At 39.5% G+C, this 571,802-nt stretch overlaps 2 protein-coding genes across 2 annotated transcripts in view; both read right to left on the bottom strand.

Annotated features, from left to right (window-relative positions):
- Positions 1–205,906: 205,906 nt before the first annotated feature.
- Positions 205,907–486,712, bottom strand: LOC130087267 (ephrin type-B receptor 1-B). Its single transcript, XM_056253524.1, has 16 exons — positions 486,459–486,712; positions 395,767–395,831; positions 355,369–356,050; positions 292,358–292,513; positions 279,968–280,303; positions 264,794–264,918; positions 241,561–241,723; positions 236,897–237,005; positions 234,729–234,793; positions 226,483–226,668; positions 224,516–224,763; positions 223,075–223,290; positions 214,085–214,234; positions 211,771–211,964; positions 210,852–211,007; positions 205,907–207,523 (listed from the first exon to the last, which is right to left on the bottom strand). The coding sequence occupies exons 1-16, from the start codon at positions 486,526–486,528 to the stop codon at positions 207,409–207,411; spliced, it is 3,036 nt and encodes a 1,011-aa protein (XP_056109499.1). The 5' UTR covers positions 486,529–486,712; the 3' UTR covers positions 205,907–207,408.
- Positions 486,713–542,373: 55,661 nt separating this feature from the next.
- The window catches only part of gpc1b (glypican 1b), a 34,852-nt gene continuing 5,423 nt past the window's right edge, over positions 542,374–571,802 (bottom strand). Inside the window, exons 2-8 of the mRNA XM_056253525.1 lie at positions 566,288–566,679; positions 549,580–549,745; positions 548,112–548,242; positions 547,876–547,992; positions 546,763–546,893; positions 546,384–546,559; positions 542,374–545,404 (exon numbers count right to left, since the gene is read on the bottom strand). Of these exons, the coding sequence (XP_056109500.1) occupies positions 545,196–545,404; positions 546,384–546,559; positions 546,763–546,893; positions 547,876–547,992; positions 548,112–548,242; positions 549,580–549,745; positions 566,288–566,679 (1,322 nt within the window). The 3' untranslated portion in view covers positions 542,374–545,195. The remainder of the gene's footprint in view (positions 545,405–546,383; positions 546,560–546,762; positions 546,894–547,875; positions 547,993–548,111; positions 548,243–549,579; positions 549,746–566,287; positions 566,680–571,802) is intronic.

Genomic DNA, 571,802 nt, shown 5'->3' on the forward strand with positions numbered 1-571,802 from the left:
AGGTCACCTTTAAAGCAAATATTAACTGTTATAGGGTCCTAAAACGTGTGCCAAACTCAGGGAGATTGGCATTATACAGCATCAATGGTGCTTTAAAGGGGCATTATGCAGGAATCCCATTTTTGTCAAACAGCGACCCCTAGAGTTGCTGTGGAGTACTTGAATTTAACGTTACTGTCGTAAATACCACTCACTCAGAGCGTGACATGGCCTATTACATAGTATACAATAGTACATTGTGTTTAATTTGTCGTTTAATGAGATCTAATATATGTTGTTAGTGGTGAGAATTTTCACGTGATTAAATACATAGATCCGACAATTATCCTCATGAACTTTAATGGTCCAGAGGCAGAACTTTTGCCAAGTGTGTCAGAGGTTCTGGGTTCTAATAGTATAGTTTATTTTCCTCATCAAAACCAAATGTTTATTAGTGGTTGTATTTCAAGCAGGGACATGTTTTTTGTGCATTAGGTTTTGTGATTTCACCATAACAAATATAGAGAGTCTCTCAGTCCCCGCAACGGATTCAGGCGCGCGTCCATGTGCAGTCTATGGTGAAGACAGTGCGCGCGTCACAACAGAACACTAGTAACTTATCTTCACCACTGATCGCAGAGGCAACGAGCTTTGGTCACTTGATTTAAAAAATAACACATTTCAGATCGCCTCTTATTTAACAAACGAACGAAATGAATGCTCTACTGGAGTTACCTGGAGATGTTTTATTTGTTTGTATTGGTACATCCGTGCCACGAGAGGTTTCAATGGGGACATAACACACCTGCAAATTATGCCTATGCTCGTGTCTGACTCCTCGGTCAGTCAGTCTGCCGTTTCCTCTTTCTCTGTTCCTCCGACAATGCTTTCCTAGCTTTCTGCATCTTATATGCTGGCTCAGCCATGACGATAGTGTGACAAACTCCATCCCTCTATACCTTGTTCCTAGATGGGGGTGTGTATGTGTGCAGTTGCCGTAAAGGAATATGTTACATCGCGAGAGCTGATATCACGCGATACTTCCTGACACTGAGCACGGCGGCCCGCCGCACCGAAGTTGCAAGTGAGATTTTTACGCTCATAGGCAACAGGGGGGGTCGAGGCGCCCACCATTCAACCTGAAATAAGTTATATAACCATTTCAATAACTCTGAAGCTGTTCAGTTAAGCTAAAAAAGCTGCATAGTGTCCCTTTAATTGGCTATAATATAAATTAACATTTTTAAATATTTCGAAAATATATTGTATGCATGCTGTATTATTTTTATAATAACATTTGTTCATTTTTTAAATAAAAAGTATCTCAAGATTTAGAGGAACAAAATGTAATCTTTTACACATATATTTCATCTTAAAAAAAATCCAAGCTCTCCTTTAGATCTTAAAAGCAAACAACAACATGAAGCTAATATACACTCAGGCTTTGCTGTACTGAAAAATAATGATCCTAACCTTTGTGTCCATAGCACAATCTCAGTTGCCCAGATAGTGATTCATTTTTATGAATCGTTAAAATATTTTTGTCGGGACCCCTGGAAGACATACATCATCGTGCACATCATGAATTTTTTAAAAGCTTAGCTTAAAGGTGTTCTATAAATGAATTGTGCTTATCAGTGGCGTAGGCAGAAATTGTATTTTGGGTGGGCCACTGAAAATGTGACTGGGCCTATAGTTTTTCCTAGAAAAAATGACTTCAATAATAATAATTATTGAAAAATGACTTCAATAATAATTAACATTAATAGACAAACTGAAAAAACAGACCTTTATATTCGGCAAATCATCATGTTCAACCAACAGAGCTCAATAAAGGCTGGACAAACCAGTATAGACAATAACCTGTCTGTTTTTATTCTATTCAGCAGTGCAAAAACAGTTCACCCGAAAATAAAGTAAGCTAAAATAATCATATCACAGTTAGATCGGCGGATAAACCCGCGTCAGGCTGACGGGGAGAGAGGGAGCAAGAAGCGGCCGGCGCCAGCACCTGACTAGCCTTCTCCTGGGGTAATGAGTCGGAAGAACTGGGCTGGGTGGACTCGGAAGATGAAGGCAGTGGCATGTCTTCTTCCTCAACTCTTGCTTTTTTTCAAATAGCACATTAAAGAAAGTTGTTTAGCTATTATTGTGGCGCCGACGCCGCTGACAGTTTTCCTGTCGGAACCCCCCGCAACCATAGCAACCAATAACGTTCCGGAGAGAGGCTTTCTACAACTTGCTTCACCAGTTAAATTTTATTCGGAAAACAAATTAAACACACACAGCAGTCAACAATTAATCATGTATATATGAATATATTTTCATAAATACATTTGAATAATAAAAATAAACTAAAAATGTATTTTTATCAAACACTGGGCGGGCCAGTGAGTAATGTGGGCGGGCCAGTGCCGCCCTGGCCCAATACTGGCTACGCCCCTGGTGCTTATAAAGAGCTGTTGAGATTGCATTCTCACTTTAAATGAAGTAGAGACAAACAGAAACAATAACAAGCAGATACGTCAAGATGTAGAAGAAGATTATACACAACATTAATGGAGCTTCAATTGGCTGTAATATAAATTGACATTTAGAAATAATCAGAAAATGTATTTTATACATAATATATTTTATATATGTGGTGTGAAGCAGAGCGGGATCGAGAGCTGTGGGAGCGGACCGGTTGGTGTGAACCGGAAGTTGTGACTGACTTTACCATGGTATTGTGACATAGGCTGCGTCTGAAAATGTAGGCAGCTGACTTGTTGCCTTGCTGGCTTATCAGGCAATAACTTTGTAGGCAATATTTGCGCATGAAGGTATCTCACGAAACTGATTTCGGACAGACTTCTGAGGCAGCGTAACGGTTTAATGATCTACATCAAAATAGAGAGAGTTTTGGTGATAACTAAGCAAATATTTAATAAATACAATAGTACTTTCTCGCTAGAAATGACATTAAAAGTGGAAAACGTTGGTCAAAAACATACTTTTGCACACAAACTTACCACCAACCGCAACTTTCAGTTTTAGCTGTCACAGAATGGAAAGCACAGGATTGTGGGATATCAAAGCCAGTGAATGTTCCATGCTGAAGAACATCCATGCTGCCTTCAACAATCGATCAGATGAAGGTATCTCAGGAGACAGGAAGTGAAGCTAACATTGGATTCGGACATATACCTTGATGCCTTCCTACTTTGGAATGTGTTCTCCGAAGGCAGCATTTTTAAGCTTTTAGACACAGCCATGTTTTCTGAATGAAACAGATTATTGAATATGAAAAATAGAGGGCGTGGCTTGTTTCTTTTCCTTCTGGGAATTGATTGGATCTAGAAAAGTAGGCGTTCCAATTAGCTCATTGACACTTGGAAGGGATGTTCTACCCAAGCCGTCAAACAGATGTCATCAGAGAAGGAAGGTCATTCCAGAGGGGAAGTACTTTTTTAAGATTTTGAATAAAGATTATGAAGATTTTTTTATTTTTATTAACTTGCACGGATAAATTGTTTACCTCAAGACTAGTAATGTGCACTAACAAAGTAAATAGGCTCAGTTTTATTTATCAGACACCTGCACAACACACTGGTCTCGAATCCCACAGATGAACTCCGGATGGATAAAAAGAGGAGTGACGACAGTGGAAGACAAAGAGGACCAGGCCTGGGATTTTATGTTTTGTTCATTATGTTTACTGGTGCAATGCCCGTGCAAAATCAGTTTTTGTGTGTTTTTAGTAATTGTTGGTTTGGTATGTTTGAGTTGCTGAATAGCCTAGGATACTATTACACAGGAGCCTAAACTCTGAGAAAACGATAACGTTAAGCGTTTCAAAAAGAATCGCTACTTTTTTCAAAAAGAATAATGTAACAAAATAATAATTTAACAAATGTATAACAATGACAATGTAACAAATGTATAATGACACTGTAATGTATAATTACACTGTAATAAATGTATAATAACACTGTAATAAATGTATAATTACATTGTAATAAACGTATAATACAATGTAATGTATAATTACATTGTAATAAACGTATAATTACATTTTAATAAACGTATAATGTAATAAACGTATAATAACACTGTAAGAAATGTATAATTACATTGTAATAAACATATCATTACATTGTAATAAATGTATAATAACTATGTATAATTACATTGTAATAAACGTATAATTATATTGTAATAAATGTATAATAACAACCTTGAAAAGAATCGCTACATTTCTCGAAAAGAATCGCTACTTTTTTACTTCAGAAGTAAACAGTGTAGCTGACTTAATGTTTAGCTGACAGTATGTTTATTTTTAAACCACAATTTTTAAACCACAACCCTCTCTAATGTCAGAATGTTTATTTTTAAACCAGAACTTCAATGTGTGCTTCTTTTACAGATATATTTAACGATATCTTTTGCATTTCTACTCCAAACAACGTCAAACTCGGCACTGCACTTACTCCTGCCCGTAGCAACACACCTGTCAAGTTTAAAATCAATCGAGAGATATTCGATTAACAGACAGACAGACGTTCCTGTAATTTATTGATAGATAGATAGATAGATATGCGGCAGTCATCCGTAGGAGACTTTCAGTTCCCTCCACCTCAGTCCTTTCGCCTTGAACTGTGTTAAAATATAATATATCTTATTCATTTTTACTCTTACAGTGGTTATTTGGTCGGTCAGATGAAACAAAACCATTTTTGTGTGAATGCGAGTGTGTTTGTCAGAAAAATGTAATGAATTAAAGGGCCCCTATTATGCTCATTTACAAGATAAATAATTTTGTATGGGGTCTACTAGAATACATTTACATAATTTAATTGTCAAAACAAATTCAGTTTTTTAACTGTTGCAGCACCTATTTTTATTCTCTGTATGAATGCTCTGTTTTAGTTTTGGTCTCTTTAAAACCCGACTTCTGGAAAGTGCAGTCTGCTCTGATTGATCAGCTGGCCCCAGTCTGTTGTGATTTGCCTATGGCTTAGAGCGTGTGTCGGAAATGTACCTCCCCTTGCCATAACTGGTGAGTATCAGATCTGGAGGCTTCCTGATCAAACACTACTGTCCGAAAATGACAGTCAAGAAGAACAAGCTGATCAACCCAAGCTAAATAACTCCCTTTGGAGTGGACTTCATGCTTTGTAACTTTGCAGACCTTTTTTCATGCTCAAACGGCAACATTACACAATAAAGAGAGTTAAAAATGTAAAAAAGCGTGCAGTAATATGCCGTCTTTAAGTTTTCATTATGGCCGCACATATAGATTTTAACCTACAAACTTGCTTCAAAAGTCAACAGAACACATACAGTACATGTCACATACACACTGCCATTATGTGTAATTGCAGCAGACACAATAAACAGACTCAAAAGTGGTTGAGAGAACAAGAGTGTGTCCACACCAGCCTGCTGAACCCACTGAATGGTAATGTCTGAATGATATCAGTCAGATATAACACTTCAGGTGTACATTTAACTCAGCGAGAGTGGCGGGAACACAGTGTGAATGATTGTAGTGCATGAAAGCAGCCTTCTGTACAGGACAACTAACTCTGGCGATGCTTATTTCTGAATATCTGTTCTCTGACCGCAGGTGCAGGACAACTGTAAAGAGCCGTGTGGGCACTTTCTCTTTCTTTCTTTCTCTCAGCCTGAATGTACCTTTTAGCACTGCAGGATATCAGTTCTCTTTCTGTCTTTCACTGGACATTACAGGTCACCCGTCAGAGACGCTGTGTGTGTTGGAGAGCTGTCGGATTACAGTATTTAAGGTGTATTCAAAGGAAATGCAGTGAAACATTTTAAGAGGTGCAGATGGAGTGGACAGTAAACACTGTTATTATGGGGTTCATGTGTGTATGGCAGCCCCAAAAAGAACAAAAATCCCCCTCTGAACAAATGCATCACATCACCATGAAGACTAACCTTGCTTGCCCATCAAATCTGGTGCATAGAGACTTTCAGGTGATGCTTTTTGTGCATGTGTCAGTGTATATGTGTAAAGATACTGAATGTATCGTGGGACCCAATTTTTGTATCATTTAGCAACAAAAAACTGCCAAGTTTACAAAATTTACTTACCAGATAGTTCAGGATTCAGACCTTACATTCATATTTGTTTGTACAGTTACAACCTGTATATAGTATGGATAATATACGGTATTTAATATGGATTTGGATTTAATGTCAGAACATGCATTAAGAGTTATGGCTAGACTTATATTTAGTTGTTTTTAAATGATTAATAATCCCCCATCGGTTCACATTGCGGGGGCCCGCCGAAAGCAGCGCCATGACAGGTGCGAAAGTGAGGCTGTGAGGGATAGACTTACTGTGTTTTTAATGGCATCCGCTGTAAAAAGCTGTATAAAGCTCCTAGATCACTTACAATTTCCCACAGCTCATATTATCGGGAGTTTTTTGTCGACTGAAATTGTATGGAAAGATATTTTTGCTGTGTTTCGTCAGCAGAACAATCCAAAAACACATTAAATAGCAGTTCAACCCACTGAAGAGATGTATGTCTCCCTCAGCCTCACTTTCATTCCCATTAAAAAATCAAAGATGGCGCTGCTGTGAATAAGGTCTATTGCACTACTACTTAAATGCTGCATCGAGTCAATCGACCAAAAAGGATCATAACTAATTCATTCATATGTAATATAATTATGGTTTAACATAATGCAAGGTATAACAAAAAGACTGCACTATTTTTTTTGAATGCCTACTTAGGTAAATCTGGCAAAGTTGGGCTATTTTAGTACCCTGCTTCATCATATATTTGGCGGCTGATTTTAAAGAGAAGCACAAAGGTTTTAAAGGATGAAAGTACAAGCTGTGTCTTCGAATATTGCTTGAGTCATCTTTTATTTACTTTCTCTAAACACTGCAACACTTACTTTAACACAGCAATAAAACAATCATTTTCCCATATAAGCCCAACCTTAGACAGACCATTCCAGATTCATCTCTCTCTCTCGCTGTATTTGTGAGCAATTTCAGTCGTAAGCGGTTATTTCTGAATCCCTCACGTAGACTGAAGGTGACCTCGGCAGAAGTCTTGAGCCTGTGAGATAGGTTGCATGTATACACTTTTGAGGAAAAGGAGTGATTTCAATTCACACAGCTCACCTTTTCTGGGTACTTATTTTGAATAATAATTACTTTGCAACTGATAAAAAGGTAGATTTTATGTAGTATGAATGTGCGTAGTATGAATATAATCTGGTCGTACTACATTCGCCATGTTGTCATTATCATGTGACCTGCCAGAGTCAGTTGCGTTGCTTCTCTGTCATTCACAAATCCTCTCCCATGTCTTCATGGGATAGTGAAGTATATGCACGCTTCAGAAGCTCGCTGGAAGTAGTAGTAGTCTCGCCTACACTTTTATAAGTACTGTGAATTCAGACATATGTTACATACATGTTTTTCACCTACTAGGGAAGTATGCGATATCGGATGCAGCCTCAAAGTCTAGCGCACTCTATTCAAACTGAATTATGGGTAAATGAATCAATGCCAATGGGTGAGCCATGATCAATCCAGGTGAGATTAGGCCAGTGAACCTTTTGAAACCAAATCAGGTCTATGCTAATAAATTCTGTTAACTGCCGGGACATTTTTTTCAACTGCTACTTTATAACCATTGACTAAATTAGTTAGGTTTTGTCAAGGTCACAGAATTAAACTTACTGTGTCCTCATCCCTAAACCATTTAAGCATTGCAACAATATGTTTTGCAGCAGGAAGATTGCAGCTGCAACCTTATAGAACAGCAATATGATATTTGGTAAGAGGTTAAATCTTCCTCATATCGACACACCCAGATGTGTGAGGCGTCAGAAGAGGGCACTGTTTCTCCTCTTTGTCCGGTCGTTTCACACTGGTGCCTGTGTTTTCATATACCAACCAGCCTGTCACAGCTTCCTCTTTCTCTAATTTCTGCTTTTATTTTTAACCTAAACCCCCCTCTATCTCTCTCTCTCTCTCTCCATCTCTCTCTTTCTCCGACCTCTTCTGTCTCTTTTAAACTTTCTCTCGTCTGCAATTTTGCATTGTATTTCCCACACCCCCTGCGATCTGAAATGACACCTTCATTCCCACTTCAACCACAAGCTGCTTTTCAAGAAACCTGTGGTTCATTTTGGAAATACATAGTGTAGAGAGCAACATTGTCTGTGAAGTACCCAGTGCCAGCTACAAAGCCTTTATGTATTTTTGTCTGCTTTATTTTTTTATTTATTTTTTGCAATAATGACCATGCGACTCTGCATTATCCTGCTTATTAGACATATACCGAACAAGTAAATTAAGGATGCACCAATACAGAATTTATTTGCTGATAATTAGCAGCTTTTTGTAGCCTAATGAATGAGAGTAATGGAGAAAATAGCTAAAAAAAAAAAAAATCATCAACTGACACAACATAGGTGTCATTTAAAAGTATCATTTAAAATATACATTCGTATAGTCATTATTCTTATAGTATTCTTATTATTTATGGAATATTTCAGTATTTATTTTAAATTATATTTCCGTGCACATCTGTATTTTTATGTGCCCTTATAATCTTTAATCAAAATAACTTCCCTCGCTCTTGCAGTGACATCTCTTCTCTGATGATGTTTACTGAGGGCGGGACAGCCTGTCACTCACTTGAAATCGACCAATAACAAACCACAATGATTAAATCAATTCCCAGTTCCCACCTAGTCTCGCGTAGCCAGACCTTCAGACTGACGGCTGAAGGTCTGGAATTCATAGCAGCTTTCTTTGGCCAAGGCCCGCCCATAAGGCCGTTTGACCGACATGTAAAACAACCAATTACAGTTCGTTTCGTTCAGCGTCACGTTTCGGTGCGTGGAAATGTCCCCACAACAACAGACCGGCGTGCAACAAGTCAGTCAGCATAGAAAATCAAAGAAGGAGAAGAAAACTTCAAGAGTCTATGCCGTGAACCTCGCATACTTTTGAGAATCCTACGTTCAGCTGATCTTGATAAATGCTCATTGTCACTCATGTAAACACAACAGTTTTTCTTCCGCAATCACACGTCTGCGCTTTGTTTCCCGGCGGACCGAAAATAAACGCGACACTCGCGCCCCCCGGAAATCCGATAAAATAAGGAACATGAATAAGGAACATGCCCCCTGAAATTCATACATTGTATATCATATTATAATGCAACTTATTAGGCCTATATATTTATAGAATAGCAAAGTAGGCTTACAAGACTTAACCACACAGATATATAAAGGCTATCATGATCATTTTGCCAAAAATGAACCATGTATTTGTTTAGATTATAATACGTTTTATTTTTTACTTAAACAAATACAACATATAACATTCGAAACTCATCGGCTTAGACTGCATTTTAAGAAAAATAAACACAACAGTTTTCTGTAGCCTTGTGCGAACTTATTCAATAGAATTAGACTTCTAGAAGGTTCTTTCCGGTGCAAAAAAATTTGTAAATTTTTTTTTAGTAGTTTTTCTTAAATGTCTTCGGAAACACATTTTACTCGATTTACTGAAGCCTGTAAAATGCATTTGCAGCTGCACAGCTTGCACATTGAGTGTCTGGCTCGCTCAGGCTGTGCTGCGGCAACTGCACATCCAATGGCGCGGGCGCCTCTGACGTGCGACCAATGAGCCAACTCTACGTCATTACACGTCAGAGCCCGTCAAGGTGGGGCCAAGTCCCCGAATTTGCCATTATAGCAGCGGGTCTTCGTTCATTCATCATAGTCTGTCTGACATATATATTAGAAGCTATGCGTCTGTCATGGATTTGCACTGAATTGATTCTCAAAAATACGGAACAAAGTGCGTTCCGTATCAGTTCAATACGGAACAAGCCTTTTATGTGTCAAATACGGAACGATTCCGTATTATACGGAACCAACGCATTCTCATCCCAAAGCGTAATATATTGACTCTTTTGCCAAAGCGTCTATATCCAACGCATATGGCACCCTTTAGCGTCAATATAACACGCTTTGGTTTTGGGTAGGTTTAGGTCTGGGGTAGTGTTAGGGTTAGACCACTAGGAGGCGCCATATATCTGCGTCTCAAATGACGCTAAAGGGTGCCATGTGCGTTGGATATAGACGCTTTGGCAAAAGAGTCAGTATATTACGCCTTGGGATGAGAACGGGCTCACGGAACGGTTGGCAACCCTAGTTCACGGTATATATACCAGTCCGTGAACACCTGAGAGCAAGTTCACTGTGCGTCTGTTTTATAAGCAAGAATGCATCTATATCCTCAATAGATGATTTTTGTAGGATTTGTTTTTATGCAAAGCTATAATTCTGCATATGCAAAGCTCTTATAAATATCATTGATCATCAGAGAACCCTACAGGGAAATTCTCTTTTAATGAATATATAATTATAACCAGAGGCTGTGCAATGTTGTGTCCTCTTGGAAAACTCAATGATTTTTACTGTGAGTGACGAGAGCATCTGAAATGTTGACCCTTCCAAGATGGCGGACACGTCGATGTGACTGAAGCGGACGTTCAAAATAAGGCATCTACGTATATCTACTGTATGACAAAAATATGTTCAAAAACATTTTGATAACATTCCCATTAATTGAGGCAACATTATTTCTGAATGTTCAAACATTCAAAACGTCAATTTGTCAATTTACAAACATTAAGGGAATTTAAAAGTTTCAATCTTGAATGATTTGAAACAAGAGATAAGTAGCCTAGTAACGTTTAAAAAAAACCTTAAAACAAAAAAAAAACTTGCTAACGTTTCGAAAACATTATTAAAGACCAGATAACATTGATATATAACTTTGAGAAAACCTTTCAAGAACATTGGCCAACATTCTGAGAACTTAATGCGAACACAGCATGTACAAGCTGAGTGATTCAAACCATGAAAAGTCCAAATGCTGTTTGACAAATCAGATTTGAGGAACGAAACTCATATGTGTCCGAAATCTCCCCCTGTGGCACTATTTGAGGGGACAGCCATTTGTGTGGTATCCGAAATTATAGTGGACGTTATCGAGGGCACTCATTCAATCCCACAATGCACCGCAATAACGAGTTTACAACCGATGTATGCTCAAAGGCTAGAGAATACCCATAATTCAACGAGAGCCACGAGACGAATGAAATCCCGCGTCTGACCAGAATATGGCGCCCGCAGCTGAATCATCCGTCCATTCACTTTCCAAACCACTGGTCCAATGTGGGTACAGCCTAATATCATACAGGTATAAATCCATTTTTACTTGATCATTAAATTGTTTAATTAAGGTTTATACATGCTAGTTTCCATGGCAGAGTTCAAGATAAATTTTTCATTACTACTGGAGCTGCCAGTTCGCTAAGTTTCAGATAATTATTAAACATCAAGCGCAAACTATGCAAAATCATTGTCATCTACTACAAGATGAAAACTGCTCCAGATCTTGCTTCGCTTCACACATCAAACATTTTGAAGTATGTCCTACACATAATTGCATATGTCGCACATGTTCACGATTGCAACGTTGCATCCGTCCGCTCCCGGAGGGCCGGTATGCAGAGATGTTATTGTAGCACGGGGAATATTTATGAGGACAGGGTTCGCTATACTATCTGCCTTTGCCTCTCAAGTCCTGCCAAGATCAATAAGTCTTCTCGTTGACGGGCACATGACATACGGTTAACACAGCCTGATGGCGCACAGCTATAGCCGGGCGTGCTTTTGTGTCCACAGTTATCAGTGAACGTTGTCTTTCATTGGGTTAATTCGCCATCCGATTTCTTTGAGCACTCTATGCGCTTTCTGCCGACTCTATAAGCTCTAGATGAATAGAGTATATTATGTCCATCACTGAGCTGTGATTATGCGACCTGTCCTTGACCAGGAATTAAAAACTAGTTAGTTTTGTGTGAATCCGGGGCTTTGTCAGGAATCGTGTGCGCCGCATAATTCCCTGTCAAGGAGTCTCCGCAGCATTCCAATGTCAGAGCATTCCTTTCATAGCTGATTATAATGTACGTTGGGCTCCCTGCCATCATCACAATAAAACTGTCAAAGCACATTTAGCAGAGTTGTAAATAAAGACATTAAAATGTCATTATTCATGTTGAGCTATTGACAAGGTTTTGTACAGTAAATATATATTGGATCTGACAACAATCTGTTATTGTAAATTAGAGGACATCCAGAGAAACTCAATCACAATGGTTTGTGTACAAGATTCCTTTCATATGAGAATGTTTCAAGAATGAAAATAGTGCAAAACAAGTATTTGTAATGTTTGTAATTTCATCTTTCTTTCATGTTTACTTTACCCCCACTCTATTTTCTTTATATTTCTCTTTCTGACTTTCTTGTACACTTACTATTTTTTTTATTTTGTCTTACACATTCCGTCTTTATTACTTTCTCTATATCACACTTTCTTTTTGCTTTCACACTCACTTTTTACACTTTCTACAGTTTTTTGCTATATATTTCTTTTTTGCCTTTTCTTTCTTTCATACTTTAACACTTTTTAATAGTTTCTTTTGCACTCCTTTCCCTTAACAATCTCTTTCACGCTTTCTTTTGCACTTTTGGGTTTACATTTCTTTTTTTGTTTCACTTTCTTTTTCTTTGGCATTGTTTTGTTGTTCACCTTCTGGAAATTGCTTAGGATAAAAGTATGTGCTAAATTATAATTGATATGAAAATTATTATTTTTTACTAGTTCACTTTTTCCTTTTCCATTTACTCTTTCCCCGCTGGTGTTTTCTAAAAACTTGCCAGTCAGCGCCAGCATTTTTGATCGTTTTCAAAAAATGTCTTGGCCCCCAGAATATTTTGTTGTATGAATTAACACAGTCTCATCCCAAGACGTCATATGACTGACACTTTTGACCATACGTCAACATCCGACGTTTTAGGGTACCCTTTAACGTCAGTTAGATGACGATCCTAGGGCGTCATCTAACTGACGCCTTACCTTTAGCGTCAGTTAGATGACGCGGGTAGGTTTAGGTCTGGGGTAGGGTTAGGATTAGATAGCGTCATCTAACTGACGTTAAAGGGTACCCTAAAACGTTTGGTCAAAAGCGTCAGTCATATGACGTATTGGGATGAGATATAAAAAGAAAAGAACAGAGCCTGTGCTTTAAAAAACAAACAAAAAAGCTAGCTTCATCTATTCTTTTTTTTTAAGCAACGTGGGTAAGTTTCATACAAAAGTAACATTTTGAACAAAAAGCTGAGAAAATTGCATTTTTGTCAAAGACTTTGTCAGGATCAGATTCTGAACGATGATCAAAACATAGATGGAGTAGATGGAGTTCATCAACACCCCAAAGCTTCACAGTCCTATACCTCTTTCTGGGTTCGACATTTAACTCTCTAACTTTAGGCAATTTTGATTTATATGCTGTTGAATATTTGATGATCACGTTAGCTTGTAAGCAATCTTCTATCCTCTCCTCCTGGGCTGCATCTGAAATTGCATACTTCCTATAGTAGGCGACAAACTGAATGTGGCAAAAGTAGCATGTCCGAATTCACAGTACTCATAAAAGAGTAGGCAAAAATTACCCAGATCACCTACTACTTCTGGCGAGATTCTGAAGTGTGCATATGATGGACACTTTACTATCCCATGAGGACACAGGAGGGGATTTGTGAATTGTAGTTAAGCTACGCGACTGACACTGGTAGGTCATATCTGATAATGACAACATGGCAGATGTAGTACGTCTGGATTTCATTCATACTACACACATTCATACTGAATAAGAACATACTTTTTTAGCACTCGCAATGTCAAGAGAGTATGCGAGTTCGGATCCAGCCCACATTTATGCAGATCTTCTTCTTCACTTGTTTTTGGATGCTGTACGGTTTCAGAAGATGCATAACAGCGCCCCCTATAGTATAACAGTGAAAACAGGGATGGCCGGGAAAACTCGCCAATGGCGGGGGAAGAGCTAATAAGCTTTTTCCTAGGTTATTTTCTCACATTCTCTTTCATACTTGTTCCTATTTTCAGTGCAGCAAATTAAGCTAATTCGAGATGTTAGATGTTGTGTTTGATCAGTATCGTCAGCACCGCTTACACGGCTCACTCCTCTTTTTTCTAAATTCGCTCTCCTAGATCTAATTATTTGCCTGTTCGTGATAGCTGGAAATAGCCTCCTGAGCATGCATTAAACATTTACTCTTACACACACACACACACACACACACACACACACACACACACGACGGCTCATTATTTTTCTCCTCCGTATAAGGTATCTTTCTCACCTACAAAGACTTCATTAAAAAATTAAGAAATGTGTGAATGTTGTGGTCAGTGAACTGGGTTTGGATCCAAACACTGAATCCGAGTATTTTTAGGTTTCTGGTAGAATATTTTTACTCCAAACCTGAGCAGATATTCCTAGTTGAGTCAGATGTATTAGTTCAGTTCTCATCCAGGACTGAAACCAGTAAAACTGGCAGCAGCACCGAAACTACATTTCACGATGTGGAATCATAAAGGAAATGCAAGCAATGTTTCTATGACGACCTCATAAGTTTGAGCGCTGTTCGCCCGAGGCAATCGGGCTCCTACTGCCCAACGAGACCTACCTTCAAATAAACGGATGACTTATGTTCTCTCTCAGTCTTTGAACACTTTTGAATCGCATATGATTTTGCTCCAAGCACTTGACTTCTGAATGTCTTGTTCAGTCTTAATGCCTAGCGAATACCCCAACACAATTGATGCTGCGGAACTTTTATTCTCAGTCTCTTTGTTGAGATCAAGCCGATGGTCCTGTGGATCTCAATTCGAATTGCATGCAAACGCACTCGTCGCATTCAAGCATTGTTTACCTAACGATTTTTGTCCTTATCGCCACATTCCAAGGTCTGTGTGGCGGTAACTCAATAATAGATCTTTGCTGCAGGTTCGCTCGTCAAATACTCTGTCCTTGGCGACAGTCCTCTGAATGTCACTGAACATCTGTCACTATGCCAGAATCTGTATTATTTCCTTGGTAACCTCGTACGGTGACTTGTTCACATGGTTGCACAACAATTACTGCCTGCTGTTGATCTAGGATGCAGAATTGAATGAAATGCCACAGATTTAACCTGTTGACATAAGCTGATGTAGCAGACATGTTGCTAATGCTGGTTACAGACACACTTTTCTTTCGAAATGCCAGCTGCGACATATATCCGGTATATAATTTTCTGTCGGGACACATTGCTTTTGGCATGTGCTATGTTTTTTATTCTACACATACATGCATCGGATGGACATCTTTGTCCATTGCAGTGCATTTTTTTTTTTAACTCCTTTTGATAGGAACATTCAAAAGGGATTTGGTTGCTCAAATTATTCTTTTTTTTAAATTTGTTTTTTACTTGTACTTTTTTAACTCTTTGTAACACCAACATTTCACAAAGCAAATGCCGTTTTGAATGCAAAATTGAATTTATGACTTAAAATATTCAATAATAAAATAAAATAATTATAAACAATTATTTTTTTAAATAACAAAAGCACTGAAAAAGGAAAAGAAATGTAAAAAGAAAATGTGAAAAGAGGAATATGTGTATCATTTATTTATATACTGTAATGGTATTTTTAATGTTTAGATTTTTTAAAATATATTTCAATTTTAGTTTAGTTTAAGTTTTAGGCAAGGCAAGGCAAGGCAAGTCAAGTTTATTTATATAGCACATTTCATACACAATGGTAATTCAAAGTGCTTTACATAGGAGAAAATAAAATAATCAAAACAAATAAGAATAATTAAAACAGTTTAGAATAAAAAATAAAATAAAGTACAGTAAAAACAGTCGGACGACCAGTGGCACAGTGCTCATTCAGTAAATGCATAGCTAAACAGATGTGTTTTGAGTCTTTTAGTACATTTTTTTTTTTTTTTTTTTTTTTTTTTTTTTTTGTGAACATAAACAGTCTTTGTAAAGTGCATAAACAGTTTGGAAATGAATTGCTCATGTAACAGTATCCACTTCATTTTTCAACATGTAAGTAAGGTGTTTTCTGTGAATGTGCGTGACTTACGATTTATTAGCCGCTATAGGGAAATACCGAGAAGAATATATAAAAGTGCAGGAAACTGTAAAACTGTTTGTGCTATAAACCAGCGTGTTTAATTTAGACACTATTAAAATGTAAGAAATACCATGCAATATCAAGCAGTATAACGAGCTGTTTACTAAAAATAACTGGAAGCGAATGACACCGGAAGCCAGACGCATTCAAATTACAGTTAGGACAATAAGGTGGATATTGGATATGTGCATTAGGTCTTAAAGTGACAGCAGCCTAATAAACCTGCTGACATCTGTTTCAATGCTAATCAAAAGGCAAACTCATTGCTCTTTAGAAGATTATTTAGTAGGATTCATTTATATTTAATGTATACAGTGACGGCTATGCAGTGCTTTTACATTTGACTGTTCTGTTTATTATTGTTATTATTACTTATTTAACAGGAATGCTATATTTCTTAAGCGGTTGCGTCTCAGAGAGGGAATGGAATATGTTGCACATGTTGCTTGCCAATAAATAAAGAGTTGTCAAGTCATGATTCTTTTTCATCGCATCATTATTTTATAGCGCGCTTAAAATACATTCTTGGCCATTTTAATAATATTAATGATAATGCATAAAGATATCCAGTATAATATAAGTTTAAAGGAACATTTTTGGGGTTTGATGTCAATGAAAGGTACTTCAGCCTAACCGATGTGGAGGTCCATGAGAAATAAGGCTGAGAAACATGGAAGTGGTTGCAGGGAACAACCTTTAGCCTCCTCTATCAGCTCTCTGTAGAAGATTGTTTTGGGGTGAAATCTTGAGGAAAATTGCTGCAGCTGCTGGTGAAAAGGTGCAGAGAGTGTGGTGGGACTGATCCTGTGGGTAATCCTCACACACAGACGATTAGCCGATGTGCTCTGACGTCTGATCGGGCTGCAATTCCTCCAGCATATAGTTTGTGCTATGTTTTTATTATTTCGCTCACGGTTGTTGTAAAGACAACCATTGTTTCTGGAAAATACTGAGACACACACCTTTAGTGAGGTTTTAAATCCATCATAGTTCTGCATGACTCTGTGTCTCAGTAAAATGCAGTGTTTTCAAGGGCGTAGGTTTGGTCTCAGCTTTGGTGGGGACATCCCACCTCCACACCACCCCCTCGGTTTTTCAGCCAATCAAATGATGGCGTTTCTTGTACTGTCGTCCTGGCCGTCGGAATCGATCCAAGGAGTTCGTTAAAATATTGGTGGGGACAATGTTGTCGTCTTAAAATATTGATTAGCACTAGTACCTAACGTCCCCCCCTAAACCTACGCCCATGACTGTTTTATTGGATATCATGGGCTGCCGAGGATCAGAGACTCACCGGGTCTCAGCTGATTAAAAATAATAATATGTTGGATACAGTACTATTTCTACACTGTGTAAAGTAGTTCCTACAATCCACAAGTTGAATTAACCAAAGAAATTAAAGTGACAGTAAAGACTATTTCAAAGTTTCTTTTGAACTTTCTATTCATTAAGGAATCCAGATTTTTTTTTTTATCATGGTTTCCACAAAAATATTGTTTTCTATAACTGTTTTCAACAATGATAATAAGGAGCAGGAAATCAGCATATTAGAATGATTTCTGAAGGGTCAGACTGGAGTAATGATGCTGAAAATTCAGCTTTGCATCACAGGAATAAATTACATTTTAAAATGTTTTAGTTTATTTTACTGTATTTTTTTCAAATAAATGCAGCCTTGTCGAGCATAATAGACTATAGAAGCTTGTTTCCGAGATACAAATTTGCATATATGAAGTCACAGAAGTTTTTTTCCTGCCATGGAATAAAACAATTTAAAAGGTAATTGCCAAATTTTACATCTCACAATTCTGACTTTTTTCTCGCAATTGTGAGGAAAAAAAGTCGCAATTACCTTTTAAATTGTTTTATTCCATGGCAGGAAAAAAACTTCTATAGTGACTTCTTTCAAAAACATTTAAAAATATTTCCAACCCCAAACTTTTAAATGGTAGTGTTTGTAGAAAATTGAGTTATATTCTGCATGCTAACATGTGCTATGGCTATTAATGATGCTATTGCAAAGCATGCCTGGAACTTGAACTCCTTCATTTAGTTAATTCATGTGATGATTCATTTACATTTAAGCATTTAGCAGACGCTTTTATCCAAAGTGACTTAGATGTAATTAGAATGAAACATTTAACAGCACCATGCTATATAATGTAGAATTACTAACATGTGGCGAAAAAAGAGAGAACAACTGAGAGAGTGAGCTGTCGAAAGGCCAATACGAGTCCGTTGAGAAGATAAATGGAGGAACTCTGCATGGTGGCCACACTAAATCTGCTCTGTTCAGGAGATACAGACGGCTGCCAGATGCTTGGATTGTTGGATTCAGAAGTTAGGCAGTGAGATTCTTCTCTGTGTGACAGTAGGAAGAGGAAGGACTGCACTAATGATGGAGGAGCCTCTGGGTGACTGCTGACACCCTGCTGTGTCTCAGTCTCAAACTCTCTCTTTCTCACACACACACACACGCTTACACCCTCAGGATGGGAGTCTCAGCTTGCCTTCACACTGCCGAGTGTGAGTTAAACGCCAGCTCTGCTCTGAGAAAGGTGTGCGGACGTGTGTTCAAATAGGTGGTCCTTCAGGCTGACACACAGTCCACAGTTAGACTGAGGCCATTCATGTTTTGTCGGTAGACACTGTGTGAGGGGCTGAAGATCAGTGGCTCTCAGGAGTTAATGTGAGTAGCATTACGCCAACACTGGTGAGTTGCCAATTGATGACTGTGTTCCTTCATCCAGTGAGCAATGGTTGTGCTAACACCAGTATTGAGATTAGTCTGTTTTGATATGCTGACTAAACACACTCACCGGCCACTTTATTAGGTGTTCAACTGCTTGTTCAATATCTTATCAGCAAATCACATGGCAGCAACTTAATGCATTTAGGCATGTAGACAAGATGATCTGCTGAATTTCAAACTGAGCATCAGAATAAGGAAGAAAGGCGATTTAAGGGGTTTGACCATGCCATGGTTGTTGGTGCCAGACAGGCTGGTCTGAGTATTTCAGAAACTGATGATCTGCTTGGATTTTTATCCACATCTCTTGGGTTTACAGAGAAGGGTATGAAAAAGAGAAAATATCCAGTGAGTGGCAGTTTCATGGGTGAAAATGCTTTGTTGATGCCAGAGGTCAGAGGACAATGGCCAGACTGGTTTAAGCTGATAGAAAGGCAACAGTAACTCAAATAACCACTCATTACAACCGAGGTCTGCAGAAGAGCATCTCCTAACGCACAACCATGTTGAACCTTGACGTAGATGTGCTACAGCAGCAGAAGACCCATCGGTTCCACTCCTGTCAGCTAAGAACAAGAAACTGGGGCTACAATTTACACAGGCTCACCCGCATTGGACAATAGAAGATTGGAAAAACGTTGCCTGGTCTGATGAGTCTTGATCTCTGCTTCAACATTCAGATGATAGGGTCAGAATTTGGAACAACATGAAAGCATGGATCCATCCTGCCTTGTATCAACGGTTCAGGCTGTTGCTGGTGTATTGGTGTAGGCATATTTTCTTGGCACACTTTGGCCCCCTTAGTACCAATTTGAGCATTGTTTAAATGCCACAGCTAACCTGAGTATTTGTTGCTGACCATGTCCATCCCTTTACGACCACAGTGTACTCATCCTGCTGGAAGCAGCCATTAGATGATAACACACCATGTCACAAATCTCAAACTGGTTTCTTGAACATGACAATGAGATCACTAAACTCAAATGGCCTCCACAATCACCAGATTATAAATAAATGTTATTGTATATATATATAAAAATAAAAATATAAACATAAGCAATGTTCAATAAAATGATTTATCAGTTACAATCTGAATAATCAATTCTTCCAACACATATAGCAATGCTGCATTCACAGCTCTGAACGCAGCTCATCCAATCAGATTTTAGAGTGAAAACTTTTCTGCATTCTTCTTTGTTGAAAATGCATTTTTGTTCAGATTAAACTGAAACTAAACTAAACTGAGAGAGAAAGGTTAGAGGTCAGATAAAGAGAAGAGCCAGAAGAAACTCTTTCCTATTGAATATGGATGAAGGGTAGAGCATCTTTCCGCTCTGAGAGCAAGCCGGTGTTTTGGTGCATGTAAAGGGAATAGATATTCTGAGCAGAGGGGTTTGTAAAGCAGCTGTGACGATGGTCTTGAGTTCAGAGAGCTCACTTTACTGATAATAAGCTGTCAAGAGTCAGTACTCACATGCCTTGAGACCCTCAGGAGTTTGATCGCTGTGGCCGACTAAACTCACCTGTGCCACCAGTTATCATCTTAACAGATTTCCACTCTCCAAAAGATGATTTATTGGGATCTGCTGAGCAAAGAACTGTAAAATGAGGAAAAGAGCTGTAAGGTACCATCATAATTTCGCTTCTACTCACAGCGCTAAAACCTGCAATTATTCTCACTTACTTTACTTTGAGTAGTTATACTAAATTTCCCCTATCTTTGCCTTTGCCTCAGAGAATGCAAACATATTTGTGTTGCAGAAAGTTTTGTAGTTTATCTGAAACGTGATTCTTGAGGCTTGGGACAAAACACGAACATTCATGTAGAAAGGAATTATTTTGATACATATGAGATATTCACATTTGACTGAAACCTGCTTATATTTTCTCGCGAAATGTGTTTTACCCTGCATATCACTCAATACTGTATGTGCGACACCATCAAATACAAAAATGTTTAATATTCATCATAAATATTGACAAGTATACGTAACATCCACTTAAAGTGTATTTGGTGTCTTTATGCATGTCTGTAAAACACTTTGCAAAAGGCTATATAAATAGTTTCACCTGAAAATGAATGAACGAATAACCACACTGGCAGCCCTAGATGGATTCGATTTTGAAAATTCCTTAAAGAGGCCATATTATGCCCTTTTACAAAGTCTTGATTATGTTTTTGAGGCCTACTAGAATAGGTTTTCATGCTTAAATTTTCAGAAACACAAATTTTTTTCACATATTTTAATTGTTGCTGCACCTATCTTCCCAGTCTGTAAGTAACGCTCTGGACTGTGTTTCCCAAAAGCATCGTAAGCCTAAATTGATCATAAAGACCATTGGTGGCAATTGTTTTATGATCAACTTTTGGGAAACACAGCCCTATTTAGTTCCAGTCTAAAGCCCCTCCTTCCAAAAAGCGCAATGTTCTCTGATTGGTCCTGGTATGGTGGTCCTGTGTTGTGATTGGTCAACCACTTCAAGTGTGTTATGGAAATGTCACGCCCCTTACCATAACTGCAAGTTTCAATACACTAATAAAGCAACTCAACCAGGCCTCGCCCCTTTTTTTGCATATGCTCTGGTCGGAAATTATTTAAATGAGGAATAAAATTCGTACGAGGTGGCTAATTTGTACGACCTCACTCATACGAATTTTTGCTAAATCGGACATATTTTACGACTTGCCCAATTCGTATGACCTACCCCTGACCCCACCCCTAAACCTACCCATCACGTGGGTTTAGACAAATCGTACGAATTTGTATGAGTGAGGTCGTACGAATTCGTACGAATTAGCCCCCGTTTACTCACTCATACGATTTCGTACCAATTGGTTGTGAGATAGCGTTGGGTGTTTCAGGGAGTTCAGAAACAGTGCTTACTGATATAGAGGATAACTCCCATTGGAGTGACTTTGTGCTTTGTAAATTTGCCTTTGTTAAACTTGTACTGTAGGAAATATCTAGCCATTGCATCCTGCACACAGCTTTTGTTAAGTGTGTGACATATCTACCTACACTTTACAGCAATACTCTCTGACTAGCTTGAATGCTGCTTTTTGTCTGTTAACCAAACATGTTCAGCCACAGTGCTGAACTGAATAAACTATACATCTTTATCCCCGCAGGGTGGTCTGTCCTTTAAGTTTTCTCTTTGGGCAGCATCTAATGTGTTCAGTTTAAATGTGAAGCAGTGATTCATGATTAGAAATGCAGTTAAGTGAAAATTAAAGTGTTTAGAAAGTCTCAAACATTTAATTAAAGCACAGATAGCCCAGAAATGTCAGACTCTCTCTCTTTCTGTTGGTGCATTATGATTCTCTTTCCTCTCCCTCTTTAAGCCGCTGATTAGTGCGTGTGTGTATTTATACTGAGTGAGCATTTTCTCATCAGGCCAGACCTTAGTACACTGTGTGAGAGTCAGAAGATGAGAGAGAGCAACATAACTTTTACTGACCAATTAAACGCTTCCTATGCAATGTGCTGACTCAACAGATTTCACCAGCTGAAGGTTACAGCCTAATTAGGATAACCTTACACCCCATGTTACACACATACACTATTAAATATTAAATCTCTAAAACAGCAGCATATGGAGCCATGATTTAATGATGAAAACAGCAGGTTCTCAGCATTTCAGATGCTTCTCAGTGATGAGGGTGATTTTGTTTTTATAGGATGTGTCCGAAACAGAAAGCTACTACAGTGTCACTGTCTAGGCTGTGTTCGAACCCTCATTCACCATTATCTACATTACTCCACTATATAGTCCACTTGAAGGAGTGAATAAAAATGAGAGTGAATTCGGACACTGAGTGCGCCAGAAGGGCTGCCGCTTTTACATAGTTTGTGCTTACTGTTTAATAATCATTTGAAACTTAGCAAACTGGCAGCTCCAGTAGTAATGAAAATATTTATTTTGAGCTATGTCATGGAAACTACATTTACTTTAATAGACATTCCATTTTTATTCATTAAATATTATTTCACGCAGAAATCCATTACATTATGAACTCTTAATGGCATTTATCATTAAATTTACCAATTCAAAATCTTAGTATTTTGTTAAAAACAAGAATTTTCAGTGAATGTACCTTTAATATGAGTGTATTTTGTTACACTGCATACGTTTTTTTATTTTTTCTTTCTTGATATTTTTTCCAGGAAAACAAGTCAAACAAATGTGCAGCATACTAAATGCAAATTTATCATATTTATTTATTTATTTTTGTTGCTGAAAACCAAGTAAAAAAAATATATATATGTTTTTGCAAATGAGCTGCAACTGTTTGTGTTCAATGTTGACAATGCTTTTTACTTATTTTCTTTCGATCTTCCATTGAAATGCACACCCATAATTTCAGTTGACAAGATGTTAAGGAAACATTGGCTTCAGATGTGCCCCGGTGCTTTCAATCCTCATGGATAGCACTTGATAAGGCAGTATTTTTGAGTTTTCGGTCCCACTCATACTGTGTCTGTGTTGATAGTGTTTGTGAATGAAAGCAGGAAATCAAGCCTAAATTCTTGCTATCAGCTTCTGCACTGATGCAGCTTAAGCTGCTGTATTTCTCCACGGTCTGGTTAAGATGTAGGTGGGTTCATATCTCAAACTTCCTACAACGGCCCCTCAGTGAATACTCCATCAAATGAGCATGTCTACCTGCATTTTGTTTTCTTAAATTCAAAGAGGCATCTGAGAATCCTTAAACTATACGTCGTCGTGTTGGGTGATGAATTCTTTGGTCCAATGGTCTTCATATTAAGGGACCGCAGTGACTACAGAGGGCCCGTTTTCCATCAGACTGGAATCATACTAAAGCCTTTGGGTCATTCCTGGATATCCAGGCCAGAAATAGTTCTCATCTATTTTGTCTCTCACTTTTATCCTTTTCTCTCATGGTGGAATCGTTAGGGTCGACCTCACAGCTTAGAATTTAATGAGGGAGGAGAGGCCGGCAAAAGAAAGAATGAGAGCGAGGAAGGTCATTGCTCTAGTGGTTGTATCTCATGAGAAATGATGGGAGAAGCTATTGATTATAGCAAGCCGGTTGAGTCAGATAGCTAGACGGACAGAAATGGGCCCATGAGACGCAGATGAGTTAGACTGCTCCACCTGAGAGATGAGTCTGTAATGAGGGGTCAGCTCTAAAGGATAGAGAGAGAACAAAACAAAATAACAACAGCGCAGAAAGAGTGTCTGTGCAGTTTAAAGCACATCTTACATTCTTAATATAAGCTGTCAGATAGATTCGGATTTCCTAGCATGCTTTGCATGAGACTTGCTGTGGAGAGTAAAACTACTGAAAATAGGATGACTTTTGCTGCTCAAGGAGCATTTAACAGGCAACCTTATAAAATCACGTTGAGGCTAGACAGAAAAGATAGATAGATAGATAGATAGATAGATAGATAGATAGATAGATAGATAGATAGATAGATAGATAGATAGATAGATAGATAGATAGATAGATAGATAGATAGATAGATAGATAGATAGATAGATAGATAGATAGATAGATAGATAGATAGTGTTCACTCTGTAAACACTCTGTAAAGGATAAAGAGAAAAGAGAAATGAAAGCTTTCAGATAGCTGGAATAGATCCATAACTACAGTCAGCATGAGTGCTCCTATAAATGATGAATGTGGAGTAGCTCAGTGTTGAAAAGTCTGTATTGGGAGAGAAATCTTTCTTCCATTAACATGAGCGTGCTTCAAAATCTCTCTCTCTCTCGTTCCACGGCACCGATTAACTGACTAGTCCTCCTTAGCAGCTTCACAATGTCTCACAAACTCAAATCCTTTCACAATAAAGCTAAATCAGTCTTTGCTATTACACACACACATGCAAAAAACAATTTCCATTCACCACTCAAAGCTTGAATTGGACAGCCAGTGTGGCCAGACACCAAGTTGGACGAGAAATAACGGGATACACAGTTTCTCATTAATAACTCTGAACCTTCTGGTGCCTTTACTAAAAGAAGGACTAATCTCGAAGTACTGCATTCACCTTGATATATTCGTACTTTCGTCCTTCGAATGATGCTAATACTGAAGTCAAGCTTAGTTACGCCTCATAAAATGTGAAATGTTAACTCAAAAAGTTTTCGGCAAACAAATGAGTCATGAGTCACAAGCGTTAATCTGTTAGCTAATTGTTCATTAATTATGCCATAAATCACAGTGACTCTGACAGTTCGTCCCAATTTATAACACCACGCATGAGAGAATCTCATCTGGTTTTGTGCACCTTTTCCGTGGTTAGTGCGCTTTGAGCTCATCTTCTCCCGCAAACAAAGCTTGAGGTGACGCGAACAGCGGAACGTTCATTACCCATTACACAAATATGCCCTCAACACACCTCACCTGAGTGGAAAAACCAACGAAGATACTGTGTATTGTGACAAATCTCAGTAGAATGCTAAGCAGAATCACCTGTATCAAGACCGGAAGGCTCATATTGTTTGGACTAGGACTGTCAATCGCTTCAAAATGTAATCAGATTAATTTACATGCTGGGGTGAGTAATTAATCAAATTAATCACAGTAAATCACATATAAGGTGATGTGTAAATTGGTTAAGGAAATTAAATGCTTCACTAAAACATTTGTTTTACGATGGTTAGGTCTTTTGTGCCATGTTGGAAATATCAATTTTAAATTTCGAAAATTCCTTGTGCAAATATTGTAACAATCCAGCGAGATTTTCTAATGAACAAGGAGACCTACAACAGATGCCACAGGCCCACACAGAGATCTGCATTGAATAAATCCAGGGTTAAGGAATTAGTTTTGAGTTGACAAAACCAAACCAATCCAATCAGGCTTTGTTGGAACCATGATGATGATCATTAACTTTCTCCATTGTAAAAAAAATCTGTAGAAATTACAGTATTACTGGCAGCTGCTTGCCAGTAACTTACTGTAGTTTTAAATTGATGTTATTTACTGGCAACAGTTTGTTCAAAGTTAAATGAACATTAAACATTAACAAGTCTTTATCTTTACAGAAAAAAAACTAAAATAACAGCCTCATGCAAAGCATTAATGGGAACCAAAATCTGAAGGAAAAAAAACAGAAAAAGGTTGATGAAGATTTCTGGTTCCCAGAATGCTTTGCATTAGATTGTTATTTTATAGTTTTATTCTGTAAAGACAAAGACTTGTTAATGTTTAATGTTCATTTAACTTTGAACAAACTGTTGCCAGTAAATATACATCAATTTAAATCTACAGTAAGTTACTGGCAAACAGCTGCATAACTACAGCAATTGTTTTACAGTGAGGGTTTGATCCTAAGTTCATGGAGTGTGTTCACATTGAAGTGTGACATTAGCGAACAGCCAATCACATGCCTTTGTAACAGAGGCAAGCTAAGAGCTATGCAGGTTAATCTCACTCCCCTGATCTCAAGCGGCACCCTAGTGACTTTCGCTAGAGGCTGCCGTTTTTAGTGTCCTTGTTAGCGCACCCACCTCCCATGGCGGAGACGCCGGTTCGAGTCCACTCAAAACTGCGATTCACTTCTCACGAGAGTCAGCACGATTCAATTCTCTGTTAAGAGAAACTGGGGGACTTCAACTTCAGTTTGGGATCTCTTACCCAGAACCTAACCTGCCATTGAGCGGAAGTTATATGGCAATAAACCCAGGGCTGGCACAAACTAAACTGAAACATACCTATCCATCAACCTTAACAGGCTTCCTATAGTCAGTCAAGTCAGTCTAGGATAACATTAACAGAAGCAAGTGAGACCAAATAAATCCATGGAAGAGCTGTGGCAACTTCTCCAAGTTGCAGGGACTGAATTTACCAAGATGAGTTGTCTGCACAATTGCAAAAGCATGAAAATATGTCAAATCATAATTGATTCGAAGGGCATAGGTTTGATGCACATTGAGTAATACTTTTTGGCTAGGAAAGTTTTGACAACCGTAATGTATTTTCACAGTATCATATCACAGGGTCAGAGTAGAATTTCATCAAGGAGCACTATGATTTATGTTTCAATACTTTAATTTTCATTTTTATTTATCATTTCTGTTTATTATTTGTTAATGGCCATAGTTCAATGGTTCCTCCACAGCTTAACATGGTTATTTATGATATTCTGGAGTCGAGAACATTAAAGCATTACCCCATTGCTCTCTTGGTTGTATATAAATGTCGTCCAGAATAGATGGCTATAATAAGATTTTTAATTTCAGGTATGGGTTTTATAACCGTGATTCATTACACACTGTGTCACAGCAGAAATGCATGTAGGACAGTGCATTAATGACACGCGGCCTGTTCCCTGCAGGCATGCATGCTGTGCTGAACGCGGCCGTGCAGGAGTCTGATTTCACAGACTTTAGCATCTTGACACCAAATTGGAAAGTGGAGCATATGTTAACAAATGTGTGATTGGAACTGGTTTAAAACATTTTTACAGATATACCGTACAAAACTCCAGGGCATTGCTATGCAGTTGCTATGGGTGTTCTGAGTCAAAAGTGTCAAAACTGAGACAAATATTTAGTGGAATTGCTGTTTGCATAGGATGCTGGTGTGGCCAATGTGGTCAAATCAGATGCATTTTTTGGGACTTCAAAATCAGTACCGCCATTCACTGCCATTATAAAGCTTGGAAGATCAATGATATTTTTCAATATAACCTCGATTGTATTCGTCTGAAAGAAGAAAGTCATATACACATGGATTGAGGGTAAATCATGCGGTAATTTTCATTTTTGAATGAACTACCCATTTAAGTAAGCTTTAAGCCCAAAGTATACTTTGTTTTTTCGTTTACAGTCGAATGCATAGCCTTTACTCCATTTGATAGCGTGTGTGAACGCAACACTCTAATGAGAGTTAGTAGAGAGGTGCAACGTTAATTATAGTCAACATAATGTGTTAAAGACCATCAAAATAAAGTGAAAACAATGTATTTAGTCAGAATTTGTGGCTACTTTTTAATGGCCATCAGTGGAAAAAGATGTTTTTCCCCCCCTCCCACAGCATCAAGCAACAGAGACTATCTTTGCAATGCTAACCAGAAAAACCCTGACCCTTCATCGTCAAAGAGTCTGTGTGTCTCATTATCCACCGCGGGTGTGGTCCAGCCTTCTATTAATGCATCGACAGTCCACTGACCTGGATAGAAACTGATGAAAAAGATCAATCTTCATATCCTGCAAAGATGATGGAAATAGGTCAGGCATGAAGTTTTGCATTGCGACTGTAGAAACCACTTTTAAAAGGCTTTTTATTGTGGTTTATACTGTGAGAGAACAGAGTGCATTAAACCTGCAGGCTTGAAGAAAACAAATCAATTAATTATGGTAATGGATAGTCCTGCCATCCTATTCACCTCAGTCCCAAACGATCAGTTTTATAGTCAAGTAGCCGAACTGCCACCGGGCAAGCACTGAATCGCTAAATAATTTTGACACCTCTGTGTTAAGCATGGCTCATTTTAAAAGCAAAGTTAAACTTCCTTATTATGAATATAAACAAGAGTAATTACTCAGTCAAGGCCACCAATACCTCCTGCAGAACTCATTGCATTAAATAAGGTTTCTCTGCTTTGAAACTGTGAAATTGATACAGCTAAATACCCAAGGCCGGGCATATTTTGTAGCAAATTGGCCATATTCAAAGGGGTCATGAATTGAGAAATCAAATTTTCTATGATCTTTTGACATGTAAGAGGTCATTGTACTATAAAAACATCCCAACCAGATCTCACGACCAATTCGTCCGAATTTGACGAGTGATTAAAAGATGGCTAATTCGTAACAATTCGTACGACCTCACTCGTACGAATTAGTGCGATTTTTGCTAAATCGTACATATTTGACAAGTTGCCCACACTGTAAACCCTAACGCTCAAAATACTTAATTGGTTTGAGTAGGAAAAACTTAAATTAAACTAATTAGTTCAGTCAAATTAACTTTTATGAGTATTTAGCACTTTCTTTTTCTTTCAAGTTCACAGAATGGATATATTTTAAGTAAACTGAACTGTTTCATTGTTTTGAGTTTTATGACATTATTTCTTTTAATTTAGACGAACTTAAGTTTAACTGAAACGGCTGGGATGTATATTTCCCAGCATGCTTTGCCGATGGCACTCGAAAGGGAGAGTAAATGCTAAAATTAAGTGTAATACAATGTTTTTTTGTGCAAGATTAATGTTAAGCGGGTGATTTAGTAATGATTATTGTTTTGTTATGCTAATTTAGAAGAATTACTGTTAATGTTGGTTTTAGGATAGACACTTGTCACCATCATGGTGACAAGTGGTGCATGAGCTTGATTTGAGAGCAAATAAAACCTTTATTTTGCTGCAATAGGCTTTATGCCCAGCTGCACTACTTCCTGAACTTCAGCCAGCTCCTTGTTTCCTGTCTGACATTATTGGACAAACTGATTAATCCAGGTGTGCCTGACCAGTTCAAATACCAGACACACCTGGGTTAATCAGTTTGTCCAATAATGTCAGACAGGAAACAAGGAGCTGGCTGAAGTTCAGGAAGTAGTGCAGCTGGGCATAAAGCCTATTGTTACTGTATAGCATACTATTGTTAAGATGTTAACAAAATAGTATGTTAGCAAACTAGCTTGTTAAAGCTAGCTAAGTTTATACTAATAAAAGTGTTCACATTGAGATTACATGAAATTTTAAGTTAAATGTATGAATTAGTGTACTCAAACATTTCAAGTTAAGAACAATTCAAATGTACAAATACAAAATAAAAATATGTCAGTTCTGCTTACTTAAACTTTGAATTTCTTAACATTTTTTGAGTTGTGCCAACTTATTCGGGTTTACAGTGCAATTCGTATGAATTCGTACGAATGACCTAGCCCTGACCCCGCCCCTAAACCTACCCATCACGTGGGTTTAGACAAATCGTACAAATTCGTACGAGTGAGGTCATACGAATTCGTACGAATTAGCCATCTTTTAATCACTCGTCAAATTCGGACGAATTGGTCATGAGATAGCGTTGAACATCCTAAGTTTCAGAACTCAAAACTTCCTCACTAGTCCAGAAACAGCTTTTATTGAATCCAAGCTTACATAACAACCGGTTTTGTATTTTGTCACATTATGACGTAGTGCTACAAAAGAATGCCTCTGCAGAATCAGATCAATACCTACTTCTATACATCATTTCATCTTTGGCCCTGCCCACTGCCGCGCTAGTCAGACGAGAAGGAGAGATCCAGGATCACTGGACTAAAAATAACAGTTAATCTTGACAGCTCTAGTAGTAAGGCTTCCACATGTAGGCTACTTATTTCATATGCAAAGATGTTAGCCAATCATAGCAGTGGGCGTTTACATTGAAATCTCACAGCAGACACACCCCTTCCAACAAATCAGAGGGCTACAATCTAAATTATGACATTTAACATTTAATGTAAAAATCATACTAATATTATAAGTGCACCTCAGGATAAATTATAAAACAATACAAAAATATAGTTCATGACCCCTTTAGGCATTACCATGAGCAACATTATTTTTTAGTTTTTAACAACGAAGAATCTTATAGCTCTTAGCTGATAAATTTAAGGCAAAAGAGGGAAACTCATTTGTAGGTCCAGGGGACACACAGATACCAACATGTATTTCTATGTAGTTTCAGTTATCTGTATGTTACTTTCAGTTATGTAAATTCAGTTATCTGGGATGTTATGTACAGTATAAGAACAAAGATTGCACGTTTGAAATACCCAAAACTCATTATATCTCACATTCAACCACCATCTACATAAGAGCCAGCGACAACTTCCCGAAGGATTGGCTGAGATAAAGCTGTTCTCCGCTGGTACATGAGCTCTGAACGGCCGGTGATTTATATATACAGTATGAATCACATATTTGAGGTCTAAACAACTACATTCTCACCTAAAATTCTCTTAAAACTACATTCCGGGACACAATAACAATAGTACTACAAAAAGATTACAAAATGTATTTTGCACACGAGGACTATTATTCTGTAACACAACACAGAAAAGTCATTGCCTCACAAAAGCCTGAACAATGGTACTAAACTCCTGCCAGAGTGAGAAAACAAATTTTAAAAACACGTACCCATAATGCACTGCAACAAGAGCAGTCAAAAAGAACTATTTACAATGTTAAGGTTTTGACACATCTCATTTATAGTCAGACAGAGATAGAGATCTATAAACATATAAATGAGATTGTACAGACTACTGAAACGTGTACTGCATTTTTATGTGACAAAGTGATCTGCTTGTATGTGTTAAAACAGACTGCTGTGCATGTTCTTTCTGTATGTATGTCTTTATATGCTCCATTATGAGGTTCTCAGACAAGGTCTGTTACACATAATCGATAAATAATCTGGGTCTCCTTAGCCTCCGTCTCATCCATCATCCAGCTATTCACATCCTCTATAGCGCTCGGCAGCATAAACAGGTCTCCCGCCTCAGGAAGGGCCCTCGGACAGCTGTGGCCAGTTTATTAGTCCATGCGACAACTGGGAACTTTTGAGACACGATGTGTCGGCACAAACCAGGTTTGTTTTTTTGTTTTGTTTTTTTTGCACGAGGAAAAGAGAGAGCGGACAAATTCTGATGTCAAACCTTGAGCCTAGAGGCTTTATATTTAAAATGATATACCGAAACCCTGAAGGGCTGAACAAAAGATGATTATTTTTTTTTAAATGTATCTGCGGTTATTTTATAATATGTACAAATAATGACATCTCATTATTTTTAAAAACAATGTTTAAATGTCATTTGCATGAACATCCTGTGACAAATCAAACTTGAAAATAAACATAGCTCACAAAAGCACCTAAATAAAGGTGTTACACTTATGCCAGAGGAAGAGAAATACAATTATCCATAATGCACAACACAAGCAGCCGATCAGTATCAGAGCTGTTTTAACATCATCTCTCCAGTCTTCAGTCACATGATCCTTCAGAAATCATTGTAATATGCTGATTTGCTGTTCAAGAAACATTTATTATTATTTGTTGAAAATTTGTGTGGACATTTTTTTTGTGATACTAAAAGTTATTGGGTGGAATATTAATTGTGCCTGCTGCTCTTTGGATAAGAAATCTTTAAATAACAAACTCAACGGCACAGTCAGATAAAAAAAAAAAAAAAAGACCTAAATGTTTCATCTTTGATAGAGTCAAGGAATCCTCAGAAATCAGTTGAGCATGACACAATGACGTTTTTGTGGTGTCATCTCTAGTTCCTATTAGACTCATCCATCTTTCCCTTTACCTGTCTATCCGTGTGTGTGTGTGTGTCTCATGCCTGTGGTGCCAGAGTATCTAAATAAGGCAATCAGGCTGCCGTTGTCTTCCATCCCTAGTGTCTGAGCTCAACTAATCCCACTCTGCTCTTGCTAACAAGACACTGATCTGAGGTCTGCCGGGGACTTAATGAAAACTGGATTGCTTGTTAGTCTGATGAGGCACACACTCCTTACCTCTTTTTCTCTCGATCCCTCATTTGAACAACAGTATTAGCTCGACCTCTCTCTGGCTAATCCTTCTATTAGAGCGAGATCCAGGCAATCCCCGCACACGCCGCAACACCCGACATTATCTACCCGGCACATTCCCTCTCCGTGCCCTGTGTGCCCCCTCACGCACATCTTCTCCTCCTCTCTCCTCCCAGATGCCAACGAGCTCCCTGCCCGTACAACCCTGGACCACATGGCTGAGTTCATAGGGCTTTTAACAAGAAGGAGCATTAATTAGCCTCATATAGGAGCTGAATCTCAGAGGAAGAGCATCGTGTTTTCTATCCAGACTGTCTCTCTTTCTCTCTCTGTGCTTCCGTTCTCCTCTCGTCTCGGTAGAGTTGGAGCACCCGGATGACTTTATTTCCATGCAGAGATGCCTCTCGGTGTTAAATTAGCTCATTTCGGAGGTGAATGCCTCTTGGACAATTCCGGTCTATTTTCTCAGACCAAAGTTGACATTTAATTCCTTCGCTGCAGTGGGGCTCTTTCAGCTTGTTTCCAGGTTCATTATGGTAAATGGCCTTTACAAAGTGAGTGTTTCAGCGTGAACTTCTCTTTCACAGTGAGCTTGTTTTATAGCAGGGCAGAGAGAATGTAATGGCTCGACTGTGTTCACATCAACATCGCTTACTGTGGGCTGATTGCCAGCTCGAAGCCAGTAGAATTACAGCGTGTGTCTGCTGATAACAATGCAGCTGCAATGAGCTGCATTTGGTAACACTTTATTTTGATAGTCCACTTTAGACATTCTTCTAACTATAAGTAACTTTGCAACTACATGTCAACTTAGTCTACGTCTGCATGAATCCGTATTAGTGCTGGCAAACGATTAAAATATTTAATCGCGATTAATCGCATTAATGTCATAGTTCACTCGCGATTAATCGCAATTAATCGCACATTTTTATCTATTCTAAATGTGTCTTGATTTCTTTTTGTCCCATTCTTTTTTCTCATTTTAACGCTCTTATCAACATGGAAAAGTGGATCGGCTTTTATACATTTTTTTTTATTGAAAACAACATTGGCATTTACTGTGTTCAATTTCACACTAACATTTTCACTTGGAGCAAATTATCTCTCAAACAATGTAACACTGTCCATCAATAAAAGGGTGAAAGAAATACTGACGAGGTCCTCATATTGACGAGGGGGCGGAGAATTCGCATCAGCTGTGTGTGTGTGTGCTTGGCCATCATCAAGTGGTATTTCAGACTGGACGTGCTGCGATAATGATAGCTCAGTTCACAATGACAAAACACACAGATCACTTTGGTCTTGTCAATGGAACCATTTGGCAACTTTTTAAAAGTAAACTTTCCATTCAGAATCTTATTGGCATCCATTTCGGCGTCTCATCTACTCAAAACGAAACGTTAACCAACTATTTGGCCAGCTCGCAAGCCCAAACAAGTGTGTGCAGCGTCGTGCCTGTTGTTTTGTTTCCGGTCTAGCTAGATCCGCTTGCGCTTTCAAAACGTCCTACTGCAAAAGCATGTGAAAAAAACTACAAAGTTTGCTAGGCCAAAAAGACCGTTAATCGTGCGATAAAAAAATGAACGCCGTTAAAATGGGTTTGCGTTAACGACGTTAATAACGCGTTTAACTGACAGCCCTAATCCGTATACATTTGAAAACGGCCTTTTCGTTTCAAAACGCTCCCTGTCCTCCCTGTAGCGTTGTGATACTAACTGAAATAAAAATGTATACAACAATATATAGGCCTAAACATTAAAACAAAACAAAAAATCACTCAAATTAAAATGAAACCAGAAAATATTAAATTTAAAACGAATTCAAAATGTTATACCAACTACAATAGTATCTCAAAGATACTAAAATAAACTGTCTCCATTTTTCTACAGAGAACAAATGGACCCATTTCACAGACACATTTCTGCCTTAATTAAAATCATAAATCAAGCTAACTTTTTAATTTTTTTCTCAAAGAGCTCCTGAGAGCAAATAGCATTCGAATACTTGTACAAACTGGGTTATTTTGTCACACTCTTCTTCTATATAATACATCAAAGATAGACAGTACAGCAGTGTGTTACTGCACATATTTACAGAGCGCCAATCAGATTATAGCATTCCTCTGTAGACAGCTATACACTGCCTAACTACATCAACATCAACATACTGACTAATGTTACAGCTAATCAAATAGCGTTAGATGCTATTTACACTAAATTAAAATTGCAGTATCTTCTTTGCATAAATTGAATTAAGATGCTATATGCACTAAAATAGTGTTAAATGATATTTCGTGCAAATAGTGGCAGATACTATATGGACCTCAGTCTATTGTGGTACATCATAAAACAATATGCAATAATAACAACATATTGTATATGATTATATTTTATTATATTTATTAAAATAATAAATGGATGCTGCCTTATTGGGACCTTGACACTATCCCTAAATCCCATCCCAAACACCTACCCCTAATCTTAACCATAGTGAACCTGCTTATCAGTCTTCGAAGGACCAGGAAGGAAACCAAAGTTTTGAGCAACAATATATGAACTGCACCCATTGCGGTCAATGTTTCAGCCCATCCGATCAGCACGAAGACACCGCATCTATTTTCAATTATAGGCCTATTAAATGGCCGTTAAATACTTTATTGTTACTATTAAATACTGTTAGGAAGTTTATGTTTTTTTTTTTTTGGTTAGGGCTAGATACAAAATAGTTTTTCCCTCCGATTCTTTGGCTCAAGACAATTCGTTTACACCCAATGACGTATTTTTCCGTCATGAAAATTCTACAAAAAACCTTTTTTGAACTCGTCCGAGGCGGCCTGTTCGATTTTCACCCAAATTGGCTCAGATTTTACTTTTGTCTAGGAAAACCAGACAAAGGTGGGTGGAGTTAATGTAAATAGCATTTGTAAATATACTCCAATAATGGCACAGCATACATTTACTGACAACCACTAAACATGTTTGGGTAACACTTTATAATAACTGCATTCTATTAATCATTTGTTAAGCATGAGTAAACAGTTAATTCATCATTTATAAAGCATTAATAGACATTAATAAGCAGTTTATAAATACAGCTATAAACGCTTTTTTTCTTGATTTATAAGCATATCTATAATGCGTTTAATAATTGTATTTTCATACTTTGTGAATGATCAATTAATAATTTCTAAATGAAGTATAGCATTATTTACAAACAAGAGTTGTCAGTCATTCATAAGATCACTTAGAAAGTGTAAGTAAATGTAGTAAATACAGGTAGTTATAAAGCATTTAGTAGTGGTCAGTTAACTATTTTGTGAGCTAATCTAAAGTGAAGACTATTCATGCCTTGTAAAGCATTTATAAAGGAGATTTGAAGGCGCATCAATCTTCTAAACAGTAAAATGTAACAAACACAACACAGTAATACAGAACATAGAAATATTTAACAGCCTTTAAATCTCCTTTATAAATCCTTTACAAGGCATGAATAGTCCTCACTTTAGATGAGCTCACAAACATAGTTAACTGACCACTACTAAATAATAATAATAATAATACATTTTATTTGGCCGACGCCTTTCTAAATACCCAAGGACATCTTACATGTTTCGGAGGACATAAAAGAAGGAAATACATTAAAATACATTAAATTCATAGTAGGCTAATACATGTTACAAATGAGACAAATCAGAAAAGTGTTAAGAACGCCAGAAGAAAGCACTATAAAAGAGTGTCTGGAGGGTTAATATGGTAGTGTAGAACTAAAATGTTTTAAAGATTAAAAGCTTTCCTAAAGAGAAAGGTCTTTAACATTTTTTTAAATAAATTGACTGTGTCTGCCTGTCGAATGTGGGAGGGGAGGGCATTCCAAAGTCTTGGAGCAGCGCAACTGAAGGCCCTGGCCCCCATGGTGGAGAGGCGGAATTTGGTGGTGACAAGTAGGCCAGTTGAAGAAGAGCGGAGGGAGCGTGTAGGAACATATCCTGATAGGAGGTCAGAAATGTAGCTGGGTGCAAGATTATGGAGTCCTTTGTAAGTGATGACGAGGGTCTTAAAGTCAATACGGTAGTGCACAGGGAGCCAGTGTAGAGTGATGAGGATAGGTGTGATATGATCAGATGGTCTGGTACCAGTGAGGATTCGAGCGGCAGAGTTCTGAATAAGTTGAAGTCTATTTATCAGCTTAGAAGGGAGACCGATGAGAAGGGAGTTGCAGTAATCCAGACGAGACATGACAAGGGCATGAATTAAGGTTTCAGTACTGGCTTGTGTCAATGAAGGTCTAAGCCTGGAGATATTTCGGAGATGAAAGAACGAAGTCCGGGTAAGTGATTTAATCTGAGATTTGAATGAAAGGGAACTGTCCAGAATGACACCAAGGCTTTTGACTTGAGTTGATAGAGAGGCCGTGGTCTCATCTATGCTTAAATTTAGGTTTTGCTGTTTTGAGAGAGTAGATTTGGAACCGATGAGCAGGACTTCTGTCTTATTGGCATTAAGTTTTAAAAAGTTTGTGTTCATCCAGATTTGAATGTCTTGAAGACAGTTGCTGAGTGAGGTGGGTGGAAGAGGAGATGAAGGTTTAGTTGAAATATAAAGCTGGGTGTCGTCAGCATAGCAGTGGAAATTAATTTTATGGTGTCTCATGATCTTGCCCAGAGGAAGCAGATATATAATGAAAAGGAGTGGACCCAACACTGACCCCTGGGGGACACCCTGAGGCTATAAATGCTTTATAACTACCCGAATTAACCCTGAATTACAGCATAAATACATGTTAATAAAGCATTTATTAACACTAAGTAACCATCACTATAGACCAATTTTCAGCCGACGTCACAGTTACGTCACGGCGCTAGCTGGTGGCAGAACAAAGGGAAAACTGGAGGCGGCAAATACAAACCAGCACAGATTCGGCTACAAAATAAGGATCTTAAATTCTTCTTATTATTATTAAATGTCATCTTGTTGTGTTGTTGGGTGCAAGAATCAATGAAAAATTAATATGCTTTATCTGCAATTTTTTATTTCTAGAAATATTCACCTCATTAAAATTGCACCGTAATGTCCCTCTTTACATTGTCGTCTTCTCGGCGCTGGCTAGGCAGAACTGCAGATCGTACCACACAAGTCTTGTACATGACCATTCAGCACATAGTTATAGGCATCTAAAGATTTACATGCCCTCCGTTTCTCTATCAGGTAGGTGTAGATGTCAGGCCACTCAACCGGAGGTAACGTTAACGTTAATCCTGTCAGATCCTCAATGAGTGTACGGGTCGGCCAATCTGGTTCCGTCCGATTAAAATTAACTTTTGCAAATAACAATCGTGGTCCTGGACAGTGAGTGACCTTGCACATTAAGATAAAATCGGATTTTCTCCAGTCATTGTTAAAAACAAGCTAACAAAACTTGCAGACTTTACGTTAGTGAAGCGGCCAGAGGGATCGTTCTGCCACCACTTAAGCTCCGCCCACATAAAAACGTCACCATGTTTACCAACTGAAAATTGGTCTATATGTCTGAATAATAAGATGTATGAATGTACATTTAAATAGTTTATTAATCATTTACTTACACATTCTAAGTAATCTTATGAACCACTGAAAACTCTTAAATAACTGGTTTATAAAAAATGCAATTATTCATTTAGAAATAATAAATTGATCATTAATAAAGGATGGAAATACAATTATTAAATAAATTATAGATATGCTTGTAAATCAAGAAGAAAGCATTTATAGCTGTATTTATAAACTGCTTATTAATGTCTATTAATGCTTTATGAATGATGAATTAACTGTTTACTCATGCTTAACTAATGATTATTAGCGTGTAGTTATTATAAAGTGTTACCCATGTTTGTACTTTCTCCATCCTCTCTTTCTTGTTTTTCCAATTTCTTTTTGTGAGTTTTTATTTAAGTACTGTTCATTTTGCTGTACATTAGTCCTGTGATTCATCTTATTTTGTCCAATACAGGCTATATATATATATATATATATATATGAATATAGCTGCGAGCAGCGATTACGGGCCCAAGCCGGTGGCACCGCAACCCCGGTGCCTTTAGGTAGGCTCTCATGAATTTTATTTACATTTTATTTCTCTCAGTTGAGAATGGAAAATTATTATTAACTGCGTCTCTACATAAATAAGTTTACATTTTGCCTTTTTCAAACCCCAAATCTTGATTTTCATCTAATTTCTGGTCGGCTCATGATTAAGATGCAAGCAAGGCAAAATTACCACCAGCAGCCGTCCAACCAGCAAATGAGGATCCTCTTTGAAAAGTGCTTGGGCGTTTTATTTATTCATGTTTGCAGATTGCATCTCGGTAAACAGAAAGATTACAGAAGATGACGTAATTCTCACTTCTGAAAAGCAAGATGTTCATGCATCCTCACAATCTCATGGTCTCTGTAAATCTGTAGAGTCCAATTGAGCGGTAAGATGTCGTCAATAGTCCCTGAGGGGAGGCCAACTGCAAAAACACACACACGCACACAAAAAAAACATTATAAGGACAGAGAAATGAATACATATGGAGAGGCAGCCTCACATCGGACCATGTCCAATCACATGGACTGATTCTGCAGTGTAGGTGAGTGTTTCAGCCTGAGCTCAGTCCACAAACGCAATGACATGCCTGCCAGCATGAATCAGTGTCTCTGATATATCCTGACAGGAATGCTATCAGTCAGAGACGGCACACTGGCTGCCTCTCGCGCACACATACACACACACACAAAATATTTGGATTGTTTGCAGTGCATGAGAGGAAAGGCAGGAATGTGGAGTAATAAAGAGAAAAGTGATGAAAAGAGGCAGAACGTGTGTGGGTGGTATGAAGGCGTGTGCCTCTGAAAATCTTCATGTTTGGAGGTCACAGAAAAGCTGATATTTAAACAGTTTTGTTTTTGTATTTCGATATTTTTATGTTTAGGCCCTGTCCACACGGAGACGTTTAGCTGTATACGTACAAAATTTGTATCGTATTGGCGTTTCGTCCAGACGGATCCGGCGATTTGGGACACTGAAACGGCTTTTTTTTTTAAACCGGGTCCCAGAGTGGATAAATCTGAAAACGACACCCTTGCGTTTTCGTGTGTACGGCCAATCCGTACATTTTGTGAAACGATGATGTCATATGGACAGTGGTGGACAGTAACGAAGTAAATGTAATTCGTTACTGTACTTATGTAGCTTTTTTGCGTATCTGTACTTTACTCAAGTATTTAAATTTTGGGAGACTTTTACTTTAACTCCACTACATTTCAAAGTCAAATATCTTACTTTTTACTCTACTACATTTTCAAAATCAGTCGTTCCTTTTTATTTATGAGTGGATAAAAACGAACCACCAATCACAGTACAGCGTGCTTTGTTTTGAACTTGCCTCGGCGGTATCTACTAAGTGCAAACCAGAGCCGTTAAATATGAGAGTTGCGAACATAGATGGTTGTGACAGTGATCTCGCCGCCGCGCGGTCACGTTATTCGTGTAGCTCTCAATAGTTCCAAACAAATCGCGTTGACAATTATTTTAAGCGGGACAGAGAGCAGCAGCTTTTATTGCAGCAATTATCGGTAAGTATTGACGCATAATGTAGCTACATTGCTTACGTTGCCACTAAAATGACTTGCAAATAATAGCTTTTTTTTCTGGGGAGTAGCCTAGCAGAAACACTGCATTAATACGTTTTTGTGTTTAATTTTGGAGGGAAATTGGCTGCTCCCATAACATAGAATATAGAATATATATATATATATGTATGTGTGTGTGTGTGTGTGCGCGCGCGCGTGTGAATATGTGTGTGTGTGTGTGTGCGCGCGCGCGTGTGAATATGTGTGTGTGTGTGTGTGTGTGTATATATATATATATATATTTAATGGCGTTGTTCAGGTTTATGTGAATGTATCATAACATTAAGATGTTAATAATTATGACCATAGGCGCTGGAGAAAAATATATACAGAAAATACTTTAAATGTTTTATACCTTATGGGAACAGTCCCCTTCCCTCCAAAATTAAACACACAAAAAAATAATTCAATTCAATTAAAAAAAAAAAATATATATATATATATTATATAATGATATATTTATATACAGTATATATATACAGTATATATATATATATATCAGACTAATTAATGTCATTTCATTAATAGATTGGTGTGCCAAGAGTGACATTAGTCTTCACTTAGACTGAGTTAAGCAAGAGTCTTGTGACAAATTATAATAGGACATTATAGCCAAATAAAAAATCTAAGTACTTGGATACTTAAGTACATTTGAAGGCAAATACTTTTGTACTTTTACTCAAGTGAATGTTTAAAGGCAGCACTTCTACTTTCACTTGAGTAATATTTTAGCTAGAGTATCTTTACTTTTACTCAAGTACACGGTATGTGTACTTCGTCCACCACTGCATATGGACTATATGCTTGTGTTCGTGCTGCAGAAGCTACTGAGCCCATTAGCTTTACTAAAGCAAAATCTTCTGCTCCTATGCTACTAAGGTGAGCAATCTTCGTCTTCACCTTGCTGTCGTGTTGGGTTCATATAGAGCGCGCAATGTTATGAGCATGCTCCAAGTCGTCTTCTCCTTGTTTAGTGCATCTCCGTGGCAGAATTACAGCGCCACATACTGGTCTGGCATGTATACCACATCGTTTTCAGTCGTTTCAGTGGTTTTGTGTGTACGCATATATTTCTTGAGACGACGCCGTGTTTACAAAAAAAAATTTAGAACGAGAAAAAAAAAAAGATCAGCTAGGGAAAGCTCTGCCTTCGTCTGGATGTGGCCTTAGTGGAGTCAAATGTTAACTCTTTCCCCGCCATTGACAGATTTTTCCGGCAATTCTTTTCACTGTTAGGCCTATTTGGTAGGGCGCTTTTACGAATCTTCTGAAAGAGTACAGAATCTCCAGATCAAAACACAGGTGAAGAAGAAGCAGAAACAAGTGATCGAAGCATTGCTTGTGCACCTGTAAAATAACGTTATCATCAGACATTATTAAACACACAGCATATAAATCAAAACAACCCAACGTTACCGAATGAAATGTGGACAGGACATGCTATAGGACTGTGAAGCGTTGGGGGTGTTGATGGACTCGATCTACTCCATCTATGTTTTGATCATTGTTCTGAATCTTATCCAGATTTTTTCTCAGCTTTTTGTTCAAAATGTTGCTTTTTTTATGAAACTTGCCCATATTCAAATGTTAAAAAAAGAATGCACAAAGCTAAAATGAAGCTAGTTTTTTTGTATAAAAGCAGAGGCTCTGCTCTTTCTTTTAATATATATGCTCAGATATAAAAAAAATAAAAAAAACAGAATATTCCATGAAAGTTTTGTGAAAATGATCAAAACTGACTGTCAACTTAAAAAAAAAAACTAGTTGAAAAGTTATATAGTGTGTACAATTCCTAATTATTAATACTATTTCATTTTATTTCTCAATGGACTTTTTAGCACAGCATGAGGGAGGGTAAAGAAAATAACAAGTTTGAGCATAATAACACTGAAAGACATTGGAGCACATGCACTACAAAAATGATTAACATTTTATATTTAAATAATACTGCCATCACATTTTAATATAGTGTGTGCAATTCATTTTTATTTTATTAAATATTTCTTAATGGGCTTTTTTCTTTGAATAATGAGCACAGAGTACAAGGTAGGAAATAAAAAAAATCACAAACTCAAGCATAAAAACACTGGAGCACTACAAAAATGACATTCACATTTGATTCAAATTTCATTTTGATGTAATTTACAAGAGAATTCACAAATCTATTGAGATTTAAAGGTCTGAATAAGAAATGATTCAAATGAAGAATTATACAAGAAACCTTCCCTTGATGCTCAGTGAGGGAATTAGGCAGTCTAAAAAATGCTATAACCACCGTTTAAAGCTCAGTGCTTATTTTGGATCTTCTCCAGGAACTGCGTTCTTATTGCTACCTGCAAAGGTAATTGGCAACAACAATGCACTTTATGCTTTTTCTCGCAAGTCAACGTGACATATGTTTGCCAAGTAAATGTTAAAGTAAATGCACACGGAAGCTGTCGGGTGTTAATTCCCCCCCGCAACTGCTTGTTCCCGTTGCAGATGGACCCGAGGTCATCAATGGTGTTAAAAAAAATAACACAGCTTGATTGTTATTCCAAAGAAACTATCATGTGCACTCTCTCTCCCTCTTTCGCTCTCTCCCTGTCTTTCTGCCACAATAGACCACATTTCATTAGAGGCATCAGCAAGGTAATTCAGGATAAAATATGGAAGCCAAATTGCTTGGCGTGAGATGCCTTTCAAAGTAACAGCGTTGGAGGCCTTGTTAATAAAAGAATGGAAAACACTCCAGATGAACACATGCACTATGGGCCTCCTTTTCATATGGCATGTATTGATTGGGTTTCACTTCATCAGCGAGAGGATTTTTGCGTCCTTCACACACGGTTTAGAGTAGTGTGTGTTTGTTTCCGCGATATAGGCAGGGATCTTGTGACCTTGTAGGCAGCATTACAATGTGTGTCGAGCAGATAAGGGGTGTGGATTTAAAGCCTCCGAGACAATAAAGTGGATAAAGTAAACCAACAAACACTGAAAATTAAGCGTTTGCAGAATATAACGTCACCGAATACATAAACACATTGAAGAACGAAGGTATTTCCTATTCAAGACACTGTCTCTCCGTCTTAAAGGTCACGGTTTTATTTGTGTTCTGTGGGGAAATTAGTCTTCCAAAATAAAACATTTAATCTACAAAAACGTGGTTGAGACAGTTGTAACCGTGGAATGAAGTAAAATCACTGTGACATCTTCATGTAATCGGGTCGGCATGACTCAACTGCAACGAGCCGGCGTTTAACATTCAGACTGGAGCTAAAGGACAAGATCCTGATATTCAGAACAAATTGCATCTTTTCCACATATACACAGTCATCCAAGCTTACCATCCTTTCTTCGTAACATTTTCCCATCCCCTTTAAGACTTGAAAGGAAAATGCCGCTGTGATCCGTTCAAGTAAATTTTTCCTTTTTGTGCTGCTGAACTGCATCTTGGGGATTCGAGAGTACTCGTTCATGACAGATTCATGCCCATGTAACCAAAACACACCAACGATGAGCTGACCAATGATTGCTTGTCTGGATTCGGATTATTGTATCATTTGGATTAAAAACATTACACTGTAAGAAAACAAATCCATTAAAAAACAGATAATGTCCTTGGCAGATAATTACCAGTACCTGTTCCATTAACTTTACATTTCCTTCAAACCTAAGGTGCTGTTTACACAACACCATTTTCAACTAAAAGAGTAAAACTTTTTATGCATTGTGGCCGTTCATTTTCATGACAAAAGCGTTTTGGGTGCCTGAAAACGCAAATTTTTGAAAAAGAGTTCCAAAGTGCAAGTTTTGAAAACGGTCGAATATGGATCGTTTTGACAATGGTGTCGTCCATAGTGTACGGGGAAAACTCAAAGGAAAAACGCCCCCGTTTTAAGCATATCGCTGTCGTGTAAACGTACACTAAAACACAACATAGTGCAGAACGTAATTCAAAATACAGGTAAAACACCTGTGACAAATCAATACAGAAAATGCTTTTATATTAACAGTTGATTGTGCCTTATTTTTACAGACTTTTCTTGGAGAGTAGATAAATATTCCTCGCGCATCAGAATGTTCACAGGCATCTTATTCATTGCAACGTTTCGGTTAATTTGCATGATGCATGACTGAAACGTTGCAATAAATATTGATTGTATTTTTCAATCTATTAACTTGTGTGTTTATAGGCTATGAATTGATCTCAAACTCCTAGATAGCATAGCTTTTATAATAGTTATGCAGTTAAAACATAGCAGTTTACTTTGATTTTACTTTAAAACAGTAGCATTGTGTATTCACTTAAATGCAGCTGCTGTTGTATTTTGTTGTGACTTTCTGTTATTTTTCATGTGCTGACCTTTTTTTATTTTTGTGGTTTGTGTGTTAAATACTTTTAAACAGCTTATGAAATGCAGAAACATTTTGTTAGCAATGCAACAAAGCTCAGTTGGACCTTTTTGTTAAATGTAGTTGAACCCCAGTTCTGACACTTGATTTCACCTGAAGAGTCCACACATCACCTCCTGATCATCGCCATTTGGTCAACATATTTTGTTGATTCAAGAACAACATTCCTGTCCGAAAATTTTGTCCAAACCTTATCCCTACTCCTAAACTTAACCCATAACTTATCCCTAAAATCAGAGAGGAATGATAGTGAATAACACTGATCTAGAAGCACCTGGCTGTAAGACTAAACATGACAAACTGTAAACTTACCCCTCAAATCTGAGTGGGTGATTGGAATATTGTTCCAGGATCAACAAAGATAGGAACATGTTTGTTTTTTAATGAATATTTTGTTAGTTCTCTCTTGTTTTTGCATGTGTTCATAATTTCTTTGTATGACAGCCTGGCCAAAAATTATGTCCACAAATTTTTTCATGTTTCATGGCATTATCACAAATAAAACAATTGACTCTAAGCACAACTACGCAATATGCTTACAAAATCGGTAACACTTAAGTTTAGGGTCCAATTCTCACTATTAACTATTTGCTTATTAGCACACATATTACTAGGATATTGGCTGTTTATTAGTACTTATAAAGCACATATTAATGCCTTATTCTGCATGACCATATTCTACATCCCTTACACCTGAACTTAACAACTACCTTACTAACTATTAATAAGCTTTAATTAGGAGTTAATTGAGGAAAAAGTTGTACTTAATAGTTAGTTAATAGTGAGCATTAGACCCTAATCTAAAGTGTGACCACAAAATCTTCAACAAATTTGTAATAATATTTGAATAAAAGGTGAAGATGTCAATTTTCCTAGGCCGGACATCAGTTTTGGCCACTAAATACAGAATATATAATAAAGAGGGAAGTCAAACACAGATAAAACTAGCAAGGTCATAATGTCATGTAGCAACCCATCTTCGACCATTTAGCTACACAGACCTGCCAAACTTTGATTTATCACAAATAAAAAATCTCTTCCCCCCTAACAGTAATTTATGCACAGCCGCTGTCAGCAGAAACAAGCTCTTACACTGTAAATGTCTCTGAGTTGTTTTATCGCTCTTCTCATGCGTAGTTGGTGGTGATTGTGAATGAGACCCTGGTCATTGTCTACCAGAAGCACTCTGAACGGCCTCCCCTCACTGGCCCGAATGATGTACAGCGTGAGGCCATGGTTAGTGGCGTAAAAGAGATTGAATACACAGGGAAGTCAAACATTAGAATGCACTGGATTATGAGTGCCAGAGAGCAGCAGATGTCTGGTTCTTACTCTCTCCTCGTATCAGCCCGGCTAAGACAGCTGCGGAAGAGAGCGTGGGATGTGGAATTGGAGAGATGGAGAGAATGGCCCATTATCATAACAGCAATACGGCAAACAATCAGGGAGAGAATGATGGCGAGACGGCAGAGAGTGGGATGCAGAGGAGGATAAGTACATATGAAGACAAGTGGTGAGAGAGAGAGAGAGAGAGAGAGAGAGAGAGAGAGAGAGAGAGAGAGAGAGAGAGAGAGAGAGAGAGAGAGAGAGAGAGAGAGAGAGAGAGAGAAGAGAGAGAGAGAGAGAGAGAGAGAGAGAGAGAGAGAGAGAGAGAGAGAGAGAGAGTTAGAGAAGAGCAAAAATGAGAAATGTCCATGACGGAATAAAAAAGAGAAATGCAGGAGCTGAGAAAAAGGGAAATGGAATAACAGCAGAGGAGGCGACGGACAATTCTAAAATCAATTTCTCTTAAAATCCACCATTAGCTGCTATAGGTCAAAGAGAACACGTTGTACCTTTTATCATTTTTCCATCTTAAGGTTTGAATTGTACATATCAGAGAATCACTCAAAAATTTTACTTGCTAAACTAATTCAATTAATGAGTAAAATGACACAAAGGATTGTGTACATTTTCTTATATATACAATTGGATGGATTGTGTTGTCAAATGGGTGAGTGATACAAATATTAAGTGCTACTTCATTAATTTAACCACATCATGCCAAATTCTTTCACAATAAATTAGGATAATCTGGGACATTGAGTAACCTATTGCTTTGTACATTTAGCTGGGTTCCCTTTCGAAAGGGAACTCGCACTGCATCGATGACGCTATGGGGAACATGAATTGGTGTCTGAAAAACTATCCAATCACAGCAATCGATATTGACCGGCGACAGCCTATGGCGTTACTATTAGTGCGACCTGGAAGTATAAAAGGGGCGCCTAGAGAACATGTTATCTTCTTTTCGTCTTCAGGGACTTTTTTTTCCCTTGAGAAAACTTTGCTCTCGTCTGGCCCTTTACTCGAGGGAAGAGGGAAGACATCTGTGCCAGGTGATTCAGGTCCCGCTCGCGCTGAGGCAGAGCAGAGTCTAGAATGGTGGGGTTTCAGAGGGAGCTCGCCGAGGAGTTTGAGAGAGTTGTTTATCTCTTACGCCCCTCGAAGGCTCGTGAGTTTGAGCTGCTGGAGGAGGATGTGTTGTCAGTTACATCCTCTGATCTGACAGCGAGTGGTCTGCTGGCAGCCCAAGAAAGCAGGAGATGGCTGATGTGGGTGAAGAGGATTTACAACCCGAACCCTCACAGCCACCCTGCCCTAGGAGCGCGTGAGGGCGTGAGCCTTCCATTCCTGCCCAATCTATACCATGAGATCAAAAGGGCATGGACGAACCCATGTTCAGCGTGCATCCATCACCATCAGCGAGCAAACTACGCTGATGTTGAGGGGATACGCAAAACAATCCTGGCATGTGGGGTTAACTTTATGTTCCCCTCAGAAAGTGACTGGACGGGACTCCTTTTGGACCCCGTGGCCATATTCCCTTAAAGGAACCCCTTCCATGAAAGCTATTGGTTCCAAGCCTTTGAGTGGCCTTGGTAGGACTTCCGTTGTTCAGAGGCCACTTTGAGGTTTATAGCATGGGCAGTGACCGTAGGGAATAATGCCACTGACAGCCTGTATGTGACCTGAAGGGGGAGTGTTTCTTGGCATTTTCTGTGAAAATAAACTGCCATTTCTGACGTTTCTGTCATAAGCCATAATTGGCAGGCACTCCCCTCAGCATGTTGGGATTGTATATCGTTCCTCATAGCGTCATCGATGCAGTGCAAGTTCCCTTTCGAAAGGGAATGTCTAGGTTATGACTGTAACCTCTGTTCACTGAGAACAGTAAACGAGACACTACGTTGTTCGAGGATGCCTGCTAAACAGTCCCTTCAGACGATAAGTGGATGACATGTTCTCTAGGTCAGGGGTTCCCAAACTTTTCCATGCCAAGGCCCCCCAAATACCAATAGCTTCTGGCCAAGGCCCCCCTTCTGCAGGATGTGTTATTAAACCCATCGACACTACTACAGCAAATGTAGAAATAAATAAAACCTCTAGGTGAACATCAGATTATGTGATGGTGTTTGATACCAGCCTATCAGAAAGATTATAGAGATGCACCTATTACAATTTTCTAGGCTGATTACAATTTTTCATTGAGTTTGACCTGCCGATACAGATTTTAGCCGATCTGATTTCCTTTTTTCTAACCACTTTACAACACACACAAATATTTTTTCTCTCTCTCTCTCTCTCTCTCTCTCTCTCTCTCTCTCTCTCTCTCTCTCTCTCTCTCTCTCTCTCTCTCTCTCTCTCTCTCTCTCTCTCTCTCTCTCTCTCTCTCTCTCTCTATATATATATATATAACATCATATAGTTTTACCTAAACTGAATAATTAAGACAAGTTCAAGTTTAAATGGGTAAATTTTCTATAAATATTTTTGAGTCTTCATTTTCTTTTCTGACATAGCCTACTCCAGTTCTTGTTAAAACACACATAGACATGCAAATTATGAGCATTTTAGGCACTTTTTGTGTGAAATCATATTTATTTTGTCCATCAAAAGTGTGCTTTCACTTTAATTGAGTGTGAGCTGCGCAGCAAAAATAGATTGTGCCGAAACCCGCTTCACTGCTGCTGCTCCTGCTTTGCGCTCCTGCTCGCGCTGTGAATGAAGCTCGCGCATTGAAAACATGTACGCCGAAAAAATACGCGCCTCTCGCGCTTGAGATCTGAAACGGCCGTAATTCACAAGGTTTCCTACATGTGCGTTCCGTGTGCATGTGGGATGCTGATGTTGCGCGATGTTAATCATGCGGCGCCCGAGTGAATTAGACCGGCATAAAATCAGCATGTCAGACTGATCGGCCGGTCGACAATCACATGAAAATCGTCCAATTCCGGTCACCAGCCAATCAATCGGTGCATCTCTAAAAGATTAGCATTACAAGTATAATGTTCAGATAGGCTATGCACAAATTATTATAATGCTATTTCATTACAATACTCATAATAATATAAATATAATTTTTTTTTTTTTTTACTTTTTTTTTTTACTTTTCTTCCAACTTGCTGCGGCCCCCCTGGCGCCCCCTGGCGGCCCCCCACGGGGCCGCGGCCCCCAGTTTGAAAACCCCTGCTCTAGGTGACCCTTTAATACTTCCGGGTCGCACTAGTAGTAACCTCATAGGCTGTCGCCGATCAATATCGATTGCCATGATTGGATAGCTTTTCAGACACCAGTTCACGTGGAGAGCGTTATCCCATAGCGTCATCGACGCAGTGTCTCGTTCCCTGTTCTCAGGGAACAGAGGTTACACTCGGAACCTAGACGTTTTTGTGCCTGGTTCAATTGCTAGTGACTATTTAAGAACAAATTGAAAAACAAAAAACAGAACCTCTAAAAATATACAACAAAGCTATTTACACTGAAATACCTGATGTGAGGCCATTGCATAAAACCTTGAGCAGAAAAATGAAAAATTAAGTTACTTAAAATGTTAAAATAAACACAATCAATTTCAGGATGATCCTGAAATAATTTTTAAAGGATCATCCTGAAGATTCAGCTTTCCCATCACAATAAAAATAACATTTTAAAATATATTAAAATAGAAATCATTGTAATAACATTTCACAACTTACTGTTTACTGTATTTTTGAGCAAATAAATGCAGTCTTGGTGAACATAAGAGACTTTCAAAAACATTAAAAACTTAACAACCCTAAACTTCTGATTAGTATATGCTTGCTTGTGGGCAAATAAAATAAAGTAGACAGTTATGTCATCGCTTTGAGTAAGTTGACCTATGACTAATAAAGTAAGCAGTTGTTTAAAGTTCTATAGAGAGACACAAATGTTTGGTAGATCCATAGGTTGTGTGAGATGGAGACAGAGAGAGAGGAATTCATATACCCATGGGAAAGGAATCTTGAAAAATTTTCTCAGGGAAAGGCCACAGGCTTTGCAGGAGGCTATGTGCACGCACAGTAATGAAGAGTATTCAGCATAATTAGAGAAAAGATGGATCTGCCCAGTATATACAGCCCTGAAACTCATTATCCACTGCCGGCTGGCCTCTTTGTCCGGTCGGAAATCTGCACAGACAGATCTGGGGCCAAACGGGTCTACATTTATCAGCCAGGAATTAGCAGTGGCTTAGGTTTAACAAGCAACTGATTAGCCAAAGTTTTTATCCGGACAAGAAACCATATTTGAAAACTCTTCCCAAACATTTCTCAAGACATCTACTGTTTTTGGCATCTTTTTGCATCAAAACGTCAGCATATTATTCTAAATTCTTACATGAATGAATTTCACCTAATCATTTGTAAGTATTTGCATGTCTGCCTGCATTTTATAATCCCATATACAAGCAGCAAGTTATGCATCAAGCATATCAAACACCACCCAAATAAGTAATGCTACATTAGCGCCACAGCTGGGGGAAGGCATCAGTATTTGGGCCATTGCTCTAGGGTCAAACAGTTATCCGTTACTGACAGACTCCACAGGAGTATGAAACACTTGCACAGCTGCATCTCAGTCTATAAACTCACCATGCACAGGCAGCAGAGTCTAGAGGGACTCATCAATTCTGGATTCAATCTTCTGGTGTTGAATGTACCACTTCACACAGAGATTAAGCTTTAACAGCACCTCTGATCTGCTTCCTCCACAATCTATCTGGAAAAAGAATTATGATATCAAGAGAAACTACATGAGTGGAGATGACAAACAACTTCATACTATACAGTAAAACACATGCCATTATTTCCTCAAGTAGTGTTCAGGATCAATATCTTATACAGATCAAAATGGCAACATTTAATTCATTCATTTATTTTTTTTAAAAGCTGTAAAACTCAAAATTGATATATTTCACTACACACTGTCAAAAATAAACAAGTAGTAACTACACAGTTTACATTTTATTCAGTGTGAACGGTCTCATAAGAGTCATTTGTTTGGGAATCGCTCTACATGGGTTGTGCTGTATTCTTTTATTTATTTTCATTAATTCTGGAATCAGTTTGACTACACTGGTTGTGCCATATGGATTAATTCACTAAAAAGAACGACTCATAAGAGTCATTCATTGAGGAATCAGTTGGATACACTGGTTGAGCTATATGGTTTTAATTCACTAAAAAGTGTCAACTTATAAGAGTCATTCCTTCCAGAATCAGACTACACTGTGAAATTATTGAGCTCCAGTAGCCATTTCACTCCCTCAGAGTGCCATAAAATGAGCATGTCTTAAAATATAGATTATATTCTTTGTTAGCAAGTGTAAAATAAATGTTAACGTAAAACAGCCCCTGGCAACTTCTGCTTGTCTAAATGCACATATGAATGTTGAAAGAAGTTTATGAAAGCTTTATGAGCCATTAAAAGCAGTCTACAGTCCGCTTCTGTATTTTTCTCACTCTCTGCTCAGGCTCTCTCACACAGCACCAAACTAATGTAAGAGTTCAGCTCTCTTCATTGTGTTTTGTGAGATGGCCTCCTCCTCAGGTTCCTGAACCCCACAGTAATTAGTTGTTCCAGGCATCTCCAGACGAGTGAGGTGTGCAGAGAGTCAGTGCTAGAGCTCCACAAATAATATGATCACTTAGCTCTCAAGGTAAAATCAATGTGACTGTACATTATCTGTGTCAAAGGTCAAGGGCCTGGTAACACTAGTCAAGCTTTCAATTGAGGTCTTGCACAAATCAAAACATTCCTTCACCTACAAAAACAAGAACATATACAGGAATGTACAGTATGTACTTTGAAATCCAGTGTTGGGGGTAACGAGTTACAAAGTAACGGATTACAGTAACGATATTACTTTTTTGGGTAACGAAGTAAAGTAACGCATTACACTAAAAATATCGGTAACTACACTACTTTACTATACTATAGGAACGCGCTTTCCTGCGTTACCCAAGCCGTGTTTGCTTGTGTGTAAAGTTCTGTCTAGTGGTGCGTGCGCACCGTTGCCATAGAGATCGATTTGAGTGACATAGCTGCCGGTGCGAAGGAGAGAGGGAAATGGAGACGGAGACGGAGACAGGGGGTCTCTGCAGCGCGAGTCTCCGCTGACTGCACGCGCACCTCCCCAAACGGACGAGGCGTTTATACTCGACGCGCTCGCCATTGTACTATTCTGTGAAACGACGGGGCGACTCGAGTAATTGTCCTCTTAACCATCAGGAATCAACGGTGAGAAGAAGAAAGGTCCACACGTGACGATGTTTATTTTAGTAGGCTACATCACCACCAATAACACTACAAAAAGAATCGTGTACGTAAAATCCAGTAAACCCTGAGATTATTACTTGTGACATTAGAACAAAATGTGGATATAAAAACATGTATGTAGACTATAGAACTAAATCAACGATCTCTTAAATGGTTTCTAATTTCACTAAACATTTCATTAAGTTTCGTGGACATTTGATAAAACATGGATCTTTCTATTAAAAATGCTTATTATGCTATTGTAGGCTCATTTTGTAAACATAAGCAACTGATTTAGACACGCAAACTGTGTGCCGATGCGGTCACGGTGAGACGTAGGCTACATGCTCGGGCAGATTCGGCTTCTTGAAGTCGTTCATCCTCGGATTCGGCGCCGCGCACGCTGTTACAAAAACTCTTCTCAAGTCTTGGAGCACAGCAGGTAACACAAAACAAAATGAACAGGCTTGTTGCAGGGTTCATTGTAGAGGAATGCTTCCCCTGCCGACTATTGAATCGCCAAGAAAAATGCATTTTAAATTAAGATCAAAAATGTAAAAGTGACCTTTATTTTATTATTTTTCATTGACCACTTCATTTTTTATTTTTATTGCCATGAGTCGAATAAAAAGCTTGTTTTGTTCTCAGGAGAAGAGTTTATTCTCATGTTTCCCAAAGCCTGTGTTTTAAAACTTGTGTGTTGACCCCATTTTAAAATGACCGCACCATAGCCTCCTTTATCCTGTTGTTTGTGGATTTTACAGTGAGATATATTTCCTTGTGCAAACAGGGATATTGTTCTTTCATATGGTTTTACATGCCATTTTGTATATATTTATACAATAAACACTATGTAGACAGGCAAAGTGATGATAGGGCTATGATATTTGTCCATAAATTAAGAAACGGGAAAGTAAAGTAATAAGTAGTGAAGTTACTTTTCAAACGCAGTAACTAGTAAAGTAATCTCATTACAATTTACAGAAGTAACTAGTAACTAGTAACTAATTACCTTTTTTGAGTAACTACCCCAACACTGTTGAAATCATATAACACAAGCCTGTGCTACATTCTAAAAGAATGGTTATAGAGGTTCTTTACACAAAACAATAGTTCTATTTAGAACTATCCTCCTGAAGAATACATTTATGCTGATATGGTTCTGATATGGTTCTTTGTGTCAGGATTTTTAATCTTTATCTGTCAAAAAATTCAAAATTTTAAATTACCTTGTGTCTGGTTTTCTTGAGTTTAACCATCTACACAGGGTGTCATGTACACTTGATGTATGTTTGTAAATTTTCATTTTAAATTGTGACTGGTTTCCAACTGTCCTTTTTTTTTTTAAAGGGATACTCCAACCAAAAATGAAAATTCTGTCATCATTTTCTCACCCTCAAGTTGTTGCAAACCTGTATGAGTTTCTTTCTTCTGTTGAACACAAAGGAAGATATTTTGAAGAACGATTGGAACTTTGGCACCATTGACTTCCATAGTATTTTTTTTTTTCTACTATGGAAGTCAATGGTGCCAAACAACTGTTTGGTTCCAATCGTTCTTCAAAATATCTTCCTTTGTGTTCAGCAGAAGAAAGAAACTCATACAGGTTTGCAACAACTTGAGGGTGAGTAAATTATGACAGAATTTTCATTTTTGGTTGGAGTATCCCTTTAAGAGTCATGTAGGCTATCAGAAAGACAAGGTAGCCTACTACATGTAAATCTTAAGTTAAAAATTTTCACTGGTTTCAAATCATACTGTCCTATTTCTGTCTTTCTAATTTATTTAAAAAACAACCACAACATCAACAACAACATGTAGGCTATGTCAAGTATTGTAATCATAGGGGTAAAAAAAACACTTAAAGATGATTAAAATTAACTATGTCATGACAACTCAAAGTGTTTGGAATGGTAATGGGTATGAAAATGTTGATATGTTTGGTCTTGGTGGAATAGATCTGCTACGCTGCTGCTGCTATTATGGCTGCTGCTGTATGTTATTGCTGCTGCTGCAGAGCAAGTACAGGACTTGCCACTGCCAATACATACACGACACACTGCTGTGAGGAAGTAAGACATGCTGCTGCTGTACAATATAGCGTACATGAATTACACGTAGCAGATCTATACAGGTGGACCTGGGGAAGGTGGAGGGTTTCTGAAAGCACGCTGCACTGCTAAGGCAAATGCTAACTAAGTATTTGAAGGTGGAGCACACAAGCTCATTGGCTATTAATATAGCAGGAACTAATCAGCTGTGCCCTATAGAAAACACAGCCTGTTCTCATCCTTTGGCGTCATACATGTGACGCTTTGAACATTTCGTTGAAATCTTACGCACATGGCATCCTTTAGCATCAATATGAGACGCAGAACCCAAGGCGTCATACAGGTGACGCGCGTCTAAATCCAACGCACATGGCATCGTTTAGCATGAATATGAGACGTAGATCCCAAGGCGTCATAACCGTACCCTACCCCAGACCTAAACCTACCCATAACAGTGCGTGTTCTATTGACGCTAAAGGATGCCATGTGCGTAAGATTTCGACGAAATGTCATATGGCGTCACCTATATGACGCCAAAGAATGAGAATGCATTGGAAAACAATGTGATTGAAAGCAGGTTGAGAGATGCAAGACTGTAAACACCCTTCGTATAACAAATAAAGGCATTGTTTGATGTTTCGTGGATTAAAAGAAAAGGTTTATGTTTGACTTGAATGCCGAGCCCAGTTCCGCAATCCAGACATTTCCCAGAATTTAGTGAGGCTCCATCTTATGCAGATGCTACTGTATAAGCAACAGCTGCACCATAAGAATAGTGATATTTGGAATAGAACTTCAAAATATTTTAACAACAAATATTTTCTATTATATCTATTAGCTCATGAAATGGCGTATGTATGACACCCCAATTCGTATTTTCATTTTTGGCGTGCCATCAACACGCATAATCGCTTTTCAGCGTGTTTATCAACGCCTTTAACTTAACGTTATATTAATGTATTATGTATATATAAATATATGACCTACCCCAACCCCGTCCCTAAACCTACCCGTCACTGGGGTTAATACCATTTATGAGTCTTCTCCTACCATCCTAGGAAAAGAAATATCGCTCCACAGATGTAGATATAGATTTTGCTTCGTTTCGCTCGGACATTTAACGGCGTACACATACACGCGGAATCACTCGGACATTTAATGGCGTAGACATGCACGCAAAAGATTTCGGCGTGGACATACACGCGGATAGCTCAAAATGCGTATAGATAACACGCCACTTGAATTGAAAGTGGCGTGTATGTTTACGCAAAGTCATGATGTCATGTTGCTATTAGTCTGAGTTTGCATTGCTAATGCATTACTACTTTGCATATCATATATCTGTCCCATGTAATGGTTAAGCGAACAATGCAAATTTGAGAGTAAATCCCACATTAAATGTTATTTTATAAAACAAAAATTCAAAATGATGTATGGTTTGTTGGAATCAGACAAATGAATGAGCTATACCGTTTTGAAGTCGATAGAGTCAACAAAGTCCATTTTGAGAAAGTTCCAAGGTTCCAAAACAAAATCCTTACCTTACCAACCATACTTTAAAATCCCTGGTAATAACACTATACATTTGGCACACATTAAATCAAAACCCATATCTAAAGGAAAAATATATATTAAACTTTTTTGTCCATGATACCACAGTTGTTTGATTAACATTAATAAAACAAACAGCCTATTAAGACCTACTATACCACACATATCTAATATAATGTTATACATAAGATGTTTTCCCCCAACAGTTAACCAAACGTTCACTTAAGACATAACAGATAAAGTTTGCGTGAACACTCACCAAGAGAGATATTTTGAAATACTGTAGTATGTGTGTATATTGGGTAGGGGTGGGACGATACAGGTACCTCACGATTCAATTCTGTGGCGATATGTGGTCCACAATATGATAATATCACGATTCGCGATATCTACGATATTCAATATATTGGAAGAAATTTCATCAACGATTTATCACGATATATGTGACTGAAAAGAAAGATTAACAATGCATGTGTACATATTGAGAATTAATATACCGTAAAACTTCCCGGGTTTTTATTTTCCCAAATCGTCGAACTGCACCGGTGTTTGTAATGTGAGACAGGCGTCTATATGAGACAGGCCTTTATAATTTAGTGTTGAGATGTTGTTCATTGAGTTTAGGCGAGTCTCTAATCTCTAAAAATCTCCAAATGCTCCACGTGAAACTGCGGTCTTCCGACCTTTTACTATCGTGTCAATTGATTTTGATTAATATGTGCGAGGGAGAGAGCAAGACAGCGCTCGTGTTGTTTGAAGACGTGAGAGTGCGCGCGCGCGGCCGAAGTGTCTCCACACTTTAGAGTGGAAACTAGCGGGTGGGTCTTTGATTCGTTTTATATTGTTTTCCGCCATTCTTCTCGCTTCTCTCTGTTGTTGTTAGTTAACTTGTGTTCTTCACCGGCCGCTGTTTGCGCCACTTTACCCCTATTTACTCGAACAGCGCCCCCCGCAAACAGAATGGTAGATATTGGGTAGTGACAGTGACACTGACAACGGGTAAATTAATCATTTTGTGTTGTAATAAAATATCGATATTGGGCGTTAGTGTATCGATTATTTATTGCGACAGAGAGCACAACAATATATTGCAATATCGATTTTTTTTCCCACCCCTAATATTGGGATCGCGCGCTGTCTGAGGAGTCTTTATGTGCACGGTTCCGATCTGTCAGTCAGCGCTCTATAGATTGTTTTGTTTACATCAGCATAAGTTTGAAAATCACATTTCATTGGTTCAGACTCATTTCATAATAATAAGAATGTATCATCTTTGATTCAGTAGGCATTCACTTCAGTTGGTAGTCGCTATATTGCTACCCTTTCTTGGGGATTGATGCCATTCAAAATCAGCCAAGTCAAACCCACACAGTGTCCGACTAGAACTTTCAATCTCTCTCTGTCTTGTTTTCCTCATGCATCACACTCAGTCTCTCACTCTCTTTATCTTGCAGCCTGTCTTGTTTTTTTTCTCTGCCTCTTCTTGTCTGATGGCTGTCATTACACTCGTTATGCTCTTCTCGAACTCCTCACTCAGCTCTCTCTACTGTGTCTGACAGAACGTTTCAGACCGCTGCTATGACTGATATCACCCAGCCTCTTGTTTCTCCGCTAGCTGATCTCATCCCTCTTTCCCTCTCTTTTCCGTTTACTCTTAACACGCGGACCGCGCTGAATCGTCTGAGCTTAGCCTCATCTACAGACTATCACAATCACCATATTTCTCTCCCTGTTCTGGAACTGATTGGCTTGACAGCTCCATGTTAAACAGAAGGATGTGATTGCGCTGTACAGTGTGCTATGAACACGTGTGGCACTTCTCCTGTGGACGCTTCGCTTCCTCCTCACGACTGTCAGCTGTGACACAAAGCTTTGGTGGGAAACAGAGGTCGCTGAACCAGTCTGCAGGCCGGATGGAGTGCGATGAGCCGGAGAGAGTGAGAGAAAGCTCTTTGCGGTAGTAATGCTTGGACACTTTCCACATCTTGAGCACCCTGTAGAGGAAAAATATTTGTAATTCTAGCCTCAAACATCGCTAAACATTAAAAATCACAATATATCACTTAATTGAGTCAGATGTAGTTAAAGGATAAGTGTATCCACAAATGAAAATCATTTACTCACCCTCCACCCATACAACTTTCTTCCTTTCTGAAGCCGGTCCAAAACAGCATGAGACACGTGCACGCACGCACACACACACACACACACACACACACACACACACACACATGAAAAATATGAATAATAAATGAGAATTGAAGCTTCAAAAAGGACTATAAAAGTATGATAAAAGCAGTCCATATGGCACATACGCACTATATTTCAAATCTTCTTAAGCTTAGAATAGCTTTGTGTGAGGAACAGGCTGAAATTTAAGTTGTCAGCGAAAAATTGTTCTTGATAAGACAGTTCTTTGCTGAACCTAAATATAAAGAAGCTTTTGAAGCTATTTAAAACACTAAAATATGCCTTGCAACAAAATTCGGTGAGATATTAGAGCTCTGATTTTATTCAAGTCACTCAGTTTCCAAGTATACACTCTTAAAAATAAAGGTTCTTACATAGGAGGATGGAAATAAAAATCGACAAATACAATATTGGCAGTGTGGTGGTAGTGGGGAGTGGGGGTGGTGATGGTAATGACGATGGTAATAAATAATAAATGGTTACTTTGTTTACGCATACACACACATACACATACCCACACACACCCACCCACACACACTCATAGATCAACACTTTTATGTCAATTGTGGAATTATGGAATTACAAGATTGTTCACTCTACTGCACTATGTTGGTTTGTATGTCTGACTGTTAAATAAAAAAAAATAAAAAAAAATAAAGGTTCCAACAGAAGGTTTTGCAGTGATGTCATAGAACCTTTTTAGGTCCCCCAAAGAACTTTTCAGTGAACAGTCCTTAAAATAACTGTTTAGTTTTTCTTTTGTGAATGTGTGAATAACATTTTAATAATCTAAAGAACAATTTCCACTATAAAGAACATTTTGAGCAATAAAAAGATTGCATGGATGTTAAAGTAACAACAGGTAGTTTTTTGCTCTCGGGCTCCCCCTACAGTTGGGAAACAGTATTGTCCTCTACTACTGTCGTAAACTGTCATCCTACATGCACGTGCATTTGTTGACAACCATGATAGCCCTGAACACTGTAGGAGGAGGTCACATGCAGGTGTTCCCGCGTGTGTGAAATGTCTTCATTCCAGGTACAGTGGCATATATTTCAGCATGTCATATGAATATAATTTCATGTGTTTTATTTTTTTTATAACGACAAATGATCGCGTTTACAAGCCAGCGTCATTATAGTAGCCTAGTCTATTGGTTACCGTTTTACTGAATCTATATGATACTTCAATGCAATGTTTGAGTGGTTGATAATAACCATATATCGTCAATATTATAATATCAAGCTACCATAAATGAATCTGCAAATTTTACAAATCGATTTGCATTATAGCTTGAGGCAAGACAAATAAACAAATATCACAGACATGTTAGGTATCCTAAAATATGATTTTATTAATAATCTTCCTCCTTTCTTTGTACATGTTGAGTAGACTACACTTTTTAGGTCAAACATTTGCTATTTGCATTTCATCGATTGCAAAGTTCAAATCAGAACGAGAATACTAGCGATAGCTAACCATCAACAACTAGAATAAAGTTTACTAGCTACCAGATTGATAATTCGCTACTACTCTAGCGAATTAGAGAGGTTAGAGAGAGGCATTCTTTTTTCGATGGAGGGTTCGATGCTCCCTGCACACGCAAGGTCTCTCGCTCGCTTTCTCTCTCTGCCGTCCGCGCGCGTTGGAGCACAGTCTCTGTCTCGCGTGCGCGCTCGCTCTAGATTCCGGGAGATTTGAACTAATTTGCGGTATAACTTGTCGATCACGAGTGGCTCAACAGGTAGAGATCTATAGATAAACTCATCTTTCAGGCATTTGACCGACCGGGTTGACAATTTAGCGTGAGAAACCGGGGGTGTGGCGTGTGAGCGTGTGAAACCAATTAAATGCGGGTGTCTCACGGCCAATGCGTGAGAGTTGGCAGTTCTGCAATGTTGATCCTCGTTCTGCCTTTAACGCGATCACTTTCTCTTTTTCTCTTTTTGCTTTGCTCCGATAAAACCTTTGCTTTCTTGTTTTTCTGTGCTGCTTCGGCCATGACTATAACATTTGGCTCGCAAGTCCGATTTTAAGGAAGTGGGGGTGGTGGTGGAAGTGACGTATATGCCGTAAAGCAGTCGAATTTTGTAGTTCTCTTTGTTCGCCGGTTACTACCCGAAACCCGAAGTTTAAAAGTACGATTAAAAACGCTACAGACCCCGTCAGGCTATGGCAGACGTGTCATTCAACCTATTGTAAGTTGATGTACCATCACAAGAGACTTGGAAATATATTATGAAGGCTGAAAAGTTACCTGTTGTTACTTTAAAGGTTCTTCATGGAAGCATTAATGCCAATAAAGAACCTTTATTTTTAAGAGTGTATGATGTCCTTATGATGAACTAACAGCAGCTTTGACCGTAAGACCATATTACATCCACAAATAGCGTGTGTATGAGCAGCATTCAGAATTTTGATTAAAGGTGAGTCGCCCTTTTTTAATTTGTTTTTAATTAATCCTCCTGCAATGCACATCCATCAGTGAAAGTCAAAGTGCAGCGCAAACACATTTCCTCTTCCCGACCCACTGATCTAAAACAAATAACAAAATCAACAGCTGAGTCCTCACAACAAATTACCATCAAATATTCACATAATAAAAGACACAAGCACAGCTACACTAAATCTGCTCTGTAAAACACATCCAGTACAATCAATGGGTAAAAGAGTACAATAAAATCAAGTAAAGATGTTGTTAGTCATGAGTCAGGTTTCCGTAACTCAACCCTTTAATTACAAATGAAATGGCTGGAATTGTAACCTTTAATTGGTGGTTCATTAGTAATAAAGCAGGTTATGTTGCTACTTTTCAGACTAAAGTAACCTCAAAGAAATAAAGTGCACTTCATATTAAAATAATTTACTCACCCTCATGTCATTCAAAACCTGCATGATTTTCTTTCTTCGGTACAACACAAAAGGAGATTGTAGGCAGGAGGTTGTTGTAGCGCTTTTCTATACAATGGAAGTACAGAGTAATCATGAGCTGTCAAGCTCCCAAAAGGACCAAAAAAAGCAGCAAGGTATATAAAAGGAGATGTTAAGCAAGATTCCAAGTCTATTTCAAGTTTTGTGTGGGGAAAAAAAGAGTGAAATTTAAGTTCACTGAACACCATTCCTGGACCGTAGCTCTCAGATCTTGACAACCCAACATGGTGGTTACTTAAAAAGAAAGTCATACAGTTTTGGAATGAATTGAGGGTGAATCAATTATGACAGAATTTCCAATGTTGGTCATCTTGCCATTAGCATGTCCATTTGTGAAAGCGCCCATCACCTGGAAAGGGTTAAAACATCATATACACACTTATCATAAACATCTTACAAAAAGACTAATCGTGCATTTTAAAATCACAAATGTCATAAATGTTGCAAAAACATCTGCTGAATGTTGTTCTAACATCCAACAGGGGACATTTTGGCAATGTATCGAATGTCTAGGTCTTCAGGGTAAGAGATATCAACGGCGGCATGTAATTACTCAATGAAAATTTAAAACCTCTATTAATATACTTAATCAAATAATGATCATAATATGTAAAGAGCGAGATTATAATGGCTGGTGTCAGCTGTCTTGTAGAATTATGTTCAGTAATACGGGCTCCAGCAGAACCTCGCCGAAATGACTTATTCAGTCTGTTTGCAGTTTGAAATCTATGTGCAAACATCTCAAAAAAAAAAAAAAAAACACTTTAGCGCTGCCTGGCTAATCTCTTATTCAAAACCACAGTTCTGCAAGATAAATGACCTCAAGGTCAAGGTCAAGGTCAAGGTAAACTTTATTATCCACAAGTAGGAAATTCATGTGGTCACCATTACACGCTCCACTTTTAAAAAACCTGCTGCATACAAATAAAAACATAGATACAAAAGCATTAAATACAAAAGCATTAAAACATTTAAACATGAAAACATAAGAAAAACACAGACAAGACGGACAAAACAACAAGACGTGACCTCACAAATATATTTCTAAAACATATCATTATACAGTGTGAATATGCAAAATAAAGCATAAATAAAAATATAAAATAAAAGTACAGCAAGGGAACTAAATGACAAGATGAAATGAAATAAATTCAACAGATCTACAACAAGCTGTAGAGGTTACAAAATATAAAAAAAAAAATGAAAAAGAAAAAGTAGATTTAAAAATCTACATTAAAAAAAATCAGCATATTTCTTCTTCAATTAGCAACACACTATGAAAGTCACTATGAAGGTTAAACTCAACAGGCAGATACTTTGTAATGCGAGTACACACACAGACAGAAACATAACAAAAAAGCATCAGTTTTCTCCCATTACATGCTTTATTTGACAAGAACCGAGGCCTCTAACCAGGGCTGTCCTTCGATACCAAACAAGGTCACTAACACACAACCAGACACACATACACAGTCTCTTTGAAGAGAACCGAGAAGCAGACAGGCCTCTTACGCACTCTTTGCGTGGGTCTCCGTATCCAAGGCTACTTATTAGAATAAATCCATTTTCATTCTCTCCTCTGCCAGGCAATTAGCCACCTCTCCCTCTCATCAGTCAAAGAGTCAAGCACTGGCACCTGGAAGGTGTGTCTCTTTTTTATCTCTCTTGCTTTCTTTCTTTTCCTGTCCCTCTTTTCTTCTTTTCCCTCCTCTTTTCTGCTTGGCTCTCTCACTCTTTCTCTGTGTGTTTTGAAGCTAGGCCCATTTATCTTCCTCAGACAGAGAGAGTGACGCTTAGCCTGGCAGCTCTGGCCTTGGTGGAGAACTCAAGTGCCTCACCTTCTCTCACCCTGTCTGAGGATGAGACACACACACACACACGCACAAACACACACACGTGTTTTATATGGACTCTCCATAGGCGTAATGGTTTTATACTGTACAAATATATTACAGTTAGTATGTTTTTTAAGGCATTGAAGTGTCCTCATAAACCATGTGTACATTGTAATAACCATGTCATTATACATTATATTTGTGTCCTCATAAACCACATCTCTCTCTCTCTCTCTCTCTCTCTCTCTCTCTCTCTCTCTCTCTCTCTCTCTCTCTCTCTCTCTCTCTCTCTCTCTCTCTCTCTCTCTCTCTCTCTCTCTCTCTCTCTCTCTCTCTCTCTCACACACACACACACACACACACAGAAGCGTGCTTTTAAAATGATAGATTGTCTCGGCAACTGGCCTTTCCATGTTTGAACTTATCAGCGGAAAGCCTGTATGGCTAAAATCTATTGAAATGAACAAACCCATTTGAGTTTGGGTTTCCATTTCCTTCTCTTCCGCCAATCATTTCCAGTCCTCTATCCTACAACCCCTGTGAGGAAAAAGACACCAAAATTAATAAAATATATTTTTGCTTTTTACCTGCCAAGAAGAAAGTGCTGCCTGTGATTTCTTTTTCATAAAATATGTTTCCAGCCCAAGTGTAGCTGTGAGCATTAGGAATTTCGGAGCTCCTCTTTGCCACAGCCTACGGCCACATAAAATTGTGTTCAACGATTTGTTAAATATCCATTTTCAGTGGATGCAATAAAACCTGTGGCCCGCTCTGAAAAAAAAAAAAAATTGTCCTTGAGTTTTAGCTGTTAGGGCTCATCGAAGCTGTTTGAGCCCAACAGAGGGAAGACGACAGAGATGCTAATGAAACGTCCCAAGAGGTCATTATATTAAAATCAATAATGCCTCATTTCCATGGTAAAGTTGCTGCCTTACTGGCAAGAATCAGTTGTGTTGTCTGTGCCGATGGGGGAAAAGATAAAAGCCTCCGTTGAGAGGCTTGTGCATTCAAGAGCTCTTTCCCAACACAATGGAAAACAATTCCCACCACCTTTCAGAGGAACACTGTGTTCGCGGTCACGCAGACATCTGTGTGCACGTATAACAAAAGACACATTCACCACTAATGTCAGCTGGGTTTTTATATAAGAGCCGTAAGCCGCATGGATTGTGACTGCATCAATGCAAAGTTCTGTTGACTTAATCGCATTCAACGTGCCCTTTAGCGCTGCTTCACAAGATCCTGCAAAAGTGTTTCTCACCGCAGAAGTAAACACAACAGATGCCTGAGTCTCCCACTACCAAATCAGAAAACCTTGGATGAAAGAAGGAAACCGGTGTAGTCTATCCGGGCAGAACAGCCGAGGGTTTACGTGCGACATGACTTTATCACTCCTGCACGGATAGACGTTTACTGCCAATATTTACCCAGATCTAATCCCGTCTACTGCCTCCAGGACTAATTGGGGATGATTTTAGGAGTGCTTACTTTCCTTGGGTGGCCAGATATTTAATGCGGCAGTTTAAAAAAAATCAACCTGATTAACATTTTGCAGTCTCTTTGATTTATTAAATGCATGTGCCTCTAATCTCGTCTAATTACATGCAAACACATGCGGCTGGAAGAAATAGAAAGAGGGAATGAATGAAACGAGAGAAAGGGGCAGAGATAAAACCGCATGCATTGCAGATTTCACCGATTGCCATGTTCTCCACCTATCACATCTTATGTCAACATAACAACCAACTGCCTTTAGGGAATAAATGAAATGAGTGCGTTTTACAGTTTGAAAAGGGGATTTTTATATAGTCTATTAGACAAATAATGTGTTTAATATAAATATATAATATATAAATGTTATAAAAAATAAAAATAAAATACAATTTATGAATAAATATCATATGTCATATTGTTACGTCCGTAAGAACGTTTGTGTGTGTGGGGGGGGGGATTGTTTTTCCGCTCTATCTGTTTCTCTCACTTTCACTTTCTTAGGCTGTTGCTGATTGGCTATCGTGCTTGTCAGTTAAGACAATGAGTGGCCGCGCCTTGGAAGGCGGGATCGGCATTAGCGTCGAGTGACACCTGGTGAAGTGGATACTCAAAGACCATGCTGCTGCAGGCTGGGAGAGAACCTTGTCTTGTCTTGTGAGAACTTTGCCTGGTCTTGTTTTGAGAGAACCTTGTACGTTGTTCACATGTATGCTCATTGATCTTTGTTTTGGCTGCGTCCAAAACCTTCTTCTTTGTGAGCGTGGCGGTCTACAGAGAAGAAGGGGTTAAGTAAGTTTGTCACGTGACATACATGATGCACACGTGGTGAAATCTGTCTGTATTAAAAACGTACTCGGTTACTAACGTAACCTCGGTTCTCTCTAGAGAGGGAACGAGTACTGCGTAATATCTTACGCTATGGGGAAAACCTCTTTTCCACGAGATATTGAAGCCAAAAATTATCCTTAATTTTGAATTAATGTAAAACGCTGTGCAGCAGCATGCAGACATAGGCAGGACGGCTCGCGCGCCTATTGGCTGCCCTGCTGCAACAGCAGCAGCCTATCGAGAGAGGCGCTGCGTGACACCATATCCAATGGGGGCATTTCGCGCCCATTTCGTCACGTCCCGCAAGAAAGGGGGTGGTCTCGCCCTATAAATATAGCTCGATAAGGCTGGTGCACTGGTTTTCATTGCCGAAGCGAACCAGAGCTGTGTATGCACGGCAAGATGCGCAGTACTCATTCCCTCTCTAGAGAGAACCAAGGTTACGTTAGTAACCGAGTTAGTTCTCTTACGAGAGTATCTCTCGAACTGCGTAATATCTTACGCTATGGGGAACACAATGAAAGACGCCGTGCGTACTGGGATCCGACACCGAAGTCCCAAGGGCAGTAGCCTGGGGCTCATGTAGTGCATAATCACAATAGACTCACAGAGAGTCGGAGAAGAGAGGCTGCAAGCATCATTCCCCATGAAATAGCATGCTACAGGAGCTAGTTATGTTAACAGTGTTTCACACAGACAGGGTGAACGTGTTCAGCCTGAACTGGGTAACAGTACGGGTTATTCAACACCCATGGAGCTGTTTTATCGCTCAGTGAGCAATGCACAAGCAAAACTCAGCATCTGGGCCGGTACAGCGGGGCAGATAGCACTGAATTCTATACCGACAGAAGCTTGGCTTGTAAGGCGGGAACCTCTAGGTTATAAAACCTTATAAATGTAGACGGCGAGGCCCAGCCCGCGGCCGTACAGATATCTTGCAAGGTAACCCCACTATACCACGCCCACGACGAGGCCACGCCTCTCGTGGAGTGCGCTCTGACACCCAAAGGACACTGCAGGCCCTTAGAAGTGTAAGCCAGTGCTATGGCGTCGACTATCCATCTGGATAGGCTCTGTTTTGATGCGGCCAGTCCCTTGGAGCGTCCGCAAAACAAAACGAAGAGCTGCTCGGTCTGTCTGAAGACAGACGAGCGGGACACATAAGCTCTCAGTGCCCTGACAGGGCAAAGGAGACTCGCATCCTCCTCCTCATCATGAACCGAGAGAGCGCACAGGGAAATAACCTGGGCCCTGAACGGTGTGTTGAGGGATTTGGGCACGTACCCGTGCCTTGGTTTGAGTATGACTTTTGAGTCATTAGGCCCAAACTCCATACATGACGCGCTTACTGAAATCGCTTGTAAGTCCCCTATGCGCTTCACTGAAGCGAGAGCCAAAAGAAACACCGTTTTGAAAGACAGATGATTTATGTCTGACAAATGGATTGGCTCGAACGGGGCACCTTTCATGGCTTCCAAAACCGTAGAAAGGTCCCACACCGGGACTGAAGGAGGTCTGGGAGGGTTCAGCCTCCGAGCTCCCTTAACCCTCTGGGGACCAGAAACGCGCCGGCGCGTTTTGCTCGTTTTTTTTTCACATAGCAGAAAAATAGACTTAAAGTACTACGATCATTTCTGTTCATATAGAGTTAAGAAATATGAAAAAATAATCTGGTAAATGTCTACTTTTTTATGTGCCCACATACAATCGAAATAAAATATTGTGCTTTTGTAAAATAAAGAAAATAAACAGGGTGTGCGTTCTGCCTCTCAGTCACCGTGAACTTTTTTTCTGGAGCACGTCTCTAATCTTCAACACAACTCAGCTAATACTATTCACCCAGCCATAAGCAATATATCTTTTAAATCATTTGAGTTTGTACTTTTAAATGATCCGATTCAAAACTAAAATTAATATTCTCCGTTTATGTCATCTATATAAAAAGAGAGACGTGTCAGCCCGTCTCATTATCGTTCTCTAAGCTGATTATCTCTGGTAATGTGACACGCCCACGGAGAGCACGCGCTATTCAAACGCAAATATGTGAAGCAACACATTGAGACGCGTTAACGCCCATAAACTCAGAAAACACACATTATTTTTTAGTCAGATTAATCTACTGTCGTCTTGCGCGGCTATATGAGGAACAATCCTGGGACATTTACCACTGGGTTTATTTTCACTTCGAGGATGAACAGATTCAGCTGAGAAGTAAGTGTTTTTTGCAAGTGCTTTGTTCTAATCGCGATATAGAATAACGTAGTGTCTGTAAACGGAAAAATAGCATACTGTTTAAAAATGTGAATGTTTGTGTGTGTGTGTGAATGAATGAATGAACGCACAGATACGCACTGTTACAGACTAAATACAGACTATGGGTGGTGATGGCGCAGTGGATAAGACACATGCCTTTGGTGTGAGAGACCCGGGTTCGAATCCACTGCGAGACACCAATGTGTCCCTGAGCAAGACACTTAACCCCTAGTTGCTCCAGAGGTGTGCGACCTCTGACATACATAGCAATTGTAAGTCGCTTTGGATAAAAGCGTCAGCTAAATGAATAAATGTAATAAATGTAAATGTAAATGTAAATAACAGACAACATTTCGTTGACTCGTTTTGGACAAAGTTTTTACTCTAAAATAGACATCAAATAAGCTTTTTTTAGGAGTTTCTGCTCATATGTTAAATATATAGTATGTTTTGTCAATAAACTAATCAACTAAGATGTTATGGTGTTTGTTCAAGCTATATCAAAATAATGAATCCTCAACTTTGAAATATGTATGATCAAACTAAGACATTTATAGAGAAAGACAATTTTCTTTTCAAGATGTTTCCAACTCTAACTTTGAACTGAAATAAAACCATGACTATATAGTGAAGGGTGTGTGATAGAAGTGTCCAGACGTATGCACCCTGTATTTTCCTTATATAAATCCAAACAATCTAAAAGCCATTCTTTTTTAAATCTCCTCATTCTTTGTGCAAGGCTCCTGTAATGATAGGGCCTGATAGCACCTAATAGGGCCATTATGGGGAGGGTCTTTGTCTTTCTCAGGTGTGGAATGCCACACATATTAATGAGAGATCACGCCTCCTGCATAAAGCTTTCTCAAACAAAACACGTCATTAAAAATGTAAAAGACTTTATTGACTTATCTGAATGAGTAGTCAGGATGATTCTCACATAGTTTTGGAGCAAATATTCTAGGCTATGTGATACAATTTTCAAAAGTCTTGTGAAGAAATAATCAATATGTGTTTTGTGGTCTTATTTCAGCAACTTTCATTTTTATTTTTTTCAATAACCACGCATAAACATTATTCTATTAAAAATACAAACATGTACATACATGTTGCACAGATATCATGGTAGCCAAGTTTGTGCTATATAGAGTGAATTTACACCTTTGCCATTAACATGTTTATAAATAACTGAAAAAAGCACAAATGTCAGTGCATGTCAAAACATCCCAAGGGCCCCAAAAACACTCTGGTCCCCAGAGGGTTAAGGAATCGCACGACTAGGTCGTTTTTCCCCAGTGACTGGCCAGACACGGTTTATATATAACGAGGTTTTGTAAACATTGCTATGGCCGCCACGTACACTTTGAGCGTGGATGGGGTCCTGCCCTTATCCAGCAGCTCTTGAAGGAAGGAGAGTACTTCCGTGACCCCGCAGTCTACGGGTGAAAAGCCCTGAGCTTGACACCAGGCAGAGAGCACAGACCACTTCGAGGAGTAGAGCCGTCTAGTAGACGGGGCTCTCGCCTGCGTGATCTTGTTTAACATTCCCTCCAGGAGGTTAGCGGGTACCCGTTGATGGCCCATGCATGTAGGGACCATAGTTGCGGGTGAGGATGCCAAATCGAGCCCTTGGCCTGAGAGAGGAGGTCTTTCCTCAATGGTATTGGCCACGGGGCAGTGCTGGTCAGCCGCATCAGGACTGGGAACCAAGTCTGGTTTGTCCAGAGCGGAGCCACAAGCAGCACTGGGCATCCGTTTTCCCTGATTCGTTCCAGCACTTGAGGCAGGAGCGAGACGGGGGGAAAAGCATAGAGGGGACAGCGGGGCCAGACGTGGGCCAGCGCGTCCTTGCCCTTGGAGAAATATTTCGGACTGAGCGTTTTCGTGGGACGCGAACAGGTCCACCTGCGCTCTGCCGAACGTTTTCCACAGCAGTTGGATCGTCTTGCGGTTGCAGCGACCATTCCCCTGCTGGGACATTGTTTCTGGACAGTCTGTCTGGTCCCACATTCAGGTGACCAGGCACATGCGCTGCTCTCAGCGAGAGCAGGTTGTGCTGAGCCTAGACCAGAAGGCGTTCCGTCAACCTGTAAAGGTTTCGGGACCTGACGCCGCCCTGGCGATTTATGTGTGCCACCACTGACATGTTGTCCGACCGGACCAGGAAGTGGTGACCTTTTATCTGGGGACAGAAGCACCGTAGCGCTTTGTCAACTGCTATCATTTCCAAGCAGTCTATGTGAAGGAGCCTTTCCCGTTCTGACCACAGGCCAGCGAACGGTCTGCTCTTGAGCAGCGCTCCCCATCCCGAGGTGGAGGCGTCCGTAGACACCACCTGCACACTCGAGGCGGTCCCCAGACTCACACCTGACTGACACCAGTCCTTTACTTTCCAAGGTTTCAGAGCTGAAAACGCACTTTAGATCGACCCTGAGGCGAAACAGACTTTCGCGCTTTCAGCCACATCTGCAGTGGGTGCATGTGAAGCAGGCCCAGCTGGAGCACAGAGGCTGCTGAGGCCATCAGGCCCAGCATTTTCTGAAACCTTTTGAGCGGGACTATAGAGCCGTGGCGGAAGGATTTCGCGACGCGCTGAATGTCTAGTCCGCGCTCTGATGACAAGCGTGCTGTCATGGATCGCGAGTCCAGCACTGTACCCAGAAAGTAATTTTCTGACTGGGGGACAGTAAGCTCTTCGCCCGATTGACTGTGAGGCCCAGATTCTCGAGGTGCTCGAGTAATGTGGCCCTGTGTTCTATGAGCTCTGAGTGAGATCGAGCTAGAATCAGCCAATCGTCCAAGTAGTTCAAAACTCGCATGCCCTGGAGTCTCAGGGGTGCGAGAACCGCGTCCATGCACTTCGTGAATGTACGGGGTGCTAGGGACAGGCCGAACGGCAGGACTGTGTATTGATATGCCTGGCCCTCAAAGGCGAATCTCAAGAATCACCTGTGATGGGATGCTATTTGTATCTGGAAATAGGCGTCTTTCAGATCTATTGACATAAACCAGTCCTCTTGGCAAACTTGCGCTAGGATTTTCCTGGTTGTAAGCATTCTGAACTGGTGCTTCACAAGCGCTCTGTTCAGCTGTCGCAGATCTAAAATGGGTCTGAGACCTCCATCTTTTTTCGGTACCAGAAAATATCTGCTGTGTAGACGTCGAGCGGACTGTAGCGAATAGCCTCTTTTTATAGTGTTCAGCACCCATTCTGATACCCCAGGAAGCTGTGCCCACACTTTCGCGTGAATAGCTAGGGGTAGAATGAGATCTGGGCTCTGGCCGTGACATAGTGACGGCAAGGGAGCTCCGGCGTGCTGTAACGCAGACACTGTGTTTACAGTGTGTGAGGCGGGGGGCGTGCCGATTGTGGCGGGCAGCCTGGCCACGCTCAAAACCCTTATAGCAGTTTGCTGAGGGAGAGAGAGCGGGGCGAGCCCCGTGGGGCTTAACATGTCTGTGAGTGAATGTGGGCGCAGGACAGCGGGCACATTTACTGCACTGAAAAACACCGTCTGCCTGAGCTGACTGAATGCGTGTTGGTTTCGTTTTTACAGAACCCGTGGGACATGTGGTGTGTAGTGTTTGTGGGCACTGAGACGTAGGCACATTCACTACATTTAGTGCACAATCGACATGAGGCGATTTTGTTTGTGCGAGCCCTGCTTTTTTGCGGGCTGTGTTTGTGTGTAGAAATGAGCACTGGGTTGTGGGCATTTTTATTACACTCATAACACCATCGGCTGTGGCCGGAATACCAGAAAATACACTGTTTATGTGATTTATCTGGGTCGCCGTGGGAACAGCATTTGTGTGCAGGCAAGCGGGCGTGGCACTGGCTTGCTTACTGCAAAATACACTGGAACAGTCACATTTTCTGGAACTGAACGAGCGAAAATTTCAGTGGAAGTCTGGCCGTGGCGAGACTGAAACACCGTCGATTTCCTAGGAGGCTAGGAAGACTTGTGTTGGTTTCGTTTTACAGAAACCGTGGTAGTGTTTGTGGGCACTGGGTTGTGGGCACATTCACTACATTTAATGCACAATTGACATGCGTCGATTACATTTGTGTGAGCCCTGTACCGTGGCGGGCTGTGTTTGTGTGTAGAAATGAACACTGGGCTGTGAGCATTTTATTACACTTATAACACCATCGGCTGTGGCCGGAAAACCAGAAATACAATGATTACATGATTTTTCTGGGTCGCCGTGGAAACGGCCTTTATGTGCAGGCAAGGGGGCCGTGGTACCGGTTTGTTTACTGCAAAATACACTGGAACAGTCGCATTTTTTGGAACTGAACGAGCGAAAAGTTTCGGTGGAAGTCTGGCCGCGGCGAGACTGAAACACCGGCATTTTCCTAGGAGGCTAGGAAGACTTGTGTTGGTTTCGTTTTACAGAAACCAGAAAATACAATGATTACATGATTTTTCTGGGTCGTTGTGGAAACAGCCTTTATGTGCAGGCAAGCGGGCCATGGTACCAGCTTGTTTACTGCAAAATACACTGGAACAGTCGCATTTTATGGAACTGAACGAGCGAAAAGTTTTGGTGGAAGTCTGGCCGCGGCGAGAGTAAATTTTTATCTGCTGCGAGAGCCGGGATTGAACACGGGTCTCTCGCGCGAAGGCTTCGGGTTCCGCCACTGAGCCACAGGGAGCACAGAGAACTACATTAGCGCAAGCAGATAGTCATCACAGTTTTGTGTGTGTCGGCGTTTGTATGCAGGTGTGCGTGTTATACAACAGGCTCATTGCTGCAATAATGACATTTTCAGCCACTCAAACTAGGAGCTGAGAAATGTTTGAGAAATGGAGATTAGTCTGGCCTCGGCGGGACTAAAACACACTCTTTTCTCATTTTGCCGGTGACGCACGCCCATGGGGGGCGGGGTAGATTTCTTATAACATAAAGAAAGCTAGCCCGCGGTTTTAGGGCTCGCGGTCTTGATGCTGGCCCGTTTCCCTGACGACTCGCGGACAGAAGGGGGAGGTCCACAGAGCTCGCCCAGTCCTCACTGTCCGACGCCAGGATAGAGCAGCAGGTCTCCTCTACAGATGCAGCTATCTCGTCGTCATTAATGGCGGAAGCGGCGGCGCGCGGCGGCCGTTATCCGTCAGTGAGCGACTCGAGTGAAGCTGGTGAAGCTGGCAGGCGAACCGGCGAGCTTTCACGGGCTGGAGAAGGCTCGGGGACCTGCTGAGTACGACGCTTTTTTACGGCGCGGCACTGCAGCGGGTGGAAGTGCAGTCTCGCTGAAGGATGCCAGGCGAGTCCTCAGAGTCACCGTAGGCAATCGCTCACAGCGAGGGCAGCCGCCGTCGGCGAGCGCGATAGCTGCATGATCCTCTCACAGGCAGGAAACGCATCACATGGGGGTCCCCGTCGTTGAGTGTGGCTCGCACGAGCCACAGGAGGATGGCACCTTTAAAAAGACTCTTTTAGATGATAGACGTGTGAGTCGCGGGGCGAGCACACACACACACATACACACAAAGCAGAGTAAAGGATATATAGTACGCCGGAAAGCGCAGCAGGTACGGCAGTTGAAGGCAGCGAGGCCAGCGACTCCAGAAGCTCGTCCCGCTGAAAGGCTTGCGTCGACGGCGCGGCTTCTCACTCCGGATCCAGCGATGCGGGAGGCTTCGCTGAAGAGATGAAAATCAGTGTACCAGCCTTATCGAGCTATATTTATAGGCCGAGACCACGCCCTTTCTGGCGGGACGTGACGAAATGGGCGTGAAATGCCCCCATTGGATATGGTGTCACGCAGCGCCTCTCTCGATAGGCTGCTGCTGTTGCAGCAGGGCAGCCAATAGGCGCGCGAGCCGTCCTGCCTATGTCTGCATGCTGCTGCACAGCGTTTTACATTAATTCAAAATTAAGGATAATTTTTGGCTTCAATATCTCGTGGAAAAGAGGTTTTCCCCATAGCGTAAGATATTACGCAGTACGAGAGATACTCTCGTAAGAGAACACTAGTTAGGGAATTGTGCCACCCGCTGTATTTATGTTTTTTAGTTTGTGTTGTTTTAGTTATGACGTCTTGGACGTTGAAGAATTTTCTTTTTGGGTTTTCTTTGTATCCTAGTATTAGTTGTTTATGTGTTAGATAACCTTTATGTTTATGTTACTTTCATTACTTTGGCACAATTCATTTTCCCCTTTTTCCTTTGTGGTTGGTTCTGTTATATCTTTATTCATTATCATATTTATTAAAACTTCACTTTATTCAGTGGTCTCTCGTATTTTCTCACCTCATTCAGTGTTATGGTGTGACGTGTCTGAGATGGTTATATGTGTTCCCCTTCTAAAAGCCCTAGACGGGTATGAGTCATAGGAGGGTCGTAACACACACACATATATATATATATATATAGGCTAATATTCAGTCATAATATTATAATATATGAGAGACACATTTTGTAGAATGAGCCTTTTATTATTTTTATTTATTATGCTTTTCAATACCATATCTTTCCTCGTAACCATTCTTTCTCTTGCGCTCTCTTGTATCGCGGCAGGGCTCCAGCACGTTTTGCTCATGCGATTTACTTTTGATTAAGGGATTAAAAATCAATTATGCAGGAAGTCATGCGTGGGTGTGATTACGCCGCCGCAGAACCGAGCAGTTCATCACAAAGAGCTTCATCTCTCTTGCCTTCCGCATGAGCCCAGAAGTCATCACAGAAATTTACTGACAAGCATACTGACAACCTTCGCTGTTTACCACACACCAGACCCCTGCATGTAAAGACAAGAAATACAATATCGTTTTGTAATAAGTTACTGTACTTAAGTATCTTTTTGGCTACTTTTGCACAAGTATATATGAACTGTTTTCTCCAATAGATTTGTGGTGAGTAATGCAATTTAGAGGGCATTAAGGTATTATATATTGTGGGTTTTGACGTTAAAGGGTTAGTTCACCCAAAAATAACACTCACCCTCATGTCGATCCACACCCGTAAGACCTACGTTCATCTGCGGAACACAAATGAAAATATTTTTGATGAAATCCGAGAGCTTTCAGTCCCTCCAATGGGACCAATGCAATTTACACATTCATGGTCCAGAACGATAGGAAAGACATGATTAAAGTAATCTATGTGACTTCAGTGTTTTCACCTCAATTTTATGAAGAGAAGCAATTTTACGAAAATATTGACCTGCATGTGTGTTGTGTTGACTCAAGACAGGAAGTTGTTCCGTGAATGCGCTTTGGATAGTATTGTTTTGTAAATGCAGAGGTAAATTATCACAGAAAGCCCGCTTTACGATTGGGTATCGTTTTATTCCACATGACAATCTACAGATTGCGTGTGTGTTTGTCCTCTGGGTTCCCTCCACACAACAGGATTTCTGATCGTACATATTCATCATGTTGGAAATTTACAATTTGAGATCAGTGCGGCCCGACGTTCTTCCTATCAGATTCAATCACTCTTAACACACATCACACAACATGAAAATCTGATAAGATAATCCGTCGAACCATCAAGATAATCGGGACTTTACCTAGGATTGTCGGAAGGGAAGAATTGGGCCCAATATCAGCCCGATTATCTTATAGTGTGTGTCCAGCTGTACTCACCCAAACTTGTCAACAAGGCAACTTTACGTTTTTCCAAATTTCCCTTGCTTTTATTTTGTGATTATTTTAATTATTTTCTGTGTAAAGCACTTTGAATTACCATAGTGTATGAAATGTGCTATATAAATAATCTTGCCTTGCCTACACGAATGTGAATGCATTAGCAGGTAGTTTCTGAATCGCAGGTGTTTGAATATATGAGATGAGGTCATGGCTTAGACTATTTCATTTTACTTAACGATATTTTATTTATCTGCTATATTGAAGAGACCTTTCTGAAGGACATTGGTTTACTAATGCCCTTTTGGAGCACTTGAGCTTAACTGAGACTTGAGTGTTTGTAGACGTTTAAGGCTGTTGTGTCAACCTTGATTTATTGCAATATTAAGGTGTTCAGTTTTATTGACTTTAGAAAATAGACATGTGATTGCTCTCCTCACAAATCAACTGTTTATTGTTTTTCACTGACATATCTCTTAGGTGTTGAGGACTAGTGCATCTTTGAGCCCAGATTCAGGACGAGTACAATATTTGAGTACTGTTAAAATCAGATACTCTACGAGTTTTAATCAAATGGTATTTGAATTGATGACTTGTAATGGAGACATTTTTGTTGTAGAGTATCTCCAGTTTTATTTAAGTATGGTTTTCAGGTACTCTTTACACCTCTGGCAATTTTTATAAATTATCTTATTAAATTGATCTGTGTTGTATTTTATGTCAATTTAATCAACCAGGGGCGCGTTTCCCGTACAACGACGTAACTCGCTGCTTAACTACCACAGTACGATGCATCGTTGAAGAAATCAACTAGCTAGTCACGACTGTTTCCCGAAACCATATGTCGCAAAATGGTGTTGGTTTATGACGTCACGCATGTGGTGGAGTAATAACTTATTTTAATTAAACTGTTTGAGATCCAATTAATGCTAGATGTTTTGATATAAATTGGCATCTGAGGAATATTTCTAATTTTTCTCAGTTATTTCACTTTATTTCCAGATTTAATCATAGGCTCGTTCTTACATAGAGCATGTTCGCACATGCGCAGTCTTCAAAAACGGTGCTTTACATATTTTGACAAACTCAAAGATGTCAAACACATTTGTATGTATTCTAAATAAAAGACACTGAATGTCAGCTTGCTTATTTTGCTCAAGATATGGATTTATTAAGTCCACATGTCATGCAATTTAGAAACTATGCTTCTAACCACAGCTCGAGTGGTTTCGGGAAACACCGACTTGTTGAACTATGCTGATAACGACGGAACTTGCGACCATAGTTGATTTTGATTTTGAAAACTGATTCTACAAATACAGTTTTATTAACATCACAAAGGCATCTTTCATACCTGTCAAGTTTTGGATTTGAAAATAAGGGAAATTTTCCCGCGCCCACCGCGAGCAGTCCCACCACCCCAACCAAGCTCTAGTATCCCTTACATTTTAAGACAGGTGTTATAGCCTAAATGAAAACACACACACACACACACACACACACACACACACACACACACACACACACACACACACACACACATATATTATATATATATATATATATATAGGCCTATGTATGGTAACGTTATAGGGTATTAAGAGCATTTATTTAAAGGCTTATTTGCATATTTTCTGTTCATTTAACATTGCTTGTCTTTACATTTACATTTTATTTTCATTCCACACATTATTTTCATTTCATTTTGCTCTTCTTTTACAGTTTTTCTTTTCATTTGCAATTTTTCTTTTCATTTCACATAACTTTTCTTTACTCTTTTAGTGAGTTATTGAACAAATTTGCTGCAGACTTTGTATTAACTGTTTTGGAAGGAGTGTATTTGTGGGCTGGGCCAGAGTGGTTAATTTTACATGAGAGTAGAGCAAACAGTTCTGTTGTCTAACGTCATCTCTGTAACAATCTTTCGTACCATGCTAAACACCCTTTCTCGTGCTGACATACATCATTCCTTCCCCGTGTGAGATGCTAAAGTCACAGTTACAAAACTTACAAAACGTGTGACTGTCCTCCACTGCTCCTCTTCAGAAAAGTAAATTCGCTATCCCATTGATTGCGGTATTTAGTACATGAGGGTTTTGGTTTTTTGGCAGGAGTGCCTTGCTCTGTCATAGCGTCCATCATCCGTCTCTGTTTTTGTTTGTTTTTTGTTTCCCCCGCGTTGTCACTCATCATCTGACCTCACACACTAACCTCGCGACAACTGCCACCTACAGTACCTGTAACGTTAGTTATCGCGAGGCTAGTGACAGAGCTCAGATTGGGAATGTTTTCTGTTTGTTTTTTACTCCGCCCGGGGTATTATTAGTTTTCAATAACGCATGTTAAAATACAGGAGATTTACGGGAAAATCCTAATACAGGAGGACGGCGGGAAAGAAGGGTTAAATACGGGACTTTCCCGGCCAAAACGGGATACTTGACAGGTATGGCATCTTTACACTGAAAACGTGGAACAGAAGCTACATCTGACGTAGCATGTATGCATTGTATCTGCACTTTGTCGTTTATGATGAGAGAATTTGTGAGAATGCAGAAGTATAGAAAAGTTTTCAACAGATTTCTTCTTCACCGGTGACTAATCTAATTTCTTTTGATGGGCCATTCATGTGCTCAACAGATATGTCTGTGATTGGTTATAATGCTGAACACTGCAAAAAATTTTTTTAAATAAAGATGAATCAGTATTTTAGTGCAACGTGAGACAATTTAAATGTACTGCCGCAATCAACACTTATTTAACCTTTAATTGTGCAGGGGCATTTTTGCTGCTGTATGTATGGGGGACATTTGGTGGCATTGGTGGCATTATCCCAAGCCCCTATTAATTCTCGACCCTGCATACTATATACAACTTTTATGCAAGGCACAGCATCTAGCTAAATCATTTACATTCATTTTTTATTATTATTTTAGGCATTTTGCTAAATTTGTGCTTCTGTAGCTCAAAGCCGTGAGTTTGATTCACATGGAACACATGGACTGACAAAACAGAAGGCGGTGCAAGTTACTATGGAAAAAAATGTCTGCCAAATGAATAAATATAAACTTCCGCTATTGTGCTAACATTAGCCAAACTTCTTCTCCACAATACCATCCGACGTCTGCAAATTTGATGTCAGCAAAAAGTGCAAAATGACTGGCAGGCAGAGAGTGTTTCTGATTGGCTAAAAGGTTGGGCCGCCCCATGCCTCGTTTTTGCTGTTTACAGGGCCTAAAAGGGGTGTAATAACTTAGCACACCTATTTCAGTGATATCTTTTTGGTTAAAAAAAAGTGCTTACATTAAACTTTTCGGTTAACACATTTATAAAACTGCTGTGGCACTAAAAAAAGTTGATAAAGAACATCACATAATCCTCATCTACCGATGTGCAGGGGATTGTGGGTAATATTAGCCAAAATACTTCAAAACTCTACCAGAAATAGTAGACCATCTGGGCACCTTTGGCATAGTAATTTTCAACAAAGTATGAATTGGGACACACTAATCTCACAAACTATTTGTACAGACTGTATATGAATTGTGCCGGAGCCAGTGCTGATGGCAGGTGGAATCGTAGGTCATGTGACTGTCATAGTCGTTTCCTGCTCTGTGCCGCAGTCTGTCAGTTTGGATCCGTATCGAGGGTTTGTTTTATTTTAACGAGCTGTCATTTGTTTCTGAGCGTGCTGTGGTAAACGTCAGCTCCTGAGTGAGGTCGTAAAGTAAAAAGAGATTTGGCTCTTATCCGGAAGTGTTCAGAGGTCATAATCCCGTTTGCCTGGGGACGGCCGCAGTGCGGACAGCTCTGAGATGTATTTCAGAGCCGGACAAATTCTACCTGTCAGGATTATTGATCTGCCAATACATGTGAATGGGCTCAGTGAAGCCCTGGCAATAAAAACGGCTTTAACTGTACACTGCGGAGTGAAGAAGGTTGTTCCACTGTCTCCGCTTGGGTCTGTGTTTTTACGGCATCTTGTTAGTAGACCATTTGTATGTGAATATTTTTATGTCATGACCGCCAGCTGCCCAGACACGAGATGAGAAGCATTTGTCATCTGAGAGAAAAGTGCTGAAACACACACATTCGCTTTAATATATTCTTCTTGTAGACCTTCATTAATGCCTAATACTCATCGTACAAGAAATATATGCCTATCCGACAGTGTGTATATAAATAGAATACAGGACAGTCATAATCGAGACACGGAAACCTCGCATCCAGGAAATTTAGATGTTTGCTGAAACCTGCCAAGCCCCAAATCTCATTAAATAAAAGGACCATCTGTTTCTCATGGCCAGTTGCTTTCTGAGAGCTTTGAATGATGCCGAAAACATAAATCACACTTTAAGCGTGGATGGAACCAGAAGGTGAATATATGTTTTTTGTAATAACTTTTCCCAAAGCAATAAACAGGACAAGTATCAGCAACATGGTAAGAAAGAGAGAGAGAGGTTTAAACAACATTACCTGATGTCAGACGCCCCAAAGCTCATCATTCTGTCACGACTGTGCTTGTCTTCAAATGACTTTATGATCTGAAAATCGAAGAGTACAGCCAAGAGACTCTTGGCACAAGATCAAGTTCACTTTGCACTTAATCTGACCAAAAACTTGCCACTTAGAAAGGAAGAAATCATCTGACCGACTTGTAAAACAATCAGCTTTAGTTTGAGGACATTATGTGGAAAATGTATGTTGGCTTTGTGGTTATAATTCCTATCCATCCAAATGCAATAAACACTATGTGCCTTAAACATATCTTATGTTTCAAGGATCTTTAAAACATTGTCAAATCCAATCTTTGTACTAACTACTAATTGAATATTAAATATACAGCAATATATAGAGCACAGAAAATGCATTAAAGCCAGCCAAAATTAATGTATATATTTAGATATCTATGCATGCTCTGGTGCTCCTCAGTCACTTTTCAAAAAAAAAGAAGTCTTTTTTTAAATTTTGTTTTAATGTTTTTCTTTATTCATAGGAATGGTATGACACTTTTTTGTCACTTGCTATGAATACACACACACACACACACACACACACACACACACACACACACACACACACAAATCATAGACATGATTCGAAAAGGTACAAACTTGTCCTAAAAGTAGTCCTACGTACTCCTGGCTATCAAAAGTGTCCGCCGTATAGAATGGTTTGGTATGGATGGTATGGATTAATTGTATGTATTGTATAGTAAAAATTGTAGAAACAAATGGATCATAACCATTTCCTAAATATGATTTAGTACCATAAAATTCCCCCAAAATACAAAATATTAAATAAACAATATTATTGAACAAAAATATATTACATTCTTTTTACTGCCAAAAAGTTATATTTGAAGTGTTCGGCCACTTTTGACTTGAAGGAGTATGAGTTTGACCCCTTAATGAGGAGCACCTCAAATTTACATTTTTTATCTTACAAATTACTTGTAATTGTGAGCATCTATATGTGTATTATACAGGTCATTTATTGAAATCATTTTATAAACTTTAGAACGCAAATATGCATGGTGTGTGGTCTAATACATATTTAAATAGGCTATATATATATATAAATAAACATAATATGTGAATGTGAATACTGAAAACAAAACCACTGACTCATTTGCTCATTTAACATTATAGACGGTGACTGTAAAGTAAGATATGCTCCTGGATCAACATATTTTGTTGATCTTGGAACAACGTTCCTGTCTGAAATTTGAAGCATAACCCTATCCCTACCCCTAAACCTAACCCTACCCAAAAGTTATCCCTAAAATCAGAGTGAAACGCTCGGTGAATAACACTGATGTAGAAGCACCTAACCCTGGTTGTAACACTAAACTTGACATGAACTGTAAACTTGTCCCTCAAATCTGATTGGTTGATTGGAATGTTATTCCACGACCAACAACGATTTTAATCCAGGAACATGCTGTATTTGGTGAAATGACGTTCACCATATTTAGACACAACAAGTGACAGATGACAAAAAAAAAAAAAAAAAATCTGATTTGAATCAGATTTCAAACCTGAATGGGGTTTGGATGAATGCTGTAGCATGTTTTTTGCTGTTGAGACAACAAAAAACTTTTGCTGCCTGTCTGAACTAAGCCATCGTGTCCTTCAGCTACACACTGCATGCTTTAGCATACTGAATGTCACTCCGTATTTGATGTCAGTGATGACTATAGTGTTATGTAGGCTGTGCAGTTCAGTGTGTGATTGAAAACTCACTGGGTAGGAGAGAGAAACAGTGTTTGTATTTACATAAACAGAACTATTCATGTGCAAAGTGTACACTAAACACCCACATACACAGATGCATCCCAACAGCATCACACACGGAACATCGAGGGATGGGTGAGTAGTTATTTGTTATAATTCAGCTGTAATTTATGAATTTTCAAACTTTCGGAAGAGATTTATAAGTCCGAAGGGAGAGCGCATCAATCTTCCTCTGGCATTAGCCGTGTGCTGTCACAAGATAGATGCTCTCAGCAGCCCCCCCACCACCCGACACCACAGAGCGGTCATATCGGCCTCCGTCAAGCCTGGATGACCACTGCTTCCCCAATACAACCTCTAGCACTTAAAACCCACATCCTCGGCTCCCATCCACACGCCCACCCTGAAGCAGGAGGGTTTTTGGTGCATGCATTTTTTTGCACTTGCACACAGGTCTGTGCAGGAGTCCGTATTTAAGCCTGTCACGCTGATAAATGACTGTTTCAGATTAATTTCTCCTTTAATGTTCACATTTTTGCTTTTCCAAATGAACCCAATGACGTATTCGTTAGACACATGCCATGTGCTCTGCAATTATACAGAACCACACGGGAACCAGCGGAATTGAATGCTAAAATGTTAGATTCTAGGTTTGCTGAGTCACAATATGTGACGTTCGATCATGAAATTGACATTATTCGAATTTTTCTGGTAAACAGGGCTGTACACCATTTAGAATAGAATTTAAAATGCTATATGAATTCCCATACTACATAAATTTCAATGGCAATCCAAATTTGTATGTAAGGAAATAGAATTGGAATTCAAAGAATTTCTTGCCTTTTTTACTAGAATTGCACAGTGTCGAGACAAACTTTGAATGTTGGCCTCAAAAGTTAAAAATGTTTAAAAAAAATAGTTTGAAGGTTTATCGGCCTTTCAAAAAGACAGACAGACTGGTTGGTTGGTTGGGAACCAATTCTTTAGTTTTGAAATTTCAGAATTTCACAAAATAATCATCGGCATGCATAATATTATACTACTTGGAATGAAATTATGTCAACTTTGCATTGATTCTGATCTGCAGGAAGATGGCGGTGTGTTTTGACTGCTCATGCGGTGCTGAATTAGCCTAGTTAAAACCAGACCATTCTCAGTAGTAACTGAGTTATGGGGTGCTTCTCATTTCTTATTTGTGCATCCTCGTTTCCTTTCCTCGCTTCCTTTCCTCGCGTCTCAGCTCCACCCCCTGTAGGACGCGAGGGAAGGCTGCAAGGAAAAAAAATGAGGACGAAGGAATTGAATGAAAGCTTTTTTATACATTGGAATACTTGATCACTCGAGCGTCACTTCACTGCGTCATCAGCAGTGCTCAAAGGCTCTGCCCTTATGTTGTTAAAGTTTGTTTATTTAAGAAATTCATAATAAATAATAATAAAGCAAGATACCTTGTTGAAATATGTGAGTTGTGTGGTTTATGTAAACTACAGTATAAGTAAAGTATAAATTCAAATGATTGTGACAGATGTGAAGGGGGAGGAGAATTGATACGTGCGTCATGTTTAGTCGATAAAACTCTTCCGCAAAGGATACACCTGTGCATCCTCGCTCATAGCTCCTCTGGAAGCTCCTAACTCCTCGATCCTCGACTCCTCGCGGTGCAATTAGAGAATTGGGATGTCCTTCAAGATGGCTGAGCTCGATCGGTTTCCGGGTCATAGGATGGAGGACGGAGGAGCGAGGAGACGAGGAGGGATATTGAGAAGCACCCATGGTCTGGCAAAGCTTCATAGACAAATCATTTCCAAAGGGGCGTCACCAACGGACGTCGCTCAAATGCCTCTGGGCGCAATTGGATAGACCTAAAACCAATCAGAGCGATGAAGGAGATGACGTATGCAGAGCGACGGAGAAACTCCGAGTGTTGTTCTTTGCTCGGGTTTTAACAAAAAGAAAACGTTCAATCGCTTAAAACAGACGCGATTGCTGATTCGAACGAGTTATGTTCCACGGCGGCATCCATCTTTGTAATGTAGGCTACAAAATCTGCTTCACCGTCGCTGCGCTGTCGACATCGTGTAAAGCCCGCCCCAACGTTTCTGATTGGTGCCTCGATTTCGACGGATTGGGAAATGGGCTTGAATGAGCTCTTTGCCAGACTAACTTGCAGGGCAAATCTAAATTTGCTGGAAGTTGTCTGGGTTTTGCTAGTGCTGAATGCAAAGCCAGCATAAGCTTTGCATTATTTGAATTCATGCACTCTGAGTCACAGCGATCACAGGCATTTGAAAAGATGCCTATTTGGGTCCTATGGAGCAGTCAGCCACCGTTGGTAAGCTCCACTCCTTAACTTTGTGTGTGTGTGTGTGTGTGTGTGTGTGTGTGTGTGTGTGTGTGTGTGTGTGTGTGTTTTCAAGCTCACAAAATGGCGCTTCAGTCTAACGTTGTGTTCCCACAGAAGCCATTTAGTTCCCGACTGGTCACACAAATGCAAAAACCCACGGTCCCAGGTTTTCAATGAATGTATGAGCAATTGAGCAAAAGAGAGAAAAGGATTTTGGGTGACAAAACACAAATTGGATGTTATTGTTCTGTCCTTCCAGTGCTGTTTTTTTTTCATATGCCAGAGTACTGTTTGGAGGATAAGAGCTCTTCAAATGCTCCAAATCAATATATGATATGTTTTAGATCAACACACACACACACACACTCCATGCAGCAGGTTAATAGACTGCGTGAAAGAGGACAAATCTCATCAACATGTCATGCTGATGGCTCAAGCTTACATTTGTGCTAATGACCAGTAGACATCGTCAGTAAATCAGTTGGTGGCTCTTTATTATCTCAGTTTAATCTGATCCCAATTGCTTAAGTCATCTGCTTCTCAGATTTTACTCAAATGTGTGTAGAGTTTCAGAAAACAAAATTGAAAAATGTTTCAATCTCTGCTCAGTTATGCCAAGATGCATATAATTCTGGAAAGCCAGAGAGTTTAGTATAATAGTAATTATAATAACAATAATTAGTTTGTTTGTGAATTTAGTTAGTAATGCTTTACAATAAGGTCCCATTAGGTAATGCAATAATTAAAATGAACTAATAATGATCAATTCATTTGTTACTGTATTTTGGAAAGAGACGCATGAGGAATAAGCCTTGAATTTATGTCAGAAGAAGAAGAATGCGATGTGCAGCTTGATCCAGCGGATTATATCATTTCTGACGAGTAAGTCATTTATTCTTACTTACATTCATTGATGTGTTACATAACTTTTTATTGTTACATAAATACATTTTACTAGTTGGACTTTCCCAAACTACCGGTATATTGCTAAAATGTGTGAAATTGAGTGAAACATGAAATGTGAAATATGAAATATATAGGCAGGTAGGCAACCTTCCATTGCTAAATGTCTAAATAAATAGAAATGTCGTATGACACAAGGATGTTTTTATGCTTTTGAATGATATAAAACAGAGCGATATACATAATAGTGTTTACACAGAAACATGATGAATGTTAGTTTAGACAAGTGTTTACTGTGAAATACTGTATTCGCGATTAATAAATGTTTTAGAATTAGCTTCCTTGACACTTCTACTATCTTGCTTTCTCCCTCTGTTTTTCCATCTCTCTGTCCATCACTTCAAGCTGATTTTTATTTTTTATTTTTTGTTAAAAAAAGCAGCATTTCATTACCAATAGTGGCTTTAATTTTAAATCAGTGTCTTGATGATGGCTGTACAGCAGTTATGGCCTCAGGTATAAATGTTTCTCAATCCATCTGTAATGGAGTTTAATTATCCGTTCACTCCTCCTGTGACGTTTAATAACATTTAATAGACACTAGACAGCATGCCGGCAGCAGTTTTCACCAGTTTTGACTGTGCCAAGAGTGACAGAACTGACAGAGCTTGGTGACAGTTTTACTGCTGCCCACACTCACAGACCCCTGTTTACACCACCGAAGGAGCTCCGTTCACACACACACACACACACACACACACACACACACACACACACACACACACACACACACACACACGGGACGAATGCTAACCACTAGCTGACCTTGCATTTCTTTTATTCTGAGATAATTTATACAAATGTAAGCATTCTCTCTCTTGGTCTGCGTTTGGACTGGCTCAGGCATTTCTTGAAGGTGGAGGGGTCTTGCTTCAAGATATTCACCGTAAGAGCCGGAGAAATCAGACTGCTTTTGTCCTTGGGGAGTCAAGCACGCTGGCAAAGGGCAGGGAAGTGTCTCTGTGTGTCTGTGTGTGTGTGTGTGTGTGTGTGTGAGAGAGAGGGAGTTTAACATGGCAGTCAGGGCATTATCCAAACTGAAATTAAAGATTTGCCTTGGTTCGCTGCCTTTGTACATTTCACAGGGGAGGTGGAGAGCGATTTTAATGAAAATGTACGTTTGCCTGTGCAAGGCTTCACACCGCACCAGTAATGAAGCTCTCCCGATGAGCCCAAAGGGGGTAAAGATAGAAATATGTTTTTCTGCGAGAGTAAACAATTTTGCTAAACACTGAGATCGGCGAGCATGACACTATCTGCCGCTCCAGTAACAGTTAATGGCACGATGCTTAGAAATCACAGTTCTTCCTGCAGTAATTGATTCGCGTACATGATAAAAAAACGTGTTCGCGAGAAGATGAAAAGGTTCGTTTCAGGACAATTTACTTTCTGTGCGGTTTCAGAGTGGCATTCAAAAGAATAAATGGATGAAACGAAGTACGGGAGAGGGAGAGAGAGCGACAAGAGTGGTGTCTCATGAAAGCTAAATGCTAATGGCATTTCTTTTCACAGAGTATTACCAAAAACCTTCATTCTTGGTCGCTGAAATATTCATGCTGCGCTGTTCTCACGGGTCGGTAAGTAGCGTATTTTCACAGGCGCTCGCCGGAATGTGGGTTAGATTCACTGTAGTGCTGACATGAGTGGAGGTAATGACGTGGCCGGGGGGTTGATGGGTGAACGTTCATCGTAAACTGATACTCTAGAGCTCTTTCTATCCTTCCATCTGTTTCTCTTTGTGTACTGCTGGTGAGTGCTGTGCATCTGCTGCTTCATACAATATTTCCACATTTAAACAAAGATTTTACAAAGATAAATAAGCCAGAAGTTGAAATTAAAACATGAAAATAATTGGAAAAAATAGGAGTGTGTTTGTGATTGACAAGGCAATTTCTACCCCACTAGGTTTGCTTAGCTTTTTGACTATCAGTAGCTATAAAGTTTGTTCCCCACTGTGGCTTATTAATGTCAAGAGAAGACCATATTATGCATTCTATTCAATTTGGAAAGCAAGAATTTACAACTTAAAGTTTGGAAAAGTGCAATGGAAGTCAGATTTTCAACTCGGAAACTCAATTAAAAGGATAGTTCACTCTAAATCTAAAACTCATTATTTACTCACCCTGGTGTTGTACTAATGCAATATGTCCTTCTTATTCACCAAGAAGCCCATTCGCAGTGTTCTATTCAATTCAGAATGTTCACAACTTAAAATCTGGAAAAGTGCAATGAAAGCAATATGCAATAAGGTTGTAGCACTTAATCTACTGCAAAACTAACGGTAGCCTTTAGTGTCCTTATTCATCATCTTCGGATCATCTGGCAATGGAATCCATTTATTTGCATTTTGGAGATTGGAGAAATTCCACATCTGACTTTGAAATAAAAAAAAAACAGCAAAAGCAGACAGTTAAGTATAGTTAAACCCATTGTCTTGGGAAGTTGTAATATTCATACAGTTTGTTCAAGATGGTGAAATAGTACAAGTTCGTACAAGGTCGTACAAAAACATACAACCTAAAACATAAATCCATTACCATGATTGCCATGAAGTCATTTGTGTACAAGTCGTACAGCGCCTTACGACTTAGCCAGCTTGTATAAATTATTACGAGTTGTGATGAGAGTGTGTTGGTTAGTTGTTCTTCAAAAGGCTGTAAACTCAACTAAATATGAGTTTTTTGTCCCAGCGGACAAAAAAACTGCTTTCAGACTCTTGGAAATTACTAAAGCTCAAATTGGACGGACATCCACAAGAGTTTTCCTGTTTCACCTCTCGTCCTCTCATGTCTATTTCTAAACAGAAAGAGGAAGGGGGGGAAAAACGCATGAGAATCTCTCTGCTGTCTTTTTTTTTCATTCCCAACAGCTGTTGGAGGCCCTCATTGATTAAAGAAAATAGGAAAACACACTCTCAACGCTTCAGTACTTCCACTTTATGCACACACACACACACTCGCAGGCGCGCCGAGGCTCTCAGGATGAGGCCTAAATAATTAGTATGTAGAGAAGGCCATCGAGGGTGAAAAATCCTGCTATTCATTAATTTAGTTTTGTGTTAATGCAGGGCAAAACCTGTACACCTCCCAGCCTTCCCCACTGTTCATGTGTGTGTATGTGTGTGTGTGTGTGTATATAAACCACCGCGGCTTCCAACCATCACCAAAGCTGTAGGAGAGACAATTAAACTGTGAGAGAGAGAGACAGGAAACTAACAGACATACAGCATGAGAACCCATCAGGAGAATACAATCACTACGCCACAGGTTTGTCTGCGTGAAACCATGGCTTAATCTACAGTCTTCCTCTCATATATGTACACAAAATAATTACTGTCATGTGGTGAAATATAGTTTATTTGGCGGTCTATTACATACACTAGAGGGCGCTCTATGAAAAACACACCCAATTATAGCTTTTTGATGTCTAGTCAAGTCACCTTCATTTATATAGTGCTTTTAACAATATAGATTGTTTCAAAGCAGCTTTACAGTGATAATAGGAAATTAAAGTAACAGAGATTGTTTTGGCTTTACAGCAGCTCTAGAAAAAAGTTATTGTCCAACTAAAGTTAGTTTTGATTGATTCACTTCTGTTGCAAAGATCATTAGTTATTAACTTTATATATTATTAGTTAACATATTAATAACATTAGTTATTAACTCTTCTGTTTGAGCTACAGGAAGGAAAAAATATTTATCGCTTACGCATAGCCATGTGAACTGGAATTATTTTGACAACATTTTATCGAGGAAGGTAAGGAGGCCTTCACAGGGGAGAGACTAGTTGACACTTCAGGACTGCGTTGTCGTCGTGTCTAGGCGCAGGTCCTTCATCAGATCTGGATATGGCTTGGATCCGGCGGACTGCGGTAAACCTCGGGATAAACAGAGAGACTAATATTAGCGCAGATGCCATTCTTCTTATGATGTAACGAGTCATGTAACACGGACAATGTTAGGAAGACTGTTCCAAAGTTTTGGTGCTATAGGAAAAGGATCTACCGCCAGCAGTCGATTTTGATATTCTAGGTATTACCAACTGGCCGGAATTTTGAGATCGCAGTAGATGTGAAGGACTATAATGCGTTAAGAGCTTGCTCAAGTACTGGGGAGCTAAACCATTTAGTGCTTTGTAAGTAATCAGAAATATTTTAAAATGTATACGTTAATAGGGAGCCAATGCAGTGTTGACAGAACCGGGCTACTATGGTCATACTTTCTAGTTTTACAGATACTAGAAATGTGACTTTCAAATGAAAGATTGGTATCAAAGAGCACACCCAGGTTCCTAACCGACGACGAAGACTTGACAGAGCAGCCATCAAGTGATAGACAGTATTCTAGGTTATTACGTGAGGAAGTTTTTTTGTCCAATTATTAGAATCTCTGGGGTTTTTTTCAGAATTTAGTAGTGGGAAATTATTAGTCATCCAGTTTTTTGTATCAGCTATGTATTTCGTTAATTTTGTGAATTGGTAAGTTTCGTCAGGGCGTGAAGAAATATAGAACAGAGTATCAACAGCATAACAGTTAAAACTAATGCCATGCTTCCTAATGATATCTCCCAAGGGTAGCATGTACAGAGTGAACAGCAACGGTCCTAGTACTGAGCCTTGCGGTACTCCATACTGAACTACTGATCGATAAGACATCTCTTCATTTACTGCTACAAACTGATAACGGTCAGATAAGTATGATTTAAACCATGCTAATGCAATTCCACTAATGACAACATAATTTTCGAGTCTATTTAAAAGAATGTTGTGGTCAATAGTATCAAATGCAGCACTAAGATCGAGTAACACTAATAGAGAGATACAACCACAATCGGATGATAAGAGCAAATTATTTGTGACTCTAATGAGAGCTTTCTCAGTACTATGGTACGGTCTAAATCCTTACTGAAAATCATTGCAGATACCATTTCTTTCTAAAAAGGACCATAGTTGTGCAGCCCAGTCTCATCCCAAGACGTGTGTTAAGTTGTGAGGATACTGCCTTTTCTAGTATCTTTGACAGAAAAGGTAGATTCGAGATCGGCCTGTAATTAACTAATTCTGTAGGATCAAGTTGAGTTTTTTTAACAAGCGGTTTAATCATAGCCAGCTTAAAGGTTTTTGGTGCATATCCTAATGACAAAGATGAATTCATGAAATTAAGAAGAGGATCTATGACCTCTGGAAGCATCTCTTTCAATAGCTTAGTCGGTGTAGGGTCTAACATACATGTTGTCAATTTAGATGATTTAACGAGTTTAGAAAATTCTTCATCTCATAGCAGTGAATTAATCGAATTTCTCATCAAAGAAACTACAATGCACTGCCTGATACGATACTGTATTAGACGGTTGCATAGTTATAATTTTCTCCCTGATATTATCATTCTTGAGAGTAAAGTAGTTCATCAAGTCATTACTGCTGTGCTGCTTGGAAACATCTGGTGTTGAAGCTTTATTTTTTGTTAATTTAGCCACTGTTTCAAATAAATACCTAGGGTTTTGTTTATTTTCTTCTAATAGGGTTGAAAAATAAGCAGATCTTGCATCTTTTAAGGCCTCTCTGTACGCAACCGTGCTCTCTTTCTATGAAATGCGGAAAAAAAACTTGTTTTGCTTTCTTCCAGTTGCGCTCCATTTTTCTGGCTGCTCTCTTAAGGGCCTGAGTGTGTTCGTTGTACCACAGTGTTGGACTATTTTCTTTAATCTTCTTTAAGAGCAAAGGAGCAACGGTGTCTAAAGTGCTGGAAAAGTCAAAAGTTTCTGTCGCAATATCGAGTTCTTCTAAGCTATCTGGGATGCTGAAGAGATGAAACTGATCAGGAATATTATTAATAAAGCAATCTTTAGTGATAGAAGTGATAGATTCATAACATATGTGTAACACGGAGTCGGCTTTGCAACCTTGGATAAATTAAGTATATACGAGACCAGATAATGATCTGAGATGTCATCACTCTGCTGCAGAATTTCAACGGCATCAACATTGATTCCATTAGATAATATTAGATCGTATGATTACGACAATGATAGGTCCTGACACGTGTTGATTTAACTCCAATAGAGTTCAGAATGTCTTTAAATGCCAATCCCAATGCATCTTTTTTTGTTATCTACATGTATATTAAAGTCATCAACAATTAGGACTTTATCTGCAGCCAGTTCTAAATCTGATAGAAAATCAGCAAATTATTTGATAAAGTCTGTATGGTGCCCTGGTGGCCTGTATACAGTAGCTAGCACAAAACTCAAACGTGATTTATCATTTACATAGTGATACATTAAGCACAAACAATTCAAAAGAATTATATTTGAAACAAGACAATTCAGCATAAATTACAGCAACACCTCCCCCTTTGCCTTTCAGAAGAGGCTCATGTTTATAATAGTAATCTTGGGGGGTGGACTCATTTAAAGTAATGTAATCGTCTGGTTTTAGCCAGGCTTCTGTCAAACACACATCTAGGTTATAATCTGTAATCATACCATTAACAATAAGTGCTTTTGAAGTAAGGGATCGAATATTTAGCAGCCGAGCAATACAGATTTGTTCATCTGTATTATATCTGGTTTTTATTTGTTGAACATCAATTAAATTTTTACCCTTAAATAGGTTTGGGAGTTTTTTGTATTTCCTAATTCGGGGAACAGACACATTCTCTATATGATGACATCTAGATGAAAGAGTCTCTATGTGATGGAATTTATCTGACCTCAGTGACGTGAGACAGCTAGCAGACTGTCGGTTTATCCAGTCTGTCTGCTTCCTGACCTGAGCCCCAATTCGTCATGTTTGAGCTCTAAGACTATGTGCCATATTACTAGAGAGAAAAGCTGCACCATCCCAGGAGGGATGAATACCATCTCTTTTCAACAGGTCACTACTCCAAAAACTTTTTCAATTGTCTATGAATTCTATATTATTTTGCGGACACCACTTAGACAGCAAGCCATTGAGTGAGGACAGTCTACTAAGTATCTTATCACTCCGGCGAACAGGAAGGGGGCCAGAGCAAATTACAGTGTCTGACATCGTACTTGCGAGTTCACACACCTCTTTAACGTTAATTTTAGTGATCTTCGACTGGCGAAGTCGAACATCATTAGTGCCGACGTGAATAATAATCGATTAGCATTAGCCAGCACTTTTAAATTTGCTTTGATGTCAGGCGCTCTGGCTCCCGGCAAACATGTGAATATGGTGGCTGGTGTCTCTATTTTCACATTCCGTGAAATAGAATCGCCAATAACTAGGGCACATTCAACAGGATTCTCAGTGGGTGCGCCACTGAGTGGGGAGAATCTTTTTGTTATGGTAATCGGAACGGAAGAGCGGTGTTTTGTCCCGTGACTACAGCATCTCACGGTCACCTAATTGCCCTGCGGCATGGGCTCTACAGCCGGAGCCGAACAATGTACAGAGTTCACTAAGCTAGTCGCATCCAAAGCAGTATCTAAAGCCCTTGCACTCTTACTATCCTCGATTAAAGTTTGGATGCATGTCTCTAGTTTAGGGCTGGGCGATAAAACGATAACGATAATTATCACGATATAATTTTTCTCGATAAAACGATATCAAGAGTTCGATAAATGTTCGATAATGTTTATGCGCCAAAAGCGGAACAAAACTCATTTGAACCGCGCGCGCCTCACGGACTGTTTATCCGCTCGGCTCAAAGTCCAAACGGCAGCGCGAGCTCACTAGAGAGCAGACGCGTTTACTCTGATCGGCCTCGCTCACGAGATCCAGTGAGAAGCGCTTGAATTCAGCGAAGAACACAAATGACTCTGTGATTTAAACCAGTTTAAAGGCAGATGAAACAGAGCTGACGAACAGGAGAAACACTGTGCGCAACGATACAGTCAATCTGAATTGATACTGAATCCATATACCATGGATTTACTGTAACGTTAGCCTAGTAATATTAACTGCACCATGAAATGTGGGACATACATATTGAATTGTATTATATTATTAATGTAGACAATGTATTAAATGACTAATGGAATATAATTACAGTATTTAATAATGTATATAGGCTACTGTTTTTCATACAAATACCATAGAAACCATAAAGTTACATTTTGCCATGATAGTGAGGTGCTATATAGGCTATGCCTGGTTTTATCTGTGGTTATCATGATCTAAATGCTTGATACCGGATAACCAATGGTTAATTTTAATAAAACTCAAACAGTCAGAATATTACTTTTTACCAAAAAGAATTGTGGTTGTCAATTTTTTTTTTAACAGATGTTACTGTTTTTGTTAAAGGTGCATTGCGCAACATTTCATGTTAAAAATACCCTTTTTCTAACCCATACATGCTTAAACAATTGCCTGATGGGCTTAATGAGCCCTTCTCTGATCACTGCGATTGCCTCTATAATCCTGTACAGTCAAATAAATAAGAGGGATTCGGGCCGGAACGTGAGACTGGGCGTAACGTCATGCGTTCACGCTCACCTGGCTATGTCTGGCAGGTTTGTGTATTCGCCGCCATTCTCCGTATTAGCGAAGACAACTCGAGCGACAAAACTTCAGTCAACTTTCGACAAAAGTACAAGATGGATTCAAAGAGACCGGCTTGTAGTTCATAAACCCCAACGCAAACTCCACGCAAGACAAAGACAGTTTCGCTTGTCGCCAGAGGGGGGCATAGTTCTGCAAAAACTCAGAGAGGTGCGCAATGCACCTTTAATGAACATAAATTTAACATAGTAGTATTAGCTTGAGTTAGGATGCAGATTTACTGTCAACTCACTGTCAAATATGTGTTTCGAGATAAAAAATGTAATATTAATATTGCAGCCTGCAATGCAAACTATGCTGAAGATACGTGCCAACAAAGTCAGGCAACACAAACCTGTTTCAAGACTATCCCCCATTAGCACATGCAGAAACTAAGAAATATATGTTTGGCAAGTGTTTGTCATGATATGTTCTGACAATAAAGAGTAGTTTAAAACCACAATTAACGCACTGGTTTCTACAACTTTCACTTAGGAGCAAAAATCTGCCATTAAACTTAAAAGAAATAAAGATTTGACATTTATCGTGATAATTGTCGATATCGACTGATATAAAAAAAATTATCGTGATAATTTTTTTGGGCCATATCGCCCAGCCCTACTCTTTAGTTCTGAAATCTTCTCCGTCAGCCTGACTATCTCCCTGCATTTATCACTTGTAAAGCCCTCAGTGCTGACAGAGAATGCTATACTATACATGTGACACGAAGTGCAAGTGACAATAACAGGAGAAGACATTACTCACCGTGTTTGTTGATTGATCCTACTTACCACAGTTGTTTGATAGACTCGTAAATGGCGCGAGAGAAAAAAAAGACGGCAAGCAAGGATGGCAGGTTAACAGGCTAGCGAGATACCAGCGTGTTGTGCTAGCGATAACGCTTTGGTTAAGAGCTAGCGATATCAGATTAATGTGATGACAATATTAGACAATATCAAGCGTCAATATCAAGCGTAGCTTCAGTTTTGGCAGGTCACGTTAGTCAAGCTCGCATCAGCTGACACTCAGCTGATCCACGTCTACCTATAGGAATACGACGCCTATCACTGTATATATAAGCTCCTTCAGTATTATCAGCAGCTATCGCGTTTCTCAGGAGCGAATTACCCTCCTCCATCCCCAGCTCCTCCTCTCGCCCAGTCAGGATTTGGCATTCTGAATCCCCTTGAATCAGATATCTGCCAATACATTCATGTTGGTTCTGTTCTGTTTACCCTAAGGGGGGGTTATTGCTGCTCTCCCTGCTCTTATCCATGCTAGGCTGCATGAATGCGCAGGGAGTTCTTGCCCCGAACGGAACCATACCGCCAATCCAAACTGTATGCTAATTGTCAATCGTATTTGATGATAGTGGTCCTGACAGAAATCTAATATATGTTTATATAAAGAACAAGGAATGATAGTAAATAGAGATTCAAAACAGAAAGCTATACAGAGCTTACCGACGCAAACCAGCAGCAAGGCAGACAGGACCAAGTCTAGTCAATTTTGCAGTTTATTCAGGTCATGACCCGTCCACTTTGACTGGAATGGGCCTGACAGAAATGTAAAGAAACCAACAACAGTTCATTTCTTCAACAATGCATTTCTCGTATGCAATACTGAAATTTGGCCACTGGTGGTGCTCTATTTCCATATGGTTGTTTTTTTAACAATAAAATGTCTTTAATTTTTTTTTTTAAGAATTGACACTTCCCTAAGCCATGCCTTAAAAACATCACTGACCAATTCTTCCTCACCAATTGTTGCCATCTAGTAGACTTAAAAGGATAGTTCACCCAAAAATTACTCACCCTTGTGTCGTTCCAGACCCATAAGACTTTCATCCATCTACGGACAAATTAAGATATTTTTAATAAAATCTGAGATATTTCTCTCCCTCTATTGATAGTCTATTCATCCAAAACTCTTGACAGCTGATTGTAAAATAAATCCATATGAATCGAGTAGTTTAATCCAAGTCTTCTGAAGAGACACGATTGCTTTATATGATGAACAGATTTCATATAGGCTTTAAGTCACATATAAACATTGATCATCAGTGAAAATAAACAGAAGCTCAACCATATATCTTTGAGTTGCGAGAACAAACCTCATTGGTTCTTGCGGAAGCTCATAAATGCTTGCGTAACTGTCACGACACACACGAGAGAGACAGTAGATCCAAGTGCAGTGAGATATTTATTGGGTAATCCGTGAAACGTAATCCAGTCCAGGCCAGTGTTAATTTTGTCAGCAAATTTTGATTTAGTTTTAGTCTTAGTCTTTTGACTAAAATGCCATTTAGTTTTAGTCATATTTTAGTCATCTGAATTGTTTTAGTTTTAGTCTAGTTTTAGTCGACGAAATACAATAACATTTTAGTCGACTAAATCTACAGTAGATTTAGTCGACTAAAATATAATGGGTTTAGTTCAATTGTAATGCGTTAATTTAGAATTTCTCTAAAATTTCCAAACCCATATACTCCCGGAGAAAACATCTATTAACCTATTAATATGAATGATTTTTAAGTTTGAACATGCAATACAGATACAGATTTAACTGCTGTTACTTAAAAAATATCTTAAAATGAAATAAAACCACTTTTCCTAAAGTACAACACAGTCTTCTTTACAATGAATGATATATTCATTCCTTATAACTACTTACACATCATTCTTTATTCTTTCAAGCAGACATATTTATTTGTATGAATTAAATATAATTAATCCTTATTAAAGCTATTAACAAACAGTGAATGCTTTTCTCTTTTTCTTTTGTTGCTTGATCAAAATTAAGGACACGGACCGCATTAGGTTTATTGCCACTGTCACTTTAAGACGTCGGATCATGTCCAATGACATGCGGATACAATTGCACTGATGCACATCCGACACACTCACAGTTTAAGACATAACCAGCATAGTTACATGAATACTCTCCAAAAAGGACATTTAGACATACTGTTGTGTATTTCTCCATTCAGACACGAAAGAGAGCTCAATTCAGTAGCCTACTCGCGCGCTGTAGGTGTATTGTGCATGACTGCACGCTTCGGGTTAGGTGTGTGCGCACAGAAAACCGCACCGAATAGAGCTCTTTTTTGCATCGTCACTCTTATTCAGAGATCTATATGTCTGCTCTACTCATTCTCCCAGACGTTCACATTTTTTAACGTTTTATGACCGCGGGGTAGATCACGTTACAGTAGCCTACAAATGTGCGCATCTACCACACACGCAGGACATCAGTTCTGACGGATCGCTTCCCAAATCGTCACTATCTAACATTTTCGTCTAGTTTTTATTCGTTGACGAAAATGTCAATAGATTTTCGTCATAGTCTTTGTCATTCAAAACTAGGTTTTATTTAGTTATCGTCTCGTTTTCGTCTGTGAAAAAATGTCGTTGACGAATAATTTTCGTCGTTATTTTCGTCAACGAAATTAACACTGGTCCAGGCAAGGGTCAAATACCATACAAGCAATCCAAACAAGAACAACGAACACAAAGAACAGGCAGGAACAAACCAAGAAGTGTGAGACATTAACAACGACTCCGTACACATACTAACACAGACAGGGAATATATACACATATCTAACAAGACTAACACAGAACAGCTGGGAACAATGATTACGGGGAACAGCTGAGTGCAATGAACTGATGAGTGACAGTGACAGACAGAATGCTGGGAATTGAAGTCAAATGTGAAGGACACCGTGAAAATGAGGCCCTCTAGTGATAAACAAGGGAACACAACCAGACACTGTGACATAACCCCCCCTCTACGGAGCGGCTACCAGACGCTCCACGACAACACTAAAACATGATACAAGTGTTCAGGAGGGAGGTGGAACGGTGGAGGATCAGGGGGAGGGATGGTGGGCCAGGTCCGTGAAGGGAGACAGGAACAAGGGGTGAGGGCTTAACCGGGGACCAGGGCAAAACAGAGAATCCTTCGGGCAGCCAGGGCGGTGAAGACCCCTCTGGCGGCCAGGGCGGTGAAGACCCCTCGGGCGGCCAGGGCGGTGAAGAACCTTTGGGCGGCCAGGGCGGTGAAGACCCCTCGGGCGGCCAGGGCGGTGAAGAACCTTTGGGCGGCCGGGGCGGTGAAGACCCCTCGGGCGGCCAGGACGGTGAAGAGCCTTCGGGCGGCCAGGGTGGTGAAGAGCCTTCGGGCGGCCAGGGCGGTGAAGACCCCTCGGGCGGCCAGGGCGGTGAAGTCCCTTCAGGCGGCCAGGGCGGTGAAGTCCCCTCGGGCGGCCAGGGTGATGAAGACCACTCGGGCGGCCAGGGCGGTGAAGAACCTTTGGGCGGCCAGGGCGGTGAAGACCCCTCGGGCGGCCAGGGCGGTGAAGAACCTTCGGGCGGCCAGGACGGTGAAGAGCCTTCTGGCGGCCAGGGTGGTGAAGACCCCTCGGGCGGCCAGGGCGGTGAAGTCCCCTCAGGCGGCCAGGGTGATGAAGACCACTCGGACGACCATGGCAGAGGCTCTGGAACAGACACTGGCACTAGCTCCGGCTCAGGAATAGCAGACACCGGCTCTGGAACAACAGACATCAGCTCTGGAACAGACGGCACCGGCTCCGGCTCTAGAACAGCCACTGGCTGCAGCTCTGGAACACACACTGGCACTGGCTCCGGCTCAGGAACAGCAGACACCGACTCTGGAACAGCAGGCACTGGCTCCGGCTCTGGAACAGGCATTAGCTCAGGAACAGACACCGGCTCAGGAACAGACACCAGCTCAGGAACAGACACCAAAACTGTAACAGCCACAAGAACAGACACAAACACAGAAACAAACACTGGTTCAGGAACAGGCGCTGGCTCCGGCTCAGGTACAGCAGACACAGGCTCCGGCTCTGGAACAGGCACTGGCTCTGGCTGCGGAATAGCAGACACTGGCTCCGGCTCTGGAACAGCAGACACTGGCTCCGGCTCTGGAACAGCAGACACTTGACTCGGGACCACTGGACTCGGGACCACCGGCACTGGGACCACCTGACTCGGGACCACTGGAACAGGGACCAGCGGAACAGGGACCACCGGAACAGGGACCACCGGAACAACAGCGGTCTGCACTGGGATGCCCTCCAAAATGACTGCATGCTGTACAGGGACGGCCTCTGAAATAACCGCATGCTGCACAGGGACGGCCTCCAAAACGACCGCACGCTGCACAGGGACGGCCTCTGAAATGACCGCATGCTGCACAGGGACGGCCTCCAAAACGACCGCACGCTGCACAGGGACAGCCTCTGAAATGACCGCATGCTGCACAGGGACGACCACCGGGGTGTTGGGGAGATAAGAGGCCCTTCTCCTCCTCCGTCCTTGATGGCGAGGTGCAGCCTCAGTACTAGACGGGACCAGCGGCGAGGACTTTGGACTGGACAGGACCAGTGGTGAGGACCTTGGGCTGGACGAAACCAGTGGCGAGGGCTTTATGATGGATGGGACCAGCGGCGAAGATCTTGTGCTGGGCGGAACCAGCGGCGAGGATCTTGTGTTGGACGGCACCAGTGGTGAGGACCTTGTGCTAGATGAGCCCCGCGATTATGACTTTGTGCGGGGTGGAACCAGCGGCGAGGATCTTGTACTGGACCAGTCCGGCGGCTCTGGATCAGAAGAATGGCAAAGCGGAGGACGGTGTCGTGGAATTTGTCGACCACCTCCTCCCCTGCAACCTCCCCGAGTTCCGGAGAACTTCGCCAGACGAGTCCCCAGAAACGACTCACCATCTCTGATGGACGAGTTCGCTGAAGCCTTAGCCGCCGCTGCTTCCTCAGTCTGCTGGGCCCATAAGCCAAAACATTGAAAAATGTTTAGTCGAGGCGCTTCCTCCCCGACCTGCGAACCTCGTCTCTGTGGTCCCCTTCCTTCCCCATACACAGGAGAAGGGTTATGGAATCTCGAACTGCTGGATCTATTCATCGGGACGGAGTCGTTCTGTCACGACACACACGAGAGAGACAGTAGATCCAAGTGCAGTGAGATATTTATTGGGTAATCCGTGAAACGTAATCCAGTCCAGGCAAGGGTCAAATACCATACAAGCAATCCAAACAAGAACAACGAACACAAAGAACAGGCAGGAACAAACCAAGAAGTGTGAGACATTAACAACGACTCCGTACACATACTAACACAGACAGGGAATATATACACATATCTAACAAGACTAACACAGAACAGCTGGGAACAATGATTACGGGTAACAGCTGAGTGCAATGAACTGATGAGTGACAGTGACAGACAGAATGCTGGGAATTGAAGTCAAATGTGAAGGACACCGTGAAAACGAGGCCCTCTAGTGATAAACAAGGGAACACAACCAGACACTGTGACAGTAACACGTGAGAATGAACCTCATTGGTCACTTCCGTGACCAAATTTGAATGCTGTAAAGATTTTTCGCCGCTCAATGTTTTTATGTGAATAAAAATCTAAATTAAATCTGTTCATTATATAAAGCGATCATGTCTTTTCAGAAGACTTAACCACTCGATTAAAATGGCTTTATGTTATGATCTCGTTTCATAACATACTTTATGATGAAAAGTAACGTTTCAAAGCGTCAGAGATTTGGTTGAATAGACCTTCAATTGAGGAACAGAAATGATGACAGAATTCTTTAAACTTCAAACTCTTTAAAGATATTGATTCAGGTCATAGTGGTGTTGATAGCAAAGTTCACAGTATATAGTGAAAATATAAACACAAGAAACAGTTCTGCTCACTTACACTAATGTGATCAGCTGTAATCATATTCAAATGAGGCTCCTCTATTTTCATTTGACTGAAAGAAGCATTTGCTTCAATTCTGATTCAGTCTCCAGTTTTTAATCACATTTATGCATGGTTAAACAATTTATTTAAAGTAAGGCAGCAGAGTTTAGCAATGGCTCTGTTTCACAAACCTGGCAAACCGAATTCAGCAACTAGTTCTTCCAGCAACCTGGTGCCTTAGAAATGCCTTTGTTTTCCCAGCACAATGATTCAAAACCAGTGCACTCTCACTCCTGGAAATTGCACCAAGTAAGCCAATCAGATTTGAACTGCGATTGCCACCAGCGATTGCCATTTTTTGTTGTTCAATATGCATCATACACACTGTGAACTGTCTGGCATGTCTAAGACCAAAGACCACCATAATTCACCACAGGGTATATTTGCCCCTTGACCTCTTTCCCTTTTTTTGTAAGTGACTGTAAAGCAGGTGCTTCAGACTGATAACATATCAGTTAATATTCCTTTGAATTTACAATTATTTATCTTCATATTTCAGAGTTGCTTTTCCACATTTAATGCATTATTGTGAATATACTTAACAGAAAACCGATTTATACGACGCACCTCATGTGTGACCATATGTCTTTTCCTGTTCTTGCAAGCATGCTATCATAGCATGAAGTGTTTCGTAAAGGAGGCTCTTTTGCAGAGCATGAATTATGAGACTCTTTAGAGGACAGGTTTGCAAACACGACTCCTGATAGATATACTCGACGCTCTCGTTTTATAGACTTGTAACCTGTAAACGGACTGTTCATTTAGTTAATGAACAGATACACGTAACAATGGGTGTATTATGGGCTGTGCAATGAGATCCTTCATTAATGCAGACTCATGCACAGTTACCGTGGTAATGGACGGTGTGCTGGTGAGATTGGCACACGTGTTAGAAAGAATAATTGCTTCTCTTTATGCCAAATCACTGGAGCATGGTGGATGAAATGATGCTTTATTAGTGGCCCAAATTTCAATCCATTCTAATGTAATTGTGCAGCATGTCATTAATGCAATTTTCATCTAGTCACTCACTGATACAGTGCAGATATAAATGTATAATACTACAATACAAAAACAAACAAACACATGGAAATTCATTTTGGCTAGTCATCCAGAAACGTAGTCGACTAGTTGGCGGTTAAGAGTTTACCTTATGTAAATGACTCGACAGACGGTGTGACTGCGGATCAGCAGTCGTCGCTTTTTCTGGCAACTCCAACGCAGTGTTCACGAAGAGTGTGTGTGAGAGCTGGTGAGAAAGCAAAGTATGCATCTCTCTAAACTGCAAAAACAATCATGTTCCACTCACTTATAGTGTCTGTCGGCCTGTGGGCGACACTTAAATTGTTTCAAAGTAGTTAGCAAGAATTTAGGCTTTACGCTAGATGTCTGCAGCATTGTTCGCTCATACTTTGTGAACGCAAGTGATTGGGGTTTGCTTTATTTTCCCTTTTGCATAATTCTTAAAAGCTATTTGTGTACATATATTGGCCCCTTATAGGTTGTATATTTTCAATTAATTGTTTAAACTAGTTTACAAAACTAGTCAGAGTGATTAGATCACGAATTGGACTCAGTGAATCCAAGTGGTTTTTAAAAGAAGACCATGCCGATTCATTGAATCAAGATCATGTCAGACATGTCTGATTCCTAATGAGTCAAGAAACAATGAGTAATATTTGGAGGTAACCAAACAACTCTTTGATGTGATGGGAAATAAGTTGATAGTTAAATAGCAAAAATAAAAAGCAATGGATATATACAATTGACTGTATAATTACCAACACATATCGTGAGTTTAAAAAAAAAAAATTATTACAACAGTAGGTAGCACTTTCGTTTTAGTACATATTAATGGCTTATTCTGCATGACCATATTCTACATCCATAATCCTACCCAATACCTAAACTTAACAACTACCTTACTAACTATTAATAAGCAGTAATTAGGAGTTTGAGGCAAAAGTCATAGTTAATGGAGAATGTGTTCCCCAAACTTAAGCGTGACCAAACCTTCAAAACATCTCTGCTATGTGATTAAATTAAAAATGAATTTCAGCATCGTTTCAGGTAAGTGCAAATTATATTTAGGTTCACTATGTTTTTATGAGCTGAATCATGATTGCAGTCAACTGAATTGGGACTCATGAAATTACATAAGCACTAATTAAACTTAATAGAAAATAAAATAAATACTAATATGTGCTTCCAAATGGCTTCATTGCAACATTTTAGAGCTTACGCCATGATGTCAGAGACCATGTGATGGCATAAAATAAATGCTGAATCGCTTTTTCGAATCACTGAAACGAACAATTCGAAAGAATCGGTTCACAGGAAATGAGTCAGGCTTCCCATCATCTATCAACTGGTTGACTACTCGGTTCCACACACACATGCATAAACTTGCACTGAACAATAAAAACAATATTGAGCTTGCATTTTTTTTTTTTTTGCTGTTAAATGTCACGCTTTGCTTGCTTATCTTTGTTTACACTCTGCCGGATAAAAGACAACATCCAGACGATGATAATTGAATCGAACAGATCCCATGTTTCATGCTAATACAAACATCCCAGATATACTGCAGAGGGTGTTATCACAGCAACCAGAATCAGAGAGAGATGCGAGAGAAGGTTAAAAGGTAACACACGCAGATGCAACTCGGTTTATTCATCTGCAACCCTTCCTTTGAGCGAGATAACACACTCAACCTCAGCAGAGCATCTGAAAAGTGTGTGTGTGTATGAGAGATAGTGGTGATAACACTCACAGAGGAATATTACCAACCAAATTGAGGTTATGTGCGAATACGCCTGGTGCACAGCGATATGACTGTGTGTTTTAAAGATTTCATAGCAGTTTAATATCTCTGTAGATGCATGCACATATCTGACATATGTGCAGTGACACACATTATCGTTGCATACACACATGCTGTTGTCCCTTGCCAGGCAAAATGCTCATGAAAATAATAAACACCATCATAGGACATTTGCACCAACAGGACCTCTGATAGCTATGAGTCTTTTCTTCGTATTAATACTGATAAAATCGCATATAAAGACCTTCACGCCAACACTGAACACATATCATGTCATTATTTATCTCTACAGCTGCTTTTAGACTCTAACATCTAATTCACACGATCCAATACTTTGAGACATTCATTTTTAAAATGTAAGACCCTCCATTTTACAGTGGCATCAATTAATACTGGCACCATTGATAAAGATGGGCTGTTAAAATAATTATTTGCTCTTTATCTTAGTTTGCACGGCACCATTTTCAACTACATATGGAAAATGTTTTATGCGTTTTACATTTACATTTAATCATTTAGCAGATGTTTTATCCAAACCAAACTTAAAAATGAGGAGAGCAATATAAGCAGGTAAACTAACAATAGGACAACAATATGTAAGTGCTGGCCAATATGTAAGTTTTAAGCAAATATGTATGCGAAAAACACAAAGGAAAAACTTTTCCATTTTTAGTACATCATGGTCATGTAAATGTACCCTTATACTCTCAATAAGAATATTCAGAAAAAAAACATTTTCAATTTAAAAAATGTAAGTAAAATTATAGACGAAAAAATTAATATTTTTGACAAAACTACACTACCGTTCAGAAGATTTTTTTTTCTGTTTTTGAAAAAAGTCTCTTATGCTCACTGAGGCGTTTATTTATTTATTTATATAAATACAATAATATTGTGAAATATTATTACAATTTAAAATAAGTTTTTCTATTTTAATATACACTGACCTAAAGGATTATTAGGAACACCATACTAATACTGTGTTTGACCCCCTTTCGCCTTCAGAACTGCCTTAATTCTACGTGGCATTGATTCAACAAGGTGCTGAAAGCATTCTTTAGAAATGTTGGCCCATATTGATAGAATAGCATCTTGCAGTTGATGGAGATTTGTGGGATGCACATCTAGGGCACGAAGCTCCCGTTCCACCACATTCCAAAGATGCTCTGTTGGGTTGAGATCTGGTGACTGTGGGGGCCATTTTAGTACAGTGAACTCATTGTCATGTTCAAGAAACCAATTTGAAATGATTCAAGCTTTGTGACATGGTGCATTATCCTGCTGGAAGTAACCATCAGAGGATGGGTACATGGTGGCCATAAAGGGATGGACATGGTCAGAAACAATGCTCAGGTAGGCCGTGGCATTTAAACGATGCCCAATTGGCACTAAGGGGCCTAAAGTGTGCCAAGAAAACATCCCCCACACCATTACACCACCACCACCAGCCTGCACAGTGGTAACAAGGCATGATGGATCCATGTTCTTATTCTGTTTACGCCAAATTCTGAATGATGACAGAATTTTCTTTTTTATCTGAACTAACACTTTCACCTGCATGTTTAGAGACATCTAACTTCCTGTTTCACTGGTATACCAATATGAGGTGACACATATTCATCACTATGAGAAAGACTTGAGAATACAGTAAAAATGTGCCACAAAAGGGTTTTTCACAAATGGCTTTAAGAAATCAGCTCAACAGTTAAAATTATTATTTTCGCTATTAGAGCAATACTTAATAGGTGTGAATCTACTAAAGATGTAAACAATACACCACCCCAGTACTCTGACCTAAACACAGTAAAACACTTGTGGGATGAGCTGAAAAAGTGTAGATATTACATTTTTCAAATGATACAGCAATGCAACAATACTCTCATTCCAAAATAATTACTGTAACAGTCATTCTTCAGCTCCCTATTCTTCAAAAATTCTCTTTTTTGTTCCACAGAAAGAGAAAAAAACATGGGTTCTTTAAGAGGACAATCAGTTGCGCTTACTGGTGTTTAGATGTACATAAGATATGTAAAATATAAGAAACATATCAAAAAGAACAAAAAAATCTGTATGCTTTACCATCCACACACAACAAGATCAGATCTGTGGCAGATGTCATTGAAAGACTGAGAGAGTCAATGCAGCCATACGGGACAATTTTATTTCCTTTCTGTGATGGCAGACGCCTTCGTTAATGTTTGATAAAACACTCCTTTTTACTTCCTGTCATCCTCTTTTATGCCGCGGCAGAGGAGATAATAAAACCGACTCTGAACATCAAAGCAAAGCACACAATTACTAAAGACAGCCTATCACTCTTCGTGCAAATCACCATGTTTACCCAGACTTGTGTTGGTGGAGTATAATTTTAATCAGGTTTGATCTCTCTCTCTCTCTCTCTCTCTCTCTCTCTCTCTCTCTCTCTCTCTCTCTCTCTCTCTCTCTCTCTCTCTCTCTCTCTCTCTCTCTCTCTCTCTCTCTCACTGTAGTTTGCTTCAATGTTTGGAAGAGGTGTGACTGAATTAGCCTGTGCGCTGGGTGACATTTAAGAGATGAAGAGCGCGTCACTGCTCGTTCAGAGCGAGGATGGCTGTTTTCCGCGAGACGCTAGAAAATGAGTCAGCAGGGTTCAGGGTTCAGAACTCGCTTTGATCTGTTCATTAGAATGTGTGTGGGAGCGTTAAACAATCACTCTGTCCAGATTGCAGGTGTGCGCACGAGTCTCAGGTGTTGTATGAAAATGAGAATCGCCTCCACAGGTGTTAAAGAGATCAGAGTTAATCTACAGCCTTCTGCATCCATCAGGCCTGCAACACATACACACCAAAACAACATCTACTATCCATCACTAAGACAAAGAGTCCTTTTTTTGTGCATCTACAAAAGAAAACAAGACTGCATGAAACTGTGTTTGAATCAAGTTCAGATCTTTAGGAGAAGCACCTATATTACTATAAATGTAAATATGTTTTCTAATATCTAAAGTTTAGTGCACACCAAATATAGCAAAAGTGGTATAGTGTTAGATTTTTTAAGTATGCATAAATGCTACACAAAAGGATGATTTTCTTTAGCATTTTTCAGTTGTAAAAGACAGAGAGACAGATTTACTAAACAGGGCAAATTAGCGTGAGAGCACAATCCCAAAAAAGTGCCGATGGGAGTGAAAAGTTCTGCGCGTGATCCACTGACGACGCGAAAATTAAAGAACACAGTCGCAGCCGGATCATTTCCACAGTGACCAACACAATTAGCGTCTGGTTTAAGACATGTTTTTTTTGGGCGGTAAATAATGGCGCAAATACCATTAAATTGACCAGCGCAAACTTTAGTAAATCACCTTGCGTGATTCATTTAAATATTCCTCCCATCATTTTGCATCTGAAAGGGAAACTCCTATATGCTATGCAATAAGTTAACCGCAAAAATAACCCTGTCCATTCCTTTTCAGTGCTCATTTTTCACCTCGTGTCTTTCCTGGCGCAAACTGCACACTGCACAGAATGTGAAGAGTTTTTAAAAGGAAATGGTAACATTTAAATGCAAGCACCAGTGGTAGGCTACCCAATCTTTTACACTACTGGTCAAAAGTTTAAGGTAACACTTTATTTTGATGGTCCAACATTCTGTTGACTAAGTAACTTTGCAACCACGTCAAAAAACTCTCATTAGAGTATTAGTAGATGGTCAGCTCAATATTTGCTAACTCTTACTGTGATGCTCCCCCAACAGACATTCTACTGACTATAACTTTGCAACTACATGTCAACTTATTCTAACCCAAACCCTACCAGTCTACTAATACTCTACTAACACTCTAATGAGAGTTAGTAGACATTAGGGGAGGGGTGTAACAATACATCGATATGGATCGATGCATCGATCAAACGTCTATGCCACACATAAAATATCAATATACGGTACCTTTATTTTGACACTCTCCACATCCTCAAGTAACTTCTCTCAGCTGAAATAGACGCCTGGCAAGATTGACTGAACCCTAAACACGTTTTGTCACAAACGCCGGTATTGTCCACTGTAAAGGTCATGCGAGTTCATGTTTTACAGCAGAAACCGACAAGCACCCTTGTTGTTTGTGAACACAACCCGAAGAGCGAATCAGCACGCAGTATTCAGGTCAGGTGACAAGGCTGTTAGGCCATGTCCACACGGACACGGGTATTTTTATAACCGGAGTTTTTCCTACAGCGTTTTTAAAAAAAATCCCGTCCACACATGCTCGGTCTCCGTCTACATGAAAACGTAAAAACACACAATCAAGCGCGGTCAAGAGCATGCCACGCCAGCAGGCGGCGATATAAACCTTAACCCTAAAGCCACGTTGGCCAATCAGAAGCGCAAATCTGATGTCAAACACAGCGGATAACGGCGCACACTCTGACGTCGCAAGGCAAAAACCCCGGTTTCACTGTCTACACGACAACACTGTAACCGGCGTTTCTGAAAATCCTCACCCTGGCAGGGGTTTTCAAAAATGTTCGGTTTCAGTGCGTTTTCGTGTGGACGAACGGCCGAACCGCGTAAAAAAAGTCACGGTTATAAAAATACCCGTGTCCGTGTGGACAGGGCCTTAGTCACTTCGAAAAGACGCGCTAGCTGAGAGCAGAGCCATAGAGAGAAAGAGTTGCGACACGCTTTCATGTCGCCGCGACGGCTGTCACGTGGTTCATGTAAGCCCCAATAGTTCCACAACATACGCGGGCTGTCATGTTCTTCTATGGACAGACAGCAGCGATTGCATTATTAAACGGTAAATATAAAATAAAACACACACCCAAGTACTTTTCCAGCTGTTATTGCATTTAGTTAATGTCAGTTTTGCATTTGGAGAGGCAGGGTGACAACTTAGATAAGTTTATAGGCTATATTTTTGGAGGGAAACGCTAGTGTTCATGTTCGCATGGGTAGTACCACTGGCTTTAGCGGCTCTAACTTAACTTTTCCATGTCATTCATCTGATGATGGACGTCTCATGATATTTATTTTAGCACAACTGGGCTGTATTAGGCTATTTATTCCCGTGATCTTGCTTATAAATTCCGCTTCGTGATCACGCAAAGAGGTCTGCGGTCCGTTCAGAATTCCAACCAACATAAAATATAAATAATTACGCTGTGCATGTACAAATGAATAATTTAGGAGGGAAATAGACTGCTCCCATAACGTAGAAAGCAACGACTACAGCAATGTTCGGTAAATATTCAACCAAAAAATATTCTTCATAAAATTAAACCGGAGAGATAGTTAATGAGTGAATTAACTATGTTCCTAAATACATATAAGCACATATGCATAACCCTAACCCATTTAAATAAATGAATTGTGTGTGTGTGTGTGTGTATGTATATATAATGTTATATATAGGCTATATATATATACATACATATAAAATGTTATTACAAATATTATATATTATATACATCAGTTACCGTAAGTTAGCTAACGTTAGTGAAGTGTTGGTCACGTAAGCTGCAATTAACCTATTATCTTCCAATAAACATTTACTAAAACTGGCTACATAAAATATAACTACAGACTAGATTCACGAGAGGTCGGCTAATGTGGGTAAAAGTAAAAAAATACAGTAATTTCATTAATTTACCAGCGAGCGTACTTCGGAAGCACTGAAATGAATGGGGTTCAATGGAGAAACTATCAGTGTTTGGAACTATTGGCCGCTCCACGACACGCGTTACTTCCGCATTCCAAAGTTCCTATGGCGGTCTATGTCGCAACTCTCTCTCTCTATGGCTCTGGCTGAGAGGAGTTTTGTCAAAGCTGACTAACGTTAAAAGTAATCGAGGATGGATAATTTCAACGAACTTGATGAACCCGTGATATCTTCTCCGGGGCGTAAAAGGAAAATAAAAGCTGACACTTTTTCACAGAAACTTGCTAAAGCAGCACGTTAGTGGTGAGGTAAAAGCTTTCTGCATTGCGTCTAACGTTAATCACAACAACAAAGTTTGTCAGAAGTCTATGTCAGTTGAGGAGATTTACATTACAAAGATTAGTTTTACAAAGTGTTTTATTATGTATCATACCAATTACTTGGTTTTGTTTAACTCTGAAACATGAAATGTGGTTATCTGCTTTTGCCAAAAAAAAAAGAAAAGAAAAGAAAAACGATTGTTGGAGTTATCTGCTTTTGCTAAAAAAACGAACTTTTAATACATAAAAAAACATACTTTCAATTAACTTTAATTTTGTAAGTTACCTGTGTTTTTTGAGTTATTATAACTTCATCAAAACAACCCAGTTGCAGTTTGATTGATATTACTTGGAATGCATAATAAAAAAAACATGATTTTTGAAAATGAACAAAAACGGAGTTATCTGTTTTTGCAAATGAACTCTTTTGTTGTAAATGTCCCAATTGGCAGAGGGTGTGCAATTTTTTAAAGAGTTTAATTAATCGTTCATGTTGTATATTTTGGTTGCATTTGTGAGTTAATATTTGTAACTGGTTGTGTAAACTTGGCACATAATATCTAAATATTTGATAAATAAATCAATATAGCCCTGAATCAAATCGTAATCATATCACAGAATTTTTTGAGGTATCTGCAAATATCGTATCGCTAGCTGAGAGAATTATCATATGGTATGGTGATGAACTGTCCGAGTTACACCCCTAGTAGACATGTAGGTGCAACGTTATAGTCAACAGAATGTGTTAAAGGGACCATCATAATACAATGAAACCAAATTTTGGAATAATCATGACTTTTTTTATGTTTTTGAAAGAAAGCTCTTATGCTCACCAAGGCTTGATGAAAAATACAGCTGTATAGTGTGATGAGAGGTGAACGTTCCGAAAACTTTTTACAGTGGATGGAAAACCGTCTTGTATTGTTTCTGAATCACATTATAAAAACTGCATTTATGACAAAGAATTGCACAGATGACGATATCATAACAATCTATCAATAAATGCACACACATTGTCCTCATTGTCCTCGCTGTGCAAGCTTTAAAGGGGACTGAGAGGCAATCGCGAATCACTAGTGGCACCCCTGAGTAATATTGTGAAATATTATTACAATTTAAAAAACTGTTTTCTATTTTAAAATATTTTACAATGTAATTTATTCCTGTAATGACAAAGCTCTATTAAAGAGAATCAGTCAACGTGTTTACGGCTAGTGCAGACATTTGAGCTAACTCTATTGCACCCTTGAGTAGCCAACTGAGTTTTGTTACTATCACATGAATGCAAGAATGCACAGAGTACAATGGGATAGCATGCTAACAATGTTTCTGGACCTACTGTCTCACTACATAAAGTGCACTTTCCCATCACCAGCAAAGTATTAGTGCAAAGTAAATATATACCAACTGCGATCTCACTCGACCAATTGGAATATGCATACGTTGTCGGAGAGAAAGCACTGACCCAAAATGCGTCTATTGTTTATAGTTATTATGGAGATAGATGTTTAAAGTAGTGCTTAGTAGTAAACAATGGGCTGAGTCTCTGGTGATATTGATCTGTAAGTGTAGGAAAGTGGAACGGACCTGCATCAGAGCCACAGTAGACAGTGAGTGGGATGGCAGGGGGTTGAACAGTTTATTGGGTAGAGAGTAATGAACTGGCAACATATCAGCGGTTACGGTATATCGGGAGCACATTCGCTTACTGGAAACTTGGAATCTGACCTCTGTAACGTAATGAAAACTAAGTATTTCTTTTTAATGAATAATGTCATCCTGTCATAAATAAGGAGTGGGCCGATCATCTTGTTGTTTATATACACTACCGTTCAAAAGTTTGGGCTCAGTAAGATTTTCTTTTGCAAAGAAATGAATACTTTAGAGCAAGAACTAATTACATTAATCAAAAATGACAGTAAAGACATTTCTGATGTTACACAATACTACTATTTCAAATAAATGCTGTTCTTTTGAACTTTCTATTCATCAAAGAATCCTGAAAAACATTTAGCACGGTTTCCTCCAAAAATATTAATCAGCACAACTGTTTTCAACATTTGTAATAATAAGAAATGTTTATTGAGGACAAAATCAGCATATTACAATGATACTGCAGTAATGATAGATAGATAGATAGATAGATAGATAGATAGATAGATAGATAGATAGATAGATAGATAGATAGATAGATAGATAGATAGATAGATAGATAGATAGATAGATAGATAGATAGATAGATAGATAGATAGATAGATAGATAGATAGATAGGTATGTGGCACATATCTCTCAAGAGCAAAATGGACCTTATCCTGTTCTTTTCTCTCCTGTCCTCTTCAACTCTCTTCTGTGTGTGTGTTTATGTGTGTGTGTGTGGGCTGAAGGGTTGCTTTGCATTTCAGAGCCTTTTTTCTGAAACCCTCTTTATGTCAGAGCACAAGGACATGAGGTAGCGTGGGTCCTTGCAGCTAATTGGTCTGTCCTTCTCTTACAACTTTCTCTAACACTCTCAGAAAATAAATAACTAATGCACCCCTTGGTAGTCTCATTAGCTCCCTGCAAATCTCCCTTCAGAACCTCCCTCTCTCTCACGCACACAGTCCATCCCTTCTCTTTATCTTATTCTGTAAGTGCACCCATGAATAAATCTGGTGTCCGTTGAGTCAGTGGACCACAATAGTCTCTCTTTGAAGGCGGCATATAGGACTGGCAGCGCATTGTCTTTCCCAAACAATGGCCACTTTAGCGTGCTACCTCTGAGGGCTGCGTTAGCCATATGGCTGCCTCCGTTGTGCCAAAAAGCACGTTGGTCTTGTTGTGAGAGAAGCTGATTTGAAGTGTGCTTTTACTGAGAATAGCCCTGTACACTTATCTCTCTCCCTCCTTCTCTCTTTTCCTTCGGAAAGAACAAAAACCTCCCCCTGTGCACATTAAGAGAGTTCTTGAAGTGTTTCCAAGCAGCCATTTAGATTTTAAATGGTCTCTTCTTAGACAATACACAATGGACCATCTATGGCAGAATTGGCAGGCCCGGCACTGAGCCATTGAATGACATTTGACCCATAGGACACGATCTGGAACGTTCTACCTAACTTGGGATGTCACCGTTTTCAGGACAGCTGAATTGTGAAAAATGAATGCAACCAAAACCAATGCCAAACTCAAAAGAAAAGGAATAGTGAAAATCCGGTGGAACAAAAGTACAGAAAGACCAAACCTACCATCAAAAATCTTGAACAATCCAGAAAACTAACTCTAAATAAAATGCAGGTAGCCTATAGGACAAAACTCAACTAGGGTTACACTTTATTTTGATGGTCCCCATTAGGCATTCTGTTGACTACATGTCAACTAACTCTTACCCCCGGTTTCACAGACAAGATTTAAGCCTAGTCCCAGACTAAAATGCAAGTTTGAGCTCTTTTAGCTCAAAGCAACTTGCACTGACATATGTGTCTTTTTTGTGTCTCAATATGCACACCAGTAATTTTTTTTTTCCAAGGCATGTTTATAAAAGCTACTTAAATGATCTAATTGAACTAAGGCCAAATCCTGGCTTAGTCTAGGCCCTGTCTGTGAAACTGGGCCTTAGAGTATTAGTTGAGTATTAGACTGTTAGAGGTAGGGTTAATTAAGGTTAGTAGAATAAGTGGTTAGGATTAAGTTGAAATGTACTTGCAAAGTTACTTATAGTCAGTATAATGTATTTTGGGGGAGCATCACAATAAAGTGTTAGTAGATATTAAGCAGACTTCCTTCTAATACACTACTACTAATACTCTAATAAAAGTTAGTTGGCATGTAGGTTCAATGCTACTTATAGTCCATTGAATGCAGTGGCGTAGGTTTGATTTTGAAATTGGTGGGGACGGGGACATCAATATTTAATATATTTAAAGTTTTGATCGAAAATTTTGCTAGGGATATATCAGTGTCACTGGATATTGGTAGGGACACGTCCCTAGTGTCCCTACTAAATTCTACGCCCCTGATTGAATGTCTGAAGGGGACTATCAAAATAAAACGTTACCCGACAAGGAAATGGGGACTGGTCACATTTACAATTTTTGGAAAATAAAATGCTGAATAAATTCTAAGCCATTTCTAGGGACAAAGATAACTTTGAGACTCATTTGACATTGTCTTGATCATTATCTCACTAATGGTGCCTGCTGACCACAGATTTGGATATATCACCTCTCTCTGGTCCAACTAAATCAATAGACCACAAAAACCTTTTGACTTCTTGCTAGGTGGCAATGCCCTACCGTTAAATAGCTCACGATAGTGTTTGTGATGATAATCTAAATAATAGGGCTAAGGGGAAGGGGAAGACACCCCTTAAAACCAAGAATTTTCGCGAGCTTACTTGAAACCAAGGGGTACCCAGAATGCACTGCGCAACCGGCAACAATGGCAGGCATATCATCCAGAGAGTCCCATAAATGTAAGTATTTTTGGCTTAAATGATTGATTAAAAAATTATGACAGTCTTGTTTTGTGCTCTACACAGTTATGTACATATATATTTGCAACTATGTTGTTTATTGAAATGTTTTTAACGTTTTTAAAAATCGCTAGTTTGCTACGCTAGGCTATCCTAACGTTACATTGCTGATTTGCACAATCAGTCCCACATTTCGAGATCACCCAAAATGTCCGGGATTCAGCTTTTACTTTCTACAGTCGCCATTCAATATGTGTACATTATTTGACACTGACACGTAACGTTACGTGCCAGCTTTTCAGGTGATGCATTCAGCTTCAAACGGATCCCGAACGAGACGAAAACACAGGAATATTAGCAATGCTAAAATGCACATCAACATATCACTTGTTTAGCGTTCATGTACGTCAGGAAAAAAAAAACATCTTGTCGATTTATTTTGATTAATATGTGCGAGCCTGCGAGGGAGAGAGAGCAATACAGCGCTTAGTTTTGAGACCTTTTGAGCCTTTCGCTTGCTTGGCTCCGAAGAGAGAGAGAGAGAGGGCTCTCGACCGGGGCTCGCTCTCTCGCTCTCTCTCTGCTCGTTCAGGTAAACATGCGCCCTGTCACAAGCGCAGCAGTTCATCTACATTTCTCTTCTCCCTTGATTTCTGCGATTTGTTGCAGACAATAAACACACTTGCAGACGGCATCTTGGAAGTTTGTGATCCGCGGGACTGTGTTTATTCCTCTTGCTTTGTGACGGACACCTGTCCTTTTAATATTGTAACCCAACCACGACGATATCGAGACACGTTTACCACCGCGATAGCGCGATATCGTCAATATCGTTACATCCCTAGTCCCAAATAGACGCCTGTCTCTTTTACACGCCTGGTGTGGCGACAGGTTTGGGTAAATAAAGGCCGGTCTCAAATAGAGGCCGGGTCTGTTTTTTAGTTTCGGGTTGTATTTAATCCTCTATAACCGTCAGATCGTCCGCTTTTTGGCGGCCGCCAAAGCAAATTGTTGTCCCTCCAAAGCCTTTTTTGATCGATGAGTGATGTAGAATAACTGGTGCGCCTGACAGGGCGCGTTACGAGCAGAGAGAGAGAGCGCCCCGGCCGCGCGCGCGCACTCTCACGTCTTCAAACAACACGAGCGCTGTCTTGCTCTCTCTCCCTCGCGCATATTAATCAAAATCAATTGACGCGATAGTAAAAGGTCGGCGGACCGCAGTTTCACGTGGAGCATTTGGAGATTTTTAGAGATTAGAGACAGGCCTACTCAATGAAAACATCTCAACACTAAATTATAAAGGCCTGTCTCATATAGACGCCTGTCTCAAATACAAGCCGGTGCAGTTCGACGATTTGGGAAAATAAAAGCCCGGGCTACTATTTGAAGTTTTACGGTAATATTAAAAGAAGTCAAAAGGATAAACACTTAAGGAAAGTTTGTGTGCATGGTCTATCGATTCAGTTAGACAAGAGAAAGGCCATAGATTCAATTGTGGTCAGTAGACTTCCATTAGTGAAATAATTTTCATGACAAAGTCAAACAAGTCCACTCTTAATACTCCATATTCTTGTCCTTAAATACAGCCAATGATGTAAGTCTATAAGGGTGTGTTGTTCACAGTTGTAGTTTGGTTCTTCTGGTCCAGGCCAAAAAAAGAAAATTATACATTTAGTCCTGTTTCACTTAGCGTTCACACTGCCATTTTTAACACCGAACCTAAAGATACAAAACAAATCAAAAACTGCTTTTATACCGTATATTTTGCAAGATGTTGTACTTGGTGAAATCACATTCACTACACCGTCAAGCTGCATGATTTGTCACAAACAATAGGCTACAGCCATTCAGAGTTTAACATGCTTACAGCTGCTGAATATCCTCTGTCTCGGGAGAATTGATTGTGTGACTGTTCAAGATTAATCACAGATGTGGCATGAAAAAATATCACGTTAATCATGGCATGCAGATCAGCTACTAACACGCTAATGCGTTGAAATGTGAGATGCTCACGTGCTGAACCTTTAAGGAGGACCCACCCCCCAGCCAGTCCATTATATTGAAACTCAAATGCCACGGAATATATTTTTGATAAAGATGACCTCTAAATGCAAATATATTTTCATCAGTCATGGTTTATGCATGCTGTGATTTCCATATGATTATTTAAGTTACTGATTGATTATTTTCTTGCTTTTTGTAGAATGACCAGACATTATCCGCATTTACTCACTCTTATGTAACTTTCCTTCTATCTAAAAAGGTCTGTCAAACTGCAAAGAAAGAGACAAAGCATAAAATCATGATTGAACTGAAAAAACAAATCAGTTTAATTTAAGGAAATAATCATTCAGACCAGTTTTGAGAACATGATAAACCGATTAACAGAACATATTTGTTCATGAATCAGACATTGCTACTTCTTTCATCAACTCACCAAGGAGAGGACTTAGTGCAGAAAGTTTATTATTATTTTATAATGAGTACAGAAATGTTAAAGTGCTGAGATGGACTGCTCATCTGTCCATCAGTCTGAGACTCTGGGATAGGCTCCAGCATTTCCCACGACCCTACATTGGACAAGGAGTTTGGGAAATGGATGGACGGGTGGACTATAAAAGTTGTCCTTTATTATTATTATTAATAATAATAATTCTAAACTTTTTTGTCATTATGCCTCACAGCACAGTTTTTTTTTTGAAGAGTGTGGGCTAGTGTTTTGTGTTACACAGAAGAGTAAATAATGACAATTCTCATTTTATTAATAATAGTACTATTAATAAGTTACTAGATGCATGCATGACTGTATAATACTGTCACTGAAAGCACTATGAAATACATTTATGAAATTGTGATGAATCTGAATAACTTGGCATGAAAGCCATTTCTACCTCAATCTGAACCCTTATTTAGGCAAGGCGAGGCAAATATATTCATATAGCACATTTCATACACTATGCATTCAATAGATTGAGATTGAGAAAAAATACATTCATAAACAGAGACAGCAAGATATACGGAGGAAGGTTGGGGCAACTAATTTCTCTAGAAAGATCTCTCATTCTGCACAGCCTGTCATGCATTAAAGGTTAGTGGCTCCCCAGTTAATTTTGCCAAGTCTCCTGCACAGAGACGCAGGAACTTCTGACACAGAAATAATTGGGAGTGCTGTAAGTCCGCTGAGAGGTTTGGCCAAGGTCCGCCGCCTTCCAGGATGCCTTTCTTATAAACAACATTTTTTTTCCAGAACACGGAGGCTTCGCTCGCTTCCCGTTTGCTGTTGGAGAGTGAGTCAGATCAATGATGACACGAGCGACCGTCTGCCAAGCAGAACTCAACCGCATCTGTCAGCCTCAGATTTTTACCCCGGGCGTACAGACCAGGAGCATCTATTTGGTACTTTAATGAGCCCGGCCTGCCATAATGGGACATAGAGAGGTTCAGGCTGATCTCTAAAATTAATTTAAATTTCTCTGCTAACAGAGCTCAAACTTAATCAGGTTTCCAGGAGTGTATGCTTTTATAGATTTCCAATGAGAGGCAAATGGTGTTCTGGGAAAGATGAAGATGCATATCTCACTGTCCTGCTCTCTAGGGGTCATTTAAAAGGATGGCCGGTAAGGTATTCTGTCCCTTCAGAATTTTTTTTTAATGGCATCCATGCTCTTCTTAGAGATATGAAGAAGATGAAAGAGATAGACATTTACTTACCCATATGTCATTCCAAACTTTCGTTCTTCCATGGAACACAAAATAAGACTTCAGAACAACATTAAAGTCCATTGATATTCACAAAAAAATGCTGAAGCATTTTTCAAATATCTTTTGTTTTTCACAGAAAAAAGTCATACAGGTTTGGCAAGACGTGTAGAATTTTCATTTTTGAGTGAACCATCCATTAAAACAGTGACTGGTTTAGAGAACCAGCGCAGTTGAGGTCCATCAGGATGCAATGCTCCTTAAAGCTGCAGTCCGCAGTTTTTCCTCTTTGGCGCCATCTCTGTTCGAAATCTGAAATTGGAGTTATTCGCAGAATTATCAACTTTGCGTGAGTTGTACTTCGACACGACACAGCGCGGATGAACACAGTGTTTGAGGAGAGTGTGCAGCTGTCAGTCACCGCGCCGGTGTCGATACTGGCATTCAGAATCACATATTCTTTTTGGAAGTATGACCAACATAATAATTTTTACCGGAAAATGTCATCTGAACAAGTAAGTAATATCCACCTTTGTTCTGGTTCTGACATTGCAGTAAATCGCGCTGATTATCACGCAAAACCGTGCAAATGATACTTTGTTCTCAAATTGTTAATGTTAACAACGTCAGCATTGCTTGACTACATGTAATTTCCTTCCAATATGAATCCTAGTTTCGCATTACAGTCTCTTTTTTTCTGTAAGTTAGCCACTCCAAAGTCCGAACGAAGTCTTTTGCACTTTACACCGGGTGAATCTCACTTGTCACTGGTGATTGTCGTTTGAACCTTTCTGGATCCGCCATCAAATTGACAAGTTTAATTATATCAAGTGCTGTGAGAAAAGGATATAAATCTCCACCTCAAGCATCCTCACACACAATATAGCCTTCTAGCCGAGACTCCTTCTTTATGTGTACAGATGTGACGTAATGACGCAAAGACATGCACGAATCTCCCGCGGAAATCCACCAGTACCACTGGAATTAAAAACATTATTACAAGCTTACCGCTTTGAATCGAGCTAAGGCAAGCAGAGAGTTTTGAACACTGGCTGGTTATGTATTTTCTCAAATATGTATTAACCCAAAAAAAGCTTGGGTAAGCATAAATATGAATGTAAATGAACATATTAACAAAGTTATTAGACCAAAATAACTGTTGTTTATCTACTAATGTGCATAACACATAACAAGCAATGCACAAAAAAATATTATTTTCATAGAGTAGCATAGGCTATTTTTAATCACTGCATGAATGCTGAAAGAGGTTGACAGTAGAAATGCATGCATTTTTAAATGTCAGAATGCATTAAGGAATTTGCTTTGGGCAGAAATGCAGCAAAAAAAAAAAATTCCAGGAAGGATAATGTTTGCCTCCATTTGCCATACTCCGTGTGTGTGTATATGTATATATATAATTGTTATTATGAGTTATTTTTAAAGCACTTTTTATGCACTATTTATTTCCTGAATTTCTCCAGCCCTTCTTTCTTTCTCTCTCTTGCTCACTACATCTTGTTGTAGACACCATCCATGTTTCTCTGCCCTTTGTCACTCTCTATTACCACTAAACACACATCTCAACCTCCCACACCGGATAGAAGACACTCTCTGCATGCTAACATGACTACTTCACTTAGAGTTAACTGTGATTTTTTCCCCCCTCATTTTTGTCTCATCCTTATTTACTGAAGCCTTTAAAACACATTCTTATTGATTAAACGCATAGTAATGATTCATTTAAAACCAATTAGCTATCTTTCATTAATGGGAACTCAAACTAAGCTATGTGGGGTCAATGTTTGGATAAAGTCAATGACAATCTGACGTATGTGATTACCCATGAAAAATTAGCAACCCTCCTGCCCCTGTTTTACATACGATAAAAGCTAACATTTGACAGGAAACGTCGCTTTAAAAGGGTGAACGTATGGGGAAGTGAATTTACTGTCTTCCCTATATTCAGACATTTTAAAATATTCAATTCCCTCTGCATGTTTTAATCTCAAGGTATTCGTATAAAATTACGGGGTGTGTGTTCGGCTCGGCACTTATTGGAATGCGTGAACCCCTGGCAGTGACAGCAGGTAGTTCTGCCTGAGTGATCAGATGAACAGAACCCATCTGTACCACCTCATCATACATACTGTCCTCACGGAGAACCTCCCGAACACAAGGTCAAACTCGCAAACACACAGAGTTGGTGGTTCAAAGTTTCAAGTTCAAAGCCTGTGATGGCTACTGACGAATATTCATTTTTGTTTTATGTACTTTCTAGAGTCATTTCCTCAAATAATTTATTTATTGTTTATTTGTTTATTTATTTGGATTATTGGCAAAAGTGTGAGCATAAATGATGCAAAGCACACATCATTATAGTTATATCTGACTTTTTAAACATCGGATATTTTACAGTTTTTTACAATCACTTTGCTACTATTTTCAGAACCTTGATGTCATTTTTCAAAACTCTAGACACAAAACTCAAAACGATAATCACTTGTAACACAGGCTGTCTAATGTTCAAAACATTGCATTGTGCATTCACATCTTTAAAGAAATCTTGCACTTGCACAATCATTGGTTCAAAAAACAAATTAACTGTGAAATACCATTGAAACATAACTGTAGATCACCCACACACAAGCAACCGATAGTTTCACTGTGTCATAGAGCAAAATAGGTGATACAGGTTTCATTATGGTACTACATGTACAGTAAATACATCTCTGTAAAAGTACTGCAGTAGTAGAGAGAATATTACAGACACAGTGGAATCATTGTGAACAAAGTTTGTAATATATTGATGCAAAACACTACAGTACAATCACAACATGGTTTTTTGAATCAAAGCAAAAATAATTAGCTATGAAATAGAAAAGAAAAGACAGTACTGTAAAACATCAAATGCAGTGTTCCTCAACTTGCTGTAAGAAACTAAACAGGAGTGATTACTGTACTTCTACACTGTCATCAACTCTGTGTTGTGGATTTGGCCACAGGTTCTCATCTACATCACAATGGATGTTGGAAAATGACATCTTGGAAAAAACCTTTGGCATGGCGAGTCCAGGCCTGACACTGCTCTGCTGTGATTGGCAGAATTGGACACGCAGTTACAAGGGCCTGCATCTATACAGTACTGTCCTGTCAATACTGTACATAGTCTGAAAAGGTGGTACAGTATTTGGCACCATAGACACAGTGTCTGATGAAGCATTACAGTATGATAAAATATTAGGCTACATCCATGGATATTGTAGTCTAATTGGTTCATGCCATGCTAATTGGTGACAATGAATCTCATTATCTTGAAACTTTCATGATTTACTGTAAACATGGAAGATTGTGTGTCTGTTTCCATACAACTATGCATTAAGAGTAATGCAACAGTTACTTATCATTTTGAGCAGTTGTATCAATTGATAGTTATCATTGTAAGGAAATGAATAGACACTCATTTGAAATGTAATGTGTGAATTGCCTTTTGAAATAGTAGTACTTTGATGTTAAGTTGTGTCATATTGAACAGGTGATCTTTGTTGAATGAACAAATGATCTAAGTTTTATGTGTATTGCAGGGGTCTCCAACACGTCGCTCGCGAGCTACCAGTAGCTCGTGGCCTGATTGGAGGTAGCTCGCCAAGGGGCCGTTCACATATCGCGTCTTTTGCGCGCTCAAGTTCGTTATTTCAAATGTAGGCGCTTGGGCAAGCGCGCTCATAATTGAAGCGACACGCTCATTTTTTCCAGGCGCAGCGAGATGAAAACACCTCAACTTTTCAGAATGCCGTGAGTGCACCGCAGTTCATGTGACAAGAACCAACCAATCAGCATCACTCTTTCCGAAACAACATTGAAAGCTCAGTCAACATGAAGGATGGGGGTGCACCCAAACACTGCGGGTGTTTTTCTCTTCTCCGTAAATAAATCTTGTAGCAGAGCTACAGCAAGCGTTTTTCGGTGGTGGAAATCCATTAGCTACTAAACTTCTTTGTCGTTGTGGAGAGCATATGGTTGCATAGCAACGACAGATGCCACGGGAAAATCGGACCGAATTTTACTATTAATAATAAAAGATAAGCTAATGTGCATTGTAAATGTCAGTAATTTATCTTTTTCGACTCATTCTTCTTATAAAAATGATTTAAAGGCTGAAATATGTGAGGTTTATCTTTTTATAAAACCTTTTTTGTCAAAACTTTATTTCAACTTGTACGTTAGTAGATAACATGTTGCAAGACACTCCTTTAAAATCTGGCCATCATTTTTAATGTTATTATTTTAATGTTTATTTAAACTATTTTTTTGTTATTTGCTGGTTTTCGACATATAACTTGGTGAATTGATTTTATTTAGTAGTATTTTTTTAACAGGATTCTGTGATAACCGTGATCATTTTGGTCACTATAATCATGAAAGGAAATTTTCATGCCATTTCCTCTCTAGTTATGATGCACTATAAAAATCAACTATAATTATGTGTTTACAGTATAATATGCAAAGTACAATTTTCTATTCTCTGATTCTGTTCTTTTCTCTGACATTTAAGGGTGACATATATAGGCCTACAAAAACTCTTTTAGGTCTAAAACAGTTTGGATCGCTGTTAATATGAGTTATGAGACATCATTTAAGAGATTTAAGTATTGTATTACATGAGTAGCTCTCGCCACTTTCATTTTTAAAAAGTAGCTCTCAAATGAAAAAAGGTTGGAGACCCCTGGTGTATTGTATCCAAGCAATTGAGAAAAGGGTTAGAGTTTTGAAAAATGTGCTTTTTGTTCATTGGTTGTGAGTTTTGTGTCTAGAGTTGTGAAAAATGACATCAAGGTTCTGAAAATAGTAACAAAGTGATTGTAAAAAACTGTTAGTAATTTCTCCGGTAAACAGGACCTAAAATATATTTGAAAAAATTAAACAAACGATTGTCCATTCATTGTCACAATTCAAGATTCTGCAAGGTAATACTACATTTTCGTCTGCTTATCTCTTATTCTAAACATATTGAGTTATTTCATGCAACATAACACAACGCACTCAAACGCATTACTGAGAGCCAGAGAAAGAGAAAAGGAGGGCGAGAGAGAGAGGAAAAAAGAGATTGTTGGTTGTAGGTGGAAAGCCCTTAAAAGACAAAAAAATAAAATCCCATCAGCAGAGAGACAGATGATTCCACATCGCTCTCTGAGGGCCGAGAGATCTTTTTTAATGTGGAGCCCAGCTGCTCCCAGTAATGGAGTTTAATGACTCACTCCTGTCCTTTTTATTATATTTTCTTTGCTAAAGCTAAACTCCACCTGTCCGACTGCACGCTCACACACGCACACACACACACACACGTTGTGTTTTCATGTTTTATGGGGACTTTTCTATAGACATAATGATTGTTATACTGTACAAACTGCATATTCTGTCCCCTACCCCTAAACCTACCCATCACAGAAAACTTTCTGCAATTTTACATTTGTATGATTTTTAAGCTGTTTTCCTGATGGGGTCCAAAAAATGTCCCCACAAGAACAAGACATTTTGTCTCCATAATGTAGGGTTTACCAGGCCACACATCCAAGGTTTTCATTAACCATTTGAAACTCTAGGAAAACCACCAGTAAAAAAAAAATATTTTAATTATTATAAAAATCAAAGGGCAAGTTTAAAATATAAGCTAAACTACAACTACAAAGTACACTATTAAAAAAAGAATAATACATAAATAAATTACAGAGAGAAATACCAGTTCTAACCAATCAGTTTGCTTTTTCCTTTTTTTACAATAAACAAAAACTATTGATATTTTAAAATGAAAAAAAAATGAAAAATAAAGCGAAATTGATCATATCCGACTGATCATAAGAGTAAGAGTACATGGATATTTCAGGGAAAGGGGACTTATACGATCATTCAAAGTAAGTCTGTGAGAAGGTAAAAAAATTTGTTTAAAGTACTACACTAAAAATAAAGCCCACTGATTAATATCTCACAGTAATGTGTAATGAGAATAAAACATCAGAAACACTTTACAATAAGCTTTCATAGTCAACATCAGTTAACATTAGCTAAGATAAACAATACTTCTAGAATTTATTCATCTTAGTTATATGCTAACTAACTATCTAACTGACGCTTTACCTTTAGCGTCAGTTAGATGACGCGGGTAGGTTTAGGTCTGGGGTAGGGTTAGGATTAGATAGCGTCATCAACTGACGTTAAAAGGTACCCTAAAACGTCGGATGTTGACGTATGGTCAAAAGCGTCAGACAGATGACGTCTTGGGATGAGACTGGGCTGGCTAACTAACGCCAACATTTACTAATGCATTTTTTAAGAAGTTGAATCTGTTAACATAACATTAGTAAATTCTAAATTAACAATAAAAAATAGTAAAATAGTAAAATTAGTAGTTTGTGAACTCACATAAACTTGATTTTTTTTTTAAAATAACATTAAAGCTGCAGTCGGCAAGTCTGGCAGATTGAGTGGATTTAGGAAAATTTTGAATGTTTACAACTCTCATGCCCCTCCCCCACTATCAACGGATACCCTCCCACCCAGTTCATGCTCGTCAGTGCATGTGCACCAGATTTTCAGTGAACGCCAGGGCTCTCAAGTGTCACGCATTGAGCGTGACAGTCACTCATTTCGGTCTTTGTCACGCTCTCCCGCCACACATTGTATTTCTCACGCTGAAAAACTATTTGTAATATATTTAATATGCCGCAGCGCCCAAAACTCTGGCCGCTCTCACTGTGGAACCGGCATGAATCAAGCGCGTTTCCTCTGGTGTTGTTCGTCGAGCTACACAATAGCCAATCAGAAAATAGCACTATTGTATCTGGGTAAGATTTAACGCAACAACCAATGACAAAAATGTATCCAACCCCCCGTCGGCTGGGTGTCACTCTTACCTGTCTTCAAAACTTGAGAGCCCTGGAACGCGCCCGTCTCATCAGCATCCATCAACACCATGGAGTATTTGGAGGTATGCTGTCCTGGCTAATCTACCGATAGATTGCAATTGCTAACATCATTTATACTCTAAATGAGCTTACTTGATTTTCCGCCATCACTCTTCGTTACTGCGCGAACTTCCGCGAACTTCAGGCGTGTGCATGTGATTGTAACGTGCGCGAGGGGTGGCGTGTGCCCGATCTGTGATTGACAGTAAGATCTCACACCCCCCTGCGCTGATTGGACATGATGAACCGGGAGCTGTGGATTTTTGCAAAACAAATAACACGCTCCAGGTGGAGTTAGAAGCTCGGGTTTTTTTCTAAAACCACTTTATTTATGTTGTTCTGTCAGATTATAGTGTCGATTTCACTGAATATGATCAAAAAAAATGTTGCCGACGGCAGCTTTAACAAAGGTTAATAAATTAATCTCACAGTTGACTATACCAGCCTGCGATAGCACACATTAGCATGCGAAGAAAAAAAATTATGACTGGTATTGGCCAGAAGTGCAAGATAAAGGTAACAAGTCATTGCACCCGCATTTATACAATAATGTAGGGTTGCCAGGTCTGTGCAACAAAAGTAGTCCAATTGCCAGTCAAAAGTAGACAATTGCAATTTTCTCCATTGGGTGGTTGAATTCTTCACTGAATTTATACGTCTGGGGGGTGTTTTCAGGGTGCAAATCGACCGACGGGGGGGAAAAAACGGCAAAAACGTAAAAGTACACCGGTAGGCCAATTCTGCACGGAAACTGTGGACTTGGTAACACTGCAATAATTGCTCTTTTTAAAAAGCCACATATTATATTTACATATCCATCCTCAACCTAAGCACAAGATGCACTCTTCAGCACAATGGTAACTCCCAAAAAAACAACATAACAGAAACTCTTCTAAATCCCATCATAACAGAACATTAATCACCCACAAGTTTCCCCCATCTTGCTCAAAAACACATTAAATAACACTTAATTTCAACATTTACTCTCCCCATCCAGACACATGCAAAGTATGCAGGGAACTAGAAATCCTCCCAGTTTCAGATAATGGCAACAAAAAATATTATTAAATTTCCATTTTGGATAATTTGTTTTGACAAAATGTTTAAGAATGCTTCTGCTTTAGCTCAAATCTCTATCACAACATTGTAATTCCACTTTTCGAAATGACCCCATATAAATCCCAGTATGAGAAAAGTCCAAAAGTGTCTGTGGTCTAATTGAATTATAGAAGCTAGAAGTTGTGGATCCAAACCTGTGCTATGAATAGTGAGAAGAAGCTGTGTGCACTCCATCTGCCTTTTAACCCTTTGACCACTTCTGCTCAGGGTTAAAAGTTTACAGATGCTTTTATCATATTGTAAATTTCTCCCAGAAATCAATAAGAGCTGAAACATTCAGAGAGCCAATGAAATGAGAGAGAGCAGAAGAAGAGATGTTTTGATGGCTGATGCATGAGTGGTTTAACAGGGTTGTGTATGTGCACATGATAACGCCCGTTATATCACACATACTGTGTGTGTGTGTGTGTGTGTGTGTGTGTGTGTGAATATATGAATGTGTATATATTTTTGCTTGAATATGATAAAAAATACATTATTATTTGTATAATATTTTTAGTAATACTGCAAAAAAAACAATTCATATTGTCGGGATTCCTGTCTTGTTTTCGCCGGACTAATATGTTTCTGTTCCTGTTGTTTGTGTGTTCTTTTCGTGTGTTCAGTTCTTGTATGCTCTTTCCCTTGAAAATTAAATAAATGATCTACATTAAAAAACAGTAACAGTTCCACAAATATCTGATTATTACTGTATAGATTTATACTTTGTGGATTAACAAGCACTCATTAAAAATCAATAGGCTACTAATGCCTTTAATGTTTCAGTTGAACACAAAACACCAAAACTAGTTTTCACTCAGATACTGTCCACATACAAACCCAAAGTTGAATTTACTAAAATAAATCAGACTGAACATGAATATGACATGCATACATCTCCATAATCTCACCATTCTTAAAGAATCCAAGACAACTTATGAAACATACATGTTTATACCCACAATATTGTTACCTTCTAAAGGGCTGCAATGAAGTATAGTGTCCAATCCAATGTGCAAATGAAATCTACACCACATCTTAGAGTCAGAATCCATCCATGAGCTGTGAGAAATAAAGTGTTTGGAAATAAAGAGGACAGATCAGGTCACTGAGTCTTGTTCACCTGTGTTTGAGCTTCAACGTAATGCCTGTGTAGACGTCTAGGGTTTTATATGAAAGTATATCTGTGTGTGTTTGTGCACGTGCCGCGTGTCAACACCCCTTGACCTTGGCTTGCACACACAGTGTAAAAATCCAGATAAAAATCAACCTCAGTCACATACACACTGACAGCTAATCTCATTCCCAGCTGTCATGCTTCATAATTATTATCTCTATGAACTGACTGAGTAGCGGGTGAGCCAAAATGGGGCTCTGTGGGTGGGGAGATGCGATCGATCGGCAGCAATCGGACAGTCAATAATGAAACTGTGCTGTGTATGAGGCCATGTTGCATCTCTGTAGGTGTCTTAAAACTGCTGCGGAGGGCTGTGTCTGATCTTCACGGCAAAGAGAAAGGGAGAACAAACTGTCTTTAATGAGGGCAGATGCATGACCTTACACACATATACACTTTTATGATTATACAGGAACAAATACAAGTCTGAGGAGTGATTGAAAACACAGTGGAGTCAGTTTCAGCTAAAGGGTGGAATATGTGCTCCCCTGGAAAACAGAAGCCCATCAGAGAGAACAAGGCTTTGTTCAGGACGGAAAACTAGCACACTGCACAGTATACTGTACTGCCTAATAGGGGTGGGATGGTACACAGAAGTCACGGTTCGGTTCATACCTCGGTTCAGACATCGCGGTTCGGTGCGATTTCGGTACAATGGAGGGAAAAGCAAAACAAAAATGCAGAAGGCATTCTATTTTTTAAATAAGTTTTATTAATAAAGGCATAGAACCAGTTTATTTGTAGTGCACTGACAATAGTTTTATATAATTAGTTTATTAATTCAATTAATAAAAAGACAAAAACCTTGCAATGTTTTTGGTAATTGTACCTGAATTAATGTAAAATTATTTTGCTAGCCTATATTTCAGATCAATATATTTGTTTTCCTTAATTTTAATTAACATTATTAATTGACAATGTAACATTATTCTCATCTGAATTATAAATAATTGATTTCTGTATAAAATAATACTACCATTAAAAACAAATTCGATTTCTTTTTTTAATCAATGTAGAATGTGTAAGATTAGCGCTCCGAGGACAAGAAATGAAAACCAATGCAATATGATGAATGTCCAAAAGATGGAACACACAGACTGTTTTGAAATGAAGTTGGATAAATATGTTTTGCTTTTAAAACAGTGTGTGTGTGTGTGTGTGTGTATGTGTGATTTTGGTTGGGTGAAAGTTGTAGGTTACAGTTTGACAAGAGTTTACAGTGTGACAAAAGCACAATGTTGTGTTTTATTGCGAGTGTACACAAATATAAGTAAACACTTTGCAGGTTTAATGATCTGTATGAACAAAATGACGAAGTATGTTTTTTATGTTTTTTTCGATCGCGCCCGCGCCTCTCTCTCTCTCACACACACACACACACACAGTTCAATCGCGCCCACGCCTCTCTCTCTCTCTCTCTCTCTCTCTCTCTCTCTCTCTCTCTCTCTCTCTCTCTCTCTCTCTCTCTCTCTCTCTCTCTCTCTCTCTCTCTCTCTCGCACACACTCCAGCATTGCAATCTTGACATCGCAGCCTGTTCATTGTGCGGTAACACCAAACGCGAATAGAGCGTCAAATTCGCGTCTAGTTAGACGCTAGTCCAAAGCGAATAGGACGCGCGTATAGCTAAAGCCAACGTTTGAAGTGAAAGCGCGTTCAGACCTAAGCCGATGGTACAGATTAGGTGTCCCTAAAGAACCCGCGTATCTAACAGTAGTTCCGCATTACATTAATTAATTTGCACGCGAGTTTTATTTATTTTTATACCATGTATTCTCCGTGTAAATTCGTGCACCGAACCGTGACGCCCATACCGTTTCGGTTCAATACGAATACATGTACCGTTCCACCCCTACTGCCTAATGTAGTGTTGTAACTTAAGACCACCTAAACTGAGACCAAGACCAGTGTGTGTTGAGACCAATGCAGGAGCGAGACCAGACCAGCACTCCTTGAATTATTCTAAAAGATCCACATTTACTGCCTGAGAAATGTCTTATATTTAATAAATTAGAATAATAAGACACCATATAGAGCTGTTAACAGTCAAATGTAATCACTAACAACAAAGTTCATCTTTGCATGACAGATGAGGCAGAGAAGTTGCATCTGAATTGATTCAATTACAATGGGATAAATAATGTTGAGATTAACGCTTTGAAATGATGTCTATTGAACGTTTGTATAAAATCAATATCACGTTTGCAATCGTGCTCATATTTGTGAAAACAGCTCTCTTGCTTATGGATATTGCTTAAAGATCTCATACAAGTACTTTTTTGCAATCATATCTTGAATTTTGTGGGCATTTGTATTAATTTGTGACTTTTTTGACACCATCCCTAATTTTTCAAAGAAATATGTTGTATGCATTTGAAGCAGGAAGTTTCAAATCCAATCACATTAATGATGTTAACAAAAAAAAATAGAAAATGCACCAGTAATTTAGTGTTATCCCCGCAGTTGTGATCAGTCTTGAGTTCTACAACACTAGCCTAATTTTTAAAAATAGTGTGTTAATGCAACGACAAACTGTATTGTGTTATGTGGTAGTCACATGTGTTAAATTGACGTCATTTTGTGATTCCCCCTGACCACCCTCCCCCTCCCCCCTCCCCCTCCCTCCCTCTGATTGTGACATTGGTTTGGGAAATGAATGAATGAATGAATGAATGAATGAATGAATGAATGAATGAATGAATGAATGAATGAATGAATGAATGAATGAATGAATGAATGAATGAATGAATGAATGAATGAATTTCTCAAACAAACATTCTGCACCCTCTGTTAAAGAAAAAAGTGTGACACCAAGGTGAACAAATATTAAAAGTATTTTTATTATGGGTGAACAATTCCTTTAAAACACAATTGAAATTGGTTCTAGTTCAAATGTCATGCTGACAATATAAGCTGGGATACAATACAGTGTGCTATGGTTGTATAATGCATATGTGTTAAAAGTAGATGGTCATCAGAGTTTTCCCGTGCATGCAGGGAATTTGCAAAAATATTGAGTAGTATAATAGTATAGGTTTCTCTACAAGCCCAGAGAGAGAAAATGGCCTGTCGAGGTCATTTGAAGAACACACTCATCTTCCCTATCAAACATTACAGCACTTTCTATTAAATTACACTGAGTGGATCAGAGATTTCTGCTGGGCCATTCACAGCCATAACTTTTAATTTTCCTTTGAAATTCAATCAATTAAGACATCCACAGTCCTGATGGAGAAATATCTCTTATCCTGTCTCATTAAAGTTGTCAAAAGAGGAATGAGAAAGTCTGTTTTGAGTTTCTCATCTCTCTCTCTCTCTCTCTCTCTCTCTCTCTCTCTCTCTCTCTCTCTCTCTCTCTCTCTCTCTCTCTCTCTCTCTCTCTCTCTCTCTCTCTCTCTCTCTCTCTCTCTCTCTCTCTCTCTCTCTCTCTCTCTCTCTCTCTCTCACACACACACACACACACACACACACACACACACACACACACCTAGCAAATCATGTCACAGTGACCAGCACATTTTCTACCTGAGCCCATCATCCGAGAACAACCTTTCTAGATGATTTAATTTACGAGGGAAATGAAAACAATGCCACAACCTCCCAGGCCCTTGTTTGGTCTGGTCCTGAATGATGTCACTACCCCCCACCCCCATCCCTCATCCCCCATCCCCATCCTTTCGTTTCCGCCCTTCACATAAGGAGGGTCAATAAATAAGGTAGGATGGATGAGGGCCCCTGTAAACAGGGTGGCCCCAGGCAGCCAGGCAGAAACAAGTGATGACACTCATCTATTCGGGTGAAAAAAGAAGGGATGACACTCATCCATTTCCTGGCAGACGGAGGTGTTTGGTCCCGTAATGAAGTCATAATAGCAGATGACACAACTGTGCAATAAAGACTTGCCCCCAGAAAGCGACACCGCAGGGGGCATTTCATCATAAACTGTGTGTTTGTGTGTGTATATCTGCCTGTGGCATTTGTGTTCATGTGTTTTTATAGCAGTATGGTACCCGTCTGTGTGTGCTCTTGAAATTTCCTTCTGAAATCACTTTGTAAAAGTGACATCTATTTAAGCTGCAGATGACAACAGCAGGTTTCCACTCAAATAAGGTCTATGGAGATCAACATTATCATTACTGCACACACACCACACAAACACAGAAAATTCTTCTCATTATATTGGAAACCATGGATTTGTTCAGAATAGAATAGCATACTGCTTACGGTGCAGTATATACTGCATGCCTACTATTTAAAAATCACATGAAACAATACAGTTTGTAATAAGTTTCAAGCAGAAGTAAACTACTACCTGATTCTACAATATAGTCACATGACCTGACTAAATTGCTTGTTTAATTCAGAACATGGTGTCCAAGTGCTTGTAAATGGAAGCTTTAGCGTTAAGTTCTGCCAGGAAGACTCAATTGCTACGTCACTTATTACCTTCTCATCTATACAATCGTGTCTAATACTTGCGGTATAAAAGACCGGTACTTACACATGTTTGAGTTCGCAGATGCTGACGCTTTCATTCACCTCCATCCTCCCCACCACCACCAGGATGGTCCCTTCCCCTCCATCCTCCCCACCACCACCAGGATGGTCCCTTCCTATACCTCACAGGGGGTCGGCTGCGCCCCGGCCTTCGTCTTTAGGAAGGAAATGCAAAGTCCGGACCCTCGGATTGCGAGCTATGGACGGGGCCTACGCCAAATAACTTTTATTGCTTGCTGGGCTATCAATAAATGTATTTGTTACAGTATTTATTCTCCCGAGTCTTTCTGGTAGAAATTAATATCTGGTGCTGTGGCGTTGGGGCCAAAGCTTTTGGCTTGCAACAAGAAGGTTGCAGGTTCAATCCCACATAGATCGCTTAAAGTGTAACTTTTACAGAACTTTTACTTGTATTTTTACAATGTAGTATATCTAAATGAACAATGTTTACTCATTCTCCTTGCTACCTGGAGCAAGAAATTTACATTATTTGTCAGCAAAACGCATCAGATTTTATGAAAACTACAGATTATACTTCCACATCTTTGTATCCCTGCCCACGGACAGTCAGATCGACAGAGTGTTATTAACAGAATGTTATTAACAGAAGTGTCATTATAAGGGTAAGTTTATCACTAAAAATTGTATCGTAGTATGTCGATCTATTCTTAACAGCATTAAAGCTGCAGTAGGGAGTTTTGAGAAAACGTTGACTTAGCCTGAAAATTTGAACAAGCACAACTTACAGGTCCCACCCCCTTGCTCTCTGCTGCGCTACAGCCCTCCCTCCACAGCTCGTCCTCCACAGCGGAGCCTGCCGTGAACGCGCAGGCTAGTAAGCAGGGCCACCGATGACGGCGGATTATGGCACATTCACTAGTAGGGACGAAACATCAACAGTATGCTTTACATTGACTAAGGCCTGCCCATACTTTGACTACAAACTTGGTCCTCAAATCATTGCGTATTTTGCAATACATGTAATGCAACTTTATAACGTTGCACCCTTTCTTTAAGTTATAAATAGCTAGTAAGATAATAAAACGGTAACTAACGTAACAGTATGTAAGTAATTATTCTAGCGATATGTAGGCCTAATGCTAGATAAGGTTTGCTAGTACATTTGTAACGGGGTTCAGTTGTTATGGGAAGAAGGAGGCGGGAACCGGGGAACGTTCAACAAGTTTAATAATAAATAAACAAATACAAAATGAAAGTATAAGCCAGCAGCCCCTCACGGACGACTGCTGGCACACAAAACAGAACATAAAATCACAACGTAAAATCAGGCCTGTTCCTCTCTCCACTGTCGTCGCTCCTCCTTTATGCTTCCGCTCCTCCGTGAGAGATGCGAGACCGGTGCGTCTTACAGGTGTTACGCATGTTACATGTTACGCGGCTAGAGTTTTGACAGCGAGTCAATGGGTTCTGTCTAATTCTTTCTTTTTCGCTTGTTTATCGTCATCGGTCTTTTTCCTTTTACCCGTCTTTGTTTTATGAGCAGGTGCCACTTGAGAAATTGTCAGTTTAGGTTGTTTCTCCGCCATTAGCACAGCTGCGGCACACCGGCAATCTTGAGTTTGAACGACGGTACTGCGCGCGCTGTGCAAGAGAGGGGTGTGATCAGCGCGTACACTAGCGTGATTGACACTGCTAAGACATTCCTCCTGGCTCTGATTGGTTGTTTCTGACCGGGAGCGGTGTATTTCTGCAAATGGCAATAGGACCACTGGGAGGAGCCAGAGGAGCTTGATTTTTTTCACAGATTATCTGTCTCATATTCTACTGTCAGGACATAATGACAGTTTTAACAAATATGTAAAAAAAATTTTTTTTTACAAAAGTTACCTACAGCAGCTTTAAGTATGAAACACTATGGCAACAGCTTTTTTACCTGTAAGCACGGACGACTGCTGGCACACAAAACAGAACATAAAATCACAACGTAAAATCAGGCCTGTTCCTCTCTCCACTGTCGTCGCTCCACCTCTATGCTTCCGCTGCTCCGTGAGAGATGCGAGACCGGTGCGTCTTACAGGTGTTACGCATGTTACATGTTACGCGGCTAGAGTTTTGACAGCGAGTCAATGGGTTCTGTCTAATTCTTTCTTTTTCGCTTGTTTATCATCATCGGTCTTTTTCCTTTTACCCGTCTTTGTTTTATGAGCAGGTGCCACTTGAGAAATTGTCAGTTTAGGTTGTTTCTCCGCCATTAGCACAGCTGCCGCACACCGGCAATCTTGATTTTGAACGACGGTACGGCGCGCGCTGTGCAAGAGAGGGGTGTGATCAGAGCGTACACGAGCGTGATTGACACTGCTAAGACATTCCTCCTGGCTCTGATTGGTTGTTTCTGACCGGGAGCGGTGTATTTCTGCAAATGGCAATAGGACCACTGGGAGGAGCCAGAGGAGCTTGATTTTTTCCACAGATTATCTGTCTCATATTCTACTGTCAGGACATAATGACAGTTTTAACAAATATGTAAAAAAAAATTTTTTTTACAAAAGTTACCTACAGCAGCTTTAAGTATGAAACACTATGGCAACAGCTTTTTTTACCTGTAAGCACAGGTAAAAAAGCTGTTGGGGTTCCTTCAGGGGTTGGGTGGAACTGATAGGATGGCAGTTGCTTTCAATTTTTCCCCCCTGTTTGGTCTAAAACACTGTGTTCATAGTCATCCAGTTTGAAATGTTGGGACCACAAACCCAAGAGGTTTTTCAGATTTTCCAGTGCGGCGTTCTCTGTGTATTTATGATTCTTCGCAGCCTTTAGCTATGCTTACAACTGGATCCTTCACTGTAAACCAAAAGTAACTCACTTCCGCAAAACGTTCACTCATTCGCCACCATTATAACTAAAAGTTTGCTAAGAGGTATTTCCTACTAAAGCAAGGCGGTATTTGACTCTGGTAAGTGTATTCATAGCAGACTGGTGGGAGTGGCCTTGGAAGACAACAGGCATTTTTTTCATTTTTTTTTTCAGCACCGATTTCAAAAATTGGTTTGTCTTTCTACTTGGCAGCCAAGTTTTATTGAAAACCCATTTTGCCAGCAGCCATCCTTTAAGTCACCACAGCTTAACCTCAGGTGACTCTAGAGAGATTGTTTTCTGTATACTGCACAGCATAATATAATATTAATGTATTACATACCACAGTGTAAACTGCATATTATTATTTTTAAATAATATGTAAAAAAAAAAAAAAAAAAAAAGTATGCAATATGCAACAGAAGATTTTTTTTGTGACATTATCCCTTATTAGATTGCACAACCGTTCAAGAGTTTAGGGTTCAGTAAGATTCTGGGGTTTTCTTCTTCTTCTTCTACTTTTTTTATTTACTTGAATACTATAGTTTTTTTTAACTTAATACAAGTAGTTTTATTCAGAAAGGATGTATTAATTTGATCAAAAGTGACAGTAAATACTTTCAATAATAATTTTCAACTTTTTATTACATACAGTATATATAAATCTCTCTCTCTCTCTCTCTCTCTCTCTATATATATATATATATATATATATATATATATATATATATATATATATATATACACTCACCAGCCACTTTATTAGGTACACCTGTCCAACTGCTCGTTAACACTTAATTTCTAAGCAGCCAATCACATGGCGGCAACTCAGTGCATTTAGGCATGTAGACATGGTCAAGACAATCTCCTGCAGTTCAAACCGAGCATCAGTATGGGGAAGAAAGTTGATTTGAGTGACTTTGAACGTGGCATGATTGTTGGTGCCAGAAGGGCTGGTCTGAGTATTTCAGAAACTGCTAATCTACTGGGATTTTCACGCACAACCATCTCTAGGGTTTACAGAGAATGGTCCGAAAAAGAAAAAACATCCAGTGAGCGGCAGTTCTGTGGGCGGAAATGCCTTGTTGATGCCAGAGGTCAGAGGAGAATGGCCAGACTGGTTCGAGCTGATAGAAGGGCAACAGTGACTGAAATAACCACTCGTTACAACCGAGGTATGCAGCAAAGCATTTGTGAAGCCACAACACGCACAACCTTGAGGCGGATGGGCTACAACAGCAGAAGACTCCACCGGGTACCACTCATCTCCACTACAAATAGGAAAAAGAGGCTACAATTTGCAAGAGCTCACCAAAATTGAACAGTTGAAGACTGGAAAAATGTTGCCTAATCTGATGAGTCTCGATTTCTGTTGAGACATTCAGATGTTAGAGTCAGAATTTGGCGTAAACAGAATGAGAACATGGAACCATCATGCCTTGTTACCACTGTGCAGGCTGGTGGTGGTGGTGTAATGGTGTGGGGGTTGTTTTCCTGGCACACTTTAGGCCCCTTAGTGCCAATTGGGCATCGTTTAAATGCCACGGCCTACCTGAGCATTGTTTCTGACCATGTCCATCCCTTTATGGCCACCATGTACCCATCCTCTGATGGCTACTTCCACCATGTCACAAAGCTCTAATCATTTCAAATTGGTTTCTTGAACATGACAATGAGTTCACTGTACTAAAATGGCCTCCACAGTCACCAGATCTCAACCCAATAGAGCATCTTTGGGATGTGGTGGAACGGGAGATTCGCATCATGGATGTGCAGCCGACAAATCTGCGGCAACTGTGTGATGCCATCATGTCAATATGGACCAAACTCCCTGAGGAATGCTTCCAGCACCTTGTTAAATCTATGCCACGAAGAATTGAGGCAGTTCTGAAGGCAAAAGGGGGTCCAACCCGTTACTAGCATGGGGTACCTAATAAAGTGGCCGGTGAGTGTATATATATATATTATCCTGGGGGAAAAAACAGCACATCTTTCTTCAACATTTATAATAACAATAAATGTTTCTTGAGCACCAAATCATCATATTAAAATGATTTCAGAAGGATTATGTGACTGGAGTAATGGTGTAATGGATGCTGAAAATTCAGCTTTGACATTACTTTTTCGTCCAGTTCAGTCATTACACTGGAAATGGAAGGTCAAGTTTAGTGCATTGAATTGTAGGATATGCAATTGTTTAATTACTGCACAATAGCAGATGTAGTTATCTTGGTATTTCATGCAAACAGAAAATTAGCATACAGTGCAGAGTGCACAAATCTATTCTATTCTATCTATTCTGTTACTGTAATTTCCTATTATCACTGTAAAGCTGCTTTGAAACAATCTATATTGTTAAAAGCGCTATATAAATGAAGGTGACTTGACTGACTTTATTATTTTTGAAAGACAGTATGTCAATTCTGACATACCCATACATGCATTCATAACAATTCCCAATTCACAGAGAATGGCAGAGAAGGTGGAAGACGAAAAGAGAACCAACATAAAGTTTGACACCCCATATACACTACAAGTGACAAACTAGCATGTTACCTTAGGAATCTGTCTGGACTGCAAACTCCAAACACAAATAGAGAAATATTCTGCAGTTTCCAATGCAGGCTGTCCGCTGTGATGAACATGAGAATGATATGAAGTGAAATAGCAGATTTTAGGATAACTGTATCCTCTGCTATATATATTTGAGTATAACAGCTGCTCTTAACCTTGACCTGTGTGTATAATCACTTAAATGTAAATTAGACTCCAATATTTGAAATTAAATGGCAGTTTTCCAGAAGAAATAACTAATTACCTTCCATTTCCCTGGCCAAGCGCTGCCATCAGTACGTCTGGATTCTTGCCATCCTTGAGCAGACCTCGCAAGGAAGAAAAAATGCGTTTTCACATACATGAATAAAAGAAAAAAAAAGTATTGCTGTCCACTCCCATCTGGCTGACCGATGACTCACACAGAGATGAAGGCAAGGTCAAACCTCAGCGCGAGGAATATGATCTAAAAGAACAAGTGAGCTTTTTTTTTATTTTAAAAGCATTTCATTAAATAAAGGCACTTGTACAAATGTAATATGAGTAAGATGCTAACATGATAAACGTCAGGCTCTTTGTGCAGATGCATTATAATGCCTGAGCCGCACAGCTGTTCAGAACTTATCAACTCTTACCTAAAAAGCACTCTTTCAATAGAGAAGTACATTTGACATTTTCTGAACAGCATTTCAGCGGTGCTGCCCATGTAAACTGTGGCATTAACATTGGAATGCTGAGTGGATTTTTAGCATGTTGCTATGCAGTTGCTAGGTGGTTACTAAGGTGTTTTAAATTGTTGTTTACTAGTTCAAGTCAAAAGAGACTGTAGACATGCTGTAGATATTTTATGATTTATTTATTAGTTTATTTAACAGGGACGGTGCAGAAACATTGCTACAATTTCAATCAGCCGGTGCTCCACATACAGGCTTCTAGCCAAAGGCTAATTTGCAGCCCCAGTCCCTGGTTAGGCTTTTTAACAACAATAAAACGATAATCACACAAAAAAACTAAGCAAAAAGTAAAAAAAATATAACAATAATAAAAGAAAGCTGAGACTGTGTACGGCCATCAGTGTTCACAAACCTGCTTTTGTTTGAACCACCTTTTTAGATTTCTTTGAAAAATATTCCAAAGAAAATGTGGATTGTGCAAATTTAGATTTTCTCTTCGGTACTGCAATTCTGATTAGTTTCAACTTTTAGTAGTGATCCCTTTACTACTCTGTTTTGATATTAATTGGCAAATGATATCTGGAGCAAGATTATTTACACATTTAAAAACCATTTTAATGAGAGACAAATTTATAAATTTTTCAAAACTAAGCAAACTACTTTTTTTTTTTTTTTTATATATATTACAATGATGCGATCTCATTGGTTTTCGTGTCCAATTTTTTGTGTGTTTGTTTATATAGAGATCTAACAGGTTTCATAGTCAGTTGACTCCAGACAGTCACAATGAGATAAATGTGAGGATGGATGGATTATTTTGTTGTGACAATTTTCTTGCATATTTCAGGCAAGCAACAGCTAATGTCAGATAATATTTTTAGAGTAACAAAAAGGTTAAAATATCATTTTTTGTATTCTTTTGACATCTTCCCTTTTCTATTACTTCATCCTCCCAAGTCTCATGTTAAATAACAAATATGTAAAATCGCTCCTTACCCTCGGGGATGACAATTCACACTGGTTTTATTTTCTCTTTGTAGTTCTAATGCTTTATTGGTCTCCTGGGGGAGAGACTACGGCAAAACTAAAGTACATAATTTTACATGAATTCATTATAATAAATCAATTCCTGAATTTAGAGTTAATACACCAGGGAATGTGTCTGCATGTTTAAGTGTCATTTACTGTAGGATTAGGATTTGAGAAACTAAAACTTTTTAGAGAGAACGGCTGTAGTCGAAGCTGGAGAAGGTAAATGAAAAACTGAGGGCGATACCTGGCTTCTCAGTCTTCCTTGGGTCAGCTGTCGGGACCGTATGATGAAAATCCAGAAGAAGCCCAACAAGATGTCTACCACAGAACGGGCAAGACAAGCAGATGCATTCAAAACACACCAGGAACACAAGTTGTTGGAAGAGCAAGTTTGACCTGTGGATTCCTAGGGAAAATAAAATCAGAAAAATATAACATATTTCAATCATTTCTCCTAGACAACAAGTTAAAAGAAAAAAAGGAGACCTGCTTCTCTGATTTTATTCTGAGAAAAAATAACTCAGGACTACCTTGTCTCAGGAAAAAAATATCTCATCAGTGTCTTTAACCTATGATTAAAGACACTGATTCTCAGTCGGAAAAGGGTGGCTTGCCCACTTCATGTTGGTGGAGAGTTCCTGCCTCAAGAGGAGGACTTCAAGTACAGGCGGCCGAAATGAGCTTTCTCCGTAGGTTGGCTGGGCACTCCCTTAGAGATAGGGTGAGGAGCTCGGTCACTTCGGAGGAGCTCAGAGTAGAGCCGCTTCTCCTTCACATCGAGAGGAGCCAGCTGTGGTGACTCGGGCATCTGTTCCGGATGCCTACTGGACGCCTCCCCGGGGAAGACATAGGACACGCTGGAGGGATTATGTCTCCTGGCTGGCCTGGGAACTCCTCAGTATCCCCCTGGAAGAGCTGGAGGAAGTGTCTAGGGAGAGGGAAGTCTGGGCTGGATGGATGGATCATAAGTGTCTTTAACCTGATTGCCATGATACCAAATATCTCAATGTGACATTTTTCAAAGATCAAATTATATGATATTTGCTTACCACATAACTTGAGTTCTTCTACTGCATGACAACAGTTGTCCTAATTTGCTTCTGTTTTGTTATCCTAAAGAGTTTTCTTACAAGTTACCAAACAGCAACCTCTGTGCAATAAAATATTCCTCTATGTGGGCTGTCGAGCTAAAAAATCAGCATCATATTATTTTTTGAAGTTTTACTGTGATGTAGTTCACGATTCATCATTCCTCGGTGGATCTGATCAGTTTGTTTCAGACAGATACCCAGGGCTATAAACTCTCAGCGGGTAGCAGCAGGTAAAACTCGAGACTTCAAAATCTCTCAGAGCTGCAAACTTGCAAAACTTTGAATAATCCGTTTCTTTCTCAAGGGAAGTTTTTTTTCCAGATGGCAAACCAACCACAACAACTTTCTGCTATTGCTGCGGCAATGTCTGCCAAAGTCTTACCTGCAGAATGTTCTGGAAGCCTTTATTGTGAAAGGGAACGGGTGTTCCCAAGACTCAATGCTAGGGAATTATCACCAAGAAAGTAAACAACACATAAACATGTAAAACATACAAATGGCAACTACCCAGAAGGATCGAAATACCTCCAGAATTGTTTTCCCGTCTGCTTTATAGTTGGTCAATGACGTCAAATTTACTACATAGCAAAAACATGTTATCCCAAAAGGCTATAAATTACAGAAACTTTTATGCCCAGTTCACACTGCACGATTTTCAAAGTGGTCAGATCACAGTTCTTTTCACACTGCATGACTATCTGGGGTAACCTTCAGTCGCTGCTGTGTGCACACTGCACGATAGATCGGCGACAGGGGGCTTCACATTGCATGACTTTTCAAGAGGAAGAATTGGCAACAACTCTGTGTGGTCCGCAAACTAGGTACATTTCACAACCAAACAGAGAAGAGAAGTGATAAGAAAATAACATAAGATCATGCTTGCGTGAGTTCTTGCACATTAAAAATGATTGTCCTAAGGTTGACCAACTTTTTTACCAACTATTTTTAACAATGTTCCTGAAAATTATAACTTCAACATTTGTCTGTTCGCTGCACATTTTTACGGAGAACAGCTTCCACAAGAGAGTACAATGCAGGCCATACGCACAAAAGATTCTCTCTTGAAAGATGTATCTTTTGTTTGTGGATCACAACTTGTAAGTGTTTCTTATTATTTGTAGTTGTGTTTTCTATTAACAGTTCCAATTATAAGTTTTATCCAACGCATTCTCATCCTTTGGCGTCATATAGGTGACGCCATATGACATTTCGTCGAAATCTTACGCACATGGCATCCTTTAGCGTCAATATAACACGCACTGTTATGGGTAGGTTTAGGTCTGGGGTAGGGTACGGTTATGACGCCTTGGGATCTGCGTCTCATATTCACGCTAAACGATGCCATGTGCGTTGGATTTAGACGAGCGTCACCTGTATGACGACGCCTTGGGTTCTGCGTATTGATGCTAAAGGATGCCATGTGCGTAAGATTTCAACGAAATGTCCAAAGCGTCACATGTATGACGCCAAAGGATGAGAACGGGCAGGTTTTATCATGTAGTTGCTATGATAGCTATGATGATGTAAATGCAGGGCAAAGCTTTGCCTCCGCTACCCAGCTAACTAACATTACAGTATTGATGTAGTGTTTACTTTAGCTTTTGTAAGCTCTTGCTTTTGTAAGACTGTTCACCGCACCTTAGGAAAATGCTCCATGATTTTGTGATTGATTACTGTTTGTATTACCATAGTTTTCCGACAAATATGATTAAATGGTGGATATCATTGTATCTAAAAGGGAAAAAAAGAAAGACAAAAAACATACCACTCTGAAACGCCCTGTGAAATCCGTGCTTGCAAAGTCATTGCTTGAAATCTATTCACCACAATTCCTCTTGTTCGTTAAAATTGTCAGGGTCTGAATCGGGCTCAAAATTCTCCACTTGATCTCTGTGACCCCCAACGTCACAGAACGACCTGCTTGAAAGAACGAGATGAGGCACTTCTAGACAGCCACACAGTGCTCACTTTGATTCCAGCCTTACCTAGAGCTGCAGATGTCCTCTGAGGCCCGTTTAATCACAACAGATATCCATCCAGCCATATTTCCTCTCTGAGCTGCCACATCCTACTGTCAACAGAGTCGAGAAGAGAGAAACCACAGAAGACGATCTCAGAGCCGTTGTGTGGTTTATCACTGCTAACACCATGCTGGCGTCTACTGAAATTTGAGAAATATACTGTATAGTGAAAGCGTGCCAATTTCCACAGTCTCCTGTTAATAGCGTCCTAATAACGCCTTCTCATGTTTTTCATTTTTAATGCGTGCTTTATGAAAACATCTCTCCGGGGAACGTGCGCTCTCGCTCGTACATTTGAATGAACACAGCTCCAATAAATCTTAAGTTTATGCAACAAATAAATGAATAACAGCAAAGGAAATATGAATCCATCTTAACAGCCCCTCTTCAGTGTCAAAAGAAAATATTGCTCAATTTAAATTTAATGACTGGTTCCATCCTTGCTGGCGGAGTGGCTGGGCACAGCGCTGCTGCCGTAATAACAATAATAGACTGTTTTATGGGCTGCCCTTCACACGGGAGAGTCTGGCGTAGACAACACACAACATAACCGCAGGAGCTTAACCAGAGACCGAGCCTCGAAGACAGGAACGTGACTGAGTGGAGGCTCACTCCGGAGATTTCATTGCCTGAAAAGGTAAAAATGAAATTGGGCTGATGAATACAGCTAGACAATAGAGTCAATAATGAATATTTCCTTTTTCATTTTACAATCTGCAAAGCTAAACTTTAGTTATAAAGAAAAAGTAAAATGAACCAATTTAAAGAAGAAAACCTTGTCAAAATTGCATAATCTTGAACTTCCGCTCTAAACCAGAACTTCAGCTTTAAACAATAACATTAGCCACTTTGCATTAAGCATTATGTAAGCATCATTACTCATTTCACATATAAAAAGGTTAGCCAATAACAGAGGTCACATATAGGAGTCTTAAAGGTACAGTAGTGAAAACAGGCTGTTAGAGGTGCTCTATATAATTTTGTGGACTGTGCTAAAACATAAAAATACCATACTATGTTTGCAGATATTTTGGAAACATGCTCACATACTTGTTTCTCTGGAAAAAAAAAATGCTACACTGAGTTACCGGTATTTGAAATGTGCGTTCAGTTTCAGAATGTTTGTTTTTATTTTGGTCTGTGTGATCACGCCCACTGCCAATTTACCCAATAGTATTTCGACATCTCAGGTTGCCAGTTGGCAGAACACACAGTGTATTGCAGTCATGGAAGCTAGCAAACAAACGGGGTTTGAGATCTCAGATTCTACCTCACCTAACAAGCCTTGGCATGAATCTAAAACGCTGTATGACCAGAGGCATATTAAAATGCAGATAAATTAACTTTTAGCCTTCCATTGTCATTTGTGCTCATTCCTGTTGCATGTCCTCAATCTGGCAACCCTCGAGAGCATAGAGTCTGATGAGGAGGGGACGGGGGAAACAACTCTTTCCAATATTGTGAATTCGGACTACAGTACCAATTTCAACTGCTAGCTGTCAATATTACATACTGCACCAACCAGGTGCGATGTGATAAGACTCCTTGTTTGTCTACACTGAAAGTGAAAATGCGGCATGACCTGTATATCTTAGCAAGTCGTAAGATATTTGATCTTTAATGTACTTTGTTGACTGTACTGTTATGCGGAGTAGGGTTGTTGATATGACAATTAGATTTCAAAGTGGGATGGGCTACCCAATGTGATCGACACAGTTGTGTCATGTAAATGGGCAAACCTAAATCATGACCGTTATGATGCAGGAAACCTATGGATAAAATGCTACAAAACTTGAGTGTTTAAATTAATTACAGTTTGCAGCTTTACGTTTAGTGAAAGATAGTTTCAGTGAAAGTGGGAAGTGATTAAAACTTTTCCTGTTGTAACCTCTACCTCTGTGCTGCTGGTGTGAAGCTCCAGGTTTCAATCTGACAGCGTTTCATTTCCTGTCTAAGCAGTTTGAATATGATTGACAGAAAGCTCTGGAATCTTCCCGGTGCTGTTCGCATAGGACTGGACCAACAGAACAGCTAACCTTTATATCATTCCACTGTATAGACATTATATGTAGAGAGAGAGAGAGAGAGAGAGAGAGAGAGAGAGAGAGAGAGAGAGAGAGAGAGAGAGAGAGAGAGAGAGAGAGAGAGAGAGAGAGAGAGAGAGAGAGAGAGAGAGAGAGGAGAGTCAGAGAATGATTTTCACATGAAAGCATAATGCTCTTTTTCTCATCCATTTACCCATCCATCCATCCATCCATAATATTAGTTAAAAATCAATGAGAGATGCTGTTATGTTAAATAACAGACATAAGTTTAACTGGAAATAAATTAAAAACTAAAACTGAAATGAAAATGTATTAAATCTCAATAGTAATAATAAAATGATGAATAATTTTTTTTATATAATACTTAAGTAAACATGATCCATGATTGTTGTTACATTGCTTGGTGGAAGGATTATTATTTGTTATCAATAGATTATTACATTTTTGTTGCTGTGAGTCTATTTTATAAAACCTTGCCAGCCATATGTATTAACCATTTTATAAAAGCAATAAACCCAGTGAAGCCGTGGATTACAGAGACTGTAAACCATCGCTATTTGAGGCTTATTGCTTTATTTAAACCATATTATGTATGTAGCTGTAACACTGCAATATGACAATATGCAATGCCATAGTCATATAATGAACAAATCAAATCATAAATACAAATAGCAAAAGAGCAGTGAGTGATAAAGAGAGATAAACCAGATACTGAAGAAGAGAAAAGGGAAAAGACAAAAGCAAACGAGAAAAAGATGCCATCACCTCCAGCAAGATCTGCTGCACTGCTTCAATTAGGGTTTATTTTCCTTACCAGCAGTCTGGTGATTTGACTCCATCTCAGCACTTCATTTTAAAACAAAGACACAGTCAGTCACTTTTACAGCCAATTACATTTGTTATATTGGATATTTACTGCCAATTCAGGATTATATACATCACATTTACAGCGTTTGCTAATGTTTTGACTTTTAGCTGAGCGCAGTTGACCATTAGCAAACTGTTTTCAGAGCCCACGTCAGTCTGTCAAAGCTGAAAGGTTATTACCATCCGTCAAATCTAGACAACTTAAGGATAATAATTCAAATGAAAAAAACAACGGACCACAAACATTATTTAATATGTGTAACACACAAGAGGTGAAAAGAAAGGCAACAGTGTGTGTGTGTGTGTATGAGAAAGCATCTCTCTTTGCATTTTAATAATTCAATGTGAAGGTGCACAAGTGGAACACTAGTTTTGCTGTTATGGAATGGACTAAATTTCAGCCTAAATGGCGTCCTCCTCTCAGCCGAACAACAACAGACTAAAATGTGCACTCAGCGAATTGAAGATCAGCCCACATATGACAGACTTCAGCTCTTAGAGAGGAAAGCTGGTGGTCTCATTTAAGCAAAGTTCTTTTTAAAGCAAGTCCGTTCACTTGGCGGCCATCTTGGGAACAACCTCAGCCCACTATTTACAGTCAGGCAAGTACGATACAACTTATGTCTACTTCAAAGATAAAATACCAAAATACCTTTAACTGCCAAATTACCAATAATATCTGACAAAAATCATGAATTGTGCTGCTTTGCTTTAGATCACATCCAATCTGCAGCTTTTTTAATCACCTGTAAATTCTCCCATTAATTGTTCAGCCCATCTTCTCACTATTTGTGTTTTCCTAATGAGAAGCAAATAAAAAGTAATAAATGCCCAAATGAGCTCAGAACATCTCTGGTTCTTCTTTAATAATAATAACCTATTATATTAAAACCCATGATCCTTTCAAGTCACTTTCAGTAATATAAAGAGAGCAATGCTTTTATTGATCCCAGAAGGGAACTTAAACTGTAATATTAAACATCAAGTGCACAAAATACACACACAGTGCAATCGAGAAAGAACAATGAATTTAACAGCATTACAGACGTAACACAAAACACAAATGCATTATCTGGCAACGCTATCTGCATGTGAATGGGAGGAATGCTTGAGCACACTTTATGAAAAGCTCATGTAGATAATGAGCTGTTAAACAAGTAATAATAAATGTTCTGGAGGAGTAAGTTCATCTAATCCTGTCAATCATAATTCAAGGGAATGTAATGGCTGCTTGCTCGTGGGACAAGCCTTCCAGCATTCCTCAACAGCTCATCTTTATTTCTATTGATTTCTTAAGGGTCAAATGTTGGTTTTCTGCATGCTGTTCTCCCTCTTGCTTCCTCTAGAATCGCATGGCAAAAAGTTGTGAAATTTGGCACACTGATTGAGGGGCATATGTTTATAATGGTAACTCAAGATAAACCAACAGTTTTTTTTTGTATGTTATAGATATATGTAGCAAATGATAATCATTTAAATAACCCAATATATTTTTAGACAAATGCTTTGTTAAATATTTTAAATTAGTTTTGTTTGTATATAGACAATTTCTCATTTAGGGTCAAGACCATGCCTGCAAAGTTTTAACACTCTGAGGGTGTTATGGAATGAGTGAACAACATCTATGATTATTTTGATGTTTGTGGGTCAATTTGACCCCCAATTTCATTGTTAACCGCAGCTGCACAGCCTGAAAAAAAAATGTTGTACTTGACCTTGAGAGCACCTTGAGAGCCACGTTCACCCTTAACTTTCAATGTACGGAAAAGGGCAACTTGGAAATTCTCTTGAATCAATATGCAAACCTGACAGTCTCTGAGTAAAACCTGGAAACACCAGGAATATTTCAAATAGAAGAAAGTTGTTGAAGTACTGTGCATCTGAGTGGTCTGTTCCCGGCTCGCTGTCTCTGCAAAGAATGAGAAAGCAAAAGAAAGGAGGATGCGTGGGCATTAAATGTGCTTGATTGAGCTGGTTGTGTGATTTCTCCGAGAGTCAGGGATCTTCTATAAACGTGTGTGACACCCACTCCAGAGAACCAATCTCACCCAGAGGACCCTTGAGGAGGTAAACAGATGTGGATTTCCAAAGGCCTAATTTTCCCTCTTTCCTATGAATCCATCTATCGCTATATGACACATATGAGATAACAAACGCAGATAGCATGTTCACCAACCTCAGATGTGCGTTTCTGCACAGGAGTGACTGCCACTGAGATGAACGTGAATGCCAACAGATAGCTTTCTCCAGGTATTAAAGACCTCGTGAGTAATAGATTCTCCCAAAAAAATAGGCAGTATAATACACATACTGTGCAGTTTTCAATTCCGCTCAACCTATGAGTGCTTGGGATTTTTTAATGAATGTATCAGTGTTTGACATCCCAGCTAACAGAAACTGTTCCCAAAATTTGGCTAACCTTCTGGCACGGTTTCCCAACGTTATGAAGAAACGTTATTTTAGTAACATTATAGAATAATAGAATGTTTAGTCAAAGTTATCTGGTCTTTAATAATGTTTTTAAAACGCTAACACAAAAACGTTATTTATACATTGTTCATGGACCTTTTTATCTGAAAGGTTTTAGTTTGTCTAATGTTTTTAAAGTCTTTCCCCACCAGGATTTTTGAAAAACGTTGCCAGCCACCGGCAGTAGCCTATTTCTGATCATTTTCACAAAAGTTTCATGGCCCCCAGAATACTTTGTTGGATGAATATCTGAATATGCAATATATCAAAAGAAAGAACTGTGCTTTTTATTCTAGCTTCATGCATTCCTTTTTTATCAACAATTGAATGTGGGTAAGTTTCATAAAAAAAGCAACATTTTGAGCAGAGATTAAATCTGAGAAAATCATGTTTTTGTCAAAGACCATGTCTGGATCGGATTCAGAACTTTGATCAAAACATAGATGGAGTGGATTGAGTCCATCAACACCCCCCAAGTTTCACAGTCCTATACCTTGTCCTGGGTTGACATTTCTTTTGGTAACATGGGGTAGTTTTGATTTAATATTGATGATCACATTTTTTATTGAGGATCGCAAGCGTTGTGTCACAAATGACGGAAATGTCAGTCAATGGTGGGGAAAGAGTTAAATGTTACTACTTGTTTTAGATCATAGGTTCTCAAAGTGCGGCCCGCCGAAACATTTCTGGCGGCCCGCGATAACATCTGTAAAACTGTTAAAACTATTGCTTTGAAAAAATGAATATCTCTGTTTAGTGGTGTTTAGCGGCATCCATAGGCATAAGCGGTAATTACATGATCCGACCGACCGATCGCACTTGACCTCACTCCCAAGGCAACCAGGAACAGTGGTTGTCTACACAGGAATAGGAATCGTGGCCAACCGAAACCAGCACCACAAATCCCATTGCAATTTAAAAGGGTATGTTGACCAAGTAATCAATATTCAATGTGACTTAATAATAATCTTAACAATGTCAAGCTTATTAATAGCCGCGTTTCCATTACCTTTCAAAATGTTCGCGGGCGCGAACACTTGCATTTTCCTATCAACAGTGGAAACAACTTAAACTAGTCTATCATTTCTGGTCATACAGAAAATAATAATGCATTATTCGCAACTACTTTTATTTGTGTAAACTCATAACAAGAAAACGTGCTTTTGTAAAATAAAATAAAACAATCAGTAGCCTAGGCTACTACGCGCTTTCATGATCTCCGTGAACTGGAGCGCGAGAACTGAAACAAAATATAGCCTATGTAGGCTAAAGCTTAAAATGTGCACTTTTAAACAAACAAACTCGAATCGAAAGCAAATACCTGATTATGTAATCCGTATGAAAGGTGGATTTCTCTCTAAAAGCGCATCTGCTTAACAGCGGAGATGGAGATATGTTTTTAGCCGACACTTAGAAAACAATAGTTTATTAATAAACAATTAAAATGCCTCGCTGTTTTTTCAGACGCATTTATTATCATTAGCCTATAACTCACCTATAAATCAGGCTAGATCAGACACGTACAGGCTATATGGCTCTTCTCATTCATCACTGCGGGAAAAATATAAATTCCAGGTTCTAATTTGGCCTTAGAAAACCAGCAAAATCGACATGTTTTCCATATTAATTTGTGAATATTTAAAATGTTTAATAAAGGGGCAGAAAGTAATTTAAACAAAAATCTGAAAAAGTCTGTCGATATTACTTTTTTTGCGCAGCAGTTGGTGAAGCCAGTTCAAATTAAAATTTTGTTCAACTTTGCGTTTTAAAAAGACAACAACCGTTCATTTTTCGTTTTTCAGTTACGGGTTAAAAAAGATAGATAATAATATGCAAATCTGCAATAATGGAAATGCGACTGACAAGCAATGATAGAAATGAATGATGATGATGACTTGTTTGGTAAGCTTCTATTTTAAAAGTTTCTTTCTCTCCCCCCCAAAATTTTCACAAGTTTTGCCAGGTTTAGCCTCAGTTATGAATTAAAATGTGTTTATTGCAACTAATGTAAACTGTAGAGATGCAACCTGGTCATTAAAATAATTTCAAATGGGATTTTTTTTTTCATTTTTTTTTTCTTCGTTTTCTCCCCCGCCACTTTGGCGGCCCTCAGTTCAATGTTGGGTTCCTAAATTGGCCCTCACCTATCAAAACTTTGAGAACCCCTGTTTTAGATTGTTCAGAAAACATTCAGAAGTATTGTTCCCATAATGTTTACTAAATGATAAAATGGAATGTTCACATAACAATCATACAACAAACAAAAAAGTTGGTCACTTTGAAAAATTAAGCGTAGCGTCAGTTCTGGCAGGTCACGTTCATCAAGCTCGCATCAGCTGACACTCAGCTGATCCACGTCTACCTATAGGAATACGACACCTATCACTGTATACATATATAAGCTCCTTCAGTATTATCAGCAGCTATCGCGTTCCTCAGGAGTGAATTACCCTTCTCCATCCCCAGCTCCTCCTCTCGTCCAGTCAGGATTTGGCCTTCTGAGTGCCCTTTGAATCAGAATAAATTCTCGAATTATGTTGTACTTTAAAATCTTGAATTAATAATATCTGCAATACATTCATGTTGGTTCTGTCCTGTTTACCCTAAGGGAGGTTATTGCTGCTCTCCCTGCTCTTATCCATGCTAGGCTGCATGGATGCGCAGAGAGTTCTTGCCCAGAACGGAACCATACCGCCAATCCAAACTGTATGCTAACTGTCAATCATATTCGACAATAGTGGTCCTGACAGAACAACGTTTTCATTACTCGGAACATTGGCAAAACGATCTTAGGACATATTTTTGTTAGCTGGAATGATCTATCCCCAACACAATCTCATGGAAATTCATAACTATTTTACATTTTGGTGAATTGGTGAGTAATTTTTATGAATTCGTATGATCTCATTCGGAACATTTTCTTACATTTTGTTTACGCCCCAATAACGGGTATGTTTAAGGGGTGGACCTTCATACACTTAAGTATTTGTACGATTAACATTGTACGAATTCTTATGAAGTCGTCAACTTGTAACATTGTAACGTTTCCCATGAGAACAGGTTGTCCATCCGTGCTGGTATCTCAGAGAGCGCTGAAAATGATTTTGACCTACTTGTCTGCCGTGGCTGCTCTCTGACCCCTGTGTGTCTGGCCTGGCTTCAATGAATGTACACCCATCCACTGACTCACTCTTTCTCTCTCCTGAGCTTCTCCATATCCGTCCTCTCACCCTATCCGCTTTGTTTGTCTTGAGAGGTGACCTAAAATGGAGGCAGGCCGTCCTTCAGTCATCCGGTGGGGCCTGAAGGTGTAATCATAACATTAATCTGAGTCTGCGTTGCATGCCCACATCCCAGCCTGCCAACAAAAACATCCCCACACGTCCGACCGCCACATTGGCTAATCCAGGACCTGCTTTTAACTTCCTGTCGTAGCGATCGAGGGATGGGAAAGCAGAAGCGGCGGACCTATGAGAGTGAATGGCATGTTAAAGGAGCAGCAGGGGTTCTGGTAATCCGCGCAGGGCTGTAGGGAGGTGCTGTTCTCTCTCACACATGAAAAAAAGAAAAACGGCCAGCTAATCCAGCGTAGCAAGACTCCAGAGGAATTGGAAGCTGACGGTATTAGCGCAGCCACAAGCACCTTTGATCCTGAGCAGAGTATTCCACGCTAAATCCATGCTTTTCTTTTTCCAAGACATATTTGTTCAGGCAAGAATTTTTTTCTCTGATCTTTTTTATCTTACCTTTAATAATCGGCACTAAATGGTTTCTGGTTTTGTGAACAACAAAGCAAAACAAAATGTCCTTTTCATGGATTGTTATTTAGGCTATTAAGATGCTGTGCTGCATGGTTTTCGGTACAGTAATACAGTGGTGTTCTTTAACATTATACCATGCTATATCAATACGATAATCATACAGTAGTACAGTAAATATAAAAAAAACAATGGTTTTACCATTATTGGATAATAGCACTATCCATCCATCCATCCATACTTTTTAAAAGAAAATCACACTTTTATTCAGCAAGGGTGCATTAAAAATATTACATTTATAATTAGAAGAAATGTTTCTTGACCAGCAAATCAGCATATTAGAAAGATTTCTGAAGGATCACGTGACACTGCAGACTGGAGTAATGATGCTGAAAATTCTGCTTTGATCACAGGAATAAATCACATTTAATATATTTAAACAGACCAGTTATTTAAAATTGTGATAATATTTTAAAATATTGCTGTTTTTACTGTATTTTTGATCAAATAAATGCAGCCTTGAGGAGAATAAAATACTTTTTTCAAAAACCTTAAAAAATCTTACCAACCCCAGACTTTTTAATGGTAGTCTTGCTACAAACTCAAAAGTATGTAGTACGAGTATATATATAACCAGTGTGGGAATTTTTTTTTAAGTAGAAGTGTGTCAATTGGGATCCAACCTAAGGCTACAAAAAGTGTCAAAATGATCCCAAAAAAGGTTTAAACCGAATGTTGTTCAATGCTTTAATCTCACTGTAACACATTAAAGTTCTGAGCGTGTTACTCTGCATGACACAGCAGCTTAGCTACAGAAACTCTGCTACTGAGTTCAAAGCTCAAACAACTGGAGATATCTTCTGTAAGGATACCTGCTATTGCCCAACGAATACTTTAGTTATGTCTGTGTGTTTTTGCATGGATATCACGTTACTTATGAAGACATATTACTTTCCCTATCCATAATTGCACACAACGCTGATATTTACCTGAGCATATGTACACACATTCCTCAATGCTCACAGTGGGAAATGTCACTCGCTCACCCTGATCAAAGTCCCTGCCACGGCTTGGTGTTTGAAACTTCTAAACCCTTATAAATATCAGAACTGTCAGCTAAAATGTTTGCAGGAGTGCACAAGAATTAGTGAGAGACACATTTGTGACTTTACCTTAAAGCGACAGTTCACCCAAAATTCTGTCATTAATTACTCACCCTCACGTGGTTGCAACCCTGTAACACAAAATAAGGTATTTTCTCAGTGTTTTTGTCCATTCAATGAAAGTCATTGGGTTCCAATGTTGTTTTTAACTAATTGCCAAAATGAGAGACTTTACAAACAAATCAAGTCAATTTGAAAGTTGAAAATCTATGTATGTGAATGATTCAAATGATTTGTTAATTAACTATTAGCATAATTTGGATGTAATAATAATACAATTTATTCAAATGAATGGGAGCAGATGCAAAAGAAAAGTTTGATGTTAAATGCATTATGAAAGGCTGTACTTCAAACATTAGAACATTTGGTATGTCTAGATGAAACTCCTAATATAGTGAAAAGGTACTTTGTGATTTGAGAGAATTTCAAGTCAGGGGAAATTAGAACAAAGAGTTTTGGAAATTCCCCAGTTGTCAAAAAAGTACCAAAGTGAATAAAAAGAAACTAAAAGCAAAATCTTTTTGGAAACTGAAGTTGAATGGAGGCATATCGGCAGTGAGGAAAGCATCAACCCTTTCATTAGACTGATAAGCAAATTGAAAGACGTTCAATATGTGCTCTGTGGTTGAAATGATATACCATTTAATGAGCCTTTCCAAGCATTTACTCAACAGAAGTTAATGCAATTAGACATACTGCATTACCACCAGGTGAGGTATGCTGATCAATACATGACTAAACTAAAGATAGCAATGCCACCTGGACTTTTGACTATATTGCAGTTTTTAATAGTTTCATAACATTTGACTAGTTAAGACATTGTGTAATAAAAAAAAACAAAAAGATCAAAATATGATTAATAAATATAATTTGCATCTTTTTTGTTTTGTTTCAGTTGTCAGAAGGAACATTTATTTTTTCCTCCCCCATTTCGTTTAATGTTCCAATCCTGCAGAAATCTGCCAAGTTTTCGGCAAATTTCTGCAACCACACAATATGTGTATGAATTATTCGATTTTTTTAAATCAAGAATAAAATAGTAAACAGTTTTCAGTGTCCTCACAGGAGGGGAAATCATGCTCATTTTCAAACCGTTATGGTTAGCAAAATAATACATGTGATTTATTTCGCCATGCTCGAAATCAAGGACTTGTGGCATTTATTTTTGGGTTATGGACTGCTCTAAAGCAGGAATAAACTGCCTTGGGCCTGCCATTGTCAAGAACATCCACATTTACATATAAATTGGGAAACGGAGTGAGCAAGAGTAGAGAAAATCAGAGAGATAGAAACCGAGAGAGAGGGGGGGGGCAAAAAAATATAATGATATGTTGACAGTGTGTGGTCTTTAGTGAGCGTAAGATAGCTGGTTATGACTGTAAAGAACGACGCTTTAATATCTCATGATTTCTGGCTTGCAGCTAAAGGCCTCTCCTGTCATCTGCCTGTATATGTGAGCGTAAATTCTTTATGATAGCTGTAACCCTGATCAGACGTGCGTATTTTACAGTACATGTACTTACAGTGTACTTACCTAAGAAAATACTGGGTAATATATAAGACAACTACAGGGGTAGTTATTGTGATTACTGTAAAAAGTACATGTTTATGGGGAACAGGACTGTAAAATAAAGTGCTACCGAACCATTGCCAACAATGTTCTCTACGATCAACTTAACTCAGGATGCTTTTAACGCAGCCCTGGACTAGCAATGAATTTAAGCGTGTCTAAAAACCTGTTTATGCTATGAGTTCAAGGGTCAGCTAGCTAGCACTGATAGTTAGCCTGTGCTGGCCAATGCTGTAACTACAGTACGCCATTATGCAGGCAAAAATAATCTTTCCCCTTTGACTGCCATTTAAGAGTTATGTACTCTGAAAAAGAATTGTAAGCAACACACAAAATAGCCAAAATTACATTGTATTATACTGTAGATGTTTTCCAGTGCCAGACAAATGCTAATGCAAATGGATAACTTTCTCCAGGTTTGACACCTAGAATGGGGGACAAAATCAACAAAATCTGCTCATGCATATAAAAAGGATATAAAAAGCACTCTAGTCATGCTTTGATGCAAGATGCAATACAAACCCAACATTTTTTTTTTTACTTCTTCTCTTTGAACTCTTCTGGTTTGTTTGGGTTGGGTCCATTTGTTCTTGTGTGCAAAACTCTTTCAAAGTTCTCCAGCAGAGTTCATTGGTCCCTTCAAAGTCCTTGAAGAGCATAAAAAAGCGACCTTAATCAGTCATTGTTTTGAGCCGAGGTGAAAAACAACACAGTGGCTGTGAATTGTGTCCCCTGGTGGCGAGGCTTTGATGGGCTGGAGCAGATTAAAGTCAGTGCAGTAATATGGACACATTAAGGGTAAATTGATTTTGCTTGGAATAAAAGGTCAGGATAAGTGGTTTTGTGAGAGACTGGCCTCTCTCTTCATTAGCTTTCAGTCCCTCATTTAACAAGTTTAGGCATCACACACTCTTTGGTCACCCAACCAACAGGAAACAGGCCATCAGGGAAGCAGCTTTTTTCAAATGTCACTCTTATAATGTCAAATCATGGATTATGTGTCAAAAGCACAAAGCCTCTTGTGTCAATTGACATGGACAATGAATTAGGTGTCTGCAATAAACTACAAGTCTCACATGGGAGTTCTGAATTGTTTTAAAATACCAAATCATGAGAAAAAAAGCCACAACTATGTGAATATATCAGACATATGCGATATAAAGTCATAAATATATGAGATATACGTACGTGTGAGATTTGACTAAAATTACGAGAAGTAACTAAAATGATGAGAAATAAAGCTGAAATAAAAAAATAAAGCTGTTAAAAATAAAGTAGAGTTGTAAGATATAAAGCTGCAATTATAATAAGAAATATAACTTTTTTGCGGTTAAAACAGGCTTTCACATTAAATGCATTCACAGTGATCTACACATACTGTAAATCCAGATCATTTCTCATTTATGAATCATTTTTTATTAATATGATAAATGGATTACACTGGCATTATGACATGCGTGTTGATTGGAGATTTTGCACTAGACTGCTGTGACAGAACATGTGGGTATATTAATATTTTAATATAACTCTCCATCTCCTTGTCGCATGTAACACCAAATTGTTTTGACATGCCAAGTTAAGAGATGCTTGAGAAATGGCTGAAGGTCCTGTGTGTGATGAGCTGACTGATACAGAACATCAAGGAACATGGTGAAACATTATGACAATGTGCACAATAGAAACATAAAAAAGTCAAATTATTCATATTCTAACATGAAAAAAAAAACTGTTCTTGAATTGTTCATGATAACTGTCATAACCGCATCACATCTTGTACTAGGTTTATATATGAAACATCACAAAATTATAGACCTGTCTGTGTGTGAGAGCATCCATGTATATGCATGTCTCCTATTAATGTCAACCTGATTAATATTCTATCTTTAAGGGCCTTCTCCTGGAAATTAACTTTTCTGCCGTGCCTCTGAGAGGAGATTGGATGTTTAATAAACTGTCTCAGCGTTTCACAATCACTGAACACATCAGATCGGATGTGCACTAAAGCACTTTAAAAAAAGGAAAACCCTCAACATCAGGTCCCGCTGCATCCCATATGTGAAGTGGATGCAGTTGCCATGACGACAGCACATAACGCTATGATGATTCAGTGATCTTTTGCCTAAATGACCCTGATTAGGGTCCTCCAGTCTTCTAGAGTAGTTCAGCATCAGTCAGAGGACACACAACCGTGTAGGAGTGAAAGCTCAGTTGGATAATGACGCCCACCACAGCACAGAGGTTCAGAAAGACATACAGACATATTAACCCTTAAATCGGTTTCATGTCCTGGGGGATACAGACATTTGAGAAGCAAAGGGGAAGGGCAGTGAGAGAATTTCAGTAGCAAATATTGAAAATGGGCTCCCAGATACTTGAGTACATTGGTATAATATCTGTGGCAGCATCTCTCAGTCTTTATTTAAATGCAACACTGCAGCATGCAGTGAGAAAAGCACAGTTGATATCTATTGCATGCCAAGGGAAATTTAGTTTCTAAAGATGATGCTATTATGTCATAATTTGTCGTTTGTCATAATCTCACTCAATTTCCATATCTTGGAGAAGACCGAGTCTGAATAGGGTAAAAACCATTTGAAAAAAGACATTGATGTTTTGTGGCCAATGTTTTACAATAACTAAATGAATACAAAACAGCAACAAATATAATAATAATAATAATACAAAACCACTTTTATATGAAATTTGAATTAAGTCCAGACCGGAATATTTTGCCGGAAAACGTGATATTAGTCGTCATTCTTGCAGGCCTTAACAAAACAAACTAAAATTAAAGTCATATGAACTGAGCTGGACAATGACATCACTGTTTTTTTTTTTGGTTTTTTTTGCAGTACTGCTTTAGATGAAATGAACTCATTTAATAATTGATGATCTTTACAACAGAACTGAATCAACAATGAACTGACTTCAGTTGAACAATAACACTATTTTCTTTTAGAGCTGCTGTACAGCCGAAATCAACTGCATCATTGAATCATTTTCCTGTTTTCACTGTTAAGCTGCTTCAAAACAATCTGTATATAAAGCGCTATATAAATAAAGGTGACTTGACTTTAAAAAAAAAAATTGCTGTATATTGCCATCTCTGTATCACAATTGAAACTAGTTTTTCTCAATATATATATATATATATATATATATTTATATATATATCTTCTTGCATTAATTAACCGGGCGAATCATTACCATGGATATTCAATATTTTTCCTACAGGTATAAAACAAATTATTCTGACCTTTCTTACTGTTGTCACGAGAAACAGCTGACTGTGCACTCTTCTTGCCATTTCAATTTGTCCGGAAAGAAGAAACACAAATCACAATTATGTTATTAATGCACATGCATTTATATTATGATAAACACTTAATAAATAAATAAATAATACATGTCATAATATAATTGATGCCACTATCTGCAAAATTCGTATTGACAAAACACATTAGTGCAATTTCACTGTAATACAAAGTTTCCATATTATGGCAATAAAGTCGTTTTTCTATTGTGTTACAATGTTGTCACATGGAGAAGTCCATATGTTCTCAATTATGTTAGATAATGTTGATAAACAACATCTAATAACTGATCAATGATACAGCAAAAAAAAAAAAAAAAAAGAAAGAAAGACGCTCCTGCTTTTATGCTTCCGAAGCTCCTCCGTTCTCTCACGGCTCTCGGCCCCGTCCTGCTTGCCACACCCTAGTTTATACTGTGAAAAACAATGGACCTATGGAGAAACTGGGACTTTTTGCAGAATCAAATGCACAAAGTCTGTCGAAAGAGCAAAAGCAAAGGGTGTTGTTAGCGGCTTCACGGGTGACTCATTTCCAACTGCACTTCAGCATGTTTAAGAGCACTTTTCAGCTGCTCGAGAAATATTTGACAGATGAAATTGATTCCACCTTGGCTCAATCATCGTGAGTGGCAGAAACAGGATATTGTATCTTTAACGGATCATTAATTCCTCAAAGGCAAGCATTTGGCTCAGTGCTGTATATTTACAATGGCAATAGTCCAAAATACAATGTCATAAATAAATTGCATCATGTCAGTCAGCGACACGCTGAATAGAAATGCATCAATAGTGGTTTTTAGAAACATTCTCAGTGGCAGCCACCAAGTTTCAGCAGGAGAATGACATTTTTATTAAGCTTTATTCATCATGTGACCCAAGCGCAAGAATGTGAATTCATCAGCGTATTATACATACATATGGAAATTATTCCACTTGATATGCTAAACCTCTTTTTCCACCACAGTAATGTCAAATCTGTGATTGGTATGGCGAAAGAGGACTGGTGCATATAGTTATGCTATTCATTCACTATTTAACATGAACTCGCTGAATTTAAAGAAGAAAAGAGTGAAGTTTCCAGAATGATTGATCGAAGGGGACATGAAAAGGTGCGTCTGCGGACATCTGGTCACCCGGCGAGTCTGGTACCAGGGAGACTCACCTGGCAAATTCTGTTTACAACCATATGAGCTTTAAACTGCTCTAAAGAAAAACCAAGGTTATGCAGCACACACTCAATTCCCAATGCATCTCGAAGCACAACACAAGTACCTATTACTGAATTCAGGCCCTGACAACAACCCCAAGTCAATCTACAGACTTCGATCCTCTTTAGTTGTCTGAAAACGACAGGAAATCTTTGTATGACCCACGGCCACTCAAAGACTCAGTTTACTCCTGGTATTAGGATCCGTCAATCAACTGTCAATCATCCACTGTAGTAAAACAGTTTTATACTCAGCCAGTGTGTGGCTTTAAAAGAAAACTGTGGTTCAATATTAATAATAATAATAGAAATTAATGAATTAAAGAAATTAATACTTTTATTCAACAAGGATGCAATTCAATTGATCAAAAGTGACAGTAAAACCTTTTATTTTGTTACATTAAATGTCTGTCAAATAAATGGTCTTGGTAACTTTCTGTTAAGCGAAGAATCCTACAATTTTTTTTTTTTTTTAGAAATGTTTCTTAAGCACTAAATCGGCATATTAGAATGATTTCTGGTGGATTTTGTGACACTGAAGACTGGAGTAATGGTGCTGAAATCTTTGTCATCACTGGAATAAATTACATTTAAAATATATTGAAATAGACTACAGGTATTTTAAATTGTAATTTATTTGTTTTTACAGTTTTTTTACAGTGAGAAAAAATATTTTTAAAAAATATTACAGTCTATAAACTGTGTGCGTGTGTGTGTTATATTCAACAAAATGTGTAAATGCAAATAGTAACTGTCTATTTGAAAATAAAAGATAAAAAGCACATATATAAATATGCGCCTGATTATTTTTTATAAAAAATAGCCTGATTATTTGTATAAATGTGCATAAAAAGTGACTTCACAGATGAACATAAGTATGACTGATAACAACAAATAGCGACTTTGATCATGTGAAGCAACTCTCTTGAAAAATGGAAAAACTAGACTCAAGAAGGGCCCATCTGTCTCTGCTCAGTACACTTAATGGAAGTATCATTAAACCAAGTCCAGGAACAGTAATAAGGAATTTAATGACAGGAATTGGGTAAACAATACACACGTGTTCAATAGTTTGTGTTAGTAGTTGGGACAACCCCATCTGTGATCTCACCGTAGATTTAATTCACCACCTGCAGGGTTGAGGCCTCCGCCACGGCGATGAAGAATAGAAGGGTAAGTTTAAATCTGTTCTTTCATTGTGAGGAATCCCATAATCCCACTGGCATGAATCAGCAGCAGGAGATGTCTGGATTCAACTGAGCGTTCCCAGAATCAGATCGGAGCTTTCGCCAGACCTGCTGATAAACAGAGGACGTCTTTTACAGCTACATCTCCTTGTTGGAATGAAATATCTGCAGTGTGAACATCCAGATCAACCCAGTTCCATATGTATAGCTAAGAAAATAAAAAATGAGATTGCTCTATTTAGCCTGATTGTTTCACAGGGAAGATACTCTGTCTTCTCTCCTGAGAAAAACGCCTTTGAAACTTCAGCACATCTGTGCCAATTGGCCTTTAGATGTCACAAATGGAGTTCAGATTTGCCCAGATGCCAAAATCTGCACAAGAAGTTAGAGATTTTAATATAAACACAAACATTTGTCAACAAATTCTTCCAAACTCTCATTGAGCTATGTTGTCTACTGTAATATTATAGCTCTATACTCTAAGGCCTGGTTTACATCTGGTATAAAGATCCGTCTCAGTTATTCTGATCAGTCAGCCAAAACTACTTGTTTACACCTGGCAGGAACATGCATCTCAAATGCGTCTCCTGTGACCACTTCTGATTCGATTTCTAGGGCAGGATCTCTTGATTTTGTGACTACATACATCACTTACGACAAAATAAAAGTAATCATGCTTTACACTAAAATAAAAGTTCCAAAAGCAGGTTTTCAACATGATGCCATAAAAGAACCATTTTTGGTTCCCCAAAGAACCTTTCAGTGAACAGATCTTAAAAGAACCATTTTTTTTCCCCTAGTGTGAAGAACATTTTAACTTTGTGCAATGGAAAGGTTCCATGGATGTTAAAGGTTCTTCATGGAACCATCAGTGCCAATAAAGAACCTGTGTATTGCTTCCAAAATTGAAATATTACCACAAATGTGAATTCTCATGGATATTTTGGTCAAGTACAATGTTTAGAAGGTGTGTGCATAACCAGCCCGTTCTCATCCTTTGGCGTCATACATGTGACGCAGAACCCAAGGCGTCGTCATACAGGTGACGCGCGTCTAAATCCAACGCACATGGCATCGTTTAGCGTGAATATGAGACGCAGATCCCAAGGCGTCATAACCGTACCCTACCCCAGACCTAAACCTACCCATAACAGTGCGTGTTATATTGACGCTAAAGGATGCCATGTGCGTAAGATTTCGACGAAATGTCATATGGCGTCACCTATATGACGCCAAAGCATGAGAATGCGTTGGCATAACATGATCTCAGGTAAAACGGAGAGGTGATATGAAATGTTTGTTTCAACTGTCGAAGCTTAAAACCCTTGTTTTGGAGAAACGGTTGATTGACATGTTGCTGCTGTCCAAGATATCAGGATTCATTAACGTTCACCAATGAATTGACATGCATTTTAAAGCAATATATTTTATACTTGTGACTAGATCACCCGAATGGATGTAAAAAAAAATCAATTAAAAAAGGCAAGAATAAATGTGTAACGTGGTGCGGTTGAGGCAGAGATGAAGCAGGATCCAAATGCAGCACACACTTAACAAACTAAACTTGGATACAGGACTCGGGAACAGGATACAAGAACAACCAACATACACGTAAACATTAAACAAGAACTCACAAAGACAAGGCTGAAACACAGGGCTTAAATAATCAGGGACACACGAGCTAGATAGGATAACAAGGGGGCGTGGTAAATGGGAAACACCTGGGAAAACTAATGACAAGACAGGGAACCACTAAACATGACAGGACACAAAACCACATCGTGACAAAATGGGGTCTTGCTGTAATTGTTTTATTTGTTTTTGTTTATTTCGTTGTAGAAACATTTGAGAAAACTTCTGTGTGAATCCAACCTGCTCTCACGGCAATTTATACGAATTTTATGAGGTGGCTAATTCGTACGAATTCATACGAAGTCACTCGTACAAATTCATACGATTTTTCCTAATTCGTACATATTTTACGAGTTACCAAATTCGTATGAATTCATACGAATGACCTACCCCTGACCCCGCCCCTAAACCTACCCGTCACGTGGGTTTAGACAAATCATACGAATTCGTACGAGTGAGGTCGTATGAATTAGTACGAATTAGCCACCTTTTAATCACTCGTACGAATTCGTACGAATTGGTCGTGAGATAGCGTTGGTGAATCACAGGCAGAATGATTTTCTGTGTTAATCGACAATTCATCATTTGTTAAAAAATCTGCCATTGAATTGAATGCAATAATTTATTCAAGAATTGTTTTACAAATTATTTAGACAAATTGTTCTTGATCTAATGAAACTTCTATTAAATATAAATGAGTTCTCCATTATGTCTCCTGAGCTTTTAAACTTTCTTCAGGGTCATTGAACCTTGCTCTTGTTGTCTACAAGCAATTCACTCCTATTTTTAATTGTGTAAAACATTTTGAGATATCACCACAGAAACTCATGAAATTGATGTTAAGACAATCAAAACAGTAATCTGAAGTTTGAAAAGTTATTAATATAAAAGAGGTTTGTATAACTTTGTCAGGTAATATCATTTAACCGATATACTCTCCAATGAGTTGGATGCTTATTGTAGTTGGAGCCATAATAGAAGCAGGATGTGTTTTGAGTGAAAGAGTCTCTTCTCCAGCTTGAATTACGGGCTGAGCGTTTGACAGCTTTGGGTGCAAGAGGCTCATTAGCTTCCCGCCTGACTAATAAACCCAACGCTGAACAAATGCAATATTAATACTGCCAGTCTATTCTCTCCCTATCATTTACATACACTTCTGGAAGTTTTCAGAGCACCTCCGCAAATTATTAATGCACTGATTCTGCAGCTCTCTGTGGACACAGGACTTTAATGACTTGCTCTGTGCTTTTGTGGATTTGAACCGGGACAAATTGTGTCTCAGAAGATGATCTTCATGGAACTCATTGCGTTTAGTTGGAGGGATTATAAAGGGAAGCTGTCTGTCTCTGCTGGAGAAATAAGAGGAGTTTATGAACAGGTATGTGAGAACAGGAAGATCCCGAGGCACAGAGAGCCATGGCAACTATTCTTTTTGGCTGAGGTATTATGGGATGTATTATTTCCACTAGTGTGTTTACTGCTGATGATTAATGAGACCCAAAATGTACTATTCCAGTCTTGGTGAAATTCCTCTTTTTTTCTGCCTGAAAATGTTTTTCTATTGAACTATTGTATTATTATTTAAATGCTGGCCTATACACATGCATGACTGTTTAAGCACTGCTTTTAAGGCACATCACACCATGATTGTGTCACGTTTATGTCCAATTCGTTTTATTTTCATGGACTTTGAGTTGCACTTTACAGTCACATTTCCTTGCTCTTTTGGATTATCCGATTTGCTTTGATTAATAAACTGAACTGTTATTTTTTAACTACTTCGTCATCTTTGGACTATATCCGTGTTACAGTTATCCGAGTTAAGATTCTGTGTCAACTTTATAATTGCTCAACATTTGTTAGCGCATCAATGCTATTAAAATGCAAAAAACAAATAATATATAAGTCACATATATATATATATATATATATATATATATATATATATATATATATATATATATGTGTGTGTGTGTGTATATATAAGCTTAGGTGTTTTCTCTAAATTGCATAAAAATATATTTGACTTGACTTAAATAATAAGAGCTATATAAATATATTTGACTTGACTTGACTTAAAATCAAAATCTCAATTAAACTGACACCAAATACATTTCTAGATTTCTGTTTATTTTAATAAAAAAAATTCTGGGTTCAATTTCCTACAAAAATAACTATCATGATATAGGCTACACACCGATACCATTAAATAAAATTACTATACTGTGATACAAGATTTGCACCATACCAAATACAATACACAGTCTACTTGCTTCAGTAATATATATATATATATAATAATATATATATATATATATATATATATATATATATATATATATATATATATATATTGTAAAATATTTAGTTTTTTTTATATATTTTTAATATAATTATATATATATTTTGTATATAATTTTTTATATTTATAATTTATATACATTTATATTTATATTTTTATATTTATATATTTTTTTATAATTTTTTATATATATTTTTTATATAAAAACAGGAGTTCGGCTCAGTTTGGCTGAGGCTGTTTTTTTGGCCCCTAAGTAGTCCTGCTCTCGCTGTTTTTGAAAACCTCCTAAATCATTACAGCAGCCATCTAATAATCAGTCAGCAAGATCCCAGGATTCTGATATAATAATATTAATAAAAAAGTACAATCTTCTCTGTATTCCAAGCATCTTTTTTTGTCTTTTGCCCAAGGATTCAAATAATTACCAAGGGGCTAACAGTGGGCAGCCATCTCGCATATCAGCTCTGATTGTAAATATTTCATTACAGGAAGATGTGTAGAGTGCTTTAGGCTAACTTATGAAGTGACAGGCCCAGTGAGCCCACACCATCAATAAAAGCTGAAATTTTTATTATGAACGCACAGTGATGCGGTGCAAGGGAACGTGGGCTTGACATACTCTGGCGGTCCAACTAATACTGTAAAACATGATTAACACGGTATCTGCAAAGAATTCATGGGAAGCAGAAATATTTTGGCACAGCCGAGTTAGAAATGCAATATTTATATATGTCTTCAGCAACACTTACAGTATCTGTGTATGCATATTTATTTATTTATTTGCCTATGAATTTTTATTATTTATTATTATTATTATTTAGGAATTTATTTACACTGTCCTTTTTCAGAATGTGGTTAAAAAACATGATTCAATCTCATTTCTGAGATCAAAATCAAATCAAATGCTGAACAGCATACAATCCTAGAATTAAACTTCCCATGGTTATTAAAGGCACAGATTAGTGGTTTCTACGGCCGTTTAAAAAGTTACATTGTTCCTTTTAAATGCTTCCTACTTCCCAATGTTTGAGACATGTAAGTAATCGTATCTGAAACATCAATAACCCATTACTAGTGGCCAGTCGAACATCCTTTGAAAAATACCATTGAACCAAATAAGAGGAAATTTTGTATTCTACTGCTGTATCCCAACTGTATGTATAATTAAAAGCTGCAAGGTCTTGGTGTTTTTCGTTAATCAATTAAAAGAAAATTACTCTCTGCACTTAATGAATCCCTGCCATGGAAATGTGGTAGGTGTTGAAAAATGTAATAAATAAGAATGGGAAAGAAACAGAAGAAGAGTGAGAGAGAGAGAGAGAGAGAGAGAGAGAGAGAGAGAGAGAGAGAGAGAGAGAGAGAGAGAGAGAGAGAGAGAGAGAGAGAGAGAGAGAGAGAGAGAGAGAGAGAGAGAGAGAGAGAGAGAGAGAGAGACAGAAAGGGCACAAAGAAGGGCTCTCAATTTAAAAAAAAAAATCCTAAATTTTCTTGAAGTGTATTATTATTTCCAAGCATCAGCATTGTCCCCTAATAGTGATTAGACAGACCAAACCGTAAATCATATAGACTTGGGATGGTAGTGTCCACCCCGTCTACAACGTCACCAAGGTTAAGTTAATATTCAACAATATTATTGATTGACTGACTGTACTGACGCTGTTGTATGAGAACTGAACTAATTTAATAATTGATTATCTTTACAACAGAACTGAATCAACACTGAACTGATTTCAGTTGACCAACAGTCGAAAAACATAATTTTCCTTTTATCACTGTAAAGCTGCATTGAAACAATCTGTATTGTAAAAAGTGCTGTATAAAGGTGACTTGACAAGTCTCGCTTCAGCCGTCCTGATGGTGGCACAGCAGCGATCAAAAGTACTTAATCCCTCATCCTAAACCGCCCGGCGAAATTTTCAGGTATTTTTGGGTAAAAAAAAAAAAAAGAAACCCTACTTTCGCGAACTAGTCCTAAGGTTTTTCGCCCGATCGGAACCAAACCGGTGCAGGAAGATTCTCTGGAGTCTGATTGTCAATAATTAAAGGGAAAAAAAAATCTAAATTTCGATTCACGTCCACGACGGGACGCCAAACCATTGGAAGTGGGCGTGGCCACTCATGCAAAAACAGCTTTTGAAAGGAACGAGATAATTTCACCAAACTCGGTACACCTATGTATGGGCTCAGTCAGTGGTCCCGTTAAAATTATGAAAAAATATATTTAAATTTTTTATTTTATTTTTTAACACGAAAACCGCTATAGCTCTGCAACATTCAGTCCGATTGACTTGAAATCTTGCATGCGGTGTCTTTGTCGAATGTGCCATGATTGTCTATGAGGATATTGGCGTATCTTTAAAAACACTGCCGCCATCGGCCAATGAAATTCGAGCTGCTGTCAGGCGAGGTTAATGGAGGCCGATCATAACGAAACTTGTTGGGCCTGTTTGACTCACTGCGAGTCCTGCTAAATAAAACACAATACCTTTTTACATATGTGCTTCAAGGCCTTAAAGTGCTTGAACCCCATTAGTTCCTGCTTGCAGCTATATATTGTCATTTTTATTTTTATTTTATTTTCTCATTTTTTCTACACTGATTATTTCTGTACTTCAAGTACTTAGTATGCATTGACAGTATTATAAATTATTTATTATTATTAAGGAATTTATTTACACAGTCCTTTTTTCAGAATGTGGTTAAAAAACATGATTCACAATCATGCCAATAAACCTTTGTAGACTCTAAGATAAAGTGACAAATAGGCAGAAACAAAAACAATGAGAGAGAAATAGGTCTTGCATCGAGACCACAACATTTCCCATTTCTTTAGATTCAAAGTAAAAATAAAAATAAAAAAGTATGTTTTTATTCGGCACCATCTGTTCTGTCCACAGATCCTTGTCTTACCCTCCCCCGTCTCTCTCCCTCTCTACGTGTGCTGTGATATCAGTGATATTGAAGGCCAGATGAGACCATGAAGCTGTCTGAGACACAGCCATTGGTGTTTGGTGTATCACAGGAAATTAGCTGTGCAGGAGTTTTGTCCCATAACAGATCAGAGAGACGGCAAAGAACATGCATGATTGACAGTTTTCAAACCTCACAAACACAACGGATGGCAATTTCAGGTAAAGGTCACAATAAAATCAACCTGCTGTATCTCCACATATCAGTGTCTTCCAGGATATATGACCCTCACTCTGCTTCCTGCAAACCATGTGAGGCTCATTCAGACATGATGACAGGGGCTCTGTTCCAAACCCTATAGTGAGCTGCTTAGCAAGTGTCGTGGAAATTCTTAATACGAATACAACCTACTTAATCTGACTTCTTCACCATGGACAATTTAAACAACATCCAGTTGTTAAAAATAATAACTACAGTATCTCAAGGTGATTCCCTAAATCCCTAAATACTTACAATACAATACTTCCCTGAAGTAAGGTGATGGCGTCCCGTCAAGAAGCTACTATCACTACCTCAATCACACTTGAGCTGTTTCTTTTGTTGTCTTTTGAGCGTAGAATCTTTAGTACTTCTATTACTACCTCAATTACACATAGATGTTCTGTTGTTGTCTTTTGAGCGTAGAATCTTTAGTACTTCTATTACTACCTCAATTACACATAGATGTTCTGTTGTTGTCTTTTGAACGTAGAATCTGTTTCTCAGCTGTGCAGCATATACCTGACACGACTCCCAAGTTGCTCTTTGTAGAAATAAAGTTTTATTCATGGCCGGGAGATCAATGACCACAACAACCAAGTGAGTCTCCTGAATAGAAAGATACATGTACATTTTAATCATACAGTTGAGTAAAACTCAATGTCATCTTCACTCTTTGAGCCGCCTCATTTGGCCATATACAGTAACATAATATACTTATGATATACGTCATATAGAACTTACAAAAATCTATAATTTCTTGGCACAAATACTTATCTTACCTTAAAAAATAATAATGATTTATTTTTTGCAATATATATTTTGCACAAAAAAAAAAAGTGTGTATATATAGATAAACTGACAAAATAACTTTTTAGAAATTACATTAAATGTAATAGTAGTTCATACCATGGGTCCATGCTAACCAGGCAAACCTTAACGTCCTGGTAGTTCCCCGTGCACCGTGTTTCTCCTCAGTCACTTCTGATTCTCTTTTGGTAAGGTAGCTGCCTATAGACAAAAGATAACGAGGCAGCTCCCTTGGTTCTGGAACAGAAACATGGTTTCAGGAGCTGTGGTGTGTGTGTGGCTTATATTCTTCAATCTCTGAGTGACAGCTGTGCAGAAAGAGAAGCCAGAGCTGATGCTGTTGGGAAACAGCGGTGGTCTGCTGCAGAGAAAGGAGAAATATTTGCTCAGTTAGCAGAAAGTACATATATATATAAAATATAAATGAGTGAGATTTTGTCTTGGGCAACTAACTTAGCACCTTATGTCATGTCATATATAATTCAATGTCTAGTTTTCAATTTACAGTATATCATGCTTGCAAAAATGTATTTTGGCTACTTCTGAATCGCCGTCAATGGAGATAGATGGTTTGTGGAAGCACAGCACACCATTGGACAAATTAGAAACAATGTCTAGACTGCTTTACTCCCTCATTTCATGGTTAATTGCAATTAGACCACTTATCCTATTTCAATGAGCTCTTCAAAGTGCATTGCCGACCCTTTTGAGACCGTATGACATCTTTAAGGGTTGAATCAAAAATGCAGCTTAGACTGGAATGAAAGAACGGCTTTCATTGAAATTGCCTTCTTCTCCTTGTCTCTCTGTCCATTTGTCTCTCAATGAAACACGCTAGCTTTTAAAAATCGAGTCTTTCGTGCACAGTTAGTTGCAAAAAAATAAGCAATCAGTTTTGTATCTTTGATTTGGTGGAAGCCGCGGCATAAATCATTCATTTGCACTCATCTTCGAAGTGGCAATAGAGGAAATTGGTGAACAGATTGATGTCAACAGGGGACAAGTTTAAAAACAAAACAAAAAAAAACCATCAAACCCCATGAAGACGTTCCAAATCAATTCGGAAAAATTGCTTCATTCCTTTTTCTCGCTTGCCAGGGTCTCACACCTTGCTTTTATGACTGATTTACATGACTCTTGCATCATTGACGCGCGGCAGGCGCGTACCGAATGCGATGCTGATAATAATCGAGCCAATGGCCTGTGAATGACAATAGCAAAAGATGGACTGTGATCAGAGAGATTTTCCCTGTTTGTTATGGAATCCGTGTGCCGTAGGCTGATTTTAAAACGGCATACTGCAGGCTCCATCTGCCAGAGAGACAAAAGGACTGGCACCATTTTCATTCTCTGGTAGGGCTGTTAACTTGTCACGGGCAAAGCTGTCTCAAAGAAACAAGAGGACGAAGGGTGGGGGGGGGGGGGGAGCAGCATCCAGCAGTGTTAAAAGCAATTACAGGTGGAAGAGATCTCAAAAAAGAGCGCCTGAGATTATAACAGTGCAGTTTATGCTATGTTTGACGTGCGTGTGTGGGAATGCGTGTTAATTTAAAGCTTTCAGATGGCTTGTTCTTCCAGCAGGGTTCACAGTGTTTAGATGATGTTCCCACGCTAAGTGCCTGCATATTAATGTTAGGTATAAAAGTGCAGGAGAAGCAAGGAAGATGTCAGAGCCACATTGAAGGCCCTGCCAAGTGGAAAATATGAAAAAATGCAAAATCCTTCAGGTGGGTGAGAAATTAGCTGATCTTGAATGTGTTCGGAGATGTGTGCTCTTTTCAGTACCATTGTGTGGGAGAATATAAATGTTTATATAAATATAAATGTGCTTTCAAAAGATGGCCTGAAACTACTCAAATCCGCAAATGCTAACGTTTTTAGCTACCCTAGCAGAATTTCAAGTGTCACCGTGTTCCAAAATGTGTCAGAACAGGTCAAGTGCTTCAAGTACATGTAGCATTCTCAGCATTAGCGCTATTGAGTAAACTGTCCTCTTGTTCTTCATGACATAGCAACAGTTTCCGTAATTATTATTATTATTGGCACAGGCATTTGAAGGTAACTCTATTGACACCTTGAGGTTAGTCACCACCCCATTACATTACAGGAACATTTAATAGAGTGCCGCAGGGATGACATTTTTTTTGTGTAGGCCAAAATCTGTAGATTAGCATTTTAACACTTCTGGTTCCATCGTCAATGGGATTTTTGAATGGGTTTTTGGTTAAACGCCTGAAATAAGGTCTGTGGTTAACACATGCTCGATATATTTTCATTCTATGACATAAAATCCATCGATAATACCTCCTTTTTAAAGCTTTTACTTGTCTTGAAAAAGGCGGTTGCTAACAAGTGGCTCAAGGGGACAACAGAGGTTGTTGAGGACATTAAATAAGTAAACTCATCTACACACTAGTCTGCTTTCACTGCCTTGTTGTGTTTATACTCGTGTTCTTGCAAAATGTTCTGTCTCAAACATTCAGGGAAAATGTTTTTTTTATTTTTATAATATGAGTTATTGGAAGCTTAGCGATGGTGACATTAAAGTTACTTTAGGCTTCATAACAGTTGTGTTCATTTCTGAAGATGGATTATTATGATGGATGAGACATGTAAGAATCAGAAACTTTTGTTAGACACTAAGCTTATTTTAATTTCTGCAATAATTCAAAAGCTAATGGAAAAATCTTGATGCTAACTTCTGGGTTTGCCTACAAAAATACATCACTTCAGCTGTCTATGCCATAAAGTGCCTTAAAAACTGGTTTGAGTATCCCGACATTGTAACATTGGCTCAACCAATGGCGTGAGTTTGAGGCAGGATCTGTTTTTCTGACCAATGGGAGACAGGGGCTTCGTTCAGGCAACCTGTTTAAAAACAATTACTGGCTAAATTTCAGAATAGCATACTTGGTACTCTTACTATTTCTGAAATATAAAGATATGTTACAAATAGTATGAGTAGTATGCTGTTTTAAATTCAGCCAGTGTTTTTGCAATTCTGTTTATGGTAGCCACAAAGAAATCACACCTCTTAAAGGGATACTCCACCCAAAAATGAAAATTCTGTCATCATTTACTCACCCTCAAGTTGTTGCAAACCTGTATGAGTTTCTTTCTTCTGCTGAACACAAAGGAAGATATTTTGAAGAACGATTGGAACCAAACAGTTGTTTGGCACCATTGACTTCCATAGTAGAAAAAAAAAATACTATGGAAGTCAATGGTGCCAAAGTTCCAATCGTTCCTTTGTGTTCAGCAGAAGAAAGAAACTCATACAGGTTCGCAACAACTTGAGGGTGAGTAAATGATGACAGAATTTTCATTTTTGGGTGGAGTATCCCTTTAACTTTATACAATACTGTTCAAAAGTTTGGGGACCGTACTTTTTTATGAATGAATGGATGGATGGATGGATGGATGGATGGATGGATGGATGGATGAAAATAAGAATTTTATTCGGCAAAACATATTAAGTTATAATATTCTATTCTCTTTTTAACGTTCTATTCATCAAAGAATCCTGGGGAAAAATGTATCATGGTTTCCACAAAACTAATATTAAATATAATAATAAGAAATGTTTCTTGAGCAGAAAATCAACATATTAGAATTGTTTCTGAAGGATCATGTGACACTGAAGACTGGAATAAATTCAGCTTTGCATCAAAGGAATAAATTACATTTTAATATGTACTAAAATAGAAAACATTTGAATTGTTATTGTGTTTTACTATTTCACTTTTTACTGTATTTTTGATCAAATAAATGCAGCCTTGGTAAACATAAGAGACTTCTTTCAAAAGCATTAAAAAATCTCACCGATCCTAAACTTTTGAACAGTAGTGTATGTTTTAGGATTAATAAAGCATTCTGTGTTTGCATACTTGATTCTGGCCTAAAGGAGAGAAAAACAGAGAACAAGTGAGGAACAGAGAAATAAAGTCAGAGAGAGAGAGAGAGAGAGAGAGAGAGAGAGAGAGAGAGAGAGAGAGAGAGAGAGAGAGAGAGAGAGAGAGAGAGAGAGAGAGAGAGAGAGAGAGAGAGAGAGAGAGAGAGAGAGAGAGAGAGAGAGAGAGAGAGAGAGAGAGAGAGAGAGAGAGAGGTGTGAGAGATTTGGCTGTTGATCAGGAAATATTTGAGTTTAGGAGTGTTGACTCATTTACATCAGAACAAAACAGGCAGCAGCTTGACAGCAAGAAAGGGACATCTGCCCTCATATGTAGACTGATATTTCCCTCTGCGAGAACAGACTTCAGTCAAACAGAAATGAGTTTCTGTTTTCATGTGCCTCGGAGGGGGTGGAGGAGTTTTCATCCAACAGAAGTGTGATTATGTCACTGAAACTTCTGATATTACTTTTGCTTATTGAGTTCTGCTTCATATGAGCGCTTAAACAAGCTGCTATACTTGATCAAAGTTCTCCGCTGACTCACCACAAAATCAACATCTTCCGAAGTTTTATGAAACATCAGAAGTACAGAAGCATACATGCAACTCCTCCCCCTCCTTTTAATTAAACAAATAAACCACAAAACACCATCAACCATAAAATAAAGAATATAAACATATAGAGCATGTAAACAAATATCTCTCCATCCATCCATCAACCCTTTGTGGTATTTTAAAAGCACTCAGTTACTATGGAACTGTGTTAGCTAAACAAGATGAGAATTACCATACCGACTCCTCTCATCCATCATGGCTGTCTCATCCAATCAGAGAGCAGGATCTTAGATTGATCTGCCTCATAAACATTTAGGAGTTTCACTCTTTCTCTTGGTTTCACGTTTACTCAGTAAAAATAGAGCCCTATTAGTACGCTAAATTTCACCCCGGTTTTGCATTGAGGTCATCCAGAGGTCAAAGGCAATAGGAATGAATAGAGGAAAGTGAATTGCAAATGAAGCTATGCAGAATACAAAACAAAGCTGATGGTAGCTTATTTTACATGGTTGATTCCTGGTCATTAGCTGGTCCAAATTTGTATAAAAGGACGGTCAGCTGACAGATCTAATTTCAACCTGGTAAATATTGATTAGACATTTAGAGATGGTGGACCACCTTAGAACAGCAAAAAATTAAATATCTATTTTAAAAAAAGTATTTAAGACTTTAAAAAAAAATATTCTGTATAACTGGCTTTTACAACTTCTTTGTCGATAAAGACAGAATTATCTGGATTTTAAAGAGAATCTAAAGGTAAATGCTAAACAAAACTATTTGCATATTTGTTAATATACATTATTTTCAAAATAAAATAATCACGATTAATCTCATAATTTCAACCATTCTGTAGAAATCAGACTGAAACACTATGTAAAGGTACTAATTAAAAAATACAATGAAAATGTCCTAAAAATTATTTTTCTGAAATTTGATGTGTATCTGCAACCTTCCAGCCCCCTGTTCGTAAAGCACTGCATTATAAAATGTATTTTATGTATTCCCTTCTCAGTTTTGGGAGTTTCTACATTAAAACTGGGCATGTACAGTACGTGTTTAATTCTTTGCTTATGTCACTACACCTACATGCTGCAGATTATGATTGATAAATATCAGCCATGTTTTGCTCACCGGCTCATTTGATTCGCATTGCCTTTGGCGACCTATGCAAGAGATCGATTGTATGTATGTGACTTCAAAAGTATAAACACCCCCTCATAAAACTGACACCTTAGTTTGATGTGTGACACATCTGTCGTCCCTGCTGACTGATGTCTTTCATCACACACGCCGGTGCTCTGATATCCACATCCTGTTTTCATATTGAGCCTGTCTTAACAGATCCCTTTGATGGATGACGGCAAATATAATGGATAGAGTTCACTATTGGCTCGCTTTGAGAGTTATATCCATCCCTACTCCGTTTCCTCTAATTAAGCCAAAGGAAATATTAAACACGCCTCTTTTGACTTGACGGAGAGTAAACAGCTTGTGTTTGTTAAAAGCGGCTTGTTAAAATTCTGCATGGGTGGATTATCGCAACTTCAACAAAGCGCTGCTGGACGGCAAGTTGTTACCACTCCACACACCACATGCAGCTTCAATGGCCCATCATTTTTATTTATTTTACTAATATGTCGTCAATATGCAGAGCCACGCGGCATCTGAGCCATCTGTAAAGCCGTCAGATAATCCCCCGAATAATCTGTACCAAATACCATCACCTACCGCAGCTGCATGTGCATCATGGGCAACATGCTAAGGCAGGAGATGCTCATCTGAGAGCTCATCTTTTGTTTTTTCGTTCTCTCTTCGATACTGATCTCACTATACAGTGTGTAGTCATCCATTCATTTTCTAGGCATGGTAAATCTTTTTGTATGTTTAATTATAACTGTGAAGCACTTTGGGCAACAACGTTGTTGTTAAATGTACTACATAAATAAAAAAAAGTTAAAGTATTTTTAGCCAAAGCATGGATGGATTTTCATGAACTGATTTGGCTTTTGTTTTCATACACATACTACAGTGAACGCGATTTAACCAAGTACAATATGTTCCTGGATCAACAACTTTGTTGATCCTGGAACAACATTCCAATCAACCAATCAGATTTGAGGGACAAGTTTACAGTTTATATCAAGTATAGACTTACAACCAGGTTTAGGTGCTTCTACATCAGTGTTATTCACCTTGATTTCCTAAGTTATAAGTTATGGATGGGGTTAGGTTTAGGCGTAGGGATAGGGTTAGAACTACATTTTCAGACAGGAATGTTGTTCGAGGATCAACAAAATACATTTATCCAGGAACATGTCTTACTTGGCAAAATCATGGTGGTATTTAGTTGATCCAGGAACAACATTACTGTCTGAAAATGTAGTCCTAACCCTATACCCCTATACCCTATAACTTATCTATAAAATCAGAGGGAAAATGTATAGGTGAATAACGCTGATGTAGAAGCACCTGACCCTGTTTGTAAGACTAAACTTGTAGTAAACTTGTCCCTCAAATCTGTTTGGTTGATTTGAATATTGTTCCAGGATCAACAAAGACGTTGATCCAGGATCATGTTGTACATCCTGTACACTCTGTGCGAAAAGGCCTGATGTGACTGTTTTAGTAATTGCTACTTAGAAGAAAGTTTAAAGTCCAAATCATTGTCCACAAGACTTTGATTACAAACCTTTTGCTTAGGGTATAAATGTCCAAATCAATCAATAGTTGACCTGACGGACAGTTGCTCTAACCAAGAGGTTTAAGAAATGCACACACGCTTAAATTCATTGAAAGCTCTTTAAAGTTTAATGTGCAGTTTTGCCAAAGCTAATGACTTGGCATTTTGTTTTTAAAGGCAGAGCAGAGAAACTGACTCAGTGTAATGGCTCGATCTGCTTGAAAGCAGCTGTAATGTTCTGTTTACATTTTAAACTGACCTGTAGCTGTCTTTACAGAGTGATGAGGTAATAGGTTGCTTTACACCGAACTAAGCTAACACGAATCTAAAACTTGATCTTAATTAAGCTGTTTGGGTAATGAGACGGTAAACATGTTTAGGGAAACAAAAATGTATTAAAATAATAAAATAATTACAATATTTATTCAGTTGAACTGTGTCATGATGACCGCCCCAACTGTACACAAAAATTAAACTAATACTTTTGTTCAGCAAGGATATAATTAAATTGATCAAAAGTGATAGTAAACATATTTAAAATAAATAATATTTATACAATATATAATATTTATAATTTATCAATATTATAATATTTACAATATATATTCAGGGTTTCATTCTATTCAGAGTCCCATTCCATATTCAGAGTTTTATTCCATATATTCAGAGTTCCATTTCTCATATTCAAACTTCATATTATAAATACAATAAAATCCTGAACGGCATGCCATATACATAATATAATATTATAAATGTGTTTACTGTATATATATATAAATCTACAGTATTTATTTCTATATTTCACCTTTACCTGTGACCACCACAAACTCATTGTCTAAGTTTGCTGGAACTTACTGGTTTGACTCTTGACAGTCATGTTGACTGTCTATGACACAGGTGTGGGTTTGTGCCCTCAGGTCATGACCTGGCTGAGAAGAGGCTTAGATTGTCATCCATGTCATCTGTGCAGCGCTGGGCCGAGGCAGGGTCAAACGTGATGGTCCAGTGATGGGAGAAAGAAGGATCAGAGTAAATCTCAGAATCATGATTACCTAAAACTCAGGGATGAAGAGATATACTCATATCTGTTGACTTTCATCTGCTGTGAAAAGCTCACTGCTTGTGTCCTGTCTCTCTCCGTCTGTGTGTTGATCGACAGGTGCGTGCTTGGCAGGGTCAAGAGTTTGAGACAGCCCAGGTGTGGATTCAGCGATGCATGTGCTCCTATGAGAGTTCAGGCTCAGTCTTTCAGAGGCTACCAAAGCTAACACACTGCTCTAGCCTTTGCTTTGTTGTTTGTTGACGGTTTACAATATATATATATATTCTTTTTTTTCCTCCAACATCAAACTCTCCACCACATTCCACTTGATATTTCCTTTCCTCATAATCCTCTTATCTGTGAAAAAGCATATTAAAATGGAAGACACCAGAAAACCACAGACGATTACAGAATCAGTTAAATAAGAGATGCATTTTTAATAAGCAGTAGGTATGCTCCATACACTAATTTTCATCAATGGAATGAATTCAAACGTTACAATCCGATTCACATAGTCACTTACATGCGCATTAAATGTATTCCAAACAAAATTTTTGTGCATGCGTACTTGCACAGTGACTAATTTAATCACGTTCACATGACATAAATCATATGTTAACAGCCGCATCATGGCACTGTGCACAAGGTATTTTTTAACCTGATTGAAAAAAAATTGTCAGATTGAAGCATTTACATGCCTATTTTTTTCGTGTTCCTTTTTAGATTTAGATTTTTAGGTCTACACCACCCCTTTCAATTCGGTTGATTGAGGTATTTACATGAAGGCTTTTCAGTCTGAGCCCTCAATCTGATGTTATGGGTGCATGTAAATATAGCTAGTGTTGGGGGAAAGTGTGTTATGCAATCAGATTACCTTTTCCCAAGTAATGCAAGTAAAGCAATCTATCCAAATTACTTTGTCAAATAAGTACAGTATACTTTATTTCTTTAGTCCCCCAGTAGTCAATAAGTTTATCCCTTAAAACTCATCTTTGATCACCAAATATTTAAACGTTTCTTCCTTGAAAAAGAAGTCTTCATGCATTAAAATAGCTTGAATGTAACTCTACACCCTTTCCTCATTTAGTATACGTGGTTCGATGAATATGCAAAGTAGCCCCGTCCGATGTGGCTAATTGGACGATCACGTTGACGTGATTGGTTACAAGGTAGTTTGTGACGTCAGAAACACCAGCAATTTCAATCCGCGATTTTGCGACTGTCTTTGGTTCTTAAAACTGCAGTTTTAAGGAGAAATTACTCAGCAATGGTGTTTGCACATGGTTTGTCTTAAAGCATATTAAAAACACCACATAGACATATAAACAACTTTAAAAATGTTCACCACAGGGGGACTTTAATGTCAAATGCAACTGAAAACCTTGTATTTAGAAACAATATATTTATATTTTATTTAGGTGTGCAAACACTGTAGGAGTTGTAGTATGCATGATGGTAATGTAGTAGTAGAAAGCAGTAGCAGCTCCTGGCCATATACATTTAGATGGGACAGATTCTGGGTCATAGCATAAACAGTATAAGAAGTGGACAGAGCCATCTCATTGGAACTCAGTTCAGTTGAGACAGTTGAAGCCCATTTTTAGCGATTTTTGAGCACTTCCGTTCCTGACGCGCAGACTCAAACTGACTCAAACTAAGCTTGATGACGTGAGCAACCTGTCTGACAGACGTGAATCTTCTAGTAGCTGTGCGTGAAAATTGCCAACGTTAATCTTGCAGAGACGGGGAACTTGAGCAAAGAGTTCTTTGACGTGAGTGAGCAGGAGTAAGTATTCTGATTAATTTGTATAGTATTTATTTTAAAATGTGCTTCTCCCTTGACGGCACGTCCCCCCGATTGCCTGCGAGCTTCTCCTCCTGTTTCTACGGTAATTTCTGTACAGCGCGACAGAGAGTCGAGTGGTTATGACGCAATCGTTAGCCTATTTTTACAAAAACTGTTTCTACGGGGCCATAATGTAACATAGAAGGTAATGGAGCCCTTTATACATTGTCGTGTTTCTTTAGAAATAAATAATGGACAAATGGAGTCTTTAAACGCCTCAGATGTAAAGCTATTCGCTGTCAAAGTGACGCCAAAATGAATGGGAGTCAATGGAAATGCTAACGCAAGTGAAGTTCTGCTACAAGATGGCGGCACCCGGCCGGCTTCAACTTCCGGTCGATGGATTACCCCCTTGGGTCATAGCACTACCTTTAAGGCATGGTAGGCAATTATGGAGTGCATGGCTAGCAATAGTGAGTTAGCTTTGAATGCATAAGATCCCACCCTTCCTTTAGCACTGTCCAAAGCCACGCCTCCTCTAAAACACATGGACACAACAGCCAAAGCAGAGTCTACAAAGAGACAGCATTAAACTACCTAACGTCTCAAAGCACATAACATTACAATAATAATGAACGTAAACAACTTAGAGAGCGCTGACCTGTACCACCTGACTGCTGCAGATTAATTTCGCCATTGATAGTGTTGACATTGATAAGCATTCTGATGACGTGAACAGCTCAGAGTAGAACGTCACGGGTTGCCATCTCTTGATTTACAGTAGTTATGGTGTGAATACAGCACAAGCTGGTTGTTTTGGTTCAGGAGGAACTGTGAAAGGTACTGCTGTTTCGGTGACTGACGTCTGTTTAACTCTGCATAGCATGAAACGCGCTAATGACCTGTGATGTCTGCGCGAGCAGGGTACACGGAGATTATGTTGACAGGCAGGTAGGACTTCGTATTATTGCATTCGGACCGAAGCAAAGTGCTTCTGCTCTGGAGGAGAGAGTCTGTGAGAGTAAAAACGAGAAAAAGTAAAGTAGAAACTTACTTACTATGAAAAATACAACATAATTAGTTACTTTTTATAATGAGTAACGCAGTATTTCATTGCACATCAACACTTAAAACTCGCATACCCATCAGCACCGTGACAGACTCGGTGAGGCACCTTAAAGCGAGACCCTGCCAGAGTTGATCATTTTCTTTAGGGCATTATATGACTGACATTTTCCTCGAAGCTCCTTGTCACAGCATTTTTATTTCAGGTGTGAGACTGTCTTTATTCAGTTGGAGGGGTATTAAAATCCTTGACACAACCCGAAGAGGAGTAAAGGGACAGAGAGGAGAGAAGAGCCCCTCATTTGTGAAACGTCACAGACCCGAGACTCAGAGAGATCAGAAAGGGCCCTTTGGGCAGATTAAAAATTCATGATCTCTTCTGAAGCACAGAAACAGAAGAGAAACTGAATGCGGTTGTGGAGAACGCTGACTCTTCGGCTGAAATGGAGCATGTCTTTCATCAGTTCTAATGAAGGCCCAGAGGGAGAAATAGAGAGAGTTGGAAAGAGGCAGATTTTTAAGGGTTTGGGACATTCCTATATATCAACATAGAGCTGTTGAGCTGAAGTAATCATCAAGAATTGGAGTCCAGTGCTGTGCTGGCTTCCTGTCTGTCTCCATCGCTTCCTGAGCTCACATTCTAAGGCTCTGCTCCAAGCCTGGTGAGCTGCGTCGCTGTCTACTGTCTACATAGGCAGCTTTCTTCTAAGGCAGTTTTGAAATGCGCTTCAAGGGGAAATAATTCATACGCCACACAAATTGGGCTCCTCATGGGTAGTGCATGAGAGGTTTGCAGAATGCTCACAGCTGATTCCAATGCAGTATCGCTAAGATAAAAGAATAACTCACACCAAAAATAAAAATTCTGACATCATTTACTCATCCTCTTCCAAACCTGTATGACTTTCATTCTTCTGTGGAACACAATCAAAGATATTTTGGCGAATATTTGAGCTGTTTTAGCCAACGCTATCTCAAGACCAACTCGTACGAATTCATACGGTTAGTCTAAACCCACGTGATGGGTAGGTTTAGGGGCGGGGTCAGGTGTAGGTCATTCGTACGAATTGGGCAACTCGTAAAATATGTACAATTTAGCAAAAATTGCACAAAATCGTATGAGTGAGGTCAGATGAATTTCTATGAATTAGCCACCTCGTAAAATTCGCACAAATTGCCGTGAGATCGGGTTGGTTTTAGCCCATGCAACGAGAGTCAGTGGGGTCCAAAATTACTCTAGACCCCATTGACATTTCATTGAATGGAAGAAAAAAAAATGCAGAGATATCCCTACAATGACTCTAATGAGCACAAAACCCCCAAAATGCTGTGTGAAATCTTTTTTTTTATTATTCCATGATAGATGGAACTATTTTATAATGAATAGCATACTGAATAGATATAAAAATTGACATTTTTCACTGAGCTTATCACAGTGCATTCTGGGAGTGCATTATACATGGAGGACAATACATGTATGTGATGCTGCCTTACAATTACATAGTACAATGGAGCATTTAGCTAATTAATTCCTAAAAGTTTGGGGTCGGAATAAGATTTTTAGGGTTTTTGAAAGTCTCTCACTAAGGCTGCATTCATTTGATCAAAAATACAGAACAAACAGTAATATTGTGAAATAATATTACAATTTAAAATAAGCTGAATTTTCAACATCATCACTCCAGTCTTCAGTGTCACGTGATCCTCCTTTTATGAAATCCTTCTTATATGCTAATTTGCTGCTCAAGAAACATTTCTTATATTTATCATTGTTGAAAACAGTCGTGTTGCTTAATGTTTTTGTGGAAACTAACAGTGAAACATTTTTTCAGGATTCTTTAATGTATAGAATGGTTTAAAATAACTTTTGATTCTTTTTGAACCTTTAATGTCATTTTTGATCAATTAAATGTTGCTGAATACATTTATTGTATTAACTGTATTCAATTCTTTAAAAAAAAACATGCATAAAACATGTTCATCAAAGTGAAATGAGATCATAAACATCTACTTGCATCACTTCCTCTGATGGTTTTCGTTTCATTCTTCCAGCATAAAGATTGATTTACTCATCATGATAAAGTCTTTCAGCTGCAAACATGTCCGCTCTCTTTCACATCCATCTTATTCCTCCATGTTAAGTGGTGACTTGGCTTCTAAAACTGCAGAAAACGTAATAAAAAAAGTGTCAAAGAATGATTCAAGATGAATTGAACTTCTTTTGTTGTCTCCGGAACATTTCCAAAATTATTATGAATTCAAAAGGGGGGTAATTTAGGTTTTGTATTTTTTGAACATGGTAAATGTCTTGAATTATGGCATAACGTGTATTATATTACTCTAAATGACATCTAATTATTTTACAAACATATAACTCAGCAACTCCCTCAAACTAATGCTTGCTGACTGATGGCAGTTGCTACAGTATTTAATAAAATGAAATGATGATAACGAACATTATCTAAATAATTGTTGTATGGATGTAATGCAGTCAACTAAACTGAAATCGAAACTGGTAAGTAATGACTATGGATCCTTTTTTATAATATAATATAATATATATAATATAATATATCCACACGCATTTACATAGCAGGTGACAGACAACATTGGGCGTTAGGAATTATTTCTCTTTGCAGATGATATAAATGCACATAAAAAAATAAAAATAAAACAACAGACAGATGCAGCCACCAAAAATGTGGACTTTCCAGGTAACTCTTCTCTACTAACTATGGACTATAACAACTCCACACTGTGTTTTGGAAGGTACAGATAGTTCAAGAGGAATAACTGAACACAGATCTCCTGTGTCATTTGTTTAATTGTCTATCTTCATAACGCTCTGCAGCTGGTCACATTTTTCCAGGGGAAAAACAACCAGGCTGCGAGAGCGGAGACGGCAGTCCCTTCTGTGACAACCTCTTCCTTCCCTCCACTGAGACACAGACATGTGTGGGAGAAGAAGAAGAGCAGAATAATAAACAATGGACACCCGCCTGTCAAAAGCCATCACACAAACAGGAGCTCGTGCCTCTGTTTTGGATCAGCAGGCGAGTCAGAGAGCTTGTGTCCCCCGGGAGACACTCAAACCCCCCACCCCCTGTCCCTAAAACTCTCTCACAGTACCCACTCTGTCTGAAAGAGCCAGTCAGAGAGGAGACGGAAGAGCACCAATCATAAAATAATAACACTGTAAACGGGTTATTACATTTTGTCAGGCACTTTTAATGTTTGACCTTTGGCAGTTAGTGTGTTCCTTGAAATCTAATTACACAAGAAGGAAACGACTTCACACAGCCTAGCAGATCCAGCAGCCGCCACAAATACAGAGTTTGTGAATTAGTCGATTATCTCTCTGTCCCATCCAAGAGAAGAAAAATTATTATAACCGCCCCCTATTTAAAAAAATCACTGCATTCAGCCCACATTTTGAGAAATAATTTACTTCAAAATATTTTGTTTGGCTGTGAAGGAAACATTTAAAAAAATTACTTTAAAAAGATCATTTAACCCAAAATGAAAATTCTGTTATCATTTACTCACCCTATATATATATATACACTCACCGGCCACTTTATTAGGTACACCTGTCCAACTGCTCGTTAACACTTAATTTCTAAGCAGCCAATCACATGGCGGCAACTCAGTGCATTTAGGCATGTAGACATGGTCAAGACAATCTCCTGCAGTTCAAACCGAGCATCAGTATGGGGAAGAAAGGTGATTTGAGTGACTTTGAACGTGGCATGATTGTTGGTGCCAGAAGGGCTGGTCTGAGTATTTCAGAAACTGCTAATCTACTGGGATTTTCACGCACAACCATCTCTAGGGTTTACAGAGAATGGTCCGAAAAAGAAAAAACATCCAGTTAGCGGCAGTTCTGTGGGCGGAAATGCCTTGTTGATGCCAGAGGTCAGAGGAGAATGGCCAGACTGGTTCGAGCTGATAGAAGGGCAACAGTGACTGAAATAACCACTCGTTACAACCGAGGTATGCAGCAAAGCATTTGTGAAGCCACAACACGCACAACCTTGAGGCGGATGGGCTATAACAGCAGAAGACTCCACCGGGTACCACTCATCTCCACTACAAATAGGAAAAAGAGGCTACAATTTGCAAGAGCTCACCAAAATTGAACAGTTGAAGACTGGAAAAATGTTGCCTGGTCTGATGAGTCTCGATTTCTGTTGAGACATTCAGATGTTAGAGTCAGAATTTGGCGTAAACAGAATGAGAACATGGAACCATCATGCCTTGTTACCACTGTGCAGGCTGGTGGTGGTGGTGTAATGGTGTGGGGGATGTTTTCCTGGCACACTTTAGGCCCCTTAGTGCCAATTGGGCATCGTTTAAATGCCACGGCCTACCTGAGCATTGTTTCTGACCATGTCCATCCCTTTATGGCCACCATGTACCCATCCTCTGATGGCTACTTCCACCATGTCACAAAGCTCTAATCATTTCAAATTGGTTTCTTGAACATGACAATGAGTTCACTGTACTAAAATGGCCTCCACAGTCACCAGATCTCAACCCAATAGAGCATCTTTGGGATGTGGTGGAACGGGAGATTCGCATCATGGATGTGCAGCCGACAAATCTGCGGCAACTGTGTGATGCCATCATGTCAATATGGACCAAACTCCCTGAGGAATGCTTCCAGCACCTTGTTGAATCTATGCCACGAAGAATTGAGGCAGTTCTGAAGGCAAAAGGGGGTCCAACCCGTTACTAGCATGGGGTACCTAATAAAGTGGCCGGTGAGTGTATATATATATATATGTATATATATACTGTATATATATTTATACACACAACAGTTCTCATTGATTCCAGCCGTGTGATATCCACCCAGTGTCAGCACTCGAACCATTTCACCGTTTGTATCACTCCGCTTGCGGCGACTGTCATGGCGGTCGAGCAAATCCACCATTTTTTTATAAATACTACTGTTGTTGTGTTACAAAATGTAGTTTTGTAAGAGTTTTTTAGGCGAGAATGTAGTTATTTAGACAAATATGTGACTAATATATAATCATAGCATCTGTTTAGACGCTTTCGCCGATGCGAGGTCCAGGCCGTCAGCGGCCGCTCAGCACTCATGTACCGATCGAGAACAGCGTCATCTCGGCCGGTCCTTCAGGAATTATCAAACGGGCAATCTTTGGTCTTATTAATCTATTACTTGTTCCAGAGCAAATCTATTTTGGTTAAGGTGAAAATTAAGTTTCAAAGGGTCCGTTAGTGATTGTAATAGTCGACTTCAGTGACAGTTACATTAATACAATGTACAGAATGAATGCTATATCAGATGCAGGTAAAACAGTCGTTTAGTCTATCTCTCTCTCATGCTCTACGCTACAAAATACAATAATCTTCAATGAAGCGACTCAACGTTCCTCCGTTATTAGTTCTAAAGTGACATTTTAGAATTAGTAATGGAGGCTTGGGCTCAACTGTCAAACTGTCACTTGAGATTTGTATCTGTGGCGGAAGGAAGTAGTTCTGCATAAAAGAGAGTTTTTAAAGACTCTGTTGTTGGTTATTATTTTTTTACTCACTTGTGCCTTTGTATAAACCCAATATCACACTCGTAGCCGTGCGATATGGCTGTATATGTGATTACCTGCGGTCTCGTGCCTACGGCCAAATCACAGCCGTGCTGATATACAGCTATAGCGCACAGCTACTCGTGTGATATTGCTCATATATATTATTTGCAAGCACCATTTATTAATTAGCAAATATTTCATTGTATTAAAGTAGACTGAAATGAGTGGCAATGCTAACAGATTTCTCTGTGGGTATCTGCTTACTGAAGGGGAAAGACCAGGTCATACCTGGTTAGGACGTGGTGTCAGGTTGAAGATGTTGCTGCACTCTCAGGCTCGGGTGCGTCTAACAGCGGCTGGTATAACAGCACAGTCAGGAAGTGAATCAGTGAAATGGTGAGATCTGTAGCACTTGATTGGCAGGTCTGGATTAAGTTCTCCGAGGCAGCCATCTGAGGGAATGAGCCGGAGACTGCCTGCCCGCCTGAGAGAAGAAGAACGGTGAGCGGTTGATGCAAGCTGATGAATGCTGTACTTTAACCCTATTTAGCTTACAGTGGACAGAGGGCTGACAAATCCCATTACAGTTAAGACTGCTGCTCTGACTCCTCTTTCTCTCTGCAATTAACCCTTTCAATTACAGATTAAAATGTAGCCTCTTTATATATCTACATACATAAACTAACCAACTAAAAAATAGAAATTGGTCATACCATAATTACCATATATTATACCAGTTATACAGTTCATATCTTGTCATTTTAACAGTTAAGGGGTTTTATCGTGCCCTGACATGCTAGGCATTTGTCAGCTGCATCTTGCTTCTCCGTGTTCACAACAAGTTTCAGCATTTCCAATATAAAAGTCTTCTCTACTGACTGACTCACTCATAAAGACGCCATCTAACGGCGAAATAATGAAACTTCTGTTGCTGTTCACGGTCAGGGACTATTTATTTTCCAGCGGAAGGAAGGCCTTTGGTGATTTTACTTCATTGAAAGTTGCATTGATACATATTTTTTTGGCTTTAATATTTGTATTGTGTAACCATTTTATAAAAGCAATAAGGTACTCGAGGCTAGAGCTGTATCGTGAATAAGTCACGGCTGAAGGGGTTGAAGGCACTCCGCTTTGCATCGTGCCTAACAACGCCCTTCGATACAGCACAGCCTCTCGTCCCTTATTGCCTACATTATACATATCAAATCCTGATGGATAAAATGAAGTCTTCAAATAAAGTCTTATAGTGTACATGCATATAGCGTAACATGTAAATCTCAAGATGACTCGGTGGATTGTGGGCGGGGCGGGGCGGAGCTCTTATTGACACAAGTGATGTGTGCTGATTTCAAATGATTCTTAACAGTGAGTGCAGTTCTAAAGCAGACCCGCAGATCTACTTCTTTTCTTCAACGTCGTTCAGAGATGTTCTGATGGCTTTGTCCCCAAGCAGATCTAAAGAGTCAATGAAATCCACCGCCTGAAGGAAACACGGGAGCCCTGTTGCAAAGTCCAGCATGAATTTCCATACTGTTTCAGACTGGTTTTTACCAGCATAACACAGCTGGCGAAGATGGTTGACCAAGGAAGCCCTGCTGGTTAACCTTGTCAGGAAGCACACAACATATGCATGGATCTGGAAGGACAAAGTGCAATTGTTTGGAGCGGCCAGAGGTCAGGTTATCCTCGGGTCTGTGTGTGTGTGTGTGTGTGTGGAACAAGACCAGTCTAACCTCACGGGTCCATCTATGAGCTTTGCAATGATGTCAGCGAGTTGAGAAGGGAGAGCATCACTGCAGAGGTCTCAATGCGGGGTGACAGCCGAGATGTGTGCGCCTGACCTTGGCTCTTCTCCGGCTTTCCTTGTAAAGGGGAAAAGACAAAGGAGTCTTTTGTTGAGGTCTAATTAGCTAAGCTGAGGAGGGCCCTCGTCTGCGCAGCACACATTTTCCACCTCATTTTCTGTGGGAAAATATTTTATTGATTTTTGGAAGAAACAGAAAGGAAGCAGTGGTGGGAGCGCGCTCGGTGTGGGATTAGAAGCAGTCGGGGGTCTGCGTGCGCAATGGCCCCCCTCCTCGACGCACAGGGAGATCTGCCAATTAGAAACCTTGATCCCTTGCCCATCATAGTCGACTTCTCTCCCACCCTGGTTTGGTTTGACGTTCAGCCATGCCAAATCTGTTTTTCCGCTCAGCAGAGGGTGAAGGCACAAGGCTTTCTATTAAAAAGTAATCAATACGAAAACTCCCTGATTGTTTGCGCTGGCAGACTGGCAAACAAATAAACAGATGATAATGCTTCGACAGTCAAAAGAGAGCTCATTTGTTCATTATTAAAATAGCTAAAATCCATATGCTGGAAGCCAAATATTTGGCCACTTTTCACGCGGTTTACAAACTGAGATAATCCCTCACGCTCTTGTTTACTGCTAAACGATCGCTTGGCGTACGTTGCACAAAAGCCGCCTCGTTCTTTGCGTCACCTGATGTAAAGTGCAAGCTGATTTTTAATCAGGACTATTTCATGTGTGTCGGCACCGGAATCAGAAAGCTGTCGCGTTGGCTTTGTCTCTCGGTAATCACTTATTCTCTCAATGACAAACGACAGGCCACGCTGTGCCAACTGCCACCATATTCCCCAGGAGACAACAGTAAAAAAAAATGGCCACACGGCCTCTCTTTCTCTCTCTTTCTCTCTCTCTCTCTCGGCAGTATTCGGCAGTAAATTACATTGTCGACCTGCAAGTGCCAACTTCTCCCCTGAAATGATTATTTCTACCTCACAGAAGATTGCTTTAGTAATTATACGTATCATAATTAAATTTCATCAAGTCCTGTGAGAGCTCAAATCTCATTCGACCCAGGTTTTGAGTTTAAGGACTTGCGTTGAAAGGACGAGACTCTTTATATTCCATTGTATATGCATTTGCTAGGTTAGTACTGTGATTCTTCCCTTTTCCTATAAAGCATTAGAAAGGACTAAAGTTTTATTTTAAGATATTATATTATTACATACCTGCCAACTTTTGAGTTTTGCTCTGCGTGAGATTTGTTGACGGGGGGGGGGGGGGGGGGGGGGGGGGTGGGGGGGTAGAGACGAGTGAGATTTGTTGACGGGGGGGACGGGGGGGGTAGAGACGAGTGAGATTTGTTGACGGGGGGGGGGGGGTGTCTCGCTCGCGCAAGGTCTCTCGCTCGCTCTACGCGGTTTGGAGCACAATCTCTGTCTCGCATGCACGCTCGCTCTAGATAACGGGAGATTTTTAACGAATTTGCGGTATAACTAGTCGATCACGAGTGGCTCAACAGGTAGATATATAGATAAACTCATCTTCCAGGCATTTGACCGCCCGGGTTGACACTTCAGCGTGAGAAATCGGGAGTGTGGCGTGTGAGCGTGTGAAACCAATCAAATGCGGGTGTCTCACGGCCAATGCGTGAGGGTTGGCAGCTATGATTATTATGATAAAAACGTGACCGTATTTTTTATTTATTTTTAGGAAATCTTCTCTACTCTAGAGAAAAACTTATGGATTTGCATACGTTTACTTCGAGGAAAGTATTCTTTTCCTACTTTAACCAAAATAGGGTTGTTTTGAGCATCAGTGAGTACACAAATTTAATGTAACGTTTAATTCATACTGGTAGCCGGAGGGCGCGCTCACGCAGAAAGTCCACTAGTGAGACTCAGAGAATTCATAAAACTTAATGGCGTGGTTTCACAGACAGGGCTTAGATTGAGCCAGGATTAGGCCTTAGTTAAATTAGGAAATTTACATAACTTTTATAAAAGTGCCTTAGAAAAAACATTACTAGTGTGCATCTTGAGACAAAACAATGGAACTGACATATAGGCCTATTTTAAGCTTTCAGTTAAAACAGCTCAAACATGCAGTTTAGTCTGGGATTAGGTTTAAGCCTCGTCTGTGAAACCGGGGGTAATGTACAGTATTACCCCCAACACTGTGTGCATATAAAGTATCACCTAGCTCTAGCATTTACTGTATATTTCATAGAAGCGTGACTAACATCAGTTGTCTCAGATGTTAAAACCGGCATTGTTGATAGTAATCGGCCCGATCATCACAGTAAACTTCGGATCTTCAATTCTATGTGAAAAGCTACATCATCTGAATCCATGCTAATCCACCGACTAAACCAGATTAAACAGGATTTGGCTGGATAAATCAGGGCTATTCTCTTATTTCCAGAGGTGTAGTAATCACTTAAGCCACAGTAAATAAGCAGCGAGTAAAACAAACAAAACAAAAAAACAGGAAGTGAAGGTCAAAGTGGCGGCCCTGTTTCTCCTAGAGGCGCTGGGTACCGAAGCAGACTACACTAGCAGTCATGTGCATGCTGGGATGGATAATTACGGAGTCGCAGACTGATGATTAAAATCATGATGAGGTTTCAGGCAGGAGGCTGAGAGCAGAGCAACAAACTCAGGAGTTTGCCTAGGAGTGGCCTACGGTGAACACACACTCACAATTACAGAACATACTCAATTGCATGATCTTGATAATACCTCATTTTAGTTTTGCTAGTACTGTATGTAAAATTGTACTTCCATATATATATATAAGGGGTGTAAATCGGACAGTTAATCACGATACGATACGATATCGATTCTCTCAGCCAGCGATACGATATTTGCCGATACCTCAAAAAATTCTACGATTCGATTACGATTCGATTCGATTCAGGGCTATATCGATCGATTAATCGATATTTAGATATTATGTGCTAAGTGTACACAACCGGTTACGTTTATTAACTCACAATACATCCAAATATATATAACATGAATGTTTAAATAAACTCTTTGAAAATTGCACACCCTCTCCCAATTGGGACATTTACAAGTTAAAAAAAAAACATGATAGCCTATATGAAAATGAACAAGAACGCAGTTATCTGTTTTTGCAAATGAACTCTTCTGTTATATTAAATTTCATTGAAAGGATGTATATATATATATATATATTCTGTGGCAAAAGCAGATAACTCCACATTTCATTTTTCAGAGTTAAACAAAGCCAAGTATTTGCTATGATACATAATAAAACACTTGGTTAATCTTTGTAACGCTAATCTCCTCAGCTGATATAGACGCCTGTTAAACTTTGTTGTTGTGATTAACGTACACGCGATACAGAGAGCTTTTCACTCACCACTAAACGTGCTGTTTTAGCAAGATTCCGTGACAAAGTTTCAGCTTTTATTTTCGATACATCGATATTTTATGTGTGGTATCGATGCATCGTATCGTTAGACGTTTGATCGATACATCGATCCATATCGATGTATTGTTACACCCCTAATATATATATATATATATACACTGTAGAATCAAGGACGAACAGAGATTTTGAAGGACTAGTTTATTTTTCATCAATGTTAACTTTTCAATTCCATTCATTTCACCATTTCTAAATTGCTTGATATACTCAAATATCTCGTCCCTTTTCGGAGTTGTAAACACATAGGAATTGAACTTATCAAAGGCAAACATATTTTAAAAGACTGGTTTTGTTTCTCATCAGAATAAAAGACCACCAAACCACAGATCCTTTATATAATACAACACAGGCAGCACTGACTTAATGAAAGCAATATTAGACACATATGTGTCGCCACATGGAGATCTGGAGACAGAAAACTTGAGGCATTTTAGATAAACCTCTCATTGTAAAAGTTTCGGAAGGCGCAGAAGTTACAGCAGATGTTTCAAAAGTTAATAGTTTTCACAGACAAGCTTAAGTTCAAGCCTAGTTCCAGACTAAAATGCATGTTTGAGCTGTTTTAACTGAAAGCAGCTTGCACTGACAGATCTTAACATATCTCAGTTCCGGATGGATGGATGGACGGATGTACGGACGGATAGAGAACGTTCCCTGTTAGCTGGGTAGATCATACTGTAAGATAGATAATATGGTAGATAGGTAGGTAGGTAGAAATTCACATTCATGAATTGAAATTGAGACCAGTAATGACCCCTAAACCAGCTAGTAACTATCAGAAGCTGGTTTTAGTTCGATTTTCTGGTAGGCCTATAATAAACACACACATACACTTTCAGGTTGGACACTTTCCAGTAAACAGTGAAGCTCTCAAATATCTGAAAACAAAAACACACATCCGATACACCTACAGGCCTGCACCTACTCGAACATATCTCTCTCTCTCACACACACACACACACTCTCTCACTCGAAGAGTTCGCTCAAACGCATTAGTGCTGGAGTCCAGCCAGATCCGGCAGCTGTACGTGAGCTTGCGGGGAGAAGCTCGCTGGGATAGTAGAAGCATTTTAAAGCCACATTAAACCCAGCACTCCAAAACACATCCATATTCAAAGAGCCTCTCTGCCAAAAACTCTGCATATTGCTATTAATAATACCCTTAAAGGCTGTTAAAAACACTCTCGATATTACAGGGGCCATGGTAAACATGTCACCACACCACCGTTTCCCAGACTGCCTCTGAGCTACAGGGGCTCAAGGAGGACAAAAGAGGTGCGATGTGGATTCTGATGAGAGGCTCCTACCTGCTTATTACACGTCACCCGCTGTGGCCAATCAGAGCGCAGGAGCCAGAATACGCCGAGATGAACAATGGGCCCCGGACAGAAACACAGCTCGGTTTTGTTAGGCATCCATCAGAATATCTATTAGGTATGACTCTATTAGATGTGGCCTTTCCTGCGTATCATCACTTTTTGTTGTTATTGTTGTTTGTTCTTTCTTTTTACCTCAATTTGTGTCGTCTGTGGCTTTTTCCCTTTCTTTGTCTCACTCACTTTCTCATTCCATCAATCTCTCGCTCTTTCATGATGGCGTGCTGAGAGGCAATCCTCTTCAGCGGGTGATTGCCCTGTGAATATTTATAGACAGACAGAGAGAGAGAGAGAGAGAGAGAGAGAGAGAGAGAGAGAGAGAGAGAGAGAGAGAGAGAGAGAGGCCTCTGCATTGAGCGGTTGTCTAGTTTTCACTAGTTCCTCTGATAAATACAAAGCAAATGTCCTTTGCTCAAATGCATCTTTATACAGTAAATGTCTTTTCCACTTTTTTTTAAATAGCAGTTTCCACAATAATATTAAACAGCATAACTGTTTCCAATATTGATAATAATAAGAAATATCTCTTGAGCACTAAATCATCATATTAGAATGATTTCTGAAGGATCATGTGACACTGAAGACTGGAGTAATGATGCTGAAAATTCAGCTTTGCGTCACAGGAATAAATTACATTTTAAAATATATTCAAATAGAAAATGGCTATTTTAAATTGTAATAATATTACACAATATTTGATTGAATAAATGCAGCTTTGGTGAGCTTGGAAGAGACATTTCAAAAACATAAAAAATGGGTAACACTTTACAATTAGGTTCATTATTAACATTACATTGAGCAATACATTTGTTACAGTATTTATAAATCTTTGTTAATGTTAGTTAATACAAATATAGCTGTTCGTTGTTTGTTCATGTTAGTTCACAGTGCATTAACTAATGTTAACAAATACAGCCGTTGATTTTAATAACGTATTAGTAAATGTTGAAATGAATTTGTTTTTTATGTTGAAAACATAAAAAAAACTGGCTAAATATTCATCATTAACCCAGGCCTCTGTTGCTGCATATGAAGACATACACTGAACAAAATTATAAACGCAACACTTTTTGTACTGCCAAATTCTTTGAAACGCCTTTGGAGACGGCTTATGGTAGAGAAATGAACATTCAATTCACGGGCAACAGCTCTGGTGGACATTCCTGCAGTCAGCATGCCAATTGCACGCTCCCTCAAAACTTGCGACATCTGTGGCATTGTGCTGTGTGATAAAACTGCACATTTTAGAGTGGCCTTGTATTGTAGCCAGCCTAAGGCACACCTGTGCAATAATCATCCTGTCTAATCAGCATCTTGATATGCCACACCTGTGAGGTGGATGGATTATCTCGGCAAAGGAGAAGGGCTCACTAACACAGATTTAGACAGATTTGTGAACAATGTTTGAGAGAAATAGGCCTTTTGTGTACATAGAAAAAGACTTAGATCTTTGAGTTCAGCTCATTCAAAATAGGGGCAAAAACAAAAGTGTTGAGTTTATAATTTTGTTCAGTGTAGTTTGATAAAATAGTGTAATTCTATTTATGACAAGTGTTAAAATGGTACATCTGCAAGGTGTCATAATTTACCGTATTGTTCGAAGTCTAGACTTTTACATGTCAATAATACACCCACAACAATAGCACCACATACGTGTAAAATGAGTGTTTCCCCCAGGACTGATAAATGCAGCGGACTCAAACAACTCTCATTAAGCAGAAATACGGTGTGTCAGAGTGTAATGTTAGAAGATGGCGAGCCCAAAAAGATAGGGGTATTTTGAAGGGACATCCAAAAATGAAAATTCTGTCATTCCAAATTCCAGACAAACACCTCACCCACAGACATCCACAGATCCAAAGTTGCTTGTTTTTAACAGTATGTATTTCAAAATGGTTATGTAACCTTTTGCCCCTTTTTGATTTTCTGTAGTCATTGTGCATTGTAAATAGCTGATAGTTCATCTCATTATTTCTTTAAAAATGTTGTTTATGTTAGCAGGCCATTAAGATGAGTTTTTATAAGTAATTCATATAGCACTGGATTTTTTTGCTACAGTTTGCAAGGTTCATTGTCTCTTAAGAAAAGCACTGTGCAAAACCACAAATATCCAGGCTTCTTTCAAAAAAAAAAAAAAAAAGGTAAATTCCCAGTACACGTCGGAATATTCTGCTTTGTTTATGTCAGAAATTTTCCAAAATACGCAAATAAATATAACGAACCCTAGTCAAGTTTCCTCCTTTATTAATTATTATTATTTATTTATTTATTTTTGGTGTTGAGCCGAACGGAATGTAGCAATAAATGAGCTTTTATTTTGTGGCTGAATAAACAACAGACGTTATGCAAAATAGTAAAAGAAAAGAAGTACCACAGCTCTGCATGATTATTTATGACAAACATCACCAGGCATGAAAATAATAAAACTATTTAGGGCTTTATTAAAAAGCATTCAGCTTCTTTTTGAACTATTTATGTATACTACCGTTCATATGATTGAGGTCAGTTAGATTGGTTTATTTATTAAAATAAATTACTTTTATAAGGACACATTCAACTCAAAAGTGTGAATAAAGGCATACTTTTACACAAGATTTCTATTACAAAGAAATACTGTTCTTTTGAACGTTCTATTCATCAAAGAATAAAAAAAAAAAAAAGAAGTTTTACCCCTTGCAGAATCTGTGAAAATGTGAGTATTTTTTAACAAATAAGAAGGATCATACGAAATGCATGTTATTTTTATGGTTGTTCTAGAGTCCCTTGTTTGTTCTGAGCAGTTAAACTGCCCAATGTTCTTCAGAAAAATCCTCCAGGTCCCGAAAATTCTTCAGTTTTCCACAGCATCTTTTGCATATTCCCCTTTCCATCAGTTGACTGTATGATTTTGAGATCCATCTTTTCAGACTGAGGACAGTTGAGGGACTCAAACGCAACTATTAAAAAAGTTTCAAACATTCACTGATGCTCGAAGGGAACATGATGCATTAAGAGCCAGGGGGTGAAAACTTTTGAACAGGATGAAGATGTCCAAATTTTTCTTATTTTGTTTAAATATCTTTTTCTTTTTTCATTTAGTACTGCCCTTCGGAAGCATGTTTTCCGGAAGACAAATTAAGTACAATTTACCACGATCTTCAAATTCAAAAAGTCACAGAAATCAAAAGGTCCCAGATGATGTGTTCCGTTCAGTTTGACCAATCCTGGATGCAGATTTGCGGAAACACCAGACTAAACTTAATAACAGAATAAATCAAATATAACATTTAATTTGTCAGGTAAAAATGTATCAGGCCAATTACACAATTAAAGAATTAGAAGCAGTGTGAGTGTTCTAAGTGCAGGACTCAAACTAGCTCAAAATGGAAATGAATTATAATTTGTTTTAGGTTAAGGCGAGGTTACATTGACTAGTGGTTCTATCATGAAGGCATGTATGCAAACGGTATACAATACAAAGACAGTAATAATACACACAATGTCCTGGAGATATGCATTTTCATTAATAGAAGGTTTGCCAATGGATTCATGAAACATTTTTGTGGCCATTGTGTGTGTTTCAATAGGGAGTGAGAGTGAACTCTTTCAACTCATTTGGCTTTTCTTTTATTTGGGTTTACAGAACTCGAACATAGTTTGTTGGGAGAGTATTTGCTGGATTATTCCATCGCTATTTAATAGAATGAATAATTGTGTGTCTGATTGGTCCAGATGCTACAAATATTTTTTGAAATTTTGTTGGGCCTATATTACCCCTTTTCCACCAAAGCATTTTGATAGCCGGTTCGGAGCCGGTGCCTGCGCGCGAACCAGTTCTTTGTGTTTCGACAGCCAAAGAACCGGTTCTCGGACAGGAAAACTGGTTCCAAAGCGGCACCAACTCTTTGCTGGACTAGAACCGTTCTTTTACCACGTCATGCTTACGTCGGGGGCTGGGGGCGGGTTTAGATGTTCTAAACATCTATTCTGACCATAGGATCGCAAAGCCAGGAGAAACATTTGCAGAAACACGATGTAGTCCGCCTTTGTAATTGTTATGCTTAAAGTTGGCGCAAGCATTTCTATTTTTTTTTTTTTTTTAAAACATTATAAGCAAAGAAGAAAACAGTCACAATATAGAACAAATAAATGGAAAGGGAAAAAAAAAGACACAAGACAGGGGTACATAACTAATCAGAAAAGATTACATATCAAAGGAAAAGATTAAAAGACTTACATATTTCAATTGTTTTTAAAGCCTTCTTGGTTCATGAGTTAGAGATAATCCCAAAGTAATGTTGTACTTGCAAGCGTTTCTAGCTAAGACGTATGGCGACGTACACAGTGACGTAACAACGCCGTTCGCTGGGCGCTCTAGTCAGTGGAAAAACAAACAGGTTCTGAAAAGGTTCGCAAGTTGAACCAACTCAGAACCAACTTTGAACCAGCACCAGTTCCGAACCAGTTCTATTTTGGTGGAAAAGGGGTATATGTGGCCCAAAGGGTTGCACCTGGTTTCGAGGGAGAGGAGCAATGATTATCATATCACCCACATCAGAAGTTGTCAATCTTTCTCAATACAAGTGACTGCAGTGAAATGGAGACCATTTAACCAATCGTTCAGAGACATTTAAAATTACACCGGAATTGGAATGAAGAGGGAATAGGTAGAGGGGGATGCATAAGGGGCTTTTGCACCGGAGGAACCTTTTCATAGTTCCCAGAACTATTGGTGGCAGTTCCCGGATTTTGGCGTGTTCGCACCGCAGAAACAAGGAACGATTTTAGTTCTAGGAACTCCTTTTGGAGGAACTAATTTAGCTCCTACTTTAGAGTAGGGTCTAAACCTGCACTATAGGAACTATCCGTGGCATTAGTATACGCTGGTTGGCCGAACGTAAGCGTAACACCAGCACCTGCCAATTTTAAAAAGGCTGTGTAAACACAACGATCATAGCCTATATATTTACTCCAGAAACTAACTCTACGAACATGGAAAACAGATGGGCCTCTTAACCTTTACGCTAAGAAGAAATTCCAACGCAACTCTGACATACACTTATGTATTTCTGCTCAGCTAGCAACACTGGACATCAACCACACGGCATACGCTAATAACTTTTCATTACTGTCTACTTTCTATGTATAACAGTTCTACCAAATAACGTGTTAGACAGATTGTAATAAACTAATGAGGACGGAGGATGCGAGCAATGTGTGGCTTTGGTTGGCGTTCTCAGCGCCATCAAAATAAAGGTCCGCCGCGCCGTCAAAATAAAAGTCAAAACAACTGTCACTTCAGAGTTCCTACTGGCGGTGCAAATGCAACCAGGAAAACGTGGGGGAACCATTAGTTCTCGGGGAACCACCCTAGTGGCTAGTTCCTAGAACTAAGTTTCTAGAACTACCTGGTGCGAAAGCCCCTATAGTTCAGTGGGGGGTGAAGTTTGGGCAAGGCGGTGTCCTCTTTCTTTAGCCCCTTTCACACAGCGCTTTGAACCCGGCAAATTGCCAGAGTGCCTTCTGTGTGAACGCAAACACGACCCGGGATTGATGCCGGGATTGATGCCGGGATCGATGCCAGGTTGGGGACCTAGTAACATTGCCGTGTTCAGACCCGGAACGCGCGCTGTGTGAACAAAAGCCAGAACCAATGCCTTATAAGGGGTGTGTCGTAGTGATGATTCACGAGCCTTTGCAATAACGTAGTTATCGTGCGACTCAGTTACTCTAGAAGAAAGTTTGTCTTCGTCATCGATACAAGAAAGAACGAAAAAACGTCTGCAAACTGGACTGAAGTAGAGACCCGTCACATCCAACGTCACGCGTCTTTCCGGAACATGCACGGTTTGTGTGTGAACGCGCTCTCTGATTCCGCCAAATCACTGGCAGTGTGAATGAAGCAAAATCAAACGAACCCGGGTCAAATCCCGGGTCACTTTATCCGTGTCTTTTCCGGAATCTCTGTGTGAAAGGGGCTTTTGAGATCTTCTCTCCAGATTAGCGAGTTTTATTTTGGCGTTTGATCTCGTGTTCTGTCTTAGCAGGGAAACCAGTTTTACATTCATTTAAATTGTAAAAATATTTCACAATATTAATTTTTGTACTGTATTTTTGCTCAAATGCATCCATGGTGAGCATGAGAGAGTTCTTTAAAACATTAAAAAATCTTGCCAATTTCAAACTTTTGAATGGTTCTGGAGAAAGAAAATATGTAAAATGGCCAAGTTTGGTGTTTATCTGAAATGTAAGATACTCAATATTACTTGTTTATTTAAATAAATATCTGAGGCCTAATGGCTAAGGCCAAATCACACCATTGTTAGGATGTATTGCTTAATTAAGTATATCTTTTTTGAATATGAATAACTTGTAGACTGCATGCAATGTGTTCAAGAGCTTTTTGTGTATAAATACTACATTTGTATTAAAAATATCAGGAGTCATTTTTGTTTATTTGAAAAAAAAAAAAAGCAAAGTGGGATACCTGTTCCATCACCTTTCATATCTGCACATGTTATGAATGCATCAGAGGCACAGCATTCAGATGACCTTTACACAACCGTATGACTTTATGAATTCTTTACAAAATCCTGATAGAAGTTTCTCTAAAACCCAATTGGGATGCAGAGGCATGCTGTTTATTTCCATTGAAAATCTAAGGCAGAGGAGAACTCAGGCAGGAGTTAAGCTGTCTACAGGACCTGCACAAGATGCACACAGCTTACCGCTGGCTGGATGTTTCAAATGCACCCTGAGAAATGAGTCGGAAAGCCAGCGCTACGAAGCTAAAACGTTGTAATCATTTCTCTACACACATCACATCGACTACTTACCAATAATGCCGTTTCAAGCTCACTTTCTGGTAAAATGCATTACACATCTCATTTGCCTGTTTAATTATATTCTGTGTATTTCCTGCATGTTTTTGCACCTATTCTGCACTTTCCTTAAATTGCATCTATTATACTATTTTAAAGGTTCGTAATTTTGTTCTGGAGGTCTCCTACAATAGGTTTACATGCAGCCAACCTTTCATTTTCTCATAATATACATTGCAGCATCATCTCTTTTCTCACAGCGACTGAAATGGTTCGATAAAGGATTCAGGGCCCTATTTCAAGGATCTAAGCATGGTCTAAAATGCACGGCGTAAGTCCACTTAGGTCGTGTCTGAATCCACTTTTGCTAGTTTAACGACGGGAAAAATGGTCGGTGCGCCCGCCGCATGGTCTAAAAGTGTTGTCCCTATTCTCTTAATGAGTAATGGGTGTGTTTTGGGCGTAACGTGCAATAAACCAATCAGAGTCTCATCTCCCATTCCCTTTAAAAGCCAGTTGCGCTCGCGCCATGACGGATTCGCTATTTACATGGGGGAATTTGATAGTGGAAAGGCTGAACGCTTCTCCAGGGAGGAAACGGATCTGCTCGTGTTCGAGGTTAAAGCGCGCAAACAGACCATCTACGGACAAGCCGGATTCCACCATATATTTATGTACACAATAATAATCTTTCACGAGTTCACACGTACATACAATTAGAGTGGATAAGGTTTAATGGTTATTTGGCGTGCTGTCTGGGGGGAGGGCTCCGAGCTCGGAGTTTGGCCCGAAGCCAGAGTACTCCCCACTATGTAAGTGTTTAGGACTGGAAGTGTGGAGAAGGGGCGGTGGAGGGATGCTGCTAAACTATCAATGGAGTGAGGTGAGATTGCTGAATCTATATATACCTCTTATCATTGATTGCTGAGTGCGCTCCACTCGTGTTAATTAACTGAACGTGCTCCTCCCGAACTTTGTTAATAAAACATCATTTAACATTGTAATCCTCTTAATTGTAATATTTGGCAAGTTAGTGTGCTGCTGCGCGTCCCTGTGTGTGTAATAAGCAAAGTGTACGCGCGTTGTGGACCCGCCTATAGGAGCATATAACTAATGCGCTCTTTAAAAAACAAAAAAAATACTGCGCCGTTGACCAACTGAAACCTTGTCTAAAGACAATGGCGCAGTATTTTTTTGTTTTTTAAAGAGTGCAGTCTATTTCAGTTGTCTCAAAATAGCAACCCACCAACAATGCGCCCAAACACTCCTCGTTTTCAGACCAGCAGAACATGGGCGCACAGATGGGTGCAAATGCATTTGCTATTTAAACAACGTGGCGCAGGACATGAAAATGATAACTGCGTCGGGCTGAAACTAACAAAAAACCCTTGCGTCGCTCCTGGCGCTGCATTGCGCATGGTGTAAGATAGGGCCCTCAGTCTCTCTAAACCCCTTCTTTCCGAGAGCATACTCTGCTCTGATTGGTCAGATGGCTCAGTCTGTTGTGATTGGTCTACTGCTTACAGCGCATGTCAGAAACGAAATGCCCGTTATCATATCTGAATTTGAGCTCCAGATCTTCCTCAGCACTTGCACAGTGAAACGAACAGTAACGATGGCGTCGGTTTTACTGTATCAATTATAGAACCAGAGTCCTCATCCTTTGGAAGTGCATGAAAGTGTTTTCACAGCAGAAAACAGCGTCTTCTCGACATGTTGACAACACGAATCAAACTCTTCCAGCCCTCAGCTACAACTACAGTGTTGAGAGCAAGTCAAAGTAGACGTTGTTCACAGGCAGCCAATAAAGACCATTGGTATTATGCAAATTTGCTACAAATATGTAGGTTTAAGCAGGAACGAAGTAAGGCTGGCAAACTGACAACTCATTTAAGGCAGATCAGAATCGGCTATTTCTTTTGGGAGACTCCATTTATCGTGTACTTTGATCTTTGCAGGCCTTTTAAATTCACAAACAGCTATATTATACATGAAAGGTGATATTTGAAAAAGCATAATAGAGGCATTTTAATTCTGCCCTGTGCATGTCAGTAGGATACTGCACTGCAATTTCTGTTAAGGAATTAATGATATTATAATTATATTAGCAAATTTATATCGTTTGTTGAAAACCTGGAGAGCCATGTGTAGCTATTTGCAGGTTACAAAATACTTGACAGTACAAAAATGGCATATAAAAATGGTTCAAAAATTGTGCAATTATCAACCGTTTTATCACCCTTGAATGGTCATCCTTTGGTTGTATACTGTGCATAATATAATGTTGTATATACTATGTCGTATAAACATACTACTATATCTATGATTTGGTCCAGACCAAACTACATCAAATCAACTGAATAACCATCTCCAAAAGTCTCATGAAAATGTTTAGTGTGTTCATCGGTTATTGTGCTCTGCGGACACGTTTAAGAATCTGCTGTTTGTTTCGCAAATATAGAGGTTTTATCTGCTCCACTGAATCGATAAAGGAGACATTACAAGTCAAGTCTCTCCAAAACACACACTCCAATGGCATTAATTATCCGTCAGTGAGTATCTTATGCATTCTCTCCCAGCCCTCACAAACACAATTCCCTCCACCTTAATTATATCAATAAAGATAACATATCAATTTAAACAAATGTTTTGGAGAGTAAGCCATGTGGAGAATTATCCATATAAATAGCCATTAAAAATGCATAACTGTCAATTATTGCTCTCGTAGAGTCGCAATTATGCAGTCTCAGTGACCTTGCATTGGTCTTTTCCATTAGGAGGAGCTCTCTGAGAAATGAAGTGTCATGTTCCATACGGGGCTCAATCCCACCGGATAATGAAATAAAAGGAAGAGAGGAATAAACACGTCTCTAATGAACGCCCCGAGAACTTGGCTGGGAGACTGAATGAGAAGTTGTGCATGCTGGGAAAGAGGTCAGCATACCTGGACACGGGCTCATTTCATGTGCAATTCATGTTTGAAATGATCATTTTACAGCTCAAGAGAGCATTCTTGAAATTTAAAAGTAAATAGAGAAACTAGCGCTGTCAGCTAAGTAAAGAGAAAATTTCATTATTGTGACAGGTTTTACATTTACAAAACGTGGCTTTAGAAGTCAATGTATTGTGCTTTATTTCCCTATAACTGGACATCAGTCTATCACTGGCCAACAGCAATCCATTTACAATCAAATTTGTTTGTTCACTGTGAACTTAGAGCAGAATTTTTAGCCGTGTGTGTGAACGCAGTTTACAACTGATCCAGTCTTCAGAACATGAAGATGACTTGCTAAAACCAGGGGTTAAAGTAAAAAAAAATGTATGAATGAAAGCCAGTATCACTCATATTATATCTACTGATGTCTCGATGAAAATGATTTCCCCCCAAATTTTAAACATTAGGCTTCAAAAAATATAACAACCTTTAATTTAAGTGAACTTAAAACAATCCTCACTAAAACCCATAATAAATGACATTTACCTGTACCATACAGAAATTGAATAAGGTTATAAAACAGTCCGCACATACATTTTAAATGAAATATAGATTAATCCTTATCAAAGCTACAAGCGTTCTTTAATCGAGGGCAGTTAGTAATTTTCTCTGTTCTCTCTGTTCTTTAGGTTAACTTTACTGACAGACAGAATTAATGGCTCCTGTCACTTTAAGATCAGCCGCTGCTGACAGTATCTCACGCATCTCATTCTCTCACTACTATTTACTTCCATTTAAGATTGTATTTAACTCATTTAAGACTGTTCTTGTGAGGATACTCGACAAAACTGACATTTTGGCATAAATGTGTGTGTTATTGTTCGTTCAAGCGCGAAAGAGAACTCGATACTGGCGCGCGTCTTTCTGTGCGTCTCGTGTGCGTGCGCGCGCGTCAGGAGGACATTCACTGAAAGCGCGTTCTCTTTTGTCTTGTCGCGCATGAGTGGTTTAAAGCATTTGCGTGAATAAGAGCGTGATCATAACCCTAGCTAAAGGATGACAGAAAGAATCGATGCTACATTAATTGCTTAAATATTTTAACACGTTAGCTGGACAAAAATGAATCGCATGCGAAAATAATCATTTTTTCCTCAATTTTTACACCGGAGATCCGGTGTTGTGCCGAATTTCGACCCCCGCCAAATTATTACCCCCCTAGCATTGGTAGGTTTAGGATTAGTTGTGGGGGAGGGGGTAGGATTAGGGGCGGGGTTGGGATTAGGCAATCAGGTACTGATTTAAACGAGGGGGGTAATAATTTGGCAGGGGGTCGAAATTAGGCACAACACCGGCATGGTCCCGGAATACTTTAAGCCCTGATGATGGTTATAATAAAATACATTGGCAGAAAAAAGTCTTACAAAAAAAAGCTTTCCTTCGATTGAAGTGTAAAAAGAAGTTATGATATTTAAAAAGTTTAAAAAGTCATAGTAACTGTTGCACAAAGCATAAATATCAGAAAATAGCATCTTGCTCCCACAAATTGTAAACAAAGTAATATGCTAAATAGAACAATAATAGAATTGCTGGACAACTATATAAATGTAATGCCTCGTTAGTCAAATTATCACTCTAAAAAAAAGTGTTTCTCAGCATCTCTTTCAGCTGCTGAGGTTGATTGTAAGCACATCGCTGCTGTCTTCAAGGCTCGAGGGTCTCGAGAGCGTCTGTAAACTCCAAACAGCTCTCGTAAACACACATGCTCCCTTTACAACAGCAGCGGAGCGGCTGCACGTTTGACCTGCGGCTGTGCCGAATTATCAAGAGCTCTCTCCGGATGAAGATATCACTCGCTCCACTTCAGCTTTTCCAAGGTCTTTATTGAGTGCATTTCAGTACAATAGTTCTCAGAAAGTTACAGTTTCAAACTCTGACATACTCATCACAAGAAACGAGTGTTAACTATACAGTCTCGGTGAGGTGGGAGGGCTTTCCTTCATTCCGTATCTACAAAACAGTGTGAGCTAGTATCCATGCCATGCTAGTAATATCAACAGTCTCTCGAACCCTTTGACACTTTTATTCTCGGTTGCCAAAAGTAATGCTCCATCACTTTAACATGAAAGTGTCGCTTGAAGCATGAAAAAAACAACAACACAAGGCCCGTTCCTACAGGCAGTGTCAGACGCCGCTTTTGTTTGTTCCAAACGTGCTTTTTGTTTGCACTTGTGAAGTCTGAGCCGTGCTGAGTGAACACTCAGACTTCAGCTGGCACAGTAAGAGCATCAACGCTGATCCGCTGCCAAACGCACACCAGACTCCACAAAGTGTCGACACTCCAGGCAAAGAGCGATAAAATTAGACTCGATTCATTTCCGTTCATCCTCTCACTCCCTGCATGTTCCCTCAACCCTCCGAAAGGAGGTGGAAGAGGATGATACCCTTGCAAGAGATGAAGACCACCCTCAATTTTGAGTTGTGCAAAATGAGAGTTCAAAATGCGAAAAAAGAGACACATGAAAAAAGGACACATTCACATTACAAACAATAGCGTACATATTCAAATAGAAATCATATATTACATCTGTATTGGTTCTACATGAGCGATAGGTGAACATGATTTCACCAAGTACAACACGGTCCTGGATCAACACACCTTCCAACCAACCAACCTATCAGATTTGAGGGACCAGTTTACAGTTATGTCAAGTTTAGTTTTACAACCAGGGTTAGGTGCTTCTACATCAGTGTTAATCACTGAGCTGTCACCTTTAAATATGCTGATTTAAATATCACTTACATTTCTAATTATTATCAATGTTGGAAACAGTTGTGCTGCTTAATATTTCGGTGGAAACTGATCATTATTTTTCAGGATCTTTGATGAATGGAAAGTTAAAAAACAACAGCATTTATTTGAAATATATATATTTTTAAACAAGTCCTTACTTTCACTTTTCATCAATTTAAAATTATTACTTTCTTTATATACATATCTTAGTGACCCCAAACTTTTGAACGGTAGCAAATATGGAGGGGGCGGCACAGTGGCTCAGTTGGTTGCACTGTCGCCTTACAGCTAGAAGGTTTGAGTCTCGGCTGTAGGGCCGGCCCGTGGCATAGGCAGTATAGGCAAATGCTAAGGGCGCAAGCGCCTTAAACCCTAGGGGGGGGCGCCAGAGCCGCGTAAGGAACTTTCCGCTTTTATTGTACTTCATTAACACTGCAACGAGTGGAGCAATTACATAAGCCTGCCAGTGGCGCAAAATGTGGGTATACCGGTATGTGTAGCGGAGTAGGCGCCCTCATAAGATTTCATCATAGAATTTTGACAGGGGACCCCCCTCCAATAATATCGCGAGCGGGCGCGGGCGCCGTGAGCGCTGAGCGAACAGGCACGAGTAGTGAGTTGTCGTCGAAAAAGATAGATAAAGCAAAAAAGCGGCCGGGGGCTAAAATAGAAATAGCCCATTCGTTTTGTTTTGCTTAATCGGCGGCGCTGGGTTAGTGCTGGTGTAATGCATTGGTAAAAAAAAAAGCTTTTTTTCTGACACCGCATGAAACGCGTAGATCAGCGGCCCATTGGTTGTTTTCTTGATTGACACTGGGCTGGCCCAATCACATCTTTAATGTGAAGTACAGAAAAATACTCTTTCTATTAGTATAGAAATTAGTACAAAACTTATGAAAGCTTCCTTTATTTTTCAGTGCATTGTTTTACAATGAGTATTACCATGGGATTAATATTATAACTATTATTATGTAATGTAGACAGACACTAACTAAAAGAGGTTTGAATTTTTCTTTGTTTAATTTGAACACTGAATATGGGTTGGAGCTTTTAATTTTGAACTCTCAAAGAGCACCAGATTGATGAATTTAACATTAAAATGCACAAAATTTTCTTACGGGGGATCATGCCCCGTACCCCCCTAGCCTTGTAGCAGCCCAATGGATTAGTAATAATAGTAGTGGTGGTAGTAATTGTAATTTATCTACTACAAGTTACATGGTCAGATAATATGTATTTAAACAATGCAACTATGTAGGATGATTGAAATATCCTTGAACGTTCTTTTTTAGCATTTGTAAACAATTTATTACAGTTCAAGTCATAATTTGCTTGTTGAAGTTTTGGAGTGACTGTAAGAGCATTTTTGTTTAGTTAAATAAATACTCATTATTTTTAAAGGAGGGGGGGGGGGGGGGGGGGGGGCGCAAAAAAATCAATCTCGCCTAGGGCAACCAAAGGGCTAGAGCCGGCCCTGCTCGGCTGAGCCAGGAGTCCTATCTGTGTGGAGTTACCCAAACAATCCAAAAACATGCAGTATAGGTGAAATGAAGAGACTAAATTGTCTGTAAGTGTGTGTGTCCCAAGCCATGAATTGGGAAGAGTTAGGGAAAGCCCTGGCAACCCACCCTGGAAAAAAAAAGTCAAGAAAATTCATTAGCAGTCTCTCATGTATGGCGAGAGATGGCCATAGAATCACCAAGAGTCAGATATGACTGAAATGGTTATAGACTGATAGATAGATGGAGGAGATGCCAATATATAGTGTTTTTTCAAAGCTTATTGAAGGGTAATATATTATTGATTGGGGGGAAAAATCTAGATATTGGCATATCCCATAAAAAAAAAAAAAAAATTAATGACATTTGTCAACCACTGTAATTCTATAAGCCTTCCCTCAAAAAGACACAACATGAAATGCCATTTGCAACCCAATAAGCAGTATTTATAAGTGAAACAGGATTTTCAAAAATGATGATGACCAGCACAATTGGACTGTGAAAAGAACTGAGAATAAATCAGGTGGTTGGAGGAGAGAAGTTGAAAGGAACATGTAGTTAAAAAGAAAATAGGGTCAGTTTTAATTTCATGCTTACTTAAAACTCTAATCTCTAAGGTCTGTCACTTCCTTTGTCATCTTTCTTAGTTTTTATTCCCCATTTCATCTAATTTTTTTCCCCCATCCTGGACTCTCTACCGTCTTTCTCTCTCATTTTGTCTTTTATTCTCCGACTCACTCCGGCTCATTCATCACTCTCCTCAGCCTGTGTGTATCCCAGCATGCTCCAGTCCACCCTCCCCAACGAGCGCAAGTCAGCCATTTTTCAGCTGGGCCATACAGCGGGACGCCGGACAGCTTGGTTACGCCCCGCCGCGAACGAGCTGGACGCGGGCCATGGTGAGGATACTTTGTGATCATTAATTGAGCTGCCTCCGGTCCTTTACAGAGGGGAAGACGTCTTCATCGTGTGCTAACGTTTTTATAAGAACCATCGCTACTACCGTCGTATTAAGGAACAGATTCGCTTTCTTCAATGTAATACAACGAAAGAGAGTATGTGTGTGTGTGTGTTTGCACAAAAGAATAAGCCTCTTGGCAGAAGCTGTAAAAGTGTGTCATCCTTAACAAAGAGGCAATACGCTCTTTGGTTGCCATGGTGAAATTCATTGTAGCCAATTAGGTGCAACACCTTGGGTATATCTGCGTGATGGATTGTGTGTGTGTGTTGCTCATACCATAAACCATGTGTCTGGTTAACTTAAAGGCAATGTAGCGGCTTATTCATTACACACACACACACAAATGCTTCATAACAGGCGAATGAATGGTAGAGGCGCTAACCTTTACAAACCTCACTGTTTCAAATCACACTTTAGGGCCTTTAATGCTAAACCTCATGAGAGCATGTGGAGGTGCTTTTAGTCATTATGACCCTAAAATCTGGAACCTTTTACAAATTGCATTTATATGTATTCATTTATAAGACACTTTCATCCAATGAGGATAAAAGCCAACAATATTTGCAGCACACAATGATTAGACAAGCTCCCAATTTGTCAAAAGGTTAAAACCCTGGTGAAGATATTTATTTTTATGTTGGCTTTTTGAGTGTTTTAGGTCTGCATTTAACATTTAAATGACAAATTTTTCACTTTTTTCTTTCTCATTTCTTTTTTCATGTATTGCTTTTTTATTTTCTTAAAGGAATAGTTCACCAAAAATGTTTTATTTATCCCATAATTTACTCACCCCCAAGCCATCCAAGGTGTATATGGCTTTCTTCTTTAAGTCGAACACAACAGTTATATTAAATAAGGCAGAGTTTTTAAGCTCATCCATCATCCATCCATTCAGAAGCAAAAATGCCTTCTGAAGTGAAGCGGTGGATTTTTGTAAGAAAAATGTCCGTACGCGCATTACCAAGAGAGTCCAGTTCCGGCTGAAGGGTGACCTCTGACCCGACACATGACATAGGCGTAGCGTCAGCTTAGCTGAGAATTGATGAATGTGGAAGCACAGAGGGTAGAGCTAGACAAGCAAAACGAATTAGAAGTCTAAAACAAAAAGTTTTAAAGAAAAATGTCAGAGGATTTCGATATACGAGAAGAGGAGCTACGTCCTACATCAGGTCAGAGGTCACCCTTCCGCTGGAACGAGCGTACGGCCGTTGCCAGTGATTATAGTTTTAATATGGAGATTTTTCTTGCAAAAACCCATCCCTTCGCTTCAGAAGGCATTTATTAAACCACTGGAATCAAATGGATTACTTTTATGGTAGATGGATGTGCTTTTTGGGGCTTCAAAAACAAGTGGACACTATTCAATGCCATTACAAAGTTGGGAAGACCCAGGATAATATTTAATAAAACTCTGATTGTGTTCGAAAGAAGGAAGTCATATACACCTAGGATGGCTTGAGGGTAAATTATGGGATAATTTTCATTTTGAGTGAACTATTCCTTTAAAATGTTATTTCATTCTGAATTATGAAGCACGTTTTATGCATGAAAAGGTGTTTTACAAATCAAATATTAATAATATTATTTGTAACATTTAAAAAAAGGTTGAATTCATTAACATTAGTTCATACAATAAGTATCATGAACAATGATCAGCATTCTTCCTCTAGGTTAATTAATAAATCACTGGATCATTGATAATCCATGTTTATTCAATGTTCATATTCGTTTATACAACTTGAAATGGTAAAATGTTTTAGCATTTTTAGAAATGAACATTAACCTAGATTAATAAATGCTTTAAAAAAAAGTCCTGTTGGTTGTTCATACATACCTAATGCATTAACTAATGTTAACTTGGTATAGTATTACCTATAATAATAATAATTATTCAATTATTATTATTATAAATCAATCGGCTGATGCTATTTCTCAATGGCAACCAAAAAAAGAACAGCCCAAAGCTGACAACAGTGTGTGTGTGTGTGTGTGTGTGTGTGTGTGTGTGTGTGTGTGTGTTACCCAGTGCTTCATTGACTGCTTAAGTAGAATGTGCTCAATGGGGTGGCGTTGGGCATCTGTTCATAAAGGGTCACACAGATGTTCAATCCAGACACACACACAAATAAATGGAGAGCTGGTGACACGAAAGAGCATGTACCGCATTTAGCAATGTCATCTGGAAACATCTGGAGCCGAGAGAGAGATTCGGCATGATGAAAGTGGTGAAGGGCAGCGGTTTTGCGAGTCTCTTTGTTTCCTGCCTGCAACCTTTTCATCTGCTTATCATGTAAACACTTGCTTGGAAACAGATTTGCGGTTTTAAAGACCCTGTAAGACCAACATTAGTACAGCTTATTAACAGTGAAACTACATTTAAGTGTACTAGCTAGTTTAGGAGGTGACGACACACCTTCCCAACGCTAGTCGACGCATTCAAACACTCTGACACGAAACTAACAAGAACGACTAGAAGAAGTAGAAGAAGAAGAAGAGGTGGAAGAAAGAAAAGCTGTACACGTAAGTGCTCATCAGCGTGGAAACACCTACAATAAACACTGTTTAGTGGCCTGAATGCGTAGCTTTTTTCACCTAAAGTATCTCTTTTTAACGCTAGTTTATACACAACTAACTGATATTTACACAACATCGACAGAGTCAAGAGTTCATCCCAGATTGTTCTCGTGAGCGAGTTCGTGTCCTGCAGAATCCGTGGTTCTGTTCCAATGCGCAACATTGCCAAAAAAGCAAGCGGAAGAAGAGTGTATTTACAAAGAGCTCCGTTACACTTCACCTTCAATATGAAGGTTTACTCTGAAGATATACTCGTGTTTATTTAAAGATATACATCATTTACGCTCGTACGGCCAGGGGATGGGACGCAGGCATACGGGATGTCCTTTGGCAACGTCAGCCATACCGAAATCGACAGGTAATGTAAGTGGGAAGCAGTGGCGAAAGAAGGTTTATAGTGGAAAAAAAGAAGAACGACACAACCTTGTAGAAAATGATGCGAGACGTCTCAGAATTGGAATAGCATCGTGAAGATAACTAAAGCGGGATTACAATGACGAAAAGAGGACAAAAAGAGTCTGCTTCTCCAGTTTTCCCTGTAAATGCAGCCCAAAGACACAAACCGTCGACAGGTTAACAGACGTCCTGGGAGTTCCCATGGGTCTGGTCCTGTTCTGATCTTGTCTGTTGGATATGGGATAATGGTTCCTCTCCTGAAACACGTTCTCAGATCAGGATGATAGTCTCTATTCTGGCGCGCTCCGATGGGATTGGGCTCGCCCGCTGGTAATTCTTCCGCAAGCTGCCCGGCCCGTCGTCCGGCGCCCCCTGTAGTCATGCCAGCGCAGTGCCCGTCTGGCACTGAGACATCTGCAGGTGCATGGACTGAATGCTGTTGAGGATTTTCTTCTGATGGCCGGCTAGAGTCACACCTATCCTCAAAAGGTCCCTGTGAACACAAGAATGCATACCTACAGTTAATTTTGGACACACATACCAACGTACGTAGCTCTATAGTATACATTTCATATTTGGTCTTGGAATATATATCTTGGAATAGCTATTGCTGCTATTATGGCTGCTGCTGTATGTTATTGCTGCTGCTGCAGAGCAAGTACAGGACTTGCCACTGCCAATACATACACGACACACTGCTGTGAGGAAGTAAGACATGCTGCTGCTGTACAATATAGCGTACATGAATTACACGTAGCAGATCTATACAGGTGGACCTGGGGAAGGTGGAGGGTTTCTGAAAGCACGCTGCACTGCTAAGGCAAATGCTGACTAAGAATTTGAAGGTTGAGCACACAAGCTCATTGGCTATTGATACAGCAGGAACCAATCAGCTGTGCCCTATAGATAATGATGTGATTGCAAGCAGGTTGAGTTAAGGACTTATTAGCCTCCGCCATCTTGAGTTTCATGACAGAACTTTGGATTTGATGTGCACTTTTGTAAAGAATCACACAAAAGTAATTTATTTACTGTTTATTTGTATCTGCCGTCAGACTGTCTAAGACATCGTTATCACAACGCTTTGCTATGTAAAGTATCTTATTATAATGATATAGAAAATATATTATTTCATATAATACTAGAAATAGTACTATGAACTAATAATGAGCAACTCGCAAAATATATCAAAATTTACATTTTGCCACAGAATATTTGAATATTTAAATGAACAAATAGCCATTACATTTTAAATAATTATATTATATAATTTTAAATATAAGTAAAACACCTGGAATTTTATTATTTATTATGGAGTTTTTATTTGTCTCTCACTTCTTTATATTCAGCTTTAAGGCGTTTACATTGATGATTTGACAATGGCATTGCCCACAAGCTCTTAAAATACTCAGTTTGAATGTAGATGTCTCTGCATATATTAATGATAAAAAGGTTGATCACCTTGCTATCACACCAATGCCTGTTGTCACTGTTCTTCATTATCATCCACGCTAATGAACATGGTTAATTACGATTACTCTGGCAGTGGTACTGAAATACTCTAAAAGCAGTTTGCCAGATGGTACAAGAAAAAATTCACTCCCTAAGCTACTCTTGACAAGCACCTCTTCATGTTAGTAGAAAAACTGTCAGCACACCAAAAGGCCAAGTAAGATCACAACGGGTCTGCTGCAGCATGTGATTTTAGGTGACCGTTTCATCGCCACCTCTAAATTACAAAGACAAAAGAGCAACTCTGAATAAACGCTCAATTTTCAGAGAGAAGCTTTTATTCTGAATGAGAACACCCTGTACTATCAATATACGAACCATTCAAACAGCACAGAGCGAGAGGGGAACAGCACAGAGCCCCCACAGGTTTATAGATATGAGAGCAAACAGCATTAGCACATGAAAGCCACTTGCATTTAACTTTCTGTTTATGCGTGGGCTCATACTTATGTTGCTAATTAAGCACAGACCCTCTCTGTGAGCGCCGGCTGCATTAATCAGAGCTTCAGAGACGCTACAGCTCACAGTCTGCTTCCCGCCACGAACAAACCACCAGGAGATGTGTTTTAAACATCATCAACAGCATATCCACCTGTTCGCTCGATAGCGAATCAAACAAGTCAAGACACATGCGCACATACCTCAGCGATACGCACTAATCCTACTGTACGGTTCAGAAATCGATATTAAACAAGTTTGCGGAGATATCTGACCACCCCACATTCTGTGATCAATGCGCTGTCTGGAAATCTGAAACCAGCTTTAATCAGCCTTCACGCAGACAGAACTCACAGAGTATTAGACATCATCTAAAACAAACCAATAATATGACAGAACGGCTGAATGAGATGTATAACTGTGGTACACATAATGATTTTTGAGAGATGTTGTTGTTAACAGTGTGATCTATGAAAGCCTGTTTCCAACTCAGAGTAAAACATTTATCAGGAAAAGTTTCAAATAAGAAATAAAATAGCAAATGTGAGATTAAAAGTTGTAATTACGAGAAAAAAAGTTGCAGTTAGCTGGTTGACTATTTGTATGACCTGTTGGTGGGGTCAATTTGACCAACTTGGAGCTGGTAGGCCATCTTGGCTAAGAAAGTGAAGAACTGACTAAACACATCTCAAAAACGCTTCTGAATGGTTGACCAGTTACCTTAAGCTGATACGACCTGGTTTTAACCAGCAGCATAGAGCTTTAGTAACAATGATGAAAGCCTAATACATCTAATAAATATACAAACTTTAGAAACTAGACTGATTATTCACTGGTCCAAGCTGGTTTAGATGGTTGACTAGTTGCATGACCAGCTGATGGGGGCAATTTGACCATGTCAGTCAACCTGCTTAGAGCTGGTAGGCCATGTTGGCTAAGCTGGTGTTGAGCTAGCTAACAACATTTCAACACACTTCAGAATGGTTGATCCGTTACCTTAAGTTGGTAGACCTGGTTTTTACAGCTTATTTAGAAACTGTGCTTTAGTATTAAGATGCGTTTTGGTCGATTAGATCACAAGTAGACGAGGGAGACACATTCCCACCTGGTGTTTTAAATCCGTCTCTTTTGTCCACTTTCAACCACTTCTGTCCTGATTTCGAGGGGAGGGTCTATCGGTGGGTAAATGTATGTTTTTATTTCTTCCAGATCTTTTTACAGTTATTAACTTTTACAGTTAACAATTAACGTATGAACGTGTCTGGATACGACAAAAAACATAAACATTTGTTTCTGCTCTGAAAGTCGCAAGACCACACTGGATGCTGTGAGTGCGTGTTAGAAATCAGGAATGGTGAGAGTTCAACCAAACTAGGGTCTTCAGCCGTCAAAGTTTAAATCCTGTCTGGCTAGTGCGTTTCCCGTAATGTTTTACGTATTAGACCAGTAGGCGGTGGGCAGGCAATATTTTGTAGGCTGTTCGAACACATTCGACCACATGAGCGTTTACACTACGAAAGCAATGTGTTTTCGACTACCTCTTGGAAGAAGTGGTTGAAAGTGGACAAGCTCAAAACGTTTTAGACCCCGCTTACACCTGTATTTAGCGTCATCCACTTGTGATCCGATCGACCAAAACGCATATTAATACCAGTTGTAAACAGGGCCTTAGACAAGAAGTCCAAGCTGGTTTGACCTGATAGATTATGTTGATAAGCCTGGATGGAGCCTGGATAGAACCATGTTCCAAAACAGCTTGGACTGGCTGACCAGATTGACTATCTAATGCCAATATGACCTGTTGTTTCCAGGGTAGAAGTTTAGTGACAATAATGAAATGATTTAGAAGACACATCAAACTTTAAACTCACTCTGAAGTCATCTGGGCTACCAGCTGTAGGGATGTAAAGCCAGAGTTGAGGAAGTTGTCTCTGTACTGAGACATCTTAACAGCGACCAGCCAGTCCTCTACAGAACTAAAGGTGGTGAAGTCTGGGATGGACCTGTCCAACAACGGCTGGGACGGACTGGTGGAGGAGAAAGAGAGAGTGAGATGCAGGAGAGTAGAGGAATCAAATGACCCAACCTTGGGTGTCAGAGTTGCAGTCTTTGTAGGGACCAACACTGTGGGGACCTATCCTGTTTTTCCCAGAATGAAAACAGCTGCATATGGGGAATAATTATGTCTTAATATCTTTATTATGTAAAAATGCCAACATGTTTAGGGTGTGTTTTTCTGGCTAGTCTACAGGATTTACACTATCATTCAAAAGTTTGAGATTGGTAAGACTTTTTAACGTTTTCGAAAGTCTCTTGTATGCCCACCAAGACTGCATTTATTTGTTTAAAAACAGTAAAAACAGCAATAATGTGAAATATTACTTCAATTTAAAATAACTGTTTTCTATTTTCATATATTGTAAAATATAACTGATTCATTTGATGGCAAAATTCCATTTTCAGCATCATTACTCCAGTCTTCAGTGTCACATGATCCACATAAACCTGATTTGGTGATGTTGAAAACAGTTGTGCTGCTTCATATTTTTTTGTGGAAACTGTTATAGTTTAAAAAGTTCAAAAGAACATTTTTAGAAATAGAAATCTTTTGTAACAATGTAAAAGTTTTACTGTCACTTTTGAGGAAATTAATGCATGCTTGCTAAATAAAAATGTTAATTTCTTTCAAAAAAACAAAAAAAAATGTGTTTGAACAGTTGTGTTACATTTAACATAATTTAAGGTTAAAAATGGTATAAAAATAAAATATGATGAGTTTGTTGGACTCACATAGTGGGTATACTGGCGACAGCTTTAAGGCTGGTGGGGTTGCGGATGAGTTTGTCGAGCGTATTGACGATATCTGTGAAGCGTGGCCGAGCGTTTCGATCTTTCTGCCAGCAGTCGAGCATCAGCTGGTGGAGAGCAGTGGGACAGTCCATGGGGGGCGGCAGCCTGTAATCCTGCTCTATGGCGTTGATCACCTACACACACACAGATAATATTGTCATTAATTGCTTTGTTTTCATTTGTGGGGGAAGCATATATTAGTTTCATAGTGGATTTATAAACATGCAAATTCAAAATTTGAATAAATGATTCTTAAGTAATAAATGATTACTAAGTAAATAATGTCATGACTAACTCATGACAAAGTGTCACTGAATGAATAATTGAACAAATATTTTGAGTCAAATCTTTTGTATGAACAACAAACCCGATTTTTAAAAAGTTTTCAAGCATCCAAATCGCCATTGTTATGTTTTCAGTTGAAAACAGTGTCAAGTAAACAGCCCCTAAATGAAACTCTTTGTAAAAAAACACAAAACATTCTTCAAAATATATTATTTTGTGTTCAGCAGAAGAAAGAAATTAAAACAGGTTTGGAACAACTTGAGGGTGAGTAAATGATGAACTATCCCTTTAAATAATAAGAACTAAATAATACCATATCATAAATAAATAAATAAATAAAATAAAAACAGATCCAAAGGCACACTCTATTGTTTTATCCCACACAAATACCCTCATATATCAGTTTTGTTGCATAGAGGCCGCAACATGACACACAAACAACCAGTGAACATCATTAATCTTTAACTGTGATCTGTCGTTCTACCCTCCTCAAACACTGGACTCTCTTCCCATATTCCTCCCTTACTGATTCTATCTGACACAAGCAAACATCAAATGAACAAACAAACATGGTCTATCCTCTGCATACCAATTCGGAGCTCTGGTTTGCATAAACATGAATCTAAATATTTGAGGATCACTCAACTCTCTGCTCCCTCCACAGCGGCCGCTTTTCACCTAAACGGATTCCACAGGACGGCAGTGAGATGTGGGCTCTGAGCGCTGCAGATGTCCTGCTGTTTCATTATGCTGATATGATAGTTTTATGTTAATTTACGATTGGATTATTGTTAAAAACTCTAGAAGATCGGATAATGAAGTGTGTGATGGGCAGAAAAAACATTATCCACCTCATTCACAACTTCACCCTTGGCGGTTCTTCTGCGTCTGAGAGTATAACATGGGAGCTCTTTTGGTTTGTTTTTGGTGCATGTCATGTGATGTTAAACACTTTGTACAACAGAATTAGACAGCTTAATAGTCCTTCATAAGATGTTTTTCGTGAATATTTAACAATATAATTTTCAATGGATACAATCTTTGGGAAAAGAAAGTACATGCAAAGTATGTACAGAAAGTACATAGAGAGTATTATTGTCTTCAATTTATTTTCTTTGATCTGAATGTTCTGAATCTTTGAATGCTCAATTATTATTTTTTTTACAGTTGTGAGTACGGGAGTTGCAGTCACAAGTTCCTCAGGGTTCGTTTTGCATCTCTGATGTGTTAACTGGATGCTAAAAGGTTTGGGGAATTTATGTTTGCATTGGCAGGCTTTTCTGAAAATGCCAAGAGAGCCTGTGCTGTATTCACAATACAAACAGAAAAAAAAAACTTCTGTCTGCACTGAAACGCACATGCTGGAAGATTTGAATGCAGAAAGGCTTTGAGGTAGAAGGACTCAAAGCAGTGAACATCAGAGCCAATGAGATTGAAAGCCAATGAGACTTAGGGAAGTCTCAGTGTTTGTTTCAGGGGTCTGAGAGCGATTTGCAATACACTTTCTATACATCAAGAATGCATCATGAGGACCTACAGCTTCATTGTTCACATACATATTGCAAAACTCATTGGCCATCACAGGTTGCCATAAAAGGTTATGATGACACACAACAAGTTTAGTTGTAGTATTATTATAATATATTATATTATTAAATTATATTTAAAATTCCGTAATAATACTTACAACAACAACACTACTACTAATACTACTACTAATAATAATTACCATTATCGTTATTATTATTATTATTAAATACATATGAAAATATAACATAATAATGTAATATAAAGTGGACTAAGAATCACACAAAATGTTGTTTTATTATTATATATTATTTAGTAATATAATATAATATAGTATAATATAATATAATATAATATAATATAATATAATATAATATAATATAATATAATATAATATAATATAGGGTTGCAATTCTCTGTTCTGTATAAAATGTAAACTTACATCTTGATTGCTCATGTCCCAGTAGGGCCTCTCGCCAAAAGACATCACCTCCCACATGACGATCCCGTAACTCCAGACGTCACTAGCAGAAGTGAACTTCCTGTATGCGATCGCTTCCGGCGAGGTCCATCTCACAGGGATCTTTCCACCCTGAGGAAAAAAACAAAACATTTAAATGGGGAGCTGTCATGTGGATTGATTTTGTAGGATTTTGCAGGAATCCATGTGACTCTACATAACATTTATGTACACATAACCGTCCAATAGAAAAATAAATCACATTCACATGGACAACTGGGAAGTATGTTGTTTGAACAAAACAAGTAAGCAACGGGAACGTATCGACTCACTGAGTTTTACATCCATTGCACCTATAAATATTTGCAAACAATGGGCTGCATTTACATTTTTTAAAATTCAACACGACTGAATTCAATTATTTTTGCTTTACAAAACACCATAAAAAAATAGTACACACACACAATAGTGTATGTGTGTGTTTGCGAGGAGGGCCTAGTCTTGTCCATGGAGGGTGTCTGTCTGTAATTGGTCTACCTGAGGCAAGATTTGTGTGTCACACTGATTCAAATTGACAGTGGTTTGTTTCACCTTTGTTTCTGTTTCACCCGAAAGATTTACCTCACACACCCACCCATGCAAACAATGACTAAACACACACACACAGGTTTGAGAAACCACATGCTTTATGTTCCAGTGTACTGATGTCAATTAGTTCAGTCCTGCATCAGACATCAACCAAACAGTGAATGAAGAAAATTACTGAGCAGCATTCATGGAAGTGTGGTTTAGAATTTGTAGGTTTAGGCTTAAAAAGTGACAATAATAAAACTAATATTTTTGTGTGTATACCAGCTTAAAACGTGCTGCCAAGACACAATGTGGGTCGTTGCTAGGGCGTTGCTATGCAGTTCATTTGTCCTAAATGGTTTTTAGCAAGTGTGGTTGCTTCATGATTGCTTATTGTCTCCATGCATTCCGGTCTTTAGAAACGACTGGGGTCTCTACTTTAATATAAGTTAATATAAGGGAATTTTCCAGCACCTTAGCCCACCAGATTTACACTTTCTAAATGACAATTTAATGAAGTTTCAAAAAATAGACAGGAAATATTTCAGTGAGTTGCAGAAGAGGAAAAATGAATTCAAATGATTGTGCATGATGTCTGCTTGTGGGTGGGGATTTCTCATTTCTAAATGCAACTCTCGCTCAGTGTCCTTATGATGGAAAACTAAACACATAAGTATATGAAAGTACAACAACCCAACACAAGATTACATAATCTTGACATGTGGATGATCAAATGAAAAAAAATATATGCATGATTGGAGGGATTGGATGACCCTTTGTGCTTGAACTTTCTCCTGACCTTTGTGTTTAGTGACCTGAAAGACTCAATTTCATCTTCATCGATTCCAATAAAAGATTGAATGAACCTACAAACAACAGTCTTAAGGTCACCTTCACTGACCGCTTTCTGGCACGAGAGGTCTGTCACCATTACAGATGAAGCACATAAACACTGAATTCAGGTTAGTGACAATTACTTTTACATTGAATCCATGTAGTGTGAACAAAACAGAACTGATCCATTAATTGTAAATCCAAAAGCAGCACTGTTTTTCACCAATGACAGTGTTTGGAAACAAATGGGTGAATCACTGAAAGATGTAAAGTAAGCAAATACAATAAAATGGTATATCATTTATAGTTATAGTTTCGGATATGAGCTCTTCGTGTATAGTTCTGTTTCGGATATGAGCTGCAGTCTGACAGAACAATGAAGATCTGTACATGCACATGCATCTTTACATGCACACAGCAAACAACACTTGAACAACTGCAGAAGAAAGACGCACCACTTGTGTTTAATGTCCCAAACACAAACAATCTGCATTGGAAATGTGCCTGCATGAGGCAAGATGCAGCATAAATTTACAGTAGATCTGTGAAATATCTAAAAAGACAGAAGAGAAAAGAGACTGTCTGTCTATCTACTTTACAATACTTAAGAGAGATTGATGACAAAACATGAAGTAATGCAAAAATATAGAGTGGTGTAACACAAACCAAACACAAAACATATACAATGATATAAAATGACTCATACTTTGATAAAAGGTCCACCGTCCACCCCCATCTCACACTGATGTCAACAAACCAATGCTGCAAAATTGATGAATACTAGATCACCTTGTCTAACTGCTTTTAAATGATAACCCGTGGCCATTCGCTTTCTCTGTGGGCCTCACAGATCTAATTTGCTTATATCTTCTTCACTTACATTCATTTCAAATTCCAGTCCAAATTGTGCTGCAATAACATCAGCAGGCAAATCAGACGTCAGGGGAGCTGGTTCAGATAGCAGTAGGCTATCCGTGCGTATCTAACCTTTCGCCCCCTGTTCCCGGTCCCGTACTGCCCCGCCACCGCCCAGACACCCAACGGGGACAGTGCAAATTAAACCACGCTCACCTAATCCTTTATCATCCGTTCCTTTCAATTTCCCATCCAGGATTTTTAATATTAGATTATGACCTTGTCTTTCATAACCAGGTTAAGTATTCGTTTTTTCCTCTCGCTCTTTCTTTTTCTTTTAAGAGTTCTTTGTGCTTAAATGAAACAGCACTTGTACGCCACTGTGAACTGTTTTCACTGGGATCAAGTCTGTCACATGGCACTGTGCCCATGCTGCAGGTCAAAGGGCTGATTTCATGTTTAAATAATGACAGCCGAGGACAGCTGTGTGGTAAAATGGTGTTGATATCCTCCGTAACTTGCTAACCAATCTGCTCACAGTCAACATTTTACAAGAGAGGCAAGAGTCAAGGCTGCATAAACCCATGCAGGAAATTGAGACTGAATTGATAGTTCATATTGACTAAAATAAATCACAAAAAAATGCTGCAGTACAAATTATACACTAAAAGGGCAAACAACAGTTTTATAGCTGCTTGCACTTACGTTTTTTTGGGGTTAACGTGTAACTTGACCCCACTGTGGACATAGGTAGTACCTGAAATTGAATGTCTTGTTGAGGAGAGGTGTACAATTACTGTTATTAGCGATAAAATTAATGAAAATCCCCAAAACATGCATTGAAGAAAACACACAAGGCATATTTAGGGACCAGAATATCATAGGGCTCCAAGAATCCACTCAGAACATCTTCACAACCACCCAACAACATCCTGGCAACCATCTAACAACCAGCTAGCAACATTGTAGCAACCACCCACAACATCCAAGAAACCACTCACAACACCAGATCCAAGCAACCACCCATAAAACCCTAACAACCACCCAGTGACATCCTGGCAACCAACCAGAAACCACAACCACCCAGCAACCTCCTGGCAACGAACCAGAACCACTCTTGCAACCACAACCCCCAGCATCATATAGCAACTGGGTGGTTGCCAGGATGTTGCTGGGTGGATCTTATGGTTTTATGGGTGGTTGCTTGGATGTTGCTAGCTGGTGTTGTGAGTGGTTGCTGGGATGTTGTGGGTGGTTGCTACAATGTTGCTAGTTGGTTGTTAGAACAGCATACTAACAACTATAGCCCGACCGATATGAATTTTTTGGGGGCCGAGGCCGATACCGATATTAGGGAGTAAAAAAATCCCAATATCAATATATCGGCCGGTATTATTTATGTGTATATTTAAATATTAGCAATATTATTTGTGTATATTATAGTACAGTACCAGTCAAAAGTTTGGACACACTTTCCCATTTGTGTCACACTTTCCCACTGTGTCTACACCGTCAGCCCATTTTTTAGTTCTCTAGGGTTAACAGTGGTCCAGTCCCAAGCCAAGGCCATGCCCCAAATAACTTATATCAATAAATATATCAAAAGTGTCACTGGCAAAACCTTGTTATCTTCTATTATTAGTCTTAACTCCTCTAGTCTCTACCAGTGGAGGAAGTACTCTTTTTACTAAACGTCAGTACGTCATAAATATAATGAGGCATCAGTTTACTGTCGGAGATTTGTCGCTCGCGTCCCGCCGCATCCAGTGTAGACAGCATCACTGATTATAATGGGTTCAACTGTCTTTTGTTGAATGGGGAATTTAACGCTACTTTGTCACATGGTGAGACGCAATGCTATAAAGTAAATAAACATTGTCCTAGCATCCACTTAGAAAAATAAAATGTATAACAACTAGGGCTGTAACGATACGCGATATAAAATCGAAATCGCGATACTCAGGTCCACGATCCTGTATCGCGATGTGAGAAGGCAGAATCGCGATCACACCCCTTCCAACTTCCTGTCCAGAACCAGGGCTCGAATTTCGGCGCGGGATTGCGGGTATTGCGCATAATTCTAATCATTCCCGCAGGTCTCCCATTTATAATGCGGGAAATTCCCGCAATTGTAATCCACACAGATAATAAAATCAAATCATTCTTTTAACAACTATCTTCCAGACGCAATTTCACAAACAGCGTGAGTGTTCAGCGGTGCCGCGCGCGTCTTCTATCTCTTCTCATAATGTGTTGTGCAAGGCAGGCATCAAGAGCTGCGGCGATAATACACACTCGTGTTCAGGAGTCGGGACCATAGACTGTAAGGTCGGGACATGACGGAATATTCACTTGCACAATCGGGCCAGCAATGCATCGTGACTGAAGTCTATTTAAGTCTTACCAGTTTAAACATTCAAGCGATTTTAAACTAATCAGTGCTCGCGCACTCTCTGAGATTATTTTCTATGCGCTCATTTATAGAAAATCCGCCTCAAAAACAGCTGGCTAGTAACTATTTTTCGCGGATTATATTGCTTTAACACGCAAAATTGTCAATTTCGGTCTTTGTGAGTAGGCTATACTCTAAATATAGTTGGTTTTGTCTTTAATAAGCATAAAACGATGCCAGTATAATGAACACAGGATCCGTGCACTAGCTCTTAAAGTGACGGCAGCCATATGTGTCTGTCATTAATTTTGTTGTCAAACAACAAAAGATAGCTTTAAGTTAAAGGAATCAGGATTAATAGCCTATGTATTTAATTTATTCAGGACTAAAATACTACCCAGTGTTATTTTCCATTTGATTACTTTATTCAGTTTCTGTATATGAATACTAGTGTTAGACCTATTCAAAACTTTTCTCTTTAATTGTCTTTATTTGTATCTTTATTCTATTGTATTTATTTGTGCTACTTTTTTTCAATTTAATTAAACAATTTAAATCAAGCTTCCTTGTGATGTGTAAATTCTTAACAACAATATTACCCCATTGTAAAAATGCAATGAGCGCAAACATTTAGGCAAGATAAATGTAATAATTTTGTTTGGAAAAAATGCCCCCCCTTTCTCCCCCTCAAACAAAAAAAATCCCCCCCATGAGAATCATCTAAAGGGGAGATCGTTTTTGGCAAGTGGGGATCCCCCCATTTTCCAAAACGAAATTCAGGCCCTGAGAACTACCACATCTTTAAATTACTATTAGTATTATTTGAAGTTAACATTATAAAATACGTAGACCTACACCACAAAACTAGTTGAGGATAAATTATTTAAAATTTGGCAATTTCAGCATTATGGACTTGAAATTTGCAGCCAAAACTTGAAATATAAATTCTCAGAAAGTGCATTAAATGAATCCTCAATTGACCGGCAACACGTCCAACATGCAGATGCATATCCTACGGCACCATCCCGAAATCAATTTAGTTGGAGTACAGAACACAGCCCAAAAGCAGCAGCCTAAACTGCCTAGTATAGTTTAATAATTTGGATACTTATTATTGTTCTTTGGTGTTTAGATTATACAGGTTTTTCCTGATGTTATTTAATAAAAATACCGGTATTTTTTTTCTTCTCTCAAAATCTCTTTTTTTCACCACAAGCCCCGCCCCCGTGATAGAATCGCGATACGAATCGAATCGTGGGTCAAAAATCGTGATACGAATCGAATCGTGGGTTTGGTGTATCGTTACAGCCCTAATAACAACACAAAATCTAGTGTTACTTTAAGATTCTAAAAAAAACGTATTCCTTGGCATAAATGAAAGCATAAAATCAGCGTTCATTCAGAATGAACCTGGCTCTGTGATAGTGACCTTGAGACTTCCCATCTAAATGCTGTTTTACACTTTTAGAATTGTTCAAAGCAAGCTGTTGTGAGATCAGGAAAGATTAAGAAGCATAAAACGAGCACACATGTTGTTCTCAGCTGCACTGCACTGGGGACTGACACACACATACAGACAGGGAATGTAATAACTGATGGGCTTATATTGGCTTAGGTACCTGTGACACTTCAGACTACATCAAACACACACAAATGCATTTCTTGTTCTTAGAAAGATGTTTTTTTAGCAGATGAACAGACTGTACATGTACTAACTCTGATGGTGGTGAGGTCATTCATTCTCTTTTCAACACAAATACTAGCTCTACTGCTTGAGCTACAGGAGCAACAGTACAGGAGCAACAGTTGCCAACACTGATGCAACAAAACCAGACAACTAGTTTGTGATGGTCAGATGGCTTTTTTTTGTGTCATAGGCCAATTTCCACTGCCAGCAAACCACGTTGGGCAGTGTGAACTAGTTTAAGTGACAGTTCTTGGCCAGAATAAGTCGTAATCTGAACCATTCTTGACACTAACAGGCAAAAGTCTGGCTAAACAAGACTATACAATTGCATGAGATGCTAAAGGACATCAGACTTTAACACCTGGAACTGAGAAGACAAGTGTGGGAACATAACTGAAGACACTGAAGGAATTGAAATAGTGAATAAACAGGAAAGAGAGAATGAGCATGTCACATTCCACAATCTGGCATGCCTCGGAATGGAGAGGAAGAGGAAGAGGGAAACAGAAAGTGACAGAGAGGAGGGTGGCAGGGCGAGGGGGTGTCACACATTCAGATCCCACCTCAGTGTAAATAGTTTTATTTTCCATTTCCAGCACACAGCCACTGCACTTGTCATGCTGACAGCGAGAGGGAAGTCTGTGTTCATGCTGAGAAAGTGAGGGACAATTCTTTATTTCTTCACTTTCAATTTCACTCCCTTTTCTATTTCATCTCCTCCAAGACCAAGAATCCTCCAGTTTTGGGTGAGGAACTCATTGGCTAGTTTGTGTGTGTTTTAGAACAAGATTGTGTTATCTTCAAGTTAGACACAGTACATAAATAAGCCGAAAACAAATTTAAAAAGCAAAATGTCCATGTGACAGGAAGACAGATGGGCAGAAATACTTACACATTTCTCATCCTAAGAGTCCAGTACAGTACAGTACTGAACTGTGTGTCCAGACTGAATGACTGAATGTGACTGAGCTGTTCAGGTCTTACATTTTTCTATCCAAGTATGGACGGGAGGACGGATGGATGGACAAACAGAAAGACAGACATACAGAAAGAATGACAGACAGACATATACAGTAGATAGATATATAGATAGATAGATATGCCTACTCACAGTCAATATGTACCTAATCAGTGTTCCGTCACCAAAAAGGAGTGCTTGATGTCCTTTCATAAAACAGTGATATTGGACGCAGAGAGTGATTAATTGGTGAAAGAGTTGACAGAGTGACAGATGAAGCAACATAGTCAAACGACCTGAAATATCAGCAATGCATGGATGGATGGATGTGTGTGTATTTGTGTGCTAATCACATCACAGCGACTTAAACCTTCATATCTTCTGCGAATCCTTGTATAAATTCTACAGCATCATCAATGGAACAAAACACTGAAGGCCCTTTCACATGACTAGTGTCAACGTTCCCCTATGCAATGAACTCAGTAAAGAGAAAGGTCAAGCTACAACTTCTATGTCCGACACACAGGCAGACAGACAGACAGACAGACAGATAGATCAGAAAAATGGATGAATGGATAGATTATGTTGTATAATTTTATCAACCTAAACCAGGTTAGCAAACAAAAATGCCCCCCAAAAAACCCTGGGGGGTAATTAAATTCTCCCTCTATCAGTAAGGAAGACAGAGATGTTACATCAGCATCGCACCCCAGTTCACACCTTTGCCGCATATTCCTGTCAATCAACAGTCACCACAGGACATCCTGTTTGTGAATAGCGGCTGCCTTTGGGGCTTAATGAGCTTTCACACGTTTCAAGAGAGACAAAACGTTAGCTAAATATTCCTGTCTTTTGTCTCGTCTCCTTATCATCCGCCTCACATCTCTGATCACCAGCGCCGAGGAACCACCCGAGTGTAAACGATGAAATTGTTTGCTTACAATGCATGGGACATTTCGATGAGAGGTCTGAAGTGAATTTAAAACACGTTCAATAAAGGATGTGACCTAGAGCTGTTTTTCTCCAGTGCAGAGGAATTATGCATTGAAACGGTTGACCCTGCTAAAAGTGTGACTGTCAATGTACCAGCACCTCCGAAACCAGCCTGAATACAGAAATCATAACAGGGTCTGATAAGACGGAACAAGACAATGAATTATCAGTAAACCCAGATAATTACTAACGTGGCGAATCCACAGTACCAGAAATATCACAGTGCTCTGAATAGAGAGTCTTTAAGGAGGCAGGAGAAAATAGTATTTCATATTAATATTAAAGATCTGCAGCACAGGAGGGCTAATGATGCCTTGGATGCCTATTAATGAAACATAATAGAGAATTCTGGAAGTCTGAGCGCTCCATTTGGGGAGGCAGGCTATTGGAAGTCCAGTCACTTGGCTTTGTTCAATCACACACAGAATTTAAATGCATTTTTTTTTCTTCCCAGGAAATGGTCGTGTCCTGTCAGGGAGACAATTCACTGTTTCATTCTGGAGACATTTTAGGAAATAAAAGACAATAAAGCATATCCGAAAGAGAATATAAAACCAAAGCATGGAAATGAAGGACAGTATACCTGTCTTTTCAATTATCTCAAGCAAAAGTGCCAATCATGGCACCTATTATCTTCTGTTAAAATCAAGTGGTGAGTCTGATGTCCCTGGACAAAGTCTTACCAGTGAGCTGGTGTAGGTGGGGTCAGAGGTGTCTTCCTGCAGATAACGGGATAGGCCGAAGTCCGACACCTTGCACACGAGGTTGCTGTTGACCAGGATGTTGCGGGCAGCCAGGTCTCGGTGGACGTAATTCATTTCCGACAGATACTTCATCCCTGCAGCAATTCCCCTCAACATCCCCACCAGCTGGATCACCGTGAACTGCCCGTCGTTTTGCTACCACACAACACAGATATCACATGACATTCACCAATATGTCAAAGCTTAATCAAATGAGCTCTCTGTGTTTAGCTGTACACATCTGGTGGTTACTCTGGTGAGTCCCTTTCAAATTTCAGTTCAGTTCCTTAACTGAATTGAATTTGAATAGGGGTAGCAAACAGGACGTAGAACTCCAATTAAATTTTAAATGTAACAAACTTAATGTTATTTATAATTAGAATATTTGACTATATTAAAGAAGATTTAAAATGTGAAGATTTGAGACAGACAGGCAGACAGGTAGGTAGGTAGACAGGTAGGTAGATAGATAGATAGATAGATAGATAGATAGATAGATAGATAGATAGATAGATAGATAGATAGATAGATAGATAGATAGATAGATAGATAGATAGATAGATAGATAGATAGATAGATAGATAGATAGATAGATAGATAGATAGATAGATCTCCACTGTACCCTTGAATAAGGGGTGTTGCAATCAGCGTGGAATCAAACAGCTGAAAGTCGTTCTGAGACATGGATGCACTTTTAGAAACATGTTAATTAAATAAAAGGACAATTTTATTAAAAGGCAAACCCTTCAATAATTTGAGATTAACAGCAGCATGGACAAAATAAATATAAATAAAACAAATATAATAAAGTATTTGCACAACCGTAAAAGAAACATATTGATTTTACTTATTTGAACACCATTTGTGTTTAACAATCTTCATCAGTAGCTGTCTAAAACATGTTCTTTTTTTATTTTATTTTCTTTAACAGCACACAGTGGGGGACATTTCAGTTCCTTCGAAACTTCTGTTGCCACACAGTTGCCATGTTGCGCAAGTGAAAGCTTTGAACTGAACGCACGATAACAAACAGGGGTGGGGTGTGTGGATCGATGGTGACGCTACTCGGATGTGGTGGATTTTTAAGCCGACTTCAAAGAGAACCTTTATTGTGGCTCCAGATCAAAGCTAGGGAGAACCAATCCATGAGATTGAAAAAAACAGGCTGAACATCGATTAAGCAATGTACTTTTCCATGTCAGAGGGAAAGAATGAAACAGAGAGAGAGAGAGAAAGAGAGAGAGAGAGAGAGAGAGAGAGAGAGAGAGAGAGAGAGAGAGAGAGAGAGAGAGAGAGAGAGAGAGAGAGAGAGAGAGAGAGAGAGAGAGAGAGAGAGAGAGAGAGAGAGAGAGTGTGTGCTTGTTTTGGATGTTGCATTTACCCTAAGGAAAGAGTCGAGTGCCCCGTTCTCCATGAACTCTGTGACGATCATGACCGGCCGGCTTTTGGTGACCACCCCTTCAAGGCGAATGATGTTGGGGTGATCAAACTGCCCCATGATTGATGCCTCAGACAGGAAGTCGCGTCTCTGCTTCTCAGAATAACCCGCCTTCAGTGTTTTGATGGCAACGTAGATCTCTCGTTTTCCAGGCAGTTTCAGTCGACCTTTATATACTTCCCCGAACTCACCTGGGGCACAGAGAGAGGAAGAATGAGTGGGAGAGTATTTAGACCATAAAAACAATAAAGTGGTTAAAGATCCAAGCTCATAACTAAAAGACAGTAGATTCAAACTTCATAATTCAATGGATAGGAATGTGTATGTTTGGAGCAGTAGAAAGAGCTTTGAATCAATAAAATACACAGCAAATTGGATTCCCAAAAGCAAAACCTGTCGGAAATATGTCAATGATTGAAAGTCAGAATTTGAGAAGTTATATAGTTTGACTGCATGATGGAAAATCACTTATGTACTTACTTGAATTTATCCTTAACATCCTTAAAACGAACCACCCCAATTGAAAATTAACTTCAGTGATTCAGCAAAAAAGTTTCTGTATTGGTCAATCCAAGTGCATTCACATGTTACATAACTTCTAAAGCAAATAGCAAATAGCAAATAAAGAAGCCTTAAAAGTCCCAAAGTTTAAGTAATTTCAGGATTTAATCAAGCTGATTTCTGTAACTTTTCCATGATAAGTAAACCATTTGTAGGCTAAGTAAACCAATGTGGCAAACTGTCAACTTTTAAACATGGCTCAACCAATAGAGTTAGGCCCTGTCCTGAATGGCACCCTAAACACTCGAAGTCTTCCTCTGAGTCCGCACCTTCCTGACGTAACGCCGCTTTGACTGTCGGAAAGGAGTCAAACGTGCGCATCGAGGGCGCATATCGACCACAAAGGGGCGCTCATGAGCACCCTTCTGAAACCTAAAATGAACCTAAAATGGGACATCCTACGGTCTTAACAGACATGTGGCAGGCAGCCATTGTAAGTCCACAAGACCGAAAGTGCATATGAAGTGTGCAATTTGGGGCAGGGCCTTGGCTTGGGACTGGACTACTGTTAACCCTAGAGAACTAAAAATATAGTTACCAAATGAACCTCATATGAACCTCAAACAGTTCATATGTGGTAGCTTAAATGTTAAGCATTTGGGCTGTTAACACAAAAACTGCAGCTCGCAACCATGTGGATGTGACTCACTGGGTTCATTCTGACATTCAGCATGTCACTAAACCCCAGGTTGCATACAATAACTTCAGTAGAAGCAACTTTGGAACAAAACCAAGTTCGATTATTTATATGGCGCCAGAAGTGTTATAAAATCAATATAACTCAAGAAAAAAACGGGCAAAAATAGTAAGGGATAGGTTAAAGAGAAACTCTATCAACTTTGATTTGAGTTTTAGTGGTAAAAGGTTGAGAGTATTTGTTATGATCTGTGTGAAATCCATATGAGGTGCATCAGTGGATTAACTTTCGCTTTCTGCATCAGAGCAGACTGAGTCATAACTCGTCTTCACCATGACTCGGCAAGGAGACGAGGAGAAGAGCAGAGACCCTCAGGATGCTGTGTTGGGTGTCTTTCTTGTGATTGCGAGTAAATGCAAAAAAAAACCCCAAAAAACATGGCCATTGTAGCCTAAAAGTTTATGTGTAATAAATTATATGTTGAATTAAATCACATATTTCTTTCTAAAGCTACTTTTTGTAATGTATATTTGATGCTTTTCTCATTTAACACAATAATGACTTATATTAAATATCCATGTTTTTTTATATCTGAAAACTGTTATATCAATAATATTCAAAATGTCTATGCCATTTTAAAGCTTTATGCTCAAAAAAGTCAAAGTGATTCATGCATTTACACATGCACACATAGCAGAAACACACCACACACCTGCCCCAATAACTTCTTCAATCTTGACGGTGGAGACATCTATTTCCTTGGCGAATTCTCTGACGGCTTCATTTGGATCTTCGTAGGTGAAGGGGTCGATGTAGATCTTCATCCCCGGAGAGCCTGGCAGGGTCGGGCAGCCCATGGGAGTGTGGCAGTTAGAAAGATCTGGCCTCAAAGTGAGTTCTAGAACACAACAGAATCACACAGCTCCATGAAATGCTCTGAAGTTTCTTTCGCATAGTCTTCATTTCAGTGCAGTTGTAAAAACATTATGGCAAATCTATTTTATGATACCAATGAAAGGAGGTCAAGTCTGAGCACATTATTATAAACCATTTCTGTTTTAATGCATTTATCGAATCAGTAAATAAACAAATTCAATGTGAGTGGTTAAACAAGAGGCAATCTAAAACTTGAGTGGATTTATCTGAAATATGAAAATAATTACTGCACCCATCGCCTGGTGCTGATGACAACAATAGTTTCTCATAAAAAGACTGAAATAAATAGGGTTATGAATTGATTTAAATAAAAATACTGGCACCAAATGATTTTCATGACATTCAGTTCCGGTAACCATTCAGGTCTTGAACATCTGCATTCTTGAATATCAGCGATGAAGCATTAAAAGTAGTTCACACAAATCATTTGGACTATTTTTTATGAATACACTTATGGTGCTTTAGCATCCCCTTTGAAGCTTAAAAGTTTCATTGTAACTGTAAGGAAAACATCATTCAAAGGTGTCTCATTGTTTTTAAAGGAAGAAAGACATGCAGGTTAGGTGAAGTGGAGAGTCAAAAATGTGTGTGTGTGTGTGTGTGAGCCCTGGACTGACCATCTGTCCAGGGTGCTTTCCCCTGCCTCTGGCCTAAAAGAAACTGGGATAGGCTCCAGCACTATGACCCTAGAAGGTCGTATATGAAATAGATATATAGTTGTGTTTATTTCTTCCATTTTTTCCCTTTAAAAACATCATGGGATCATAGCTGCTGACTATGACATCATTAAACAGCGGTGGAACACAAGACAATTGCAGTGAATCACTCTCTCTCTCTGCTTCTCCAATAGAGCCGAATCAAATTCTCTTCTGCCTTTATCCCCCACAGGACCTCATAAACAGATAACGCAGACATGCTATCAAACCGCTCTCCATGGCAGAAGATGAAACTTCATGTGTAAACATCGAGGATGCAGAAAGTAATCTCAGAGAATCAGAGAGAACCAGCAACCCACACAAATAAAACAAACATTAAACGAGCTCTAAAAGGAGGTGTTCATATCCGCTGTCCAATACGAAAAAGACCCAAAAGCAGGTGTGCAAGCTGATGCAATCACACTGAAAGACACAGACTAACGTCTGCTTCAGAAGAGATGGACGCTGGAGGGCGGAGAGACCAGGGAATGTCACCCAGCGTGACAGGAAGGCCAAGAGACATTCAAGTCTTCCAGCACGATAATAACCCATCCTGCACACACTCGACTGACAACCATTTCAACACTGTGAAATGTATCAAAATTCACCCTATTTACTTAATAAATAATGAAGAATTTTATTGTGCATGATTCAACAGTGCATGTTATTATAAAGACGAAATGTGGGTGGGTCTTCATGATCTTGAAAATCATGAAAATATAATTACTTTGACTGCTGAAATCAGCTGTTCTTTCTTTTTCAATGCCATGTGAGCAGGGCAAAATAATATTAATAAATAATATAACAAACATATTGACAGTCAATCAAATATCAATAGATGTTGAAAAATCAAGCCCTGTCCTACATTATTTCTTACTTAGTATTCACTCAAAAATATGTCTCATTATTATTGTCTCATATCCAGAGAAAATGAATGGCATTTGACCTTTTGAAATAAAAGAGCTTTACATGACAACATAGTTCAAGTTAAAACTTCCTTTCCAGTAGGGCTGTGAAAGGATTAATCGTGATTAATCGCATCCAAAATAAAAAATGTGTTTACATAATATTTGTGTGTGTACTCTGTATAATTATTTTGTATATATAAATACACAAACATGCATGTATATATTTAAGAAATATTTCCATGTATATATATATATATATATATATAATTTATATTATACAGTTTTTCACAAAAGTGAGTACACCCCTCACATTTCAGCAAACATTTTAGTATATTCTCTCAAGTGAGAATACTATAGAAATGAAACTTGGATATATTTTAGAGGGGTCATTGTGCTGCTTGTATAGCAGTATATATTTACTGTCCTCTGAAAATGACTATATTCTTCTAATTCAACATACAGCCAATACTGTCAAAATAGCTGGAAACAAAAGTGAGTACACCCTAAGTGAACATGTCAAAACTGTGTCCAAAGTGTCAATATTTTGTGTGAACACCATTGTTATCTAGCACTGCCTTAATCCTCCTAGGCATGGAGTTCACCAGAGCTGCACAGGTTGTTGCTGGGATCCTCTTCCACTCCTCCATAATGACATCACAGAGCTGCTGGATGTTAGACACATGACGCTTCTCCTTCCACTTGAAGACGCCCCACAGGCGCTCAATAGGGTTTAGGTCTGGAGAAATACTTGGTCACTCCATCACCTTCACCTTCAGCTTCCTCAGCAAGGCAGTTGTCATCTTGGCGGTGTGTTTGGGGTTGTTATCATGCCGTTCGGCACAGTTTCTGAAGGGAGGGTATCATGTTCTGCTTCAGAATGTCGCAGTACATGTTGGAATCCATGTTTTCCCCAATGAAGCGCAGCTCCCCAGTACCAGCAGCACTCATGCAGCCCCAGACCATGATGCTACAACCACCATGCTCGACTGTAAGCAAGACACAATGTTCTTGGTACTCCTCACCAGGGCATCTCCAAACATGCTGGACACCATCTGAGCCAAACAAGTTTATCTTAGTCTCATCAGACCACAGGACATGGTTCCAGTAATGCATGCTCTTGGACAGGTTGCTTTCAGCAAACTGTTTGCAGGCTTTCTTGTGAGCCAGCTTAAGAAGAGGCTTCCTTCTGGGACGACGGCCATGCAAACCGACTTGTTGCAGTGTGTGGCATGTGGTCTGAGCACTGACAAGCTGACCTTCCGCTTCTGCAACTTCTAAAGCAATGCTGGCAGCACTTGTGCGTCTGTTTTTTGAAGCCAGCTTCTGCACCTGACACAGAGCACGAGGTCTCAACTTCTTTGATTGACCCTTGCAAGGCCTGTTACGAGTAGAACCCGCCTTGAAAACCTCTGTATGACCCTGGCCTGTACTGTAACTCAGTTTCAGGGTGTTACCAATCTTCTTATAGCCTAGGCCATCTTTGTGGAGAGCAACAATTCTAATTCTCAAATCCTTAGAGAGATCTTTGCCATGTTGAACATCCAGTGGTTAGTATGAGAGAATTGTACTCAAAGCACAAATTTTAACTGCTCTAATACAAGATACAACAATTTGAATGGTCCTGTCAAGCAGACAAAAACATGAACATGATGAATAGGACATGTGGCTTTGCATGGTTAAACGACATACAGCTATTATCACTTAGGGTGTACTCACTTTTATGTTGAGTTATTTTCACAGGACAGTAAATATATACTGATATACACATTGAATACTCTAAAATATATCCAAGTTTTGTCCCTTGAGAAGATATACTCTAAAATGTTTTCTGAAATGTGAAGGGTGTACTCACTTTTGTGAGATACTGTAAATATAAATATTTTATTTATAAATATCTTAAATATATACATGCATGTGTGTGTACTTATATATACAAAATAATTATACACAGTACACACACATATATTATTTAAACACATTTTTATTTTGGATGTGATTAATAGCCATACTTTCCAGAAAAAAAAAAAAACGAATAATTTATGCTGAGAAATAGAAACATTTATGCTGCAATTAGAAAAAATGTATGCTGTAAATAAAGGCTCATTCTGAGATCTTTTGACATCAGACGTTAGGTAACACTTTAGTTTAGGGTCCAATTCTCACTATTAACTAGTTGCTTATTAGGATGCATATCACTAGGATATTGGCTGTTTATTAGTACTTATAGAGCACATATTAATGCCTTATTCTGCATGACTTATGCATCCCTTAATCCTATCCAATACCTAAACTTAACATCTACCTTACTAACTATTAATAAGCAGTAATTAGGAGTTCATTGAAGAAAAAGTCATACGTAATAGTTAGTTAATAGTGAGAATTGGACCCTAATCTAAAGTGTGACCAAAATTAATACATCCAAATCAAATTTTGAACGTCAACCATGGCTATTCAGTGATCAGAAACCAGAGGAGGAAGCAGAATACATGCTCTTATTCCATAACACCACAAAACTAACATGTGTCTTTCACATGTTGTGCTGTTCTTCAGTGTGTGCAGCACCTGCCGCTCTGCAGATCCTTCTGAAGGATCCTGCAGTTAGAAGCAAAAAGTCGAAGTTTATTTTAACAAGGTCCCTAGTCATTTCTAAAGCTTTACTAACATTTTAAGTGGACATCAGGGGGAAAAAACTGATGAAAGGAATGTATGATATGAACCCTTTAAGCTGAAAAATGTCATGAAGGTCTGTTGAATTATTCATTTCAAACACACAACGTGCACAAACCTACAGAGTGCTTTAATTTTAGAAATGCGGCTTTCGTTCATCAATAACTCAAATAGCAAACAGTTTATCTCCCCTCGTCCTCTGGAGTAATGCATCGTAACAGCTCCACTCGTTTCTTATGGCTGAGAAAGGGAAATAAAAATATATATGTTAATATTTCATAGCCACTTGATCCATGCGTGCCTGGAACGCCAACTGCTCTGCCACTTCACTGAACCCCAGTCCCACAGGAGAGAGAGAATTAAGAGAGAGAGAGACCAGAATGCATCACTTCTACCTGGACACTAAAAACCCTGTGAGATAGAACAGAAACTTCTGGCCAAGCCCCCGAGGACAGACACTTGCACAGCATCCAAAATCGAATACTTCCCTACTGTATAGTATGCGAAAAACAGTACGCCAAAACAATAGCATGTCCAAATACAAAACATTCAAAAAAGTAGCTGAAAAGTATCCGGATGACCTACTACTACTGTCAAGTTTCTGAAGTGTGCATTTGATGGACACTTTACTGTCCCATGAGGCCACGGGAGAGGATTTTTTGAATGGAAGTGAAGCAACGCAACTGACGCTGGTAGATCACGTGACAGTAACAACATGGCGGATGTAGAACATCCGAATTCTGATCATGAGTTACTGTAGTCTTTCCCATCTAGCGTTGTTAATCTTGGTTTGTGAATAGGATCGTCTTAATACACTTCCTGCACACTGCAAACGCCTGACCCCTGGACTGTGTAATCGCATTGTTTCTGAGCTTTGAAAGAACAGCCGTCTCTGATGCGTCCTGATACATAAAAGGATCTGTCTCAGGTTAAGAAGCTTTGAGAATATCAGCCCATTTGTGCTCTTATGCGGAGCGTCTGACACAGTGTAAGCATTATTTAGATCAGATTAGTTGCATCTCGCTGATCTCTCAGGTGAAAGATGATTTTTCTCTATCTCTCTGGTATTAAAAAGCCATGCGTTATGAAGCGTACTCCATTATGACTCTGCCACATTATGGGTGCCTCACTATTGCAAGGTTCTATTAAGTTTTAAATCAATATTTTACACACAACCATATTTCCATTTTGTGTCCAGCATTCATTTTTCTTCATTCACAGCAATTTTCTTCATTCAGATCCTTAGGGTGCTCATTATATATATATATATATATATATATATATATATATATATATATATATAGAGAGAGAGAGAGAGAGAGAGAGAGAGAGAGAGAGAGAGAGAGAGAGAGATATTGGTGGAGAGAGGTGGGCGTTTCATTTGTTATCTGGTTCCAGCTTGACAACAGCACTGGTTGTGACTCAGCAAAATAAAGGTACAGAAATAGCTGTGACACAACATAGAGCATACAATTTCACACGGACTCCTACAGTTGCCTGTGCACAGTCCTGCAGCAAATACATGGAAGAAAGGATTATAACAAAAAAAATGTTTTGTGCTACAGTAACACTGTATTGTTAATTAGGCTGTTTTTATCTATCCGATATATGCGCATGGATGGATGAAACAATACAAAAAGACTGGAAGACAATAGAAAGAACAAAAGAGTGATGGAAATCAAGTGTAGCGTCAGTTCTGGCAGGTCACGTTTGCCAAGCTCGCATCAGCTGATCCACGTCTACCTACAGCACTACGACGCCTAGTATCACAGCATCCATATATAAGCTCCTTCAGTATTATCAGCAGCTATTGTGTTCCTCAGGAGCTAATTACCCTCCTCCATCCCCAGCTCCTCCTCTCGTCCAGTCAGGATTTGGTATTCTGATTCCTCTTTGGATCAGACTAAATTCTCGAATTATGTTGTACATTAAAATCTATCTGCAATACATTCATGTTGGTTCTGTTCTGTTCACCCTAAGGGGGGGTTATTGCTGCTCTCTCTGCTCTTATCCATGCTAGGCTGCACGGATGCGCAGAGAGTTCTTGCCCAGAACAGAACCATACCGCCAATCCAAACTGTATGCTAACTGTCAATCGTATTTGACGATAGTGGTCCTGACAGAACAATAGAATTGAATGATAGAACAATAGACAGATAGATAGAACAATGGATAGATAGACTGATAGAACATCAGATAGAATCTTAGAATGACTAAATGAAAGACAAAATGATAGATAGACAGACAGACAGACAGACAGATGGACAGATGGACAGACAGACAGACAGACGGACAGACAGACGGACGGACGGACAGACAGACAGATGGACAGACAGACAGACAGACGGACAGACGGACGGACGGACGGACAGACAGACGGACGGATGTATTTTTAGATGTGGCTGTTCTTGAAATACAATATATACACCTCTGCTGAAACGACCTAAAAAAATTTAAAACATCAAAACAGCAGGCGTTGCTAATATCCTTCATTAGAAACAATAAATGGTTATTAGTCCAAATAGCTCAGAGTAATTAATGGATATGAGGTCGCTGTCCTTAATTTCCAGTCCAAATTCAACTTCAGTATTTGGGGAAATGTGATATGCTTGCAATTTGAATAAAAGTGTCCTAAATAATAAAATGTAAAAGTGGTTACTAAAACAGTTCGTTAATGAAGTATTAAATGAATATGGGGTCACTGTCCCTAATTTAATAGACATATTAATAGACATTATTAATAATTGTATATCATCAAATATAAAAAAAAAACTTAAATCAAAAAATTGCAGTATGATAACCATTTTTTTACCCAAACACCATAGTCATTAATACTACAAAACGACTACCATTGTCAATAAATGAATAAATAAATAACACTCCTTCTTTAAATATTATATATATTATGATTTTACAGTAATAACAATAACTGTAGCAATTATTTACTTTTTTTTTGTGTAGAAACTGTGGTTCCATTTTTGCAAAAGTCAGCCTGTCCTTGGTGCTGGAGTAATTCATAAATGTCCTGCTGGATTAAGTTTGAAAGTACTGATGAAGTTCACTTCTGTATTCCAGCACCTTAAATAAGTTTTAATAATGCTAATGTTAGAAAACCCAAGGATGTCTGTGACATTTTGGCCAATTATATTCATAGTCAAAAGTCTTTCTCTTAGTTTTTAGCTCATATGCATTGACATTCAAGACTGAATAAATTTTGATACAGTAATTATCTGAATATTTCTCCTCACAACGAGATCATGTTCTCACAGTCTTAGTCCTCTGTTCTTTATTCCTCTTTCTAAATTGTCTGTTTGATGTGCAAGTCTGGCTGTCACATCATTTGTTTACTTTTTTGTCTGCACTTATGTTAATTAAATTTGGTTTCGCAGATCGCCCACCGAATCCTCGGAGAGGTTGCTTACAAGGAGGCCGAGAGAAAGGGAGAGAGAGTTCTCAGTTCCTAATGAGCCTGAAGCTTCTTGCAGGGCTATGGGATGTATACAGGTAGGAAAAGCTTTTTAATGTCAGCTTCTAAAAAGTGCACATGCCTGGAGCGATCCCTCGTTCCTTTCCTCCGTTTCACCGCATCCCCCGGCATTTCCTGTAACCTCACATCTCTATCCTTCTGTTTTCCTCTCTGTTTACTTTCGCTCATATTCAAAACCCCTTTCAGGTCAGGTTTGCCCCAGAGGAAGGGGCGGAGCTGAGCATAAAACAAAGATGTCCGTCAGTATTAACAGTGATTTGCTCACCTCTGCCAGTGCTGTAGTGCTGGAGTTTGTCACTGTACACAGCCTCCTTATTGTAAGCTCGTTTCCTAAGAGAAAAAGGGGAAGAGAAAATACAATTAAAACATATAGTTCATAAATGAATCTGGATTTGCTCGGCTGGCTGAAACAAGTGTCTGAGTCTTATAGGGTTAGAGTTAGCCTTATAGGGGCTTTCGCAACGGAGGAAACTTTTCATAGTTCCTGGAGCTATCGGCGAAAGTACCCGGATTTTGGCGTGTTCGCACTGCAGGAACTAGTAACAATATTAGTTTTACTTCAGAGTAGGGTCTAAACCAGCACTATAGGAACTTTCCGTGGTGTTAGTATACGCTGATTGGCCGAACGCAAGCGTAACACCAGCACCCGCCATTTTTTTTAAAGTTGTGTAAACACAGATTATAGCCTATATATTTACTCCAGAAACTAACTCTACAAACATGGATAACAGTGATAGATGGGCCTCTTAACTTTTACGCTAAGGAGAAAAACCAACCCAAGTTTGAGGGGACCAAGCGAAACATGATTATATATTTCTGCTCAGCTAGCAACACTGGACATCAACCACACGGCATACGCTAATAACATTTCATATACTGTCTACTTTCTATGTATAACAGTTCTATCTAATAACGTATTAGACAGGACTGTTAGACAGATCGTAAACTAATGAACACGGAGGATGCCAGCACTGTGTGGTCTGGCGTTCTCAGCACTGTCAAAATAAAGGTCAGCCGCGCCGTCAAAATAAAAGTCACAACAACGAGCGCGGCTTACGTCACTTCAGAGTTCCTACTGGCGGTGCAAATGCAACCAGGAAAATGTTCCTAAGGGAACCATTAGTTTTCAGGGAACCACCCTGGTGGCTAGTTCCTAGAAATAAGTTCCTAGAACAACCCGGTGCGAAAGCCCCTATTGTGTCACATTATAAGCGTCTAACATTTATTCGCTGTTTTAAGTGGGGCAGAGGTATTTTTTAGGTCAGACGTTCTTTGAGAATAGTTGTTTTGGTGGTCTGGTGTTATCAACGATACAAAAAGGAAGTACATTCGGGCCAAATGGCAGTTTATTCTGGCAAAGAGCCACCTACCGTACTCAAGTCAGGAAAAGACCGCTTGATAGACATGTCACGCCAAGTGACCAATCGCAGTTGGCTTTGCCTTTGTGTGTCATTTAGGGTTCCATATTCAATATTAGTACCACAATAATAGGTAGGCACATAGGCCTTTCAAAAGCTTTATGATCTAAATTTCTGTTTGACCAAAAGTAAAGCCTGAAGTCAAAACATTTTGTCAGTTTCTTTTGGATATCGTTGTGTCTGGTGGTTTGCAGAGGGAGGCTTTTTTTGATACAATTCCTTTTATGTATGGATTAAAAGCATGAATTGCTTACTATTTACAGGAATTGCATCACCTCACTCATCATTAACGTTCCCCTACAGCAAAGAACCAACTTATATAAAGATCAATTTATCAGCATGAGGTGCGCTTGTGCTCTGAGGAGAGCTAGTGCCAGTCCTGAGACTGACTCTAACCAATGGGATTTGAAACATGGAATGACACTAACAGATCACTGGTCCGGAGCCCAGAGTAAATATATATATATCGTGGCCATGAGTGAACAATTCGTTCCCACAAATTAGGAATTCATTCCCTCGTTTTAGTAAATTGTGGCCATGATTAACTAATTCGTTCACTTGTTTTAGTTAAATTGTGGCTACGAATTAAGAATTAGTTCCCACGATTCATTTGTTCCCTCGTTTTAGTAAATCGTGGCCACCAATTCGTTCCTTAGATCTGATTTAACATAAAGAAGGGAGAAAATTATGACAACCTGGCCACAATTTAGTAAATCAATGGAACAAATTAGTAAAATGTGGCCACAATATAAATTGTTTCCCCACATCGTCACGTGCAATCAATACTATGGTGTTAATAACATTTTATTAATTATATTACAAGCAAATGATACAGTATATATATATACTGTTTATGACTCTTTTTTGTATCATTTTTGTATATGTATTTTTACATACATTTTAAGTAAAAGGATGAAACGGGAACACATTTAGCTAGTCTGAACTCGCTCGTGTCTTTCTCTCCTTGCGTGCACATGCAGCAGCCACATGTCTGGCTCCATAATGGCGAACTCACCTGCTACAGACTATAGATATGGCCACCAGAGACACGATGAAGACCACTCCAGCCGCGGCTGAGCCCGCAATCAGCGGCAACTGCTCCCTCAGCTCTGATTTATAGTCGTCTAGACAGAGAGAGACAGGATGCATTAGGCTACAGAAATAACTGAAATGGCCACTGCCTATAGAGATGAAACAGGGGATGAAAGAACGTAAACAAAACATTTCAAGAGAACCTATTCAGGGAAGCGTTTCATGGACTGCATGAATAGGAGAATGAAAGAGAGGGGGAGGCGGCACAAAGTCGTATGGAAAAAAGGAAGAATAGGAGAATGAAGAATTGTGAGGAGGTGTGAGCTTTGAAAGAAATAGAGGAGAAGGGAGAGAGGGATAATAGAGTGATACAATGATACAAAAGGAAGTGCTGAAACACAGCGGTCAGGTAATACTAATGCCGATTGCTGACAGATGTCAACTGAGAATGAGTGATGGAAAAGGATAGATGGAATGAATAAAGGGAAGGAAAAACACTTAAGGTACACAGCTGAATGACAGTGACCAGTGAAGTGTGTGTGAGTGAAGTGTGCGGCCACAGCACCGCAAATCCCACCGTCACAGTCTAAAAACGACAAAGAAGAGGATGGGATGTCCTTTCTCGATGTTCAAATACAGCCAAACGCTCGACCAGCTCGCACATGAAACATCTGTGTGGTTTGGAGAAGCTTCTTTGACGCCGTAGCTTGCTAAGCTACAAGCTTCTCATGATTTTACGTATTGCAGTCATGCTAACTTATAGTTAGCTACACTACAAACAAACAAAATGTGGCTAGCTACATGAAGCTATGTAAACATAAAAAGGTACAGAGAGAAAGATAATATCAGATAGAATAATAAAGGAAAGCTGGGGGGACTGATATACATCATGATTTGTCAGTATGTGTGCGACAGACAGATCTAATCTCGTGAAAAAGCTGCTAGCTACATGAAAAACTTAAAAAAAACAGTGGTTACTTATGAATTTCATTGCATTGTACGTAAACTTGCTATGTACGAGTTGCATTTTGCACATTACCGTTCAAAAGTTTGGGGATACATTTCAAACAACTGATCTTTAAACCGTTAATAATAAGAAATGTTTCTTGAGCAGCAAATCAGCATATTATAATGATTTCTGATGGATCATGTGAAGACTGGAGTAATGATGCTGGAAATTCAGCTTTGCCATCAGAGGAATAAATAAAACATCTATTAAAACAGAAAATGCTTATTTTAAAATGGAACTATATCCCTGTTTACACCTGGTATTAAGATGCGTTTTTGACGATCCAATCACAAGTGGATGACGATAAATACAGGTTTTTATGTAAACCTGGTCTAAGCTAAGTAAACGGGGTCTAAAATATTTTGAGCTTGTCTACTTTTGACCACTTCCAGAGGTACTCGGAAACGCATTTGACCAGATTGCTTTCGTAGGGTAAACACTCATGTGTTCAAATGCGTTTGAACAGCAACAAAAGACCGTCTACTCTCCGCCTACTGACCTAATGTGTAAACATTACAGGGAACGCAAGCATATTTTGTCCATTAGATTGAAAGATTTGAAAAAAACCTTTACCTGCCCATAGACCCTCCCCTCAAGGAAATCAGGACAGAAGTGTTTGAAACAGGACAAAAGAGACTAAAATACCAGGTGTAAACTGGAATGTGTCTCCCTCCTCTACTTGTGAACCCAAAACGCATCTTAATACCAGGTGTAAACAGGGACTATATTTCACAATATTACTGTTTTTACTGTATATCTGATCAAATAAATGAAGCCTTGGTGAACAGAGACTTCTTTCAAAAACATTAAAACAATCTTACCGACCTTCTCTTTTGAACGGCATGTGACCTTCCAAAATATTTTTTCTTTGAACGAGGGTGTATTGAAACATTGCATATGTGTGACGGTGTAACTATGTGTGTCATAGCATACTATATTTTAACAATCGCACTGATGGTCGTTCTTAGCGTGCTGGCTAAATCCATAATGGCCAACAGGAAGTAGAGCAGTCTCTGTGAGCACTGGGCTTAAACACACCTCATTTAACAGAATCATTTCTTCATCATTACACCTGGCTGTCAAAACGAGAGAGCGAGAGGCTCCGGGGAGAGCATGTGTTGTGATTCTGGAGAAGGTGTGTGTGCGTGAGGTGGACTTCTCTCCCCTGTGATTGGTGCTAATTGTCGTAACGAATGTCGTGCCATGGCAGAATGCCAGTGGATGTACCCGTTAGCTGGCGAGGAGCGAACGCGGGCACTAATTACTTTAGTGAGTATGACGGCACGGAGACGCCTCCACACACGCACAGGAAGTTTTGTCTTCATCAGTGTGACATCACCGTTGTCTATCAGTATATTGTCTTAATTTGTTTAAGTGTGTAAATACTATTTGTCTGCACTGTGTGATGAACAGTATGTATATGTGTGAGTCTGTCTGTTTTTAGAGTAGATGTCTGTTTATGTATACTGACATAGGTAATTTAGTTGCCAACTTATGCATGTGTATTGCATGCTGGTGTGATTGGCATATTTTGTGTTCCAGTTTCAGGTGTTTGAAACTGAGGATACAGTTTACAGATACAGATATAAGTTGCAAATACACAAAACCAACACATGCATGCAGCAAATGACACATAAACACACAAACTATTCAACCATTCAAATCAGAATACACACACGCATGCAACAAACATGCAAAGCATGCATGCAACAAACACAATTAAGCCATGCACATACACAAACACGTGCAACAAACACAACAAAACTTGCAGTACATGCACAGATTGCACACAACAACTGAAACACAAATCAAAGACAAATCACACATGCAATATGCAAAACATAAACATACAAATCAACAATTAAAACCACATATACAAATCATGCACACACACACAAGCACGCAACAAACATGCAAATAAGCCATGCATGTTTTGAGTGTGTATTTTAAATGCTGATTTGCAAGTTTGTTGTCTTGACTGAATGAATGATTTGTGTGCTTATGTTCATTGTGTGTTTGTTGCATGTGTGTTGTGTGTATCCTGCATATCCTGTAGCTCAAACAGTAAAATATGATGCTGCTGAAGCAATGCCAAGGTCACAGGTTTAATACATTGAATGCAATGTAAGTGAGTTTGGATAAAAGTGTCTTTAAAATGCATGATTGCAGGTGTAAAGCCCAAGTGCATAAATTATAGTCAAGTAAGAGTATCACATTGTCTAACAACAGGGCCATGTTCACACATTAGACCTGTGTCTCTTTGTGTGTGTGTCCCAGATTGCCAGTGCAGTTCAGTTATATTTACACCAATGTGACAGCAAAGACAAGGAGGGTGTAAAAGATGAAGCCTAAAAAATGGATGTGCAAGTGAGCTGGACAGGTAAACTGTGTGTGTGTGTGTGTGGCTCCAGGAACTAGCCAGCTGCCTGGCGGATGTCTTTCTGTCCTGTAGAGTCCAGTCCCCCTTGGCATCCACAGTGTGTGTGTGTGTGTCTGTTTGTCCCTGGCACAGTCATCAGGCAGGATATGCTAGACTACAGATACAACGCCATTAATCAAACCCAAGAGAGAGACAGAGGTTAAGAGAGAGAGAGAGAGAGAGAGAGAGAGAGAGAGAGAGAGAGAGAGAGAGAGAGAGAGAGAGAGAGAGAGAGAGAGAGAGAGAGAGAGAGAGAGAGAGAGAGAGAGAGAGAGAGAGAGAGAGAGAGAGAGAGACTTTATGTTTCTTGTTGTTCATTTTAAAGTTTGAAATGGCCTAAATTTCCAAAGAACATCAACAAAACAGAAAAAGACTGGACTTGGAAAAAAAATGCACCCCAAATGAAACAAACTGAATTTTTCCTTTGTGTGTGTGTGTGTGTTTTCAGAACTAATAAATGAAATGAGCCCTAAGACACAATAAACACATCCACTCACTTCCACTGAGAGAGCGAGAGAGTGAAAAAACAGAGAGAAAGAGAGTGAAGAGAAGACTGTTAGAAAGAATGAGAAAGTTTGCTGGGATGAACCAATAAGACACAAAGCATGATAGATACAGACAGACAGACAGACAGACAGACAGACAGACAGACAGACAGATAGATAGATAGATAGATAGATAGATAGATAGATAGATAGATAGATAGATAGATAGATAGATAGATAGATAGATAGATAGATAGATAGATAGATAGATAGATAGATAGATAGATAGATAGATAGACAGACAGACAGACAGACAGACAGACGGATAGACGGACGGACGATGCACTAGTTTATGATCGAATCAGGAAATAAAATGTACAAGCATGGTTTTGCAGATCATAAGCAAACTTAAAACATTACACGTCACATCCTGATGTCACGTGTCTTTACGGGATCTTTACGGGATGTGTGTGAACACACGCACAGATTCCAGAAAATCACTGGCAGCGTGAATGAACCTAAATCAAATGAACCCGGGACAAATCCCAAGACACATTATCAGTGTGAAAGGGGCTAGTGAAGATCATACAAAAATATACTGAGCATAAAAAAATAGAATAGTGGAGCGTTTCTTTCGACACAACTCTAAAATAAAAATCTGCTCAAGGAATGAAATCACCCAGATCCAAAGAGCGCCTCCACACACACACACACACAGGCGTGGGGGTTCGTACCATCTGTGAGGCTTTGGAAGCACATTTTGCTGCTGTATTTTCCGAAACCAGCAACAGTCCTGGCTCGAACCTGCATCACATACATGGTGCCCGGCCGTAGTCCATCCACACGAGCCGTATTCGTCTGACTCCTCACCTGTGTGGAGTTCACCTCAGACAGCTCCTGAGAGTAGACAGAGAGAGATGTACACGTTTTTCAAACAGATTTCACACATTTGTTTCTCCCAGATAGCAATGAGACCAAATGGAGACCTTTGCTTAAGTCCATCACTTATCAGATGTTTCCCTTTAGAAAAAATACCCTAAAAATTGCATATTTGTCTCTTTTAGAGTTTTAGAAGAGATCTAAACAATGTCACAAACTGTACTCAGACGGTCTGCAATGATAGTCAGAGATCTCAATATAAGCTCAAATTATTATCATCAAAGTCCAAATTACCTTTTATCTACATTATTTAAACTGTATAGCTCTGTACACGTACTCAGTTCTCCAAAATTATTATAGGAGAAACATCTGAAATGACATTGATACCTAAAAGAAACGAAAACTGAGCTCTCTATTTAGGCTTGTGAGCTATAAAAATGGAACCTCTGGCTCTAAGCAATAACACTTTCCTTTTTTGAACGGGAGTTTAATAAAATGAGGCTCTTTGAACAGCCGCAGTCGAGCACTGATTCCATCAAAAAAAGGACATTTAGGAGCAGACGAGACAGTAATGTGTGTGAGTGAAAAGTGATGAGATTTCACTTTCTAAACTCCATCAACACCTCACCAAGAGAAAGTGTGTGTACTGTAAGTGTGTAGAGAGAGAAAGAGGTAGACTATAATTGGCCAAATAATTCATCCTGTTATCATAACTGTCTTTATCACATTCGAGCAGTGGACCAGGAGTCCCCTATTTTAACATTCAAAAGGAATTGTATCAAACTACTAACCGTTTCATCCCTACTTGTAACCCTCAGACTAGAGTGAGCTTGGCGACCCCTGGTAAACCTTTAGCGACCCCTAGTGGGGGTCAGGACTAATATATATATACTGTATATATATATATATATATATATATATATATATATATATATATATATATATATATATATATATACATACACACACACACATAGATGCCTCATTAGTGGCTGTTTCTATGGTCCGCAATACGCAAGCCATCCACCATATTGGAACAGTCGAAGCAAAAAATTCGAGACTAAATTGTCTGCAACCAAATTTAGACGCATGTATGATTATCTATATCTGCAATAGACTTCAGCAGATGATTTTGCTAATCTAACACAATACAACACGGCGAAGGCATTAGCTAACACGTCATTAAAAAAGTTGCCATAGTATAAAAACCTGTAAAATTGAGTTCATACATATTAAAACACAAGCCAACAAATTCTCACCTGTGAAAGGTTATCGCATTCCTTCAGGAATTTCAATCTCGGCGGTTTCACAACCAGAAGTGTCTGGTTGTCCTTTGAAGTATATGTCTATCATATACATATCTATGGTCCCAACCCCCAGCATTATGCCTGCTACAAACTCTGCAATTTGGGCAAACTCATAAGATCAATTCAAATCACACTGTACGACGTGGATCTAATAAACTTGGGTACGCCGTCGCCATGTATGTAGACTGTACCTTGATGACACCTATTGAATCGTAGGCTACAATGCAAGTTAAATATATAGTGCGGTTAGCAATGTATACATTTTTCCACAGCAGCTTTCAAGTCAACATGACCTCGAAATTGACCATTTAAGATCCAATCAATTTCTGATTGAAACAAATCTAATCCTTTCCTACATTGTTTCACGTTGAATACCTCAATTCATTTGAGAATACAATCACGTTATGGAAGTGAAATGTGTTGTAAACAGTGTTTCATGTTAACCTTAAAAACCAGCCTCCTTTATACTTCAAAAAAATAAGAAACCAGAAAGCTTCCTGTTAATTTGGAAGAGATGAAAGGCAAAGAGTAATTTGAGAAATATGGAAAAAGCTCAATAAAAGAAAGAAAACTTGCAGCACTACTTTTCACAGGACATAGAAGCTCATTCACCTGTCAGTTAATGTCTACTGATGCGGTTTCATTGGATTTTCGTTTGCACTCATCAGTCAGCTCAAATCAAAATGTGCCATGATATAAGACACTGAACCGATAAGAGTAAACCAGGATGAAATCTTGTGTGTGAAAATTAAATTAGACTGGTTCATTTCAACTATAGACGGTTATAAAATGCAACAAATAAGATTTATACTCTGATATTGATGATGTAATGCGTCACCTCAGTGTGTGCATCTGTTCAAAGTCTAAAATATACAGTATAATCCACTGGCAAGCAACGGCACTGGTTTAAACACAGTTATCACCCATAATCATCCCAAATTATTATTGAAAATGACTTAATTTTGTTATAAAAATCATAAAAAAACATTGTAAAAATCATAACTTTTTTTTAATCAACAGTTCAATCAATCATTGTAATTTTTACAACAGAGATGAATCAACACTGAACTTACTTAAACTTCAGTGACACTGTTTTCTTACCAAGGCTGCATTTATGTGATAAAAAAATAAATTAAGTAAAAATATTGTATTATATTATTATACAATTTTCTATTTTAATATATTTTCAAATGTAATTTATTTCTGTGATGCAAAGCTGAATTTTCAGCAACATTCAGCAAGTCTTCAGTGTCACATGATTCTTCAGAAATCATTCTAATATGCTGGTTTGCTGCTGAAGAAGCATTTCTTATTATTATCAATGTTGTAAACAGTTGTGCTGCTTAAAGGTGCAGTATGTAAGATTGACAGATAGCGGTTGAAATTTTCAAAGAAACGTGTATGTGAACTTAGCCTTTTTCCTAAATATCTGCAAACATATTATGGGATTTGTATGCTTTAGAACAGTCAAAAATTACAAACAGCACCTTTAACAAGTTTGAGTCTTTCTTAGATGAATAGAAAGTTCAAAAGAACAGCATTTATTTGAAATAAAAATATGTTGTAACTTAATAAACATCTTTACTGTTGCTTTTGATCAATTTAAAGCATCCTTACGGAATAAATAAATAAACCTTTTGAATGGTAGTCCCTCCATTAGCTTCCCGAATACTGTTATGATCTATATGTCACATTTTTTTTCTGTGTCTGTTTTGTCAGTTTCTTTTTACTTTGTTCTGTGTTTGTGCTGTGGGCGAAAGCAAAAAAAGTGCCAAAATGAAACAGAATTTCGGGAGTGAGAAAAAGGAGACCGATTTAGTAAAGACTCTCAGATGCAGAAAAGCAAGACTTGCTGCAACATTCAATTTAGTTTTCAAGGTCTCATCAAAATTCACAGCAGCACGACGCTGAAAGCCCACGCTACACACGAAAAGCCCCACTGTGATGGCCGAAGGCGAAATCTGTTTCTTAACAACTGCAACATAATAACAATAATCAAGGGGAAAAATAACAGTGATATTAATAATTGAGGTTCATATCGTGTATGAGTGACATGTGAAGGGGCAGGAGGTTTTGGTGTGTTGTCAGTAATTTACCAAACAAGACGGTATGTCTAAATATGTGTCATCCTCACGGTGGTGAATGAGCAGAAATGAAAAGAGTCCGCACCTGACATCATCCTAGCCATAAAACACACATGAAGTGCACTAGAGCGTTGACATACTGTATAAATAATGAAGGACACTCACAAACACCATCATGACCTCACCACTGGGCCATCAATAAATAAGAACAGCTAGTGTCATTTAGGCCATCCAAAGAACAATTGTGTGTGTGTGTGTGTGTGTGACGCATCCTTTTTTAAAGGAATGTTGTCATCATTTACTCAACCTCAAGTCATTCCAAACCTGTATGACTTACTTTCTTTTTGTTGACTGATTATTTATTCTAAACTGTTCCATACAATGAAAGTAAAAAGGGATGGATGCTGTCAACTCATAAAACATCACTATAAAAGAAGTGACTAGTGCACAATACAAGTATTATATTATAATACTATATATTATATTAAGCTTGTGAGTATTCTGAAGTCAAATGACAAATTTGTGTTAGGAACAGACTGAAATTTCAATCAATATTTGCTGAATTACAAGATTTTGTGGGTGAACTAGCCCCTATTATGCTTTTTCGAAGATTACCTTTCATGTAGTGTGTTAAAGTTCTGCAAAGTATTGAATATCAAAGTGCACGATAAATGGAGGTATTGTCTTCAAAAAAATAAAGAACTGATTCTGATCTGCCTGTAAGCGGTAGACCAAATCACAACAGACTGGGTCATCTGACCAATCAGAGCAGAGTAGGCTCTCGGAAAGAAGGGGTTTAGAGAGACCAAATCCTTGATCGAATAGTTTCAGAAACTGAGATGAAGAAGAAGAGATGAACCTGCAATGTATATTGTGAGAAAGATTAAATGTTTTTAGACCTTGGATGCATGTAAACCGACTGTAGGAGACCTTCAGATCTAAAATGGGAGCCTTTAAAACAACATAATAAGGGCACTTTAAAAGCAGAAACCGTTAATAGTGAAAAAATAGTGTTTCCACCTTAATTTGCATACCCCATTACCTCTGGCGGTTTATTAACCCTTTAAATGCTTTGCGACAGATCACAATCTGCCTTAAAACCTGTCAGAAACACTGCTGTTCTGGAGATTAACAAACCGCAGTGCTGAGTGACACAAATTACCACAATTTAAAAATAAATAAATAACCAACAGCTCTTCATAATGAGCAGAACAAACGATCTCCGATTCTGTTTTGTGATTTCTTAAAGACTCTCACGTCTTATCAAGGATGCCTTTGATTGTGGCCAAACAAATTCATCTGAAAGAAACGGCAAAATTTACCATGTGAATATGTTCAGAATCAAATACTAGCATACTACTTATTGCACACTGCTCTTAGAACACGGTATGCTTCCCCTGGACATTCAAAAATACTATGGGAAACAGTATGCAAGCGATTATATTGTACTATAGCATGCCAAATTGTTGTATGATTTGATCAAGTTACATGCTTTAAGCAAAATGTTCATTAATAACAATATGATTTAAAAACGATTCATAATATTTTATTCTTAAAATATGAAAATCAGTTTAACCCTCTGGGGACCAGAGTGTTTTTGGGGCCCTTGGGATGTTTTGACATGCACTGACATTTGTGCTTTTTTCAGTTATTTATAAACATGTTAATGGGAAAGGTGTAAATTCACTCTATATAGCACAAACTTGGCTACCATGATATCTGAGCAACATGTATGTACATGTTTGTATTTTTAATAGAATAATGTTTATGCGTGGTTATTGAAAAAAAATAAAAATGAAAGTTGCTGAAATAAGACCACAAAACACATATTGATTATTTCTTCACAAGACTTTTGAAAATTGTATCACATAGCCTAGAATATTTGCTCCAAAACTATGTGAGAATCATCCTGACTACTCATTCAGATAAGTCAATAAAGTCTTTTACATTTTTAATGACGTGTTTTGTTTGAGAAAGCTTTATGCAGGAGGCGTGATCTCTCATTAATATGTGTGGCATTCCACACCTGAGAAAGACAAAGACCCTCCCCATAATGGCCCTATTAGGTGCTATCAGGCCCTATCATTACAGGAGCCTTGCACAAAGAATGAGGAGATTTAAAAAAGAATGGCTTTTAGATTGTTTGGATTTATATAAGGAAAATACAGGGTGCATACGTCTGGACACTTCTATCACACACCCTTCACCATATACACTCACCAGCCACTTTATTAGGTACACCTGTCCAACTGCTCGTTAACACTTAATTTCTAAGCAGCCAATCACATGGCGGCAACTCAGTGCATTTAGGCATGTAGACATGGTCAAGACAATCTCCTGCAGTTCAAACCGAGCATCAGTATGGGGAAGAAAGTTGATTTGAGTGACTTTGAACGTGGCATGATTGTTGGTGCCAGAAGGGCTGGTCTGAGTATTTCAGAAACTGCTAATCTACTGGGATTTTCACGCACAACCATCTCTAGGGTTTACAGAGAATGGTCCGAAAAAGAAAAAACATCCAGTGAGCGGCAGTTCTGTGGGCGGAAATGCCTTGTTGATGCCAGAGGTCAGAGGAGAATGGCCAGACTGGTTCGAGCTGATAGAAGGGCAACAGTGACTGAAATAACCACTCGTTACAACCGAGGTATGCAGCAAAGCATTTGTGAAGCCACAACACGCACAACCTTGAGGCGGATGGGCTACAACAGCAGAAGACTCCACCGGGTACCACTCATCTCCACTACAAATAGGAAAAAGAGGCTACAATTTGCAAGAGCTCACCAAAATTGAACAGTTGAAGACTGGAAAAATGTTGCCTGGTCTGAAGAGTCTCGATTTCTGTTGAGACATTCAGATGTTAGAGTCAGAATTTGGCGTAAACAGAATGAGAACATGGAACCATCATGCCTTGTTACCACTGTGCAGGCTGGTGGTGGTGGTGTAATGGTGTGGGGGATGTTTTCCTGGCACACTTTAGGCCCCTTAGTGCCAATTGGGCATCGTTTAAATGCCACGGCCTACCTGAGCATTGTTTCTGACCATGTCCATCCCTTTATGGCCACCATGTACCCATCCTCTGATGGCTACTTCCACCATGTCACAAAGCTCTAATCATTTCAAATTGGTTTCTTGAACATGACAATGAGTTCACTGTACTAAAATGGCCTCCACAGTCACCAGATCTCAACCCAATAGAGCATCTTTGGGATGTGGTGGAACGGGAGATTCGCATCATGGATGTGCAGCCGACAAATCTGCGGCAACTGTGTGATGCCATCATGTCAATATGGACCAAACTCCCTGAGGAATGCTTCCAGCACCTTGTTGAATCTATGCCACGAAGAATTGAGGCAGTTCTGAAGGCAAAAGGGGGTCCAACCCGTTACTAGCATGGGGTACCTAATAAAGTGGCCGGTGAGTGTAGACATGGTTTTATTTCAGTTCAAAGTTCAAAGTTAGAGTTGGAAACATCTTGAAAAGAAAATTGTCTTTCTCCATAAATGTCTTAGTTTGATCATACATATTTCAAAGTTGAGGATTCATTATTTTGATATAGCTTGAACAAACACTATAACATCTTAGTTGATTAGTTTATTGACAAAACATACTATATATTTAACATATGAGCAGAAACTCCTAAAAAAAGCTTATTTGATGTCTATTTTAGAGTAAAAACTTTATCCAAAACGAGTCAACGAAATGTTGTCTGTTATTTAGTCTGTAACAGTGCGTATCTGTGCGTTCATTCATTCATTCATTCACACACACACACACACAAACATGATTCACATTTAACAGTATGCTATTTTTCCGTTTACAGACACTACGTTATTCTATATCGCGATTAGAACAAAAAACACTTACTTCTCAGCTGAATCTGTTCATCCTCGAAGTGAAAATAAACCCAGTGGTAAATGTCCCAGGATTGTTCCTCATATAGCCGCGCAAGACGACAGTAGATTAATCTGACTAAAAAATTATGTGTGTTTTCAGAGTTTATGGGCGTTAACGCGTCTCAATGTGTTGCTTCACATATTTGCGTTTGAATAGCGCGTGCTCTCCGTGGGCGTGTCACATTACCAGAGATAATCAGCTGAGAGAACGATAATGAGACGGGCTGACACGTCTCTCTTTTTATATAGATGACATAAACGGAGAATAATAATTTTAGTTTTGAATCGGATCATTTAAAAGTACAAACTCAAATGATTTAAAAGATATATTGCTTATGGCTGGGTGAATAGTATTAGCTGAGTTGTGTTGAAGATTAGAGACGTGCTCCAGAAAAAAAGTTCACGGTGACCGAGAGGCAGAACGCACACCCTGTTTATTTTCTTTATTTTACAAAAGCACAATATTTTATTTCGATTGTATGTGGGCACATAAAAAAGTAGACATTTAACAGATTATTTTCTCATATTTCTTAACTCTATATGAACAGAAATGATGGTAGTACTTTAAGTCTATTTTTCTGCTATGTGAAAAAAAACGAGCAAAACGCGCCGGCGCGTTTCTGGTCCCCAGAGGGTTAATTCTACTTTCTACTCTATTTACATTTTATAATTATTTTGCATTATTTTTTTTTGAAAGTGTTTAATCACATGAAACTATTCTGTTATTTTATTTTGCACCTAATTTTGAGTATACAAATCAATTCTTAACTGTTGGCATTCTGACCAATAATGAAAATGAGATCATTGTTAAAAATCAGTTGCTCTTGATTTGCTCATACTTCAAAATTAGTAAGCATAATATGGTAGTGCTATTCTGAAGAGCTTTACATGTTGATCTGGCTACTCTTCGCCCCGGCAGTGAAACCCCCTCAGGGGGCGGCCCACTCCCGCTGTCAGTCAAATGGGGATTATGGGAAGTCCCTCCCCACTTCTAGCACCTCAAGATGGTGTGGAAAGTGGGAGGGGCTTGTGGCAGGCAGCCAATAGGAGCGGCTGCCAAGGCAGACAGACACGGCTCTCAGCAGGTCCTCAGTGAGCAGTGGGACTGTTTTGGCAGTAGGCAGGTGTCACCGCCATAGACCAGCAAAGCAATCTGTCCTGCTGAAGGGAGTTGCCTGTCTTACACACACACACACGATCACACAAACAGGGGGACGGGGCTGGTGTCAAATCAGTCCTTCTGTTAATGGACCGTGGACCGCATACACACACGCCATCTCAAACATCCTCCAGTGAACATGGCACGGCTGGCAGTGGCAAAGTGCCACTTCCCCCAACTGGGTGGCACATGCCATCTCTGCTCGCAGGATGGCAATACCACCTGGTAAGACCTTTGAAACACAAAGGCAGTACTGGGGAACATTACTTTTAAAATAATATATTTGCATAAGCTGCTAAAGCTGTGTAGAGAATCACAAATTCAATTATAAATTCAATTCTGATTCATAGGGGTATATTTCAATATGTACTCTTCCTGCTATCATTTTTTTGCTATAATCAAATTGCTATAAATTTTACAGATAATTAAAAAACATAACATTTTGATGTAGAGACACTAAAATAGTGTTTTTTAATTGTAAAACATACTCCAATATTCTTTGTTTTTTTTACAAAATGTTTAACTGTACATTTCTTTTAGTATGCAGCCTGCTAGAGATGTTTTTGCTGTTATTTTTATGATGTTATCTTTTTATTGCATACAAGTCAATGCACACATCCACATCGGTTTCACTTTCTCGATGGCGATCCGGCACCTTCCAAAGTGGTACAGTAAGACAAAACTTATTTTGGATTTATTTTGTATTCAAATAAAACATACAATTTACATTCTAAATACATTTCATATAGAGCTGCACGATTCTGAATAAATTGAGGATCAAGATTTATTTATTTTTTGTTTCAAACAGATCACGATTCTCCCACGATTATGTTTAGTTGAACAGACAACAGGACATAATAACATGTAATTCACATGTTTCTGGCAAAATTCATGGTTCAGTTAATTGCAGCTGTCTATTTAAAAATGTTTAATTATTTTGAAAGAATAATTTAAAAAACATTGGTTTGAATAAATGATATAATTACTCACTCGTAAATACTTCACTTGTTTCATTTATGGATGAATAAGCGTTTTTGAACGAATCTCGATAAACGATTAAATGACAAATACATTTTTTAACAGTCACTTGTCGCCACCTAGCGGTGTAGAAAATTTAATCGATACAATCATTATTTGAAGAAGCAAGTTAGGCTACTTTCAAAAGGTGATTTGCTCTAGTTTGATCGCTACCGTAGACATCAGTGTTTATATCTGAACTATCTATACAGCGGCAGCGCAAACACAGATTTGATTGTTCCAATGTGATTCTGTCAAAGGTTTAACAGACACCGGCGAATCGTTGTCGATCGCGTGGGTGTTTGAATCGAGATTAATCGTGCAGTTCTAATTTCATTTAAAAAATAATAATATCTAATTTCAAATTATTATTATTTTATTCAAAATAAACAAAAGAGCCCAAACTACACAGTTAATAAGCATACTTCCAGGGAGTCCTGTGCCAGCCGAGAAAATGCCATAATGATGAATGAGAATGCTTACAGATAGGTATTATAGACCTCATTGGTTACCTGGATCACTGATTTTGAGATTCTTTCTATGGATCAGACTGGCACTGTATGTGTTGAGCTATGGGTTCAACTCTGTATTCAGCACAGCACAGAGATCGCTGAGATTGAATTCATTCAGCTGAAACAAAACCTTGTATTGGCCTTGTGTATGGTTTCATATCTTTTTAATAACAGCATCGCTTTCCAACTGACTGCTGGGTTACACTTCCTGCTACACGTGCTGCATAATGCTGACAGATTCAAAGTAATATTTAGCTACAATCAAATTCAATTTCAAAATATGAACTTAAGTTATCATATGATGTGGCGAATCTACTGATTATAATTATTAATTTGCTGATGTGACAAAATAAGATTAAAAAAAAAAACTTTAGTCATGGATTAAAAAAAACATAACCATCATTTTGTTGAGAAGCACTCTAGTTCCCTTTCAAGCGAGAACGTCAGACATAGTCACAACTACGGGACGTGGGACGTATTGTTGCATCAAATAATAATTTGAAAACTATAACGTGAGCAGTCTAGTTTTGTCGCGACTAGCTCACTTCCATTATAAATCAACAAATCTGTTTACAAAGTGTTTGTAGGATTGTGAGGGATGCAGCTGTGCGTGTCGCTCGCTCTCGGTATAGACGGAGTGTCTACAGATAAGACAGAGAGAGAAGTGGCAGCAAGCACAGGAGAATCACAAAGTGCTGTAGGCAGAGATCAAACAGCGTACGTGGGCTTTTATGCATTATGATTTTGCCGTGCGTGGGCTTGTTATTATGGAGCGTTCTATTAGAGAAATGTAATATTGTAGTATTGTTTATGAAGACTAATGTTGGCATGTTAACTGAGAGACATTCTGAATGAAGCATAATGTATTTTTAAAGATGCCAATATGAGATGACTCATAATTCTCTACCTCTGGGCTAAAACCAGCAAGCCTGAAACCAAACACACACACACACACACACATACACACACACGCATTAATTCCATTTTTATTGCAGTTAATGGAGGCCCTGACCTTTTAAAAGCAAGTTATCTTCTGTGTCATGAAACTCTGAGAGACAGAGATCAGACAGAGAGAGAAAGAGAGAGAGAGAGAAAGGCAGAGAAAGAGATCCCAATTAAAATTTAGCTGAAAATATTAGTATCAAATATTAGATTGAGCAAATTGCCCTCTATGGCAGTGGGGTGTGGAGACAACTGACAAATCCAAATCAAGAATTCATAAAATGAGGGAAAACTTCCAACTGAGACCCTGCATGCAGAACTATGTAAAGAAACATCCTACAAGGATACGGCTCACAGCGACTAATGCATGCCGGGAAGAATTAGGCACAATATCCAGTAATTACAAAAGGGCAATGAAATTCTGGAATCATCTCAAATTCAGTGACCCTCACTAATACCATTATAAGTGCAATACCAAGAGCTGAGCAAAGAAAACAATCCCTTCTCTCAACTGGTCTAGAGCATCTACTTGCCCTCATCACACTGATGCTCTGAACCAGAACAATACTGACAAACTTATTCAATTAAACCAAATTACAGCACAAATGAAACACAATCACATCACTCATTGGGAAACCCAAACACAACAACAAAGTAAAATGCAATCCTGTTTGGGCCTATAGAGAGAATAAGCCATGGCAGACCATCTGACTGAGAGCCACCTTGACCAGGCACAGACTCAGTGGACACAAGCTCTGAACAGAGACAGGGGAACATGGCTGCCGCAGGGACAGAGGTCGAGTCCAAAATCAAGACAAGAGCTGCACTTTATAACAGAACGCACACAATACAAAGATATCCGGACAATGTTCTATCGAAAAATGAAGTGCATACACCACACTTTGAAACACTATCAAACAATGAAAAACGGTCCTTCCTATTAGGAGAACTCAAGGACTGGTGTGTGTTAGCAGCACAATAGTGTCTGCCGCAATATAAGAGAGTGAATGATCTTGATGTTTCCCTCATCTGTAGCTAAACTGTATATCTTGTATTACTTCTTTATTCTGTTATTTAATCGCATTTCCTCATTTGATTCTATTTCACTTTATTTAATTGTGCACTAACATGTTTTTGTACTTTACATTGCAGACATGTAGCACGCAGCCTAGCTGCCATTGCTTTGGCAATGCAAACGTACAGATTCTGTCATGCCAATTAAGCAGACTTAAATTAAAACTGAGAGCGAGACAGAGCGTGGTGAAGAAGGGATTGTAATTAGACTTCAATTAAAGGTTACCTGTCACATCTGAGACATGAAAATGATGTCTTTCTTTCATTCTTCATTACTTTTCCAACGCTATTTTTTTTTCACTCATTCATAAAACACACTAAATTGTAACAATTTAAGTAACAACTAGAGCTGTCAATCAATGAAAAATTTTCAGCAAATCACTTAAATGCTATGGCAATTATCTAACCAATCAAATCAGACGCAATTAATCACGTCAAAACATTTCTGAAAATTAATATAATGCATTAATAAAAAAGACATTACGTTATAGTGACAAATGAGCAAATCATTTAATAGATATAACAAAAAGTGACTTTATACAGTACACCAATACACTGTATTAGGGTACATGATTAAGTGTTTTTATTTATTTACATATATGCACTAAATTAACACACTAAATTAATAGAAAATAGATTTATGAACAATGCATGAGTAAATTCCCTCTGCTGGTGCTCCTTGAATGCAATTTAAGGCTTACATACATTTCTAAGGCCTCTAAATTATAAACTGATCAAAACTTTGCAGAAAAACCTGTTGTACACAATCTTGAATCAAGATAAACAATGACTGGACTGAAGCATCCATACATTTTTAGAAAAAAACATGTTATAAGTATCAAATGACAGCACAAACAGGCTTTTGAGGAATGTTTATTTGCACATCTCTCAATTATTGTATTGTATTGCATATGTTAAACCCTAACTACAGAGCTCTGATCATATAACTAAGTATTTTAATATCATCTTACTTACTGGAAGATACAGTGACAAATGATATTTATATGCATTTTTATGATCTATCAGAATTGCATCATCTGATCTATCAAATATACTCAACAAAAATGCATATGCAACTTTTTTCTTTTTTTTTGTCAAAAGGTTCAATAAACTTCCAAATAAACAGTCCAATAAAATGTTAAAAAATATTTTTTTTCCTATGTGAGGCTTTACATAGTTTCTGTGAAACTTTATGTGAAAAAATGTCTTTTGAAGTAACGAGTCAAACAATTGCAGCCAATGTACATCTCTGCTTCAACTGTTCACCTGCCGGCAGGTCTTCTGAGTTTGACACACAACCCTCCGTCGGATCAGATTTACACTCCAGCAACAGTTTTTGCTCACCGCGTGAGGGCTAAAGCTGAGGTTTGCACAGGGGTTGGCTGTGACCCGTAGCTTTCAGATTCCCAGTAGAGATGCCCTGGGTGAGATGTAAGTGCATGCAGGTGCCTGATCTCAAAGCGTTCAGGGTTACAGAGCTGGAAGTTTTACTGCAGTAAATAAACCACATGATGGCGTTAGTGGAAATGTCTCTTCCAAGAGGCTTTTAGAGAGTGTTTTATGCAAGCGATGATTTTAATAGCCTAGTCACATTCGCCTAATGGCAGAACTCGGATACAGGCATTTTTATGACATTGCAACTTACCATCCCATATCTGTTTGTAAATGCCGGACAGGGTCGCGGAGTTCAGCATAGCTGATTTTAGATCTCTCGGGCTTCATATTACCGGAGCACATCACAGCATTTAGGGGAGCACAGGAAATGTGGCGGCACTGGGCCAGACTTCAGCAGTTCTCCATTAGCCTTGATGATTGAGGTTAGAAACTCACGAACCCTTGCGCCAGAAAACCAGCACTACATCTATAAGGGTCCAGGTAGTTATCTCACCCAGTATGGGAGATGCAGCGTAGCCTTCTGCGTTACTGGAAGTGACAGCTTCTGCTGGTAATTGACAGCTAAGTTGTGGCAGCCTGCAGCTCTTTTGAAGGGAGTTGGGAAGTTCTGTGGAGAGTCTCGGCAAAGGTGAGAAACTGAAGCCCCTCCAGCAGTGAGCAAGTACAGCCACAAAAAGTTCGAGTGGAGAGGTTTGTTTAGACTGGTGCTTCTCAGAAGGTTTCGCTTCACATTTACATTTGACATTGGACATCAAGATGGCATTTTTAAAGTTTAATGTAGTCTGGTTTCTATTTTGTTTAATCGTGCATCATTTTGATTATGGTTTCTGTTGCTGTTTTTCTATTATGATTAGGATTAGGATTAATAATAATAGTACAATTTAATAATTATTATTAATACTAATTATTAATAATAATAATAATTTCATTTAAAATATTGATATAATTAAAACAATATAATACTACAATAATAATATTACAATACTGTTGATAAATCTATTTAAAAATATGTAAAGCATTCTCCTGTAGTATATACAGTATATATATATATATATATATATATATATATATATGGGCCATTCTACAGAACTGGTGCAAACTTCTGTCCCACAACCAAAAAACACATTTAAAAATCTTAGATGTTTACTAAGATCCTTCTATTATCTATCGATACCAACAATGATATGTACAATATCAGTAAGCTTAATTAATATAAAATCATCATTTATTCGGTACTTTCAGTTGGGAGGTGGCTGTCCCGAACCCTAACCCCTAAATTTCAACGTATGGAAATTATTTTGAATTAATTTTTGCGATTTTTTATCAATTGTTGTTTTTAACAATATCTTTTTGAAAGATATTTATATTTTCTTTGTAAATCATGAAATTTCATGTAAAAAAATGTGTCCCACGTTTTCATGTCACTACCGGAACAGTGTATGTTTTAGTCCATTGGCTGAGACTGATTTTGAATACACCCCTACATTTTTGATCAGGAAATATTCCCGTGTCCCTCTCTTTCATAGCTACATAAGATAGGGGCCATCATTTTGAGGTAAATGTGTTCAAAAGTCTGAAAATCTGTGTGTAACTTTAAGGAACGTCAGTATTAAACACCTTTTTCTGCAATTAAGCAAACTTTTTTGGGTGTTATTCCATAAAATGTAGTTTTTATGTGTGTACAACTGTTCAGAAATGTGCTAGGTAACCATGTGCTGATTAGCATTTTTAAGCTAGGCTCAGAACTATCTCAAATTGTCACTATCGAAACAGTCATGTTTCTATCATTAGCATTTTAGTAGTGTTTTAGTATGAGAGTTAAAATTATGTAATTTGATACGGGATGTTTTGTCAAAAGTATTTGGAATGATCAACTAAGATGTTATGAAGGTGTTTGGTTCAATGTATATTCAAATGAATGAATCCTTAAGAAATCAGTATGATTAACTTTATGCCTTTTACAAAGAAAGATTAGATTAAAAATACAACAAATCTCATAAATTACACTTGAAATATTGTTAAAATTGTAATTGTTATTGATTTACCTGTGAACACTTTTTAATAAAATAGCAAATAAAATATATTTAAAAGGTAGATGTAAACAAAATCTTAATAGGTCAATATAACTCTTCGTATTAAATTATATAATCATTGTGCTTTGGTAGTGACAAATTTGGGGTGGAAAACTATTCCAAAAGTTTCGAGAGAAGTAACTGCACAGAAAATTGTACCTTGGATATTATACAATTTGCATACATTAAAAAAGTGGAAAAATACGTTATTTTCAAGACGTTTCAAGCTTTGAACCAATTCTTTTGAATGGCCCATATATTTATATACTGTATATATATATATATATATATATATATATATATATATATATATATATATATATATATATATATATATATATATATATATATATGCCTCAATAAACTCCTAATTACTGCTTATTAATAGTTAGTAAGGTAGTTGTTAAGTTTAGGTGTTGGGTAGGATTAAGGGATGTGGAATATCGTCATGCAGACAAACAATTAATATATGCTTTATAAGTACTAATAAACAGCCGATATCCTATATGCATGCATGCTAATAAGCAACTTTAGTTAATAATGAGAATTGGACCCTAAACAAAAGTGTTACCTTATTATTATTATTAATTTGATTAAAATATAATTGAAGAATCTATAATAGTATATATATATATATACACTCACCGGCCACTTTATTAGGTACACCTGTCCAACTGCTCGTTAACACTTAATTTCTAAGCAGCCAATCACATGGCGGCAACTCAGTGCATTTAGGCATGTAGACATGGTCAAGACAATCTCCTGCAGTTCAAACCAAGCATCAGTATGGGGAAGAAAGTTGATTTGAGTGACTTTGAACGTGGCATGATTGTTGGTGCCAGAAGGGCTGGTCTGAGTATTTCAGAAACTGCTAATCTACTGGGATTTTCACGCACAACCATCTCTAGGGTTTACAGAGAATGGTCCGAAAAAGAAAAAACATCCAGTGAGCGGCAGTTCTGTGGGCGGAAATGCCTTGTTGATGCCAGAGGTCAGAGGAGAATGGCCAGACTGGTTCGAGCTGATAGAAGGGCAACAGTGACTGAAATAACCACTCGTTACAACCGAGGTATGCAGCAAAGCATTTGTGAAGCCACAACACGCACAACCTTGAGGCGGATGGGCTACAACAGCAGAAGACTCCACCGGGTACCACTCATCTCCACTACAAATAGGAAAAAGAGGCTACAATTTGCAAGAGCTCACCAAAATTGAACAGTTGAAGACTGGAAAAATGTTGCCTGGTCTGATGAGTCTCGATTTCTGTTGAGACATTCAGATGTTAGAGTCAGAATTTGGCGTAAACAGAATGAGAACATGGAACCATCATGCCTTGTTACCACTGTGCAGGCTGGTGGTGGTGGTGTAATGGTGTGGGGGATGTTTTCCTGGCACACTTTAGGCCCCTTAGTGCCAATTGGGCATCGTTTAAATGCCACGGCCTACCTGAGCATTGTTTCTGACCATGTCCATCTCTTTATGGCCACCATGTACCCATCCTCTGATGGCTACTTCCACCATGTCACAAAGCTCTAATCATTTCAAATTGGTTTCTTGAACATGACAATGAGTTCACTGTACTAAAATGGCCTCCACAGTCACCAGATCTCAACCCAATAGAGCATCTTTGGGATGTGGTGGAACGGGAGATTCGCATCATGGATGTGCAGCCGACAAATCTGCGGCAACTGTGTGATGCCATCATGTCAATATGGACCAAACTCCCTGAGGAATGCTTCCAGCACCTTGTTGAATCTATGCCACGAAGAATTGAGGCAGTTCTGAAGGCAAAAGGGGGTCCAACCCGTTACTAGCATGGGGTACCTAATAAAGTGGCCGGTGAGTGTATATATATATATAAGCATTCTCTTTTCTTCAAAATATTAATATTGACATGCAACAGAAAAAAAAAAAGCCAGACTAACATTAAACATTCAAATATGATTTTGTGTTGGGTCGCCACTTGATGTCAGTGTATTATATTGTATATTGTAAACATTTATTTTGATAACATTAATTACATGAATTACTTATTTAATATTTTACATTTAATTATTTTACATACAAATATTTTAACGCTAAATATTTGTTGGTTTCTCCAGTCCGTGACCCCATCAGAAAAGATCTGTGTTCAATGTTTGGGTTGTGACCCACCAGTTGGGAAACACTGGTTTAGATTAGACATATTTACAGTATGAAAACTGATAACCGGCTGAGTTACTAGAAGATAATGAGAATTGTCGCAACCAGTAAGCTTGTTGGACCTTTAGGCAAGAGAAGCAAGTACAGAACATGTTTGCAGAATTGATACAACCAAATTTCAAATTCCGAGTCCCTGTGCATGTACAGTATAACGTTACATGGATTTTATTTGCGAAGTCTAAACCAAGTCACGCACGTTGATGTGGGCTTTGCGGCTGCTTAGAACACGATACAAGATAATCACATACAGCTGTGAAACTAGATCACGTGTGATGCAAACTGAGTAACAGGACGGCTTCTATTAGAGCTGAAACTTTAAATCTTACCCACAGTTCTCTCCTGCAGCATGTGCCGTCACATTTTTATATTTCTGCTGATTTAGCCACCGAATTTGATCTCATGCCTGAAAAAATGGACTCAGGTTGTCACGGTGGCTTGGAGAATAAGCATCTGCCAGTCCTGCTGTCAAGCCAACCGTAAAAAGACCCTCGAGCGGAATTGCGCTGATCTCATCTTGACGGATGCAGTGCAAGGAGATCGACTGGAGCTAGAATAATCTATTCACACATATGACTCCTTCACCAGGTGCTCTATTTCATTATTTATAATCCGACAGATGACTGCATTCCTCGTCCTTTTAAAAAAAACAAAAACTGGCTTTGTAGATTTAAAGTTGAAGTGTGTCATTTCTAAACCATTAACTTAATTTGCAAATATAGTGATTCTTGGTTGGTGAACTGGTTACTTCATCTTCTATTCGTAACTATAAAATAATATTTTATATTAGATGTTTAACATCAGCATATTATAATGATTTTTAAAGGATCATGTGACACTGAAGACTGGAGGAATGATGCTGAATATGCAGCTTTGTCATCACAGGAGTTAAAACTATATTAAATTAGAAAACAGTTTCTTTAAATTGTAATATTTCACAATATTAGTGTTTTACTGTATTTTTTATCAATTAAAGTTTTGTATAGGTAGTGAATATACTTCTATTGGGGAAAGTTACTATAAAAGTAATGTGTTATAATAGGCGCTATTCCCTTAAAGTAACTAGTTGTGTTACTTAGTTACTTTTTAAGGAAAGATAACTTCAAAGTATGTTACGTTTGCATTACTCTTTCTCACCTGGGCTGGGCTTGAGGTCTACTTTTGACAAATGTAAAAGCCCTTTCACACAAAAAGTTAAATGAATAAGCCTCAGGCTGAAGGTTTTTAACTGAAAAAGTAACTCAGGTATTTTGTTGTAACTTTACTTGAAACTTGAAAAGGTAATCACGATTCACGAATCACGATAAATACTTGTAATGTATCCAACGATACCCGACACTGATAGTTACCAATGGAAAATGGATATATGAAAAAGTACACACATCAGCGTTAATCTTTCTCTAAACATTACACTTGCCCTTCCCTCTGTCTCTGATTGGTTCACTGAGTGGCAGAATGGGCGTGGCCTGCTCATAAACATAGCAGACCTCGTGACAGCCGTCTGCGCCATCAGTCTGCTTCTTTACACCCTCTCCTAATCACAACCATGTAAACAACCTTTTAAAAAACCTGTTATCAAAACAATATTGCCAATATATTTCTAAAACATGAACAAGTCTGTAATTATAAGGTCTCAAAGAGCAGATGAGGTTGAAGCACCGAAACACGCTTTCCACATCGCTCATGTTTTCATGCCTAAAAGAAAGACGCATTAATGATATTTTCTGTGCGGTGTCTGATTCTGAAGTACCTTCCTCCTTCTCGCCTGTTTTATAAATCAGCATATGATTACACGACATGCATATTTATAAGGAAATAAGTGCTGCACTTGTGCTATTTGCATTTGAGTAAACTATTGTCGAGAGGAAAGAATAATCCCGGATATAGACATTATTATCCCCAAGCTTTTGATTAAACCAATTTTCATAACGTAGCTCATTTATCTTGCCAAACATCACTGCAGAAATGACAATAGTTAAAGATTTGTCCTCCAGAGAAATGTGCAGTTCAGTGTTTGTAGACTTCCGTCACTACATGAAAAAGAGAAAGTCTGTGCATGTGTTTTCTACTAATCAGGGCTGGGTGTAACAACTTACAAAATATAATTTCAATTAACAATGGTAAATTTAAACAGGAAATGAACGTCAGATAATGGTTTGTTAAAGGGTGTGTTCACACTCGTAGTTCGGTTCGCTTGGTTTGTTTGGTCAGGAGGACACACACAAAAAAAAAGAAACATTTAGTCCTGGTCCGCTTAGTGTTCACACTGGCATTATACCACCGAACCTAAAGGCATAGGAGTACGTTCACAACCTGATTGGTCGGCTTTTATTACGTATATTTCACGACGGAACTTACCAAACATCCAAAACAATGCTGTGTGCAGGGATAAATGTGCTCGTTGTGTGTGCGTAGCCTACATATGATGTTTTTTTTTACCAGCTGAGAACTCGTGAAGAGATTATAAAATGTGTCAAGGAGTCAAAACAGCGGGAGGAATTCGCAGATCTGCTGTGAGGAGACGTGGTTCTGATGCCGGTACCGAACTGTGATGGGCAACATCATGACTATGACGAGAAAAAAAACAGTATGTGTGACTGAGCATACAAGTCACATCTTGTGACATCATGTCCTGTTTTTGGTTCATGTAGCGTTTATATTTCATTCGAACCGCACCAGAGTTCGTTTGGAAGTGGACCAAAACCCATCTCCAGGGTTCTGATGTCAGCGTTACGATGTCACACTTATTCAAATGAACCGCACTAACAGAGCAATCACACTAGGGTTCATTTTAATTAAACCAAACCTGCCAAGTGTGAGAACACCCACAAATTATTGTGCTTTTTTATTTGGTTGACATATTGAGGTTGAGGCTGGGCAATATTGTGTATTGATAATTGTATTCATGATTCATGATACTACACCTGTGTTGATGCAACTAATTAACTAAAAAAAGTTAAGTAAAGTCAAAAAGCACCCATATGAAAAACACGTCAAACTCACTACACGGATCAAACAATCTGTCTATGCATTTGACAGCTAGATTAAACTATGGCCAGAGATTCATGTACAACAGCAAAGGTAATTTATGTTTTATGTTCTGAACATAAGTAATGAGTACTGTTATGGCTGTTCAATATGATTAATTTGTCAAACTATCCCATTACAATCTAAAAATACCTCAACATATTAATAATTAGAAACATTTTACATTTACATTTTTTCTTACAGACACACAGACCACAGAAAAGCTGAAATTTTAGAAACAGCTGGTGTATTTAAAAAACAAAATGCTGTCATCAAAAAGTTTTTGTATGAAAGTGGCGTGTAGAATATTTCGGTAACACTTTAGTTTAGGGTCCAATTCTCACTATTAACTAGTTGCTTATTAGCACACATATTACTAGGATATTGGCTGTTTATTAGTACTTATAAAGCACATATTAATGCCTTATTCTACATGCCCATATTCTACATCCCTTAATCCTATCCAAAACCTAAACTTAGCAATTACCTACTAACTATTAATAAGCAGTAATTAGGAGTTTATTAACATTTCAAAAAAACATCAGACAAGGAACAAGGCATAACTGCTGGCGAGAGGGTGTATATGTGTGTGATTGTGCATGTCCATCATGCTCTGCCATGATGTCTCTAAAAGGGGTGACGGCTGTAGAGCGTGTGTGTGTGTGTGTGTGTGTCAGCACAGGAGGCTCTGGAATCATTAGGTGTAATTGGTGTGAGAGGGTCTGTGTTTCAGCATCTCTCTGCAGGGACCGGCCCGGGAAACTGCTGAACCCGACCACCTGCCCGCCAATGCTGTCTCCTAGCAACCCACTGTACCTCACTTCATCATAATGACATCACAAAGGGGTCACTGAGACGTCCCTTCAATGCACTGTCTGAACAAACTTTCACTCTCCATTTTACTATTATAATGTCACATTTCAGACACACAATATTCAATAACAAACAAAAGCATGGCGGGACTTTTTGGCTGGAGATTATCCATCATGAAAGTGTCATTAAAATAATTTCTTTTTTAATACATTTATGGCTGTAACCATCAGATTTTAGGGTTGAACAATATTATCAACCAATCATTTCTCTATGATTTGAGGAGTAGGTCCCTGTAGTTTAGTAGAACATAGCTAAAATGTAACATAAAAGCATCAAATTCATAAATTCATAAAGACCCCTGTGGTGAAAATCAAGCTTCTAATGTTGTTTATATGTCTATGTGGTGTTTTTAATATGCTGTAAGACAAACCATGTGTGAATTCACAAGTCGACACCATTTTTTTGTATTTTCTCTTTAAAACTGCAGTGAGGTAAAGATATTTGGATAAAAGCATCAAATGAATAAATTCTTAAAGTCCCCCTATGGTGAAAATCAAGCTTTTAATGTTGTTTATATGTCTACGTGGGGTTTTTAATATGCTTTAAGACAAACCATGTGTAAATTCATAAGTCAACACCATTGCTGAGTATTTTCTCTTTAAAAGTGCAGTGAACCAAAGACAGTTTCAAAAACGCAGTTTGAAATCGCTGGTGTTTCTGATGTCACAAACTACTTTGAAACCAATCATGTGAACGAGTGGATCTCTGAGATTACATATTCATAGAACCGCATATAAAAAATGAGGCAAGGGTGTAGAGTTACATTCAAGCTATTTTAAGGCTTTCAAGGAAAAAACGTTTCAATATGTCATGTTGGTGATTAAAGATGTGTCTTTGAATACAGGGGGACTTTAAATGGTTATAGTTAGGGTTTGCAGTTCGATTAGCACTGTTTATTAAACCGAAATCTCGTTCCAGGACAAACAAATGACAGAACATATCCTAGTTGCCAACATCACAGCCACTATTTTAATTAGTTCATTGAAACAAATCAAATCTAAAATGAAATCGACCTTTCTTCCATTTGACACAATTGCAGTCCTGCATTACAAGTGTTAAAATGAATGTGACATGTGAAGAACACCCATAATTCTCTAGGAGGAATCCAGACAAAAGAGCAGTTTACCTCAAATGCAGCACACACACACACACACACACACACACACACACACCCACGCTGTCTTTTCATGTTTTTAGGGACTTTCCATAGACATAATGATTTGTATAAAGTTGTACAAACTGTATATTCTGTCCCCTAAACCTACCCGTCACAGAAAACATTCTGCATTTTTACATTTTCAAAAAAACATCCCTTAGTATGATTTATAAGCAGTTTCCTCATGGGCACTAAAAATGTCCACAAGGACAAGGATTTTGGATATTGGCATCTTTGTGGGTACATTTTGTCCCCATAATGTAGGGTTTACCAGTCCACACACACACTCACATGTGCACACACGCACACGTGCACACACACACACACACACACGCATACGCATGGACATACACACATGTACACACACACACACCTTACCTTCTCATAGTAGCGCAGCTCGTAATCGAGAATAATTCCATTAGGCTGTTCAGGCTGTGGCCATGACAACGTGATGCTTTTCATCGTAGAACTGACCTGATGCATTATGGGAACAATGGACGGAGCTGCAAAAGAGAGAGAGAGAGAGAGAAGAAAATCCAAGTGAATACAAAAATCATTCCAAACAGCCATCTTCCCTGCTGTGTGGACTGCTAGTGAATTGATCTGCCACTTTCAGAAATGGAGCACACACACACAGTATGATGAAAGAGTCAGACGAGAGGGTGATTGGACTTGTTTAATAGCTTCGTGAGAATGTGCCCTTTGCAATGGAAGCCCATTTCTCAGTTCAAGCGTTCTGATTGGCTACAGTGTGTTTCTCGCCTCTCCGTCTGTAAGGGAGACACACCTGAGTGAACATGCACAGCCTCCAAATTAACCCACTGCCCATTTCATTCCTCTCGCTCTCCCTCATTTCTTCCTGTTCTCCATTGCTTCGTCAAAGCGCTACAACTGTACGCTCAGCTGTTGTACCATCACACACACACACACACAGCCTGTTTTCACGGGTGAATAGACTGCAGTGAGCATACGGATGTCAAACAAGCGACTACACACACAGATACACACCCGCACCTGCTAAACGACACACATGCAGACATTTATGGATGGTCACACACAAATACACACATCAAAAAAAGGTAAACCATTTTCTATTACTTTTTCCAATGTTTGGGTGTCCTAATGGACTGGTGGTGAAACTTTTTAAGAGTGCCAGAGGTTCTGGGTTGTAGTCCACCTTTATATATATAGTTTTTTTTTACTAAAATCAATTATGTTTATCAGTTAATCAAGAGCATGGACATGTTTGTGTGCATTTTGTTTTGTGATTTCACCGCAACAAATGGAGTCGCCGCAACAGCGATAGATAGAAGAGCGCGTCTCTGTGAAGACTTTGCACGAGTCGCATGAGAACATCGCACTCGACATGATTTCAAAAACAACGCATTCCAGCACTGGATCACCTCTGATTTAACACAAACAAACTAAATTAACAATCTGGTCATCTGGAGATGTTTCCATTGTATTAGGTACAGTCACACTGCAAGATGTTAAAACAAAAAATGGTGGCGAGAAGATCAATTCTGGCCAAAAGTGATGGGGACATGTCCCACCCGCAAATTACGCCTATGTATATAGCAAATAAGACACCCTTATATGACCCTTCAACACACATGCACACAGGGTATTCAAATAACATCTTGTCTAGCAATCTCAGTCTGTCTCTACACATCATTCAGACTTCAATCTGATGCTTTTTAAAATGGTGACTCAAGCAAAGTGTCACCATGCTCTGAATCGTGGCCTTTGAGTCTCTCTCTCTCTCTCTCTCTCTCTCTCTCTCTCTCTCTCTCTCTCTCTCTCTCTCTCTCTCTCTCTCTCTCTCTCGTTCATGCTCTGTTGGCCCGTCTTTGCTCCACATTAGCAATTACTGGCTGTGCTCTCTCTCTCTCTCTCTCTCTCTCTCTCTCTCAAACACACACACAGCTGCGGTGAGGCTGAGAGGTGAAATTGCTTTTCTGCAGTTTTTGTATCCCCATGTTGAGAGAGGATCCACCTTCTAAACAACACACACACACACACACACACACACACAAAAAGCAGTTATTACCACTCCACACATTGTGTAGCAAAACTGAGATTTCCAGCCCTCACTGTGTGTGTGTGTGTGTGTGTGAGAGAGAACTTTGTGATCAATTTTTAATTTTCTTATCTAAAGCACCGCAGAAGCTCCAATCCCCTTCCTTATAAATCCACAAGCACACACACACACAGCTGCTGACTCTTATTTTTCCTGTACATCCACTGCGCTGCCACATTTAAAAAATAAATAAATAACAATAATATAAAGTATTGTATAATGTGTACAAATATAACATATAAAAATATATAAATATGACAAATACTAGAACAATTATAAATCACAGTAATGATGATAATAATAATAATACAACATAATATGACATAAGTAAAATAAAAATAAATTGTAAGATTATAAAATATAAATTATAAATACATATTCTATCAAATTAATAAAGAGCACGGTCAGGAACAACTTGACTTGATTAAAATCACCCTGTCTGACAGCACGATCCTCTGGTTGGTGTTCATGCATTTAGCCATTTATTGCTTTGCTGGAGGGCAACTTGTGAGTAAATGTCTGATCTAATACGGCTCAAAGTCTGAATATTTATTACACAACACTGGACGAATGTGTGTTTGTGTGTGTATCGTGTGCCTGCCAAAACACAAGCGAGAGGTTTTCCTGTGGTTTCCGCCTCGCAGCTGGCAGGAATCCTCCATCCTGACAAAGATTTGTGACTGCTCTCCTCTCATCATCCCCCTCTTCCCCCTTCTACTCATCTCACACCATCCACATGTCTCCTCTCTTCTTCTTTCCTGCATCTGGTCCTCAACAGGACGACTACTTCAACATTAATCACAGTCACACTCCCTGCCAAACACACGAAAGTGAGAAACAAAGCAAGAAAGACAAGAGAGAAAACAACAGTTTCTAGACCAAGAAAACTATATGACTAAAGTACACCAAGTTTTTAAATATTTCTGCTTAAAACTGAATTTAATAATTATGTCATTTATAGGCCTATATCTATTGGCATAAATGTGTAGTATTCATTGATTGTGAACTGCTCTGAAACCATGAGAACATGCAACACATTGCTACCTTGAATTCATTTAAAGAGGACCTATTTATATTAGCCTATGCATTTTTACAGTCTTTGGTGTGTAATGTGGCTGTTTGAACATGAAAAAGTTCTGCAAACTTACAAAGCACAAAGTCACTCCAAAGAGAGTTATGCTCTTTATTAGTAAAACCATTTCTGAACTCATATTGTAGTCTTGAGCTTTTTTCTAGGAACGTCTCGTCACAGTATTCCTCGTTTAAACAATCCCCACCCAAGGTGTACGGGGGGAAAAAAAGAGGCAGAGACCTTGTTGAGTTGCGTTAGTAGTGTGTTGAAACTCTAAGTTATGGTAAGAGGCGTGATATTTCTGCAAAACATTATGCGGGTCACCAATCACAACACACTGGTCCAATCGACCAATCAGAGCACATTGTGGTTTCCAGAAGGAGGGGCTTCATAGAGACAGGAACTAAACAGAGTGTTACTGACAGACTGGGAAGACACACACCCACACACACCCTGTGAGAGAACGAGTGAGAGTGTCTTGAAGAGATTAATAGGGTGTGACTGTCATCCAGACACTGATAGTATGTACTAGACCCATAAAACCCACCCTGAGTGACAGCTGAATACAACTCACCCCATGCTTTTCTCTCTCACTGTCTCCATCTCTCTCATTACTCAAGCACACGGATTATTTTCCATTCTTGCCCTCTGCCAACCGAACATTATATTCTATAAACATAAATCTAATAAAGAATAATATTAACATAAAAAACATGGGTTCGTTCTCCATTTGGTGATGATGTTTACAGCATGTCTGCTGTGGTTAGTTGATGCAAATGCAATTTAGAAGATCTGTTTTAGTTTATGGCTGCACTGCCGTTACTATTGAATAAAGTGAGTCTTAGAGCAATTACGAACCTGAGAAACTTTCCAAATTCATTTATGCTGAGCTTGATGGGGAGATTTATTGATCTTCTGTGCGATAGTCTCTCTTTCATATGGATGGATTCAAACAACTATTCTTCTCCAGCTGGTTTATGTTCTGTTTTTCTCCTGAGTTTATTGTTGTGGCTCATGGGAACAGTGTTTGCTGGTAATTGGTTTCGTAACGCGCTTGGCCATGATGGGGTGATTGTGGTTTGTGCTTTGAATGAAAGAGATTAAGAGAGCATATATATATATATATATATATATATATGGTAATATTGTGAAATATTATTACAATTTAAAATTATGTTTTTAAAAATGTTTTCTAATTTAATATAATTTATCTCTGTGATGCAAAGCTGAATTTTTATCAGCCATTACTCCTGTTTTCAGTGTCATGCATGCATTTATACATATATACATACAGTATATATATATATACACTCACCGGCCACTTTATTAGGTACACCTGTCCAACTGCTCGTTAACACTTAATTTCTAAGCAGCCAATCACATGGCGGCAACTCAGTGCATTTAGGCATGTAGACATGGTCAAGACAATCTCCTGCAGTTCAAACCAAGCATCAGTATGGGGAAGAAAGTTGATTTGAGTGACTTTGAACGTGGCATGATTGTTGGTGCCAGAAGGGCTGGTCTGAGTATTTCAGAAACTGCTAATCTACTGGGATTTTCACGCACAACCATCTCTAGGGTTTACAGAGAATGGTCCGAAAAAGAAAAAACATCCAGTGAGCGGCAGTTCTGTGGGCGGAAATGCCTTGTTGATGCCAGAGGTCAGAGGAGAATGGCCAGACTGGTTCGAGCTGATAGAAGGGCAACAGTGGTTGAAATAACCACTCGTTACAACCGAGGTATGCAGCAAAGCATTTGTGAAGCCACAACACGCACAACCTTGAGGCGGATGGGCTACAACAGCAGAAGACTCCACCGGGTACCACTCATCTCCCCTACAAATAGGAAAAAGAGGCTACAATTTTCAAGAGCTCACCAAAATTGAACAGTTGAAGACTGGAAAAATGTTGCCTGGTCTGATGAGTCTCGATTTCTGTTGAGACATTCAGATGTTAGAGTCAGAATTTGGCGTAAACAGAATGAGAACATGGAACCATCATGCCTTGTTACCACTGTGCAGGCTGGTGGTGGTGGTGTAATGGTGTGGGGGATGTTTTCCTGGCACACTTTAGGCCCCTTAGTGCCAATTGGGCATCGTTTAAATGCCACGGCCTACCTGAGCATTGTTTCTGACCATGTCCATCCCTTTATGGCCACCATGTACCCATCCTCTGATGGCTACTTCCACCATGTCACAAAGCTCTAATCATTTCAAATTGGTTTCTTGAACATGACAATGAGTTCACTGTACTAAAATGGCCTCCACAGTCACCAGATCTCAACCCAAAAGAGCATCTTTGGGATGTGGTGGAACGGGAGATTCGCATCATGGATGTGCAGCCGACAAATCTGCGGCAACTGTGTGATGCCATCATGTCAATATGGACCAAACTCCCTGAGGAATGCTTCCAGCACCTTGTTGAATCTATGCCACGAAGAATTGAGGCAGTTCTGAAGGCAAAAGGGGGTCCAACCCGTTACTAGCATGGGGTACCTAATAAAGTGGCCGGTGAGTGTATATATATACATATATATATAAACATATAATGCAGACTCACACATAGATTTGCGTAGCTATCTAAATGGGGACATTGCATAGACTTCTGTTGTTTTCATAAGAAGCTAGCTACAAAAACTATAACCTAACCCTAACAGAAAACTTTCTGCATTTTTACAGTTAAAAAAAAATCTGTATTACTTATTATGCCTTTTTACAAATAAAGAAATCCCCAAAAAGAGGTTTTTGGAGTTTTTGTCGGGTCTAGCTCACTTCTGGGTACAAATGTGTCCTATATACACATTTATGTTCAACCATTCCCAGAATCCACCACATCATGGCAGATGGATTTATTCAAATGTTGGGAGTGCCAAAAGACAACAATGAATAAATAAAATAGAGAAGATCAAACATTGCTGATAGCCTTCGGCTTCCTGTTTGGTGTATCATGGGGATAAAGTACAGCAGTTATGAACAAAAGTGTAGGAAATGGAATTGCTTATAAAGTGGGAGGAACAAGCCATCACACGAAATGTCTGCTGACAATCCTGTTTCCTAAAGCAGAGAAAAAGACATTATTTTGAAATAAATAACGACACAACCTACAGTACAGGAGGATGGAAAGCAGCTTTAAGTCTCCAAATGGCAAGTGCTTGAAAACAACAAACACTCCTACGCTCTTTCAGCACAGACGTTATCAAATGTCCTGAGTGCTGGAGAGATTTACAGACGTGCTCACTTCTCTAAATGGACGTTTGCCATTCCTCTGACCCCCGAGGGTGGGCAGATAGGAGACAATGGCTGAAATGAATCATTGTGTCTTATAGAGTTTAGGGAAACAACCAAATAGACTCAGTAATAGAATAGCAAGTCGTGAGCATCTAGGGTTTACGTAAGTTCAACACACTAAATAATTGAACAAAAATGTCCATTTTCAACTCATTAAGCATAAAATACACACAATAAAAAGTTCTTTTTAGTGTTTCATTGGATTCTGTACTCCGTGTTCTCTATAAATAATCCCATGAGACCAACATAAGTGGATAGTTCAGAATAGTTCAATAGTACGTTTCTAGAGTAGGAAGACAAAAATTTCAATGAACGATGTAATGAAAACAGCCTTGAATATTGTATAGCTTCAGAAGCTTTGGAATATACAGTAGTGACCAAAAGTGATGTGTGGCCTAGGAAAATTTACATCTTCACCCGAAATTCAAATATTATTGCGTAGTTGTGCTTGGAGTCTTTTGTGTGTGTGTGTGTGTGTGTGATAACGCAATGAAACATGCCAAATTGTGCGGACATAATTTTTGGCCAGGCTGTCATACAAATAAATTATGATCATACAGTACATGCAAAAACAAGAGAACCAATGAAACAATAATACCTATGGTGTAGTCAGTGTATACTTTTTCCTGTGAGCTGCTTGTTTTTCTATGCATTTTTTTTTTTGCATAGTGAAAAAAAACCCTCTAGCTGTAGTTTGTCTTTCTTGTCAAATTATTTTGTCAGAAAAATCCCTTAACCAAGTTTACTGTTTTGTTCTTCCATTGTATTTAAAAAATCTAAAATATGTTCCTGATATTTTGATGGTTTAATCAAATCTGAGAAAAAAAAAAATCACATTTGGCCGCTACTGTAGTGTACAGCTCACATTGGACTAGTTCTGGAGCTTTCTTGTTATTTTTCAAGCTTGACAGCCACTGGTTACCATTTATTTGCATGGTTTAGAGAGAAATGAAGGTGCATAGACAATTTATCTACAGAATTACCATTTTTAATCTAGAACAGTGTGTCCTTCATCCAGTTTTGTGTCCAGTCAGGGACAGAATACACTTTTAAATCGGCTATATTGATGAGGGAATCACCAGACACACAGACCAGATGCCAGTCTAGGAGTTTAATAACACTCCAGAGCCGCAGGGCTGGCAGTCACTGGTTTTATATTCTGTACTCTTTGCCCAAGTCAAGTCACATTTATTTATATAGCGCTTTATACAATACAGATTGTTTCAAAGCAGATTTACAATGATAAAAGGAAAATGATGCTTTTCGGCTGTTGTTTAGCTGAAGTCAGTTTAGAGTTGATTCAGTTCGGTTGTAAAGATCATCAATTATTAAATTAGTTCATTTCATCTATAAAGCAGTTCTGCAAAAAAAAATGATGTCATCGTCCAGCTCAGTTCAGTTCTCATACAACAGCATAAGAACAGTCAGATGTTGAATATTAAGTATGTGTTTTATCTATCTGTCCCTCTATTCCTACACCAGAAGTAGATGGTTTATATCATATTTTATTTATTTGTTTGTTTATTTTTTGCATCTGTAGCTTAGGACTAAAATAAAAGAGATATATTACATACCATGATAATATAGAGTGGGATACAAAAGTCTGAGAGAAATAGAGAAGATGCTTTTATTTAATTTTTTTAATTTTTTTTAATCTTGATTATTAAAACATTTAATTCTAAAAATATTACAAAATTAATGATGTAGCGTTAAACATAAAACATTAAATAATTACACACACACACACACACACACGCACACACACACACACACACACACACACACACACACACACACACACACACACACACACACACACACACACACACACACACACACACACACACACACACACACACACACACACACACACAGTCTAATCAAAGATCTGCAACCAGTCTCATTCAGATCAGAACAATTTGGAGGGGAAACAAATCTTTTCATCAGACTAGATGTAAACCGCCATGATTTATAGATTTCAAAAATCAATAACTGCAGTAACAATCCCCCCAGTGTAACATACATTTAAAAAAAAACACCTTTACAACTCAGTTAATTCATTTGTTTATTCCTCCTTGCAGGAAATAGAGGCTCTACATTCATTGATACACATTGATTAAGCTGTCATATGTCCTTAGCAATTATTTCTAATTGACACTGACTCCAAATACACATGAAATGTAATATTAAGATGAAAGGAAAGACTGTAAGATAAGATGGCACCCATGCAGCTGAAGTCTTCACCGATGTTCCCAGCAGCCATTTGCGAGTTTTGTGGACACTATGAGGACGTGTTTCTTCACTCTAGCTGTGGAAACACGGATGTTGCGCTTTTGTGTTGCACACAAGCTTTCAAAAAAGTTGACAAATAGCAACCTACAGACTATATAATGTGCAATAACTACACCCTCTATGCATCTGAAAGGTCAGCTCCTACCCCCACCCCACCTGTCCTGCCATATGTGCCCAGACCAATAGCACCAAGTGCAGTTTGCAAATGCCAAACACTCACTGGGTGTTTTCTTCTCCAAACCACTGAACCCATAGAGAAACAGAAGGTGCCTCCGGGTGAATAAACAGCCCAGTTCAGCGCTTGACCTGTTACACTGAAAATAACCACATTAGCCGCCACCACCCCGTGACATTTTTCATCTCATTCACTCAGTGGGAAAATATTAGTCTGTTTATATGTTTATATTTGTTTTTTCTAGAAAGTATAGCAGCTAAATACTGCGTAAAGTCACTGTAAATATAAAAGTAATTATTAGATTGTGGGGTAACACTTTAGGGTCCAATTCTCACGATTAACTAGTTGCTTATTAACATGCACTAGGATATTGGCTGTTTATTAGTGCTTATAAAGCACATATTAATGCCTTATTCTGCATGACTATATTATACATCCCTTAATCCTACCCAATACCTAAACTTAATTACCTACTAACTATTACTAAGCAGTATTTAGGAGTTAATTGAGGAAAAAGTCGTAGTTAATAGTTAGTTAAGGGTTAGTTAATAGTGAGAATTGTACCCTGCTTATTAAAAATAAAATTAATACAATAATACCATTTTTTTTGTATTGTAGCTTCATTTAGGTTTATATAATATGAAAATTAGGCATAACTTTTTTAAATATTCATGAAATATATGATATGACAATTTAACAGACAATATTACATTGTATTTTTAACACGTTTATGCAAATTAGGCATACACACATATATATATATATATATATATATATATATTAGGGGTGTAACGATACATGTATTCGTCCCGAACCGTACGGTACGGATGTCACGTCATTCAGTCACAGGCGACCCACACTCCAATCCAGAAGGGGGCGCGCGCAGCAGTGCAACGCTGTTTGCTACCAAGCGCAAACTGAGAAGAAACAATTACTCTGTATGTTTGTTTACATCTCTCAACCAGTGTTTCAACTGTGGAAAGATATCAATAAAACAGCTTGAGAATAATATCTCACGTATCATTACATTTACCTCAGGCATTTAGTGTCGACAGCAGGTAAGAGAGAACTCTAGAGAGAAGCATTTTGTATATGCACTTTATCATTATATTTACTTAACCTGTTAGTAATGTCTTATTATTTAATGTATGTTTAAATAAATTTGTCATGAAAACAATTAAGTTATGACAGACAATGTATTTGTAAATGATTATATTTCAAAAATTAATTGGAGTAGAAAATTAACTTTATAATTAGATTTAGACGTTAATGCAAATCCTGCCTTATATATTTAAAAATAAATAGCAACTGAATGTAATAATTTGGGCTCTGTTGTTAATTGTAACCTTTAATATTATAGTAATGTGTAATTAAGGACTCGCTATAGTTTACAGCATTAGCTAAGACAGATAAAAACAATCTTTTGTGTTTAGTTTTCTCCCCCCTGCTGTTCCGAACCAGTACCGAACCGTCATGTTTGCATATCGTTACACCAATATATATTCTAGAACAAATGTACTCTTTGTTCTAGAAAATGTGAACGGACCCTCTTTATCAAAATCGTACTGTTTCCCCCAACGGATCCATGAATTCCAGTTGAGATCCAGAGCTGTCCTACTAAACCACTGAACTGTGCTTTTTCAAACCAGCTCTTTTGAAAACCTCTTTCACCCAGCTTTCAAGGATGAAATAAAATCCTGACTAAGCTTTAATTACTTTTAAACACCTATAGTCTCCTAACCTCCCCAAGACTGAGCATGCAGCATCTGCATTCCTTCTCCTGTTTTTCATCTCGTTCTTCCCCCATTTGGCATTTCCATCAGGTACAAGAAGTACAGGTACACAATTACTGCTTACCTCCGAGACCCCTGCGCATGGGAAGGGCCCATTAACAGCAAAAGACTCATTACGGTCTCCAAAAGCGATAACAACGGAGGAGAGCATGGCTCTTAAGTATCTATCTGTCAAGAGCACCGTTTAACCGTCACACACACACAGCAGCGGCCATTAGAGCCGAATGTTAATCAGGTTTATTTACCTCGTCGTTCTGCTCTCGTACACACAGAAGAAGGAGGAAAACTCGGCAGGTGTCTGATTCCGTGTTATGATCTTTTTGTTTGTTTGCTCCGACTCTTAGTGTCACAAGAGGAGCGATTACAAGACACTCCGCTGCAGATCGTGTGCAGTCATGTTTGAACTGCTTCTCAACGACTCAGTTCAGCTGGAAACAAGCATCGCACTGAAGCTCCAATTACGCAAATTAACTCCAATTAGACTGGATCAAAACAAGCACACTAACAGGTGATCGAGACAGGACTAATCACAGTTTAAGAGGAAATAGTTATAGTTTTCCTTTGCAAAACAAAGCCAAACAGAGAGATGCTGTGTAGACTCTTGAAATAAGAAATACTGCTCCTCACATCGAAGAAATAGTTTGCCCGGAAATGAAAAGTCTTTTATCGTTTACTCACCATTCATGTCGCCCCCATAGACTGTAAAAAAATGTGGACGTAGTGTCCGTGACGTCACCCGTAGGTTTCTGAAGAGCGTTTTTGAAGCCTAAAGTGGGCGGGGCCGGCCGTCGCCATCTTGGCAGCGCGTCACCTCTCGTCACTCCCGGATAAATGAAAATGGGCAAAGAGGCGGGACGTGGGTGGAGCTGAGGTGCTAATGCTATATGCTACTGGCCTCGCGCTAAAGTGACAGCTGATTGAAGAAGTAAAGCCGATAGTTAAAGTTCATGTTTTTGCCCTTCGAAATATTATAATAGTTAAAAGACATAACTAAAAGTGAGACTGTGTATCGTGATGTATTATTATTCTGCTATAAAAATGTATTATCATGCAGTAACTTACAATATTGCTCTGAGCTTGTGCGTGTGACAGTGATTCAAGCGCATACATGTCAGTCAGCATGGCATCGCACGTCAAGTCCGTAAAGAGCTTTATTGAGTCCATTTTAAAATCTGATTTTGGCCGCCTCTCAATTTCTCAAATGGGTTAAACCAAAGATATTACCTCAGAAGTTCAAGTAAATGTACTAGAAATCTGCACCTCATTCAAGGGTGTGCATCTAACGTTACTGCATGGACGGAGAGAAAGCACTGTCACTTGCCGGATTTCATCTGACGGTACTTTTTATTTAACACTAAAAAGTTAAATAGCATATCTGTTCCGGTAGAGCAACAGTAGCGCATAACGAGTGTGGTCTCTATATCTATAGACGTTTTTAGCAACGAAATTGTCAGACATCCATTAACGTTAGTGTATGCGAGGAAAACAACTGGAAATACAGCGCTGGTTGTTCTCTCCATACTCGACAACGATGGAATCCAACGGCGTGGGCGAAGGTATAATGTGTGTATTAAATTGTATGAAATAATCCCGAAAAAAGCACAAACACGGCAGAGATGGCAAGTACAGCAGCTTCTGGAATTAGCTGAGAGTGACGCTAACAGACAGCAGACAAACGGCCGCAATCCACCTGTCACTCAAGTGGCCATGCCCTTAATTATGCAGGCTTAATATAATTTAAACGGATGAGTTGTAAAAAAATTCACCCCCCTCACAGTTGTCATGAAGGGCAAAATAAGCTATAAAGACCAAAACCACTTTTTGCTCCAGGCTGTAAACATGTTTTTTTCTGCTCTAAAGTTGGGCATTTTAACATGGGGGAGATGCAGATTTGACTCACTTTTGTAGCCTGCCTCTAGCAGTCAGTAGATGAATTGCAGTTTAATTCACTTCCGTGTTGGTTTCAAGAGAGAGACCGGGAGGTTGCCGCTTGGTCGCCCCAAACCTGACTTTTTCTTATGTAAAACACAAATGGAAAAATGGTCGCTGTTTTCCATGCAATTACATTGAATGGACACTAAAACATTCAAGCTTCATGAACAGTATTTCAAATTTTTCTGAAGCCATATGATATCTTTAGGTGAAGAAAGTTATAAAAAATTATGTTTTTTTTAATGACAATCTTCCCAAATCAGTGAACAAATCATTCAGATAATTGTTCTTCTTCTTGTGAATCACTAGAAAGATCTAACTCAACAGAATAATTCATTCACAAAACAAACATTGCTAATGACTGGAATTGTGGGCTGAGATTCTAACACAAAGATACTGTATTTCTTCCAGCTGATGAACGATAAAAACATTGATAATCACAATCCACCCGACTTTAATAAGTCTGGGCATTTAAAGCGGCAGATGACATATTTGGTGTGGGTGCTAATGTAGTTGTCGTTATACTTATCTTTATAGTTCTCATTCTTGGTGTGAATATTCTTTTAATATAAATTTTATTAAAAGAACAACTCTAATACTGACATAATACTGTCTAATACTGCCTTGATAAAGCTAGTTTCCAATGAACATGCCTCAATAAGACCATGAAACTTCAAAAATGATACAAACGGCAACGATGTTCCACATCCTGTTATGTTTAGGCAACAGAATCTTGTATTTCTGTCATTACTTCAAAACATAAGAGCAAAAATCCCCCTCAAATCCAAGACAAAGCTTCTAATCTACATAACAGGGGAGCTATAGAAAGATATAGCTGCTGGCAGATTTATACTGCATTTGGCTTCTTTTGTTGGTCTCTAACTGACTGTTTCTGACTCACACATCTAAACAAACCCAAACACAATCCCTCTTCTCCTTGTCCACAAGGTATATATATATATATATATATATATATATATGGTATTTACTAAACCTGTTACATTGTTTCAAATCTATACTTTTCCATGATTATTTAAAAATATTATGCATAATTTGCATATAATTATTTTGATAAAACAAAATAAATGTTTAGTTTGCATTACATCCTATTGAAGGTAAAGTATGACGAGTGTTTGGGTCCAAACAACATTGGACCCAATTGACTTCCATTATATGGGAATAAAAAAAAAATCTAAATATCTCTATTCTCTTTCACAGAAGCTTAAATAATTATAACTTTTGAACTATCCCTTTTAGGAAAAAGTAAATTTTTCATAATACCTAAGCCTGAGTATTAAACTGCAACAATTAAGTTACACACATGAACCTCAAATTGGTTGATTTGTTGAGGGCAGTTGTAAGAACATTTGACTTGGACCTGCCAAAAAAAAACTAAAACCTGGCAACCACCCTAGCAACCACAAAACAATGTAATAAAATCACTTATCAACCACATAGGAATGCCTTGACATCCATCCAGCACTTTAGCATGAGCGAGTTCCTTTTTTACTTGTGTTGTGTAAAAAAACAAACAAACAAAAGGAATCGAAACAGGGTGCAGCTGTCAGCAAGCACTGCCATACATTCAAACTTAATTTGTTCTCATAGCTGGGACTGAAAGTTTCCTCGTTTTGAGGATGAAAATCTCCCCCGCACGCTAAATTATCCACAAGCGCTCGCTTTGATCCGGGAGGGGGCCACAACGGAAGCAGCTAAACTCTCAGCGCTACAGTTCTGGGTGCCCTCGTTTCAGGGCTGAATGTATTAAGGAATAGTGACACGATCAAGGCTGTTTTTTTTCATACTGGTCCCGCTGATAAAGATGAAAGCGCCGAACCAGACGAATGCATCCCAGCGAGATCGGCACAAACTTCTAACATACCAACTGCTGTGATACTTCTGTAGAGCTATTCAGTGAAAGCAGGAAATTGAGATGGCAGGGGAAGTAAGTAAAGGAGGTGGAAAAAGATGGAGAAAGATGGGCTGCCCTCGAAAAACTGAAAGAGGAGCCCTCAAGGAAATGATGAGGATGCATATCTTTTAGCGTAGGTCAAACTAGGTGATGTTTTCAATTTTGACTTCCTGCACAGTCCAGTGAGCAGCTTTAAATGTTGAAACGGAGTACTTCAGTCTCAATATCCTTCAGTCAGTGGTATCGAGGCCAAATGACCACTTGGAGCCTTTTTTAATGGAAATGAAAGAAGAAACTAGATTGGAGGTAATAAAAATAGTAACGAAAGCAGAAAAATAACTGGTCAAAATGTATACGAGTATGTGACAGAACATAAAGGGGGGAAAAAAAACATTTTACTAGCACACAAGTGCTGGTTGCATTTTTTTTTAAATAAGAAATTGTAAAATATTCAAAACTAACCCTACAATATCATTTATTTTTTTGATTTTCTTTGCTTAAAAAGTAGCAAAAAATGTTTAAATACACACACACACACACATTATTGTGTATTTTGAAAAATCACATTATTACCACATGGCACAAGCTGATTTGGCTTCTGCTGATCCTGCAGCCAATGAGATTGCTTGCTCAACATTTAAATAGTCTGGTGCAGTGTTTGCTGTAGGCTAGTCCTGTAGCCTGCTATCAGACTTCCTCTGAAGCTAGTTCCTCCTAAATTAGTTTAAATCAAGATCAGTTAAACCAATAAAAACACTGCACCAGTCAAGACAGTTTACCTCCAACAATAACCGTCTTAACTATCTAAATGTAACTAGCTTGTACAGGTAACACACCCGAACTGATCATTCTAAAACTGATTAAGACTTGATTCCATTTTTGGAATATGAACTGGTCTAAACTGTTTCTTCATCAGCAGGGTTATTCTGTTGCTGTGGGCTGTATTGATTGCATAAGCTTGTTTAATCAAGCATAATCTTGTTTGGCTTCATAAAAGAGTAATCACTCACCAGCCTGGTTGGTCGTGATGTCTATGGAGACGTGCTGGGCAGGATACGGGCTCTTGTTGGTGACACCGTTGACCGCCTGGATCTCAAACGTGTAGAGAGTGTGTGCCAGAAGGTTACTGATGAAGACTCTGGTTTCGGTCAGTCCCAGCTGCCGGGGCTGAAATTCCACATTATCATCGCAATGGGAACAGGATCGGCGGTCCGCTTGGCATTTCTTACAAACAATATTGTACATGACGTCCTCGCGCCCGCCTGTCTCACGCGGGGAGTGCCACTCCAGAGTCACGGAGGTCTCGTTCACGATGGAGATGACATTTCTTGGCCCAGAGGGAACACCTGACGAGAAAGTAAAGAAACGTGAGAATACTGAAATTCATTAAGCAAACTATGAAAATGATGCTGCGAAAGAAATGTTGTTAATGCCAGTGGGAGAAAAGGAAGAGCGTTTTTGTGCTACTAAAGAGATAAAGATAGCATTTGCATTTGTCTAGGCTCTTTAAATTACATTGCTGTAATTGCAGTGCAGTAATTACAACTCTTACATTGGCTTTTTATTAAATTACATTAATTTCTACACTTGAATAATAGAAAATGAGTCATTTTAGATTCAGTTGAAAAACTAATACCTTTAGAAGACATTTAATTGCATGATATGCTTACCTCAGTGAAATAAAACATAAGATTATATATAAGAATGAGAGCACTTTTCTTTCATGGCTAAATGAAAATCATTTTAGCATTTCAATTCCTCTCTTGAAGCAATAGTTCACCCAAAAATGAACATCTATTATAATTTACTCACCTTTATGCCATTACAAACCCATGATTTCCTTTCCTCCACTGAACACAAAAGGTGAAATTTAAGAGAATTGGACAGCTCACACACGTTCATCCAGTTACAAAGAATGGAGACTGGAGTTTCATGCAGCTGTGCAACGGAGCCAATATCTATATCTGCATCTGTAACAATCTCAGAATTATTTGTATCTGTATACAGATATATCCGGAAGCGTGCGGGGCTTTAACCAGAAGTTCGTTTTCATTTAACAAATATGCCTTGTAGAAATCATAAAATAATTTGTTTAATTATATTTTATTATAATAAAAAAATTATTTAAATAGTCTATCTTCTAATTAAAATATTAATATTAAATGTTAAATAAAAATGAAAAATAAATAAATCTTAATGACATTTTTTTTTCTCACGGCTCGATTGGACTCCTGTCATGTCAAAAGTGATACGACTTTTCAGTTTTATTGATGTCGCCATCTTTGATATTACTTTGGTCACAGTCACTATGGTTACTGGTAAAATAATACTGGCTTAAATCCTGTTGCACATTCAATACAGACAGTATTCGAGGCACTACTTTAAATAAATGCAGTTGTCAATCCCAAAAAACTGACAGTGTGAAGTCATAAAGTTTTGGAATGACATGAGGGTTAATTTCTGGGTGAACTAATCTGTTACATTCCCCAATGATATTTAATCACAAATAATCTCAGTTTTTACAGCAGAGTTCACTTAGTACTATGTGCAGAATGTCAGCTGATGATAAGTCACAGTAGATCTTTTCCATGTAGTTAAAGTTCAAAACATTTTCTACTCGACTACAAGAAAGTCGTACAGAATGGAGCAGTGTTGGGTTTTTTCCTTTCAGCTGTGGTCTCGGTCCCAGAACGACGTGTAACTGTTTATAATTACCATGCAGAGTGGCGGCCCCCGAGCGGCCGTACATCAGCCCACTAACTCAACACTGTGAGTGGCTTTTCATCAACAGTCTGAATAAGGGAACAAGGTTTTAGTAATGGCTGTTTATCACAACCTCCTGGATCCATTCATACACATTCAGCCTTCCCACTACAGCCACAGGGAGAAACCATATTGTGTTTCTGATAAAGCAACGACGACTTCCCCCAGTGCACAGAACATCCGGCCAGGAACTGAGGATTTACAGATCACGGAAAGGTTGTGATGTTAACTACAGACCGCGACTGAACCAGATGAGAGCCAGGAGAGGTTCTGGAAGGTTCAGGTTGGATTTTCATGACCAGCCACTTTCACGAGAATTTGAGTGACTTCTCCTTGAAATATCAAACCTGGCGAGGAAACGTTCCAGCACTTGAAGCAAGAGAAGAATGATTTCACTCAGGCCGAGACACAATGAGCTATTGTGAAGGCAGGGCCTGGTGGGATAGAATCAGGGGCTACTGGGATCCTAAACAGGGAAAACTGATGAAAGAAGCAACCTCGAACTCTGGCAACCCTGATGATTAGCCAATCAGTTGAGCAGAAGGCTTCTGACAGCTCTTGAATATATATGTGTGCGTGTGTGTGTTTGAAATAAAATAAAAAATAAAACACAATATCTAGAAATAGTATTTATATCAAAATAAAATATATTGTATATTAACATACAGTATTTATGTGAAATGTAAAAAAAACGTATGTATTATATGTGTGGATGGATGCGTGGATGGATGGATGGATGGATGGATGGATGGATGGATGGATGGATGGATGGATGGATGGATGGATGGATGGGTGGATGGATGGGTGGATTTGTGTAAGAGATTCAGACTCTATTTTTTGCTCTATTCAGGGAACAGTGCCATAGATGTTTTAAAAGGTCTGTGAGGATCCATATAGCAGCAGCTCTTTCTGCTTTGTTAGCAGGGAGTGTTTCATTCAGACAGTGAGCTGGTCACTATCCAAACAGCAGGGCTTTGCTTACACCACAGTTAACACCCAAAGCACTGTTTGATTAGGTGCTACGACAGCAGAGATGTCTTACTCACTATATCTCACAGTCAGGCTTAAGAAAGGCAGAGGGGAAAGGGTAGAGAGCAAGAGACGGGAGGAGAAAAAGTGCAAGTGAATTAAAGTGGAGGTGGGCCATATCTGGAACTAGGCCAGAAGTTGTGTGTGTGTGAGAGAGAGAGAGAGAGAGAGAGAGAGAGAGAGAGAGAGAGAGAGAGAGAGAGAGAGAGAGAGAGAGAGAGAGAGAGAGAGAGAGAGAGAGAGAGAGAGAGAGAGAGAGAGAGAGAGAGAGAGAGAGAGAGAGAGAGAGAGAGAGAGTGAACAGAATGAGGCCATGAGATGCAGCCAGTTCTAACACAATTAGTCGGTTCCCAAAGGAAATCCTGACACACCAAGAGCAGCTTCACTACTACACACACGCAAGCATCAGCATAATTGACATCATACAGGTACTGTATTGATATTCCTGGTTAAAATACAATTTTATTGTGGATTGTTGATGCAGGAGATATACAGTTAGAACTGGTGTGTACATATATATATATATATATATATACACTCACCGGCCACTTTATTAGGTACCCCATGCTAGTAACGGGTTGGACCCCCTTTTGCCTTCAGAACTGCCTCAATTCTTCGTGGCATAGATTCAACAAGGTGCTGGAAGCATTCCTCAGGGAGTTTGGTCCATATTGACATGATGGCATCACACAGTTGCCGCAGATTTGTCGGCTGCACATCCATGATGCGAATCTCCCGTTCCACCACATCCCAAAGATGCTCTATTGGGTTGAGATCTGGTGACTGTGGAGGCCATTTTAGTACAGTGAACTCATTGTCATGTTCAAGAAACCAATTTGAAATGATTAGAGCTTTGTGACATGGTGGAAGTAGCCATCAGAGGATGGGTACATGGTGGCCATAAAGGGATGGACATGGTCAGAAACAATGCTCAGGTAGGCCGTGGCATTTAAACGATGCCCAATTGGCACTAAGGGGCCTAAAGTGTGCCAGGAAAACATCCCCCACACCATTACACCACCACCACCAGCCTGCACAGTGGTAACAAGGCATGATGGTTCCATGTTCTCATTCTGTTTACGCCAAATTCTGACTCTAACATCTGAATGTCTCAACAGAAATCGAGACTCATCAGACCAGGCAACATTTTTCCAGTCTTCAACTGTTCAATTTTGGTGAGCTCTTGCAAATTGTAGCCTCTTTTTCCTATTTGTAGTGGAGATGAGTGGTACCCGGTGGAGTCTTCTGCTGTTGTAGCCCATCCGCCTCAAGGTTGTGCGTGTTGTGGCTTCACAAATGCTTTGCTGCATACCTCGGTTGTAACGAGTGGTTATTTCAGTCACTGTTGCCCTTCTATCAGCTCGAACCAGTCTGGCCATTCTCCTCTGACCTCTGGCATCAACAAGGCATTTCCGCCCACAGAACTGCCGCTCACTGGATGTTTTTTTCTTTTTCGGACCATTCTCTGTAAACCCTAGAGATGGTTGTGCGTGAAAATCCCAGTAGATTAGCAGTTTCTGAAATACTCAGACCAGCCCTTCTGGCACCAACAATCATGCCACGTTCATAGTCACTCAAATCAACTTTCTTCCCCATACTGATGCTCGGTTTGAACTGCAGGAGATTGTCTTGACCATGTCTACATGCCTAAATGCACTGAGTTGCCGCCATGTGATTGGCTGCTTAGAAATAAAGTGTTAACGAGCAGTTGGACAGGTGTACCTAATAAAGTGGCCGGTGAGTGTATATATACACACACACACAGTATACACACCAGTTCTAACTGTATATCTCCTGCATCCTCCACAACCAAACAGGACCTGCCTGTAAAATGGGGAATGCCCTGTTGTGATAAGCACTAATTCCGTGGGCACGTTTGCACAGTTACCTGATTTGTATAACTCCTTTAGTGAATTGGGTGCTTAAACAACACAGCCAATGTGTGTAAATTAATTGTGCTATCAGTGGGTGCAATCTTGATGAATTTCACACTTTATATAATTAGTCAAAAGTCTGGCATACTATAAAAACACACTACCGTTCAGATGTTCAGGGTCATTTAATAGTGATTAATTATGAAAGAAAGAAAGAAAGAAAGAAAGAAAGAAAGAAAGAAAGAAAGAAAGAAAGAAAGAAAGAAAGAAAGAAAGAAAGAAAGAAAGAAAGAAAGAAAGAAAGAAAGAAAGAAAGAAAGAAAGAAAGAAAGAAAAAGAAAGAGCTTTTAATTGATAATATTTTTAAGTGACAGTAAAGACAGATTTCTATGTCAAATAAAGGCTGTTCTTTTGAGCTTTCTATTCATCAGACTCCTAAAAATGTGTCATGGTTTCCACTGTTTTCAAAATCGGTAGTACGATTTTTTTATTGAGCAGCAAATCAGCATATTATTTTGATTTTTAAAGAAATGTGACACTGAAGACTGGAGTAATAATGCTGAATTATTTTTTTACCATCACAGGAATAAATTACATTAAATATATATATATATATATACACAAAAAAAAATGTTATTGAACAATTGTAATAATATTTCACATCATGACTGTAGTTACTATATTTTTGTTTAAATAATGTTCCTGAAAGAAGTCTCTTATGTACACCAAGGCTACATTTAAGAAATCATACCGACCTCAAACTTTCGAACTGTAGTGTGGTTCTGGTAAACCCTGCGTTATGGGGTCAAAATGTCCCCACAAAGATGGCGATATCTCCAATCCTAAGACTGTCCACTTCTTGTGGTTTCAAGTTCACACACACACACTGCTTTTGCGATGCTCTCAACAAGATTAAAACCAAATCTTGTGAGTGAATATCAAAGCGTCAGAGATGTGAGGATGAGAGAGACAGACACACTGAGGAACTGTGACAGACATGAGGAGATTAATCTGGAAATGGACATGTGGATGATAAGGAATCGACTGGCTGCTGCTGCTGCTGGATTTATTGCACATTTAACTCTCTCTCTCTCTCAGACACACTGGCAAGAGGCCAACCAGACGGCTGCTACCACTTCCAGTCTTGGATGATGAGGATAAATCGCTTTAGTTTTACAACACTTAGAACAAAAACAAAAACGACACATTCTTTATTGAGTTTTCACTCCGTTTCTTTCATTCTCAGTGGAGAACTTGCACTGAGCTTCATGATGCAATTCCGATTGCCAGGCATTGAATATATATACACTACCTTTCAAAACTTTGGGGTCATTAAGATTTTTGATTACTCTTCAAAAAAAAAAAAAAAAGAGTATTGAGATATGAAGATATGAATACTCATATTCAGCAAGGATGCATCACATTGATTTTAAAAAAAGTGACATTAAAGACATTTATAATGTTACAAAAGACTTATTTTTCGAACAAATTCTGTTCTTTTGAACTTTCTATTCATCAAAGAATCCTGAAAAAAATTCTATAATAAATATCATAATCTGATGAGCTGTCAATTGAGACAGGCCCAAACAATATGAATATGCTGGTGTAGTTACAACATCTACCAGATCGCTAGTTTCTGGCTTATAAGTGTTTAAAATGTGATTATAATTTAGGCACTATAAACTTTACCTCATGTAAACACAATACTTCAATCAAATTGATGCGCTTAAACTCATAATCGTAGCAACCATAATCGTAGCAAAACAATAAGCCGGCATGCAAACACTTTAATCGCATCTATTCCACTCTGACCAAAGTGTGCATGTGCATTTTTGGGGTCAATGCAGTATATTGATGGCCGGAAATAATGGAATAATATTTTAGGCCCAATACAAAAAAAGTATTTAGTCTGTGTGCACTGGAAGAGCTTGGCCAGGAACACACCTACTGTATGTGAGTTTATCTGTGCCGTATGTTGAGGTATCTGAATAATGGCGGTAAAAAATATCCACAATTCTTAAAGAATAATGAAAACCGCATGTAAACGGGAGTGAAGAGATTTGCTCGTGTCATGCAAACATACTGCGATTAAGTCCTACCTCTGATTAAATAATCACACTATTGGTGCACATGTAAAAGTAGTCAAACGCTATGTTTCCGTCCATCTATTTTTATGCACATTTTGGGATATTGCATATAAAACACTGAATGGAAACGCCAAGATGTGCATACATTCTAAAAGTGTGCATAAAAAAAAACGTACGCGCTCAAGTCTGTCATCAAAATGATGTGGTTGAATTCCCTCTCAGAACGGTCTCACACGATTGCATTCCCAAACAACAGGCATTCGAATGAGTTTCATCTGAGACGCATGTCATTTGTGCTGTAAAAAAAAAAGTCCCGGTTGTGGCAACTTCCATTTTTATAACAGATATTTTGTTGCAATATCCCAGGAAGTGACAACTTTGGTCTCTTGAACACATGAGAAGGACACTGTGCTTTATTCGCAAATGTTGTATGCGAAATTCCAATTTTGCGCACGTTCTTTGCAACTTTGGATGGAAACATAGCTAATGTGCCGTAGCTACGGAGGACATGGTGATGGGAAAAAAATTAGATAAGAGGTCAAATATGAGATTCGCTTGTAGATTGTTTGCGTTCCACCAAGACACTTTGCATTTACTCACAAAACATCGGAGTTCTAAGCGAGCAAATGCAGAACGTAAAACAATATATATAAATGTCCTATATAGCATCTCAATTTATTTCGCTTTAGGGGCTCCCGTAGCTCCCAAAACTTGAAAATGAGCTTTAGACTTGAATAAGCCAGTTTATCAGTAAATGATAGAGAGTTTATTTGCCACTTCTTAACTGCAAACTCATTTATAAGTTGGGCTCGACAGATTTGAAATAACCAAAGAGAATGCTAGGAGTAGACTGCTGCATGCTTGCTAAAAAAATGCTCTATTTGTTATTCAGAAACTCAATCCACTAGGTTTGTAAACGGAAATATGTATTTACGTATAGGCAATCTTCAGCTATTTCAAAAATCAAGATGAGTCACGTAAACACAAACAAACTTGAGGAGAACAGACTTCATTCATCCACTAAAAATCACTGCAAGAAACGGCTCGAAAAAGTGAAATAATTTCTGAGAAAAGCTCTAGCAGCATTAGTTTGCAGATGTTTGACTTTTTGGGAACTCTGTGTGTGTGGATGTGCACATCTGTGTGTGTGTGTGATGGTTTGTAGCGCTGCACTACACGCGGGCTGCTGAAGAAAGCGTGTACACAGGCTTAAGCTCATAGCAGAATCACAGCGAGTCAGACGTCGCTGGCAGAGGATTAACGGCAGCAAAGCAATTACACTGCTTTACAGTCCTGTTCACTGCACCTGTACACACAACACGGACTCCTGCAGGTCAACCGTGTGTGTGTATGTGTGTGTGTGTGCACTGGCTCGGAGCAATCCATAGAAGTGTTCTCCAGGGATCTGTCTAAGCGCAATCGCCTTAGTGCTCTTATATCTGTAAGTGTGTGTGTGTGAATCACATGAACTACACATGAACCTATACCAGATATCAGTGCTGCTGAAAATACAATAATTAGCCATCTAAATGAGGACATTAAATCAAATTTTAACATTTTTTTTTTATATATATATATATATATATATATATAAAAATGTTAAAATTATATATATATATATATTATATGATTCCTTATTATATTATATTATACTATTATTATATATATATTATATATATATATATACAACTAATTACAAAGACTACAGTCTATCTCTAACCACAGACTAAAATGCATTATTTATTTTACGAATCTTTTGAATCTTTTCTGGACGCCCCTAAAGCCAGGCTTTATCAGATTCAGCTTCTGGCGACAATTCCACACCAATAAACCAACATTCAAACAGCAACCAGTGTTCCATATAAGCCTAGACATATTAGCTTCATCAAATCCAGACCGTGTTGGCCAACCAATCCTCAGATAACCATTTCTGCTCTGACACGGCCAAACAAACAAAGAGAGAATGCTTTATCCACACATATGCAGTACACACACACACACATTATTATCTATATGAGGACATGCCATAGACTTATATTGTTTTTATATACAAAAATAATGAATGTTAACAAACTAACACTTACCCACATTCCCACCCTAACCATAAAAGAGCAGCATGTTTAGAATAAAATGAATGATTATTATTATTATTAACAACAAGAATAACAATTCTACTACTAATAATAATAATTATTATTATTTAAATAGTTGTTTAAACATTAATTGTTTTTCTAATTGAGGACATACAACTATTTCTTAAAATACAGCCAAATATATATATATATATATATATTTATATATATATATATATATATATACACATACACACACAATTACTATTATATGCATTAAATGCATTTTTATAATAAAAAAAATGAAAAATATATATAAATATATACAGATAAATACATAAAACCATTATTTATCAGTTATTTTCCAATTGTGGATTACCCTGAATAACGGCAAAGAGAGGTTTCATTAAATTTAGCTGATTTTTAGGGACAATTTTGTTCTAAAAAATATAGCAAAGAAAACTTCCACATACACTCTCACAGTAACCGGCGTTCCATGTAAACCTTACGTGAAACGCATTAGTTGCATCGAACCCAGACTTGTCACCAACCAAGCCCCAGATAACAAGTTCTGCTCTTGCTCGGCCAATCGAAACGGCTAAATCCAAGAGAGAATGCTCCATCTACACGCACAAACAAACCCCAGAACAGAACTGTTTGCCGAACGTAGCTCCTGGAGAATTAATCTTGAGGATTGTGCTGTCCGGCATCCTCCAATTAACCAGTGAGCTGTCACCCATCAACACACACACATACTGTACACTGCCAGCAGACATTTCTGAGGAATGTTTTATTTAAGTTCTGATGGAGGCTCGAGGCGATTCAGGCCAGTCCCACAGCACTACTCCCCACAGAGACAACCACAAATCCCCAGAGAGAGAGAGAGAGAGAGAGAGGGGGGAGTACAGAGAGACCGCGGAGGAAGTGAAATTTAACTTTACACTGAAGTTGAGATGATGTAATTCACTACATGCATGTTGGGGTGTTATGATCGATTCCTGTGGACTCTCTCTCTCAGCAATCGATCATAGTGTTAATCAGACCGCAGACCCTTTCCCTTTTATATATTCGTTTAAATATATTTCTGTGGCTGCTAGACGCTCCACAAGGAATTTCTAGCAGCAGTTCATAGAGAAATATTCATTTTTAATCATTTTCTCACCGACAGTAAAATGACCAGGTGTTGCATGGGCCTTCCTCTGAGCAGGTGTTGGGCTAAATTGCAAATGGCCATCTGTATATGTTTCACTGAACGCCATTTTAGACTCTAAATGGAGAATAAAAATGCTGAGGACTTTCAAACACAGCTCTTCAGGAATGCAAACACGAACAGGCACTTTTAGAGTGCAGCCTCATATTCCTTCGATTCAGCGATAAGGTACAATATATCTGAGAATACAGTCACAAATGATGCAAATATAGTCCTCTATCCTTTTAAAGATGAATGCATTCACACTGTGATAAATTAATATAGACAATATTTAGCAGAGTTTCAAATGCATATTGCTTTTTAAAATGGTGACTATTTGATAAGACAATTCAGATCACACCATTTGCTAAATTAAAACATTATATTATGTCATAAATTCATTAAGATACCAATGGTGCTCTTCATGAAATGAAAAAAAAAAAAGACACGCCAACACTGTGATCTGCAGTGCTTGTGAGTTCAAATCTAGCTTGCAACAAAAGCCAGATTGTAACCCAGGAATGCCTAGATAAAACTGGCTCTGCATTACTGAATTTGTGATTGAAAATTTGGGAAAACTACTGATCAAATTATACATGAGAATTGTATAACTGTTAATTGCAGTGTGTGTGTGTGTGTGTGTGTGTGTGTGTGTGTGTGTGTGTGTGTGTGTGTGTGTGTGTGTGTGTGTGCAATCTTGTAAGCCTCACAGCCTCTCAGTAATGACTTCAATTTTGCATTCATATGGAAAAAACAAAAACAATATTGACAACTTTTCTCATGAATGAAAATAAAGAGATACATAATGTCAAATATACTGTATAATGAAACATATGAAAAATCGAAGTGGATTAATAAATAAATACTTTTTATTAAAAAAATTGTCTTTTTAATATATACAGAATATATATATATACACTCACCGGCCACTTTATTAGGTACCCCATGCTAGTAACGGGTTGGACCCCCTTTTGCCTTCAGAACTGCCTCAATTCTTCGTGGCATAGATTCAACAAGGTGCTGGAAGCATTCCTCAGGGAGTTTGGTCCATATTGACATGATGGCATCACACAGTTGCCGCAGATTTGTCGGCTGCACATCCATGATGCGAATCTCCCGTTCCACCACATCCCAAAGATGCTCTATTGGGTTGAGATCTGGTGACTGTGGAGGCCATTTTAGTACAGTGAACTCATTGTCATGTTCAAGAAACCAATTTGAAATGATTAGAGCTTTGTGACATGGTGGAAGTAGCCATCAGAGGATGGGTACATGGTGGCCATAAAGGGATGGACATGGTCAGAAACAATGCTCAGGTAGGCCGTGGCATTTAAACGATGCCCAATTGGCACTAAGGGGCCTAAAGTGTGCCAGGAAAACATCCCCCACACCATTACACCACCACCACCAGCCTGCACAGTGGTAACAAGGCATGATGGTTCCATGTTCTCATTCTGTTTACGCCAAATTCTGACTCTAACATCTGAATGTCTCAACAGAAATCGAGACTCATCAGACCAGGCAACATTTTTCCAGTCTTCAACTGTTCAATTTTGGTGAGCTCTTGCAAATTGTAGCCTCTTTTTCCTATTTGTAGTGGAGATGAGTGGTACCCGGTGGAGTCTTCTGCTCTTGTAGCCCATCCGCCTCAAGGTTGTGCGTGTTGTGGCTTCACAAATGCTTTGCTGCATACCTCGGTTGTAACGAGTGGTTATTTCAGTCACTGTTGCCCTTCTATCAGCTCGAACCAGTCTGGCCATTCTCCTCTGACCTCTGGCATCAACAAGGCATTTCCGCCCACAGAACTGCCGCTCACTGGATGTTTTTTCTTTTTCGGACCATTCTCTGTAAACCCTAGAGATGGTTGTGCGTGAAAATCCCAGTAGATTAGCAGTTTCTGAAATACTCAGACCAGCCCTTCTGGCACCAACAATCATGCCACGTTCAAAGTCACTCAAATCACCTTTCTTCCCCATACTGATGCTCGGTTTGAACTGCAGGAGATTGTCTTGACCATGTCTACATGCCTAAATGCACTGAGTTGCCGCCATGTGATTGGCTGCTTAGAAATTAAGTGTTAACGAGCAGTTGGACAGGTGTACCTAATAAAGTGGCCGGTGAGTGTATATATATTATTCCTTTTTTTTTGTAAAGTTGCACTTTACATTTAAAACCCACTTGGGTCAAAATCGAAACAGCCAATTTTTTTTCTTTTTCTCAGGATTGCTCAGTTGATCTCATTAGCGGTCTCGGTTTGGGCTACAACTTATTGGTAGTAGAGACCTGTGCTCTCAAACTGCTTCTAAAACGATGTTATGACCGACCGCTTCAGTTTAATGCTAATGATAATGACAATAACAGTAATATGATGATGATAATGACTCACTGGTGCAGGGCATGTCTGGCTGCTCTCCGTCTGCTCTGTAGTAGCCGTTCCTGCAGACGCAGATGGTGGCCGCTTCAGATGTGGACCTACTGTTAGACGGACACTGAAGACACAAACCTGTCCCTTGACTGGACTTGAACGTTCCTGGAGGACAAGCTAAAGAGAGAGAGAGAGAGAGAGAGAGAGATCTTGTTAGTGAGCTATTCTGATAATTTTCCTCACTGCTTCAATCAAACACCTTCAAAATCCCAATTAGGAGACACATTTCATCTGGAATATTAGGAAAAATTAGCAGGAGAACTTGTAGATGAACTTGGCTTTCCTGCAAAAAATGTAAATATGTTCATCCTTGTCTAGTAAATCTCATAACCTTGTGTTTACATCTGGACAAGAACATGATGTCTTTTTTTGCAACATGGTGACAACCAGGAATAACATTATAAGCTTTAGGAGTGAGAAACACAGGATGTTCACTATTAATATGCCAGTTGGGATACAATTTGACCATGCCATTCTTATGCAATGCATTACTAGCACAGTGTCTGAAGGAGTCAGTGTCAGTTTGCTACAGACAAAAACTGCGTTCATGAGAGCAAAGCGTGTTTTTGTTTCAGTTTGAGTGCAAGGTGAGACATTTTCTGTTTGCGAGGCCTATTTCAAGTGAAATGAGCGATACAGAGCAAAGGTGCTCCCAAGACACATCAGCCAACCTGATGTCTGCAAAAGCAAAGGAGAAAAAAGACAGTGTTTTCTGATTGGATTTTAAAAACACACACACACACACACACACACACACACACACACACACACACACACACACACACACACACACACACACACACACACACACACACACACACGCACACACACACGCACACACAAGCTGCTCCCTGACTCTTTTTTGGCATTCGCACAAAGTGTGTTCTTGCATTTGTGTTTCACTGTCCTGCATATACCATTTTTGTGTTTAAACATGCCTGCTTAGATTTGGAGCCCAATGAATTTTAAATGAAAATGCACCTAAAAAAATATAATAATAATAATAATAAAACTGCTCTCAATATATGGCTATATATATTTTGAAATAAACATGCAAATACATATGCATTAAAAAAATGCATTTAAAATCCACTTGGATATGTCTCTCTTTTTCATTTTCTGTATAGGGCTGCCAGAAACAGGGGTGATGTGTCACTATTTCAGTTATTTCTGTCACTTAGGGCCATTTTGTGCATGGCATACCAAAAAACATCACTTTAAGCACATTTAACAAATTTAGTCATTCTTTTTAAGCTTTAGAAAGAGCACTTCAGCATCCAAATATTATAGACATGCTGAACTTTACTTTCAGGGCTTCTGAGGCACGGCAGAGAGTAGTGAATAAATTCTGCTTGCTTTTCCAGGTCGGGTTTATCTCTCTGAATAAAGAGCTGAATAAAGTGTTTCCTGTACTCGTTTATCATTAATTCTGCAGCTATTTGAGAGGAACACTTTCTGCTGGTTCAGCTGGATGACCACACGGATCAGGACTCGGGTCTGCGTGATCTGATCACAGTGTACTGCTGCTGACACGGATCAAGAAAGAAAGAAAAACATTTCATATTGATCCTAAATAAGTCATATTCCAGACAAGGTTTTTTTTTTACTTAAGGTTTCTTGCACCAAAACAGTCGTTCAGAATTAAACAGGATGTTTTTTGCTACTGACCTTTAAGACTTTTAAAACATTATATTCATTCAACATTTGTCCATAATACAACCACTTTTTGCTTTGGGGAACAATGTTCACACACTCTCCACCAAGCAATATTTCATGTCAGCACTAGATCAATGTAATATGCCGTTAATACCTTGATTAACTGGCATTACAGCAGTGACAGACGGGACGTTTCAGGTCGCAATGGACCTGGATCGACCTGTTCGCATTTAGAACTGTTATTTGCATGCCATGAATATGCATCAAACTCATAAATATGAATTAAGGAGCAAACATGAGCTATATGGAGAGTTTAAGATGTGGGTGTGATTACTACACATCAATTTACATACAAAGATGGATGACGGAAATTAATAAATGGTGTGAGATGGAAGATGTGCGAGAAAGGGAGGGAGTGTGTCTATCCTTTAATGAGAGAGGACAGGATAATTCATCCCTCCTTCTATCCATATGAAGGAGTGTGACCTGCGCCGCATGTGAAATCAGACCTCTGTTCTTGAATATCTGCAGCCTTTGAAGAAATTAATTAGATGCTATACAGCTCATTAAAAGTTTAGAGGGTCGGGTCCACTTTATTACTCTGTTCTTTTATCTATCCATCTACTCACCCGCGGACTTATTCATTTAGTCGTTTAATAAATAAGGGGAGGAGAGGAGATTAGACATATATGGAAAGATAGAAAAGAGCACATTAGAAGTAAAGGGAACAAAAAAGAAGAAAAGAAATGAGGGAAAAGGAAAAGAAGAAACGAAAGGAAAAGGACAAGAAAAAAGCTAAAGAAACGAACAAGAGAATAAGACAAAAAAGAAGAGAGGAAAAGAAAAGAAAATGACAAAATCGAAGCGACGATAAAAGAAGAGAAGAGAAAAAGACAAGATAAGGGAAAATGAAAAATGAAAGGAAAGAAAAGGAAAATGAACAGACAAAAAAGAGGAAAGGAAAAGACAAAAAATAAGAGAAAAAGGGAAAGGAAAGGGAACAGACAAAAAGAAAAGAAAATGAAAGGAAAGGAACAGACAAAAAAGAAGAGAAAGAAGAGAAAAAAAAGGAAAGGAAATGAGGGGAAAGGAAAGGGGATTAGAGGAATACACATACTGTATCAGAGGAACATTTGGTGTGGAGCCCCTCACACACACACACACATAGCAGAATGTGTGAAGGTGTGGGTGTTTGACAGACAGCTTCTGACCCAGCCCATATGACACACACACAATCACACTCGAACGCCTCTCCCATCCCGCACAACGCCACATTCTCACAGTTACGAAACATGCCATGTTGGTCACCACGACAACAAGCACTGCAGCCATGACCTCTGACCCCTGCGGCCCACTCGTACACACCAGAACAACAGACGGGGAAACTCCTGTTAGAAGGTGCAATCCTTTAACACAATGGGCCCTATTTTAACGATCTGAAACGCAAGTGTCAAAGCGCAAAGCGCAAGTAACTTTGTGGGCGGATCCCGGCGCTGTTGCTATTTTCCCGGCGGGATAAATGCCTCTTGCGCCTGGCGCAAATCTAAAAGGGGTTGGTCTGAAGTAGCTTCATTATTCATAGGTGTGGTTTGGGCGTAACGTGAAATAAACCAATCAGAGCGTCATCTCACATTCCCTTTAAGAGCAGGTGCGCATGTTGCATGGCGGATTCCTATTATAACGGCGGATTTACCAGGCGCGCGCCAGGAGCGGTTCACAGCCGAGGAGACCGACGTTCTTGTCAGGACCGTGTAAGACAGAGAAGTGACGTTGTATGGGGATGGGAGAAACCCACCCAAATCAGCGTCGGTTAAACAGGCGTGGGAGGAAAAAAACTACATTTTTTTACATCTTCATGGAGACCACATGTGTTAATATTTTTATTTGTTATAATGTATGATTTGCAAAAATAAAAACTGCTGCATCTGTGTTGATGAGAGAATCAAAGTGTATGCGCGTTGTGCATGGGTGTGCATGGCGCGTACCCAAGCATGGCCTTAAAATAGCATTATGAACAACGCGCAACGCGCCACTGACTTTAGACTAGGTTTTTTCTGGTCAGAGGCGCAATTGTTTTCTGGAACTGCAAAATAGCACTAGGGAATGTTTGCGCCGAAACACGCCTCCTTTTTGCGCCGACCCACCCAGGGAGCGCAAGTTCATTTCCTAGTTTACCGACGTGCGTCTGTGGAGGGAAAAGCCCGCTTTGCACGGGTGCAAAATAGGAATGATACATGCTTCGGTGTACAAAGTCAATTGCGCTGAGTGCAAGATAGGGCCCAATGTGTGACAGGTTTTAAATTTAGAAGTACAGTACAAGGCCTCATTTCACAAGAGAGTTCATTGTCTAAGTAGCAGATTATTGTGTTTGCTGAACCGTCAAACTTGCAGACTCTCCAACACTGAAAGTGGACCAACATCTGCTGTAAAATACCTGTATCTGAAAGACACCCCCTGAGGGCGACCACTCAAACGCAACAGCTGAGCGCTTGGCTTCAGGCTTCTGCTGTGGTTGTCTGAGGAGACCTCCATCTCTGTAGCTGTAGGCGAAGCCTGAGGAGACAAGCCTGAAAATCCACCACACCAATCACGCAGACACACTCCAACAGCCTCACATACTGAGCGGAGTCGAGGCATCTCAGATCTTTCATGGACCGGTAACAGTGTACATTGAGAAGAAGCCAAACTTGTCTTACCTGACAGAAATATCACAAACATCTTCATACTGTATTGCTCTATAATGCACACACAAATCTCACAAGCGCCTTCAAAATCCACTAACTGCATTAAAGGCCAAAATAAACACAAGCACACAAATGATTCAACACACTGCAAGCATACCACCTGCCTAATATGCTGTTGGTCTTCTGCGTGCCACAGAACAGTACCGACCTGCCTAGGCATGGCCTCTACAAGACCCCTGAAGATGTCCTGTGGTATTTGGTACCAAGACGTTAGCAGCAGATCCTTCAAGTCCTGTAGGTTGTGAGGAGAAGCTGCTGTGGATCGAACTTGTTGGTCCAGCACATCTCACAGATGCTGAACTGGATTGAGATCTGGGGAATTTGGAGGGCAGGACAACACCTTGAACTCTTCATCATGTTCCTCAAACCATTCCTAAACAATGTGTGCAGTGTGGCAGGCAGGGTGTATTATCCTGCTGAAAGAGGCCACTTCCACCAGGGAACACTATTGTCATGAAGGGCTGTACCTGGTCTGCAACAATGTTTATGTAGGTGCGTCAAATTTACGTCCACATGAATGGCCGGACCCAGGGATTCTCAGCAGAACATTGTCCAGAGCATCACACTCCCTCCACTGGCTTGTCATCGTCCCACAGTGCATCCTGGTGACATCACTTCCCCAGGTAAATAGAGCACACGTACATGGCCGTCCACGTGATGTAAAATGGGACTCATCAGACCAGGCAACCTTCTTCTACTGCTCCAAGGTCCAGTTCGGGCACTCATGTGCCCATTGTAGGCACTTTCGACATCGGACAGATTGGTCTGCAACAACGCAACAGAGTGCGATGCACTGTGTGTTGTGACACATTCCTCCCATAACCATCATTTTGTGTGACTTGTGCCACAGTAGACCTTCTGTTGGGTCAGACTAGATAGGATAGCCTCCGTTGTCCTTATGCATTGATGAGCCTTGGGTGCCCAACACTCTGTCACCGGTTAGTGGTTTGTCCTTCCTCGGACCACTGTTGGTAAATTCTTACCACTGCTGACCGGAGCATCCCACAAACCTTGTGGTTTCAGAGATACTCTGACCCATAGACTTGCCATAACAACCTGACCCTTGTCAAAGTCACTCAGATCTTTATTCCTGCCCACTTCTCCAGCATCCAACACTTTGATAATGAGAACTGATTGTTTGCTTACCATCTAGTCTACCCAAAGTCTACTATAGTTATATTAAGTACATAAATATGTAAATGTACTTGCTGTATACTTAGCATTTTTTTTTTAAATTCAAATACATTTTGCCAGATTTATTTTTCACCAGGTTAAACACTGAAAAAACTACAAATCTATTTTTAAAGAATTAAGTACAAAAATATGAATCAAATACAAAAAGAAAAAACATTCATGCATCGTTAAAAGTAAATACAACTAAACTGAAATTGAAAAGCAAAAAAACTACTGACATTTTCAAACCACAATGAATGCATGTGAAAGTAATGATGTGAGCTCAGTCAGATTGTGTAGCGTCCCTCGGGCTACTGTTTACACTTTAAGCTACTGTTTAAAATGGAGCGTCTAGAGCTGAATCAGCTACTGTGAACAGCCTACAGTCAACGTGAGTGAGTGTGTGAGTCCAGATGCAGTTAAAAATGCATTTTTATGCCTTTGGAGCACATTCTTAAAGCACACACACATAAATAAAACATTCCCACACAAACCTGCATGGCCATTGGCTTTCTGACATTGCCAAATGCTATTCTCACTGCGACATTTTCCGCTAATTGTCTCGCGCCTGTTCAGCATGACATGAATTAATCCAGGGCCCTTTCTCTCAGTCCCAGGCGCTACAAGGGTCAACTCGGCAAAGAAATGATGACGGAGGGGAACTGAGGACAAGGAACGAGGGAACCAGGCGTGGAAAAAAACATCGAACAACAAAAGATAGCAAAAAAAGAAAAGAAAAAAAAAGCACAGAACCTGCCATGGGACTGGGTTTTAATTTGGCATTAACGCTACAAACTTTTTCTAAATGACCTTGCGCATTAGGAGCACGTGGCTCAGGCGTTAAGCGCATTAATTAGCGCAGGGACGTTTCGCCGCAGCGTTCTGTCAAAGCAGACACGGGAAAGAAGAAAAAAAAATCCACCCAGCTTTTCTGTTCAATCTCAGGCCTCGGCGAGAAAAGCCATGTTGCTGAAAGCTGAGATCAGCTGGCACAAAGCCCAGCTCGCAGGCGGACTCATTCAGGCCGGGCTGGGAGGAACGGGCGTTTATTCCTCAAAAGAGCAATAAAGCCATTACAGCGAGTAGGGAAAAGAAACATCGCTCATGCATGGCTGCTGAAACATCCGTCAATAGAGCAGGTTTTAGTTTGAGCATGTATATATGTACTCTCGTGTAGCCAGACGTTTGACTAGCTGCATGAAGTTGGTTTACATAGCATAATATTGTTCACTTTGACAGAAAGACTGATATGTAAAACAAATAGGGTTGGGTGATGTCTACCAAACTGGCATCAGACGATGTCTACAGTGAAACATCGCGATGGAGGGGGGGTTGTATGTATACCAGTTCGGTAGATGGCCATCTGTCAAAACATTACCATATCATAATGTAGTTTTTAGTTTGTTTACATTTTTCTGACAAAATAGTTTAAAAATGTAATATTAGCCATATCCTGAGTATTGACTAATTATTGATTAAAGGTGCTATATGTAACTTATCTTTTAAAATGAATCCTTTTTTTACTGCCTGTGTGTGAAGGGGTTGTAATCACACATTACAATGATCCACTTGTCAGGTTTTGCTATTAACCTCTGAAGGCCAGTATTCCTATTTCTATGTGAAGTCTCCGGGTCAGATTTTCGGCGAAATCCATCGGATGTGACGTGCATGCGCGCTCCCGAGCCTCTCTCCTTTTTATATACAGTCTATGCGACGGCACTGCCAAGAAGTCTGATAACCAAAAAACGGCCTGCCTCCAGCACAACGACCTGCCTCCAGCACAACACACACTCCAACACAAACTCCACATAAATATAAAAAACAAAACAAAAATGTATCTGCTGATGCTCGTCAGGCCAAACGTGAATCGGATCGACTTAGGACGAAAACACGGATCAACATCGGCAGACCATTTGAATTATGGAGAGACCCCCGCTATTTTTATTGTGATAAATTACAAGTTTTCAGATATGCTGAAATAAATAATGGTAACGAAATAGCAAGGTAAACTACAACATACGTCTAGTTCACTAGCCGTTTTCGTTATCATATTATACATTCACCTATGTTGACATTGCTGATTGTGAAAGATACACGAATAGTTAGTGAAATGCCTTGTTATGCTAGATAACACCACATGTCGGCTAAATACAGTCAATGTAACGTTATCATGGTACGAGCATGGAGCATTAGTTCAACGCCAAGCTGATAAAACTAGCCTATTATTGTAACGTTGCAGTGGGAGTTTACATGAGTTTCCAGCATGTTGTGTGATGCTTTCTCCGGTGTGTTGAAAGTCTCAGTGTGGCCATGAGTGCTCGCTCTTGTGTTCGAGCACGCGCAAGAGCACGAGCGCTCTTGTAAAAATTGGTTGCAATCTGAAACATCACCGATAGAGGCCGCTAAAAAATACATATAGCACCTTTAAAAGAAGAAAAAAGAAAAAGAAATATATATATTGTACATGCCTATTTTCAAGGATGCAATGCTTCGAACCTGGCAGCTAGTATTTCTTACTAGGCACAAATTGCCAGAGCTGATTTTCCAGGTTAAGTTTTGCCAGGAAAGTTCTGTATTTTTGCTATGATAAAAACAAACAAACAAAAAAAACCATCTGCTACAGTAACCAATTTTTTTTTTTTTTATAACACAAAGAATTATAATTATTTAGTCAAAATGAAAAGGAAGTTCCGATAGCGTTTTCTTGATGTGAAAGAAGAAAAAAAAAAAATGTAAGGCAGGATTTTTTTCCATCAGGAATTGATTGGTTTACATGGTTTGCTATTGGTCGATCTCATGTGAGTGACAGGTTGTCCCGCCCTCGTGCCAGTAGAGAAGAGACGTTACTGCAATTAAAGATTACAAGGGCACTATCAATACATTCAATTGTATATAATTTTATAAGGAATATGACCTTTAAAATCTTTTTAAAATTATAATTACATTCAGACAACATGCATCAAAAGGTGATTATGCAAGACTTTTAATCAGGCACTGATTATAGTACCTGTGCATCCTGCCTGCCAGAAATTGTGTAAAACCAGCATTAGATTGTTCCTTAATGCTTTGTGAAGGCTCTTGCGATGTCTGTGTGAAATATGCATCAGACGATCCACGAACAGTCCGTAGGCGTACTGTCTGAAGCTGAGACAACTGCAAAGTCAGAGTCCATCGGCGTTAGCTTCATCATCCTGTAAATTCCCACACAAATTTCACTAGCCTCTCACAAGCAACAAACAAACAAACCAAAGCAAAAGACTAAACCAAAACCCTCTGATCTCAGTCTTGCAGAAAACAACCCTCTTTTCTCATTGAAGTGATGTTTTGAGTCAAATTTGAAGTTCAAGGTTTTATCTTTCTCAACAGCGCGTGTAAGTATAATCCAAAACAACTGTTATGTCTTGATTATAGTTCCACCATTGTACTCTCGCACACATACGTTATTAAAACTGTGAGACTGCACTTCATACGCCGTAATTGAAAATGGAAATGAATTCCAAAGAAAATAAGCTACATGAGTTTGCATATTCATGTAATGGGGTGTGTGAAGTCAGAGAGAGCAGGGAACATCATGGCCTTTTCCACGGCCGTTTTGATTAACTTTTGTTCAAGGAATATCAAATATCTCACAGCACAAGCACTTTACAAAGTGAGTCACATCCACGGGCCAAACGCTTAGCCTTTCGGGAAATTCTTCATCTGTAATGTTAATGAAAATCATGATCTGCATATGTACGGCCATAAAGAGGGATGGAAGATAAGCTAAATTAAATCTGCAGCTATCAGATCGAGAAAACACAGAGATAGAGAGAGACGCTGGTGAAGTCATAAAGGCCGTTTACACCGACAGTGATTACATCGTTTGAGGTCGCTGTACTGTATTGCAATGTGTATCATGTGTTACAATGTCTGCACTCCCATTGGTAGGCGCCACATTGTGTCACTGCATATTTGCATAGAGCTGAACAGCTGAACTCCGCTCACGTGTCGCTTCGCCAAAGGCCTCATTTGACTCAAATCTCAAAATGAAAGACTTCTGGTTGTCAATAGCGGCTTTCCCACCAGAGGAACGTTTTTACAGTTCCTATGACTATTGGCAGAAGTACCCGCTTTTTGGCATGTGCACACACCGCAGGAAATGGGAGTGATTTTAGTTTTTGGGGGACTAAAATAGCTCCTATTTCAGAGTAGGGTCAAACCCAGCACAATCAAACTACCAGTGAGTGTACTTTGATTGGCCGAACACATGCCATACAGAATGCCAGCACACGAACATGGAAAACAAAGCTAACGTTAACAGCATTTACCTGTCGCCTTTGTGCGCCGTTGTGTTCTTTTCTCAGCCCCGATGATATGTAGCACTTCTAGTTGTAGTAGGATATTTTGTCTCTTAGCCTTCCTTTTTTGCTCTTTCAATCGCACTACTTATACATCTGTATCAGTGGTGTACTCTAGTTTTTTGTAGTGAGTATACTGTGATTGTACTTTTTTGTACTTTCTTGTACAAACTCGTTAAACAACTGAAGCCTTATTGAAGAGTGTTTAAACCTCAATTTCATCAGCAGGGCTTACTTCTGCTATTGTAGGCTTATTTTATAAATGTAAGCAGTTACTTTAGACAAGTGCAAACTGGGTGCTTAATGCAAATGTGTTCCTATTCACAAAATGAGAGGCTTTTATGGTCGCCCATCAATGCAAATGTCTCTGTGTATAGAAGGATCATAAACATGCTGGTACAGACGTCCCAGTTCGGCCTGATTCGGCTCGAAGTCGTTCATCTTCGGATGCGGCGCCGCGCGCGATGTTACAAAAAGTGCCGTGCACACCGCCAGGCGAAATGGGGTCTTGCGCACCCAACGCGCACGACCGCCCACACCGCAATTACGTCATTTTGCCGTGCGCACTAGGGGTCGACCGATTATCGGCGCCAATATTAAGCATTTTTATGGTTATCGGTATCGGCCATTTTCAAAACAGATTTGTCGATAAAATAATTGTATTTTGAAATGCGCTATATTTGGCTCTGACGCAGCCACCTTTGTCGGAACTCACCACTCTGTAGACTAGACTAATGTCCCCGCACATCTGATTTGTTGGGAGTCACGAGTCCGGCCATTCAGCGCGGAAAGCTGAGGCCCTGAAAGTGTTGCACTCTCACACCGAGAGAGCACTCGCTGACTGGAGCTGCTTCACTGATCACGCTTCAGTTGTCTCTCAAAGTTAAGGCAGCAGCAGACTTTGCTGAAGAAGCAATAGATTACTACACTGAAGTTGCAAAATACCTCAATATAATAGAGCCCTGTGATTTCCGCGATGCAGAACAGACGGAGTCGCGGAATCCAGTCATAAAAACGGAATTTACTGTATAAAGCGGAATATCACGGAATTTGTCAACTTTTTGATGAATTAATAAAAAGCAGGTCAGTACAAATCAAACCGCAAAAAGACTATTTAAATATGAATCCTGCGTGTCTCTAACGTTAAATGAATGGCGCAGAGACGCGTGATTTCAGTTACCACACACACACTGGAGCACGCGTGACGCTTGCGCTGTTTTCAGCCTCAGCCGCATCATTATATGAGGACATGATTGCATAAACATCATCTCCAGAGCCGCTTAGTCACTTCATGAGCTTTTTAATGCTTCAACTGAGAAAAGTTATCGACATATCAAACACACAGAAACTCAAAGATCTCCACGGCAACCCGTCAAAATAAAAGTTCGGTTTTTCACAAGGCCCTAAAAATTACATTTTTGTTAAACTGTAAATACATTGAATAAGTTTGATTTTAATTAATTAGAAATGCTTTTTGATTACTAAAATTTTATTTAAAAATTAAAATAGAGTCTTTAAGTTTTACAAAATGTTTACAGAATGCTGCTGGGTGCTCCCTGCACTTTTTACAAGTTATTATTATTATTATTAATAACAGTTCTCAGATTCAAAGATATGTTTAAAATCATTTAAAGAAAGTATTTGTCAAAACCCTTTGTTATTCTTAATTTTGACATTAATTTACAGTTTTACACCAGACATAGCTATAATATATATATATATATATATATATATATCGGTTCAAAATATCGGTTATCGGTCTATTTGACCTGTAATAATCGGTATCGGCATCGACCCTGAAAATCACATATCGGTCGACCCCTAGTGCGCACCTTCGCGCTCTTGCGGACGCGTCGAGTATAAACAAGGCTTCACGTGTCACGCGCGCTTCAGTGTGTAGTAGAGCACACATTGAGCGCTCATTCACAGAAACACGCAGAACATGCTTTAATATTCATAGACACTTAGTACATATCGAGATTTGATTCATTGTATCATTACTTTTGATTTGTTCATTCAAAAATGGCCAAATTGCGTGACGTTACGCTTTACAGCTAAGTTACATTATTTTGTTGCTGGATTCCGCGATTCGATCCGTGTCGCTGCGCAAACACAGACGTCACGGCGGGCGGCCGGCGGGGTGAATTTATGAATGAAAGTTCTTTCACAAAACGATGTTGTTACGAATCCTCACGCTTTTTAAAGAGGGTATACGGAGATCTTTGACATTTCCTAGTGGGCATACTGTCACGAGGATAGCAGAAGAACCCAAGCGCAGACGGTTTGCAAACACACAACGTTTATTATAACAGAAAACGGAGAAAACAAAACCCACGAGGGGGCAAAACAGTACAAGATAAAGTAAACGACTGACCACACTAGACTAAGACTTTGACATAAAACTAAACAGGAACAAGACAGGCTTTCACAAGATTGCAACTCTTAGACAAAACACTCGACAAGGTACTCACTGGGTATAGACATGGCACGTAAGGCAATGAACCGGCACAGGACAGCAAACACAAGGAGATTAAAAAGGGAGACACTAATGACCAAGACAGGTGAAGCTGACAAGACAAGGACAGGTGAAACTGACTAGACACTAATGACGAGACGAGGATAACAAGGGGGCGGGGTAACGTAACGAGACAACACAAGCACATGGCTGAAAACACAAGACCATGTCCTTGCACACAAAACATGATTCTGTCATGATCCTGCCTCAAGACTAGAGAAAATCAAGGACACGAGGGCAGAATCATGACAGAACCCCCACCTTAAGGAGCGGCTACCAGACGCTCCAAAAGAGGACATCAAACACGAGACATGACAGACTGGGAAACAGACACAAACCAACAAAACATGACAAATAAAAGCAACGGCATACAAGAATATACAATAAAGGGGTTGGGATGCATCAATAAGAATAACAAACAAGGGAGGGGGGGGCGGGGGAACAAGAAAGTTCATAGGTGGTAGACCAGCGTGGGTGGGAGGGCTGGGGGTCTTAGGTCCACGGGATGGGGGCTTGGGACGAGGATTCCGGGCAGGTTTGGGTCGGGACACATGAGGAGTCTTGGAGGAAACAGTCCGGGGTTGATTAGGGACAGGAGGAACGGAGGACGACGGAGAGGAAATCACGACAGGGAAAGCTAAGGGTGGCGAGACAAGACTTCTGACTGGGGAAACAGCGGGAAAAGGAACAGGACACAGAACAGGGGACGTAGCAGACGGCTGTGGAGCGGGAACAGAATTCACCGAATCAGACTCGGCACACATGAACACAGACTCGGATGAAGCGCTCAAATCTGACTCGGAAGAAGCGCTGTCTGCAGCGGGCTCTGTGACTGCAGCGGGCTCTGGCTCTGTGACTGCAGCGGGCGCTGGCTCTGTGACTGCAGCGGGCGCTGGCTCTGTGACTGCAGCGGGCGCTGGCTCTGTGACTGCAGCGGGCGCTGGCTCTGTGACTGCAGCGGGCGCTGGCTCTGTGACTGCAGCGGGCGCTGGCTCTGTGACTGCAGCGGGCGCTGGCTCTGTGACTGCAGCGGGCGCGGGCTCTGTGACTGCAGCGGGCGCGGGCTCTGTGACTGCAGCGGGCGCGGGCTCTGTGACTGCAGCGGGCGCGGGCTCTGTGACTGCAGCGGGCGCGGGCTCTGTGACTGCAGCAGGCGAAGAACGGGAGGCTCCCCTCTTCCTCCTCTTTCTCCTAGGTCGAGAAGCAGCGACCATCGCCGGAGCTGAGACGGGTTGGGGAAACACGGCGGGAACTGTGTCGTGCGAAGGAGGGGTTATCCCTGGCACGATAGACTCCGACGCTGAGGACTCAGAAGGAGAGTCCCACGAGGTTCGCCTCCCTCGTCTCCCTCGAAGACCGAAGGGGGTAGACGGAGTGCCGGGAGTCGTGGGGGAACCAGCCTGGTCCCCAAGCGTCGCGACGCCTATCCGGAGACCCTCAGGGATAACCGGCAGTCGAGCAGAAGGTGAAGACGATGACTCCTCCCGACCACCGCCTCCACTGCGGCCACCACGGGTTCCACGAAACTTGACCAGACGGGTTCCCTCAAACGAACGTCCTGACATTCTCTTGTTGAGGAGGGAGGACAACCAGACTTCTTCAAGGGGGTCCGGACGATGCTTGGCAGAGAAGGACAAACGGTCTGCTGGGTTCGGTCTTGGCCGGTTCATTCTGTCACGAGGATAGCAGAAGAACCCAAGCGCAGACGGTTTGCAAACACACAACGTTTATTATAACAGAAAACGGAGAAAACAAAACCCACGAGGGGGCAAAACAGTACAAGATAAAGTAAACGACTGACCACACTAGACTAAGACTTTGACATAAAACTAAACAGGAACAAGACAGGCTTTCACAAGATTGCAACTCTTAGACAAAACACTCGACAAGGTACTCACTGGGTATAGACATGGCACGTAAGGCAATGAACCGGCACAGGACAGCAAACACAAGGAGATTAAAAAGGGAGACACTAATGACCAAGACAGGTGAAGCTGACAAGACAAGGACAGGTGAAACTGACTAGACACTAATGACGAGACGAGGATAACAAGGGGGCGGGGTAACGTAACGAGACAACACAAGCACATGGCTGAAAACACAAGACCATGTCCTTGCACACAAAACATGATTCTGTCATGATCCTGCCTCAAGACTAGAGAAAATCAAGGACACGAGGGCAGAATCATGACACATATGGAAATCCTTGACATTTTCTAGTGGGTATACGGCGTATACCTGCGTATCACGTAGACTACACCACTGATCTGTATTGCATCTCCATTATCACGAAACCCATGACACACAACTGCGGTCACGGTGTCCTCCCTTCCCCAGGCGTTGTTGAATGTTGCACCTCAATCCATTTTCAACCAGAATTTAATTATGTCATTAATTACTCACCCTCATGTCGTTTCAAACCCGTAAGACTTTCATTCATTTATCGAAACATAAATAAAGATCTTTTTGATCAAATCTGAGAGCTTTCTGTCCCGCATTGACAGCTACGCAACTACCACTTTGACGCTTCAGACAGTTCATAAAGAGATAGTAAAACTAATCCATATGAATTGAGCGGTGTAGTCCAAAATTTTCTGAAGAGGGACGATTGCTTTATATGATGAACGGATTGAATTTAGGCTTTTATTCAAATATATACATTCATCAACTCACACATCAGTTGTGATAAACGGGAGCTCAAGAATGTTTGCTTGACATGCGAGAACCAATGAGGTTCATTCCCGTGTTACGCAGCACGTTTGAGCTTCAGCAACAACCAATGAGGTTCATTCTCATGTTACGCAGCACGTTTGAGCTTCAGCAAGAACCAATGAGGTTCATTCTTGTGTTACGCAGCACGTTTGAGCTTCAGCAAGAACCAATGAGGTTAATTCTCGTGTTACGCAGCACGTTTGAGCTTCAGCAACAACCAATGAGGTTCATTCTCATGTTACACAGCACGTTTGAGCTTCAGCAAGAACCAATGAGGTTCATTCTCGTGTTACGCAGCACGTTTGAGCTTCAGCAAGAACCAATGAGGTTCATTCTCATGTTACACAGCACGTTTGAGCTTCTGCAAGAACCAATGAGGTTCATTCTTGTGTTACGCAGCACGTTTGAGCTTCTGCAAAAACCAATGAGGTTCATTCTCGTGTTACTCAGCACGTTTGAGCTTCAGCAAGAACCAATGAGGTTCATTCTTGTGTTACGCAGCACGTTTGAGCTTCAGCAAGAACCAATGAGGTTCATTCTCGTGTTACTCAGCACGTTTGAGCTTCTGCAAGAACCAATGAGGTTCATTCTTGTGTTACGCAGCACGTTTGAGCTTCTGCAAAAACCAATGAGGTTCATTCTCGTGTTACTCAGCACGTTTGAGCTTCAGCAAGAACCAATGAGGTTCATTCTTGTGTTACGCAGCACGTTTGAGCTTCAGCAAGAACCAATGAGGTTCATTCTCGTGTTACTCAGCACGTTTGAGCTTCAGCAAGACCCAATGAGGTTCATTCTTCTGTTACGCAGCACGTTTGAGCTTCTGCAAGAACCAATGAGGTTCATTCTCGTGTTACGCAGCACGTTTGAGCTTCTGCAAGAACCAATGAGGTTCATTCTTCTGTTACGCAGCAGGTTTGAGCTTCAGCAAGAACCAATGAGGTTCATTCTTCTGTTACGCAGCACGTTTGAGCTTCAGCAAGAGGTTTCGTCTCGTGCGTCAAGCAGGTTCGGTTGAGCTTCTGTTTATGTTTGCTGATCAATGTTTATATGAGAATAAATTAATAATAATAAATTAAATCTGTTCACCGTGTCAATTGCGTAGCTGTCAATGGAGGGACAGAAAGCTCTCAGATTTAATCAAAAAGTTCTTAATTTGGGTTTGGAACGACATGAGGGTGAGTAATTAATGACAAAATTTTCATTTTTGGGTGAACTATCCCTTTAAATGACGGCCGGCTTTCGTCACTTCAGAGTTCCTACTGGCGGTGCGAATGCATCCAGGAAAATAGCCAGAGGGGAAATATTTGTTCTCTGGGGACAATCCCAAGGGCTAGTTCCTTTAACTGAGTTTTTGTAAGTACCCGGTGCGAAAGCCCCTAATGTGAACCTTTGTCAATGTGGGCCTATCAAAACTGCCTCTGGCATAAACATTGCAAATGAACAAAATGTGCATCAAAGAGCCTTGACCTGAGAATGAATATGTGACAATATTCAAGCAAAGTTCTGTTGCTGCTGGCTATTTCTGACAAAATACTGAACCGAAATAAAAATGCACTTTTGACTAAAATCAGATAGCATTTAGCAACCGTCCCCAATTTTACAAGTGATGTTGCCACTATCGTCAACACTCACAGGGTTGGGCAGGGCAAGAATTCAAATATGAACAGAAAGCACTTTAATTATTGCACAATGAATGAAATGGCACAAACAGTTTAGTAACCAACTGCATGTTCAAGGTATTTGAGATAGTTGGCTGCATGGTGAGAAAGCTTGTAGCAACCTGTGATATGAGCTCAGCTGTAGTCAGTGTATGATCTTTTATTCATCTCTCATGTGACAATACTGAAAACCTGCTTCCTTGCAGTTCTCAAACATATAAGACCTCGGACAGAAAAGCCCACTGGTTCACTGAAAGCTTCACAGCAATGTTTGGAGCCATCAGGGGTACTGTACGGAGTACGCTCCTAAAAAAGAGTCCACATTTACCAAATGGCCAAAAAATGGGTTGTCAACCACAAACCACCTGACCTTGACTTCCCCCGACAATACACTCTTACTCTCTTAGAAGCTCTTTCTGTCAGGTGCTTTATATATAGAACCTTTCAGGGGATCATTTCATTCATTTAGTTTCAATTCATTCTTAATTTTAATTCAACTTTACAAATTAAAAGGCTCATAAACAATTTAATCACCAGATTTTTTTTTTTAAATAACCTGTTAAATAAAGTATTTTGCAATCATTTAAGACATTTCTCCTTATATATCTCCTTTTTGGCATAACATGTTCTTTAAAACTGAGTCAAGATGTACATTTACTTTCCATTTACTTTTTTTGAAATATGTTGCTTAAAATGTGTATTATCAATGTCTTGCACCATGTGGACTGATATTTTATAATACATTTAATGACATTCATATTTAAGTGTGGCTTCAGCATCCAAGCTGTTTGAGAGCCACTGTATTACTCTATTTTTGTACTGCCAACAATTTATTGAAACAACTCTGAAATAAGTTTTTCCTCTTTGCAACTACACAGAATGTCATTGTGAACTGAATTGTGCCATTTAGCACTCTTTTATTGACAACTTCTAAAGAAAAGTCTTTTTGAGTGCCTCTTATGCAAGTCGAACCTTGAATTCAATGTCTATTTTCACTCTCTTCTGTGGATTTTTTTTAATCTATGCACAAAGTTTTTCAGCAACATTGTTGTATCTACCTATCTATCTATCTATCTATCTATCTATCTATCTATCTATCTATCTATCTATCTATCTATCTATCTATCTATCTATCTACAGTATCTGTCTGTCTGTCTGTCTATCTATCTATCTACAGTATCTGTCTGTCTGTCTGTCTGTCTATCTATCTATCTACAGTATCTGCCTGTCTGTCTGTCTGTCTGTCTGTCTGTCTATCTATCTATCTATCTATCTATCTATCTACAGTATCTGTCTGTCTTTCTGTCAGTCTATCTATCTATCTATCTACAGTATCTGTCTGTCTTTCTGTCAGTCTATCTATCTATCTATCTATCTACAGTATCTGTCTGTCTGTCTATCTATCTATCTATAATTCTCTCTATTGTTCTCTCCCCGTTTCCATCCATCCATCTATTCGTCTGTCTGTATTTGGGTGTGTTTCTGTCTCACTCTCATTACCTCAGTCTGTTGATCATGAGATTCAGACTGTCATCAGACGCATACGGGGTCAAAAGTCGTGACCTCTGCTGACCCTGAGGCTTGGATGTGACAGTGTCCTTTAAGTGGCCACTAATCTGTGTCAGCTTTTCACACAACAGTGTCAGTGTGTGCGTGTGAGACAAACAGCCTTAGAGTGCATTTTCGCTCATCTTTGTGATGAGCAAGCTTGTGTGTGTGTGTGTGTGTGTGTTTTTTTTTTCCTCTTACCAGAGCGTGACAGTGATGTATGGAGCTGACCAGAACAAACTAAGTTTCACCTTTACAGGCACAGGGAATGGATTACCGTGAGTGTGCGTGATCAGATGTGAGTAGCTGTCATTACCTCTGCCAGACTTAAAATCCCTTTTCTGAGAATCTAAGCTCTGCTCCACTCAGTCTAGAGCCGTCATCGGCGGGCAGATGCATGTCATTTAATGAACTTCATTTGTTTCCAAACATGCCCTGATGAAAACACGCAAACCACAATCTCAAAGTCTAAATCCTCCATTTCATCTGTCAGAGAGTAAAAGCATTAGGCTGCATCATTCTTTATATGAATTGACAAGAACAAACAAGTGAACATTCATTCCATCAAAACCACACATGCACTCAAGAAGCAAAGATCTTGTTCCCCAACTAATACATGTGAAATTATATCTGGAAAGTAAACCGATTTCCTCTGAATGTTCGCCTGGTTTTTCAAAGAAAATATCTGAACATCCTTAAGACGTGGTTACAGAGAAAATATATATGGAATTGTGTTGCCAACACACATTGAATTTATTTATTTTTCTTGGTTTAAGCATAAATAAAAACAAAATTATGCTTAAAAATTATTTTTTAAAAATACCAATTGAGTGATAAAAAAATGCACTCTACCAAAAATAGGTTCAAATATTTGAAAACTATCATTCAACCTGCCATATCCAAAAATAATTAAGATAATGAAACAAAATTAAAAACAAATTTATAATTTTGTCATCAACGGGTTACTGTCACTATAGTAAAACCATGGTAAATTATCCATAAAAGATGAAATCAAACCTACAGTGAAATAAATGACAGGATATTGACATTTGTGTCCCAGAGCGTGAAGTGTGTGTGTGCACATGTGTGTTTGTACCATATGTGTTGTGACTCACAGGACCTGATAGAAAACCTGACAGCCCTCAGAAGGCTGTTGCCACGACAACGCCACAGCTCTCAACTCACTGGCCTCTCCCAGCATCTCCCAACTAACGGTAAGCGCTAACAGTTTCACACTTGAAAAAGTCTTCTCGATGACTGAGTCCTCGGACACGGTCACCAAAACGCCTCTATTCTGTATTTTCCAGTTCTTTTAGAGATTAAGATGGACAGTGAGAGAAAGAGACATAATTAGTATTCTAAAGTCCTCCATGGGCACAGTTGAGAGTTGGCAGGGTGCGACATCGCTTCATGAGGAGGTCTGACATCAACTCTTTTCCTCCAAATCGCTCCTCCTCTCTCAGTTCATCTCGGTCAAAGGCTATACACAAGCTCACAGTTATGTATTTGGCATCATACATGCATTACATTAGTCATAAAACACTTATTTAATCATTTCTAATAATTTGCCACTTTAATATTTTTTTTTAGATCGATGTGATCTATCTATCTATCTATCTATCTATCTATCTATCTATCTATCTATCTATCTATCTATCTATCTATCTATCTATCTATCTATCTATCTGTTTGTGTTTCTATTTATCTTATCTATCTATCTATCTATCTATCTATCTATCTATCTATCTATCTATCTATCTATCTATCTATCTATCTATCTATCCATTTTAGTTTGTTATTATTATCATCATCATTAGTTAACACAGGCCCCTAAAACATCAGTACACATTTAAACAGCTGTACAGCTCAAATAATGCAAAGTTTTTAACAGATGAATTAATATAAGTGCTTTTATAAAATTATAAGCTTTACATTTCTGCTTTTAAATCCTCCAAAAATGTACGTCATGCACTTCCATTGCAAGCACCTCACTATAATCTCAATAAAAAAATAAAAAAAAAAGAAAAAAAAAAGGGAAGAATCAAAATATTCTTTTGAGGTAATCAACATTACGTATTGAACCCAAAATATTCCTTTCTTTCTTATAACATTCATTTCAATCCTCTCCATGGAATAAACAATTACACACACACACACAAATCTACCAACAGCTAACAACGTTCATAGGTTCAAGGTATACTTTTTACTGTTCTCTCCATAAAAGCTCTGCCATTACCATATATTCACTTTCTGATTTCCTAAACTAACAAACCTTGATTGTGTCCTTATGCTTTGATAACAGCGGTATTCAGTTAAGCCCTGAACATACAGCAACACTCTCTTCCTCTAGAGTTTTTAGCCTCATGGTGCAGCTAATAGACTGGATAGGCTACATAGAGAATCATGCTGTTTTACAAAACACAACTCTTTGGCTCACTTAATGCTTGACAAATGAGGGTTACAATACACACAAAGACACATATACAGAAATCACAGATAACAAATGATATGGCACATTAGAGCTGTAGCTTTCCCAGGGAATCTTCTCAGATAAGCTAACGCTAATAGCTATAAGATAGGCTAACGTTCTGGCGAGGTTCTCTCAAAGTTATGGAGACACCCAATGCAGAACATAACAAAGGGAACAGAGGGCTAAATACACAGAAGAAAGCAATCAATGAAACAGGGAAGGGAACAGGTGTGCAACTAATCAGAAACCATAACAACAAATAAAAAATAGTGGCAAATGAGGCAAATTGTGACAGGGAAAATTAAACGGAACATGATCAGTTAAGACGGGCATACACTGCGATTTCTGTGAGATTTCAGCACGGTTGTAAAGCCAAAGCTCACAAATGATGTGCTCCTCACACTATACGGTCCGATCGTCGAGCCGCGACTTGACTGCTCACACTATACGTGTGAAATCTGCGCAATAAACCCCCGTGCCGGGTTGTAGGGTAGGCCCACTTTTATTTTTTAAATTCATATTACAATTAATTTTCCACTCAATATTTTCACAGCGCATCACTGCATAACTGACGTGCTGAGAGGATAATAAAAGATTACTCTTGCGTAAAGTTTGCACATTGCACGTTGTGATATCCACCTCATAGCCTTTATGGTTTAAAGCGGGAAAAAAGTTCCAACATTGCGACGTGACATTTTTCTTTATCACCAATTACCAAATGATGGACAACGGTTCACATTTCCTGTGATAGTAAAATTAAATAAAAATGAAATAAATACGTTTAAAAAAGTGAAAAGTGAAACAAGTAAATTAATGGCATTTTTGCCATTTTTTTAGCATGCCAAAATGATTTTCTGGCATGCCAAAAATGAATCTGACCATCCGATTGCCGGTCGGGAGAGGTTAATCGCTAATCGTTTCCCCTTGTACACTGCACGATAAAACTGAAAATCGGCCCGATAAAAAAAAAAAAAAAACGAGTCAGAATTCAGCTCAAAATCGGACGAATATCGCACAGTGTATGCCCAGCCGAATATCGCACAGTGTATGCCCAGCCTTAGCACAAAAACGTTTTGTACACATTGTCCATGGAACTTTTTTCTGAAAAATTTTTGTTTGTATATTTATTTTAAATGTTACTACTTGTTTCAGAGTGTTCAAAGAACATTCAAAAGTAATGTTCCCATAATGTTTGCAAAACTTAAAATGGAATGTTCCCTTAATGTTCGTCTAACTAAGGGCGTGTTTACACGACAACGATATGCTTAAAACTCAGTTTTTCCTTTGAGTTTTCCCGCCTACAGACGACACCATTGTCAAAACGTTCCCCATTTCACACGGATCTTCGAAAACGACTAAAAATGCTGTATTCTGCTGCCAGGCCATTAGATGGCGATGAAACACATAGACTGGACATGTAATACGCACGTGCATGACATCATCGTCTTCAAAGATTAGTGTTTTTGTTGTTTACACGGAGACTGTTTTCAAAAACTTGCACTTTGAAACCTCTTTTCAAAAGTCTGCGTTTTCAGGCACCCAAAACGCCGTTGTAGTGTAAACGAATGGCTAAAAGGCATAAAAAGTTTTACGTTTTTAGTTGAAAACGGTGTCATGTAAACGACCCCTAAGAAAATGCTTTTAAAACAATTTAAAAACTGTGCATTTTGAACGTTCAGAAATAATAACTTAAAGGTCCCCTGACATGGGGTTATTTTATTATTTTATAATGTTTCCTGGGTTGCCCTTATAATGTTAGTATGTTTTTTAGATCAAAAATAGTCATAATTTAGAAATAAAAGGCATTTTTCCTAGCCTGATTTTAGCCTCTGATTTGAAGGGGCGTGTCTGCTGTGAGATTCAGTGGAACCAGCCACTGCTGTGATTGGCTGACATGCTTGCATATGAAATAGCTATATGATATTACATGTGAAACTCTCTCGAATACTTTTAATACAGCTATTATACGTTTTTACTATTACAGCTAACGAGATTAACGAATCGTGAGAAGTTTTTAAAGTATTTAGATCTATTCCCATCACATAAAATGTTGCCGTGATGAGCATTGAGCAGATGACAGTCTGTTGATCGCGAGCATGAAGATCTTATCATAGCTCTCTCTCTAATGCTTTCACCAATGCAAACACGATGATGTACATACAGTAAGAGCTTCGTTGTGCAGTGTAACGTGCGTCAATGATTTCATAACGAGTTGTCCAGATAAACTCGCGCTGTGTGGAAAGATTGTTCTTTGATCGCTTTCTGTATAATTTGTTCACAATTTAAATACGATTATTTTCATCCTACTAAAAGAAACGATGTGAAGTTGATATTTTAGTCACTGGCTTGACTTATGCATAAACAGTATTGAACGATTTTGAGAGAAAGATTAACTTACCTGTCTGAACTTGGACAATTAGGCTACAATCAGAAATTGCTTGGTAGCTCGATCGATTTATTTTCAGACGTTCATCGAGTTGAGGAAACAGTCGTCGGTGAAATGTTTGGACCATACAAAACTTTGGGAAGTTGTGTCGGCGCATTTCCAGAGAAAATAAAATTAACCCATTGTTTCTTCAGAGGCTCGGATGAAGGAACTAAAAAATACTTTTGTGTTCATTTGTACATCCGAACACTGATCAACTGCCATGCTTCGCTCGTTTGCAAGCCATGATATCTCTCGAGGACAAACTCAAATCGTACTGGCGCGTTCGTACTTCCTAGCTCATTTTCTCATGGGCGAGCCAAATTCTCTGGGCGGGCAAAGCAGAGAAAGGGGAGGTTACCTTTCCCTTCGTATGACGTCATCCGGAGGAGATTCAAGATCAGCCCGTCTGAGCTTTCATTTTCTCAAAGGCAGAGAAAGATAGCCAAAGCTCGGTTTACACCGATTGAAATTTCTAGCCACTGGGGGACCATATACAGGCTAGGGCAGGGGTAGGCAAGTTCGGTCCTAGAGAGCCGCTGTCCTGCAGAGTTTAGCTCCAACACTGAAAAAAAACCTCTCCTGCCTATAGCCTTAGTAATCCTGAAGACATTGATTAGCTTGTTCAGATGTGTTTGATTGGGGTTGGAACTAAATTTTGCAGGACAGCAGCTCTCTAGGACCGGACTTGCCTACCCCCGGGCTAGGGGAACTCAAATTAATGTTAAAAAACCTCAGAAAGTGAAAATTTCATGTCAGGGGACTTTTAAGAATGTTAGCAAAATGTTTCAAAACAAGCTTTCATTAGCTGAGTTAGTGGTTAGCGCATGTGCTACAATGTGCTGAGCAGTCATGCTTACCTAGGGTGACCAGATGGGATGATCCTGGGTTTATGAGCCATGTCGTGCATCCCAACGGAGTTACTGTCAGGATGCCATTTGTCAAGATAATTAGTCTTAACTTTAGCATGATAAATGTCTTAAATGGACATTTAACAATGTAATGTGTAGCCTTTAAGGTTCAGTTAATGTAAAAACAATGTCATAATGTCTCATGTCATTACAAACCCCTATGACTTCCGTCTTCCGCTGAACAAAAAAGGAGATTTTACAAACAAAAGGCCGGATTTGAAATCAGTTGCCTGCATATAAGTGTTAACAGACAAGATGAAGCACCAACAATCTACATTATCTTTATCAAGGTCATCTGGTCACCCTGTGCTCAACCGACAATATGAATTTGTGAAATATTCCTGATACTACTAAACAATGTGGCACAATGGCCAAAAATAAAAAAGCTAAACAAGCTGTAGCAATTAACTGTGAATGGTTTTATAAGGAGAACCACTCTCCTCCTGAATCAGCTCACCGATACGATCGATCCTTCCCATTTCTCCAGTCCCGGCAATGACAGCCCACCTGACCAAAACGAGCTCTAGTAATTATAAGATGCTTAGAGTGGTATTGTGAATTCTAAAAGAAGCATTTTGATGTCTGAGGTGGTAAAAACCTCTCTTTGGCTGTAATGAAATTTGCCTCGGCTATTAGCTTTGTCTTGCTAAGAGCTGGTCTCTCTTTAAGCGCCGCAGCTCATTAACTGCAAGGGAGGGTCGATTAATCCATAACAGTTAACGAAAGATGCTCACGCACGGCCTTCCTTTCCATTTTCTTTAATGTCTGTGTCTCTAACACTTAAAATTCCTGTCATCTATCTCTCTCCTGCTCTAAAACACACACACACACGCACATATAGAGAACTCTCCAATACTGTTTCCACACTAATAGCAAAAGACCTAGAGCACTTGCACATATCGATGTCTATTATACTTTTAGGCTTTTTACCAACAACTGCTTGCAGTGTTGTTGTTTTTTAAGTTTGTCGGATGGATGCATGGATGGATGGATGAAACGACAGAGAGTGGTGCGTTTCCCATACAATGACGTAACTCGCAGCTGAACTACCATAGAACGATGCATCGTTGAAGAAATCAAGTACAATTAGGTTACCTGTCTGAACTTGAACAATTAGGCTACACATCAGAAATTGTTGCTTGGTAGCTCGATCGATTTATTTTCAGACGTTCATCGAGTTGAGGAAACAGTCGTCGGTGAAATGTTTGGACCATACAAAACTTTGGGAAGTTGTGTCGGCGCATTTCCAGAGAAAATAAAATTAACCCATTGTTTCTTCAGAGGCTCGGATTAAGGAACTAAAAAATATTTTTATGTTCATTTGTACATCCGAACACTGATCAACTTCCATGCTTCGCTCGTTTGCAAGCCATGATATCTCTCGAGGAAAAACTCGCAAATTGGTTCAACACAACACACAACTTTGCGATGCTGTTTGCGAATGTTCGTTAGAACTATAGTTTCGGGTTCCGACTCGTTGAACTATGCTGATAACGACAGAACTTGCGACCATAGTTGGCTAACGATGCTTTCGGGAAACGCACCCCAGAACGGTAGATCGAACGGACGAACGAACAAACGATAGATAGAATGATAAATATAACTAACAAACAATACATAAATAGATATAACGAACAATAGATAAGTAGATAGATGAACAAACAATAGAACGAATGATAGATAGATAGATATAGAACAAACGATAGATCAAACGATAGAACGAACGAACGATAGATAGAACGATAGAAAGATAGATAGAACGAGGGTGCAAAGTGATCTTTTCTGTTTGCCTACAATAAACAAAACAAAAAAACATTATGCGTGTGTGTTTTAAAGGAAGGGCGGAAAACTACCTCACCGTCAGTTTCAATCTAATTCAGGAACAATGCTCCGAAAGTGGGACTAGAGGGAGAAGCAGATCCAAAATATTTCCTATCTTAACAAAAGATCAGCGCTGACAGCCCTTTGCTCCATGTGGAAACCTCTGTCTGGGATGCACATGGAGTGTGTGTTGGAGTCGAGGTGTGAGTCTGAAGATAAGCTAAAGCGAGCGCTCACGTCTGTCCCGGCCTAACTAAATAAGCTCGGTCTCTCTCTCTCTCTCTCTGCCACCTCATTACCTGCGCCGCCTACGAGTGCTTCGATTGTGTATGAAGCGGAGGTGATGAAAGAGTCTAAAAGCGACACGCTTCGCTTGCACAGCTTTATTCTGTCTGCAGTTTACCCTCGAGAGAAGCGCCACCGCCAGTCTGAGCAGCGAGCTTTTACACTCGTATTTGCCGCTGGATTAGTTTATTTGTTTTGACTCTTCTGTCGCTATCTGATCTTCATGTGCTGTCACGCCGTTGTTGATTCATCCGGGTGCGTGACGGCAGACTGGTGTGTGTCGAGATGTTTGTCTGAGGATGGGTGACTTGCAGATGTCAGCTAAACAAATGTCAACTTGCCATTCTGTTGCGGACATAAATAACAAAATAATAAACATTTCTATAGTTTTTTTCACACAAACCTACTGGTTATTTAGAACAACACACACACACCAAAAAACAGATGCATTAACAAGTTATTTATTTATTACTCTAAGGTGTTGAATATTTCCCTGGTATGGGTTGTCTAGAATAAACAAACAAACAAACAAATGCATATATTTATAGAAACAGTTATGTTTGCAAGTCTGTTTACTAACTCTATAAAAACAAGGCTATGTATGCATGTATGTATTTGACTTGCTCTATTGTTAGCTTTACTTAATTATCTAACAATAAGAGTTTTGTTTTTGAGTTTGATATCCTGATGCATAAATATTTATAGAAAACGCTATACAAGTTTTATTTCTAGGTCTATTTAAACTTGCATTTACTATTTTTTTTTATTCATTTATTGATTGCTAACGTTAATGAATTGACTTGCTTTATTGTCAGCTTTATTATTTATTTATTTTTCTAAACAAACAAAAACATGTAAATAAATAAACAGATGCATATAATTATAGGAAATGCTATGTAGTTGAGTGTTCTGATGCATAAATACAGGAATAAGAAAAAGAAAAAAAAGCAACATCCCCAACATTGATATATTTATTAACCTCAGTTATTTTGTAAGTGTGTCTGAAATAAACAACAAATATTTGGCAGAAGCGGGGACTTTCAGATACAGTGTTTCTCTAGTACGTTTACAGCAACATACACTTCATTAATATTCATTAGCGCTAGTAAGTTATTTTCCAAACGTCTCTAGAATAAACGAATCAAATTCACAGATAAACAGATGCATATATTTACAGCAACAACTGCATGCATTCATTTAAATTAATGTCAGGTTGCCATTCTGATAAGTAAATAAAATAAGTAATGTAATTCCTGCTACATCATCAATACTCATTACCGCTGGTTAATTGTGATTCTAGGTTAAACAAATAACTAAACCAAGTAAACAAATACAGATTATTTATATAAACAACTATATACAGAATGTAGTTAAGTTTTAATTTCAGGTTTGTTTAAACCCGCACTGATTAACGATGCAAAAACCAGCAAATTCAGATCAAATTTTTAAATAAATGGTAATTTATTGTTAGCTTTAATGAAGTATCTAATTAACAGAGCAGCTCAGTATGCAGGATTTTCTCTCTTTGATATCAGAAAGGATGCTGGAATATTTCAACGTGCCAAGCTTTGAAGGTGAGCACACACACACACACCTGAGGCCGTGCTGACTTTGGTGACTTTGTCAAAGACTCGCAGCCTCTGGCCAAGTGAAGAAGAGGATTAAACCGCGTACGCGTCGCTCAAGCGATCCAACAAACTAATGAACAAACAATTGAATAAGGAATAAACATGTTAATGATAACAAACAGATGGGCAAGGTTAGATACGTGGCCTTTCCCGCCTCCTCTTTGTTAGGAGTGCGTTTATTGTGCCAGCAGCGTCCGGTAAGTTCTATACGCCACATGGCTTTTGATGGCACAAGTTGATAATGTCCCGTTACATAGACTGTAAACATCAGAATGTTGTCGGTACGACAGCGATAGTGTTACTACCTCTCATACTGCACACTCACACATTCACACGCACACAGAGAGAACTGAAAAGGTCTAAACAGCCCCAGAAAAACATTTACTGCACTAAAATAGTTTTTTTTTTCATTCCAAGGCCTATAATAATCAAAACACCCTATGGAGGAAAGGATATTAGTGTCTCTGTAAGTTGTAATGATGATAAAGCTGCTGTTTTTGAAAAAAAAAATATTAATTACATTTAGAGTTCAAATACAGGGTTTTTTGTACATTTACACACACGCTCGCACGCGCGCACACACACGTTTTATGGGGACAATCATTGACCACTGGTCAGATATTTTCTCTTCAACAAGTTTTTTCAGCCTTACAGCTCCCTCCTGGATTTCGTATATTGCCATCTTTGTAGGGATATTTTTTGTCTCCATAAGGTAGCGTTTACACACACATGCAATCACCTGTGAAGTTACTCCAGGGTTTATGGCTTAAAAATAAATAATTGAGCTTTTCACGATGACTTTTCACCCTCTCTGACCTTTAGAATTAAATGGGTTGTTTTTTGATGCTGTCTCTCTTCACAAAACAAATGAAAAACGGCACTTTGCTACGCTTACACATTAACAGCGTGTTTGCGGTCATGTCTAAAATAATTTGCACTGGCCTTCAAAAACTATTAACTTGTGATTGGCTTACAACACACAACACAAACCCTGTTACGATTAGACTGATGTGATCAGCAATCTGCAAAAATATATATATATTGTTACAACCCTGGCTCTAGGGAAGCAACATAAAGGACACATCTGCCAAACAAAAGTAAAGTTTATTAAATTATAAAAGGAAAAAGGGGACTGCAAAGATGACAACACAGCTATTACAGTGTTGGCTGCGAGACCAGAAAGAGAGAGTTAAAGAGCATGGCTAAATCTGAAATCGCCCCCTAAACCCTCATTCACTATTCCCTACGTTAGTCCACTAATACTGTTCACTTGAGTGAATGAAAAGGAGTGAGCGAATGCGGACAACCGTTGAGTGTACATCGGTTGTACACTCGCTCCCTTCAAGTGTCATCAATTAACCAGTTAGTCACAGGTGAGTTGCCAGGCAGCTGTAAAGAATCACAAATTAGAACTGGTAATACAGGCAAATAGAAGAAAACAAACAACAGGACATAAAACCCTGACTCTTAAAATGTTGCTATAGGATAACCTATGGCAACATCAACAGGTACATGAAACCTAAACGCACAAGTACTTACGACCTTGACAGGACATATGCCAAAACATTATCCTTCCCATGAATATAGTGGAATGTAAGATCATATCTCTGCAAAAACAGGTTCCAACGCATTAAGTGCCGATTAGAGTTTCTCATGCTGTGACATATATATAAAGTTAGTTATAAAACCGCCAATTTAAAGAATCCAGAAACAACTACGATGATCTAGACCTATAATGTGACATTATTAATATAATTGTAATCACCAAAAGACCATTTAGTAGGGGTTAATGATAAGAATGTCTAGTTTCAACAGTGCCACTCACACACATACACTTCCTCTTGTAACGTCACAGTAGATTATGCGAGTTCTTTCTGAGAGGCATGTACGGCCCTGTCGCCTTGATCCAGTGTAGGTCGACTGGGGTCCTGTGACTCCGCGGCCTTTAGATGAGTTGCTTTTGTGCAGACTGAGATTTGCCTGTCTAAACGCGGGAGTCTAAGCAGCTTTCCAGAAGATTAAGACAGAGGGGTGTCTGAGGGCCCAGTCTGAGGGACCCGGGGGCCGCGCACAAGGTCACCAGGGTGAAATGAAGTCTGCCCTTCCAGACGAACACGCTCTGATGGTACACAAACTGACATAACATTAGTATCGCCGATCTACCAGAGAGAGCGCGCTAAGACCCCTATTGTTACTTCCCCTTCAGACTCTTAGAAAAACAGCAACCGTTTGAGCAAAGACGAGAGCTGAGAGAAGAAAGGGAGAAAGAGATTGATTAATCCTCTTTAAATGGCTGATGAGGGAGGAGAAATGCCTTTTATTGCCTTTTCAGATTTCTAAAACATCCAAGGCATTAAAAAAAGGCAAATGACGAATAAATGCATTTAAAAAACAAAAACTATTCTTCATCCCAGCCAATGACATTCCCGGGTTCAAGCCCGCCGAGGGATTATTAAACCATTTTATGGCAGTGAATAGAAACAGAAGGTGTTTTTTTGAGTCGACAGCCGAGAGCAGAGGTCTGTGTGTACATAAAGCTTTGAGACGTACAGAGTTCAGCGCCGTGACGCACCCAGAGGAGAGCAGTCAACTGTGAGACCTGCTGTTCACACGGTGCTGTGTATCCGCAAACCGGCTTTTCACCTTTTCACCAAACGCATATTCAATCTGCAATGACTTATCACCTCCTCAGCACGCTGCATTCATAAACTGAGATAAGCCCTCAGATAACTGGAATTTAAGCAGAGCAGTCTGAGGGAATAGATCTAAGAAATGTCATATTGCCACAGAGAAAATAAAATAGCCTTTTTTTTACTGATCAACATAAAGCCAGGTCCCACTTCGAAGCTTATTCTGGCGAACTACTGCCAATTTACACAGCCAATCTGACCAACATGTAGCGATCAACCACATTTTGTTCATTTTTTACTTGATGTTTGGGGGTGATGAATCTAAAATAATGAAACCACAAAAAACAAAACAAAAAAAAAACATGAAAAATAAAATGAGCAGAAAATGGACAACAACTGCAACAATTTACAAAAGGAATGGTTTTACGCACCACAAGTCCGTTCCGCTCTGTTTCATGAACAAGGTCCAATAAGTTTATCGGGAAAACAATAAGATCCATTAGTGAACGCTATTTAATGCATTAACTAACCATTGTCAAAACATTTCTTACAATATTTATTCATCTTTGTTAATGTTAGTTAAAAAAATGCAACTGTTCATTGTTAGTTAATGTTAGTTCAGGTCCATTAAATAACACAAGTTTTGATTTTAATAATGCATTAGTAAATGTTGAAATTAAGATTAATGAATGCTTTAGAAGTATTTTTCATAACTAATGTCTTAGTAGCACTTTATTTTTACAGTCCTGTTCCCCATGCACATACTATGTACTTATTATAAGTACAATAATAACTAGGTACCAACCCTGAACCTACACCTAAACACAACCCATGTAGTTGCCTTATATTTCCCAGTACTTGCTTAGGTAAATGTAAGTACACGTAAGTGCACATACTGTAAAATAAAGTGCAACCAATATTTTTCCATAACAGTATAACTCAGAAAACAACATGGAATAAAATGTTCTGCTTAAAAATTTGCCTCAAACTAAACTCTGAATAACTTTCTAAGATTTGATACCAGTAACCTGACAAACAAAAGAAAATCCTAGTTTCTAGTGTTTCCTCTGAACTGAACGCTGCAGGAATCTAATGTAATGTAAGCCAATTGAAACGTGTAGGCAAAAAAAGTCTATGCATTTTTTAGATTTCTAGAGGCAATTCTAGAGGTACTTAGTGCTTCATTCCTTTCATCAGTCAAGTTAAATTTGCATGGTCAAAAATAAAGACATAAAACCATTAAAACAAACAATGAAATAAATAATTATAAAGTTTTTGAGAAAGAGTCAAATGTAAATCACCCATGGTGGTTTAGACATTTCAATGTGGTAGAGGATTAAAATGTCATTTGTGCATCTTACTTTCTTAACTTTCTTAATGCTTTTAGGCCCTGTGTCTGATGGACATTTGGCTAATCCTCTGGCACCCTGAGGACGTTCAAAAGAGTCCGTTTATCTGCCAGCACACAATCAGACGTCCTGGAGAATCTCGGAATCCTTTCTGCTGCTGCCACAGACTCATCACTGAACCCAAACCAAAATGCCATCTGAAATTACATCTCCACCGCCTTTTCTCTTCTGCCGGCCTTCGGCGAATCAAAGGATGGTAAGAAAGACAAGACGGAGAGGAGAAGGAGAAATGTTATGGTTATTGCCCCATGACAGTGCACCATAAATCTCATGTGAACGCCTGAGGCGATGTTGTCAGGTTTCCGCAACCAAGAACATCTAAATGTTCCATGTTTGGTGTTGTGAAACACCTTAGAGTATTTGAGATTCTTTTCTCAAAATCAGTAAGGAAACATTCAGAGACCTGAACCAGATGGAATGTTCTTCCCTCACCCTCATCAGGACATTCATTAGGAAAAGCATCTTAGTTCTGGATTCCCAGATCAGATGCGACACCAATGTACGAAATTGAATGACACAACCATGTTATCACTAACTTCACAAACATCAACTTTCTTGACAGGCATTGATACAGCTAAACCAAAACCAATAATGCTGCACCAAACCCTTGTAAGCTGTCAATCTGGCTAACGTTTACATAGGTAGCTACTTTAACTTGAAACTCTGAATGGGCAGCAACTTATGTGGTTCTGTGAAATTTTGCAGGCAAAATCAAAGTAATTTCAATAGTAATCCACATGAACGGGAATGAATGGGCTGTGTGTCATATATTGCTATACTATTGACTATAGACCGTTCTTGTCTGTGACATATTTTTCCAAACTTTTGCTAATGGCTACAATACACTGCACAACTTTTAAAATCTGAACAGATTTTAAAACACGGCATCGTACACTACCAGACTTTAAGTTGTTCCGAACACAACAAACTCATGTAGAAGCATGTATTGTTGTTAAAGCTAGGAGACGCATGACAAATGAAAACAATATCGGTGCATTCGAAATCGCATACTGTCTGAGGTACTACATTTGAATGTGAACTAAAAAAAGTATGTTCTATATAGTATGAATATGGGTAGTTTGAATAAAATTCAGCATACTACATCCGAACATACTACTCTGTTGGCGTACTGTTTTTCGCATTATATATAGTAGGGAAGTATTCGATTTCGGACACAGCGTCTGTGTTCTAAAACTGGCTCAAAATATCAAAAATGTTTGATATCCTCTGACTGGATGGAATCATAGTTTGAAGCAAACATGCCAGAAAGTTTAATTGCACTTCAAACTAAGTCATATCTGAATATTTAAATAAAATACACAACGGAAAAAAAAGAAAAAAAGTTGGGTCATATGCTACATGTGTAGCTTTAAGTGGTTAGAAAAAACACACTTGACTGAATTAACCATCCTTTCACTTCCTTGCAAATGCTAAAAAAATAATGATGTGCATAAAAACAAATAATGTACAAAAACAACGCAAAATACAGTCTCATGTCCAGCAATACATTTCACCAGAGGTCAATCATGAATTCTGATTTCAGCATTTCAACGATTCTGTAACATTTATTCATGTTTATGTATTTTTTCTGAATTTTTGGGGCTTTTTTTAAGTGCAAAATACACATCAACATTATTGCTGTTGTTAAAACTCAAATCTGTCAGATATTTCGAGAAGGGTCTGGCTGCAGACTTGCACTCTCAGACTTGCACGCTCAGACTTGCACGCTCAGACACGAGCGCTTCCGCTGCAAGTGACGTCACTTGCAGTCGACACCTGCTCTCCGCTACCGGCTGTGGCGTCACTTGCAATCCCTTGTTCTCCGTGTTATTTCACAGAGTCGATTGATGCCAGATTTGAAGATAGCCAGCAAGTGGTGTTTGGATCAATCTAGTGCACTGTATGGTTCTGTTCATTTGCCCAAAGTAGAGTGTATGGAGGAACAAGACGTTGCGGAAGCCATTGAGAGATTAGAGAAGGCTGAGTTTCCACAGGACAGAATCGATGCTCTGGAACCCTTTTGCTTCATCTTTACTGTAATGAATGACATGCAAATGTTTCTTGAACATGTAGTCGATGTCATGAAATTAAAGGTAAACTGTCGAACTACACTAGAGCAAAGTGAATAATGTGCTAATGTGTTTTTATATATGTTGTATATTGTCTATTTCTACCTTGTATTTGTCTGTTTTGCACATTAACTGTGTGTAATAACTGTAAATTGACATTTACAATAAAAAGAAAAAAAATGCATCATCTTGATGTTTTACATCTACAAACTGTTCCCACAAAGTTAGGAGCATGAAATTGTCCAAAATGTCTTGAAAATAATTAAATATATAATAATAGTAAAAATAATTTATAGTTTTGATTTCTAAGTGATCAATTTATGTACAAGTGTTTTCCCACATGATTGGCTGTAGGTCATCAGTAAATTAATGTGGCATTTAAATGCCAGTGTTTCCCAAATGAAACACAAGAGCTGTTAGTTTTGAATGATGTGTGTAATGTAGAGAAATGTGTTTAGAGTTTTGCAAATAGTTTGTTTTTCAAATGCAAACTGAGTGCAAAGCATATAATGTCCTTGTATTTTTGCAGGCTTGGTCTAAAGATTGGGTACATGAGTGAATGGTTTCACTGAGTGAGCCTCAAATTCCACTTGTAGTGTTTTAGCAATTTGAAAAAAAACTGTCAACAAAATGACAAATGACACCTTAACACGACCAAAATGAGCGTGTCTACGCGTTCAAAAGAAACACGTAAAAAATTGCCGCGGACAAACACTTCGTGTTGACGCGGTCAAATTTCACGCGTTTCGTTTAAAGACTATTACGATCGCGTTCCGTAGAGATCAGGCGTCGATTGCAAGTGACGTCACTTGCAGAGGAAGCGCTCGTGTCTGAGAGTGCAAGTGACGTCACTTGCAGAGGAAGCGCTCGTGTCTGAGCGTGCAAGTCCGAGAGTGCAAGTGACGTCACTTGTCTGCAGCCAGACGCTATTGGATATTTCTGACAGAAATATAAAAAAAACAGGTACCTGCAGTAACCATAATTTGTTTTCCTTGGATGGGGTGTCTATGGAGGATGGGAGGATGTTCTGTAAACCTTTTTGGAAATACTCATTATTTTCAGTGTTGGGCAAGTTACTTTTAAAAAGTAATTAGTTACAGTTACTAGTTACTACTTCCAAAAAGTAACTAAATTAGTTACTCAGTTACAAATTTTAAAAGTAACTAGTTACTTAAGAAAGTAACTATTGCGTTACTTTCAAGTAAAATTAAATTTTAAATGCTCAAATGTGACCCCACCTCTACCCCTCTTTAACGGAACTTACAATACATGTGCATGTTCAATTATTTATGATAAATCTGAATATTATAATGAAATGGACACTTAATACAATACATTATTAACAGAAACATGAAACATTGTACACACATCTAAAAAAAATAAATGTTGCTGTGGGACTAGCCTCCAATCAAATGCCATGTAGATATTATGTTTATATAGTGGATCAATGCAAATAACACAATAGATGTTTTGGAACTTTTGATATTTATTGCCCCTCAACAGGCCACAACTGGGCAAAATTAAATTAAGCTTGTTAAGCTCGTCGCCATACCTGTCTCTCGTTGACTGACTGGCTTGCTTGTGTTGTTCATTGTGTGTCCTGTCCTGTCCGACTATGCGTTATGAATGATGGGTCGTTCGCAATTCATGAGCGTTAGCCGTTAGTGATGATGATGGATCGACTCGTTCGCGAATGAGCTTTTGATGGGTCGTTCGCGATTCGCGAATGAGCCGACTCTAAGAGCCGGCTCTTTTAGGTGAACGTCGGGAGCTGGCTCGCATATCTGAAGAGCCGACTCTATTTTTACAAATTTAGCCTATAGAAATTAAATAATTATGTAATAAAAATTTAAATATTATAGTCAAAGTCATTTAAAGAGCCGTTTGTGAGCCAAAAGAGCCGGCTCTTTTCAGTGAGCTGAGTCAAAAGTGCCGAATGCCTACTACTATGCGTGCTTTCGAACACCCGCCCAACTCTACCTCTGATTGGCTTACAATGACATTTTACTCTACCTCAGTCGTCAGCATTTATGCGCTTGTCTCGAGCTCTACCCACTAACCAAGGAAGAACAGTAAAAAAAAGTATTTGCCTCTCGCTCAGAGATCTAGTTGGTCTGATGAAAAAAAAAAACCCCAGCTTCATCAGTTATAGTAACGCGCCGCATTTTTTGGCAGTAACGGGAACGGTGTTATTAAGATGAGAAGAGTAATCAATTAGATTACTAGTTACTGGAAAAAGTAATGCCATTAGTAACGGCAATTCCCATCACTGATTATTTTTGCAATTACATTAAATTTGGTTCAATTGCCAAGGTTTTTTTCTTTTTTACACCCTCAGATACAGTGTGATTATATACATTCATAAACTGAATTTGTGCAGTTGCTGTCTGCTGTGGCAACACACAAGTCTCCAGAACGAAAAAGATCAAGAGAGAGATACAGACAAGATGAAAGAGAAAGGAAAACCTAGAAGCCTTTGCTAATTCAGCATTCATGAACTGCCATGTAAACAAAAACACAGTTAGGAATTGTCAGTACGCTACTCATTTTCCTTTTTCCTGATTTTTACAGTCACGACCATCCCATCGTCTCTTTCATTTCCCTACAGCTATTTGATATTTTGCGCAGGCATTTGAAGTAGGCAGCCGTGGCAGGGGATCCTCGCAATCGCTCTCAATGCCGCTCTGTGATCAATAATTTGTCTCTGAAATGCTGTCGGCTGTGTGGACGTCGCCAGTCCGGGGCCAAAAGGGGCCCCTGATGTGAGTGTCCCAGCAACCACCCAGTAGTGGTTACAGATCTAAGGACCCCTGGTGCGACAATATTGAGTTATGTTCTTGCCCACCTGTTCTAGCGACTGTCGCTTGAAATGTGCGTTTTGTTTCTTTTAAACATAAAACGACTGTGCAGTCTTTGATGAAGTAGTACTTTAGCATTCGTGAATGTTCCAGGACGGTTAGAGGCAGAGTGAGCCTTTTACATCTAAGATTAAATCAGAGACACAATCATTATATTGCTGTCTTAGCGTTCTCAAATGCACAAGTTACACAGTGTTCAGAAAACCTAATGTTTTTTTTATTATTTTTTATTATTCTAATTCAATTTTATATTTTATATACTTTTAATTATTCTTATTTCTTTTAATTATTTTAATTTATTCTATGTAAAGCACTTTGAATTACCATTGTGTATGAAATGTGCTATATAAATACACTTGCCTTGCCTTGACTAATGTCCAAAAATCTTCACAATATTTATGATGTTCCATAATTTGCCATTACCAACAAAACAACACTGAATATTTCATACAAATTTGTCAACATTCATAAATGCCTCAGCTTTCGGAGTTTGGATCCCCAGCATGGGATTTTAGCATGCTGAAATTGAACCAGCATGACTTCCTTGGTCAACAAGCTTCAGACTGAAAATATAAGTCGTTATTTATTTACTGAAACTCAAAAATAACTTTTGTATTTCCTCACCTTTAAATCTAGGGCACAATTATGAGACACAGTGTTCAGCATCACTGAGAGTCAGACTTACACCTCTCACACCATATTTTAATGTACACAAATGTGAAGAGCTACGACTAAAGAGAACAATTTCAGTGTATGATGCCTTAAAAACTAGTAAGTGGCTTCAGAAGACTTTAAAATTTAAGGGATTAAAAAACACTTTAGAATTAAAATTTCCTGATAATTTACTCACCCCCAAGTCATCCAAGATGTTTATGTCTTTCTTTCTTCAGTCAGAAATTAAGGTTTTTGAAGAAAACAATCTTAGGATTTTTCCCCATATAGTGGATTTCAATGGCAACCAATGGGTGGAAGGTCCAAATTGCAGTTTCCAATGCAGCTTCAAATGGCTCTACACGATCCCAGCCATGGAATAAGGGTCTTATCTAGAGAAACGATCAGTCGTATCGAAGTAAGTAGGTACTTCAAGAGTAATAAATTGCAAATAGTGTTTGCATCACGTGTAAATAGCAACAATTTAATTTAAATGTCTTTGATTGGCCGTTCAGTTCAACGGACATGTGATTGGCTACAATGCTCAATGCTGCAAAAGCACATTAGAAGTACCTTTGATGCAAAGGGAGAAAATATAAATATAATGCTGTAATATGCACTATTCGCGATTAGGTAATTGCGGCAGATGTATTCGCAATCGCAACTATTTTTCTGATTAATTGTTAAGCTCTATGAGAAAGAAAAGGTAACAAAACATTCAGGGCTTAAGCCTCCTTGGCCCACCCCTAGAGCCGCCCCTGCTTATGACTACTAATGTGCGCTTTAGGGTGAATCCAGGGTTGCAGGACTGAAGATGGAGATGAGCTCCTTCAGGGCAAAGACATGCATGAGTTAAACATGCAGATTACATGCTTCATATTCCATCATTATGACATACTGGACAGAGCTGGTGACAAGAAGTGAGGGAACTGTGTATGTTTGATTTCAGAGCTATCTGCGTGATGGAGCCTATGGAATGCAGTTAGAATGCCCCGAAAATTGAAGATATCGGGGCAAAAAAGCCCATATTCTCATATTTATATCATGATATAGTTAAGAAATAAATGTATAGTTCACCCAAAAAATAAAGTTCAGTCATTATTTACTCACCCTCATGGCTGCCGAAGCCTGAACGTTTGTGTAACACATTCTATGTTGAATCAAATAAAAAAAAGAATTTTTCTAAAGCTAAAGTAATTAATTAGATACAAAAATGTAATCGCTTGACAACCCTAATTTTAATATTTATATTTAATTTTACATGATATAAGTATTCAAATTGTTATATTGACTTAATGTAATATACAGTGGCCCTGAACTAGTATTTACACATTTCACACAAGTCACATATAAAAAAAGTACAAGTATAGACTGTGTATAAATAAATCAAGAAACAAAACATTAAACCAAGAAAGAACCCAAATACGGTTTCCTCTTAATTTTGACCAATTTATACATTTTACACTAAAACTAGGCCTACTTTTCTGAAATGTGTAGCTTGAAATGTGCTTGTACCATCTTCTTTCAAATAAATGCCATTTGTTATTATATTGAGTTATGTAATGCAAAGGCAAGCAATTTTTAAGTGTGGCTTAAGTGTCCAAATATATTTGGGCATTTATCTGTTTACTCTAAAATGATACAAAATGCCACGAGGGGACTTTTTTGAAGTGGACAGTTCAAAAGAACTGAATCATGGAAATGAATCAAACTTACCAACTCTATCAGCACTTTTGTAACAGATTAAATCAGACACGGCATTATAATATCGCTGTCTTAGCGTTCTTAAAATCACGAGTCATGACACAAAATCAGCCTACTGGCACGGGGCTAAGAAAACCTAATGGCTGAAAATCACAATATTCATGATGTTGCTTCATTTTAGATTGCCAACAACAAAATAACACTGAATATATTGCAAATACTTAATATGTTATTAAACCAAGGAGCAAGTAATGAATCTGGGGTGTCAAACCAAGCAGTGGTAAGTCCTAAGCATCTGCAAAACTAACTTTCCGCCTGTATGTGTGTGATTGAGTTTAACTTACTAGTCAATTAGAGCAGAAAATGAATGAATTTAGGGAAAAAAGGCCACCGTAAAGAAGGGAACAAAGAGAGCGAGAGGAAGTGGATGATGAGGATGATGTGGCTCTTCATTAAAAGCGACACTTTTCTTCACCTATTCAGGCTATTCAGCACACTCTCATGCCAGGAGTCTTTCTAACCCGTCTGTCTCTTTCCCTTTTTCATTTGTCGTGTCACCATGGCCTTTTCTCAAGCCACATAATAGGGCCCAGAGCTCCGAGAGGTCAGAGAGCTCTTTAATTGGGTTTCAAGGTGACTTCACAGTATGTGAGTGTGCGAATGGCCATCATTAGGCTGTGTGTGTTTGTACACTCTAATAGCGTATTAATGTCGTCTCGAACAGCATTCAGACACAGGAGGAACTGAAAGGAACCTTCTGAATGTGCCACACATGAGCAGACTTCCTGCCTTTTTTCTGATTTCTTCATTCAGACGCTCACAGAATGAAGGCCACCTCTACTCGCTTTTAGAATTCAAATACCTCTCCGCTTTTTCCCGCTCATACAAACCAACAGCCGTGCTGTGAAAATCCCTGGTGCATTGTGGGAATGTTTTCGAATGCGCGAGCAGTCACAATACCCAAATGGCCTCCTCACGGCAGCGCTGCCGCCCTTAATGATGTTCTTTACAGGAAAAAAAAGCATCGTGTTGTCATGAAAATGCAACACCAAGCTGCCACTGCTGATATTTTGACATTCTGTTGACAATAAGTAACATTGCACCAACGTGTCTGTTAGGGGTAGGGTTAGGGTTGGTAGAATAAGTTGACATCTACTTAAAAAGAGTCAGTAGAATGTCTGTTGGGGGAACATCACAATAAAGTGTTAGCAGGTATTAAACAGACAGTCTAATGAGAGTTAGTTGTTGGTGTAGGTGCAAGGTTGCTAATGGCGCTTTTCCACTACACAGTACCAGCTTGCCTCGGCTCGGCTCGGCTCGACTCGACTCGACTCGACTCGCCTTTGTTTGGTTTTCCACTGTGTGAAAGTTGTACCTGTACCTGCTTTCGGGTACTTTTTTTCGTACCACCTCCGGCGAGGTTCTAAGCGAGCTGAGGCGATACTAAAATGTGACGTGAAAACAATGCCGACTGCTGATTGGTCAGAGAGAATCGTCACTATTCACTGCGTCATCATTGCACGCGCCAGATGGAGTATCCAGAATAACCCCGCCATTTTTAAATAGTTTGGCGAGAGATATTACTAAACTTACTACTATTATTATGGCAACTCGGAAGAATACGCCGTGGTCAAACGAGGAGGTGCAGACATTCCTTTGTTTGGTTGCCGAAGAGAGGATCCAGCGAGAGCTTGATGGGGCAACGAGGAACGAAAGGCGTCACTATGACGACCGGGTACTATTTGTGGCGGTACTTTCTGCAATGGAAAACGGAGCGAAAAGCGAGGCGAGCCAAGGCGAGTCGAGTCGAGCTGGGACTGATAATGGAAAAGCGCCATTATAGTAAACAAAATATCTAAAGGGGACCATCAAGTGTTATAATGCCCTTATATAAGAGACATTCAGACATAGCAGAGGAACTTAATTATTGATATCCAAACAACCATTATTTTAATGCTAGTTTGTATATAACTTACAATTGAGTTATTCTGCTATGATTTCTTAATTATTATTCTACTATTATTCATAAATAATTTGTATTGACTTTTCAGCATTATTACAAATTCTTAAAGAAAACTGTCATTAACAAAACAATGAATTATTTAGATGTCGAATTAAATAGACCAACACTTAAAAATAGACATTTTTAAACATGTTAAATATTCAAATTACAAATATATCTCGTTTTGCAAAACGAAATTATCCCAAGTAAAGCTCAATAATCTCAATAACTCTGCTGATCTCAATAACTCTCAGTTTGCAACAGAAAAACCACACCCTACAATAATATATCAACTGTTTGGTTTTTTTACAATTTGAGATTGAGAGCCAGAGAAATGCATTCAAATAAACCAAACCAAAGCAATCAAATTAACTGTTGTTTTAATGAAATTATTTTGTTTATGCAAATAATTCAGATGCACTGCATTATGATTATTCATTCTGACCAATCAGAATGAATATTCAAATAATGCAACGTCATTTGCATCCATAAAGGAAGAATAATGATATGAATCCTTTTCCATATTAAAAGCCATCATCATCAGAAGAAACATTTCAAACCAGCGTTCAAAGCCTGCTTATCGTCAACCAATCAGGTGGAGAAACTTAGCCAAAATATGAAGTCAAAATAGGATCTCAAAGCAAATGAAACACTGAACAATAATATAAATTCGCCATGATGAAAAAGAGGAGGGATAAATGGCACTGTGATTTGTTCCATCCGTTTACTATAATAAGTGTGAAAGATTATACTGTGCTAATAATTATAAAAACTATTTTTAGATATTACAGAGATTATCTGTGCATAAGATCATAATTATCAGAAAAAGCTATTCTGCTTGGCAGAAGCAATATTAAAGGGTTAGTTCACCCATAAATTAAATAATCCTCATGTCGTTCCAAACTTGAATGATTTTTTCTGTTTAACCTGAAACCCAAATGAGATGGATAAGGATTAAAAAAGTCAAGCTCTGAAAAGTAAATACAAGTATGATAAGTTTATGTGAGAAACCAGACCAAAATTACCAAAATATCAAACACGGTTGCAGTGAACAGATCAGCATAAACCTCCATATTTACTACATCTCAGATCATTAGTGCATTAATAACACAGTCAATATGGATCTATCTATTTCAACATGTCTCTCTCCAGTAACTCAGACAGCAGCTAGTGAACTTCTCTCTGTCCACCACTCCCTTGAATGTTAAATACAGTTATTTGAATATTTGTAATATTAATGGCTGCGTGTCGTGAGCTCAACGATGCTGAACTGGAGACCTGTGGAAAAGACCGAATCCAGACGTTCACATCCATCCATGAAGAGAGGGATGGTGTGATTGATGAAGAAGAGAGAATGAGAGACTCGCCCCCTCCATCCCATTCAATGTCACAGGCGGTGAAAGGGTCAACTAGGCTTGTCTGAAAGCTGCCTGCACACAATACACAATGAGGAGGCCATCCAGCCTCTGTGTATGTGTGTGTGTGTATTAGTGCTGTGCATGCATGTGGTTTGCATAGAAATGGGCCATCACACAAAGGCTTCAAGCGTGGCAATACGTTTTCAGCATGGTTAACCAATTACAAAAGAATAAAAACATACTGCGACATTCAGTCCTCTGAGAGCAAAGTGAAATAAATCACACACACTGCTACTACAGCATAGGAATGGGTCCATTCATTCAACTACAAGAAATACAGACTAAGTGACTGACTAAATTAAAGTACGCAGCCTAGAATATGCAGACTGTTATTCATATAAAACGGATGGTTTTGCCTCGCTCTTACACAATTTTGCTTCTCAAGTAAATTAATCGTGTGTCAAAGGTGTTTAGAGATTGTTTTACTGGAAAAGGACAAAAGAAATTGAATAAAAACAATGGCTATTTAACTGTGTTAAAAGGGTCATCACATGAGAAATCAAATTTGGCTTGATCTTTTGACATATAAGAGGTCAGCGTATCATTAAAACATCCGGCAAGTTTCAGTTTAAAACGTCCTCCTCATTATAAACCAAACATTTATTTAATAGAGCTTAACAGCTGACATTTGCCTACACTGGATGTGAGTGATGTGTCGAGTCAAAAGCAAATAAAACCCATTATAATAATCACTAGCGCTGTATACACCTGATACAATATACAGATGCGTGTTCAGTTTCTGACATGTTCCACGCCCTTGAGTCTGTCGACAACAAGACAAATGGAAGAATGGAAGAATGAAAGAAATTTGCTTTGACGTGTCCAGTTTAAACAGCTCATTTGTGTCTATGTGCAGACTTCAGAAGGATCCCAGCATCAGAAACAAGTGGATGGTTTATTTTGATGGCGTCCCGGAACGAATCAGAGGATTGCATGTTTGTTCGGAGCATTTTGCTGTGTAAATGAGGTACAGTGTAATGGAGAGTTAGCAAAGAAACTTTTGTTGAAAGAAGAAGCAGCCAATTGTATTGGATCTGATAGCAGATGCATCACAGACCGTAAGTAAATGATTTCATAATGCTTTGACTGTAAATGAAGGTTTTATATTGATAGGGTTTTTAAAACACTTACTCACGTGCAATAGCGTGTGGGCTTTGATACTGTTTCCTATGCAATGACGTTAGCCAATCACAACAATGGCTGTTTACTGACAAGCCTTAACCCTCTGGGGACTAAGCCCTTTTTGGTCCGTTTTCTCTATTTCTTGCTTGGTATCTATGGATTCAGAAGACCCTAAGCTAACATAAGCATGCATGTAATGTGTTTATAAAGGAAGTATGAGTGAAAAATGTACTATAAACTAGAGAATTTCAAAAACGGAAATGAGATTTTTGTCATTTATTTCTGAAAATCACACATCACACAACAATAGTGAACAGTTTTTGAACAAAAAATATATTTGTCAAAGCCTTTGCTTGACAGACATGTGTAATTGTTAAATAAAATGTGTAAAGAACAATGAAAAATGTAACTTTATTTACAAATAGTCCTAGGCGTTTTTCTTAGGAATGCTTAGAATTTTCTAAGCAATGCTTTCTCCTCGTCACTCTTCAGTAATTGTTCCAGAGCTTGTTCTACCGTAAATCGTTTACTGCTTGCCATCATAAAAGTGCTAAAACAATAAATAATGATATAATTGTATGTGTATATTTATATATATATATATATATATATTATAATTGTTCTGTCTCTCTCTCATATAAATCTCTGATAATCCGCTCCGTAAGCCTCCGTTCGCTCTCTCTCCTTCTCTCCATTCAACGCTGTTTGCGTCATATCCCTAACTATATAGTACCACCCCTTGCAAGGCTACAGAGTCCTCTGATTTGCTAGAAACGTCATGGTAACCTTGCTCTGATTGGGTAAGAAAAATATTTCTCCATCGGCAATTTTTCCATTGGTTGTTGTTCGCGGAATCTGCCAAACAACATCGATTTCATTGGTCTTTTACACAGTGGTATTGCGCAACAAGGAAGTGTGTATATTTACAAGCCGGGTAAGTTATCACTGTTTTCAGCGGAATCTGAGGAAGACGGTAAAAAAGACCGCACCTCTCTATCATTAATAGTTTTTAAGATAATTACACATTTGTAAAAGTATGCCATTTTGGGCGGTACCGCCCAATCCGTCCCCATAGAGGGTTAAAAGAGCCGCCCCCTTAAAAACGGATCATTTCAGAAAGAGGGTCAGAATGAGGGTTGAAAGTAATCGTTTTATGTATGTATGTATGTATATATATATTTTTTTTGTTCAAAAAACTATATTAACATTATAAGTGAACCTTAAAGAACATGTCATGACCCTTTTAAAATTATTCTAATGAAATCTTTTGTGGCCTGTTGCTTTAAGGTGATATATTTATTTTTTGCCATAAATTATTAATTTAAGCAAAACTGGTTTTGCTATTGCTCAAACAAATGGGTTTATCGTGGTACATTGATTGCTGCACTTTTGGCTGTTTGGATTGTGTTTCCACAGGCCTCTGAGGTCTCAAGTCAATCAAAAACCAGAAGTAATTTGTGAAGATGCTTTTCTGGTGTCTCTGCTTTATTCATGTTCCCAAAAAAACAAAAAAACAACGGCCTATGGTAAAACTCAGAAACAGCTTCTCCTGCCTTATTTCTTCGGTTCTGACCCGTTTCACATCTTTCTTGGAAAAACCCATCTCATTTTCACTGCTGTGTGTACACACACTTCAGGAACACAAACCTCAGGACATGCTAGCACACATATATCTGAGTCTAAAAGACAGAGCGCTAGGTAATATGAGCTTCTAAAGCAGCGCATTAAATATGCACTAGACAGCTCAGAGAATGGAGAGCACTACTCCTGAATAAATAACCAAACAAACAACAGACTATCAGCCAATCTACAAATCAGCACTGTCAGAGAGAGAGTGGAGATAATAATATACACGCACACACCGCAGGCGTGTGTATTTATGGGTCCCAACTGTCCTCTCCTTTTTCTTTCACATTCACACTCCACACAGAGAGAGCTCTGTTTATCACTCTTACAATCATACAGACCAGACTGGGAATGGTTGCTAATTCCTCACCATAGCATGACTGCTTACATTGGCAGCTGCCTTCTAAGGAGGAATAATCACCAAAATACAACCTCAAGTCTTGACTGGTATGAAATCAATAGCTAATGTTTAGTAATAATACAATTCGAACTTATTTTAATTACAAAACATAATTGCAAAGCAGCTTGACAAATTATCCTGACCAACAAGATCCGAAGAATATGATCATGTCAGTCCAATATTATACTCTGTACACACATTTCATGGAACTCACTGCAATGCATTTTGGGATTGCCTGACCTACTGAATACATACATAGAGTGCCGTTCAGAAGTTTGGTCTTGTTTTTGAAAGAAGTATCTTATGCTCACCAAGGCTGCATTTATTTGGTCACAAATACAATAAAACAGTAATATTGTGAAATCTTATTACAATTTAAAATAATTATTTTCTATTATAATATATTTAAAAAATTATTTTTGTCTCCAAAAATTTCAGCATCATTGGTCCAGTCTTCATATGCTGATTTGCTGCTCAATAAACATTTCTTTTTACCATTAATGTTGAAAACAGTTGTTTATTATTTTTGTGGAAAACGTGATACAAATTCTTTTGATGAATAGAAAGTTCATAAGAACAGCATTTTTTTTTAAACCTAGCATGTTTCTCCAGCACTGCACTTTAACCTGCTCAAACTGGTGTATGCAGCAGATATAAAAGGTGCCACAAAGATGATTAGAAAGCATCGGTGGCTTCTTCTCTCTGACACAAACACACACAGTGGGGTGTTTTTGTTGTTGTTGTTGTTGTTGTTGTTTTGGTCCTTTCCTGAGCCAGTGGCTTCGGCCGGTAAATGACAGCTGTTTGTAGTGCCTGCAGCCAGCATGGGAGAGCTAAACAAGCAAGTCTGAGGTGCGTGAACCACTTCATCTGAGGTGACGGGACACTGGCTTTGTCTTTTTCTATAATATGGACTTCTGCTCTAACCATTTGAGCTTCTTAAAACACCCCATAATAAATATCTCAGAAATAATAAATGGACTAATTTGTTCCTCCTTCTTTATCAACATATGTTTGTCTGTTTAAAGGATCAGATACAGCTTTTTTGCAAAAAGATATTAAGCAGAAGGTGTCTCTTTTCAATGCAATGGAAGTGAATGGGAACAACATAAATTAGGGGTGCACGATTCAGAAAATGTTACGATTTGATACCGATTTTTTGTCTCAAGATTCGATTCAAAATCGATTTTCGATTCAAAAACGACTCTCGATTCAAAAAACGATTTGCAGTATATAAATGTAGTTTACTTTTTCCTATGTGACTGATTGCAGTAGACATAATTTAAAAGAAAAGAAACACAACAAATTAAATGTAGTTTGATATTACTTTATATGTCTTCATACAAAAATAAAAACTTTTGCAACTAAAAAGTGCAAAGTGCCAAGCTTTGGCCAGCTTTCAAATACATTTAATTCAAGTTTAAAATAAAACTTAAATAAAAAGCTTTTACATTTAGGTTTGAAGTGCTGTAGTCAGATCAAACAAACAATTATGCTAAATGTGGTGTAAGTAGGGTTGCCACCCGTCCCGGTTTTCCCGGGATTGTTCTCTTTTTTGATGTCCTTCAAAGCTGGAAACGCCCCTGGTTGACCCCTCCCCCTCAAAGTGTCCCGGTTTTTCACAAATCAAAGGTGGCAACCCTAGGTGTAAGGAGTACTTCAGCTACCAGGTTGACTGTTGAAATGTGAACTCGACTGGGCACATTGAATTTCCTAAAAATATATACTAATGTCATAACCCTTGCGAAAATATTTTAAATAGATTTAAAAAAGCCACCGCTACTGGTAGCATCTATGGTTAGATTGATTTGTTTAGATCCAGTGAAGTTGTTCATAGGCGTAATTTGCGGGTATCTCCAGTTAACTAGCAGAGCATTCATTTAGTTCGCTATTAAATAAGAGATATGTTGTTTTTTAAATCAAGCTGAGCGCTCGTTGCCGCTGCTATCAGTGTCATGGATACAGTGTTCTCTGTGGCTCGCCTCGCGCAGTCTTCACTCGGACGCACGCTTCAATCTATCGCCGTTGTGGAGACTCCGGTGAAATCACAAAATACAATGCACACAAACGTGATGAACATATTCGGTTTTGATGAGAGAGAGAAAAAACTATACGACTGCGGTTTAGAACCCGTAACCTCTGACACGCTTGGCAAAAGATCTACAGACCATTAAGAACTCAAACATATAGATCTGCGGATCGATGCATTTATTCACGGGTTGAGCAGAGAGGCTGCACAGTTTGACCAGGGGGCGGCAAGAACTTGCAATGTAACTATTTATCAGACCGGCCCTCGCAGCCTCGAAACACTACCGGACCACCGGTAAAAGTCCCGACTCACCCGATTGCCACTCCGCCCGTGCACGCCATAAAAAAAAAAATGAATCGATTTTTGGAATTCTATGAATCGATTCTGAATCGGTAAAGATTGAATCGCGATTCAAATGTGAATCGATTTTTTTGCACACCCCTAACATAAATGTACCCTAATAATAAGCCACATGATGTTTGTGCTGTTTTCAAAGAGGACGAGAATTTAGGATGTTTCAATTCAACTCTCAGGGCCCTATTTTAAGGATCTAAGCGAATGGTCTAAAGCGCAGGGCACAAGTGCACTTAGGTCGTGTCTGAATCCACTTTTGCTAGTTAAACGGCGGGAAAAATGGTCGGCGCATCCGGTGCACAGTCTAAAAGGGTTGTCCCTATTCTCTTAATGAGTAATAGGTGTGTTTTGGGTGTAACGTGCAGTAAATATGCAGAGTCTCATCTCCCATTCCCTTTAAAAGCCAGTTGCGCTCGCACCATGACGGATTCGCTATTTACATGGTGGAATTTGCAAGTGGAAAGACTGAACGCTTCTCCAGAGAGGAAACGGATCTGCTCGTGTGCGAGGTTAAAGCACGCAAACAGACCATCTACGGGACAAGCCAGATTCCACCATGTCTTTATGTACACAAAAATGATCTTTAACATTGTTATCCTTTTATTTTTAATATTTGGCATGTTTGTGTGCTGCTGCTGTGCACATGTTTGCCCAGAGTGTGTAATAATCAGAGTTGTGCACCCGCCTATAGGCGTATATTACTAATGCCCTCTTTAAATAACAAAAAAATAATAATAATACTGCACCATTGACTTTAGACCAGGTTTCAGTTGGTCAATGGCACAGTCTATTTCAGTTGCCTCAAAATAGCAACGCGCCATCAATGCGCCCGAACACTCCTTGTTTTCAGACCAGCACACATGGGCGCACAGATGGGCGCTATTTAAACAACGTGGCGCAGGACGTGAAAATGATAACTGCGTCGGGCTGAAACTAGCAAAACACACTTGCGTCGCTCCTAGCGCTGTGCACGGTGTATGATAGGGCCCTTAAAGTGAACATCTCCTGTTCCATGGAACTATGGCAGACATACAGGATTGTAATGACATGAGGGCGAGTAAATGATGATCACTTTTGTGTGATATCTTTCTGTCTTCCAGATTTGACTTTATTTAAATGCATACATGAACAAAGCACTGCACACTTGCATTCATTCGAAATAACACGCAACAACTGCAATTCAACCATTAACAAACATGAGTGATAATCTGTGATGAAACAAAATGTCAAAATCAGGGGGGGAAAAGCCTCTTATCTGGGTCAGAACCAAAGCGTGCAGCAGTGAACTAGCAGTCGATCAATCATTGGCCTGTGTGCTGAGCAGTTTGATTGATTGGGAAACAGATTTCTCCCTGTATGTTTCTGGCTATGGGCCGTGTACGGGGCCTCTGGTGCTGGTGTAGGCTTTCCAAACCATTACCCTGACCCGATCAATGACTGACCCACACTTACTGCTAACCTGACGGGCTACTGAAGCAGAAGAACCCTGAAAAACATGTGGTTTGCTCCAAATAACTGAAATACATTAAGCAGAGCTCAAAGGAGAATGCAGGCCCGCTCATTCAAGCCTCAGACACGGATCCATCAGAGCTATAAAGCTTACTTCCCCCATGAAAATGATATGGAAATGATGGAGTTAGTTATGTTTAGTATCAACTTTAGTCTCAAGTATCAAAAATATTCTAAAATATGTATCCTGCAATTCCAAGGATTTGGATGGATGGATGGATGGATGGATGGATTGATGGATGGATGGATGGATGGATGGATGGATGGATGGATGGATGGATGGAAGAGGGGAAGGAAGGAAGGAAGGAAGGAAGGAAGGAAGGAAGGAAGGAAGGAAGGAAGGACGGACGGACGGACGGAAGGAAGGAAGGATGGACGGACGGACGGACGGAAGGAAGGATGGATGGATGGATGGATGGATGGATGGATGGTAATATAGACGGACATAAAGATAAACAGACAGACAGACAAACAGAACGATAGACAGACAGATAGAACGATGGATAGATGGGTAGACCGAACGGCAGAGTGACAGAACAATAGATGGATAGATCGAATGATAGAATGATGGAAAGATAAATAGATGGATTGATGAGTCTAGCAAGTCCAGCCTCTTAGAAAAGTAAGATTACACATCTCCTCAACAAGCAGCACAATTTAAGAACAACCCTCCAGTCTTCAGTATGAGCAACAGTAGACTACTAGTGATGTTGCCATATCAAACACTAATAAATAGTGTGTTTGTATAAGTGGGCGTACAGAATCACATGGACTGATGATTTCACAGTAGCTGAAAGCTCAAAGGTTCCACTTTAAAGTCTCTGTTAAAAGGCATCTAGTGTTCTTACAGAACGCACGGTCAGAGTTTATCCTCCCTCAACATGAAGCCAAAAAGTGCTCTCTCCATCAGAGCAAAGCTAGCGAAGAGCTCTCCTGTTTTTATAGCTTTGTGTACATGGTGTAAACATGAAGATCACAGAGATGGAGCCGTGACACTTCTGAGCGGCAGCGCCGAGGGGAGGGTTTGTTTGTGCTCTTCAAATGTGTAATTAACCAGCATTAAAACACACTCACTTTTCATACCGCTGTGTCCTCGATGACTTTTGAGAGAGCAGAGGGACAACGAGAGACAGAGACAAACAGAGGGAGCAGAGAGAGAGAGCGACAGGGAGAAAGAGAGAGACGGATAAACAGAGGTCATATAGCCACTGCAAAGTTTTGAAAGTGAGAAGCACATATATCTATAAAGGAGTAAATCCCCCGAGTCGTTTAAGAAAAAAGATGTAAAAAATAAAATACCATAAAATTCCACAATGTAGTGTAATGACTAAACTTTTGAAACATCTGAAGAATCTCATTCAAATGTACAAATTACACATATTAAAACTTAAATAAAGCATTTGAATATATTTACAAACAAAATGTTTATAATAACCTTAACCAGACCAAAATATGTTTGTAAAACGTACTACGACATAACTGCAGCCAAAATGCTGAATTTAGTATGCTGTAAAATACAGAATTATTAGTTATTAGTTATTTTTTCAATGGAAACTTTAAACTTTTTTTTTTTTTAAGAAAAACTAAAATCAAAAATTAAAGAAAATACTAATATGTATTATTATTATTATTATTATTATTTAGGTTCACTATTGTTATTGTTTTTTTTTAATGAAAACTTCAGGAATGCTGAATAAAATAATAAACATGCTAAAACATGCAAAATATTGATAACTTACAATTAAGTACATTTTTCAAGGTTTCATTGAGCATATATAAACTTTAGTCTTGAAAATGTTTTAATTGAAAAACGTAAAAGAAAATTAGACATTAGACAACAAAATGTCAAAAGGCCATAAAAAGCCATAAACCTTAAACTTAAATTAAAACATAAATCATTTTAAAATCAAAGCCAATTCATAATATTATTAAATAACTAACATTGTAGTACATAAATACAACTAAAATAACTGTTTGAGGTTTAATGGTCCCAGATAAATGGGTGGATGAGTACTTTTTCAGTTGATATGTTCATTTATTGAATCTGATTATAGAATGTGGTTATCACTTCCCTAAATAACATCATGTGTGTGTACAGCATCAAGCACACAGAAGACATGACAACTGTATATATGACAATCATATTCAGTGTGTATTCCTATTCCGAGAGCTGGAGACAGAAAGAAAGACACAGATTGGATGTCTCTTTTGGCCCTGTTCTAGAGAGAGAGAAGCAGGAGTTGAAATTACTATGTCTGCCACAGTTCTCCTCATTTCGGTCCAAACTCTGCTTTTAGTCAGACACACACACACACACAGAAACACAGACCTAGCACTATTCAGAAGAGTTTGGTTTTCTAAATGGCGTTTGATTTACAATTATATATAAAAAAGGTACAGGCTGGTGGACCAGGTCGCAAATAGGAAATCTAGCTTTAGTTACGGCATTCGACAAAGGTCAAAATAATATCATACTGCAATTACAGACATTATACACACGGGATTAGATTTCTAACGACACTTGAGTTATCAGAACAAAACAGTAGGTCAAAATCACAAAGTACGTCGGTGTAACACCAATTTACCAAACACCTCCTTTAGAAATGCGACTACTCAAATTCAGAAGAACCGAACAGCCAGCTATCCTCTGTTTGCTCCAAAATGTTGGCAGTCGCCATCAGAAAACCATCATGTACACAAATCTGCATCCTCAACACACGGCCCCCATCTGCTCGTGCTTGTGGGTCATTTGGTGGAATTTTTGAGAGGGGAAGAGGGTTCTTCTCTCTGGGAAAAGCAAGGCGGATCATCTCGCATGCTGGAACGCTTTGGAACGTGGAGCGCTGATTGGACGGCACGGTCTAAAAGGTGTAAACACTTCAACTAGATGAGTGGGATCTTCCAGATGTCCAAAACCTGAGCGGTTTGTTGTACGTAATGGTATCAGTGTGTGACTGTGTGTAGGGGTTTGCTTCTGTACTCAATGACTAGCATGTGTGTGTTTGTTTATGCATGTTTTAATAGAGCTCTGATGTGTTTGCCTATGCCTGATTGTGCATGTCTATAGAGCCGTAGGTGTGTGTTTATGTAACAATGCGAGTGCTTTTCAATGGCCTTTTGTGTGTGTATAGAGCTGCAACGCATGCATGTTTTGCGTGTTTATTTGTCTGTGTCGAACTGTTCAATGTGTATGTAAATCTAAAGGTGTAAGTCTGTTGTTACTTTAATTGATGTAAAAAAAATTATAATAATATCACATATAGAATATAAAATAAATGCAGATACACTACCGTGGACTGGAGTAATGGTGCAGAAAATCACAATAAACAATTACATTTTAAAATATATTAAATTGGAAAAGTGTTTTTTAAAAGACTATTATACTTTTTCCATAATATTACTCATTTTTTTTTAATGCATAAGAGACATTTTAATGTCTCCATCAAATAAAAATCTTACTGACCCCAGACATTTGATCTGTAGTGTATATAAAATCTAACTGAACCAAAACTATTCCGTATGTACAATGAAAACAACATTGTCACTTCTTGGGAAAATGGCACAAAAAAAATAAACAAGGAACGGAATGGAAGTAAGCCAGTAGGAGAGCAACTGTGTAATTTATTTAAATATATGTGCATATACCAATATTTTTTGGTAAATGTGTATCTGTCGTAGTTTACATCTTCCTAACAAAACAATTAAATTCCACCGCAATAGCCCAAACCCAAAATTAGCATAAAAATACATGGACAAGCAGCTTATGTCTACTAACAGTATATGTATGTTTTCATATTTGCCTACGAGTGTGCATATAGCTGTATGGGTTTTTATAAGCCTATATCTGTGTGCATTTGTGTACTGTATATATATTTGTGTTTACAGTGCGAGTGTATGGTATGGTATTTATGTGCATTTACATACACAAACAAATTGTATGTGTATTTATATACACATACAAAATCCTTTCACAGAGGAAAGTATTTTGTATGTGCATTTAAAGCTATACGTGAGTGTGTGTGTGTGTGTGTTTGTATAGAGCTGTCTGCTCTCTCCAGGTGTGTGTCAGTTCAGACAGCTCTTGCGGTGAGTGTATCTCTGTTCAATTCCGCAGCCTGTGAGGGGTCGTCCGGCCTCTCACCCCTCTGTCAGAGCACAGGAGACACACGCCGGCAGAATATAGAGCCAGATCTGCACCCCAATCGGCTCGACCCAGCCTGGTCCCAATCACTTTTACTGCAGAACCAAAGCTGAGCCGAGCCAACAAAACACGGCCTCTCTGCGCTGAGTGCTGTGGTTAATGGGGGAGGTTATTTTATTAATATGCTGATTTTACTCCGGGTGACAGGCATCATTTCTCACCCTCGGGGTGAGATCTAATCCGACTCTCACACAGATATGTGGACATATACACAGTGATTATTCAGACTCCCTCCGAGCAGGGTCAAAATAACAAACCCAGCTGTGCATTAGATAGATAGAGTGAACGAGGGAAATGAGAGAAAAATAGATAAACCTTCCTGGAGACACCTTGGCTGTTCTCAATAGCAAACTTGCATACTACTCATACTATTTTTGCAATAACTATAATGTGCCAAGTATTAAATGTTTTATATGCATGGGAAACCTGGATGACTCACTTTTTTTTTTTTGCTAAAGAGTGCAGTATAAACTGCACACTGCATATCCCAGAATGCAATGTACAGTACACAATTTCACTGCCAAAAGTCACTTTCTTAGTCACTTTCTTTTTGGTCCTGTTTTCCATTAAAAATATCTAAACATTCTTAAAATCACGATGCATTTAGTTCCCTTTCGTTGTCACTCCGAGTTCCGTCGGATGACGACGAATGGGGGTTTCGCTTAGAAGCCAATCAACTTCAAGTACTTCAAAACGAGCCAATGGCAAAGAAATGCCATGGGTCTGCGGAATTTGCATAGCGTAACTCCGCCTCACCTCGTGAGTATATAAGGAGAACGCTGGCAGCAAACCGGCATGTTTTCGCTTTGGAGCCAAGTTAATCCTTCGTTCCACAGCCATCTCTGTACTGTCAGTTCTTCAGACGAGCGAGATTCTCTGGTGTTGGTGTGACGGCGATCTCCGGCGAGGACGCGCTTCCTGCTTTTCTGTCCGTGATTCGACAGCGAGTGTGTTTCTCCCCGGGCGCTTCAACACAGTCAGAGTTTCTTTTCTCACAAAAGAGCTTGCACGCGGCACGTCTTTTTAAAGATGCCTCGCCCGTGCACTTCTGGTTGCGGTAGACTCGTTGATGACTCTGATGGGCACGAGTGGTGCATAGTGTGTTTGGGCATTAATCACGCTAGAGCAGCACTCGTGGATGACTCATGTTCTCTCTGTGGGAACATGACCATCGCAGCATTACGATCAAGACTCGGTGATCTCGCAAGAGTGAGGGTCCCCTCATCCACACCCCGATCTACTGACTCTAGAAATAGAGCTAGTACTTCGGCTGGTGGCCAGGGTGATCTGAGGATGACGGTTTGGAACAAAGCGCCGACTATCAGTCCGTGCCCAGCCGCATCCTCTCCAGTGCTGCAACCCGTGAGTGTTCGGGGGATTCCGGCGGGATCATCTTCGGGTGTCCCGCAGGTTTCCTTTGACGCTCCAGAGGATGACGCGATGTCTATCGCAGCATCACAAGGTGGGTCTGAGTCTTCTGGAAGTGAAGACTCATCACAGCTGCCACCTTCGGGTGTGAATACAGTTGTGCTAGAGTCTGATCCAGAGATGACGGCCATGCTGTCTCGAGCCGCCGCGAGCATCGGGTTAGAGTGGAACCCTCCGCCCTGCCCCGAGCGCTCGCGGCTGGATGACTGGTATTTGGGTCAGGCTGCGGACCCCCGTCCGCGTCAGGCCCCGATGCCTTTCTTCCCGGACGTGCATGATGAGATCTCGAAGTCCTGGAAGACTCCCATGTCTTCCCGTGACCGCTCGCTGATTTCATCCGCCTTTCCTCCCCTCGATGAGGCCGCTGCCCGTGGGTACACTGGGCTCCCCCCGGTTGAGCGCTCTGTTGCGATGCAACTGTGTCCTCAGAGCGCTTCTTCTCGTGGTGAGCCTAAGCACCCATCCAAAGCCTGTATGTACTCGTCTGCGTTAGTGGCGAAGTCCTACAGAGCTGCGGGGCAGGCAGCCGCCTCTTTGCATGCCATGGCCATTCTGCAGGTCTACCAGGCCCAGATGCTCAGGGACATGCACGAGGGCAGGACAGACCCGGGGCTCTTCAATGAGCTGCGCGCCGCCACCGACCTTGCTCTCCGAGCGACGAAGGTGACCGCACGCTCCCTGGGTCTGGTGATGTCCACAGCCGTGGTCCAGGAGAGACACCTCTGGCTTAATCTTGCTGATGTGGAGGATGCCGAGCGGTCCCGGCTGCTCGACACCCCCATATCGCAAGATGGCCTTTTCGGCGGTGCAGTCGAGGATTTTGCCCAACAGTTCTCGACTGCCCAGAAACAGACTGAGGCTATTAAGCACATTCTGCCCCGACGGCCCGCTGCTGCCTCCACTCAGCCGACCGGGCAGAATACTCAGTCTGTTTCCCGCCGAGGGCGCCCTCCTACGGCTCCCACCCCTCCCGCCCGGCCCAAGCAGCAGCCTTCACCCGGGCCCGGTCGCGGAGGAGGCCGTAGGAAGGCGCCCCAGCCCTCTCCAGTCCCGCCCCCCGCTAAATGCCGGGTCAAGCGGCGCTCCTGAGACGGGCTGCTCAGGGATGATGTACACTTCTCAGGAGGTGGTAGCAGGACCACTCCTTCCCCCGGTGGAGGGCCGGGGGAGAATCTTGAGAGAAGTGACACATTCATCTCTGAGCACACAGAGTTCTCGGACGACACGGTGCGCCGCCCCCGGGCCGTGCACCCCTCGTCCTCCTCTGTCCCAGAGCCGGATGACAGTGCGCGCCGTCCACGGACCGTACCACTCTCATCCTCCTCTGTCGCCAGACCCCTGGCAGAGCAGACCCCCGTGGAACGTTCGTCCTTCCCTGGTCTGCTCTGTCAGGACGCGGTCTATGACTGTACCCCCACACCGGGCCGCTATGCCGTCCACGTCTGGGTCAGTCATACCGCCTCGCTGCCCCACCGACGGGAAGTCTGTGGTTCGCATGACCCCGCTGGTTCAGTCCTTGGGAGCTTGGATAGAGCTTCCCAACCTGTCCCGCTGGGTCGCACGAACGATCAGGCTCGGCTACGCGATTCAGTTCGCGCGGTCTCCTCCCCGCTTCAGGGGAGTCCGCTCCACTATGGTCGGTGGCAATGCCCCTATCATGAGAGCGGAGGTTGCTACCCTGCTGGCGAAGGGTGCGATCGAGACTGTCCCTCCAGCCGAAATGAGGTCCGGGTTTTACAGCCCCTACTTCATTGTCCCGAAGAAAACCGGTGGGTTACGGCCAATCCTGGACCTGCGCGTATTGATCCGCTCCCTTCACAGGCTGCCGTTCAAGATGCTCACCGCCAAACGCGTTTTCGAATGTGTGCGGCACCAGGATTGGTTTGCAGCGATCGACCTGAAGGACGCCTACTTTCATGTCTCCATTCTCCCTCGACACAGACCGTTCCTACGGGTTGCTTTCGAGGGACAGGCATATCAGTACGCAGTTCTCCCATTCGGGCTAGCCCTGTCTCCTCGCGTCTTCACGAAGGTCGTCGAGGCAGCCCTTGTTCCCCTCCGGGAACACGGGGTTCGCATTCTGAACTATCTCGACGACTGGCTGATTCTAGCTCACTCTCGAGATCAGCTTTGCGAACACAGGGATTTGGTACTCCGCCATGTAGCCCGTTTGGGCCTTCGGGTCAACTGGGAGAAGAGCAAACTTTGCCCCGCGCAGAGGATCTCTTTTCTCGGTATGGAGATCGACTCGGTCGCCATGTCCGCGCAGCTTACGAGCGAGCGCGCGCAGTCACTGCTGACTTGCCTGAGACAGTTCGAGGGCAAGAGTGCGGTTCCACTGAAACTTTTTCAGAGGCTCCTGGGGCATATGGCATCTGCAGCCGCGGCAACGCCGCTCGGATTGCTTCATATGAGACCGCTTCAGCTTTGGCTTCGCGACCGAGTCCCGAGGTGGGCATGGCAACACGGCACCCTCCGAGTACCAGTTACTCCGACCTGCCGTCAGACCTTCACCCCGTGGGGGAACCTCAGCTTTCTACGGGCAGGAGTGCCTCTGGAACGAGCTTCCCGGCATGTTGTTGTAACGACAGATGCCTCCACCACGGGCTGGGGTGCCATGTGCAATGGACGTGCTGCCGCGGGCTCCTGGACAGGACCCCACCGCTTATGGCACATCAATTGCCTCGAGTTGCTGGCTGTACAGCTCGCCCTGCGCCGCTTCCGAGCCGTGCTCTCGGGCCAGCATGTACTAGTCCGATCAGACAATACCGCGACCGTAGCGTACATCAACCGTCAAGGTGGTCTGCGCTCCCGCCGTATGTCACAACTCGCCCGCCACCTCCTCTTATGGAGTCAGAAGCATCTGAGGTCGCTTCGAGCCATTTTCATCCCTGGAGCCCTGAACTGTGCAGCCGACGAGCTGTCACGGCTTCAGCCCCTCCCCGGAGATTGGCGACTCCATCCCCAGACGGTTCAGCTGATTTGGGACCAGTTCGGGGACGCACAGATGGATCTGTTTGCCTCTCACGACTCGACCCATTGCGCCCAGTATTATTCCCTGACCGAGGGCACGCTCGGCACGGATGCTCTGGCACACAGCTGGCCGCGGGGCCGCAAATATGCGTTTCCCCCAGTGAGCCTTCTTGCGCAACTCCTGCGCAAGGTCAGGGAGGACGAGGAGCAGGTCACTCTGGTCGCGCCGTACTGGCCCACCCGGACCTGGTTCTCCGAACTTGTACTCCTCGCGACAGCACCTCCTTGGCCCATACCTCTGAGGAAGGACCTACTTTCTCAGGGACGGGGCACCCTATGGCACCCTCGTCCCGATCTTTGGAACCTCCACGTATGGCTCCTGGACGGGACGAGGCAGGTTTGAGTACCCTGCCACCAGCGGTGGCGGCTACCATCACTTCCGCTAGAGCGTCGTCCACGAGACACCTCTATGCGTTGAAGTGGAACCTCTTCGTCAACTGGTGCTCTTCTCACCGAGAAGACCCCCGGAGATGTTCGATCAACGTCGTGCTTTCCTTCCTTCAAGAGGGGTTGGAGCGAAGGCTGTCTCCCTCCACCCTCAAGGTCTATGTCGCCGCTATTGCCGCACAGCATGATCTTATAGAAGGTAAGTCGGTGGGGAAGCATGACCTGATCGTCAGGTTCCTGAGAGGAGCGAGGAGACTGAATCCTCCTCGCCCTCCTCTCGTTCCCTCTTGGGACCTCGCAGTGGTCTTATCCGCCCTGCGTAGTGCTCCCTTTGAGCCTTTACAGTCAGTCGAGCTTAACTTCCTGTCAATGAAGACGGCGCTTCTGACTGCATTGGCCTCCATCAAGAGGGTAGGGGACCTGCACGCATTCTCCGTTGACGAAGCGTGCCTGGAATTCGGGCCGGCTTACTCTCACGTGATCCTGAGACCCCGGCCTGGATATGTGCCCAAGGTTCCTACCACTCCCTTCCGGGACCAGGTGGTGAACCTGCAAGCGCTGCCCCCGGAGGAGGCAGACCCAGCCTTGGCACTGCTCTGTCCAGTACGTGCTCTCCGCATCTATGTAGACAGAACGCAGTGTTTCAGGACCTCAGACCAGCTCTTTGTCTGCTATGGTGGGAAGCTGAAGGGAAAGGCTCTCTCCAAGCAAAGGTTGTCTCACTGGATAGTGGACGCCATTGCTTTGGCATACCAGCAGCAAGGTCGACCGTGCCCCCTTGGTGTGACTGCCCACTCCACCCGGAGTGTGGCATCCTCTTGGGCTCTAGCGCATGGCGCCTCGCTAACAGACATCTGCAGAGCTGCAGGCTGGGCGACACCTAACACATTCGCCAGATTCTACAATCTCCGAGTGGAGCCAGTGTCCTCTCATGTACTCGCTTCAACCAGCTAGTACCGGACCCGCTCAGGTGTCTTCGCTTGCTCGCCACTCCACTCCACGGACTGGATACGTGCGATATTCTCCTCAGGTGAGCTTCTCCGAAAGCCCTGAGTTCCTCCAGCACTCCTGACGTCGGCGCCAGTGTCTCTTGCCTGCGCGTCGGCTAGGTGCCTCCCGTGTGCATGGTACCTCCCGGAGCTACCCCCACATGTGTATTCCCACTGTAAGCCTCTCTGAGCATGTGTCTTTCCCTTGGCAAGCCACCTTGCCACCCCTGGGGTTGAAATATTCCACCTGCGGCTGGATACCCCAGTGATTCCCCATATGCATCCCTCGGGTCATATGTGTATTTCTAAGTCCCCCCCTCTGGGTTGGCAGTAATTGCATACTTCCCTAAGACCTGGGATATGCTCCCCAGTGTACCTTGGTATTCCTGTGTTAAATAGGAGTCCTTCGTCCGTGCTAGTCTCACGACAGGGATCTCAGATTTACGCAGGGCACTGGAAGACAGCCGAGAAGTGGCGTGATTAGACTGGTATCCCCATTCGTCGTCATCCGACGGAACTCGGAGTGACAACGAAAGGGAACGTCTCGGTTACGGATGTAACCCTCGTTCCCTGAGTAGGGAACGGAGACGTTCCGTCTTCCTGCCACTTTCCGCTGTACCGCGGGGATCGCCTGAACTCAGGTTGGCTCCTCAGCGAAGAAACATGCCGGTTTGCTGCCAGCGTTCTCCTTATATACTCACGAGGTGAGGCGGAGTTACGCTATGCAAATTCCGCAGACCCATGGCATTTCTTTGCCATTGGCTCGTTTTGAAGTACTTGAAGTTGATTGGCTTCTAAGCGAAACCCCCATTCGTCGTCATCCGACGGAACGTCTCCGTTCCCTACTCAGGGAACGAGGGTTACATCCGTAACCGAGACGTTTTGTTCCAAAAGAACATATGTGTTGTTTCTTGAGAAATTAAGTCCGTTTTATGTTTATGGAAAAAATATATACTAATGGGATAAAAAATAAACCTGCTTTTGCAGGGTTTTTTTCTTCTTTTTTTCTTACCTCATAGGCCATTTATTTTTCTTGTTTTAAGCATAAACCTCACTTAATTTCCATACTTTTTTCAGAAAACAAAACTTAATATCGCCATTTTCATACTAGAAAATAAGACAAAAAAGTAATAAAATTACTTTGCAGTGTTTGCAGTACACCAAAATGTACCATAAGTAATAGCAATGGTGATTTTTAACATATTTCTTGATTTACTATTTAATCAAAGTGCCAAAATTGAAGAAATGTGTACACAATTTTGAATTAAAAAGCAAACAATTCATATTTATTTCTAATAATCAACTCACAAAATTAAATATGATCCTAATGAGGTTATCTGACAAGCATAATGAGGTCATGTGACAATGTGGCATATATTGTTCGCTTTAACTAGTTTTACAACAACAACAACAAAAAAAACAGTAGGCAGCACATAGTGTGTAATGTGACTATGTAGTCAGTCGTATGCTGTAATCCCTTCCAAGACACAAAGCTGCTCAGACTTCCTTTGAGACACATTTATAATAGCTCAGATACCTTCATTAACCCAAAAGACCAATTACTCTAATCAACCTCTAATCACCCTCTCCAGGTCCAAAACGACCAATGAAAGCAGAGGGGGGTGGGAAGCTTTGGAACCAGACGACCATCAACAAAAACAGACTAATGAACATTAAAGGAATACTTATTACCCCAGGTTGCCTGTGCTGGTAAAATCAACCCTGGGGAATTTATGGAAACTTTATAAGAATGTAATGTGTGTGTGCATGTTCAGACTGCAATATATTACCCCATCAAAAGCCTTTATGGGAACTCGCAGATCAAAGCGGCAGTAATTAGTGGTGACTTGCTGTGTGCGAAATCGTTAATCCGCTAACACACTGGCCACATCTAGATGACAGACTTTACACCAAACACTAACACCCTGCACAACCTCAACCATCTTTAATCTTTAAACTTTAATCTAAGTTTATGACAACTTTATCACTTCTTCCAGATCACTGAGCATTCCAGAAGACATCCGACATCACTTCCAGCAATTGTTGGTATGTTTCTGTCCATTTACACCTATATTATTTTTAACTACACTTGTTCCTTTAATACATTTTGTTATTAAACATTTTTCCTCGCCTTCACTTCAACATGTCAAGACCCAGGTGAAAGCAAAATACTGTAAAAAACAACAAAATAACAGCCAATCCAAGCATTAATGTGTATATATACACTGTAAAAGATAGGATAAGAAAGCCTATAGTTGAGGAGTCTGCAGTCTGAAACAGGTCTTGAACAGGGACTATATGGACATCATGACCATCTCTCTGTGATAAGAAGACCTTGCCTGAGGATGTCAACGAACTCAACAAAGCTGCCACCTGTGCATGTGTGTTTTTATGTGTAGAGGCACCTGTGGTCCTCAAAGTTGGCCCTAACACACTAAGTGGCATATCTGTTTATTGATCAAGACAGATAGCTGTCAATCAATCTTATCGTTTCTCTACATGTTTGGTCCTGAGGGAGTCAATATGGCACTGGCCTTGAGTGAAGGCCAAATCGGCCAATTGCAGACCTTGAGAGAACAATATGATTATGTGTGTGAGTGTGTCTGTGTCTGTCAGTGTCCACATGAAAAGAGACCAGCTAAATATAGACAAGAATGAAAAAACGTGCATCATTCAACCCAACATCAACACCACATTCCGCTCTCTTTCGATATCAAACACATGTGCACATCGCCATATTAATCCAGAATAAATCTACTCAAACTCAAAATCTGTTGCTCAGAAATCTTCTCAAATAATCACAAATCTGCACATATCTCTCAACTCAATCTAGAGGAAGTTCATTAGTCAAAGCTACTAAAGAACTTTCTAGAGCTAAAGCTCATGAAAATAAGACCAGCTTGGTCACTGGGTTACCAGCAAATGTTGGGTTTTGGTTGCTTTTGTCCACACTTATCAACTAGCTTAACCAGCAAGATGTCTTTAGTCAGCCTGCCCACTACTAAAACGTATTTTTTGGTAAATATCATGGCTATACTGTACTAGTCCAGCTCTAAACCACTATAAACCTGGAATAAAATGGAAACTCATACAGTTTAAGGTCTTTTCAACAAAGATAAATCTTGTCAGTTAGAAAAGCTAAGAAAGATACCAAAGACTACCCTTTGCTTTCCACTAACTGAAAAAGATCCATTAAAAACACTTCTAAATAAATCAATAAACATATTTATATGAACCAAAGATCAACACTACTGGAACCAAAACTCTTACCTCGACACACGTTCCCGTTATCCGGCTCAAATCCCGCCTTGCAGGTGCAGCTCCCAATTGGAACCATCCAGTCCCCATCGCCATTACAGTACAACTTAATGGGTACGTCCACTTCCTCAGAGTTCGGGATGCACATCCCTCGAGCGATCACCAGCGAGGTGCTCTCTGCCCCGGTCAGGGTCTCTGGAAAGATTGCAAAGTTCTGCACCACGCTGGGGCATTTCTTAAAAAACACACGCACGGACAGCAGGGACATGCACGCACCATAGTCCTGGAACGCCAGATAAAAGCCATTTTTCGAGAGTGGACCGAAGCTCCGCACCTCTGTGTTCACTTTCATCAACCTACCACCAAAATCCACCTGTGAGAAGCTCTCGTCCGCCGCAATGGTGTCCACTTTCAAATACGGAGCCTCCATCCAGAACGCCCCACCTTTGGTGGCGATGACGGAGTCCGTCTCGTAATAGTACAGGTTAAAGGTCTCCTTACAGGACCCAGGCACTCGCGGGATGCTGCTGCAGTCTCGGACGGTGAAACGCATCTCCACGTAAATGCGCTGAGCACCACGCCGAGCGATGAAGGTGGTGAGCAGCCAGTTGTTCTGGTTGGACTCGAAGACGTTGCACACCTGGTACGTTCGAATGGTGTTGAGGTTTTCGTCGTAGCCGCTTACTTCCTCCCACTGGAAAAGAAAAACAATAGGAGGTTTAGCACAACAGAAAGAACAATGGCAGATGACCGTACATAGCCTGAATAAAGAACCATGAGTTTCAGTTATCACTTTGCCTTTTAAAAGTTTGATAAAAGTCAAGCCCAACAATTGACAAAATGGAAAGTTAATTTTGGGGAAATATTTATAATGTTTAAACTGGAATATCTTATTATAAAAATGACAATAATAATAGTTTTTTTTTTTTTTTTTTGTAAATGACTCAGGTAATATTTCAAATACTTATTCATAACATACAAACAAATAGTCTTCACTTACTGGTCAAATGACGTAACGAACAAATCAGTGAACAAATCTGAATGATTTAGGGTGAACCGATTCAAATAATTCTAGTCACTTGGTAAATACATTATACACAGTAATGTGCATTTTAGCACCCAGATAACTTTGCATTTTCAGGTCAATGGTGTGAAAAAAACCTTATTTCATCTTAAAATTGCAAGAGGTGCCTGTTGAAGTGGAATAAAGATGAGAAATATCACTGCTGGTCCATTTGATGCTATCGATGTAGAACCGTGGCCTGAACTCCGACAGGTTTCTGCCTTTCATAAAATATTGATACAAGTTCCCAGAAACCTCTCTAACCCAATATTCCCCACCCAAAAAACCATCTAAAAGCTTTTAAACACTACATCACTTTGAAACTTTTTTTTCCTCTCTCTGAGATGATGAACCCTTTATGGACTCTATTTCCGAGTTTCATATCACAAAACCTGTCTCCCTAATCACCTGAGGTAGGAGGAAGCCGCTGCCATCTGCTTCGGTCCAGGCCAAGTGCGGCCAGCCACTTACCGTTACAATATTACCATATTATAAAATGTGATGCGTAACAAATTTGAGATTATGCGCTATCGAATTACAATTAGAAGTAAGTGGAGCAGTATATGGCTGCCCTCCTGCAACCCTGTAAAAAAAAAAAAAAAGCATTGGCTGATTGTGAAACATGGCACAGACAGAAAAAAAGAGAGAGATAAAGTGCAGCCATTGACTTTAGACTGCTGTTGCAGGCAGTTCTGCTGCTGGTTGTGGACATTATAGTCTAAAAAAAAAGTTATTTTTCCAACATTTTGAAGCCAAAGGAAGCCTCTTCTTAAGCTGGCTCACAAGAAAGCCTGCAAACAGTTTGCTGAAAGCAACCTGTCCAAGAGCATGCATTACTGGAACCATGTCCTGTGGTCTGATGAGCCTAAGATAACCTTGTTTGGCTCAGATGGTGTCCAGCATGTGTGGAGATGCCCTGGTGAGGAGTACCAAGAACATTGTGTCTTGCTTACAGTCGAGCATGGTGGTGGTAGCATCATGGTCTGGGGCTGCATGAGTGCTGCTGGTACTGGGGAGCTGCGCTTCATTGGGGAAAACATGGATTCCAACATGTACTGCGACATTCTGAAGCAGAACATGATACCCTCCCTTCAGAAACTGTGCCGAACGGCATGATAACGACCCCAAACACACCGCCAAGATGACAACTGCCTTGCTGAGGAAGCTGAAGGTGAAGGTGATGGAGTGACCAAGTATTTCTCCAGACCTAAACCCTATTGAGCGCCTGTGGGGCGTCTTCAAGTGGAAGGTGGAGAAGCACCATGTGTCTAACATCCAGCAGCTCTGTGATGTCATTATGGAGGAGTGGAAGAGGATCCCAGCAACAACCTGTGCAGCTCTGGTGAACTCCATGCCTAGGAGGATTAAGGCAGAGCTAGATAACAATGGTGCTCACACAAAATATTGAAACTTTGGACACAGTTTTGACATGTTCACTTAGGGTGTACTCACTTTTGTTGCCAGCTATTTTGACAATAATGGCTGTATTTTGAGAGTTATTTTCAGAGGACAGTAAATATATACTGCTATACAAGCAGCACAATGACCCCTCTAAAATATATCCAAGTTTCATGTCTACAGTATTGTCCCTTGAGAAGATATATTAAAATGTTTGCTGGAATGTGAGGGGTGTACTCAGTTTTGTGAGATACTGTGTATATATATATATATATATGGGTTACACTTTAGGTTTTAGTTAACATTAGTTAATTAATTTAGTTAATATGAACTAAGAATTAGCATTGCCTCTACACCATTTATTAGTTCATTTCAACATTTACTAATACATTATTAAAATCAAATGTTGTATTTGTTAACATTTGTTACTGCACTGTGAACTAACATGAACAAAATGTTGTTGTTTTTAAGTTTTGCAATATGTTGAAAACTACTGCAATAAAAGAATAGATAAAATGTTAATTCTCCCCAAAATGAAAACTCTGTCATCATTTACTCAGCCTCATCTCATTCCTTCATCTTCACATAGATTATTTGAATAGGAAACGTGAATGAGATTTGACAGCTGTAGCTGAGGGCAAGACTTTCAAATGATTAATAATGAACTTTTTGGTATGTTCCTCTTAAAAAGCTATTGTATGGCCTTAGAAGACTTTCATGATCATTTTTAGGTCCTTTTTGGAGATTGATGGCCACTGTATGGAAATGAGCAGCATCAACATTCAACCTAACATGTTCTTTTGGGTTCTATACGTAAAAGAGTCACACAGGACTGAAACTAGGGTGAGTAAATCATTTTAAAATGTTCATTTTAACCATATCTGTCCAAACACACGATCCATGCGGTTAGAAGCCTGACTCTTTAATACTGATCCAATCCCTCGGTCCCAGCGGTGGACAGCTGTGAGGTAAAAGTAGGGTCATGTTGCCTGTACGTGATTGCTTGCTGCTTGAACCGTTCAGTTCACTGTTAAAGCTGGATAACAGGCATACCACCGCACGGCCCTGTGGGTAATCTCTACCTTTTAACAGAGCAGGTTGACCGATTGAACCATCCTACGCCATCCCAGAATTCCGTTGAGCTGGCACAGCCGTGGGAGAGGGAAACAAATACAAGGTTTATAAGTGGACTCTTGAGGGCTGTAAACTTATGGTACTGGTACGGGAAGGGTGTGTGGGCACTGTTTGTTTTGTCTAAGTGTGTGTGGCTTCTGGAGGGTTTCTCACTCGTGGACCCTCACCGGATAAAAGTCTGATCCAATGGGCTATCAGCATGCGTGTACACCTTTGCTGTTTGTGTGCGTTATGAAAGCAGAAACCGAGAAAAGGAGAATTCGAGAAAATCTAATCTGAACAGTGATGGATCAGCGTCTGTGTGGCAGTTTGAAACACAGGAGGAAAAATCAATGCGTGAAGTGTTGGCAAAACAGTATAATCTCTCCAGTATGTGACGCAAAGTAAAACACAGCTGAAATAAATCTAAAAGAAATTGTTCACCTGAAAATGAAACTTTGCTCATTATTTACTCATGCCATTCCAAACCTGGCTTTCTTTCTTCCGAGAAACACAAACAAGGAAAAAAAGAATGCCATCTTTTCTATGCCATTACAATGAATATGGACTGGAATGCCATAAAAGCATCATAAAAGTGTCCCATTTGACATCATACAGTATAGTCTTCTGAAATCATATGATAGATTTTTGTGAGCATTTTGTGACCAAAATGTAAGTCTCCAGCAAGCTCTTAATCACTGCAAACGGTCAGCGAGTTGACATTTCAGTCCAATTCATCAACAAATCATTCATTGAACAGATTTGGTTCAAAATAATGATTCGTTCACAAACTGGACATTGATCCTTCTCTCATGGAATGGGCAAGGGGAGCTAGGAGAGCATAAATTTTGGTCTATTCCTCTCACAAAGACTAGGAATAGTATATGAGTCATACTCGATTTTGAACCTTGAAAAAGCTCCAGTCCACGTTCATTTAAATTGCATGGAAAAGAGCCACCAGTTACATTGTTCAAAACTACTTTTGGGAGAAAGAAAGTCAGTCATAAAGGTTTGGAACGACATGAGAGTGAGTAAATGACATACATTTTATTTTGGGGTGAAATATCCCTTTAAATGTCACAATAATATTCAGTAGACTTATGTTTAATTTAATAAAGCAGGAAAAGCAAAGAACAAATAATAAAAAAGCAATCATAAAAAGCCATCTGTAGCTGACTCGTTCATTCAAGCAATTCCACTTCACTAGAATTAATTCCATTCTTCTTGTAATGCCTCTTGCATGATTCATATTTGTTAAATGTAAGATTAATGTGAGCAGGCACCCACGGGATAAATGTAACTTCCTACACAACACCACGATTCGATAAATAATTTTGAGAAAACAAGATAAAAAGCACAAACACAGTCCGTAATGGTGTTAAATCAAAATCCAGCCCTCCAGAACAGTGCAGTTTCCATTTCATGACACATCTGTCACGATTTTTTTCACAGCAATTTCATATCTCCACGTTTAATTATACATACTGTCATTTAACCTCTTTTGATTGCATCAGGTTGAACCGTTCTTTCCGGTAATTTAAAGAGACGTGACTGTCAGACAAAAACTCCGCCCTCCTGTTTACGCTTTCCATCTTTAAAAGACAACATGAAATAAAAATTGACCCTTTCTGCTTCCTTAATAACGGTCTTTAGTCTTATTGTGCACAATTTGTCAGTTATTTGAATAGATTCATAATGTTTTCATAATATTGCATAATCAAGAAAATAATATGCGTTACGTACACATATATACATATATATTGGACAGATTGGCTATATCTTTCATTTTGAAGTGGAGAATGAAGTTTAAGGTTGTGATGGTCGAGTCTGATATCCTGGCTTTGCCAATTGTGCAACACCAAATCTCCTTTTATGAATACGGTCAATTTCCGTGTCAATTTTAGTCAAATTCATATCATTTTCTTCATTTAGTCAAGCAAGTCACAAGTCCTTAAATTTGCAACTCGAGTCAAGTCACATTACTGCAGTGCAAATTCCATGTTGTCTTTAAACACAGTAGAAGAGGGAGTGTATCATCACCTCCTAAGAGATGGCAGAGCTGGAAGCCATTGCTCTGGAGGAGAAGGAGGGATGAGAGCGAGAAGAGAGAGGTGGGACTGGTGTGGAGGGGTGGGAGTGTAACATAGCTGGTGTGATGAATGAGTTTACAGAGATCCTGGGCACAAATGAAAGCCCCTTTTTTTCTTCTGACTGCCAAAGCAACTCCCCACCCCTCCACCCCCACACCTGTAATGATGATTTATCTGTATTAGATGGACCCGTCCAATCTGGCACGGCGCTGCCATTAATACAGCAGGGCGCTGGGCCCGTCCCTCCCCAGCCTGGTCTAGGGACGCTTGTCTCTCTGTCTGCTGAAATGACCACAATCACTCAACCCGACTCACGCCACAGGCTACGGCAGACAGAGCCGAGTACCAGCTCATATATCACATTACAAACTGTGTTATACCATCAGAGATTTGCACATAATATCATGAGCATGCATGCATTGATACGCGCTCTCACATTAACACTAACACAGTGTCATAATTGCTATGGACATTAAACTTCATGTAAAGTTATCTTTAGAATTATACACACACACAGCTTCAGCTATATTGAACAGTTTATAAAATGAATCAATTTGGGTTTTATTTGAATAAATACAAAAAGATTATATTTGATCCTGCTAAATGAAAGTTTTATAATCATTAAGAAAAATTGAATTTATCTCCACCACTGATGATTTTAATCTCATTGGCAGAAAATTATAGGTTTTATTTATTTTATTAAATTAAAAATTATAGAAGAAATATTTAATGCTTGGACCCCTTTCCCATTACATGGTCACATGTTAAGCCTACAAGTGCACATGACACGAGGGCTGCATCCGAAATTGCATACTTCCCTACTATATACAGTAGTAGACGAAAACAGTATATGACAAAAAATGTCTGAATTCACAGTACTCGTACAAGAGTAGGCAAAAAGTACACGGAAGACCTACTACTTCCGGACAGATTCTGAAGTGTGCATATGATGGACACTTTACTGTCCCATGAGGCCACGGGAGAGGATTTGTGAATAGCAGTGAAGCGACGTAACTGATGCTGGTAGATCACATGATAATGACAACATGGCGAATGTAGGACATCCAGATTACAAAATATTCCAAATAAGTATCTACTCAAGAGAGTATGCGATTTTGGACACAGCCAGTAATTACATTGCAGGTCACTAGCATGATAAAATACAACAAATCAAGATCACTGGAAGAGAGAGAAAGAGCCTTGGTTGATAATGATGTAACATAATTCATTACTTTTAACAGTTTAACAGATGTTTTAACATTCCCCTGAATACACACATTCACAGAACACACACACACACAACAACAAATTTCCTCCACAAGGCTGGAGGCGCACACAAATAAACGTCGAGAAAGAGGTCGACAGAAATGGCAATTTGAGGATTCACAATCTCAGACTGTCTATAAAATGCTGATGAAGTCATTAAAACTGTCCAGTGTGCAGGACAAAAGTAAAATTGTTTTGAAGCCCTCTGGCTTGGACTATAATGATCATGCTCATAAACTCCCGGACTGCACGCTTTCATCAGCACGGATCTCAACTAGAGCCGGCCGTTTCTCTGCCTGGGATTTACAGGTCTGCTCAGACCCAGGAGGGGTCACAAATATATCAGAGAAAGATGTGGAAATACATTCTCCGCTTTAACAGATTTAATTTGGGGACCTTCATTATACAGTGTAGTTCATGCTACACCACGGAGTAAATTTCCCCTCAGGGATCAATAAAGTATATCTAACTGTTATGGGTGAGAACTGGACATGTTGTCAAACCAACACATTAATCTCCAGACACAGTCAGAGAGGACAGAACATTAAGCACATGGATTGAGTTAGCCGCACACTTCCATTTGAATGCATAGATAAAAACCTATGAAAGATGGGAGGCCAACAAATGTGTACAATATGACTTATTTATAGAGTTTAGAAAGCTATTTTGAAGCTGATCTATGCTATCCACCTGTTTGAGAAATTAGATCGATACACTACAAGATACTCACAGGGAGCAACTCACTTTTTTGTTGTTTCGTTCCTCTGCACCACTTTGCAATGTATGAAAACATTAAAAAAACTGATATAATTTTTCAGTGAACGTTGGAACAATATTTATCTGGCATAAAAATGAGGATTTCAAACATGGTAGCAGCATCAAACCTGAAAACAAAGTTACAAAAACTACAATATTTGTAATTATATATACATATTTTGCAATGTTAAAACAATACAACTCACTACGAGTCAAAACAGCAATAATAGAAAATATAATAATAATATTAAAATATGTAAAAAAAAGTATTAAATATTTAATTCATATATATTTTACACATTTAATTAAGAAACAACGAAACTGCAATATTTGTATTGTAATTATACATACAAATATTCAGCAATATTAAAATAATACACCATATTGAGTTGTTTTTTAAATTATATGTTTATATTATATGTTTATATATATATATATATATATATATATATATATATATATATATATATACATAAAAAAAATATTTAATTAACAATCATATTTTAAAATATTTATTTAATTAATTATCATGTTAATTAATTATCATCGTGACTACTGGAGTTGGTGAAATGTTTTTTTTTTTTTTTTTTTTTTTTTTTTTTACCAGTTTAAATGAACCATACAAAAAAGGATTCTAAAATCAGTCTAAAAATCAATGACACAAGAGAAATACACTTTCTAGTAGAGGGCGTTGAATAAAAATGACATAAAAAATTCCTCTTAGTAACACAGTCCCTTTTTTCCCTGATATTTTTGCCAGTTTTTTGTTGACTCTGTAGGGCAAGGGCAATGACGAGAAGAAGGGAAAATGGGATCGGGAAATTATGCAACCGAGTCTTGAACTCCCATTTCCCACTTGAGCATCACGAATCGACATGTCAAAGCACACGCACTAAGAGCGAGGGCCCCAACCTTGTCACTTTCAGAAAGGCACACGAGGTTTAAAACAAAAAAAAAAAGAGGAAAAGAAAAAGCAGGAGCAAAACAAAGGTATTCCATCATCCGTCACCGTAGCAATAATGGAACTCTCCAGGACCCCAACATCCATTTCCCATCTATGACATGGCTTTAAATAGCCCTGTACGTGCGGCTGGATATATTTCGGTTCCACAGTGCATGTGTGTGTGGGTTAAGAGTGTTCTTAAGCTGAATAATTCAGTCGTGAGATGAGAGTAAACAGGGTTAGCAAGAGAGGTGGAGAGACCTAACCTATCTGCCCAGAGGAAAATAATTACTCAACTAAAGTTCACCATAAACACTGACCTCTGGCTCTTAACCTCTCTCTTATATAGTTGTATGGCTGTTCTAACGGTTTATGGCCTAGAAATTTAGTCCGAATAAGAATTCTTGCTCTTAAAGACAGAGCATTGGGAATCGAGAATAAGTTTCAAAGGATGGAATTGATTCTTTCAAAGGGAATAGACTCCTATTAGCCCTATTCAGTTCAATATAGCGAGCCATTGCTTGGTAATATGGGAATTCCGATTCATTTCCACAAACGGGTTCTTTCGACCAGTTTGTTTCAATGAAAAAAAAACGATTGCCATTCTGTCAAAGTCTCATGTCACACATTCAAATAAAGCGTATGTGTGAATGCATATTGCTGATACCTTTAATTCACTTCAGTTACTAAAGCAAAACAGTGAACAATCATGCTGAGGATGTGTAGTTTAAATAGTGTGTAATTTATGTTGGTGCATGGGACCGGTGTTATCTCTTCTACTCGTCAGTGCTGTTTCTAATGCTGAGTCTGTCTAACTGTTTCTCCTCCATATCGCTTTAAAATATTAGTCTGGTTAAAAGTTAAACCAGACCGTTCTCAGTTGTAACGGAGTTATGGTCTGGCAAAGCGTCATAGACAAATCATTTCCAGAGGGGCGTCACCAACGGATGTCGCGGATAGACCTAAACCCAATCAGAGCGATGAAGGAGATGACGTATGCAGAGCGGTGGAGAAACTCCGAGTGTTGTTCTTTGCTCGGTTTTTAACAAAAAGGAAACGTTCAAATCGCTTAAAACAGACACGATAGCTGATTCGAACGAGTGATGTTCGACGGCGGCATCCATCTTTGTAATGTAGGCTACAAAATCTTCTTCAAAATCCCAGCGCTGTCGTCATCGTGTAAAGCCCGCCCCAACGTTTCTGATTGGTGCCTCGATTTCGACGGATTGGAAATGGGCTTGAATGAGCTCTTTGCCAGACTAACTTTCAGAGCAAATCTAAATTTGCCGGAAGTTGTCTGGGTTTTCCCAGGCTAGTAAAGGGATAGTTCGGCCAAAAATGATATTTAACACATGCATTACTCACCCTCAAGCCGTTCGAGATGCATATGTCAATCTTGTTTCAGACGAACACATTTTCAGTTATTTTAGAAAATTTCTTAGACCCTTCAGTGGATATAATGTGAAGCAACGGGGTCCACCTCCTTCAAGTCCCAAAATGTGCATACATCCTTCACATGATAAACGAAGGCCTTCTGAGGGTAATCCGTGCGGATTTGTCGTAAAAATATACATATTTAAAACTTTATAAATGAAAATATCTGACTTCCGGCAACGGTCGACGCGCGTTCACGGGTGAACTGAGTGTAGTTTTGTTTTGCTCTGCACTCTGGCTGCGCAGGCGCGTTCGTTCTACGTCACGACGGTTCCTACGCTACGCCATACCTCGTACGCCGACTTCCATCACCCGTGAACGCGCGTCGATCGTTGCCGGAAGTCAGATATTTTCATTTATAAAGTTTTAAATATGTATATTTTTACGACAAAACCGCACGGATTACCCTCAGAAGGCCTTCGTTTATCCCCCTGGAGCCGGATGGATTACTTTTGTGAAGGATGTATGCACATTTTGGGACTTGAAGGAGGTGGACCCCATTGCTTCACATTATATCCACTGAAGGGTCTAAGACATTTTCTAAAATAACTGAAAATGTGTTCGTCTGAAACAAGATTGACATATGCATCTCAAACGGCTTGAGGGTGAGTAATGCATGTTAAATATCATTTTTGGCCGAACTATCCCTTTAAAATATGGCATTCTGTGTAGAATTCCAATGGGTCCGATACGTTTTACTCGCGCATGTGATCCGTTCTGTGCTATCATGTCTCTGGACCGGAGCAGACTGTGTGCGAGCAGCAGCGGTTCGCCTGACACATCATTCACCCAAATGAAAAGCATATTTACACTGTCTGAATAATTCCCTATCCCCTATATAGTGCACTGTGTCATTCACCATTTAGAAAATAGTAATTACGTGAACAAGTGACCAATTTCAGCCACAGCGTCTATTTATAGCATAGGGGGCGGGACACTGCAGATTCTAGAGAGCATATGATTGGACAGAAAATCGAATGAGAAGCTTAAGTGCAGAGTGATGTCATCAAAATCGTTGATCCTTATTGGTGGAAGTGAGAGACTAAGTTTTGAACGCTTATATCTTCTAAATGCAAAATTTTATCATTGTTTTTGAGCACACTAGCAAACCTGAAGGCTAACATATTCATACTAAAAATTACATTTGGATTTAATGTGGTAACACGATTTAATATCAAACACATCCCGCATTTTAACAACAGTAGACTGCATTTTACAACACTCACTTGTTTGGCTGATTTGGGTGTTAAGTTTGTGTTTTTAGGGAGGAACGAAAGCGCACCGCTGTGAAGGAAAGAAGGTGCACTGGATGGAATGTGGCAGCGGCTTAACCCCTTAAGTGTCACGGGCCCACCGGTGGGCCCAAATTCTTTACATTTTTAAAACAGTAATATCCTATACTAAACCTAAACTAATCTTGACAAACTATATATCATTTGAAAGCTTACAATCTCTAGTTTCCATATTTGGTGATTGATTTTCAAAATAAATTACAGAGGAGCCGTAATTTATCAATTTGCAACAATAATATTTTCATACTCTTAGACCTTTATTTTGAAATAGTGATGAACATGAAAAATCATGAAAGAAGGGTAGAAACCTCAGTTTGTTTTCATTCCAAGAGTTCAAAAGATAGCATCCATTCAATTATTAAAAAAAAAAAAGGTCTGATTTTTTTTTTTTATATAAAGAAAAAAATTATATGATGTGGCAGGAAGCTAAAACGCACATGCGTGTTCTTTTTATGTTTCTTAGAGGTTGAAATCATATCAAAATCTGCCAAACTTCTCATATTACTTCTGAATAGGATGTCTACTTCATAAATTGTATGAAAATTGTGGAAATAATGGTTCATATCACTCAAAACACATATGGAAATGGAGGCGCCCTTATATGGGCAGTAATGGAGTCTGGTTGTCATCTAGTGAAAAAGTTTGGTACTGCGCCCAAACAAAATCTTACTGAAAGCTCATTTTTTGAGATATCAACCTAAAATTTGAAACACAACTTGTTCAGATTTTTGGCTTTGATTTTTTTGCAGTTTTAGAGTCGCCCAGGTTTTGAAAATATATATTTTATATAAAATATGAATAATTAAAAATTTTACATTGTACATTTTCATAAACTCAAACTTCAATAACTTTTTTTCTGTTTCACTTTCTTAATTTATTTAACTTCTACAAGAATCTGCCAAATGTCTTCTTTAAAACAAGACCAATCTTACGTCTATATTCCAAAGCATTCTTGAATTACAACCATTTAAGTTCGAAATGTGCATTTTCATGTATATTCAAAAAAAGGGGGGTGACACTTAATTAATAATCGTTTTACCTCGATTATCTTGTTTTCATAATTGTTGGAAGCCGAAATAGCAAATCAATTACGATTAATTACACAGCCCTAATAAAACGTTTTTGAGTGATGCATCAGACGACATGAAGATATAATAGATAATATAATTTATGCTGATAATAATCAATGAATACCAAGGAAGTTTAAAAGGAGGTCAGTCTTCATATCATGTAGTCACAGCAAGATTAGGTGAAATTGTTCCTTAGGTGAAATTGTTTAGGTGAAATTGCACTGTTGCGTCACAGTGAGGATTCATTTCCATAGTCAATTGAACCCGTAAAGAGTGATAGAGGTGTTCGGGACGCCCCCAGACTCCTCTTGATGTAGGAAGGCGCCGCCCCCTTACAGCATTATGAACCAATGAAATTCTGATTTTATTTGTCTATCTACAAATACATGGATTTACCAGGTCGACCACATCACGTGAAGCAAATATTTTATGACAGACCTATATTCTTGAACATTTGCCGGCTGACTTGCCTGGAAGCCCCCCATTATGAGCTCTAGAAACACTGGAGAAATGTGTCATATTTGGTTTGTCATGTTATAGTGACTTAAAATATTGAAACCGGGGGGGTGGCTTAGTGTTTATTGTGTTGTGTTAATGACCATGAGTTACAGAGAGAGAGAGTTTTGCCCAACAACTCAGTGCCTACTGCTGTTAGAACATGACGGTACTCATAAACAACCATTCATCATATTGGCCTCCAACTGAGAGAGAAAGAGACACGGCTGTCCAAAGAAGACCAACAGGGGATGCCTGTTTTGATATAAGCTTGGAAAAGATTAAAATACTTGTACTTAATACTTTTCACTTGAATCCCTAACACACACCTCCAAAGAGGACAAAAACAAAAATCTCTCATCCAGATGGTCATCAGCCGTAACCTCTGAAGCTCAATAAGGCAGTAGCACTGTTACAGAGACCCTGTATGCTTCTGAGGAAATCCAAAGCTGTTCACCTCTATTAGAGCAACCAAACATTCTGTACGAGAAGCGAAACTGCAGAACAGCCTCAAACAGTAAGCCACTGAGTCAAGGTCCTCTGTATATGAGATACAATAATAGCAGAAGTTCTTCACAGCCTAGATGCAAATAAAAATAAAATAAGAAAATGTGTCATTGGTTGACTGAAAGAGGTACCTAAACGCATTAATGTATATTATTACATACGTATGTTGTTTAATTTTTATGTGCCACATTTTGGCGGGTTTTGAATATTGTCTGTTATAAATTCTGCAAAATAATCTGCTGAACAGGTTCCACCACAGATGAAACCTGACTTCTTGGTATAAAGTTTAACATACAAAAATGTTCTGAAAACTCAACACCAACAGAATGAGACCCTCTATGCTGATAGAGAGGCAATCAATTGTTCTTTTGTTTTGTGTAGAAATAGTCGGTTAGGTCAAATATTAAGAACAGTTAAAAAAAATTGGCCTGTAAAGATCATACTTATCACAGCAAGAATAAAGAAAGGAAAAATAGGTCTGAAATGAAAGATTCATGAAACTTTCTTAAGAATGAAATTCTCTTTAACTGCTATATTATTCTTCTTTTTTTTCTCTTTTTTTTTATGTAAGAAAAAGGGTTAGGAATGTTTTATATTTAAAATATAAATAAATTGTGCCCGTTTAATAAACGTTTAAGGATGTATTTATCTTTTTTTTTTTTATCCTACAAAACTTAAGTATTCAAATTCTTGAAAAGAATCTTCTTGAAAAGAACCTTCTTAAAAATCATCGTAAATAACTTTAGAAAACTGAAAAATAGCAGTTAAGAATTTTATTCTTCTTAAGTTATTTACAATGATTTTTTAAGAAGAGTCTTTCAAGAATTTAGAGTTTTGTTAGAACAATATTTACAAAAGATAATATTCTTGAGAAGTATAATTTTCAGGAATATAAAATATTCTCAATTTTTTTTTCTTAAGAAAACGTCTCAGGTTACGACTGTAACCGTAGTTCCCTGAGAAAGGGAACGAGACGATGCATCACTTGACGCCTTGGGAACGCCCCCAGCGTGAATGCGTCTGAGCATCAATGTCAACTAGTCCAATGGAAAGAATGAGCGTCACGGGCGGGTGACGTCATGACCAGGAAGGGATAAAGGCTCACCCGGTGAAACGCGGCATTAGCTTCAAAAAGTCGAAGCAAGCCGATCACAGGGAAGCAGGAAGTATGGCAGGGTGACGCATCGTCTCGTTCCCTTTCTCAGGGAACTACGGTTACAGTCGTAACCTGAGACGTTCCCTTTCGAGGGAACTCTCGATGCGTCACTTGACGCCTTGGGAACGAGAATACCCAAAACGCCAGAATTCCAAGTACCTGAGTGTCAGTCTGTTGAAACTAAGCACTAAGCACCTGAGAACCTGGGGCAGCATCCAGGTCTAAGCTGTAAAACCTAACGAATGTGAGCGGTGAGGACCAGCCTGCCGCATCACAAACGTCTTGAAGAGAAACTCCAAATAATAAGGCTTTAGAGGCCGCCATACCCCTCGTAGAGTGAGCTCTGACCACCAAAGGACACGGCAGGTCAAAGTACTCGTATGCAAGTGAAATAGCCTCAACTATCCACTTACTAACCGTCTGTTTAGAAGCAGGAAGACCCTTCTTAGGTGATCCAAAGCAAATAAATAACTGGTCGGACTTCCTCATTGAAGATGTCCGATGAACATAAGTATCCAGTGCTCGCACTGGACACAAGAGGTTCAGCCTTTCCTGGTCCGCAGATGTAAAAGGAGGACAGAAACCTGCAGCACAATAGGCCTCGGAATAATGGTAGGCACCTTTGGAACATATCCATGTTTCGGGTAAGAATGCCTTGGCCATCCCCGGTGCACTCAAGGCAGGAGGGGACCGAAAGGGCCTGAAGGTCTGACTCTAATAGGGACGAAATAGCTAGCAGAAAATAGTCTTAAAAGAAAGGAACTTCTCTGAGACCAAATCTAAGGGCTCGAAGGGAGCCCCAGATAGGCCTTCTAGAACTATTGCAAGGTCCCAAGCCAGCACCCTAGTGCAAGTTGCAGGCCTCAGCCTCAAAGTGCCACGAAGGAAACGAGTGATCAGGGGGTCTCGACCCAAAAATGTACTACCCACCAGGGCGTGGAAAGCCGCAATGGCCGCCACGTATACCTTAAGCGTGGAAGGACATAGACCTGATACAAAGCGTTCTTGCAGAAACTCGAATACTGTGTTTACTGAACAGTTAACCGGATCCCACTGACGCTGGTAACACCAAGAAGTGAAAAACTCTCGAAATAGTGAATATAGTTTCCTCGTAGCGGGAGCTCTGGAGCTTAGAATGGTCTCAACAACCTCGGTTGAGAGACCACTCTCTATGAGTTGGGCCCCCTCAGAGGCCAAACCCACAGTTTCCAAATCCCCTGCCGGGGGTGCAATATTGCATCCCCTGCCTGAGACGGAAGGTCTCTCCTGATCGGGACCTCCAAGGGAGGTCCGTCGAGGAGAAAAATTAGGTCCGCAAACCAAATTCAGCTCGGCCAGGGTGGTGCTACTAAATAGGCTTATTCCATCCTGGCGGAATCACTCCAGAACTCCTGGGAGCAGAGCAACAGGGGGAAATGCGTACAGACGTAGCCTCAGCCACGTCTGCACCATAGCAACCAGCCCCGAGGGGACTGGTTGAGTGAGGGATAACCAGAGTGGACAGTGCGTCGTACTTTTGCTGAGACGAGAACAAATCCACTTCTGCCTGGCCATAAAACTCCCATATTTGCTCCACCGCCTCGGGGTGGAGTCCCCTGGCCTCAGCCCCTGCCTCGACAGGGTGTCTGCTCCAATATTCTGCCCCCCCTGGAATATACACTGCCCTCAGACAGCGTAATTTCCTGAGGGACCAAAATAATAGGCCACCAACGTGTTGTCTGTGGGTCAAGAACCAGAGTTTCCTCCATATAACCAAGGCGCGGGGATACTGCCGCGTGATCTTGATCGTACGGAGTGGGTTTCCCCTCAGGGAGAACCGTCTGGTCCTGAGCCACCACTGTAAAGGTCTCACGTACAGCAGGTCAAAGGGTATCACATTGAACGCTGCTGCCCTGAGGCCTAACAGTCACTGTTTCAGAACAACACATGATAGCCCCTCAGGTCTGGGAAGAGATGTCTCAACGCATTGAAGACGACCATCATCTCTAGGCAATTCATGTGCCAAGCGAGATGATGACTCCTCCCAAGCCCTGAGCTGAGCGGCCTTCCAATACCGCTCCCCAGCCGGTGAGGGAAGCATCTGTCGAGATAGCAACTCGATGGCAAAGAGCTCCCAACACCGAACCCTGGGTTAAGAACCAGTGTTTCCTCCATATAACCAAGGCACGAAGGCAAGGCCGCGTGATCTTGATCATACGAAGTGGGTTTCCCCTCGGGGAGAACCCTCTGGTCCTGCGCCACCACTGCAAAGGTCTCATGTACAGCAGGCCAAAAGGTATCCCGTTGGACGCTACTGCCACAAGACCCAACAGTCTCTCAAACTGTTTTACAGTGCGTGACTGGCCTAGCTTTAGCTCTATGGTGGCTGTCAGGATAGCAGCTACACGAACGGGCGATAAAGTGGCCCGCATCGTCACTGAATCCCATACCACACCAAGGAAAGTGGTTCTCTGTACTGGAGAAAGAACACTCTTCTTGGCATTGAGCCTCAACCCCAACATCTGCATATGAGCGAGAACGACACCTCGGTGCCGAACCGCTAACTGTTCTGATTCCGCTAGAATCAGCCAGTCATCTATGCAATTCAGAATGCGTATACACTGCAGCCTGGCGGGGCCAGAGCTGCGTCTATACACTTCGTGAACGTGCGGGGTGATAGAGCTAGACCAGAAGGAAGTGCCTGATACTGGTGTTCTTTGCCCCAAAGAAAACCTCAGGAACCTCCTGTGCTGAGGGAGGATGGAGATATGGAAGTATACGTCTTTTAGATCTATCGTGACAAACCAGTCCTCGGATCTGATTTGAGTCACGATCTGTTTGAGTGTCAGCATCTTGGACTTGAGTTCCAGCACCAAACACTCCAACAGACGAAGATCTAGTATGTGACGCTGCTCTCCATCCTTTTTTGGAACAATGAGATAACGACTGTAAAGACCCGACGCAATGTCGGGTGAGTACACCTGCTCTATAGCTTTCTTTGCTAACAGGGCCTTTACCCCTTGCTCCATTACCAGAGAGATTACCATTACCCATAGAGATATATTTGGCAGTAGCTTCCGCGCTGCCAGAAAACCTACCAAGGGAACCAGCCCCTCGAGGCTGGCCTCTGGTGTAATAAAGACAGCCAGTTCGGGGACCTGAAACATACTGGCAGGAACCACCCGAACTGACTGTTTTCGAACCCCCCTCAGAGGGCGCGAGTCCGACGCACTGTCGAGTTGACGCTGCGCCAGAAGCTCGCTGGAGAACGCTGCGCCCCGAAGCACCAAGGGTGGCGGGGTTGGCAGAACGGTCCCCTGAGGGCACAGAGATGGAAAGGGCACCGTATAATGAGGTGTACACCATTCCACCCCGGTTGGGGCTGCCCTCACCGGTCTGACGCCGTGGCGCCAGACCTTTTCTTTTGAGCCGCAGCCTTCTCAGCATGAAGAACGGTCCTCGGATCCGGCTTCTGCTTTGAAGGCTTTGGCTGCTGTGTTGTGTATGAGAAACTAGCCGGCTGGAGCTGCTCACGCCCAGCAGCCCCAGTGGGTTGGACATAGCGAGGGAGAGATTATCTTGTATCTTTCTCCATGATTCCCATCAAATTGAGCCAGAGGTGTCTCTCAGGGACCACATTTCTTTGGCTGCCATCCCTGAGAGATAAATCTGAGGCCCGACGGAGTTCTCAAACCCCATCGGGCCAACTCCCTCACTTCTGTCCAAATACCACAGCAGGTCAGCCTGATATGCTTGCAGCACTGCTATAGTGTGCAAGCAGGCTCGTGCTAGACCCACTGTCATATATGCTTTTCCCACAGGATTAAAAAATAGTTTTCTTTAATGGTTCAGTGAGAGAAGCCGACGCCTTCAGGGACGATACTGAACCGGGAGACATAGCTCGCAAGTGTCTGTTCTACCCGGGGTATTGCCCCATAGCCATACTCTCTTAACCCCCAAAATATCTGAATATACATGAATGTGGGGCTAAAAAATGAGTAAGGCTTTTTCCATGATCTAGACAGCTCGCTGTGCAGATCGGGAAAAATGGAAGGCCCCGTGATGGAGGTGGAAAAATAGAGGGAAGGAAACTCGTTCAATTTATTTTAAGGACGAGTGCCCCCTTATTTCTGCTGGCCATTAAATATATAATTCATCTACAGCCTCAGTAAACACCTCCACCAGCTTATTATTATATATATATATATTTTTTATATACATTCTTTATATATATACACTTTATTTTATATATAATATATAAACTATCATATATATATATATATATATATAGGCTATATATAATTCTCATACGCTGGGGAAGAGATGGCAAATCCACTTCCCCCATGATTGTGTACACTTTCAATGCCCAGCACATCTTCCTCCTCGGAGGTAGAGCACTGAAGTATTGATTTCTCTCCCCGGGCGGAAGAGACCGCAGCGCGGGCTTCCGAGACCGGAGAGAGAGCACTGGATCCCTCGTGGAAAGGGAGGAGATAAGATCCGCGGACCCGTCTCCAACCCCGTAACGAGATCCTATTCGCGATCCACAGGAATGCATTCTCCGCGCTGCCTCGGCAGACGCGTGTCCTGCACCCCGAGGATCGCGAGCCTGGCCACTTTCCTCGAAAAGTGACAGGCGGGAGTGGAGCATGCGAAGCGAAAGCTTCTCACAATGTTGCAATCAGCCCCCTCGGAGACTGATACCGCATGCTCCACTCCCAAACAAACTACACAAAGCTCGTGTGTGTCCCCACCCGTTAAATAACGCGGGCAGGGAGAAGCACAGAGTTTGTAAAGTTGTTTCGCCATAACTCTTCCCAATAATATCGAACAGACAACAATAAATAGACAGAGACAGAGTAACACAGATCGCTTGCTGAGACACAGAAGCTAATGCCGCGTTTCACCGGGTGAGCCTTTATCCCTTCCTGGTCATGACGTCACCCGCCCGTGACGCTCATTCTTTCCATTGGACTAGTTGACATTGATGCTCAGACGCATTCACGCTGGGGGCGTTCCCAAGGCGTCAAGTGACGCATCGAGAGTTCCCTCGAAAGGGAACTGAAAATAGCAGTTAAGAATTATTTTCTTAAGAAAAAAGTTAAAGGGGTGGTAAAGTATTATTTCACTTTTCTAACTTTAGTTAGTGTGAAATGTTGCTGTTTGAGCATAAACAACATTATCAAAGTTACAACGCTCAAAGTTCAAACCAAAGGAAGTTATTTGCTTTTAAAGAAAATGACTAAATGGCTGGTAGGGAGGGACTACTCTACGTTCCTCCCGGGTTAGTGACATCAGCAACCCCAAAATGTACATAAACCCCGCCCCGGGAACACGCAGTCCATGTTGATTGTTGAGAAGAGGAAAAGTTGTTTTATAAGAGTACAATTGTGAGTCAGCTCAAACTTTAGCATCCATTTTTTCACTTGCAATAGAAAGTCACTCTGTGTGCATCTCACAACAGTTCCTATATGAACGATTTATAGATTACCATGACAGAATATCCTAATTGAAGATAGTTAACTTCACAGCAACATATATTCATCAACTAACCATTCAGAGACGTCCTGTTGCATTCTACATTGTCACTTCTTCTTGAGTCTATCCATCTTTGACTGACTCCGTTTTAACATTACAGGGAGAACAGTTTCAGTCATTTTAGTGTGTCTGCCTGAGGTAATCGCAGCTGCTAACACACACAAGCTCTTGAAACCCCGCCCTCTGCAGCAACTCATTTGCATTTAAAGGGCCAGTCACAAAACGGTGCGTTTTTGCAAACCCTCAAAAAGTGACAACTTTAACATGCTATATAAAAATATCTTTGGGGTATTTTGTGCTAAAACTTCACACACACACACACACACACACACACACACAGAGGTGGAAAGTAACGAATTACATTTACTCGCGTTACGTAATTGAGTAGTTTTTTTGTGTACTTCTACTTTTTTAAGTAGTTTTTAAAATCTGTACTTTTACTTTTACTTAAGTGCGTTTTCTTTGAAGTATTGTACTTCGCTACATTTGAAATCATATCCGGTACTGAGTAAAAAATAATAATACAAGAAAAAAAAAACACACACACTCTGGAAACTACTGCATTGATTGAAGGGCGGGAGAACAAACGCGCAAAAAAGGTGACGCAGACCCAGCTGAAGCTGAAACCGAAGCGCCAAGCGAATGGCCAGCCCAGTATGAAAATACTTTGTAGAAAAAAAGCGTGGTTGTCCTCGAGGATAGATATCCAATTTGCAAGAAATGTGGACGCAAAGTGGCTGCAAAAGGAGGATATAGGACACCATCCCTCCTGCAGATAAAGGTATGTCCCGATGTACGTGATGCAGAGGGAACCCCAGTCATGAAAATGAAATTCACTTAACGCAGATGTCACGTAAAACACGCAAAATAATGGATGGATGAATACATGGAAAGTAGAACTGTGCAATAAATCCAATCGCGACATGGTCTGTGAATATTTAAGCAAAGCACAAAAATACTGCATGTAAATATATAACCCTATTTCTGCTGAGCTGCGCCGCTTTGTCTACTAGCCTACATACTCAAGTACGCGTGACATTCAGAGTCTCACAAACAATTTGAGGATATGAATACATGAACATTTCCAGAGCTGCTCTGAGAGAATGCCTAATGAGCATTTTCATAATTTTATTTGAGATAAACCATTGTCAAATACACTTTGAAACACTTTTTTTTTTTACACTTTTGGTCTTCACTACAACCCGTCAAAATAAAAGTTTGGTTTTACTAGGAGAAATTAGGACAGAAATATATTACTATTATAGGCATACAATATAACGTAGCCTACTTCTCTAAATAATAATAATAACAACAATAATAACACATTTTATTTAAACATTATTTAAAGGAATATATTTTTTGTCCATGGTTTAATTTAGTAAATCTGTTTTCGCAGCGCTTCCCCAAAAAATAAAAGGACACAATTTTAAATTTACATTTGATTACAACCGTTTTTGATAATATATTTGGATTAAATCATAAAAGAAACATTAATTTTCTGAATAAAATTTCATAGGACAATATTTTTCTTAAACATTTTAATAAATTATTAATGTTAAAAATAAGTTGTTAATCTAATTCATTATTAATTATCAAATTTAATTGATTAGACATGTTTTATTGAAATTTGAATAAACAAAACAAACAAATGGTTTCAAGTTTGTTATAATAAAAGCATTTGTTCAACCAAAAAAAAATCCTGTTTTCATTAAAGGGGCACTTCACCTCTGGGAAGATGAATGTGTATGTAAAATGGGTCATTTATGTTGAAGAAATGTGAAATTATTTTTGAATTGGGAGCTTTCTAGACTGAGAAAAGCCAGAAAATGTATTTTTGTCTTATGTGGATGAAAGACAACAACTCCCAGAATGCAATTGCTTCGCTGCCCCAGGAGGCCACGCCTACCGGTAACAGAGCGCAGTAGTTAAACAACAAGTCTAGGCTAGTGAGTCTCCGTGACGGTCTGCCCGGGATTTCGAGATTGCCCAAAATGTCCGGGATTCGGCTTTTGCGTTCTACAGTCGCCATTCATCATGTTTACTGTGGCGAGCAGGACGAGTGAGGGCCGCGGGAGAACGTGGCCCTCATGGAGGAGCGGGAATTTTCTCAGCAATGTCAAAACACACAAACCGATCACTTGTTTAGCGTTCATGTAAACACTACATTCAGATTCACCAATCGGAATGAATTCAGTTAGATTAAAACAAAAGGTGTGCATGTAAACAATGAATGGCGACTGCAGAAAGCAGAAACTGAATCCCGGACATTTTGGACGATCTCGACGTCTGGGAAAAAGAGGATGGTAACCCCTACTACTCCGCTTTCTCCACAGAACAAGAGCCTGCTAGCTTAGCTTGGCTGACAAACAAAGATGGCTGACACTATGTGTACATTCTGCGAGTGAGATCCCAGCCTCTATGGGCGGGTTGAGGACATGCGGGACAGCCCCTACTACCGACTGTAGTCTTTAGCCTCTGGCCAAAAAATCCTCCGATGACGCAAAATGACGATTTTTGCGTCATCGGAGGATTTTTTCCAGACTAAAAATACATAAATCTCTCATATCAGGGGATATGAGGAGGGGGAGGAGGAGGGGGAGGGGAGGGGGGCACGGTAATTCGAAAATACTACAGGTTTTCTACTGATACAAAGCTTAATGCTAAATCCTGAAGTGACCCTTTAATTTAACTGTCATTTTAACTGATGATAATAATAATAATACCCATAATTTAATAATACAGTTTATTTATTTAATAATTGATTAATACTGTAAACTGTGATATTTTCTGAGACGTTATCATACTGTGAAAATCTCATACCATTACAAGCCTACACGGGAGAGTCCCCCGCCCCCAGTAGCGGTTTTAGGCACGGGCGAACCGGGCAGTCGCTCGGGGCGTCATTTCATCATGTCACATGGGGGGCGGCACGAGCAGTTAAAAAAAAAATCCTCTGTGCCGCGAAGGTTTTCTATTTTTTATCATTTCAATTCAATTATTGGCAATGGCGCCCCTGCTTGCTGAGAAGGTGCCATGCACAGAAGCGATGTCAAAGGGGTCTCCTGTCCTGATTGGAGGAGCTCACCAAGCGTTCACGTATCGCGTCTTTTGCGTGCTCGAGGTCGTTATTTCAAATGTAGGCGCACGGGAAGCGCGCTCATTATTGAAGCGACGCGCTCATTTTTTCCAGGAGCAGCGAGATGAAAAATTTTAAACTTTTCAGTATGGGAGTGCACGTGCACCCAAACACGCGGGTGTTTTTCTCTTCTCCGTAAATAAATCTTTTAGCAGAGCTACAGCAAGCGTTTTTCTGTGGTGGAAATCCATTAGCTACTAAAACTTCTTTGTCGTTGTAGAGAGCGCAGTGCATGGTTGTATAGCAACGACAGCCATGGGAAAATCGGACCGAATTTTACTATTAATAATAAAAGATAAGCTGTGCATTATAAATGTCAGGAATGTATCTTTATTGACTCATTCTTTTTATAAAGATGATTTAAATGCTGAAATATGTGAGGTTTATCTTTTTATAAAACCTTTTTGTCAAAAGTTTATTTGAACGTGCACGTTAGATAACATTAAAGACACTCCTTTAAAATTTGGCCATCATCTTTAATGTTATTAACTTGGTGAATTGATTTCATTGTGTATTAGGCTTTTTGAACAAGATTCTGTGTATAACCGTGATCATTTTGGTCACTATATTCATGAAATGGAAATCATTTTCATAATGATCAAATATAATTATGTGTTTTTACAGTAGCCTATAATATGCAAAGTACAATTTTCTATTAAAAATAATCTCTGATTCTGTCCTTTTCTCTGACATTTAAGAGTGACATAGGCCTACAAAAGCTATTTTAGGTCTAAAACAGTTTGGATAGTTGTTAATACGAGAGCTGTTAGAAATTATTTAAGTGATAAGTATTGTGTTAATACATAAATATCTCTCGGACCCTTACACTTTTAAAAACTCTATTTAGTGACAAAGTATAGTTTAACAAGTCATAACTAAAAGTGCTCCATGCATAGAATTCAAGGCAGTAACCAATGAGCTAATGGTTCCTCCCTGAAAGTTAGATTAATCTAGCAAAATAACTTGATTCTATTAACTGTGTTTTTCAAATGAACGGTATGTGATTTTATTGTTGGGTTGTTGTTGTTGTTTTTTTTGGGGGGGGGGGGGGGGGGGGGGGGGGGGGGGGCTCGAAGGGGGTCTCGCCCAGGGTGTAATTCAATGTAGAACCGCCACTGCCCGCCCCCGCTGTTAAAAGTTACTCAGTAACTTTTACTCTGAGTAAATTTTAAATGAGCTACTTTTTACTTTTACTTGAGTAGATTTTTAGACCGGTACTTTTACTTGTACTTAAGTAAAATTTCATTGAAGTAGTAGTACTTTTACTTGAGTAGAATATTTTATTACTCTTTCCACCTCTGCACACACACACACTGGGGACATCAGAGACTTATTTTACATCTTGTGAAAATGGCATTTTACCACCCCTTTATGAATAGGGGGAGGGGGGGGGGGTATATAAGTGCTATTGGCATGATAGTAGAGGGCACAATAAGCTAGCCAGACTGTATTATGTTAATTCTGTGGAATGTGTGAATTCTTTAAAATGGGTAAGTATGATTTGAATATGGAAAATAATCTTTTTTTTTTTTTTTTTTTTTTCTTAGAATGCCACCAGCCAGGAAAGGCTGTATTATCTACAAAATGATGTCATTGAAGCTGTCCAAAATGGGAACAGCGATTTTGAAATGGATTCTGATACAAGTGATGAAGAGGAATGTGGAGATGTGGAGATGCCTGGAAACTGGAAAATGAAAATAAACAACCCAATGACCAACCATCCATTATTTGGACATCATGCCAACAAAAAACTCATTAAAGAACACAGGTCATAGGCTAGCCTACTATAAGCAGTACACCCTGTAAACGAACCCTTAGATGTTCTTTACATTTGTTCAGTGAGATTCTGCTACCCAAAAGGCCCAACGTTGCAATATTACGACATTTCCCTAAAAACGTAAAATGCAAGAAAGAAAAAAAAAAGAAAGAAAGAAAGAAAGAAAGAAAGAAAGAAAGAAAGAAAGAAAGAAAGAAAGAAAGAAAGAAAGAAAGAAAGAAAGAAAGAAAGAAATTCTGCATTAAAGGCCTTATACAACAACATGTAAAAGATGAAAAAAAAAAGAAGTTTTTTTCTGTGGGCAAAAATGCCTTGTTGATGCTAGCGGTTAGAGGAGAATGGGCCGACTGATTCAAGCTGATAGAAGAGCAACTTTGACTGAAATAACCACTCGTTACAACCGAGGTATGCAGCAAAGCATTTGTGAAGCCACAACACGCACAACCTTGAGGCGGATGGGCTACAACAGCAGAAGACTCCACCGGGTACCACTCATCTCCACTACAAATAGGAAAAAGAGGCTACAATTTGCAAGAGCTCACCAAAATTGGACAGTTGAAGACTGGAAAAATGTTGCCTGGTCTGATGAGTCTCGATTTCTGTTGAGACATTCAGATGGTAGAGTCAGAATTTGGCGTAAACAGAATGAGAACATGGATCCATCATGCCTTGTTACCACTGTGCAGGCTGGTGGTGGTGGTGTAATGGTGTGGGGGATGTTCCCTTTCGTTGTCACTCCGAGTTCCGTCGGATGACGACGAATGGGGTTTCGCTTAGAAAGCCAATCGACTTCGAGTACTACAAAACGAGCCAATGGCAAAGAAATGCCATGGGTCTGCGGAATTTGCATAGCGTAACTCCGCCTCACCTCGTGGGTATTTAAGGAGAACGCTGGCAGCAAATAGGCATGTTTTCGCTTCGGAGCCAAGGTGATCCTTCGTTCCACAAGCCATTCCTGTACTGTCAGTTGGTGTGACGGCGATCTCCGGCGAGCGCGCACTTCCTGCTTATCTGTCTGTGGTTTGACAGCGAGTGTGTTTCTCCCCGGGCGCTTCAACACAGTCAGAGTTTCTTTTCCTCTCACAAAAGAGCTTGCACGTGGCACGTCTTTTTAAAGATGCCTCGCCCGTGCACTTCTGGTTGCGGTAGACTCGTTGCCGACTCTGATGGGCACGAGCGTTGCATAGTGTGTTTGGGCATTGATCACGCTAGAGCAGCGCTCGTGGATGATTCATGTTCTCTCTGCGGGAACATGACCATCGCAACATTACGATCAAGACTCAGTGATCTCGCAAGAGTGAGAGCCCCCTCATCCACACCCCGATCTACTGACTCTAGAAATAGAGCTAGTACTTCGGCTGGTGGCCAGGGTGATCTGAGGGTGACGGTTTGGAACCAAGCGCCGACTATCAGTCCGTGCCCAGCCGCACCCTCTCCAGTGTTGCAACCCGTGAGTGCTCAGGGGATTCCGGCGGGATCATCTTCGGGTGCCCCGCGGGTTTCCTTTGGCGCTCCAGAGGAGGACGCGATGTCTATCGCGGCATCACAAGGTGGGTCTGAATCTTCTGGAAGTGAAGACTCATCACAGCTGCCGCCTTCGGGTGTGAATACAGTTGTGTCAGAGTCTGATCCGGAGATGACGGCCATGCTGTCTCGAGCCGCCGCGAGCATCGGGTTAGAGTGGACCCCTCCGCCCTGCCCCGAGCGCTCGCGGCTGGATGATTGGTATTTGGGTCGGGCTGCGGATCCCCGTCCCCGTCAGGCCCCGATACCTTTCTTCCCGGACGTGCATGATGAAATCTCGAAGTCCTGGAAGACTCCCATGTCTTCCCGTGACCGCTTGATGATTTCATCCGCCTTTCCTCCCCTCGATGAGGCCGCTGCCCGTGGGTACACTGGGCTCCCCCCGGTTGAACGCTCTGTTGCGATGCAACTGTGTCCTCAGAGCGCTTCTTCTCGTGGTGAGCCTAAGCACCCATCCAAAGCCTGTAGGTACTCGTCTACGCTAGTGGCGAAGTCCTACAGAGCTGCGGGACAGGCAGCCACCTCTTTGCATGCCATGGCCATTCTGCAGGTCTACCAGGCCCAGATGCTCAGGGACATGCACGAGGGCAGGACAGACCCAGGGCTCTTCAATGAGCTGCGCGCCGCCACCGACCTTGCTCTCCGAGCGACGAAGGTGACCGCACGCTCCCTGGGTTTGGTGATGTCCACAGCTGTGGTCCAGGAGAGACATCTCTGGCTGAACCTTGCTGATATGAAGGATGCCGAGCGGTCCTGGCTGCTCGACACCCCCATATCACAAGACGGCCTTTTCGGCGGTGCAGTCGAGGATTTTGCCCAACAGTTCTCGACTGCTCAGAAACAGACTGAGACTATTAAGCATATTCTGCCCCGACGGCCCGCTGCTGCCTCCACCCAGCCGACCGGGCAGAATATTCAGTCTGTTCGCCGCCGTGTGCGCCCTCCTACGGCTCCCGCCCCTCCCGCCCGGCCCAAGCAGCAGCCTTCACCTGGGCCCGGTCGCGGAGGAAGCCGTAAGAAGGCGCCCCAGCCCTCTCCAGCCCCGCCCCCCGCTAAACGCCGGGCCAAGCAGCGCTCCTGAGACGGGCTGCTCAGGAATGATTTGCACTTCTCAGGAGATGGTGGCAGGACCACTCCTTCCCCCGGTGGAGGGCCGGGGGAGAATCTTTTGTTCTCCACTCCCCGCTACTCACCCTCGGGTGGGCAGCACCCTAATGTGGTTAAAGAAAGAAGTGACACATTCATTCCTGAGCACACAGAGTTCTCGGACGACACGGTGCGCCGCCCCCGGGCCGTGCACCCCTCGTCCTCCTCTGTCCCAGAGCCGGATGACAGTGCGCGCCGTCCCCGGACCATGCCGCTCTCATCCTCCTCTGTCGCCAGACCCCTGGCAGAGCAGACCCCCGTGGAACGTTCGTCCTTCCCTGGTCTCCTCTGTCAGGACGCGGCCTATGGCTGTACCCCCACACCGGGCCGCTATGCCGTCCACGTCTGGGTCAGCCATACCGCCTCGCTGCCCCACCGACGGGAAGTCTGTGGTTCGCATGACCCCGCTGGTACAGTCCTTGGGAGCCTGGCTAGAGCTTCCCAATCTGTCCCGCTGGGTCGCACGAACGATCAGGCTCGGCTACGCGATTCAGTTCGCGCGGTCTCATCCCCGCTTCAGGGGAGTCCGCTCCACTTTGGTCGGTGGCAATGCCCCTATCATGACAGCGGAGGTTGCTACCCTGCTGGCGAAGGGTGCGATCGAGACTGTCCCTCCAGCCGAAATGAAGACCGGCTTCTACAGCCCGTATTTCATTGTCCCGAAGAAAACCAGTGGGTTACGGCCAATCCTGGACCTGCGCGTTCTGAACCGCTCCCTTCACAGGCTGCCGTTCAAGATGCTCACCGCCAAACGCGTTTTCGAATGTGTGCGGCATCAGGATTGGTTTGCAGCGATCGACCTGAAGGACGCCTACTTTCATGTCTCCATCCTCCCTCGACACAGACCGTTCCTCCGGTTTGCTTTCGAGGGGTAGGCATATCAGTACGCAGTTCTCCCATTCGGGCTAGCCCTGTCTCCTCGCGTCTTCACGAAGGTCGTCGAGGCAGCCCTTGTTCCCCTCCGGGAACACGGGGTTCGCATTCTGAACTACCTCGACGACTGGCTAATTCTAGCTCACTCTCGAGATCAGCTTTGCGAACACAGGGATTTGGTGCTCCGCCATGTAGCCCGTCTGGGCCTTCGGGTCAACTGGGAGAAGAGCAAACTTTGCCCCGTGCAGAGGATCTCTTTTCTCGGTATGGAGATCGACTCGGTCGCCATGTCCGCGCAGCTTACGAGTGAGCGCTCGCAGTCACTGCTGACTTGCCTGAGACAGTTCGAGGGCAAGAGTGCGGTTCCACTGAAACTTTTTCAGAGGCTCCTGGGGCATATGGCATCCGCAGCCGTGGCAACACCGCTCGGATTACTTCATATGAGACCGCTTCAGCTTTGGCTTTGCGACCGAGTCCCGAGGTGGGCATGGCAACACGGCACTCTCCGAGTACCAGTTACTCCGACCTGCCGTCAGACCTTCATCCCGTGGTCGAACCTCAGTTTTCTACGGGCCGGAGTGCCCCTGGAACGAGCTTCCCGGCATATTGTCGTAACGACAGATGCCTCTACCACGGGCTGGGGTGCCATGTGCAATGGACGTGCTGCCGCGGGCTCCTGGACAGGACCCCACCGCCTATGGCACATCAATTGCCTCGAGTTGCTGGCTGTACAGCTCGCCTTGCGCCGCTTCCGAGCCGTGCTCAGGGGCCAGCATGTAATAGTCCGTTCAGACAATACCGCGACCGTAGCGTACATCAACCGTCAAGGTGGTCTGCGCTCCCGCCGTATGTCGCAACTCGCCCGCCACCTCCTCTTATGGAGTCAGAAGCATCTGAGGTCGCTTCGTGCCATTTATATCCCCGGAGCCCTGAACTGTGCAGCCGACGAGCTCTCACGGCTTCAGCCCCTCCCGGGAGATTGGCGACTCCATCCCCAGTCGGTTCAGCTGATTTGGGACCAGTTCGGGGACGCACAGATAGATCTGTTTGCCTCTCACGACTCGACCCATTGCGCCCTGTATTATTCCCTGACCGAGGGCACGCTCGGCACGGATGCACTGGCGCACAGCTGGCCGCAGGGCCGCAAATATGCATTTCCCCCAGTGAGCCTTCTTGCGCAATTCCTGCGCAAGGTCAGGGAGGACGAGGAGCAGGTCACTCTGGTAGCGCCGTATTGGCCCACCCGGACCTGGTTCTCCGAACTCATACTCCTCGCGACAGCACCTCCTTGGCCAATTCCTCTGAGGAAGGACCTCCTTTCTCAGGGACGGGGCACCCTATGGCACCCTCGTCCCGATCTTTGGAACCTCCACGTGTGGCTCCTGGACGGGACGAGGCAGGTTTGAGTACCCTACCACCAGCGGTGGTGGCTACCATCACTTCCGCTAGAGCGTCGTCCACGAGACACGTCTATGCGTTGAAGTGGAACCTCTTCGTCAACTGGTGTTCTTCTCACCGAGAAGACCCCCGGAGATGTTCGGTCAGTGTCCTGCTTTCCTTTCTTCAAGAGGGGTTGGAGCGAAGGCTGTCTCCCTCCACCCTCAAGGTCTATGTCGCCGCTATTGCCGCACATCATGACCCGATAGAAGGTAAGTCTGTGGGGAAGCATGACCTGATCATCAGGTTCCTGAGGGGAGCGAGGAGACTGAATCCTCCTCGCCCTCCTCTCGTACCCTCTTGGGACCTCGCAGTGGTCTTAACTGCCCTGCGCAGCGCTCCCTTTGAGCCTTTGCAGTCAGTCGAGCTTAACTTCCGGGCAATGAAGACAGCGCTTCTGACTGCATTGGCCTCCATCAAGAGGGTAGGGGACCTGCACGCATTCTCCGTTGACGAAACGTGCTTGGAATTCGGGCCGGGTGACTCTCACGTGATCCTGAGACCCCGGCCTGGATATGTGCCCAAGGTTCCTACCACTCCCTTCCGGGACCAGGTGGTGAACCTGCAAGCGCTGCCCCCGGAGGAGGCAGACCCAGCCTTGGCACTGCTCTGTTCAGTACGTGCTCTTCGCATCTATGTAGACAGAACGCAGTGTTTCAGGACCTCAGACCAGCTCTTTGTCTGTTATGGTGGGAAGCTGAAGGGAAAGGCTCTCTCCAAGCAAAGGTTGTCTCACTGGATAGTGGACGCCATTGCTCTGGCATACCAGCAGCAAGGTCGACCGTGCCCCCTTGGTGTGACCGCCCACTCCACCCGGAGTGTCGCGTCCTCTTGGGCTTTAGCGCATGGCGCCTCGCTAACAGACATCTGCAGAGCTGCAGGCTGGGCGACACCTAACACATTCGCCAGATTTTACAATCTTCGAGTGGAGCCAGTCTCCTCCCGTGTACTGTCTTTTTCAAGCTAACATGGGATCCGTTTGGTGTCTTCGCTTGCTCGCCATGCCACTCCTCGGACTGGATACGTGCGATATTCTCCTCAGGTGAGCTTTCCCGAAAGCCCTGAGCTCCTCCAGCACTGCTGACGCTGGCGCCAGTGTCTATTGCCTGCGCGTCGGCTAGGTGCCTTCCGTGTGCATGGTACCTCCTCTGAGCTACCCCCACATGTGTATTTCCACTGTAAGCCTCTCTGAGCGTGTGTCTTTCCGTCGGCAAGCCACCTTGCCACCCCTGGGGTTGAAATATTCCACCTGCGGCTAGACACCCCAGTGATTCCCCATATGCATCCCTCAGGTCATATGTGTATTTTTAAGTCCCCCCCTCTGGGTTGGCAGTAATTGCATACTTCCCTAAAAGATCTGGGATATGCTCCCCAGTGTACCTTGGTATTCCTGTGTTAAATAGGAGTCCTTCGTCCGTGCTAGTCTCACGACAGGGATCTCAGATTTACGCAGGGCACTGGAAGACAGCTGAGAAGTGGCGTGATTAGACTGGTATCCCCATTCGTCGTCATCCGACGGAACTCGGAGTGACAACGAAAGGGAACGTCTCGGTTACGGATGTAACCCTCGTTCCCTGAGTAGGGAACGGAGACGTTCCGTCTGCCTGCCACTTCCGCTGTACCGCGGGGATCGCCTGAGCTCAGTCTTGGCTCCTCAGCGAAGAAAACATGCCTATTTGCTGCCAGCGTTCTCCTTAAATACCCACGAGGTGAGGCGGAGTTACGCTATGCAAATTCCGCAGACCCATGGCATTTCTTTGCCATTGGCTCGTTTTGTAGTACTCGAAGTCGATTGGCTTTCTAAGCGAAACCCCATTCGTCGTCATCCGACGGAACGTCTCCGTTCCCTACTCAGGGAACGAGGGTTACATCCGTAACCGAGACGTTTTCTTGGCACACTTTAGGCCCCTTCATGCCAATTGGACATCGTTTAAATGCCACGGCCTACCTGAGCATTGTTTCTGACCATGTCCATCCCTTTATGGCCACCATGTACCCATCCTCTGATGGCTACTTCCAGCACCATGTCACAAAGCTCGAATCATTTCAAATTGGTTTCTTGAACATGACAATGAGTTCACTGTACTAAAATGGCCCCCACAGTCACCAGATCTCAACCCAATAGAGCATCTTTGGGATGTGGTGGAACGGGAGCTTCGTGCCCTAGATGTGCATCCCACAAATCTCCATCAACTCCAAGATGCTATCCTATCAATATGGGCCAACATTTCTAAAGAATGCTTTCAGCACCTTGTTGAATCAATGCCACGTAGAATTAAGGCAGTTCTGAAGGCGAAAGGGGGTCAAACACAGTATTAGTATGGTGTTCCTAATAATCCTTTAGGTGAGTGTATATATATATATATACACTCACCGGCCACTTTATTAGGTACCCCATGCTAGTAACGGGTTGGACCCCCTTTTGCCTTCAGAACTGCCTCAATTCTTCGTGGCATAGATTCAACAAGGTGCTGGAAGCATTCCTCAGGGAGTTTGGTCCATATTGACATGATGGCATCACACAGTTGCCGCAGATTTGTCGGCTGCACATCCATGATGCGAATCTCCCGTTCCACCACATCCCAAAGATGCTCTATTGGGTTGAGATCTGGTGACTGTGGAGGCCATTTTAGTACAGTGAACTCATTGTCATGTTCAAGAAACCAATTTGAAATGATTAGAGCTTTGTGACATGGTGGAAGTAGCCATCAGAGGATGGGTACATGGTGGCCATAAAGGGATGGACATGGTCAGAAACAATGCTCAGGTAGGCCGTGGCATTTAAACGATGCCCAATTGGCACTAAGGGGCCTAAAGTGTGCCAGGAAAACACCCCCCACACCATTACACCACCACCACCAGCCTGCACAGTGGTAACAAGGCATGATGGTTCCATGTTCTCATTCTGTTTACGCCAAATTCTGACTCTAACATCTGAATGTCTCAACAGAAATCGAGACTCATCAGACCAGGCAACATTTTTCCAGTCTTCAACTGTTCAATTTTGGTGAGCTCTTGCAAATTGTAGCCTCTTTTTCCTATTTGTAGTGGAGATGAGTGGTACCCGGTGGAGTCTTCTGCTGTTGTAGCCCATCCGCCTCAAGGTTGTGCGTGTTGTGGCTTCACAAATGCTTTGCTGCATACCTCGGTTGTAACGAGTGGTTATTTCAGTCACTGTTGCCCTTCTATCAGCTCGAACCAGTCTGGCCATTCTCCTCTGACCTCTGGCATCAACAAGGCATTTCCGCCCACAGAACTGCCGCTCACTGGATGTTTTTTCTTTTTCGGACCATTCTCTGTAAACCCTAGAGATGGTTGTGCGTGAAAATCCCAGTAGATTAGCAGTTTCTGAAATACTCAGACCAGCCCTTCTGGCACCAACAATCATGCCACGTTCAAAGTCACTCAAATCAACTTTCTTCCCCATACTGATGCTTGGTTTGAACTGCAGGAGATTGTCTTGACCATGTCTACATGCCTAAATGCACTGAGTTGCCGCCATGTGATTGGCTGCTTAGAAATTAAGTGTTAACGAGCAGTTGGACAGGTGTACCTAATAAAGTGGCCGGTGAGTGTATATATATATATATATAAAAAGAACAGATCCTCTTGTTTTAAACGAAAATCACGTTTTAGTCAAAAACTATGTCCGGATTGGATTCAGAACAATGATCAAAACATAGATTGAGTGGATCGAGTTCATCAACACCCACAAAGTTAGCACAATCCTATATCTCTTTGTGGGTTTGACATTTCATTCGGTAACATTAGGCAGTTTTGATTTATATGCTGTTAAATGTTTAATGATCGCATTAGCTTACATGTGCGTAAGGAATCTTCTACCCCTTCTTTCTGCTTCTTCTTCATTTGTGTTTGGATTCAGAGATTCTGTACTATTTCAGAAGAAGCGTAATAGCGCCCCCTACCGTATAACAGTGAAAACGTGGATTGCTGGAAAAACTTGTCAATGGTGGGGAAGCATTGTGTCATAAATTACAGAAAAACTTGTCAATGGTGGGGAGAGAGTTGAAAGATGTTCAGAGTGTCAGACGGTTTGAGTAGCATAAAAGCAAGACTTACCCTCCTCTAAATGCCACCTACAAACAACACAAATGGCTGTTGATCACATTGCATAATGCCACACAGTCTCTTTCTGTTTAAGTCACCAATTCTTGGCCAGGATAAACTGCAAAGTGGACCAGACTTTGTGCTGCCGTCAAAAGTTTGGCTCTGTGCGACTAGACACAAAGAGATCTCAGCTTTTGGAAAAACTTGTCTTGTTTTTAGGACAGGACATGGAGCGCCTTAAATCACCTCCTTGAAGTGGCCTCGGCTGAGTAGTGTGTATATGTAGCGCTGCTGCTAAGTTTAAAAGAGAACAAGACATTAAATATACAAGAAAGAAGGGCAGATATTCTCGTGTACATTCACTTAAGTGATCTGAAGGCAGAAAATACAGAGAGAACATCTATTCTCACACACACCTCGACAGGAGAGCAAGAAAAAAGCCTGTGCACGCCGCCACTTGTCACTAAGTGTTAACTCAAAACTAGCTACAAGTCCATCGCAGACTTTACAAACACATACTCTTGTCCATATGGGTTCTTAAGTGACCCAAAGCACTTAACACAGAGAAATCACTTTAAAACACACATACTGCACCCAGAAGTGTGTGAGGGATTGCACTTTGTGTAGCGCTTTTGCGGGCCATCGCTCTTCGAAGAACAGTGTTCTTAATGTGCACGAGTAGAGATGGCCTTCTCTCTCTCTCTCTCTCTCTCTCTCTCTCTTTATAATTTGGTGCAAAACTATACTTAACCTCAGGTTCATACTAAAAATAAACCAGCAGTGCACACTAAAAACATTAAAACAAGAGATTCTTAAATTTTGTCCACTGTCTTACCGCCACAATGCATGACGTTTTATTAACAAAGTTAGGGAGGAACACGTTCAAATGATCTATCCAATCAGCATGAGGGGAGGCCTTTACGTGGCTTGAGTGACCTATCCTCCTCGACAGTTTTCAGCATCCCTCCACCACCCTGACTCCTCACTCTTAGTACTCTGGGTTCGGGCCAAAATACCGAGCTCTGAGCCCTCTCCACAGACAGCACACCAAAAACGCAATTGGGTGTTCTAGGTAGTTTCCAGTGCACCACAAAAACGTTTTTTAAGCACAATTGTATGTAACATGGTTGCTAGGGTGTTCTGTGTAGCAAAGCAATGCCTTAGCAACCACACAGAGCATCATATCAACCACAAAGCAATGTCCTAACAACCAGCGTATGCACCTTAGAGCGTTACTGAGTTTTGTGCATTTACAAAAAGGTTTTTTTTTTATTATTCAAGTTGAACAGCAAAAAACAAGTCATTGAGAAATCGTGGTTATGATGTCACAAGCATAAGCGCATTAACATATGGTCACCTACATTTACACTATGCAGGGATGCTGTAACTCACTTCACATGAGAAGAGATCAACCAATTATAACAGTCCATTTTTGATTTAAAGGTACAGTAGCAAAGAAAGTTCACTTCTAAGTTTTAAAGAAAGGATGGATAACAGTAATAATAATAAAAAATGTGTGTGTGTGTTTTTTGACTAACATAAATTAAAGGGACAGCAACACCACCCCTCTTGAAAGTGAAAATCTCATGTGAAGACAGCTGAGAAAAGGAATACAGATGAAATATATCCTGACCATACGAAAGATTCTCTGTGTGTCCCCCAGTTGTTTGTGGTCTTTCTTTCCTGCCTTTTTCTTCTGACAGATTTTACTATAAAAGAGAAGGTGTAAATCCCTAAGGAAATATGCATTGTCTGTACAATGTCTGCTCTTAGACATCAATAAATGTCTGGACTTCTCTTCTCAAATATGATTCTACAAAAGCTACAGCAAGTTTCTCAAGCTTATGTGTGGTATGAATCTAAGGTTGGTCATTCGTTAGTGAGATGGAAATGTGGCATATGTAGCAGGCCAATAGTAGGCACATACTTAAACACACACATACTGCTAGAGTGTTTCACCTGTTTCACACTGCACACATTGCAGCACCTAAAGCAAAGCAACAGCAGGCTCACATGCTTTTACACTGTGACTATAGAACGGACAAAAAATACTACATGCAGCACTGCGCTACACACAGTACTTTTACTGGAATCAATGTGTGATATGTAACCAACATGTATCCATTTTTAATTAATACGTATGCCAATGTATTTAATAAAACTGTATTTTGTTTTATGGCAGGAATTTTAACTTGGACAGACGGATGGATGGACGGATGGATGGATGGATGATAGATAGATAGATACTGTAGATAGATAGATGATCATGGATAGATAGATAGATAGATAGATAGATAGATAGATAGATAGATAGATAGATAGATAGATAGATAGATAGATAGATAGATAGATAGATAGATAGATAGATAGATAGATAGATAGATAGATAGACACTGAAGACTGTAGTAATAATGATGCTGTAAAATCCAGCATTCCCATCACAGGAATTAATTACATTTTAAAATATATTCACAATCACATAGAAAACATAATGGATAACAAATAACAAAACTGTTATTTTAAATTGTAATTATTACAATATGTTTCCAACCATTTTCAATGTATTTTGAACAAATAAATGCAGCCTGGGTGAGCATTAGAAATGTCTTTCAAAACCATTAAAAAAAAAAATAATAATAATAATCTCACCGACCCCAAATGTTTGCCTTGTAGTGTATACAAAACCCTGATTTCATTCACAGATGTCTAGATATTTGAACTGAAAAACAACACAAGTATTGAATCAGAAATGTTTCTTTGCAGTGTAAGGCAAGCAAAATACTTCCCAGACTGAGTGAGAATGAGTGTGTGAGATTAGAAAAGAAAGGGGAAAAATGAAAGATGAATAAAGAGGGAATGGAACAAAGGGCATCTGAAAAGCTGCAGGCACATGGTCGGCTGTGATTGAGCTAAGAGAAAACAGCAAAAGATAGTGACCGCCCTTGTTTAGCTTGTCAGAGAGAAGGATAGAGGGCTAAATTGCTTTCAGGGGAACAGAAGAGCAAAAGACTGGGTAGACTTCAATTAAGGCCTTTTTTAATCTACCACACACACACTCACACACACACACACACACACACACACACACACACACACACACACACACACACACAACACAAGAGTCTTTTTTATACAACAGCAGCAAAGGCTTCTCAATTGGCCCATCCAGAGAAACCATTGAAGGGAATCATGAGGCACAGAGACAGAGAAAGAAAGGCCTACGATAGAAAATAAATCTCGTATGGCACAGAATGTAATGCATGTAATTTTATTTTATTCTTTTCATTTTTGGAGCTTGACTGCCTCTATGCTTTAAGTGATTGTAAAAAAAAAAAAATCATATTTACAGTAGAGCTTAAACAGTAGAGCATGACACTAGCAATGCCAAGGCCTTTCGTTTCTGCTCTGAAAGCGGGTGAGAAATCAGGAATTGTGAGAGAACACTGTGCTTAGTATGTTTTTCATCTTTAAATAAAACTTGGATCTTCAGCTGACAAAGTTTAAATCCCGTCTGGCTAGCGCGTTTCCCGTAATGTTAACGCATTAAGTCAGTAGGCGGTCTTTTGTGGCTGTTCGAACACATTCGACCACATGAGCACACTACGAAAGCAATGCGATTGAATGCGTTTTTAACTACCTCTAGAAGTGGTCGAAAGTGGAAAAGCTCAAAACGTTTTAGACCCCGCTTACACCTGTATTTAGTGAAATTTTGTGATCCGATCGACTAAAAAAAAAAATCTTAATACCAACTGTAAACAGGGCCTTAAGCACCAAATCAGCATATTAGAATGATTTCTGAATGATTACGTGACACTGAAGACTGGAGTAATGATGCTGAAAATTCAACAGAATCACAGGAATACATTATTTTAAATTGTAATAATATTTCACAATATCAAATGCAGTCAAATCAAATTAAACGCAGCATTGGTGAGCATAAGAGACTTTTTTCAAAAACATTTAGAAAAAAAAAAACTCCAAACTTTTGCTTGGTAGCACAAGTCACTTTGAATAAAAGTATTTGCCAAATGCATCAATCTAAATGTAAAAGTCAGATTTGGAACAACAACAAGGTGAGTAAAGATGACTGATCTTGACTATCCCTTTTGCTAAAAGTTTTTAAGCTAAAATAATGCCAACACTAATAAGACAATTTCTAGGTTTGTAGATTAAGTGTAAAAACACACATACACATACACACAGACACTGTCCCCTGGCTAAATTTGTTTAACATATTCACATCATGTGACTGTCATAAACACCCAGCAGCGCTGCTCCTGTTGCATGCACAACTACGAGTCTTTTACGTGACACAGCCAGGACAATTCATTCAGATTCATATGGAGTGAGTGTCTACTTTCCCTTGCAAATCACTCAAGACTCCATATGATCGATACGTTCACACATGCTAAAGTACGATTGCTGTGACAGCAGAAAGAGAACTTATGGTATGGCACATACATCATACAATCAAGAGCACATCTCGAAGTCTCCTGGGAGCACACACACACAAACTGGGGTGATGAATTAAATATGGGCTGCTGAGGAAGCAGCCGACCTCTGACCTCAGGGCGAGGGACGGGGCAAGCAGGCGTGAAAGGTAATCGCAGGGACAGAGGGGAACAATCGGCCATTCGAGCTCAAGATGCGTGCGTGAGCCGTTTTAGCAGGAGTGGCCGGCTGAGGTCTGCAAGGAATTGGGGATTTTAGGGATTTCTTTAAGAGAAAAGGAAGGGTGTGGGGTTAATGGAAAGCGAGATCTATTAGAGAAAGACTGATGCGGGTGTGTTGCAGAGGGGCAGCTGTGAGAATTTGCCAAATGGTGTGAATGAATCATGAAAGCAGTCAATTGTGCGTGTGAAGGACGAGCAGGGTTAAACCTTCACATGTGACCCCAAAGAGAGAATGAAGTGATGAGAAAAGAGCAGAAGAGTGGATGGATGGATGGATGGATGTGACATTATCTGAAGTAAATGTGAGTGGTGCTTGTCAAAGTGCAAAGCATGCAACCACAAAGTTTAATAATTTGTGTTTGCTCAAATCCTTCACCTTAAGCAATAGTATTAGTGATGCTTGCCTCAGCAAACTGCACCAATTACAGGGGGGAATATGGCTGTCTGTCACATGATGAGCTAATGGATTTCCTCTCACTAAATTCCCTGTCCATCACTGTCAGATGTGTGTCATATGCCTGTGTGGGTGTGTGTGTCCTCCGGTGACCATCTGTGGATACTTTTATTATTAATTTTTTATAGCACAGCTGGTCAAACGAACCAGAGAGAGAGAGAGAGAGAGAGAGAGGATCCTGCAATCTCTTAGAAAAATGTAACAATATACCTTCTCTGAATACACCATAGCTCACTCCAGTCAATCTTATTATAATTAAGACTAATTTTTAGACCTTCTTTAAACAAATGGCTTTAACAAAATGTTCCAGTTTGTTCTGTCCTCGAAGGAAAACAATTGCATGAATCAACTAAATCACAGCTGATCAGAATGTATTTTGATGTTTCATAGTAATGTGAAGTAAAATGATTTGAGACCAGTGAGATTTCAGTGTGGGTGGAGCTACGAGCAGGACGTTACAGAAACCAAAAACCGTCGGCCGCATGCATGGATGCAGATGGTTAGGACAAAAGTGATTGTTCACACTGATAAAATCGCCAGTCAGAGTGCTATCATGCAAATATATGTTTCTACTCGACAACAGTATCCAACGGAAACAGTATCACTTTCTACAGAACCTCCATGAAATAATACGGAAAACACTCACAATTGTGTGTGCCCTTATTGAGAGTTCAATGAAAGCTTTATATTTCTCTGCAGGCTGCGTCTGTCATTACAGTAGCCCGCTCTCCTCCGGACCACATTTAGATGGATTCAGAGGTGCTTTTTTACCTTAAGTGGACCCATTATGTCATTAAGTCTTTCTGAACTGAGTGTAATGCGTACAGCGATTGCAATGAGGGTTTTGCTTTGTACCTAGCAGGGAGAGAAAGAGGTGTGTGTGTGTGTGTGTGTGTGTGCGCGTGTGTGTGAGACGTTGATCTCTTAATTTCACTGTTCAGACACAGCACCATATTAGAATAAGGTTTGTGTGTGCTCTTTTACTGTCATATGATATGTGATCACACATCTTAAAGATACCATTTCTTCCACAGTGCAAACATATTTTATGGCAAATTAGACAAATGATTTAGTCTCTCTTCATCTAGTAAGCTGTTGCTGAAGGGTGAATACAAGGAGGTTTCGGTTTAATGTGCTCTTCTAAAAATAAAAGACAAAGGCTAAGTATTTTAGCAGTGTGAGGAATTCTGTGGGTCATTTATTCACACAAACACACACTCACCCCTGATGAAGGGTATGCCGTCCAACCGAGCTCTGCTGTGGCGGTCCGGGTGTCCATTAATGTTTCTGAAAAGCAGACAAAAAAGAAAGATTCATTAAGGAATTATGAATATTTAGTTTACTAAGGAATTGTAATATTCATTCATATTAAATAAATCAATGAATTCATTGATTTATAAAGTATTTACCTAATAAAAATATATATTATTATAATGAATATGTATTAATAATACTACTACTAATAATAATAATTATTATTATTAAATATGAATTCAATCAATCAATTAATCAGGATTGAAAAACACTGCTTTAGAGTAAAAAACCCTGTACAGTGCCACTTTTGCACCCACAATGGCCCTCTGTTTCTGAAGACAGATCTAGGATAAGCTGTCTGTGTCCTTTAAGTGGTCAAGCTCTTGTCTGACGTTATCAAGGGAGATATCTTTGACCAGGCGGGATAATAATCCACATACACACACTCCACAAAACACAGATAAGATGGACGAAAGTGATGGAAAAGTCAGGTTTCACTCCAGGTTTTCTATCAATGACCATAAAAGCAGAGGAAACACAAAATTCTACAAAATGGGTGCCATTTGCATCCCTTATACAGTAAGTATTTATGTTTAAAAGGACTATATGGAAAACATCCAATGCTACTACCTTTTACATTTTCCAACAGCATAAAAAAACTTTTTTAAATTAAATTATTAAATAAACAAATTAAATTATCCATCTTTTTAAATTTATTTTATTCCACTGACTTAATATATTATTGGAATTTGTGTCCCCAGATTGAACATGTGATTTTATTGTGGAAATAATGAAAGAACATTCAAGGAATACACAGACACACACTAACTAAATATTTTTGGTGTGTCCTCAACCTTGCATTTCCAATTTCTGCTAGCAAAAATGCACAATTGAATTCAGCACCTTTTTTCTTCTTGCAATGAACTACTCCATAATAAAAAATAAAATAAAAAAATCTGAATTATAATAATTTAAGAGCAGACACTGTGAATATTAGTATCAAATATTAGCATTAAGCACACTGTAGCTCATCACAGATATGAAACAGAACATCTCAGTGCGTGTTTAAAATTAAACATACAATGTCTTTAAATCCCTTTATCAAACTGAAAACTGCTGGAACCTCAAAGGCGCACGTTTGATAGAATTACCTATTTTTTTTACCGTTTTTGATATTGTTTGAATGCTCATGTTAAATTGCACGCATGAGTAATGTTTTTTAAAAATGACACATGCTCTGAACACTGCACATCATGTCAGTCCAGTGCTGTTGACTTCAGTTTCACAAATTTCTGGAGCCAAACCGCATCAGTGTAAACGGATCAACGTCCAACTCTTAAACCCACCAACGGCCATTCTCCTTCTATCCTTCCCTCTGGGTCCATCACACACACACACACACACACACACACGCATGTATATGACGCACTTTGACTTAATTGCATCACTGTGTGCTCCCGCTCGGAGCGAAGCCTGTCACACCGGGATGGTTATAACTAACGAGTGATGTCACAAGGGAGAGAAAGATTAAGAATATCCGCTCTTTCCACAAAACAAAATCTAACGCTACGCACCGGAAGCCAACTGTCATTTCCACTCTCTCTCTCTCTCTCTCTCTCTCTCTCTCTCTCTCTCTCTCTCTCTCTCTCTCTCTCTCTCTCTCTCTCTCAGCGTCCCTCGTATCTCAATCTCTCTGGAGTTAATCATAGCCTACGCTCTCTCCTTTGATTTCTCTATATTTCAAGAGGAAGAAAGAGAAGATGATGAAGTAAGAAAGGTTCGCTCTCTTTCGGATAAATGAGGAGAAGCAGATGACAAGCACACTTGAGCTTCCAGCTAAAGGATTCATAACATGATGTATAATTCTGTGATAACGTGCCTCTCCTCCCCGGCCGTCAATAACTCACCGCCGGCTGATCAAGAAAACACATTCACTTATGAATCATAAACCGTATTGTCAAGCGCTTGAGTAAAGCATCAATAAAGATCGTAAAGTTTTAATCCAAGTCAGTGGCAGCCGGTAATGCCGGTAACTTCCTTAAAAACAACCAATTAAATTAAAATCAGGGTTCCTCAGTAACCTACTTATACTGTTTTCTCTCCAACATATAGTTTTGGAGCCCAACTGTTCCAAATTAAGCAGCACTTTTAAGGCAGCATTGAATAATCTTTCATAAATAACGTATCGTTATTAATATTTAGTTATATATACAAAGTATAACAAAAAATATTCATATATATATTTTGTTTTTACATAATTCGGATGGCAACCATTGTTCAATCAAACAGGTAGTATTGCCCAAAACTCAAACACCACGAGCACAGGGTTGAGTGCTAAGTAAAATAAGTTTTCAATTAAATTAAATACAATTAAAAAAAATTAAATAAAACCAACCCACAAGCTAAATATTTCAATAAAATTGTATTTTAAATTAAATTATGTAAAATAAAATAAAATGCCAGTCATAAGCTATAATTGAAATAAACAAAGTATTTAAAAACAGCATACTATCTAATAGCATACTACTAATAGCATACTATCATCTGAAAAATATTGCAAGAATTAGATGCTTTGTTTCCAATCAAGACTTAGAGAAACTTATGCATGCTTTTATCACCAGCAGGGTGGATTATTGTAATGGACTCCTCACTGGCCTTCCTAAAAAGACCATAAGACAGTTGCAGCTCATACAGAACGCTGCTGCCAGGATCCTGAGCAGAACCAGAAAATATGAACACATCACACCAGTCCTCAGGTCTCTACACTGGCTCCCAGTTACATTTAGGATTGATTTTAAAGTATTATTACTGGTATACAGGGGCGGACTGGCCATCTGTGTGATCTGGAGTATCACAGAACGGCCGGTACTCCAGGACGGCCGGCGGGCCGGCCCACCACCCGCCACACACGCAGTCATAACCTGTTTTTTCCCCCCACTAATCTGTTTCACACTCCAGTAGTGTAGGTGGCAGCAATGTACCTTTAAGTTGGATGCCAGCGCGGAGCATTATCAGCTCGGCCCAAAAAAACTGCGATCGCGGCCGAAGCAGCTGTGCGGACTGATCTCGATCACGCGAACATTATTACACAGAGTTGCGCGATCCACTGAGAAGCATTTCAATTCAGCGCAGAATTCTCTATCTCTATTATAAACCCACAGATGGCTGTGATTTAAGCTAGTTAAAAGCCAGATTAAACAGCGCTGATATTCTCAACATCTTGACGCAAAAAAAACAGGCGAAACATTGTTCCAAGAACAAACCAGTTAGAAGACATTTCACTCCACAACTTATGAATTAACTGTAACTTAGTAAAACAAACTTTTTTGGCAGAAATGTGCCTGTATTCATATTAAAAATGCTGTTATATTAATAGTCATGTAGGCCTATAAATGTAGGCTATTAAATGTAATGCAGTAATGTTTTTGTTTAGAAGTTATGGCAGTTTATTTATTTATTTTGCATTAAATATTTATACTAAATGTTTATGCTACAATAGGGTTTTAGAGAATAATATATATATATATATATATATACATATATATATATATATATTACACATTTTTCACCAATTGTTGAACCAGAATATCAAGATATTTTATTATTTCGCATATGATGGTGAAAAATAAAAAAGTTAAAGTTAAAAGTAAAGGTAAGGTAAAAAAACACCACCATGTTATATGTATAATAAATATTTTTGAGTATAGCCCTTCTAAATTATTTTATCCCTTGAGGTAGCCCTCACACACAAAAAGGTTGGAGACCCCTGGTATATAGTAACTAAATGTTTTATAATTACAAGTTTGTGTAATTAGGGTTTCTGTAGCCAGTGACATTTCATTATTTGTATTTTATTTTCAATGCAGATGTAATGGCATTGTACATTTTTTTGTTTTTATTTGAAGACTGAGGCTTCATTAATAAACAAAACCCCAATTGTTTGTCATCATTGTTTTTGAGATATTACTTGCTGTGAATACCTTGTCTGATATAGGTTACAGTATTGTGGCATAGTATCAGGACATCCTAGTGGCTAGGGGCGAATGGCTGGATGATGGGCCTATTTGGGAGAAAGTCCAGGGCTGTTTTTTAGCCCCAGTCCGTCCCTGCTGGTATATAAATCATTCAATGGCCTAGGACCTCAATATATTGCAGATATGCTCACTGAATATAAACCAAACAGATCACTCAGATCATTAGGATCACATCAGCTAGAAATACCACTCTAAGCATGGAGAGTCTGCTTTTAGCTATTATGCCAGCCGCAGCTGGAACCAGCTTCCAGAAGAGATCAGATGTGCTCCTACAGTAGTCACTTTCAAATCCAGACTCAAAACACATCTGTTTAGTTATGCATTTACTGAATGAGCACTGTGCCACTGTCCGTCCGACTGTTTTTACTGTACTTTATTTTTTTATTCTAAACTGTTGTAATATTTCTTATTTGTTTTGATTATTTTAATTGCTTCTATGTAAAGCACTTTGAATTACCATTGTGTATGAAATGTGCTATATAAATAAACTTGCCTTGCCTTGCCTTGCCTTGCCTAAAAACTGCTTACAGGAGCGTTAACATAGGTAAAATAAAGATTGTTATGAGAAAGAGATTATATTAACACATTGAATGATTTAGTTGTTATTGATCGGTGATGATTGATAAGCCTCTGTTGGGGATAATAAGCAGAAGATCATTCATTCTTTAATCAATTATGACATGATTGGGAGAGCGGAGAGTTAAGAGCCAATCAGAGATGCTCTTTACTGGTGTGGGCGGGGCACAGTGTGATGATTGGAAATATTAAATCACTAGACTAAAAATGCACATTGTGGGTTGGCTCGGTTATTAAAATCACACGCCATAATTCAATTTCTCTAAATAGCACAGCCTGTGCGCTTTCTCCAGCAGCTGGTGTCTCAGAGGAGACAGACCTCTGTACATTACTTCCCTCAGGAGATACATCCTCCTCCAGAGAAATCACTCTCAGTCTGTGTGTGAGAGGAGAACCGGGTGGTAGGTTCAGAACTTAATGGTTTTTGAGGTCATATCAGCTTCAAGCTCATTAATATGCAACATGCGGCCTATGATAAATTATCATAATGGCACAAAGAGATCATGGAATCTTGTTAGGATGCAAAACGCCAACAAAGAGATGCAAAATGGAGGCCACCACAGAAACCAGAGAGTAAGATGGTGCAAGCACAGAGTAATCACATATTCCATGTGTAATAGTAAAGTCAATCTATAGCAGGCGCGGATTTATGGGCGGGCCTGAGTGGGCACGTGCCCACCCAGATTGACAGGTGGCCCACCCAATCAGATTCATAAAAACAATTAATTTTAATAATATTAATGAATTAAGTTTGGCCATATACGACCCGCCGAACATGATATATGACAAGCGCTGAGCGCGTCCATCTCTGGCTCAGCGCCAGCCAACGCGCGAACGCACAGTTTGAATCTGGCAGTTATGTCATTTCACTGTACTGTATTTTGTCCAGACTTTGAAACCCTTGCAAGGAGAGGCGACGAGGCTCATTGTTCACATGAACACCATGTCTTGGAAAGACAAAGACTAAGGGCCCCGTTCACATATCGCGTCTTTTGCGCGCTCGTTTGTTATTTCAAATGTAGGCCTACAAATGTTACAAATGTATAAATGTTATTTCCATTCATAATGGAAGCGACGTGGTCAGGCGTCTGATTGACTCGTCAAACGCGTGCGTTTCGACAGCCAAGGGACGCACGATTTGCATTAAAAGCGTGCGTTCTTATTGTGCGCTTTGTGGTCACGGAAAACACGCGTCAGAAACACGCGGTTTTTGCATCAAAACGTGCGTCCTGGACGTGTGATCTGCTATTTAAATGAGATTGTTTCTGTCTGCAGGTGTTTTATGCATCAGAAGTGTTTTTGTAACAAGAAAAGAAAAACAACTCTCGGTTTCACGTTCACTGTTTTTTTATTTCAGCACCTCGGACAGACCCCTAATCGCTTCGTTCGAGACACATCTCGCAAATTTTCCAGTTGTAATTCTGGTAACACTTTACAATAAGGTTTCATACGTTATTTTTTATTATTATTTTTATGCAAAAACCACGAGATTCTGACGCGCGTTTTCCGTGACCACAAAGTGCACGTTAAGAACGCGCGCTTTTATGACAAATCGCGCGTCCCGCTTGCTTTTGACGGGTCAGTTTGCAATCAGACGCCTGACCAGGCGTTTATGAATACTTTTGCTTGCCATACGCAAGTGGTGCAGGCTGCAGCGCGCTCGTTTTTCTATGCCGCGACGAGATGAAAACATCTCAACTTTTCAGAGAGTGCCGCAAGCATGTCATGTGATGTGACAAAAACCAACCGTTCAGCTTCGGCCGTATTCAGTTTCCGAAACAACTTCGAAAGCTCGGCCAAACAGCTGATCATAGCTGTACAGTGCGGTTTTTATTTCTCATCGCCATAACTATCTAGTAGCTAATACAAAATCTAGAAACCCTAGATTCAGGCCCACCTCGACTTAATCCAGGCCCACCCATCTGTCACGTTCTGCATCCGCCACTGATCTATAGTGACCCTCATTTCACACAAAATTGCTTCCTTTAATTTTATGCTTTCTTTGGGTTAAGAAATTCACTGAGCTATTTGTCTTTGTTTTAAATCGTCCGCACCCATCGCGCCGAGCTGAAATTGGTTACGAGGAAAAAATAGTGTATTAATTCGCTGACATCAAATAGGGATGCACAATATTACATTTCTGATTGATATAATTAGCCAATAATTATTCTCATTGTATAGATGAAAACCGATAGATAACTCAAACACACAAAAAAAACTAATTTAAAATACAACAAGTGAATATAAGCTTTATAACAAAGTACGAAAAATGGATATTAATCTTGACATTTGATAAAGATTACCTTTAACAGTCTTATTAAATGAGTGTTTTTAAATATTTGCTTTAAAGGGGCTGTGTAAGAATGTTGGTGTGTTATTCGTATTTTGTATTGCCAATGGAAAGGTTTCGTTATACGCTGTTCACACAGAGACCACCAGTGCAGAATTCAATTGTGTCCGATACGTTTTCCGGTATGTGCCGACTCGCGCATGACCCATTCTGTGCTATTGTGTCTCTGTAACGGAGCAGACTGAGTGTGCTGCGGTGGTTCGAGTGACACTAACGTAAAATCAGACTTAATTCACCCCAATTAAAAGGATATTTACACTATCTGAATCATTCCCTATTCCCTATAGTGCACTATGTGTCATTTACCATGTAGAAAACAGTAATTGTGTGAAAAATTGACAGATTTCAGCCACAGCTTCAGCATCTATTTATAATGTAGGAGGTGGGACACTTCAGATTCTAGAGAGCATTTGATTGGACTGAAAATCTGATGAGAAGCTGAAGTGCAGAGTGATCCATATCATTGATCCATATTGGCAGAAGTGAGAAACTGTAGGTTTAGAATGCTTGTATCTTCTAAAAGCAAATTGTGTCATTGATTTGGAGCACATATAGCTTATAGATAACAGCAAGGCTAAAATATTCATACTAAAAGCAAAAGCACTTAAATTGTGATTTCATGGGGACTTTAAATAAGCAGTGCCAACATCTGCAAAATATCTCCTTTAGTGTTCTATGGGGGAAAAAATCATACAGGTTTGTAAATGACGAGTTGTTGTTTTTTTTTTTTTTTTGTGAACTATCCCTTTAAAAGCTTAGCAATTTGTCTATCTCAAAAGCCCACTCTCCTTAAGACACCGATTACAGTACATACATCTCTATTATCCGAAAACATACTGCAAACAAATCCACCAATCCTAGAGCCCCAGCTCACTGGTTTTATTACCAAGCAGAACTTCACTCCCAAAACCAGCAGAGCCACAGTGCAATAAGCAGAGAGTCTGTTTTAATCAGAAATGTGGTCCTGAGAGCCTGAGTGATGTCACAGGCCTTAAATAAAGCTGTGTAAATAGGTTTATTCATCTGGCTGGGTCAGAGCGCAGACTTCCATGACAGTGACAGCGGAGGAATAACCTTCACCACGAAAACAGCCACATCACTCACCCATTGGCAGGCGGGGTCAATAACCCACAACCCCGAGAGCGCTCGACCCCGTCTCTTTCTGCCTGTCGTATTTACACTAGACGTTCAGGGATGAGACTTTAATATTTAATGCAGGATAGTGCCAGTACAGAAAGAGCGCATTAAACATTGAGCAGGCCTCCGTTCTCCGATCAATACTGGTTCTCACCATGAAATTGCTCACCTGCTCACATATGCAACAGGCCCGTCCAGAGCAACCAGCGAGGCATTATATTGACCAAAACCTTGCACAAAGTACACAGAGTGAGTTTCTGATCTAACCATAAAGAAGTCTGACCAGTCAACATTGTTGGAAGCTACTTTACATCTGTAGTACACCAAGATACAAGCTACTTAAAATTTAAAGCAGTTCAACTACAGCCAAGCTCCTCCTGAAGTAAAAAAAAAAAAGTAGCTTAACTATAACAAAGCTTTTATCAGGGCAAGCTCTGTTAAAATCAAGCGGCAACCTTCCTGTCTCTCTCTTGAATCTGACACGGAAGTGACTTAAACTGCAATTCATCGACTGGCCGCTAGGGACAGGCTCCAAAAGAGAGTCAATCCCATAGACCCCCCATGTTAAAATGCCCAACTTTACAGAAGAAAAAAATATGTTTACAGCCTGGTACAGACAGTGGTTTTGGTCTATATAGCTCATCCAGTTAAATTATATTAAGCCTTAAAGTTCTACATAATTAAGTGCATGGTCACTTGAGTGATAGGTTTATTGCCGCTGCTGTCTGCTAGCCGTTTGTCTGCTGTCTGTTAGCCGTAACGTCACCTCAGCTAATCGCACCTTTTTGCCCATTTTCATTTAACCGGGAGTGACGCGCGGTGACGCACTACCAAGATGGTGACGGCCGGCTCCGCCCACATTGGGCTTCAAAAATGCTCTTCAGAAACCTGCGGGTGACACAGACACAAGGTCAGAGGGTTAATGTTATAGCCTCTGTCCCTGCCGACCCTGGCTTGAGAAGTGTTAATCCGTTCACACTGGCAGAAAAAGGATTGAGGAAAATATGATGTATGATGTATGGTGTTGGTTATATTTTGTTCCTTTGTGCACTGGCTAAGGAGATGAGTCTTTGAGTATGAAAAAATACTCACTGAAATAACAAAACTACAAACTGAAAAAATAAAACAAAGTTTTTCTGAGATAATGTGTTATGTAATCATGTTAAAACTGTTTTCATAAAATTGGTATCGAAAAAAGTATCGTTCAGGAACTGGTATCGAAGTCAAGGCATCGATATCGACATTTTTTTAACGATACCCAGCCCTATATATATATATATATATATATATATATATATATATATATATGTATATATACAGTTGAAACCAGATATTTACATACACTTCAGAAAAAAACACAAAAACTTTTATTTCTTTACTGTCATACATTAAATCAAAGTAAACTTTTTCTGTTTTAGATCAATAAATATTAACATATTTTTTGCATTTGTTAAATGTCAGAATCGAGTGAGGGATAATTTTTATGTAATTTTTTTATCACTTTCATCAAAGTCAGAAGTATACATACACTAAGTTTATTGTGTCTTTAAACAAAAAGAAAACTCCAGATGATTCCATTCTGAGCTTAAGAAGCTTCTGATAGGTTAATTGATTCCATTTGAGTTAATTGGTGGCACACCTGTGGATGCATATAAAGGCACACCTCAAACACAGAGCCTCTTTCTTTGACATCATGGGAAAATCAAGAGAAATCAACCAAGACATCAGGAAAAGAATTGTGGACCTCCACAAGTGTGGCTCATCCTTAGGTGCAATTTCCAGATGCCTGAAGGTCCCACGTTCATCTGTTCAGACAATAATACGCAAGTATAAAAAACATGGGAATGTACAACCATCATACCGCTCAGGAAGGAGACGGATTCTGAGTCCCAGAGAGGAACGTTTTTTGGTGCGAAATGTGCGAATCAATCCCAGGACAACAGCAAAAGACCTTGTGAAGATGCTAGCTGAAACTGGTAAGACGGTGTCATTATCCACAGTAAAACGAGTCCTGTACCACCATGAGCTAAAAGGTTACTCTGGGAGAAGAAAGCCATTACTTCAAAACCACCATAAAAAAGCCAGACTACAGTTTGCAACTGCACATGGAGACAAAAATCTTAATTTCTGGAGACATGTCCTGTGGTCTGATGAAACAAAAATTGAACTGTTCGGCCATAATGATAAACGGTATATTTGGAGGAAAAAGGGCGAAGCTTTGAAGCCTCACAACACCATCCCAACTGTGAAGTATGAGGGTGGTAGTATAATGCTGTGGGGCTGCTTTGCTGCAGAAGGGACTGGTGCACTTCACAAAATAGATGGCATCATGAGAAAAGAGAATTTTGTGGATATATTGAAGCAACATCTGAAGACATCAGCCAGGAAGTTAAAGCTTGGGCGCAAATGGGTCTTCCAAATGGACAATGACCCCAAGCATACCTCCAAATTAGTTACGAAGTGGCTTAAGGACAACAAAGTGAAGGTATTGGAGTGGCCATCACAAAGCCCTGATCTCAATCCCATAGAAAATTTGTGGGCGGCACTAAAAAGGCGAGTGCGAGCAAGAAGGCCTACAAACCTGACCCAGTTACACCAGTTCTGTCAAGAGGAGTGGGCCAAAATTCCAGCAAACTATTGTAGGAAGCTTGTGGAAGGATACCCAAAACGTTTGGCCCAAGTGAAACAGTTTCGGGGCAATTCTACCAAATACTAAGGAAGTGTATGTATACTTCTGACTTTGATGAAAGTGATAAAAAAAATTACATAAAAATTATCCCTCGCTCGATTCTGACATTTAACAAATGCAAAAAATATGTTAATATTTATTGATCTAAAACAGAAAAAGTTTACTCTGATTTAATGTATGACAGTAAAGAAATAAAAGTTTTTGTGTTTATTTCTGAAGTGTATGTAAATATCTGGTTTCAACTGTATATATATATATATATATATACACACACTCACCTAAAGGATTATTAGGAACACCATACTAATACTGTGTTTGACCCCCTTTCGCCTTCAGAACTGCCTTAATTCTACGTGGCATTGATTCAACAAGGTGCTGAAAGCATTCTTTAGAAATGTTGGCCCATATTGATAGGATAGCACCTCATCCCAAAGATGCTCTATTGGGTTGAGATCTGGTGACTGTGGGGGCTTTGCTGCTTTGCTGCATACCTCGGTTGTAACGAGTGGTTATTTCAGTCAAAGTTGCTCTTCTATCAGCTTGAATCAGTCGGTCCATTCTCCTCTGACCTCTAGCATCAACAAGGCATTTTCGCCCACAGGACTGCCGCATACTGGATGTTTTTCCCTTTTCACACCATTCTGTGTAAACCCTAGAAATGGTTGTGCGTGAAAATCCCAGTAACTGAGCAGATTGTGAAATACTCAGACCGGCCCGTCTGGCACCAACATCCATGCCACGCTCAAAATTGCTTAAATCACCTTTCTTTCCCATTCTGACATTCAGTTTGGAGTTCGGGAGATTGTCTTGACCAGGACCACACCCCTAAATGCATTGAAGCAACTGCCATGTGATTGGTTGATTAGATAATTGCATTAATGAGAAATTGAACAGGTGTTCCTAATTATCCTTTAGGTGAGTGTATATATATATATATATATATATATATATATATATTAAACTGTCAAATGCCACACAGATACTTAAAACAGTTCATTAACATCAGCCGTCTAAACAAACCAATTCGCTAATACGAATCAGTCCAACATGCACGTGAGAGAGCAGGTAGCTATTCTGACGAATTCTGACATTCATTTGTCACGGTCATGTTGCTTAGAACAAAAAATGTATATCTACAGCTTGTATTGCTGACTGAATTTCAGCATCATTATTCTTTCATTTGTTGATATAGCTACATACTGTATCTGTATTTGCTAAAGTTGCTAGTTAGGGGACAGCCAGATGGGGTGAAACAGGTCTCACATCAGCCACGACCGAACCACACACACTTATCAGATACTTCAACACCTGTCCCTCCCACTGACGGGGTGAAAATGAATCCTGAGCCACATCTGAGTGTGTGTGAGTGAGACACGGGAGGGGAAATCCTTAATGGAGGCTGTAAGAGTCACACGTCGATGAACGGGGGAAATCAGTAAGTGTGAAAGAGAAAGAAAAGGAAGAGCGTTAGAGAAGGGACATGCTACAACTGATCGATTTAAATGTGGGGAAAAAAAACAAGAACAATGGAGCAACAGCTTATTATCAGGATTCTTGCACAAGAAAGAGAGAGAGACTAGTCAATGTGAATGAGTAATTGGATCTTTCGGAGGTCCAAATCCATTTAGTTTCCTCTAATTATTTCTAAATGACATTCGTTAATTGCAGTTTCATAATAAGTTATTGTTCTAACTGTCAGGGTTTGTGTCAGATAAATATGACTCTAGTCTTACTCTCAGACAGACTGTATTTTCTGATGCACATTGAACACGAAAAATTACCTTTTGTGCAAAGCTGACAAGCTGCAATCACTTACACCATTTTCAAGAGTCAGGTTGCAATTTTTGTCAGTCCACCATGAAAAAAAAGAAGATTTTCATTGAGTCTTAGAAACAATCAAGAGTTCGTTGTTTTCTAATCTGGTGTGCATTTCCCAAAGGCATCTTTAGCCATGGTCGCAAGTTCCATGGTTACCAGAATGAAACATCTGCAAATATAGCAAAACTACGGTGAACAAAAATAGCTAAAGTAGTCTTCAGCCATGTTCGTTATTTACAGCAATAATCTAACATTAATTCGACCAAACGGATTAATTCATTAGTAGACGTTATTACTCCACCATCTGTGTGACGTCATCAATTATATTGTTGAACCAACGTGGTGGGAATGACGGATGTGCGAGAAAGTTAATATTGTTTCGGGAAACAGTCTTGACTAGCTAGTTTCTTCAACAATGCATCGTACTATGGTGGTTAAGCAGCGAGTTACGTCGTTGCACCTGAAACGTACCCCTGATTTGGTGATTCTTGGTCAAAATAAAATGCAATCATGGACTAGAGATGCTATTTCATATATTTAAATGAAAGTGAATTTAGGAACACCAACATTATAATGAACTGTGTGAAAAATACATTGAGACTATTGATAAATATCCCAATTAAAACATCCGAAAACACTTTATTTTAAGGTGACGTAGATGTAATTACTCAAATAAGTACTTATTAATATTAATTAACTACGTGTACCTACTATAGAGTTACAGTTAGGGTAAGGGTTTTGTTTAGAATTAGTTACCTGTATTGACGCATAATTTACTGTGATTATTACTAGTAAGAATACTGTCATTAAGATTTTAAATTTTTAATAAGAATTAATCATTTTATTCAGCAAGGATGCGTTACATTGACCAAAAGTGATGGATTAGACTCAAACTTACTTTTAAATGTGTATTTCAAATAAATTATGTTCTTTTTTACTTTTCTATTTATTACATTATAATCAAGAGTCAAGAATCAAGTATCACAGTCTTCAGCATTGATAAAAATAATAAGAGATATTTACAGAGAACCAAATCAGATTTCTGAAAAATCATGGAGTAATGGATGCTGAAAATTCAGCTTTGCCATCACAGGAATAAATTACATTTTAAAATGTATTAATTTAAAATATAAAACTTTTACTTTAAATTATAATACTTAAATAAATCCAGCCCCAGTGAGCATAAGAGACTTCCTTGTGAAAAAGAAATGTGACAAAAAATATTACAACCCCAAACTTTTGACCAGTTGTGAATGTGGTCAATAACAGATATGGTACCAATAGCCTATATTGTGCATCCCTAATGTGGTCCAGAACCGAAAAGTCCTGCCATGATGAGCTTGATTCACACGCTGAACGAAAACCCACAAGTGCAAGCTGTTCAAATATTCCCGAAGTGCTTTAAATGAACAAATTGAATTCCATGAAAATCCATTAAGTTCCCTGAAAGCTGTTCGCTGAACACGCTCCCATACGATTCTTCACATCCCTGGGCTAAAGTCAGATGAACTTGTTTCTGTAAGACAGACTTCCAGAGTGGGACAAACTTCAACCTTGTCAAACACGGCTCCAAACACAGGGAGCTGATCAGCTACAGAGAAACACATCCTCCTGAGTATTCCCCACGGCCAATCACAGCTCACGAAACAGGTGCCGAATGCCAAAGACCCTCTCAGCAGGCTGTCCTCCGAGGCACTTCCTTCTCTATCCCTCGTTCTTTACAGTCATAGATCATTTGCATGTATTAACATACTGGCAGAAATAGTGCTGAGCAAAATGGCCATCTTTAGTTCTCCCATAATCCCTCCTTCATTTTCTACAACACTACTAATGTATCCTTTCGCCCCACCTGCTCTTTCCAGCCATTTCCTTCTTTTCTTTCCTCATTATGTTTTACAAGTGTTTTCGTTTTCTAATAAGTCTGTATAACCCCAGGGGGTTTGCCATTTCATCATTCAAAAGGGTGCTAACAAGTGCCCTCGATGCACCCTTTTAAGGTGCAAACACACTGACAGCGTTTATATCGTTAAAGGTCACCAAACCATGTCCTACTTAGTCGTTCCTACAAGTCTGTGAAATAACAGTATAAAGCATAGTAGCTATAGAGGTCGTTTTTGCAGATTAATCGACACAATAACTGATTGTTGGAACACATATACATATTTTTTTCCAGGTTGTGTCCATTGCTTTGAGTAGCTGAGAGGTGTTTACTGACATAATACAGTACGAGAGCGGCCTCTAAAGGCGAAGTAAAAACTATCACTAACGCCTCGTGGAGTTTGTTTTGACACATGAGACTGCGCGCTGCACAGAGCGGGACACTTCAGATGCGGATTTAAAACATGAAACGGTATGTATACAGTACCCTAACCATGTGTTTTCATATAATTATAAAGTAATTAATTTGTTGACTAGATGCTGCATTAGCGGAGAACGGCAGGACTCTAAAATTAGTAGTACCTCGAGTGGTTAAAACAATGTGGCAAAAACACACGCAAGTCCGACCCAAATGTTTATTGTCAAGATTGTTGCCATCTATTTGTATTGGTTTATATCCAGCTGGTCGTGTTTATGCATTCATTATGCAGCTAAGTTGCATGTTTTCGTAGCCTATGCACATTTACTTATACAATTTTACAATTTAAAGTTGTATCGCTTAACATTAGAGAAATGTTTAATCAAAACATTGAATAAAATGTTATTATAAATAAAAGATATAGTACATTTTCATGATTCAGTACTGTTTTTCAATTTTTGTAATACAGTTCAGCACTGTTTTATGTGTTATGTTTGTTTTTATTCAGTATCCATTTTAAAAACTATCAGTTGATTAATCGGTTATCAGCCAGTGTGGTCCAACCTAGTTATTGTTATCGGTCGACCTCTAGCTAGTATTTAATTACTTTTTTTTAGAGTAACTTACCCAACACTGTCAGACTAGAACTATTTCGAAATACAGTATTGCAAATTATAACTAGTTCATACCTGTTATTTAAAATATTTATTTGAAACGTCTCAAGTAAATACATCTTTTCAGAGCCAACAAAATTGTGGCCAGGTGATGTAAAATAAATGCATTTTTAACCCCTCTCTGACACCGTCATCTGTTAAATTCTTTCCCTCCCTTTCTTCCTTTGTAAAGTCTTTTGTTCTTCTTTGGCACATTCAAATTAGTGCAGGAACACAATGGACAGTAAATGACATATTCTTGTTCATTAAACAGAATATGAGAAAGGCATGTAATGTGATTGAACAGATTTCTTCATCAAATTGCTCATAATTCTTATTTAGCTGTATTAGGCAAATGCAGAGACAGTAACTTCTGGATATGTGGTTTCTCTCTGTGGATATGGCACGCATAATGTTGATTACAGCCATTAAAGTAAAGAATATTACGAGCTGAACATTTACTAAAATCACATCTTCAGAAGCTGGAACGGAGCCGGCGTCCTCAGAGCGCACCCAAATCACACTCACATTTACGAGAGCCTCCGAGCGCACATGTGTGCAGTGAGTAATGTTTTCAATCTCACATTTTCCCCACATCCCAGTTTAATTACATGAAATATGTTCAATCATCATTCTCTGGAGAACCAGCGGTAGCTTGTGTTTACGACTGGACTGCGTGAACGGAACGGGGTGTTCGGTCCCCAGTATTCTTGATAGCACAAAGCCAACCTCAAAGCTCCCTGAATAGCTTTACTGGAACATTAGATGCTCATGGAATGTTCCTTGGCATTCCGGAATCCCCTGGACATGTTAATGAATGTTCAACTGCCATTAGTGCTCTGAAGTGATTCATATTCTATCCACCTGTACAATCAAATATGACATTATAATGCATGCGTTTTATTCCATCTCCCATCATGCTAATTTTTTTCCTTTGAGATCAAAGCAACACATCTGAAATGTTAAATGACTCATAAAAAAATCTAGTTGTATTAAAATATGCATTAAGATAGGCAAGAATTAATTGAATTATTTACAAGCTATGCTGGTCTAACCGATTTAAATAAGTAATCAGCAGTATAAAAATATTGCAGTTGATCACTATGTTTTTAACTGTTTAGGGTGAAAAATAGGGTGTTTTCTAGTTTGTGTTTACATTTAAAATTAGAGTAATTTTATACTTAATATTAAAATTAATCATTTATGTACAGATCTGACTCGCCTAAAACAATCTAAACTAAATGTATAAAAATTATCTAAATGATCAAATAATTATTTAATCATTTAATAATCAGTAATATTTGCTGAGAAAAATTCTCACATTTACTAATATATAGCACAATATTTTTTACAAGACATATGTATATATATATATATATATATATATAATAATATTTAATTAGGGCTGTCATTTTTGTACAGTAGGCTATACACAAATGCACACACACACACACACACACACATACAATATATATATATATATATATACACACACTGTATATACATACACTAAATTTACAGCCGGTACATGCAATATAATGCCGAAATATGTAGAGAAGCCGGAGAGGGAAACAAAAGTAAAGAATGATCAAGAGAAGAAGGAAGTGAGGGAATGAGATAGAGAAGCTTTAATTGGCCTCTCATTCAAGCGTGCACATGGAGACATGAAGCCACTGCCTGCTGCGCTCTCATTGGTTTGTTCCTCGATGGGGAAGCCCGAGAGAATCCAACATTTCATTAACAGTTCATCTTTTAATGAGAGCTCAGAGGGACCAATCAACATGCAGTGTTTCAACACACAGCGTTCCCCACGGAAACATACAAGCTCAGCTCACAGGCCTCAACAGATGTATGCGCACATACAGTCGCATACACTCTGCAATACAACAGGCCATCTCTGAGGTGGAATTTACCCTGAAGGCAAGTCAACTTAAAGTTGTCAGAGACACCCAAAGCCACATCAGAACAAGAGGTATTATGTTGCACTATACCAGTGGTTTTCAACCTGTGTGCTGCCATTTACTATTAATAAAAATAATACTTTTGTAAATATACGTTAAAAAAATGCAATTCAATATAATAATTCAATATATAATGACATAATGAAAATTTAATATTAAACTGTTACTGTGTATTCACTATTTAAGCTAGCTGATTGGTTCTGTTAAGAATAAACCACCAATGTATACTTTAGCTGCATACAGTTACTGTAGACTACAACAGTTTAAAACATGGGTAAATGGTTATCAACAGGGTATGAAATGGACAAATGCAGATGTTTCTTCATCTACAAGTAAGGATAAATCTTCAGCAATGCCTGACATCAAAAATAAAGCATGATCAGCCTCAGTTGAAGCTGTAATATCATATTGGCGAAACTTTTTGGATTTGGCAAACGCTCCAGTGCGTATTTGTGTTTGCGCAAATGTTTCTATTTACAACGTGCTTTTACAGTGTTAAGCAATGTAGCTCATCGCAGACGTATCTGTTCATTTCCTGAACGCAATGGCCAATCAGTAAGTTAGTCAGATTTCACTCCCCGCTTAAAACGCCGGAGTTTTTGTTCAGTGCGGAGTTATGCAGACAAGCGAAACCTCTCATTTTAACAAACAAAGACACGATGCAAAGAGATTTATTGTGCAGTGCTTCATTGAATATCAACCACATACACACTTGAAATGGAGAATTCACTCTCGAAATTGCAATGATTGACATATAATGACAATGGACGGGACAAAAATCTGATAGATGTGCATCAAGGTTAGAGTACCCAATTTGATTCTGGAACCGGGCCCGGGCTTGGAAACCCATTTTCTGCATTTTCTGTTCATTGCCAGTTTATTCAATAAAGACTAGGCCTATAACAATCTCCGTTTCTAAGTCCTCATTAACCAACACGACAAATAGTCTGACCTGCTAAAATTCTTGCAGTGGGCCGCGGAAACTTACGGGTTTCATATGCACTCATATGCATATGCACAAATCATATCATATGCATTAAATTCACTCATAAGTTAATACTGCTCTCTTCAGCTCTCTAGGGTAAAAGCAAGAAACATTGCTCTCATGAGATGAACAGCAGCTGTAGAAAGTCTTTTAGAATATGTGTCTTCAAGACTTTCTTTCATAAAAGACAACTGTTCCAACAAATCATGCTCATTTACTGACTGATTCAATTAGCGAATTAGTTTGTTCAGACAGTTCAAGCAAATTAACTGGTTCAAAACATGTTTCACTGATACATTTTAATGCCTACATGGATATAATGTCTTCTGTTTTGTGGTGCAACATTTAGTTAAATACTGCTGTTCTATGTCTAATAAAATTACTAATTTATTTGTTAAATGTTAATTTATTCATTTATTTTTTGTTTACATTTAAATGTCAAATAATTGTATTAATACACTAGGCTATATGGACAAAAATATTGGGACATACCGCTTATTTTTTTAATACAGGAGTTTTGAGAGAGAGAAAAAAAAGTCGTAAATACAAGTGTGGTACTGTGATAGGATGCCACCTTTGTAATAAGTCAGTTTCATCGTCAACTGTAAGTGGTATTATGTCAGGGTTAATGCCCGACGAGGTGTCCATTGTCAGGTATTAATGGACGACGGCGAGGCGTGAACCGTCCGACGCGCAGATTGACCTCTGCTTAAGTCCATTAATACCTAGACAACGGACACCTCGAAGGGCATTAACCCGCTTATACCATGGTCACTTGCCAAATAACAAATTTTTAAAACATTAACTTAAATTTTAATTAGTTTTACAATCGAAATCTAAAGTTTTTACAAACAATAACTTGGTGTCCCTGGTTACGCCTGAAGGTTTATTTAGCAACCGGACTTACGAGCCAGAAAGTTAACGTATTTTATGTCAAATTCTCCAAAAAGGTTCAAAGAAATAACAAAGTCGCTCATTGTTGTATTAGTAGGCTATGTATAACGGCTAACTAGATGTTTGTTTTGATACAATAAATTGTAAACGGATACTTTGACTGCCTGTTGCTATGGTTACTCACAGCTGATGTAGCCACCGCATTTATTTATTAATTTCGAACGGTAAACAGTCAGTTTCACCAGAACTCCTTTACTAGGTGTCCTCTATCACTTTTTAATGGACACCATGCAGCCAATCAGAATCGAGTATTCACCCAGACCATTGAATGTGGAAGCCAACCTCTGGTGATTCCATAGCTGAAGAGTTCCAAACTTCCACTAGCATTAATATCAGCACAAAAACTGTGCGGCGGGAGCTTTATGGAATGGGTTTCCATGGCCGAGCAGCTACATGCAAGCCTCACATACCCAAGTATATGCCAATCGTCGGATGGAGTGGCGTAAAGTACACCGCCACTGGAGCATCAGAAACATGTTATGTGTAGTGATGAATCATGCTGCTCTGTTTAGCAGTCTGATGGACGAGTCTGGGTTTGGCGGATGCCTGGAGAACGTTCCCTGCCTGACTGCATTGTGCCAACTGTAAAGTTTGGTGGAGGAGGGATATAATGGTATGGGACTGGTTTTCAGGGGTTGGGCTAGACCCCTTACTTACAGTGGAGGGAAAACATAATGCTTCAGAATACCAAGACATATTGGACAATGCTATGCTTCCAGTTTTGTGAGAACAGTTTGGGGAAGGCCCTTTTGCATTCCAGCATAACTGTGCCCCAGTGCACAAAACAAGGTTCAAAAAGACATGGTTGGATAAGTTGGTGTGGAAGAACTTGACAGGCCCGCACAGAGCCGTGACCTTAACCCCATCCAACACCTTTGGGATGAACTGGAAAAGAGATTGCGAGCCAGGCCTTCTTGTCCAACATCAGTGCCTGACCTCACAAATGCTCTACTATATGAATGGGCAAAAATTCCCACAGAAACACTGTACATTTTTTGTGGAAAGCCTTCACAGAAAAGTGGAAGTTACAGCTGCAAAGAGGGGACCAACTCAATATTAATGTCTATGTATTTAGAATGTGATGTCATTACACTCCCTGTTGGTGTAATGGTCAGGTGTCCCAGTGTTTTGTCCATAGTGTAGCTACTTACTATAAATAAAATTATATAGAATTAATCTATATTAATTATATCAATTAAATTATTAATTATAAATGTATAAGATATTACTAAAAAAACAACAACCACAATGATCAAAATGATGTAGAACTTAAAAAACATATAAATCAATAAATGTGTTGTTTGCTACAAGCTTCTTCTAATTTAGTTTCCATGTAGCTTCCTCAACACTCCTCTGCAATAAGGGGAAAAAGGAAAAGTGGGATGTCTTCTGTTCAGGTTAATAAGCTTTGATTCTCGGTTTGTTTTAAAACTAAGCTGATTTTTTAGCTCTGTCTGACACCAACCTTAACAAAATCAATGCAAAAAAATAAAATAAAAATAAAAATAACAACTCCAAGTCATTCAGGGGATAAACCGACTATGAGCACACCATCAACGAACTGAAGTTATGCATAACTGGCCTACGGGCTATATTTAAACTTTCATTCATCCATGACGGCAACATACGCATGTAATACAGGTAATAAATCCTGCTGCGTCACACCTGGCCATCCACGGAGGCTATTTACTACAGCGCAAGCAGAGAGCATAATTGGCAACTCATGCCTATATTCACAGGAGCTTGAAGAAACAACAGTTATAGAATAATTACAGGCATGAAGGAACCCTAATGCCTATGGAGGGTCTGAAATGCATGCTGGGAGCTGCTGATCATGGGTTATAGGCAAAGACATCTAAGTGGGGTTATTTAACATATTCAGACTTGGCTTTTCAAAGAAGACCATTAATAAAACACTACAAATGTAAAAGAAACGTACTCGGTTACTAACGTAACCTCGGTTCTCTCTAGAGAGGGAACGAGTACTGCGTAATAGCTTACGCTAGGGGAAAAACTCTTTTCCGCGAGATATTGAAGCCAAAAATTATCCTTAATTTTTTATTAATGTAAAACGCTTTGCAGCAGCAAGCAGACATAGGCGAAACAGCTCGCGCGCCTATTGGTTGCTCTGCCGCAAATGCAGCAGCCTATCGAGAGAGACTCTGCGTGACGTAATGACCAATGGGGGCAATTCGCGCCCATATCGTCACGTCCCGCCAGAAGGGGCGTGGTCTCACCCTATAAATATGCTCGTTAGGCTGATACAAGCTGGTTTTTATCGCTGAAGCGAACCAGAGCGTATTCCAAGCACGGCAAGATACGCAGTACTCGTTCCCTCTCTAGAGAGAACCGAGGTTACGTTAGTAACCGAGTACGTTCTCTTACGAGAGTATCTCTCGTACTGCGTAATAGCTTACGCTAGGGGAACACAATGCAACACGCCGTGCGTACAGGGATCCAACACCAAAGTCCCGGGGGTCGAAGCCCAGGGCTCATGTAGTGCATAATCACCATAAACTCACATAGAGTGGAGGAAGAGAGGCTGGAAGCGTCATTCCCTATAAAAAAGCACCCAGCGGGGCTATCATATGACAATAAAACGCGCAGCCAGGGTGAAAGCTTTCAGCCTGATCTGGGTGGCCATACGTGTGTCAACACTCATGGGGCTGCAGTAAACTCAGCATCTGGGCCGCACAGCGGGGCAGATAGCACTGAATTTTAGACCGCCAAAAGCTTAGCTTGTAAGGCGGGTACCTCCAGGTTATAGTATTTTATAAATGTAGACGGCGAGGCCCAGCCCGCGGCCGTACAGATATCTTGCAGAGAAACCCCGCTCGACCATGCCCACGAAGAGGCCACGCCTCTCGTGGAGTGCGCCCTGACACCCAAGGGGCACTGTAGACCCTTCGCAGAGTAAGCGAGCGCAATGGCATCCACTATCCATCTGGATAGGCTCTGTTTTGAGGCAGCGAGTCCCTTGGAACGCCCGCCAAACAAAACAAAAAGCTGCTCCGTCTGTCTGAAAACAGACGAGCGTGACACATAAGCTCTCAATGCCCTGACGGGGCAAAGGAGACTCGCATCCTCCTCCTCACTGAGAACCGGAAGGGCGGGCAGGGAAATTACCTGGGCCCTGAACGGTGTATTGAGGGATTTCGGGACATACCCGTGCTTTGGTTTGAGAATGACCTTCGAGTCATTAGGCCCAAACTCCATACACGACGCGCTTATTGAAAACGCCTGTAAGTCCCCTATGCGCTTCACTGAAGCGAGAGCCATGAGAAACACTGTTTTGAACGACAGGTGTTTCATGTCCACCAGCTGGATTGGCTCGAACGGGGCGCCTTTCATGGCCTCCAGGACCGTGGAAAGGTCCCACGTCGGGACTGAAGGGGGCCTGGGAGGGTTCAGCCTCCGAGCTCCCCTAAGGAAAAGCACGACTAAGTCGTTTTTCCCCAGCGACTGGCCAGACACCGGTTTTGCAAACGTTGCTATGGCCGCCACATATACTTTGAGCGTGGATGGGGTCCTGCCCTTATCCAGTAGCTCTTGAAGGAAGGAAAGCACTTCCGAAACCCCGCATTCCACAGGTGAAAAGCTCTGGGCTTGACACCATGCAGAGAAAACAGACCATTTCGAGGAGTAGAGCCGCCTGGTAGACGGAGCTCTAGCCTGCGCGATCGTGTTTAACACTCCTTCTGGGAGGCTAGCGGGTACCCGTTGATGGCCCATGCGTGCAGGGACCACAACTCCGGGCGAGGGTGCCAAATCGAGCCCTCCGCCTGAGAGAGGAGGTCTCTCCTCAATGGTACAGGCCATGGGGCAGTGCTGGTCAGCTGCATCAGGGCAGGGAACCACGTCTGGTTTGTCCAGAGCGGAGCTACGAGCAGCACTGGGCATCCGTTCTCCCTGATTCGTTCCAACACCTGAGGCAGGAGCGAGACAGGAGGAAAAGCATATAGGGGGCAGCGGGGCCAAACATGAGCCAGCGCGTCCTTGCTTTTCGAGAAAAACTCCGGGCAATGAGCGTTTTCGTGGGACGCGAATAGGTCCACCTGTGCTCTGCCGAACGTTTTCCACAGCAGCTGGACCGTCTGCGGGTGCAGCGACCATTCCCCTGCTGGAACATTGTTCCTGGACAGTCTGTCTGGTCCCATATTCAGGTGACCAGGCACGTGCGCTGCTCTCAGTGAGAGCAGGTTGTGCTGAGCCCAGACCAGGAGGCGTTCCGTCAGCCTGTGAAGGTTTCGTGACCTGACGCCGCCCTGGCGATTTATGTATGCCACCACTGACATGTTGTCCGACCGGACCAAGACGTGGTGGCCTGTTACCTGGGGACAAAAACGCCGTAGCGCTTTGTCGACTGCTTTCATCTCCAAGCAGTTTATGTGAAGGAGCTTTTCCCGTTCTGACCACAGGCCAGCTAGCGGTCTGCCCTCGAGCAGCGCTCCCCACCCCGAGGTGGAGGCGTCCGTAGACACCACCTTCACACTCGAAGCGGTCCCCAGACTCACACCTGACTGATACCAGTCGGTTATTTTCCAAGGTTCCAGAGCTGAAACACACTGAAGGTCGACCCTGAGGCGAAACAGACCCGCTGTCCATGCCCTGGGTGGAACCCGCGCTTTCAGCCACATCTGCAGTGGGCGCATGCGGAGCAAGCCCAACTGGAGTACAGAGGCTGCTGAGGCCTTCAGCCCCAGCATTTTCTGAAACCTTTTGAGCGGAACTATCGCGCCGTGGCGGAAGGATTTCGCGCCGCGCTGAATATTTAGCCCGCGCTCTGGTGACAGGCGTGCTGTCATGGACAGCGAGTCCAACACGGTTCCCAGAAAGGAAATTTTCTGACTGGGAGTCAGTGAGCTCTTCGCCCAATTGACTGTGAGGCCCAGCTCCTCGAGGTGCTCGAGTAATGCGGCCCTGTGTTCTATGAGCTCCGATCGTGATCGAGCTAGAATCAGCCAATCGTCCAAGTAGTTCAGGACTCGCATGCCCTGAAGTCTCAGGGGTGCGAGCGCCGCGTCCATGCACTTCGTAAATGTACGAGGTGCTAGGGACAGGCCGAACGGCAGGACTGTGTATTGATATGCCTGGCCCTCGAAGGCGAATCTCAAGAATCGCCTGTGATGGGACGCTATTTGTATTTGGAAATAGGCGTCTTTCAGATCTATCGACATAAACCAGTCCCCGTGGCGCACTTGCGCGAGGATTTTCCTGGTCGTAAGCATTCTGAACTGGCGTTTCACAAGCACTCTGTTCAGCTGTCGTAGATCTAAAATGGGTCTGAGACCCCCATCCTTTTTCGGTACCAGAAAATATCTGCTGTATGGGCCCCCTTCGCTCTGAGCCTGAGATAAAGGTTCTATAGCCCCTTTGCTCAGTAGTTTCGCTATCTCGGCACGAAGTAGATGAGACACTTCGCTTTTCACCGTAGTTTCGACACGCGCCGTATAACGGCGCGGGCGTCGAGCGAATTGTAGCGAATAGCCTCTCTTTATAGTGTTCAGCACCCATTCTGATACCCCGGGAAGCTTTGACCACGCATCTGCGTGAATAGCTAGAGGCAGAATGAAATCCGGGCTCCGGCCGCGACAAAACGGCAGCTCGAGAGCCCGGGCATACTGGGAACACAACACTGTGTTTACAGCGTTCGAGGCGGGGGGCGCGCTGATCACAGCGGGCGGCCTGGCCGCGCTCAGCTTTTTTATGGCAGATTGTGCAGAAAAAGCGAGCGGGGGAGATCCCGTAGGAATCGGCGTGTCTGTGAGAAAATGTGGGCGCGGGGCTGCGGGCACATTTATTACACTGAAAACATTGTCGGTCATGGCCGACTGAATGTGTGTTGGTTTCGTTTTTACAGAAACCAAGGGACACGCAGCATGTAGTGTGAGCGGGCATGGTGACATGGGCGCGTTTACTACATTGTTTGCACAATCGACCTGAGTCGATTTTATTTGTGCTAGCCCTGCACCGTGGCAGGCTGTGTCTGGGTGTGGGAATGGGCACTGGGTGGGCATTCTTACAACACTCATAACACCATCGGCCGTGGCCGGATTGTTTGTGCGAGCCCTGCATTTTTGCAGGCTGTGTTTGTGTGTAGAAATGAGCGCTGGGTTGTAGGCATTTTCAATACACTCATAACACCATCGGCTGTGGCCGGAATACCAGAAAATACACCATTTATGTGATTTATCTGGGTCGCCGTGGGAACAGCATTTGTGTGCAGGCAAGCGGGCATGGTACTGGCTTGCTTACTGCAAAATACACTGGAACAGTCACATTTTCTGGAACTGAACGAGCGAAAATTTCAGTGGAAGTCTGGCCACGGCGAGACTGAAACACCGTGGATTTCCTAGGAGGCTAGGAAGACTTGTGTTGGTTTCGTTTTACAGAAACCGTGGTAGTGTTTGTGGGCACTGGGTTGTGGGCACATTCACTACATTTAATGCACAATTGACATGCGTCGATTTCATTTGTGCGAGCCTTGTACCGTGGCGGGCTGTGTTTGTGTGTAGAAATGAACACTGGGCTGTGAGCATTTTATTACACTTATAACACCATCGGCTGTGGCCGGAAAACCAGAAATACAATAATTACATGATTTTTCTGGGTCGCCATGGAAACGGCCTTTATGTGCAGGCAAGCGGCCCGTGGTACCAGCTTGTTTACTGCAAAATACACTGGAACAGTCGCATTTTCTGGAACTGAACGAGCGAAAAGTTTCGGTGGAAGTCTGGCCGCGGCGAGACTAAATTTTTATCTGCTGCGAGAGCCGGGATCGAACACGGGTCTCTCGCGTGAAAGCTTCAGGTTCTGCCACTGGGCCACAGGGAGAACTACACTAGCGCAAGCAGATAAGAGAGCGTCATCACAGTTTTGTGTGTGTCGGCGTTTGTATGCAGGTGTGCGTGTTATACAACAGGCTCATTGCTGCAATAATGACATTTTCAGCCGCTCAAACTAGGAGCTGAGAAATGTTTGGGAAATGGAGATTAGTCCGGCCTCGGCGGGGACTAAAACACACTCTTTTTTCATTTGCCGGTGACGCACGCCCATGGGGGGCGGGGTAGATTTCTTATAACGTAAAGAAAGCTAGCCGCGGTTTTTAGGGCTCGCGGTCTTGATGCTGGCCCGTTTCCTTGACGACTCGCGGACAGAAGGCGGAGGTCCACAGAGCTCGCCTGTTGCGCGGCGGTTGCGCGGGCGCCTCCCAATCGAGGCCGATGCTTCCCACGGCCTGAGAGAGCAGACGCATCAGCTCAGTCTCAATGCCGGCTCTCTTACCAGTGGTCTGGCGGGAAACGCTAGCGGAGGGGAGATCAACGGAGCTCGCCCAATCCTCACTATCGGATGCCAGAAGAGAACACGCCTCGGTGGGTTCGTCAAACTCGTGGATGGACGCGGCGGCAGGCGGCGGCTGTTGTCCGTCAGTGAGCGACTCGAGCGAAGCCGGCGTTGCTGGCGGGCGAACCGGCGAGCTTTGGCGGGCTGGAGAAAGCTCGGGAGCGCGCTGGGCGCGGCGCTTCTTGCGGCGCGGCACCACGGCGGGCTGCGGTGAAGGCTCGGAGAATGATGCCAGGCGAGTCCTCAGAGTCACCATGGGCAAAAACTCGCAATGAGGGCATCCGCCGTCAGCGAGCGCGAGAGCCGCGTGATCCTCACCCAGGCAGGAAACACAGATGACGTGCCGGTCTCCATCGCTGAGCGGGGCGCGGCACGAGCCACAGGAAGGCATCTTTAAAAAGACGCAGCTCTTTTTGTGAGAGAAGTGTGAGTCGCGTCAAGTAAGCGAGCAAACACTCTCAACAGAGTAAATACACACAGAGTATGAAAGGATATAGAACGCCGGAAAGCGCAGCAGGTACGGCAGTTGAATGCGGCGAGGCCAGCGACTCCAGAGCTCGTCCCGCTGAAAGGCTTGCTTCGACGGCGCGGCTTCTCACTCCGGATCCAGCGATGCGTGTGCTTCGCTGAAGAGGTAAAAATCAGCTTGTATCAGCCTAACGAGCATATTTATAGGGTGAGACCACGCCCCTTCTGGCGGGACGTGACGATATGGGCGCGAATTGCCCCCATTGGTCATTACGTCACGCAGAGTCTCTCTCGATAGGCTGCTGCATTTGCGGCAGAGCAACCAATAGGCGCGCGAGCTGTTTCGCCTATGTCTGCTTGCTGCTGCAAAGCGTTTTACATTAATAAAAAATTAAGGATAATTTTTGGCTTCAATATCTCGCGGAAAAGAGTTTTTCCCCTAGCGTAAGCTATTACGCAGTACGAGAGATACTCTCGTAAGAGAACATGAAATGGCACTCATAACACAGTTGACTTCCTTAACGTGACATACTTCAGGGTGAAAAAGTATTAAATAATAGGAAATATTGTATGGTGCAAAACTGACTAAATTTGCTTGATTGGATTGAGTGAATCATAATATTTGTATTGTACTGAATATTATAAACCAATTTATATGTGTTTTCCACAAGAAAAACTATTCTCTGTCTCTAAAAACTGTCTCTGGTTCACTATTGGACCAGAGAGAATCCGGTATAATTAATGCACATAAGGTGAATGATTTTGATTTCATGTTGTTCTGTCAATAAGAGCAGCATTAAATTACAAAAATCCTCAATCTGGCCACCCAAACAGCATCTTTAGATGTCTGAATTTAATCGCAGGGTGAGTATAAGCAGACAGCATCACTGTAAACCACATCAACAAAAAATAATTATTATATTATCAGTATATCTGCTTTAGATTGATAAATCTATCTCCTAAAGAGTACTGATGGTAATATTATGGCACTGAAATGACCATATTAAACACCTATATATTTACATGGTAGGCTACTGTAATGAACCATGAATTAATTTTATGGTAACACTTTATTTTAAGGTGCTTGTAATAAGCAGTAATTAACAGTTAATAAGACACTTATAAGACCTTATAAGATGCATATAAGATGCATATAAGCATTAACTACTTCATATAAGGGTTAGGCTAATTAAAGGTCCAAGAGATCTGAAGAGATCAGGGAAACTACTCCCTCTTGGGAAGGTCAATTTTTAAGTGACTGGGAGTTTGTGATACCATTTATGTTTGTTCGGCTGTTCTAAAAGTGCAATGTATTGATACTTGAGAAATGTCTTATTTAATTTAATTTATTTATTATCATTAGTTAATGCTTATTATGCATCTTATATGCATCTTATAAGGTCTTATAAGTGTCTTATTAACTGTTAATTACTGCTTATTACAAGCACCTTAAAATAAAGTGTTACCGAAAAAGAACCTGAAATCAGAGAAGGGAGGAGGGCGCTTATCCTGACAGGCGCTGATCAATGTTTATATGTGAATAAAAAGCCTGAATTAAATCTGTTCATCATATAAAGACTTGGATTTGTTCATGTGGATTTCTTTTACAATCTCTTTATGAATGTTATGAAGCATCAGAGTTTTGGGTGAATAGGCTTTTAATGGAGGAACAGATATCTCTCAGATTTCATAAAAAAATATCTTCATTTGTGTTACAAAGATGAATGAAAGTCGTACAGGTTTGGAACGACATGAGGGTGAGTAATTGATTTGATTGAATTTTCAGTTTTGGGTGAACTATCCCTTTAAATAACAACAAGACCCTGAATGTTATCAAAAACAGAAGATAATTCAGCTTTGAACTTTCTCTAGGTGGTGGGAGGAAAAACACTGATATTTTTTATTCAGACAGTAATAAAAACACAGAGTACTGATAGTAATAAAAACAAAGAGTACTGATGGTAATAGAATGGTTACCATATTTATACATCTATATATTTACATGGTTCTGTAATGTACCATGCATCAATTTTATTTTATTTGAATTTCCTGTCAGATGGTCTTAATAAAGTGGCATGAAGAAGTATTAGAAAAAGTAGAAAAAAAAAACTGAAATCACAGAAGGGAGGAGGGAAACGTCTTATCTTCCCCTGCACAAACGGCTCAACTGACAACACAAACACAAGCTCACCAACTCCATGCCATGACCTCAGATATTATCAGAGACAGGAAGAGAGAAAGAGATGGTTGATGTCAATGGCAGATAGAGAAAGTGAAAATCAGTCAACTGCCCAACTCTCTCACGTATGCTGGCCATTTTCCTCTAGAATAACCGGAAAGGTCTGATGACTTCTCCAGAGGTGATGAAACAGCTTCTGGAATAGACACCCACTCAGATGGCAGATAAGACTGTGAAGCCGGTACCTGTACATTCCAATTAGCTTAAAAACCTAGTCTCACAATAAAAACTCTATTCTATTCCTCATTGCTAATATAGGTTGGTTATAATGGGATAATAATGGTTGGGATCATGTATAATAACAATCAACTACAAATCAAATAAGATCTGTAAGGGATAATGTACATCCAGCCGAGTTGTTATCTCAGAATAAACCCCTGACAGGGTTATCAGGACCCTGACACGAAACGGAGTGGTCTTGCATCAGCCTGAAGGGGTTATTACATGGCTACTTTCCACATTAGTAAATAATTAGACACGAAATATTGATCCGAGTCAACATATTTTATTAGCTCTTTAAAGGTGCAGTGTGTAAAATTTTTGAGTATCTATTAACAGAAATGCAATATGACATCCATAACTATGTGTTCAGTGGTGTATAAAGAACTTACTTAATAAACCGTAATGTTTTTATTACCTTAGAATGAGGCATTTATATCTACATAGGCGCGGGAATCCCCTTCTATGAAGGTCGCCATATTGTGACGTCATGTTTCTACAGTAGCCGAACGCGAACAAACAGCGCTACAGAGCGCATTTCGTCACTACCTTGAAAGAGAAGCCGCAGGAAGCTAAAAGAAGCTAGTCATAAACACCGTGAGTAGTGACTTTTCCCTTGTCAGTGGTGTAAATATGTAAGTTAGTTGGATTGTTTCATGTAACTTAATTCTTCTCCCTCGCTGTGTTATGGCTTTGCTATGTGGGGATAAATGTGCTGGTTAAGTTCGTGAGACAGCTGATTAGTAGGCTACTCTTGTCATTGACCGTAAAACAGTTACAGGAATCACCAACCCGTCGATCTTGGAAGCATTTTAAGTCGATCGAGTTTCCAAAATCAAAGAAAAAAAGCCTATTGTGTGCACCTTTGGGATCATGCGGACGCGTCGAGTTTAAACAAGGCTTTACGCTTTAACCTGTTAACTGTCACCCCCCCTTTTTTTAATAGACATGAAAATGCACATTTCGAACATAAATGGTTGTAATTCAAGAATGCTTTGGAATATAGACGTAAGATTGGTCTTGTTTTAAAGAAGACATTTGGCAGATTTATGTAGAAGTGAAATAAATTAAGAAAGTGAAAGAGAAAAAAAGTTATAGAAGTTTGAGTTTATGGAAAGTACAATGTAAAAAAAAAAATTATTCATATTTTATATAAAATATATATTTTCAAAACATGGGCTACTCTAAAACTGTAGAAAAATCAAAGCCAAAAATCTGAACAAGTTGTGTTTCAAATTTTAGGTTGATATCTCAAAAAATGAGCTTTCAGTAAGATTTTGTTTGGGCGCAGTACCAAACTTTTTCACTAGGTCACAACCAGACTCCATTACTGCCCATATAAGGGCGCCTCCATTTCCAAATGTGTTTTGAGTGATATGAACCATTATTTCCACAATTTTCATACAATTTATGAAGTAGAGATCCTATTCAGAAGTAGTATGGGAAGTTTGGCAGATTTTGATATGAATTCAACCTCTAATAAACACATACAAAGAACACGCCTGTGCGTCATAGCTCGCTGCCACATCACAAATGGTGAATTTATTATTTTTTTCTTTATATTTAAAGCATTTTCAGACCTTTTTTTCTAAAATAATTGAATGGATGCTATCTTTTGAACTCTTGGCATGAAAACAAACTAGGTTTCTACAATTTTTTTCATGATTTTTCATGTTCATTGCTATTTCAAAATAAAGGTCTGAACACGCCTTAGGAGTATGAAAATATTCTTGTTGCAAATTGATAAATTACGGCTCCTCTGTAATTTATTTTGAAAATCAATCACCAAATATGGAAACTAGAGATTGTAAGCTTTCAAATGATATATAGTTTGTCAATATTACTTAAGGTTTTTACTAAGATATTATTGTTTTAAAAATATAATGGCAAACGTCCCACCTGAGGGACGGTGACAGTTAAGGGGTTTTAACCAGCTCAGCCACAGTAACAGCTCATATTAGCCAGCTAAACTTTTATACCCTGTTAGAAAAAATATATAGTTGCATAGTTTCATGTGGTTCTTCTCCCTCGCTGTATTATGGGTTTGCTATGTGGGGAGAATGTGCTGGTTACGTTCGTGAGACAATCAGCTGATTACTATTATTATATTATGTATTAAGACCCTTGATCCTCACCTGAAACTTTATCCATGATGTGGTTTATAATGGACTGTGGTACAGAAACTTGGTTTACGCTGGCTATTCTCTGCTGTCTCAGACGACGATGTTTGTCCCGTTTTAGCCACCGTAGTTCTTCGAAAGGGAGGGGTGAGTGGTGGGCTGAGCCCTTAGTGTAAACTCGCAACCAAACTGCTAGATGTCGCTAAAAGTCACACACTGCACCTTTAAACGCAAAGCTTCTGCAGGGAGAGCAGTTGCTAGCGCGGCAAGTTCAAACTAGACGGACATCTAAGGGATACGGCACAGTCACACCACTTATTACACACCATTTCGCCACATAAATAATTATGGGGATAAGAGATATTGAAATGAGATGAAACTGTTTAAAAATCATACCTGTTTGTTATCTAATAACCCAACAGTGTAACGTTACAAAACAATCGTCACAAAATGGCAGCAGCTGCGTTTGTATGAAGCAAGAGAGAGCGAGTCCACAATACTGGATGACAGTCAAATCAATATTTTGTGCACAGTTATTTAATTGAGGTTGTCATTATATAACTATATATATATATATATATATATATATATATATATATATATATATATATATATATACACACATTTCTAAAAAAAAATATATGAAATTTCTGATGTTTGCATACTTTTCCACAGACCACTATAGCATCTCTTGTTTTTACAGGTAAAGGTGTGTGTGCTGCATTCCGGTAAGTCTCCACACATCACCAGCTCTAATTTAATTAACCATTTTCTCTGTGGATCTCAGAGATCATTTGAAAATCATCTCATCAGAGAGCTCTAATGGTGTGAGTGGATAAGAAGGGAATAGTTTCATCTGAGACAAAAACCTGATGACTGATGAGACGTGCGTTTTTGTTTGCTTCGCTTTACCACTATTGCTGGCAACTTAGCATGATTTCCATCACTTGAACTACTTTAACATTGCTACTGTAAGACTGAAACCTGTGCCAGGAATGCCTGTATGGAGATAACGACAGATCGCATAGTGTGCACGGAGAGTTGGTGTGAGGAATATGAGGTAATTCCATCATTTACAGGGACTAGTCTGACATTTAAGATATGGGTGGCAATAAAAATCACAGTTAATGTTGTCAGATAAACATCACCATAATCTTTACTTTTCATATCAACACAAACATTTATTTGATTTGATTAACTTTGATTTTATTTTTCCTGCCAGATGGCACAGAGATAAAAGAACAATTATGCATTTAGGAGGAGAAAAAAGTGAAATCATTAGTGCTACTTGGTGTTTTTATTACCGTCTGAATAGTGTTTATAGTGTTTTTCCTCCCACCACCTAGAGAAAGTTCAAGACTGAATTATCTTCTGTTTTTGATAACATTCAGGGTCTTTAAAGGGATAGTTCACCCAAAAAAGGAAAATTCTGTCATTAATTACTCACCCTCATGTAATTCCAAACCCGTAATACTTTCATTCCTCTTTGTAACACAAACAAATATATTTTTAATGAAATCAGAGAGATATCTGTTCCTCCATTGAAAGTCTATTCACCCAAAACTCTGATGCTTCAAAACGTTCATAAAGAGATTGTAAAAATAAATCCACATGAACCGAGCGGTTTAATCCAAGTCTTTATATGATGAACAGATTTAATTCAGGCTTTTATTCAGATATAAACATTGATCAGTGAACATAGCTTCAAGCTTACATGCTTGATGTGTGAGAACAAACCTCATTGGTTAGGCCTATTGCGGAAGCTCAAACGTGCTGGTGTAACACATGAGAATGAACCTCATTGGTTCTCGCACGTCAAGCAAACATGCTTGACCATAGATTTATCAAAATTGAGTGCTGGAAACATTAAAAATATCTTCATTTGTGTCCTGAAGAGTAATTGATGACAGAATTTCCACCTTTGGGTGAACTTACCCTTGAATCAAGCTAATATTCTGGTATCTGTTGGACACTCCAATGCCAGAGATCTTGCTGCCATGAGACTGACTTTTTCAGTGAAACTCAGTAAAACTGAGGTAAAACAGCCTTGACTGGAGCAGTGAGGGAATCCATTTAAACACACAACATCCCATTGTGGTTTCCTATAACAACGGGCAAGAAACCAATCTGGGGATGTGCAAACACTCGCGCAATGGTGTTAAATATTCACTGTTTTATAGCAAGTCTTTCCTCACAGCTGAGATTCACTGTCCGCACACAGCACACAGACACACACAATTCAAAATGAATTCAAAAAAAGTGTTTTGGGCAAGATACCTGTTTTGCAGAATAATGGAAGACGGATGCAGAAAGGGTGGCAGAAATGTTCACAAAGCCTGTGTTTGGAAATCATAATGATTATAAGCGCAGCTGGTGACTTAGAAATTAGATACTTCACTTTAAAAGTGCCAGTTCCACTGATCGATCCATTAAGTGTCACTAGTTTGGGTCTTTAAGTCCACGCAACCTCTAACTTCACAGGTCCACATCTCTACTAGAGCGTTTTGAGCTTTATGCCCCCCTGTAGCACATTTAATAGCTGAATAAAACATGAGCCATTACGCTTTAAAGTCTCCCATTATGATTTGTCTACTTTTAATAAGGAACGAAACAGAACTTTGAAAGAGCTCTGCCAGAAAGAAAGGAAACAAACCCAACTTGCGCTTTAATTAGGCTAAAATGAAAGAAAAATCAATTCAGGAAATGGAAGAAACCAACAGCAATTCGGAGGACTGTATTCAGTATGGAGTTAACAAGCCTTTTCCCCTCTGCTAATAAACATGTGGAGCTCATATGTTCTGGCCCATTACAAAGAATCGCATGGCCCATTGGGTTCTGAGGATGGGGCCCTTCGTGCAGCAGGACCGAATGAGCCGTATATGAGCTGCTTGACTCTAGAACACCGTCAGAAGTACCGTTTTCCAGACAAAAAACATATTTGCTCTTGTCTGAGGATAACAGATGTTTACACGCTTCTGCTATAAAAACTGTGGCTTCGTAAAAACTATTAAATCTCATTGCTAAAAATGTTACATACGAATGTATACAGTAATGAATGAATGAATGAATGAACGAACGAACGAACGAACGAACGAACGAACGAACGAACGAACGAACGAACAGTATGAAGAAAGTTAATGCACTTTCTTGTACGAGTTCACCACGATTTCATGTTGACTTCCATTAAGTTTAGATATTTTCTCCTTTAAATGAGATTTATTGGTAAGCAGAGGAAAGTTTAATGTGCAAGTTCACTATGAGGAGTCTTTCTTGCAGACCACCTGTCAATCAGGTGCTGTAAAGCATCCTCATACTATAAAAAAAAAACATGTTAGCGATTTAGCATCTAAACCTTTCATATGAGCCTCGGGCCTTAAGTAAAGTCTGTTATTCCACAGCCATTCCATGGTACACAACCTTTATTTTAGACAGCGATTTTCTAGAAGCACCTTCGAAATGAGCCGGTCTAAATTCACATCTCTTGTCTGCGGCTAAATAAGGCTGTTCTTCGCAGGGGCACACAGTAATTTCCCCTGAAGCTATCCTGAAGTCATCTGCCTCAGACAGGCCGGTGTTCGTAATCTCAGTGGTGAGAGCTGGCTGAATGGATCTCACATTTCCCTTGACTACACTTCTCACTTTCTCTCACCATATAGCATCGCTTTCACCCTTCTCTCTCTGTGCATCCATGTCCAATGCCCTGAAAAAGTGCAGTACATCAAGATTTGAGTGGGCGAAGGTGCCTTGCTGTAATATATCAGCCTTTTCGTTTCATTCTCACTGGCTCATTGGTCACCAAACAGTGCATACATGCACCTTTAACTCACTCCGTCAGCATGGGGACAGATAAACACAACGGCAATGTTCAGAAAGCCTTCGCTTTTGATCAAACCACAAAGCGTAAAATATGTTCTGGGTCATCAGGCGCCAACAGCACTGTATTAAAGTAGTTCTGTGTACGATAGTAACACAACTCTATTGTTCGTAAGGTGAAAAAATAAAACGGTGCAGTACAAAAAAACGCATCTGCCTCAAATGCAATTCTAACCGACTCAAGTGTGTTTGTTTGCCCCTTCGTAGCCATAAAAAAAAAAACAGACACCAAGTTCTGCTAACTCTCTCCTCCCACTCAAACTGCCCTCGGCTGGCCGTTTGAGACAGGTGTGCTGTAAACATAGCCGTTCGTGGTACCAAGGGCATCAAACTGACCCATAGGGTCAGGACAACGAAACTCTCACCCACGTGGCTAAGACTAACATGCTAACACCAGCTCCTACGCTTCCTCCGAGGCGTCAACACAATAAAACTAGCACTTTGCTAGAAAAGTATACCTGACTATTCAAGCTCAGGACACAAGGTTAACAAATCACAAATACTGATTCCACCACACTTCTCTCAGGATGATGTGCATGCAATAGATGCTGATGCTAATTCATTTAAAGTTTATGAACAATCTGAATATCAAAAGTATACCTTTCACTTACAAATAAAATTAAACATAACTATATTCACTCTATAAATAACAACTACCACCAGTTTACACGGACAGAATGATAGATGATATACTGGTATATAGGTAGGTTATCATTGTACATTTCAAAAGCAAAGATGAAAGAGGCATCATGTTATCAATTTCTGTAGAGTGAAGATATTGGTGAAACATAAGTTTTTAATACACCAAATTCAGAGGGATAATCAATCAGTGGTGTGACCGCTTCCCCCCCCCCCCCAAACGCGAGCTTTAACAGTGTGACAGCGCGGAACTGCGTGCAGGTATTTTGACAGTTCACATTGCTGAAGCAGTGAAAGTTTATCAGGTGTGAGATCTCCCATAGACGCCTCTCCTCTTACGATAATTGACTCTGACAAGCCTGCGCCAGCTTGCGCTAAACGAGAGTAAAATCCATCATTTTTCATTCACGCCGTCCCACTGCTGAAAATGTTACAATTGTAAAGGGGAAATGGGGCCCCTGCAGATTAATTCGTAGCAAATTAAACTCTTGGGGCCATAATCCCACTGCCTACAACATGGCTGAGTTAACAGCAAATATGCTAATCTCCAAACCCTAATCAATTTGCTTCAAACTAAATCAAATATTCTATGAAATGTATATGCATTTTGACAAATTGGCTAATAAATTAATAACACAATCCCAGTCAAATCTAAATTGCACAGCATAATGTGAATTATATAGTGGCCTAAATTTGTTTTTAATGAAATTGTCAAAGAAAATAAACAATAATTTTAGATTGAATGATTACACTCAACGGCCTGCAGGTTACGATTTCTGAAATGTACATCTACTGTAATTCACAGAATTATTTAATAATACCAGGTATATATGATATATACATGGTATTATTAAATAATTCTGCGAATTAAAATGACAATATTAAATTGAATATTTAAAAAATAAAATGCCACTGGGAACTTTCTGAGCCGTCTAACTTTAGAAAATGTTACCTCAAATATAAACTATATATTGATTAGATTAATAAGGATAAAGCCATTCAATAAATATGTTGAGATAAGATTTAGTGACATCAAAGAGGAAACATTTGGACATTTGGAGAGGAAAAAAAATAATCAGCAATTTTCATTGTAAGGACAAAAGAGGTTCTTATAAAAAAGATAGTCACATGGGTTGACATGAGGGTGAGTAAATGAGGACAATTTCCATTGTAAAGTGAACAATACAGATTTTGTGTGGTCTACACTATAATAAGAGCCCGAGGAGAGCTGTAAAGATGCCAGCCAGGCCAATTTCAACGATCTACAAACTAGTCCTGTGACGGGTCACTCTGAGCTGCTGCGCCAGGGCAATGTTTAATATACGAGCAGCAGGGTGACCTGCCGTGCAGAGGCTACAATGGATTTAGCCGATGCGAAAACAAGTTTCAACTAAAAACAAATGTCACTGCACTTGCGTTTGCTCTCCCTCTATTTTATCCGTCTATCTATAGCCATCTATGTCTTACTCTCTCTGAGGGCCGACTGAATGTCTAGGACAGATAGCGAGGGCAGAGAGGTATACGTGTAAAAGAGCAGATAAATCTCGTTTTTTTTTCCTTTTCTCTCCTCTCCGAGGAATACCAAACTGTCTGTCTGAGAGATGCCCAGCAGTAAGGTCTCCCGTACCCTTTCCACAACACAATTAAGCCGTGCACAGTTATTCCTCAGTGCGAAGTTTGTGTCACTGAGGCCCTACAGATACAGCCATTGAATAGACTAACTGGCCGCTTAACCTTTTCCATGGCCAGATTCTTGCCCCAGGATTGTTTCTTTTGGAGGGTTTTTTCATCCCTTTTCTCTAGTGATGGATGTTGATTTCTCATCAGACTCATTTGGGCTCACTGGCGTATATTACAGACGGAGAGGAAACATTTATTTACGCTGGCAAAGAGCCTCGGCGTGGGGCGAGCAAACGGCAACATGGCCGATATATGAGGCGTTTCCCATTGCCTGAATTCTGTGTTTATGTGCGCACAAGAACGCAAGTATAAACATTGAAAAAACTCGTAATTGCCCCCTTCCTGCCGTCAGTTGTGTCTTACATCTTTGTTTGTCAGACTGAGCTGGCCACAAGCCTTCACAAGCATAAAGATAGTTTACAGTCTTGCATGTCAGGCTATACATTACGCTGCTTGTGGTCTATTGTACCATACTGTATGCTTCACTTAAATACATTTCATAAATACCGCTTTAAATTATAGTTCAAAACATAATATTTGCATCAAAAGCACCACTGCTAACCTAAAGAGCATAATTACCTACAAATTACTCTATTCAAAGCACATTGTGCCTTACAGCCAACTTTTCAAACATTTTAACGCCAATATGATTTCTCTCATATAAATGGCAACTGCATATTTTCACAAATAGAGGACCAATTATAAATACTAAGTGCCTTAATGACAACATGTCGATTAAACTATAAATATTGTAAAAAGTTAACGCATTCCAAATCAATCAATCAATCAATCAATCAATCAATCTCTATTGGCCCTTTATCACATCCCTGGTCCCTGGACCCCAGTTTGAAAAACCCTGCCTTCATATTTTATAGCATAAGAACAAAACAAAAAAATGAGCTAAAAACGAGCCAGTTAGAGCACAAAGGCCCCGTAAACGCAGCGCTCAATCCTGGGGTAAAGATAACAGCCCCAACAGCAGGTCTTACAGGCCAATAACCAGGCACTGTTACAACCTCTCAATGTGGCTACAGCATGATAAACGTTGCTTGGCTCAGGTCAATGGCGTTGTGAATCTGCCATCCCTTTAGTCTCTGTGACCGACCGATCCCCTCCGCTCCTAAAGGGAGCGGGTTCAGCAATTACTAAAACAGCGCAGGCAATTGGCCATGAAATATGTGCACAGCTCCAGAAATCAATAGGGCCTTATCAATGGCATAAAAGCCTTGCCACTCAATTAAAGCAATTATGCCTCACCCTACAATCACTCTTGCCTTTGCCCAAGAAGTGACTTTAAGTTGCTTTCGCACTAATGGAAAAATAAATTGCCATGATGCCAGTTCTCGCACGCAAACGGGAGTAACGTTTGAGAGGCGCAGTGTGAAGAGAGGCAGCCCAAGCCCATAATTTAGTGGAGAGATTGCTCTTTGCACTGACTCAATGTTCCTTTTAACGAGCCACTGTTTCCTTTGTGAAGCCAAGGCCTCATTTCCGAATCCTGGAGAGATGGAGAATCTCTGAACATCATCCCGGTTTGCCACGTCAGCTGTAATCTCACTGCGGACGTTTAAATGACTTACAAGGTAGAGCAGCATCTCTTTGTCTGCTACCGTCGCCCTGTGAATAACGCCGCTACGAGATAAGAGCTGACAAAAGAGGAAGGGAAAGGGCAACAGCAAGTTCCATTCACACCACAGCGGTACATCTTTGTTTGCAGCTTTGTTGTACTCTTCTCTCTTGCCATTAAAGCCAAGTAAAAAACAACATTGTCAAAGGGAAAAAAATAAAGCTGACACGTTCTCTTGAAACCAAATACAATTAGAGCAGATCAGCACAAAAGCTTCTTAACTCTAATTTGCTGATGACATTTACTGAACTTTGTACGATTGGAGTCACAAAGAAAATAATTCTAATTGTTTTTTTACTTCAAAATCTAAGCAAATATGCTCTTCTTGCCAAATCAAAACAGTATTAGCAGATATTGTTGAAGTTGTATCCTTCTCTTTTCACAAAACCCTAATTAACCCCTGCTGGTAGATGTTGTAACTACACCATTTGGATCCAAATAGAATCGAACAAAATTCGGAACTAAATTGGCTCCCTATCAATTCAGTTCATTAATCTTTAAGTCTGTCTGTCTGTCTGTCTGTAAACATCAATGCATTTTAAACTTTTTAACAAGGCTTTGTCAAACAAACATTCAATATTTATCTGGTCAAACTGATGTTCTATTCATAAAGCAGTTGCATGAATTTATTTGAATTTTAGTTCATTTATTTTCACTTGCATACATTCCTTGTAATTCTGCATCATGTTTGCTACCTAATTAAATCAAATTATATTCAAATGTTGCATTCTCAATTCAGTTCTCAACGGTGCACAATCCTGATTCAAATATTAGCATTGTCTTCTTATAAAATAAAACATGCTTCAAGCTACATTTAAATGACAAATTATCCATTATAGTACAGACAATTATTTTGGTTATTAAGATAATTTAATAAATATTAATCATATGAGACCCCAAAAATAACTAAAAGGGTTAAAAAGACTCAGGCAGTAAATATGAGCTGTCCACAGTGGCCTGTGTTTGGCCGAGAGAGAAACAGATCTCTGATAATGGAGAGCTGATGAATGTGCGGGGATGTTTGGAGGTGATAACTCTCTGGCTTAGTGTGACGTGGTCTTGGCAGCGATTGGCTCACCGCGGAGCAGGAAAGCTGTTAGGAGATGGTCCATATCTGTTGGCCTTGACGACACCAAGGGGAATTCTGGGGCAAAAACAATTGGGTCCGCAACAAAAGCAACCGGCTTCGCTGTTAGACGCTCTCATTTGCTGTGGAACAGATTAGGCTAAATCTGATTAAACAGTCAAAGCGAAAGGCATTTTTTACTGGGCAGAAAACAGCGGAGGGACTGGCACGCCAGCATACTTTAATCCTTTAAATCAGACAGAGCATGCCAGTGCAGAAATTTCAATTACCAGCATGCTAAACTGCATGCCACAAACAGCAATTAGCAAGCAGAATTCATGAATTGAAATATTCAGCTTTGCAATTTAGATATGTATGAATTTTCACCAACAGGAAACTCCACATGATTTAACAAAGTTCAGAATCGACCTATAAACAGATTCCCTGAACAAACTTGTCCTTAGAAGGACGTGGGTGGCTTCCTTCCTTCATCCATTTTGCCAAGGAAGTTTAACGGTAATGTGACACCCTACCGGACCCTATCTTGTCTACTAAATGCACCTACCTTCATCTCTGCGGACATATCCAACCAAATATGCTTCCTGCCAACAACAACAAACATTAGAATATGCATGAGCTGTTTCTTGACTGGGTGAAATGAAACTTGATGAAACCCCAAACTTTGTAAGATCTGGCTGAAATGTTGATAAAATCTTGTCACCCTTCCAGAACTGAACAGATGCCAACACTAAATTTCCTGCCAATATGATTTTCTTCAGTTTCAGGTATGTTTCTCCAATCAGACCCTTCTCTTCCGATACTGGCACGAAATCCCACTCACAACCATTCGGTGGACTTCATCCAAAACGTTAACCTTCTCAAATGTGCCTGGGGAAATGAATGGATAACATGGAAGTTTAAAAAAAAAAGGAGATAAAAAATCCTACAGATTCTCATGAATACTCATGCAGAGGTAATTAGCCTCAGTGGAGCCAGTCATATCCTTATTTTTCTGTACTGGCATTTGCAAAGGCCATCCTGACGTGTCATGGAGGACCCCTGGGGACTGGGTAAGCCAACACCTGGCCTTGCTAATCTGAAGATGAGCCAAAGCCCTCAGAGAACAGCTAACAATCCCACCAGCCATCTCACTGGCCTCTCAATCTTACATCTGGGCCACATCTGCAAGTCCGCTAATGATCATTAGGGATTCAAAACAAGGCCCACTTTAGCTCAAGTGCCAACAGAAACCTACACGCCACTGTTATTGTACATCTTTGATCTTCTCTTTCTCTAGCTGATGCTAAAACCTTAATTCATACATTAATCACATCACGTCTGGATTATTGCAATGCTCTATTTCTTGGTCTGCCCCAAAAAATGTATTGCAAGATTACAGTAGAGTATGTTCAAATCTCAGCAGCAAGAGTTACTCCTCTGCTTCATGACCTTCACTGGCTACCCGTGGCATCATGTATTCACTTTAAGATATTACTTCTAACGTTTAAGGCATTAAATGGTCTTGTGCCTCCATATCTGTCTGATCTACATGGTCCCAGTCCCTTAGATCAGCTGAACTTGGTTTCTTGTCCATCCCTTGTTTTCGCTTGTAGGTGGAAGGTCATTTAGTGTCAATACTCCTAAATTGTGAAATTCACTACCCCTTACACTTCGTGAAATCTCTGTGGTTACCTTCAAGACTCAGCTAAAAACATATCTATTTAACATGTACTTTGGATAATGTGGCTATGTGTCCTTATGTGTTTGCAATGTGTTTGAAATGTGTGTGTGGGTGTGTAAATGTATTGCAATGTACAGTGTAAAGCGACCTTGAGCTACGGAAAGGTGCAATTTAAACAAAACTTATTCACTGTTAATGTTCTGTCAAACTAGAACAAAGCATAAAACCAACACTACAGTACTGCATTACAGTACAGTACACTGGCTTCACTGTTCTTGTGGCAGTTATTTTAGCAGGTAGCTAAGGTTACAAATCAAGTACTAAAAAAAAGTATGTGTTGTGTTGCAAATGCGTGTGTGCTCAGTAGGCTTTATAACCAGCAAATACGGAAGCAGTGATATTACAATTATGGCTAATAAACAATAGATAATAATAATTACAAACAAAACAAATAAAAATAATTACATTTATTTGATTATTAAAAATCCAAAACGTTAACCTTCTCAAGAGTTCTTGAGAAGGGTAATTGTATAAATAAATCAATTTAAATGCTACAAGTTTTTTTTTTACAAATTTTGAGACTTGCTTAATCGTAGCCTAAGCTTGATCGTAGAAGAATTTCCACGAATGGTCTCTACGAACAATTTAGGCTTACGATGCTTTATGGAAACAGCCCTGAACACAATGCCAATGCTACTGCAGTGCTTCAAATCATTCAAGCACTATGATTAGATGTACATAAGTAGTTATTCTTTTTTTATTCTCTTAAGTCTTTTATTACAGACCTCTATTTGATCTCACCGCTGACCTGTCCAGCCCATCGCTCCAGCACTCTCACATTTCAGCTAGAACCAGCCCCGTCTGGGAATACAAACCCCACACTGCATCAGAAACGGGAGAGAATGAATAAACCAACTGTTCCTTCCAGGACGCGCGGCTATCGTAACAATGACAGGCAGACCCAGAGCTGCCCGTTTACAATAAAACTCTCCTATCAGGTCCTTTCGCACTTCTTGGCCACGAGGGAGCTGTCACAACCCTCCAAAAAGGCCCGGACAGCAGTCATTCAGAATGCAACTTGAGTAACTAACAGACAAAAAGAAAAGGAAGCGATAAAGGGGAGAGAGCCGCTGGGAGAGAGGTGTGAGAGACGGGATTGAATGTTTGAGACAGATAGACAGCTCCTGTCATGTGGTTAGGGGGTCAATCAAATGAAGTCAAATGAAGTCTGACTTGGATTTAAAGTCTCAGAGGACTGTGGCGCAGACTAGCGCCTTTATCTCATTTGATAAAAGAAGAAAAACTAAATGTAGTCTAGAAATGTTCAATATATCAACATTGCATCATACATTTTGTATATGTGTCATCCAAGAGGATAATGTTATTAATCCTTTAAAGTTTTGGAGACTTCAGTTAAACAAGTTAAACTTCAATTTAAGTATTAGTCTTGTGCTGGAGATCTGGTCTGGTAAGCATGTAGATCAAAATTATGTCCAAGATATCCCCCTTTCTCCCAATAATTTCCTGGTGATGCTTCATGGTCCTGTTATGTTTCCCGCAAAAATTCCTTATGGAAAACAAACATGGACACGAGGGGTTTTCGCATCGAAGGACGTTTTCATAGTTCCTATAACTATTGGCGGAAGTACCTGCTTTTTGCCAAGTTCACACCGTAGGAACTGGGAACGAATGTAGTTATAGGAACGCCTTTTGGGGGACTAAATTATCTCCTATTTCATAGGGTCTAACCCAGCACAATAGGAACTACCAGCGATGCAAGTATACCTTGATTGTCCGAACGCATGCCATACAAAACATTGTGTAAACGCTTTAGTTTACATATATTTACTCCACGAACATGGAAAACAGCGATAGATGGGCCATACAGAAAGCTACATTTAACAGCATTTACCTGTCGCCTTTGTCTGCGTTGTGTTCTTTTCTAAGCCTCAATGATTTGTAGCACTGCAAGTTGTCGTAAATTTAACCTCTTAGCCCTTCCTACTTGCTCTTTCAATCACATAACACATTCCATCTCCATTATCACAAAACCCAAGACACACAACAAAAACATAGCTTAGCCTTAGATCATGGCGTTGTTGAATGCCACATTTAAATCACTGTCGGGCATCTTACATTAGTTCCTACTGGCGGTGTGAACTTGAAGGCAACCAGGAAAAAGTCCCTAGGGGAAAATTGTATTCTCAGGGGACCACCCATGGTGGCAAGTTCCTATAACTACCCGGTGCGAAAGCACCAACAGATAACTTGGCCCAGGCAATTTGTTTTTTGAAGAATTTGATGAGAAACTTGTGAGTTCATATTGAGATCACTTGATTGCCAAATCTGAGAACACTCTGAGTCATTACTGAAATCACAAGGTTTTCAAATATAATGCTGAAGACAAGTTTTTCTTATGATAATTTCTTATGTGGTCTGTGTGGATCCTAACGCCCCAGTATAGTGATGGGGACACTATACAGTCAAAAAGCACCATCCTTTGGATGAGAAGATAAACCAAGGTCCTAACTCTCGGTGTTCAATAAAAATCCCAGGATGTCCTTCAATAAAATAAAAAAAGTAGGGGTGTAACCCAGCATCTTGGCCAAATTTGCCTATTGTCCTCTGTCCATCATCATGGCCTCCTAATCATCCCCATTAATAATGATTGGCTTCATCACTCCATCTCCTGTCCACCAATAAGCTGGTGTGTGGGCATTGTGGCGCAATATGTAAAACGATTTTAGTGCCACGAAAAGTGCTATATAAATGTAACGAATTATTATTATTATAAAAAAGACTTGGTCAACACAAAGTAAAAAAGGCACCTATTTACTTTAATACATGTTCCTAATCCTTCTTATATCAATCCACCCATCCACAATTTTTCATCAAAATGCCATAACTGCATCTAATATCTCTGAACCCACTTTCCTTTTTTGGCTTATGTCACCAAATCCTCTTATTTCTTAACTTTTTTTCATCCCCTCCAAACTCCTGGCAACAATCTAGAATATAAAGGCAATTTTTCAATATTCAATCAATTCTCTAAAGAAACAAGAACCATTCTCTGTCTATTTTTTCCAATTGAATATCCTGTTACAGTCATAAATGCATCATAAAACAGAAGTAAAGGAGGTTGCAAACACCATTTGATATTCACTCTCATTGTTAGAACAAATTGGAACATTAAAGAGATCTCTTTAAAGTTTTTTTTTCCCTCCAAGTTGTGATCATACAGAAAACCATAGGTGGAACTACATTATTTACCTCCATTTAATAGGACTTTGTGTCCAGCAAAGGTTCACATTCAAATCATCCCTGAAGATTCTATAAGGAAAAACTATGACTCATCCAGCAAATATGTGCGAATCGCTCTGTAGCTCATCCCCCGCCCTCACATTGGGAATTCGACGCTCGCAACACATCGCATTCATCGATTCTCACTCTCCTTCATGCAATATCTGCAGAACATTTGCTCCACACCCTCCTCCCCACATCTCTGACAGACACCAGCAATCTGTCCTCGGGTTTAATGCACTCCCTAAATGCAGAGGATAGATCAATAAACAATTATTTCTCCCTCTCTCCCTCTCCGTTTCTCTCGCAGGAAATGCTAACCCTCCCTTTATCATCATGTCAATAAATACCTGATCTGTTTGTTTTCATTAATGCAGGTGTTTAAAATATATTGGATGTGGCAGCCAAATACAAATCCGGAATGGGCCGTGCAACGTGCCAAATGTAATTACGTGTCCGAATGTATCCGAATTCCGCAAAAGGTTAAAATAGTACAAAATAAGCACTGTCTGACAGTTTATCACACTAGCATTGTTAACTGATATTGGATAATACAAGTCGCAGCGTATAAGTTCATTCCAAAAAAGGGTTGTTTAATCTTGCACAGACTTTTTGCTTTTTTAAATTACTTTTTTTTAAGGAATATTTTTTTTTACATAATTTCACAAGATTTTTCTATCTTTCTATCTCTCAGATGGCAAAGAGACTAAATGGAGAGAGAGAGAAAAAAAAAGCTTAAATGACTTTCTTGTTAGATGTTCATTCAGAGAAATATAAGAGTATTAGAGTAATCTTGTATGCATCACCTCTAGATATTCAAAAGAGGAAGAGGACCAGAAATGTGTTGTAGTAAAAGAAAGGAACGAAAAAAATGCATCTTGATTTCATGTTGAGAAGAAAAAGATGCTAATTTTCTCATGTGTCAGAGTTTCAGAAGAGACCTCAACAGTGTCTCAAACTCTTCTCAGATGTGCCATGATCTGCAAAAGTTACAGAACTCAATAATTTCTCTTAGAATTCTACCAAGACCAAATCTAAGCTATGTAATTCTTATAGCACTAACCGGTGAACATGATTCTGGAACAACATTCAAATCAACCAATCAGATTTGAGAGACAAGTTTACAGTTTATGTCAAGTTTAGACTTGGGTTAGGGTTGGGTGCTTCTACATCGGTGTTATCGACCTATAATTTCCCTCTGATTTTAGGGATAAGTTATGGGTAGGGTAAGGTTTAGAACTACATTTTCAGACAGGAATGTTGTTCCAGGATCAACAAAATAGCAATAAACATCCGAGCAATAAAATGCTCCTCAAAGTTTAAACATGATATTCTGTCTTCCTCTCAGTAAAGCCACAGAAATAGTGGCTCATCTTCATTTATGTGGAGTGGAGCAGAATATGAACATAATTGTTTTGATGGGCCCACTTTTTATATTCAAAAACCCTCTTCCTCCTCTCAAAAAGACGAAAAAACAAATCCCTGCAGGGATGTCGACATGAATCACAAACATAATCTTGTTAGCATGCATCTCCACTTTAAGGTTGTACAATAAGATTATTCTCTAAATGCTAGGCATTGAATATGAATTTCGCATTAAAGTGATATTAATGCTATTGGCATTCAAGTTTATCCATTTAAAAATATGATTAAACTTGAGGAACAGTGACTGATTCAGCCTCCTAATTAAATTAGATGATGAGGATTATTATTACAATTATTATTATTAATAAAAATAATTATTATTATTGGAACACAACACACATGCTGATAAAAAGTATAGTTGGAAATTTGCACTAAAAGTCAGTTTGAATAAAAGAGTCTGCCAATATACAAATATACTGTATATGAAAGTTATGATGAGAGATAATATTAATTAGCTACTTCTTTGAAATTCTCAATCTCATAAATCTTTTATCCATCTTTATATAAGGGCTTTGGATTAGAGACAAAGCGACAGAAAATGACAGCAACAGAGAGAGAGTGTGACAGAGACAGAGAGAGAAAAACAGACAGAGAAAGAGACACTCATCTGTATTCAGTGGTCTCTCTGTGACGGGTCTGTCGTTGGTAAAATGGGTCTGAAATTCTCTGTCTGCCTCTCCATTTTACCAGAGTTCACCTTCGGCCCCAATCCGTGCCGTGTGAACAGAACATATGAACGTGTGACGGAGACCTGCATGAGTCGTAAGCTAACCTTCACACTCCTTCCACTGCTGCAAGCTAGACCCAGTCGAAGAAGTGGGAAAAGATTTAAGCGAGAAGAGGCAGAGGAGAGTGGAATGAATAAAAAGGTGTGTGTGGTATGTACAGCTTATTTACAAGATATCTACACTTTGATCTGACTGAGTGCTATTTCAACATCAGCCATTAGCTAGAACTGACCTTGTGGAAGTGATTTAGTGAGCAGAGATCGTCCAGGGTCAGATCCAGCAAGAGCAGGGCAAGGCTAACAAAATGATCAAATAACAGATCAGATCATGGATTACAGATAACAAGGCTGTCCAGAATCCAACAGTCTTTAGCGCTGTAGTGGCTATGTAAGAAAAGAAAAAAAAAAGTGATATGTAACTAGATAATTAGACAAAGAAATAATTGAATGAACGGAGTCTAATTTATATAAATGTATGTAAATATGCTACCATAAAAATCAAAAGACTTGGAATAAACAAAATAAAACAACAAATATATATTAAATAGTTAAATATAGCTGTTACGAATCATCAGAATCAGAGAGATCCATTTGCAGCTTAATTTATTGAGCAGAATAGTCAAACAGGCAAAGGTCAGAACCAGCAGATACAGCAGTGAAGACAGGGCTGAATCATAGTACAATACCAGGCAGAAGATCAGGGCAGGCAGCAAACAGTCAAGGTCAAAGAACAAAGCAGAGGTAACGTAGGCAGGTAGCAGACAGGGAGATATCCAAAACGGGCAGGGTCAACAAAACAATCAGGCAGTTACAGAAATAAACGCTCAGAAACGTTCACAGTAGCAAAACAAGACTTCGCACTGAGAGCTGCGTGCAGTGCAGCTAAAAAGCCTAGTAAATGAGATACAGCTGGGCATGGTGATTAGAATCAGAACCGGGGCTATTGGAAAATGTAGTGTGGTGAGGGAGTCAATATTCAGGCGAGGGTGCCCTCTGATGGCTGGAGAGTGAGGTTACAGAGTCTGAGATTGTGACAGAGCCCCCTCCCTGCGAGCGACTCCTGGCGTGAGGTGGCTGACGACGTCGGGGTCTCCCACATGGTCGGGGAGCAGGTTTGTTGGGATGGGCGTGATGGAAGTCAGTGATTAGACTGGGGTCCAGAATGTCTGTGGCATTGACCCATGAACGCTCCTCTGGTCCGTATCCATCCCAATCGACCAGGTACTGTAAGGTGCTGCCCCGACGCCTGGAATCTAGGAGTTCCTGGACTCGATAAGCCTCCTCACCCTCCACTGGAATGGGTTGGGGGCTCTGTTCCTGGGATCTCTCCTCCTCCCTCTCGTTGGGGCCATCAGCAGGTTTGAGCAGTGAGACATGGAAGGTGGGAGCAATACGGTAATGGTTAGGTAGGGCCAGACGGAAAGAGACTGGTGTAATTTATTCTTAAAGCGTAAGTCTCGGGTGGATAACCAGACCCATTGGCCCGGGTGGTACACCGGACCTGGACGACGTCGTCGATCGGCTTGTACTCTCTGGCGACGAACGGCTCGTTGAAGATGAGTATGGGCTTGATTCCAAGTGTCTTCACTGCGTTGTAACCAGTCATTCACGGCGGGGACATTCGTGGGTTCTCCTGACCATGGAAAGAGGGGCGGTTGAAACCCCAGCATACACTGGAACGGAGTCATGCCGGTAGAATGTTTCTGAATGGAGTTCTGGGCATACTCGGCCCATACCAAATAGCGGCTCCAGTCCTCCTGATGTTGATGACAGTAGGAGCGTAGGAATCGTATGACCTCTTGATTCATGCGTTCTGCCTGCCCGTTTGATTGAGGATGATACCCTGAAGTGAGACTGACGTTGATCGGAAGGGACTTGAAGAAGGCTAACCAGACTTGAGACGTGAATTGGGGTCCTCTATCAGAGACGATGTCCTCGGGTAGGCCGTAAAATCGGAAGACCAGGTTGCAGAGGTGCTCCGCTGTTTGTAAGGCAGTAGGGAGCTTAGCCAGGGGTATCAGGCGGCAGGCCTTGGAGAACCTGTCCACAACGGTAAGGATGGTGGTGTTACCCTCGGAGATAGGCAGATCGGTGATGAAATCGAGGGCAATATGTGACCATGGGCGTTGTGGAATGGGAAGAGGATGTAACAGACCGGCAGGTAGTTGGCGTGAAGATTTCTGGGTATTGCAGATTTGGCAGTGTCGGACAAAGTCGGTGGTGTCTGGAGCTAAAGAGGGCCACCAGTAGCGATTTTGTAGCAGCTGAATGGTGGTAGTTATTCCCGGATGTCCAGAGCTGGGAAGAGCATGAACGTGCTCCAGGACCTGGTTCCGGAGCGTATCGGGGACATAAACCTGGTTGGGTGGACAGGCAGACGGGATCTCTGATCGGGAGTTGATTTGCTCAATCTCGGTTTCAACGTCCCACTGAATGGGAGCTACAATGAGGTCTGGGGCCAGAATTGTCTTGGAATCTTGTGCTGTGGGCTCGTAGTCACATTGACGTGATAAAGCATCTGCCTTGGTGTTCTTGGAACCTGGACGATAGGTGACTGAAGTGGAATCGGGTAAAGAACAGTGACCAGCGAGCTTGTCCAGGGTTCAGTCTCTTGGCGGTGCGTAGGTATTCCAGGTTCTTGTGGTCGGTGAAAACGGTAAAGGAGTGATTAGCACCCTCTAACCAATGCCGCCACTCTTCGAAGGCGGCCTTCATGGCTAGAAGTTCTCGATCTCCCACATCGTAATTCCTCTCAGCAGCATTTAGTTTGCGGGAGTAAAACGCACAGGGATATAGTTTGGGTGGTGACCCCTGACGTTGAGAAAGAACAGCTCCCAAACCGGTGTTGGAAGCATCCACTTCTACCACGAATGGTAATTCAGGGTCGGAGTCCTCCGTCCTTCTTCTGGACAAAGAAGAAACCGGCAGACACCGGAGACGTGGAAGGTCGAATGAAACCCTTTGTGAGTTCCTCCTCAATATATTTCCTCATGGACTCGGATTCAGGTTCGGAGAGAGGAAATATACGACCCTTGGGAAGTGTGTGCTCTGGTAGTAAGTCAATGGCGCAGTCACTGACACGATGAGGTGGGAGTTTAGAGGCATTTATTTTGCTGAAGGCTTCTGATAGATCGTGATATTCGGAAGGAAGATTGTTCGTGCTGGTTCTCCCCACCAGTAAAGTTATCACCCAGACAGGTGATGGAGCGACCTGGACAAGGCATTTGGAGTGGCATGAATCGCTCCAGCGAGAAATTTTATTGGTTCTCCAGGAGATTTGGGGATCATGTTTGCGAAGCCAGGGCAGGCCTAAAATCACAGGTGTGTTGAGCGTGGAAGACGTAAAATTGTATGATCTCACGGTGGAGTGCCCCAGTTTGTAGATGGAGTTCCTGGGTGATGTGAGAAACATGACCTGAGCCTAGTGGTCGTCCATCGATGGCCTCGACTGTGAGAGAAAAGGGACAACGAATTAATGAGATGTTATGTTGTTGAGCAAAATCTGCAGATATGAAATTCCCAGCGGCTCCGGAGTCCACTAAAGCAATGGTGGTAATCTGCTGGCCATTGGCCGTGATCACAACAGGCATGGATACACATGAGTTGGGGTTTAATGCATCGACATTGAGACTCACCGGTCGAGATGCAGTTAGACGTGGTCTGGATGGACAGGCAATACGAAGGACCAGCCTCGCCACAGTACAGACACAGGTGACGAAGGATCCTTCGATCTCTCTCCTCTGCAGACAGATGGTAAGTGTTGATTTGCATGGGCTCAGGTTCTTCAGTGCGAGCGGGGATTGACGCTCGGGGAACTGGGAAGTTGCGGAGAGCAGGAATAGTGCGATGGCTCACTCGGCGAGATCGTATGAGGTTGTCAATTTGAATGGTGAGGTTTATGAACTGGTCGAGGTCTTTACCCTCATCACAACAGGCTAACTCGGACTGTAGTTCGTGATTCAAGCCTCTTCGGAAGACCACTTTAAGGGTGTCGTTATTCCAGGAAGTCTGCGCAGCAAGGGTGCGAAAAGTAAGAGCATATTCAGCTGCAGTAACTTTACCCTGCGTGAGTTCAAGCAGACGATCGCCAGCACCTTTCCCCTCCTTAGAATGTTCGAAGACCTCACGAAAGCGTTGGATAAACACATTGTATGACGGAAATGCAGTTCCATCATCCCTCCACACTGCCGTTATCCAATCCAAAGCCCTCCCAGTGAGTAACGAGCAGACATAGGCGATCTTACCAGCTTCGGTGGAGTACAGTGTGGGTTGTTGTGCAATGAATAGAGAGCATTGGAGAATGAACCCCTTACACTTGTCAGGATCTCCGTTGAACTTTTCTGGATGCGCGAGACGAGGACCCATGGTAGGTGGAATTTCGGCAGGATGGGGAACGGCGGCTGTGGCTTGAGTGGGCGACTGCTCTGATGACGACCTTTGAAGCCCTTGTACTGCTTTGACCAACTCCTCAGTTAAAGAGGTGAGACGACTCAACTGATGGTGATGGGCAGCGAGTTGACCTGCTTGGGCAGAGAAGGCTGCAGTCAAGGTTGATATAGCTGCTGGATCTTGAGGTGGTGAAGTCTTCTGTTGCGAATCATCAGAATCAGAGAGATCCATTTGCAGCTTAATTTATTGAGCAGAATAGTCAAACAGGCAAAGGTCAGAACCAGCAGATACAGCAGTGAAGACAGGGCTGAATCGTAGTACAATACCAGGCAGAAGATCAGGGCAGGCAGCAAACAGTCAAGGTCAAAGAACAAAGCAGAGGTAACGTAGGCAGGTAGCAGACAGGGAGATATCCAAAACGGGCAGGGTCAACAAAACAATCAGGCAGTCACAGAAATAAACGCTCAGAAATGTTCACAGTAGCAAAACAAGACTTCGCACTGAGAGCTGCGTGCAGTGCAGCTAAAAAGCCTAGTAAATGAGATACAGCTGGGCATGGTGATTAGAATCAGAACCGGGGCTATTGGGAAATGTAGTGTGGTGAGGGAGTCAATATTCAGGCGAGGGTGCCCTCTGATGGCTGGAGAGTGAGGTTACAGAGTCTGAGATTGTGACAATAGCATTTAGCTATAGTAAATACATAACATTTACATAAATAAATATAATGCCACTCTTGGTATGTTTGGGATAAATAAATAAAAAATTTAGGGAACAAAATTAGAAAACAAATAAAAATAAATAAAAAAGTATGACACTTGGTAAGTGGTATAATATTTAACAAATAAAAAAAATAACACAAGTAACTAAGTAAATAAATATATAATATTTAAAAAGTTAAAAGTATTAATGCTATTGCCATTCAAGTTTATCCATTTAAAATATTATTAAACTTGAGGAACAGTGACTGATTCAGCCTCCTAATTAAATTAGATGATGAGGATTATTATTAACAAGTATTATTATCAATAACAATTATAATTATTAATATTATATATATTTAAATATAAATAAATATAAATAATGCCACTCTTGGTATGTTTGGAATAAAAAAAAACAATATTTTAGGGAACAAAATTAGAAAACAAATTATAAGAAAATAAAAAAAATATGACACTTGGTAAGTAAGTGGTTTAATATTTTAACAAATAAAAAACATAACACAAGTAACTAAGTAAATATATATATAATATTTGAAAAGTTAAATATAGGCCTAGTTAACAATAGTATATTAAAATAAAATATAGATAAATAAATAAATAAATAAATAACATCACTCTTAGTATGTTTTAAAAATATTTCAATATTTTAGCAAACAAAAATAGTGGAAAAAATATCAGTATTTTAGCAACGAAAAATAGGAAACTAGGAAAAAATAGGTTATAAGTAAGTAAATAAATAAACTGACTCTGGGTATGTGGTTTAATATATATATATTTTTTTAAATAAGCTAAATAGAAAACAAGCATGTAAATAAATAAATTAACAACCTATGACCCTGCAATATTATAGTGAATAAAAAACTCAAATCAAAGTATACATTTTCCCATTAATAAGTGGTATGTGTTCCCCAGCTCTTGAAAGCCGTCCACCACTATACCATTGTATTATCATGGTGCTATTTTCTAATGGAGGTCTCTCTAAACCTGTCAATGTAATAGAGCACCACCAGAAACACAATGACAAGAAATTTAAAACTAATGTCTGAAAAATAATTCCATTTTATATATGGTGGTGATGATGTTTACTGATGAGTGTGAAAAATGATAAGCCAAAGGGAAAATGACCTAAATGGGAAGAAATAGAGAGAGAGAGAGGGGGAGAGATAACCTCAGGGTCTTTATACATCTTAACTGAGCTTTTGACAAACCTGCTGTGAAAAACCCAACGGCTGGGTAAGTCAACGGATTGACTTGGGAGTGTATAACCTGGGTCCCTTTTTCACTTGAGGAGAACATAAACAGAAAACAGCTTTCAGCTTTTGTCAACAGCACATTTCGAGTTGTAATCCCTTCAGCTATTGTGCCCAATGGAAGCATTGGGTGTTTAGCTGAACCAGTATTGCACGCAAGTCCACTCCATTACGCACAACTACACAGCTAAACTAAACCCCAGAGGAGAGCAACAACAACAAGGTCCACTAAAGCTTCTCCAATAAAACACAAAGAAAAAAGCCCAAAAACAGCCGAACAAGCTTCCCAGCAGATGAAGACGTGTTAGTGCACTCCATCTCTATGTCTTTAGGCTCAAACTGTCTAGAGCATTACCGGTACATAATAGAAAAAGTTGTGTGGTACTTAAACTGCAAAGCAAGCATTCACAAGTTTTCAAGAAATTGTTGCTGTTAAACACCTGGCGCGACGCATCTTGAATCGGCAAGTTATACGTGAACTCAAATGACATTTGAGAGCTGTGGTAAATATCAGCCTTTTCCTCACAAGACTTTGAATTTAGTAATCATTTTAATCATGTTTATTCTCTGCTATTGTTATTTTTACAATTTAATGCATGATGTTATTTATGCATCTGTTGATTATCTTGATTATTTTAATTCCTTTTGATGAAAAGCACTTTGAATTACCTTTGTGTATGAAATAAATAAAATGTCCTCGTCTTGCCAAAACTACTAGTAAAGGCAATCACTTGCATATTTTTTTTTTTTCACATATAAGTTAAACTCACAGATTAAGTTAGAAGAACTTTAGGTTTGGATTTTCTTCTGCATAAGCATTTTAATTGTACTTAACTTGAAATATTGAGTAAAGGCCCTTTCGCACCAAGAACGTCAACTATAAAGATATAACAAATACCTTATTAGCACCCACATCAACGCACAAAATCGTTCTGTTTATTCTCAACACGCGCTGCATTTTTGTCGTCAGCCGCTTTAAATGTTCGAGCTCTTTAAAGCAGGATGGATTTTGTTCATCCGCTGGAAAAAAATCATTGTTAAAGTGAACCAGTACGTGTCCAGACTCCAGACAGTGATCTGCTGCCTGATACAGGTGAACTTTCCAGTTGGACTGTAAGCGCCAGTGTCTCGGTCTCTTTCTGATTTGCCGTACCACAGAACATCTTTGTTCTCCAAACACCAAATACTTGAGCCATCTGGTATCCCAGAGCAGTCTGGAGATTTTTGTTCTTGACGGGAGATGTTATGACGGCCTAATTGTTACTGTGAGGTTCTTGAATCCTAGTGGGAAAAAGAGAATGAGGGAAGCTGTTTTCACAGTTTTTCTCTGTGTGACAATGGTGCAATTCGTAAGCTTGTTGTGACTAGAAGCCGTTCCCCTCAACCAGGCTCTTGACCTCTGGCTGATTACATTGCCCTTTTGGTGTGTTGTGTTTTCCACTTATGGACTCATGCAAGACCAAACGTTTGGCTTTCCAGTCAGCCATTTGACATAAACCAGCACTCTACCGTTCAGAAACGCATCACAATATTTAAAACACACTGCCATGTTGCTTGACTGGCTATATTGTTAATTTCAGTAAAAACTGTTTGACATGTTGCACTTACATTTATCGGATGATGATGATGATGTATTGCTAGATCTGATGCCGATAAGTTAACTTTACAATAACGTTCAAATAAACAGACTGAAAGACTCAAAGAAAAAAAGTTCCATGATTTCTATACGAAAGCCACGTCAATGGAAAATCCTAAAGAAATTTTTAAAAGTAAAATATAAAATATGAAATTTGAACCAATAAGAATAAGCACAAACAAGTAATAATTTAAAGAATATAAAAATAATACATAAAAATAGAACTCATGTCTGATCCCAGGGTAAAAATATATATTTGCCATTATAAAAGTATAAAAAGTATTTATAATAGGAAATAAACACAAGCAAACAATCCAGTCAAAAGTACAAAAGCAGAGCTAGTTATGTTACAGGATTTCAGTTAAATAAAAATATAAAAGTTATGAAACTTTGCCTTTAGCCAAATCGATTTGCTGTGGAACAAGTAGCCTAATAGGGGTGCACGATTCAGAAAATGTCACGATTCGATTCGATACCGATTTTTTGTCTCAAGATTCGATTCAAAATCGATTTTCGATTCAAAAACGATTCTCGATTCAAAAAACGATTCGCAGTATATAAATGTAGTTTATTTTTTCCTGTGATTGATTGCAGTAGACACAATTTAAAAGAAAAAAAACACAACAAATTAAATGTAGTTTGATATTACTTTATATGACTTCATACAAAAATAAAAACTTCTGCAACTAAAAAGTGCAAAGTGCCAAGCTTTGGCCAGCTTACATTTAATTCAAGTTTAAAATAAAACTTAAATAGAAGCTTTTACATTTAGCTTTAAAGTGCTGTAGTCAGATCAAACAAACAATTTTGCTAAATGTGGTTTAAGGACTACTTCAGCTACCAGGTTGACTGTTGAAATGTGAACTCGACTGGGCACATTGAACTTCCTAAAAATATATACTAATGTCATAGAACCCTTGCGAAATTATTTTAAATAGTTTTAAAAAAGCCACCGCTACTGGTAACATCTATGGTTTAGATTGATTTGTTTAGATCCAGTGAAGTCGTTCATAGGCGTAATTTGCGGGTATCTCCAGTTAACTAGCAGAGCATTCATTTAGTTCGCTATTAAATAAGAGATCTGTTGTTTTTGAAATCAAGCTGAGCGCTCGTGTCCGCTGCTATCAGTGTCATGGATACAGTGTTCTCTGTGGCTCGCGCAGTCTTCACTCGGACGCGCGCTTCAATCTATCGCCGTTGTGGAGACTCCGGTAAAATCACAAAATAAAATGCTCACAAACGTGATGAACATATTCGGTTTTGATGAGAGAGAGAGAAAACACTATACGAGTGCGGTTTAGAACCCGTAACCTCTGACAAGCTTGGCAAAAGATCTACAGAACTCAAACATAAGATCTGCGGATCGATGCATTTATTCACGGGTTGAGCAGAGAGGCTGCACAGTTTGACCAGCGGGCGGCAAGAACTTGCAATGTATAACTATTTATCAGACCGGCCCTCGCAGCCTCGAAACACTACCGGACCACCGGTAAAAGTCCCGACTCACCCGATTGCCACTCCACCCGTGCACGCCATTAAAAAAAATATATGAATCGATTTTTGAATTCTATGAATCGATTCTGAATCTGTAAAGATTGAATCGCGATTCAAATGTGAATCGATTTTTTTGCACACCCCTATAGCCTAATAGATTAATAAGACCAAAGATTTCCCGTCTGATATACCGAAAATGAATGATACACCTCATGTTTAAACAGTATAAGAGCCAGAGGCAAATTCCCAAAGGACTGGCAAAGATAAAGCTGTTCTCGTTGGGTACATGAGCGCTGAACGGCTGCTGACGGTCTGGAGCTCACATCTTCTAAACAAATTGTCAAATAAATGCAAGTCGCATATTTGAGGTCTAAATAACTAGCTACATTCTCACTTTAAAAAACAAAACTCTTAAACCTACATTATTTGACACAACAACAGTAGTATTTGTAAAAAATGATGGTAGTTTCCTCGTCTGCCATGACACTCGCTGTGAGAAACAGTGTAAGCGGAGTGATTCAAACGGCGAAACGGTTCCCGTGGTGATACTTCTACAATATTGCATGGCTGGAAAAGGCTCTCAGCCAATCAGATTTGAGAACCAGAATGAACTGTTGTATAAAGTAATTCATTTTTAAAAATGCATTTTAATCTAATAAAAGCAGGCAAAAAAGCTACTAATGATCTACAGTATGTATGCAGTGCATGTATTTAAATGTTCTCAAACTTCTCTAGCAGGTCCCAGGTCGTGTAAACCTGAGCTGTTCACTTCTCCCTAGTATTTCCCAAGGGGGAATGATTCTCAAGGTTCTGATGCATTAATAGGGTCTGAGACACATTAGCAGATGTGGTCAATAGGCCTCAATGCCTGTTGCACGTTTCATTGACAGAATGGTCTTGTTTTACAGTGGCTGACATCGGCTTTCCTCTGAACATATTCTCTATATGCGTTTCATGTGCTAAGGCTGTCCATCACAGCAGGAGTGAGGCATTCACATTATCGAAGGGGAGAGACAGGGAGCTAAGAGGTGGGCGAGACGTCTGGGTCCCCCTGTGGCGCTGGGTAGGAGGTAGAGGAGAAGGCTAGGAAAGCTTGGGTATTACATAAATGTTGTATGAGGGTTACTGAGTCACTCTGAAGAGAACTCATGTGGGTTGACTTGGCAGCAGCAGGACGTCAGCAGGCACAATAGCCTGCCTCGAACAGGCACATTTTAGCAGGCTGTGTTAGCATGCTTCAGTGAGCACACTTGACTTCCTGCTCCCAAGACACCCTATACCCCTCGACATTTCCGACCCTGTCCGTCCTTCCTGTGTCTCGTTCTTTCTCACGTTTTAATGTATATTGCATATTGTCCAGATCAGTGTTGGGAAAGCTATACTGTGAAACTGAAGCCAAGATACAAGCTAATCATAATTTAAAGTAGTATGATACCCCTGCTGAAATAAGTCAGTTAAGACCAGCAAACCAATTACACATACACATTGCTCGGCCAAAAAAAAAAAAAAAAAATTGCTGTTTGGATTTAAATAGGCAAATGCTTAAGAGTCTGTGATTGGATCATTATTGCAGTGATAATTATGTTTCTAGCCTTTTATATGTTTGGCAACAGTTTGTCTAACCCTAATTGAGTGTGTAGCTTTTCATTTCTTAAACAACCATGTAGGAATGCATCATGGCCATATTCCAGGATAACAATGTCAAGATTCATCAGGCTCAAATTGTGAAAGAATGGTTGGGAGGGACAATGAAGAATCATTTTCACACATGAATTGGCACCTCTGAATCCAGACCTTAAATTCATTGAAAGTCTTTGAGATGTGCTGGAGGAGACTTTACAGAGTGATGGACTCTTGCATTGGCAATACAAGATCTTGACCAAAAATGTATGCACCTCTTGATGGAAATAACATCACAACATTTATTTCCATCAAGAGGTGCATACATTGTTGGTCAAGATCTTGTATAGTAATACTAATCTTAGTCAGTTGCACATTCGAAAACTTCCCTGAGCTCTACCATTTAGTAAAAGAATTATCAACCACAATTAATTCACCACAACTGTAGAGCGAGGCACATGAGGCTAAAACAACAGCTACAACAACATAAGCATCTGACTGGACTCATCTCAAAGCCGACTTTAAGCCCTCAGACACCCCCATGGTAGATCCCCACAGCTCCTGCATGAAACTCAACGTCTGGAGCTTTTCAGCTAAATATGTTTGTCCAGCCGTCCAAGAAAGACAAAGCTCTTAAGCCCCTGGTTCTTCGAGAGGGAGAGTCAGAGAGAAATACATCCTGACCCATTTTTTTGAGCATCTATAAATCATACCTGTCCATCCCAGCGGTATGAACAGAGCATGATCTATTACGGTTCTCATACTCCAGGTGTCGTTTTTTTTTTTCTTTCATTGCTTTGCAGATGGGGCTGGGGCAGGTAGTAGCGGCACCTGGCGTGTTTAATGCATGTACACACTATCTTCACACAAAAAGCCCTAGTTGTCACGGTGATTGGTCACAGGTGCAATAAACTTTTTGGAGATGCTGGATTCCATCATCAGCTTGATCTAAATAAACAGACGGCACTATGATAAACCCATTCAGCCTACCCACATTTTCATCCTTGGCAAAGTCAAACCACAGCCAAAGGGTTTGCAAACTGCGAAGGCATGCAGGGTCGTTTTTGATCAGGAAGTTGTCCATTTTGGGCGACAAAGACAAAGCTTTAGACAACAAGGAATACACAGCCACAGCAAGAAAAAGAGGGTTAAAACGCGACCTTGCCTCGTGCACGCAGGAAATGAGAGGCTGTTTTTACCGAGCTTACAAGATAATGGAGTGATTTATTGGAATGGAGCATTTCGTGCCAAGCCTAATTAATCCTGCCGTTCTGTGTTATTGCTGAGAGTAGAGAAAACCCAGAGATATAATAGAGAGGGAAAGAGAATTATAGAAACTAGTATTTGTGTTCAGCCCTTTATTAGACAAACATCTGCTCTCCATATACATGTAGCTCACAGAACAATTGTGAGAGAAAAGAAGAAACCTACTAAAAGGAAATTTCACTCACACACACTGGTGTAATTAAGAAGTTTGCATTAGTGTTGAAAGGTTACAAAAAGCCAGCCTGCCGCTGTCTTATGGAATTACCAAAGACAGCCTACATTTTCAAAGTGTCTAATTCAGATATTTGAAATAGTAAATGGTTCAACTATGCCAGTGTTTTCTGTGTTGCTGAATCCTCAGGTCTGCATGAATGGTTCAAAAACACTCTCTCACTTTAAGAGTTTCTGGTTTGAATCAGTCTGATGTATCCTACATGAATGCACTCACTGAATCAGTCTGAGCCATTACTGAATCAACCGGTTCACTTACTAAACTGCAAGTTATCATTACTTTCATAGACTTTCATAGATAAATAGATGGTCCAAAAAAGGTCAGTTATGACAGGCTATACAAAACATTAAAATTGGCAAACTGTGTCATTTAAGATAGCCTGGCTCCGCCCTCCAACGTACTTCTGCTCAATTTTCATTTTCCTTCAGTACGTCGTCTGGGTTTGCGGGTTTTCTCCGGCCAATTTTTTTTACCTGTCCAATCAGCGAACAGAGGGACTGGCTGAGAATGATGACGTTGAGGTCGTGCGCTAGTTTGAGTAGTAGTTCAGTAATGGCAGCGGAGAAAGATGCGAGCGAAGCCATTCGGTCCGTTGTGGCAACGCTGCCGAATATCCAGACGTTAAAGCCGGAGCAAGAACATCCTTTGCTGAGTTTTGTTGGTGGCCATGATGTTGTGGCCCTCCTCCCCACAGGGTTCGGGAAAAGTTTGATTTTCCAGCTCGCTCCGTTAGTGGTGAATGAGTTGGCTAAGGAGAACACTAGCAATTGGGTATGGCAGATCTAGAGTGGCTCTGGGCAGATCCAATAGTTTTAAACTTCAACAGGGTACCCGCATTTTAAGGAAGTAAACGCTTGTCAATGGGGAGTGGTCAGAATCTCTGTACAAATGAAATGTACGAGAGTCTGGTAGGACCAGGCTACATTTAAGAGGATTCAGAATAATAAAAAAAACATTGACAAAACGATGGCATGAATATGGATAAAACCATATTTTTAATCATTATTTGATAAATTCATAGAGCCGTTTCATTGCTCATTTCACATATAAAAATGGCAGTCATTTTTAAAATCATGTTTCTATAAGATACAACATACTCCCATTTTATATTCCATTATCTTTTTTTTTTTTAAGAATAACGAGCTATTTGCTTATATCGGACCTCAGCTGCTGAAACAAGGACTATTCTTATTTCAATAGTCCTTTACATTGCATTGGCATTCTTCAATCCATTCTGAGTGGTTAGGCATTGCCCCCAATTTCCCAGCAGCCCTTCTGTTCCACTACGTCGGTTTGATTGCTTTTGGGGAAGATGGCCTGATAGAGCCCATCGTTTAATCTGTGGACCGGGTTCGGATGCTACTCTTCTATGCGAAACAAATTGCTTTCAGGTTTTCCATGGTGTAATTTTCCTGCTCATGTGAAGACCCTCCTGAGAAGAGCCCGACAGAGGATACCCATCCCCTCTAAAAGAAGCAAGAAATAGAAGATCAAATTGATAGGGAGTATTTCTTTCTTGTGAACTGTGCTAATTAAAGAGGAAATGGGCACATGTAACTGTGACAGTGTAAAAGTGTAACATACTTTCTTTTTGCTCCATTTATCTCAGAAGAAACATCCTTTATTACCCTGTGGAAGACAAGAAGCAGACAAATGCACAGTCAAGGCCTTGTCCACCTTCAGGTTGTGGAGTTTATTAGCTAGCTAGAAAGTGACTAGGAAGAAAGTAAAGTACATAATCCCAGAGTTCCTGAAGCTCCACAACCCTGTCAAAAAAAAAGAAAAAGAAAGAAATTGCACCCTCTCGCTCTTTTCTAGATTTGTGCCTGGAAATGGTAGAGATCACCGGCCAACTGCAGGAAGAATATGCTGGCGGCTCAATAAATTTCCCTCGGCAGAACGGGCATTCTGCCAACGAGCTTGTTTTATTTGCTATAATGGCTTCCTCTTGGCAAAATATGAGCTAAAGAGATGATGGGGAAGAATGTTGGAGAGCTACTGAGGAAAAGTTACATATGTCAAAGACGAATAGCTATAACTCCTGACTGCAGACACACGACTCATCCCGCAGTAGATCTTCTTCAATAAGCTTCCAATCGGTCAGCCCCATTTGCAGTCAGTGTAAATCAACCGTTGAGGGCGTCGTGCCATCAATGTGTCAAGTGGTTTACCCTTGCTCTGCTTGTTTCGATCCAGAAAATTGTCACCCGGAGCACCTAGAGCATTTAGTAGAACAAATGCACAAACCAGCCTCCTACCCTCCATCTGCCCCACTACCCTCTGACCACAAATGAGGAATAAAACTGGAGTGGAGTTCATAATGATTTCAAGTATGATAGCAGAAACAGGGAAATAAAGTCACTGTCATTTAGCAAAAGGGTCTATCACAGCACCTTGCACACAGCTTAAAGCCATCTACAACACTAACTTATAACTGTACTACGAATTGAACTATGGTTTGACAAACATTTAACATCTCTTATTGGTGCTGAGACATACCATGGGCAGAAACTTCAAACTAATAAACAATTAAGGTGTTGCCCACTCTCAGCTGTCACTAGTTTATCTTATTGCTGCTGTTTAGATATTTAAGTAAAAATCACTGCAGACAAAAATGGTAAAAAATTTCAAACTAATAAACAATTAATGTTAAAGGCTCAGAGAACCAAGAGAACTAATGAGGTCTGTTCTAGCACATCACACATGCACGTCTGAGCTTCCGTGTTTAGCATGCACACTTTTGTAACAAATAATTTATTTACTGTCTATTTTTATCTGGCGTCAGACTATCTGAGATGTTGTTGCCATAATGTGTTGCTATGGGCTGTTATTATTAATTGTTAGGCTATATTGAAATGATTCGTAGTAGATGCTCCTTTTTTTACATTTGAGCTCCTGACCCTGAGAAATCATCCCTGTATTGGATTGATTTTAATAACTTTAAATGCACTTGTAAGTGTGCACCAAGCACTAGGAAAATACAAGTATCGGATCGAGGATAGGCAGATACTCAATATATAAATGACTCAGATTGGATCGGGTGGCATCGGGGGCACAAAAAACTTGATCGGGACATCCCAAATAAGAATTTTGTACTATAAACATTTTATTTAAAAAAATGTATGATCTTGATCATTAACCTTTTAACCAATAAGTGTGACTTCTTATATATTTCTTATTTATTTATATACCATATACATATATAACTATAAATATTACTATATAAAAACAGTTTTAAAATAACAATTATTTGAATAAACAATAACAAAGAAATTATATTACTACTGAAGAAGAAGAAGAAGAAGAAGAAGAAGACGAAGTAGTAATACTAGTAGTAGTAGTAGTAGTAGTAGTGTCAGGGGATAGGTCAGACCTCCAATTGCATTCTTTGTTTTTAAACATGACTAGTCATGACTAAGAAATGGAGATGTATAATGAAAATAGGGGCAAAAATTCCTTTCTGCCTTCCCAAAGTACACGAAGAGAGAAGAGGATTGATTTTCAGGTTCCATCACATTAGCTCCACGTGAAACTCTGTGGAAACCAGGAGCATGAAGCTGTAACCACAGAGCCTTTATACTACCTTCCACCAGAAGCAAACTGCTCCTCATTCACCTCCTGCCAGAGACATGGATAGGATGTCCATTCCTCTCAGTTTCTCACCCTGATAGCAAAGCTAGAGATGGAAAGCTCTACAGGAGACACCACATCAAATTTGGTTCATTATTTCATTATTTTATTATTATATTGGATTCTAGAGAGAATAGAGAATGATGGGAAGAAAAAGGTGGGGTGTTGAGTAGGACTGGGATATGACAAGCCTCATCTCAATATGTCGGCACCCAAAGCATATCTCGGTTGTGTTGTCAAAAGTACCGACTTCGGTACCAAGTCGATACTGAAATTTTAAAAATTAAAAAAAGCGCTACTTAAAGCGTCACATTTTTTAAATTTCAGTACGGACTTGGTACCGAAGTCGGTACTTTTGACTACACTGGTTACACATATGCAAGGGTATCCATACAGTGCGTGTGACGTGAAATACCGAATACCAAATTTTATAACAGTGCATACTCTGTTCGCTCAGCTCGCACATGTGCCTTGAATTACTATGCGCCTTTTTAAACTAATTAGTTTGTCCACAATGTGGCAAAACTGGCTCGGGCCGTTGTTTCACAGTCTACAAAGAAACAGAGGAGATGGAACAAAAACAAAAACAAACTACTGGAGATGGCAATAACAACTACAACTCTAGTTTAAAGAGTTTACAAAGACTCTACAGATAGCTAAGTTAAAACTGAAATAAGTTTTGGGCTTAACCGATAGGTCAAGACTCCAACAACACTGCACAAACCGTTCCATTCTTATTTACGTGGTATTATCAGTGGTAAACGTATCAGTGGCCAACTGAGACAGAAAAATATGCTTCAAACGAGGCAATTAAAACATCTTTAATCGTGTGGTTTGTTTAAAAAAATTTGGTAAACACTCGCAGACATGTAATCTTCCTCAATCAAACAAACATTGCCCTCTTCAATAAAACGTCAGCCGTGAGAACTTGCTTTTAACAATAAGTTGAATCTCCATCTCCAAGGGACAAAAATACACTCGTGCCTGTAGGAACACCACATGCGTCTTCCTTTCTTTTGTCTCGCCTCACCTCACCTGACTCAGATTTCCCCTACGATGCAGAGAGGGCCGTGGCGTACATGTCGACCACCCCACCCCCCGAAGCACATCTGCACGCGGCGGCAGACGGATCTGTTCCCATTAGCATGACAATGCTACACACAGGGCAGAAGCAGCAGGCAGGAGGTCTCCTGCTGCACATATGGAGAGAAGCCTGTAATTTGCTCGTGTAGGAGAGTAAAGCAGCTATATCTCTTGCCGCTCGCTAAGGTGACAACTTCTGAGGGAAACAGAAAAGAGAGAACAAACGACAGCGAACAGAAAGGAAAATGAGGCACTGGAATGAAGGACTCCAGCAGAAGGTATTCATTAAATTCGTTTTCTGCCATTAAAGCTGCCATCTTGCGAGGACTCCTTCATCCCAGCGCAAACCAGGCTGGCAGCCAGAGCTACAGCAGCTGAGACTGGATTCAGCTCTGAGCTAGTCTATGACAAGACAGCCAGTTTAACAACCCACACCTGATATTTGCCAATTTGACTAAGACTAACCGTATAAAAAGAGGGACAAGGAGGAACGGGATCAAGAAAGGACGCAAGTCTGTGTTTGTGTCTCACGTCAAAGCTAACATCACCTATATGAGCACCATACCCCAATATTTCAGGAGGTAAATGTGCAAACGGCTAGGCCATGACTCCAACTTTACCTGATTTTGCACTAGGTTATGTGTTCTTCATTGCTGTAAAGATGGAACAAGACGTAGTTGTGATTGGCAAGGCTTGCTCTCATCAAGGACAGAGCCAAACATTTTCTTTTTCATTTTCTTTCGTCTTAAGGAGAGATATGAGCCTGGCACGGAGCCCGATGCTAACGTTGTCCAGCATATGCGAGGAGTGTAGTGCTCCGTCTCTCTGGGGGACTGAATGGGAAGATGGAAGCATGCAGTTTCAATTATCCAACCCTGAACTGTGCTCTTACCAATCAGCAGCCACGCATTGCATTACCCCTGGGGTAGGATGAGATGCTAATTCAAACCGCCTGTGCTACTGTCAGCAGTCCTCTGTGAACGCTAACCAAACAAGCCACATCTAGTGTTCAACATAAGGCACGGGACTCAATAAAAGCCACTGTCACACTCAGATCCAGCAAGTAAACTTGAAAAGACTGCAGAGAAAGCTTGCTAATAGAAGCGTTACATTGTGATTAGATGCTAATCTGATATGGACAAGGGCCCATTTGCACGGTTGTGCAGTTTGCTTTTCCGCTGAACTGGTGGTCGCCAAATGACCTGAATATCCTTGCAAGGTCACACTGTTGGATTCTTTTGCGCATCTTAGTAAAAGGAAATAGAAGCCATGTGTTCTGCTATGTCTTTTTTTTTCTTTCCCCAACTCTCTGAAAGTCAGTGTTAGGTGACACCGTCTTCTATGGAGACGCTGGAAAGGACTGTCTCCACCTTGTTGTGGTGGTATGCATTTGAGATGGCGCTGAAAAGGTGGCGCCTGGAAAGACTTTGACAAAAGAGCTTGAAATGGCTTGAAAAGAACTTGGTGTAACATCGGCATTGCCAATGCTAGTCACGTCACACTTCTACATAACTTTCTGAGCAAAACGGCAGCAGTTTCATGGAATCAAATAGAGGACGAAGCATTTAAACGTAATGCAAAACACATCCTTGAATCAAGAGGTATTTCTCTGTAGTTCCATAACCGCATAAATCGACAACAAAATTACCAATACAGATGTTGACAAAATCAAAAAACTTTGTTAATGAACAATAATGAAACGATACAACAACTATGTTTTCGAATTAAGCACGATTGTTTCAAAAACTCAAGTCATAATCAATAATGTCAGGGATTGCCCTACTTGAGCTGTGTTAGCTGAAGCTGAAGAGTGAATGAACAACGGTAAACTGATGTACTGTGTTAGCGAGTTAATTAATTCAGCGATCCTGTACATATGAGATTAATCAAATATAGCCTACATAAGGAAACCTAAAATTACAACTTGCATCTGCATGAATTGATGCAAAATCATAAGAGAACTTGAACAAAGTTCCATGCGCAAGTCGCATTGTGAATTCACTCCACCATAACGCGTTAAAACAAAACAAAAAAAAACGAATAACAAAAGCAAAACAAACAAAGAAATAATTTCATTTTGTGAAATGATGTATGCTTAAATTAAGATATAGAATATTAGGATACATTTTGCATTCATCAATTATTTATTTATTTTTTGACGAAAATGAGATGCCATTTTAGTCCGAGTAAAGCTAAATTGACAAAATTTAGAGGATATTATTGTCAAAACACGAAAAAGAACTGTTTAGATAATGACACTGTATGTTGTGTAACATCTAAAGGCATTAAAGTTTCTTTGTCACAAGCAAATCTGTCACTTTTCATAGTTTCTGCGGCACAGTATACAACAGGGTTGTGTCTCCCTGGTCCTCTCATCTACGACATCTTTGGCCACATCTTCAATCACTCCTCCTAAACACCCCCCTGCCGAAGCTTGGTGTCAGGCTTGCTGTGTAACTGCTTTCCCGTGACGACCCCTCGCTCTGCTGACTTTTCCGTCAGACGCGGAGCAGCGTGGCTGAGGTCACAGGTCTTTGGAGTGCAGCCAGTCACAGCCAGTCACTCGCTAATTGCCCACTTCTGGAGTTAGTTACGGTGACAGAGAAACCTCAGCATCCAGGGGGCACAGCCACTCATGAGATAGAATTATATGGATGGACAGGTGATGAGTAGAGCTAACTGCGGGTAAACTAGATGATCTATCCACTACAGCAAGAGCTGATAATAATGTCCAGTGGTCAAATAAACACCTGCTGCACTACGTGAATAATTAGTCGCCAGAATCACATATGCAAGCACACAAACACAGGGAAATGCTTAGTCAACGCCAGTGTTAATCTTGCGAACACAAATGTTCAATAGCAAAGATACATCCCTACATTTGTTTTGTCAACAATAAGAATAAAATGTCCATTATGATGATCATAATTTGTATTAAAACAATGTTTTAGTAGCTGAAAATATAATCAGAAAAAGTCATGTGTGTATAAATATATATGCATGTGTAAAGTCTATATATACAATTTTTTTATGTCACATGCAGTTAATTGCGATTAATCGATTTGACCGCACTAATTAATATTTCCATTATATATTTAAAATACAAAATGTTAAAAAATGTGGTTTTACACGCATGTATAAAAATGAACACTGGTCCCATACACACTTAACACTTGCATTACCGTTAGGTCCATGTTGATAGTTTTTACTTTAACTTTTTCAGGTGTTGTTGATCCACATTAGATTAGGTCAAAAAACTTTTATGCTACAGCGCACCCTTGCCGAAATGCAATATGTACAAAGTCTCGCATACAATTTTGAATTCCAATGTTTAAGTAGCTAGCTTTTAACATCACTCATTCGTATAGAGTATGTTTCGAGCCTTTGATGGAAGGTATGAGGGGAAATAAATGATGACATATCTTCTCTCTTTCACACACAGTTTAACATGACTCACGAGCTTGCCAACTGGAAACCATTATCCAATTGAGTGGAATTAGGGCATTAACATAATTAAGGCATTCACTACATTACATGGGAAAAATGCTCATTTGCTTGCCTAAATTGCAGTACAATTTCAATCAATGATTCCCTTTACATTCCTCTTTCGGCGCTACGCTATAATTTCCGCTCTGGTGTCCATTTCATCAGGATCACCTTTGTGAACGGGTCCTGGTATTAGGGGCCGTTGTTCTTTCTGTCTGTATCGTGATGGAAGTATGGAAAGGATATTCAGATCAGATTTCTGAAAGAAAAAAACTGCCCTTCCTGTCTCTCTGAAAAGCCACAGATCAACCAAATTCCAGCCCGAAACGCTTTCATCCATTGTTTTTTTTGTCATTTCTGACTGGATTCAGTTACAATACCTCTCTGCTCTTCCACCAAGGGCCAAGGACACAAAAAAGTACTTACTGTAGACCTGAAAAAGAGTCTTGCACTGTGACGTTCTTCTGAATTCTGAAACCTCTTCCCGATTATAGCCCATTATATGCCCATTAAAGAGCCACTGAAGTCAAGGCGATGGACAGAGGATTCAACAGTTGTAGAAAGGGGAATGATAACTGGCATTAAAGAGCTGGTTTTTCTATCCAGATTGTGGGCGTCTGAGAGGATTCCCACAGCTTTACAAGTTTACACAAGACTCCACAGTCTCTGTTTGTGGAAGTGCAAGAGCCGATCATGGATCTTTCATCATGTTTTTGTGTCTAAACAAACAAACATTTGGTTTTCTGTGATGTACGGTGTTGATGCAAATTCAATTTAAATACGGTCACGCAACTTAATACAATTTCCTAAAGAATTCCATTATTAGTCAATTGTCACTAATAATATGTGGCTATACTATAATTACACATACAGTGTATATAAATAAAAGAAGATATAAATCTAATTGAAATATATATTTTTTTAATTTCACCAATGTTCTGTGAAGGGGCAAGTGAACTATTAGCCAAATGCTTGTGGTTGAGCCTCGCCTCGCTATATGGGAAACATTATTCCAATAAAACACTGTGATTTGCATCAATGCACAGCACATCAGCAACAGATTTTAAATGTCAAACTCATGAATAAAAGTGATGCAAGGTTCACATCGGCTGATTTATATCATTAGCCTAAGTTGGATTACTAGAGCAGACTGCGCATTCAAATCTCGTTTTTCTTCTTTTGACACCATGGCATTTACTGCCTGATCTACATGCTGCTAAGAGTTTCACTGTGAAACACCTGGTAAAGCAGAACCCATTTTTCCAACACTACCGTGCCTGTATAATAAATCATTATTTTGTTGTTCATTAAATAAAACATTTTCTCCGAGCAGGTTCTGTTCCATTTACCACAGGAATCAAGAGCCTTTCATCGAACGAAACAATTCGATATCATGCATTTTTATAAGCCTACTTGACACGCTAAAAACACAAGCAGGCGACCGCTGTAGCAAAATCTGCATGACAATGTTTATTAAAACATTTATTCGCCTCTCTGAGGTGCCTGCTTGTGTTTTTGGTAAACAGAGACTTTCTGCTAATGCGACTTTCTAATGCCACGCTGACACGCAGTAAAAGCAAACCAACAGCGGGGTACCAAACTCTCGCCGTGTCTCCCTTCTGTGCCCTTTGGATTGTTTTTGTCATTTCTCCTGTGGTGGCCAGTGTGGGCAGCTTTTCAACAGCTGGAGAGCTCCTCTATACAGGGCCTTCTGTCTTTAAAAAATGGCATCGAAAAAGTAATAAAGACTGCATTAAAATGTTTACAGCCTGCAATCATTTGGAATAAAACCTCTTTGCTGCAGTTGGAGTCAGTATGGTTGAGAGAAAAAAAGAGAGAGACTCCAAGGTCAACACACTCGTGTGTTTCAAAGGTGCTAAAACAACCAGGCTGGAACAACAATCCAACTAATCCGCCGCCTCCCAGCCTAGAGAAAAAGAACATGGAGGACGTGATTATGTTCATTCAAGGACTATGGCAAGGTCAGAAGATTAAAATATTTGCATTACATGTTTCTGAAATAACAAAGTGTAGCCTAGTTTAAGGGTGCTATTTATGTTTTGCAGGCTATCATGGTAGTATCGTGCAAAACTGGACAGTTGTTTTAATGGAAAAATGCTGTATTTATTATTAATGATTTATCCGTGCATTAAATCATGTGCCCTTGTACATTTAATCAAAATACGTTCCCCTCCATCTCTTCTCTTCTTTGATGACATATTTACTTGTGTGAGGGCGGGACAACCTGTCACTCACAAGAGATCAACCAATTGCAAACCACAACCACTCAACCATCCAATCAAATGTCACTTTGCTTTCCATTTATTGCTGAAGGAAGTACTTAAATTCGATAGATACCACAGAAAAAAACTATAAGCCTAACTAATAAAGTTCAAACATTATTAAAAACAAATGAACAGTCATTAATAAAATAAGAACAAATTACAAGCATAGATAAATACAACAGAACAAAGTTACAAATAAAAGGAGGTTTTACAGTATATTCATGTACAGAAATATAATAATTAAGAGTAATATAACACTGTATAGTGCTCACTGTATAAATTAAATATAGATTAATCTGTGTTAACATGTGTTTTGTTGTTTGATTAACATTAATGATATAGTTACTTTAAGTCACTTTTTCCGTACAGAATAGAGTTCTCTTTCGCCTCTTCTTGCATTTGAATAGTTTAAAATTGCTTGGACTTTTATATAAGCAAGACTTAGATGCAAATGATAAACTTGTTTTTCTTTTTTTGCCTAACAACAACCTTTTCACCCTTTCAAATCACTGCAAACACTCAAGTGTCTTTTTGCTTTACTTCAAAACACATGTAAATGTAAAGCTTATGCAATATTATTTAAATCAGTCTGTTTTCCCCTCCAGCTGTCACTGAATTGCAGACCACACATAAGCGCAAAGCAAATTGCCCAACAAAGAGATACTAAATGAAAAGACCACACAACATGATCATCAGATGTTCACGCATCACATAACAAAATGATGTCACAGATCTGAGAATAGTGGTATACGGGAATCACAGCACTGATTTTTCAAATGACAAAATCCCTGTTTGTAACCATCATTCCAAGACGACAAAAGAACAAAATGAGATTAATTATACCCATGAGAAAAATGTTTAAGTATAAAAGTTAGTTTGGCTTCACTGGCATTACAGCAGCAATGTATGAAAAAACCTAGGGCTGTCAATCAATTTAATAACATCATATTTAAATCGTTTTAATTTCAGGATGTGCAGATTAATCAAATTAAAGTGATCAAATTAATCAAATTATAAGCGTTATTATAAAACAGCAAAAGAAAAAGAATTAAATGAGATTAAATACCCATGAAAAGAAAATGGTGTTTAAAAAATACAGCTAGTTTGGCATCATTGGCATTACAGCAACTTATGGGGAAAGAAACTAGGGCTGTCAATCGATTTAATTACATGATATTTAATTCATTTTAATTAGCCTACAGTACGTGTCAATTAATGAATCAAAATAAATCACGATTAATTGCATATATTTGCATTATGTTTCATGAAACTTCACTAGAATTAATGCTTTAAATTGATGATAAATGCTACAAATAACAAGCACATAAACCATTTAAGAGTACACAGTCTGTGTGTTTATCTTAGACACTAATCCTGAACATGGATCCTCTGAGCTCATGACATTCAGCTTAGCAACATAAAAGTGTGTGATAGACAGCAGGATATTACAGATGTCACTCAGACCAGAAGGCGTCTCTTTTGAGGCCGGCGTTTCCCCGGTTTAGTGTTTCAGAGTGAAATTGTGTTTCTGTTGCTAATACACCACACATTTCAGCTGCAAGTCATTTTTAGTGACTTCAAGGAGGACCACAGACAGCGAGGAACCGATCAACATAAAAACGAATCCAGCTCGTTTACACAGACCGAAAGCCAGACCACTATTTCAGCCCATTTTATCACAAAACCTCAAAAGCCTTACAGATCTATTTGGATTAAAAATAAAAAAAAACTGTCATGTGACTCCAGAATTGTCTGGTTACTGAGACTGAGAAAAAGCCTAAAGAAAAACCTAAGAGCTCACCTAAGAGCTTCATTTACACATTAAAGAAGAAAAAACTGGGGCAAGCTATTTTCAGAGCTCAACCTTTCCACGACTCCAGCGAAAGCTGAGAGGTAAAACAGGTGTTGCTGTGATGCATGGGAGGCCAGGTATCTGGGTTGAAAGCCAGTGGGAGACCCAGGGCTCAGATACAGTCACAGCTAACAAGACACTGGATGAAATGTCCAGCAGCCAGAAGCAGTGTGAAGCAATAACAGCCTAGTCTTCGAAATAGAGGCTCCAATTAAAAGCAAGAACAAGTTTACAACCTGATGCAATACAACTTAAAGGGATAGTTCACCCGAAAAATGTTATTCCGTCATCATTTACTCACCGGCAGTGGCTCAGTGGTTCATGTAGGTTGTCTACAAACCGGAAGGTTGGTGGTTCAATACCCGGTTCCACTTGACCAAGTGTCGAGGTGTCCATGAGCAAGACACCTAACCCCGGCTGCTCCCGACGAGCTGGATGGCGCCTTGTATGGCTGACTCCGCCGTCGGTGTATGAATGAGTGAATGTGAGGCAAATTGTAAAGCGCTTTGGTGGCCATTGGGTCTGTGAAAGCGCTATATAAATGCAGTCCATTTACCATTTACCCTCAAGTTGTTCCAAACCTGTATGAATTTCTTTCTTCTGCTGAACACAAAAGATACTTTGAAGAATGTCGGTAATCAAACAATTGATGGACCCCATTGACTTCCATAGTATTTTGGATGGAGTCAAGCCATATTCTTCAAAATATCTTCTTTTGTGTTCAGCAGAAGAATGAAACTGTTTAGGTGAAAAACACAACTTTTGCTCAGATTTCTACCCCGATCTGCAGTGAAGACGAGTCAACAATAGTTGCCGAAAGCCTGTGCTAATCTGCAGATTTTGGGCAGTCGGAGTTGACCAATTTTTACAAATCTCACACATGTTTGATATTTTGAGCCAATTTTAGAACACATATCGAAGTGTATGACGCGTTGCAACTGAAACTGAAGCTGTCTATCTACCAGTGTAGCAATAAAATACAATACAAAGGTAAATGATCCTGAACACGCATAACAGTGGCCTCAATATTGATAAAACAACTGCACCACTCACATCGAACTCCCGTTGTAATCTGTAGCGTCCATACTGACTTTTGTTTTTGTTTGTTTTCTTATTAGGTAATTTGAGGCTGGTAGTGATTTTTTCCATGGCCAAACACCGCTCACATTTTCTTCATAAAACATAAAAATCTAGCTTTAAACGTCAGGAAAGAAGAAAAATAATCCTAGAAAAAAAAGATTCAAGGAGAGAGAGAGAGAGAGCGCAAAAGAGAAGAGAGAATGACTCCAGAAACTGTCCTCTGAGACTGGGCTGTATCTGATATTTATGTGGAGATAGTGTGGACGTCTTGCTGCTTGGACACACCAGTGGGGCTGACCCCCCGCTCCTACACCCCATTAATTTACCTCGCCAACGTCGCACATCACCATAGGAACCTCATTACCACACTCCCGCACTCTCCAGTCAGCGCCTTTGCTGAGCAGATTCAGTAGCTTTTCAGAAAACAGAGGATGAAAAAAATGGAGAGAGAGAGAGAGAGAGAGAGAGAGAGAGAGAGAGAGAGAGAGAGAGAGAGAGACACACACACTGGCAGAAGCTAAATCAGCCTTCACCTCCAGTGTAGAGGGAGTTGGAGAATAACAACGAGTGAAGCTCAGATCAAAAGACAGCGGTTTTAATAACTTTCAGCCGAGAGGACGGACAAGGCAACAGCTTGGGGAAAAAAAAGGAGGAATATAAGAGGATGCGAGATACAGATAATGATCTGAGCGAACGCTGGCCCCATTAGACAGCGAGACGGTTTGTGTGTGTGTCCACCTGTCTGTGGACGTCAGGCAGCCACCGCTGTGCCGCTTGTTAGAACATGGAAGTTTGTGTCTCAGGGGAAGTACTTGAGCCGGAGGTGGAATTTCTCAGACATCTTTCGCTCTTGTTCTCCATCATTCATTTCTCTCTCACTCCATCTCCTGCCGTGACACTTTCATATTCAGATAAGCCTGGAACAATGGCGCACATGCCTGATTGAAGCATCGCGCACATACGCCTCATCACACCGCCTTGTTAGACCGACCAGGGAGGCAGACGAGACAAAGGGACCAACGTCCCACTGTGGAAAATTATCTCAGGGTTTGAATCAGTGCAGCAGAAATGGCTGCTGGGGATTTTGCTTTTCGTTTAAGCCAATGGATGATTGTCACCACTGCATCATTCTGTTTATTAGAGTGGATATTTATTTATTTTAGATAACTGATCCTATCTTAAACCTCTTTTTCACTTCCCAACATAGACAGGAGTTGTTTTTTTGCACTAGTGCAATAAAATTAAGATAAAAAAAGATGCACGCTGAGTCCGAAATCAAGTGCTGTGTGAGTAGGTACTACGTTTGAATTTGAATTTATGGTGCGACCGTAAAAAATGTACACTCTAGTATGAATATGGGTCGTGTGAATGAAATTCGGATGTACTGCATCTGTCATGTTGTTACTGTTGCACATACCAGCATCAGTTGCGTCGCTTTACTTCTATTCATAAATCCTCTCCCGTGGCCTAATGGGACATGATGTAAACTAATGTGTCCATCAAATGTGCACTTCAGAATCCTGACGGTAGTAGTAGGCCATCCGGGCACTTTTTGCATATTGTTTTTCGAATGTGTATTTGGACATACTAATCTTTTGGCGTTTGTTTTTTTTTTTTTTTTTTTTGCATTCTATATAGTAGGAAAGTATTCGGTTTCGGACGCAGGGGTAGAGTGCAACAGTGCCCGCCTAATTTTTCAGTGGCCTTGGTTGGGAATTGGGAAGTATTTTTCCTGTAGGGATTTTTAAAAAGACGTTATTAAAGAGTCATAAGCCATAAACCAAACCAACAGCTAAGAATCACAACATTACATTATCTATTTGAAGCAAAAAATATTTGAAAATCAGGGGGAAATGCATGCACACACACTAGCCTTAATGAGGGAAAGAACCTCTGTCCCATGAGGCATTGCAAATGAAAATCAAATTAAAAACAATGGAGAGCAATGGAGAAATATTAAACTATTGATTATGTAGATGATATACTAAAGCGGTTTATTTTACATTTATGCAAAAATTGCTAAAATGGCTAAAATTACTCCAATAAAAAAACAAAAGCTAATATTAATACTAAATATAAATAAATAATACTAAAATAACGTAGAATAGAATAGAATCCAAAATAAAGAAAATCAAGCAACTGGCAAACTGTCTATTCACATTTATTTTATTATCACGTTGTACCTGAAGATTTAATTAATTCCTCAGCTAATTCCCTCTCATTTTCCCCAAAGTCTGTTTAGCAGTAACTCGCTCCTGTTAATGAACATTTTTAACGACCGAACGTCTGCAAATGTCCAGATAATCCATGCAAACAGATTCTGTTTAACAACTGTGACCACTTTTAGAGGCACACTGGCGCTTTGGCTCCTGTTTGGCTGAAGCAGGACACTAACCTGACTTATGGTCACACACCGACCACCCACTCGCCGCATAGAAACTACTGCTGTAAAAGTGAACAGATTTGTGTCTAGATATGAGCGAGAGTGCCAATGGGCATGAAATCCACAGCCCCCGGAGATGATACAAGATCAGCGTCATAAAAGCCCAGATGGCTGATAGCCTGTGGCAGACCTGCAGGACTATAGATGGCCATTCCACTATGGCCAATTATAGAAATTGCAACGTCTCCCAGGAAAAATGAATGGCTCGGAGCGGGCAAAGCTGAAAAATGGTGTGTCTGCGTGTGGGTTTGTTTCTAAACAACTTAAATTGACTGTTTGAAAAATAGAATGAGTACCATACACCAATGCATCAAAAGATGACGGCCCCAAAGTGTATTCCCTAAATTACTAGAAAGATCTTGATCTGTGTGGTGGATCTCCACGATCCAACTAGACTGTATGATCTTCTGGCGTGCTTTGTTGTTGTTGTTATTTGATTTATTATAAGGCTTGCAGGAAGTTGAATAATTAATGTCATTGAGTCGCTGGTTCCTGCATAGCGAATCAAATAGCTATTATAGGGGAACGTCCTCTTAAAGATAAACGGTCTTATTTTTCAGATGTTCTCCTAATCAGTGCAATTCATGAGGAAAAAGGTAATGGAAATATCATATAGGCTAGTATTCATATATATATATATATACAGTATATATATAGTATTCATATGTGTGTGTGTAACTGTGTATATATATATAGGATTCATATGTGTGTCTGTGTGTGTGTGTGTGTGTGTGTGTATATATATATATATGTACGTGTGTGTATATATATCAGGGCCTGAATTTCGTTTTGGAAAATGGGGGGGAAATCCCCCCTTAGATGATTCTCATGGGGGGGATTTTTTTTGTTTGAGGGGGAGAAAGGGGGGGTATTTTTTCCAAACAAAATTATTACATTTATCTTTCCTAAATGTTTAACTTTGCGCTCATTGCATTTTTACAATGGGGTAATATTGTTGTTAAGAATTTACACATCACAAGGAAGCTTGATTTAAATTGTTTAATTAAATTGAAAAAAGTAGCACAAATAAATACAATAGAATAAAGATAAAAATAAAGATAATTAAAGAGAAAAGTTTTTCAATGGGTCTAACACTAGTATTCATATACAGAAGAAACTGAATAAAGTAATCAAATGGAAAATAAGTAGTATTTTAGTCCTGAATAAATTAAATACAGCTATTAATCCTGATTCCTTTAACTTAAAGCTATCTTTTGTTGTTTTGACAACAAAATTAATGACAGACACATATGGCTGCCGTCACTAAGAGCTAGTGCACGGATCCTGTGTTCATTATACTGGCATGCGTTTTATGCTTATTAAAAGACAAAAGCGACTATGTTTAGAGTATAGCCTGCTCACAAAGACCGAAATTGACAATTTTGCGTGTTAAAGCAATATAATCCGCGAAAAATAGTTACTGACCAGCTGTTTTTGAGGCGGATTTTCTATGAATGTGCGCATAGAAAATAATCTCTCAGAGAGCGCGCGAGCACTGATTAGTTTAAAATCGCTTGAATGTTTAAACTGGTAAGACTTAAAAAGACTTCAGTAGTTCAGTCACGATGCACTGCTGGCCCGATTGTGCAAGTGAATATTCCGTCATGTCCCGACCTTTACCTTACAGGCTATGGTCCCGACTCCAAAACGCGAGTGTGTATTATCGCCGCAGCGCTTGATGCATGCCTTGCACAACACATTATGAGAGAAGAGATAGAGGCACCGCTGAACACTCACGCTGTTTGTGAAATTGCGTCTGGAAGATAGTTGTTAAAAGAATGATTTGATTTTATTATCTGTGTGGATTACGATCGCGGGAATTTCCCGCATTATAAATGGGAGACCTGCGGGAATGATTAGAATTATGCGCAATACCCGCAATCCCGCGCCGAAATTCGAGCCCTGTATATATATATATATACACACGCACATGAATACTAATATATATATATATATATATATATATATATATGTGTGTTTGTGTGTGTGTGTGTGTGTGTGTGTGTATATATACGTATATATATATATATAGGCCTATATATATATATATATATATATATATATATGTGTATATATATATGTGTATATATATATATATATATATATATACATTTACATATACATATGAATACTGAATGTATATAGTTGTGCAGCTTAATATTTTTTGGGAAAATGGGATACTTTAATAAATAGGCTAGAACGTTTTTTAAAAAGCATTTATTTAAAATCTTGTTTTCTTTTTTTTTAGTTCAACAACTACAAGAAAGTATATTTTAAATCTGTTACATTTACAACTTTTACATTTCCAAAATTACCTGATTTTGTAAAGTGAGCAAGCCTATCTTGTTCTCTTTCTATGAAATTATCCATCCAACCTACAAGCATCCCCGTCAGTTTGTAATCAAAAAAAGCTCATCAAGGCAATAGAATCAAGGTGTTGGGTCGACCACATAGGCAAAAGCTGCTAATTAATCTGCTGTAATGATGAGGCAGCAGCAGCTCTGGCTAGAAGCCATGCTCCTCTATAACACACCGCAGTCCAGACACCCCCAATCTGGCAACCTGCTGTAATTAGGGCCCAGTCGCCTATTTCCCATCACCCTGCATGCCTAGAAATCAATACTTAATTACCTCCAAACCCTCCCTTTTCAGAAACACACACACACAAACTGGCCGGAATAGAAAACTGAACGTATACAGGAAGCTATAACACAAAAATACACACAGAAGAATAAAGCCGCCCCTCAACCATCCATTTGAACATTCAGGATCTCTTTGCCTTCGTTTTCTTTTTTTCTTTCACCCCTTTCATCCTTTCCTGCGCGGCTGTTTTCTGCCTAAACTGGAGATTACATTTATTGCAAGAGCACAGTGAAATATGGGTTTGTGATGATTCTGAATAGGCAAAGAGGTCATAACTCAGTCTTAATGAGAGAGCGAGAGAGAGAGAGAGAGAGAGAGAGAGAGAGAGAGAGAGAGAGAGAGAGAGAGAGAGAGAGAGAGAGAGAGAGAGAGAGAGAGAGAGAGAGAGAGAGAGAGAGAGAGAGAGAGAGAGAGAGAGAGAGCAAGAGGAGGCCCAATCAACTGCACTGCCTCTGCATTGCCTCTTCACACATCAGAGACATTACCCTGACAGCCACAGTAAAAATAACACCTGACAAACTGCTTTTTGATGAAATATTAATGATCTAATAACATTAGTCAGCCCTCCCGCTGACCCGAACCTTGATTTTCTGAGGTGAGCTGATTGCGTGTGGTGAGCAGTTTAAAATCAGTGAAGTTGAGGCGGAAAAGCCATGTTCAGTCACACGGTACTGGTGACATGATGCAGAAAACACTGAGTCATGTACAGCATGTTGAATTCCCCACGCTAATGATGTAAACTTAAAGTAGATCACGTCCAGTTTTGATTGGAAACATTTTTTTTGTTATTTTCTCTCATTAAAGTAGAGGCACTACACTGTAAATGATTTGTCAACAGTATCTTGCTGTAGCCTATAACCTAGCCTATTGTACAGTAAGTTACAGTAGATTTTGTTGCTTTCAAAATTACAGTAAAATAATGTATTTAATTTTACAGTATGCTTAACACTACTGTAGTTAGTGTTACGGTAATTTTACTGTTGAATGAAATACAGCAACTACTGGATAATTGTTGCCAGTAAGTTACTGTTAATTTGACAATACATTTTTTACAGTGTGTTTATTGCTAACATTTTGGGCTAAGGATTTGCATGAATCCTAAAGGCCCGTTCACACCAAAAACAATAAGATAACTATAAAGATAACTATATTAGCATCCATACCAGCGGACGATATTCTAAGCGCGTGCTTGTCTGTCACTTGAAATTCTCTAACTTGTTACAGCAGGATGGATTCTGATTCTCTGTCAATGTTTTTATCATTCATTAGAATAAAATCGCTCTGAAAGTGATTCCATCGATATAGTTTCTCTGTGCAGTTCTCGTTATAGCTCTGGTGTGCTGCTATTCTGTAATATTGATGATGAATGATTTTTAGAACTAAATCTTTATTCTTTTCTTTATAGTGGTCCTTGATATGAACAGGCCTTAAGAATTCAACTTTGATGCACAATGAAACCTCAAATCGTTCAGCTTTTTGAAGAGAATTGCACTCTGTAAGTCTGATTGCTCAGAAAGATACATTTTCACCTGGTGGACAATAAACCGAGTGGAAAATCCCATAGACTTAAACTGAAGGAGGGAATCAAGCTTGAAACCTTGTGTTACTACACATTTACATGTTGTTCAATGCAACTTTGCAATAAGGAATACTAAAGCTATAAATCACATAACACCCACCCAGAAAACCTTAGCAACCACATACCAACACCTAAGAATATTAAAATTATGATATAAATACAAATATTTATTCAAATAAAAGAGAAAAAGGTTGTAAATGCTACGAGTGAAATTTAGCCATTACAACATAAAAATGTACAGTATAAAAAATGAGATTCGGTACTTAGATTACATTTGACAGTGTTATTAAATAGTTGTTTTTAAAGATTAACTTTGCATTGGATGATGGTAAACTTAATGTAAAAAATAATGAGAATGCACAATTAAATATCCAATATTGACAGACACTAATAAATTAAAATGTCTAATACCTGCTGATAATTATGATATAGTACTGGTATTGTACATCCCTATAACAGTCGGTTTCCGGAAATAAAAACATTTTATCAATAGGGAAATTAATTTTGAATTAATTTTGATAACTTATAAACCTTTAAAAACAAACTTGCTGTGAGTTACGAGGTTGTTAATTGATGGTATTTGCTCCTGCTGAAGATGTCAGCCCTCATTATTTCAGATTATTTATAAAATACCAGTAATCGTGTTTAACAGAGGAATTCCTGGCGAAAAACTACCCATGATGCTGTACAGAAAATTACACCAATCAGAGTTGAAAAAAGCAACACGGCAAAAGATCTTGTAAGCTCCGCCCACTCACATGAAGCACTGCGAACAGCGTATTCTAGATGATCTCTCTACCTCAAAATACTTAATATTTGTATATATATATATATATATGCATATTTTGCAATAAACTTCAAATATATTGTTGTTATTAAATAATCAACATTTGTAAATGATAGTTTTATGATTCTCCATCATTTTTAATTAGATTATGCTGTTCACACTGCTTCGTTGGATTGTAGTTCTTTCCCTCACTAAAGCTGTTAAGTATACAGTCTTGTACCTTTGTATTTTCGTCTGATTTTCAAATAATTTTTGCTTCAAATCAAAGTTTGCAATGTTTGCAAGATTTTTTTTTTAAATCCCTATGGGGAAAATGAATGGAAAAAATACTTCGGGAAGGAACCAGCGCCGCTGAAAAAGGGGGCAGGTGCTAATGCACTATTGGCAACCACATACCAAAACCCTGGCAACCAAACACAACACCCTAGCAACCAGACACCCAAGCCCTGACACTATAGCATCATGCTGTCACGTAAATGCCAATTGATTTTCTTCAGAAAAAAAGTTCTCTTGTTTTTTTGCTTTTCATAGAATCGTATATAAAGAGGACAGAAAATGACGTTGCAAGCTGGACTTGAACTTGCACTGTCTGTGTGAGCGCTAAATATGTGTATAAAAATAAACTGACTTGAGACCATGATGACTTGGAAGACTGTCAACAAACTCAAAATGCGGCACCAAGTTACTGGTAATATTCTGGAACAAAAGCTTGTTTTTGCTTCACTCTTTCAATAACAACCATAAAAAGAATATATTAACAGCTCAATGGCTGAAAAAGTTTCTGGGAGAGCGACTGAGAACTCTAAAATCAACCCAGCAGCCCCTTCATCTCTCTCCGCCCCAGTGTTCCTGTGCCTCATGGACTAATCCAGGGGCTCGAGAGGTGAAATTAAACCATTATGGCAGAGCACTGGAAGCAGCTTTCATTAAGAGAGTAATAAATGAGCTGCTTTGTTTCTCAGGCTCCTTAAACTCAAGCCGTCTTTCATAGATCCAGATCTTTACAGCCTCTCCGTCTGCAACCCAAACACAGACATGGACTCGGGTTTCACCTCTGTTTGGAGAGGCGGAAAGTGGGGGGGAGCAAATGAAAAGACGACGGGGAAAAAAAAAGACCAACAAACTGAACAACTGCATCCATTTAACCGAGTATACAGCGGGAGAGGGAGAGTGAACAGAACCAATTATTGGCTGCGCTCTGGGCAGGAAGCAGAACTCTTGCTGCCTGTGCCGCCTCAAGTTTTAATTAAAACGCCTCTTTCCTTTCAAAAAAATGACAGTGCAGGGAAAGAAAGGAGACAATGAGAAAAAACAGTCCCAGTCAAAACAGACCCCACGACGACAACAGGCGGTGGTGAGGTGAGGTGCTGGGGGAAGTTTGGGACTTTAAAGTAATAAAGTAATAGTTTACCTGAAAATTACAATTCTGTCATCATTTACTCTCCCTCATGGTGTTCCAAACCTTGATGCAGGGCACATAATGATGGCTTCTCACATTCTACCATTCTTTGTCGTTATGCTAGAGTAAATATGCCACCAAGCTATCTACAGTACATTTACTCATTTTGCAGATGCTTCTGTCCAAAGCAACACGAAGGCAACAATGATTTATATAGAGAAAGTGTCATCTGAAGCAAACACCAGCTGATCTGTGATAGTCTTGAAGCATCAGTTAGAATAGGTTGAAAAGGTTTGCAGTCAGTAAGGCAGGGCTTGAGATTAACTGTTTTGCTCACCAGCCTCTGTGGCTGCATCAAGTTACTAGCCACTCAGCATTTTCACTGGCCACAATTTTGACATCATTACCAAAGGGAAAAATTGCCATATAGATATTTTTTATATTATCTCATAATTTGGCAGCCGGTATATTAGGCTGCTGTCACTTTAAGACCTGACGCACGGACCCATTACACTGTTTTATATAGCCAATATTTCTTGTCTTTATCTCCAGTTCTTTTAAACTTTCTATTCATCAATGAGTGAATTTCAACAAAGAGATGTTTCTTGAGCAGCAATTCAGCATATTAGAATGATTTCAGAAGGATTATGTCCTAGGGGTGTAACGGTACACAAAAATCACGGTTCGGTACGTACCTCGGTTTTAAAGTCACGGTTCGGTACGTTTTCGATACAGCAAAAAGAAAGAAATGCCAGAGAAATTTCCTATTTGTTAAAAGAAAATATATTTTTAAATAACTGTGAGTTTACCTTTGCTATTGAAAATATTACATTTTAAAAATATATTAAAAAAGAAAACTGAAGATTCCTCAAAAAGTCTCCTTTGCGTTTCACAGAAGAGGCCACAAGAGTGGGGGAAGAGTTTACATTTTTTGGGTGAACTATCCCTTTAAGTAGGCCTGAAGCTTGGCCTTAACAACCTTTGGAAACATACCACAATAATCAATTCACCCTGCCACAATCTCTCCTCCGGACACACTGGGGAGGATCCCATATCTGCTGACGGGGCCACTTACCCAATGCGCCATTTGACCAGTCTCACACAGAGAAAGAGGAAGGGGGAAAAAATGTTGTTCTAGCTCTTTCTGCTGATTGCACTTACATATATTCGCTCTGCCCCCAACCAGGTGACTTTTAAATCATCCGATAAAATGTTTTTTGGAAGGTGGGGGTAGTATTGTGTGACACGGAGTCATAAATCCAAATAGACAGCGCAGCACTTTCAGAGGGGACTGATTTTTATGGCTATTTTTAAGTCTAAACTCATGGTTCAGTGCGATAGAGTTGCACTGCTTTCCAGCTGTTTATTATAGGTCTTTAGCCCAACTTCTAAATGGATAACCTGATAATTGAGACAAGATAATTATCTCCTAAGAACACAAATTATTGCATTAGATAACATTATCAATATTTTCTCATAACCAACTTAATTCTTTTTAGACATTTTTGCAGTTACCTTTAATCAGTTGGTCCGAATGTGATTTTTGGGGACATTCGCCATTCATCTCAGTTCTAAATGTGTACAAACACATGGCCGTTTGGTTTAACGAGGCCATTTCAGACCTCATTTGCCAATCTAGTGATGCTGAAAAAGCCACAGAGCGTGAAGTGAGACAGAAAAATCAGAAACCCATAAAAGACATGAAACCAGCAGGGCTTTGAGGTCTGCCTGTCCCACCGTGATGCCACACACCAACACACCAACACACACCCCATCCACCATCTGGCAGCCGTGTCTGGAGAGTACAGAGAGAGATCTCGAAGGACCGAAGATGGTCTCGGTGAGCTGCATCACCCAGATGCCCTGAAGCAATTTATCAGGGTCCAAAACTGCAGCAGGAAGAGTGTGTGAGCACAGATACATAGATCGAAACACCTGGATACTTCAATCTGATTTATGACAACCCAAACTTCCCTGTTAGCTGGTCACCAGTATATGCTGTGTTTTGGATGCTGGTGTCACATCTTAACCAACAAAACTTATATGATTAACTAGCTTCATAGTAATGCTGAAACAGAAGCTAAACTGGCACTATACTAGAGCTGTCACGATATCATGGCCTAAAGAACTCAAAACAATAATGATATTATCACAATATCTAAAGTTTAAAAAAAGAATGACTGCTATTCATATTTAACTTTATTTGTGTTTTCATTCCAAAAAATAAATATATAAATCTCACTCAAAAGTTGCATTTTATGATTAATGTCAAGGTGCAAAACCGTCAATATGCTGAAGAGTCAACCAGGTATACTGGCCCTTTATTATTTAAGATATTATCGTATGTGGTGTATTAACAAAGTATCAATATCTCACATCTATCAGTTATCATCGATACCAGTATTTTGCGACACCCCTACACCAAACCAGCATTTACCAGTACCAAACCATCACTAGCTTGCAAAAATCAACCTGGGAACAATATTATTCATCATGCTTAACATCAAGCCAGCATCAACCAGCCTGGGGTGCGTTTCCCAAAGCCAACTATGGTCGCAAGTTCCGTCGTTACCAATAGAGTTCAATGGAAATTGCGATCATAGTTGGATAACGATGCTTTCGGGAAACGCACTCCTGGACAGCACTAACCAGCATAATCCAACCTGGACCGACACTAATGCTCAGCTTAACTAGCAATAAACAGTAAACCAGCCTGAATCTACATGAATGTTCAGCTAAAATCTTACGCAAAACTTAAATAACCTACACAGGACCATCACTATCTAATCGAACACCACCAAAACAGCACAAAACTGCCTAGAACAGCACTGACCAGCATAATCCAACCTAGCACAACATGAATTCTCGAGATAAACCAGCCTAGATTAGCACTACAATCAAATCTGGACCACAATAAACCAACCTAAACCAACATGAATCTGGCCGTTCCAGCAGCGTATGCAAACCAAGCAGTGTGCTTCAATCCACCCAAATCTATAAGGAAGGATATTTCTTGGATATTCACCTTATAGTGAACTCAACTGCTGGAGCTGTCAGCATCAGAAGAGTAGCTCAATTTGAAAGTCAAATGACAGTCAAAACACACACGTAATGAAAAGCAAACAGCTGTATTTCATTTAAAAATCATCAGGTCAGCATATCCATAAAGCCATGGCGGCCCATTGACCCTCACGTTAATATTTAATAGAGATTTAAATCTGTGCCTTCAGTCTTTTTGAGAAGAATTTCGACAAAGGGGGAAAAAAACTCTTATCTCTTTCCATCACCTTTCTGAGCAAGCATTCATTTAGAGAGAGTTGAGCGATCTCATTTGCAGGTGCATTAGTGCTTTTCGCTCGCTGCTCTCGGAGCCTCAGCCGCTGCTGACAGCGATATGGAAGATAGAGGAAACATGTAAACGTCCTTTAACCCCTCGGTGCACAAAGATGACTCAGTCTTTTAATGATGAAGAGGTTCATAATCAACCGTACAAGAACAACTTCTCTCCCCCTTAGCGTCTGTGTGTGCGCTGTGCGTAGTATTGCTGCTTTTGCTTTAACCATATGGCTGTCTAAAATACTTGATTCTGATTGGTCAATGGCAGCATTCTGAAAGAAGATCACATGTATTTGCATAATGACTACTAAACTGAATTGTAATTTTGAAGCAAATCAATATTAATCAATATTTCACACAAATGAATGTGTTACTTTAGAAAGTAGCAGAGTAATAACTGAGATATTATTACAGTCAGCTGGTCACCAATGTAAAATAAAAGATGGATAGATGGAAGAAAAATAACATGGCCATCCTAAATCTCAGCCAGCATGCCACAGCAAGAGGGGGATAAGATGAATTTGCATGCCATGGACAAGTAGAAAAAAAAGAAAAGGGAAATAGGAAAAGTGTGGTCAGCATCTGTAGCTCATTATTCACATCAGCTGCAGTAATTTCCAACACACAGATCTGTCCACCCTTAAATAAATTATGGCCACATTGTGTGCATTTAGTCGACTGCATGATAGAGATTGATTGGAGACAAAGCATGAATAAATCTTCACACAGACAAAAAACACACACATAAATGTCTGCATGTATTGTAACTAGGGTTGTCAGTAGATTTAGCCAAATTATTAAAATGCAATTAATCAAAAACTATCAGTCAAATCATTTTGATAATAATAGTTTAGATATAATAATATAAATCTGTAATAATAATATAATTTTAATATATAATATTATATTGATGTAACTTTTACACTATAATATAAAATTATAATTAAAAAAATATATAATAAGGCCTGGTTTCACAAACAAAGCTTAGATTAAGCCAGGAGGAGTAGTTCAATTAGGACATTTAAGTAGCTTTTATAAACGTGCCTTAGAAAAAAAAAACATTACTGGTGAGCATCTTGAGACAAAACAACGGCACTGACATTCTAAAATATGCCAGTGCAAGTTGCATTCAGTTAAAAAAGCTCAAACATTTTAGTCTGGGACTAGGCTTAAACCTTATCTGTGAAACTGGTGGGAAATTATATACATTAATTTACGTATATATCATTTAAATAAATATAATCGCAACGGAATAATCTTTTACTGAGTGACCGGTGATTTGAGGTCAGGCGTAGTACCATCTCATGGCAGTACCATCTCCCTGCAATGTGTGTGGATAAAGTTCACTGGGTTCCTTTGTCTCTGACAGAACAAGGGTCAGGCGTTGGCTCAGTCTGAGGTGAAGTCATTTGATAAAAGAACTCTCTCTCTCACTGCAGTAACGGAGGACAGAGCGTGTGACTTCAGATCAGGCTTGTTTATTTGGGCCAGTGACGTGGGAACAAGGACTTCAGCGATGCACTTACTGACATGACCACACTCTTTAAAAGGTGATGGCTTGAGCGACGGTTTGGATGTCTGAGAATGTGTGTGTGTGTGTGTGTGTGTGTGGAGTCTGTAGAGTGCTTTCTATAACCAAGGCTATTTGATGTTTCCACTGAGAGAAAAATGTCAAAATGACAGCCCAATCGAACCTGCACTTAAAATCCTGACTGAGCACTTAAGTCCTCCTAAACGCACATGAACGGCAAACAGATAGAAGAAAGCACACTTGAGTAAAGATGATCATGGCATTCTTCAAAATAAAGCTGATTTTTATAACCTGCATCAAAATAAAGCTGATTTTTATAACCTGCATCAATCTCTAATCAACTCGACTGAAAATGTAAACGCCGTTGATGATCCACACATCATCTTCTATAAAGTCATCATGAATCACACCCCAATTTACTATTGTAAATTATGTGACGCATTTATTAGCAAAACAGGATATAAATATAAAATAAATAAATAATGTAAACCAGGTTATATTAGGAACTGATTGGATTGCACAAACGTGAGCGTTTCGTCTCAACACTGTGCCGTATGTTTTTGGAGGTGACGGATAAAAACGAGTAATTTGTGATTTCAAATGAAATGGTTTCATTTTTCACATTCTGATAAAAGATTAAGAAGCAAATAATGTGCACAGATGAATCATGAACAATAAGACCTGAAACAAGAAAATCATGGGGTCAGTTTTGATTTAATTTGGACTTTAAATGAAGACCAGAAGTTACAAAACCTGTGTATTAATGTACTTGGCTAACAGAATATTATTAAATAACAATATAATTATGGCCATCACCTTCTAACATTACCTGATTTACACATTAGTAGTGTTTCAAAATTGCAAGGGCATGTCCGCATATAATTCATCAGATAGCGTTATTACTATTAGGCCCTGCTGGTGAACTGCGCTCACTGACGCATGGAAACATGTCAAAACGGAGTCACTCCACTTTCCACAAACCCAGATGGTCCCCCAGACCTTCATCTTCCACTCTCTCACACATACACACACACAATTTGCTATTTGTCTCCCTCCCCCATCTCTTTCATTCGCTCTCTCCGCTCCCTCATCCGACACGCACATGGCTTTGACACATTGTTTGTGGTCATCGGGTTGGTTTGGCAATTAGTAGCCATAATCTGATCTGACTGATATAGGCTCAAGGAGAGTATAATACACACAAATCTACCACAGCAAACACACTTTAAACCACAAAGGCCAATTGCCTTTCAATTAGCCACTATAAGAAGGGATCACTAACCCCGTTCCCTCCATCTGTCGCCTTCTAACACACTTCAACCTGAACGTGGGGGTGGGGGGGGACTCTCCAAAATGAATTTCAACAACACTTTTGTCTGTTCTGAATGTCTGAAAACTAAATCAGACACATTAGAGCTTGCGCAGACATCATTTAGTGCTGATTGTCTGTGCAAAATCAGAGAGCGTTTTGGCTTGTGATGCAAAAAAAAAAAGCATGCACGCTTAGGCAAAGCGAGTTACCGAGCAGCAGAGGGTTGAAAATAAAACCGTGTCTGAATTGTGTACTGCACACAGACTTGAGCAATACCTGTACGAGTGTTTTCAGACAGAAGGACAGGCAAACAGGTTGTGTGATGGATGGAATTGGAGAGGCAGTGGAGATGGAAACAAATAGAGAATCCCTTCATGTTGGCTGTGTGTTCATTACTGATCTGGAGACCAATCTCACGACACACACACACACACAGCATGCCGAATGAACGTCTGATTTCTGGCGCGGCTGCAACAACCAGTCAACCACCATCTGTCAAATGCCAGACAAGGAGGGAGATTTTTTTTTCCTCCCTTTCTCATTTTTGCGGTGTTTCTGCTTGATTTTTTAGAATAAATCATTGACGTGACCTGAATACAACACAATACTGGTCTTCATCTGTGGTTTGTATTCACAGAATTTAAATGTTCCTGAACAGGACACAGATTATTACTCATCCAATATGGGTTTGTCAATTAAATAGTTCACCTGAAGAAGAAAATGATCTATGTCGTTATTTATTTACCCTCATGCCATTCCAAACCTGTCTAGCTCTCTTTCTTCAGTCAGTGGAACACAAAAGGAGATGTGAGGCAGAATGACAGTCACCATCCACTTTGTGTGGAAGAAAGACAGAGACTGTCAGTCTCTAACATTCTTCTTAACATCTCCTTTTGTGCTCCATAGAAGAAAGCAAGTCATACAGATTTTTGAGGATGTAAATAGAGTAAATGACAGAATAATCTGGGTGAACCATCCTGAATGTGTGGTTATATTCTTTTCTCTTCCTTTTTCAATGTATCTAAGATTAAAATGCATCATAAAAAGTCAATTGATTAATTTTTAAAGGCCAAAATCACACCAAACCAAATGATACCACCAGTTTCCAAAAAAAATCTCTTTTTTTTTTACCTGTAAGAAAACATTTAAATAGCCAAGAAAAATAACATGTCTAAGCCTTACAGATCATACTGCACATATTGCATCTTCAGTACACATCTTAAGGTTTACCAAACATCCTTTACGTTTACCCACACACTAGTATGTGGCTGGTAGACCATTTTGAACCAGCAAAAAACCGGCTACCACTAGTCATACCAGCTTAAGGTAAGCAAGCTCGTTTCCCTTGGTCATAACTGGACATTAGCAAGTCCAAGATGGTCATTAACTGTTTTTTAACTGGCCCAAAGCAGGTTAAGGAATAATGTTTTCTGGTTGTTCATTCATTGACCTGCTATAAAACAGCCATTATGTTCTTTACCACCGTTACCATGTTAAAATCCAGCAGGGTTTAAGTAATCCAACCAGTTTCATTCATTCCTCAACATTCAGGCTCAGCACCACGAGCATCCCGCGTCTGTGGAACCGCCACAGAAACTCCTCAACTCCGTTGGAAGCCATAAAAAAAATCTTTTTCCATACTCAACTTAGTCCTCACGAATAAAGTCCAGCGCAATTTCCCGCTACGAGACATTTACCTGTCAAACCTGGAGCGCGTCAAAAAAGAGACAAACATCCACATATTTACCTTCCATCGCGAAAACGGCCGTTACAGCACACAAAGTCGTTATTAATCCCACAGTCATGGTAAAAGGCATTGGCCGCTGCCGCGGTGTCCACTTGATTTGGGAAAACCGGACGGCGTGAAGTGCGCGTAAAATCCGTCACTTGTCACGAAGGGTGATATTCCAGCGAGCGAGCGGCGTGGAGTCACATCGCAGGCAGTAGTAAAAGAGTGAGTGAGTGGATGCTGCCACGGACGCTGAGCGCCGAGACGAGAGCTTGGGAGACAACGGACCCCCCCGAAAACCCCTTTAAAACGGATGGACCAATCAGACACTGCAAACCGAAAACCACCAACCAATCACAGACCTTCTCTCCTTTCAGCACGCATTGTTATTCAAAACAAAAACTTTTCAGTGATTCTCTATAAGGTGAGATACGTCTTCGGTTGGAAGGGAAATAGCGAACTCAGGTGGCCACAAGAGGAACTTCACAGTTTAGATTCAAAGGTGTAAATCACTTCTCTCAAGTGCTTTGTTTTATTTTGTTGTCCTTTGGTGCCACCTAAATCGCAAGATTAAATTAGATGCTTCTCTAAATCAGTCTTTAAATAGCTATCATACAACACAATGTTGCTTTTTGACTTAAAAAATCGTTTGCATGAAACCGAGTAGCCTGGTAGGTGACTAACATAAAAACGTATTTTAAGGCAATATATAAAAGCAATAGTATAAAAACATTGCATGTTATGTATAATGATAATAAAGTTACATTTAAAAAATAACTTACTGTACAAATAAATCTAGTTTTCTAGAAAGTTTTACAAATCCACACAACTGGATGTTGCTACTGTTGTAATGGAAATTATAATCAAATTAAAAATGATCAGTATTCTTTTTACTGATCATAATTGGCTTCATTTAGAGCAAGAATAAAGCATGTGTCCCTGGAACATAATTCAGGTCTAAACAGGTGAAAAGTATTTGTCTAAAGACAGATTTGGCTCGGGTTTGTGCCTCTTCTCTTATGATTGATGGTTTTAGAATAAGCATTTGACATGAAACTTTATAAAAATGACACGGTCTGGGTTGTTTTTGCAACTGGTCTGTCAGGAGAAATAAATCAAATAGTTCCTTGTCTTTCTAATCATCTGGGCACGTTGTAAATTATTTGAAAGCAATAGAAGTAGTAGCCTAGGTCTGACATAAAACTCAACGTCTTTCATCATCCTGCAAGACTCCAGCCCAAAGGTAGACAGCAAATTATGACTGAAGTAATCTGCAAAGTGAAAGTGGGGTTTAAGTAGGCAGACGATTGGAACAGACATAGAAAGCGAGTCAGAGAGACCATGCGGTTGATACATTTAAGGGGAGGTTCTACAGGTGAACACATTCTCGCTTTTCCTTTCACTCTTAATGGGATTAAAATAAACTTTGAAGCAAACAAAAACAAGACTGTGACTTCACCTATATATCTAAGCTTCAAATATATAAAATATGAATAATAGTAATACATTTGCATATTATGTAACAAAATCTGCATAATTTCCGATTGATGCAGACCCAACAGAAAATGTCACAATTCTTCTTCTTTTTTCATCTTCTGTTTGGTTTTAATATTAAAGCCAGATCAGTCAAAAGGTTATTTAATGAAAAATGGCTAGAAAGATTCTAACAGATGCTCAGATAGATAGATAGATAGATAGATAGATAGATAGATAGATAGATAGATAGATAGATAGATAGATAGATAGATAGATAGATAGATAGATAGATAGATAGATAGATAGATAGATAGATAGATAGATAGATAGATAGATAGATAGATAGATAGATAGATCTTCTTGTTTGTCTTTAATTGAGACTTAAAGGTATAGTTCACTTTGAAATTAATTTTTGGTATGTTTTAGCTTACCTCAAGGGCATCCAAGATGTAGGTGTCTTTGTTTCCGCAGTAGTTTCAATTTTCATATTTTTAGGTCAAACCGTTCTTGTCTGTCAGTCATATAACCGCAGGCCTATGGTCACCACCTCAAAGAGCATGCACAGAGAAGTCCAAATTAAATATGATTTAATGACTCGTAAATGTAAGTACACATTGATGGCCTAAGACACGAAACGAGCGGTTTGTGTGAGAAAACGAACAGTATTTATATCGTTTTTACCTCTTGTAACCACAGCCACGTCCAAGTGATCTGAAGGCGCGGGCGCTTCGGTCTGCGCAAGCGCCGGAAGTGATCCAAATATGGTTGTGAAAAAAATTAAACGTTGTCTGTTGATATATCGAAATCGTCTTCCATTGCGATTTCCTGTATATCTAAATATGTTTAGATCTTCACAGTGAAAGGTAACACTTCCGAAATATCTGTGTAAACAATGAGTGACATACACGCGCAAGAGATCACTTCCGGCGCTTTCCGGCGCTTGCGCAGACCGAAGCGCCCGCGCCCTCAGATCACTTGGACGTGGCTGTGGTTACAAGAGGTAAAAACGATATAAATACTGTTGTTTTCTCACACAAACCGCTCGTTTCGTGTCTTAGGCCATCAATGTGTACTTACATTTACGAGTCATTAAATCATATTTAATTTGGACTTCTCTGTGCATGCTCTTTGAGGTGGTGACCATAGACCTGCGGTTATATGACTGACAGACAAGAACGGTTTGACCTAAAAATATCAAAATTGAAACTACTGCGGAAACAAAGACACCTACATCTTGGATGCCCTTGAGGTAAGCTAAAACATACCAAAAATGTATTTCAAAGTGAACTATTCCTTTAAAGCTAAACAGTTAAAGCATTAGACTTAAGACTGAACAGTTAAAGCAGATATTATCACTGTTTTTAATATAAGTTGAAAGCACAAACATTAAGTATTCATCAACATAAATCATCAACATACTGCAGTTTGGTTACTTCTCCTCTAGAGCTAGCCTAAAAGGAAAACTGAAAAATCAAAAGCAAAACCAAAACACCAGCCAAGCTAATACACTCCTAACCAGTCTAACCCTTTACCCGGGTCAAATTTCTTCTGAAAGCAAGTGTATGCTTTCTATATGAACCTGAATTAACAATGTGAAATGTTTTGCTGTTAATTGGAGCTCTATTCATTAGCACATTGAGCTTAATAAGCAGAGGATGTAAATGAGTTCGAGCTGGCTGTGCGCAGTGGGCCACTGCTGGGGAACCGCTGTTCTCAAGCACTGACTTTACAAGACTAGAGCGAGACAAGAACAAAACCGACCTGTCAGGAGAGCAACACACACACACACACACACACAAACACACACACACACACACACATTCTCAGACATCCAAACCGTGTGCACCTTGAGGTTTGTGTGATGTACTCAGCCAAACGGTTGTGCATGTGCATTTCCCAGTGCCAGCAAAGTTGTTCTGAGAATTGCGAGTGCATGCTGAAGCCGTCATTATCTTCATAAGGGCAGGAGGAAGACATTTGCATTCAAATTGGACTCTAATTGCCCTGCAAAGTCAGGGACATTTTATAATCATATTTATGCAAACAGCACACGTCACAGTCTACTCTCCCTCACTCCGTTCCCTTGGATTCAATTTTTATAACACACAGCTCATACTATTTTAGAAGTATACTATGCACAATATGCAAATGTCTATGTGCATTTACATGGAAAATATATATTTGCTACATTTGTCAAAGTGTGCTGTATGGAGCAGAGAAAACATTATGGAATACTTCATCCCACAAGTAACAAATGAAGTAGAATTATGATTTTAACATGTTTTTACCTACTTGATGAGATTGCCAAAAACTCACACATTTTACACAAAATCAGACAAGAGGCTGCACATAGTGAGGTCATGTGACAGGATACTAATCATTACATATTGCATATGAGTGTCGTTTTCTCTGAGGGGGCAAAATTGGATGAGAAAATAATTGACAGAACAGAAATTAGCATACCTTGACACACATACACTATACCCTAGTGAAAAATAAATAAACCAAATGTATTTGAAATACATTTATTTTATGGCAAGCACACTACAAATACCTTTACATATTGATGTCCTTAATATAAATACCCTGCAATTGTACTTTTGGTATACTAAATTGATACACTTAAAGTCTGCTAAATTGCAACCACTAATTTTATTTAGTTACCCAGTAACAGTGCTGAGGTCCATAGCATATTTTAATGTGCTAAAATGGAACTATTGCAAGAATACTTTAGGTAGACTTTAAATATCTTGCATTTAAACACTGATATTATACAGAGATCATACTATCCTTACTAAAAGTGATATTATAACACATGTTAGGCTTAATATTAAGAAATGTGCATTGTGCAATAAAGAAGTACTCCAAATAAAGTTTATTTATAATATCTATATCAGTATGTCGATTGATATAAATCAGTTATATAAATATAAAATATATAAATATATAAAATATATAAAATATAAATATAAAACAAATCAGTTGATATAATATCTATATCAAGCGATATGTCAGAAAATATCTTAATGGATGTGTAGTATACTTACATATTATACTTATAGGTTTTTTTCACTATCGTTCTTGATGTGAACATGCTTTTAGAGTGTATAGAGTGGGCTTATAGAGTGAAGCTTTCTTTCTTCTGGGCTGAATGTCCATCTCTCTAAGGTGTGCTGAAACAGATGGTGTAGACAAAGAGACAGTCATCAGACGGGGGGGCTTGCAGACCAACCCTGCTGTACAGTTATCAATAAAGAGGCCGTCCCACCTGCCTCGCTCTTTTCCAGTTCATCTCCTCATCTGCATCCCATCAGACTGATTTGGCATTGGGTGTCCTGCACCTGATAACACTCGAAGAGCATCCACTACGGTCATCTGTCTCTCTCTCTCTCTCCCCCACACGCTGGCTTGTATCTCTCCTGGGTTCCTTCTCCAATACTGGAGAGGAAATTCAATCGTGCTTTAGTAATCTCATTGAGGCCCACAGCCAGACCAGGCCATGCTGACATGACTGTCACACAACAGTATTGCATTAGAAACATGCAGCATGTCATTTCCCCACTGAAATAACAGCGGTACATGGCGAGAGGCCGCTGTATACTGACAGACTATTGATTATGCCTGGCAAATTACAGCTACAGCCTGCATGAGCTGAAACACCAGCACTGGCCCAGAAACACATTTCAAGTCTGACAACACAGCTGTGTGTTTCAAATATACACAAGTGTGGGATCAACTCGGCCTGTGTTAGGAACATGGAGTCTGTTGAAAGCATTTAAGGCCCAATCACACCAAGAACGATAACTATAACGATAACGATAAAGATATCGGTTTATAAATCATTCTATAGCTGCACGATTCTGGATAAATTGAGAATCACTTTTTTTTTTTTTCAAACAGAGATCCTCCCATGCAACTCCCAACATGCAATTTACTAGAGGTTCTGACAAAATGTTCATTTATCTGATTTACAAAATGTTTAATTTATCTGATTTATTTTAAAAAAAAAACATGGTTTCATCAAATTATTTAATGGCTGGTTATGCGATATAGCCTACTCTCTTCAATAGGTACTTATTTTGAATAAGTAATAACTTCGCGACCGTTAAAAACAATGATGTGCATGTATAGTATGAGTTTGTATGAATGAAATCCAGACTAGGCCTACTATCTTCATGGCGAATGTCATTATCATGTGACCTAGAGTCAGTTGTGTTGCATCTGTGCCATTTACAAATCCCCTCCTGTGTCCTCATGGGATAGTAACGTGTCCATCGTATGCACACTTCAGAATCTCGCAGGAAGTAATAGGTCATTCGGGTACCTGTTGCCTACTCTTTTATGAGTACTGTGAATTCGGACATAATTTTTTGTCACAGGCTAATGTTTTTCGCCTACTATATAAGTGTGCTATTTCGGAATCAGCCAATGACGCAGTCATAAATACTTCACTTGTTTCATTACTGGATGAATCAGCGTTTTTGAACGAATATCTTAAATGAATGATTCAATGACAAATACATTTTTTAACAGTCACTTGTCGCCACCTGGTGGCGTAACAATGTAATCAATACAATCGTTATTTGAAGTGCCAAATACCTTCCAAAGGTGGTTTGATCTACGATTCCATAGACAGTGTTTTTATCTGAACTATAAATTTCTATCCCAATACTTCTGTGATAATATGAATATTTGTCAGATGAATAAAATTATTGGAATCACTTTCACAACGATTTTTCCCAGCTGATGAACAGTAAAAACACAGACAGCCAATCAGAATCCACCCGACTTTAAAGAGCTTTAAAAAGTTATCGTTATTGTTTTATTCTACATGTAAAGCTCTATCTTACACCGTGCGCAATGCGGCGCCAGGAGCGACGCAAGTGTTTTTTGCTAGTTTCAGCCCGACGCCGTTATCATTTTCACGTCCTGCGCCACGTTGTTTAAATAGCAAATGCATTTGTGCCCATTTGTGCGCCCATTTGTGCTGGTCTGAAAACGAGGTGTGTTTAGATGCATTGATGGCGCGTTGCTATTTTGAGGCTACTGAAAATAGCGCCTAATATGCGCCTATAGGCGGGTGCACAACGCGCGTACACTCTGCTTATTACACACACAGGGATGCGCAGTGGCACAAACATTTTTAAAAGGATTACAATGTTAAAGATTATTATTGTGTACCTAAAGATATGGTGGAATCCGGCTTGTCCGTAGATGGTCTGTTTGCGCGCTTTAACCACGCACACGAGCAGATTCGTTTGCGCTCTGGAGAAGCGTTCAGCCTTTCCGCTTGCAAATTCCGCCATGTAAATAGCGACTCTTTCATGGCACGAGCGCAACTGGCTTTTAAAGGGAATGGGAGATGAGACTCTGATTGGTTTATTGCACGTTACACCCAAAACACACCCATTACTCTTTAAGAGAATAGGGACAACCCTTTTAGACCATGCGGCGGGCGCACCGACCATTCTTCCCACCGTTTAACTAGCAAAAGTGGATTCGGACACGCCATAAGTGCACTAGCGCTGTACGCTTTAGACCATGCGCTTAGATCCTTAAAATAGGGCCCATAGTGTTTGTCTCAATTCATAGGCTGTGTCCTCCGGAGGGCGCATTTAAAGGCTGCATATGTCATCAAGGATGTCTTATTTAAGAAAAGTTGACTGTGATTCCTTGTGAGGTCTAAAATACTATAATTTCTTCCTTACTTTGCAATCTAAGGGTTACTTTTCTTAACTGAGACCACCTTGATGACGTATGCAGCCTTCAAATGCTCCCTCTGGAGGACACAGCCTCCGAATTGGGACACAGGTGGAGAGAGTTGCTTCATGGAGGCCGCCATGTTTTTGATCACATGACCAGCTTAATGCTACTCATTTTATCTGTGTAAAGTTCCATCACTGGACACATTTGCTCAATTTCATTTTCTCTGACTGTTAACAGAGCATCGTAACCTCAAAGTAGTTGAACGTAGAGAACACTGGTGGGAATAGTCTCCACGATCAACTCTCACGATGCTTTAGGGAAACGCAGCCCATGAGTGCACTATACTACCCAGTGTTGTTATTGTTGACTAAAACTTTGTTTTCAGTAACTGAAATAAAGCTGAAATAAAATAAAATATATAAAATCATAAAAAAGAAAAGAAAACTTAAACTTGAAATGAACATTAGAAATGTTGCCTTGGTAACTAACTGAAATAAATAATTTTAAGTTGAAGTACCAAAATTACTAAAAACCAAAACTGAAATAAACTTAAATTAGAGCTAAACAGAAATTAAATAAATAAAATGAAAACTGAAAGTTTAAAAATAAAAGTAAATTCAAAATATTAATATATTATAAATAATAGTACAATAACACTGATACTACCTACAGAAGACATAATTCTAAAATAAACATTTCAAAATGTGACCTCAATCACCTCATGAAATTGCATGCTTAAGTTATCATCTTGGGTGAAAAAATATTGTTAAATTAAGTCAAGTCAAGTCAAGTCATCTTCATTTATATAGCGCTTTTAACAATGGATTGTTTCAAAGCAGCTTTACAGAGATAAACATATAATTTAAGGTAACAGATTGTTTTGGCGTTATAGTGGTTCTTGAATAATGTTACTTCCAGCTAAAGTTAACTTTGATTGATTCACCTCCGTCGAAATGATCAGACTTTAAACGCGAACCTGTGATTAACGCTGACGGCGTTCACATGCTCATTCAGAATTCTATAGTTTTGTGCTTTTTAAAATATGTGCGCAGGTTTGTAATTCATACAACCCAGCCTAAACAAACTACTTTTCTTGCCTATAAATTTTGATACAGAATTTTGTTTTATTTTATCACTTCGGGGTACGCGAGCCGGAATTCACAACGCTTTATCTGTAGAGTGGGAAAGGGATCCTCCATAGGGAGAGGATAGTGGATACTTCAGCACTGCATTGTCATCGGGTCCAGGCAGTGTAGCGTCAGTTCTGGCAGGTCACGTTAGTCAAGCTCGCATCAGCTGATCCACGTCTACCTATAGGAATACGACGCCTATCACTGTATACATATATAAGCTCCTTCAGTATTATCAGCAGCTATTGTGTTCCTCAGGAGCTAATTACCCTCCTCCATCCCCAGCTCCTCCTCTCCCAGTCAGGATTTGGTTTTCTGATCCCTCTTGAATCAGAATAAATTCTCGATTATGTTGTAGTTTAAAATCTTGAATTAATGATATCTGCAATACATTCATGTTGGTTCTGTTCTGTTCACCCTAAGGGAGGTTATTGCTGCTCTCTCTGCTCTTATCCATGCTAGGCTGCACGGATGCGCAGAGAGTTCTTGCCCAGAACAGAACCATACCGCCAATCCAAACTGCATGCTAACTGTCAATCATATTCGACAATAGTGGTCCTGACAGAACTTAAATGTAAAGATGTCTAAACATGGTAACGCTTCCTTTTACAGTACAGTACTTACGTGTACTTACAGTGTACTTACCTAGAAAGTACTGGCTAATATAAGGTAAGTACATGGGTTAGGGGTAGGTTCATGGTTACTACCTAGTTATTACCCAGTAATTATAATTACTATAATAAGTACATAGTAAGTACATGGGTAACAGGACTGTAAAAGGAAGCGTTACCCTAAACATTTAGAAGTCCAATCAAAGTCCAATCAAATACTGAGTCAAGAAAGAGATTCAGAATATGTAATACTTGTATTATTTCTGCCATATCTTTGGAATAATAAGAATAGCAAGAGTTAAACACACTGGAAATGGAAGGTCAAGTTGAGAGCATTGTATTGTGGGATAATGAATTCCACAGAGTATATATAATGCTTTAAATGTTCAATATCCTCCAGATATTCCAAATGTACTAAACTAAGAGCAGTATGATAGTATTCAATTCTGAACATGTTTTCGAAATGGACTACTAATGTGCTTCACCTTAAATGCAGCAATTTAGTCTAGCATTTTCAAAGAAACAAATTAGGTTTATAATTAAAGTTGTTTCCAAAACCTACAGTTGACCTTGAATAGTAAAGCTGTGCAGTTCTTCTGCCTCTAATTGAAGCTGAAAATGCAAGGTTGCAAGGGGTTATGCCGGACAGCTTGGTAATCGCAAGTATTATACAAAGTAATGATTTTTTTTATTTCTTTTTATGGAAAGGCAGTACGAACTCAAACACAGGCTCTAATCACCTTGAGATTTCTCCCTCGGGAAACTTCAAGGGCAGAAGCAGAGATTCAAACAGACGATTCATGCTCTCGTTGCATGTAAATGGGAGCAGGATCCACGTACAGAACGTATTAAAATTCAAATTGCAACTAAAATGGTAAAGTATCAAATGAATCATTAACTAAAACTAACAGATACTTTAAACACAATTACTCAGATAAATTAGTTGAAATGCATTACCAGATATATGTAACCACCTGCTCAAACATCTCAATGAAAATGTTATACTGCAAGAGTACATTTTTTTCAATAACTGGCAATGAAGATATGCTTTTTGGCTGCATAATGGTGGATCAAACTATCAAAGCCAATTAATAAACGTGTGGTGACAGGGACCTCTCTGATGACAAAACTGGGAACAGCTGGAAGTGGGATATTACATTAACACATTTACTTAGATAAGAATTTGCTGCTATAGGAAAGACTTATTTGTTCTACTGTTATTTCTATTATTTTAGATGTTCCCATTATGTGTCAAAAAAGAAAAGTAATCATATTCACAAGTGAAACTAGCTTAAAATGGGCTGGACTATAAAATATGGAGTTTTGATTGGATTGTGAAAAGTGAGCACTGTATACTGGAATGGATGCATTTTGATCAAATATTACAAAAGTCAAACAACATTATAAAAAAATGCTACAAGAAACTGTTCACAAACATAATGCTTTAAATTTGGCATGGAATGGAAAATTCAACTTTTCCTCTCTACTATGACGTATACTGTATATTGAGTTAAATGACTTATTTAACAAATAAACAAAAATGTTTGGTAATTGGAAAATTGGTTTCTTACGATTGGAAATTGGAAAGTTGAATCGTTGATTTTTGCTAATTCCAGCATTCTCGAATGATTGACAGGTTGCTGGAGGAAAGGGATTATTGTCCCGCCCTCGCGCCGGTACAAGCGTCATCAGAGAAGAGGGTTTTTGCGTGGGGGAGCATTCATGTTTTTAAATTAGAGATAACAAGGATACAAATTTAAAAAAAATAATAATAATGTGCACAGATAAATCATTTATAATAAACTCTGCAAAATTCCATAAAAAAATTTTTTCATTTTGATTTCATGGTGACTAAGAAAATAAATAGGGTCAATTTTGATTTCATGCCTTTGATTTCATAATATCTGAGAGACTTGTTCTGAATGCTCTGGCAACACTAGGCCAGTAGTATTGACCAAAAAACAACAGACCAGCTTTAGATTGAGAGAGAGAGAGAGAGAGAGAGAGAGAGAGAGAGAGAGAGAGAGAGAGAGAGAGAGAGAGAGAGAGAGAGAGAGAGAGAGAGAGAGAGAGAGAGAGAGAGAGAGAGAGAGAGAGAGAGAGAGAGTGTGTGTGTGTGTGTGTGTCAGGTACAGAACTGGGCCAGAGTTTTACACAAAACACAGCACTTTGGCCCGCTGCTACTGTCATCTGCTTCCGCTGCTCTCTGAGCCCATTCATCATTTTTAATGGTGTCTCTCTGCTTCCTTCTTTCTGTGAGTGTGTGTGGATTTACGACGGTGTGGATTTCCATGCCTACTTCCGACACACTAAATCCAACCTTTGACCCCTGGGTCATCTCTAGAGAGGAACTGCAGCCTGGACCAATCAATCCCTGTTTGCTTTCAAACACACAAGGGAGAGAAACACACTAGATTTTGAACTTGCTCCTTCTGATACACATATCCATACTGGTAATTTTCGCACAAAAAAGATTACAGACAAAAAACGGCACAGCTCACAGTGCGGTGGACAAAGAAGAAACAAATACTCAATGGGGAGGGTAAACGAATGCTGCTAAAATCAATACTGGTTTTGTTTGGGCTTTATTGACACGGGTGTTGTGTGAGAGTGAATGAGAAGAGAGTAACAATAACAGAGAGAAAAGAAAGTCGCCCCTATGTTTTATTATTTATTCAAGTTTAAATTAACCCCATTTAGGGCCCTATTTTAACGATCTAAGCGCATGGTCTAAAGAGCACGACGCAAGGGCACTAAGGTCGTGTCTGAAACCACTTTTGCTAGTTAAACGGTGGGAAAAATGGTCGGTGCGCCCACCGCATGGTCTTAAAGTGTTGTTCCTATTCTCTTAAAGAGTAAGGGTGTGTTTTGTGCGTAACATGCAATAAACCAATCAGAGTCTCATCTCCCATTCCCTTTAAAAGCCAGTTGCACTCGCGCCATGACGGATTCGCTATTTACATGACGGAATTTGCAAGTGGAAAGACTGAACGCTTCTCCAGAGAGGAAACGGATCTGCTCGTGTGCGAGGTTAAAGCGCGCAAGCATACCATCTACGGGACAAGCCGGATTCCACCATATATTTATGTACACAATAATAATCTTTAACATTGTAATCCTTTTATTTTTAATATTTGGCTAGTTTGTGTGCCGCTGCGCGTCCCTGTGTGTTTAATCAGCCAGCCCGTTCTCATCCCAAGGCGTCATCTAACTGACGCTTTTGACCATGCGTCAACATGCCGACGCACATGGTACCCCTTAAGCGTCAATATGAGACGCGCCTCCTAGTGGTCTAACCCTAACCCTACCCCAGACCTAAACCTACCCATAACGGAAGCGTCATCTAACTGACGCTAAAGGGTGCCATGTGCGTCGGATTTAGACCCATGGTCAAAAGCGTCAGTTAGATGACGCCCGAGGATGAGCGTCTCATATTGACGCTTAAAGGGTACCATGTGCGTCGGCATATTGACGCATGGTCAAAAGTGTCAGTTAGATGACGCCTTGGGATGAGAATGTGTTGAATAAGCAGAGTGTACGCGCGTGTTGGACCCGCCAATAGGCGCACATTACTAACGCGCTCTTTAAATAACAAAAAAAATATTGCGGCATTGACTTTAGACCCGGATTTTGTTGGTCAATTGCGCAGTCTTTTTCAGTAGCCTCAAAATAGCAAAGCGCCAACAATGCGCCTGAGCACTCCTTGTTTTCAGACCAGCAGAACATGGGCGCACAGATGGGTGCAAATACATTTGCTATTTAAACAATGTGGCGCAGGACATGAAAATGATAACTGCGTCGGGCTGAAACTAGCAAAAAACACTTGCGTCGTGCCTGGCGCTGCATTGCGCCGTGTGTATGATAGGGCCCTAGTCTGGACTAATGAAAAGATAAATAAATAATATAAATTTAGCAATAAGTTTAGCAATTGATAAAAATTCAATTAAAGTAAATAAATAAGACAAAAGATAAATAAATAAAAGACTAATATTATAAATAAGATAAATAATAAAAAAATAAAATAGGGAGCTTTATGATTTAGACAAAATCCATGTTTCCAATTTTCGGTTTTGGTTAAACTATACTTTTAAGATGGTGTTTTAAAGTAAATCCACCGGGCTTGTATGTAAACATTGGTAATCATAATAATAAGTGCGCATGGTTTTTTCATGGATTTTTTTGCAGCTTGTTGTCATTAAATGAGCTAGAGCTTTGTGGTATTTATAGCACATTTTTGTCCTTTTTGGAGCTTGACAGCCTCTGGCCACTGTTTAGTTTCACTATATGGATTGGATAAGTGGGAACTTTCTACAAAACATCTCCTTTTGTTTTAAAAGAGGAAATAAAATTGAACAGGTTTGGAAAGACACATGGTTAAAATGACAGAATTAAATTTTTTGGGTGAATGTAAGGCTGCACTGGCAATTGAACCTGCAGCAGAAGTGTGGGTTGGCTAGTGGTTTATAAAGTAGGTCAACATGAGCAGGACTGTGGTTTCTCAGGTCACTGCTTCACACAAACACTACTCCGACCATTGCTGAGAGTTGGCCTGAGTGGATTCTTAGCAGTTTTCAATGTGTTACATTGTGAATTAAGTGACTGAAGCAGTTTTGTAAAACACAGGAAACTTCTAGACACTGTCTGGGCTGATCCACCTCAAATACATGATTAAGCCAGTGCTTAATCACTGCAGTTAATAATGTAAAAACGCACTCACAGAGGCAAAACAGAGAGCCCACAAGACTGGGGCTAAATGTAGATGAGTTATTAATCTATACTCAACACACAGACAGATGGGTGCTGCTCTCTTCAAACACGCAGCGCACACACACACACACACACACACACCAAAGTCTCCAAAGATCATGAGGCTGTGCTAAGATACATATACTAATGTGTTTCTTTCAAGTCTGAATGGATCAGAGTCTCCTCAGGGTACAAATATCTTCATAATTGGCAAAAGTTAGAGGTAGAAAATAAGTAGGGAAAAAATGTATGGTATAAGGGTCTTAATTTTATCTATAAAAAAGACCAAGAATACTAATGACGTGTTTTGATCTTAAGAGATACACTTACTATGTTTTTGTTCTCAATACATCATCAATCCTTCTTCCACAACGTGTTTTTGTCGTACCCTGATTCAATATGGTAAGCATATTATAATAGTTTATATTTTAAACCCGTCGAGATGGTTTTCGCAGGAAATTGCGTATACTACGTCACTCACCCGTGTGTGTGTCTCGTCACATCCGAAAATAGAGAAAAGTTGGTCCGGCTACTTGACACGTGTATAGTGAGAGTGGCATAGGTTAGATGTCACAACGAGTGAGAAAGGTTGACATAGAGCATGGTAAATCTCCAACCTCCAGGGAATCACCTGTATTTCCAACCCATAGGTAATTAGCTGAACAGAGGAGAATCTGCTGTCAACGCAACAGAGCTTGTAATAAAACAAGAATCAACATTGGCTTGGCTTTTCGAACTGAGAGATTTGAAATGCTGTAAAAGTAACACAGAGACCTTTTTTTCATTACTCTACAGGAGAGTAAGGGATTTTATTGAACAGATAAATTGCCATAACTGGCTCTCTAACAGAGTTAAATGTAAAGAATAATTTCATAATGGTTGTTGTAGCGCTGTTCTGGAAATGCCATGTATATTAGTGGGTACAGGTGCAATAGCGTCTTCAGCTAGTCACCTTGAGATCCTTTCCATCTAAACTGGTTAAATCTCTTAAGCATATTAGGGAATGTTTTATGAGCAGTAGGATAGTCTCTTTCTCTCTTTTAGTTATGAGAAAGAACCATATTCATCCGCACAGTCATGCAGAGCCGAAGCCAGTGGTACCTTCATTTTTACTTGCATACTGCCACTTCTCATACGTTGCCAGCACTCACTCAGAGTCAAAGCGTCCGTGTCTGGGTGATTAGTAATGACATTGCACTACCCAGGGGGCACTACGTGAATTACCTCTCATCTCGACAAATCACGTGAATGCAAGCAGAGTCGGTCTACCCTATCGGAAGTTCCCTTTCAGTCGGTCACTTTCGACGTCACATTGGAACATACCGATGAATTGGGATCCCAATTGAGACGTAACGACTCCGTTCCCTCCTTCAGGGAACGAGAGTTACATATGTAACCAAGACGTTCTCTTTATGGTGCTAATTTGAATAACCTAATGAATGACATTGACACCTAATCTAAAGGCTAGTCGTGCAAGGAATTACATATTTCTAATACTTTGTTATTCTGGCTTCAGGAGACCAAAAGGACGCACGAGTCAGACACACAACTTCAACCAGAATAAATCAAACTGTCATTGGTTTCTTTTCATGTCAGTCAGACGACCTCTGGGTAGACCTTGGTCAACGAAAGCTGCTGATGGAGTTCAGTCCTTCTGCCGTCAGTCTGAAGATCTGGCTACACGAGACTACCAGAAAAAGTAATGCTTCTATGAGTAAAGCCAATAATGTAACGTGTTACTTCAAGTAACGTTCCCCAACACTGAATGTGTATCTGCATGCGATACACAAGCCTTGAAGCTTCATAATTAAAACTTAGCCTCTGTTTGCCATCTTAGTCTCACAGCAGCAGTCATGGTGATCTTTTGTTTATTGGATTTGTTGGATTAATGAGCGTTAACTTCATTCTGTCACTGTTTGAGACTCTGAGCTGACAGTCTAACAGAAGGTGTGCAGGTGGCAGGAGGCAGTCAACCTCTGACCTTCATTCATAAGAATAACATCCTCCAGCGCCGAGTGGGTGATCAGCGGGATCTCTTACAGCTAATGTGACAGCGCGCGCAGCTCAATCTCCGGGTCTGCTGGGAGGTTTATTTCATTATTAAAGGAAGTGAACACACACTTCTGACTCTGAGAGACACACAAACAACATCCAGTTTCCTGGATGTTGGCATACAATTTTTATAAATATTATACATGCGTTAATTATTTTTTTGTAATTTAAAAAAATCACTTTAAAATGTATTTGATTAAAATGTTTAAATAAAGCATACAAAAACACGTACACTTTCCCTTTATATAGACTTTTTTATACCTAAAATACTTGAATGAAATGAAAATGAAAACTAATAACTTAATATATTTACTTGGTAAATAAGTAAACAAGTGACACATGAAAATCAAATATACAGAAAATATGGGTCTATCTCTCTGTGTTGGCTAATGCAATGCAAATCTCCCCAACATCATACAATTAACTCGGAGGAAAAGCAGAGCCATTTATCAGAGCCACAATGAATAATGAATTTTCTAAAATTAAACACATAAAACATTTATAATTAAGGTCATTAACCATTTCCAGGGTTAATTGGTGTTTCGTTCACCTCAAATGTGTGTCAAATAACTTTTTTTGGAGAAGGTTACCCATTTGGATGGTTTCTTTAATTAGCTAGTGACACTACTGACCGTCAGTATCATGACAACCATGACAACCACTCTTCTTGCTCATTTAAAATAAGAGTTGTACTATATAGACATGAATCTACCACAAAGCTCTAGCTCATTTAAAGGGTTAGTTCACCCAAAACTGAAAATTCTGTCAGTAATTACTCACCCTCATGTTGTTCCAACCCTGTAAGCCTTTCGTTCATCTTCGGAAAACAAATTTAGATATTTTTGATCACATCCGAGAGCTGTCTCACTCCTCCATAGGCTTCTCTGTAATTGAAACTTGCCGGCCCAGAAAGTTAGTAAAATAGTCCAAGTGACTACAGTGGCTCAACCATAAGTTTATCAAGCGACGAGAATACTTTTTGTGGAAAAATCCCCCAAAATAACGACTTTATTCAACTATTCATTTTCTTATCTGTGGGCCTCTGAGTGAGTTCACGTAGTGTAACAGCGCTTCTGGTTTGTATGTCAGAACGTAGGCTCACTATTGGCCAGCACTTAGTTACACTGTTACACTACGTAAACTCACTCAGAGGCCCACACAGAAGAAAATTAATACTTGAATAAAGTCGTTATTTTTGGGTGTCTTTTGCGCACAAAAAGTATTCTCGTCGCGTGATAATCTTATGGTTGAGCCACTGTAGTCACTTGGACTATTTTAAACATTGTCTTTACTAACTTTCTGGGCCGGCAAGTTTCAGTTATAGAGAAGCCTATGGAGGAGTAAGACAGCTCTCAGATTTAATCAAAAATATCTTAATTTGTGTTCCGAAGATGAACGAAAGGCTTACGGGGTTGGAATAACATGAGGGTGAGTAATTACTGACAGAATTTTCATTTTTGGGTGACCTAACCCATTAATGACAACAAGCTGAAAAAAAATAAAATAAAATCAGATCATGCTGAAACCATGCGCACTTATTATTTTGATTACCAATGTTTAAATACAAGCCCGGTGGATTTACTTTAAAACACCATCAGGTATAGTTTAAGCTTCAAGCCCATTTTTGAAAAATCCCCAGATATGGCATTCCCAAACTGAAACAGATACAGTTCATGAACCCTTTGTACTAAAAGCACAAGTAAGATCTCATTTGAAAGCTGACACCTGGAAGTTTATTGTAAATGTAGAATTAATTATTATCATAATGAAAAAAATAGTTATAAATAGCTTCAAAGTTTTGTAAAGTTATTATACATTTATTTTTATGAAACATCTTCATGAAAATAAAATTGAAGTTGGCATTGTAGCAATCTAGAAATGCACTGCAGCTAAAGCCACATGTCTGGCCATGTTATATTTAAAATTTGAAGATGATAAGTCTAAAACTCTGTATTTAGTTCAATGTTTTTCAAGATCATGTCATATGACTTTATTTTGATTAGACTGGTGTTTATTGTTTTCTTATAAGCATCTATTCAGTCTATTGCCTCTATTGTTTTGTGATGCAAAAACGAGCCCCATTCAGTCTCAGTCTCCCCTGCACATATTCACACCTCTCCAGCCAGTTTATTGCTCTAAATATGCTTTTCTTTTGTCTGCATTATAATCACTAACGACTAGCAATTCACACTGTTTCAATCCCTCATTTATTTTATAAAAGTTCTCACTTCACAGTGAAACTGTATCAAATGCCCTTTTTGAAAAACGAAACATTTCAGTAAGCATTCTTATTTAGAAAAAAATCATAAAAATTACACCGAAGTAAGGTAGCAGGTGCTCAGTACTAGCTAGCATGTTAGCTTAGCACACCATCAATACACGACAATTTATGAGAATAAAACTATGTTTGTTCTCCAAACTTACTTTATAGCGCAAGTCGAGTGTTTTAAATAACTTTCTGTAATCTGATTTGGCTTCAGATAAAAAAATCAGATAGAAAATATATTATTTTATTGTATTCTGCACAATTTGAAAGTCTATCTCGATTAGCATTACATTATACATATAATCAATTATTATGAAAATACCTGACATGACTCGAAGAACACAGGTAAATCAAATATCATTGCAATCATGTTTATTGTCTTCAAAACATCTTTATCTGCACTTTACAGCGATCTCGGATAGCTTTGTTGTGGCAGGACTTCCTGAATGTCACATGATTATGGCTCTTCTTCATGTGATCCATATATTATGGACTTCTGTTCAAACAGCGCCCTCACTTTCAGGATGAATTGATAACACAGTACAGAGTATACAGCGCTCAAAATGATTACATCGACGCATTTGGGTATAAATTCAATAAATATTATTCCTGTCTATAGAAGTCTAATGTAAAGCTATGAGAATCTATCAATATTTCTCCAAATCTGCACATGTTTGAGCTAAAAGCCCTGAGGGACGTTGTTTTGTCAAGCGCTGTCATGACGATCGCACGGGAGTTTTTTTCTGAATGAGACCGGCTGAGGCTCATAATTCATATTAAAGGTAACGACTCATTTTTTAATTTCATAACTCCTGACACAAATTAAGACATAACTGTCACTATAAGTTTCTCAGAATACAATAGTGGTCAAATACTGAATCTTGAGTCTTATATCTTTTTAATGATGTATAGTTTGTCAAGGTATAACATTAAATCTGATAGTATATTTGAACTAAATAAATAAAAAAACGCTTCAGTGCGCCGACGCTCTGGAGACGGTTAAGAGGTTAAGAAGTTAACCAAAAATGAAAATTCCAAACATGGATTTTGTCTAAATCATAAAGCCCGTTGGATTCGTAGGAAAGACGGTCTCAGGGGGTGAGGAGTCAAGGTGGAGCTGACTCCTCAACAGGCCAAGGTAGAGTTACGGGCCTGGAGGGTCTGTGAGGAGATATGTGGTCAACAACCCAAGGCTGGGCTTGCAAACGCAGATCGAGGCGAATAACTGGTGACCAGGCAGTGCAGGCTGGGCAGAGGTGAGGGTGAACAGACATAAAATTCATGAACGGCTCTCTTGACCAACATGGAACAGGCAGACTTAGTATAGGTATAGAAACACTCAAAACTTCACAAAACCATTTCTGACTACTTTCTAGTGAAACTTTCCAAAGTTTTTCCCCTTAAGAGAGACTGATGTTCTGGAGATAACAGTAGCATTAATACAACATTCTTTATTTTCTTCTGACAGTTGTGAAGACACACAAAGCTCCTTAGATAAATACTTTTCCCAATGAAAATGCAGAGAAAAGCTTGATTCACTTATTTTTCAGATCCCCATTAAATCCCCAGACTCACCCACTCTACCATCACAGGAGTCTACCTACAGCCGCTGAAGAGCAAAGCAAGAACTCGCCCTGCCAGAAAGCTTTATCACATCTCCATGACACATAAAGACGTTTGCCCTAATCTCTTCCTGAAAAGCGTTTGAACTTTACCTCTCTGAGCTGGCGGTCTTCTGAGAGCAGCTGAGCTCTGACTGATAAAGCACAGCATATGTCTGAGGGGAAGGGTCAAGCCATTAAATCACACTCTTATCTGCCGACACAATGAAAACCTGCCTCCATTTCTCTTATTAAAAAAATCTGAGATCTGAACCATCTGAAACCCAACAAATACCTTTGACTGATTTCAATATATTAAAGTCAGGTTTTTTTGTGTGTTTTTTACAATATAATATAATATAAAAGTCAACATGAAATGGTATTTGTTTTTAAAGTATGTAATGAAACAAAAAGGACAAGCGTAAACTTGACTTTATCCATTGAGAATTGATCGGATTGGGAAAAGTGGCAGAGCATGATGATTGATTTTGATTCCCAGGGAACACGCATATGGGCAAAATGTATGGCTTGAATTTATAAATAAAGCTTTAATAACTATACAAACATATGCAAAGCTTAGCTATTCATGTCTGCCAAATGCATAAATTATTAAGACTTTTTTTTTCTTCTTTGGAATAACATGCACCAATTATTAATCATGGACAAGTCACATTTTAATTTCATGTTGATTTTAAAACTCAAAACGTCTCCATTGGTCAGTTTACTGTGAGTATGACTGGTATATGCGTGGCATTATCCATAACAATTGTTAGGACTTATAATGAAAAGTATTACAATACCCCTGTGATACCAATCAGTCGGCTTTTAGGTGGTACAAAGACAAACCTTTTCTGTGACATTTCTGCAGTCTGACAGAGTAATCTAGACAAACTTCAAGTTCATATTTCAAGTCCCTTGAAACATAAAGAAGATTTTTTGAAGAATGTCGGTAGCCAAACAGTTGATGAGATCCCATTGCCTTTTTTTCCATACTATGTAAGTCAATGGGGTAAATCAACTGTTTGGTTACCGACATTCTTAAAATATCTTTTGTGTTCAGCAGAAGAAGAAAAAAATTCATACAGGTTTGAAACAACTTGAGGCGGAGTAATAATAACAATAATAATAATTCATTACATTTATATAGCACTTTTCTAGGCACTCAAAGCGCTTCACATGGAAGGGGGAATGTAAAAATATCGTCATTATGTCCTAAGTTGTATATTGTGTAATGTAATGCTGTACAGTTCTGTTTATAGCATATGTTTATGCCACAAGAGGGCACTCAAGTACAAACTATGTAGGACGCGTTTGCGTTATTATGTTTGTCCTTTCTGATTTTATGTAGTTCATCTTCTGGCTGTGTGACCGTGAGACTGATGTGTCTGCAGCACGAATAATAAATATGCAGAGATCGGCTAAAGATGATTCATCTCTATCGTCCACTTTTTCTTTTGAATGCAACGCTAGCTGAAACATAACTCAACAGGTTATGGGCCCAGGAGTCATTCGGAGGATAAGTTTGTCGTTTTCCACCGTTTAGAAAGTCGCAACGGACCGCGTGCTAACGGATTGCTGGCTGAGGAAAAATAGTAGCCTAAGCCAACATGACGGAACAACGAAGGATGTGCAGATTGCCTCGATTGACGTTCGACGGAGATGAGACTAAGTATGAGCTTTGGGAGACCAAAATGTTGGGACATTTTCATTTGTCAGGGCTAAAGAACACGGTGCTGAGAGAACCGGTGTCAGAAGCCGAGATAGCAGCGGATGCGGAGAAAAACGCTGACACATATGCAGAGTTGATTTTACTACTCGATGACAAAAGCCTCTCATTAGTTATGAGGGATGCACCCAACGATGGAAGAAAAGCTCTGGGAATATTGAGAGAATATTATGCAGGGAAGGGAAAGCCCCGTATAATCAACTTGTACACCACGTTGACATCGCTTCTGAAGGCAAATGATGAAAGTGTAATGGACTATATTATCAGAGCAGAAACCGCCATCACAGCGCTGCGGAACGCGGGAGAAACGTTAGGAGACGGACTACTAGTGGCTATGGTCTTAAAGGGATTGCCTGAGAGTTTTCAGCCATTCGCGATACATGTGGCTCACACAGACGATGCAATCACGTTTGCAGAATTTAAGACTAAGCTACGTAATTTTGAAGAGACAGAGAAGATAAAAGCAGCCGAGTCAAGCGACAGTGTGATGAAGACTCAAGGGAAAGCCGGACGGCGGCCCGCCAAGACAAACGCACGTGGCTGGACCAAGGACGACACAGAGACGGTGTGTTTCAAGTGTGGCACCAAAGGCCACAGAGCGAAAGTATGTCGACAGAAAACATGGTGTAGTTTTTGCAAAAGTGACACACACAAAGACTCCACATGTAGACGTAAGGACAAAAAGGATGGTGCGAGTAAAGCCTCAGAAGATGCTGAGGACTACGTGTTCAAGATGAGAGACGGAGGGACCAGTATCCAGCGGCAGCCGGCATGCAGCATCCAAGAGAGGGGTCTGATGGTGGACACGGGGGCTACCTCTCATATCATCACGGACATAACCCTGTTCAAGAGCTTCGACAGCGCGTTTAGGCCTGAAACGCACAGTGTCGAACTGGCAGATGGCACCCGTTGCACCGGGATCGCTCAGCGGAGGGGAAATGCTGAAGTTTCTCTTACAGACAGCGGAGGACAGCGACACAAGGCAGTGCTGAAAGACGCTTTGTTTGTACCGTCGTACCCCCAAAGCATCTTCTCAGTGAAAGCAGCGACAACAAGTGGGGCTACGGTTGTCTTTAAAGAAGATAAAGACGCCCTGATAGCCAGAGACGGTACCAGATTTAACATACACGTGTATGGTAGGCTGTATTATCTGCATACTGAAGCTGAGTCTAATGATAAGTGTAATGCATGTCACGACATACAAACATGACACGAGATATTAGGCCACTGTAACTACGACGATGTTCTTAGGCTGCAAAATGTTGTGGAAGGTATGGAAATCAAGGGCAAAACAGGCAGACCTGAACAAGAGTGTGAGGTGTGTATTAAGGGGAAGTTTGCCCAAACCAGAAATAGGGACCCTGATGCCAGAGCAAAGGCTCCCTTACAGATGGTACACACAGACCTAGCAGGTCCAGTAGCCACAGAGTCGATAGATGGTTACAAATATGTGCAGTCATTTACTGACGATTACTCCAGCGCTGTGTTTGTATATTTTCTAAAGAAGAAAAGTGATACAGTACAGGCTACTGAAAAGTTCCTAGCAGATGTATCCCCTTACGGGAAAGTGAGGTGCATCAGATCCGATAACGGAACCGAGTTTACGTGCGGTGATTTTCAAGCACTGTTGAGGGAAAACAAGATCAGACATGAAACGTCAGCTCCGTATTCCCCACACCAGAACGGAACTGCAGAAAGGGGTTGGCGTACTCTTTTTGAGATGGGTAGGTGCATGATAGTTGAAAGTGTACTACCGAAGCAGCTATGGAACTACGCGGTACAAACAGCAGCAATGGTACGCAACAGGTGTTTTAACAGGCGTACAGGGCAGACTCCTTATGAGTTACTGACAGACAAGAAGCCTAACGTATCTAAAATGCAAAAGTTTGGGTCTGTATGCTACACGTACAAACAGGACAAGGGAAAACTTGATTCCAGATGTGACCAGGGGCGTTTTGTAGGTTATGACAAGAACAGCCCGGCGTATTTGGTGTATCATCCAGATACAAATAAAGTACAGAAACACAGGCTAGTGAAGTTTGTGAGCAAGGCAGCTGTGGAAAAACAGACACAGACAGATGAGACAGATCCAAGCGATAACTATGACAGTGTAAGACCCGGGACTACTGAGCCCACAGAGAGTAGGAGTACAAAAAATGCTCCCGAGCCAAGTGTACGGGGTAGAAATGTACATGATAGTCCAGGTGCAGTAACGAGGTGTAGTGACCATAATCAAACACAACAGAGTGTGACATGGGATGAACCCGAGAGTAGAAGGTATCCGACTAGAGAAAGAAACACACCGAGCTACTTAGATGACTTCGTAACTGAAGATAGTGATGAGGTTCATATCACGGTAGACTACTGCTGCAGAGCGGTGTGTGGCATTCCACAGACTTTTGAAGGAGCAATGGAGTCAGCTAATTCAAAAGAATGGATAAAAGCCATGGATGAGGAAATTCAGTCTTTAAATGAGAACAAGACCTTTACCCTGACAACACTGCCAATAGGCAAGAAAACAGTGGGGGGTAGATGGGTTTACTCTATCAAGACCGATGTAGATGGAAAGGAAAAATACAAAGCACGTTTTGTTGCAAAGGGTTACAGCCAGCGAATGGGAGTAGACTATGGGGAGACGTTTTCACCCACGGCAGATTTGACAAGTGTAAGGGTGGTGTTACAGAAAGCAGCGCAGGAGAATTTACTCCTGCACCAAATGGACGTGAAAACAGCGTACTTGCACGCGCCCATAGACTATGAGATCTACATAAATCCACCAGAAGGTTATCAAGAGAAAGAGGGTATAGTTTATAAACTAGAGAAATCCCTTTATGGTCTTAAACAATCTGGACGGAACTGGAATAGGGTTTTGCACGACTGTTTGATTGAGGATGGGTTCACACAAAACCCAGCCGACCACTGTGTTTATGCTAAAGGTGATCATGATCATATGGGTCGATGACTTGATCATTGCAGCAAGTAACAAAGATAGACTGAAAAAGGTGAAAGAGATGCTTGCAGAAAAGTTTAAAATGAAAGATCTGGGTGAACTCAAACATTTTCTGGGTATCGATTTCAGTCAGTCAGACGGGTGTGTAAAGATGTCACAGGAAAAGTACACTAATAAGATACTACAGCGTTTCAATATGCAAGACTGTAGGACCAGAGAAACACCCTGTGAGCAAAAGCTCGAGTATACTGCGGATGCAGTAAAGATGGAAGATAGCAGGGTGTACAGAGAGGCTGTGGGAAGTCTTATATACCTGACTATGTGCACCAGACCAGATTTGAGCTTTGTAGTGAGCAGGTTGTCACAGTATTTTGCTGAGCCTACAGAGGAGCAGTGGGTCACGGTGAAACACATACTTAGATATCTCAAAGGCACAGCAGAGAAAGGGTTAAGTTTCAGGAGAAACGACCATGAAAAGCTAGGTATAAAGGCCTACAGTGAAGCTGATTGGGCGGCTGATACCAGTGACAGACGCAGTACCACAGGATACTGTGTGAGCCTTAGTCAAAATAGCTCCCTAGTCTCATGGACGACTAGAAAACAACCTACAGTTGCACTATCAACGTGTGAGGCAGAATATATGGCACTGGCTTCAACCATACAGGAGTGTCTATACCTAGAGCAGTTACTGGGAGGTATAGATAACAATGAGTACACTCAAACGATATATATGAGGACAATCAGGGAACAATCGCTCTTGCCAACAATCCTGTAAACAGGCGAAGATGTAAGCATATCGACATAAAGTACCACTTTATCAGGTCTACTGTGGATGAGGGAAGAGTGATTTTAATGTATTGTTCTACTGACACAATGATTGCTGGTGTAATGACCAAACCTGTGAATAAGTTGAAACTGAAGAGGTTTGCAGGTGCTCTGTTTTCTGATTGATGTGTATAACAGAAGTCCACATTCATTTCATTTTATTTATTTTTGTTTGTTTGTTTAAGAATATAACAACCTGAGTACAAGTGGGGGTGTTAAAATATGGTCATTATGTCCTAAGTTGTATATTGTGTAATGTAATGCTGTACAGTTCTGTGTATAGCATATGTTTATGCCACAAGAGGGCACTCAAGTACAAACTATGTAGGACGCGTTTGCGTTATTATGTTTGTCCTTTCTGATTTTATGTAGTTCATCTTCTGGCTGTCTGACCGTGAGACTGATGTGTCTGCAGCGCGAATAATAAATATGCCGAGATCGGCTAAAGATGATTCATCTCTATCATCCACTTTTTCTTTTGAATGCAACGCTAGCTGAAACATAACTCAACAGGGAATCTCCTCAACCACCACCAATGTGCAGCATCCACTTGGATGATGCGACGGAAGCCATAGTGCGCCAGAACGCTCACTGCACACCAGCTTACTGGTGGAGAGGAGACAGAGTGATGAAGCCAATCAGTGTATATATATATGGGGATGATTAGGAGGCCATGATGGACAGAGGCCACTGGGCAAATTTGGCCAGGATGCCGGGGTTACACCCCTACTCTTTCGAAAGGCATCCTGGGATTTTTAATGCCCACAGAGAGTCAGGACCTCGGTTTAACGTCTCATCCGAAGGACGGTGCTCTTTGATAGTATAGTGTCCCCGTCACTATACTGGGGCGTTAGGAGGACACACACAGACCACAGGGTGAGCGCCCCCTGCTGGCCTCACTAACACCTCTTCCAGCAGCAACCTGGGTTTCTCAGAAGGTCTCCCATCCAGGTACTAACCAGGCTCAGCCCTGCTTAGCTTCAGTGGGCAACCAGTCTTGGGCTAAAGGGTGATATGGCTGCTGGCCTAAAGTAATTGATAGTAAATGATGACAGTAATTGGAGTAAATGATGACAGAATTTTTCTTTTTGCGTGAACTATCCCTATAAGGCAGGTATCGCTCTATCCCTCAATGACAGATTGAAAGCCCATCTTGGACCAGCATTGGAACATAAATGACCATCTAAAAATCAAGTTAAACCAGAATTTTCCAGTAGAGTCGTATACTTCTCAAAAACCATGTCTAAGATATGATCCATTATCTCTTTGCCTATGCAGTACAGTAGATGTGTGATCTAGAGAGAAGAGGCCTAGCACTGACGTGCCACAAGAGCAGAGAGTCTCATTCACACGGCGCAAGAAGAGGGATGAGCATTTAGACAAACAAATCATTTCAGCTCAAGATTGCTCCGGCAGCACAGAGCTGTTCCATTATCACGCCTCGGCTATCTGGGTAACGCTCAATTACAGTGTCATTAGGCTGAAGAGTGGAGCTGCCAGTACTGGGAAATGAGGGGCTGACGAGAGAGAGATTGAGGCATACACTGAACAAAGAAGATACTAGAATAGATTTAAAGAATCAGGTTTTGCTCAGTAAGGCCAGGCTTTGCTAAACCATTACATTTTAAATCCAAGCAAGCAAATGTTCAAAAACCTGTATTCCCAGGCTATGTACTGTATACTGCACAGCTGAAACGAAACTTTATGTATGATGATTTTAAAACAACTACTACAGGTGAACTTTGAATTTATAAGATAAAGCTATAGGCGAAATAGATATTGTAAAAAATATTGACTAAGTAAAAAATATTGACTGGCTATTTAAGCAGTATATTACAAGGTAGTGCACTATTCCACTTTTGTTTCCACATCCATGAAGATAAAAGTAACCCATAACAGCGCAAATACAATTTCAACACAAAAATTAGTCACTCAAAATCCATTTTTAAAATCTACCCAGATATCATGCAATGCAATGGCACTTATAAACACTCTGCACATTAATCATGACATATAAACAAACACATGCAAACATTATTAAACAGTATGAAAATCAAGCCTGAAATGAATGAACCAAACTCATTTGTACCATACGTAATCAAATCCTTTTAGCCACACATTCACTAAATGAAACTGCATTAAAAACAATAAAGATACCAACCCCAGGTTTTGTCTGAAAGGCAGGGTAAAACCACATACCGGTACATTCTCGAGCAGAGTGAATATCCAGAAAGTTTTTTCCAATCATGTCCAACTTCTCTGGCATCTATATAAACAACGCTCACTTCTCTATTGCTGTTTAGCTTTGATTGGCTAATAAAGTAGTCAATACTTGATAGAATAAAGACCCTTTTTTCAAAATAGCAGCACACTTGTTGTCGGAAGTAATTACAGCATTATGATGAAAATTAATCTTTCTGCATAGACGGCAATTCAAATTCAACAGCGTATTCTTACAAAATGGAACCCTTTTCCACAATTCTGACTATGTTTCTCACAATTCTGACTTTTGCTTAGATAGAAAGTCAGAATTGCGAGATAAATAGTCGCAATTACCCTTATTTTTTATTTTTATTTTTTATTCCATGGTGAAAACAAGCTTCCATAATATTCAGCTATCAGTCTCGTCTCATCCATACTGATTGATTAATAATAATAATAATTTGTTACATTTATATAGCGCTTTTCTGGGTACTCAAAGCGCTTTACATGGAAGGGGGGGATCTCCTCAACCACCACCAATGTGCACCATCCACCTGGATGATGCGACGGCAGCCATATTGCGCCAGAACGCCCACCACACACCAGCTTACTGGTGGAGAGGAGACAGTGATGAAGCCAATTTAATATAATTTAGATTGATTGATTGATTGATTGATTGGTCAATCGCAGCACAATGCAGTAATTTTCTAAATTATCAGTTCGCTCATCACACACGTTGCATAACACGTTTCATAACACATGCATGCCATCTACTGTCTTATTTATTGTTATGAAAATTAGTTTTTTCAAACAACAATGTTTTTCTTTTTTGGAACTTATATTTTTATTTCAAACAACAATTTTTGTTAATGTTTCAGGCCCATTTTGTATGGGCTATATTTCTGTACGATACAGTACAGCTGTACATACAAATATTAATTGTTGTCAGTGTGTTCTGTGGAAAACACAAATGCGGACGGTACTACAGCCAGTGACACGTAAACAGATTAGACAGGCAGGATGATAGCCAGCGCATTGACCTTCTGATTTGAGCTGAGACCTTTACTGGTGACTGGCTCCTCGCTCACACAGAAACACAGCACTAGCTTCACATCACTACGCTCACCACTCGGCCATCCCATAATCTTCCTGTTATCTCCATGACAGCATGCAAAAGGGCTCGAGGACAGGAGCGCGCCACTAAATGTCAGAGCTTGACACCAGACGTCATTTTGCAAACAGCTGAAATATTCCTGTGTGTGCCTGGGGATCAGACTTGATACTGTTGTGGTGAAATGAAATATTAATCTATGAAGACACCAGAGACCGATTCTGACAGTGGTTTTATTTCCCCCCGAAAAAGTTTAGCTTTTTAAGAAATGCTTAAAAATTAAATACTTCTGACTTCTAAAGAAATGTTGCTTTTATCTTTTGCTACTGTAAGCCTGAAACAAGCCTGCAGGGCAGACCCCAGGCAGGTGTGTTCATATAGCCTGGGCTGCATTTAACGAATTCTGCACAGTTGTATACAGGGTAATTTATTCAATTGGAAGAAGCTGAACTAAACTCTTTTCTCTTGAACAAACCAAGTGGTGCTCACTGCAGAGCCAAATGACTAGGGTTGCCAGGTCTGCGTAACAAAACAGGCCAATTGCTATTCAAAACCCAGCCAAAACTTGACCTAGTCCAGCCCCACCTCTGGACCTAATGGGTGGAGTTTAATCTAATTAGGTTTAGGGGGTTATGGCTAGGTTTAGGGTGTCTTGATGTCAAGCTCCACCCATTGGCTCTGCAGTGAACAGCCTCTCCAACAAACTAAACAGTCCTTCCAGAAAAACGCAGAGTTTTTTTGTGATTGTTGCAGACAAAAATCCTTGATTATGCGGCCCGTTTTCTTAAAAAATGCGATGGAATATGCGGGATATTTATGCAATTTTATGCGATGAAATTGTGGGAACTTGCAAAAATTTGCGGGAACTTGCAAAAACTGCAGGTAATGGAAGCTTTAGCGTTAAGTTCTGCCAGGAAGACTCAATTGCTACGTCACTTATTACCTTCTCATCTATCCAATCGTGTCTAATACTTGCGGTATAAAAGACCACTTACACATGTTTGAGTTCGCAGATGCTGACGCTTTCATTTACCTCCATCCTCCCCACCACCTCCAAGATGGTTCCTTCCCCTCTATCCTCCCCACCACCACCAGGATGGTCCCTTCCTATACCTCCCAGGGGGTCGGCTGCGCCCCTGCCTTCGTCTTCAGGCAGGAAATGCAGAGTCCGGACCCTCGGATTGCGAGCCATGGACGAGGCCTACGCCAAAGAACTTTATTGCTTGCTGGGCTATCAATAAATGTATTAATTGTTACAGTATTTATTCTCCCGAGTCTTTCTGGTAGAACTAGCAAAAACGGCGGTTTGATGAAAAAGAGAAAAAAAGTGATCCCCCCTACACCCTGTTCTCACTAGGCGACTACCTTAATGTTAAGAGCTATTCCTTATTACTTCCTATGATAAGCAAGCATACTACATCGAAAGTGCTGGGAATATTTAAGTTCTCATCTTGTTTTATTTCAGACCTTAATAAACACATCAAACTTACAAAACATTGATGAGTCAAACAAGTGCTGTAGCTTTACAAAAGGAATATGCTACAACTTCTGTAAAAAATGAATAAATAAAATGTACAAAAATAAGTGTGCTCCTATTTTACAGCTTTTCGATGATGTCCACGTCACGGAATGACGTCACTTCATAACGTTCCCATGGCAACAGGGGGAAATGGCTGCTCTTGTGTGAAGCAAACGCAACATTTTTCAACTTTCTGCTAAGATATATGTGACTTTTTTTGCAACGAAAATGCGAGGATTATGAAATCATGCAAACCCCGCATATTTTGCACGGAAATTGGCAATTTATGCGGCGAAAGTGCGGCGTATATGAAAAAATGCGGCCCCCGCATAAATATGCGGACTTTGGCTGAATATGCACTAAATCATGCGATCGCATAATCGCGTTTTTTTGGAGGAACTGACTAAAGCACTCTAATATTACTAGTCTAGTCATTTAGTCACACCCTCTTCTAGTCATTTTAAAAAGTATACTTTTGAAAACCCTTAGAGAGATGAGCTTCAAAACCATCCATTTTAATATTAAGACCGTAACAGGGATGTGTGCAAAGTGCAAACAGAAGAAAAAAAAAATTCAAATCGTCATTTACTAAACAAAGCTTCCTCACCCGGTATAAATTAGCATTAACAGTCTGAAGTACACAAACAACTAAATATGCAATCCTCGTCAATTATGCTGTGTTAAAGGGATAATATTCTCAAATTAAAATTGTGTCTCTTTGACCTAGACATTTCAAGCTTCGCTGTTGAAATACATAGATTACTTTTAGTTTCTTGGTTACATGTCATTTTGCAGACACCTTTTCCAAAGTGACTTTTTGACACCAGAAACTAATTGCATTGAAGGTCACTCTGGAGCAGCCTGATATTAAACGCCTTGCTCATAAAAAAATTTCCTATTTCTCAGAGATACAGAATATGTCGCTCGCTGCACATGACCCTGAGGGTCCACCAATCAGAGGAGAACAAAGAACTGGGACACTGTCCAAGCCAGTTTCTGATTAGTGATTCAAAGAAAATTCTGTTGGCTCCATGAATGTTGTTCAGTCAAGCTAGAGTTGTGTCTCTTAAAGTCCCCCTAGTCAATAATTTTATCCCTTAAAACTCATCTTTGATCACCAAAATGACATATTTAAACTTTTTTTTTTCTCTTCATGCCTTAAAATAAAATTTATTTTATGCCTCATTTAATATAAGCGCCAAGCGGTTCTATGAATATGCAAATCAGCCCCGCCTCCACTCACTCACACTAGCTCAGAGATCCACTCATTGTTGTTGACTTATGAATTTACACATGGTTTGTCTGAAAGCATATTAAAAAAACCCACATAGACATATAAACAACATTAAAAGCTTGATTTTCCCCACAGGGGGACTTTAAGATTTTGCACTGCTGGGTCTAGAGAGATACAGTAATTGGCCATTCACAATACCATGCCAAAATATTCTGTCTTCGTAAAAAGTCCGTAATGAGTTTGTTCCGGTTTGGAAAAGTGTTTTATTCATGGTCCTAGCTAAGGCACACATTACTTTTACTATTGCTCATACCTGGGGATAGAGATTTCAACAAACCTCTTGACTCTTCTTAATGGTCACTGGTCAGCATGTGACTATTGTGCTAATGTACTATTACTTGTAAAGCAATCAGGCTCATGATTTTCACATGCAGACAATAAAAGGAGCAAAAAAATTACACTGTGGAATTGATCTAAATCCAAAATGTTATGGGTGTCCGGTAAGCAATCACCTTGAACCATACAGAATAGGAAGTTTTGCACAAGAAAGTACCACTCACATCTTTTCAACGAAAGATGTCAAATCTAGTTATATTATATATGCACTATTATTTTTCCCAATAACAGGAACTATTTTCTAGTTTTGATGCTTTTCAAGCATATAACAAATGTTATGAAGAAATGACATGCATTGATAAAAAGCGCTGTTCTATTTGCATCTTTTTATTAATGCACCAGAGTCAGCTCTTGATCAGTCATCGCTCTCTTTGTTTTTCTCTTCTAAATATTTCAAAGACAGCTGCTCATTTTCATACTTAATCTGATATTCAAAACAGGGCCACAGAGGGCAGACTCGATTAAACTCTCTCTTTCTCTTCCCCCCATATTTCCATTTTCCGTCCCATAGACTCTGACTCGCTATCAAATTGTGTTGAGATCCTGTTAAACTGCAGTGAGGTCCTGTTACTTGCCAATTTCTCAGTCAATGATTTTTCATTTTCCCCAAAGTCCCTGGATTCAGTGCTTGTTGGAGAGCTGATGGATGGGCCAATCAGAATGTATGTATGTGTGTGGTGGGGACAGGGGGTTTCAGTCTAGGAGAGGGAGTGATCCGTGGCCTGTCGGCTGACAATGGTGGGAGGGGGTGGGTGCTCCAGGCATCTGGAAAGCAAACAACAGCATTAGGGAATGCAAATTGAAACTGCAGACAAGCTGGAAAGGCTCTATCACAGACGGAAATGTAGCACATCCTTGTCTCCTTATTGAAATATATCAGCGAACACTTTGCCCTAAGGGATGTTTAGCATTACGAATAACCTGCGTGGCATAATCCGTATCTGTGCCAGTGAATATTCAGCGAAAACACAATTCCCTCCCGTGAGTGACTGCAGATATATTACCTGTTGCCGAGCTCATAGCCTTCGGAGCGCAATTTGTTTATGTCAATCAAATGTAAATACAGCATTTGCCTCTCATTTTCACATCTTGCCTGCAGTTAGCCTCAAATACTTTCTGGAGCAATGAAGTCAGCAAATGATTGGCTGATTGGTTGACTCAATGCACCCCCAGAGGTAAGAAAAATCAAAAATGAGATCTCTTTAACGTCTCAAATGTTTCTCCTAAAAATGAGGTTTACTTTAACATCAAATGGAGACTTTTGCTTGAGTCTCCTGCTTCTCACACTTGTCTCCTGATTAAAAAAAACTCTAACACTCTCACAACGGTCTCCTTTAAAGTTTAGAAGAGATCTCATCAACATCACACATTGTGCTCAGATTTTTCTTCTTACCTAGAGACTCTGGATCGCTCACATTTGTGTCCTCTAAAGTTTAGGAGAGATCTCAGCAACATCACACACAGTGCTCAGATTTCTCTTACTTAGACTCTGGATCGCTCACATTTGTCTCCTTTAAAGATTCAGAAGAGATTAGGAAAAGCAACTACTGAGCAATATTTTTTTCCTCTGGGCCAGACCGTTTCTGACTCATATGAGATTCACCAAAAAGTTTTCTTTTTACTAGACAAATGAGGAAGTCTGGATAGTTTTGACTTAGAATATGGAATATTGACTTGGTCCTGTTGGGCTCCACCAGGTTAATTTAACAAAGAATTTGGAGAGAAAAAGGAAACCATGAGCGCATGACGGAGTTATTCCACACACCCCTCTATATCCTTAATTTTGTAAATAATAAGAAAATTGAATCAGTCCTGAAATAAAGAATACTATGGTTTAATGTAATTTTTAAATGAATATAAGCTTTGTAATGGAACCAAGCTCATTTCAGATTAGACCATTAAATGTGCGTGTAACAGTATGAAAGTGTATTTGTACTGTAATATTCTTTAGAGAGTTTGTGTGTCGACAAGTTTAATAGATTTTTAAGACTTTTCTGAGACTGATTAAATTTAGAATGACACACTACCGTAATATTCATACTACAGTATTTCTGCAGTATGTATAGTACAATATGCACTTTTTTGTGTGAATATGGATTACCAACTACATTAGAAAACGTATGGCCAGACCAAATGGCACAGATTAAAGCATCCCACAATGCAACACACTCAACTTTACATTAATAAACAATAATATCATGCCAGGCACAATTCAGAAATAGAAGTTGCATTAGTCCTTTCTTCGCTATTTTGATGTATATCCGAGTGAAACAGCATCTCCTACAAGAAAAAATAGACTTGATTTTGCCCATCGGGAATTGATTAGGATGGTTGTGGTTTGCAATTGCTGTGATGTTATATGGCAAATCATTTGCATATTCCTGCCTCCAGAGCAAGACATCGATGAATAGTTATACACCATCGCACCATAGGCCCCGCCCACTGGTTCAATCACTTCATTCAGTTGCTTCAGTGTGACACACCAGCCCGTTCTCATCCTTTGGCGTCATACATGTGACGCTTTGTACATTTCGTCGAAATCTTACGCACATGGCATCCTTTAGCATCAATATGAGACGCAAAACCCAAGGCGTCATACAGGTGACGCTCGTCTAAATCCGACGCACATGGCATCGTTTAGCGTGAATATGAGACGCAGATCCCAAGGCGCAGTAGCGGTTTTAGGCACGGGCGAACCGGGTAGTCGCCCGGGGCGGCATTTTTTCATGTCACATGGGGGGGCGGCACGAGCAGTTAAAAAAAATCCTCTGCGCCGCGAAGGTTTTCTATTTTCTATCATTTCAATTCAATTATTGGCAATGGCGCCCCTGCTTGCTGAGAAGGTGCCGTGCACAGAAGCTATGTCAAGGGGGTCTCCAGATTGGAGGTAGCTCACCAAGGGGCTGTTCACATATCGCGTCTTTTGCGCGCTCGAGGTCGTTATTTCAAATGTAGGCGCACGGGAAGCGCGCTCATAATTGAAGCGACGTGCTCATTTTTTCCAGGAGCAGCGATATGAACATTTTTAATCTTTTCAGTATGGGGGTGCACCCAAACACGTGGGTGTTTTTCTCTTCTCCGTAAATAAATCTTTTAGCAGAGCTACAGCAAGTGTTTTTCTGTCGTGGAAATCCATTAGCTACTAAAACTTCTTTGTCGTTGTGGAGAGCGCAGTGCATGGTTGTATAGCAACGACAGCCATGGGAAAATCGGACCGAATTTTACTAAATAAGCTACTGTGCATTATAAATGTCAGGAATTTATCTTTATTGACCCATTCTTTTTATAAAGATGATTTAAAGGCTGAAATATGTGAGGTTTATCTTTTTATAAAATATTTTTTGTCAAAAGTTTATTTGAACATGTACATGTTATTTGATAACATAAAACACACTCCTTTAAAATTTGGCCATCATCTTTAATGTTATTAACTTGGTGAATAGATTTCATTGTGTATTAGGCCTACTTTTTTAACAAGATTCTTTTTTAACAAGATTCTGTGTTTAACCGTGATCATTTTGGTCACTATATTCATGAAATGAAAATAATTTTCATAATGATCAACTAAAATCAACTGTGTTTTTACAGTAGCCTATAATATGCAAAGTACAATTTTCTATTAAAAAATAATCTCTGATTCTGTCCTTTTCTCTGACATTTAAGGCCTAAGCTATTTTAGGTCTAAAACAGTTTGGATAGTTGTTAATATTAGAGTTATTAGAAATTATTTAAGAGATAAGTATTGTGTTACTACATAAGTATCTCTCGGCCACTTTCACTTTTAAAAACTCTATTTCGTGACAAAGTATAGTTTAACAAGTCATAACTAAAAGTGTGCCATGCATAGAATTCGAGGCAGTAACCAATGAGCTGGTTCCTCCCTGAAAGTTAGATTAATATAGCAAAATAACTGGATTTTCTTACTGTTTTCTTTTCAAATGAACGGTAGGCCTATGTGATTTTATTGTAGTTGTTTTTTTTCTTGGTGGGGGGGGGGGGGGGGGGGGGCGCGCTCGAAGGGGGTCTCGCCCAGGGTGTAATTCAATGTAGAACCGCCACTGCCAAGGCGTCATAACCGTACCCTATCCCAGACCAAAACCTACCCATAACAGTGCGTGTTATATTGACGCTAAATGTTAAATGGTAAATGGACTGCATTTATATAGCGCTTTCACAGACCCAATGGCCACCAAAGCGCTTTACATATTGCCTCACATTCACCCATTCACTCACTCATTCATACACCGACGGCGGCGTCAGCCATGCAAGGCGCCATCCAGCTCGTCGGGAGCAGCCGGGGTTAGGTGTCTTGCTCATGGACACCTCAACACTTGGTCAAGTGGAACCGGGGATTGAACCACCAACCTTTCGGTTTGTAGACAACCTACATGAACCACTGAGCCACTGTCGCTAAAGGATGCCATGTGCGTAAGATTTCGACGAAATGTCATATGGCGTCACCTAAATGAGCCCAAAGGATGAGAATGCGTTGGACACACTGGATGTGAGCTTAGCATCCTGTAGAAAAAGCAAATAGAACCCATAATTATAATCACTGACGCTGTCTATGCCGTATACATACAGTTGCCCGTTCACTTTCTGACATAGCCTACTTCAGAAGGATACCAGCATTAGGAACAAGTGGATGCTTTATGTTTAATGACATCCTGGATCATGTCATAGGAATATTTAGTTCAGGGAGTTTGAATGCTTTTTGTTTTGTAAACGAGGCATGGTGTAATGGAGAGATCTCAAATAAACTTTTGTTGACAGATGAAGCAGTCAGCTGTATTTGGATCTGATAGCAGCAGAATTACAAACAGCAAGTAAATTATTTCATAATGGTTTGTCTGTGAATAACGGTTTTAAATAGATAATATTTTCAAAACACTTCTTCACGTCACAAGCAATAGCGAGTTGGCCTTGAAAGTGTTTCCTATGCAATGACTGTCCATTTACTAACAAGCCAAACTCCGAACACATCTTCCTTTTTTAAGAATGACTTAAGGGACGTTCTCTTAACTCCAAGTCCTCCAGAGTCGCGGCCAAAGCCGATTCGAAAGACCGCTGCATCTTCATTGTTTTCAAGTAGCAGGGAAATCACCTATGGAAATCACGCGGAACGTCATGAACTGTGCCATCATTGTGTTAAGCCCGCCCGCCGACTCTATACACGATGTGATTGGCCCGACCAGTTTTTGGTTTTTCCAGCTCAAAAGCCTATGGAGAGTTGCTAGACCACACTGGCTGCGAAATAATTTTCGCTGCCGCTAGGGTGCGTCTAGATTTCTAGGCTAGTCGCTTGTGAAAACCAAATGGCAAATGGCGGCGCCACGGGTGGAGACGTCCAGATTAAGGGACGTTGTATTATTACAATATCCCCTTCCTACGTAAGAAGGGGAGCAAAATCAGATCGGCTTAATTTTTGACATGCTTGCAAAGAAAGGCTTACCAAAACAAAGTTACTGCTTTTCACGTTTTCAGGGTTGGTAGATGCACAGGGGACCCAATTATAGCACTTAAACACGGAAAAAGTCTGATTTTCTTGATATGTCCCCTTTAAAGGAGCCGCTCCTTAAAAACAGATCATTTAAAGGGGTCATATAATGCCATTTTTGTACAAGCTAATATGATTCTTTAGGGTCTAAATTAAAAGTTTGTAATATACTTTAATTAAAAATTCTCATTAGTATTGTAAGAAAACACTTATTTTACCTGGTCAAAAACAGCTCTGTTTTCAGCACGCCGTTTCAGTGCATATGACTTTAAATGATCATGAGCTTTGCTGACTCCGCCTCTCTGTTCTGTGTGTACACCAGAGCTCTGGCGTACACCATTTGTAACTCAATAACCATAACGCGTTGTTCAGTATAAACGTGGGATTATGAATTATATTGAGAACGTCATACTACATAGAAAACATGCCGTAATGTACCCTGAGTGTAAACCTTAGACGCATTCATTGTGAAGCGTGCAGCTAGCGATTTGCAAAGATTAATATATTAATATAAAGTTTAATAAAACGTTACACTCACTTCCGTTCTTCTGGAGATTCAGCAGGAACACGAATATCTGGTACCGATCCATTTTTCATGAGCAGCAGCTTAGCAAATCCAGCTTTATACTGATCCTCGTCTATAAAGCAGTCTGGTGAGAAATGATTCGCGCAAACATGAACGCATTGACGTTGCTCGTGGGGAATATTCCCTTCGAAAACAAACTCAGCCACTGCGTCTTCAGCGGTTCGGATTTAGGAACATTAAAATGACTGCTGTGTTCGTTATTACACCCAAGAACAGAACACCACAATCGCTTAGACGCCATTCTGCTCATAGACAGTGCTCCAGCATATCAACAATGACGCGCCGGTCCGCGCAGACTATGATTGACAGCTCTCTCATGGAGCTGATCTCACCCGCGAGGGCGGGTCTGTGTTGAGACGCTCCTGTCAATCAACAATCGTGGGAGGGGCGTGCGAGCGTGTGACGTCACACGGTCGAACGGCTCGATTTGAGGCAGGGGAAAACATATAAGGAGATTAAAACAAAAACACTGGATGGATTTTTATCATTTTATGATGGTTGTGTACAGACACTGCCAACACACATTTCAGTACAATCAACTTGTAAAAGTGCATGCACCATTATATGACCCCTTTAAGACAGATGGTCAGAATGAGGGTTGAAAGTAATCATTTTTACACACACACACACACACACACACACACACACACACACACACACACACACACACACACAGAGAGAGAGAGAGAGAGAGAGAGAGAGAGAGAGAGACATACAGTATAGTATTTGAGAAACATCTTGTTATATATATACACTCACCTAAAAGATTATTAGGAACACAATACTGTGTTTGACCCCCTTTCGCCTTCAGAACTGCCTTAATTCTACGTGGCATTGATTCAACAAGGTGCTGAAAGCATTCTTTAGAAATGTTGGCCCATATTGATAGGATAGCATCTTGCAGTTGATGGAGATTTGTGGGATGCACATCCAGAGCACGAAGCTCCTGTTCCACCACATCCCAAAGATGCTCTGTTGGGTTGAGATCTGGTGACTGTGGGGGCCATTTTAGTACAGTGAACTCATTGTCATGTTCAAGAAACCAATTTGAAATGATTCGAGCTTTGTGACATGGTGCATTATCCTGCTGGAAGTAGCCATCAGAGGATGGGTACATGGTGGCCATAAAGGGATGGACATGGTCTGAAACAATGCTCAGGTAGGCCGTGGCATTTAAACGATGCTCAATTGGCACTAAGGGGCCTAAAGTGTGCCAAGAAAACATCCCCCACACCATTACACCACCACCAGCAGCCTGCACAGTGGTAACAAGGCATGATGGATCCATGTTCTCATTCTGTTTACGCCAAATTCTGACTCTACCATCAGACCTGAGACTCATCAGACCAGGCAACATTTTTCCAGTCTTCAACTGTCCAATTTTGGTGAGCTCTTGCAAATTGTAGCCTCTTTTTCCTATTTGTAGTGGAGATGAGTGGTACCCGGTGGGGTCTTCTGCTGTTGTAGCCCATCCGCCTCAAGGTTGTGCGTGTTGTGGCTTCACAAATGCTTTGCTGCATACCTCGGTTGCAGAGATGGGGACTCGAGTTTGAGACTCGGACTCGAGTGCGACTTAAGTCCCACACACATTGACTTTAGACTCGACTTGAGACTCGTCCTCGAAAGACTTCAGACTCGACTCGGACTCGAGCTGCGGGACTCGTGAACAATGTTTATTTTTAGGAAACGTCTGATGAGCTCGCTGTTATCCCCCTCCCTCCGTTACCTATAACCTGCCTACGTAACCATGTACTACGTACTACGTGGCCTATTGCTGGCAGCGCGCGCGCGACCACACATGAGAGGATAACAAACAAAAAGTTCGACTGCACCGGCCGCTGCTGTGCCATTCATCGTTAGCTTTGGGTTCCAACTTCAAACAAGACGCGCTCAAAAGAAGCGCTCAATGCAAAATATGCAGTATCACGATAAAAGATTCTGGCTCAACTACATCTAATTTTATCAGGCATCTGAAAACGCACCCTGATAGGTGAGTAAACATGTTTAGCTCAGCATTGACCATCTACCGTTAGCTTGCTTATTGCTTTAGCTACCTAACATTACGGGAGGTTAACTCCGATTGTCTTCCTTATGAAATATGAATGAGCGATTGTTTAATTGCCAAACTTGTGGTGGTCGATTAACGTAACGTTAATCATTTACGTTCCGCTGGCTGCCCGTTGTCTACAAACAGGTTACAGGATTGTTGATCATGTAACGTTACAGTTTCATTTAGTTATAACGTTACACTGGTTTGAGAGTCTGGGATGTGTTGACTTACAGTATATAAGCTATGATTAGTTGCATAGGCAGTGCAGCCAGAAGAAGCCAAAAATGTTTTGTGGCCCATACCTAGTGTGTTAAGAGAAAAGAAGGTTAACCAGTCTGATCTCACCCTTTGGATTTTTTTATTTCTAAACATTTTGTTCTTAACAAGTTACATGCCATAAGTTGGTCAGTTGCTTCACATTTACACTAAAGATTTTGAGCATTTTAATGTTTTGGAAGTGCACTGTAGTGTTAAAAATTTAATTTGGATGCAATAGTTTATTTGCATTTAGCTACACTGATGTTTTGCACTAAATAGGAGTGTGTCAATTTTAGTGTTGTGAGTTATATCATTTTCTATATTTGGTCTTATGTCTTGGTATGTTCAAGCTACAAGGCAAAATAAAGAAATTAACTAAAAGTAAAGCATTCTTGGTGTTTTTGTCATGTTGCAATAGCCTGTTTATACTGATTATATACCAAAATCAAAGCTGATACTGTATGCTAATAGATAAAGGAGTCATAATAACATATGGTACCACTTTATTTTGATAGTCCACTTTATACATTCTACTAACTATAAGTAACTTTGCAGCTGCATGTCAACTAACTCTCATTAGAGTATTAGTAGGCTTAATATCTGCTAATTATATATTAAAATATCTTATTTTGTTGGTTCCCCAACAGATATTCTACTGACTATAAGTAACTTGGCAACTACAAGTCAACTTGTTCTCCAAACCCGAACCCACATCATAACCTGACAGTCTACTACAGTCTACTAATACTCTAATGAGAGTTAGTTGACATGTAGTTGAAAATGTACATGGTTAGTAGAATGTCTAAAGTGGACTGTCGAAATAAAGTGTAACCTAACATATTACATGCTTTGAATTCCTTAAAGCTATGCAGTGTTCTAAGCAACCTGGATGGGTCGCTGTACGTGATGCAACACTTATAACCACAAGAGACTTGAGACTTGACTTGGACTCTAGCTCAGAGACTTGAGACTTGACTTGGACTCTAGCTCAGAGACTTGAGACTTGACTTGGACTCTAGCTCAGAGACTTGAGACTTGACTTGGACTCTAGCTCAGAGACTTGTGAGCATCTCTGCTCGGTTGTAACGAGTGGTTGTTTTAGTCAAAGTTGCTCTTCTATCAGCTTGAATCAGTCGGCCCATTCTCCTCTGACCTCTAGCATCAACAAGGCATTTTCGCCCACAGGACTGCCGCATACTGGATGTTTTTCCCTTTTCACACCATTCTTTGTAAACCCTAGAAATGGTTGTGCGTGAAAATCCCAGTAACTGAGCAGATTGTGAAATACTCAGACCGGCCCGTCTGGCACCAACAACCATGCCACGCTCAAAATTGCTTAAATCACCTTTCTTTCCCATTCTGACATTCAGTTTGGAGTTCAGGAGATTGTCTTGACCAGGACCACACCCCTAAATGCATTGAAGCAACTGCCATGCGATTGGTTGATTAGATAATTGCATTAATAAGAAATTGAGCAGGTGTTCCTAATAATCCTTTAGGTGAGTCAGTGTATATATATATATGTTTAAGTGTTTGTGTGCGCAAAAAACATACCCTTTAACATATCTCAATTAACTAATTGATCGCACCCCCAAGACCTAAAACATTAACCTAAAATTTGACTAACAATTTCTGCCCAGTTTAGACTGAATGTTTTCATTGTAGCAGTCACAAATCCCTGTGCTTTGTTTTTCAGTGAAGATTTAAGCGTCATCAAAAATTAAGTAATGCTTAATTTCAAAACAATTTCTGCAGGTTGCTAATGAAAAACAACTTTATGAGTGTTTTTAACAATGTTCCTCTGAAATGACTTAATTACAATAAGGCACAGATTATCTTCCATAATGACTAGCCATTATCAAACTGCAGTGGAAATAGACTCTACTCTTCAGTAACTATGATAATAAGACTGCTAAAGCTGTCTCCGCTGTGCATAACGTAAAGTCATATCTTTTGGAGAATGTTGCCCTCTTCTATGCTAGAAAATGTTGTCCTTGATGTTTTTTAGTAGCTCTTCTCCTATGCCTTTAGTAGAACTTCTACTGATAGAGTCAAAGCGCTAGAAAGTTTTTAGTTGAAATGTAGTTTTAGGGAGTAACCCCTTGAAAAAACTGAACCTGTATCAGCAGTATGGTAATGAATCTGTCAGTTTGTTTACACCTGGGCAGCATTTTGGGATGTATGATATAAAATGTGGCTTAAGGGAAGCCACCAGGGCTTGTTTTTTTTCTTCTTTATTTATTTCAGATTAAGTTTCAACTTTGCTCAGCTGGCCTCAGCACTGTTTATTACCTGCAGACACACACACACACACACACACACACACTTCAGCTTCAGCCTGGCTAAAACGGTTTGGAAGCTCAGGAAGTTCTCCATGATTGCTGAGAATTACATCAGGATTCTTACTCACATCTTTTCTTCTATGGAAATTGTAATTGTGTCCCCCTGGTACGGTGCCCTCAAACAGCCTCACATATAATTGGATTTGGAATTTTTATCTAATAATATGACATTTCCTCGTCTGAATTAGCTGAACTCAGGTTGAGCGAGCCTCTCAGGATTTATGCACTCTTTAAAAAAAAGTACTGTAATGGTAACATACCGCTAATACTTTGATATACAAATAAATATAAAATAAAACCTAATTCAGCAATTGATAAAAAGGGACAGTAAAGACATTTGTAATGTTACAAAAGTTTTCTACTTCAAATAAATGCTGTTCTTTTGGAATTTCTGTTCATCAAATTTCAAAATGTACATGTATCATGGTTTCTAAAAGAAAATATTCAGCATATTAGAATGATTTCTGAAGGATCGCACTGAAGAATGAAGTAATAATGCTGAAAATGCAGCTTTGTCATCACAGGAATGAATTACAATTTGAAATATATTAAAATAAGAAACAGTTAATATTTTAATAATATTTCACAATACTTTTGTTTGGACTATTTCTGATCAAACAATTGTAGCCTCGGTGAGCATTATAGAATTAACATTTAAAACACCTTAGGGACCCCAAACTTTTGAACGGTAGTGCATGTACCTTATTTACATATAGCCTACCTCAAAACATGCCACGATATTCCTAAATAAAGGTAGGTAGTACACAGTATGTTTTTGTTAGTGTAGTAGAGTCTCTTAAGCCCTAATTGTTTTCTGTTGTTTATTGCATCAGTCCTGCAAAACTTTGATAATCAGAACTTTATCATAAGTCATGTGCTTTACTGCCTACCAATGGACAGGAGGTGAATTGCAGGCGCTGAAACTATAAAAGCACTTGCACACTAGTTCTACCAGGAAGTCTCTGGAGGCAAAATGACGTAACAAAGCATAAATTTATTAACGGCCCAGCAAGCAAATATTGTGATATAAAGTTATTCAGCGTAGGCCCCATCCGTAACTCGCAATCTGAGGGTAACGGATTCTGCATTTCCTGCCTGAAGACGAAGGCAGGGGTGCAGCCGACCCCCTGGGAGGTCTGGGAAGGGACTATCCTGCTGGTGGTGGGGAGGATGGAGGTGAATATTGGCGTCAGCATTTGCAAACTCAGACATGTGTAAGTACCGATCTTTTATCAAGGGGGTAATCCACCAGCCGGAAACTGAAGTCTCCCCGGGCGCCGCCATTGGCTAACAAGCCTTCACCTGCTGTTAGCATTCCATTGACTCCCATTCATTTTTGCGTCACTTTGACAGCGAATAACTTTACATCTGAGACGTTTAAAGACTCCATTTGTCCATTATTTATTTCTAAAGAAACACGACAATGTATAAAATGCTCCATTACCTTGTATCTTACGTTGTGACCCCGTAGAAGCAGTTTTTGTAAAAATAGGCTAACGATTGCGTCATAACACGCGACTCTCTGTCGCATAGAAGAGAAATGACCGTAAAGACAGATGTAGAAGCTCACGCACAATCGGGGGACGTGGAGGCATAAAGTCAAGGGAGAAGCCCATAGAGAGTCATAAAGTTGCTCATGAACAGCTTATACTCACGATCTCTGGCTCTGCAAGATTCGGAAGGGAATGATTCAGATTCCTCTTGGCGCCGCTACTAGAAGACGTACAACTGTCAGTCAGGTTGCTCACGTCACAACTACGCCTTCAAGCTCAGTTTGAGCATGCGCAGTGCGCTCAGCCATCAGGAAGTGAATGCTTCTATTTGACTTCACTTTTCTCCGTTGAAGTCTATGGGGTCGCTGTGTCCATTTCTTTTACTGTCTATGTCTTTTAAACTACGAGTATTAGAACACGATTGGTTAGATGACGTAACAATTGAGTATTCCTGGCTGAACTTACGCTAAAGCTTCCATATCTGAAAATTAATTTCTTTAATGTTTGAATGAAGAACACAAACAGATCAATCTTTCAAGCTTCAAAAAGCAAGCTACATAAAAGTAGTCCCTATGACTCGTGTACTATATTCCAAGTCTTCTGAAAACATATAGATTTGTTTAAAAAACAGATTCAACATTACTGAAAATAATAACATCCATGGCATGTCTCCACGGCTTGTTCACGGGAGTAAAGATGAGTACATTTTTCTTATGAGCTTGATCTTTTGAATGAATCAGTTAATTGATCTGGTCTGAAATTATGTAGAAGGACAAATAGAAAGGCAAACCATACTCTGTATGATAGAGATTGATTCGCATGTGATGCTTAACTCAGTCTTTATAAAGGGATACTCCACCCAAAAATGAAAATTCTGTCATTTACTCACCCTCAAGTTGTTGCAAACCTGTATGAGTTTCTTTCTTCTGCTAAACACAAAGGAAGAGAACGATTGGAACCAAACAGTTGTTTGGCACCATTGACTTCAGTATAGAAAAAAAAAATACTATGGAAGTCAATGGTGCCAAAGTTCCAATTGTTCTTCAAAATATCTTCCTTTGTGTTCAGCATAAGAAAGAAACTCATACAGGTTTGCAACAACTTGAGGGTGAGTAAATTATGACAGAATTTTTCATTTTTGGGTGGAGTATCCCTTTAAAAAGTTGGTCACTGCAACATTCAGACCTTTATGTTTCTCTGTGTAGCCTATATGGGCCACAGAAAAAAACTACACAAAAAAAACAGGCTTCAGGCTTTTCTGTCTGGTGTTAAAATACATACTAGACTATAACCTGCCCCACTCCATCAGAGCCAGTGTAATTGATTATCTTTGTGTGAACTGACCCAGTACCAGACCAACCAAGCAAGTGAGCAGGTATGTAGGCCAACCTGGCAATTATCTGAGAAGTTCAGACTCTCTCTCCTTGTCCGGCTTTCTCTCTATTATGTTGGGTATATTCTCCTCCAGATGTCTTAAAGAGTGGGATTTTAAAGCCAGGAGAGGCTCGGTTCTGAGAAAACTGTGGTAAAGTGATCTCAAAACAACAAAAGCTATACACTTGTTTTCTAACAGGCACTTTAATAGGCTACTATGGATCGTTCTCAAGTTATATGTAAATCAGAATGCTCCTTGGAAGTACAGCACTATGAAGTACCACAGTAAATAATGTAGACTCATGGAGGTCTATCATTGTTATTAGTATTCATTTTGTGGCAATGAACAGAGCGCCATATACTGTCAGCAGACCTTAGATAGAGAACCCAGAAAATTCCTTATAAACAACCATGAGATGGCAGCAAAGGCTTGGCTAAAAATGAAAGATTTCCATCAGAATATCTGACAGGTTCAAATCTGCATTTGTTTCTAGAAAATCAACCACATATAGCCTAATTAGAAGCAGCATTTCATTTTATTGTAATTAACATGAAAAACAGATCTTTGACCTTTTTTGTTCTCACAGTCAGAGTTAGTATGGCATAAAACATATCAAAATAATTACTAAAATGTTCCAGTTGTTTGCCACACATGTATTTTATTGTCATACGTAAGCTCATTGTAAACAGTCAGCTTTGATGCTTGAAATTCATCAGATGTTACAGTGATCAAAACCAGCTGAAATCTTCTTTAAACATGACTTTATTATGAATACATGCAACAAGTCATGGAAAGTCCTGCTGAGAGAGATGTATAAAGGAATAGCTGACAGTATGAGACATTTAAGAACAAACTGTAGGCCTACGTGGGTAATTGGAAATATTATCAGAAACAAATTAGGATTAATAAATGTCTTTAGTAAATTTTAGCAACCAAACTTCTAGATAGAGTTAGCCTAGTAATATTAAATAAGGCAAGTAGAACTATTATTGCTCACTTTGGTTTCCCATTGGCCCGAGTCGTTTGAAACTGTTCATCAAAAAGATTAATTTACAGATTAGTTTAGTGAAGATTTAAAATGACATATTTCGCCAGTAGGTGGCGGCAAATGATCGACTTGAATTTGCCTGTCTGCAAATCTGTAGTTTTTATATCTATAATATTTAATCCATTGTGTAAACTGCTAAATTTATAAAGACATACAAACAAATGACAAAGACTCGAAAAACATGCTAGAAAAAACCCCCCATAGATTTACATTGAAGAAGGCAAATTCACACTACATGGCCTGGTTCACACTACATGATTTTAAAACGTCGGGCTGAACTGTGCGGTTCACACTACATGACTTGCTCTCTGTGAAATCAGGAGTGTTCAAGTTGTTGAGCTGTTCACACCACACGACACAACGTGATTGATCCGCAACAGGAGGTAACGCACTACACGAGTTGACAACAACTCTGTCACCCAACGATTCTATCTTGTCTACAAACCACGTTTTGTCACGAAAAATCACGCGATAAAACGAACCGGAAATGACGCGAAACAGCACGCGCGCCAATCCCCGGAGACCTCAACCCATGCCTTGCTCTGATTGGCTGTAGCTCGTGACATCACGTGAGGTTGAGTCGTGCGACAGCTCTGTATATCTAGCATGCTAGATATTTTTCTGGGCTCGGCATTCATCGCCTGCTAATCCCCCGCGATTTGCACGCGATAACACCCTGACCTGTCGGCGGGCTCAACGATTTGCAAATCGGGCTTAAATCGGGCTTAAAATCATGTAGTGTGAACTAGGCTTTAGATAGGCCACACAAAACACCATAACAACCAATAGAAACATGCTAAAAGCACTTACCTTAGCAGCAAAGACCTGGCAACAAAACACTATAGCATTGTGGGAAACACAAGCACCACTCACTTTGTCTTTGTGATATATAAGTGGAAGGTGGAACAGTCAAAGTAAGCAAGAAACTTGTATTTCACAGTGTTCCTGAAGACACTGCACAAAATATTTTGAGGGATTTTCAATCTGTCAGCAGGGTCAAGGCACTCTTAATGTGGAACGCTATGAATCAGTAAAGAGCTCGCTGATGCGGATAAATAACAGCAATGGTCAATTTAGTCTAGCGAGAAAGGAATGTTTAACGGAGACAGAAGAATGTCTAAAAGACATGAACCACAAATTCAATAAAATAACGTTTGGACCCGCTCTTAAGAACCCAAATAAGAACTGTATGACATTTTTTTTCTGGCCGGTGGCTCTACAAACACGAGAGGAATCTCAGATGTGGAATATAGTGCTGTTGACATTGGACGATCACATTGTCACACTATTAACCACCATCCATCTGGAGGTGGGAAGAGATACGCTTCAGATCTTCCTACAGCCATCATCGCTCTGAAAAATAAATACACATGCTGACACGTTGTCGCATTGAAGCTTTTTGTTTTATGGGGAACCTGCCTGGTATCAATCTGTTGGGGGAAGACAGTGGAAGCGGTTGTGTTCTGAGCACACAGGACAAAGAGGATGCGCGTCGCATTGCCTGCTGACCAGATTTCATCAAAGTGAGAGACTTGCTGCAGGGCCTTTATGTCACATAAAAGAGATAAGCTTCAAACAGACCAATCTGAAGCTGGGCTGCAGGCCTCCATGTGGGGTGTGGAACGGCAGGTTTAAAGCATGAAGCAGGCGTACAGTTCTCTGTAGAGTGATGGAGAAAGTTTGAGCATTACTGTGATGGAATCAGACGGGCAATATTTCATTTTGACATAAAGCTTAATACTGTACGATTATCATTCATATGCTATGGTATTGATTGAAAGAATATTATGGTTGTGTCCAAATCCATTACAATGGTATGTGATGCAAGAGGACAATAAAAGTTGGACAATGATATTTGCTATATCAATGGTTAATTGAAGAGAATAGAGAATATGAGATCTCGTATAAGAAAGAAGTGAAGTACAGTATATATATGGCATCATTCTAGATGTCAAGTGTGATTTTTTTTTTAGGTTAATAATGCTGTTAATGTTGAGGTGAAAAGGACTTTTACATCTGCATAAACCAAGAAAACAATATGAATCACTTAATGCAATAAGCAATCAAACAAATAAATTATAATAGAAATAAAACTTAGCATACTGAATTGATAAAAATAGGAAGTTATTAAAAGTTATATAATAATAATAAATAATAAATGTAATTTTCTATATTCAGCCCCTGTTTGAGTTTTTGCCAGTTTAATTTGGTCCAGGCTGCATTTCATGGAAACAAAATGAACGAATATAAAACCCTGTTTCTTAATGAAGAAATTGCCCATCTGCTGTACCGAGCGTGGGGTGTGTGCATGTGTCTTTGGATGGGATAAGATGCAATTTTAGCTCCAGAATGAGAGATGCGATTTTCTCTCTCTCTCTGCAGAGCCACACAGAGGAGCTCACAATATAAATGATGTCTGTTTCAGTAATCAACCTCCACAATTGGGTGAAATTAACACAGACCCACCTGATCAGCAGGGAAAGAGAGAAAAACAGCATGAGCCAAACATGTCGAGAGAGAGAGAGAGCGAGAGAGATGTAGAACAAATGAGATTAGGCAGAATAATCAATGAGACACTGATACTGATCCCTGAGCGGATTCACTGGCATGGACAGATTGGCACAATTAGACAGGAAAGGGCTGTTGATATCATAAGTTGTGTAGAGGGCACAGATGGACTCTACCCAGGAGACAAGAAGGTGAGAGGAAAGAAAACATTGGAACAGACCCTCATAGCTGAGATGAAAGCATCTGAAAAAAGGTTGATGTATGTTAGTTTATGGCTTTCGACATTAAAAGAGGGAAAACAGTGTCATAACAATGAAATATAAGTCTAATTGGTTCTCACATCACTTAGTGTATAAATAATATTATAATTAAATGTTCAGAATGGAGTAGTTTAGTCTCAAATTTCAGTCAGGACTGTTCATAGTATATGTTCTTCATAATATGACATCCACTGGATGCATACAATACATTTATAGACGGCTTCATGACACCACAACATTATTGGAAGCTTTTTTTCCTCACCAGAAAGAGGTGAGCGTGAAATCCCGGAGTGGATCCACAGCAGAGTGATTACTGCAAAGAATCTCTGTCGCTCCCCTCCACTCATTTACAATGCTCCGGACCTGTTTTTAGTATGTCCGCTGCTAGTGTCATGCTAATCTTTAGACGTTGGCTGTGTCCGAAAGTGTGTAGTTCACTTGGTGAGTGAATGAAACGTGAGTGAGTGATTTTGGACTCTGGCGCTGAATCAAAAATAGAATACTTCCCTATTATATAGTATGCGAAAAACAGTACGGCAAATGAGTAGTACTTAGCAAACTGGAAGCTCCAGCAGTAAGATGGTAAAATTTAATCTTGAAGTCTGTTATGGAAACTATGTATAAACCTTAATTAAACAATTTAATAATCAATGTTTACATGATGCAAATTTAATTTAGGCTTTTATTCACATATACAGATTGATCAGCAAACATAAACAGAAGCTCAACCAAACCTGCTTGACGCTCGAGAACAAACCTCTTGCTGAAGCTCAAACGTGCTGTGAAACACGAGAATGAACCTCATTGGTTCTTGCTGAAGCTTAAACGTGCTGCGTAACATGAGAAAGTACGTTTGAGCTTCAGCAAGAACCAATGAGGTTCATTCTCGTGTTACGCAGCACGTTTGAGCTTCAGCAAGAACCAATGAGGTTCATTCTCGTGTTACACAGCACGTTTGAGCTTCAGCAAGAACCAATGAGGTTCATTCTCATGTTACGCAGCACGTTTGAGCTTCAGCAAGAGCCAATGAGGTTCATTCTCGTGTTACGCAGCACGTTTGAGCTTCAGCAAGAGCCAATGAGGTTCATTCTCATGTTACGCAGCACGTTTGAGCTTCAGCAAGAACCAATGAGGTTCATTCTCGTGTTACGCAGCACGTTTGAGCTTCAGCAAGAGCCAATGAGGTTCATTCTCGTGTTACGCAGCACGTTTGAGCTTCAGCAAGAGCCAATGAGGTTCATTCTCATGTTACGCAGCACGTTTGAGCTTCAGCAAGAACCAATGAGGTTCATTCTCGTGTTACGCAGCACGTTTGAGCTTCAGCAAGAGCCAATGAGGTTCATTCTCGTGTTACGCAGCACGTTTGAGCTTCGGCAAGAACCAATGAGGTTCATTCTCGTGTTTCGCAGCACGTTTGGGCTTCAACAAGAACCAATGAGGTTCATTCTCGTGTTACTCAGCACGTTTGAGCTTCAGCAAGAACCAATGAGGTTCATTCTCGTGTTACTCAGCACGTTTGAGCTTCAGCAAGAACCAATGAGGTTCATTCTCGTGTTACGCAGCACGTTTGAGCTACAGCAAGAACCAATGGGGTTCATTCTCGTGTTACTCAGCACGTTTGAGCTTCAGCAAGAACCAATGAGGTTCATTCTCGTGTTACTCAGCACGTTTGAGCTTCAGCGAGAACCAATGAGGTTCATTCTTGTGTTACGCAGCACGTTTGAGCTTCAGCAAGAACCAATGAGGTTCATTCTCGTGTTACTCAGCACGTTTGAGCTTCAGCAAGAACCAATGAGGTTCATTCTCGTGTTACTCAGCACGTTTGAGCTTCAGCAAGAACCAATGAGGTTCATTCTCGTGTTACGCAGCACGTTTAAGCTTCAGCAAGAACCAATGAGGTTCATTCTCGTGTTACGCAGCACGTTTGGGCTTCAACAAGAACCAATGAGGTTCATTCTCGTGTTACTCAGCACGTTTGAGCTTCAGCAAGAACCAATGAGGTTCATTCTCGTGTTACGCAGCACGTTTGAGCTTCAGCAAGAACCAATGAGGTTCATTCTTGTGTTACGCAGCACGTTTGAGCTTCAGCAAGAACCAATGAGGTTCATTCTCGTGTTACGCAGCACGTTTGAGCTTAAGCAAGAACCAATGAGGTTCATTCTTGTGTTACGCAGCACGTTTGAGCTTCAGCAAGAACCAATGAGGTTCATTCTTGTGTTACGCAGCACGTTTGAGCTTCAGCAAGAACCAATGAGGTTCATTCTCGTGTTACTCAGCACGTTTGAGCTTCAGCAAGAACCAATGAGGTTCATTCTCGTGTTACGCAGCACGTTTGAGCTTCAGCAAGAACCAATGAGGTTAATTATCATGTTACGCAGCACGTTTGAGCTTCAGCAAGAACCAATGAGGTTCATTCTCGTGTTACTCAGCACGTTTGAGCTTCAGCAAGAACCAGTGCTTAAATGTGGCCCAAAAGAGGTGGCGGTAATCTATTATTATTATTTTATTTTTTTGCTGACTCCCCTCCTCCCCTGAGGTAACAACAACTATATTGAAGGGGTTTTATATAAACAGCAGTCAACAGACGACCTTATAAAAAATAATAAATCCTTTTATTAGTTTGTGGATTTGCTTTAGCTAGAAAGAGCTACTGAACATAAATAAAATGTGCAAATGGTATTGAAAAAATACCCTTAGAAAGAGCTACAGTAGAAAGAGCTACTGAACATAAATAAAATGTACAAAATGTGGATATGAATCCAACTGGAAAAACTTGTGAAAAGATATATTTTGATTAGTCAAATAGCAAATAGCATTTAGTGAAGCTCTATAGCCATCTAGTGGTTGAAGTGATTTTTATTTTATTTTAAAACTGCATTTTCCAAAAAATTGCCAAAAATCTTACATTAAACCATGTAAAATTATCCATGTTATCTCCATGAATGAAAGTTAGAAATCTGGGTCTTTTATAAAGTGAATTTGACATAAAATGCTGTTTTTTTGTTGTTGTAAAAAGCCTATTTAAATAAATATTTATTTATTTATAGAAATTTAAAAGATATCATAAATCCTCCAAAAACTGCACAAATGTTGAGTAAAAACATTAATAAACAGAGTAAAATTACATTTGTAAAAAAAAAAAAAAAAACTTTTATTTTGTTACAAAATTAAATGTTATTGTCTGGGCTGGGGTATAGAGCATCACAGTCCCGCCCACAGCCCGAGAGAGCTTCGGTGCCGGAAGTAAATTTCCCATTCATTTCTCCCATTGACGTTTTGGAAAAACCGTATCTAAAGAGTTTTAGAGCATGTCTGAGGATAATCAGCTACGGCTGAACTCATAAGCATACAACATATCATTTCGAGTGAAAAAACGAAGAGAAAATCCAAATAAAATCAAAGGTACAAGACTGTGTACATATTTTCATTTCCGAGCAAAAGAACTACTCATCTCATAAACCACCGTGCCTCACTGAAGTCGACTGAAGCCACAACCGCGAAAGAGCCTTTTGAGCGACTTCCAAATCTGACGACGGCCACGCGAACTTTTTCCTCCAGTGAATTTTATATAGTGAATGTGCAGGGAAACTCCGTTTCTGATTTAATGAAGCTTATATGTAAAACACATTGATCATCTGGCTCGCTCATACTGTACTGCGGCAACTGCACATCCAATGGCGCGGGCACCTCTGACGTGCGACCAATGAGCTAGCCCTACGTCATTACACGATCTTCAGTCTTCACGGACCTTCGCGGGGTTTAACCAGACAGTTACACGGCACGCAATGTGATGCTCTGTTTGTATTTTAACCGAGCAGCTAATACTGACAGCGGCAAAAGCGAAGCATGCGCTTTTCACTTGTAAAACTCAAGGGTGTATGGGTAATGTAGTCTCTGCTCTCGGTGGGACGAATTAGGAGGCGTGCATTGTGAAGGGAGCTCTGAAAAGCGGCAGCGCAGCCAAAGGATTAAAACAGATGTGCAAATGAGCGTACCGGTACGCTAAAAGCACGTTCTGGGCGCACGGAGAGGTGGCGGTACGCTCAAGAGCTATATTTGGAAGTGGCGGTACTGAGTACCGGTGCGTACCGGCCCACTTAAAGCACTGGCAAGAACCAATGAGGTTCATTCTCGTGTTACGCAGCACGTTTGAGCTTCAGCAAGAACCAATGAGGTTCATTCTCGTGTTACTCAGCACGTTTGAGCTTCAGCAAGAACCAATGAGGTTCATTCTCGTGTTACGCAGCACGTTTGAGCTTCAGCAAGAACCAATGAGGTTCATTCTCGTGTTACGCAGCACGTTTGAGCTTCAGCAAGAACCAATGAGGTTCATTCTCGTGTTACGCAGCACGTTTGAGCTTCAGCAAGAACCAATGAGGTTCATTCTCGTGTTACTCAGCACGTTTGAGCTTCAGCAAGAACCAATGAGGTTCATTCTCGTGTTACGCAGCACGTTTGAGCTTCAGCAAGAACCAATGAGGTTCATTCTCGTGTTACTCAGCACGTTTGAGCTTCAGCAAGAGCCAATGAGGTTCATTCTCGTGTTACGCAGCACGTTTAAGCTTCAGCAAGAACCAATGAGGTTCATTCTCGTGTTACTCAGCACGTTTGAGCTTCAGCAAGAACCAATGAGGTTCATTCTCGTGTTACGCAGCACGTTTGAGCTTCAGCAAGAACCAATGAGGTTCATTCCCGTGTTACGCAGCACGTTTGAGCTTCAGCAAGAACCAATGAGGTTCATTCTCGTGTTACTCAGCACGTTTGAGCTTCAGCAAGAACCAATGAGGTTCATTCTTGTGTTACGCAGCACGTTTGAGCTTCAGCAAGAACCAATGAGGTTCATTCCCGTGTTACGCAGCACGTTTGAGCTTCAGCAAGAACCAATGAGGTTCATTCTCGTGTTACGCAGCACGTTTGAGCTTCAGCAAGAACCAATGAGGTTCATTCCCGTGTTACGCAGCACGTTTGAGCTTCAGCAAGAACCAATGAGGTTCATTCTCGTGTTACGCAGCACGTTTGAGCTTCAGCAAGAACCAATGAGGTTCATTCCCGTGTTACGCAGCACGTTTGAGCTTCAGCAAGAACCAATGAGGTTCATTCCCGTGTTACGCAGCACGTTTGAGCTTCAGCAAGAACCAATGAGGTTCATTCTCGTGTTACGCAGCACGTTTGAGCTTCAGCAAGAACCAATGAGGTTCATTCTCGTGTTACGCAGCACGTTTGAGCTTCAGCAAGAACCAATGAGGTTCATTCTCGTGTTACGCAGCACGTTTGAGCTTCAGCAAGAACCAATGAGGTTCATTCTCGTGTTACTCAGCACGTTTGAGCTTCAGCAAGAACCAATGAGGTTCATTCTCGTGTTACGCAGCACGTTTGAGCTTCAGCAAGAACCAATGAGGTTCATTCTCGTGTTACGCAGCACGTTTGAGCTTCAGCAAGAACCAATGAGGTTCATTCTCGTGTTACGCAGCACGTTTGAGCTTCAGCAAGAACCAATGAGGTTCATTCTCGTGTTACGCAGCACGTTTGAGCTTCAGCAAGAACCAATGAGGTTCATTCTTGTGTTACGCAGCACGTTTGAGCTTCAGCAAGAACCAATGAGGTTCATTCTCGTGTTACGCAGCACGTTTGAGCTTCAGCAAGAACCAATGAGGTTCATTCTCGTGTTACTCAGCACGTTTAAGCTTCAGCAAGAACCAATGAGGTTCATTCTCGTGTTACGCAGCACGTTTGAGCTTCAGCAAGAACCAATGAGGTTCATTCTCGTGTTACGCAGCACGTTTGAGCTTCAGCAAGAACCAATGAGGTTCATTCTCGTGTTACGTAGCACGTTTGAGCTTCAGCAAGAACCAATGAGGTTCATTCTCGTGTTACGCAGCACGTTTGAGCTTCAGCAAGAACCAATGAGGTTCATTCTCGTGTTACTCAGCACGTTTGAGCTTCAGCAAGAACCAATGAGGTTCATTCTCGTGTTACTCAGCACGTTTGAGCTTCAGCAAGAACCAATGAGGTTCATTCTCGTGTTACGCAGCACGTTTGAGCTTCAGCAAGAACCAATGAGGTTCATTCTCGTGTTACGCAGCACGTTTGAGCTTCAGCAAGAACCAACGTTTGAGCTTCAGCAAGAACCAATGAGGTTCATTCTCGTGTTACGCAGCACGTTTGAGCTTCAGCAAGAACCAATGAGGTTCATTCTCGTGTTACGCAGCACGTTTGAGCTTCAGCAAGAACCAATGAGGTTCATTCTCGTGTTACTCAGCACGTTTGAGCTTCAGCAAGAACCAATGAGGTTCATTCTCGTGTTACGCAGCACGTTTGAGCTTCAGCAAGAACCAATGAGGTTCAGAGTAACCCGAGAATGAACCTCATTGGTTCTCGCACGTTAAGCGAACATTCTTGAGCTCCCCTTTACCACAACTGATGTGTGAGTTGATGAATGTTTATATCTGAATAAAAGCCTAAATTCAATCCGTTCATCATATAAAGCAATCAAGTCTCTTCTGAAAATCTTCTTAATTCATTTGGATTTATTTTACAATCTCTTTTTGAAGTGTCAATGTAGTAATTGTGTAGCTGTCAATGGAGGGATCTTCATTCTGTTCTGAAGATGAATACAAGTCTTATGGGTTTGGAACGACATGAGGGTGAGTAATAAAATTAACTATCCCTTTAAATTAGGTTGATAATAATATAGTTAATTCATATACATTATAAAAATGTAAAACAGACACATAAACCCCAATGTTTATGAAAGTACCATGGTATTTACTCAGTTTAACAGTAAACTGCTCAAAACTGTTTTGATTATATAATGGTTTGCACTTATATTTAATTGTTTGATTTCTTTTCTGAAATCTGGCCAATTTAAGAAAAATATTTTTAGAGAAATATTCAAAGCACTTGGGTATCATCTCATGTCTGTGTGTTATAAGTGTGTGAGTGTGTGAACAAAATAAACACGACAGTTGTTTTCAAAATCTTTTGATCTATATAATTGACACAAGGGTTTTTCTCTTTCTTTTTAAAGAACATACAACAACAAGGGACAGATCATTTCTTCAGTCTCTTCAAAATGTTCTACTTTCAACCTTAAACACAAACTCCCCATTATTGTTCATTTAAAAACAAACTAACAAAAATAATAAACTATATACCAGAATGCATTTTTTTTTTCAATCTCAGCACATTTCGACAATTTCAGCAACATTCATCAGTAAGGAGAAAGTGGCAGTGCCACCATTACGCCATTGCACCAACAGGTGGGACTGTTTTCCTGACCTGGAGTCAGACCACTAACCGTCAAAGATTTGACAAATGTGCTAAAGACAGTTGAGACTGATTTCAAAGCATATCACTCTACAGATAGTTAGTGAATTGTGCCACGTCACGGGTCCTTTTCTTCAACCACATCTGATCCAATCGATCAACAAAACAATCCATAACACTGCCTGTGGGATATTTCTCTGTTATCGACCGCTGGTCATGATGTAGTCATGCGGACGTGGCCGTGTGCGTCATGCAAAGTGCAGCATTTCTAACTGTAAGAGTAGGGTGTTGTTCTCCATCGTAATGACCCGGTCAGATCTGTCCACCACTGTATATACTGGCTGAAACTGCAGCATTTTCTCTACAGTGCTAATGGCAACCTTAATCATCATTCAGGACAGTTACATCACTTCCTGTAACCTCTAGAAACGCAAAGTTCATTAATAGAGCGGAATAAATATGCTCTTCTCAGGTTTGGTCGAAATGCGTCATTCTCTCTTAGGCCTGAAACTCTATGCAAGTACGAGAACGCAAATGCTTAGCTATGCTCAGTTCCACGTTGCTTTTTGAAATGAGTTTTAATACGTAGTTCAGACTCTAAGCAAACACTGATTGGTTCTTCCAACGCCATTGGCCAATCAGAAGTACTTCCTAATCCACGTAACCATATATATCGTACCCTAGCCTGTGATTGGCATGCTGCGCGATTATAAAAGCTTCTGTTATCCCTCCTCCTCCCCAGCACCACCTGTAGAGATCTACCATTTTCTTGCGGCAGCCTGTCCTTTTGTTTGTTATTTTGACTAAGCTGAACAAATGATTGTATTTGCTCAGCAGCAGCGTAGCAGATCTACGCCAAAATTAGGCATATGTATATTCCATGCCCCATGCCAATAAATGCTCGTTGAAATAATCCACTCCGAGAGTTGTCAGGACTGAAATGTATTAAATAATAAAAGAGAAGCAAACTGTTGATCTACTATCATGGTGGAGCAACAGTTTGAAGTGAATTCTAGCTGAGCAAGCAAGTTGAAGTAAGTCAAACTCTCAACATGTTTAGCTATAGCTACCTGGACACTCAAATATCCAAAGGTAACTCTATCGCCCCCTTGAGAACTAAGGTGTGATATCACTACATCGCAAGCAAAAACACACATTAGTATGCATGATGGCATGTTATTCGCATTTACATACTTGCATAGAGTATGGTTCTTGCCTACAACTGGCATACTTTCATTGGTAAAAGTTACGCAAACGTTTGCTCAATGTTGCGCAACACCGTTTTTTTACATCAACATTGTGTGTGTGCCATAAACAATTCCAACTTGTCTGCTAAATAATGAAGGGCAGGGTGTGGGGCTGGGAAATATTTGAGACACACATACAAAATGTGACTCACTGAACTAATCTGATCTGACATGGATGCAGCATGTATTGAGTACAAGTGTAGTTTCGTATTGTGAGTTCTTACAACGCTTTCTCTGAAGTACGCTCACACATAACACACACATCTCTATGATGAGGTTTGAATCAATATCAAATTAACAATGTCCAGAAACCCCTCCACATCCCCCTGGTTTCGAGTCTTTCATTCTCCGGCTTGTCTTTTCCCGCGTGTAAAATCCCTTTCTGAGATGACGGTCATTATTTATCTGTCCCACGGATTAGAGCACATCTTTTCGTAAAATGTGCCCATCTCTTTCTCATTGCTGGTGCATTAACGTTTCATTCCATATATTGCTCTAGTGCCGTTGAGGCCTTCAAGGATATACTGAAAATGTGACTGTGGTTAGTAGACGTTTATTTACATCCAGAGTAAAATACATGTAGGGTTTTTCTTTAGGATGGCCCCCGGAACCCATTTGTGAAGCGGAGTGCGGAAACTGTTACAATGAGAGAGAGAGAGAGAGAGAGAGAGAGAGAGAGAGAGAGAGAGAGAGAGAGAGAGAGAGAGAGAGAGAGAGAGAGAGAGAGAGAGAGAGACAGAGAAAGAGTGAGACAGCTGGTCTTCAAAAAACAAGACTCAGTAAAGCTTGTTTTCATGATTAGAAAGCTTTAAAACAAAGGAGAACACGCCGTTCTTTCATTTGCTTTGATCGAGTGTTGAAGGACATTCTCAAGCTTTGAGACGTCTTCTCTTTATGGGTCTTAATTAATAAATAAATATAACCTAAAATTATTTTTGAATAAGGAAAAACCTGCATGTTTTGTTTGTTGGGGTGGATTTTCATAGCTATTGTTTTAGATATCATGGAAGCATTCTCAGAGACCTTTTCACCACAGACATAAAGACAAGCAAAAGACCAGCTCTAGGGGTGTCATATATCAAATAAGAGACAAAAAAGTACACAGATCTAAGAATATTATTCCATGGTGTTCTTATTCAAGACAAAAAAAAAGTGATGCATTCGCCGGTTTGCGTTGATGTTTGCATGTTTGTTTTGGCAATGTGACTAACCCCGCCCCTCCACAATCCAACCCAGTCCTGTACTCAGTCCCAGTTGGTGGGAATGCCTGTCAATTATCGCCTAAGCAGGACTGTGACCAATGAGAGAAGGTAGAGGCTGACGCAAGGCAGGTTCTGGCTGCTTCTTCCATTCACCACCTTCTTGATACCCGGCTGATAGTCGTACACTTTGGGTTTGTCCGTTTTTGGGGCATTTAAACGCGGACCACTGGAACATTGATCATCGACACACATTCCACTTCCTGAACCGCTGATATCATCACCTAAAGATGAGAAAACAATGAGCTAAAGTGAGACAGAGTTCAGGAACGTTCCACAGGAATGACCAAGCTACATTCCAAAGTTGGAGAGTAACTAACTAAAAGTAACAACTCTTTTAAAGTTAACTACATTTTTGGATCCTGAATGTAGACTGTTTTTAAATTAGTTTTGAATTTGATTCATTTTAGTGGTAAGTGGTTCATGGTTCATTAAACGGTAACACTTTACAATAAGGTCTCATTTGTTAACATGTACTAACTAACATGAACTAACCATGAGCAATACATTTCTTACTGTATTAGTTAATCTTTGTTAACGTTAGTTAAAGGTTCTCTAAGCGATGTCGGGTGACGTCACTTCTTGTTGACGTTTAAAGTATTGTCAAACAAAACGGAGGCTAGCTAGACCCTCCCTCCTCCTCATCCGCGCACTAACCCCCAAACCCCGCCCCCAAGTCCTTCTTGTCAGTGATTGGCTGGAACTGTTTGTCATGTTTCGTGGAGTGGGTTAGCCCAGTTTGTTTTTGTTGGTGTTTGTGGAGCCTGGGCTGTCTACAGAGATCGCGTTTCTTTACAGTGTGTTCAGGGGACAGGCAGCCAGCGGTTAGTGAGGAGATGTTTGCTGTATGTGACAAAAAATGTTTTGGCCTAAAAAAACGCGTGACATCGCTTAGAGCACCTTTAATGGAAATAATGTAAAATAATGAGAAAATGTATTAGTAAATGTTGAAATTAACATTAACAAAAATGAATAAATGGTGTAGAAGTGCAGTTCATTATTAGTTCATGTTAACTAATGTAGTTAACTAATAACTAATATTAACCAATGAAACCTTATTGTAAAGTGTTACCAAAAAAAAAAACAAATCACGTTGTCAATGACCAGTCGTCAATCATTTAGTATCCCTTCTTTTGTAGCAAAATAAGTAGTTTTCAGTTCTGTTAAATTAGGCTTTTTTTTGGTGTATTAGACAGTACTTACTGGTGTCCTGGAAGTCCACATCATTTCCATTGACGGCATACTTCAGTCGGTTGATCATTATCTTAAGCTGCATGATCTGTTTGCGTACAGTCATGTCTGGTTTAGTGATGTCGATCTCCACCTCAGGATTATTGATCTGACTGGCCAACCCGTCTCCCATCACTTCAGGGAGATACCTGACAGAACAGAAATCTGAGTGCACATTTTCCCATTGCTGACAATATCTGTGCTCCCTAGCTGCATATTTTGTACTATAAAACGCTATTAAATAATCTACAGAGAGCCATCTTGTAGTCACTGTACAAGACAGTACAGCTGTGCAACACAGTGTGTGTTTCTATTAAAACTGAGGTTGATTGAGCTGTTCGTGTGCATTTACCTGTCCACATTCATTCCATTCCAACATCTGTCTACATCACTCGGTCCAGACTCACGATCCACACACAGTTTTCTGGGCAAATGGACCCAGTATTGCATCATATCCCTCAGCATTCTGGACACATCGGATAACTGAGAGAAAGAAAATGTGATCTCACAAATATGGCATACGGCAACGAAAAACCAATTATAATTACAAATAATAAAATAAATAACACTTCTGCTATATGCATTTACAAAAAATGCATAATTTTTTTTTAGATTATGCTAACATTAATCATTTAGCATATTATTGAGCCTGCAGTTCACTGTAATATTAACCCTATAAAACCTACTGTGTATCCTCTTCGATACACACATTTTTAAGGCCTCTAAATTATCACTATGATCAGACCGTTGCAGTAAAACCTGTTGTACGCAATATACTACATGTCATCTGATTTATAGTTCATACTTTTTAGTATTTTTTAATGATTCTTAATAGGTCCACATTCAGGTTGTGGTACACATGTCTTTTTACGGTGAAATCTTTACTGATTTTTATAAAGTAAACGTAAAAATATCTTTTATATTGTTAGTAATATTTCAAGATTAACACTTACTGGACTGAAGCAACTTTACTTGATTATCCATATATATATTTATAGGCATTTTATGTACGTGCTATACTGTTAAAGATTTTATTGATTTACCTTACAAGCTACTGTATCAGAATTTTATCTTATTTTTCAGCTATATTAATATCATTAACTGCACCAATTTGACTATATTTGAGCCTCTGAACTTTTTTCTCATCGAGTTTGAACTTCATATTTTCCTATATCATACCATATGAACCATAAAAGACCTATCAAATATTGTACTCAATGAAAAACATATGAAAACATTATTATTATTTATATATATATATATATATATATATATATTATTATTATTATTATTTTATATGTCAGGCTTTACAGGTAAAAAAATAATATTTTTTGAATTAAATGTTTGTGACATTTTGTATAATGAACAATTTTGTTACTGTGGTGGGCTGCCACTTTATATACTCAATGTAAAATCTGGGTCCTGGAGCAAAAACTGCAACAGTACACCATCTAAACACACTCACCAGTTTCTCCAACTGGGCTCCTGGGGTGCTGCTGACTTCTTCTGCTGTGTTTCTCCCTCGCTTGATCTGGTCATCAGAGACGGAGCTCTGAGCAGGAGAACCACATGCCTGAAGCACCTGAAGAACAACAAATCATGGCATTGGTTTTGGCACAGGGTTCTGGTTAACTTTGGTTCAATATGTATTAATGAATTCATGATATATAAAAGGTTAAGTCTGTTAAGTTCAGCACTGACCTTATTGTTGAATGTGTTGCGGTTGTCTTGCATGTAGAGAATAGCTTCAGCAATGCGTTTTGGTAGAGACAGAACCACCGAATCCACACTGTAAGGCCGACTCAGTTTGTCAACCACCTCCAGCATAGCATCTACACACAAACACAGTCTTTATATCATGTTGACATGTAGACAACCAACCAACTACAAGGTAAATCACAATATCATAAACTTTGATTTGAAGCAAAAAAAGTATTTGAAAATCGTACAAAAAGTACTTAATGGCTTTAATAAGGGGAATAACCACAATCCCATGAAACATTGCAAATGGCAATGAAATAAAAAAAGATTAAATTATTAATTCAAAGGCAGGGTAGGTGATTTGTGACTCAAATTTATTTCAATGGCAACACTATCAACGCCGAAATGAATCTGCAGCAGTCAGGTGGTACAGGTCTCTTTAAGTTGTTTATGTTCATAATTATTGTAATGTTATGTGCTTTGAGAAATAAGTTAATTTAACGCCATCTCTCGTGACTTGCTATTGCTAGCCGTTTCAAAAAAGGCCTACCCTACCTTTAAATGTGCTGTATTAAGACCGACTCATTTGCAGTGCTTCATTGGAGAGAGCGTTCCATGCCATTTTGCTACATTTTGCTCGCAGTGAATCTCTGATCGAGATTGGTGGCATTTTCTTCGCAGCACTAGGAATTCCACTGTTAAACACCATTATTTAAAAACAAATAAGTTGAAATAATGAGAACTGATGGCTTCAGCAAAAGACTACCATCAACTAACAACCTTGGAGTTAAAATCACTCCCCCTGAAGATGTATGGAATTTTTACTTCCGGAAACCGACTGTTGCATTTGATGTCCCTGTCCCAAGTGGCACACTTTATATGCACTTACGGTCTTATGGACTTACAATGGCTGTCGCGTGCGCATGTTCGTTAAGTCTACAAGACCGTAGGGAGTCCCATTTGTTGTTTCTGAAGTTTCAGAAGTGTGTCTGCGAGCGCCCCAATTTTCCCAAAATTTTGCATATCCTGATTTTTATGAATTAGACACATTCCTGGGTCAACATATTTTGTTGATCCTGGAACAACATTCCTGTCAAAAAATGTTTTATCCTTACCATATCCCTACCTCTAAACCAAACCCTATCCATAAGTTATCCCTAAAATCAGAGGGAAATGATCGGCTGAATAACGCTGATGTAGCAGCACCTAACCCTGGTCGTAAGACTAAACTTGACATAAATTATAAACTTGTCCCTCAAATCTGATTGGTTGATTGGAATGTTGTTCCAGGATCCACAAAGATGTTGATCCAGGAACATGTTCTACTTGGTGAAATCAGGTTCTGCAGCGAGCTCCAGACAGCCAAAGCGGCGTTACATCACAAAAGGACGGACTCATAAGAAGACTGCAAGTGTTTAGGGTGCCGTTTGAGACAGGGCTTATAAGGGTCTATCTTGGCCCCGCCCACCTGCCAGGTTCCTCCACTCAGTGTCCAGATCCGCTTGATTAGCAAGGCAGCCCTTCATGACATTCTTACAGTAGTTTGAGCAGGGCTTGGCAATGGTAACGCCGCTACAGTGAGGACAGTACGTCAGCTTCATGACGGCACGCACACATTCAGTGCTCAGAGACACCTGCAAGAGAGAGACAAAGAAATGAAAGAACAGCGGAAGCATATCTATACTGACTCAGAAAGTGCCCTGAATTGTTTTGTGTCACACATAATAAATAAAATTGATAATTACAATCCACAAATAAGTCTTTGTCAGTTCCTACAGTTTCCCATGAGGTCCAAGGATGTGGGATGATACATTTTTGTATTGCGTGATATCATGCTTCTCTACAGATAGTCTCTGAGAGTAACCTCATGAGGTCAAAGACATCTTTCACAATATTCCCACTTTTTATCAGAAACCTCCACCCTTATCATGTCAAAGCATGGGATTTATTCAGGGCCCCATAGGGAAAAGTAGTGCGACTCGGAAAGGAAAGAAAAACTTGACATTTGCTTGTATAGATATTTAAATGAATCTAATTTCATGGATATTAAAAGGCAAAACTAGTTTTTGTTTAGGTGTAAATCTAAATACAGTCAGCCTGACATTTAGTTTCTGTACATGTAACTGTATTTGTTCTGTCCTAACTGCATTAGGCTGCATGAAACATTGGGGCAGCTCTGCCATGCAACTTTGACACATTTTTACAAAGCTGAATCTGAATGTCAGCAACTGTATATGCAATGACTTTGTTCTGAACAATCTTTAATCAAAACCTTCCAAGCGACCAGACGAAACACTTGCAATCACATGCGTTCCTTTTATTATCAACTCTGAGTCGTTCAGAAAGTGATGCGAATAAATTTGTATTTCATTGAAAATTATACTTTTAAATTCAAATCGAAACAGACAAGTAACCCCAGATGAGATCAGCGCAGTTAATGCTGAGCTGCAGTTCTGTCATGCAGTATGTGTTCAGCCTGATAAAAGTAGACTATATTAAACCTGGATGAAAAGTAGATGTTAGGAGACGAGCAACAGTCAATTCTGCTGTGGCTTTGTCGGCGGATGCAAAAATAGACAGTGTAAATAGCAATAGTGTCTAAAATGTAAGTTACTCAAAATCAACTTTTTGTTTGTTGAACTGTAGTAATGTGACTGGGAAAGGCGCCACATGGGTAGCAGATTCGCTTCGCTCTAGATATTAATATGCACATATATTTCACTTTAAAGTGAAATCCGGCAGCATCAAGGGAGGAAGAAATTTTTATCACACGCTGAGATATAAATAACTGGACTGGACGGAGGTAAAAATACTTGATTCAGACTCCTACACACCTTACACACACACACACACACACACACCACCCTTCAGAAGACCTGGCAGTGCTTGATACCTAAAGGATGACTCAAGCACACGCTTTAAAGCTGCAGTTCAGTTTTTCCTCTTTGTCGCCATCTCTGTTCAAAATCTGCAATTGCAGTTATTCGCGGAATTATCAACTTTACGTGGGTTGTGCCTCGGCATGGCACAGCGCGGATTAATCCAATGTTTTGAGGATATTGTGCAGCTGTCAGTCACCGCGCCGGTGTAGAGACTGTCATTCGGAATCACAGATTCTACTTTTTGGAAGTATGACCAGCATAAGAATATTCACCGGAAAATGTCACCTGAACAAGTAAGTAACATCCACTTTTGTTCTGAACAACTAAGGGGAAAAAAGCATTGCAGTAAATTAAATCTAACGATCGCTTATCATATTACGTCAAACCGTGCAAATTATACTTTGTTCTCAACTTGTTAATGTTAACAACGTCAGCATTGCGTGACTACATTTAATGTCCTTCCGATATTATCCTTGTTTTCGCATGGGTCCGGTTGCAGTCTCTTTTTTTCTGAAGCCACTATAAAGTCGGATCCAAGTCTTTTGCATTTTACAGCGGGTGAATCTCACTTGTCACTGGTGATTGTTGTTTGAACCTTTCTGGATCCGCCATCAAATTGATAAGTTTAGTTATATCAAGTGCTGTGAGAAAAGGCTATAAATCTCCAACTCCAGCATCCTCACACACAATATAGCCTACTAGCCGAGACTCCTTCTTTATGTGTACAGATGTGACGTAATGACGCAAAGACATGCTCGAATCTCCCGCGGAAATCCACCAGTACCACTGGAATTAAAAACATTATTACAGGCTCACCGCTTTGAATCGAGCTAAGGCAAGCAGAGAGTTTTGACCACTGGCTGGTTATGTACTTGCTCAAAAAATTATTTTGGATAATTTTTAACCCAAAAAAAGTTACAGAATGCAGCTTTAATGAGGAGAGAAGAGGAGAACGAGAGAAATAAGATGAGATAGGAATATAGAGAATAGACAAATGGAGTGAATGTGAGAAGGATGTGTGAAGATGCACAGGAAGCTCCGGGGAGGAGGGAAAGTGAGGACAGGAGAAGAGAGTGTGAGAGAGAGGAAGGGTTGAGGGAGGATAATATGGCACATTAAATCCTCTGAGCACTCGTGATTCATCAGATCAGAGCAGGATAGAGAGTTTGCTGCCCAGTATACAGCTCAGATTCAGTTCTGACACTGGACCCACATTTGGGCTTCAGCCTCGTGGACTTCAGTGGAATGCCAGGCTGGACATTCAGCAATCTCAAGATAGTGATTCAAATTTTTTTTACATTTTTTTATGAATCAAATGAATTGATTGAACCAATTTGCAAATGTGTTATTTGCTCATTGAATTGGTTCTGGGCATGTCATACCCTCCCAGGAAAAAAAGGTACAAAAGCTGTCACCTTAAACAAATGATCTCATACTTTACTCACCCTCAAACCATCCTAGGTGTATATGGCTTACGTCTTTCAGCCGGACACATTTGGAGTTATATTAAATGATATCATGGCTCTTCCCAGCGTTGTAATAGCATTGAATATCGTCAGAGTTTTTGAAGCTCCAAAAAGCACATTCATCCATAAAAGTAATCCATGCTTATGACGCATGACGTAGGTGTAGCGTCAAGTCAAGTCAAGTCAAATATATTTATATAGCGCTTTTCACAATACAGATTGTATCAAAGCTGCTTCACAGTATCAATCAAAACAACTTAACAGTGTTTGTTTATTACTGGAAAATACATCCAAGTTTGGTAGAGCTGATCAGTGGTATGATGGGTCATTTAATTTGAATATCCCCAACTGAGCAAGCCAAAGGCAACAGTGGGAAGGAACCAAAAAACTCCATCAAGTGACCCGATGGTGTCCTAAAACTCCATCAGATGACCCAATGGAGAAAAAAAACCCTTGGGAGAACCCAGGCTCAGTCGGGGCCAGTTCTCCTCTGGCGTTTATGAAGTAGAGGCCGAATTTACAGTAACTGTAAGATTAAAAATAAGATTTTATATGAATGCCTGGCTAAATAGATGCGTCTTTAGTCTAGTTTTAAACTGGGAGAACGAGTCTGAGCAACGAATAATATCAGGAAGGCTATTCCAGAGATTCGGAGCTAAATGTGAAAATGCTCTCCCTCCTTTGGTGGATCTGGATATCCTAGGAATGACCAGAAGCCTCGAATTTAGTGATCTTAAAGAGCGCGATGGATTATAGGGCGATAGAAGATCCGTTAAATAGACTGGAGCTAAACCATTCAGAGCTTTATAAGTCAAAAGCAAGACCTTGTAATTAATACGGAACTTTATAGGTAACCAATGAAGTGATGATAGAATCGGTGTTATATGATCATATTTTCTTGATCTAGTAAGAACTCTAGTGGCTGCATTTTGGACTAACTGTAGCTTGTTTATTGAAGATGCAGGACAACCAGCTAATAAAGCATTACAGTAATCTAGTCTCGAGGTCATGAATGCATGAACTAACTTTTCTGCATCAGAGACTGATAGCATATTGCGTAGCTTAGCAATGTTTCTAAGGTGGAAAAAGGCTGTTTTTGTAACATATGAAATATGCTTTTCAAAAGACAGGTTGCAGTCTAATGTAACACCCAGGTCTTTTACTGTAGCGGATAAAGTAACAGGGCATCCTAATATGTTAAAGTCGTGCTGTGAAAGGTTTTGTGGACGGTTTTTAGAACCGATAAGTATTACCTCTGTCTTGTCTGGATTTAATAAAAGAAAATTACGCGTCATCCAATCTTTTATATCTTTAACACTATCTGTCAATTTGGATAATTTAGCGTATTCATCTGGCCGTGATGAAATATATATTTGAGTGTCATCGGCATAACAATGGAAACGTAAGATAGATAGAGCAAAACAAAACACCGGTCACGATTTAGAAGTCTAAAATGAGAAGGATTTAGATATAATAGAAGAGGAGCTACGCCCTGCGTCATACGTCGGGTCAAAGGTCACCATTCCGCCGGAACTCGACTCTCTCGTGAACGCACGTACAGCCGTTTCCAGAAGACAGTGATTATAGTTTATAAAGTTTTAATTATGATATAATATTATATTTAGAATATAATTATTTAAATATAATATTTTGCTATATAATGATATCACTTCGCTTCAGAATGCATTTATTAACCCATATGGATTACTTATGATGGATTATGATGGATGGATGTGCTTTTTGGAGCTTCAAAAACTCGGACACTATTCAATGCCATTACAAAGTTGGGAAGAGCCAGGATATAATTTAATATAACTCAGATTGTGTTCTGCTGAAAGAAGAAAGTCATACACCGATGGCTTGAGGGTAAATTATGAGATAAATGTCCTTTTTGGGTGAACTTTTCCTGCATATTAGTATCTTTTGAAAGGGTACAGCCCCAGTACCTTTTTTTCTGAGAGTGTGCTGAACTTGATATGAACACTTTTCTCTGTCAGGATATGACCTTTAGTATTGTTTATGCAAATAATTATTAATGAGCAAAATCATGGCTGCTGTAAAAACAAGGATGAGTTGCATAAGACTAGTGCTTAAGGCACAACTATTAAATATTTCTCTAACTGCAACACTGTTATGTAACTCCACATCTGCTATAATTTAGGCAATGAGTGAGATTTGATCAATATGTCATGATGCATAACTGTCAATATAACGAGAATGTACATTTTGGATGAGCTTGTTCATATAATCATATTTCAAGGATATATAAGCTTACAATACTTCCAGCATCCCTCCTTCACCTTTATTTTTTTACCTTCTATATTATTTATTATTACTAAATTATTTATCTATTATGTTTTTGCTTTAGTTCAAGTGGAGATCTAAGTCCTTGAGCAGAGTCTCATATTTAATAAGCTCATTAATGTGTAAGTAAAGTATTGTAGTGTGACCGTATATGAAATGTTAGTCTCAATTAGACTGAACTGGAACACATGAGAATAACTGAATCATTAATGTGGAACTGTCTGGAGGAACCAAATTCACAGAAATGAGTCATACTTTCCAAACACTACTAATTTGTGCCCAGAGATTCTGAACATTGAACAGGTTTAAGATTTGAAACCACTGAAACTTGCAGAATGATTTAAAAAAATGACCGCAGATGGAGGAAAGAATGGTGTGAGACGAGCTCATCCGTCATGTACAGATCAGTTTGAGTTAAATATGCATGTCTCTCAAAACCGAGCACTCACAGAATCTTTAGGCCTGTATTTTACTTGCCATCTAGTAGGGGTGTAATGATACCCTCATGTCATGATTCGATACATATCACGAAACTGAACTCACGATACGATATTATAGCGATACTCCAAGACATATGATAAAAGGTTAACAAAAAATGTACTGTTGATTAAAATGCTAAATTTGATTTTACATTGTGGGTGTAAATAAATAGACTCGGACTTAATGCTGGAAACCCAATGCACAGGACAATGGTGACACCAGAATAAAAATATTCGTGATTCTGAAGCTGAAAATACAGAATTATTTTAGACGAATATGCTTGCACTCTGTCTAGATATATTTAAAATAATGTAGGACACTTTTTACTGGCAACATAAGAGATTTGCCATTAACAGGACCCACAAATATTCCCCCATTGCATACTGTATACTATATAAATATACATTATATAGTAGTAGTTTAATGTAGTACTGACACTAAAACTCTGAAAACCTGAATTTTTTTGTCTCACAGTAATTTTTATTTTGGGTGAACTATACACAATATATATTGTCACTACCCACAATACATGGGCTATTGGTGCATTTTTGTATTGGGATATATTGTTACACCCCTACCATCTAGCCTCTGCATCCTAATGAGAACTCCATGGCACATATACCAGAATCTATTTGGCACCAAAATCCCAAAACAAAGGGCTTAAAAGAATTAGCGGTTTAGCTAATGCTACGATAGCTAGAGGTTAATGTCGGCAACAGTATCTAATGTAATCCTTTTATCTGTTCCCATCTTATCGCCTCACGTTATTAATTTCAGCTCTGAATCAGACACCCCAGTGAGCAGATTACACACGAATCACTGATTCCTGATAATTAGAAGGAACTGCTGGAATATGTGTCAGGGAAAACATACCAAACAGACCACAGTGAATCTGATCAAGAGCTTTGGAGTAACAAAACACAAACCAACTGACACATGTTTGGAACATCTTTCTTGGACAGAAATTAAAAATTGTTGGATCAAACCTCCATCACCAAAAGTAGTTCAGAGTAGTCCAGACTAAATTAGACTTAATTGAGCTTAAATGGGCTACTGTGTCATATCGGTTTATCTAAAGTGGTTGAGGAAGTACTGTTTGCATGGAAAAACCCCAGACATCACATGACATTTTATGGGCTTTAAACAGGTTTAAACAGGGTTGTTGGTCTGGACAAATGTAGTACTGTTAATATTACTGTTTTTATTGTATTTTACTTCGGTTTTTAAAAAAAAGTCTCTTATGCTTATCAAGGCTGCGCTTATTTGATAAAAAATACAATAAAACAGTAATATTGTAAAAATATATTACAATTTAAAAATAATTATTTTAATACATTTTAAAATGCAGTTTATTCCTGTGATGGCAAAGCTGAATTTCAGCTACATGATCCTTCAAGAAATCACTGTAATGCGTTGTTTTAGTGTTAAAATTGGAAATTTTTGTCTTTGATGAATAAACAGTAGCCTACCGCATTTATTGGATTTTTTTTTTTGTAAGAATGTAAAAGTCTTATATGTCACTTTTGATCAGTTTAATGCCTCCCATATATACAATGATCCCTTAACAATGTGCCTTTTTACAGTCAAGATATTAAGAAAAGGCTGTGTGAAATCTGTCACATTAATCATTAACATGAGTTGTGAATGGAGTTTCACATTTAATTTATACTTGAGATCATTACCTTGTCTGTTTCAAAAAATGTAATCTTTATCAGTATCTACAAGGGCAAAAATCCAGTCAGATAAAGTTAGAGTGCCACTGAGCTATTTCACAACATTGGGTGACAATTTCAGAGAAGATAACTTGTTCTCTTGAGAGCTCAGGCTATGGTTAAAAATATCTCCGGAGCTTATTGCTCTCGTTGCCCTTTTTGTGAACAATGCATAGTTATATTTTGCTTTGGGGAAATTAGTCAAATCCACATGAAGCAGAAGAACAGATTCAGAGATACACATATTAGTTACGGTAATAAAAATTGTACAAGGTAATAATACTTGCTATTTTGTGGGGTCCAAAAGTCTGAGATCACATTGAAAATCTGGTTGTTGTTCTTAAACGGGAACATACATGAAAAATGTAACATTCAATAAAGAAATATTTATGATTCTGCAGTTTTTACAATACTCTAATCAAATACGCATATTAGTGACATTAATGATGTGAAATAGCCAATGTTTTACAAAAGATAAACTCAATTTAAGATACACTATACTGTTAAAAACTTTGGGGTCTGTAAGATTTTTAATACATGAAATCTCTAATGCTCACCAAGGCTGCCTTATTTGATGAAAAATATAGTAAAAACTGTAATATTGTGAACAATTATTGCAATTTATAATAATTTGAATATATTTTAAAATGTAACTTATTCCTTTGATGGCAAATCTTTTCAGCATCATTACTCCAGTCTTCAGTGTCACATGATCCATCAGAAATCATTCTAATATGCTGATTTAGTGCTCAAGAAACATTTCTTATTGTTATCAATGTTGAAAACAATTATGCTACTTAATATTTTCTGAAAGTTGATAGATGAATAGAAAGCATTTTTTTTTTTTTAAGAAAAGAAAAGAAAAATAGAAATCTTTTGCAACATTATAAATGTCTTTACTGTAACTTTTGATCATTTTAATGAGCACTTGCTGAATAAAAGTATACATTTCTTTCCAAAAGAAAAAAAAAATGTGTTGACCCAAAACTTTTGACTAGTGGTGTATTATCTGAAAAGAAGTCTTAATATCAAATGCAATTTCTCAAATACAATTGATCTTATTTAATGATGTTTAATGAATGCATATGTTTTTTTTTTAATTAGCAATGTTAAGACACACATCACAACTGACATCGAGCCATTCTCTCATATAGCTTTCTGCATTTAATGGACCCTTAAAGCCAAAACAATTGAATCATGATGCCTTGTTTCCACATTCCCAGCTGTGATGGATCTGCGTTGGAAAGCAGAAGGCCTGATCCTGTGAGGTCCACTGTGTTTGTCTGCTCTGGATTTTTCGCCTGGGCTCATCCTATCCCACAAAAGCCCTGTTTTTCCAGAGGATTCGTGCTATTTATTCAACTCCAGCTGTATAATCAATTCCACAGACATACTATTTGCAAAATATTGCTGTTTGATTACCATATTTAAATGCTACAGTAATTCACATCAACATAAAATGGCATTCACAACCCATTTTACTTGTGCAATGTTATGTACACTTACAAAAAATTACCATGTACTACCATGTTTTTTAGATGTACAGTACAATGGGAGAACTATGGAGTACTATGATAATACCATGGAATACATTAGGGTTAGTACCATGGTCTATTTCAGAATACCATAATATAACCATCACATACCATCAGTTTGTACCATGATACTACAAGAGCATGTTTTTCGCAAGGTTTAATATTGTACTGTAATGTAATTCAAAGAATACCATGGTATCACCACCAAAACACATTTACATTGGATTTTTATGTACCACTGTATTTTTAAAGAAGACCTATATATTATGCCATTTTACAAAGTCTTGATTGAGTTTTTAATGTCTACTAGAATAGGTTTTCTTGCTTGAATGTTCAAAAAACACATTATTTCTCACGTTTTTCATTATTGCAGCACCTCTCTTCCCAGTCTGCCAGTAACTTTCTGTTTAGTTTCTGTCTCTATGAAGCTCCTCCTTCCCGAAAAGCGCAATGTGCTCTGATTGGTCGGCTGGACCAGTGTGTTGTGATTGTTCAACCGCTTCACAGAAATTTCAACACACTACTAACGCAACTCAACCAGGCCTCGCCACTTTATTTGCGTACACATTATTGAACAAATTATTTAAATGAGGGATATTGTGTTGTACATTCACTGATGAAAATGAAAGACTACAATGGAGGCGTTTCATAGAGTTCAGAAACAGTGCTTACTCATATAGAGAATATCTCCCTTCGGAGTGACTTTGCAGACCTTTTTCGTGCTTAAAATAAAAAAATTTAAGCATTGAAAATGAAAAAACATAATTGGTCTTCTTTAAAGAGTTTTCACCTCTGTTTGATTTATTAATTCATTAACATATGCTGAAGCCATCTCTTGTCTGTTTTATAAGGCTCTACTTGTGCTTGTGTTCTTAAATGGCACGTCTGATAAAGGATGTGTGTAAGTGGTCGGGGTCTAGATGTGCTCTTTTTATAGACGACCTTCTCTTAAGTAATTAGAAAGAAATATGGCTGCGCTCCTCCCAGTGTTCGGCGACTGGACTACTTCTGAAGACACGGGGAGCACATGCCGTCCTTAATAAAAATGAATAAAACACAGGAATGACTAAAGAGGAAAGAAGGGAAGACCAGCTGTGCTCATCGCTCTTTTATTCTTTCATTTCCTTCCTTCATTTCAGGCTAATACTCCCCTAATACTTCTTCTTTCCTCTAAAACTCTTTCTTTTTCTTTCATCTTCGTATATTCAACCTGAATGACCCCAAACAATTTATACGTTTGTGTGTTGGAAGAATGAAAAAAATATTTTAAATCATTCATAAGAATGATAATCTAGAATCCAGCCTAACACAAGCTGTCTTATTCTACACGGAGTGGGTCGCCTCATGGCCTCATGGCGGCAGATATGTTTAGATCACATGACCACTTAAATGCAACTCATTAGGACACTTTCGCTCACTGAATAAATTAAAAATGGCCAGCTGCTAATAGAGCATTTCTACAATGGCTTTGGTGACCAAAAACTATTGCTTGTGCATGATACATTTAAATATATCACTAAGAGTAGCGAGTATATGGATTCTATGGAAGCTTATTTTCGCCACTGAATAACAAAGTAAAAAAGGTAAATACAATTTTGCATCTTGCAATTCTGACATTATTTTTTCTCCGAATTGTGAGATATAAACTCACAATTGCAAGAAAATTTCTGAATTGTGTGAGCTGACTTCACAATTATGAGAAAAGAAGTCAGAATTATGGGATATAAACTTTATAATCAAATTTTAAAGTAATAAAGTAACTTTTTTCAGAGTTTATATCTTGCAAATATTTACTTTAATTCTCGCAAGTTCTGACTTTAATTCTCGCAATTGCGCGTTTATATCTCACAATTATGACATTATTACTCGTATTTTCAAGTTTATAAAAAAAGTCAGAATTGCAAGATGTAAACTCAAAATTGTGACAAAAAAAGTAAAAATTGTGAGATAAAACGTTGCATCTGCAAGAAAAAATTCAGAATTGTGAGATATAAAGTCGCAATTATTTAAATAAAAAATATATTCTGTGGCGGAAATAAGCTTCAATAAGATTCAAATCAACATTATTGTTTATTTTTTTACACAAACAAAGCACTCGCGACGCTTCATAAAATTAAGGTTAAACCACTGGAGTCATGGATTAGTTTAATGATGTCTTTACTACCTTTCTGGGGCTTGAAAGTGTCAGTTGCGTAGATGATGGTACAGAAAGATCTCAGATTTAATCAAAAATATCTTCATTTGTGTTCTGAAGATTAATGTAAGTCTTACGGGTTTGGAACGACATGAGGGTGAGTTATTAATGACGGTTTTCATTTTGGGTGAACTTCCGTTTAACTAAAACTTAAACTATTAAAACATTTTTGTCGATGGAAATGAAGTGGAAATAACATTACATTTTAAATATTAGATGAAAAACTTAAAACACAAACACAAAATTAGAAATATTGCCTTGGCAAATAACTGAAATACATTTAAGTTGAAGCACCAAAATTACTAACTGGAACTAAATAAAAACTACAACTAAAATGAAACTAAAAAAATTTTTTTTTTAAATAATACAAAAATTAAACCTAAATAGTAATATTTAATAAATACAAAACAAAAATGACAAAAGCACAACAAAATTACACACACACATAAAAAAAAGAAATCACACTCAGTTTTTGCTGTACTGTTTTCAGTCCTGTCAAAGTTCATGTATTTCTTTGAAGCAAACTCCAACTAGAAATTATGTCCGTAACCAAACATTCATCCACCTAATAAAAGTAGTCCAAAGTAGATGACTTTACAACTTAATTGATAAGGGTTTTACTGAATAATTTATGGGCTTCACATTTCTTCGTTTAAAGCCTTTGGAATGTTGGCCTGGTTTACTTCCATTGTAAGTATGTCATTATAACTGCGATTATTGCTTAAAAGAAAAACTGAGGGATGAGTCTAAATTCATTTCTGTGGTTATCGACATTATGCCACAAATGCTGTTTATAGAGCTTAACTTTTATTGAAGCCAAAACAATCCATTAAGAGAATTGCTGCACATAATGAACGCTATTATGAAAGAGTATAACAGAATAGAATGACGCATTATTGAACAGAAATGGCATGGAGGCATAAGGGAAAGAGGGCACTACTGGAGATCAACTTTATAATATAAAAGAAACAGGGACGCTAGTTTTATTGCAAAACAATCACTTCCAGATTGAGTTGGATAAGATACACAGAAAGCAAAAGATAAGACAGTTTGTTTAACCAAACCTCAGAAGAAAAGAACAAAGCAAAAGTAGGACGCTCAACTCCCTTTGGCGCATGCACACAAAATAGTTTTATTCCAAAACATTTAGTTGTTTGTCTTGCTGTATGCTCCCTGCATAGGCAACTGGCTAGATTTGGGAAATCCTACACAGGCAGCAACACTGCATAGTGGAAGCGCAAGTTTGACATTAGCATGTTGCTAAGCTAACAACATAATACTCTAATAAACATAAAATACTTACATACACATCCAAATATTAGGTCATTTTTTTAAATAATAATGGCCATTGGCTAGTACATTTTTAGAACTTGTCAGACTTTTGACACAAGCATATATTCATAATCAAATAATTCCCCATCCCAATCAGCCTCTCTTCACACAGTTTTGATAATTTTTTTTTTTTTTTTTTTTTTTTTACAAAGATGCCTGATGCATTTTGAAAGAATAACAACTACAATTTGAATGAAACATCAGCCAATCAAGCGTTATTATGACGCCACGTTTTAGTTCTAATTACTAAAGTTCTAACTAGGCTATGTATGAATGAAAATGTATGAATGCTTATTTGTCATATTAAACAGAAATTTGAGAATTTCTGGCTGGTGGTGGTGCTCGAAACATAATTGGTAACTTCAAGTTTCTGTAAAAAATTACTAACAATAAAAACCAATACTACTTCTAATAACAATATAACACGTGCTAATGTCTGACAGGCTGCTGGGCTCATGAATATTAATCAAGTTGTTGAAACTGATTTGCTGCAATCAAAACGTGAAGTGTGACAGGTAAGCGCCAGCCAATGGGATTGACGCTTGTGCGTTATGGCTAACAATATACATTATTTAGTCACCGTGCAAAATGTAATTGAATATGTGTGTGATGTGCAGTGCATTCTGGGAGTTTCTTCTCTGCGTAATTTCCCTCTTACATGCTGGGGTTAAAAAACATCTCTTGGTCAGACAAAACTGACTGGAACTGAACTGCCACACCAATCATTTCCCCACCTTAGCGCGCGCACACACACACACACACACACACACACACACACACACATGTTGTGTTTTCATGTTTTATGGGGACTTTCCATAGACATAATGATTTTTATACTGTACAGACTGTATATTCTATTCCCTTACACTAACCCTATCCCTAAACCTACCCATCACAGGAAACATTCTGCATTTTTACATTTTCAAACAACATCACTTAGTATGATTTATAATCTGATTTCCTCATGGGGACCAAAAAATGTCCCCACACGAACAAGGATTCCGGATATTGCCATCCTTGTGGGGACATTTTGTCCCCATAACGTAGGGTTTACCAGGCCACACACACACACACACGCACACACACACATACTGCCCTTTTCAATATGCAGTGCTGGCAGTTTCTCTGTGTTGTCAACCTTGACTTACTTTGAAGAGGTCAGACACAGAGTTAGGTTCCCTTCACTACTCATTTAGATTTCAGGAGAGAAGAGAATTGAGAAGAGGAAAAGAAAAGCGGAGGAAAAGAATGAGAAGTAAACAACAGATAAACCAAAGTGGACAACAGCAATAAAAATAAATCATAGATCTTTCTATCCTTTATCAGTGATAATGTAACATGTTTTTAACCCTATGTGAAACTGTCTGAATCATGGTTCAGCACGGTTTGGAACGCCTCGGGTTCGGAACGACACGACAGTGAGTAAATAATGATAAGATTGTTTATTTTTGGGTGAAGTATTTCTTGCTAATAGAAGTTTCAAGGGTTGAGAGAATGAGAAGGCCTTACCCAGAATTCAATTCCTGCACATATTTTCACAGAAACATACTTTTTCAACAACTAATGTAAGAAAACGCTATATCACTGTTGTGCGCTGAATGACACTGATCAAACACACTAAATGTGTATTCTCTCTCATATAAAGCACTGAGAATTCTGATTCTTCACAGTGAATCACTTTCTTGAGATAATGATTCACTTCATTAAAAAAAAAAACATTTTTTTGAGTCATTTGAGACCACAAATGGACATCTTACATCATTTTGAAGTGATAAAAAAATTATAATATTTATTAGAATAATAAACATAGAATAGTATTATGTACATACAGTATATTGTAGGGCTGGGTTAAAAATATTGATTTCTCGATTTTAATTGATTCTCATTGTGACGAACCAATATCGATTCTTAAATCCCAAGAATCAATTTTTTAGTCTGTTTTCAGTTGATGAATGGACTTTGTGAAATTTGTGTCAATACCTAGTCCTAATAAATAAATATATACAAAATAATATATTTTATCAAATCATGCTTTTCATGACTAAATGTTCGATGTAATAATAGTAATACAAAGAAATAATAATAATAACAATATGTAGCTATTACCAATTTATTGTACTTTTTATTATTATTATTATTATTATTATATGAAACATTTAGTCAACAGCCTCTTTTGAATTATATTTTTTATATTATTTTGCATAATATACAAGAAAACAAAAGAAAATCCCGCACACTATCAATACTCGCAAAAAGTATAAAAAAAAATGTATTAGCAACGTTTCGAAACATTGCTAATAAATATTTTTTGATACTTTTCGCAAGTATTGATAGTGTGTGGGATTTCCTTTTGTTTGTCCGATTTTTTACTTTTTTTGGTCTTCTCTCCTACACACCTGTCTATTACCTGCAGGTGTGTGATGGTCATTGTTAATTGCATAATATATGAGAAAATTATGTTTTGTAGTTTTATAAATAATTGTTATTAATAAATCGTTTCAAATGCTGATCCTCATATGATTGTTTGTGTGTCATAAATATGGATGAAAAATAAATTCATTCAGTCATATATCTGAGAAAAATAATCACCAACTGTTGTTGAACTACTTTAAAAATATAAGTAGCTTGCAGTTTCCTCTCCAACTGGTGAGTAAACTGCAAAATATCAATGAATGAGAATCATTAGTTTGATCTATCACTACACTGTCTCCCTGAAATCTAATATAGTGCAATAATATGGCCATGTGCTATGTCTGCGGTACATTTTAGGTTTCATTTACATGCTTGACTTTAACATGTCAGAATATACAGGCACTTTTATTGGGCAAGGAAATGGGCTTTTGCCTCCAATGATTTCAAACAACAATAAATGGTCTTTACAAGGAACGAAGTACAGTTTGGATGAACCTGCAAAGGCTGGAGTCTAATGTCAGCATTAATTGGATAGATGCAATACTTTTGTTGCAGTGTGTCTGTGTGTGTGGGTGTGTTTATATGTACACTGATTGCCACAGCCTCAGGGATATTCATTTTGTCTTGTTTTCCTGATGCATTGATCCTACGCGGTTTCCCACAATGCTTCAACATGCGTTTGTGTCTGTTTGTGTCTCGGTAGGTGGTATTGGGTTTGTGCATTGTCACAGGTATAAAATACGAATACAATGAATACTGAGAAGGAAATCTTTCTGAAATCTATAACCAGGCGCGAAACAACAAGTTTCCAGTATCGAGATATTTGTCTGTCCTTCGTGAAATCTGAAATACAGCATAAAGTGAAGAAATCAGAGCAAGCCCCAACATATTTGATGTTTAAAAGAATAGTTCACAGCAAAATGCTAAATTATTTACTCAACCCAATGCTGTTTCAAACCTGCATGCTGTTAATATAGTGCACAAGTGGATCACTTTTATGATACTTTTATGGTACTTTTATTGTTGACATTCACTATAAGCTTGTTTTATTGCAAGAGATGTGTGGTGATTCTTCTGTAATTTCTAATTGTGTGTTCCAGAGAAGAAATAACTGCATATATGAATCATGTGAGGCTAAATAAATAAAATAAAACCTGTAATCATTTAAATTTTGAACGGGAGTGTAGTTAAAGGGATCGTTTGCCATCCCTGTAATATATAGCTACACTCCCGTTCAAAAGTTTGGGACCTATGACATTTTTAAAGGTGTTTTTTTCAGCAACGGCACATTAAACTAATCAAAAGTGACAGTAAAGAAAGTGGGGTCCTGAATTTTTTTTTTATCACAGTTTCCATTAAAACACTAAGCAGAACTGTTTTCAACATTGATGATAATCAAAAATGTTTCTTGAGCAGCACATCAGCATATTAGAATGATTTCTGAAGGATCATGTGACACTGAAGACTGGAGTAATGATGCTGAAAATTCAGCTTTGCATCACAGGAATAAATTACATTTGAAAAAATATTCAAATAAAAAAACAGTTATTTTAAATTGTAATAATACAGTATTTCACACTCTTAACTGTTTTTACTGTATTTTGTATCAAATAAATGCAGCCTTGTTGAGCAAAAGAGAATTCTTTCAAAAACATTTTCAAAAAAATCTAAGGACCCCAAACTTTTCACGGCAGTGTATACGGTATGTGAAGTGGACCGATGAGATATCATGATATAAACTGGGCAACTCAGTGCAAAGTACTGGAAAAAGCAGACAAGTGACAGACAAAATGTCTCTATATCAAGGTGGTCGGGACAAAACATTAGATTATGGTGAAGACACAGAGAGTGAAAGTTACCTGTGAAACCTTCCGGACCGCTTCGCCGCTGATCACCAGACCCTGCGCGAATGTTCTGGCTGCAATAACCGTGCGTGTGACTTTGGTCTTCATCTCTCTGGGAGTGTCTCCAAAGGGCTTCAGCGTTTCTGACTGCTTGGCTACACACTCCAGATACTCCTCTCCAATACTGTACTGAGGGTTTAAAGCTTTAAAGAGTCTTTCCAGCAGACGGGCCCAGAATTCATTCAGAGCCTCCTCGAGATTGAGGTTGGACCCTCGATAGTAGCGCCGGAGGTCTGAGTACAGGTCCTGAAACACCTTTGTGATTTGGGAGAAGAGAGGTCCAAACCCACTCTGGAAGGAAGTCTGGAGTGATGTTTCAGAACGATTCAACAGCTCCAAGAAATAATCTGGAAACACACACACACACACACACAAGAACATTAGAGCAGCGATTCAACTTTGGAAAGCTCAAGGGCCACACTCCTAATAAAAAACAAAACATTGGCCTGGTTTCACAGACAGGGTTTACACTAAGCCAGGATCAGGCCTTAGTTCAGTTAGGACAGACAGTGCAATATGAACAATATTTTACATAAAAAATATTTTTATATTACAGTATATATCACATAAATATATATTTATATGTTAAATTATATTTATGTGTGTTGTCCATTAATAGATACATTTATATTTAATTACAATAAATCACATAAACATGTACTCATTATAATAAGTCAAGTAAATTACATAATCAAGCTGTTTATTTTAAGGCACTTCATCTCATTTGATTATTTCCTTATTTGGGGGAATTTGATGGATGCACCCAAAGATAAGATTATTCATAACAAATGAACCAAATTAAATGAAACTGTAGGATTAATTGACTACGTTTTACAAGAAAACACCATTTCAGTCTTTCTACTAAAATGTAATGTTTAATTCAATGTTACTTTGTAATTATTTGTGAAATTTACAAGCAATGTCTGACCATTTTTTGTCAGTTTTTTTTTCTTCATAAAATAAATGTAACTGAAATGAAAAGAAAAAAAATAAACTTACTTTATTTCAGCTAGTTGCCAAGACAACATTTCTCATTTTAATTCAGTTTAACCCAATGCACTAAAATAACAAAACAAAAAAATGATATAGACATTTTAAAGTATAAAAAAAATAAACATCAAAATTACTAAAACTTGAACTAAAATTAAATCAGAAAAATATAAAAATAAAAACTGATTCAAATTATTAATAAAAACTATAATATCTCAATTATACTAAAATTAAAAGAACTATAATACAATTAAACGCCAAAACATCTCAAAAGAGTAATGCATTATAAATCTGATTGGATGAGGCACTATTAAGAATGCAATGTCACAAATCAATTATAGCAGTACAGCCTATGGGTAAATCCATTTTTTCTCTATTTGGATATAGTCTTTTTGCAAAAAAAAATGTAATAAAATAATATTAATAAAAAAAATAAAAAAAAAAAAAATGAAACAAATGAGAAATCATTCACCAGAATCATTCATTAATTTAGCTAAAGTTATTTATTCCCCACATAAAATCTCCGAAGACACTTTGAAACACATCTATAGGTAAAATTCCATCCTTAGTCAATAGTTAGACAGCAGTCAGATGTGTAGTTTGTGTACCAACACAATGTGAGGCAATGAGATAAATATGAATGAGTTTTTCCACACTCACACACACACACACTTACTCGCATGCAAAAATGTTCTTAGAGAAAGTCGATAAGTATGAATTGTTATGTGACCCAGTATCATAAGCTCACAATAACCCAGTCACACATCAATCAATCACACATTTATGAATGGCAGTAAACCGACACAACTGACAGGTCACATGACAGTAACAACATGGCGGACGTAGTACGTCTGAATTTCATTCACACTACCCATATTTATACTATAGAGCGGACTTTTTAACGGTCGTGAAGTAAATTCAAATGTAGATGGTGATTTCATGTTTTACTATCCTTTTTTTTTTACAAAGGTTTTACAAAGTATATTAAACCTGCACACACACACACGCACATGCACACACAATTAATAACGATGAACCCTAACAAGGTCAAAATTAATCTTCCTAAATCATATACAATTTCTATTCCTACATCTTATGTGTGTGTGTGTTCAGAGATCTTCCCTACATTGCACCAATGGGATTATGTCTCTACAAATACTTTCATGATGAAATACAGAGCAGTGTGCTAAATAAGACCTCTTTGTGCCCTACATCTGATTAAGTTCACATTAATCATACTTTTGAAATGGCCCAACAAATGTTATATAAAAGAGAGTGCACACAGACTTGATGAAGAATTTCAAAACCTCCATATTAAGCAGATCATTGACCATTAAGTTTTTCCAGCTGTCCTTTCTTGTTGAAATGACTGTTACTGGACTCTAAATCCCATCACATTCACATTCCCCTGCACTGTGAGGATCCCACATTCATTATCTCTCTTCACGCTTCAATGGACACTTTTCTCACCTTTCATATTTTCATTTAAAAGCCTCTCCAAAGTGTGTTACAACTGATCCAGGTGAGCCTATCTGCACTCCCTGTCACTCCGAACGCAGGTTTTTAAAGTCTGATTCATAACATGACAGTCCGCAGCAGAAATCTTACTGCGCTTGCATATTTGTTCGTTCTTTACTATAAAGGCATAACTATAGTTTTGATTAAAAAACAACAACTTTAATACACTAAAGAAAATAAACTTTAATGAACTAAAGTTAAATGTTTCATTGTTCCTCCCACATTAAAATGTATTGAGTTGAATTAAAATGAAAATGTACAAATATGACACATATATATATTGATACTTTAATGAAGTAAAAATGTAAATATATGAATGATGCAAAAAAATGCAACTATACTAACATGTTTTATATACTATATATATATATATATGTGTGTGTGTGTGTGTGTGTGTGTGTGTTAAACTAAAAGTTAACTGAAATAAAATAAAATAAAATATAAAGAGCTTTAAATTCAGCTAGGTGTCAAGGCAAAATTTCTCATTTCTCATTTTCATTTAGCTTAACATGATGTAATAAAATAACTAAAACTACAAAAAAAATATGATATAGACATTTTGTTTTTTAAACTTAAAATGACTAAAACAACAAAATTACTACAATTAAAACAAAATTAAAAAGAAAATATGAATAAAACCTATAATAGTATCTTAATGATATACAGTATAATATTTATGCATTATTTTCAGGTCAAAGTTTTAAATTGAACATATAAGAAGGTATTTCGAAGATTATTGTACGTGGTCTACAAAAGAAACATACAACATTCTGTAAATGGTGACAGATTTCCATTTTAGGGTGATTTATCCCATTAAGTGTCTGATTATGTTTGGGGGGGGGGGTATGGGGGGTCAATGTATCAGGGGAACATCCTGACTTTAAATAAAGAGAAACTGATATCAAAAAGAAGGCCATGAAAGGTAGATCCTCGGTTCTTTATATTCCTGTCACACTGGTCTGACCCTCCACCCCCTCTCTCCCTCTCCCTCTCCTCCATCTATCTCTCTGACAGGCGTGCAGACGTAATGATATCAGCGGCGTCGTAACAGAACACGCGGGCTGTTAATTTGCGGCCGAGCCCGTGATGGAGAGACAAGCAGCTGGGGACCACAGAGTTATGGAATGAGAGGAGAGAGAGGGAAGCGATGAAAGGAAGAGAGGGATTTGGATGTGATTACATGTAATTGTATTTGTGCATTCTGACAAAGTGCTGAATGGCTGAATTTAAGGAGTACCAGCCCTCCCTCATTTTATTCAATATGTTAAATTAATGCTCACAGAGACATTTGAAGCTGTATTGGTAAGGACCTTTCAGCAATATGTATTTTAGCAAACCCACTACTAAAGGCCAGTTCACAGCTAAAACAATAACTATAACAATAACTAGTGGCCACACCAATGGGCGATAATCTATAAGTGCAATCTGCAGTTTTGTCATCCGCTGCTTTAAATGCTCGAGCTCTTTAATGACGCTTTATTATTCATCATCTGAACAAAATCAATCAGAACATAACCCTCTGTTTCATTCCTCTGTGTCCTTATCGCAATAATGGTGGTATGGACCTTCACTATTCTCCTAGAATTAGAATGGTTATCAAAACTTGGTTACTTGACAGTGGTTGGTGGGAACGGGCTTTAACCCTCACAAACACCTGTGGACATTATACAGTTTAAAGGTGCAGTATGTAATATTGACAACTAGCGGTTGAAATTGGTACTGCAGTCCAAATTCAAAATATTGTGAGGGTTGTTTCTCTCGTCATCAGACTCGGCGCTCACGTGCGTTGCCAGACTGAAAACTTGCAACAGGAATGAGCGCAATTGACAATAGAAAGTGACATTTACAGAAACTAAAAATGTTTAGATGAGCATAAACATGTCAGAGGCCCACACAGAAGAAAATGAATAGTTAAATAAAGTAGTTATATTTGTTTGTTTTTTTGCGCACACAAAGTATTCTCGTCGCTTGATAAACTTAAGGCTGAGCCACTGTAGTCACTTGGACTATTTTAAACATTGTCTTTATTAACTTTCTGGGCCGGCAAATTTCAATTACAATAGAAGCCTATGGAGGAGTGATCCAGCTCTCAGATTTAATCAAAAATATCTTCATTTGTGTTCCGAAGATGAACGAAAGTCTTACGGGGCTGGAACAACATGAGGGTGAGTAATTACTGACAGAATTTTCATTTTTGGGTGAACTAACCCTTTAATGTAAAATGAATTGAAATTTTCAGAAACTTGACTCTTACACAACAACACAAGCACACACACAGACACACTTTTCCACTTATTCTGTGAAAGGCCGCAGGGTCCATCACATAAGCTGAAGAGTTCTGATTGGGTCTTAAACCCACGTACGGCCGAGCAGAGCCACAGCTGAAAGGTCATGTCCTGTCTACACCTAGTATCAGAGATCATGCATTTGGAATGTACATGAATTTCAGGAGCTTAATGGTCACAGACGAGCTCTTTAAAGCCTCCTTTAGTGGAGCTTGTAAACTCTAGCTCTGTCTGAAGGGTCTTAAATCAGACAGTACACCAGCTGTGGCCTGAATCTCCTCCTGATAACATGCATGTCAACAGAGTCTCCACAGGTGCACACACACACACACACACACACACACACACACACACAGGTGGACGTGTCAATGGAGCCTATGGTACTATACACTAACGTTCAAAACTTTGAGGTCAGTAAAATTAATCCTTTTATTCAGCAAGGATACATTAAATTGATCAAAAGTGACACTAAAGACAAAATGTTGTTCTTTTGAACTCTCTGTTCATTAAAGAATTGTAAAAAACTATATCATGATTTCCACAAAAATATAAAGCAATGTTTTTTTTTTTTACTGTATTTGTTATCAAATAAATGCAGCCTTGAGCAAACTTCTTTCAAAAACATTTAAAAATCCCAAGATTTTGAATGCTAGTGTTCAGAGAGAGATTCGTTAAAG

The sequence above is a fragment of the Rhinichthys klamathensis genome, unplaced genomic scaffold, assembly GCF_029890125.1.
Source record: "Rhinichthys klamathensis goyatoka isolate OS25496 unplaced genomic scaffold, OSU_Roscu_1.1 h1tg000105l_1, whole genome shotgun sequence".
NCBI classification, from domain to species: Eukaryota; Metazoa; Chordata; class Actinopteri; order Cypriniformes; family Leuciscidae; genus Rhinichthys; species Rhinichthys klamathensis.

What these genes read in the sequence shown, in the direction of transcription:
- LOC130087267 (XM_056253524.1), bottom strand. Translation starts at nt 486,528, where the DNA reads ATGCCTTTTACCATGACTGTGGGATTAATAACGACTTTGTGTGCTGTA. An exon ending in GCACTACAGCACTGGCAGAG is followed by an intron (nt 226,669 to 234,728) that starts GTGAGCAAATCA and finishes GTTGTGTTCTAG; the next exon opens with AACTCACTTTGAGGCCAGAT. An exon ending in CACTCGACTCTTTCCTTAGG is followed by an intron (nt 223,291 to 224,515) that starts GTAAATGCAACA and finishes GTTGTGTGGTAG; the next exon opens with CAAAACGACGGGCAGTTCAC.